This window comes from Emydura macquarii, unplaced genomic scaffold (assembly GCF_026122565.2).
Source record: "Emydura macquarii macquarii isolate MOO-44397 ecotype Brisbane River unplaced genomic scaffold, CSIRO-AGI_Emac_v2 contig_1551, whole genome shotgun sequence".
Taxonomy (NCBI): domain Eukaryota; kingdom Metazoa; phylum Chordata; order Testudines; family Chelidae; genus Emydura; species Emydura macquarii.
Window position 1 is genome coordinate 23,452,384 of NW_027131688.1, and position 574,140 is coordinate 24,026,523.

The 574,140-nt window shown below is 42.1% G+C and overlaps 6 protein-coding genes across 14 annotated transcripts; 2 read left to right on the plus strand and 4 right to left on the minus strand.

The window, feature by feature from the left end:
- Nucleotides 1-99,804: 99,804 nt before the first annotated feature.
- On the minus strand, nt 99,805-109,759 carry LOC137157659 (extracellular tyrosine-protein kinase PKDCC-like). The gene is made up of 7 exons (XM_067555070.1): nt 109,144-109,759; nt 108,189-108,311; nt 105,804-106,075; nt 104,575-104,654; nt 104,368-104,472; nt 102,963-103,139; nt 99,805-100,876 (listed from the first exon to the last, which is right to left on the minus strand). The coding sequence occupies exons 1-7, from the start codon at nt 109,639-109,641 to the stop codon at nt 100,773-100,775; spliced, it is 1,359 nt and encodes a 452-aa protein (XP_067411171.1). The 5' UTR covers nt 109,642-109,759; the 3' UTR covers nt 99,805-100,772.
- A 5,256-nt stretch (nt 109,760-115,015) lies between these two features.
- CYP46A1 (cytochrome P450 family 46 subfamily A member 1) lies at nt 115,016-138,366 on the minus strand. 3 transcript variants are annotated; one of them, XM_067555067.1, is made up of 15 exons: nt 138,065-138,366; nt 133,309-133,386; nt 132,895-132,976; nt 132,196-132,269; nt 129,214-129,300; nt 127,979-128,117; nt 126,776-126,886; nt 125,776-125,932; nt 125,347-125,409; nt 123,827-123,899; nt 123,263-123,347; nt 121,650-121,760; nt 121,231-121,319; nt 120,590-120,656; nt 115,016-119,386 (listed from the first exon to the last, which is right to left on the minus strand). In XM_067555067.1, exons 1-15 carry the CDS (start codon nt 138,190-138,192, stop codon nt 119,225-119,227), a joined length of 1,506 nt encoding a protein of 501 aa, XP_067411168.1. In that variant the 5' UTR covers nt 138,193-138,366; the 3' UTR covers nt 115,016-119,224. The 3 variants fall into 3 exon arrangements, with proteins under 3 accessions (XP_067411168.1, XP_067411167.1, XP_067411170.1); XM_067555066.1 differs by having other exon boundaries at nt 125,347-125,412; XM_067555069.1 differs by lacking the exon at nt 138,065-138,366 and adding an exon at nt 134,405-137,642 and having other exon boundaries at nt 125,347-125,412.
- A 12,048-nt stretch (nt 138,367-150,414) lies between these two features.
- Nucleotides 150,415-177,032, minus strand: HHIPL1 (HHIP like 1). Of its 4 annotated transcripts, XM_067555073.1 has the most exons (10): nt 176,360-177,032; nt 168,767-169,413; nt 165,724-165,867; nt 164,329-164,657; nt 161,245-161,371; nt 160,457-160,602; nt 156,188-156,269; nt 153,817-153,899; nt 151,372-151,526; nt 150,415-150,639 (listed from the first exon to the last, which is right to left on the minus strand). In XM_067555073.1, the coding sequence occupies exons 1-10, from the start codon at nt 176,651-176,653 to the stop codon at nt 150,613-150,615; spliced, it is 2,034 nt and encodes a 677-aa protein (XP_067411174.1). In that variant the 5' UTR covers nt 176,654-177,032; the 3' UTR covers nt 150,415-150,612. The 4 variants fall into 4 exon arrangements, with proteins under 4 accessions (XP_067411174.1, XP_067411175.1, XP_067411172.1 ...); XM_067555074.1 differs by lacking the exon at nt 151,372-151,526; XM_067555071.1 differs by having other exon boundaries at nt 150,415-151,526.
- A 42,210-nt stretch (nt 177,033-219,242) lies between these two features.
- On the plus strand, nt 219,243-363,503 carry CCDC85C (coiled-coil domain containing 85C). 3 transcript variants are annotated; one of them, XM_067555077.1, is made up of 7 exons: nt 219,243-220,730; nt 304,613-304,689; nt 320,287-320,325; nt 330,271-330,375; nt 353,742-353,837; nt 357,735-357,833; nt 359,823-363,503. In XM_067555077.1, exons 1-7 carry the CDS (start codon nt 220,028-220,030, stop codon nt 359,910-359,912), a joined length of 1,209 nt encoding a protein of 402 aa, XP_067411178.1. In that variant the 5' UTR covers nt 219,243-220,027; the 3' UTR covers nt 359,913-363,503. The 3 variants fall into 3 exon arrangements, with proteins under 3 accessions (XP_067411178.1, XP_067411179.1, XP_067411180.1); XM_067555078.1 differs by lacking the exon at nt 320,287-320,325; XM_067555079.1 differs by lacking the exons at nt 353,742-353,837; nt 357,735-357,833; nt 359,823-363,503 and adding an exon at nt 338,570-338,724.
- A 191-nt stretch (nt 363,504-363,694) lies between these two features.
- On the minus strand, nt 363,695-392,094 carry CCNK (cyclin K). 2 transcript variants are annotated; one of them, XM_067555076.1, is made up of 12 exons: nt 391,986-392,060; nt 389,145-389,179; nt 388,788-389,043; nt 387,688-387,769; nt 386,731-386,862; nt 383,665-383,770; nt 379,322-379,379; nt 376,544-376,713; nt 373,974-374,248; nt 369,922-369,955; nt 368,783-368,854; nt 363,695-365,030 (listed from the first exon to the last, which is right to left on the minus strand). In XM_067555076.1, exons 3-12 carry the CDS (start codon nt 388,982-388,984, stop codon nt 364,423-364,425), a joined length of 1,734 nt encoding a protein of 577 aa, XP_067411177.1. In that variant the 5' UTR covers nt 388,985-389,043; nt 389,145-389,179; nt 391,986-392,060; the 3' UTR covers nt 363,695-364,422. The 2 variants fall into 2 exon arrangements, with proteins under 2 accessions (XP_067411177.1, XP_067411176.1); XM_067555075.1 differs by lacking the exon at nt 389,145-389,179 and having other exon boundaries at nt 391,986-392,094.
- Nucleotides 392,095-392,538: 444 nt separating this feature from the next.
- On the plus strand, nt 392,539-463,456 carry SETD3 (SET domain containing 3, actin N3(tau)-histidine methyltransferase). Its single transcript, XM_067555080.1, has 13 exons — nt 392,539-392,672; nt 414,478-414,587; nt 416,561-416,653; nt 420,653-420,801; nt 422,104-422,176; nt 422,788-423,044; nt 443,813-443,871; nt 444,691-444,805; nt 454,068-454,142; nt 456,642-456,808; nt 457,663-457,748; nt 460,499-460,659; nt 461,869-463,456. Exons 2-13 carry the CDS (start codon nt 414,485-414,487, stop codon nt 462,313-462,315), a joined length of 1,785 nt encoding a protein of 594 aa, XP_067411181.1. The 5' UTR covers nt 392,539-392,672; nt 414,478-414,484; the 3' UTR covers nt 462,316-463,456.
- Nucleotides 463,457-574,140: the final 110,684 nt, after the last annotated feature.

The window sequence follows — 574,140 nt, forward strand, 5'->3', positions numbered from 1 at the left end:
GGCTGTGTGGCTATGCCCTATCACACGCTCAAATAACAATTTTCTTTTAATGTATCCTGTAGGAAAAGAAGAAACAGCCGACCACCTAGTCACCTTTGTGCAAACACTTCAACTACTAGAATAACGGTTTGCTCTAAATAGCAGGATTCCACTGTTCCAAGACCAGCAGGGGTCTTCATGAGTGTCACTACAAAGCTTGCTTCGTACATATGGGCAAAGAGGGGATTCAAAGGAAGAAACATGATTATACAAGCACAGTCTGGGTACATTAAAAATACAGTATAACAAATGTGCAATGAAATCGTCAAAGATTTATATGTTTTATCATTCAAATGTAATATGTTGCATTATGCTTGTGTACATGTTGTTTTGAATGACATACAGTGTTAATGAAGTGTAGTTTTCTGTGTAATTAGTAAATACTATAGAAAAATGGAACCATTCAGAAAAAATAGCACTTTGTAAATAGGTTGATTTGTAAATGTCTAAGAATAATTCTTTGCATTTCAATAACATCTTCCATTAAAAAAATCTTAGAGTGCTTTACAAAGAATAATGATTTTAGACTTACACCACACTTTGAACTAAGTATTGTCATTATTTTACAGATCTGGAAAATGAGATAGGAAGATCACAAGACCTACCCAATGTTACACAAGCAGACCAGTGGGAGAATCAAAATAGACTGACTCTCAGTCATGTGCTTTCACCACTAAACAATCCTGCCTATGAATGGTACAGACAGTACCTGTACAATTTATTATTAAATACTTTCAACTGCAATAGCCAGATTCATAATATTCTTATTATAATAACTATCCTGAAACAAATTAGATACAATACACTTCAGTACATGTAACAAAGCAAATGACTGACTTGTATAGCATTAGATCTACAGATTTGATGCTCTGCTATTAATCTGAGGAGATGCAATACACACTGTAAATAAACAGAAAAGAAACACATTTTTTCTAGTAGATATAAGTGGGAAAAGCAATAGATGGCTTTGAGACGTTAATGATATTAGATGTTGGTGTGAAAATTCTCTTCTCAGAACCATAACTCTGGGCCAGATTATATCATCCTGTGGCTAAAGAGGCAGACAATTCAACAAGGATTACTTCAAGATGTTCCCCCTGCAGCACTCCCTCAAGAATGCAGTTTTTAGTGATTCTTGCCTTAGATAGGTTGTGAAATCTCCCAATCTCATGCTTCTTTAGGATTTATAGCAAGGGGAATCCCTGATGGACAGAAGCAGGAATCATATTGCATTTCTTCCCAATGGCAGCATATTTCCTCCACAGGCAGGGTTCCCCATGGTGGCACATTAGTAGAGACCTAGGAGACACAGGCTATGTCTTCACTACGGTGGCAAATTTATCACCGTCAGATCGATGTATCCGGATCGATTGAGTGGTCAGTGAAGACCCGCTCAATCGATCTGAAAGTTGATGCATTAAAACCACCCCCTCAAATGGCGTAGCGCTGCGTCGAAGGGAACGCATTTCCCATCAGTGCAGTGCAGTGAAGATGCCGTGTAGAAGAGGAGTTACGAAGTCGAGGGGAGTTATGTAAGCTACTCTGCATAGTTTGCGTAACTCCCGTCAACTGCCGCCAAATTTCCAGGTAAGTGTTGTAGACCTGGCCTCAAAGGCAGTTAATACACGTCTGAGTTGCAGTAATTCCCTCCCATACTGAACTCAACAAGGAACGGTGGTGCAGAGGGTGGTCACTCTGCTATCGTCACCCACCCAAACCTTGCAGAGTCCCTTGCACAAAGAGTCACTGTGGCGAGCCTTCCACAGACAGCAAAAGAGAGACAGTGCTAAGAAGTTGGCTTCCCACAGACATACCTTCTGCATAGGGAAGGGAAGATCTAACCTGAGAGGATTCATTTTTTATCTCTGTTACCGTTGTAAATAATTTAATAATACACAAAATCTATTTATTAGAGATACACTGTCACATTAATATTTTATCATACTTTGAAATCCAGCTAATACACAGATATAATATTATATTTATTTATAGTCTATGCCAGTTGTGTGACGCTGGCTGGATTTGGAGGGGGGGGGGCATTTATTATATTTTTTAACATCAATACATCAGAATCATAATAGTTCATGTGAGAGATGCCATGTCAGGTACCGTTAGAAAGGCTATAATGTGCAAAGTAAGATGATAATGTTTATGTTCATGTGTTATGTGTGTAATTGAATTTATGGATATGTTTTTTTCTGTATTTAATTTTGTACGGTGTTTCTGGGTGACACCCCAGACATGGTGGCTGCAGCACTAGCCTGCTTAATGGCCCATTAAGGAAATTCACAGATACAATGGGCCCAGGGGGAGAAGCCAGGGATATACCTGATGAATCACCAGGACTTACTCATGTGACTCTGGACTCCATCTTATGCCTGTAAATTTCCACAAGCAGCATGGCAAAGGCCAAAGGACATAAAAGGAGCTGCACCACTTCCATTTGGTCTTCAGTCTTTGGTCTTCAATCTTCAGCTTACCTCTGGATCAACTCATCTACAACTGAACTGAAGCTGTGAAACAAAGGACTGAGACCTATCCAGGTACTGGATGTACACCAGAGGGGCTATAGAAGCCTGCAAACTCCACAATTCTATTAGAAACCTGATATATATGGACTTTCAAATCAATTGTATTTGTCTGATTGCTTTAATCTTTTAACATTTCTCTTATAGTTTGTTTCTTTCTTTTTATAATAAACCTTTAGTTTTATTTACTAAAGGATTGGCTGGCAGCGTGGTATTTTGGGTAAGATCCAAACTTATATTGATCTGGTACTGTAGCTGACTCTTTGGGGTCAGGAGAAACCTTTTTGGTAAAGAGCATAGAATTTTAAATAACTGATCTCTTTACTGGAGCCAGAGACTGGAATGCAGTAAAGCGGTGTGTGTATATTTTTATTTTGGCTTCTTGATAACCAGTGTGGGGAATCAGAAGCACAGTTTGTGGCTGGTTGGGAAGCCTGACTTCAGTGTCACCCACCAGTGCTGGGAGAATCTGCTCTCCTTTTATAGCCTGCCCTGCCCTTGGCATTTTCAGGTGGCTACCTTAGGCACGGATGGGTCACAAGTTGTTCCCAGCCCTTTTGACTCAAGGGCCACAGATATTATTTTTACAACACTGAAGGGCCACCAGTCTCTGCCAGCAGCTCCTCTCCCCCCACTGCAGCCATATGGAAGGAGTTCAGCGAGGACCTCCTCACTAATCTACTGTCCCCCTGGCTGCAGCAGGGAAACCACGTGCGTCCTGTAGCCCCATGAGCTCCACCTGGGTCTCTTGGCAATGGCTCCCTTCTGCAGCCAGGGGATGGGAGATCAGTGCTCCCCTCCCTCTGGCTCCAGCAGGGACCCTACCACGCCTAAGGACCCAAGCAGAGCGCTTTGTTCTCTGCTGGAGCCGGGGGATGCAATTCTGACCTCCTGTCCCCTTGGCTGCAACAAGAAGCCTGCACTGGTCTTGTAGCTTCATGGCAACGTGCTCTGCCTGGGTCCTTAGGTAGCATCTCCCTTCTGCAGCCAGCAGGAGGGGAGCAGCGGGCCGCTTTGAAAGACCCTGTGGGTCACTTTTGGCCCACGGGCCACGGGTTGGGAACCACTGTTGCCTTTGGATTGTATCGATGATGAATGAAAAAATACAAAGTGATAGTAACAAGATACAAAGTATGGACCTGATCCTGTGAGTAGTTCTTCCTTGTGCCAGTAATCCCATTAAATATAATGTAACTTCTCTTATGATTAAGAACAGCTAAAGGTTGCAGGATCTGGCCCATTACTACAGACTTTTATAATGAATGACTGGCAACAATACATGCCAGTGTAAACATAGTACACTCTTGTTTTGTGAAAAAATCCCATTAATATATTGTACAAAACAAATGCAAGTAGCCTGTTTATGATCAGCAGGCCATTTCTATCTTTATTTTGCAAGCTAATAAATGTGTAGGGACAATAAAGGTGTTCTACTCAGTTATACTAGTGTAAACCCCCTTAACTCAATGGTGTTGCTTTGGTTTAATTTAGAGAAGAATTTGGCAAGCAATCTTTAAAATGCTTGAATCATTGGGGGCAAATCATATATGCATATAATTTGTGTACCATATCCAGAATATGTATACACATCCTAGAATAAACACACCTAAAATAACAGTAGATATTTAAATAACGTCACCATAATGTGGCCAGTGACGATGTACAATACAACTCTCAAGTTAACACATTCTACACTAGTACTGGACATTTTCTGTTCAGTGGTTTAGCATGAGATTTTGATTTCAATGTAACAATTTCCACAAATGTGGAGATAGTAGAAGCAGAAGTCAGCAATGAAGAAAGATGGTATCTGAACTGCTTTTCAAGATAGAACTCTCTCCCTCCCTCCGCCTCTCCCCCCCACAAAAAAGCCCCACAATGTCAGGGTCTTTGAATAGGGAAAAGACCTGACCACTATTTGCTACAATACGCAATCTGCAGAGGGATTATTTTAGCTATGTACTATACCAGCTGATATCTACAATCTGCCATCTTCCTGTATTACTGTTTAATAATTTTCTCATCAGGATACAATGCAATTAAGGTAAATAGGGCCATCTCAAGGGAATTGCTGCACATTTGGTTAAATTAGCAGTCAGACACAAATAATACACACATAAAATTGCATGCAGTATATTAAACATCATGTTATCTTATTATTATCAACTGTATATAAGAACTATCCAGTATCTTTTATTTCATTTTCTCTACTTGTGTGAAGAGTTTAAATTACTATCTTGTATTACTGGAAACTGGAAGCCTGTATATGGCATATTTTTGTTAGTTCCTATAGAACTATAGAAAATGGAATTTGATACATATATATCGTGGCTAATATCTTATGAGAAGCAAACTGAGAAGAATTACTACTAGACCTCATTTGATAAATATATACATGTTGTGCTTGCCTTTTAATTAAAGACTGATAGGAAAATCTTAATTGTGCGATGAAAAAAGTATAGAAAAATGTAGCTTATTTGAAGTCGGTACTACATCCATTACACTTGAAAACTTGCCAGTTTTGCCTACGCTAAACTAACTCAGTATTTTTCCTGCTGGTAATCAATAACACTCTAGTATTTTCCTGTCAAATGTTGTATAAATATTTATTTGTACAAATGGGGAAAAAGAATATGGGTCATATTATTATCACATAGATTATTCCTACATAAGTCACTAGAAATTCCATGAATTGGCACTTATGGAATCTGCACTGGTTTGTTCCATAGGAAGGTGGGGGGTTGAAAAGTTGAATCCCATGGAACAGGTAGAGAGTTCAATCCAGTAAACACATAGATTCCCTTGATATTTGCCAGAGCCCAAGACCACCTGCACAGATGCCCTACCTTTTTGCACTACCACTGTTACCCCCCACCCTCTTCTGCCTTCATAGCACTATACTCCCAAAGCCACCTGGGGATAGAAGAAAGCAGATACATTTCCTGTTAACATCCCACCTGGTTGATTGAAGAAAATGCAGTTGGGAACAATGCTTTCTGATTGAGTTCAACAATGTCTTAATTTACTTGTTAACAAGTATTATGGATTTTATTTTTGTGGGTAAATATATTGTTTTAAATTCAGCTGTTTTATTTACTTTGGGATCAAATTTACCCATGGAGAGAGTTCCACATGTTGGCAATGAAGAGCAGACACATTAGAGCCTGCAACCTGATTCACATCAGTTCCATGTAATAAAAGCTGTTTAATTTTTGTACTTTGTGGTAGTGGTGCCTAGAACTTAGATAGGGGCTTCTTTTTATTTTTTTTATATACATCTAAATATAATAAAATAAATAAATTAAATAAATGGCTAGATCTATACAGCACCCCATGGGCTTCAATAAGACTCTCTGTGGGAGTAATGGATCAGATTGCAGGGCCACATAGTGGTAATATATACTGTCTTAGGCAAAGAATGCAGCTGCGCCTACTCTGAAAACACCTCTGCCAACCTGTACATGGTATGGTATTACTAATCCATCTCAGTGGAGACCATGCACAGCATTCTTTTCTTCGGTGCTGCCATTCAAGAGAGTCATGGACACAGGAAAAATAATAGGGGCAATAATGACACTCCCTGAATGAAGCACTGAGAAACTGCCCAGGCTCTGATGCCTGCCTGCCAGCCACTAAAACAAAACAAAGGAATAAAAAACAATTACACATTTGTCTCAGCTAACAAGTAATTTAATTGTTTAGGATATTGCCCCATGCAGAATTTTAATTAACCATAAACTAATGTTTCATCACTTGACATTTCACTACCAAACTACAAGAAAATAGGAAGCAAGACAACATCATGGCTGTGGATAATGGAATGGAGGGAATTTGCAAAAGATTTTGTCACTTGTGCATAATTCAGGAAAAGACTAGATAAATAAAAAGACTCGTCCTTCTTGATGTGCGAGAACCAATCCCCTCACTTTGCCAATAAATAAATAAAAATAGTGCACTGAATTTCAAAAGACAAGTATTGTGGAATGTGTGTCATAAATTAAACAAGCAGATTCAGGCATGAACCAAAAGAAAGAAGAACATAAACCCCCTGCAGTGCAGTGTCCAATGGTCGATGAAGGGCTGAAGGTTGCCAAGGGACACTGCATGACTACAGTTTACATTCCAGTTAAGATCCATTAAGATTTGGCTTTAAGATTCAGGTAGATTAGTATCATACCAATACTTGCAGCCTTTTTGAATCAACACCTTTTCTTTTATGATTCCTTCTTCCTATTAAACAGCCTGTTTAAATATCAATTCTTATTAAATAAAGTAAACACACTTTGGCCATGAGAATGACTAATTAAAGATATTATAGTATTTTTATAGGTGAGTGAGAAATCTAGGACCAAATCCTCTTGCCTTACTTCATAAACTTATTCCTATTTGCAAGTTATTCCCATGTAAGTGAGAATGGGGCCCTTAGACTGTAAGCTCTTGGGGATATGGACCATGGATCACACTGTCAGATGATGTAAATTGGCAGAGATCCATTGACTTCAGTTGAGGATCTGACCTCATATTTTTATGTGCCTGCATATGCTATACACATTTATAGCACTGTATAAACAAATAATTAAAAATAACAGTAATAGTTATACAATGGTCACCAGTTATATATATTATTTTGAGATGGACCCTGGCCAAAGCACCCCCCAATTTGTCTTTGGCAATGTTTAAAATGTGGATCCAGACTTTTTTGCTTGCACACATTCTTCAGTGTGTCATTTATTTAAAAAAATACAAGATACAAGCCATTGTTTTCTTATTCAGCAATCATTTCAGCAGAAAAATAGAAGATATCCATGTAGGTGTAAATCTATTTCACACACTTGATTAATGATCATATATCTTTTTCAAACAAGTAAATGGTACCACTTTACCTCATCTCCCAGTTACCTCCCAGAAAGGGTATCTAAGTGGGCATCTACCATAAGATTGTATTAAATGACATTCTCACAGTCCTGTTGTTTTTAATTACACTTGGCTGCCATCCAAGAATAACGAATAAATAAAGCTTTATGAGTCACAATTTACAATTGTTGTAATGTGTGACCTTGTAGAAAAATATATAGTTATAGATGAGAAGCAGAGCAAGAATATGTCTCCACTCAGTTTGGTTGAGCAAATCAGGAATACTTGAATCTTTTTAAAAATTGCTGTTTCCCTCTCTGGGCCAAATTATACCCTGACTTCCACCCTGCTGGTCCAATCCAGTTAGTGGCAGATGTTGACACAATTTAGCCTCCTATGTTTTCCTCTTATTTGTCAAAAGTTGTTTCTTTTCTCTTTCATTCATCTATGATCATTTCTTTCCGTATCCTATTAGGAAATATGACATGTGAGTCTTGACACCCCATTGTTTTCCTTTTCCTGATCCCTTTCCTGTACATTTTGCCATATTGCCCCTATGCATAAAATGACTTCCCTCCATCAAGTCATTTAACTTGGATTACCAACAAAACAACTCTCAGTCACTACTGAGCTGGGCTCCATACCTATTAAAAGCCCGGTGAACCATCCAGTGCGCCATTCTTGTAATATTAATGGGCCTAATCTTGCCCTATTGAAGACAATGACAAAATTCTCATCAATTTCAGTAGCAGCTGGATCATAACTGCTTTTTAAAAGAAGGTAACGTAGATAATGTGAAACCAACAATTACATTCCAATATATAAAACTTCAGGCCACTCTTCTCCTCCTGAAAATTTGTGTATTATAACTTATTAGTGGTCCAATGGAAAGGATGATTTTACCAAGCAAGGAACTGGTATTGGTAGAGAGAGCCTTCCTTCTCTTTGTTGCTAGTTTGTATCAGGCCCTAGTTAGTAGTAAGCAAAAGCAATTTTCTAGTGGCCTTTGCAAAATGATCTACTGCCCCCTATCCTACTAATAGATAGGAAGAAAAAAATACACGGAGAGGGGACACCACATAGCAAAATCCACCATTACATGTGACAATACCTGGGAGCCCGAGGGCTGAATGTGCATGGTGACTGAACTACCCTCAGAGCTGGTTGCTTAGTTGCTCCAAAGGGTTTGATTACAATGGTGGATGATGTGAGAAAGGCTGCTTTATTTATTTATTTTTTGTGCAGTGCTATTTCTTTTCTGGTCCTGATCCTGTAACCTTTGCACAGGCAAAACTCATGGAGTTCAAACTGAATGGGAGCCTTGCATGTTCAAGTACTGCAGGGCTAACTATCTGTTTCCAGTTCAAACAATGTTCTAATTCCTACTCTCCCGTATATTTTTTTATAAAATGTGCAAATACTGGGCCAGAGACTCATTTTGTGTAAACCAACAAGCTCTGCTGAAGTCAATGGTTAAACCAGCTGAGAATTTGACCTACTCTTTCTGTATTTATTTCTTGAAAAAAGCATGACAGTTTCTGAGCCTGATTCTCTTCTCACACTGGATTTTAGAGCTGGTCAAAATCTGTGTGGGAGGGGTTCTCACAATTATATTATGTTTTGTAATGATATGCTTATTGCTTATCAGAGAAACATACGAACCTTGGGAAAGAGCAGTGCTCCTTAATTCTACCACTTATGACATTTTCCCCATTAGCAGTATATTTAAAAATGATTTTTAATTGCAATCAAACTGTGCATGGAAGTAGAATGTTCTTGTACATTTGTGTTACCTGATCATAGGAGAACACTACTATACTATATAAAGGCATTTCTTTGAAGGTGACTCTACATACAACAGCACTGCATAGAACCTTTCTTCCTTTATACCCCACAAGTTAGTGACAGTTTATTCCAATTACTGTATCAAGCCACAATCCCATAATAATTGCATTAAAATAATTATTAACCTTTAAGGCTACAATTAAATGTCCACCCTATGAACTCTGTAGTCAAAACAAAATCAAGTTTGGGTAAGAGCTCTTTGGGTTACATCTACCTAAGGTTTAAATAAAACCCCTCAAGACTTAGACATCTTTGAAGTACTCATGGACCTGAGTCAGAAAGTTCAACTCTAGTTCTTTTATCAAATTAAGGCTGTTTGGACCTGCAGCTCTAGTTCAACACATTATACTAATGGTTTAGCTATCCATGTACAACAGATGGGGGCGTTCAGAGCCAGGGATTTGGTCCAGAGCAATCTCTAATTTTAAGGAATGCAACTGAAGGAAAAAACAAACCCAAGCAAACACTGTATTAATTAAAATGGCATTTTAAACTTTCCAATCCACACTAGCTGTCCCTCTGTCAATATTCAAGCACAGAGTCACTGATCAGATCTGCTCTATGAGATGGACATTTGAAAGTGGTTGGTGACTTTTTATCTCTTACAGCTAGGGGGCAAATTTTTCTCTGTGTGGGCAGAGACAGCTGCAGTTCTGATGGATGAAATAATGAGCTATGTGGTTCATACTGATTGTTTTCTGTAACACAGATACAAGCTGAGGTCCAGTCTGATGGGCAATTTGTGTTCAGTAAAAATCTGTAGTTACTCAGCTGTGCCTTCTTCACAAGCAGTCACTATGGCAATGGGAAAATATTGTGAGGTTAGGAATTATGGGAAAATGACTCAGAGAGTGCAGAAAAAGGAGCATTCAAAAACTTAACTCCCAGTGGGCACACACTACTCTTTTAAAATAAATATGCACATATTAGGCATTACAGAGCTGGTTACTGCTCTGCACCAATGTGTTTATTGGTAAAGAAAGTGAATACATAACCTGATGTAGGGCTGCATACACCCACTCCCTTATGCTGTCAGAGGGAAGCAGAGGCCAGCAGCAGGGCAGCAATGGACCTCACACTATGCTTCTCCTTAAGTCTGAAAATGGCCCCCCTTCAGGAAAACTGTATGACTGGGGCTGCATAAATCAGGAGGGACCATGTTTGGGCAGACAGGATTAGGACTAGGGATCAGCCATTCTATCCCTATGTGCCTCTCCCAAACTGGCAGGATGATAATTTTGCTTGTGAAGCCTCAGAGGCTCATGGGAGGGAGTAACATATGTTAACTCTCACTGCTCATGGACCTTTTTCTATGGAACCGGAATATGGCCCAGGTGCAGGGATAGTGACCAAAGGCAGCATACGACCAGAAGGACTCACTGCACAGGAACGTATAAACAGGAACTGCCATACCAGATCACGCCAGTAGTCCAGCTAGCCCAATACCCGAGAGCCTTTAGATGCTTCAGAGGAAGATGCAAGAAACCCCAAAATAGACAATTATGGAATAACTTGCCCACAGATTAATTTTCTCTCCAATTCTGTTGATTCCTAATTGGCTTATCCCTGGAAGCATGGTAAATTATATCTGTCATTTTAAAAAAAATTATCCTATCTATTGTAACTATTGATGTTCTTGTGATCCATATAAATATCTAATCTTCTTCTGAATCCTTGTGGCTTCAGCAATATTCTGTAGTTGTGAGTTCCACAGGTAATTTATGTTTTATGTGAAATAATGGTTTTCTTTTATGAATTTTGAATATTCTGCCTTCCACTTTTAATCAATATCCTCTTGTTATTGTATTCTGAGAATAGATTGTCCTCTCTATCTATGCTGTACAGTACCATTCATTATTCTGAATACCTTAGTTATGTCTCCCTTTTAATCTAAACTGTTCCAGTCTTTCCATTCTCTTGTCATATGCAAATCTTTCCATGCTGGAAGAGATTGGAGAGTCCTTTCCTGTGGATCCTTTAGATCTGTGGAGTTTGAAACCTGTCCCCATTCTTCCTCTCTGGCTTGCAAGCCCCTCTTTCTTCTTCATCAGAAAGTCAGAGAGCTGAACGCTATGGAGTGTCCTGGGCTCTCTGATCTCTTGGGATCCCTTGAGTTATACTGTCAGAGGGTCAACAAAGCCCCAAGGCATAAACATTATTATACTGTATTCTTTTACTTTAAAAATATTGGCCAGCAGTATAGTTGCTCAGCAACATGAAACTGTGCAGCACTGCTAGCTTCATTAAACTTTAAAAGCGTTTTCCCTGGCCAACTCAAATAAATAATTGACAATGATTTTGGTGTAAGATGTCCATTGGAATTTCAATAATTAAAATGTTTTATCTATTTATTCAATATCTGGAATGATGAAAAAACAGTCAGTATAGACTATTAAATACGCTTGTCTGAGAACATATCTCTACTTACATAGCAGTTTATAATTTTTCAAAAAAGCAGCATCAAATAATTGAATAAATGTCAAAAAGCCTGTAATTATTTATTGACACAACACTTTGCATCTTCTTTTCTGTACAGATAATTACAGTTTATGGTACAGTTTTACCTGAGAAAGGATCTTTTATGGCACGTATTTTTAAGTTCCTTTGTAATGGGACTCTGGGAGGTTAATATATATATTAAAAGACATTTATTTACCTATGTTAGCAATAATACCTGACGCTTTTTAAATCTGAATGGATTGTAAAAATCAAATGTACTTTTCATTTATTTTGCTGTTGAATTATTTGTTTACTTGTTGAATTGCTATGTCAATATGGGTAATAGCTAAATTCACTGCAGTGTCACATTTTTTCCCTATTATCCCTGCAGAGTCACAGGGATTAACTGATTAATGGAACTACCAGAACCTGTTTGTTCAAATATAGAAGCCTATTTGTAAGTGCAGTTACCACTTTCTTTCATGAAAGGTGCTTTTAGTGCAAGTGTGTATCAGTGAGCAGCAGAGAAAAAGAGAGGACTCTAGAGAGCTTCAACTCTGCAGAGCACAATAAAGAAGATTAAAGAAATAGGGTTAACCCACGTAAACCTTACGTAGGAAAAACTCTCATTATCTTTCACTGAGGAATGGCTGCAGGAATCAGGCCTGATAGAGCAGAAATTAAAAGGGCCATATTCTGCCTCTGGCTGTGCATAGCATCATAGAAATATAGGGCTGGAAGGACCTTGAAAGGTGATCAAGTCCATCCATTCTGAGGCAGGACCAAGGGCTGGTCTACTCTGCCGGCGGTGGTCGACGGGAGATATGAAAGCTACATAACATATCTTGCGTATCTCCTGTTGACGTATTTATGTTGACGTACCACAGCGTCTTAACGGCGCTGCGTCAACAGGAGGCAGCCTCTTGTCGATGCAGCCTTACTCCTTTTGGGGAGGTGGACTAAATGGCGTTGACCAGAAAGCCCATCTCCCATCGATTGAGCAAGTCTACATGACCCACTTAATCTACCCCCTGCATCGATTGCTGCGGAGCCTGCAGTGTAGACATACAGCAGGCATACCTGGATCATCCCTGACAGATGTTTATCTAACCTGAGGACCTCAATGAGCTGCTCCTTTTAAAGTCCAGGGGTGAATCTCTGGCCCCATTAAAGTCAGTGGCAGAACTCCCATTGATTTCACCTGATATGAGTGCCACTCATGAATCCAGGAACAAAACTTTGGCCCACAAGTGTCACTATGAAGCAAGGAACAAGTGTAAACTGAAAACAGTAATTGAAAATAAAACGTTGCCTTTCTAAAGCTCCTGTCATCTGTGGAGATCAAAGCATTTTAACACTGTTAATTAATACATTCATCCCTATGAACTAGGAATTATTATCCTCATTTTACAAAAGGATGGGGAAACCGAGGCACAGGAGGTTAAATGATTTGCCACAGGTCACACAGTGAGTGATTATCTTAGAGTATCCCAGAGTTGAATTTGGCCCATTGAATCTTAGGGATCGAAAAGACCACTGAAGTCATGAAGTTAATCTCCGGACAGGTGCAGAATTGTTTCCTCAGCTGTGCTGGAGAAGCAGAGGCTGTAGGCAGGAGAGTGCCCAATGGATTCATGAAAATAGGGATGAACTGGTCAAACCCTCAGCCAAGGAGGCATACAGAGGCCTGAGAGAATACTACATCCCTGAGGCAGCAATAGCAGCCATGGATGAACTTCACTGGGGCTCCGGGCCCTGGGAACAAGTCGTCTGTGGGCTTAATACTTTGGTCTAATTTCAGGTTTAGTGTACGTGTGCTAAGTAGTGTTAGTGGTCTGTGATATACAGGCGGTCAGGCGAGATGATCTGGCGGTCCCCTCTAGCCTTAAACTCTAAGACTAATTCCAGTCCATACAGATAACCCCTGTGCAAGACCTATTTTCTTTGTACAGGATTCAGGTTTTAGCCCTCAGAAATATAGGCTGACCTCTAATAATAATTGATGTCACTGTAGCTTATATTTATTTATTTATTTTGCATCCAGATATGTGTTGAGGATGAAGGGTCAGCACAGATTTAGATCCTTAGCTGAATTTGTTTGCTTTTGTGTTTTTTAAGTTGGGACTTTATGGGAACTAAAATATATATTTTGGAGTAGAAAGTGTTTATTGTGACCACAAGAATTTCAAAAACGTAAGAAAATAGGAAATCATTAATGTACTGTTAAGGAAAAAATAGCCTTGCAGGGATGTGTGCATATTAAATATCTCATGCTCCATCTGACAGAATGCAAGCCACCACCTTAGAAATACCTACTCATCCTGGCAATTTGTTTCTACTCCAAATATGCTGTCTATATGCCCTGAATTACAGTCTCCAGGTCCTCCTCTAAAGGTTCATTAATGATACTTAGATTTGTATAAATGAGATTCTATGAGATTCACAATATAGTATTTCTATATTCATTTTTTGAGACAATATAAAAATAATTTCCCACCTTAACTATGGAAGGTTTCCACATATCCTACAAAAGAACTAAAATTGACCAACAATATTAGAATGAACCATTCCTCATTGGACTCAGAAATTATTATTTTAAAGAGGAATTAAAGTAGTCTAGACAAAAATACAAGAAAGGGTAATGACCAGATGGAACTGCAATGCCAGGGGCAGTTCAGGTGAATTCATATGAAGCAGAGACAAACAAACAAACAAAAACAAATCAGCATTACTGTAGCTGATGGACTTTATGGAAAACCAACATCTGTGATATTGGCAAGCCCTGACATGAAGACACTGAACTGAAGACAGTGAACTTGGTTCCAGAAGTTGTGCATTACATAATAGTCCTGGTCAAAATGTTCCATTAAAGTTCTGAAAGCAAAAGTTGGCAACAGAGAGATCAATAAAAACGTACTGCACAGAGGACCCCATTCAAAGAGTAATAACATCTACCGGATATTTCCAGGTTATTAGGAAAATATTCTAACAGGACCAGGGACCTTCTAGTCAAGAGGAGTTATGCCTGAGTAAGAGCTGTAGCATGGGGTTTTGAAAGAAATCAGCTGAATTGAAAGCTTCTCCCTTTGTGGTTTAGTTTCTGTGTATTTTAAAGCCTCCCTCTCCTCCTTTGGTATACCTCAGGAGTTCAGATCAGGTAACATGCTCAAGCGAATGGTCTGTAAGACCACAACCATGACAACAGATGTGCTGGAATAAACCTTTACATTAGTGGGGAGTCTCTGAAGCCAAAGGAATGCCATGCTGGCATGGAAGTCAAAAGAGATACCTTTGCAGATACCTATGGCCTCTGTGCTTGGGGGCCCATAGCAGAACATTTTCAATGGGGGGCGCTCCAGGCTGGAATTCACTTCCCATCTTGGTCTGACATGGTTACATTTGATGACCCTCAGGGCACACTGCAAAGTCCATCTGTTGACTGAGATGCTCAGCTAGACATATATAAAAGCCTATATAGACAATAGAAAATAGAATTCTAACAGTGTGAGTTGAGTAAAGATGGTCTCCCTGTGATTGTGGGATAGGAGTGGTTTAGTGTCACTGTTTATTACTACTGACTATTCACACATCTAGGATTTTATATTTATACACCCAATAAATTTAATGAACAGAATATTATGGAATGATCTTTACACAGTGTTATCTCAGGTATTGGAGTGTTGTTTGGTTTGGTTTTTTTAAAACTTCACATTGGACCAAATCCTTCGGTACTTTCTTAGGCAATGAAGCTCAAGAAAGAACTATCCAGTTAGGCCCATAATATGTAAAGAGATTTTCCCCCTATAAATAAATGTAAATTGTATTTGAACTATTTTTCATAAAAATAAGAATAAGATCATGTCCACTTTAACATAGACATCTTTCATTGACAGGCGAACCCAACAAAGCATATGTTGAGAAATGCCCCCAAACCATTACAGGATTGGGACAATCTTTCTTAGTAAAATGTAAAACACTGCCAATTCTCATTACATTTTCTGGCAATCTTTTTCTATAAATTAATTGGAGGAGGTAATTATCTTTCTCACTCACTCTCACTTTAGGTCCATTTTTTATCATTTGATGCTATATTAGACATTGCAATATTTAGGCAAAATAAAATTCTGATGCAATTTGCATATGGTAGATTGCATTTTAGCCAACCAAGTTAATCAAGAACTGGTTTTGTATTTCAAACAAAATTGCTAAGCTTTATCTTTAGTGATCTGGGAAAATGGGTGGCAGATATGTTATGATGCACCCATCCTTTCTAGTGTTCCATTATGCCTGAAGCACGATACTCCAGGCACAGGGCTACCAATTAATATAAAACAATTCAGGCTTACAGCTCTGTTGTAATCAAGGTTAGTGCTTCTGTACAGGTAGCTTATCTCATCCTTTGCAATTAGTGTTTGTTGTAGAAACAACATAGCAACCAGTTTTCTAGGTGAGAAAGTATAGGGTCTTAAATATTAGCTGTGTGCTGAGTACAATTATACTGGAAATCATATCATTTCCAGAGAAAAATGCCATTCAGTGCTTGAATATTGGCAGCTAAATACGGCAAGGAACAGCACGTTAAAAATACACAGATAGATTCAAAAGAAATCCCTTTTTAAAAGCTGTTTTTTTCTCCCTATTTACTACACTGTCTATATTTCACATTTCTCTGGTGTTGTCCTACTTCTTAAAACACTTCAGTGTGTCATAAATAATTTATGAGTCAAGGCAGTTATGCATATGCATAATAATCATTGCTTTACAAGTCCATTTGCAGTAATGCAGAAAGATGTTCAAGGCTAACATTAAAAACTCTAGGAGTGAAAATTACTGCTAGATGATGCGGGCAAAGATCTGGGCATTGACTTAGTCATGTCAAAGGCTAGTTGTCTGCTAGGGATCTACTTACAATTGTGGCTGCTTATTTTGTTAATAGTTAGCTATGGCCTATGTTTTAATACTAGAGTTACTGACAACCTTCTGGAATTCATGCATTTATGGAAAAATCCCTTTGCATTCTAGTTTCAGATACACTTGATGTTATTCAAAGACTTCCCAGTCTCTCTGTTCCAGTATAAAAATAGAAAACTGCAGAGCAGTTATTCATTGACTTATGTTTACATTTTTGTATTATATGTGAATTTTAGACTCAAAAGTCCCAATGTTGTAAGTAGGCTGAAGTCACTGGAGTTATGCCAACTTACTCTAGGTCTAAAAGGATGAAGAATTCCATGCAAGTGCATAAGATCTTAGTGCCACAGGTAATAGCTTTCTTATTGCTATAGCCGTATTTGTTCAACTAAAACAAATACAGATTAAAATAGGGATTGTTTCCAAACTAGTAGAGTAGCAAAACAGTATGTCTACATGATACCTGAATTTTTATAGTATCTTGCACATGTGAAATAGGGCAAGAAATATTTACATGCAAGAGAAACAAAGTTTTTTGGGGAAATCCTGGTCTCATTGAATTCAATGGCTAAACTCCCTTTGACTCAATAGAGCCAGGATTTCACCCTTTGAGACTATATAGACATAATTAGTCACAGAGACACACCTGACCAAAGTTTAGGTGACTACAGTATAACATTTCATACTATACGCACAAGGCACCTTTCATTCTGGAGGGTCCCAAGAGCTTTACAAACTGATTAATAAATTATACGTCATCCACTTTAGGAATGTACCACCTTTGGAGTGAAGTGCACATAACTCGCCAAATTCATCTCCATTGAAATCAATGACGTTTCAGCAGGGCATGAATTTGGTCCAATGTACTGGGTATAAGGAAACATCTTATTCTTCATTGTCTAGATATTATGGAAGGCTCTGATTCTGCAAACACTTACTGGCAATAGCAGTTCTCAGTCATGCAAATAGCCCTTTTGAATTCAATGGGACTACTCATGTGAGTAAGAATCACTCACATGGATACGACTTTGATAGATTCAGATTGGCCGGTTTCAGGCTATGAAAATCCAGGACTACTAAAGTGTTCAACTAGTGAGTTCTGATCTTGTGCCTGAAAAAATCCCAAATCTTTTACATGGTAATTCTTTCCAACTCCTTTACTGTGACTTTAAAAGTGTGTGTATGTAAATCTGTGACAAAGCAAGGGATCTGAAAAACCCAGTTTCTATCAGCAAGCTTCTCTTCAAATCTTTTGGAAGATAACATCAATCAGTGGCTTTTACAGAGCTTAAATATGTAGGGATCTACGGTCCCCTAATTCATGTGCTGTGCAACAGATCTGAAGGGCACACAGTATGCCATTTCTCCTGGTAAAAGCAGAACAGGCCCTCAGAGGTACAGCGCAGTGCGGCCCAGTCTCACAGAGGATTATGCATTTAAGGGGACCGTTGTCAGACAATGGGATATGTGGGCGATGGAAATGAGATCAAGTCCATTGGGGCACAATCTGCCTCACTCCATACATGTAGCTGTCATGGGAGAAGAAGTATGCATTAAAGTGAGTCAGTTGTTCAAGCTCTAAAGTGCATCCCAGGAAGTCAGTGACCCTTAGAACATAAGCAGTCTGTTAATCTGTTTAATGAAGATGAAAAGAGACAGGAGCAGCTCCAGGATGACTCTGTAGGAGGAGGAAGCTCAGCATGTACTAGGCAGACATAGAACTGTGCAGGGGGACAGCAAATGCAGAGTGAATGGCCACCGATGTCACAGTGTTTGAATATGGTGAACATAATACAGTTGATCAGACCTTCTTCCCAACAGTGTGTGTGTATCTCCTTCCCCACATTCCAGCTGTCAAGCTGACTCACAGCAGCATTTTGCCTGAGTCATTTGGCTGTAGTGTGTCACTGTCCTTCATACACTTGTCCGTCATTGCTGCATTTCTGCAGTGCCTTCTTTTGCAACATGACTCGCCTTTCCCATACTCTAATGCCTTTCCCCTGAGTGTCCGCTGCATTGATCTCCACCAGGTAATGGCTGCAGTCACATAGCTGTTGCTACCAGGTACCTTGTTTGTTGAATCATTTTTCCATTTGGGTGGCAATGTAGAGCCACATTTACAACCTTCTTCTTACCCTCTCTCTGCCCAGATTTGTTCACAACCCTCCCACACACCAAACACAATCTGTGCCTTTCTGCCAGATAGCGTGTAGATAACATTCACCATTTTCTGCACATGTTTTGGCATGACCTCTTAGCTAGTAAACATTTCCACATGCTGGGCAATGAGAAAGACAGAAGAATTTGTAAGAACTGTTGGTCATCTTTGCAATTAAAATGTCAGCAATGAAACATGCCACAGAGTGATTCACTCAGTAAACACACAGTCATTTCTCACAGGACTGCTGCATCTAAACATCTTTTATTATCTAATAGCACATTTTATTTACCACAAATAACGTATCTTCAGCCTCCTAAAGTGTGATTTTAAAGCTAATGCTTGTATTTGCACAGACAGATCTATGTGTAATTTGTATTTTAGGTGTTTTTTCAAGGTATGCACTGAATGTTCTTCAAAATCATTTCAAATTAATTCATACTTAACAGGGAATATACTGCAGTTCATTTTCTCCACCCTCTCCACTTCCTCTCTTTTTGCTCTTGTCACTCTGTGGTTTCCCCATAGAAGTACCCCTGGAACTCATGGTCCAGTTTCACTGCCCCTCAGCAAACTTGTTACAAGTAAATCAAATGCTTATTAAGATGACATGTCCGGCTCATTATTGAAAAGCACAATGATTGTTTGTAAAGTGTAATTAATGCGATTTCTTCCCAAGTGTTTTATCATGTTTCTGTAAAGTGTTTTATAGTGTTTCTTTGTTCCTGGCACAACCAAGTTAAAATCAATTGGTGTCAATAGGTCTTTGGATGCACAGAAAATGCAGGCTTGGAATGAAAAGAGATATGCTATACCAGCAACCCTTCAATTACCAGTGCCATTCACACACTGATTATAAACATGGGTCATTTGCAGAGATGTGGGAAATGTTTGCAGTGCAACAAAACTAGGTAAAACTCATCTGGTTTGGCATTTTGTTCCAAACTCAAAATCCAGACCGAGTTTGCCAAAAAGCTAGCAAAACTTACCAGTAAATCTAGGCCAATGTATGGCTTTGAGTCAGAAGTATATGAAATTTACTTTTGTATGGTTTCAGTGCCAAAGCAGTAAAAACTGGGTAGTTTCTAGTGAGATTCCCATTGAGATTTTGGATCCATCAGAATTCAGCTTAGGACTTCAACATGTGGGGACCAAAGACAAAGTTTCACACTTGTCACTGAAAAGTGAAACTGCTGCATTTCACAAAGCACTAGCACACCCACTTTCTTGTCCTGGGAGCACGCACTGGTGCTTTGCAGAGAGCTGGCTGGTCACTGCTTCTCTTTATTTCCAAATGCCATATTGCATTAAAAGGAAGCTAAAAATACACTACATTACTTCTCCAGAGCTTTTCTGCATTGGGATGTTAGTGCAAGCTAGGGTGTGAATTTACAGTGCACTTGCTATGCCACACTAACTCCAAAGTGGGCACTATTACTATGTGCTAAAAGTGCTCTTGAGTGGCTCAGTTTAGTACACTTGCTGCACACTAATCGCCTGTGTAGACAAGCTCCCAGTATCACTTTTCTGTGTAGACAATTGCTACTATAGTTGGCACAAAGATGTTATTCAGTCACAGCAGAGAGGGATCAGGTGTCTACCAGAAAAATCTCTATCTTAAAATGTTGTCAACACAATGGAAAAGTTTGAAAAGCTCAGCTTCCAGCCCTGCTGTGTCTGAGTAGAGATAGAACTGTGGCCATGAATTTTCATGAACGTACTGTGAATCTGTGCTTCATTTGCCCCTGGCTTGTGACTGATTTTTTCTTTGCTCTTCACAGAGGAAGGGGTCTATGTTACCCAAGATCTGTGAATGGATTTCTAGCTGAATTCAGAAGGTGTCTGACAGAGATCGAAAGCAATACATAGCTCTGGGTTTTCACTAATACAAAATGTTTCTTCAGCCTGAGTTTTGTGAAACAGCAAAAATGGCTGCTTTTTCAAAAATGCTCATATTGCTTTAGTCCCATGAACTGATGGCTGTACTTCCCCATAAACTGATGAGCTCCACCTACCTCTGCCCTGTAACAACTACCCAAGAAACAGGTCCAGTGAGACTGACCCCTCTGTAATTAAAAACAAAAGTCTTCCAGGAGACTTCAGCTAGAAGATCCTGGCAATTCCTAGTGGGCTGCCATAGATTCAGGTGTCTGCAGAATTGTGTCTACCACCATTACCTTTTTTCTAACATCAGCGTAATATCTGATGTTACCCTCTGTTGGGCAACTATAGCCTTCCTATGCAAGGGAATAGCTTTGATTGCCTAATAGATCTTTTCCATCTTCAACAATATGATCCTGTCTTAAAAGTGCCATTAACATTTCGGACCTTGAGCACTGATAAAGATGACATCACTCCTCTTAAACATCAATTTTAAAAAAACTCATTCTAAACAAAGTTAATTCCTTACCTTCAGCTCCAGATTTTACCTGGATTGGATGTGTCAATTACCTGCACTGTATGAAACTGTCAGATGCTGTGTAATGTTGTGATAAAGTTGTTGGAGTTCTCATTTACTCTCACTATGCAAAGGTTAGATTCAGCATATGCATAATTCAGGTAATGCTATTTGTCACTGTGATGCTAATTGTCTCACAAGTGCACTTTTCATAGGACTGAATCAGGTAAGGTGATGATGAGCCCCCTCTTCTCCCACTGAATTAAATAAAGGCACTCATAGACAGAACAGTTAATGATATGTAAGAAGAGCTACTTCGGACACCATTAGTACCTGCTAGTAAGGTAGATTTGGTATTTCTGGGATATCTACAGGGAGTTGGGTGGAAATGCAGCACACTACACATTCTCCTTTCTTAAATCTGCTGCTGGTTCCAGAGTGCGTTGTCAGGATGTAACTCTCAAAGTACAATTTGCAGGAAAAGGCAATAAAGCTATTTAATCTACATAGATTAGTCTCAGCATGAATACCAGTCCTTCTGGGCTTCCAAGACTAGATCTGTGGATGGGAATTTCTTTTGTTAACTGATGAATAAAAAAGATTTACAAATTGACTAAACAGGAAAATCAAACATATTTGACATCAAGTATTATGACTGGCTGACTTCTTTTATTCCTACTGCCCAAAAGTTCAGTTCACAATACTGAGATAGATCCCTTCTTATTAAATGGAATTAAATTGTTAATGGCATTACAGCTTGGTTTAGATTTACAACCCTTTACTTATTGCCACCTGTCTAGCTTTTCTAATTATACTAAAGGAAGAGGAAAGCTGTCTTCTGCCTTCAGTTCAGGCTAAAATGCTCACCATGAAATGAGAATACTTAAGAGAAATGAGTTTATGGCCTCAGAGCTCAACGTAATGACAAAAAGATTAAAAAGAAGCCATTAAGCCATTTTCCTCTTTCTCTCCTAACCACTCCATGTACGATATTTCAAACATGCCAATATGGTAATAGAATCTGTCTTACAATACAACATCCAGGCTGCAAGAAAACATAGTTAAAATAACCCTAACAAGCTCTCACCTTACCAAGAGGTTTCATTACAATAAAACCAAAGATTTTGAGTTGTGCGGTAGATTTAGGCGAAAGCTTAAGCATTGTAACAAAGCACAGACTAATCGTCATGTCAGTGGTGATGCAGAATAAAATAATGCTAAGAACTAGTGACCTGCACAGAATTCTGGAGCTCCAATGTGATCCATCTGAACTGGTTCTTCAGGAATGGATTTCATATTTGTCAGAGATGCTTCAGAAGCTTCTGGTGGAATATATCCAGTATTCAAAGAGCTTTGCATGAGAGAGACCACTGGGTCCCTTATCTTCTTTTGTTTATATAAAGGTTACAATGATCGCAGACCGAACACCCACAGACACTAAATTAATTAAGCTGCCTTTAAGCCACAGCATTAAGGTGATGTCATAAGGACTGGCTTAGGCTAGCAAGGTTACTGGAAAGGGAGAGTATGATTCCAGTAATAAACCCATTTGTAGTTTGAAGGACTTTTGTTGGATGTCCTGCATGTATTTGTCAAAGACTGAAATGGCCATGCCTGGTATAAGCAGGAGGAAGGCTTTTTTTCCCCATTAACTGAAATAAACAAACAAATTGGTGGTAGGGATGGTGAGCATTGCAAAATTCAGCTCATACACCTGCTTCAGTTATTACAGCCACCGGTTCAAAAATATATTTAGGGACAAAAAATACATTGGGCCTGATTCACCACTGCATAACTCCAGTTTTATGCCAGTATAATACCACTGATTTCATAGATACATTGGCATAAAATAGGAGCAATGCTTTGGTGAAGTAGGCACACTGTACTCAGTAATCTACTGCTATAAACTCTAGTGCTTTCATTTGTGTGTATGTGTCAGACTGGAAACATTGGTTCCAATTCTGGAATTCATTCCACATGGGGGGACCTCAGAGTCCCATTGGTTTCAATGGGTTTCCATGCTGGCACAGGAGTCAGTCCGTGCAGAATAAAAAGGAAAGATCAGGACCATTGTGAAATAGTTTGTTAGTGAAGATGTCAATTGGCCATCACCAAGGAACACTGGGCCAAATTCATCTCTAGGGTCACTATTAACTTCAGTGGAGTTAGGCTAGAAATGAGTTGGAATGATTTTGCTTTGGACAAAACACTGACCATTGAAATAGCTTTATAATGCTTAATGAGGGTCAGTGTCTTGAGAACATACAAAATACTGCAGTACAAACATGAAAGATTTCCTGATACCTCGCATGGGTACCTTCTGAATGGGTGAATGGAAAAGAAACTATAACTGTCTGGGGTAAATGAATAAAAAAGCTCACAAATGTCCTATGTCCTACAGTTCAGTTGTGGTTTGTTTATGCTTTCTTACGGTCTGCCATCATTAATTATATAACAGCCATGCCACAAAATGTGATAGGCTGATATAAATTATTCCAATTGTGGGGTTTTAAGTTTGTATAATACTTTTTATCATGTTCCTAATATGTTTTGTAAAAATCAGTTGTAGAAGCAATTGTCTTTTGAAATTTTCTGTTCCCTGTTCATGAAAAGAAGTGATTTAAGAGAGAAGAAATAAAGCAAACTTCCCATGTTAATACCGTTTCACTGTGAAGTATTCCCACGAGTAAACACTGAGCATCTGAACTCTAGTCACAATCCTCTGGTAAAGCAGCATTTTCTACCATCAATAGTGAGTAAGTATAAGCCTGTGATTTCAACATTAATGGCATCAGCTGGAGTGAGTATTGCTTTGTGTAACCTAAGAATGAGATCATGTAAACATGGTAAAAAGATGGTTTTTCTAACCAATGAATCCCACATGAGACGAAGTGAGACAGAACATGGAATGTGGATATTAAGCTTTAAGAAAAGAGTCTTTGTTTCTCTGTCTTCAGTTTCTAATCATCAGAGTAAAATTGTCTCTACAATCTGCATATTAGTATTGGCATCAATGGACTATTTGTGTGAGTAACACGTGAGCAATGGTTGCACAACCAGGCAGTAGAACAGGATCTTTTATCTTACCATGCATAAAATGTTCACACAGACATCACAGGCTACCATATGGAAAAGATAGAGACAGCCAGCAGAGATATAGATGGGAATCAATTTGTCACAGAGATCTTTACAGTAACAACTATTTAGCCATGTCTGCAGTTGTCATATGTATGACTTAAAAGAAAAATTTCTATTGACTTCATGGGACTTTTCTATTCTCTCTCCTCACCCCCCTTCTTCTGCTGGTTGTTACTTGTAATCACAGTAAGAACAACATCCCAAGGGCTTTATGTTGATCTCCTGGATTTAAATGCAGGTATACCAGTTTATAGCATGTATTTCCTCTGCTACAAAAAGGATACATACTGTGCCTGGTATGCCATCCTTGTGAGACAGGTTTAGACCTGTATATATTTTATCATCAATTTCGTAAATGAATTTTACTGAGAATCCACTTGGTAATCATGCAAAGGCAGAGGGCAGCTGAAATGGCTCTGTTCTGCTCCCCATAAATATTGTACAATGGGTCCAATTCTGTCCTGATTCATACTTGGTACAACCCATTGCAGTCAATGGAGCTGTATTAGGAATGAAACTGGGCAGTGTTTGCCCCATAGGATATATTCTATGTTTTCCTTTTAGCACTATCTCAGCATTTTTCAGTGTTCGAAGGTTATACACAAGCTGTACTTCAATGGTGCATATAAGCACTTTCTGTTAAAGTGACCAGACATCAAAATAATAGAGAAAATGGTTAAGTGCTGTCAATGGGGACATTTTCATTTTATTTTAGATACATAAATGTGATTCCCTGCTGTGAATCGTATAAGGCTCAAAGGCCATTAATTCCAAACTATTGCATAGAATGATAAAAATAAACATCCACTGATTCCTGTTATTGTGCCCAACCATGATCCCAAGGGCCGAAGTAAAAGGGTTTTGCCAGGAGGAATAATGCAGGGATCAGGCAATGAAATCTCCCTGTTATGCATCAGGAAGGACTGGGAAGGTGTAGCTAATATAGCTTGCAGTTTCTTCATATGTAGGGCTTAGTGCCAGTGGATCTATGGGAAGCATAGATTAGCACACCACACCTATTCTCCACCCCCGCACCATCCACATTCTGACCCCACCCAGGTGCTCAGAGCCACCATGGTGTGTAATGGGGATGTGGACTACCTCCACTTAGGTTTCTCATTTCCTAGCCCCACTGCACAGCAAAAATAAGGCCTTTCTGCTGCATTTTGAGCACTGCATGCCCAGGTAAGGGAGCCCGGCTTCACCCCATTGTGACTATTTAGTGACACATATCTACCACTTCACATGCATTCCTTTATGTGAAATGTAGATTTAGCTGCTGAAAACAATTAAATTGGTCTAACAATTAATGATTAATCTGTAGGTGGGGGAGTGCCCATGAAGTTCCCCTTTCTAAACTATCTGTTTTCTGGCTTATTAACTTCCCAGCCAGTAAGTGCATGCCTCACACTCTTTCTCAATATTTTTTCTATGGGTAACATTATCATTCACTAAATATATTAGGACACTCTATTTACCTGTCTTCTATAGCAGCAAGAAGTAAATACGGCTTCCACCTCCACTAGAAATTTCACAAATAAATCAGTCTCTCATTTCCTCACGACCGTAGAGCATTTTATAAAAGCCCTTTCACAAACAGATATGGCACAACAATAACAGAAATATGAACACATGGGGAAAATTCATTTACAGCAGTGCTCTCATTGCTCTGATTTGTGCAAACAATAAACAGCTGTATTGCATAGCTTCTCAATGTACAGCTAATTCCACAAAAGAAAGAAGGACTGCATGTGCGATTCAGTATCCCCTCCCCCAAACATATCCACCAGAGGTGATGACCAAAGCTTAAATCACAGCTCTATAAATTACTGTGCAGTGGGAGAAAATGAAATTGGACCCATCTGTGATATTCTTGTCATGCAAGCAGTTGTTATATGAATATATAGCATTAGCTTATAGATGCACGGTGCGATGGAATGAAACTGAAATGGATTTTGTTTGATTTTTTTTTCATTAGCTCTCGTAATATTAGCATCTTTCTGAAATCATAATATATTTATACATTTGTGTGTGATAAGAGAGTTCTGTAGATTTATTACCAATGGTTAGAATAGAGTAAGGGGTAGTGGTTTGATTCCCTTGTGCAAACATTTCTGTATAATCATTGCAACTCAAGTGATGGGGGAAAAATCAAAACATATTTCTTTGTTTAATTGAGAAAACAGAGCAGTTTCTATATATTGAAGTTCATTTTGATAAATAAAGTACAAACACAGGTGGGCCAAAATCTAAACCCTGTTATATTAGTGCTTTCCATCTGGTGAGGCCCTTACACGTGGGAACTCCACTGGCTGTAATGGGATTGCACAGCTGTGGCTGAGGGCAGAATTTGGCCCATTATCTTTAAGAAAGTGTGGAGAATTGCCTTGGCTACAGCATGCATTCTTATGCAGGATAATGTGGAAATCTGAGAGATATCTTCATGCAGGGAATTGAGAGCTCTGGACTGATCCCTAACTAAAGAGTACATGGGTAACAGGATTTTAAACATCAGTAGCGACTCATTGTGTCTATTAATGTAGTCTCCAGAGGGAATGCATCTGCGATACTGTGATTAATGACTCTTTCCATTGCTTATAATAGGATCTCATGTTTGACATCTTTTATCTTTTGATGCAGAGACTCACTGAAAACTAGTGTAAATATGGCTGTCTTTGACATTTGCTGCTGCCGAATTATTGTTTCAAGGTATTTAAAGCTGGGTAAGATAATTTGTGAATAGTAATGAAAGTCCTTTATGATGGAGATATTTTGGTTTTGAATGTTTAGTCTCTTCATTTTAGAAGGGTCACCTAATCAAATTGTTTGTTGTTGTTCTTTGTTTTGCAACAAAACACTCCTTTTTTAAAAAAAATATGTATTTTACCATTATGTTTAGGAATTTTCCTGGTAGATACAATCTGTCTTCCAAATAAACCATCTTTACCACTGAATATTAAAGAGGCAGGTAGTGATCTCATTAGGGTGTAATCTTATATGCACTCATTGGAGGAAGGTGATAGAAACTGACATATTTGTCTTCACATGTGTGAAAGTTTCCAAAAATATTTTCTGATCCCTGGCACGTCTGTTATTCATCCTGTACCTGCTCAGATTACATATCTCATACTAAGGAGGCAATATCAGCTAACTTTTGATTTATTCATATTTCCCCTCAAGAGCTGGGCATACACAGTTCCTTGCTTGGAGACAAAAGCTGCTAGCTTCCAGCAGTTAGCAAGCACAAGAATCATGAGCGTTGACTCTCAGACACTAAGGGTATGTCTACACGGCAGAGTGAGGTCGATTTATTTTAAATCGACTTTCGCTCTCTGAATTTTAGAAGTTGCAGGAGCGTGATCACACCACGCTCATTGCGTCAGGGGATTGCGTCCCACTAACCGTGCTTGGGTCGACAATCAATCAAAGCAGTGCACCGTGGATAGCTATCCCACAGTGCAACTAGCAGCAGAGGCTTTTGGGAAGGTTGCCATCCTCCCATAATGCAATGTCCTCCCTCCCCCTCCCTTCTTGTCCCAAACAAACAAACTAATGCTTTTTCACGCTATTCTTGTAAACCCTCTCTCTGTCGCATGCACGCCATTGTTGGTGATGCATGGGGCCTGCTCAGCTCTGCACTATCATTGTGAGCATCAGAAACACTTCATGTCTTATCCTGCAGTATTTTCAAGGGCGAGATGGGGCCACAGTGCTGAAAATTGTGATGTTACAGAAGCCGCCCTGGTACAAGCCATGGAACAAAATAATTCTCGTTTGCTGCTGGCTGTCATGCAGCATCTGCAGTCGGCAGCGCACCACTTCTGGTCCTGGGAAACAAGCAATGAGTGGTGGGATCACATCGTTAGGAAGGTGTGGGATGATGAGCTGTGGCTGCAGAACTTTCATATGAGAAAGGCCACTTTCTTGGAACTCTGCGCAGAGCTGTCCCCAGTCCTGAAATGCATGAACGCTCACTTGAGACCGGCTCCGACAGTGGAGAAGCGGGTAGCCATCACTCTGTGGAAGCTAGCAACACCAGACTGCTACTGGTCAGTTGGGAATCAATTTGAAGTCAGTAAATTCACCATGGGAGCTGCTGTAATACAAGTTTGCTGGGCCATTAACAGACTTCTGCTAAGAAGGATAGTGACTTTGGAAAACGTGCATAGTGGATGGGTTTTCCGCAATGGGGTTCCCAAACTTGGGGGGGTGGTGATAGATGGCATGCATATTCCTATCTTAGCATCGAACCACCTAGCCAGAGAGTACATTAATTGAAAGGGATACTTCTCAGTGGTGTCGCAGGCCTTTGTGGATCACAAGGGCTGCTTCACCGACATCAGTGTGGGGTGGTCTGGATAAATGCATGATGAGCGCATCTTTAGGAACTCAGGTCTGTTCCAAAAGATGCAAGCAGGAACTTTCTTCCCTGACCAAAAAATAAATATTGACGATGTTGAAATGCCAATAATGATCCTTGGAAACCCTGCATACCCATTGCTTCTCTGGCTGATGAACCTGTACACTGGGCACCTGGACAGTGAGAAGGAGAGGTTCAATAATAGCTCAGCAAGTGCAGAATGGTCATGGAAAGTGCATTTGGATGTTTAAAGGCGTGCTGGTGCCGTTTACTCCCTAGGCTAGACCTCAGTGAAAAAGACATCGCAGCAGTTATCTCTGCATGCTGTGCGCTCCATAATGTCTGTGAGACAAAGGGGGAGAAGTTCCCATTGGGTTGGGTTATTGAGGCAGATTTACTGCTCAAAATTGGCAGCCAGCCTGACAACAGTGCAATGCTGAGAGCCAATCGTGGAGCGCTTGCGCCTCAGGGAAGCCTTGAAAAATCGGTTTTGCAGTAATGTTTCTGAAAAATCTGTGTCCTGTCTTCCCTTCCCATCCCCCACCCATTCCCCATGCTAATCCCCACAGTCTCAATAAAGAAAAACTAATGATCTTTAAAGCAGTAAATTTTTATTGTTGGTCATTTACAGTGGAGGGAAAGGAAGTTATTTCAACACTGTGCATGCATTGTAAAAGGGTTGTGAGGGGACAGAGAGCAAAGTTTCACTGTGCAAACAGCAAACAACACAGTCCCATTTCTTAAAGAGGCTGGCGCCTCTTTCTGCTCCCCTCACCCGGCGTGGAGTGAAGCACATACTGCACCCTGCTCAGACTCCTCCTCGATTGCTTGGGGGTGGGGGCTAGGAAAGAGTGCGTGAGTTGAGAGTTTTTGCAGAGGGAGTCTATCCTGCCGCTGCTCTTCTTGAAGCTCAACCAAACGCCTCAATATGTCCGACTGATGCCTCATTGTGTGCAGCATCTCATCCTGCATTGCATGCTCACATTCTTGGGCCACCTTCCTGTTCTCCATGTCCATGTTCATTTTCTCTGATAATGAAACCCTCCAGGCTCTTAGCTGTGTCAGCAGCTGCGGAGGCATTCATTATCTCTGTGAACATGTCATCCCGAGTTCTTTTTTCACCTTCTAATCTGCAACAGGCGGTCAGCGGGAGTATTAAATGCTGAGCTGAAGGCCGTGCTGTCTACTGAAAGGCAAGCAAAGCACAAGGTATCCATTGTTAGCTGCCCCATGGATGAAAAGCAATGTTACAATGTAAAAATAACTCCCCTTTATATTCCCAAGAGAACGGCAGACCCACATGCCAATCTCTACCTATTGCAGGGGTCGTAGTGCCATTCCAGCCATGGTAAGTAAGGGGCTGCTGCATCCACTTCAGGGAAATCCCCATAGTGAATGCTACATAAGTCCATAGTTCCCCAACCAGCAAGATTGTTGCACCCTCCTGACCTTTCCAAAATTGGTTTTTGAAAAGGCGGTACAGGGGGTGTGTGGGGGTGGGGGTGAAATTCCCCCAGGCAAAACCATATGGGCACCCCTCTCGTGACCCCTAAGACTCATTGCAGTCACGTGGTCTTGTAACTTGCAGCTTACATACCCCAAAATATCTCCCATGGCAGAGAAAAAAACCCCCGATTGTATGGAGCAGGTACTGCAAATTTGCGCCATCTTCCCATCTGATGAAGTGGGTTTCTCCCATGAAAGCTTATGGCCAAATAAATTTGTTAGTCTTTAAGATGCCCCAGAACTCGCCATCTTCCCTAGGTGACCATGAATGATACTCTGAGGGTAAAAGAGGTGGAAAGGGAGGATTTAGTGCAAGCATCTGGGTACAGGCCTGGCCCTTATGATGCTATGCTGTGTTCCACGATGACGCCTGCACAATTAATAAGAGAGTGGCAAGGGAAAGTGTCCTATTGCGGTGGAAGAAATAAGGCTGCTCTCCCCAGAAACCTTCTGCAAAGGATCACAGAGTACCTAAATGAAAGTTTCCTGGCGATATCCATGGAGGATTCTCAGAGCATCCCTGTGCACATAAACATTCTTTTCCAGGAGGAACCCCTTGCTTAGGCGAACTAACAATGAAGAAGCCCATCCCCACCACCACACTCTTTCCCACCCATCCCCCCGCTATGAGAAGAAACTGGACTGGGGAGATTACTGCAAATCTCATTTATTTGGTTCATACTCACCAGATGCACCTTCCCCAGCATCTTGGTCACTCATGGTGTCCTGCGTCTGGCTGGGCTGTTCTGGGGTTACAAACATCTCCTAGTTTTCAGGGAGAATGGATTCTTTAGTCGCCTGGATCCTGTTTTTCTCCTCCTCGTCATCCACAGAGTCCTCCTCGTCCATCCTGAATTCCCCTGACATATCTATGCTGCATGGCAGTACAGTGGTGGGGTCACCGCCGAGAATTGCATGCAGATCTTCATAAAAGCACATACCTTTTGTGACGAGCCAGAACAAATGTTCGCCTCCTGAGTTTTCTGATATGCCTGCCTCAGCTGTTTGATTTTAACATGGCACTGCTGCGCATCCCTCCTGTGCCCTTTTCCAACATTCTGTGCGATATCTTTTCGTAAATATCTAAATTCCTTTTGCTGGCTCAGAGCTGAGCCAGAACAGACTCTTTGCCCCACAGACCGATGAGATCCAAGGTCTCAGGTCAACTCCAGGCTGGAGCCCGTTTGGGGCGTGCAGTCACCATGATCAGTTCTGCTGGCAAGCTCTCTCCACGTTGACAAAACAGGAAATGAGAATTCAAAATCTCCAGGGGCTTGAGGAGAGGGGCTGTTTCCTGTGTACATGGCGACAGTGCAGCAGAGTGTGAATGTGCAGAGTGGTCACAGCAGAGCATTGTGGGATAACTCATGGAGGCCAATTACATTGAATTACGCTACGCTGTGCACCGCCCTACACTGCTGCTCATTTGTCCCAAACAATTCGATTTCAGCGCTACACCACTTGGAGGTGGTTTTATGATGTCAAATTTTACCGCAATTCAAGTCGACGGAACTGACCAGCCAGTGAAGACGCATACATGATATGGTCAAGGGAAGCCGCATTCCATCAACCTACCTTTGCAGTGTAAACCAGGCCTAAGCAGAAGGAAATAACAAGTACATTTGCTTTAGCAATTGGGGACATGTTAAATATTTAGTCTCCTTTTAAAATCTTTTGTGCCCCATTAACACTAAATCACAGTTAATGTAGAATGGAATACATCCCTCAAAAGATATTTGATTTTTAAGTACTGTAGCAGATTCATTTCAAAAGGCACATTTTTGAAATGCTGCAAAATTTACTTACGATGTCTATATTTTGCTCTCTATGTAATATTGTTTTTTGCACCAGATGTTCCTTACTCTTCATATTGCCTGACTCTAGCTTGGTGCTGCTGCTAATACTATCAGCCAAGGCATGAGCTCTAGGCTATGACCCGGACTAACTTAGGTTGACCTAGCTGCATCGCTCAGGACTGTGAAAAGTTCATGCCCTGTGTGACATGTTAGGTTGACCTAACCCCCATTGTAGATGCAGCTAGGTCAACAGAAGAGTTCTTCCATTGACCTTGCTACCATCTCTTAAGGGGATGGATTTACTACAGTGATAGAAAAACCCCTTCTGTCTCTGTAGTAAGTGTCTACACTACAGTGCTACATTGGCATAACTCCAGCGCTGCAGCTGTGTTGCTGTGTCACTTGTAGTGTAGACATACACTATGTCTGAAGTACATTCCAGGAAAGGTGATGGAAGTAGTAACAATGCGGTTTTTCAGATCAATCAGTACATGCCATGGAGATTGTCTCTGTGAAAAGACTTGACAGCCCAACATTCACTTCATGATGGATCACGCAAGACTGGGTCACACACAAAAATGTGGAAGTCAATGGATGATAATTTGAGGTTTTAGGAACAACATAAAAAAAGTCATGTGATGAACAGTTACAGCACTTTTCTACATGATGGACACAATCTAATGCTCACTGAAAGCAGCAAAAAGACTCCCCTTGATTTGAACAGACATTGGATGAGGCCCGCTATGAGTATTTTCTGGCACGTAAATGTGCCCCCTGAACTAGATCCTAATCAGCTCTGACTGATTTGCTCAAGCAACATGAGGCTACAGCTATACGTAGCTGTAATAATGGCACCAGAGCACGGCCACTGGTGATGTTACCGGGTTAATGCTTTTTTCTGTGATGAGCTGTTCTTGGAAAATTTTTCCACTTTGTGTGGCTTGAACATATTTTCTTTTCTTGCATTATTTTTATTTTACAGTCATGTTTATTGTGACCAAAAAACACCAAAAAGGCCCCAAATACCATGAGGACTTGCATCCATAAGAAAGGATCATCATTGGTCCGACCCAGTATGGCCAGTCTCTGACAGTGGTCAGTGTGAGAGACTTCTGAGGGAGTGACCAGAAAAGGGCAATTTCGAATGATCCATCCTCTGTCATCCAGTCGAGGCTTCTGGCAGTCAGAGGTTTAGGGATACTGGGGACATGAGATTGCATCCCTGACCATTTTGGCTAAGAGCCATTGATGGACCTATCCTCCATGAACTTATCTAATTCTTTTTTGAACCCAGTAATACTTTTGACCTTCACAACAGTCCATGGCAATGAGTTCCAAAGGTTGACATGCATGGTGTGAGGAAGGTTGAGAGAAGAAAAATGGACAAAGGTAATAGCATGTAGGAAGGTGTTTCTTTAGATCAATGGTGCCTCCTTCCCTTCCCTCTGCCCAATGTATTTGGTGGGGCCATTGGTGAGTTATGTATAGATGTGGAAGGATTACATTTTTATCCATAAATGTTGTTAAATGTAAATTGCGCGCGCGCGCGCACACACACACACACACACACACACACACACACACACACACACACACACACACACACACACACACACACACACACACACACACACACACACACACACACACACACACAGAGTTTCCATTGAAAATAATTGAAATTTACAGCTAGGCAAAGTAAGTAAAATGCTGCTTGAGAACATTACATATTGATAGAAGGAAAATTACTCTGTATATTTTGACATATGTTGAAATTTTGTGCTTTAATGGTTACAAAACTTTAACTTTTCAAATCTCAACATCTATCATTATCGAATATTATCTGACCCCCTCCATAATTTCCTGGAACTGAAAATTTGATAAATTTTATTACAAATGCTTAAAAATAAGCATTGATATTATCCATTGAAATTATTTTTAAAAAAATCAAATTCTGCCAAGCCTGTTCATGTGAATTCTGCAGCTAGTTATGTGGTTGTTTAACCTCAGTGTGTGAAACTGTCACAATGTTTTAAGGTCTTGGTTCTAAGTTGGCAGTTCAGCTTCAGACAAGTCCAGTGATGACTGGAAGTGACTGGAAGTGGCTGTTTGGTGATCTGTCGGACATCTGCTGGTGGTCTCATTGCAGACTTCGCTAAGCAGCTGACTTAACACAGCACAGGCACTACCTCCCGAATCAGCTCCAACCAGCACTGTGGTTGACAGACTGAGGGGCAGGGAGAACGCAGTATGCTCACTTCTACACATGGTGACTCAAGATTAGCGTGGAGGCACATGGAGGGGTGGTAATGAAGAAATTTGTGGTTGCAGGAGGCTGTAAATGATGCAGCTCCACTGCACAGGAAGGGGTTTGTGATTCAACAGAGGAGCCAAGTCCCCGGTACTGCCAGTCTGGCACCCATTACAAGCACAAAATCACTTAAAAAATTATAACACCGATATCCTGGGAACCTCCCTTAAAGATTTGAGTATTCCTGAAAATGAAGTGCCCACTTTTCATTGCATCGTGTCAGGGACTTTCACTATTTGGAACCATTTATTTTACTTGCTCTTGAAAGTAACACCAGGATTGCTAAATCACTAGTGGGTAACATCCCTGGAGGAAACGTTCTGGGATTCATACCAGGAGAGTAGCAAGGTGGTGTGCATTCCTAAGGAGGGGCGTTTCAGAGGAAGGACACTTTTCTATTCATTTTACTAGACATCAATGAATCGTGCCCCTAGCTCTTGTTTATTGGCATTATATTAGCTTTCAGTTAAACACTGATCTTCATTCTTCTCTTCCAGAAACAATCCCAATAGATCAAGAAAAACAGTGGCCTTCTTTAAATCAGGCTGGTTTCCTGATATCAGTCATTGCAAATATATTCAGAACATCCAGCCTCTGTGGGTTGGCACTCAACGTAAAAGCCTTTGCCATTAACCACCTTAAACAAGCCAAGCAGGGCTGACACTTGGCAGAGGCTCAGTGTTCTCTCTCATTCATGACCACGGAACAAGCTGAAGTCTGCAGCAGATAATCGGAAGTACATTCCTATAAGGCTTCCCAAATGCCACTCTCACCCATTGTCTCACAAGAGGCCACAAAGCACTCCAGCATTTTTGCATTTCACAGAGTGGGACATTATCTCACCCCAAGCCCTAGCCTAGGACATGGGGTGGAGAAGACCTCAAGGACAAACACATCTGCCGCTCTAGCCCCCAAATAGGAATAGCTACCTGGGCCCCCATGGGAGGATGACAACAACCTATGGATCCATGAAGTGGTGGATCACCCAGTCCTGTCCTTCAGTCCCCTTTGAGTGGTGGGGAGGCCTAGCTCTGCAGCACACAGTGGTGGTAGTCAGAGATGACAGGTAACTGTTGAGGGGGAGGCACGATTTAAAGGTGGGGGGGGGGGGGCATGTGACTGCCCCATGCATTGCCTCTGGGCTGAGGACCAGCAGTAGAGCCAGGAACACCTCATGTGAGTGAGCAGCTGTTGGAAGCCAGGCTTGGTGGGCAGGAGCTGACTCTTGGGGCATCTCTGACCAGTGCCAGGCTTCTTTGGGGGGAGGCAAGAGCACACTGGGGCACAGCTCAGAGCAGTGCCACCTGCCCTGCCTGGCGAGTACTCAGCTCGGGGACCAGGGCAGGGAGGGCTGCTGAGCAGCCAGCCAGCACTCTGGCTCCTACATCCAGGAGATCCAGGGGCCTGAGAGGGCTGGGCAGCTCCCACGAGCTTCTGATGCACTAGCTCCTGGCAGGAGGAGACAGTTTTCAACTGTGGGGCACCCCTAAACACATATTGAAAACCTCTGTACTAAATGGGTTCTGGTGGTAACAGAGGGACTCCCCAATTCCTGTCCCATGCTAGGCAGGGGAACTGCACCACTCATATCCTTCCACAGCCCCAGGAGAGAGCAGGATTTGCTCCATAAAGACCACCCTGTTTTTCCTTACCATGACTGGGTTAAACCATGAGCTCCTCACTCCATTTTCACTCAGGCTCACTTACCTTTGGAAGGTACTGGCCTTGCTCTCCTCAGCATTGCAAGGCCTCAGGGACTTAGAAGCCTAAATCTCACTTTCATGTAACTTAAAAGCCTAAGTCCCCTGACTTACAATCAGACTTAGGCTCTGTGAGAGGGCTCTACTTACCACATTGGCATCTCCTGATGGCCACCACGAGGATTAGCTCTGAGTCAGTGCCCTCTCCCTTGCTAGTGCCTCACCTGTCATCATCTCCCCTTGCAGACCAAGTACTGCAGTGTACTCTTCATGACTTAGCTCTGCAGATCACTGTTGGTGTTTTCCCCCTTCTGGGGGTGGGATATCTCAGTTTTAGAGTCTAGCCACTTCCCAAGGAGCCACTGCAGTCAACCATCCAGCCACTTCCCCAGTGGTGCCAGCACCTCCTTCTCTCTCGCCTCAGGGCCCCAGCATACCAGTCCTAGCAGCCCTACCAGGAACTTCCTCTTCCACCCCTGCCCAGTCTAGGTGCTAGCTTCCATCCACCTGCAAGGTGCCCAGTCCTCCCGCCTTGAGCTCCAAGGAGTAACTAAGCCTGCACTGTCCTGCAGCAATTCTTATATGGGCCTGCTGGGCCCTGATTGGCTCGCAACCTCTTTCCTATTGCCTGCTTCCTGTGCAGCCTCCCTAGAGCTTTATTAACCCCTTCTTTGCCAGTGCGGCGTGGATGCCCCATCACAGGCTTCTAAATCCCTTTTGAAAATTCTATTCTATACTGTTCTGTTCAGGTTCTTTTATCATGCTCATCAATGCAACTTAGGTGTCTAAGGGCACGTCTCTACAGAAAGTTAGTGTGTGGCAAGTTGGGGGTGTAAATCTCCAGCTGTCCTAGCATAAGGTGCACTATCTGGCCGCATGGACCCTGCTACCATGCAATAAGTGTTCCGTAGTGCGCGTTGATCTGCCGTCGAATCTGTGGAACTATTAATGCATGGTAGCAGGGTCCACATGGCCAATTAGTGTGCAGCATGTTAGCATGGTGTAGATTTACACTCCAGCATGCCATGCTCTAACTCTCCATATAGACAAGCACTATGTCACTTAGCCCTTGAAATGCTCAGTGGAGCAATACCTACACACCTTTACATAGCTGGGTCCCAGTCCTCATTTAGTTAAAACTTCTTTTGATCTTACCATGTTTTGTCTGAATAAGGGCTCAGTAAAATACACAACCAAAGTAAGGCCTTCAGGAATTATTATTTCTACAGTAGCCCTGGTGTGCATGGAACTTGATATACAAACGAAAATAAGTCGCTGCTCCACATGGTTTATAATCTAATTTATACATGGTGTTTGATGGCAAGGGATGGCAAACAAAAGAGCAGGGGAGGAAATGGAGAAGGAAGAGGATTTACAGTGACTAAAGCCTACAGCTGAAAAATTATTCTGAATCATTTTTATATTGGAGATAAGTGACTTAGTGCCACTAATGCCATTGGCACTGCTGCTAGCAATGACACTGGTGAAGGACTTAACTCAAGAGCCTCTTGATTCATCAGCTGCTCCTGACGGTTAATTTTATATTGCTTTTTGTCCTTCTCCCTTTTCATCACTTGTCTAGCAGAGAGGCTGATGTGTGAAAGGATCTGATCTGTGCTGGGTTTATGGCAGGAAAGAAATTGAGAAAGGAAAGATAAATGGATCACAATAAATGTCTTAGAACTGTGCTGATCCACTAATAGTTGCTAATTGTAATCAGTCTAATAATACACAGAAGCTTGTAATAGGCTTACATAGTGGATTTTCAAGGAACACTGTCAGGTTAAAAATTGTTCAAAAATAAATTTCCTTAATAACTCCACATTAAAATTGAAAAACTTTTGAACATTTATTAATTTTCCATGATGTAAACTGGTGGTTAGCATTCTGTATTCTGCTCAGTTTAAACAATGAAAACTGACTAGTCAATTTCATTTGTTAGGGTCAGTTTCATTTTCCAATTGTGGGATGTACTAACTAAATGGTGTGATATTTAGATTGCAGACATTTCAGGAAGGTATCTAAATCCAACGCAACAAATATAGTTTTAACTGAAATGAAAAGAAAAATTCTGTGGAGACCTGGTCACAAACGTAAATAGCGTCAATATAGTATGACAATACGCCCTTTAGAAAATACAGATAGATAAATAATCAACTCCCTTTTTCATTTTTTATTATTCATTACTTTTCTTTCACAAGTTCAAATTTATATCTACACTACAGGGTTTAGCATCATTATGAATAATAACAAAGTTCCAATAAAATTGCATGTATATGGCAAAGAAAATAAAATCTTACACATCTTTTTGAAATGAAGATAATTTGAATATGCATACAGTTGGGGAAGTGGGAGAACAAAGGAAGAGCTAAAAACTAGAAGCACATAGCTAAAAAGGAAGAAGAAAATATTGATATTAGAAGTGAGCGAGGACTAAAGGTACGGAGGTGGTAGTAGATAGCAAGAGACACAGGGTTTGATCCTATTCCTACTGAAGAAAATAGAAATTTCGATATTGGCCCCAGTTCTGAACTATGCTTTCCAGAAACTATGGGAGGGGACAAGGATGCTGCTTTTGTATCTCCAGGGCTCTTCTAACTTATAACCAAGCTATAGTGATTTTCAAACAATTGGCCAGTAACTAAGAATAGCAAGAGCGCTATGTGTATGGTTAAACCTGGGGGATTGATCCATAGATTCAATGATGCTGCCAGTCAGTGGTTTACTGTGCTCTCCTACGTACCTCTTCCAACTCCCAGGCATGCCTGGGGCAACATAAAGAAGTTGTGCTAGCCCTCTGGCTACATCATATAGGGAACTCCCCTGTGCTGGAGGAATTCTCAGTTGGAGAGATCTAGCTACTTTTCAGCCCCTTTACACCACAGAGCAGAGTAAATGGTCCGAAATACAACCCAGAATCTGGACCACTGACTTCAACAGAAGTCACATTAAATGTGAGAGAGGAATTATGGGTTCATGTCTTGTATTTAGGGATGGGCAAGCACAGTAGAGTTGGAGGTTATGCAAACTTGTCAGACTACTTTTTGGGATTGCAAAACAGGTTAATGAAAAAAAAAATCCACTTCTTGTGATTTAAATGAATAAAGCCAAATTCATGTTTGGGATACCTCCAGTGGACCCAGTGAAGTTACACCAGTGATGAACAGAAGCAGTGGGTTTTCAGTTTAAAAAAAACACACCAAAAAACCAGGAGCATGTTTTTGTAGCAGAAAGGAACTTTGTGCCATGTATCTGCGATAGAAGTCTGCTCCATTGCCCTCTCCTCTGCACCACTTCCTCCTGTCCCCAAGCCAATCTGGCACAAATGTGTGACCTCTGTGTACTGCATTTATTTTTTCTTTAGTTTTTTTCTCTGCTCCTTTTCCCACAGTCTTTCTCCTAACAAGAAGATAAACCCAATATAGTTTTAGCTGTACTTTTGAACTCATATTTGAGTGGGGTTGAAATTTGGCATAATGAGATTGTCCATCCCAATTACATTAAATAATATACCTCAAATGCACATAATTAAAGGCTGCAATTCCCTTTGGAATTCTAGTAACACGAACAAGCCACTCGCATTTCACTTTTGTGGTTTTGTGTTGTCACCAGATCCCTTAATATAATTATGCATTTATTATATACAATTAGGGAAACATTATTCCTTATTAGCGCTGAGCAAATAAAGACATTTCTCCTGATTGTCACACAAAGTTAAAAACTACTTTTTGCATTTGCTTTCTGTGAACATTCAGACTTACAAACGTTATTATCACAGATACTCATGGCAAGCAAATTTTAGGCCTGAATGCTCAGCCATTCCCTACAGCAATGAGCTGTGTGGCCAACAGTAATATTCAAAAGTCGTAACTTGTGCTGTATCGAGTAGACTGAAAGTATGTCATGTTCCCCTGTACAGCCAAAACACGGTTCCCCCTAAAAGACTGTACTCAAAAGAGGTGATCAGCTAGCTAGTCATCATAGCTCAATTGATTTTGGTCATAAAATTAATACTACTGCAGACAATCAGGTCTTCAAAGGCAAGGTACAGAGCAAGTTAGCAGGGCCTGAAGGGCATAGTGATTGCATAATGTATGGAATCATATTTCTTTTTAAGCAGAAGACATTTATAAAAGAAAGCAACTACAAACTATAGATACAAACAGTCTTGCACATAGCTTAAGTTCCCATTTTATCTCTCTTGTTTACCATGGACCATACCCTGTCTGGAAATCTGTGTAGCACACAGAGACATCTAGTGATTCAATAATATTCTGCAAGTAAACATATCATTACTGAGATTAGTACGTAAATACAAAATGGTGCCCAGATAGGTATGCATCAGTCTTTAAATCCCTGATACAAGCTTCTCATATTTGCCCGTGATGCTCTATAGGTGAAAACACCTGGGAAATAAAATTGATTGAATGTTGAATGCCCTCATGGGATTTATGAAAAGACTCTACCAACCGTATCACAAGTAAACTGTAAAATGAAGTAAGTAAAACAGAAGTAAAATGAAGTAAAACAGAAAGGAAACCTGTTCGTTTCTATCTCTGGTCTAGTTAGCTATGCAATAGATGTGGTCTGAGATCAAATGTCCATAGCAAATATATGGTGACCCAGAAAAAAGTAGGTCCACTGGGGACATATATTTCTCAAAATTTAAACTGAGATTCTGGTATTGCAGAGGGGTCAGCTAAGAAGCATGAGAATATCATGTAGCGGCAACTCTATACGTTCCACTAAGAGCAGTGGAAAAGAGCTTTTAAAAACAATGAGACACAAATTAGAGTTCGAAAAGCCTCCTTCTGAAGTTAAGTAAACGTACAAATCCAGACATTTGTTAGGCTGTGTGCAGATTGAGAGAGAGAAATCTGGAGATATTCCTGTCACAGATCTAACTTGATGAATACATTGCTATTGTGCTACTGCTGCACATCTTGTGTATATTTCTGAGATCTAATCAACACAGGGTGTAGAAATTCAAATACATACAAAAAATTCAAATACAGAATATTCTCAATGGACTCTTCACATATTATTTATATATGGGGAAATGAAATTTGAAAAGAGTTTCAAATATTGAGTGAATCTGAGAGCTTTGCGATTTACCCCTTATTGATTCACATACTGAAAAAGAGATTAAATATGAACAATGCATTATTAATTGCAAATTACTTGCCCAGCTCTATTCTGGATATTGCACTATACATGAAGCTGATTAATAAACACTCACTGAGATGTGGAAAGTCAACCCTTTACTCCCATTAACAACTCCAAGTCCTTATCCTGCCTGGTTGATTCTCAAGAGAACTTGTCCCTTACATGTATACATATTCTCTCTCTCTCTCTCTCTCTGTGTCACCAACAACTATTCAGATGAATTGGTAAGCAGCTACCTGTTGTGTTGCTGTTTGCTCTGATTCATTGAGCTGCTCAACTACCTTGGGTTTTTCTCTCCTCCTAATCTGGACTTGACTCCATGAGTCAACTTGTCAATTGAGCAACACCTCTGTTGGAAGGTGTTAAAAGCTTTAGCCTTGTTCTCCAGTATAACCCAACACTGCTGCTCTCTGAACTTCATAAGAAAGAGAGAGAACATGATCAACATTTTTTGATGTTCAATGACATTTCCACTGGGAAGGGCAAACCAGCTTGGGTAAAACAAGAATTCCACAAACATTTGCCTATCCCTCAAACTAAATGCACACACTCACCCACTGGCTACCATTTCCTACCTGGGATAGTAGTTTTACATGGGAGAAAAGAGCTGCTCCGCTTTCCCACCTGCTGTATTTTGGAGGTAGGCCTTGCTTTAAAAGGCAACCTGGGACTTTGGCATTATTTATGTCCCAGACTGCATACCCTTTGTTTCTTTTCCCATGAGATTAGTGGGTTTTGAGCTAAAGAGGGTTGACGATTTATCTCGTGAGTTAGGTAGATGGCATTGTACTGATGTGGCCATCTGGAAGGCAGGCTTTGTAGCTTCTGCTGGAATGAATAAACTCTTATCTGTTCAGCTGGTGCTGACTCATAATTAGAGCTGGGGGGGAGGGGAGGAGGGAGTGAATGATTTTCCCATCCTGCAAATATTTTTGAGAGTTTGGTTGAAAAAATTGGGAATTGTTTTTTCTTTGAAAAATTTTTAACAGAAAGAAAATTTTTTATTTTGTTAGAAATTTCCTTGGAAATTTCCAATTTTTGACAAAACAATTCAAAATGGATTTTTTTTGATTTTGCAAAAATGTGGGTGATGTTTAAAAAGACAGTTTTAATTCGATAAAAAAATCTCCACCAGCCCTATAGTCTTTGTTTTGTGTGCTTTGCCCAACCAAACCTCTTATTCACCCTTTTTCTCACATGCCTCTTTTCATTTTGACTAAAATATCTAAAAACTGCACTGAACCCCCTTGACCAGCCTCAATCCCAAAATCCTACTACCTAAGAGGGAAAAAATGTGATATTAAAATGATGGATATGGAAGGTAGCTAGCACTTGTGACACTGGCAGACCACATTCTAGCTCATGCTAAGACCCCTAAGAACAGTGGCAAATGCATTGTTGGAAACCAGTTTGGCTCACCTGTGTGTTAGTATTGGCAAAACAGGTATTAGATTTATAAAAATGTGTTTAGAGTTTACAAAATGCTTGTAAGTTGCTACATGCATTAATCTGACTTATAATAACTGTATCCCATTTTACAAGGTAATATTTAAGTGATTGCTCTGTAATTGTAAAAGTGTTTTCTCTGAAAATGTAAACTCGCACAGTCAGGAGAGAAGCATTCCCAAGTGTGAAATACTAGTTTGCCACAAGAGGTATCTCCTGCACAACAAAAGAAGGGGAGAAGTGCATGGGGACTCTTCTCAGCAGCTTGAACTCTAGGGGAAGGGAATAAAAATCCCTGACAGACAGACACTAGATCTCTATGCTGCTTGGACTTTGGGAGGGCAAGGTTTCTAAGCATAAGCAAGGGATCCCCAGCTGCTTAGCCTGGGTTACTCTCAAAGACATATAGCACTTGCATTTTACAGCCCAGCCTCTATTACCTTTTGGAACCTAAAAGTGTAACTCATTTGTGCGTGTGTGTTTACCTGCTTTAGTCATGTACATAACTCTAATTTCTTTTTCTTAGTTAATAAATCTTTAGTTAGTTTATTATTGGATTGGCTATGAGTGTTGTCTTTGTGATAGGATCTAAGCTGCAATTGACTTGGGATAAGTGACTGGTCTTTTGGGACTTGGAGTAACCTGAATGTTGTTGTGATTTTTGGTGTAAGGGACCATCTATCACAAAGGCAAACTTACCTGGGTGACATGATAGATCAGAGTACCCAAGTCTGTGACTCCATAGTTAGGCTGTTAAAGTGCCTGAGGCATTTACACTTGAAACTTGGTTAGTGAAATCTAAATATAGAATTCACAAGTTTGGGGTTTATGCCCTGCTTCTTAAGAGTCTGCCCTAAAGTTTGTACTCATGCTCCTGAGCCACTCCGGGCAGCCTGTCAGCAGTATTGCCAAGCCCAAGCATTCAAAAATCACACAAATTATTTTGAATTTTTGAGCGAATTGAAAAAGTAGAAGAAAATCATTTGAGGTCCACCCAAACCGTTAATTGAACCCAAAATCCGATGTTTCATTTTGCTTCTGGAGGACTGTAACTTTTTTATTTTTAAACTGAAGTGAAATTCTCAATGAAAAAAACAAAACCTTTCAAATTGAAAAAAAATCGAAAGATTGCATGTTGAAACAAAATGTTTAGATTTGTTCCAGAATTTTTTTTTGGTCAAAACAATTTCGTGAATTCAATATGAATTCACAAAATGTTTTGATTGACCTGAACCTGCATTTTTTATCCAAAAAAGGGTTTAGCTGAAATATGGCGTTGTTTTTGTTCTTTTTTATTTGAACCCATATTTTCCCATGTGAGCTAAAATGTTGGGGGAAGGGAGGGAGGTTTAAATGAAAGCTGAGAGTCTCACAGTACTAGCTTCTGAGCTTAAAAAAAACCAACCAAATATCACAAGACTTAGCAGCACTGATTTGGAGCAAACTTTTCAGGAGCCGTTCCCCAGAGAAAAATCACTTCCATCTCATGGATTCAGTACCCTCATACAAATTGTTATGCCTGAATTGTTCTTTTGGGACTCATTGTAAATGCAGGAGACAGTAGTTGGCAATGCTTGCCTAAATCCTTCCCAAATGAAATCCATATCCCTGCAGCATAAAAGTATTATAATGTCATGTTTAAGTCAGATGTGTGTGGGAAAGCTAGCTACCTATTCTAGCAACATTGCCAGCCTTGAAAAAATTCCTTCTGGGTTGGGAGATACCAAAGTCTGTTGAAGATGACAGATCAGTCTTGCAGGAACACACCATCTCATTCACATCGCCACTGGAACACTTCAGTTTTAAAATATGAACTGCTATTTCATTTCATACCCAGATCACTAATAATAACAACACTTCCTTAGCTTGCCATAGTAATAATAATAATTTGGTACTTCACTTGTTGTTTGGTGATAGTTAGGCAGGATTGGCAGTGTGACACTCACTGCACAAAATATGTATTTCATTGGAACAAACGATAAGGACTTTGAAACTTCTTGCTTGTGTTACTGTTTCAGATTTGGGGGATGGGAAGCCATGAGTGCACAGACAGAAAACTGTATGCTCCTAGGATCAATCTACAATTGTAAAACGTTGCCTATTGTGTCTAAGAGGTTAACCAAAATTTGGAGCCTGGGATGAGAAATCAATGAGTCAGGTGTATTCTTGGTGTGAACTTATTTACAAAAATGTACACAAAGTCCTATTTTCCTGAACACTGCAAAAACACAGAACTGCATAGAATTCCCAACTCTGTCACTCCACTGAACTCTGTACCCAAGAAATTCTGTCCCTCTGGGTCATACTCACAACTGCTTCTCCAGGCTTTCTGTTTCCAACACTCATAGCCTACAACCAATATCCTATTCCATCCATTTGTACTCTGGGGAATCCCTGAGTCCATAAGTTTAGCACTATTCTGACATGCAGCCATTTGCCATTGGTGGATCCTGCAATCCCCACTGCAACCTCACAGCTGTTTTCACTATATAAACGGAGGAGGATTGCTCCTTCGGTTGAGCCTGAAAAAGAGTGCTTTCAGGCACACTCACTGGCTTTTGTGAGTTCTGTGATGGTCTTTGGATCAAAGGCCAGGTCTACACTAGAAACTTTTGCCAATACATTAACTTTCATTGGGGGCTGTGATTTTTTGTGACATTTTTATACTGGCAAAAGCCTTAGTGTAGACAGAGATATACACTAAAAAGCACTTCTTTTTTTTGCCAGTATAGCATTAACCATGTTTGAATTAGGTGCCCTGCACCTTTAATTTGAATAAAAGACATTCTGCCCATTGGGGCTAAGTGGCACAAGCGCTTTAAAGTACCCACACAAGAAAGAATCGTGGTGGTTAAACTGTCAGCAGGAAGATAGCACACACAGAACTGCATGGAACTCGGTGAATTTGCCTCAATGACTTAATGAGGAATGACTGAGCTGACCCATCTAGGATCTGGGCCGGTGAGTCCAAGGAGTCAAGGGATCTCATACCTTAGGCTGAGAGGCTGCCTTGACTTGATGAAAAGTCCACTGACGTGGATGAAAAGACTCCTATTAACATCTGTAGGATTTGCATCAGGCTCATAAAGCCTTCCCTTCCAGCAGAGACAGAAAGAGAGAAAGGCAAATTATAAGCTTTACCCGAAAGGTAAGCCCTTATTAATCATTGTGATATGATTGAGGAAAAATGAACCCCCTGCTAATCCACTGTAAGCCTGGGATTTTTTATGTTATGAATTTATTTGAAAACCATTTTTAGTGACCATATGTTGTTGTTTGGAACAAGTTTCTCTGAATGGTTTCACATTGCTCTTTTTTTTATGCTTTTACATCTTTCCTAAATCATAGCAGTGAAGCCTTCATGACTGATGTCTAGCTGTAAAGGTATACAAGAGACTCACTTGGATAATTTACTCAGTTTATTAGACTTTATAGGCATCAGCTCAAGTGCACGGCAAAAAAGCCTGCTTGTTAATCTACCAGGGTTGGGGTATGAAGTAGATTTTAAAAAATATTTTAAAGATTTTGTGTGTGATGATCTGCAGGGTTGTTCTCCATCATGAGGAGCTGCACGGGTTGCTGCTGGGTCCTAATGCTTGTGGTCTGTGAAGATTGCTAGTTGTTCTTCATTTTCTTTATCCACTAGGTTTCCCTGGGGTGTCTCCTACAATCTCATTCCTGATAATAGTTGCAACAGCATAGACGTAACGATTTGTACTTCTCTGCTATTCAGTGAACTATCTCTTAGGAGAGGGAAGCTAGCGCGAAAACTACTGTGGTTGGCAATTTTATTAATTTTTAGCTAGTGATCACTGCTGGCCATCATCCATGGAGGAAACCTACCAGTGTTGTTCAACTGATAAGGGCATCACAAGGAAATCTAAAGTATAGTGAACATTCTTTTCAGCAACTCACTCTTGGCGCCTGACTCTGTTCCTCCTGTCAATGGGTGCTTGACGCTGCCTTCGTTGGGACCCACAGTCATGAATATCCAATTTCAAAGACACCTTCAGGTCCCTGCAACTCAAGATTCCTTCTGCTTGCAGGTGCTATCTCACTGATGTATCCTCAAACCCACCAGTGCTAGAAAATTCTTTGCAAGGTACCTTCTGCCACACCAGGTTACAGTAAGATTATCTTCAAGGGATGAACCTTTTCCTATCTAGGAGCCAAATCCTGAGGTCATTACTGTATAAAAGCTGAGGATGAGAACAGTCACTCCCTATAGATTTGATGCCTGGTGTGTGAATAGCCAAATAAATGCAATGTATCAGCGAGACATGCAGTTAGCTCTGTGTCTGTGTCATAGACAATGGCTTAATGTATTATTATTAATCCCATCGGTTAGTGGAATGTGTTTTAGACTCATTAGATGACTGTTGCGTGTTTAAAGGCAAAATTCTAGCATAAACAGTAGTCCCACAAACAGTGCTTCTGAAAGGCTTACCCTGTGTGTGTGCACGCATTGCAGGCAGTAACTGAATATATTTATTCCATCTGTGAACCTGTGTGAACATATGCAAACCCAAAGGCAATCCAGAGCTTGCCAAATCAAATCCATGAATTTAAAAGGAGATTCAAATATGGAAAGAAACTGATGCATTTGGACCAAAACTTTCAAACAGCAGCATCTGCAGAGTTAGGCACACTGGAAATTCACATATTTTAAACATATTTTAAAAGCAAACAAGTTGCAATGGTTCTGCTCTGCTCGACCTCCGTCAATAGATTTACATACATAACACCTATTATGTCAATGAGGTAAAATAATAATACTTGCTGTTGGTTTTAGAGTTTTCAATCTTTAAATCTAAAAGCACTTGACAAAGCTGGGTAAGTATCATCACTGCTTTATAGATGAGCAAACTGAAGCACTGAGCAAATGACTTGGATAAGTGACTTGCCCAAGGTTACAAAGTGAGTCAGTGGCAGAGTTGCACTATCCATTTGCACAAGTGGATTTTACCTCTGAGATAGTTCAAACTGTGACTGTTGGTGATTTACCTTGTCTGCACACTGTGGGCTTGCACTGGTGCAGCTACACCGATGGCTGGAACTAGAACAAAATCCCGGGTAGACAAAGCCTGGGTACAGAGCACAACTGGGCACAAGTTTCACTTCCCCCATTCTCATTCTCTTTGTCTTTGATGATGAAGGACCAGATTCTGCTTTCACTGGTGCAAGTCTGGATTTACACAGGCATAACTGGGAGTAGAGTCTAGCCCCATAGCTCTCCCCCTTTCACAGGATTGCAGCAATTTTTGCATTGATTAGAAAGCTCTCAGATTTCAATACTAGGCAAAAACTGTCTAACAAAAGATCTGAGGGGGTGAGTGGGATGAAGCTGTGGCTAGGCTACTGCAGCCTCATCTCTCTGAAACCATAGTGTTTGAAAATCTTCAATCAGGCCTCACTACAGAGTTGTTTTAACCAAGGTTTATATTCTAATGATCTCCTGTAGGAAGTGGATTTTTCACACAGTACATTTTAACTCTTTAGGATCCTTTGGTTCCTTTTGATATTGGGGATAGTGGGGTGCTCTTGAAATGCTTCATGCACAGAGAGGGCTTTACAGGCCTGTTTCTGACAAGTTTTCATTCATGTGTCACAGCAGGACTAGCTTGTTACCATAAATCTACTTGTGATATTATTCCTGTGAAACACCAGCTTCTGGGGGCTCTGGATTTACATTTACTGTTCAATGTCTGTGGACCTGGTCATAATGATTCATAGATTTTAAAGGCCACAAGGGATCATTCTTATTTATTATTTGTTTTGTGTTAGAATTTAGGATCTTTAGTCATAGACCAGGCCCCCACTGTGCTAGGCACTGTACAAAACACAGGACAATCCAAGTAACAGAGCCGGTTGAAAAATGGAATTGCCATCCCACAGGCAATTCCTAGATTTTGAAATTTAATTTTGTCCCAAACTGGGACAAAAAGTAGAAATCTCAGATTTTTTTTGTCCAACAAAATATTCTGCAATATTTTTTTTCAAATCTTATTGAAATGTTTCATTTTGATAAGTTCCTAATATTTCATCTCAACCTACCATCAATATAAAATAAAATTCAAATCTGGAAATGAAATATTTTGCCCAAACAAAATATTTTGAAAATTTCAACTAAGTTGTTACGTTCCCAGAAAACATTTCAATTTCATCGAATCAGCATTTTCTGATGGAATACCGTTCCATTGGGAAATTTTTGACCAGCTCCGCAAAGTAATGATCGTCCAATCTGACTTCCTGCATAGCACAGACCATAAAATTTCACTAAGCGATTCCTGTATCTATCCCAATGAGTCTGTGGCGCGTTCATCATCAACAACTTTCATTGCATTATGCATTTCATTGCATTGAGAGTGCTCAGCAACTTGCCGGAATCAGCCATTAGTGCTTCTTCTGACTTACATAATTCTACAATGGTCTCAATAGACACCTCTCCCATGCTGAAGCGCTCACACATTGCTTTTCATGTGCAGTTCTCAAAGCATTTTGCAAAGATGGGCAAGTATCCATTAATGCACTGTTACAGAGACTGATGTGCAGAAAGGTGAAATGTCTTCCCCAAAGGCAAGTCAGTAGCAGAACTAGGAACAGAAACCACTGGTCCACCTGCTGCACAGTAGCGTTCTGTTTTAATGCGAGCTACTTTGCATCACTGGTCTCAACATTTTTCTTCATGAAACATATTAGCTATTAGCTGATTTTTAACTTTACCCTTTTAGGAACATTTCTAAGCTGTGGCCACTGTTTTTGCAGAGCGATTTGAAATATGGTTCACCAGATACCCTGGAAGGTAGGGATAGGATACAGAGTGACCTAGACAAATTAGAGGATTGGGCCAAAAGAACTCTGATGAGGTTCAATAAGGACAAGTGCAGAGTCCTGCACTTCGGATGGAAGAATCCCATGCACGGCTACAGATTCCCTGTATTTGAACTGTGGTGCCCACTCTTGGCAAAAATCTATATCTCAACACAGCTGACTTCTTTGGGACTATAGCAAAAGAATGGCACTATTCACAAATATTCTGCACTGTTACTCTCTCATGAATCATGATACAGTTTCTGAGGGGAAAATAAGTGAACAGACATGTTCTGGCCCTTTGCTTGACTTCAGAGGTTTATCTGAAGTCTGAGAGGTTACGGTAAGAACCAGAACCATTATGACTCACATGTTCCTAATCAAAATGCTGGGAGCATGAAAGGCTCTTCAGTTGTATAGAGACTGAACTGTCTTCTTACAAGAGAAAAATAATACACACGGAGGGAAGCACTTAAATAATTGATGTGTTTTGCTTTTATCTGCATGTAGCAATGACAGTCAATCTATGTACTTAGCACTAATGGATAGCATCAGTATATCAATAATTGCTAATAAGAAAGAAACTGAAGGCAGTGCACTTGTGCTGAAGTGACTTATCCTGCTTTCTTCTGTGTCACAATAGTCTTGGAAAATTAATGGTATACATTTAAAAATTCTGTTCACTAATTGATCATTTTGATCTCAGCACTTTAAAGTGCACAAGCACATTTTGGGTGGCATTCAGGCCACTGTGACAGTGACTTTTATTTTAAACATTTCTGCAACTCTGACATATTCTGCATCTCACGTGCTATATTGAAAAGACAAATGAAACTTCTTTCTACATGCTCTTGTCATCTGCCTATTTAACGTTCTATTCTAAATCAATGAAAGACTGTAGTCATACTGGAACATAACATAAGGCACAAACCTCTGTTACAGAAGTAAAAACCCAATGTTTTCACCCTGAAAAGCTCCCTATATATTTCTAATTCAGAAGTAGGAGTTTTGCTATATTATTGTTAAGTTACATTGGCCAGTTCATATCCTGCCATTTAAAATCCAAAGGACATATTCAACAATTTTCTCTGTAATGTTTATCCGATCAGAACAATTATGCAGCTGTTCCCACTACATTCTTGTGTAGGCTAAAAGTAGTGCAGAAATTTTGGCATTAATTTGCTGTAACTATAAACTTAAATTTGCAGGATTATTTATTAGGCGTAAACATTCTAAAAAAGCTGTTACAATTATTTTATACAGGATTAATGTTGTAATGTGGCTAGACAATACAGACCTATTTATAGCACTGAGTAAGTAAACACACAGTGTGCTATAAATAGATCAATATTGTCTAGCCACCTTAAAATGTTAAGTTAAATATATTACTGTAACAACTTTTTTGCAAGTCTTGTCTAGCCACAGTCAACATGAGTCTTAAAAATACTAGATCAAATGTTGGCCTCAGTTACACCAAACAGTTCTCCCTGGAATCAGAAGGGTGGTATTTGGACCACCGTGTAATAACCATATTATAACAGAGAGTTTTCTATTGATGTTTTAAACCCTTATTTACAGCGATTTTATTGATAAAGTTTTAATCTTCCAAATAGTGGTGAAAAAGATGCTACCCATCAAGGGAATTATTTGATCTTCCCCAAATCCATTAACATGAGACACAAACTGTCAGCAACTGGAATATTTAAAATAGCTTAATAACCACATACAGAGCAATAGTGATACTTATGATTCCAGTGCTGTGTGCGTGTAAATCCAGGAAACTACAGGTGGTGTCTATAGGTTTGGCTACCTCTCAGTTATCTCTGACTCATATCAAGGAGAGTGAAAAGAGCATGGGTCAACCATGATGTCTGGTACAGGAAGAAGTGAGTGGACTGGAGATGATGCCAAGATCTCTCCTAGCTGACTGGAGAAGAAGGGAAGAATCTGAGAACGATGGCGAGGAAACCAAACCTCCTGCTCTGAATAATCTGCAAATATGGGAAAGTTTCAGACCTGCATCCAGATCCAAACTTTACAGCTCAGCCTAACTGTGTATTTATTCCCTCTTTCATCCAACAACCCCCATATCCACCTCCCCCCCCCCCCCAAACCAAACCAAAACCAAAAAAGCTGCACATCTACCAATAACTTTCTGCAAAAGAAACATCCTGGGCCCTTTCAACTGCAAAGGTAATTTAGAGATAAGTTACTTTCACACGCATCACGCCATGCATGCTGAATATCAGTTTCATCATTAATATCAGATGCCGGCTAAATATTGTCAGTGTCTTCCTGAAATATCCCTGTTCAATGCAGAGTGCTTAACAAGCACATGGAGCTCAAGCCATTAAAGTCAAGGCCAACTTTGCTGAAAAAGGGAAGCTATTTTGATTATAGGATCAGTCCATTAATAAGGTAAGCAAGAAATGGTCATCTTCATAGACTTCTGTTCTGCCTTCATACAATGATAGTGACTTTCCACTGGCATTGGAAATTGCCCATAGTACAGCTTATTCTGCACTAAAATATCATTCATATTTTTACCCTGGTTTTTTTATATTCGCCCACCTCCCCAAAATTGGAAACAAAGAGAGAAAAGAAAAATAGCGCACCTGCTTTCCCCCACTTTCTGTCCCAACTTTTAAATCAAGAACCTACTCTCTGATTCTCTGCCATCACAAGCCAGTCAAACAAAATTATTCCATTATAAATATGAGACGACTAATGCTTGCAGTGACAAAATACGAGAGGTGTCTTTAAAATGGACTGTGTCTTTATTTAACAAAAGCCTTGGCACAGAATTGATCCAGTGTCCCCATAAGAATTTTCTTTCATGTAGACAATCTAGCCAATGTTTACACTATGTATAGAAGAGCAGAAAACAAAAAGCTAAGAAATGTCTTCCTACCACATACCTCAGACTACTGTGTGGCAAAGTTTGACATAGCCAGCCATGTGTGTCAGGGATGACTACTTTACAGCGATAGGCAGAATATGCAAGGCACTGATTTTGAAAATAAAATGCAGAGTATGTGTTTTCTCTCAGCAAAGGACCCATCTTTATTATATTCATCTGCATTTTCTGCAGCCCCTTGCCATTTGAAAAGGTTAAACGATGTGTTAACATAGTGCATAAGCAGGGCAGTTGTTTCAGGAACTGTTCCCAGAAATTCTTGCTTAGAAGCTCCAGAGAATAAATTGTGATCGTCATTTTGACAGAATCAGACTGCTTCCCTGATTAGCTAAAATCAGCGTCTCATTTATTTTTCATGCCTTTATTAAGAAAATGTAACTTCATAGGCTAGCCCCCCAGTAACAGCTATCCAGGAATGTTTTGTAACTAACAGCATGTAGAACTCTGCTGATGCATGGGGTTTCTTTCCCTGCCATGGCTGAGACTCCCTTCAAAACCGAGCGGGTTTGTGTGTGACTTTGCAATCTGAGAATGTGAACTAGTCGGCAGGACACGGTGGTAAATATAAATCTGGCACTTACCCACAACCAGTCCCTCGCAGTCTGACATCACGTGAAAAGTTCTCTTCAACGGTACTTAGGAAAACCACAGGAAAATGCAAACTGTTTCTTCTGTTAGTGTAGGCAGGGGAAAAAAATATCTAACCATGTACAGCTGCCTTTCTCTTATAATGTACATCTACCCACCCAGGGAGTTGTAGCAACAACCTCGTCTTTGCCTTCTCATTATGGGATGTAAAGATAAGAATGTGCTTTTGTGCCAAAAGAGCATGCTATTGGTGGATAAATTTGTTGTCATCCCTCCCCTTCACAGAGTTTCCTCTTTAATGTCAGAGAGGCAAATTACACTGTTCGAAAGGCCATAGAATATTTATGAAACTGCTTTTAAGAGCTAAGCTGAAAATCTGTATTGAACAAACTGGCTAATGGTTATGTGGTGAAGTCTGTGGCAGGAGCTGCAGTCCTAGGGAATTCCTAGTTCTCTTGTGTGTGTGTGAGGACGAGTTAGTGTCATTCTTGAGATACATTGTGTAGTTCTTGCCTTGGATATATCTAGGTCTATGGACCAGCTATGGGCCTGAACAAAGAGGAACAACTCCTCAGATCTGAACAGTCCTATGCTTAGACTCCATAGGTGTCCTGTCTCTTTTCATGACATTTCAAACTCTTCAGAGCAGGTGCTGTCTGTGCTCCATCCCCTTTGCACTTCTGGGGAGTTCCTGGGGCAGGGAAGATGCCTGGAATATGAGGCAGAAAGCACCTATACTCTCACCAAGTGCCTGCTGAGTGAAGCTCAGACACACTGCAGATCTCATCCTCCTTTGTCGAATGTATAATGTTTTCAGTGATGCAAGAGCCATTGCTTTTCTTGAGTAAGGTGCACAGTGATACCACCAGATTGCCCTGTGCCATGCACCTCAGGAAGTGCACAGGACGGGCCTCTCTCCAGCTACTGCCCTGGATTATCCCCCCTATGGAGGGGGACCCAGAGGAGGAAATCCCTCTACTGAGTTCTGCCCGGGTTATTCCAGTGGAGTGGGTGAGTGGAGGGAACTGCCCAGGAACTTTGAGAAACTAAGGGGAGCTGGGGAGGTCCTATGCCTCTGCACAGGCTCTGGCCCCTGGTGGCCCATTCCCATTCCTGGTCACTGGTATGAAGCTTAATTGGAGTTGCTCTACCAGGGAATGTCCCAGGCTGTGGCAACCCTTAGGTTCCCTGGTGGAACTGCATGAGGGCTATTCAGAGAGGGGATGCCCACATGGATGGCCGCTATGTGGAGATGATAATATAGCTGCATCCGGGGATGCTCTGGCAGTGCTGGAGAGGGGTTATGAGCCTCTACTCCCTCCTTCACATAAACCCCGGACTCAGAGTACCCTCTATCAGATCTGGAGGGAGGAGGACAATTCCACAATTCCACTCAGAGGTGGCTGAGCCCCACTTCTGCACAAAGGGATAAGGGGAAGATCATACATGGAAGGAACCCTGCAGGCACAGATCTGGGCGGGGTGGTCTGGACCAGCCTTTGGAGCTTTGCTTTTGCTCCAGTGGTTGATCATCAGAGCAGAGCCCTGTCTTGCACACTTTACAAAGGGCACAGCTGCTTTCCCCAACTTCTTGTACAACGCAGTGCACTTTTCACAACGTTAGTGTGTTAGCCATGCATGCACGTACAGCCTTCTTAGCTGGGCACTTTACACAGACAATTTCCTAAAGATGGTCATCAGTCAGGGCTCTGGATTCACCTGTCTCGTCTGGAAGTTTGTTCCACAGCCAGACTCCCTTGATTTAGAATGCTTTGTTCCAAGACCTCACACACTTCAACATGGGCTTTGTAAGCTTCCTTGTCTCTGAAGAAGACAGCTATTGTGGGGGTTAGAGCTTGAAATTCCCTCAGGCTTTGGCTGCAGCCGCTCCACCTGGACGGTGGGGCTTAGGCGCGGGCTTCAGTCCCCGCTCCGGGGGTCATTTAGTAACTTTTTTTGTCTGAAGGGGATCGCGGTGCAATGAAATTTGAGACCTGCTGGTGTAGAGGTTTGCAGGATCAAGCCCTTAGGTCTGGCCTACCTGGGGAATTTGCCCCATTTCCAGTCATGGATGTAGCTGTGCTGATCCAAACCCCTCATGCAGCGGAGGAAGCTGTGACTGGCATTGGCAGGACCTCACACCCAGCTGGAGTGTGGTAAGCGCGGCCGGGTAGGCATGCTCTAGCATTACCAGTGGAAGGGCTCTGCTACTCTCATCACTAACCTCGTGGTACAGATGAATTGTTCTCATTCACTCTCCATTTCTCTCTCCTGGCAGAGAGATATCACTGTGAGGGAGAATGATTTCTTTAGTTAATCAAGTCAGATTTGATTATATTACATTTGCAGTTTTCCATGAGACTCAGGCAAGCGCCTTATAGTCCAATTCTGCAGGCATTTATCTCTCACATCGGTGTGATTTCCACACTGTTTAAATAGAAAACGATTGAAATGCAAGTCCCCCTTCTAATTTATGCAAATTAAGTTGGAATATTTTTCCTCTGTGTGAAGAGATTCCTGGCTATGAAGTGTTGGAAAAGATACAAAGCCAAATAGGAAATGGGGGGCCAGGCAGGGGGAAGGAAAGAAGCTGTCGGCTGAAATTAACATGTTACATCGGCATATAAGAACATTCACTTAGAGCATTACAAAAAAAAATCATCAGCCCTTCACGTTAAAAATATTCCCAGGTAATTTTCATGCATGAATCAGGCACGTGCGAAGCAGGCAGCCTATGCTCTCAAGAGCAGAGGACAGCTCTTTTTTTAAAGTTATGGATTCATTAATAAAAACATTTTTTTGGCCTGAACAAACATACTAGTTGTGGCCATTGTGAAGACAGGAGGCCTGATTCTCCTGTCACCTGCGTGTAAGTCAGGAGTAAGGCCACTGGAGTCATTTGAGTTAGGGTAGGTCTACACTGCCGGCGGCATCGTCGGCAGTGCAGGATCAATTCTGCGGGATCGACTGAGTGGCAGTGGAGACCCGCTCAATTGATCCGTTAGTCAATAGAGTTAATCCACCCCTGCAAAAAGAGAAATGCTGTGTCAACCGGAGGGCATTTCCAGTTGGTGCGGCGTGGTGGGGATGCCACAGTAAGTAGAAGTTAGGAAATTCGCCAGCAGTGTAGACCAAGCCTTACACTGTTGTAAAATGCACATAAATGAGAGGAGAATCAGGCCTGATGGGTCTCCCACTACCGAACACCCCTCCAAAACACAAGAATTACCAGAGTCTCCAGAGGATGAAAATGCTCCCTCCTACCCCACATCCCACCCATGCCCCACATCCTACCCTGGGGGCTGCACAGAAGCATGGGGTAGGGCTGCTTATGTTGACCCTGTGCCTCTGCTCCGCTGGGGTCATTTCCAAGGAGACCATTCTGGCCCCTTTCCACCACCAGAATGCCGTGAAGTGGCTGAAGTGGGGGCCATCATCCGTGACAAAGCCATGAATCAATCTTAACTTTTACCCACACCATGGTAGTTACACGTCAGTTCTTGATTATTCATACAGCAAAGTAACGGTTATGGAACAGCTGGTATAAAGACCTGAGCCTCTGCTCCTTAATCAATGGAAATTTTGCCCGAGTCAAGCAAGCAAATTCAGAGCTAAAGCCCAGTGACCATTAAGTCCCAATGAAGTGAAGAAGTGAGGGTGGCAAACTTCTGACCCCCTACGGCCCCGTTTTGGGTCGGGATCCCCACTGTTACAACAGTGAAATGGCAGAGATAAATATCTGAAAACATGAAATTGACTAATTTTCAAATCCTATGGCAGTGAAATTAGCATGACCAGATGTCCCAGTTTTATAGGGACAGTCCCTTTTTCTTATATAGGTGCCTATTATCCACCCGCCCTCTATTGAGACCCCCTGTCCCAATTTTTCACATTTGCTATCTGGTTATCCTATGTGAAATTGACCAAAATGGAGAGTAAATTTGGTTGGGTCCTAATCATGGGGAAGCATTAAAGGTTTCTTTCTCAAATTATTTTCAAATGTCGAAGGAGGAGATAAGTGAAAATAGGGAAGAGAATATAACATTGATAACAAACAATAATATGGTAAGTGATAGGTATAGTAACTACTGCAAATATATAGTCAAATTTACAGTAGACACATACATTTTGCTCTATAGTTTGGGGGTTTTTTAAAGCCAGATTCTTACTGGTCACAACTGAAAGGGAGCTTGGTATTCTAGAGAGAAAAAAGCCTCCATCATCTCCTCTGATGTCACCCGGAGAGAAGATTAGAAGATTATCTGTGTCAGGTGACAGCAATCCAGCAGTACAGAATAGAACTTTGCACATGCAAAGAGAAAAATGAAGGGAGAAATCCAGCCATCTCTAAGAAATGTATATCTCACCAGTCCATTGTTGGCTTACAAAGAAAATATTTTATGCAAAGGTGTTGCTATACAGTAAATAAAATACGAAGCTCAAAGACGTGGAAGAGGATTTGTCTTTGAGAAGGAAAGAGTGGATAGTCTATGAGTCTCAGTGGCATTTCAGTTTCATTCTATTTATAAGCAGCTGCTTTCTCTGGGGAGAAGTTACAAAGGACCATTGAAATTAAGTGAGAAAATATTAATGCTAACTATCATTTGAAAGGTGGGCTTGGTTTTTAGTGGCACCAATGGCTGCTAACACATTGGAATTCAGACTGAGTATGCAAGCTTAAATCCCATGTGCCCATGAGCATTTGTCTTGGTGAAATTTGTTTGCACAGCTATTTGCAGAAGGTAAATACGAAAGGACACAAATTGGGCTTATTGTGCTCACTAACAAATGTGAGCAAATGTTCACCAACATTTTTGCAGTAATCACCCAGAGCAGAAAGAGCTAGATCAACGTTAAGGCTATTCTTCTATCAATATACGGTAGATCTCCAAGAACAATTTCAATTAGTGCTAAAGGGGTCTACCTATGTAAACTTTCCATGTGTTAATGGGTAGTCTCAAGGGGAAACTGAAGGAGCAAAAGAACAATTATACAGCTCTGATCCTGCTGCCCTTGGTTTCAATGAGAGCTTTGCCATTTACTTCAATGGGAGTAGGATCAAGCCCTTTATATTCCACTGTAGCTGAATTTACTTTGCACAAACCTTGCGCACAAAAAGAGCTTCAATCCCTGAATGTAAATATTATGGTATCGAATGGTGGATTTGAGGGGCAAGTGAGAGTCTAGCAGACTTGGCAGCTGCAAAAACAAAATTCAGGCAGACAGATGCTCTCTGCAATGAGGCAGGTCTTAAAAGATTCCCAAATGAATGGGCTCTGAAAGATTTTCAGTGTTTCCTACCAAAATTCCTATAAATCAGCCTTACTGGGCAGGGAGGCGGAGATGTGTAGAATCAGTTACATCCCCAGACAGCTTGGGTCTCCAAGGTTAACTGACAAAAGACGGGAGAGCTGGAATGTCCCAAGAGGAATTAAGAAAGGGCAATGTCATCCTTTCAGAAGGCAAAAGCCACAGCTTTAGTTATGGACTGTAAGTGCTTTGCAGACTAATTGCTGCTGTCTGTGACCAAGGATTTCAATTCAGTAATAAAGGAAGGTGAGGTGCCAGATACCATGAATTATGGAATCACACTGGGAATACTAAATCTTGTTTTAAGGGAAAGAAAACCACACTCCTCTGCTGAAAGTATGAGGATCGATGCCAATTAGAACACTAGAGAGAGCAGGCAAGACACAGATGAACCTCTCACCAGCTCCTGAGCAAATGAGATATATTAAAAGTGGGCCCAAATAGGACATTAAAAATAGAACATTTTCAGGTCTGAATATTCCCATATTTTACTGAATAAGGCTGCTCCCTCTTTCAACATTCATCTCCAATATTTTCCACCTGTGCACATTTAAATCAAGGAAGACGTCACCCAGGGCACTGCGAAATACATTGGCCACCATTAAAAAAAATTCATCACTTTATGGTCACAGCTGGTGACCATAAAGAAGCATCTGCAAAGTCAGAGTTCCACTCCATATTTGAAACAGAAGCAAACTACATGAGATCTGCCAGCAAATGCTGACTTTTTTATGGGTTTAGAAGAATAGCAAGAAAAATGCTGGATGACCAGGCCAGAGGCTGATACAACTATCCCTCTATAGTACTGGTTCTCAAACTTATTTGATCACGCACCACTTCTTTGTGTCTGTAGTAGTTTATGCCCCGCTACACACACACACACACACACACACACACACACACACAGAAGTACAAATACCAATATATGTGGTGGCAGTATTTCAATTAAATCAGTTTCAGCATTTGTTTTTCACTTGAGTTTTTTTTTCCTTCTGTTGCACGAATGAGCCATTGATCCATTGTAATAAGAGCAACAGTAAAACTGCAGTTGTGGCCCACGCTTACAAGTAAATATGCACACTGCATTGTAGCACTTAGATTAAGGTACAGATGGCCGTGACTTTGTATAATGCTATGCAAGCTTAATAGAAATCCATCAAAATGCAGAGCGCCATCTAGCGTCCAATGCACAGTGCCATCTGAGGACCTGATACATCTGGAGGAATCAGCTTTGCTAGTTATTCATGGCTGTGGTTAAAATGTGTGCAGTACGTTTTTTTCTTCCTAGAGCTTCTCACACCCGCCCCGTAGAATACATTCTGCGCCCTGCCCCAGGGGGCCCATCCCCCCATTTGAGAACCTCTGCTCTATTGCAATCCCAGTTTGAATCTCATCATTGTAAGTAATGTTCACAATTACTTTCACAGTCTCTGCTGCTTCAGATTTTTGAGAACCACAAGCAGTGAACAGTGAGCACCAAATAGGTGATATCATCAGATGATCCTCCAGATTGTCTCCTGCATCAAAAATTGCAATCTTCAGAGTGCAGAATCAAGGTCTCCCATGCATGGAGATAGGATGAATTAAGGGTTTGCTAATGGAATTACAGTTGAGCAAAGAAGGGGGTGGGGTGGGGGTGTTCATAAAATCTGCAGCTTGATTCATTCTGATCACATTTACACCCATCTTCATTTACTTCTTTGCAAATATTTGTCAATGGCATTGAATGGCAGGAAAGATTGAGGAGGAACTTTGATTCTTATTTATTTGGAGAATAAGAGAAAACACCTTCACAATTAGCCTAAATTGGTGGCCTTTCTGGCAATTTCTGCAAAGAGGCCAAAGACTTGATGGGAATAGGGAATGGGCAACTGCATTGATATTGAAGTGTCCTCTCTTGGTCAGGGTGGAGCAAGGTATCCATGGATCTCAAAGTGCTTGAGGAAGTCAATATCTTTATTCCCATTTTATAGATGAGGAAACTGAGGCACAGGGAGGAGAAGTAAGTTGCCCAAGTTCACCCAGAAAATCGGTGGAAGAACCAGGTATTGGACCCAAGTCTTCTGAATCCCAGTGCAGTGTGCTATTCAGTAAGCCACATTGCTTGTTCTGTGAATAAATGGAGGAATTTACTATGCAGAGATGTCAAATCAATTCATCGCTTGAGAAAAATATCTTAAATACATTGTGTAGCATTTGCCTATTCTGATTATCAGGGAAAGGAAAGTGAAAGCAATAGTAGAGGTAATAAAAGAGAAATAAAGAGAAGATACCAAAGGAAGAGAAGAGGAAGAAGAAGAGAACATGTGAGATTAGTCTTTATTTTGAGGCAATAAAAATACATTTGTGTATTTGCCAAAAACTTGAGCACATATTTGATTGTGCATGTAGCTATGGATAAAGCTGTAGTTTTGTTTTCTGTGTATTACACCTTTAAATGTCTAAGGCCTATAACTATCTGCATGCATGCAGAACAGACAACACTGTGCTCATTTGTGCAGACTTTACTTTTATTCCTCTTTATTTTGTTGTTTTGTTTCCCTTACTGTAAGATAAATGTCTGGCTGACAGGATATGGTTGCTTTTGGTGTTTGGATAAACACAATATTCCTGCATAAGACTGGTTGAAAATTTCCATTCAAAGTTGTTTGCAGTGAAAAATTGCATTTTCAATTAAACGTAATTTTCCAGGGAAAGGGTCTGCTCTCACAGAATTTTTTTCTTTTTCTTTGAAAAGCTGAAAGTCCAAACCCCAAAGTAATTTGCTTTGAAAATGCTGCTCACACATGGGACATGTTGTTCAGTTGCCTCATGTCCCCATTCTCTTCTAGGATGTGGGCTCCCCAACTGGACTACAACTCCCATGATGCTTCATGGACAGAGACTCCCAGGAAGCACCAACTCCTCTTCAAAAGCAGAGATTGTGGTGTATCATGGGAAATGTACTCCAGGCTTATAAAGGAGAATGGAGACATGAGACAGTTGAATTACAACTACATGGCATTATAGCAGCATTTCCAAATGGAAATATTTTGAAAAATTGTAAGTAGAAATCTGATTTTTGAATTTCCACTGAAAAATTAAAGTGTTCTTTGGAAAATGCATTTTAAAAGACTTCCAGACTTTAGACAAGACTTTACAGCATCATTGTTAATCTATCCCGTGGTTTCCTGGAAGGTAAATTATGGCCTGATCATGTAGCTACTGACTCACAGGAGTAGTACTTACTCACACCAGCTGTCCTATTGAGTATAGTTTTCCGAAGGAGTGGGACCCAGTGCAGCATATGACAAGTACAATTAATTGAACGTAACAGTTACAAGACATGATGGGGGACTCCAACATTTTAGCATGCAAGTCAAACAGTCAGTAGAAACTGGGGCTCCATTCCCCAACTATCCTAGTGCTGCAATAGTAGCCCTGCTCAGCCACCTAGTGTAATTCTTAATTATCCTCCATTTCATGTTGGCACAAAACCTTCTGGGCCAATGTTTTCGCTATGCATTGGACCCATCTCCTGTTTATGTCTTTATTAACTCATAATAACGACAGGAATTAATGGAAGCAGGGAAGTGAAACCTTGGCTGTAAAATCCTGGAATATAGAAGTTCAGCAGGGGGTGTGCACATGGAATGACTAGTGCATTGTGCAGAATGCTTTGGCAGAGCTGGATTAGATGGGTTGAAATGACACCCCCGGGCCATCAAAGCAGCAGTTAATGTGAACTAATAATGTGTCCTAGCATTTTTTAAATCCAGTATCGGCATATAGTTATTTTTATCAGAAAATTACACTGACAAAAATTACAAGAACTTATTACTGGCGCTGTTAACTTGCCAGGAATGGATAGGGAAAGCGCAAAGGGTACAGAGCTGAAAATTAGAACTCCAGGGAATTTTTTAATTTAGAGAGCAGCAGAAACTCAAAAGAAATCTGTCTCACAGCAGAGCCCACCTAAATGAAAATTCATTTATAGTCAGCTGTCGAGTTCTTTCTTCGGTGCAGGGCAACATGTCAATTGCATTGCCAGTCACAGTGAACCTTTGCTTAGAGCGAAGTTTTTGGTAATGAGTTTTTGGTCTAGTACATTTGCACAAAAAGCTGCTGTTTGTGTGTAAAAGGCTAAGACTCCTTATTCTGTCCCTCTTGCTGACTAGCACCAAGCTCTGCAAGTAGTTCTGTTGTACAGGCGCTGAGATCTGGCCCTTCATTCCAAAAGGCTCATTGGATTCAGTTTTGTCCTCAGAGGGATATGTACGGCTCCCACTGAGGTTACCAAGATTTGTATGTGCATGTGAAGGCAGAATTTGACCCCGTTTTTTAGGAGCCACTAAAAGTTTTCTATTTTTATATTTACAGATAAACTCAGAGGGATACTGATGTGCTAGCCCCTCCACTGTTATCCTTTACAAACCAAGGGCCTGGAACCCTGGGGAACATGCTACAGAGTGATTGCATGCCTTGGCTCTGCCACTGACAAATTACAAAGCAGAGCTAGATCCTGGTAGCTTGGTGTGATAACTCCAGCAACAATGGCCCTATCTCCTCCCATTACTCTGGGCTCACACACTGCGGCTGTTCATCTGCACAGTGACGCTAGGTTTATTCCAGTCCCAGCCTTCCAGACACTAGTATGTGCAGAATGCTGCTGCCTGCTGGCTTACCCATACCAAGCATAGCACCTCCACCCTCAAACACTTCCACTTATGGCTCCCCCTCCATTTCAGGAACCAATCCAAAATTATTCTCTTTGGCTTTGAAAGTCCCTCTGGACTTTCCCCAGCCTTTCTCATGAACCTTCTTTCTCGCTCCTATTCTCCCTGAGCCCTCCACCCTTCTATCACTGGGCTACTCGCTACCACTCACTCCATGCCATCTTGAACTGTTGGTGAAAGAAACACCTTCTCTGCCAATCCTGTTACCCTTCCAGTATCCTTGTACCGCACTGACTCTCCATGTCATGTCAAACCTCAGCTGAGAACGTATCATTGCTCCCTTAGCTCCCTTTCTCCCCCTGCTAGTTACTATTTCTCAGTGTCTCAGAAAAGAATGATGGTCTTCTGGTTGGGACTCAAGCAATCTCAGTTCAGTTTGTGGCAGTGTGACCTTGTGCGAGACATTCAGCCACTCTGTGCCTCAGTTTCCTATCTGCACAAGGGAGATAACCAGACTTACAAACTAAATACATACTACAGAAAGTTACGTCTCTGGGGCACATGCTGTCTCTTACTATATGTTAACACAGCACATATCACGAAGAGACCCGGTTCTTGGCCAGGGTCTTTATGTGCTACTGTAACACTAAGTACTTGCATATTTTTTTGTCTATAAAGCATTTGTGATGGAGCTTGTATGAAATACACTCTACTAAATAAAGGTGTATTGCATTCCTGATTACAAAACCTTCCTTATCTCATGCATAATTCTACCTGCAATTGATCTCAGTAACAAACAGAATGCAGCTAGGCCTGTTTGTTCAGCTATGGCTTGCTCAGATGATGGCTATCATTGATATGATTGATATGGCCATGGAAAGAATATTAGTTTCAGGATCCTTCTGGCCAATATCCCAAGCTGAACCCAGCATTATCTAGTCCATGTTATAAATAGTATTTTGAGCATGGCAGGGTAGAAAGTAATAGGCATAACAATTACCAGTGAAGGAAAAGCTATGATTTATGATATGAAAACCTGACTTGATGCTGTCTCTTTAAAAATACACTTGAACAATGCATTGAAAAGTAAAACTTTTCTATCATGACCACATTCCTTCTACACCTCAGAAATGTAAGTAGTGACACTGGGGGGTTTCATTTGACAGTTGTCCTCAGGGCAGACTTTTTACTTCTATCTACATAGCTCTCCATCACTGTTTCCCCTGGCAAAACTCCTCCTTCACGTCACTCAGGGGCACTTAGCAGAGGGCAAGAGGGGAGCAGATGTACGGCTAATCCACATTTACCCCTCTATTGATGAATACTTTGCTTAGCCACAACTGGACTTAGTATATAATTTTCCAAAGATGGATGATGATGCACAGGGACACACAGCATTAGGTGAAAAGAAAACTCCTGTTTGTAAATCCTGCCTGCTGTGTGGAATAACCAATGCTAATACAAACTGAACGGGATCTAAATTAAACACCGGGGGGCCAAAGTCATCCTTGGAGTAACTCTACTGATCCAAATGTACTTTATTTGGTTGAATTACATTAGGAATGAACTTGGCCCACTGTGTTTATGCAGTGTTGAATGATATAGCCAGGAAATTTGAACTTGAGCTGCGCACATGTATCAACCTGACTGTTCTGGCTGAGACATTGATACTATGCTGCATTTAGCTTCTTGTTGTTCTTTGATCTAGATCTGTCATCATCCCTTATGAGTATTTCTGACGCTCATTTACTTCCCACTCTTTATAAAGGTTACCTGGGCCCTCTGAAAATATGAGGAGTAATACAGGAATCGTGTCTACATGCAAAATGTGGACTGTATGGACAGTACTTTTTCCAGATTCCAGGCACTAAGGTACAAAGCGTATAACTTTCAGAAGAACTGATGTTGCCTAAATGCATCCAGAGATTTCCTGGTGCTGGAATTTACAAGGTTAAATTGCAGATTTCATGCTACTGTTGAGAAGCAATTTGGAGTTCACTCAGATTCCTTGGGAGTTCAGCAGAGTGCTTTCCAGAGTGTAACAGATTTGGGGGACCAGCCTGGTTTCCTTATCACAGCAGAGGTCATATCATTCTGCAGTTACTCAGCACCCCTCACTCATCAGATGGATGCCATCGTGGCACAAAGGATTGCCAGGCCTCAAATAGATTGTGTGTGTAGACTTTACTTACATGGAAATGAGCAAAGTTCAGATGCAAAGCCTGATTCTGTACCACTGGCAACAGGAGCTTTGCCATTGGCTTTAGTGGGAGCAGGAGCAGACCCATATTGAGTAAGGCATAATATTTGCAATGAAGGAATATATCCATTAATTTACCCAGCAGCTTTAATGCCCCATACAACAATCTGGTGCTGTATGTTTTCTGAGTCTTCAGTTTAATCTTTGTGCCCACTAGCCCCTCTGTGTTTATTCTGTACTGTATTATTCTATACAGAGACTAGAAGAAGCCAAAACCCAGTCTCTTTTTCATCTGTGTTTCTGCATTGTGTGTAGTTGTGATTTTGACCATCAGATCTTCCAAGCAAGGATTTCATGTCTTGGTGTCCATTGCTACACCTACAGATTTGGCTCTTTGCGAAGGAATATTGCCTACTAAAAGCCCAATCCTGCAATCCTCACTCCAGCAAATAATCCTTAAACAAGCAGCATCACTGAATTCACTGGACTACTCGCCTGGATAAAGTTTGTAGTATTGGTTCCTATGACGATATATAAATAACAATAATTAATGATAGCTTTCCTTTTGTTTACAACGATGTGCTGCTGCCATACGCCTCTTTCAAAGGCCCTTTTGGATCAAATTCCTAAGTGCAAACGGACACACATGACAAAACAAAGCACGGCGGACTCCAGAAATGAAAGAATTGCAGCTCGGTTCACTTTCCTGATAGATGCCAGCGCTCACGTCTGCTGCTTTCTGAAAGAGCTTGGCCCCCGCCACACTCCCCTAGTAATCCCACACAGCCCGGAGGCAGCTCCTCTCTCTGCCTGTTTGCCTTGCTGGACTGTATTCATGAAAAGGTTAAGGGCGCCTGGCTGCTCCTCCATGCACGGGCTCTGTATCACGGGCATCGGAAAGGAGAATCCTAATGCCAGTGTTATTAAAGATAATGAGCTGCTGATTAGCACCGGAGAACCCAACAGGAAACATTTAATTTAAATTGCCTTTCTTGTCGAGTTAATTAAAATAAAACACAAAGCGTCCCAGCTTTATTACCATGACTGCTTGGCTCAAAGCAAATTTGACTAAAGAGGTTCGCAATTAATATTTGTGTTGACTTCCACCTTACATTAACATAATAAAAGACACTAATCACACCTTTCAAATGATTCCCAGCGATACAGCTGCAGTTTAGAATGCATATTACTAAGACGCTGCTGGGACGTTTAGGTTAGGTGTCATGTAAGGCTCCCCACATGTTCTTCTAGTGAAGCGACCTAAACATAATGAGGCAGATACAGCTCCACCCTGAGCGTTGAATGAATAAACTGACCTAACAGGCGTAGCTTTCTACTGTAATACCCGTCAGTTAGTTGTTTAATGAAACTTTTGGTGCCTTGTTCAGGCTACCTCTGGGAAAAACAATTCAACTAGATCAGTTAGGGAAAATATTTTGATGCAGTATCCATGACTCCTATAGTTTGGAGTCATCTTATAGTCCAACAGCACCCAGTGAAATCAACGGGGCCACAGCAGAGTGAGTAGGTAAATCTTGTTAATGTTTAAAAATAACCTGTTTCCTTATGTCTACACTGTATTGTTTCTTGCTCCTTGCAAATACCATACATATCACTGCCCTCTACTGGAATGTGCTGGAAACGCTAATGGGTTCATTCCCTTAACCAGGGGAACTACAAAAATTGAGCCTTTTGCTTATTGGTGTAGGCTTTTATTTTTGGAGCCCATGGTTCTGAGTCAGAGGGCTCTCCCTACGTGGAGAGTGGGATAACTAAGTATGTGGTTAGGGATCGATTTACCTCCCCTTTTGCTAGGCTACCCATTTTACAAGTTTACCAGATTTATTGAAAGGTATTTTAGTAATACCTGCAAGTACATCCATCTCTAACCTACAACCTCTTTCTCACTTACACATTAATCATAGTAATTGCACTCCTGGGATTAAATGAAGGATATATTTGCATTTCTTACACCAATGCAAATTACTGAGTAGTCATTAGAATGTTTTCAACTCAAAATAAAAATGATTCTTCAGCCAACACTGTAGAGTCACACTTCAAAGTGCTGTAAATAACGGATTTCGTATTTGCCCTCTAAATGTCAACTGTGATGGAAAGGGCATGTGTTTCTGCAGAAATCTGCATGGACTGAGTGCTCTAAGATTCTGGGATGGCAGGTCCTATACAAGTGCAAAGTTTTGTATTATTATTGTGCGCCCAGGTACTGAATCTCAGTTGAGTTTAATCTGGGCATCCCACCACTTTGTGCATATATGATATGTTAGAAGGTGCTCTATGAAAACATTAGTTAGACAGACAAGAGCTTTTACCACCTGTAGCACAATCCTGGGCTCCTGTTTGGGGTATGTAACTACCAGGGCTGTATAAGCAGTTACCAGATTAGGTCCAGGATCAGGGAGAAAGGTTGGAGTTGTGCATAAAGTAGTTCCTGGCTCTGCCACAGATTTCCTCTGTGACCTTGGGCAAGTTGCTTAGTTTCTTCACTTCCCCATATATAAAATGGGGCTAATAATCCTTCCTTGGCTAGGGCCTCTTGGCGCTACTATAATAAAGAGTAACTCCATCATGCTGTCCTTCATTCCTTACCTCTCTCCTCCCTTTCCCAGAGTACATCTATGCAGCAATAGCTGTACCCACGCTAGATTGAATCCAGCCTGGGTAACAGCAGCAGTGAAGACAGCACAGTGGGGGCTTCAGAGCAGGCTAGTGAGCCAAGTGAGTATCTAGAGATCATGCTGGGCTTGTACAACCTGCGCTGAAGCCCTCGCTGCATTGCCTTCACTGTTACCCATGCTAGCTGGAGTCAAACTAGCTTGTGTGGGCTAGCCTGAGCACAGTTTTTGCTGTGTGGACTTAGAAGCATTAGATCAGCAACAACCCAATTTAACTTTTATTTAAGAACAAATATTCCCTGTGACTTTGCTTTTTATATGGAGTCCTCAAAGTTTCAGAAACGTGCATGAATTAAATGCAAGTTTTCCTGCTCCCAGCTGCAAACACCTAATTGAGGACAGAGATGTGAACAATTCCTCCGCTCCTTCCTTAGTTACGTAAGAAAGGCAAATGTACAGTGGATGATCAAAATACTTGCCATAGTTCCGACTACAGAATGAAAATGTCTGACTTGGCTAATTAGTCTCCAGTGAGGGAAAGAGGACATGTAGTTAATCATTTAAGAAGCTCATTAGGGTTGCCCCATATTCGTTACTACATTTGAAGAGGTTTTCCTTTGCGTGCCTGCAAGTACCTTACAATACCATCTGACAGCTGTGTTTGAATCGCTCTAGTAACATGGTAGGTAATCATGAAACCAATCAGACCCATTGTCCCTCATTCATTATATCTGTTCTACATGGGTGTTACTACATGGACTTCAGGGGAGTCACTCCTGATGGACACAGGTGTAAACAATTTCACAACATCTGTATCATCAACTCTGAAGTTGAATCAAATCAGAAGGACCCATAGAGGCACCTTTGCGTTGATTTACACATTCTTTGTAAATCTACCCATGGAACTGGGCGATCTGCCCCACTAAATGGTGCGGGGAGGGCAGGCCAGGCTTTGTGGGTTGTATTGGGAGACTGTCCTCTAACCCAATGTGTTAAACATTTCAGCTGTAATACTTCAGACCATAGCATTTGGTTTAAACCTACTGTTGTCATCATTATTAAAATGCTACCCCTGTATCACTGCCGACGGTGCTAACGTGATTGTTCTGTGTTTGTACAGCATCTAGCACAACTGGGTCCTAGACCATGGAGTACAGCCATTAGACACTATGCTAATACAAATAAATAATAATAAAACCCTGCAGACTATCAATGCTGATTTTCATCAAATTTATCTCCATCTCCTCCTCCAAGACCAGAAAAGAGACAGACCTGTACTTTATCCTCGTTAACCAATGAAAAGTTCATGTTGTGTGTAAATAAGTTGGATGGACTCGAGTCTCATTCCAAAGTCAGGCTAATTCTCAGTGTAGACAGCCATCCAAACATCAATAGAACAACTGTGTCTGAGAGATGGCACCCTGTAAAGAGAAGCTGGAGCGGAGATGAAAAGTAACATTCACCTTTACAGGGCTACGTAGATTGAATCAGTGGGAAAGACTGAACAACAGGTAGAAACACACAGCAGCAGCACAACAGAGAAGCCGACAGATGGATGCTCTGTTAGCTCATTAAGTGTAGAGATGTAAGCCTGCTGGGAAATTATTGTCCACTTTAGGTCCTGATAGCAGAAAGAAATTAACTAAAAGAGCCAAGGCAGGTTTAGCACTCAGGCTATTTAATTATGCTTTTTAAAGTGGCCTTTGAAGCCACAGAGGGAAGGATGGATGAAACAATCTCTCCAGATTCTTATTAATCGCTCCCTCCTCTGATGGTAATAAATTACCTTGTCCTACATTGGCAGGAATGTTCCCAGGGAATCTCGGTGCTCCTTTCCCTCCTAGATAACGTTTTCAGCAGTGCAAGCTGAGATAATAATGTGGGCACTTAGAGCTCATGCCTAAAGGCGTGGGACCTACCAAGGTCATGTATGAACTCCCCTGCTGGGCACATCATTGCGCACTGGTCTGGTAGCATAAATAGAGACAGAAAACTCTGGGATTTATGGAAAGTCTGGATCAAACTTCGTGGCTCATGCTCATCTCTGTTGTCTTGGTGATTGGTGAAGGAAAGGGTCCCCTTCTCCCACTGCTGTAGACAGGACGCAGCCTAGACTGATTCAGCGTGTCCCAGATTTTAGACTAGACCGGACCATTATGATCACCTAGTCTGATCTCCTGTGTAATACAGGCCATGGATTCATGATGTGAACTGGTATGTTGAATATTTGGATGCTACCATGCAGTGAAATGAGATCACAAATGTTGCAAGCAGGAAAAAAACCCCTGAAAAAGCAGTGTCTCAGCACGACAGACACTTTCATGCCACTGACGTTACATATGGGACTGGCAGAGCAAAGCTGCCCTGAAACCGCAGCCCTCTGAGAGGAGAGCAAAGCACCTGCATTAGCACTGGAGACATCCATTATGCAGTACTTAACCAATTCTGACTTGCCATGGGACTTTTCTCTGGCAGCATCTGTGACACAGACAGGAATACTAATGAAATGCATTAATCATTTAGATAATTGCTATTACAGTGAATTCATCAGTACTGGACCTTTGCACAAAAGTACTTCTGTTTCTGCTCGTCCAGAACAGTGTCTTTTCGCGCTGCACAAGGTCGTGCTGGATTTGGTTAGGATGGGAAAGGTCCTATCAGCCTGGAGGTTATGGATCCCACAGCTAGTGCTTCCCATGGAGAGATCCATGGCTCAGTCTTCAAATCATTTGACTTCTCTTTTAAATTCTACGTGGCCTGTTAGCCATGCAGCTGTTTTCTCCTTCCTTGTGGTTTCCTGGCTACTGAGAGAAACACTGGTATCTTGAGGCTATGGCGGTGGGAGCCTGTGTAGTTTGCTGGGCATGGCAAAGAACATATTGTCTACTGAAAAAGAGTAGGCCCTGTTCTGTAGTCACCATTATGGGGACTTGCTAAGACACTGCGACAGCCAATGCGGCAGGGACTGAATTAGAGACCGCAGGACCTAAAAGCATGAGCTGCCACAGAGTGAGCTAAAGAGCAAAGGTTCTGTAGCCATTGTTGTATCTGCCTCATATCCTCTGTGGATTAGGCACAGAGTGGGACCCATAACACACACACACACACACACACACACACACACACACACACACACTATAGTAGCTCATACAGCCCCATCCTGCTCCTACTGATGCTGATGACAGCTTTAAAATCCACAGAAAATTAAGACAGATGGCACCATTCATGAGCGTTCAGCTAGGAAAATGTATCAGCACTAAGCTGCTGCATCCCCTTCAAACCTCTGGTCAAATCCCCGTGTTGCTTTAAATGTGATAAAGGCTCCCAAGAAAGAGAACAAACAAAAATGCACTTTTGGTTGGGAGCAACTTCTATGGAATCATCTGCTTGGGTAGGTGGAAAAAACAAAACAAAACAACATTACCCTGGGGCATGGCCAAGGAAAGGCCCAAAGTCCAACGAAGCGTGTGGGGAGATGGACAAGCACTAACCTTAATGTAGAGACCAAAAGGGCACATATCGGCCTTGATCCTGCAACTGGATGCACACGCGCAGACCTTGGTACCTACACAGAGCCCACTGATGTCAGTGGGTCTCTGTAAGGGCCCAAGGGGTTTGTCTGACCCCATTTCATTGAAGGATCAAGGCCCTGGTTTATTATTTCTCAACAGCACCTCAAGAGCCCAGACAAAATCAGGACTCCCTTGTGCTAGTCTGTACAAACACAGGAGAGACAGTCCCTGCCCTGAGCAGCTCACAATCGAACTAGAGAAGAGTGGAATGGGGTGGGAGAGGAAATAGAGGCACAGAGAGGGGAAATGACTTACCCCAGCTCACCAGGGGCGGAGCTGGGACTAGAAAGAACGGTTACTTACCTCGTAACTTTTGTTCTTCGAGATGTGTTGCTCATGTCCATTCTGAATTAGGTGACTTACCAGCAATGCCTCCGGAAGTGGGTAGGAGTTCAAGGCCATGATGATTGCAACACCGTCCTTCCAAATCCTGCATAGTCCCAAGCTTGCTGCATGATGGCATAGTGGGATGCGAATGTATGGACTGGGCTTTGCAAATATCCTCAATGGGTACATGAGCCAGAAATGCCGCCAAGGAAGCTTCTGCTCTCGTAGAGTGGGCCAATATTAGCACTGAAGGTGTTACTCCCACCTGCTCGTAGCAGGCCCAGATGCAGGCCATGATCCACGAAGAGATACGTTGCGTGGAGACCGGGCTGCCTTTCGTACGATCAGCAGTCTCTATGAAGAGTTGGGTTGAGTGTCAGAAAAGCTTAATCCTCTCCAAGAAGAACACCAGAACCCTTCTCACATCCAGGGAGTGGAAACATCTAATTTCACTTGACTTGTGTGACTTCGGATAGAAGACTGGTAGAAAGATATCCTGGTTCACGTGGAAGTGGGAGACCACTTTTGGCAAGAACGCCGGGTGCGGGCATACTTGGATCCTGTCCTTGTAATAAGGGGGCTCCGACGTCAGGGCCCTAATTTCTGATACCCTCCTTGCCAAAGTGATTGCTACCAGAAAGACCACTTTCCAAGACAGGTGCATGAGCAAGCACGATGCCAGGAGCTCAAAGGGTCCCCTCATCAACCTACAGAAGACGAGGTTCAGCTCTCATTGGGGAACCAGATCTCTGACTGGCAGGAAGAGCCTCTCTAACCCTTTCAGGAAGTGTGCCACCATCTCATGAGAGAAAATGTCCTACCTTGGACGGGAGGGTGAAACGCTGAAATTGCCACTAAATGGACCTTAACTGATTACAAAGCCAGGACTTTCCCGCTTCAGGTGCAACAAATAGTCCAAGATCACCTGCATGGACGCTTTAATTGGGGACGTGTTCTGATGTGCCAACCAATGCGTAAAGCACCTCCACTTTGCTCGGTAAGATGTTCTCGTGGATGGCTTCCTACTTTCAATTAGGACTTCTTGGACCTGAGCTGAACAGAGCCGCTTCTCGGCACACAGCCATGCAGCTTCCACACCGTCAGGTGCAGGGAGGCGAGGTCCCGATGAAGCAGTTGACCCTTGTCCTGGGAAATGAGGTCTGGCCGTAGTGGGAGCTTCCACGGGCAGGCCACTGTTTGGTACAGCACGCTGATGGAGCTATGTTGATGCAGCCATGCCAGGGCTACCAGGATGACTTGCGCCCTGTCCCTCTTTATGAGGATCTTGTGCAACAGTGGAGTTGGAGGAAAAGCGTACATGAGGTGACCTGACCAGGAGAGGAGAAACAAACATTTCAGTCAAGGAAGCACTGTCGACCCCTTGGAAGGAGCAAAACAGGTTGCATTTTCTGTTCTCTGAGGTGGCAAAGAGGTCCACCTGGGGAGTGCCCCACCTCTGGAAGATAAGAGTTCATCATCTCCAGATGTAGAGACCACTCATGGTGAGAGCAGAGGACCTGCTTAGGCAATCCGCCAAAGTGTTCCTGGTCCCGGGAAGGTGTACCACCTTTAACTGGATGCCGTGGCTGACACAGAGATCCCAAAGTCGCAGGGCCTCCCGGAAGAGGGCTGTTGATTCCCCCCCCAACCTGTTTATGTAATACATCATCTCTGTATTGTCTGTAAGGACTCGCATGATCTTATTGGAGAGTCGGGGAAGGAATACTTCGCACGCCAAGTGCACCGCTCTGAGTTCTTTTACCTTGATGTGCAGAGTTGTTTTGACTTTGGACCAGAGACCTTGAGTTTGAAGCACTTCCAGGTGCACTACCCATCCCAAGTCCAACAGATCCGACACCAATGACAGAGATGACTTCTGGGCCCCGAATGGTACTCCTGCCAATACATGTTGGGGTTTTGTCCACCAGGATAGGGAGGTAAGTATCCGCGGAAGGATGGGAAGTATCCTGTCCAACTGGTGATGGGCTGGGGAGTACACTGACGTTAGCCACATCTGCAGAGGTCTGAGATGTAACTGGGTGTTCTGGATCACATAATGCCCCAGAAGGCTGAGGCCCACCCTTAATGTACTAAGTGGGTGTGCTGACAGGCTGACTATGGGATCTGATATAGCACGAAACCTGGCCGGCAGCAGGAATGCCTTTACTGGAACAGAGTCTAAGAGTGCTCCTATGAACTCTATCCTATGCACTGGTCTGAGCATTGACTTTTGCTTGTTTATCAGTAGGCCAAGAGCTAGACAGGCGTTCTACGCTACCTCTATTCCATGTTGTACTTGCTGCATTGACCAGCCCTGAATGAGCCAGTTGTCCAGGTACAGAAAGACCTGTAAGCCTCACCACCTGAGATATGCTACTACCACAGCCATGCACTTGGGGAACACACGAGGTGCCGTGGATAGGCCGCAGGGGAGCACCGTGAACTGAAAATGCTGATTGCTCAGCAGAAAGCAGAGGAATCTCCTGTGCCCCGGGAAAATGGAAATATGGAAATACACATCTTGCAGATCGAGGAATGCGTACCAGTCACCTGGATCCAGAGACAGTTTAATGATAGCCAGGGAGACCATGCGGGCCTTTAACTTCCTGAGATATTTGTTGAGGTTTTGCGGGTCCAATATGGATCTGAGTTCCCCTTTCGCCTGTGAGATCAGAAAATAGCGAGAATAGAATCCTGTCCCTTCCAGCATTTGAGGAACTTTTTCCACCGCGCTGACCCGCAAGAGGGCAGCAACCTCTTGAGTGAGAAGCTGATCGTGAAAGGGGTGGATGGTGGGGCGGGAGGGAGGGAGGAAAACTGGAGGGTGTAGCCTGTAGCTACTGTGCTCAACACCCAGTGGTCTGATGTTATAGCCAACCAGGCTGGGAGGAATGGGGAGAGTCAGGAGGAGAAGAGTTTGGAGACTGGATCCATGCCCCTGGCTGACCTTTGAGCGTACCCTCAAAAGGTACGCTTGCCTCCTGAGGAGTGGCGGCTAGAGCGCGACTGGTGAGCAGAGGCTGGGGAGCAGCCCTGGCAGTGCTTAACTCCTTTATTCTTTTTTCTGTAGCGTTTATATAAATGATCACCCCTAGACCTCTGTGACTGATATGACTTAAACCATTTCCTGGAGGAGGAAGGAATGTATAGGCCCAGGGAGCGAGTCCTTTACCCCATGTAGCTTGGAGTCCGTTTGGTCGGCAAACAATGCCGCCCCATCAAAAGGTAAGTCCTGTATGGACTGTTGGACTTCAGTGGAAAGATTTGATGACTGGATCCAGGACGCCCTTCTCATAGAGACTGCAGAGGCCATTGCCCTCACCACTGAGTCCGCCGCCTCAGATGCTGCCTGCAAGGATGCCCTAGCTACTGCCGTTTCCTCCTCCAGGATCGCTTCAAGTTCTCGTCTGGCAGACTGCAGCAGGGGATCCAAGGACTTATTGAGGGACTGCCAGATGTTATAGTGGTATCGCCCCAATAATGCCTGCTGGTTGGCCACTCTCAGTTGCAGGCCAGCCGTTGAATAAACTTTTCGGCCAAAGAGATCTAGCTTCTTTGCCTCTTTATTTTTAGGCGTAGACCCCATTTGGCCCTGTCTGCTGTGTTCATTTGCCACCATGACCACCAGCGACCCTGGTGAGGGGTGAGTGTACAAGTACTCAAAGTCTCTGGCCAGCACGTGGTACTTTTTTTCTGCGCATTTGGATGTGGGGGGCAGCAAAGCTGGGGTCTGCCACAGCGCCTTGCCAACTTCATAACTCCTTCATGTACTGGGAGGGCTACCCTGGAGGGGGCTGCCAATGCTAGCACACCAAAGAGGTCATCCGGACTCACCCCCAGAGCCTGCTGCATGCACCAGCTTCCATGCACTTCAGATGAAATAATGTCAAACCCTTGTTTTTTAGTGCTCAGTGAGTTTTCTACTCGTCCACAGGTTTTCGGCATTGAATTCCCTAGAGTCAGCCTTTGATAAAAACAAACACTGATTTTCCCCCCCAAGAGTGTTTCTGTCAAATCCACTAGGTGGCACCAGAAGGAATATCTTCCTCGCCCAGTAAAAGATTAGGACGTTAAATCAGATTTGAGGATGATTGTGCATGCAGAGTAGTATTATGTTTTGGCAGAGTTTTTATTTATTTGTAGTTTATTGTTTTTATATATAGTCATTGCTTTGTGTTTACATATAAGAAGTGGAGTGCAATCACAGCAATGATCATATGGCCAGGCTGATTGCCAGGCTGCCACGGGCTCCTGGGATCCCTGCAGGTGGTCTCCAAGGAGGCTGATGCTGTTTTGAGCAGCATATGTAGGCTGATGCTCTTTTCTAATGCAGTATTTGCGGTACCCAGGAGAGGGGACATACCATGCAGAGCAGCTGTCACATTGCACCGCCCCCTGGCAGCCTGGCCAACCTGGCTTTTCCACATCACCCATCTGCAAAGTGGAGGCTCTGTGAAAGGGGCAGTGGTGGCAATGGGGAGAGGAACACACACACCATATGAATACACCCCCCTACCACCACATATCTCTGATGACCCGCTCAACTGACCTGGTGCAGAAATACTTCCAAATATACCTTCTGAATGCTGGAAGGCAGATGCTGGGCCTGACCTAAAGACCACTGAAGTCAGTGGAAAAATTCCCACTGATTTCGGTGGGCTTTAGATCAGCCCCATCATTAATTGCCTAACAATGTTAGCCATTCACCTGTATAAGAGCCCCTCTCTAATTGGTCTGATTTTCCAGAAAACGTCAGATCACTGGAAACGTTCAGAACCCTGTGCTCTTTCCCATTCCCATAGGCTAGCTGCTTGTCTCATCCCCGCACCTGGCTTCCCATGCAGCCAACCAGCAGCCACACCCTATCCCAATCAATAAGCCTTTATTCGAATTGTAAACCTCAATGATTAGAGGCTGACTGGTGATGTGAAATGCTCTATCAATAACCTGCACCTGAGAACGACTCTGGGTATTTTGACAGTAGCCAGCAGAGTAATTGTCAGCAGTAATGCTGCACAGGAGGACAAAGCAGCCAGTGCTCTGCCAGTCTTTGAATGCCCTACTTACCGTTCTCACCAGGGAGCAAACTGTCTTGCTTTTGTGATCAATTAATTTCCTCTGATTGCTAAACCCCACAGTCCTCTGTGGCAGTGTCTTGCCGAACGCACGGCATAACAAGAATCTCTCGCTGACAGATCTTGATTTATTTATTTTTGGCACCACAGGCAAGAGAGTGGGCCTAACTCCCCTCTCCTCTTTGAGGTTTCCCCCCCGGAGGGAAAAGGTCCATTGATTGCTAACTGGAAGGTAGCACAGTGAAGTCATTTAATTGAACAGCTCTTTTGAAGTACTGTGGCCTAGGCTTTAAATAATCACATGACTCCCATAGCATGTCTGATGTCTGTGTGTTTTATTGCAGGATGAGTTGTGGCTCAGCTTTCTCATAACTTGTTCTGGTAGGTAACTTAACCCTTCAACCAAGCCCAGAAACATTGGGGTTTGTTGAAAACCCTGCCTGAGTGTAATCTAGCAGTTAGAGCATGAGATAGGAAATTAGGAATTCTGATTTTATTCCCAGATTCCCTCTTGCAAGACAGGTTCCGCTTAACCCATGGGATTCCCTTTTACAACACAGTATTCAGAAGGCCCATTCCTCTCATTTCTACAGCATGCTGTGCTCCAACATCCACATTTTCTAAACAACGTTGCAACTTTTACTCCATTTTAATGCATGACTCACACACTGCCCAGATCTTTAGCTGGTTTAAAATCAACATAGCTCCCCTAAAGTCAATAGCTAGGCAGATTTCCACCAGCCAAGGAGTCCCCAACTTTTCTTTTCTTTGCCATGGCACACCCTGAGACTTTTAATTATTTTGAGGCACACCACCAGATAGTCTCCAAATGAACTCATGAATATTCATGAGCCAATTCAGCACTCTTCAAGTAGTTTTTCAAAAAATCCCATGGCACACCTACTCAGGCCCGCCGGCACACCAGTTGGGAAAAACGGATCTAGCCCACTGCATTTAAGAAAAGACTACAAAGATCTGGAGTTCTGCTGAGTGTGCTGTGAAACACTCCCTTTTCCTTTCAAGTTCCCCAAATAATTGTGCTGAAGTCACCTTGAATCATGACTAGACACGGCTGAAGAGTCTCATCTACTGACTCAGACATGAGGCCAAATTCATCCTGGCTGCAGGGCTAATTAACCAAATGGAGTTACACTAACAACGAATTTCTCCTGTTCAAATATACTGCAAGCCAGACAGAAGCAAATCATAATTCAGGTTAATCCCTCAAAAGGAAATGAAATCCATTATCAGAGACTTTGAACATATCATCCCTTTAAGAAAATACGGACATCCTCCCTTAAATATAGTATCAGCTTTCAAAAGGAGAGTTATGGTAACACAATTGTCTAATGATTACCTGACAGGAGGTCAGCATTGCTCATTCAGCTGTTCCTGGGTACAGAAAGAGAATACTACAGGTGATGGATGGAGAGTCTAAAGGAAGCCTCTGATCAGTGAGCTGGAGGCCTGAGTTTGTATCTTTGAGAGGGATTCCTACATTAATTTACCACCCTGCTACAGTTTGGATGAAACCTAAGAATGACTCTGGACTATTGTTCATGAATCTCTTTTGAAATGCAAGCCAGGCAAGTTTCCTTTGATGAATATTAAGCTGCCATTACTTTCTCTTTTTACTGGAAGGGTAGCAGCAGCATAGGTAGAATTCTGACCATTATCTGCACTGAGGAAGCTAGTTCAAGTAAAGACTTTGAAATGAGCAGTGTCCACATTGTTTGAAATGAAAGCTCTTTAGCACAGTGCATGACAGTGTTGTGTGCAAGGATCTCTTTTGAATCAAGCAGCTCAGGATGTCTTCACTGCAAAATTAGCTTGGGTTCTAACTCAGGTGTTGCCCCCAGCTTTCCTCCCATCCACGCATAAAACCTACTCACCTGAGTTCAAGGGTGCTTTCAACCCAGGCTCGCTGGGTCTACTGGGGCTGTGAATTAGAGTTTGGTTACCACTTATACTCACGCTGGTAAACTGCCCACTTTGCAGTGAGGATGCTAGATAAATCACTCACGTGCTTATAATCCTCCAATTCCTTCCCACAATTCCCCTTCTGTGCTCAGAAGGACAGACACGTTCTCCCACAATTCACTGGGAAAGAATCATAGACCAGCTCAGCTCACTAAAGCACGAAGAATCTTGGGCTATGTTCCTAGAAGTTCTAGCAACACACCTGTGAGGATGCAATAACTCAGGAATGCCTTTGCTGGGTGACTGCTCACACCTGGGCTGGGCTAACCTGTATACTGATTACCTTCACTAATGCGCAGTGAAGACATACCTATGGAGGGGCTCCCTCCCTGAATTCATAGCGCAATAGAAACTATAAACAAACTCACTGGACTTGCTTTGCCATTATCCTGCACCTTGTATAATTTACATCTGTGCAAACTGAATGACAAAATTTGCTAGTATTTTTACACACACTTTGCCCTTGTGTTAACGGCTTCACAAGGTTCAGGACAGTGATGAATCAGGCTCATTGAGTGAAATACAGTTGATTATCAATGCAGGCAAATTTCCTGAGATGGTGCCAAATTGCAGGATTCAAAATACATGGGAAAACCGAGCAGTTGATCACACTACACAGGTTCCAAGCTGTACAGCAGGTATAGTGGTAGAAATGAGAGAGAGGACATAGAATATGCTTGTATCATAGTGCTACATTAAATGTGTCTACTACATAGGTAGAGTCCAGTTCTTAGTTTCTTATTCTCCTCCTGCCCATTGAACTTAGTTAGTTATGTGTAACTGCAAAAGGAATGCAGGGCCCAGGAATTCAATGTACTTTTATACCAACAGTACTTTTCCTTTCCTTCCTTTTCATTCATGGAGCTGGGCTTTGTAAATTCAGTGTAATATTATTAGCAACAGGCCCAAAGACTGGATCTGAACACATCTGAACTTTGTAGCTCAGTCCCATCTACTCATTAATAAGTCCACAATAATTCACCTACTCCTGGGGCACTCTCACTGCTCTAGTCACTTTTTCATTATTTCTCCAGAGTGCAACGGCTTCAGTAGGAGAGCGTGGGGAGCCCCTCGCCAGAATAGCAGATAGCTCACTGGTCAGGACGTGAACAGGGGTCCCCACCCCCTAGGAGAGTTTGCTTTTTCCCCCTCTGGCAGAGAGCATAGAATTGAACATCAGTCACCCACATCCCAAGGGAGTGCTCTAACCAGTGGGCTAAAAGGTATAAGGCGGAGGTGGGGTGGGCAGAAGCAGCCCCCCCCCCCCCATACTCCTCCTCCTCTGGGTGGATTTTGAATGGGACCCGATCTGGTAGGCAGCCTCTGAGCATGCTTTCTGGATTGGGCCTCCCACACAAATGTCCAGCATTCCCTGGTTTGTGAATCACTCTGGGGCTTAGCCGGGAGATAGGCATCCACATGCCTAGATGGAGGCAGCAGTGCATGTGCTCAGAGGCAGAACCATAGGTGCCTGGAGAATGTTTACTCTGAAAAAACTTAGGCACCAAGTGAGTTTAGTCAAGTGCCCACAGTGTAGAGCAGGAACTTTTTGGACCTCAGTAGAGCCAAAACTGGGATTTAAGCTCCTAAACCCAGACTCAGGGACCTAAATCTGGGCTTGTGGATGCCAAAATGTTTGTGCTACTATTGGCTTAACAGTGGTAGTGAACTCACTGGGGGGGAGGGAGGGACATTTCTGGTATTAGTTGGAGAACAGATTTTTTTTATTTGTGCTTGGTGCTGTCTATGTGCATATGAATGCACAGAAGATATATATGACCAATCAGACATTTAAATTATGTGGATTTATTCACTTAGTTAATGAAGATAACATACTTAGCACTTCCATCACCCTGGCTGTAATCACAATGCTTTAGAAATATGAACTAATCAATCCTCAGAACACCAGTGTGAGTTAGGTATTCTTTCTAGAGAGATGAGCACATATATGGCTCCCATTACCATAGCATCTGAGGACCTCACAATCTCTAATGTAAGTGCTGTTATCTGTATTTTACGGGTGGGAAACTGAGGCACAAAGCGACTAAAAGTGTCACACAGAAGTCTGTGGTAGAGCAGGGAATTAAAGCTGGATCTGCTATATCCCGCGCTAGCACCCTAACCACTGAACCAGCCTTCCTTTGGATAGCAGTACAATAGCCATTTTACAAATGGCTGAACCAGTTAAGTGATTTCCCCATAGGCAAAGATGAAACAGTGGCACAGCTGGGATAGACATTGGGACTTCATCGTGAGTTCATGGTGGGAAATGTGGTTTCAGGAGTCCCAATGCATACTTCCCTATCCTGTTACTAACCAGGAATAGCTCCCATGTCACAGAGAGCGAGCCAGAACGCAGCCAGGCCTCGCTGAAGCAGGAAGATTCTCCTCATGCTTAAATGCAAACAAATAAGAACAGAAGACAGAGAAAAGTCACAAAATACAGTTCCGGCCATTCATTCCATCTGATTAATACTTCCTTTCCTTTACGAGCAAATACATTAACAAGGACAGTTTCATACGAAACAGACATCTGGCTAGGACGAGAAGATACTGCATGCTTATGTGTTATTCATACTCTCAAAAGCAGCCTTCTGTGGCACGATTATATACCCTGGAGCAGCGTGCAAGGTGAAAGGTCCTTTGCTGCAGAATTAATTAGTGCAGGTACTGAAACTCTTTTCATATGTGTTCATCTTTTTGGAATAAATTCCTCATTTGGACTAAATACATTTGTTCTGCCAAATACTGAAACAAAATAGGAGTTGAAATCAGTTCTGATTATAAGTTAGTGGCCAAGCATTACTTCATTCTTAGAAGACAGCATCTAGTCAGGGAAGCGTGAGGCTATCATAGTGGGGAAAATGCAAATCCCAGCCTTATCCTAGAAGAGCTCTTTAAGGATGCTTGGCTACTTCTGGAAAAACAGTGATGCTATTGTGGCTCAGTTTAAATATTAGGTTTTGGCACCTAACACAAAATTATAGCGGGAGCCTTCTAAAGCATAACTTTGGGTTAAGTTATTGCATTTCCTAAATGGTTTATCCTCTAACACACATTACATGATCTCAGAAGGTTACTTAAGATTGTAAGCTCTTCATAGCAGGACAGTTTTTGTTATATTTCAGGAGCCAACAGAGAAGGAGATAGCTTCTTCTGTGTGTGTTTGTCTGTCTAATGAACACGCATGAAGTTCTTGCTGTACTTGCTTTACTGTTCTAGCTGAAAAATGAAACTAACACAAAAGTGAGGCTTTGGACTGTGGAATGGGGGGAGAGTACAGAGCCCCTTTCACATCTGAAGGGACAGTTTCTTTGCTAGATGTTTGTACAGCACCTAGCACCGTGGTGCTGGTGCCTCAAGATGCCACTACAATACAAATAATAATAATCATCAAGAGTTTTCTTCAGTCTTTGCATCACACTGATGATATGCTGTAAATTGTTTACAGCACGTGGCAATCCAAGGAGAATGATTAGACATTAATTGTAGGAAGATATACCTACATTAATTAAATGCACCATCCATTCCTAAGGGGACAAAGTGACTCCCTGAGTCTTCAAAGATGTGAGGAGACAGTATTCTGCTTCCTTTAATCTCTGAAATGAAGAACTCAAATGGAAGGAAGGGTCACTTTTTCAGTAGTAAAATTGCATGCAACAGCATGTGGCTGCATCACTTGCCTGTCCACTTCCTGTCTGTGCATGCACAAATCAAGTAAATGAATATGCAAATGGATGCTAGAGGCCCTCTTTTTTGTCTGTGCAATGGCCTGGTCTCTGTGTGCACCTGCAGTTATCGTATAGGCAAATGTGTATGCTCGTTTGTGTGCACAGAGCCTTTTATTTCCATTACAATGGTGCCTTGAAACCTTAACTGAGATCAAGGCTCCCATGTGGTAGGTGCTGTACATGCACATCATGAGAGATTCTCTGCTCTGAAGAGCGCATAATTAACTAGACATGACAGAGAAAAGGGAAATAGGTGACGTGATTTTCTCGAGACAACACAACAGGTCAGTGGCAGAGCAGGAAAGAGAATCCAGGTCTCCTGATTCCCAGCTCTGTGCCCTATTCACTAGCCCATGCTTCCTTTCTGAAATGGTGACCCTAATAATAAAGAGAAAATGAATCTAAGAGACTCATTCTTATCTGGGTTTCCGAGACCATACTTAGTGGAGCCAGGCTCTGTCCACTTGTGAATATAAGCCAAAAAGAGGACAGATGCCGCAAGGCCATTTGGCATCGCTTGAAATACAAGAACAGAGGGCTAAAAATCTAAGATGGGGAAAATGGCAGCCACTGAAAAAGGCACCCCAAGCCATTGCCTTAACCACAAGACTGTCATTCTTCTCCAAGCACTGCAGGAAACTCTGTTCCATGGACATTTCCAGTTCAACCTGAAAAGAGAATCCTCAAAAATCTCATGAGAGAGAGCCTGCTTTCATAGGATTCTAGCTCAGGTCCAATCCTCTCTAGTCTGGATGATATGAACATTCGGAAGCTTTTCTGGACTGAACTTGTGATCGGTTTTCATTGTTGCTCTTCACAAAAACACTCCCTGGCCAGGCACAGCATTGTGCTTGGCTCTGGGCAAGAAGTTAGTTTATGTGGGCTCAGTATAAACTCTCCTGATGAAAACAATGAATTTAAAAGCATGTGGAACATGTAGTTGGGGGGGGGGGGGGAACCTTATGATCAGCAGAACTTTCTCCCTCAGCCTGTATGGGCAGATTCACTTGTAAGGCCAAGCTGCCATGTGGTTATAAAATAGAAACAAGTCCTTGTAAGAACTGATCTGACTTCCTTCAATTGCCCTTGCATCTTTAATCACTCTCACCACTTTAAAAGCAGCAGATCTGGCAGCTGATCATTAGGCTGAGCCTGAAGCAGGATGGCCAGTGGCCAGAGCACATCTCCTTTCATCTGCATATTTATGCATTTCAAGGAAAAGAAAACTTCCATAACATTTTAATAACTAGGTTCTTCTGAATCCATAAATTTAGTTCTCCAGGGCTGGTCCTAAACTTTCCCTCTGATCTTAACTAAGTTGAGTTCACACTCCCCCACCCCCGCCGTTTTCTTCATTTTCCTGTACTGGACATAAACGTGAGAGAAATGCTGAGATGAGCCAGACAGGTTACAGATCCACAGTGGCATGTGAGGTGTCAGGCAAGGTAGAAGCTAATACACTAATTTTGAGATAAATCTTTGATTTGATTCCTGGGACAGAAACTGTTGAAGTCTCCCAAGACTCCTCATAGAAGCTGTCTGGATCTTACCTGTTTCATTGTACAACAAATAAATTACACAGGCAATAATGAGTCTCACATTTGAAATATTATCAGATACAAAATAATGTACTTTGCCCAGTATTGTACTGATTAGGTCTGGTTCACACTGGGGACTTAGTTCGATTTAAAGTCCCTTAATTCAAATTAATTACTCCCACGTTCACACTGATGCCACTGTTAATTCAAATTAAGATGCCTGTAAAATCCAATTAATAAGACCACCTCTGCAAGTGGTGTAGCACCTAATTCGAATTTGTTAATTCAAATTAGCGTCAGTGTGAACGTAGTGGAGCTTAATTCGAATTCATTGACCTCTGGGATGTATCCCATTATGCCCCATTTTCACCTCTCTGGCCAATCACGCTGTGCTGCTCTGGTCACAATAGCAGGTAAAGTCCCTTCCCCTCAAGCCCGGGAAGATTTGAATTTCCATTTCCTGTGCTTGCTGCCTGCGTGGAGAGAGGTCTGCCAGTGATCTCAGCATGGCTACTGCACTGGCACTGAGCTAACTGGAGATTCTGGATCAATATCTGACCTGATGTTCACCTATCTAGATGTCAAAATAAGGAAACTTGCTCCAAACGCGAGTCTCTCTCCAGAGCTGTGGGCTGTTGGAGATCTTCCTCAGTTCACACTGCCAGAAAAAACAACGGATGGTCAGTCTCCCTCTGTGTTAGCCTTCAACCCCCTCCCTCACAGGCAAACTCCATCCAGCTGATGAACCCCCCCATGTGTCTAGTGTTAAATATAAATGCTGGCTACTCGCAGAATGGAACGGGGCTGCCATTGTCTTTCCTTATTCTTGGTAGTGAAGTGCAAGGAGTAATGCTGGCTAAATTGCTCAGAGAAGGCAAGGCTCACATCACAGCGGTATCGCAAGGATGCTTTCTCCAGGTCCCTGGCTGTGGCTGGTTGCTTCTGACACGTTGCATGACATCACGCAGGACTCTTTGCAATTCATTTTCAGTCTCATTCCAACCACTGTGCCCTGTCTGACATGTGAACGCATGCTTTTTCCATTAGTATTGAATGACAGATTAAATCACTATTGAAATGCAGGGTGCAATGATAAGAGGTTATTGCTAGTGATGTGCAGAAGGCAATGTTAAAAATCAAACAACCGACTACGTCAAGCTGTCCTGCAGCAACTCAAGAGTGTGAGTACCAACCTCAGGGCAGACTGTTAAGAGCCAGGACTCGAATCCCAATTTGACTGAGAGTTCTATACTTAGATTTCACCAACCAAATGTCAAGTGTGAACGCCTCAGGCACTGTAACAGCCTTAACATGGAGTCACAAGGGCAGTCCTCTTGATATTCTGATCTATCTTGTCACCTAGGCAAGCCCACCTTTGTGAGAGATGGTGCCTTACGCCAAAAAGCACAACAACATTCAGGTTACTCTGAGTCCCAAAGGACCAGTCACTTACCCCAGGTCAATTGCACCTTGGATCTCACTCCAAAGACAGTGCTTGTAGTTAATCCTATAGTAAACTATATACAAATTTACTAATAGGAAAAAGAAATGAGAGCTATTTACAAAGCTAAAGCAGGGAAACCTACACACACAAACAAGTGACAGTCTTAAGTTTCAAAAAGCAATAGAAGCTTCTATAATAAGCAAGATCTACATGTCTCTTAGGGCTAACCCAGGCTAAGCAGCTGTGGGTTTTTCGCTTATGCCTAGAAACCTTGCTCCCAGAGTCCAAACAGCAATGAGATACAGTTCCTCCTTGTTTTTATTCCCATTCCCCCCTTCTGCTTTGATCTGCAAACTCAGCTGGTGGGAGGAATTTACTTGCAAGACTCATTTTCACAGGGGTGGGGGGAGGAGAGAGTAGCAACAAAGTCTTCTGTCCTCTTTAACGTTCCACTCCAGGCAGGATATAATACCTAGTGGAGTCCAGCATTTCACACTAGTTAATGTCTCCTGGCTAGTGATTCATACAGTTACAGAAGCTGATAATGCAAATGCTCAATATTACCTTGCAATGTGAGATACAGATGTTACAAGTGAGATTAAGGCATGCAGCAACTCACAAGCATTCAATAAAGTCTAAACACCTTCTTATAATACTAATGCCTATTTTAACACTCCTAACACACAAGTGAGTCAGACTGATTTCATCTCTGCATTTGTCAGTATTCAACTGAGGCATGGAGATCTTGGCCTGAGCTGACACCTGGTCTGCCAATGTCAGAGATTGCCTTTAGAATACATAAGTGTTTAGGAACTGCATTTAGTTAATTCTGTTTCATTTCAGTTTAGCTAATCTTTTTACTTCTTTGTTAAAAAAAAAGAATAGTTAGCATTTCCATAGTTGTAGCTGTATTTCTGCAGACAGAACCTTTTACAGGAGGTTCTCCACACTCAGCAGACTTTTTCTTTGATTTATAGAGGAGTAAATGGAGGTTCTGATGGCCACTGTCATATGGTAAGTCAATGAGAGAGTCAGAACCAGAAGCCCAGAGACTTCTCTCTTAAGCCCCTGCTCTAAGAACTAGACACCTCTGCCTTTCCAGGGGACAACCTGACATGGCCTCATCAATAATATCTGAGCTCATTTTTCTATAATGTTTACCTTCTACTAGTGAATTCAGTAGAATTATAATATTCCATTACAAAGCAAATCATTTACTGTTGTGTGATATGACCCTCTGTCCACAGCACATTTGTGATAGAAGTCTTACTTTTTGTCAGCAGCTGGAGTACACCAAGGCCTGCTCTTAGAGCTTGACTACGTGAGGAAATTGACAGGCAGTATAATTATATCATTATACGTCTGCTGGTACAACTCCCTGTGTAGACAGGCTATACCAAAAATAAAAATGTCTTTATTCTGGTAAAGTTACGCTGCTTACAAAGCCCTTTTATTCTGGAATAGAGTCTCCATACAGGGAGTTATACTAGCATAGCTATCATAGAATAATTATATACCATGACAGTCTGCAGGTCAATTTTCCTATGTGGACAAGACCTGAGTCTGTCTCTACACGACAAAGACTATACCAGAATAACTATGTTGGCATAGCTAACACAGGATGCACAATTCTCCTGCAGGAAGTACAGCAACCAGTGAGGACTAGTAAAGATATTGATTCTCCAAAAATAAACTTTGAATAGGGGAAAAACAGTGCAGAAAAATCAATGTGCAACTGCCCCGCTCCCCTGCCCACACAGGCAACGTTAACACATTTTTAACAAATTAACTGGGTGACAATTTAAAATTAGAAAGGGAGTTCTGATTGTTATAATGCCTGACACAGAATCAGATAAAATACAGCTGCAGATCTTTTACCCAGGTTAATGCCAACATTATCCCCATTAGTTCAACTGCCAGAATAGTCACATCATTCAATAGCCTTTTAGATTTCTGGATTCCAAGAACTGTGTGACCCGTCCACGTCTAGAGTAGACCACCTGAAAATGCCAAGGTCAGGGCAGGATGCAAAAGGAGAACAGATTCTCCAAGCACTGGTGGGTGACACTGAAGTCACACTTCCCAAGCACTCACAAACAATGCTTCTGATTCCCCATGCTGGTTATCAAGAAGCCAAACAAAAATATACACAGCCCCCTTTACTGCATTTCAGTCTCTGGCTCCTAATCCACCACTAGGTCCAGTAAAGAGAACAGTTATTTAAAAAACTCTATGCTCTTTACCAAAAAGGTTCTCCTGATCCCAAAGAGTCAAGCCACATCACCAAATCATTGTAAGTTTGGATCTTACCCAAAATACCACGCTACCAGCCAATCCTTTAGTAACTAAAAATAAAGGTTTATTATAAAAGGAAAGAAAAACTAAGCTGCTAAATGATTAAAGCAATCAGATACATACAAATGATTTGGAAGTCCATATATATCAAGTTTCCAGTAGAATTGTGGAGTTTGCAGGCTGTATAGTCCCTCTGCTGTACATCCAGTACTGGGTGGGTCTCAGTCCTTTGTTTCACAGCTTCAGTTGTAGATAAGTTGATCTAGAGATAGGTGATGGCTGAACTTGAAGGGTAAAAACTGACTGACTGAAGACAAAATGGATGTGGTGCAGCTGCCTTTTATGTCCCTTGGCCTTTGCCATGCTGCTTGTAGAAATTAAGATGGAGTCCATTAACTAAGATGGAGTCCAGGGTCACATGAGTAAGTTTTGGTGACTCATCAGGTGTAGCCCTAGCTTCTCTCCCCAGGCCCATTGTACCCCTGAGTTCCCTTAATGGGCCATTAAGCAGCTTATTGCTGCTGCCATCCTGTCTAGGGAGTCACCCAGAAACACAGCACAAGTTGAAATACAGATACATCAAACATATCTATAACTTCCAATACAAATATGACACATACACAAAGAATATCATCATCCTTAGCAAACTATAATCTTTCTAACAGTACCTGACATGGCATATCTCATACGAACTATTGTAATTTTGAAATATTGATGTTAGATAGTATCATAAATGGTCCCCCTAATCTAGCCAGCATCACAACTAGAAACACAGAAAGGTTTTGCTCACATTACCTGTGCTGTCATCTTATGATCTGTCTGCATAGACTGGGCAAAGCTGGCCCCATTTTTCCATGAATAAATTCAGAAATTCCATTGACCATCATGTGTTTTTTCCCCTTCCCTCAGTTTTTTCATACAATTCCAAATCCGCAAATGGGGAAATAACTGTCCAGCTCTAATTTGATTTTCTCACAACTCAAAATTTTTAGTTCTCTCAATTTTCCTTTTTTACAGATCTGCCTTACCCATATTTTGACCTGGATAGTATGAGACAGTCTGTGGCAGTAGTATTGTCTACTATGCTCCCAGCAATCCTCATAAATCTGTTATGTACTTCTAGTTTCATTAGTCAGTTTTACCAAAAGGTAAATTTGTCCAAAAGGTGAGAGCTAATAGTTTCACCTTTAGATTTGTAGATTTGTAGCTTCTCTAGAGGCTATTTGTAGCACACACACTGGTGTTGTGATCATTGTACCACATGCCAATCACAGAGCTCGGGCATGGAACAGTTCCTATTTCTAAGAGCTGTTTCTGAGGCTCAACCAAAAGCTTGTCATCTGTAGACTCTAAAATTGATCTTATCAATGCTCTATAAACCATCATCAATACCTTCTTAGCTGCATCCCATTTGTTTCCAGCTACACTTTTAAATAAGTTCATCCTACTTTTACACTTTTGTATAATATTTTCTGTGTGATCATTCCAGGTTAATTTATTATCACCCACTACTTCCAGGAACATGAACTATCTGACTTTTTTCACCATAAAGAAATAAGTCCCAGTCTTCTCCAATTTCCTTCCTAGTTAAAAGCATGCCCTTAATTTTTGCAAGTTAGAATTTAAATCCCCTATCTTTTCCCCACTTGGAATGGCTCTGAAGTACCTCATTTGTCTTTCCCACAGTTACTTTAACCTTTTCTGCTTCATCCACATAGAAAAACTATCTAGCCCCACTTCTGCTACAAACTTTCTCTCTTTATAATAACCTGACTGTTCCAGCCCATCTGGGCTTCATGATCAGTTAAGTCTGGCTCTCCAGGTAGGATAACTGGCTTCTCAGACCCATATTAACCCATTCAGGGTCTGTGTGGGGTGTTCACCGTACACAGGCCCCCATAGTTATAGGGCAGGTGGTGACAGGACCCCTTACCAGTGTGGGTGGACCTCAAAACGTCAAATCTAGTTATTTCTTCACCTCATTAGGGTCAGTGGTTCTGGGGGACACCCTTGAAGGTCAACATGCCAGAAGCTGCTGATAAAAATCTGGATTTACAGTCACAATGGAAAAAGAAAAATGAGTTTCAAAATTCCCTTCCCTTATTCCCATCAACACTGTTAATAGGATTATTATTGGTTTTGGAGTGTCTCAGCACATCACCACTCTCCAGTCTCAGCCAAGGGGAGTATGGCCTAGCAGGGGTGAGACGGGGTGGGGGAGCAGTATTTTCTGTTGCATGAAGCTATAAAATTTCATTTCCTAGTCCGTAGGTATGAGCATAGACTATTAGCCATACTTTTCACAGGTGGTGCTTGATTTTAGCTGATCTCTCACTCCTGGGATCACAAAGGCACAGAGACCCCCAGATGCTAGTGGCATCCCAAAGCTGCCCAAGCCTGTATGCCACTAGCCTGTTTGCTGCAATGGTGCCAGCCGACCGCACTGCTCAGTGGCGTAGGCAAGTGTCCTACCATGGAGGAAGAAATAGAGCAGCCATCCCAGAAACCTTTGGGAGAGGATGAAAGTGTCATCGGGATCTCTCAGGATGATAAAAGGGAGATCCATATGTATATAAACAACGGACCCCGTATGCCCTTCTCCCCCCGCCCGGTCGAACCAAACAGGGGAATGAAAAGAAGATGCCAACTGAAACCTCTGTTTATTGTTCCTCTCCTCAAATAAGTATACGAGAGGTTGATACCTTTGTCTTTAGGCTGGGCTGGCCTCCATCTTTAAATTTGAACATTTGTAAGGAAAAAATGCATGCACATGCTTACCCCTTCATCGGGTGCTGACCTGCAGCATAGCTGGAGTCCCCTGCCACATCTCTCTGCCCTTCCCCCCCACTGTTCCTGACTAGGCATAGGTGGCAAGTATTAAAGGCCAGGGAAGGCTGCTGGGTTGCCCCTTCTCTGGTGGCTGAGGAAATGGTATCTGCTACTCAGCTTCCTGGATCCCTTGGACTCCCCAGCGAGATTACTGATGAACCCAGGAAGCTGAGTAACAGATACCGCCTCCTCCACCACCCTGGAACCTGCATGCTGCCCCCGCTCGCCCTCCATCCCCCAATGCTCTCCCCCAGACAAGCAGTGCAACGCAACCTCCGCTAGGCCAGAGTCAGCTCCCTGCAGCCAGGTGTGTCCCTGGGGCTGGCCGAGCCTGTGGGGAACCACCTGGCTCCGGAGCCCTCCTCGCCGGGGTGCCTAGCAACTGGCAGCTTCAGACCCATGGGATGCCCCAGACATTGCTCGCCGAGCCCCCAGCAGCGGGGCCACAGGTGGGCACAGGGTTTGGCACACATGCTGTATGGCGACGTGCCCCGGCACAGGCCCTGGGCCAAGAGTAGTGGCTGGGAACTGGGAGAAGGACCCAGCAGCAGCCTCAAGGAGCCACAGCTTGCCCAGCAGCAGCACCTCTCCCCTGACTGGTCCCAGGCAGGTCTGGTGGCAGGGTCCAGGCGGGCTCCCCAGCCCAGCCGGCAGTGCGATGATCCCGGTCTCCCTCCACCAGATGTCCTGATATTCAGGGCTTTTTCTTAGCTACGTGCCTACTGCCCCCCACGCCCTGTCCTGATTTTTCACACTCGCTATCTGGTCACCCCATTTCCCTAGCTCCCAGCTGCTGTTCTCGGCCTGGGAGCTGCTCCGGGGCACATCGCCCTGTGCCCTGAGCCTGTGTGCGGCCCTGAAGCTGGGGGGTGGGCTTGATGAGTGCGGCCCAGGGCTCCCAGCGGGACTGGAGCCGCTGGGCCCGGGTGCGAGGCCAGTAGGAGACTGGGAGGCCGAGCGGGGAAGGGGGGTGTGGAAGAGAGGAAGGGGCCGAGCAGGGAGGAGGGACGTAGCAAGCAGTGGGTCCAGGTAAGGGGTGCATGGGGAAGGATGCGGTGGCAAGTGGGTTCTGGGGCAGAGCGGGGGTTGGGCCGTGGACAGAAGAGGTGGGATGGGGAATTAGCCACCCCAAAGGGAAGCTTCACCCACTGTCCATGTGGCCAGCGTATCTGTCTCAGTCTCCTCTGAGGTGTCCCCAGTGCTCTGTGGTGTGCTGATAGGGCGTCTACCATGCATGGCCTGCAGCTCATTGTAAAAACAGCAGGTCAGTGGGGCAGCACCAGATCTATTGCTGCTCTCTCTGCTATGGTGCCCCTGGCAAAACTCTTTTGCTTTCCCGCAGCTCTGCTGCTGATCTGCTGCAATCGGCTCATAGATGGCCACGTTTCTATGGTTGGGCTGTAGCGGTGCTTGCACAGCCTCTTCTTCTCACAGGCCCAGGAGAGCTAATGTTTCCTGGCTAATCCAGGCAGGGCGTGTCTAGGGTATGGAGCCCACCTGGTCAGCTGGGCAGCTGCACACAAGGGAGAGTCTTGCCAACGTGGGCTATCAGGAAGAGGCAACTGAAAAACACATGGGAAATTTTAAAGGGGGGGCAGGATGGCTTCTGGTCTCTGAGACTCCTGGGCAGTGGATTTTAAAATTATGTTGCAGGGAATGGGGCATTGTGGGACGGCTGCTGGAGGACTGTTAGGGTTGACGCAGGTAATGCAATATCTACTCTTGCACTGTTCAATCTCAGTATGTCGCCCATGGCTCTATGCGATTCGGGGCGTTGTTTTACTGTGTCGCTGTAACAAGGCGCTTTCACTGACTGGAGACAAATTTGAACATAGATATGCATACTGGCATGCTAAACTGTATTACACTAGTCAGCCACCATCTTATTTAAGCTAACCTTAGCTATACCTGGCAAAGTATTAAAGGATCTTAGAGTGAACACGTGGTGTGAATGTCACTCTCTGAAAAGAAAGCTCTGTAGTCAGTCTATATCTGATACAGAAGCCTGGACCTATTAGTAGCAGCCCTGCGACTTACCATGTCCAAGAAGTACATGACAACATGCATGCAAGTTGTGTCAACTCACATCAACCTAACTTCTATGTAAATATAACACCAAGAGAGGGAAGAGCTAATTAAGCTAAAAAATAATGTTGGCACAAGTACAAAGGAATATAAACTGGTCACGAATAAATTTAAGCTGGAAATTAAAACAAGGTTTCTAATCATCAAAGGAGCAAGATTCAGAGGTTCCAAGGCCAGAAAGGACCACTGTGGTTGTCTAGCCTGAACTCCTGCATAACACAGGCCAGAGAACTTCTGCAGAATAATTCCTAGACCATATTTTTTAGAAAAAACATCCAATCTTGATTTTAAAATGGTCAGTGATGGAGAATCTACCACCATCCTTGGTAAATTGTTCCAGTGATTAATTACCCTCACTGTTAAACATTTGCATCTTATTTCCAGTCTGAAACAGCTCTCTGTTCTGGAAGGTTATGGAACAGCCTTTCAGTCAGAGTATGGGGGGCAAGAAAGCTAGTTAGTCTTAAGATGGAGCTTGCTAAGAGCTTGTCTACACTTAAAACACTACAGGCTCAGATTAAAAGCTTGAGAATGAAATCTTGGGACACAAGTTGCTCAGCATGTTGGTATGGCAGGACAGGAATTTTACTAACAGTTTCTGAATGTCTTAAAGACTCCAGCACACACATCGAATGTCCTAAGATGTCAGATGGAAAATACCAAGAAGCATTTCAGGTAAGCAGCTGCTATGCTTTATTCAAGACTGCTCTCTCTTTCTTTCTTTCTTTGTAAATAGAGTCATGAACTCCCCCTTAATCTTTCCCTGGTTTCTCCTAATTCTTTAAATAGCCAGGAAGGGATTAGCTGTCCCACCCAAGTGAAATCAATGCAATGGAAATAGGACTGGAAGGGCAATTGAGTCCAGTCACCTGCTATCACAGGCAACCCCCAACACGTAAACTCATTCATAAACTTTGGCCTGGTTTACACTAGAAAATTAGCTCAGTTTAACTATGTTGGTCAGGGCAGTGAAAGTCCACACACTAAATGGCAGAGTTAAGCCAACCTAAGCTCCATGTAGACAGTGCTAAGTCAATGGAAGAATTCTTCTGTCAGCCTAGCGACTGCCTCTTGGGGGGGTGGATTAACTAAACCTATGGGAGACTCTCTCCCGTCAGCATAGGCGGTGTCTACACCAATGGTGCCCAAACTTTTCCTGTCACGCCCCCCCTACCAGTAATGGAATCTGTCCATGCCCTCCCTCCCCATCCATTACTGCACAGCCCAGGCTTCCTCCACAGGGCGTTTGGGCTGAAGGCGAAGCTGGGAGCAGAACTGGGGATGAGGGAGGAGTTGAGGCTAGAGGCAGAGCTAGCCTGGGGGCTGAAAGGGCAGAGTGGAGGGCTGGGGGGGTGATGGAAATGTGGCATTCCCTCCTTGTCTCCCCCCTGGGGGGGCTGGCCAAGGCCCTGCCATGCATCCCCCTGAATGTTCCTCCACACCCTAGCAGGGGGGCATGCCCCACAGTCTGGGGACTATTGGTCTACACTGAAGTGTTGCAAGTCTCTGATCTGGCATGTGAAGCACTGAAGGGTGTCACAGAATAGTATCTCCCAGCAGAGAGAGAAAGAGAGAGAGAGAGAGAATTCACTTGATGAAGGCATTTGTTAGGTAGGAGTGATCTATATATAAAAAGAATTGGGGATTTGATTGTTTAGTTTTATAACTTTGGGACTGCCCAATGCCTTTACTCACAGACTTTAAGGTCAGAAGAGACCAAATATGATCATCTAGTCTGACCTCCTGCACAACGCCGGTCACAAACGCTCACCCACCCACTCCTGTAATAGACCCATAACCTATGACTGAGTTACTGGAGTCCTCTAATCGTGGTTTAAAGACTTCCAAGTACAGAGAATCCACCAGCAATTGACCAATGCCCCATGCTACAGTGGAAGGCAAAACATTCATTTTGGGCACAGATCATGTATTTTCAGTACAATAAGTAAAATAATGGGTCTGATCCAAACCCCACTGAAGTCCCAAAGAATAATTTAATTGATTTTGATTGGCTTTGGATATAAATGCTGCCAGTATAGTGTAAGCATTTGTCCTTGTAGTAGGCCTTGTGTAGACTAGGATTTGGAAGGTGTTAGTTAACATGTGTTAACAGCCTAGTGTAGACAAGGCGTGCGCTTTTAACTCAGCCTGTCCACAATAGTGCATGTCAATAGCCTATCCACCACATTTCAAATGCACTCTAGACAGGACCTTAACATTTAAAGCAAATGGAAAAGCAGGTTAAAAAATGGCAGCCTGACTTTATGGTTAAGCTGTAGGACTAGGAATCAGGTGATCAGAGTTTCACTCCTGGCTCTGTCTTCCGTATGAACTAGTGCAAGCCACTTATGCCCCATCTTCCCTACAGTGTTAACTCAGATGATCAGCATCCAGGTTAGCCTAGCCTGGGTCTGAGCAGCCACTCTGCAAAGCCACATCGTGGAAGACATAGGAGACTATCAGCATTTGAGTGATTTAGACTGCGTCCTAATTGCAAAGTGGGCAGGTGATCAGCCTCAGTGGAAGTGCTCAGGCTGAACGCACCACCAAACTTTGTGTGTGGATGGGAGAAGAGTTAGGGGCAACACTGGGCAAAGAGCCCTAGCTAACTCTACAGTGAAGACATACCCTTATGCTCCTGTGGTTGTTGTGAAGTTCCCACAACAAATCAGTGAGCTGAATCTTAAGCAGGGCAGATCTAGCATTCACCTCCTCCAGCCAGGACCCTGCCTGATCATTTTGTCCCAATCTGATCATTTTTTTCTGCAGAATAAGCTGAAATGTCCTCACACTAGGGAAGTGAGGACAGTCTGATTACCCAGAATGCCCAGAACAAAGCCACTGCCCTAGACTATGCAACAGCTATGGTGGAGGAACAGAAGCATTTCTTTGCCTTCCTTACAATCATGGCATAAGACTGCTTTAAAAATCATTAATGATGCAGTCAATCGGCTTCTACATAAGGCTTCCACCAGCAGAGCTCTAGCAAGCTGTCATCTTGCTCCATCTGCCGCAGATCTGCTGTACACCTTGGTGACCTGTGAGGCACAGCTAGGAAAGAGAGTATCTAAAAGTCAGATTACTAATAGTTCGGGACAAAAGATCATCATAAGTCGTACTAAACCCCCAACAGAGAAGTGTGTTAGTGATGCAATATTGTATTCAGATCTGTCCAGAAGTACTCATATTCTATTCACTTATGAAAATGGACCATCAAAACGGGTCCTTTTCCCCAAAAGAAGAGTTATACTCTAACTTCTAACCACAGGCCTTAACATTTGCTCCACGACACAATCTCCAACTCTCTGTTAGCTAATCTTAAACCAAACCCCAGACAGAGTGTGGAGTTGGACCTAGCGCTTAGGATAATACCATGGTTGTCATGAGGATCCTGAACCATCTTAGCCAACTCATCAATGGGGATGTTAAAATCATTGAGAATTAATTGATGCTTGTAAAATACTTGTCCATCCTCATCTGGAAAATGTAATACAAGTGCAAAGCATTGTTTTTATCAGTGTAAGTGCTTTTTAGATACATATTGTCTTATTTTTTCATGATCAAGTTCAGCTCCCCCACCAAGTGCTAAATCATGTATTCACTATGTAAATCACTATTCACACACTTGAATTGAGTCATTCCTCATCTGCTGCTATTTATTACATCATGCTGCATATCTTTGCAGTGCACATTATTTTGTTTTATGAATATAGTTTTTATCTCTGTTATTGCATCCTCGAATGAATGAACAATATTAACATTTTCAGTTTAAAAACATGATATTCCTTAATTTTATCTATGGAGACAAAACTTTCTTCCACTAGCAATGTCCTTCTGAAAGATGTGATAAACACATTGGGTAAATATTGTTCCTCCAACACATGGTTTCCGTTGCAATTGATTCCCCTGCTGTTTCCTTCTAAGCACTCCCCCACAATGGTGGCTGCAATAGTGTGACTGATAACAGGGATAAATTGACTCCAGCAGCTGTTTTTGGGCAACAAACTTACTTACCTGAGAGTGTACTTCAGCTACTTAAATAAAGATTTTAGGGAAAAATATGACTGCAACTGACTTTATAAAGACCTTTGATGAAGCTGTAGTGTAAAAGAAGAACAAAGAATGATTAGCCAAGTGAAGGTAGGGAGATACTGCTCTCTCTATAAAACACCCACTTTGCACGAGAGAATATACTATGGTTGATGAGGGCATGTTTTTTAGTGCATCATAGAACTGAACGATTGCCAAAAATTGTAACCTGCAAAATCCTGGGGAAATGCTGAATCTGGATTATAATCCTGTAGTTTGTTCACTTTGAATTGCCACGGAGTTCGTTCTCCGGAATTCTTGGAGTTCGGTGGAAGCACAGGGGGGCACAAAGAATGCAAGAAGGGGCAAACAGGAGTAGGGAACAAAGGAGCTAGAAGCAGAGGAAGCTATTTTGTGGATTCAAAATTTTTTCATGTATCAGAGACTCAAGTCCTTTCTCGTTCCAGAGCAATGACTCACAAAGTGATCACCCTCCAACCTACAAGTTTGGATAATGTTTTGTTACAGCAAGTAATTAAAATAGATACAACGGTGTTTGCTTGGACTCCACATACTCCGTGTTCGGCCACTTAACATTACTAACCCGAAGATCGGAAGGAAGAAAGCCTGACTTTCATTGGTCTCAATGCCTGACTTTTTTATTGGGTCTGGCATGAACACAGCTTCACCCTCTAAGGCCTGGTTCTGCAATCACTGTATACCCAAAATGTCCATTGAAGGCAATGAGAGTTTTTGGTATCCAAGGCCTTCACAATTAGGCAACAAACCTGTAGATCCAAATGGTAGCAAAGTAAAGTAATAAACTGAAAAAAGAAAAGGCAGTCATGTTCATTTCTGAATTAGGACCCTTGAAGATCTAAATTTAGACAGTAAATTCATTGTCAGACAATTAAGAAATGTTGATTGAAATTGAGCAGGACAGTTTTTCACTTCTAGTTGCCTGATCCTGAACTCATTGCACACCCAAAACTCCCACTGATTGCAGAACCCTGCATAATATGAGCTCATTCTTCTCACAGAGCCTCCTCTAAAGTGCAATGCCCATATTACATGCCCTGCGGAGCTGCACGGTGAGCAGGGAGAAGAATTGTGCCCATAGACTTCGAATGGCACATTTTCAAAGTGCATTCTAGGCCTCCACTCACAAGTCAGCACAACTGGGCACACACATACCTGCCCCCGATTTTTAGGTGTGAATACCCATGCGTATACTTCCACTAGTGTGACACACCTGCATACTCACGTGTTAGAATTTGCACCTACCACATTGATTAAAAGCATTAAGTTTTGTGAGTGCAATTTTTAACATGTGCAGAGGTGTGACTGTTGGAAGTGTGCATGAACTAGTGCACATATAGGTACACAACTGGCCCCAGTTCAGCATGGTACTTATGCCATGGGACTGCTTGCATGCTTAGAGTTAGACACATGCATATATGCACTTTAGAAGTCAGGGGTCTGAAAATTTCCCTGCTAATTTGAAACGTACAGGCTAAGTTTTCCACATGCGGTTTCTCGCTTGCCAAGTGCAAATCAGCTCATTGGGATCCTTTAAATCCTTTGTTCACCATTAAAAAAAAGTTATTTAGTAGTTGTTAGCCCTGTGTGTGCAGACCTTTGCACAACACAAGACATGAGCCTCTCCCCCAGGAGTTTCTAGAGTTGCTGTAGCTCTGACTCTGTGATTTGCATATTTACAATAAGCAATGCCCTCCCCCACCCCATCTGCAAAAGGGCCAGGCCTGACTGCAACATGGGGGAGAGAGAATTTTTCAGAATGTCTTTATTGTATTATTAGCCGAAAGAGGAGGCCTCATGGAATGCTGGGTGCTTCAAATACACTTCTTCCCCCCCTCCCGAGCCCAGGCCTTGACTTTTCATCAGAATTTGTAAAAAGATCTTTTTAACACACTGGGATCACTTCATTTGTGCAGTTTTCAGAGTCTTTATCCTGTCTATTTCTATGTCCAGCAATGAGGAGACCACAAACCAGACCTTGGCTGTTGCCATGAGAAGGTGCTGTTCTGATTTGTATCTCCTGGGGTTGAGAGATATGGATACAATCTCATTAACTCTTTCTAATGTAGAGCACCACATGGCAGACGCCCTGCAGGCCTCATGCAGTAGAGTCAAAGCAAAAAAATAAAGGACCCCCTGCCCGGGCCTTTCCTTCCACTTCTACAGAACCACTGTATTGGAGAGAAAGTCTTTGCCCGTCCACTTAAAAAACATTGCCTTCACAAAGTCCACAGCAGGAGGGTCATCATGATAGAAAAAAGTCTTCTTGTGCTATACAGACATTTTCATTAAATGTGTCATTTTGGAGCATAATGCGGCTGGGATGAATTGCATAAGAAAGCCCCAGTGCAAGGAAGATGCTGTGCCTTAATGGAGCATTAATGAGCTAAGAGGTGAGCAGCTACATTAGGAAACACAGAACCAAGTCATGGGAAATGCAGCATAGCCTGAGGCAAATGCTCAGGAATCCTTACTCTAGGTACCCAGAACCCCGTAAGGTATATCTACAGGGCAGTACAATACCTAGGGCTGGCCTGTATCAGAGGACTCAGGCTCGCGGAGCTACAAAATTGCACCATAGATGTTTGGATTGGTTCTGAAGAAAGCCTGAACACCTACACTGCAATTTTATAGCCCTGTGGCCCATGTCAGCTGACCTAGGCCAACCCTGGGTGTATTACAGCACTGCAGCCATGCCCCTTGTGGCCCACAGCTGGCCACTGCAGGGTAATGAAAGTACAAGGGTTGAGGAGCCAATATGGTCTTACTGCTCCCCGGCACACTCACCATTAGATGGCAGGAAATCCCTGGTCATGTCCCCAAACACACTCACCTTCTTCACCGCAGTGCAGAGCGCCACCATGAAGACCTACTCCATGGCATACACAGACTTGACACAAGGCAGATGGGGGCTCGTGGCCCATTGTGATTTGGTTTTTCTGAACTGGACCACAAAATAGTCCGGAAAAAAGAAGCAGCATTGCAGTGCTCCCAGCCGTTCCTGTCCGGGCACGATGTTGGGTATGTCTCCATTTATTGCCGTTGAAAATGCATAGAAACCCTGAAGCCTTTTCAGAAGAGGAACTGAGCCCAATGAGCCCACGCAATACATGATCCCATCAAAGCAACAAAACAACACACACACACCCCTCTTCACCTCACTGTCAAGAGGAAAACAGCAGGTCTTTACCACACAGAACAGGACTTCAAACAAATACTCTGAACATTTTGCTCAGCAGAATTTCTTTCACTGAAAGTAACGTGGGACAACCTTCAAGGTTGATATAAAGGACCTGGTGTTTCAAAATGCACTCGTCACACCCTGCAGCCAAACATCCCAAACTTTGGATCTGGATTTTGAACTGAACACCTGTTCCCCCTGCCCTATAATGGGCTGAACCCAACCCTGGATGTGAATGGCACATCTACCCCCTGACCTCCTCCCCGCCCCCAATGGGCTGAACCAAAACACTGCAATCTGAATCACACGCCTATCCCCTTACCCCCCATAATGGGCTGCACCCAAACCCTGGATTCTGAACTGCATGCCTAGATCCCCTTTCCCCCACCCCCCACAATGGGCAGATCCAAATCCCAGGCTCTGAACATCCCCACTCACTTTGGAACTGGATCCAAACTCGGGGCCCATCACTAATGTATGGATTCTTACATTTAAGATGGTATTAAATCCCTTTGGCAGCCCTGTCATTGGGGAGCTCTGTGTTCTCCAGAGGTGCAATATTCATAGATTTTCAAAGACAGATGAACTAACTACAGCCAAGTCCCTCAAGGCCATTTCTATTCCTTGGCTGACAAGTCGGTTCTGAAAGCAGCAAGCTGAGGTATTGCAAACTGCAGCAACACTTGAACTAAAACAGCAAACGTTTACAAGGAACAGCAAAGTCTGGGAACAGGCTAACAACCTGGAGGGGTTGTATAGAAGAGAGCATTTGGCTATGGACAAACTCTGCTTTGATCAAGCAGACAGCACCATTTTACTCAGTCCAAGCTGGCACAGAGATCACATCCTAGAACAAAATAAAATGTGTCATTCCTTTTGGTAGATGATGTTCTACCCAATGACTCCTCCCCAAATTGCTTTACGTGAGCTCTCACTCCCTTTAAAGTCTTTCCCTCGAGGCAGCAGATCGTTTCATATAGACTACAGCATTGACGTCTGGTATTAAGTCAGTCAGGCTACTTCGAAATAAGGCAAGTGGGCGTCCTGGAAACAAAATAAATATGCAAGTTGAACAGAGAAGACGGTCATCTCGGTTCTTTAGGTTCCGAGAGAGATTTATAGCATTCCCTAAGCAAGTTCTTTTTGCACTAGGTATGTGCATTTGAAGCATCACTCCTACATTCCCTGTGCACCCAAGATCCTCACCAGTATCAATGAGAGTACTCAAGAAATGCAGGATCAGGCCCCATAGGCTTTTATGTCTCAATCTGTATTACTGAGTTACATTAACAAGGTACTGGCACGCACCTTCAGCTCCAGTTAATCTGAAAGCAAGATCTGGGCCCTCAGCAAGTCAGAAAATCAGGCCACAAGTAACATACTTGTTCTTTTTGGCCACTCAGAAACAAAGACTTGCTGAAAAATGTGAGGAAGAAACAGTTTAGGAGAATCAAGACTGACTACAGAAATGGCCCTGGTATCGGGTAGCCTGTTGCAGAAACAGAATGCAGCAATGCAGGCAGACGGTTCTATTCCATTCTGTATAGGTTTTTATACCATGCTCATCACCGTAGTAGCCAAGTTCCTTCTAATAGTGCATGATGCAGGTGACTAACATCTGTCACATTATAAAACCCAGAGGAGATGCATTATACAATACCCATGCATAATCCATTGATATTTTGAAACTGGCTCTGGGTGCAGAGGCCACATGTACTGTTTTGTCAGCACATGAATGCTCTCTTATATGATAAAGTTATCCAATGTACAATTTTCATAAAACTTGTACAGAAGGATTTGAATTTTTTTTTTTTTAAACAAAGAACCCCATAGGGCACCCATTTATCATGTCAACAGACAAGATATATGATCGTAAGCACCATCATAACAATGCTTGGTTAACGCTGATCTACCTTATTCAGTGTTCACATTATAAAGTAATAGTATAGACTGCTGCTGAAGTGTCAGTTAAATCAGGAGATTTATAGTATAATTCTAAAAGGCTGCAATCAGAGTTAATTATAGGGACGTTTGTGAAACTCATTGATCTGGGGCTTTAATTTGATAAAAAGATCAAAACTATTGTAAATTACAGTTCTTTTGAGTATAATGATAGTAGCCACCTACTTTTATAGATCTTCTTTCATCTCAAATGACCCAAAGGCTTTTTACAAATAGTACATACCACAGCAATTGACTCACCCTCCACTGAAATGCAGCTATCTCTGAGGTGGATCATAGCAACTATTTTAAAGCGCATACCAACACCATGCAAAACTTTAAGAGAGGCAGTGAAGAAATTTATCACATCCTGTTGTAGAATTCACAGAGGGAGACTGTAATTAATCAACTGTGGACATGGATACTAAAATCACCACTTCTCTTGCAAGAGCTATGGTATTTTTAATGACCACAAAAGGTAACTTCCTGTCTCAACAGTAAGATATTACTATCATCTTATATTTAGCTCCCATATCATGCTTTTCCTCTGTAAATCTCTAAGAAGGGCAGTATCATTATCCCCATTTTATACAGATGGGGAAACTGAGGCACAGAGCGGGGAAGTGATTTGCCCAAGGTCACTTATCAGGGTAGTGGCAGAGCTGAGAATAAACCCCAAATCTTCAGAGTCCCAGCTCATCGCTCTAGCCCCTAGGCTGTACTGCCTCCTCTTGATAATACGTCAAGATGGTAATTCCAAGATCACGGTGCCACCTAGCACCATGCTGGGGAATTAGTTCAATACTGACTTGGAAAACAGAGGGACCTACTGAAACAGCCACACCACTTCCTATGGTACTCTGGACTTTTCATAGCAGGGCAGCCTCTCATCTCAGTACTGAGCAGACCAGACACTGTACAGCTTGGGAAATCTAACCAGATCAGAAGCATGGTATGGCTTCTATTAAATCTACCAGGACAGCCACTTTATGCAATGGGACATGAAACCAGTTCCTAAATGGAATGTCATGCTTTTTTAAAAACCCAGGATCTAATTCTAAAGGAAACCTTCTTGACTTCCCTGCTGTGAACTTTCTGACACAGCTCCCAGCAGCTTACAACTAGCTCTGGCCATCTGTATTGAAAGATCATTATTGGGATTTTTAATGAAATAAAGTCATCATCTCACCTGTCCATGTTCTCTGTTGAGTGACAATAAAACTCTGGCACTGTGGTTGGGAGTTACAGATTGCTGCAGCTTCCTCTGCATTATGAACGGAGAGCAAACATCCCAGATGGCTATAGGAGGGCCAGCATTTATAGTCCTGCATTTCCATGGTTCGGAATCCCTTTAGGGAGATGTATTCTGGGAAACAGAATAAAAACTACTATATAGGAACATGGCCTTTGGAAACTTTTAATGTAATCCAAGAGGAAGATACCCTGTAGTGTGTTGTTAGTTACATCATAACATTAATACTTTGCACTTGAATGACATCTTTCATTCAAATAAGACAGAGAGAAGTGAAAATAGCCTGCTCAAACTGAGTCAGTGGAGGATCCAAACAGAGAACACAGACATTTTGCACATGCTCCGTTTACAAGCATGCAATTTCCAGACAGTAGATGAAAGTCTGGCACATTCCATGCATGTTGCAGTTCATGCCCATCCCAAGCCTGCATGGCAACACTTAGGAAAACTTGGGCCACAACACCTTTCGTGCTCAAAGCAGCAAGGAATGAGCCCTTTCACAGGGGAGAAGAATGCTTAGCCACTTTTCTCCACCAGGTAAAGAGTCCTTTCTTTTGTAGGGAAACACAAACCCAAACTATGATCCATGGTCCACCAATGACTCAAAGCAGGAGATAGGAGAAAAATGAAGTACCACAGGGCTACGTGGGTAAAGAGAGCGGTGGATCTCTCTTACCAGCTGGTCCACAGAAGTAAAGAGCTGGAGGGCCACTTAAGGTATTAACTGGACATATATTCACTTGAAACACAAACGGATGCACACACTGAAAGGATTGTGAGTAAAGTAAAGTTCTTAAAGCAGCACAACACGCAACACATAAGCCAGATTGCTTGTACTGTTATGTACAATCACATACAACTCCCATGAAGAAACAGCAAAGATGGCTCCAAAGAGAGAAAAACAAAGATACTAAGGCCAGATGTACACTAGAAACATTTGCTGCTACAGCAGCGTCAACTAGGGTGTGATTTTTGGTGATACTTTGTTTATTTTGGTGGTGCTTCTATTTTCAAAAGCCCCCGTGCAGATGCAGTAATATCAGCATAAAAATGCTTTTGCTGGTATAACTTATTTCACTTTTTTGCTGGTGTGAGTTGCATCGATACTAAGAGGGCTTGCCCGTATAGCTATACCTGTCTAATTTTACTGGTAAACCTTTTCTAGTGTAGACTAGGCCTAAGTGTGCCATATTCTGCTCTCACCTACACCACTGAGTTCATTGGGGTTGCATGGGTGTACCTGAGATCAGAATCTGTCCATCTTTGGAAGCTACAAAATCCTTACAGTCCGATCGCACCTGCAGTAATTAAACTATTATCTCAAGTCTCTGAAGTCCTGTACCTTTTAAAAGAGGAAGCCTTTTCTGTAGATATAGCCCAGACTTGTACAAATCTAAGACTTTTTCAAAAGCTCCTAGGGTTTCATTTATTCCATATCGTAAATCACCTACGTTAAAAAGGAAAAGATGACAGAAGTGACTCATCCGATGACATACCATTTAGAATGTCTTCTCGTAAAAGACAGTGGGTTCTAAATATTAGCTTGTACCTGTTGCGTTCAGAATATCACTCAGAAAGGGCCGCAAAGCAGAAGGTGCAGTGTGTGGCAAAAGATACATGAAAAAATACCTGCAAAAAAAAATCCCACAGGCTTGTTAGAAACAAGACGTCTCAATACATTAATAATTAGTGCTTTCTCCATTTCCACTTGACTTAGACTGTCAATGTCGGGGGGACTATTCTGTTCTGTTATGCTCACTACTGTGGTGTTTGAGCACCTTAACTGGCTTCTCACAGATCATGATGTCAACCTCTCTCAAAGCTTGGTCCCGGTGGCACAGAGTGCTGCTGAGTGCTTTATCCAGTCTAGTTTTAAAGGACTCGAGGAATGAAGCGTTCATTACATTCCCATGAGAGGCTCATATGTATATTGCCTGGGCCACTTTTCATGGCTTAAGCAGTGACTTTCCAGTCTACAACGGACATGTACGCTCTCTCACCTAGGGCAACCAGAAGGCCTTGTGCTAACAAGGCTTGGCAGCCAGTCCCTCCACAAAGGATGGATGGGTAATTATTGCAAGACTATAATTTTCTTTTAAGGTGAAATTTATCCTTGCACAGAGGGTCCCTCAATAATGGTGTCTCACTCTGAAGTCCCTGAATATTAATAATGAGCTCTCAAGACTTTCACCTCCATATCGGCAGTTCAAATCTAGCCCAAATCAATGGTGAGAAGAAGTCAATGTCTTTTGATGACTGATTGGTGACCTACGTGAAGTGACTGGATAGTCTGGGTTCAATTCTCAAGAGATGTCCATCTCCTATTACTTCTTCACTCCTTTGTTGCCCATCTCAGATTAGAGGCCATGAGTTAAAGGGACACGGAGACTAAACTATCCTGGTCTTATGCCAAGGCACTTTGGTGGGGGGAAGTTCACACTGCCACTGCCTCTGCTGTGGATAGTTAGAGGATTTCAGTATCCAAAGCTGTCATTGTGGCACCTCTAGGAAGCAATACATTCACTATAGAAATTGTTTTGGGCAGGCTTACAGGCGATCATAGAGGGGAGCAGTGCAGAAAGGGTGTCTGCACTAGGCAACGATTAAGTTATTTTCAATTCTCAGCTAACAAGGAAAATAATATTTGCTACAAAGAGATCCTTAACAAATCATTTGCATGCATATTCTATCTAGAATAAGTACAGGATACTACTTACTACATGGTACTGTGCAATTTATGATCAAATCTGCCAATTTTTTCTATATTATTGAACATACCGGTATGCATTAAAGAGATTCTTCTTTTCATTTAGTCCTTCACATTTCCCAGCTGCAGTACATTTGAGAACGAAGCTTTTTGCAGGGAAGTCTAGCGTGCAGTCATTATCTTTCTTGCATGACAGCTCCTCAGTGCTGGCATCATCCATGTCTGTCACTTTTAGGTTTCCATCCACCATAACGAACTGCCTTGGCTGGAAATCCAAGAGGACTATTGAACCCAGAGGGGAATGTGCCAGGTAAAACAGCAGTTTCACTAGACTCAGGCAAATCTGAGAGAGAGGAGATGAATATGCATCGGAAACATAGTCCAAAAAAAGCTATTAAACTGGAAGAACAAGGGGGAAGGCATTCAGTAAAATTAAAGACAAGAAATGTACAGTGCTTAAAAGGAAATTATGTGTATGTTACAAACTGTATTGTCAATATTGTCACAGGATTTTACTGTCATAAGTGGTTTAGCAATGTTTGTTAAATATGCCTACGCACAAGAAGAAATCTTTGCAGTCACACCACTAGGGTAAAAAGCTACAAGGGATACGTCAGCTTTCATGCTTCAGGCCACATGTCGATTGCCAACTGGGATCAGGAAGGTGTTTTCCACCATGGTTCAGCATTAAATAATTGGCTCCTGATCCTGCAAGTTGCTTCATGCACATAGACTCCTGCACCCACATGGAACCCCCTTCACTTCAGTGGGGGTCTGCATGGGCTTTAGATTTGTTCACTCAGAACAGCTTACAAGATCAGTGCCTAGTGTGGTGCCTCAGGGGATAAAAGCAGGCAGGGACCATCAGTACAGACTATTTCAATAATCAGGACACAGGAATAGATGATGTAATTATTTGTTCTGGAACAGCACTCCCTATGTAAAACTATTGTACTAAATGTCTTGTTCATTAAGGGTAGTTTACACTGCAGTTAAAAACCCATGGCTGGCCCATGCCAGCCGACTCCGGCTAAGAGGCTGTTTAATTGTGGCATATTTGTGTCCAGGCTCGGGCTCTAGGACCCTATGAGGTGGAAGGATCCCAAAGCTTCAGGCTGCAGCCAGAGCCTGAAAATCTACACTGCAATTAAACACAGGCCAGCCATGGGTGTCTAATTGCAGTGTAGACATACTCCAAGATGCTGAGTAGGCTCTTACTGCAATAATAGGTAACCCTATCACCATTTAAACCAGTGCCATGGATTTCTAAGTGTCCTCGGTCACGTCTACTGTTGGAGTCTGCAAAGGTGGGACTTTACAGTACAACTTTTTTGACCTGTAAACTATGGGGATATTTTTACATGACGGGTGTACTGAAGAGAGCATCCGTTCTGGAAACCCAGCCTTTCCTTCGGCTGTAGCCTGCCACGAAGCCCCTCTGTTGAGTTTTGGATGTCCTGGTCTGTTGCTGGCTATGACTGTGGTAATCATATTCAGCATTTTGTGGGTCACATGCTTCTGGGGGTTTTATGATGTGGGAGGTTTTTTAACCAAATAATTTCTCACTGATTGCATCTTCCTCCCTTCCAGGGAAGCAAATAAGCAGCAGCCACTACAGTAAGGCCTTGGCTGAGACCTCTCAGGGCACTACTGTAATACAAATAATAAAAAGAACTTCCACGTCAGAAGTAATTTATGCTAATGGAGCGGCTAAAGAGCTTCTGTGTTTAGCACTTCAGAGGCACAGCAGACATTAGGGACACTCACAAGACTGAGACAGCAATTTATTATTATTTGTGTGGCAGTAGCACTAAGAGTCTCCAAACAAGATCAGAACCCTACTGTGTTAAGCACTGGACAAACACACAGGAGAGACAGTCCCTATCCTGAAGAGCTTATAATCTAGATAACAGAAAACAGATAAGAGACAAGACAGAAGTGCAGAAAGGTAAAGTAACTTGCCCAAGGTCACACAGGAGATCACTCAGTGGAAGAGCCTGGACGAGAACAGTCCCTGTCCATTGCCCAAGCCACTGGAACATACTGCTGCTGCTGCAACAATGGGCCAGCTATACAAATCAATAGACCTCTATGCAAAGACGTGCAGCAGATATCCAGAACCAGAATCCAGCCTACCACAGAGCACTGAACACAACAATACCCCACAGCAGGATTCTTTAGACTTTTTATAATTTTAGGTCTGTTCTAACATTGCTTCAAAGGGGGGAATAAAGGAATAGCTAGTAATAGCCGAGCTCCTGCTCGCTGACTGGAGATATTATTTACTGTAATTTAAAAGGAGTGAAAACAAGCTTATTTAAAGAAGATTTGCAGGAGCAAACAGAGTGTCAGCATGATAAGCCCGTGTGCTCCAGCTCTCATCATGGGCTCTTTGCATTTACTCAGTTTGAGACCTAAAAGATACTGATAAAACTGCCTTTGTTTTGTTTTCTTACTTTAAATCTCTCCTCCCAGGGGGTCTGCAGAAGCTGAATCATCTCCAGAGGGGATCCCAGCTCCAGCATAGCTATGACCCTTATTTCGGGATCTAAGCTATTATCATAGCATTGACCATGCAACTGTAGAGAGAAAAGGAGTGACTGTCATATTGATGCATATGCAAGTACAAATGTCAAGAAGAAAAAAACCTGAATAAATATTGCCAGCTCAGCTTGGCTCTGGGGACTATGGATTCAAGCACAGGAAAAGGCATTCTCCTGTACTCTGTATTTAAAGAATGCAAACAGTGAGTAAATACAATCGCACCACAGAGAATACAATACAATTGCTCGGCGCTGATACCATCACATCGATGCACTATTTACTGCTGCCCCGACCACTAGCAGTTCTTCTGCTGAGTTAGAAAGTAGCAGGAAGCGCCTTGTGTGGTTTTTTCCCCCCAGCTAATGGGATCATTAGCGGTCATCAAGCCCAGAAAGAGACTCGGATCCGTTCCCAAGATGTGGATTTGAAGAACTCGCTTTCTACAACACACGTGGTTCGGGGCGCATCTTTGCAAGAGGTTTTTGTAGTAAACAGCCCGGGCCCGCACCCTAACTTTAACGCCATCCGTTTGGCGGGGTCTCCTTCGTTCCCCTGTCTCCGGGCACAGCAGGGAACATTGGCGAGGGCACCTGGCTAATGCGGGGCGCAGCTGCCCGTGTGCAATGGGTGTGAGCCAAGGAGGTCGGGCATTCGCCCTGCTACCGTACCCCCAAACGCCGCCATACACGGGGGCGGGGGGGCTGCCGCAGCATGGCCCGGAGAGCCCGCAGATCGCCGGCAGCGGGGGTCGGTAGCCGAGGGGCGCTGGAGAGGCGGCGGCAGCTCCAGTCCCCCCCACGCGTGGGCGAACGGGGCAGCCGCGCAGAGGTGTCGGTCCGTCCACCCGCCCCCCGCCCCTCTACCTGCCTTGACGACGCCGGGATGGTCCAGGCGCTGCAGCAGGGTCACCTCCTTGAGCAGCTTGTAGCCGGCCAGGCGGCGGCAGCCGGCGGGGTGCCCGTAGCGCTGCACGCAGCGGCTCACGTCGCGGCCCGCCCGGTGCACCGACTTGAGGGCGATGGCTCCGGCCCCCGGCAGGGCCGCCCGCAGCACCAGCTTGGTGAAGCCGGAGCCCACGACGCCCACCCCGCTTAAGCGGCTCAGGTCCTCGCAGCCCAGGCCGCCGCCCCGCGGCGCCCCGCCGGAGGTGGCCAGGCGCAGCAGGTCCCGCTGCCGCCGGCTCAGCTCCTCCAGCAGAGCCGGGGGAGGCCGCCGGGCGGGCCGGGGCCAGCCCCGCGGCCCGTCGCAGGGGCCAGCGCCCGGGAAGCTCTGGATGGCCAGGGCAAGCAGGGCGCTGGCGGCTAGCAGGGCGAGCAGCCCCCGCAGGGCGGGCCTTGTCCCCCCTCCGGCCCGGCCTGCCCGCATGCGGGACGGACTGAGCGCGGCCCCTCCGCCGGCCAGCGCTGCCCAGGGCGGCGTGTCAGCCAGTCCCAGCCGCAGCCAGCTGCGGCCAGCCCCGGCTCCCGCCCGCCCCGCCTCGGAATGGTTCCGCCTCGGCTCGCCCAAGGCGGGCCCCAGCTGAGCCCAGCCCGCCCCACGCAGCCTCCGGGCAGCCTGGCCTCTGCAGCCGCCTGTCACCCCGCAGGGGGTGGCTTGGGTGGGTGCCGTGCAGTGCAGTGCCGGGTCGGACAGACAGACGCCTCTCGCCGGCTGCCGGATCGCCCCCGCCGTTTGAAACTGACCCTTTCCGACCCAGCCGCACAAATGGACGTGGTCAGACTCAGGGGGTCACATCCGGCCCGGACCTCACTGCGCTTTCACCGCAGCTGCGTTTGGCCCATGAGCCTTCCACCCTGAAAGGCACCCGTGACAGGATGGTCCCTCCGCTTAGCTTGCTAGACTCGGAAGACCCCAGTTCAGTTGCTTGCTCCACCATCCTAGGCAAATCACTCAGGCCCAGATCCTCAGAGGTATTCAGGCACTTAACTCTGATTGAAATAGAGGGGAATTAGGTGCCTAAATATCTTTGAAAATCTGAGCCTGGGTCTCGCTGTAGGATAATAGCATTTCCTTACCTCCCAGGGTGCTGTGAGGATAAACATATTAAAGATTGTGGGGTGCTCAGCTGGTATGGTAACAGGGTACCAAGATTCTGAGCCAAATCAATCCCACTGCAGTTGAAGGAATTGCGCTATCAGTGACTTTGGCCTTCTGGCTTTAACTACACTGCTTTCCATAGTTCTTAGAGACAGCCTCAAGAAAACCTAGTGGCCATAGCACCTTGTGTTTTACACTCACTTTCACTGGACATAAATGCCTAGACAAGTCAGCATGCTGTGTTGGTCCCAGGATATTAGAGAGACAAGTGGCGGAGGTAATACCTTTTATTGGACGAACTTCTTGTTTCTCTCCCCAACGGAAATTGGTCCAATAAAGATATTACTTCAGCCACCTTGTCTCCCTAGACAAGTTAGTGGCAGTCAAGAACCTTAACTCTCAGGGCATCCCAAAGCTTCCCGGGCCTGTATGCCACTACTTGTTTGTTGCGATGGTGCCAGCCAGCTTACCTCATCATAGAGTGGTGTGAGAAAGCATCCTATCGTGGAGCAAGAAATAAGGAAACCATCCCGAGAAACCTTTGGGAGAGGATTGCAGAGTATCTCCATGAAAGTTTCATCGAGATCTCTAAGGAGGATAAAAGGGAGATTCCCTATTCACGTGAAGTGATCACCCAGCAAGTGAATGGGAGAACTGGGACCAGAACCCAGGAGTCCTGACTGAGCAGCACACGCGACTTTAGAGCTGCAGGATTATGGAGAGGAGAAGAGAGGACAGTGGCCCTAGGAGCAGGAGAGAGAAAAGCCACTGCAGATGGGTCAGGATGAGTCACTGCAGCAGCAGTTCCAGCACCAGAGAGAGGAGAGGGCACAGCAGTAGTGCTATGAAAAAGAACAGGAACAAAATTCAAGGAAGATGCCCCTTGAAGGAGGCACTCACAGACACAGCTCTGCTGTGACATGATCTGCCTAGTACCCTGAGGTGGAAGGGACAGACGCTGGTTAAATGGCAATTGGGGAAACCCTGTGGCCAATGCCAATGGAGCAGGAATCATGGGACCTTGATCTCCCCTGCTCCTCTCACGGGAAAGTGTTGGAGCCTTATTCATGACTGGGCCAGGAGGAGGAGGGCAAAGTATCTGTGTAAGGTAGAGATGGGTTATTACAAAGATACTGAAAGCCCACAGGAGCCAATGGCAGAGGTCTGTTTCAGGCTCAGGGGCACAGACTGTCTGGATGGAGACGGTGGATGCCCTCACCATGTTGATGAAGTCTACAGCAGCTGCTGAAGGGATGTCATGAATTGCTAAGGATGCCTCCATCCAAGAGGCTGACCAGATGGCAGGGTGAGAGTTGGGCATGCAACCCTCCAGTGCTTGAAGGGCTGAACAAGGGGGAAATGAGGGTCACAAGGGCCGATCCAGACAATGGGACCACTGTACAAACAAGCTCAAATACATTCCTATGTATATGTACACATGCCAATACAGCCACACACCCAGGCTCTCATGGACACATGGGAATGCTGCACAAGAGCTGGGCAGTATTTCTGCTACTGGGTGTCTCCCACTGCGGGTTATGGGCTCCCTCCTAAATCAGTGGTAGGGAGATGTCAATGCAAACTGGGCCAAATCCTTCAGCTCCTGCCTGTTCTTTGCAGGTTATTGAATAAATGGCCCAGCCAGCAACAGTTGATTCCTCCTGAGCCCTTCATGATGGATCTTGAAGGGGGTGAAATTAGGGGGCTGTGATTCCAGGGTAAGAAACTCAGTTCCTTGGAAATAACCTGGAATACAGGGCCCAGGGCCGTGTCTGGCTATGGTCTTTAGAGTTACAGTAAGAACAGTAATGAAATAATAAATATTAATAGTGTCCAACTGAGCCTACTGGGCATTGGAGCTGGTTGGGAGCAGGGACTAGGACTGTGAAATCAGCCAGAATGCAGCAATTTCCTTGGGCAGCAGCTCTTCAGAGCAATAGGACTGATCAATGGGTGTCATAGTACTGATGACCTCCTCTCTCCTGTCGGTTATCCAGGACCAGCCCCTCTGGGCCAGAGTGTGAGGCTGGGCCAAGACCAGGAGCTGCCAACAAACCCTTCCCCAGCTCTATCGCTATTGATACAGAGGGAGTGACAGAGCAGGGACCATCAGCAAAGCATACCACCTCCCACCAGGTGGGTGCAGAGAGCACTTGGAAGGGGTTGGTGGAGGTAACTGCTGTAAATGGGAGGGGCTTCCTGATCCCACCCTGAGCAAGAATCCATTGTCAGAGATGGACCCCAAGGAGTGGTTCTGGATTTAGATTACTGATGCCACATAGAGATGGAGCAGGTGGAGAAATCCACAAATAGATCCAGGTCCAGATTCAACATCTTGCCTAAATTTGGGATAGCTGGCGCCCAGGAGTGTGAGACAGGTAAGCAAGCTGAGGAAACCTAGAGTGAACACCAAGGACTCGGCTCCAGGGGGGAGCCGGGGTGCAAGCAAACCAAAGTATTTGGGTGGGCAGAATGAGCAGCTGAAATGCAGCAATGCCTTTGGGTAGGGGCAATTCTAAGAGGACTCTACCCTTATAAAGGCAGTACTGGGCTATCCCACTGGGGGAGGAAAGGTAGGGGAGCACCTGCATTCCCCTGCTGACTCTCCTGTCCCTGTTATCGGAATGGGGAAGGGATAGCCAATACTCCAGAGGAGTTTAGCATTCTTGTTCTGTTGTTTCTGTTCGCAGGTCTAACAGTTCACAAGCAGCCACAATCCACCCACAGAGAGAGAGGGGAAAGTGTGAGAGGAGTGAGCAAGCCGACCCTCAGGAAAGACCAGCACATTCCACTGTGTCCTCAGGGCAGTAAGTGGGTTTGCTGCCACGTAACAGAAAGAGAGGAGAATGTTCTGCTGTTCGCTCTCATGTTGTTCAGGCTGTGGGCTCTCCAGGGCAGGGATGTCTGGGATTTGTGTGGTGTAAGTGCAGAGCACGCTCAAGGCACTAGCCCCATGATTTACACTGACCTCTTCCTCCATCCTGCTGCTACGCTGCCTTCTGGGCTAGTGACACACAAACTCCATCCCTCCCACCTAGGTCATGGAGAGACTAGGCAGTTCTACAGTCCCCTCACTTATTCTTAACATCTGCAGCTTCGTATTAGGGCAAAGACTATAAACAAGTCTCATGTTTCAGGGCTTCAGCTGATCCCATGCAGGGGTCAGGAAGGATTCCTCCCGCCACCCCCCCTTGCACAATTGGTTAGGTGCAACTGGGCTTTTTCCCTTTCCTCTCAAACATCAGGCATTAACCACAGCTGAAGCCAGGACACCAACCATGCCAAGTACATACCTCCAGGGTTCAGGGCCCAAGCATAATTTTTTCAGGCCCAGTACAAACTTGTAACATGAACCCCTTCCCACACACATAATGGGGGTTGCAGTCTGGACCAGGCCACCCAGGGCCTCTGGGCCCCAGTAAAGCATACCCTTCCTTCCCCCCCCCCCCCCCCCAATATGTGGGGGCCCTGGGTGGGTTTGTACTTGGCATGGCTAAGCTGTGCTTTCGCTGCTGCTGCCCAGCTGCTAGTGCAGCAAGAGGAAGGCAGGGACTATTTGTCAGATAGTTTCCCCTGCACACAAGTGGGTGGGGTGGGAGGTGAGGGAGGGCCAGGCCCGAGAAGAGCCCTTGTTCTGCTGCTCTTACTGGCCAGAATAGCTGACTGGGTACATGGTGAAGAAGCTGCACCCCCAAAAAGTGAATTAGTTTGTTCCCCTGTCCCTGAGCAAGGAGGAACTGTGCCACAGTTCCTGTCCACAGCTCCTCTAGCCCCTGATAAACAATCACCCCGAGCTGTATGTGCCTGGGCTGCTCTGGGCCTCTACCCGCACTGCATTGCTTGGCACAGCCGGGGCAGGTGCACTCTCAGAGCCAACAGGAAAGGCCCCAGGGAGCAGCTTGCTCAAGGCCCTGCTCTTGATCCACCACGGCTTTTCCCAAAGGAAGATCCTCTGCACCCCCAGGGCAACAGGACTGACAGGAGCACACTGCAGAGTGTTGGCACCACATCAATCCGCCAGCCTTGAGCCTGGGAAGCATCTCCTCTCCGCCTGTGGTGTTCGATCCTAAGAAGCCTGCCAGGTCTGAGGCCTGGCCTGGGTTTGAGTTGGAAATGAAAGCCTGCCACTCCGTGGAAGCAATGGGAAATGAGCACAGAACTGGCACAATCCAGAGACAGTGTTATTGTTTTCCCTGTATTGGGACACTTTTCTTTCCTTGCTTTTTCTTTCACTTTGAGGTTTGTGTGACAAACTGGGCAGGCGCTAACCAGCTCCGGACTAGCAGGCTCTGGGGCTTAGCATGGTTGTAAGGAGAGCTAATACCCCTGAAATGTCTGGGCTGTTTGGCCAGGTTGGATAAGCAGGATATCCACAGGTCTGCTATGCTAGCCCCTCCCGTGGGCCTCCTTGATGGTCCCATAACTCTTATCTCTGAGACTCTCCGACCCTTCAACAGGTTCTCAGCATTAGAGACCACTGCGATATTAATTTAGATGGAATACATAGGGTCAAAGAGCCAAAGGTGTTAACATGACCCTGAAAATGTCCAACATTAAACAGGACAAGGTTCTGGATTTGGTATACAGAAACTATGATATGACCAGAAGATAATCAGGTTCTTGTCCTGAAATCAGGCTACAGAATTTAATACAGAGAGTTCAATATTTTGTAAGGACCCTTGGAGTGGCAAGAACATTCATGTTGAGGACAAAGCCAAGGTTTTTATTAAAACAAAGGAATAAGTCAAAGCTCCAAACCACAGAATTAAAAAGAAATGAGTCCTAGAGATACCCATGGCAACATTCCTTACAAAAGCTAATTAAACAAGCATACTCACACCCTTTCTTGGGGACCTGGTGATAAGAGACAAAGGACCAGCCTTGCCGCTGGCATGCCACATGAGTCTGATGGTCCAGGTTCTTCAATGCTGAGATGGGGGGCAGGGTCAATGCTGAGTAGCTAAGTTACCTTTTGCAGTGTAAACTAGTAGCTAAACAAAGGGGAATTAAAGATCTAAAAGAATAATCTTCATGTGGTGGTTTGCCCTTCTATAGGGTCTTGGCACTCACATGAATATTCAGGATATTGCCCAATCTTCCATGTCCAAATCTCATTTCTTCACCCATATAATCTCAGGGTTCACTTATTCTATAGACTAGCATATTCATACATATTAATGCCAATGATCTCATTCTCAAAACCCATTGCCTTTGTCCTGAGCTGTTACTTCCATGTTCTTGTGTGTACCCTGTGGTTACTGGTATGTCCCAGAATTTTGGTAATCACAGTCAGTTCCCCAAAGTCTAAAAGGGTAACTGGTAGGCCATTTATTTATCTATGCCAACATTTACAAACGCTCATGCTAACTTGCTCTAGCTAACCATATAGAATACAGGCCTGTAGGTTTCTTGCATTACAGCCAAATATAATCATAGAAGATTAGAGTTGGAAGGAACCTCAGGAGGTCATCTAGTCCAAAGCAAGACTAACCCCAACTAAATCATCCCATAATGATGTAATGTCTACTGAAATTATTACAAAAATGTAAGCCAAAATAATATAATCAAACCAGTAAATAAAGACAGGACAGAGAAAAATAAATGAGTGAGCTAACAAGTACCATGGAAAACACATTATTAAACATCAAAAAAATACAGAAAAGAAGGAAAAACAGTTAAAGCATCTGAAAAGTATTAAGTAAGGCTTCCCTTTTAATAACATCCCTTGTTCCCTTTCGCTGAAGAGAAGTTTTTGAAGGAACCCCCCTCTTATTTGACAGTCTCTTAGATCAGTGGTTTTCAACCTGGAGTCCGCAGACTATGTTTAAAGGGTCTGCAAAAGGTTCTTGTTACCACAAAACAGTGGTTTCCAACCTGTGATCTGCGGACCCCTGGTGATCATGCAGACTATGTCTAAGATTTCCAAAAGAATCCGCACCTCCTTTCAAAATTTTGTAGCGGTCTGCAAATGAAAAAAGGTTGAAAATCACAGTCTTAGAGGGTATCACAGATGATCAGAGATGTCCTTTTGGGGGGAAGAGAAGAAGTTAGTTAGTTGATACGGCTAGAGCTGCCAAAGGTGGGGAAGAAATACACAACCATGTGTGTTCATCAGTCAAAGTCTCACATCCTAGGTGGCATTTGGGATTTAGCTGAAGTTGGCAATGTCATCTGGCTCACTCTCTCTGGCCCAATCTACTCAAGACAACTTTCAGGATTAGAACAGAGAAGGTTCAGGGCCCAGGAGATGGTTGAGGTGGCATTCATCTCATTCTCTTGTTTTTCAGTCAGCCAGCAGCCTTGTAGCCCTCCCCCCTCAAAATCTCTTTTTGAGGTCCTGAAAAGAGGAGGCAGAGGTGGAATAGCCCATCCCCTAATATTCTGTACACAAATTCAGCTTAATTTGCAACACACCAATTTTGGTTCACTGACTTCCAGTCTCACATGGTTCTTGTTTATGAGGCATGCTCTTAACATAGTTCTTGAAGTATATCAGTAGGCCTTTTTGTTCAGACTAATTCTGTCTTTCCATCTCTTTTTGCACCTTTTCCCCCATCAACATTTGTTATAGGCTATTGTGTCACTTTTATGAACCATTATTCACTTTTCACAGTTCAGCTCACAATTCAGGTAACTTTGTAGGCCCAATTATCACAACAGCATTCACCCCGATGGGACATCCAGCCCTCTGCAATGTCCCCAGTTGCCCTTTGAGCAAAAAACCATCTGACTCAGTATTATATTAACTCCCACCAACGTACTTGGACAGAAAGATAGAGTCCATTTATTTGTGTGCAAAAGGATGGTAAGTAGAGCGTCAACACAAGGAACTCATTGACTAATCCTGTGATTAGATTTATATTTGTTCCCTGCTAAGCCTTCCTTAGGAACACCCTATGACATACAAACCTAGGTGATGTGTTTGGGCCAGGAGACCAGGATTCAGGTGGTCATGCCTAGTGGTTAGAGCAGGTATCAGTAGCCAGGAATCAAAGTCCATTATCAGAGCTGGAGTCATAGGCCAGGTGCCCAAGCCATTGTCAAAAGTCATGAATCAGAGCTGAGGGTCAGAACCGGGTTACCTGGAGTAAGGCAAGGTAGGAGGAGTAGGGCTGGAACCAGAGGGAGCAATGCAGAAGCAGGGCTTGGCACAAGCGGAGCACAGAAAGGAAGCATAACCCCAGGCACATGCACTGAGCAGCCAGTAAGCTGCTGCTGTTGGGTTTAAGAGCAAATCTGCTAGCTTCCTCAGCCAACCAGGTGGGGAGATCCATAAGGGGGGCTAGCGGATGCAGCCCAGCTGTGCTCATTAGGCTGGCAGGAGACTGAGCTAGTGCAGCTGCAGGGTTTTATACCCAACAGTATGTGCACCTTAGGACATTACCGAAAAAAGTGGCTAATACTGTTGGAGTGATAGCATCAGTGTGACAGGCCGGATTATTGTGCCCTTATTTATGCTGAGCAAGACCAATGACATCAATGGGAACTCAGTGTAAGGGCATTACAATCTGACAGTCTGATATTGTACCATATCACATCTTGCCTTCTGCCCCTCTTAATTGGAAGCAATCAGAAACACAGTTCAGCTCCACTTACCTTAAACTCCCTTTTATTCATGACAGGGTCATGTACCCCATCATCTATTAATTAACACCTATTTCTAAACAGTAGCATTCTCACACATAAACTCTTCTCTTAACAGAGATAGGCCATTTAGAAGCCAGTCCAGCTGAGTACTTCCTCAGGCCCCAGACACTGTCATATTAGGGTCCAGCTAACTTTCAGCTGCAGTAGTAGTACTGGGTAGTGCTACATCACAGGACAATGCTCACTTCCGCTGTGTTAACTGAGCAACATTGATTGGGATTGGAAAGAAGGCCAGGGTGGAAGACAGAACAAGAAAGAGACAGACAAGAAAGGAGGAAAGACTAGACTTGGGCAAAATTTTTGGCAAAAATGCCGATTTAGCAATATCAAAAATTTAGCAAATTCACAGCGATTTAAAAAAAAAACCCAACAAAACAAACTAAAAAGGAAGTTCACAAAAAAACTGAAACATTTTATTTTGACATTTTCAAAACAAAATGTTTCAATTTTTTGGTTCAAAACAACTTTTCATTTAGAAATGTCCTTCAGTTTTATTAAAAACCGAACAATTAAAAACATTTAAAAAATATGCTTGAAATCAAAACATTTTGTTCAATCAAAAAAAGTTTTTTTTACTCTTTAAGTTGCCGATTTTTTTTTTAAGTCATTTTTTGTTTGTCCTGGAAACAAATCTTTTTTTATATTTTGGAATTGCCAGGAAACCGAAAAATCCAGTATTTGCACAGCTTTAGGACAGACAACAGTAGTAGCCTCTGATCCCCTCCCCCCATTAGTTTTTGTATGTTGAATCATTCACAGCAAGAATAACATGCACAGTTGCAATTTAGAGCATGGGTGGGGAAAATGATTTGGATGCAACAAAAATCAATCCAAACTTTCACCCCCAAACTCAAACCAAAACTGCTGTACAATTCAACCAAGTGTTTGATTCATTGTTTAAGAGCTCATGTGCCTCTGCACTTATGCCCAAATCTTGGTCCTGTTGAAATCAGTGAAAAATCTGGACCAGGATTTGGCCTTATGTTTGTTTGTCATCACAAGTAGCAGAGTGAGAGGCGATATTCTTGTGGCTTTTCCAAGTTTGATGAGAACCAATCAGTGCCTGATGAAAAGTCTGCTTCTGTAAAGCTTCCAGGTCAAAGAGGTTCAAATAAACAACCAAACTGAACTCCTGAACTTCTCCTCAGTAGTTATGGGATGGGCTAACAACATTTTCTATCTAGCATCCCTCAAAAATGCCTGCAAAAATCTGGTGGGAAACTCCACCACCACCACGATTTGACTCCATTCGTCCCCAATCCCATTAATTTTGGGACCCTTTTGTAATGATCCGTGGTTTTAATCTGCATACTACGCCATCTTTTGGTTTAAAGGTTCCTGTATCCGAAATTGTAAAGCTCTGTTCTGGCACCAGCTGGAATTCAAACCTCTGAAGCAGTTTTGCCATCACCACTTTAGCCTCCATCTGTTAAAGAGAAAAGAAAACTCGAAATCAGCAGATGCAAATGCTGCTTTGGCTTAGGCTATTTAAATTAAGGACACTGGGAAGCTCTGTAAAATATGGAGATTTAAAATTATACAAACTCTGGTATTGTAACTCTGTTAGGCAGACAGCTGCCCCTATGAGGTCGGGTAGGAATGATTTGGAGACAATGTTACCAATCTAACCACTTAAATAAGAGGATTGCCAGCGCAGATATAACGGCATTTAGATGAGCCCCAAGCATAAATTCAGAATGAATGCCCCACTGCATGATTCCAAGCTTCCCCTGCGCTGCCATTTTCATTCCCCAACCAAAAATTGTTCCTCCTAACCCAGGCAACCCTTTCCCCACCCTCCTATGCCAGTCTGTGCTGGCTTGTGCTCTTCTCCTCCTCTTCTGTCTGCTATGGCAGTTCCCCCAGACTCACGAGCCCCTAAGCACCAGAGTGGCTGCAGGGTTGGGGTCTATACCTATGGTGGCGATTCCTGCCAAGGGGGCTTTGATTACAGTGCAGAGCTGAGTATAGATTTCAAGTTAAGTTAGTGCTTCTGAAATGTGTTGGATTAGCAGAATGGGAGACTGGAGAAATGGAAGATTCCACACAAGAGCTACAGAGCCGGCAACAGCAAGGCCAGCTTCCCCATACTGTCCACAAATGTGCATCAGGACAGCTCCGGGGATCCAGCATCTAAGGGGAAGAGGCCAGGTCAGTAGCTTTGCCCCATGCCTTTGGGCCTCTCTCTTTGCCTATTACTTCAGCAACGTGGCACAAGATGTACCAATGAAGCAACTGTTAAAATTTGTTTAGCTTCACAAAGAGAAGGTTAATGGGTGATCTGACTACATGGGGAACAAATATTTAATAATAGGCTCTTCAAACTATTAGAGAAAGGTCTGACATGATCCAAAGTCTGGAAGTTGAAGTTACACTAATTCAGACTGGAAATAAGTCATAAATTTGAAATGGTGAGAGTGATTGGAACAATTTACCAAGGGTTGTTGTGGATTCTCCATCCCTGACAGTTTTAAAATCAAGATTGGATGTTTTTCTAAAAGATCTGCTCTAGGAATTATTTCAGGGAAGTACTACACAGGAGATCGGACTAGATGATCACAATGATCCCGTATGGCGCTGGAATCTATGAAAAAAGTGGGGTACACCAAAACATCAGAGACATGCCTACCTGTGAAAATATCTGTCCAATACAGGAACGGGGTCCCAAAGAAAATGGAAAGTAGGAAAAATATGGCCTATGAGAAAAAACAAACAAATATTCACAACATTGACTTTGATGGCAGCACAGGGATGGGAGAAGCTGGTTTAGAAGGCAAATATTTCATCACAATTGTAATTTCAATTGCTTAGGAACAACTTCTTTACACTTCTGGCTCATTTTAATGCATCATCGTCTTAACCTAACAGAAGAATAGCATCATAAGTCTTTGTGCCCATTTCCCATCTATCATGGGGGAAACAAAACTGTAAACTTTTGGGGGCATGGACTGTCATTCATTATATATTTGGACAGGGCCCATGCAATGGGGCCCCAATCTGATTTGGCCGTTAGGTGCTACTACAGTCTAAATGTTAATAATAATACTCTCCTTTGTAAAGTGCTTTGAGATCTGCAGATGATAAACTGCTGTATAAAACACAAATTTATTATTAATAATAATGCTTGGATTTGCATCTGAACAAAGCCTTAGTGGTAATCACACTCTAGTGGGAAATACTACAATAATTATATCGTATTTTCCCTGTTAAAGCTCTTTCCCTAATGATTACGCAGTAAGTTTTGGTAACACAGTGGTAAAATATACTCACTTCGGTGCATCTTTGCTAAATCGGTCAGGGTTAAACGTCAGTGGGTCCTTGAAAAGCTTTTCCAGCCTTCCCATGACATATGTGCTGAACTGCCAATAAACAATGTGTTTGCATTATTTATGAGATGCATACTGCTAAAGCCTCTCTGATGGCTAACAGGTATAAAAGAAATCAGTTTGTCTCTAACCAACTACTGTGCACCACCTTCATCATCACTGGATCTGATGTACTACACAAACTGGGTCCAAAAGTCCAATTTATACTTTACTATTTTAGTCTTCAGTGCCCAATTCTCCGCTGCTGTAACTCCCCTGAAGTCACTGAACTATGCCAGCAGAAAATTCTGGCCCTGCCATATCTAACTCGGTTGTGTTTGGACCTACAACTTGCTGGGTTTCGGATGCAGTCATCACACTCACAATTAGAGTAGTGTTTGCTGGAATTCTGACGCCTTCTATGACATTTTCCTTTCCTGTCCAACGTATGGTCCCTGGAACTGGAGGGTATAATCGGAGGGATTCTTTGAGAACCTATGTCAGCACAGAGTAACAAAGAGTTAATTATTACAACATGGGGAGAAGAGATACGTCAGTTCTTTCCCCCATTGCCTTTCCAGTCAGGTCATTGATCAGGAGGGTGAACAATATAAGGAAGGCTGTAGCTAGAGAGGTTGATGGCTATGAAGGCAGGACAGCTAAACAAATCTACTTCTACCCTTCGTAGTGCCTTGTGCATAAGGAGAACACTACAGGAACGGCTAGACTGGAGGGGGAAAAAAAACCAAAAAACCTCATGGCAGCAAGACTCAGAGCCCAGGTCAACTGCCTTGGGCTTGTGGGATCACGCTACAGCACTAAGAATATCAGTGTAGAGTCTATTACCACTCAGGCTCTGAAATCTTGTGAGTGGGGAGGGTCTCAGACCGAGAGCTCCAGCCCAAGAGGGAACAGCCACATTGCTATTTTTAGCCCTGTAGTGCCAGCCCAATGCAGCTGACCCAGGCTCAAACGCTACAATGGGTTCCCCCCGCCCCGGGTAGCCCTACCCTATAAGGTGCAGCTGCCACTGAAGATGAGTCACTAATGCTTGAACCAGTTGGGAGAGTTCCTGAAGAAATCTGTCTGTATGCCCAAGTGGGTAGAGAAGTCTCTTCTTGATGGGCATGTGTACTTCACACCCACCATCAAAATGCAGTCACTTCTAGGGCAGGACATGACATGTTATAACAGCAGCACCCCCACCACATAGCTGTTTAGGAGAGGAAGTGACAAAAACCTCTGTATCCCATTGAAGCAACAGGGAAATTTAGACAGGGAGACTGTAATTGCCTATACTGGAATTTAGCCCATATTGAAATTTGTTGGGTATCCCTATTCTTCCAAGAAATGACACGGAGCATCAATGATTACAGCTGGTCAGGCCTCAGTTTTACAACACCTCTCCCAAATAGCTCTCATAGATGCATGATCTCTTTTGGGGCCATGCTCAGTTCTGAGTCAGAGGAAATTCTGAATTCCCAAAACCAGTTCCTGAAGAAACCTGAATTTTCAACCCAAGTAACCAACACTGCTTAGCTTATTAGATCTGGTGAGATCAGAGTCTGAAATGACCTTGCTTTAGCAATGCCCAAACAGAAACCTGTGGGCTGGGGGGCTACATGGGAAAGGGACCCATCCAAGTCAGACTGTTTGGTGTCAAGTTCCAGGCCACAAATCCATGTTGTCAAAATAAGGGCAGAGATTTACTTAAAACATAGAGTGAGTGAGAAACCTAATTCCATGGTCTAGTAATAACTAAACTAAGCAGGCAAGTATTCTTGTGGGATTTTGGAGTGAAAACCCAAGGTCATGCTACCACTAAAGGCTCAGAATACCTGATTATTTATCTGAGGACAAACAAACACTATCAGAACTGATTGTTGCTTTTGCTTGTATAAAATTAAACCAGTTCAGAGCCCCTAACGGCTGTGCTACGACATGGCAAAAGTGCTGCAAAACAATTCCAACTGCCCTTTGGCATTATTCTCTTGTACCTGTGATAAGTACTTGAGCTTCCCAAGATCTTCATAGTCAATGTCCCTCTTGGCTCCAACAACCTCATCCACTTCAGCATGAAGTCTAGGGATGTAATGAATGAGAAGCTGTAGTTACAGACGCCCATTTCCTGCTTGGCCAGATGAATAGATTTTTTTTTTAAACTGCCCCAATATTGAGCCTGACCTTGCCCTTTCTCCCTCAGACAAAATGCCTGTTGATTCCTAAGACCGACTGCCTGAGCAAATTCTCCAGGATCAGGACCACAGCAATATGCATAAAGTATAATGCAAGCAAATGGGATAAATTCCATCTGCAGGCAAGACCAGCTTTGTATAAAGGCTTCAAAATAAGTTACTTGAATAGAATTGAAACATTTCATTTCCTTGTTTTCATTTTATAGTCTGCATAGCATTAAATATTATTTATTTTGGAACACAAGTTAGGATTTATCATGAATAAAAACTGGTTGTTTGATAGTCCTTATAATTATTATGTGGCATATGTGCTCACCCTGAAGTCAGAGAGGCCGGCTTTGCAAACTAAGAATGCAGTGTACATACCTTTCTAGTATTTCAGGTTGCCGTCCCAGTTCCATTATTGTAAATGATAACTGATTAGAAGTTGTTTCATGACCTAAAAATATTAAGAATCTGTTTAAAAAGCAACATGACAAAAATTACTATTCTATACAAAATAAAGAGCAGCAATATAACTGACCAGAAAACCAGAGGCCAGATTGGGGCCTCTTAAAAAAACAAAACAAAACAAAAAAAAAGTTAGGCTCAAAATGCTTCATTTTAAGATTGTGCCAGGCAAAAAACAAATGAAATCACATAAATGTTTTGGTATGCATATAAGAGGCCTTCGACAATAAAAACCACAAGCAAATTAAGCTACAGATCAAGCCAATTATTTCTTGTCTTACTTTCAGTGGATATGGAGAACACTTGATCACCATCTTCTTTATAACAGCCCTTAACATATTTGAAGAATATCAGGTCCCACCTCAGTCTTTTTTCTCAAGACTAAACATACCCAGTTTTTCAAATCTTCCTCATAGGTCAGGTTTTCTAAACCTTTTATCATATTTGTTGCTCCTCTCTGGACTCTTCAGTTTGTCCACATCTTTCCTGAAGTATGGTGCCTAAAACTGGACATTGTTCTGCTGTACGCAGAACTAATGAGGAGTACTATTACCTTCAGTGTCTTACATACGACACTCCTACTAGTACATCCCAGAATGACATTAGCCTTATCACATCATTGGCTCATATTTAATTGGTGATCTACTGGAAGCCCCAGATCCCTTTTCAGCAGTACCATTTCCTACCCAGTTATTCCCCATTTTGTGTTTGTGCATTTGATTTTTCCTTCCTGAAGTGTAGTATTATGCACATCTTCATTCATTTTCATCTTGTTGATTCCAGATCAATTCTCCAATTTGTCAAGGTCTTTTTGAATTCTAATCCTGTCCTCCAAAGTGCTAGCAATACCTCCCAGTTTGGCGTCATTCACAATTGTATAAGCATACTCTCCACTCCATTATCCACATCATTAATGAAAATATTGACTAGTACTGGATGCAGGACAGACCCCTGAAGGACCCCACTAAATATGTCCTCCCAATTTGACAGCAAACCATTGATAACTCCTTTGAGTACACTTTTTCAACCCATTTGTGCCCCCACTTTACAGGAATTTTATCTAGACCACATTTCCCTTAAGGTATTTTAGCTTCTTTCAATGGGATTTAGGGAAGGAGACAGCACCATGAGACTAACCAGCTATCTGCAGACCACCAGCAAGTGCTACTCTGTGGACCACAGCTTGGGAGCCACTGGTCCAGACATTCTTCACTTATGTTTATCTGATGGGATGGGAAGGTTAAACGTCATTTTCCCATTTCTGACTCAAACTGGTTTTACACCATTATAACTTGCAATCAAGTTAGTCCTGATCTTCACCCATGTCAGAGAGAGAATCTATCCCTTAATAACTCTCAGTGTAGATCTGCTGGGAATGCATACTCTTTTGAATAGCTTCCCACATTATGTGTCAGAGTAAGAAAGTAACTACAAACCAGCAACGAAGAAAGTGACAAAGTTATCCAACATATTTTCATCATCTCTTGTCTCCTCCTGAGCTGCTGGGACAGGAAACAAAGTAGTTATAAAAGTTCATTTTGCCCCTTAAACAACATTTTAAGGACATAGGAAGTGGGAGCGAGAGGGGAAGGTGGCTCAGTGGTGACATGAACCCAAATGAAAAAGGAGTCTTATGTTAAACTCAGAAAGGAGCAAATCTTGAGGACAAAGGTCCCACTTGTAACAAACCCTTGTTTGGATCTTCAGCTTCAAAGAAGCATTCCTGAACATGTTATAGAGAGGACTGAGCCTCAAAGTTCAGAGCCAGAAATGAATCCGCAAATGTTGGGTGTGTTTGGATCCAGTGCTTAACCTTGCAAAACAGCCCACAGAATAATGAAATCAGACAATGTTGAGTTTCCTACCATTCCCTTTCAGGATCTGAGTAAGAATATCTTGTGGAACTTCCTCTCCATTCTGGATGGCCTCTCGCCTCTGCTCAATGCATTCACTTCCTGCACCGCGCAGCAGTCTCACACTTTCCCGGATCTCCTTTATCAGTTTTTGTTTTCCTGGCATGTACTGAATATAAAATGTACTTGGTCATGTTACTAGCTTTGCAGCATAAAACTAAAGAGGTGTAGAGACTAGGAGTGCTCAAAATTCTTTTTTAATAAAATATTGGGTTTAACTAAATGAATTTTTTGCAAAAAATATTTGCTCTCCAAGGAAGATTTTGATTTTTTTGTTGAAAGACCAAATGCTTGAAAACTGAAATATTTCAATTTGGATATGCTACTGTAGTGCCTCACAGCAGCTGTAGTTCAGTTCAGCTGCCTCACGCACCATGGCCAGGGACTCCTAGGAAGTAACAAAATGCACCCTCTCCAAAAGGAGAAACCATGGTGCATCATGAGAGATGTAGTCCAACCAGGGAGGCTGACCTAAAGAGAAGAATGGGAGCATAAGGCATCTGAACTACAACTCCAGTGAGACACTGTGGCAGCATTTTCAAATCAAAATATTTAAGTTTTCAACTGAAAAGATTCGGTATATGAATTTTTGCCAAAAATTTTTAAAATTTTCCACAGAAAGAAAACCCATTCTTAACCAGCTCTAGTAAAGACTATGTCCTTTTTCAGACCAATTTATGCTTCCATTCAAAGAGAAAAAGTAGATAGATAGAGAAGCGATACGAACATATTTTGTTCAGTGCACAAGTTTCTTAAAGTACTAGTGAAATTTTATTTCAAAGAGTGAGAAAAGGAAAGAGATGGAGGAACCATCTTAATCGGTTGATCCTTTTACTATTACAAATGGGCCCAAACACACAAACCTTCCCACTGCGCTCACCAGTCAATATGCATGAAGTGACTTCAGCTTCACTATGAAGAGAGCACTAACTGAAGTGAAATGTGTACAGACCTTCACAAAGGGGATGCGTATCTCCTTCATTCCTTTCATGACCATGGACACTGCATGCGGGAAAGGTGTCTGGTCATCATGCAGTGTGTTTAATTCCATGCCAAAGGCCACCTGAGGATATTGAGAGAAAGAGGCAGCTATTTGCTGATTCAATCCTTCTGGTTATTGCATCTATGATTAAAAAAGGCACGAATAGACCCATGCCCTGTTCTTATATCATGCAAGTACCTTCGGGCTAGATTCTACGTTTAGGCACAGCCCTGAACAAAGGGTGGTATCTAAAGGCCAGAAGCAGCTCCTTGAGGAGATAGTGGCTCAGAGACACCCCTCTGTGTCACACTGCTTCCCCAATGGGGGTAGGCATTTACTGCTCCTTTCTACCAACCCCGTGCTGGCTCTGCAGAGGGGATGCAGCCATGGCAAGTTTTATGCTGATGCATAATGGCAATGAAAACCTGTACACTTACGTGAATTAATACTGACATGTTCCTCTGGGATTTAGGGAGAGGGAGAAGAGGAAACAGACCGGGAGAGCTCTCTCAGGCTCTGTCTACACTGCAGTCAAAGGTGTGATCTGCAGCTCGGGGAGGCATAATCTAGTCAGTACACCAAAAACGGCAGCACAGGCTTCAGGATGGGCTGTGCAAGCCCATCTGGGACACTGGGTACGTACTCATGCTGCCAGCCCATGCTGAATCCCTGCTACTTTTAGTGTGCTAGCAAGAAGAAAGCTAGCACTGGTATACCTATGTGAGGTGCAAATCACACCTCCAATTGCACTGTACACAGAGCCTGAGGGTAACAGCCCATGAGCAACATTTCGAAAACACGCCAAAGTTCCATTTCCAAAAAGCACCTAAGTCACTTAGGGGCTTCTGAAAGTGGGACTTAAAACACTTTTGAAAATGTTACCCTCCATCCCTTATTGCAGACCAGATTCTGCCACCCTTGGGCAGGTTGAATAGTAACTTATTCCATGAATAAGTATCTTACTTCACACTGACTTCAGTGGGTCTAGTTATGGATTATGATACTACTCAACCTGTGCAGGGGTGATAGAATCTCACTCTGAATTATACTGGCATTCCGTGGAAAGTTTTCTGTTTCAGTTTACAGCCCCCTGATTTTGGTCTAGTGTAGGTATCTGAGCTTCAACTGTTCTCTGTCACGTACAGTGGAAAAAGGAAATCAGACAGTCTGTACCTTTGCAATAACATCCAGAGTCACCCGGCTCATCATGCTCATTATGTCAAGTTCAGTTTTTCCATCTGCTTTTTCCTCTAGCTTCTTCATCAGTTCCTCTGCTTTTTCATTAAAGGTTCCCATCAAACCCATCAGGTAGCTGGACAATTAAAAAATGTTAGTGATGGGGAATCTTCATTCAGACAAAAATTATCTTCCCTTATTTTACACAGGAAAATTTAGAGAATACATTTTTTTCAAATGATATTTTAAACACTACAACTATCTACGTACATTTTTCCAAATTAAAGAAAATACCTATTATAATCACTTGCTTAAGCATGACAGAAGGGGCTAAATTCTGCTTGCACTACTTCTGTGGAATTCAATCCTGCCAGAGATAAGAATAACCATAGAACTAATCATTTCCAGAGCAAAGGGCCTGATCCAAAGCCCACTGAAGTCAGTGAAAAGACTCCCATTGACTCCAATGGGCTTTGGATCAGACTTGACATGAAACAACAATGCCTAGACTTAGACCCTGTCTACACTTACCAGCAAGATTCGGCGGCAGTCGATGGGAGTTACGCAAATTACGCAAAAACCTTGTGTAACACCCTTCGTCTGCTGAGCTTCTCTTCTGCGCTCCGTCTTCACTGTGCTGCGCCGACGGGGACAGTGTTCCCATCAATGCAGCGCTACGCTACTTGTGTAGCTGGACTTAGTACATCAGTTTCTGGATCGACTGAGTGGGTCTGCACTGACCGCTCAGTCGATCCAGAGAAATCAATCTGACGGCAGCGAATTTGCCACCATCAGTGTAGCCATAGCCTTAGCTTTGCTTTCCCTCTAAGTACATACACACACGAGCAAAACAAAAGCCCTACTGACTACGAAAGATGTTTCTCCTATAGGCTGGAAGCGAATGACATTGGTGTTTGATGTCCCTCTTTAGATACTTGAGAGGTGCTCAGCTATGACATATGGTGTCATCACTAGGAGTCTAGAGAGATAGCTCTTGTAAAAACTGCTGCTGCTACTGTTGTCATTGGGTTTACATGGATGTAAGTGGGAGAACCAAATTTGTCCCTATTTACTGTCCGTACAATATGATCAAGTTATGGTTGCCATGAGAACAATGCATTAAACTTTGGATAAAATGAGAACTATTCACTGAATGACTGCAGTTATTTCTAAATTTAAAACAACTCTCTGGAGACAATAAGGAGTTAATCTCAGATATAGATTTGCCTTACGTTCGACTGAAAGCTGGATCCATAATTCTTCGTTGCTTGTGCCAGTGATCATGGTTAAGATCAGCTACCAAGCCATTTCCTAAAAATCTAATATAAAGATGAGGATTAAGGAAAATGAAGTGTTTCCGGCAAGAGATTAGATACAAAGTTTTCAATTCTTTCAAGCCACATGTATAGCAGCATTCCCCATCTGCCTGAACTCTCATTAGCCTACAAGGCTTTATAATACTGCAATATTTTGTCATTTCCAATGATGAATATGTTCTTTTCTCAGGAAGCACTAAGTTGGTCCAAGTACATTATTGCACTCATCCTACTAGAGGAGTAAATGACTTTAAAAGACAGCTGTGTTTGCACAGTGCCTAGCACAATTGGGCCTTGATCTATGACAGGGGACTCCTGGACACTACCATGTACAAAATTGTAAATAATCATATCTGAATTACCACTTTATACGTTTCAGTAGATCATGCTAGCGGACAGGATTGATGATTTCCCCCTCTATGATTAAAACCAGCAGCTGAATGGCCCTTTGCACAATGGAATGAGTCGACAATTTAAAGGGCAACCAATGGTTGATTTTTTTAAAAATAGTGTTGTGCAAACTTTCATCTGCTTCGGGTTCAGCTCACAGAAGCCCAACTGTTCTAAGGCTAGGTGCACCTCCCACAGGGGAGGGATGTGAAAGATAAAGGATGGCCATTTGCACTCTCCATGGTTCCACTAGGGCCATGTCTACACTGCCGAGGGAAGTCGACTTAAATTAAGTCGACTTTCAGCAGACGATTTTTAGAAGTCGCAGCAGTGTGTATACACTACGCTGTTTGCACAGGTCACCTGCATTTACACTGAGCACTCTTAATTCGAATTGCAAAGCAGTGCAATGTGGGTAGCTATCCCATAGTGCAACTAGCCGTGATGGCTGTTGGGATGAGTGTCATCGTCCCATGATGCAACGCTGCTTCCCCCTCCCTTCTTCCCCCTCCAAACAAACAGGAAAAGTATTTTCATGCCATGTTTTTACTCCCCGCGCTCGCCATTGCTGTGGAGACATGGAGCCAGCTCAATTTTTCACTATTATTGTGAGCGTCACAAATACATCACGGCTTATCATCAAGTATTTTCGAAGGAGAGCAAGAAGCTGAAGCACAGACAACAGCAATGCCACCGAGGCTGCCCTGCAACAAGCCATCGAGCAGAACAATTCCTGATTGCTGCAGGCTGTAACGAATCATCTGCAGTCCGTGGAGCACCAGTTCTGGTCCAGGGAAACAAGCACAGACTGGTGGGACTGCATTGTTATGCAGCTGTGGGATGATGACCAGCGGCTGCAAAACTTTCATATGCAAAAGGCAACTTTCCTGGAACTGTGCTCGGAGCTGGCCCTGTCACCGCGGCGCGTGAATACTCGCTTGAGACAAGCTCTGATGGTGGAGAAGAGAGTCGCCATCGCTCTCTGGAAGCTGGCAACCCCCGACTGTTACCACTCGGTTGGGAATCAATTCGGAGTCGGTAAATCCACAGGGGACATTGCAGTGATTCATGTATGCAAGGCCATCAATAGACTTCTGCTACGAAGGATAGTGACTTTGGGAAATGTGCTTAAAACAAAGGTTTGCTGGACGCAGCGGGGTACCAGCAGTGTTCCGCCATGATGCAGGCTCCATTGATTGCAGCAAAGTATCCTACTGTGGAGGGAGGAACAAGGCAGCCCTCCCCTGAAAAGTTTTGCAAAGGATAACAGATTACATACATGAAAGTTTCCGTGGGATATCAACTGATGATAAACGTAGCAGTTCTCATCACATAAAATCAACTGTTCCCTGGGTAACCTCATAGTACAGTCACCGAAACGCCTGAAATCCCTTACCTGTCCCCCACTCCCCAATGTAAAAGGACAGAACTGCTAAGAAGAAAAAAAAAAAAAAAAACTCACCAGATATGCCTTCCCCGGGATCATTATTGCTGTCCTGTGTGCTGCTGGACTGACTTTCAGGGAGAACAGATACCCTGCTCTCCTGAGTCTCCTCCTCGTCCATGGAGTCCTCATCATGGCTCATGGGCTGTGACCTAGCGGAGGTATTGATGCTGCAGGGCGGCACCATGGTGGGATTGCCACCGAGAATTGCATGCACCTCATCATAGAAGCGGCATGTTTTGGGTGAGGAGCCAGAATGGCTGTTAGCTTCCCTGGCTTTCTGATACGACTGACACAGCTCCTTGATCTTCACGTGGCACTGCTGAGCGTCCCTCTTGTGTCCCTTCTCCAGCATGCCCTGGGATATCTTCCCATAAATGTCCAGATTCCTTTTGCTGGCTCTGAGCAGAGCCAGAACGGACTCCTCTCCCCACAGCCCGATGAGGACTAAGACCTCTGGTCGACTCCATGCTGGAGCGCGTTTGGGCTTTGCAGTAGCCATGCGGAGAACAGTGACAAAGCTCTCTCCATGCTGGCAGCACAGGAAATGGAAATGCAAATCTTCCTGGGGCTTGAGGGGAGGGGACATTTCCAAAGAGCAGCACAGCATGACTGTCCAGAGCGGTCAAAACAGGGCATTTTGGGATACATTCCAGAAACCAATTAATTCAATTTAAGTGATGTTGTGTTTACACTGACACTAAATCGATTTAACAAATTCGATTTAGGTACTACGCCACGTGCAGAGGTGGTTTTATTAAGTCGATTTTCCAGGTGACAATTCGAATTAACAGTAGTGCCAGTGTAGACGCAGGTGTACGTAGGTCGACGTAAGTGACTTTATGTCGACCTACGTCGCCAGTGTAGACCAGGCCTAGGAAGACACTTGATTCTACTTGAGCTTCATCAAGTTTACACAATGGCGGCCTGGTGACCAATTATGACTGGAGTTTAGCCACTGATCCCAATTTAAAGTTAAATCCAGAATCAAAGCAAACCCTTCCTCCTGTTTTATTCATCTCTCATTTATTTTAAACACATGTTTTTGATTGGAGTTGGCCTACCTCGTGCCAAATAGAGCATAGAGACCGTTATATGTAATTCGATCCTTCGGGTACTGTGGTAGCATCAGGTACTCCTAAAATCAAATCCCCCAGTCAGCAAATATCAAATGCAATTCATTTCCCAAGTAGATAATAAAGAGCCATTCAAGCATTCACTACTTTTGATAAAACAAAAAAAGTTCACAAGCAAAAGGCTCCACAAATCATGCAAACTCTCCCCATGAACTGTTAGGAACACATTTGTCTGCCAGAGAAACTTATTTTAGATGGTTGGCTCCCTAATTTGTACACTTACAGAACTGAAGAGTTCTTTGCAGGCCTAGAGCACCTTTCCTCCAAGGGTCTGAAAGTGCTCCGCAAAAGTTGCCCAAATCTCACATCACTATTATTCCTATGATTCAGAAGGGGAAACTGAGGCACACAGCAATTAGTGGACTAGTTTTTGGCAGTGTTGAACACCTGCAGCTCTCATTGACTGCAGTAGATGCTGCAGGCATCCACTACCCTGGAAAGAGATGTCCCAAGTGGCTTAAATCAAGGCAACAGTGCAAGTCAAATGGTACAGCAAGAAACAGAACCCTCACAGCCTGACTCCTAAGCTCATGCTCCAAACACTGCACAACACCCATTCATTTTATAGGTGGATGCACAGCTGGGTGTGTGGATACAATGATTCCAGTCTGATGATTTATACAGTACCTTTACTCCTTCAGGACTGAAAACCATTAGTGAGACTCTGTGAAAAGCATTCACACGCACAACGGGGCCATACTCCTCTGCCCTACAAGAGAAAGGAGGGAGAAGAATTATGGCGCAAAATAATATATCAGTCATGTGTGAAATGAAAACACCCTCAAAGGAACACAATACAGCACAATGGGCACGGCTACCGTCACACGTAGGCAAAGCACTTACAACAAGACCTATGTTCTGTTCCTTTCTCTGTCACTGAGTTGCGGAGTGACCTTGGGCAAACCACTTAAACTCTTTGTGCCTCAGTTCCCCAATTTGTGATATAGGGCTAAGGATGCCAGCATGTCCCTCTCCTCTGTTTAATGCTGGGCGGTGGTTGGTCCATTAAACAAAAAGAGTTATTGAGATATAATAACTTACCATTGTATGAAGAGATCATGCACCAGCTCATTTCTCTTTAGCATTCTCCAGATGATTGGCAGGTGTCCCAGGAAAAAGCTGGAGAAAACAAAACTAGATCTTAGTCTAATCACAAGGCTGAAACGCTACTCTCTGTCCAGAGGACTCAAGTGCCTGTGCATGGAATAAAATACGTGATATAGACTTTAAGGCCAGAAGGGACTTGGAAGACTGTGGATTCAGCTCCCAGAAAAAGCAGGTCTTGAGGGATCTGCATGAGGCAAGGAGCACTGCGATTAACTTGCTGTGTGAACTTACACAAGTTCGAACTTATGTGTCAGTTTCTCCATTTGTAATAATGGAGATCGTATTTATTTGCCTTTGAAACGTGCTTTAAATCCTCACCTGAGGACAAGAGTAGATCATAAATGAGTGTATATTTCTATATACACTGATTGCAACTTCATGTGGCTTGTATGCTATTGTAGAACTTAGTCACAGCATTCTGGTTTCTGTTGATGTGCTGGGTGCATTGCTTGGATTTTCCTTCCTTTTAAAGAAAACACACCCACAGCCCCTCCTAGAGAGACATTCCCCTGCCACCTCCTTCCCCGATGTTTACCAGGCAAGACTCCCTCAATTGTTCTGCAGAGCTCTCTGCATTCTCTAGGAAGGTCAGTGAATGGAGATTTAGCACAAAGACTGCTGATTTTGTAAGATGAGATAGTCTTTTGTCTGTGTAAGAATCTGAGATGTTTGAGACTGTAGGTGGTAACTGTCCTGGCATCAATGAAAAGGGACCCAGTGCCTTTCAGTCTAATATTCCTGAATCAATGCTGTAGCTGTTATATAACTGTATGTATAGAAGAGAGACTGCAAGCCCAATTCTGAAATTCTTTGCACCATGATAAATCAGTCAATGGTGTTACACTGATCTTATTTTGATTAGAATTGACCCCTCTCTGTTTACATGTTCGGATTCATTCACATTATGAATGAAAAAGAAAAAAAATTAGAAGGGAAAGTATTGGCTAATAAGGAAATTACATACATAAATAAAAGGGGTAATCCATCAAATGCATCAGCTTTACTTAAAATCCCGGGGTCAATTCCTTACTTCAGAGGCAAGCTGGGAATTCCCACTGACTTTGCATGCATCTGAAGTAAGATCTGGCTCAGCAGGTTCCTACTGCAATTTCTCATTGCTGAAGGGGATGAGTTTTCCAGATGAGACACAGATACCTGTGCTGTTGTTCTCTTTAAAAGTAAACAAGTTATGGTTAAAAAAAAAAAAAAAACACCCACAAGTTTCCTTTCTTTATGCTAGATTCTTTTAGTTACCCAACCACTTACAACAAACTTTTTTTTAACCCTCTGTGTGTGTGAGTCAGTGAAGTTCCCTTCTAGTAACTGGACCAAAATAGACAAGAGCCCTGCTGCTAACTGTTAGCTAAATAAATTCTCCTTTAGCTGAAAAAACCTCATGTGTTTTGAGCATAAAGGAGCAAGGTTCTAGCCCTGGCTCCCCTTGTGTGTGACTCATTTGCTGACTGTGGCTGCTGCCCTCATCACAAATATTTTCTTCAGATTTCCCACCAGAGCAAGTCTGCCGGTGCCAGAGCCACTGGTGGTAACACTGGTGGGAATGCTCGTGTATACCGGCTGCCAGTGATTTACTCACTCTGTTAGAGGAAAGAGGGCCATGTGGTTAATGCACTAGCCTGGTACTTGTGAGACTTGGTTTCAATTCCCTGTTCTGTCCAAAACTTTCTGTATCACCTTAGACAAATCACTTTGTCGCTCTGTGTCTCAGCTCCCCATCGGTAATGTGGGGATAATAACACTTCCCTACCTAAGGGGGGTTTTTGAAAAGAACTATGTTAAATGCATGTGGAGTGCTCGCTCGAGTGATAAGGACAATACGAACCTTACCACAAATAGCACTGCCCAGCTCTGCTTAGAGTAGTTCTAGATGTTGGAATACTGGTGACAAAGGTGGCCTGTTTACACTAGTGCTCCCGCTGGTGGAGCAGTGCTAGAGAAAGGTCTAGTCTAGACATGGCCATCGCCTGCGTTCTCTCCTGTGTGGGCTCTGGTCCACTGGCTGATGGGGATGGAATATGGCAATGGTCCTATTCTAAACACGCCCCTATCTCCCTATGGAAAGGCCAGCACCACATTTTTTCACTTCTCCTCTTCTCATCAGTGGGACTTATCGCATAAAGTTAAGCATGCGCAGAAGAGTTTGCAGGATCAGGGCCTAAGATAATACAGAACATACATGCTTCACTCAGGCCACTTACACATCTACAAAAATATGCAAGCCTCAGCTGCCATGCTAATTAACATAGAAAACTCTGTGTGGCCCTAATGACTAAACCACCATATCTGCATCGCACACCTGCATCATTTCATACACCTGTGTCATTTCAAATCCATTATTTTCCAGGGCTCTGCAGTGATTCTTGGAATGCAGAGGATTCTTTGCAGAAGTCCCTGACTTCAACTGAAGCTGTGGGGATTCAGCATCTCACTGGATTGGGCTCTTAATGGTTTTATTTATTACATGAACAAAGACTCAGATCAAAGAGCTACAAGGGGGCTAGAATACTGATTAAGCTCCAGGATTCCTAACAACTGTTGTACACTGTAATAATACTTCTGCTCAGTTTGGGATGTATCAGCATGTGACACTTACCCAAAAAATGTCATTTTGGAAAGACATCCATTTTTCCTTTATGAGAAATAAACCTTTGACAGGATAACCAAAGATGTGAGCCATTCAAGTGCGAAAAATGGCACAAAACCCCAATGAAAGGATCACTTTCACAACCTATTCAGCAGAATGTTTTAATTTTAAAATGCTCAGAAATGAAGGCGCTGAGCATCTTAAATAATTTATCCACAGTTTCTAGTCTAATATACACAATAGGGTACCAGGCCCAAATAAAGCTGAGACCAGAAGCCAAACAAACCTTAACGTAATGTATTATATAGCAGTGCTGGAAATTAAAAAGGGATAGAGAGATCACAAGCCTTATTCTGAAGGACCCTAGACTGATCACTGAAAATGAAACCAAAAATCCTTAAGGAGAAACAGACAACCAACCAAAAACTTACCTTGCACGGTGCCACAGGCCTGGAAAGTCATTATGATCTAACTACATGCAGGATTAGAGCTGGCATATCCCTGATATTAATGTATTGACTCTGAATAAACAAACAATCATAATTGTAGTTACACAACCCAACTTGATATCCTTGTGGAGCTGCTTATGCAACAGAGTGCTATTTTTGTGTCTGCTCACATGCTGGCATATGCCCAATTGACTAGGGTACATGGGTCCAAAGGTAAGGTTAAATAAGCTTCCTCCACCGCTGCATGAGCTGTTTCTCTTTGTGACAGCAATGCCATTTTGGTGAAACAACCCTCTTTACCGCAATGCATATCTGCTGTCGCTTGTTTTTTTCCCAACATTTCCTCTCCTACATGGTAAGGAAAGAAGATGCTGCAGCAGCAGGTGGGATTATTGTCAGCTGATGTGCTCCATAAATGTTGATATGGCCATAGGCACGCTATCAGAGGGCAGCTTTGTGGCTGAACAGGGTCCGTTTAAAAGACAACATACTGGCAGAAACAGCGCCTTGAACATAACTGGCACACCAGGCCCAAGATGTGAGCAAGCAGCCAGAAGTTGTATTCCCAGGGGTAGTCCCTCATTTAGAGTCTGATGTTTAGGACCGTGTTAAGAATGTTTGTAAACAAAGAGGAATAAGCATGGTTTAATGGTGGAAGCATAACGCTGGAAGCAGAGAGACCAACATCGAGTGCCATCTCTGCCATGGATTATGACCTTGGACAAGTTTCTAAGGTGACCAGATGCCCCAATAAAATCGGGACTGCTCTGATATTTAACGCCCCAATAAAATCGGGACTGCTCTGATATTTAACTTTTTGTCCCCCGTCCCCATCGATGTACAATCAGGACACCATTTGTCCTGATTGATATTCAGGTAAATTTTCAGTTCCTAGCCGCTGCAGCGGGATCCGGAACATCCAGCTGCCATGGGCAGCCCCGGATCTCCAAACCCCCATGGAGGCAGGGACATCCAGAACCCTCCCACGGTGGCTGGAAGTTCCGGGTTCCCCTGCCTCCATGGGTCCCCGATATTTTACTGTTGCGATCTGGTCACCCAAGTCACGTACTTAACCTCTCGGTGCTTCAGTTTCCCTGTCTGCAAAACGGCGACAAAGACACACAATTCCCATAAAAGCAGCGGATTTCATCCGATTTTTGCCAGCTGAGGGCAAAGAGCAAGTAGGAGGGAGGCACTAGGCATCACAAACCCTTCCCCTTGGTCACCAGCCAGACCCCAAATCCTACAAACACAACCCAAACCCTCCAGACGCAATAGAGGAAAGGTCTCTCAACAGGCCTCTCCATCGCCCAGTACAAAAGGGGAAAGCCTGGCCTCCTCCAGGCAGTGGCCAAGTGCCCGTTGGCTAGGACGGAGCCAGTTCTTCACCCAAAGTGGGTCAGGCCAGGACGCCTGTCCTTGCAGTACCAGCAAGGTCACGGCCCTCCTGGGGGGAGAGGGGAGACAGCTGCCCCCTCCCCTATTTCTTCATCAGGCCACTGACAGCTGATGGGCCTGACAGCGGCTGGGGCAAAGGGGGGAGGGTTTGCCGGCTCCTTAGCCCTCGGATGCCTGACACAGCAAGATCCTTGTGTGTCCCGTCCCCGGCCCTTCTCGGGGCGGGCCGGCCTCCCCTTACCTGTCCCGGGGGGCGCCGGGGATGTGGTCGTACTTCAGGTGCACGGCGCCCACGTAGCAGCAGTAAAGGCCGAAGGCCAGGAGGAACAGCGCGAGCAAGAGGAGCAGCGGGGCCGCCAGCGCCTCCATGGCCAGGGCGAGATCGCCGGGCAGCCCCCGCACCCGGGCCGCTGCTGCCGCTTCGCTGGGACCGGGTCAGGCGCGGGGTTAGAAACTGATCCTGCCCCGCGGGGGCCGGACCGGCACGGCGGGGACAGAGCGCTGCCGGGCTGTGCGTAAGCAGACAGCGCAGCCCTGCGGCCCGGCCCGGCGCGGCGCCTCCCCTGGCCCTGGCCCGCCCCCGGCCCGCCCCGGCCCTTCTGCCCCCCGCCCGGCGCTGCAGAGCCCCGCCGTCTGCTGCAGCCTGTGCCCGGCCCGGCCCACGTCCAGGCGGGGAGAGCAACGCGCTGCCGCAGGGATCGCGGCCGGGAGCCTCGCTGCTGCTCTCCCGGGAGGGGAAAAGGGGCGTCAAAGGGCGGCAACAAGCCCTCAGGGAGGGAGGGAGCCGTCAGCCAGCCCGGGGCAACTTCCACGGCAGGGCACCGGGCGCGGAGACGGGTGTGCGGTAAAGAAACAGGCATTCCCTCCCCCTCGAGTGCCCAGCCTGGTGCACACAGCGCCAGCCAGACCCCGTCTCACAGGCTTTAGTTTCCACAATCCGGATCTGAACAACGTGTGTGTGTTTCGGGTTGGAGGGCAGAGGGGGCGCCGCTGTCAGGTCAGCCCCGCCCCGCCAGGCTTAGGGAGGCTTGGGACGAGCACGGGAGCAGCGAGTCACAGGAACGGGCTGGGCTGGGCTGCACCTGGCGCTGCAGTTTGGGAGCCTGTCAGGAAGGGGGCGGGGCTTGGTGCACATCTGTGCAGATGTTGCTGGCCGGGCAGCTAGGAGTGCTGCGGTGCTGGCTGTACAATTATGACGACTACACAGTTTGCCACTCAACCTAGGGGCTGTGAGTGCACCGGATCATTGCTTTCACTGCCAGCTGTCCTGTGTTGTGCACTAATAAAGATGAATCCCTTTCAAAATAAGAGTTTTATTCAGGTACAAAAACAGCACCTCACGTCCATTCTGTAATAGTAAATACGGTTTAACTTAAACAAATTTTGGAACCTTAACAAACAAACAAGGGAAAGGAACATTGCTGTCCGTTGCAGCTACATATACATCAGCTGTGGCTCTCACAGGTCAGCGTATGTGAAGCTGTGGCTGTCCAGGCTTCTCCCAGGTTGGAGTGGTAGGGAAGGCGTGCTAGTCCTGCAGCCACGTGGCAAGCTGAGGGGGGTGTAGGGAGACACTATGCAATGGCCATGGAGCCCAGGATTGTGGAATTTGGAGGTCCACAAGAGTCTACAGCATCTGCGTTTGCTGCTGGAGAAGTTCCATTATGTCCTGGCACATCTCCCTCTCCTTTCCCTGCTGGGACTCCTGGGTCTTTTCCCCTCTCTGCTCTTTCCTTCTCCAGGCTGTCTGCAATGTTCACCCTGTCTTCAGTCTGATGCAGCACTGGCTTGCAGGAGCTCAAAGAACATGTCCTCCTGCATCTTCTTGTTTCTCCTTATCTAGGTGAGTCATTTCACTGGCGTGCAGGGTGTACCCCTCAGCACTGCACGGGCCGCATCTACAGAGAAAACACACAGAGGCACCATTGACACTATAATATGTACAGAAGACAAAATCTAAGATTCATAAATCCCCCCTTTCCTCCTTGATCCCCTAAAATGTTAAACAAGATATGCTTATTGGCACTTCTTTCGGAGTGCTTGATCATGGCGCCACTCACAGCACCAGCAATGGTGAATATGACCCACCAGTGGGGAGGGAAATGGGGAGGGAATTGCTGGGATGCATGAAATGGAGCCTAGGGTACTAAAATTGAATACCGGCACCATGTTCCACAGGTAACGATGGCGTTAGCCAGTATCTCACTCCTAAGGGTTACAAAGACTGAGAAAGCATACCTGCTGCTGGCGTCCTAAAGTCACCTGGGCCTCTATGCGGATAGCCGGTTTAAGGCAATGGTGCCTGCCTAAGTTACTGCTGAATGGCATGGGAAAGTTTCCTACCACAGAGGAAGAAATAAGGCTGCCCTCCCTAGAACCCTTTGGAGAGCATTTCAGGTACCTCCATGGAAGTTTCATCGAGAGGTCTCAGACAGATTCAAAGACAACCCTGTGTACACGAACAAACTGCTTCACATTGCCGCCCCTGCCTATGTCTAGAGGGGAAAGAAAAGCAGATAAGAACTCTACCTCTCTGTTGTACCAATACCTCTTCTAGTACAAGGAAATTAATGAAAAGTCAATAGCTGTGTCCTGATAATTTGGAGGCATCATAATTTTCCTGTAATGGGAAATTTATTTATACACTTACCTGAGGTTCCTTCCTTTGCTTTGGGCTGGCACGTGCTCAACTGCAGGGACTGGCTGGACTGCAGAGAAATCAAAAACAGTTTCTGGCTTGTGGCACAGCTGGCCACCCCCAGTCGCCTGTCCCCCATACGCCTCCTCTTCTTCACTGTTCATGGCAGGGGCCTGTTACTTGATCTCCTCAAAGTTATCCACGGGGGTGTGCAGGGTCGTGGGGGCATCTTCGCCAAGTATGGCATGCAGCTCTTTGTAAAAGTGGACAGTCTGCGGCTCAGCACTAGATCAATTGATGGCTTGCCTGGCCTTCTGGTTTGCCTGCCGCAGTTCCTTGGCTTTCACGTGGCACTGCTGCTGGTCCCTGTTGTAGCCCTTCTCCTGCATCCCCTGAGCAATCTGCTTGTAGATGTCGCTCTTTCTACAGCTGGTTTGGAGCTGTACCTACGCAGTCTTTTCTGCCCCCAGGACCAGGAGATCCAATATCTCCTGTCTACTTCAGGCCATAGCACACCTGGAGTGTGTAGCCGGCATGGTCAGCTGGGCAGTTGCACACAACACTGGAGAGCTGCTAGGTGTGCTCGCTCAGCTGGACAATCAGGAAAGGGCAATTAAAAAATTCACCTGGATTTTAAAGGGGGGAAGGGGCTTCCGGTGTACGTGACCCCTAGGCAGTGAAGTTCACAACTGGTACCAGAGTGTTCAGTGTCAGGCATTGTGGGACAGCAGCTGGAGGACAGTTAGGGTCAATATAGGTAACACAGTATCTACACTCCCGCTCCATTGACCTATATATATTGACCATGGCTCAGTACTGCTCAAGCATGCTGGCATAATGGGGCATGTACACTGGTGGGAGGCAACTTTAAGTGTAGACGTGCACAGCTAGGTCAACACAAGGCGGCTTACGTCGACATAACATTGTAGCTTAGACCAGGCCTCGGTGTGGATGGAATCTTGGTAAATTTTAGCTTTGGATTTCCAGCAGGTCTTTACTGATCATGTGCAAATTGTGAATTTTCAAAGGCTCATAACTTGGGCAAAGGTATGTGAGTTTTCACAGGGACTGCCGAAGGCATATCATGGACACAAAAGTCAGACCCTGCCAAATTTCAAGATCCTGCTCCAAAGCGTGGGGGAACTAGAGCCCTCAAAGAAAAGGGTGCCAGGATGTTTTAACATGGGGAAAACGGAGTATTTTTCCTGACATTCTGAGAAACAGCTGAACTATTTTGACTGAAATAATAAAATAAATAATTAGCTTGTGGCAAACACTCAACATGGGAAATAACTGAACAGTTAAAGTTTGGCAAAGATATAAGCAACTGAAAACAGGATCTTATCATGAGACGTATCAGTCAACCTGGTGAACAGGCAGTGCCGCCAGTCTTGTCGATAATTATTAGCTGCCTAGTAAGTATGTGTGTCACTGGTTGGAATCAGAATTCTTCAGCTGCAGGTCATAGACTTCCTTGCAGCTAATGGATCTTCTCCTTTTACTCAAATGGCAGGGGCCTATGCTTTTTGAGTGGAAGGATCTGAGCTGCTCTGATGACGTGTCGAGTGGAGTTCTGGGTCAAATTCTATTCAATGTTTTTATTAAAAACTTAGAGAATGTAGAGCGGGTAGATTAATTAACTTCCCTGACAATATGAAGCTTGGAAGATTCACAAATACCTTAGAGGATATGGTTCAAATACAGTACAATTTTGATAAATTGTCAATTGAGGCTGAAATAGAGTTGGACAAACAATTGATAATGGATAACTGATTTGGCAAGTTTCACCTAGTTTTCTGTTTCAGAATTATTTGCGAAAAGACCATGATTATCCCCAATGGATTCACTGTTCGAAATAATTCTTTGAATAATTTCTGCAAAGAGCTGGCTTGTAGCTTGCTTGTTACCAGTTCACTGAGAATATTTGATATTCAAAATCTGAGATGTTTTGTTTAAATATATGTAGACTAGTCTAGATTAGACACGTAGTCTGCTTCTGATCCCCAATTAGATTAGCATAACTCTCAGAATGACAAGGTGGACAAGTTAGTATCTTTTATTGGACCAACTTCTGTTGGTGAGAGAAACAAGCTTTTGATCTTCACATGGCTCATCTTCAGGTCTGGAAAAGCTACGCAGACTGTCACAGCTTCACAGGTAAATACGAGGTGGAACAGATTGTTTAGTATAAGTAGTTAACACAAATTCTAAGGGACCATTAAAGATGAAATGGCCTTTTAACATGCCTACAGTCATAGGATAAAAAAGGGAGGGTTAGTTGGTTATAGATTGTTGTAATAAACCATAAATCCAGTATCTTTATTTAGACCAGCGATCCCCAAAGTGTGGTATGCGTACCACCGGTGGTACAGAGGCCACCTCCCAATGGTACGTGTCCACCGACTAATTAAGGCCTGGTCTACACTTACCATGAAATTTGGTGACAGTCGACAGGAGATACACAAGCTACATAGAGATCTCCTATTGACTTCCTAAATTCTAATGAGCGGGGCATCCCCACTATGCTGCGCCAACAAGAAATGCCCTCTCAGCACTTAGGTTTTAAAGCGGTTTTCATACGTAGTCTGTTTATAAAAAATTGGTGGTGGTACTACAGGTGGTGGCGTTTTATGTTGCTGGTGCGCAATGTGGTAGAGTTTGAGAACCGCTGATTTAGACCATGATTTTTAAAGTTCAGCAAAGTTATGAATTTATGCTCCCAGGCTTGTCTTTTGAAACTGTTTGTGCAGGTCTCCTTTAAGGATGAGGACTGATAGGTCAAGTGTAGAGTGATCGCTTTGTGAAAAGTGTTCACTCACAGGTGATATGGTGTTTCTTTTTTATTATTTTCCTGTATTAGTTCATTTGAGAGCATAGTGACTGGTTTCATCAACATTGTTATTGGGGCATTTAGTGCACTGGATATTGTGACAGGCATGTGTGGACCCATGGATCGTGAATGGTGTGTTGTGGGAAGTGTTAATCGTTGTAGCAATGGAGATATGTTTGCCGGTTTTGCATCTGTTGTTCTGGCAGGGTCTTGTGCTGCTTTGAGTTGGTGTGTGTGGAGATCTTGCTTCTCATGATGAACTTGGACAGGTTGAGGGGTTCTTTGAAGGACAGAAGAGGGGGTTCAGGAAAGATTTATTTCAGGATGGAGTCCCCATCGAATATGGGTTGTATGGGTTTGATGATACCCCATACGGGTTCCAGTGTGGGATGGTAAGTGTCAACTAGGGGTGTGCGATCAAGGGAAGTTTATTTCTGTATTAAAGCATGTTCTTTTGGGGGATTTGGGTGGCCCATTCCATGATGTGATCTACTTGTCTGGTGGAGTGTCCTTATTTGGTGAAGGTGCTTTTGAGTGTGTTAAGTAAATCCTGGACTTTCTCATCGGAGCATATTCTGTGGTATCTGAGTGTCAGGCTGTAGCTAACAGATTTTTTGGTGTGTTTGGGGTGGTTACTAGATCTATGAAGGTGATCCATGGTTTTCTTCTTTATAGTTGTTTGTAGGGTTCCATTGATGAAGTTGATTGTGGTGTTCAGGAAATTGATCCTAGTATGGGAGTGTTCCAGAGAGAGTTTAATGGAGGTAGTTGTTGAAGTTGTGGTGGAAATCTATGAGGGAGTTTAAGTTGTCTGTTCAGAGGATGAAAATATCATCGCTGTATCTCAGGTATATCATTGGTTTCATGGTGCGTTTGTCCAAAAATTCTTCTTCAAGATGGCCCAGGAAGAGACTGGCATATTGGGGAGCCATCCTAGTGCCCATGGCTGTTCCCATGGTTTGGAGATGGTGTTTGTTGTTGAATGTAAAATTGTTATGGGTGAGGATGAAATGGATGAATTTGGCAATGTTTTTGGGGTGGATACCTGAGGGTTGACCATTTTCTTGTAAATATTTGAGGCAGGCAGCTATGGCCGTCATTATGAGGGATGTTGGTGCATAGGAAAGTGACATCCAAGAATGGTGTTCTGAGGGAGGTTGTTGATATTGTAGAGTTTGTAGAGGAAGTCTGTTATGTCCTGGAAGCTGGCCCTTTGTATGGTGAGTGGTTTGAGGATGGTTTCCATGAGTCCCTATATTCCTTCAGTAAGAGTGCCCTGTCAGATATGATGGGTCTGCCTGGGTTGCCTTGTTTGTGTATCTTGGGAAGCATGTAGAAGGTCCCTGATGTGGATTCATGAGTTTGTAGAGTTTCTCTTGGAGTTGCTTGGGGCAGGATTTGAGGATATCCTTACATTCCTGGCTAAATTGTGGTGTGGGGTCTTCTTTATAGTAGGTGGTGTCAGAGAGTTGTTGGTTGACCTCGTTCACGTAGTCATCATGGTTGAGGACTATGATGGCAACCTGTGTCTGCCAGATTGATTTCAGGACTGTATAACTGGGAAGACCTGAAGAAGAGCTCTGTGTAGCTCAAAAAATTACTGCACCTCACATACTCCAGAAGGAACCACCTCAAACAAAAAATCATCACATGCTCCCACACACTGGAAGAAAATAAATCAGGAAAGTTATCTGAAAATCATGCAAGAAATCCAAAACAACTACCAAAAAAAAAACCCCTGACGACAGCCATCCAACCCAAAAAGAAAAAGTGGAACCAACTACAACAACTACTCCACAACCCACAGAACATCACCTCCGGGAGAAACCCTGGAACCAGTACCCACCGCATGGACACTACATCAAACATCTTCAGTTTATCAAGACTATCCCTAATTGGAGCTAAATTATCTGTACTTTCTAAGGGACTGAACTTCTGCTCCACCACAGAACCTGATACCATCCAAATGTGAGAACTAGAAGAATTCTTCCACCAACTCCATCTTAAAGAATTCTTTCACAACAATGTTGACATCAACTCACAATTGTCATTTCCCCCAACGACAACCAAAAGAAAAGAGAATAATCTGACTGTACACCATAGAGAGAAGGACGCTATATTGAAAACATCTTTTTACTGTTACATCATTTGATACACTCTCTGTTTCTGGGGACCCACATGCTGCCCTTGCAGATACCTAGTGGATAGTCAACTTTTTCCGTCTGTTACATCTACGTTGACTAATACGCACAATGCAACAATAAACATAGAAGTATTAAACTGCCACCTAGTGGAGCTTTGGAGAATTTGCTAGATAAAATGACAAGAGGAGTGAAGTAATATCTTATATTGGACAACTGTCTGTTGGTGAAAAAGATAAGCTTTTGAGCTACATAGCTCTTCTTCTGGTCCGGGAAAGGTACTCAGACTGTCACACCTATGAAAGGTGGGACAGATTGTTTAGCATAAGTAGTTAACAGAGTCCAGCAGTTACGAATTTAAGCTCCCAGGATTGTCTTTTCAATGTGCAGGTTTCCTTTAGGACCAGGGCCGTATTATCCATTAGGCACAATAGGCACAGTGCCTAGGACCTACGAAACTTTCAGGGCCTACGAAAAACTTTTTTATATATAATTTTTAATTTTTATTTAAAAAAATATTTATTAATAGCTTAAAATCAAATAAGTTATTTCGGTCGGGGGGCCTACGAAAGCAAGTGTGTCTAGGGTCTACGAAGGTCTTAAAACGGCTCTGTTTAGGACAAGGACTGATGGGTCAGATATGGAGTGATTGTTTTGAGAGGTGCGTTCACCCACAGATTATATGTTTTTGTCTTTTATCATTTTTCTTCATAAATTCATTCAAAACCGTAGTGATTGTCTGGTTTCACCCACATAGTTGTTATTGGGGTGTTTAGTGCACTGGCTGAGGTTCACCACATGTTGTGATAAGCATGTATAGGACCCATGGATCTTGAATGGTTGTGGTGGGATGTTGATCACTGTAGCAGTGGAAATAAGGCTGCACGTTTGCATCTATTGTTCTTGCAGCATCTGGTGCCAGTTTGAGTTGGTGGCTCCTGGTCCAGGACAGCTAGTGATGTGTTTTTTGAGTGATGAGAGGAAGTAGAGGGCATAGTAAAGACAGAAACTTGCACTTGAAAACTATTCTCTACCTCTGCAGCACATAATTAACCTGTTTGGAGGATACGGAGGTGGGTCCTTGGCACAGTTCTGAATTTGTCAATAAAATTAGGTTTCCACATAAAGGGCTTTTTGTTTTCTGCTTTAACAGCATCCATCATAACTTCAATATGCAAATGAGCATGGTTGCTATTCATTAAGTATCATCAACATCCTCAGCACTGGGGTTGACAATTCAGACAGTCCCTGCACTTTAAATTCAGATAGTCCCTTTAAAGACTCAAACCTGCATGGAGCAGTACATGGGCAGATCCCTGAGCTCAGTGCAGGAGCTCTGCAGGGACTATGCAAGCAACATGCTAGAGCAGAGTGTCATAGCCCATGGAAATAAACACTCATATATTTGTATTTTATATTGCCATCAACAGCACATCACATTGCTAGCATAGGGCATTTTGCAGCATACAGTTACCACAGTATATGTAAGCATTGGCCTTCTTTTGCGCACAATTCATGGGGGTTGAGAGGATGATAGATGCTCTCAGTAGTAACTGCTTGAAGAACAGAGATAGGAATATTCACCTCACTTATAACAAAGTTTAGAGATGACCTATAGTGTCATGTCTAGATTCAGCAGAAGTGACCGCCCTCAAGGAAAAAGAGCAATTGCTTATACAAATTGAAGGCATTTCTCTGACGGAGATAAGCAAATCCATTCCAAAACAAGGTGAGTCACACTAGTCAAGGGAGTCAACAGCACATCACAACAAACAGCACGAGATCACATTCTTATTGATCTAATAATGCCAGAATGGATATGTCATCTTTGTCGCCCTGAGGTGGTTCTCAACCAGCACAACTCATGCTATCTCTGTGCACATCCAGAATAGAAGCCCATAAAGAACCATGATTGGAAGAAGCAAGTTGGCCTTCCTCCTTCTCTATCAACAACCTTCTCCAGGAAGGAAGGGGTAGAGATTAGACAAGTGGTGAGATGCTTAACCGTGAGAGATCGCTTCTTGAGAAAGGGCCAGGCCACACTGTTTTTAATAGCTGCCTTCAGCTAGTTCTTCCTAAGAAAGGCATTAATGATTACTTTCTAGATTAATCTCAAAATAACTACAGGTGGCTGAGCAATGGGCTTGATTTTATATATAAAAATATAAATAGCATCACTATTTCCCATGTTATTGTTAAACACTGATTGCAGTTTCCCTCTTAATCCCTTTTCCAGCGGTGCTGATGGTAACTCGGCACTACAATTCTGCTTCAGGCAGAAATAGGGGATACAGTTTTCTAAGCCTGAGAGTAAAGTCAACACATTAAAAACCCCAGGACTGGAATATGAAATGTATAGAAATGTTTACTGTTTTTAAAGTGGGTTTGGAGGCCTACTGAAGTTTCTATACTTTAGAAAAATATAGATTTAAAAAATTTGGAGTGCAGTTAGCTCTATTATTATTTGTACTAGCTCAACAGTGTGGATGATCAATGTACAGAACAATGCATTTCAGAATAACTTTGCACTAAATGATCCCCCCCATTTCTAACACTCCAAATTACTAAAAAATAAAGCTTAAATAGCTTTAATTTGGGGTGTGACTATCCAGCTAAAGCCAGGAAACGTGACATTTAGGCTGAAATTCTGTCCTTGACTCATGCTCTCGTGTCTTTCCTTTCTTTGACGTGTTAAAAACACCATGTCACTGGCAGAGCTAATATTCAGTTTCCTGAGTTTGAGTCAGAGCCTTAATATTAATTAAAGACAGTTTTTGTATTTAATAACGTAAGAAATGTGTGTGCTACTATTTGTATCAACCAATCTGATGCATGGGAAGAGGGCAGGGTTCTCACTGCAGAGCTCCATACTGCATATTTCTTAAAAAAAAATCTAAAACTGAAATTTTACACAGGGTAACAGGACTCATTTTCAAACCATTTTTCTTCCTTTTGATGGCCCAGGACTCCTTAGTGGCTATAAGGAATATATAATAGCTTTCTTTTAAGATACATTTACATTATCAGACAGGGGATGACAGCATCTTAATTTATACCATGTTTCTTCCTTAAGGTTCTTAAAGAGTTTCAGAAACTTTACCGAGAAACTGCAACCCACTATTGAAATGCAACCACTTCTGGAGTGGAAAGAAGCAGCTGTTTAACAGCACACAGCAACACTACAACAGTTGAAGGCAAACACTCTGGGGAGGCAACATGACACATGAATAGCATATCCACAATTGCACTGTGGTAACTGACACTTCTGATCCTGTATTCGGGATCCACTAGCATAGGGGTCTGTCTGTGCATTGGCAAATTCTGATGAAGGAATAGGACATATCTAAAATTAAATGTATATGTGAGATGTGACACCAGTGAGCATTAAAAGAATGAAAAATACTAGTAAGAATCTTATAAAATAGCTGACGATGCATCAAGTATTTACATGTACAGGAATTTCAACACTTAGGATGTCAGAGGCTCTACTAAATGCTGCAGAACTAGAGAGTGAAAAATATCAGGATTTATCATAGATTTTTGAGGCTAGAAGGGACCATGATGATCAGGAGTAATTACCATCTCTGTTGTAAAAATATGCATAGAATGCCCACACTTACATTCTCTTTGTTACCATTCTCTCTCCCCCCAACTCTCCCAAAAAACTGTTGCCAAATGATTTTATAGACAAATTTACGAAGGGCTTGCATTGTTCCAAAAACAATTTGATGAATTCGAATTGAGTATCCTCCATTTTCAACAGATGCACCCGATACAACAGATGGGTTGTAATGAAAAGCCTTATGACATTTTTAGTTTTCTGCTACAACAGGAATAATATTCCATAAAAGGCACATTACTTATTTATTTTCCCTTTTAACTTGATTAACATGGAACAGAAAGTTATAGTCAGTGCTATTTCTTTTCTTTTCTCTGCTTACATGGGACTCTATTATTTACTGTCAAGGCATATTTAAAGGGTCTTCAAGAAAGTTCAGGCATGCTCATTTCAAACAAATTTATTTAGCATTTGGAATGGTGTTTTGGATTTGAAAGGATTGTCAGCATGGATTCTGGGCTATTTCAGCAAAATTGGTAAATAGTTACAGATTTTAGATCTTGTGTTTGAATTCTGCTGGCTATCTTTGTAATTTTACAAGTACATATTCCTTTTTTCATCTTTCCCATAGTAAAGTGTGAAAGATACACAGTAAACAGAAAACTGACACTGACTAGAAAGTGAAAATGACTATACACAAAATGCACAAAGGACACAAAACCTTAAAAAGAGAGAGCGAGAAGAGACACAACGTGTCTCTGCTCATTCATTTAGGGTTACTTATGTGTTACTTGTAAAAAATCAAATCAGACAGAAGTGTGAGTTTTTTTAAGCTAATGGTGTCCCTTTAAGATTAGTACACGTGTAACAGGCAACCAGCCTTGTTTTCTATGGCATAGCCCCTGTGTAGTCATTTACACCTGCTCAAAATGGGTGTAAAATGCTACATTTCTGATCTGGTAGCGTTTTGAACCTATTTTGCACAAAGGTATGTGGCCACACAAGACCCAAGGCAGTGGACAATCAGGACTGAAGTGTCTCCATAGCTGCAGTTAGACTGGATTAGGGCCACCCTGTGTACTACAGGCTGGATCTGCCTCTTGTTTAGACTGGTATAAAAGGGCATAACTCCAGTGAAGTAATTGCAGTTACTCTGGTGCAAGTGAGATGAGAAAAGACTCTCTGAAATGAAATTTAAACCAATTTGTTGAATTTAACACACAATTCTTCCAGGCACTACAGTGACTCTGGGTAGGATTCCTTCCTCATGTAAACAGGTGTAATTCCCACTTCATCAGTCAATACATTTACACCAGCGTAAGAACAGTCAGAGAGGAGAATCTGGCCTCATTTTCCTTTTTAAGCCACAGCATGGAGATTCAAAACAAAGTTACCTCAGTATTCCACAACAAAACACACAGACTCAGATGCTCAAAGATCAATGTTCAGTTTTTTCTACAGGTGCCAGAACAGTTAAGCAGGCAATGTGAATGCTTGTATAAACACAACTGGCCATTTGGAAAAGTTTTTCAGCAGAATGTTGCCAGACATGGCTGGGACAACGCAGTGCTACATTCGCATCTGAGATGATAAAGGGGTGCATCTTTCTACTCCATAATCACTAACATGAGGATGTTTCTTCTTCCACCTGTAAAAACAAAACAAAACTGATCCCTGATCACACACATGCTCAAACGATTATATTCTGTATCTTCTCTCTCCTCCCCAGCACACACATTATGGGATGTACGAGGACAAAACGGGAATTACTTAAATCAGATGCAGCATCTTTAGGGTTAAGTACACTGTATTCAATACATCCACTGTTTAAGTGCGTGGGGGGTAGGGGGGGAGGCGAGAAAAAAGATGAGTTTAGTCCAGTTCTACCCTCCCATTCCTCACGATATCCTGTTACTAGTTTTCAGTTTATGACCTCTTCATGGCTACATATCACTCCTGCATCTTCTTTGTGGGAGCAGTTGTGCTTGCCAATGTCTGCGTGCATGCATTCTAGCAGGTTCTTCTCCTCCCCGGTGCACTCAACATCATCAAGAAGAATCCGAAGCGAACGTCCTTCCCCAAATTCTGCTCTCTTGGTTGCCCTGACAACATAAGGGAACCCTAACTGGCGACACACCACAGCTGCCGCTTTGGAGTTCCATGTGTCGTCACACACAGTGCCCCACTCTCCATGGATGTAAACCTCCACCCTTCCCCAGTCCCTTCCTCTTGCTTGCTTGTTCATCAGTCGCACTGCACCATTCTGGAGCGGTGGGGGAATGCTGGGATGTTTGTTTTTCCTTCTCCGCCCTCTCCTTTCCCCACTCTTCCCTCCTTTCCTGGACTTCGGGGGTTTGGTTGTTGGTGTTCTGGAGGTCACCTGTACTTTATTTTGATTCCTTAGAAGTTTCAAGATTTGTTGCACCCAGTCTGGAGTAGTGGCCTGCGGTGTTCCGGGAGTTGGACTACTCCTCCCCGGGGCTTTGGTGGTGGTCTTTAATCTACGCCGTTGGGCTGGTGTTTTCACAATCAGTTCTTGTTGGGGAAAAGCAGAGGTAACGATAATGAATCTATAAAGCTACTATGATAGTTTAAAATGACTACATAAAAACAGTGCTAACTTAAAGCTCTACTGTATTTAACTTTTCTGATGGAGTTTGCTTACTTGATCCTGTTGAATAGTGAAAATCTTTTAGTTGAGCCAACATTGCATCAGCTAAAAGTTTCCAGTGCTTTTAAGAATGTCTGGCTGCTGGAGAGGACTGCATTGTTCAATGCCAATAAATAGGACAAAAGGAAAAAGTACCAAATTTCCATGCACAGTATACCAACAGAACTTTAACACTTGGACATATCAAGAATCAGACTTAAATGCTGAAGACATCCGGTAAGAAACAGAGTTCTCTCCCAGTACCTCTCGCCCCTGCAAAATGCATTTTTAAAGACATGCTTCTACTTCTGCTGTCCTCTTCATTACTAATGATTGGATCATTACCAGATTGTGAGAGTTCCAGCCTCCCCACTGTGCCAGATGCTTTATTCAAGTGTGGCTGGAATCACAAACATTCACAATCAATTCTCTCTGGTAACTGGAATGTGCAAAAAGAGCTGAGTTTCCAGGACAACACGTAAAACAGTGTGTGTGTGTGTGTGTGTGTGTGTGGTGGGAGGGGGGGGGGGGGGGGAAGGTTAGAACAGCCTTGACTGCAAAGGGCTGAACATATTTTACTGTCACAGCTTCCAGGAATTACTGGACTTGCTTATGCACTCTATTTTTAAGTTAAAAATAAATACAGGCTAGTCAAAGAGATAGTTGCATTATTCAGAATAATAAATTAACCAAGTAGTTCTCACAGCGTTATGCATATTTGCAAAGATGTCAAAATTCTGCTGTATAGCCTACGGACTTCCTCTCCAAACTCACACATCATCCTTTTTTTAATATATAGAGGGTGAAAAAAGTGTCAATCACCACCCTCTCCTAAATAACCCACATCCTAGACTGGCCAAGATTTGGAGAAGCTGTTTTTGAAACATCCTTCCATGGACAGCATGAAAAGCATTCCCCATTCTGAAAGCTCAGCTTCTGAAGACAGAAAATAAATTGGGGAAACTCACAATACAGAGAAGAGATTATCACACATTTGTAACTTACACACTGTTAGGTTTAGGGCCTGATCCAGCAATGGACTCAGCAATTCTGGAGTTCACTAACTGATGAAGTCTATCATTATGCGATAGTACATTTAGTAACAAGCAATCAAAAGGCACCAGAGGGTTTGTGTAAGCCAGAAGTTCAGCTGATTATCTGATTGAGTTGAATCTTTTGAGAGCATTTTCCTCATCCTTTCCCTATCTCTAAGTAACAGTGGCTCAGATTCAATCTCTCCCAAAGATCTACTTTCCAGTCCTCGAATAAAAAGACTTTTCACTCCCTGCAGTGCTTCTGCCTATTCAGAGGTACTCAAAATCCACTGTTTTCCTAGTGGGAAAGCACTGTAGAATTCAAGATCCCAATGCAGAGATGGCAACAGGGAATCCAAGTTGCTCTTAATGAGACAGCCATATGCTATCTACCGTGGAAAGGGAAGATGGGAGGGAATGGGAAAAGGTCATGTAAGGAGAGAGAGTCTAAGCTGAATGTTTAGTATGTACTTATATGGCCCCCCCATTACCCAGTGTCTGAGTGCCTCACAATCCTGACTGTATTTATCTTCACAACTCTCCTGTGAGATAGGGCAGTGCTATTAACCCCATTTTATGGATGGGGAACTGAGGCACAGAAAACGACTAAGACCAGGTCTACATTACAAACTTAATTGGTGTAACTATGTAACTCAGAGATGTGAAAAACCATACCCCGAGTGACACAGTTAAACTAACCTAACCCCCAGTGTAAACAGCATTATATTGAAGGGATGGCTTCTCCTATCGATATAGCTACTTCCTCTCACAGAGGTGGATAACTTATGCCAACAGGAGAAACCCTCCCATCAGCATAGGTAGGGTTTTCACCGCAGTGTTTTAAGTGTAGACTTGCCCTCAGTGACTTGCTCAAGGTTACACAGGAAGTCTGTAGTGCAGCAGGGAACCAGCATCTCCCAAGTCCTAGGCTACTGCCCTAAGCATCCTTCCACTCTGTGGAATGGAGGGGGCATATAACTCCTATTTAATGTTTTATCTGAACCAACTCTTTATATTAAAAAGGCGTAGGTAGAAATTAATTGGGAACGGAGGCTCTAGATGGTTTGCACATCCAAAAGGACAATGCAGTTTTTGAGTTTATATTTATGGATCAAAAATAAGTAGCAACAACAATACTTACTTTCCTTTGGCACAAACTTTATGAGCCTGTTTTTCACTTTCACTGGCAAAGGCTCAACGTGGCATTTTCCTGGGGGTGCTCTCCTATGAAAGAGGGACATAGACAACGCAGGATTAATTGTTTTTCAATGGTAGCAGGAGCATTCCTTGTTTCCATTGTTTTTCAATGAATTTGTGGAAAAAAGTCTATTTAAATGACCCAAAGAAACTCTTTCAGCCCACCCCATCTCACAAAAATCCTATTTTTTCTGTATAGCAGAGAACTCAAATATTCACAAGAATATGCAATATTTTGATAGTATTTTCTTCATTGTTGAGTCAAAGTAGAAATCATTGGTAGGTTCAAGCAATATAGAAAGATGTGAATCAAGTTGAACAGAAAAAGCATTAAGCTACACAGTGTTTGTTAAGATAGCTGAAATGAATGTCATGTTCACATGCAAATTTCCAAGACATCTCCATAGAAACAAGATGGCATTCAATTATTTATATATTTAAAACAAAAATGCAATTCACTTTTGACCACAATTCACACAACAACAGAAAAGAGCCAGAAAGAACAATTTAAAATGGAAAATAAAAAGAATCTGGAATTTGTCACTGGCAGCAAGTTATCGGTTTACACAGCATCATAGATGCAATTCGCTGCAAATTAGATTTTTACATTCAGAGTCCCTCTTAAAGAGGCACTCTCTTAAAATGCGACATTAATTTGATTCAAGCTTGTTTGCCATGGCAGTGTCCCTCACTTTGGAGAAACTATACCCAGTACATAGCCACTTTTCCCTCTGATGTTTGGCTTGTTATTTTCAGGGCTTCTGAGGATTTTCAAAATAGTGCAACAGTTGGATAATTCAGTTAGACTATTTGCATGTACATATGCAGCATACAATCCCCATGTAATTACAGTTGTTTGCATCTGCTGTGTCTGGAAAGAAGACTCTAGAGGTATGAAGAATAGCTCTCTCACTTATTGACTTGTGGACACTACACTTTTGTAAGCCCTTGTATAATTCTTTACTTTTCCACTGTTAAGCTCTATAATGGGTACGACTAAGGAGACTTTCATTTATAACTTATGGATTGCCTGTTAAGTTCTGTTTTTCAAATTTTTAAATGGTTTGATACTAATTAGCACTGTACTTTGTATTTTAAGAAGTGATGCACATGGTTTTAGTCTATAAGATGCTGGTTTGTACTACGGAGACTGCAGGTTTCTTTTTAATATATTCTATGGTATGCAGGAAATATTCTAAATTGTTTTAGTTGACGGGCAACGTTACGATCAGAAAAGCACTAGTTTGAAAAGGAGTCAGAGAAAAAAAAGAAAAGGGTGAAATTCTGGAATTCAGAAGCTACCAATATACAATCTGAAAGCAGAGGGGTATTCTCTAAAAATATGGAATTTTCCCATGCTGACTGTAAAAAGATGCTCAGATAATTGATGCTGCAAATTTAGGGTTTTTTTCCCAATAAGCGCAAGTCTTAAAAAGGCCAGTGGGTGCATTTATCTGAAGGCATTATTTGGTCCTTTAACAGTCATGTTTTAATAGAATTAAAATCTATAAATCCTCCCCAACACTATGTTAAGATTACACTGCATTATTAATGTCCCAGATACAACAACTTTGTGCAATTGCATGAGATTCAGAAAGTGAAGCCCTAGTCTTGTGCCACTGTCCAAGCTAGTTTCACCATTACACCAACAGCACAAATGGCAAAGTAAACTCAGTTTGTAAAATTCTTTCCATTTTAGTTATAGAAAGTGGTGGCGTTAACATGAGGCTAGGTTGCGCTCTTTACTTCACACACAAAGCGGTCACTCTGTGGACATGAATCTCACACGTCCCATGCAGAAGACGTGGGCCAGCTGCAGAGGAAGCTCTATGGAGGTGGGATTTGTGCCGGAAAAGCAGGGAGTGGGGATGGGATGGGCTGTGGGTGGTGCTGTCGGGCACATATCAACTACCTTGACAAAGGCAGCATCAGTCTGGGCAAAAGTCTTGAGACTCTATTCCCTGTGCCCTTAATATGGCAGCCTCTGAATGACTTGACTCCCACAAAACAGCTGCCTACTTTTCAAGCAGACACTGAATAATCCTCACAGCCATCAAAAGCATACAACCCCATTCAAAGCAAATCCATGGATCACCAGCCAATGCAGACTCCAACCCCGTGAAAACCAGGAGCATCCACTGTGAAGCTTACTCACAGCACTCCAACATGAAGCCAGTCCCTGTTTACACTGGTTTACTCTCTAACAAGGGACCAATGTGAAACAAAAGTTATTTTTTTCAGCCATAACCATCACTCACATTTGAATTCAGGTCCACAGATCCAAATTTAGATTTTGTAACAAGAGCATTTCTTACCGTGAGGTATCTACTATTTTGTAAACTACTCCATTGGGAGCCGTGGCACTTGGTACTCCAGTAGACAAGAAGTAAAGTTCTCCTTAGAGAAACAAATAAAGACAGTCATGAAAATTATGCATGTAGCCTCAGTGCTCTGCAGGGCAAAAGCATTAATTCTGCATCCTAAAGCAACACAATTTCACCACCAGCAGCACAGCCTCAAAGAAAATTAAGTATAATATAGGGGGATTTTTTGATACATTAACGATTGTCGACGGATTAATGCATGTGTGTAGTTATCTAGAGACATAAAATAAAAAGAACTTTATGTAGGTATATGTTTACCTATTAACATCAAAACACTACTTTGTCAAATTTCTGTTAAATATTACGTCTAAGACTCTTGCGGTCATCTTAACTGAATCATCCATGCAATAAATTTCACAACTTTAAAATGATTACCTTGAATGTAACTTTTCATTGTGAAATGAATTAAAATTAAGATTGTTCAGTGTTATCTGCTCTTTTAGACCAAATATCCTATTGGAGAGAAGTATGCAGGTGCAAGACTATGACTGTTGCTTCTTTAGCATACTTACAAATATGAGATATGTATCTCGTGAGAAAGGCAGCTGGATTTGTGATAGCTCTGACAAACCACACAGCTAGGGCTGAACACATAGTCAAACAATTTTTGCAAACGTTTGTTTAATTTTTGTTAAAACAAAGGGTTTTTTTTGACTGCATGTGTCCTCCACTCATGCATTCCTTGTGCAAATAATTTAACATCTGAGTTTACTGAATTAAATAATTTCAAAGTGACAAACGGAAAGTGAATTTCAGATTCAGACTCCTGAGTACTCGCACCAGGAACCTGGCTCTAAGAGTTACTGTCTGGGAAAAGAAACCTGTCATGTAACCTAAGCATCCAATCAGGAAAGACTGAATATAAAATACAACAAACTGACAGAGAACGGACTACGTACCAAGAATTATTCTGGTGAAAATATTAAAATAATTTGAGAAAATAGCTTTTTATTAATATACATTTGATTAAATAAATTAGCTTCAGATTATTCACACAGTCTTGGAGAATGTTGTGTCAAAACTCACCGATTTCCTTCACACACCTCCTCTACTTCCACCACACCCTTTGTTCACCAGCCTGCCTGTTGGAAAGGCTGCACTTGGGGTTTCTCACCCCTGCCTCACAGTGACCGGCTTCAGGCCTTCTGCTGAGGGTTCCCCATCCCCAAAGTGCAGAGGGAAGGAGGGAGAGAAACAGGCTCAGACCTGCTGGTTGGGAGGAAGCCTTGACCTGCCTGACTCCCTAAAGAGTCTCCTGTGCATGCAGTGAAGAGGAGAAGGGGAAGCTGCAGCAGGAGAGTTGGGATCAAAGAAATCATGGGTGTAAATCAAGAATATCAAGGAGAAACCTTGTATGCAAAATCCTGAAGTCTTTACTCTGATTTTGCTTGGGCAAACTCCCAACTGCATAGAGACGCTTGAGATTTGCCCCTGGAATTTAATCAAATTTTGCCATGACTGATCAGTAATTTTTCCAGACATTTAATCTGAAAAAAATCATTGCCCCATTAATTAGGCTAACTGTACACAGGAACTGACCTAAGCACATAACCCTGACTTTTATGCATGCAGAACATATCCACCCATACACTTGCACCACCTCCCTGCAGAGAGCTGATTTGGGACCTTCCTTCAATTTTATGCAAATGGCACAAGTAAAACAAGAAGATATGTGTTTTGCCATTGCACAGGAGTCTGCTTAACACTCGTCTAAATAATAATCCTGAAAATGAGCATTTTAGTAAGGAGGGCCCCACTCAAATAACTGACTGGTAAAGTCATAAGCAAACATCTCCGGACATCAAAAGGGCCCAAGAGAAGATTATGCCCTGAACTCAGTAGAGGAAAATATTAATTTAGTGATACTTATATTTTCACCATAGTAAAATGAATACATATGGAAGAACTACACCTTGTTAACAGATTACAAACCTGATACTCCATTGGCACATTGTACAGTCACTTATTTCAGAACAACGTTGGTGTAAAAAGCTACAGAATAGTAGCATTTTAATACCCACTCTGCACTCCACTGGGAATGTCCACACTACCTTTTAAAACCCCTGCCACTGAGTCTCAGAGCCCAGGTCTACAGAGTTGGGTTCAGGCTGTGGTGCTAAAAACAGCAGTGTAGACATTGCAGCTTGGGCTGGAGGGAGCTCTGGTCTGAAGCCTAGGAAGGGTTAGGCTTCAGAGTCCAAGCCCAAATCTACACAGCTGTTTTTAGCATCATAATGCAAGCCCCATGACCCAGGCTCTGAGACTCTTTGGGTCTAAGTTAGCACAGTGCATGGATGTGAGATTTCCACAGGCTCTGAGACTCACTGCCATGGCTTCTAAAACACAATGTAGACATAACCATTTTGTCCACACGCCAATGGAGAATCAGATTCTACAGGCCTGTGAATTGGAGATATGAAATTAACAGTTCTAGACAGTGCCATTAGTCTTTTACTTAAAATAAACTAGGTTTTATATTAAATTATCCCCCTGATTTTAGAATAAGATATAGAATAAAAAAACAGCTCCATACTCCATGAAATTTAATTAAGAAAATGTATTGTAACCCCAGCATTCATCCCCCAAAACGAGGCTCTTGAGCTAACTGCTAATTATATCAATAAAGGATTTTATTTTTAAATTAAAAAAAAAAAAAAAAGGAAAAAAATTGTACATGCAGTTATTCCATTCCATCCAGTCTACATTCACACCAAACATCGTCTGCTTAACTGTCCAGGAAAAGCAAAGAATTATAAAAACATTCCTCGGGGATTCTGGCAGGAGTCACTGTGATGGGAAGCCAACAGACTTACATTACAATGGCTCAGAGCACAAAACTCCTACATTTCAACATCATGCATGCTGCTGCCTAGCAACCGTGCTAAACATTTGTGAGGCGATTCTAGTGCGCCTACAGCTATGAATTGTACAGTGTGCTTGTCCTTACTTCAGTCCCATAGAATTAACAATATGAATGTACTGACAAAGTTAACTAATGTCAAGTTTCCCTTTCAAGTCCTCTTCCCACCCCCACGCCTAGTTTCAGATCATAAGAGTTCACTCTTGTAATATACAAAGCCAGTAGCTTATCCTGAAGCCTTTTCACAAATAACATTATTTAAAACTGAGGCCCAATATTTTATCTGCTACCCAGGTAAAACTCTCATTGACACCAATGGAATTTTTGCTAGAATATGAACCTAAAGCAAAGATACCAATTGTTCGCAATTCACATATTGCAAGATACTAAAACAATGAAGAATGTCCCTTCTGTCTTACTCTGAAAGCAGATGTACAATATTCAAGGCCAGTATGAGTAGGTTTCCCTCTCACCGATTATTGTGTCTAATTTTCTGTCAGCCATCATTAGAGTCTATTCCAGATCCCTAGATGAGCCAAAAGCATAAGCTTGTTGTATCAAACATTAAACTCCTTTCACTTTTACAATCAGCCTGTTGGCCACCCAGACGCATCTACCTGCAATAAAATGTATGGCATCAAGTCTCAGAGCCCGAGTCAATTGATTTGGGCTTCCGGGGCTCAGGCTGCGGGGCTAAAAATAGCAGTGTCTACCTTCAGTCTTGGTCTGGAGCCCAGACTGAGAGACCTGGCCCCCTTGTGGGGTATCAGAACCCAGGCTCCAGCCCATGCATCTACACTGCACTTTTTAGCCTGCTGCCCAAGCTTCCTGAGCCTGAGTCAGCTGACCCGGGCCAGCCCCGACCACACTGTGGGTCTTTTATTGCAATGTAGATGTACACCTCCAAGTCTATATTTCCTATGGCCTTTTCACCATGGAGACTGAGGTTTCCTCTCTAAGTGATGTTTTAACATATTTGTCCCCAGGCATTCACTCCCCTCCAAATGACAATGGGGCAGATGGTAATGTAAATGGATCAGCAGTAAACAAATAAATAAAACATCAAGCAACCCTCTCACAAAACTGCTGATTGGCTCATCACTGCATGATACACTAGCCACTTAAGAAAGAGAACACTGCCTAGAAATCATTATGATTACATTTTTTTTTAGTAGCTGCAAGAACGAAGTACAATTTTGTAATGTTTGGGCACACCCTGGAACTTAACTGAACTACCTAGAATACTGTTTTAGATTAAAAAGCACACATTTTCATTCCAATGTGTTTTGCTCTGAAGATAAAATACAACCACATTGTTCAGTGTAATACAATATGATTACCTGCCTCATCTTCAGCAAAAGAGATGATGTACTGATAATAATTATTGATAAGCCCAGGGAACATGCAAGTTTGTCCTGTTCCCATGCAAATTTCAGTATACTGCCATTCTCCTGTAGACTGCTTCTCTTTCAATGACATTAAACGTCTGCAAGACAAAAATAAAGTTAACTTGCATCAGGCAACTGGCACAGACACTTTTAATCTAGTAGTACCAAATAGCATTGGGGCACTTTTTTAATTGTCCTGTTTGGTGATGAGTGCTCTCCAATCACATTAGATTTAACAGACATTAAGGGGGTGAACATTTAATAGGATCAGAAGCATTAAGATACATGAGCACAGACCCGCACAGGTATTCATTTCACTGTGAGTTAAGCGGCTAAATAATTTTAAGGCTCTGTACCATACATAATATACACCATTGGGGGAAAATACTTTTGGAAATACCTGTCTGGAAACTTCAACAGAGTCGTGACTAAAGATGCACCAAAATATAGAATTTCCTTTTATGGTTTTAAATCAATGTCATAGCCACATCCATTCACATGTCTGATCCCAAATGAATTAACAACATCTACTGCTGTTGTGATAATCATATACCTTCACAATAACATGGAATAACTGTTACATAAAAACATGTTATGTGCATCATTTGTAACATGCAGTAAGGGTTTGCACAAAGAGCAGCAAGTCAGTAAGAGTTACATTGCAGAAGCAGTTGTAGGCGCATGGCGTACAAATGGAGGATTTCAGCTGTGGGTCATGCTCCCTGAGCGACTGGACTTACCCACTCATAAAATCACCAAATATGTATAGCCCATTCAGGTTTGGAGACTCACAACCTCGATAGACATAGCCTCCCGTAACAGATTTCCCCATCTTGTGTGGATAAGCATAAATTGGAAGCACATCATCTGTAGAGGGGAAAAGATACTGTGTCTTGCCTTGTTTTAGGTATGATGCAGAGTAACTCTTCCATCAATAAATGGTAGATGGTTACTAGATAGGGATGTGTACTATCAAGTTCCTGTCCAGCTTCTTGTTCTGTGCTAAACCAACTGCTAAATGGAGTCAAATTTATTATCATTATACTTTGGCCTCTCAGGACAACCCTTCCCCAAATGGCTGAGATAACTAGGGGCTTCTTACCAAGAAACTGACCCAGTAATTAAGTGCAGCACAAAACAATCTAACGGTAGACCAAAGAGGTCTGTGATTAGCCACGTGCTGTCATGGGAGATATCTAGCTGTATTTCTGAGCCTGGTCTCTCACTTTTAAAACAGGGCCACAAGCATAAAAGAAACAGCATGGTCACAACCCTATTAGAGGGCATCTCTCATGTTACCCTGAAGCAGAGAAATTTAACATTGAAAAGGCACAAAATAATTGTGGTGTGAGTCACCCTGTCACAGCGTTGCCATGTTTGATACAAAATCTTCATGAAATCACCACAAAGTGTCGCCAGTGTAGATAGAGAGTGTGCTGCAATCATTCTGTGGCTCTCAGGCTCCACGCTAAAACTTTCCTCTGTCCCCTTCCCTATCTCCTCCCAAACTCCTGAATACAGGAACAGAGTACATATTTATGGGGGCAAGAGTGCATACATTTCTCCTCTCTGTTCCTCTTCTCCTTCACAGCAGCTAGGTAATTGGAGAAGGGAAACATATTCCCCATCCTGATTTCCCCACATTTGTTTGCTGGAAATCTGAAGGGCTCAGCACTCTCCTGCAGTCTCTCAGGGTATATACACACTGACGGCGACCAAATTCGCTGCCGTCAGATCTATCTATCCGGATCAATTGAGTGGCAGTGAAGACCCGCTCAATTGATCCAGAAGTCGATTCAATTAAACCATCTCCTCAAAAGGCGTAGCACTGCGTCAATGGGAAAGCATTTCCCGTTGGCACAGTGCAGTGGAGACAGCACACTAAAGGGAAGTTAGGTAGTTGACGGGAGTTACGCAAGCTACTCTGCATAGCTTGTGTAACTCCCATTGACTGCTGCCGAATTTCCCGGTAAGTGTGTACTAAGCCACAGGGTATGTCTACACTGATGGTGGCAAATTCGCTGCCATCAGATCGATTTATCCGGATTGATTGAGCGGAAGTGAGGACCTGCTCAATCGATCCAGAAGTCGATTTAATAAAACCACCTCCCCAAAAAGCGCAGCGCAGTGGAGATGGCACGCTAAACGGAAGTTACAAAGTCAATAGGAGTTACGCAAGTTACTCTGTGTAGCTTGCATAACTCCCGCCGATTGCTGCCGAATTTTGCCGGCTGTGTAGACCAGGCCTCAATGAGTAATCCTGTGACTGGTGATTGGCTCTGCGACAGCCTTGAACAGCTGCCTCACACTCAACCTGCTTCTCTAGAGCGTCATCTCTATGAAGCGACCACTGTAGCTGAGATAAAATTGGCACTGATGAGATCTGAAGGGAATCCTAGCCCACTTCTGTCAAAACAATGTAGCTCACTGCTTTGGAAAGATGAGGGTAGTGTGGGTGAGGAAGGTCATGTGGGAAGTCCCTTGCTGAGGACAAGAAACTTAATGAGCTGTTTCCCTAAAGAAAGCAGTTTACACTGCATAATATAGGACCTGATCCTGACAGCTGCTAAGCCCTTCCCACTCTCCTTAACTTCAAGAGATCAGGCCCCAAATGTTACATTCACGTAAAGGTCAGGGCAGATGGATATATAAAAACAGAACAGTATAGCTTCCCATCTAAAGCAGTTACTTCTCACTTAAAAACCAAACCTTTTTTATTGTAAAGAATCTATGAAAGCATCAGAAATTGTTCTGAATCCACCATGTCACTGATAAAGTGGTTCCCATTAACGTAGCTTATAAGTAACTGACACATAGAAAGGCATTAAAAAGGACATTGAGGCTATTTTTTTCAGTGGCAGAAGAAAGAGAATTCAGACCTAAAATGTGTCATGTGGCTTCCAACCCATTAACCCACAATTTATAGCTTTTAAGTCCTTTCTATGTACCAATTCCCTTATATTTAAACTCATAGGTAGATGATGTTTATATGGCAAAAAGAAAAAAGCAGGGTGTTGAACAAAATGCAGTGCAGCAACATAAAAACAATGGGCCAGAGGCTCAGCTAGTATAAAATGGTGTCACTCCAGTGGCTTCAGTGAAGCTATGCCAATTTATCCCACTGAAACTATGGCCCAAAGTCTGGACACACTTATGGCATGGCTTGCCCTGAGATTTAGTATTTGACCAAATAGTAGCCAGCTAGCATGTGTACCGAGCCCAATGTTAAAAATATAAAATTGACTGTTTTCCTTTTGGGATTAAAATAAAAATCCCACTGCATACAGAGTAGCCTTTTAAAAGCTGGCAGAGTGACCAGTCCATGTATTGGAATGATAGCTTGAAGAATCTCTTTTTATGAAGCTAAGCCATTTGCAAGTTATGAAGAAAAATAATTAAAATATTAATGTCTCAGGGGTAAGGTGATGCTATTGGATAAAGGAAATAGCTCTTACCTCTGCAGATTTGCATTTAAGTGTAGTTTATGTAGCAAAGCTGAAATTGTCCCTTGTACATATCTGTCCAAATCACAGAACCACCGGGAAAACTTGGCAGAGTTTAGTATAATTAGCAACTTATTTGACTAAGAAGTGGAATAGCCAGGGCATTAAAGCCCAGTTCATTTTTTCATAACTCAGAAATGGTAAGAGTTTTTAATGTAACTTCCCAAGTCAGTTTGCTCCCAGCCTAAGGCTGAGTATGCCCAGTTTAAACCCAAAAATACACGTTCACAATTGAACAATCAACCTGTGAAAACAGAAGTCAATAATGGAAATGTAGGCACCACCCCATATCAAGGTCATTTATTTAGAGTGTATAATTACCTAGTGATGAATTGGTGCAAAGTTTCTTATCATAACAGCTGAATCCTTCCCTTGCTCTCCATCCATAATTTTTTCCTTTCTCTATAATGTCGATTTCTTCAAATTTATTCTGTCCTACATCTCCGCAGAAAAGTCGTCCTTTCCCTTCCTTTGTGTAGAGTTCACCCCTATCAAAGGAGCAGCGCCACATATTCCTCACCCCGTATGCATAGACTTCAGGTCGAGCTTTTGGGTCACTAACAAAAGGGTTGTCTGGAGGGATTCTATAAAGAGGTCCATGGTCATTATTGTCCACATTGATCCGCAATACTTTGCCTAGCAATGTTGATCTGTATTTGTTCAAAAGAGAGAGGGGGAAAGACATTACTCTATTAAATGCATATTCTTAATCAAAGATAAAGTTGTTTTGTTTTTTTTAAATCCAGTCTAAGATTTCATACTTTCTATTTCAGAAAACATAAGTCTTTCAATGGATCAAAAAATTAATGTAGTTGAAGTTTATGGGAGCCAACCTACGTACCTTACTTTAAAGTAAGCTAAAGCTTTGCCAACGGCTTTAATGAGATTTAGTCTTACATACAAAAGAAAAACTGATTAAGTAAAAAATTAAGGCCCTGATCCTGCAAATATTCACACATTTCACTTTCAGCATCTGAGTAGATCTATAGGCCTCAGTGAGACTGCTATGGGATAATGGGAGAAAAGTTAAGTTGGCAGGTAAGTGTTTGCAGGATTGGAACCTAAGTGAATTTATTGCTCATGAAAAATGCCAGATGGACTGAAGCCCTCTATTTATCCCCAGAACAGGTGGCAGCAGCAGTGCAATCTTCCCCACAGAGATCCAACAGTGAGGATGAATGGGTTCACCTCCAGGGTGAGAGCAGTTTCCTTGTCCAGTCAGACACTGGCCTTTTTGCTGCCAACAAATGTGACAATTGTGGTGAAGGTTTTTGTTATCTGGACATTTGTACTTAAGCAATGGGACTAAGACTACGTCATTTTACATGGGACATTGAACAGACTTCAGATGGTAATGACTTTTTGAGACTACCAACCTGGCAGATTTAAACTGATGGTTTGGAAGTAAAAAACTCTCTAATCCCCAACTAGATCTTAGAAAACTGGGTTCAGCATATTAATAAGTTCAACAAGTACTTACGTTATAGCATGACATTTTAAAAAAAGGCATTTTCTATAATTCCTGTAATTTTTACCTTCAAAAACCAAGAATACTGCTTTAATTCCCGTTGAGGAAACTGGAAATACACTTCTGTGTACACAACATTAAGGAAACAATAAACATAACTGGAAAAATACATAGTTCTTCTTTCCATGGCTTATTCTTCTACTTAAAAAAATATACAAAGCTGCACACAAAGATTTAGAAGTTCATACTTGTTTTGAGCATTTCCAAATGTCCCAAAAGGGTCACCGGCCATGCCTCCATCTCCAGTAAATATGTAAAGATAACCATCATCTCCAAAGAGCAGCTGTCCTCCATTGTGATTGGAAGCTGGTTCTTCTACCTCCAGAATTATCCTGATCAAAAACAGGAAGGAAGCATTATCAATACTGGGCAAGTTATAAGCAAAAGGCACAGTAGCACGATAGCCTAAGTACAGCTTTTGAGACATGAAATTGTATGCAGACCAATAAAAATATAAGTCTTCCTCCATCCCCAGGTACAGAATATTGCTTTGTCCTCGCTCCAGAGAAATCAGAGAAGATTTGTCTTGTACATGCTACAGGCAGGGGGCCAGCTTTTGATCTCAGACACAGTATTTAAAATAGTACATTTTTTAAGTCATATAGTACTGTGCACTAGTCATCTGGAATCCCAAAAGGTACAACAGGGCAGACACAGTTGATTTTATTATTTTAGATAAATCCACAAAACTTTCAATGATATGGAACCATCAAATTGTGCAGGAAGGAACCTATGTAACCACGTGACCTTATTTTTGTGACCCTTGTTCCCCCCTTTGTGCCTTTTGTTTGTCATACATAGTTCTCATTTCCAATCAGACTGTAAGTTATAAGTGCAGGACCCAGGTCTACTAGTGCATTTGCACAGTGCCTGGTGCAATGTGGCTACAATTCCGACTGGAGTTTTCAGAGCTACTGCTTTACAAATATTAAATAACAATAATAAAATTCTATGCTTGAAGTTCAAATTATTAAGGAGAATTACAGATGCATATTGCACCTGCTTCTGGAATCTGTAAATTATTGAACCACAAACTTAAATGAGTTTTTAAAGGGACATCTTTACTCTCATTCACACTCTGTCAAAACAAGTTATACTGATTATTGTTCAAAGCAACACCTAACATTATTGTAACTGAAAGAAATTTGAGGGAAAAAAATCTCTTATTTTCAGCTTGTTTACTTTGTGCCTTTGGCATCTCTTTAAGTATAACCAAGAGTTAAATATAGGAAAACATGATTAAAAAATACAAAAATTGGCAGTAGGATTCAGGGACCAGAGTAGCACTTGAAATATATTTTATTTCATATTTAAAAAACTGACTATATTTCAAGTTGACAGTCTCTAACATCTGTAAAAAAAACTGATCAGATAAGAACAAATTGCAGTATCTTGCATTTATGTTGTCCTCTCTGCTTCTGAAAGATTCTAAAGCACATTGTAAACAGATAAACCAGCTATGTAGGGACCAATTCATCCACCACAGAACTTCATCACTTCTAGAATGGAGTAGCTGGTTCAACAGAACATCAAAACATCACCCCAATGTAAAAAGGAAGAAGGATACTGTAAGCAATAGAAACCTGCTTTCTGTTCAATCCCTCCCAAAGCAAAGGGAATCTGAAGCACAGCAAGACAAACTGAGTTATTAGTAAATCTGAAGGAAAACAGGTTTATATATATATTCTCACTCTTCATGCTAATGGAACCCCACACAGGGTTACAGCCCGACTATTCATTTTTGGACAATATTCACGGTGAAGTCAATAGAAGCTGTGCCAAAGTAAGGACGGCAGAACCAGGGTTTGCTTTTTTCAGGCTGCAGCATGAATCAATTTTTGTAATGAACATTGTAGTAGCTATGAAGAGGTTACAAACTTAGAATCTGATGGGTCTTTAACAGGACAGCACATGAGTAAATGTTCGCAGGTTTGATCCATTTTCCAAAGCTGTTCCCCTGTCCACATCTAAATTCCTTTTAAAGATTCATTTCTGCCGTGCTGCCTACAGGGAACTGAGTTGACATATGTAAACTGTTGTTCCTCTTCCCCTAGCCTCTCTTTGTCACTAGACTGTGACCTCTTTGGAGCAAGGATCACCCACTCTCGAGTGTTTGAAAAATACCTAACACATCGTGGGTGCTAGCATAAAGGTATTAAAATTGATAATATTCTGTGCTCTCATAAAACTGCAATTTTTGGTCCTACACCAGATTATAAGATTTATAAACCAGTCTTGCTTTGTCCTACATGCAAAACTTCAATTATCTTTGCATTGTAAGTGCAGAGAAACAGCAAAATCAGATTAGCTAACTCGGAACCTGTAAAACATTTTTAATAAGAAAAAAAATAGCTGTGCTTCAAAATAGTGCACTTCATATGTTTGGCCTGTGCCTTAATTTAGCATATTAAGCAATGAAACACCAACATTTATGAAACCAAAACCTTACACTATCTTTAATGATGCCTTGTTTTAGAAGAACAAGTAAATGTGCTGAGCTGATGAGCCCAATATGTGCTCGTAACAGTATGATTATAGCAAGAGCAGGGCAAATTCAAATTAATGCAACTGTTTTTCATTCCAAAAGACAAACATTTATTTGAATGCACAACACCATAGGAATCCATCATCACTCAACTAAGCACACTGGGCCAAATTCCTCATTGGTGTAACATCACTGACTTCATTTATACTGACTTTAGCGACATTCCAGTAGAGATTAATTTGACCCACACAGTGTAGAAGTACACCTGAATGTGTGGTCAATGTTTCTCTCTCTCCTTTTTCTTACTTAAGCACCAGACAAACCAAGGAATTTAAATGCAAAAAACTTTATGCAACATTACAGTTAAATCTTCAGATGTTCTACGGTTGGGAAATTCAAATGTTTTATTCCAGAACAGCTGTAATTCATCCACATTGAACATGTATCTTTTAAACCTTAATACATACCTATGCAATATGGAGCAGCTACAATTATTCTAGAGGAAAGGGCTTTGAATTTTCTGATCTTTGTACATTTAAATAAAATTTCAGTTATGAATTAATGTCCTTTTTATCCCTTTAAAGTTACAGCATAAAGATACTAGGATTAACTTCATGTAAAATCAGAATGAAAGAGCAATATTAAGCCAAATAAATCTTGTTTATTGTGTTAGCAGTCCTTTAAAAATGCATGAAATTTTCTTTGAAATTTTAAATAAATTTGACAGATAAATATGCATACAATACCTTTCCGAACTATGGTCCAAAGTATTCATGTCATCAGGAGAAATTCTGAACTCACTTATTCGGATTCTCTCTTCATAATGAACTTCAACTGAATAGTAGACATAAACTTTACCATTAAATTTGAATTTAGGATGGAAGACGATACCTAGAAAACCTCTCTCGTCTCCTTCCCAAGGTGAGGTAAGTACAGCTTCACTGATGTTCAGAAATGGCTTTTCCAGCCGTGACCGATCTGGGAGATAGGTCCAAATTAAGCCAACTTGTTCGGCAATGAAAAATCTGTGAGTTCCATCATTTGCATGCACCATAGCAACAGGATTCCGCAGACCATTAGCTACCTCTACTAGGCACAACTGGAGACAGCCTTCTGAGTCAGCAGTCACTAACCCAAGGTTCTGATTAAGATTCTCATTTACTAGCAGGCGAGGGAAACAATAGTCCACATCGTCAAGGGACAAATAGTGGCAGAATTTTGCCATATTGTTTTCCAGGGCCAATAATTCTTTGTCTGTAGAGAGATAGCGAAACATGGACCTGCATTTTTGCCACACCTGCTCACAGTATTCTTGGCAAAGTCCTGCCACTGTCCGCAAGGGAGTGGAAGGATCTTCCGCATCATACAAGTGAGCAGCGTAGGGGGAGCATTCCTACAGAAAGAGAGGAAACTCAGTCACTTTGAAATGTGGCCAAAAAAATGTCACCAAAATACAAAACTTCACCTTATCAAAACAACAAGAGGCATATGACTCCTTCTGCATATATTTACATATGTAAAGATCTCAGACCTCTGAAAATGGTTCATCCCAACAATCGAGGTAACAACCTTAAGTATAGATGGTGGGAGCCAGGTTTCAATGCAAGTTCTCAGATGTGGATTTAGGTTCTTAAGCCTGAGTGCCAACACATGAAAACTGGACCTAGGCTCATGGGTATGATTACTGTACATCACTCCAATGTCCTAACAGAGGAAAAGTGAAGTTTTGTGTTACAGACTCCATGACCCAAAGATAAAGCATCACCATTGCATTACTCCAGTTTACACCTGTAACTGTAAAACTTGAGCAACAGTGAAGAATCAGGTCCTAAAATTTCCAGATTAAAAAAATAATCAACTGAGCCAAAGCTTTCTATAGTAGCTGCCATTCCCCTTAAACCGATAAAGGCAAGTACTACTGTAATATAGAGTGAGGGTCACAGATTTGTGAGCACGGACTGCATTTGAATACCCCGCTACATGATTAGCGAGTGAGACCATTAAACTAGAATGTAAACTCTTAGGGCAGCGACTGTTCATGCTATGAGATTTTTACAGTGCCTATTGTGAAAGGGTTCCAATCCAGACTAGGCCCTTTGATAGCTACTGCAACACAAATAAATAGCAGTTTAGGAAGATGCCCTGTGCCTAAGAACTGAATCAAATTCATACAAGGGTTATCTGTCACAAGCACATTTTCTTGAGATAAGAAGCCACTTAAATGCAGAAAACTACTTGTCTCTTACAAACTGACCAAAACACTCAATTCTCTTGATTTTCAGGTGCTTTTTTCTTGTCAAGTAATAATACAATACTTCCCACTTCTAATGCACCTTCCAGCCAAAGATACTAAAGTGTTCTATAAATAATGCAATAAGCCTCAGTTGGTAAAGATTTTTATTTTCATGTGACAGATAAGTAAACTGAGACAAAGAGAGGATGAATGATTTGTCACATATTACCCAGCCAGTCTATGGTGTAGCTGGGAAGAAAAACCAACTCTCTTAAATAAATCCTGTGCTTTAATTATAGGGCCACACTTCTCCTAAGCAAAATGGGTTTAATTAATTAAAAAAAAAAAACCATACAGATTAGGTCATTAGTCAGTGAGGAAAAGAGAAAACATCCAAGATACTTGCGTTTATATTAGCTGGTAAATATACACACTACACACAATATTTCATTTTTATAACAGTTCTGGTATCTCCCCTAATAAAGCAAGAGACTATGTATCAGATCTTGTTAGCATACAATAAGATTTCTCATTATGTCAATCTAGTCATTGCAAAATTAAGGTTATGCTGACTGCCCTTCAGATGAACATCAATTAATGTGATAAAAAGGAGATTAAATTAGACAAAACCCCAACACTCACATTCACAGATTGGGTAACTACAAACTAACTCACTTATGCAAATACAAAAGTGGGCAAGGTATAGCAGATGAGAGGGCATATTTCCTGGTGCATTTGTTGTGGCCGTGACTGGAAATCTCAAAAAGTCAAATCTTAAATACAAAACAGCAAGTTAAAGCTATCAAAGCATTCATACTGGCCACACATACATAGCTCACTTCGACATCAATGGGAGTTCCACATGCACATGGAAAAGAAAATATACTCATATTAAATGCTGTAGTGTATTTGGTCCTCTGACAGGATCTCTCAAATTAGGCAGTCATCTTACACTCCATATGCATGATACACCAATACTTTGGTTTCAATACAGCAATTAAAAACAGCATAAAAGCATGTATGCCTAATTCCTTTGTGACTCTGTCGGACCCTTAATCTTGGGTCAGTGCTAGTAACAAAAGATATTGTGGATAACCTTATTTAAAAAGTTGCAAGTCCTAACACATATGTGGTGCCATTTGTATACACACAGTAACATCACATTGGAAGTGATGTACAGAAGATGAACGGCCAGCCAAATACTGTACTGAACCATGATTCTGTGATATTTTCCACTACTAAAATGCTCAAAGTTGGGAGCCCTTCTGACTCTAGATCCAAAACACATGAAGCCTGATCTTGCATGGAAGCTAGTGTACAGACTGGGCATTGGATCAGGCCAATACTGTGAAAAGAATTGAAGAAACACTGTCGGTAATTTAAGCAGTTGGCCAGATTTGTTATAGATGCCTCAATTATTTAGGCAGCTAATTGTTATAGAGTTAAGAAAAATATTTATCTAAGAAATTATATTAATTGCAACAGTTAGAATCGGAATAGGCATTCAAATCCAGGAATGATTTACCTACGGTATCAGTTTGGCAGCTCTGATGCAAGTTCTTAGAATAAGTGTTTACATTCCACTTAACATTTGATATTTCTTATCAACTTCAACCTAGGAAGCACAATACTCTTACCTTTAAAAATTATATATATATGTCTTTAGGAGGTTGCAGTTTACTGGGAATCAAAGCCTATACCCTTCATCTCCTTACAAAAGTTCTCATCAGGCTGAACACATACATGCAATTATTTTTACTATATAGAGCTTGTCATTTCCTCAGCCTTTTCCTGGCTGCTTTGCAGCACTAAAGCAGCCTTAATGGGCCCCTTAAAAATTATACCTGTGATGAAAAATAATTGAATGGAATAAAGTAACTATGAGGCCTCTTATATGCCTGACTCTAGGCCCATAATGCAGGGGGTGTGTCTAGGGAAGAGAGAGAGATTGCTGGGGCAACTCTATACTCTGTTAACTGCCAGGTTCCTTGGGGCTCAGGCCCTAATTCAGCAAGCCTGAGTGTAGCTTTAAGCAGAGTACTTCCACTGAAAACAATGGGACTGCTCACATGCTTAAAGTTAAGCACATGCTTAAGTACCTTCCTCAATCAGGGCCTAAATTAAGGCAGTCATAAGGCTTTGTTGGGCATTAAACTGGAGGCTGCAAAAACAGCTTAAAGTCAGTACATTTAAATCCACAGCTTTTGGAAGAGGTAATTTAGATTGCAAAACTAAGTTTTGATTAGCAGTCATTTATCTATAACTGTTACATTTCATAAAGTCTACCAGTTTAAACTGAAAATTGGTGATGTAAAAATGGCACCTTATTCAACCGATCTGATCCCTGTGTGTATTTATATCTGCGCACATTGGTTTTTACTAGGTTTCACTCCAGTTAGCACTTCAGAGACAACACGGCGCTAAGCAAGTGAGATAGATTTTATTCTGTATTGGGAATGGAAATAATACCATATAACAAATCACAGCTAAGGGAAAAACCTCCATCGCATTTAGAATATTCAAAATCAGTACTAAAATAAAAACTTGGAAGAGACATTTGTCACAATAATTTGAATAATGAATATATTTGAGGAAATCATGATCTGTGAGCAAAAGGAGACCTAAATATGTTGAATAATTAACAAAGAATGATTTATTCATTTAGCTGTAAGGTATAAATTACATATATAATGAACGACTGCAAGCAGGGTGTACTACAGCATACATAATGTAGATCTGTCCATTTATGTTTCCTGTGGCCAGAGCTGTCTCTGTCTGCAGCGGTCAATACTGCCATTTCTGGAGTAGATAAGATAATACCTAGGGCTGGTTAAGAACATTTTAAACTAATTTTTTTTTGTTCAAAATATGCTGTTTTGTCAAAGCCTAAATATTTAATGGAGACTTTTTTATTCTGATTAAGTTCCATCGGTATGGCTTCTGAGCTCCAGGATTAGCAGAGTGGCCGGCTAAGGCAGGAACAGATGGGGCAGGGGCTGGCTAGTGTGGAAACAGCATGGCTGGAGCAGGAGCGAGGGCCGACTGTTGAAACTATTGGCAACAGAAGTATTCTCAGCCAGGTAGTGACCTCCCTATTGGGTTCTTGTGTCCGCCCTACGCTAAAAGCCCCTCTCCCAGCCTAAGGGGAGGAGCTACTAAGCCCTGAAATGAACTGAATGAGGGGACAACAAATGAGAGAACAGGAACAGGCATGAAGATCACAGGGTTAAACGGAGGGAACCTGAAGGGGACACCGAGCAGAGAACCCTGGACAGCAGCCAGGTAATGATGTTGAGCAGACTGGACAGATGGCTTTCTTTAGGAGGCAGAGTCCATATATCTGCCTTGGGATTCCCTGGATGGGGCCTCACCTGTAGATTGGCTGAACTTTGGCTGGCCCTATCACAACGCCTGCAGGTAATTGCCTCTGATGACACCTCACTCTCTCTAGCTCACGGATGACTCATCAGGCTTAAGCAAACTCAGGCCTGGTCTACACTACAGTTAGGTTGACGTAAAGCAACTTAAGCGCCTGTAAGCACCTACACCAGCTGTTCTCAAACAGTGGGTCGGGACCCCACTTTAATGGAGTCACCAGGGCCAGCATTAGACTTGCTGTGGCCCGGGGCTGAAGTGAAGCCTTAGCCCTGCCGCCCCAGGCTGCCCAGGGTGGCGGGGCTCAGGCACCGGCCCCCTCTATCCACCCAGTGCTCCGGCTCCACCTCCTCCCCCTGCCTGGGATCATGTAGTCGTCATTTTTGTTGCCAGAAGGGGGTCGCAGTGCAATGAAGTTCGAGAACCACTGATCTACGCTAAAACGTCACTGCTGCCACTGTAAGTCGACCACTACACCGACTTAACAACTCCACCTCCGCAAGAGGTGTAGCATTTAAGTTGATGTAGTTAGATCTCACATCACCTGTTGCCTCCCAGGGCTGACAGCCGGAGCCCCCCCACCTGGGGTTAACAGCCAAAGCCCTGCCACTGTCAGCCCCAGGCAGCGGGGCTCCAGCTGTCAGTGCCCCACAATGCCCCACACTGACAGTCAAATCAGTGCAAGCCCTCCTGGGGAGGATGTGCACTACCGACAGAAGGAGCATAGTGTGGACATTAAATATTGATGTGATTACAGTGGTGGCTGTATATCGACTTAATTTAAGTCGACTTAATTTTGTAGACATGGTTTCAGGCTCAGAGGTAACTCAGGGATGACTCATCAGGCTTAGACTCAGATTTACTCAGGTTACTCAGGTTTAGGCAGGCTCAGAGGTATCACAAAGGAACTATCGAACTGAAAACCTGGCCCTTTCCACCCAAGAACGAGGTTTCCACACAATTCCATTTCACAAAAACATTTGAAAGGTTTTTCATTCTGATGTGAAACAAAAATACAATTCAAAACCTCAAAAGTTGTCATGAAATGGAATTGTCATTTATGGCCAGCTCTAAGGATACCATAGTTTGCAGAAAAAGGCTAAGGACTGGATTCTCCACTAACGTAACTTTGTTCCATGTATGTCTGAATAGAGTTACTCCAGAACAGCAGAATTTAGTCCACAGAACTTGGATGGGGTCAACTATGGGTTTTGGCCCGCATGTGTAATGTATCTGAAGATACACAAGGTAGATTCTGAGAATGGGATGGCTGCTTTGTGCCATGTAGCTGGCATTTTCTGGTCACATAGCTATCATATCTGGCCCAAGAGGATCCAGGTGGCATATGACTGGTATAGCAGCTTGTAGATCACATCTTCACCTTTCACTCTGTACTGATCCTTGCTGCAGTTATGCCCCATTGGGGCTGTAAGCAGCTGGCCTAATTTTGAGCAGCCCTAAGGCTGCAGTAACCCACTGCAGTGGAATTGTCTGGTTCCATAGTGGCCTGGGGTAGCCAAGAGTAGTTTTTTTTGGCCATCTGTGAACTCCCTCCTGGATCTGCAGTGTACTCCATGGCTATCTCTACGATCCAACCCAAAGTGTGGGTCTCCAAATGGGAATGAAGCCACAGAACCCCACTATGTTCATACATCTGCTTCCTAAAGTCCCCGTGTAACACTGTACATAACTGAAAGGGACGACAACCTTCTGCTTTGTCGTCAACCCCCTCCTTTACAGAAGAGTTCAGCATGTGACATGATTGCATTGTGCAGGCTGATCCTGAGTGTGCCAATTAGCTGATTTTTGAGACGTTGATACACAGATGTCCCCTTATCCAGACTGCAATTCTCTGACAGACACTTTCAAAGCTACCACAGTCCAAGAACTCAAGCAGAAGCTATTTCCTGGCTTGGCAGTGAATCCAGGCCCTTGACACTGGAACTGCCGACAAGGAAGGGCAAGGATGGAACTCTCAAAATTCTCAACCATCTTTACACACAGACCTTGCAAAGGCTAAAGTTAGCAACCCCCAACCCTACTTTATTGTTTCTAGGTGGAAAGGAGATCACTTGATGACCTCATCCGTACAGCTTCCAACTAACAAAGCCCTAAGTGCAGAGGGAGGGAAGAGGGGTGCAGACTCCCCAAGTGGAGGTGGCAGCTCCTCATCGGACAGAACCTGGAAGTAGAACCCATCTTGGAGGGCGCAGAGCTTAGAGTTCCCCACCTCACAGAGCAGGCTCCACGCGGGGGGGGGGGGGAGGTAAGATGGGCTAGAGAGATACAGTCCCTGCTCTCACCTGGCAGAATAGGTCCTGCTGGGAGGGATGGGCTAGGAGAGGGTGGGATGGGGGGATTCAGGGTCAGCTGGCAGGGCAGGCAGGAGGGGACAGAGGGTTGGGGGTGCAGTCTCCTGGAGGAGCAGTGCAGACCAGACCCTCGGGGTGCAGCGTCACCTGGCAGAGCAGGTCCAGCAGGGAGGGACGGGAGGAAGGGCTCGGGGTGCAGCGTCACCTGGCAGAGCAGGTCCAGCAGGGAGGGAAGGGAGGAAGGGCTCGGGGTGCAGAGTCACCTGGCAGAGCAGGTCCAGCAGGGAGGGGAAGGAGGAAGGGCTCGGGGTGCAGCGTCACCTGGCAGAGCAGGGTCCAGCAGTCACCTGGCAGAGCAGGTCCAGCAGGGAGGGAAGGGGAGCGGAGGGAGGGAGGAAGGGCTCGGGGTGCAGCGTCACCTGGCAGAGCAGGTCCTGCAGGTGGCTGGCGCAGGCGGCGTAGAGAGGCTGGGCCAGGCGGTCGCTGAGGCTGTAGTATCGCTCCAGCAGCGCCCGGTCCTGCTCCGCTTCGCAGCAGCCGAAGTCCGAGTACTGCACGCAGAAGGCGAGCGGCCGCGGCGGCCTGAAGGGCGGCTTGAAGTCCAGGCACTGCGGGTGCGAACGCACCTGGCCTAGCCCGGCCAGCAGCAGCAGCGCCAGGAGTGGGGTTCGCCGCCCGGGCCAGGCCCAGCCGGGTCCCTCGCCATGTGCCATGCTGGGCTGCGTGCGGCGGGCAGCCTGGCCCCTCCACGGGCTCGGTTATGCAATCCCCCGGGCTGCCCGCCCGCCCCTTTGGCTGCGCCTCGCCCGGCCGCTCCCACCCCTCTGGCGTGTGTGTTTAAGCGCCAGGGAGCGGCCCCCGGCCTGCGCGGGGCCGCCCGCGGGCGAGAGGGGATACGCCGTGGGGCTCGGAGCGCATAGAGCCCAGCACCCGGCTGGTGGGCCCGGCCCCGGTCCCGATCCTTGCTCCTAACGGTTCCCTAGGGCTGCGGGCCCGGGGAGACGGGCCGAAGCACCGCCCCGGCTCTAGGCAGAGCCAACAGCAGCTGCGGGGAAGGAAGCGCATGTGGAAGAAGCAACATTGGCAAAGCCTGTGAGGCCTCGGCTGCAGCTAGGCTGTGAGCAGTCAGAGCTGCTCATAACCCCCCACATTTTATAGGGACAGTCTCCATGGCCGGGGGGTTGTATTATGTAAGCGCCTATTACACCCCTCCCTTCCCCCCAATCCCTGTCCTGATTGCCTGCTATCTGATCAAGCATCCGGAGGGTTCTCCCAACTCCTGAGAGGCCATAGCTCCCTCCACAGAAGTGTTATTCACTGCAGCTAGTCCTGTCTACACCAGGGACTTTCAGTTTTGCTACCTGCGGATTTTTCAAACCCCAGGGACAGAGCTGCCCTGAGAGAATTTGATCTACCCTCTGGTGTAGAGCCCACTAGGTTGATGGAATAATTCTAGCTGTTGCCTCTGGGAGAGCTGGATTAACTTCATAGGGATGGGAAAACCCCTTTAGTCGCTGTAGCAAGTGTCTAAGGTTACAGCAGCACAGCTGCAGCACCACAGCAGTACCACTGTGTTATGTTTAGTGCGGAGGTAGGCCTGGTCTACACTAAAAAGTTAAGTTGACCCAGCTACCCCAGGGGTGTGAAAAATTCACACTCTGGAATGATGTAGTTAAGTCCACCTGAGTCCTCCAGTACAGACAATGGTACCTCTTCTAGGGGAGATGGATTACCTATGGAGGTGGGGGAACTCCTCCTGTTGATAGGTAGTGTCTATGCTGAAGCACTATAGTTGCAGCCTTGCTGTGTAGTGTTCCAAGTGTCAATGAGCCTAAGTGACTTAGGAGCCTTGATCAGCCGTGACATGAGCATGTGAGCCATGGCCTATAGCACTTTTCAAAATGAGACTCAACCCTTTTAAGTCATTCAGAGCTGTTGAAAGTTTTACCCACTGTCTAGAGTCGGTTAGGGGCATCATTTCTTGGGGGAGGGCAAAGTGGTAGACATCATGAAGCATATAGACTTGGGTGGGTGGCAACTGCCCTGCTTGCCCCATATCAAACGATGCCCCTGGAGCTAGTAGGAATGATTTTGCTGAAACATATTTTTTCAGTGAGTAATGTCTTTTGGGCCAAAACAAAACGTTTCATTTTGATTCATCATTTTCCATAAAAAAAATTCAGTTAAAATGTTTGGTTTTCAAAAGCAGAAAAATGGTTGAGGTTTTTTAAATTGAAAAACTAAAACATTTTTGTGAGAAATTGTAAAAAGTACTCTTTCCTGAAATAATTGGCATTTTTCAATAAGGTCTACTATAGATGAGAGAGCAAGAGAGAGAACAACTAAAAATAAAGGTCAGGAAAATTTTGGAAGCACTATATCCTTAAAAACCTCATGGAATTTTTCTTAGTTTGATCCAAAAAATTCTCCCCTTAGATGTAACATGAGAATTTTTAGGAATACTGGTTTGAATTTGGTAGTTAGTGCTGGGATTTTGAAAATGGGGCTTATAATGGGAAGCTACTTGCAACCTTCACTTTGAGGGGACTGGGGCCCCTTCAAAAGAACCACTCAGAAGATGTGACTTGAATACACTATGTATAGTGGAAATAATTGCATATATGTAGTGGACATTTTGGAAAACTGAAGGAAAGTCTTGAGTCTGGTTCCAGCTGTACAGCAAACTGCTAACTACATACACATACAACTTAAAGGTAACAGTATTGTGTTGCATAGATTGAAATTAATAAGAAATATAACGAGAGTTCTGTGGCATCTTAAAGACTAACAAATGTATTTGGACATAAGCTTTCATGGTCAGAAACCCACTTCATCAGATGCATGAAACAAGAAATATAAACATTTTAAATGGAAATTAGGACACTTCTTTACAAAATTGCATCAGGACTGCCAGACTGATACCATAGTTAAACAGATCATTGTGAGTGCCCATCTTGATTCCAACTCTTTAAGCTAATATTATTCCTTAGAGAGACATTGTCAGAACAGTTGTCTAAAGTGCATAGTTGCAGCATAACTAATTTGGTCAATTATTTAAGCTGGTGAAGATGAATTTTTTATTCTGTTATTTATATAAAAAGAAGTTTTTTAGATTATGGCCTCAGCTTCATTCAGTGTAGTCAGCGAAGACTCAGAGTGAAAAATATATAATGAAATATAATAATATTTAGCACTGATATGACTTGCTTACAGGCCATGTTAAAAGTGAGATATTTAGAAGCAAGACAATTCAGGATCAAGGCAATGTTTTTACATAACTAACTTCAATGTTCTTTGGTATTATAAGGTCACACTCTGCTCTGGCGTAGCTTTTGTGCAGCACTAGAGGAGATGGTGTTCAAGGTGCGCCTTTTATCCCATTCATTTGTGGCTCCCATATACAGGGAGCAGCCATTGACTGATTTGGTCTGACCCTGCCTGAAGACTGCTCTAACTTAGCTTGTCTATCTGTGGTCCAAAGGGCCTTTTCTGGCAACCATGGCATGCTCGCTTTTTCCTGATGATATTCCACCAAGGGTGAGGTTCCAGCTGTATGCAACCCAGGGATTCCCCATATGCAAGGGAATCCCAAAGTAGCTAGTTATACCAGCTTTCCAGCAGTTTTGCATCACCAGTGTGGGAACATGATTCAGACCCATAGGGTCCAGACTCACACTTCCCACCCATAGGCATTTTATATGTACTACTGGGAAATATTTACTTCAGAGATTTGGGTTAAGTACAATATTTAGATGGCAATTTTTGTACATCATAGTTAATGTCATATTGTTTGTTTGTATAAAGCCCCAAAGGTGCAAAATAATTTTTGCTGTTAAATACAATTATCCACACTACAGTGTGATAAATTAATATTAAAATCCAGACAACCCACAAAAACAAAAGAATTTGCAGTTAAGATGCTGTGCTATTTTTAATTCCCACTTTGATATCAAAGTATTGCTGTATAGTAGATACAGCGTGTAAGATCACTTCTTGGTTTGAGAGACCCTGCCAGAAGACCATCTGCATTACAGCATTTAATGAGAGGGGTTTTTCTTCTTCTCCATATGCATGTGTAACTACTGCTAATGTCAACAAGAGCTATGCATACATTTGGACAACAGGAATGTCTGGTAGTCTTAACTCAGAATTCTCTTGCTATTGTGCATTTATGTTCATCTTTTAAAGACAGATTTTCATCCATGATTCCAACAGAGGCAAACAAACATGCCATCACACCTGCAAAACATTTTGTTTGCATGTATAAATGGGTAATTAGGCATGCAATTATCCCAGGCACAGGTTTTGGAAGCACAACTGGTTTACATCCATTTTATCTATTTGTCTTGTGGCTGAAAATTGGGTTCTTGTTTCAGATTTTAATAGCACTTTAAAAATACATTAGCTACTGTTGTAATGAAAATTAGCATCACAATGCTTAATATGCAAAGAAAGGATTGCAGTAACAAAACTTACTGTATAGTAACAAGATATATGACAGCACTTACCTCATTATGGCAGCTATGTAACGTACCAAACGTGTAACGAGAATGAAATATTGTGCATATTCAGCAGCTAATTTTCAAATGTAAGTATTTTGGCGTTTGTTCAGCATTGCAAAATGGCATAATCTAGATTAGGGAAGAACTCTGTTCTAAATTATTTATTTTAAAATGAAGACTTTTGTTTAATGGAAATAAGGTCTAATGGATAAGCCACAGGACTTGGAGTCAACATATCTAGGTTTTATTGCCAGTCCTGCTACAGCCTTGTTGTGTGACTGTAACCAAGTGAAAACAACAAGAGTCCTGTAGCACCTTAAAGACTAACAAATTTCTGAGGGCATAAACTTTTGTGGGCTACAACCCACTTAGTCAGAGCTGATCTACAGGACTCTTGTTGTTTTTGCTGTATACAGACTAACACGGCTATCCCTCTGGAACTTGTAATCAAGTGGCCACTTTAGAGTGTTTAAAAAAAAATTGAGTTCAGTGGATCACAATCACAGTGCTTTTACAGCACTGTGACAGGATGCTGGGAGAAACTAGGCTGATTCAGCCCCCTGCCACTGGGGCCCTAATCCTCTGCACACACTCCATCCATGGCCCCACAAAGTTGAGGGACCTCCTCGTCAACCTCCTCCTCGCCTTGGGCAAGGTGGCCATCTACAACACCAGGGAGAGGAGGTTGGCCAAGGAGGTGCTCTGCGACTGTGGGGCCTCCTCCTGTTCCTCAATCCGATCACGTCTCCGAGGAAAGTTCCTCTGGGCCGTGTCTGCTGACTCCTTGGCTACCTTCGAGGAACAGTGGGCACTGTCCGGGGTTCTCTGCTTGGTGTTCCCATCAGGTTCCCTCCATTTAGCCCTTTGACCTTCACGCCCATCCCTGTTTTTTCATTCTTTTTCCCCCGTAATTAGTTGAGTCTGGGTTCAGTAGCTCCTCCCCTTAGGCTGGGGGAAGGGCTTTTAGCTCTATTTGAATTCAGGGAGGTGTGCCCGCCCACTTCCTGGAACCCAAATAGGACTGGGGCCCTAATTGAAGGGAATTGGAACAGGCTGAGTAAACCTGCATGAAATTTTAGTTTGTATTGACTTCGATAGTGCTTTTTATGTAGCCTGTTGTATAACTAGGCAAATATGTCTAGAAGATGAGTGCATGTACCCCATCAAAGACCTCAGTCTACTCCTGCTTGAGAACCCTGGTCTACATGAACTGAAAAGACATAATAAGCTCCTGAAAAGATGCTAGAAAGGCAGTTTTGCAACAGTCACACTGAAGTGATTTCTTCTTCTTTAGGCACATACCATGGGCCTGATTCAGCAACTCACTTAAGCACATACTTAACTTTAAGTAGGAGCTGAAGTCCCATTGACTCAACACCTGAGTAGTCCCAGAACTTTGCTGAATCAGGACCTAAATGATGGGGCGAGGGGAGGGGAAAACATGCACTATTGAAGTTCTTATGGCATCTTGTCTCTAAGAAGTTAGACCAGAAATCCAGCACAGACAGAGGGTTCAATGAAAGAGCAATCCTGCTGTCGCAAGGCAGGTTGAGATGGATCAGTATGCTGCAGAATGCTGTTTACTGCTGTAGTGTTCATGATCAGAGTCCTCAAAATAGAGTTGTGTGGGTCAGCCACATCTCCAGCTCTGTTATGATGCATCTCCAACTGCTTTAGCAAAAGCCTTCTGCTAGCATATTTCTGTGCTCTGTGTCAACAGCAAGTTCTTGCACAAGGTACCAGGACAGATTTCTAGCTGGTGTAAATTAGCATAGCTCTAGTGTATTCCTATCTACAATGGGATCCCACATAACTGCATGATGCATGCTTGGAGCCTAATATTATCCACTTTCATACCTGCCATTCTTATGCTTCTGCATATGTTCCGACAGGACAGAGACCATAGTTTTGCAGAATCTTCAGTATCTTTTTGCTTCACATAAATTGCTTCCTCCATTGGAGGACTTTCCAAACATGAGGCCTGAGGAGCACATGGGGGGGGGGGCGCATAATATTCCTTGGAGGTAATGCCTACACAACAATGTTTTTCTCTTATCTGCTCACAAAATATATGGAGATGTGCACCAACCATGAGTGGCATCTCCCCCCCCCCACAGCTAAAAGGAATGGAATAGTATGTAACTCCCTATTAATTGTTGTCTATTCTATAGTATGTGGGGTTTTTAAATAGTGTGTTTGCAGGTGAAAAATAAAGAGATTAAAGTGCAAGTCTTATAAAATCACGAAGCCACTTTTTAAGTAATGTATGACTGCTTTGTAGTATATATGCTTGGCAAAATTCAATTTTTTTTTTCCATTTTGATGGATAATGTCTGATTATTTTTATCAATTTAAATTTTCACAGTTGCAGGAAGTTATGGTGGGGGTCACAATAACTGCTTAGTGACAGATGAGATGCAAAAAGTTAAGGCTTTAACCATTAAAAACAAATTCTTAATATTTGTCAAAATATACAAAGTAATTTTCTTTAAATCAAACTAAGTTCTCAAACTGCATTTTTCTTACTTTACCTATCCATAAATGCCTGTTACTGGTCAATAGAAATATTTGTGTATGGAGGGAGAAATTGAGGTTTTTACAAATAAAAATAGTCTTACCAAGCCTAATTATATATAACAGTAAAGTTTGCCTGTAAAAAGAAATAGACCAAAAGACATGCTCATTGAACTGTGCAAAGACGCCTTCCCCTGCCTACTGGTGATATAAAACAAAGTGAGATACCCTTTACTATGTAAGAGGAATAATACATTGTTTATCTCTTTAGGTTGGGAGGTGAAAAAACTCATTTACCAGAACACATCTTCTATAATGAAGAAAGATGATTAATAGTAGAGCTGTGACAATAGTTTGCCAAAATTTTGTGTGATCAGATTCAGTTCAGTCCCAGCTTTAGTTAAACAGTGAGTAAAGCTTTTTTTAAATAAACAAACAAAAGAAACAACCAAAGAAACAAAACAAAGCAACAAAAAATAACCAACAACAAGAGTTTTTTGCATGGAATAAAACAAATAGCAATCACTGCTGTCATTGCTCCTCTTTTGCTTAAGGATAAAGAACTGCAGGCAGCTTGGTCAGATGTTTTCCATTAGCTGAAAATAGAAGATCTAGTTAATGAAAGCAAGCCACAACTTGAAAAAAATTCTCCAAATTAATTGTAATGGAGAGTCATACTGCAGTGCATGAGGGCAACTGCTCCAAAACAAAGAGCAAGATTGCAAATCTTGGATTCCTGTAACCTTTGTGGCTTTGCCACGTGGTGAAGGGCCACCTCTGTGCCATTCTCATCGCTAACAAGCCTTCAACGTGGAATTCATCATAGAAAGTATCTGGTGACCAGATGCTACTTTTCCATGGACAAACCTGTGGAAGAGAAGAACTTACAGAAGTCCACATGGATAACATTCTTTCCTTTGGAAGGAGGGGTTAACAGATCCACAGAGAGGCATAATCTTTTATGTATACAGAGTGCTAGGATCACAGGGAATCCTGATCAAAATACACAGATTTTGGAATATCTGCTCCTTCCAGGGTTTGCTCAGTTCTGGCAGCATGACAGATTTGGTAGCCACACGGACTTTGGTTTACCAACCCACTACAGTGTCCTTCTGAAACATGCAAGGAACACTAATTTCCAAGACTAGATGTAAATTTGCAGTTTCATTTGGGAGACATAACATCCAAAGAGAGCCAGAATAGCATGCACCTTCATAAGCCCTGCTCCTCTTCTTCCACACTTCCTTGACCAAATTTTGTACAAATAGCACGTGTTTGTTCTTCACTCAGCCGAGTAGAGCTTTTGACCCAAAGGATGTGGTAAACCCTGGTGATCATGGCCCTATACTTGTGGAAGATGATCAAGAATCATTCATAGTAACAGCTAGTGCAAAATTAGTTTGAAAACAATATTACTGACAGACTTGGAACAGGTGTATAGCCTTGTCAAAAACAGCTATGGAGTTCAGCATAGATTTGTAATGCCTTTTTATAGAGCAGCTGTTTTGCACCAATAAGAATCCCCCAGGGAACATAAAGAACTAGCCAATCCACACTAGTTTAAGGGCCTGATCCAGCTCCCATTGAAGTTAATGGTCAAGGACCAGCTTTTCAAAGGAATCTAGGCACCTAAAGATGCAGATAAGCTCTTAGGGGGATTTAAAAAACACCTCTTTCCTTCCTCATTCCATAAGCGTTCCTTATGTTTTATCATCATTAAGCCTCAGACAGATTGCTCTCCTATAAACTCATTGTCCACTGTGTCCAATATATGCTCAGCACAGCTGGAGGCAGGGAGCTGCAAAGGTGCCATTTGCAGTTTTCCCAATCCTGAAACTGCTCCTATCCTGGCCCTGGGGTTGCTCTAAAGTGCCAGCTATCCTTGGAATGCCTTCAGGATTATTCCCGTATAGCCTGGAGCAGTTCTAGAGCATCTCTCCTCAGTTTCCCCCTCCTCAGGGCTCGTTAAGAACTCTACACTGTTCAAGGTATTCACAAAACAAGATTCCCCTTCTGGGGTCCAATTTATTAAGGCCTTACACAGTTTCAAGTGGCCCTCTAGTTATTCTTATCTAGTTCCATCCCAACTGGCAACAGTCTCCAGATAAATGGGACTCAAAACAAAATCTTAATAGTCTTCCCAGCACAGCATCTTTGCTGGAGTGTAGTCTTCTCACCTCCTTCCACAGCTTGGAGACCAGATTTCACTACAGGCAATCAGCCTTCCCCTACTAGGGTCCTCCACAAGCACATACTGGTTCTTAACAGACAACAATAGCCACTGCTTCCCTTTCCCTCCACCATCTATTTCTCTTTAAGCCTCTTTCTATCTACCCCCAGAGGCCTGAGTGAGTCATATGACCCTCATTTGCCCCAGCTGTGTCACAGGTGTGGCTGAGACTCATCTCCTGTAAAGAGCCAACAGCCCTTTGACAGGCTAACTGGGGACTACCAAAGTGCAGCAGCCTCTCTTCATTCCCCCTCATCCCTAACACACCCAAGCCTGGGAGCTGCATGAGGGGTGTCATAGGAACTATCTACTTTGTCTTTATGTCAGCTGGAGTCTCCTCCATACAAGAGGAATCCCCAACAAGAGAAATTTGATGGCTTTCAAGTCCCTGTGTGGCAGTGCAGAAGCTGAGCCCAGACAGGGCCCTCTATCTCTATTGTGCTGTGTGGAACCTACCCAGTCTTTCTATCCAGGGTACTTCTAGGATTCCATTCACCATAGTAATTAGGTTTGACTTTCACCTTCGAATCTTTGGCTCAAATCTGGTCCACTTCAGTAGTGAATAAGAGTTGTTGCAGTTTGAAGCCCATTTTGTGGACGATATCAATTGATGTAATGCCCTCCATTCCAGTTTCTAGTTGACTGGTGTCCTTATCACTGAAACCATCACTGCAATAAGCCTGTTAATAATTCTATCTCTACATATCTTTTTACCAAAACATATGGAATGAAATGCTTTGTGCTCTGGAATCTCTGGAATATCTTAATTGAATTCCTTAGTTAGAGATCCTGACCCTGAACAAAATATAGTCTGCAATAATACTTTGTGTTGGACCACTCCGTCTCCTGGCAACCAATGATAAATAAAGCAGGGACATCACCTAGAAATCTCAGTTATGATTTTGGATCAGCTTTCATCTTTTCCTTGGCGACCTGTTTCATTTATCATATTACTGGGTATCCCCTAGCTGCTCTATGTACTTCCCCACCACTAACAATGAGAGTTCTGCTAGTCAACAACAGGTCCTGGTAAAGAGGTGATTGAGGATGTGTTCTGTCACCACCACCACCACCACCCTCCTCAAGATAGATAGATTTCCACCACTGGGGAGGGAGGGTTTGCACCCAGCTAGCCCAGAACTAAATCTGTCTTATAAGGTGGCATCTATACTAGATATATTTTTCTTAACATTTCCCACAGTTGCTTCCAACCGTGTAGCTCCACTGGTGGTACTGATGGTGGGAGAACTAGTGTAGACCAGCCACCAGTGTTTTCACTGCTGTGTCATTAAGTCTGTGCAGAGCAGCTGTAGGTGACATTATGGTAAAAACACTGCTGACCTGTCTCCTCCAGTGCTCCTGCTGTTGCTGTGAGTTATGGAGCTCTGAGTGATAGCAAGGAAGTGAAGGCTTTAAGGAAGAAAGTCGGATGTAGGTAAGCCTTTCTCTGTCAAAATTGTTGTACATAGACTTGGTATTGGTCAATACATTACACATGTAACAGTATGAACTTCTAGTTTTGGTTTACTAAGGAAGGATGGGTCAGGGGTTACAGTGCTAGTGTAATACTACATAAACCTGGGATTCAAGTCACTGTTGTGTCCTGACCTTCTTTTAGGACCCTGGGCAAGTCATTTAACCTCTGTGTCCCATTTGTAAAATGAGGGTAATAGCACTCCCCTTGTCCCCTACTACACAGGGCATTGTGAGGATAAATAAATTAAAGATAGGGAGGTGCTCAGATACTATGGTAACAGGGGCCAGGTAAGTACCAAAGGTAGATTTTTCTCTTATGCTTAAATAAAATGTGGATTATTCAGCTTGGACACCAGCAGTTTATACATTTTAAAAGTGCAATCAAGGCGAAACAAAGCATTTGCTATCATGAAAATACATTTACTCTATCTACAAATATCAGCCAGTGACTTACCATTCAACGTACTTGGACCATGTGAAAACTTCTAGAAATGAAAAAAAAAATGTTTTTTACAGTGATGCCTCTTGCCCTTTTAAAAACCAGCCAGATGAGATTCTTTCTACCCATAGGGTTCTCATGCAGTGACAGCTATATTAACCTTTGCTGACAAGCACTTCTCTTCGCTTGCAAAATCAGCTTAGTGAGTGCAAAATTCTTCCAGACTTTAAAATGGTTATTATCAAATCAAGATGCACTAAATGAAAAACAAAACAACTCATGCCTTACAATTACTAATTGTTTTTTAGTGCTGCACTGAGATTACTTTATGTGTTGATATATGATGATGGCGGGGCTTCTGTCCATTTTAGCTAATATTGCAGAATACAGCTGAATTTATGAAATGCAGCTATTTGTTACTGGGATTATTTAGGCCTTTCTACTATGCTCATCACCATGTTGTCTGCACAGTGAACAGCTTAACTGAGCACCAGTGATACAATATATGCTTTGTTTGTTTAAAACCAATAGACATAATATAATCAATGTTACAAAATTACACACACACACACCATTTCCCCTTCCCATGTCTCACATCCCTCTTGTTTGCAAATATGAGATTTCCTTTATATAAGACAGAAATTCCTCCCATATAAAAGGAATTCTTCTTTTCCACCCATTAACCCTGTAAATTAGATGCTCCTCTGAAGCTATGTCTGCCATCTCATAGTACCAGGCTTTTAAACTTGGGATATAAGAGCTTTTCCCCCTTCTCAGGATCAAGCTCTTTACACAACCAAGGGCCATTTAAAAGACTTTATACTATATCCCCAAGGACCAAATTAATACCATGTGGCAAATATAATATAATTTTGATTCAGTCAGTAGTTTCTGATTCCATAAGATTTCTATAACATTTATAATAGTTGATCAGAAATGTCTGATATTAGGACATTGCCAAATAATGTATGTCAAGCTGCCATCCTGGCTACTGCCAAATACATCACTGTCCAGGAGATCAGACGCAGGAATCCAATATACTGTTGAAATGTGTGATGGGATGTCTACCCCTGCATGCAGCTGGAAGGGGTTAAGGTGGCCACGCTGGCCAGTTAACTCCCTAGGCCGCAGCTGGAGAAGGAGCAGACACTTCCTGGGAAGGGGAAGGAGTGTTTGGAGATTGCAGAGTGTGTTGGATGCAGTCATTCCCTGGGAAGAGTGAGGAGGGTTTTGGAACTGGTAGATCCAGAGAGAGAAGGGGAACCAGTGGTAAGAAGTAGTTCAGGTAAGGAGCAGTGAGGACTAGGAGAGGAAAGCCTTGGACTGCTGAGCTGAGGGTCCTTGGAGTGGAACCTAGTGTAGAGGGTGGGCCTGAGTTCCCCTACCAGCCACTGGGGAAGTGGCCCAGGTGTTAGAGACACCAGCCAGACCACAGGTCTGGAAAGACTGCCAATTCCTCAGAAAGGGAGGACCTCAGTGACCTGGCCGGAGGGCCAAGCCATGAAGAGGAGGCTGCGGATCCAGGAGTGGGCAGGGTTACAGATGGAGGCAGGATGGAAGGAAGATGCTACTGGAAGGAGAGTGCAAGCTGGTAGAGCTAATTCCCAGGATGGCCAGCAGGAGGCACGGCTAGCGGTTAGTGAACCATATGACAGTATGGTTTAGGTTGCTGTAAATATATTTTAGACTCGTGAGCAGATTTTATAATCTAACCCAATATATTTTACCACTCTCTTTCATTTAGGGTTCTGCTCCTGTTAAAGGGTTGGTCTCTAACTTGAATTCCCATCCTTCTCTGTGGGGCTGAAATGTGCAAGTCAAATAAGGGAACACAAGTAACATAAATATCTTGAGAGACGATGAGAGCAGGGTGCAATTTTTATACTGAAAAAGCAATAGGAAATGACTTAGCTGAAAGCAGAAATGCAAACAACCTGAGGTTACATGATTGCTGATTGCTTCCCAAGTTAAACTGTTCTACAAGGATGCAAAGGTAATTAGCAGATCTTGAGACAAACAGTCCTGACCTGTTATATCTAAGGGTATACAGCCTTTAATATGAATATTGTATAGTCTTAATTTAGCAGATGAGAATTCTAGGAGCTAAACCAATCATTTTCTACATAACATTATACTTCATAGTGTAGTGCACATGGACAGATCTGCCACCTAGACTTTGCAAAGCTGTTACTCATATCTCTAATGGTCCTCCCCTGCCTGTGGGAGACCCACATAAAGTGCTGTGACCATTTGGCTTAATGCAATTACAATTATGTTTTGTGACAATGACCAAAAAATAAAATCCAAACCTGGATAACTTGAAAATTTTAGAATAGTTTCTTATTGATCAGAGGGGGGCAATATCTTGGTACCATTTAAATCAATGGCAAAACTCTCAAAGACTTCAAGGGGGCCAGGATTTCACCCTGGATGATTCTCCCTCTAAGCCAATTCACTCCTTAAGTAAGCAGTGAAAGTTGTAGCATGCTTTACAGCTCAAGGACCTAATCATTGCACAACACTCATCCCCCCACTAGAGCCTGTGCCTCCATACCTTTGCTCTGATGGTCCCAACCCAGATGAGACCCTTCACCTGACAACCAGACGTATTGTGGGGAAAATGCTGAGCTCCGGAGGCCCTGCAAAGAGTAGTAATGAGATAGGGCCCTATCATCCCCTCCCATCAAAATACATAAGTGATGATAAATTACCCATGGCATATCCCACTACATCATAAGGAGCCTCTTTCCTAGTGGGATTTGGTGAACTGACTGTAGAAGACACCCACTAATACCCCATCTGACGCTTTATGGCCATTGATCCACAAGCATTTCTGAACATTTCTATTGAGTTATCAGTGACTCAGAAAGAGGTAATGCCATTGGCGACACAGAGTGCCACTCCTCCCCTCTTTTTGCCCACTCGATCCTTCCTGACTAGGCTACAGCCACTGATTTTAACATGCCAGTCATGCCACTCATGCCACCAGTAATACCAGCTAGCTTGAATGTATGCTCATAAATGAGCAATTCCAATTCCTCTTGTTTGTTAGCCAGGCTCTTAGCACTGGTGTATAGGCAGTTAAAGAATTTCCTTTGGTTCCTTGATTAATTTTGTTCTCAGCATCTTGATTCTATGCTAAACGAGTGCTCATATCTTTTTACTTTCCCCTTTTGTTATTAGTTTAGTGCCCTCCTGACTGCTCTAGCCAGCCTGTCCCCAAAGAGATTGGTTCTCCTTCTACTGAGGTGGAGGCCATCCAAACTATACAGTTCCCTCTCCCCATAGAAAGTGGGCAATGTAAGTATGGCCCCTGGGCGCCAGAGACCCACTGTACGCCACTGGTTGTGACCGCTCTGGACAGTCACACTCAGCTGCACCATGGCTACATGCACAGGAAACAGCTCCTTCCCTGAAGCCCTGTGAAATTTTGAAATCCTATTTCCTGTTTAGTCAGCATGGGGAGAGCTTTGTAGCCGAACTGCTCATGGTGACTGCACGCCCCAAACGCGCTCCAGCATGGAGTCGACCAGAGGTCTTGGATCTCTTCAGCCTATGGGGCAAAGAGTCTGTCCTGGCTCAGCTCCGAGCCAGCAAAAGAAATTTAGATATCTATGAGAAGGTATCGTGTGGTATGGTGGAGAAGAGCCACAACAGGAATGTGCAGCAGTGCTGTGTTAAAATCAAAGAGCTGAGGCAGGCATATCAGAAAACTAGGGAGGTGAAGAGTCATTCTGGCTCATCACCGAAGACATACTGCTTTTATGAGGAGCTGCACACGATTCTCGGCGGTGACCCCAGCACTGTGCCACCACACAGCATTAATACCTCCAAAGAATCCCAGTCCAGGATGAATGGGAAGGACCCTGTGGACAAAGAGGAGGAGGAGAAGGAGAACAGAGGGCAGGAGAGTGAGGTATTCATTCGCCCTGTGATCCAGGACCTGTTTGTTACCCCAGAGCAGCCCAGCCAGACGCAGGACAGTGTTACTGACCAAGATGCCAGGAAAGGCACATCTGGTAAGTGTGTATAGCAAATCGCATTTCTGTGGTTATGTCCCCAGTCCAGCTTCTTATTTGTGGGAAAAAGGAGTTTGTGTTTTTGTGGGGATGGGCTTCCTGGTTGTTGGTCCACTGAAGCAGAGGGTTACCCGCCGAGACAGACTATTTATGTGCACAGGGATGCTCTGAGTATCCTCCATGGATATCTCCAGGAAACTCTCATGTAGGTACTCTGCAATCCTTTGCAGAAGGTTTCTGGGGAGGGCAGCCTTATTTCTTCCACCACCGTAGGACACTTTTCCCTGCCACTCTGCTATTAAATGAACAGGCATCATTGCGGAACACAGCATAGCAGCATAAGGGCCAACCCTATACCCTGATGCTTGCAGCAAATCTTCCCTTCTGCCTGCATTACCCTCAGGAGACTGATATCACACATGGTCACCAAGGGAATGTGGCTCGAGTTTACAGTACCCAACCAATATAGTCACTGCGTGTTATTCCCCTGCCATGGACGGTGTCCTGGGCCCCAATACAGACAATTCCTGGCCATGATATTGTTGGCATGGGTGTTAGGGGTCCAGGAACAGGTGCCCCTATGTTTTCTCCAGCGACACTTCACCCACACCCTCCTCCAATCCCTTTGGACCACCTCTTCCCAAACCAGTCTTTGGGGTGGTAAAGGGGAGCCCAATGATCCTTCTTGCGTAATTGTAGCACCAAATTCCCCAGTCCAAAGAGACTTCCCTATAATGGATGCAAAGGCCCCTTACTTACTTACTATGGCTGGAACACCACTTCGACCTGTGCAATAGGTACTGATTGGTATGCAGGTCTGGCTTTGCCTTGTGAATATAAAAGGGAGTTCTTTTTACATTGTAACATTTCTTTTCGTCCATGGGACCAGCTAACAATGGCAACTTTGTGCTTTGCTTGCCTTACAGTGGACACTTCGGCCTTCACCCCACCTTCCACTGCTGCAGAGCGCCTTTTCCAGATTAGAAGGTGGAAAAAAACCAAACTCAGGATGACATGTTCAACGAACTAATGAACACCTCCGCGGCTGCTGACACAGAGCTCAGAGCCTGGAGGATGTCATCGTCAGAGAAACTAAACATGGACATGGAAAATCTAAAATCAGCACAGGAACAGGAGTGTGCAACACAACAGGAGATGTTGCATATTATGAGGGATCAGTTTGACATGCTGAGGCGTCTGGTAGAGCTCCAGGAAGAGCAGCGGCAGGACAGACTCCCTCTGCAGCCCCTCCAAAACACTCAAACAACAAGCTGTTTCATACCCGCCACCCACCCCCAAGTGCTCTAGGAGGAGGTTGAGCAGGGTGTAGTCCGTGCTCCACTCCATGCCATTGGATGGGAGCAGAAAGAGGCGACAGCCCCTTTAAGAACTGGGAATGTGTGTGCTTTGCTGCTTTCACAGTCACACTTTGCTCTGGATGGCCAAGCAGCCTTATGAGAATGTTAAATTATCTTCCTTTCCCCACATTGTAACGGGTCACCAATAAAACTGTGCTGCTTTAAAAAACATTACCCTTTATTCATGGAAAGCGCAGGGATGGTCGGCGGGGAAAGAAGGGGAGAGGACCGATGGTGCGAGGGTGGGGGATGAGAAGCAAAGACACAGCACTGAGACGTACATTACTGCGGGTTATTGCAAAAACAGGTTTTCAATGCTTCCCTGAGGTGCAGCGCTCTGTGGTTGGCTCTCAACGTAGCACTGCAATCTGGCTGCTCAAAATTTGCAGCAGCTTACGAGCCTTCACGACCCAACCCTGCGGGAACTTTCCCCCCTTCTGTTTCGCACACATTATGGAGCACACAGCAGGCAGAGATAACAGCGGGGATGTTGCGTTCCCTGAGGTCTCACCTAGTGAGCAAACTGTGCCATCTTGCCTTTAAGCGGACAAATGCACATTACACCACCATTCTGCATTTGCTGACTGCATTATTGAAATGCTCCTTCTCGCTGTTCAGATGCCCGGTGTAGAACTTCATTAGCCAGGGGAGCAAGGGGTAGGCAGGATCCCCCAGGATCACTATTGGCATTCAACATCGCCAATATTTATTTTTGGTCAGGGAAGAAAGTGCTCGCTTGCATCTTTTTTAATAGACCTGAGTTCCTCAAGATGCACGTATTATGCACCTTTCCAGACCACTCCACATTGATGTTGGTGAAACGTCCCCCATGATCCACAAGGGCCTGCAACACCAGTGAGAAGTATCCCTTTTGGTTTATGTACTCTGTGGAAGGGTGGTCCAGTGCTAAGATAGGGATATGCGTGCCATCTATCACCCTGCCACAATTTGGGAACCCCATTGCAGCAAACCCGTCCACTATGTCCTGCACGTTCCCCAAAGTCACTACCCTTCTTAACAGAAGTCTATTAATGGCCCGGCACACTTGCATGACAGCAGCTCCCACAGTGGATTTACTGACTCTGAATTGATTCCCAACTGACCAGTAGGAGTCTGGGATTGCTAGCTTCCACAAAGCGATCACTTCTCCACTGTCAGAGCTGGTCTCAAGTGAGTATTCATTCGCTTCTGGGCTGAGGACAGCTTTGAGCAAAGTTCAATAAAAGTGGCCTTTCGCATATGAAAGTTCTGCAGCCACTGCTCATCATCCCACACCTTCATAACGATGTGATCCCACCAGTCACTGCTTGTTTCCCAGGACCAGAACCGGCGCTCCACCAACTGAAGATGTTGCGTGACAGCCTGCAGCAAATGGGAATTACTTCGCTCTATGGCTTGTAGCAGGGAGGCTTCAGTAACATCGCAATTTTCCACACTGCGGCTCCTGTCTGAGCCTTGAAAATAGTGCAGGATAAATTGTGAGGTATTTGTGATGCTCACAATGATAGTGCACAGCTGAGCAGGCTCCATGCCTCTCCGGCAATGGCGTGCGCACAGCAGAGATGGAAAAATGACACAAAAAATGTTCGTCTCTTTGTTTTGGACAAGGGAGGGAGGAAGGAGCACGTTGTATCATGGGAGTAAGACAAGCTTCACAAAAGGCACTGCGGGTAGTTGTAGTGTGGGATAGCTACCCACGGTACACTGCTCTGATTATTGATGCAAGTGCGGCTGGTGGGGACGCAAATCCCTGCCGCAATGCGCATGGTGTGATCATGCACCTCTGACTTCGTAAGTTCGGCGGATGAAAGTCAACTGAAATTAAATTGACTTCACTCCGTAGTGTAGCCATGTCCTGACTCTACACCTCTCATGTAGGCATAGCAGAACAATTATGTTGGCGGGAGGAAAATTTTAGCATAGACACTTACATAGTTAAGTCAGTGTAAGCTGCCTTGTGTCAACCTAACTCTGTAGTGTATATCAGGCTAGTGCTTTTTCCTAATCTACCCGTCTATCTAGGCATTAATAGATTCCTCAATCATTGGTGTATCCTGTGACACTCTGTGTCCGAATGAACACACCAGAGCCCCAAAATTACCACTGTCATTTAATTGTGGTATGTTCTGTACAAAATATACCTTCTGTGGTATTATTTTATAAGTTTTGATCTGCTAAACTTTAATATCCAGGTGAATTGTATGTGCTATCATAGGTGAAGTTATACAATATTATTGCATATGTTACTAGAACATGTTGTCAATTGGGAAACATCCACAAACCAGCTTTTTAGGTACAACAATGAAGTGGCCAGATGTGCTCATGGCCCATCAAGGATGGAATTCACTAACAGGGATTGTTTACAATGGAGACTTTACTGAGGAAGCATGTAGACAATGGACCCTGACTGATCAGTGAGGATGACCCATCCCCCCAAGTCACATGCATGGACTTTTCCAGCAAGCTAAGAGTAGTATAAAAATGGAAGAGTGACATCATCACTTGGCTTCTCTCTCCCTCCAGCTCAACACCTGAAGAACAGCTAGAAGACAAAGAACTTAGGACTGTGGGAGGGGTGGTCCCAGCAGTCTCTGCCTGTGTACTGAAGAGCTGTAACTGAAGAGCTTGTGCCATCTCTGAAGGTGAAACATTTCTAGATTCAAATCCTGTTAGTGTGTACACTTTAGGCTGTGACCTTATTTGTATGGCTTTGATAACTATTTCTAGTCTCTTTACACTTACCACTTATAATCACTTAAAATCTTTTTTTCTGTAGTTAATAAACTTGTTTAATGTTTTATCTTAACTAGTGTGTTTTTGAGTGAAGTGTTTAGGCACTCTCAACTCAGATTAACAGGATAGGTGCATATTCTCCCCCACATTAAGGGAGGGACTTATAAATGAGCTTCTACTAAACAAATCTTTGGCCAGTAAAAGACGGTATAATCTGGGGATGCACTTCTGTAGTGAAGAGCTTGTGAACAGTGGGGGTTACTGGCTGTCACCTTGCTCTATGGTGGGTGCATGAGTGGCTCAGGCAGAATATTCATGTGTCTCAGGTGTGTCGCACAACCTGCTGTCATGTTGCATGATAACAGGGTCCAAAGGGGCTGGTTGTTGGCCATCGGCAGAAGTCTGGTTGGAAGTCAGCCCCAGACTGCAAGAGTAAGGAGGCTTAGCAGTTCCCTAGATTCAAGCTGCATCAAGCTGCATATTCATGACAAATCCACATTCAAAGTCCCAACTATAAATGTCCTGACATCAACATACCCCTTTGCATGAGGTCAGGCAGGCTAGTATAAGCGAATCAAATCCCTTCTGAAGATCCACTTTTCCCAAGAAGTGAGTCAGTCATACAAACTGAAAAGACTCTGAGCTATTCCAAGTTTCCTAGAACATCCTATCTGCTTCTTGTCTTTCTTGCTTAGACCGTATGCTCTTCCAAGCAGGATCTGATTTCTATTTTATATCTTGTTCAGCTCTGTGCACATTATTTGTTAAACACTGACAAATAAATCACCATCATTTGCTTTTCAAATTTTGGGTTGCTTCTTATTTTACCTGAATTGTCTTGTCCATCTGAAATAAAAAGAATGAGAACAAAATATTACTCATAGACTTTAGGTCAGAAGGGATCAGCGTGATCATCTAGTCTGACCTGCACATTGCAGGTCACAGAACCTCCCGCACCCACTCCTACAATAGACCCCTAACCTCTGACTGAGTTACTGAAGTCCTCGAATCATGGTATAAAGACTTCAAGTTACAGAGATTCCACCATTTACACTAGTTGAAACTTGCAAGTGACCCATGCTCCATGCTGCAGAGGAAGGTGAATCCCTCCTACTCCCCCAGGCTCTTTGCCAATCTGACCTGGGGCAAAATTCCTTCTCGACCCCAAATATGGTGGTTATACCCTGAGCATGTGGGCAAGACTCACCAGGTAGATACCTGGAAAAGAATTCTCTGTAGTAACTCAGAGCCTGCCCCATCTAGTGTCCCATCTCCAGCCATTGGGGATTTTTGCTACTAGCAGGCACCGATGAGCCACGTGCCATTGCAGGCAGCCCCATCATATCATCCCCATTCCCCTATTTCTCTGCTTTAGCAGAAATATTTTGGAAATTTTGGCTCATATATTCATTTCTGTCAATTTGTATTACTCAGACATTATTTGTACAGCTTTGGGAAATTAACTGAAAAAGCCTCTACTAATTATTTTGGAAAGTAGAATGCTTAATATTCTAATGAGCTCTAAGATCTAAAAGATTTTTTAATTTACCTTATCTAGGTTTTTTGATGAGTAGTCATCATAAGAGATACTTTCAAAGGTCAATAGGGATGGAATGCACTATTAAATACAGATTAATCAAGGGAAGAATGACAATTGAATTACATTTGTATCAGTAACCACTAAACATGGGTTGATATTATTTAATGTTAAGCAAAGATAAAATATCACTCCAAAACAAAAGATTATGATCTATAGCTCTGTTTCAAAGTGGTGCACAAAATGTAAAATAAAAACAAAGGCCCAGATCTTTGGCTGTGGCTGAAGAGCACACTGCGACAAGTTGGAAGGCAGGGAGAAGTGGGAGAGTGCAGGTGATATGAGAATTTTTGGCACTCCATTGATCCTGGGCCAGCTATGTGCCTGGCCAAATCATGAGATAAATTAGAGCAGCCATAGGGCTGTGATAATATATGCTGGCTCCAATGACTCCAAGGAATTATAACAGCTGGAGATTTCTATGGTATAGGACAGCCCTAACCACACCTCCTTTCCCCAGTTATGCCCCCTGTGGAGAATCCGTCTACACTGCGGTCATTCGCCAAGGACCAGTTACATTGTCTTTAGGACTCTTTGTTCAGGTTGAATGTCACAAAGTGGCCCTAATGCTGTTAAGGGTTGGGACATAGAGATTTTATACACGTGGCTTGTAAATGTAGAAAGCTTGCAATGTTCTGGTCAAAAGTTGTCAAGCATATGTAAGCTTTGCTTGATGCATTTGGTTTATTTAATCCATATGTTTGCATTTTAAATAATTTAGAAGACGTTATATTAAACAGACATCAGGGAAAATGGATGGGAGTGCATTCTCAGTAGCAAGAATTTGTATAATGAGACATTGGAAAAAGAAACTGGACCTTTAAAGTCAGAACAGATTAAGAGCATGAATACATGTATCCCATGAGAACTTATTACCAACTCGGAGAACAGCCAGAGACCTTCAGAAAGAAACGGAGTCCAGATCTGAGTTCAAATATCATATCATTTCAATTGTAAATATACTGTTTATTAGAGTGTTTACAGTGTAGATGTGTAAAGCTTTTTATTTGGTTCACCCAATTACCAACATTGTTTTATATTTATACGCAATTGATTATACGATGTGGTTGCCTGTGATAGCAGGGGACCGGACCAGAGAGGTCCCCTTCAGACCTATGTTATGTTGTTGTACGTAAGTATGCTTTATAAGAGATTGTAAACTGGAGTACTGTGTCCAGTTCTGGGCACCACACTTCAGGATAGATGTGGACAAATTGGAGAAAGCCTTGAGGAGATTGACAAAAATGATTAAAAGTCTAGAAAATATGACCTATGAGAAAGATTGAAAAAAATGGCTTTGTTTAGTCTGGAGAAAAGAAGATTGTAGGGGGACATGATAAGTCTGCAAGTACATAAAATGTTGTTATAAACAAGGAGGTAATAAATTGTTCTCCTTATCCACTGAGGACAGGACAAGAAGTAATGGCATAAATTGCAGCAAGGGAGATTTAGGTTAGACATTAGGAAAAACTTCCTAACTGTAAGGGTAGTTAAGCACTGGAACTAATTACCTAGGGAGGGTGTGGAATCTCTGGAATTGGAGGTTTTTAAGAACAGGTTAGACAAACACCTGTCAGAGATGGTCTAGATAGTATTTAGTCCTGCCTTGAGTGCAGGGGACTGGACTAGATGAACTACTGAGGTCCCTTTCAGTCCTATGTTTCTATGATTCTGTGTGTTATTTAAGTACATAAAAATCATATAGTTCTGAAAAACAAATGTTTTTTTGTGTATATTACATGGCTCCTTCATTTCCTGAAGAATCTTTGGTGAGGGACCTTGTTGAAGGCTTTCTGAAGACCCACGTACACTATATCATCTGGATCACCCTTATCCACATACTAGTTAACTCCCTCAAAGAATATGCAATTTAAAAAAAACCGCAGAGGAGTTTAAAACAAACAAACAAATGAAATTTTTCTATTGGTCTTGCGTTTGACATTAGGTTATTCTTTTACAAAATCTGAATTTGGGGCCAAGTTTGACCTGACAGTGACCCTGTAACTTTAAGTTTAGGAAGCTGTTTTCCAACAGTAGTATGAGATTTGCATCTTGTGTAGTTCAAGAAAGTCTAAAAGACTCTGCTTCAAGTCTCATAAAACATAAAATAACCTGCGTCCTTTTTCATTTCACAGACCTTCAACCCATATTTCCCTCCCATAAAAGTTCTATTTTCTTTGGCCAATATGTTAGCTTGAGCTAGTCACTGTAAGTTATGAGGTTAAGCTTTACCAACTCCTTACAAATAAGAATTATGATGTTAGTCACACACAAAATGGATGAAAGAAAGGTTCTATAAATGGTCACTGTCTCCATTGCTCTTTGATCTTTCTGCAGCAGGGCCAACATGTTTCCCTTTATGTTCCAGAATAGAGTGATTTAAAAGTTGCCTTTGAGCAGTTCAGCATTAGTCTTGCATTAGACAGGAGATATCCCTGCTACAGCTGTGTGTGAGATTTGATGTCAGCCCTTATATCGTGAACTGCTTTTATCCAGCTCAGGGCAACAGGCTTTTAAATATCATCCATCAACTCTGTGTGCCACCTGTGAGACATTGTTTTCAGCAATTCTTCAGAAAAGAATGACCACTGTTATGTGCTAGGGTGAAAGAAGAAGAATGATGTGAAAGCTGGATTTCACTTGATGAATTATGCTACTAAAGTAACATGTGGACAGGCAAGATCTAATGAAAGCTAATGGTTTCATTAGCTGCCCAAACTTTTTGTACATTAACTAGCTGTGTTGTATGTCAGGTTCACTGTATAAAGTTAAGAAGCCTTGTAAGTAAGGATTTGAGAGTGTCAGGCACTCAGCACTTACCAGGACCAGGCCTATATTTAGCAATAATACTACTGCTAAATAATAATGTATTTAATCTATATAGTGCTATTCATACAAAGGATCTGAAAGCAGTTACTAGCTATAACAAATATCACTTCACCCACCAATGAAATTAAGAAACATCTGGGTTGGAACGTAAAATGCTATGAATAAAAGTGTCATTTTTATTTACCACTTTTTAACAGAAAATGATATTAACACCATGCTTAGGGCCTAAACTCCCATTGACTTCAGTGGCTTTGGATCAGGCTTTTAGTGCTGACTTTGTTAAGAAAGAGTGTATGGCAGCTGTGGTATTGAGGGTTTTAACCTATTTTTAAAAACCAACCTACTAGATTAATTTTTAAATATTTTTAATGGTGTGTGCTGACCTGAAGATTCAAAATGGGCTTATTGTTTACCTGCGCTTTCTCCATCTGTTTGTTGTATCCATCTGTCTTCTTCTGTCTTATACATATATTGCAAACTGTTTGTGGAGAGGGGCCATCTTTTTACAGTTTGCTTAGAACAGTGGAGTGGGGTCTTTAGCCACCATCACAGGACAAATAAATAATGATAACAGTAATGGTGGGAAGTTAGTGACAAGTGCTGGCTTGACAGCCCTAGAGGCTGAAATCCTCTGTTTATCCTACAGACAGTTATAGTATGGATAGCGCCAATGCAAGCTTCTCCCCTAGCAGTGTGCCCCAACGCTGACCTGAAAGGCACCTCCCCTGTCACCCATTATAGGGGTGACATTGTAATTAATCTACCTCCCAGTCTATTCAATCATTGTCTTCTTGGATGAGACTGCTAATTGGGGTTCTTATTGTGGTAACGTTGAAACCTGTCCACCAGGAAACTGACTGAGGACACCAACTCATTTCATATTGCCACATAACAGCTGTCAGATGGTAATGACTTTCACTCACTGCCAACCTTGCCTGGGTTTGAACCAGTAACTTAGACACAAAAGACTCTGCTCTTATTAGCCGCAATCCCCTGAGCCATCTAGTCCCCCAGCAGCAGATGTCTCATATGTGAGAGTCAAAACAGAGACAATCGTGTCTAAAAATATGGGATGAATAAATGTGTGTAAAGTATTAGTCTTAAAGCATTAATTGATGATATTGCACCCATTGACATAAGAAAGCTCTTATTGATTTTAGTGGATGCAACATCTTAATACTTGGTACCATAAATCCAGAAGGTTATGATTAAAAGCACTAAAATGAAAATGAAATACTGGCTTTACACCCCTATGAGCAGACAAACCCTAAAGCCATTCTGGCTGCTTAATGCTGTTATAACTTTCATGCAGTTAGAGAGGTACCTGCATTTATGTCTCTTAAATACATATCATCCACCTGGGTTCCACTAAACAATTACACAAGGCGTTTTCAAATGGAAAAGTCGCTTGATTTATTTATTATATTAAGATCCTTAAGGAGGGCCAGTCATTGTGGCTGGGAAAGAGACATTGGGGCAAATTATCTGCTGATGTAAATGGGTAAAACTCTACCGAAGTCAGTAGAGCTACTCCCATTTATGCCAACAGAGAATGTGGCCTATCTTGTTCACAATGAGACTCTGTCAGTGAGGCTAAAATGACACAGATGTTGCCATCTAATGTAACTGATAAAGTATTGCAAAATAATCAGCTTCTGAGAAGATACATAAAAGGAATGAAATACAGCAGCCAAGGACAGATTGGTATGGCACCATTTCATCAGGAGCCCAATCCTGCTAACACTTACAGTTGTACGTGCAAGTCCTAGGAGTATTTGTAGGAATAGGGCCTAACAAAGCATGCTACTGAAACAGAAATGGCAATAAATCATTGCCTGGGAAGACTATGTGCTTGTAAAATAAATAAATCCCTCAAATAACTGGAAAGTCTTCAGAGCTCTGCCAATTAAAGAAAAGCCAAACACAGCAAGAGTCTCATGGCCGATTAAGTACCTGCAGCATAGAAAACCATATTGCCAAACAGGATGCTTGTCTGCTCTATGGGGCTGCTTAATAAGTGATAACACCCCTAGTTCTTGTCCTTGGTAGACAGGCTTTCATAGGAGGCTGGTTTACATAGGGCAGACAGTGATTTACTGGAATCTCTATGGCACTAAAATGTTTGAATGAAAGATCCTCCTCCCACGCTGCAAGAAGTTTTTCCAGTTGATCAGGTCAGGTCAGGTGAGTTAAAAGAAGAATAAAAGTGCAATTGTTTTGCAGGAAGGGGGAGGGGAAACCCAATCTGCTAACACTGTTTTAAACAGCTTAGCTTCCCTTTGCCATCAGTTACTCAGAGTGCATACTATACTATATGGAATATATTTTCGCCATTGTTGTGGGCCAGATTCTAATCTAATTTACACTGCTGTAAATCTGAGGTAACGCCGCTGAAGTCAGTAAGGAGGTGTAACTGGCCCTGTATCCTAAGGGTGAAAAGACACTTTATCAGCATGTGTTATTATTACTTTTATTACTTGCATTGTAGTCTCATCTAGTATCCCACTCATAGACCGGAACCTCCCTATACTCGATGCTGTACAAACACAGGGGGGGAAAAGATGGTCCCTGCCATGATTAGTTCAATTCTCTGGCACAGTGTTTCCCCCAGGAATTGAAATCTGAGGGGGTATTCAAATTTACAAGGGGTTGCAGGCCGAGGGGTGAGACCATGAGGGTGCAGGTGGGCTGTACATTTTTGTACATTTTCACTGGCAAGGGAATTCGTCACTAACGCTCAGCACCACATTTGAAACATCACACAACACCAATTAACATCAGCATTTGAATTTATGATGGTTTAGTGTTGTTTATAAATCATAATTTGAAATTATTAGGTTGGCCAACATCACTGAAACGAATGCGCCGACATTGTCGTAAAAAACACAGCTGTGTGAGGAAGCTAGTCTTTGTTCATGCTTTTCAAACCTATTATGCTTTTTTCAGGAACAAGCATTTTATCATATATATGCTTTTAATATGTGTATTAATATTTCAATTCAAATTTCCAACCAATTACTACATGGAATTTTTTTCCAACTAGAATTTTTTTAAAACAGCTAGATCTAGTTGGAAAATGACTAAATTGGCAACATGACTAAATGGGTGACTAGTGGGACAGGGGCAAGTTCAGGGGGGTGTAAAGAAAATGGCATACCAAAATTACGCAGAGAACCTATCACTTTGTATCACCTGGTTGAACCATGTAACAACACCAACAGTAATTACTACTGTACAATAAACTGCGTTATCTGCCATTTATTCAGTGATTTATTGTTGATAAAAGGAGAAAACTGCTGATACTTTAACCACAAGATATTGAGCAGATAGGAAGGAGATTAATGCCCTTCCTGGTTTTACAGATGCTGCAAAGAACCCTGCACTAAAGATCACCCTCAGTAAGCCATCTCTTGCCATTAGCAACCATCAAGGTTTCCTCGTACAATTTTGTTAGCGCTTTGGACCCTGTGTACACTGGGATCAATGCAGATTCCCTATTCAAGGCCTCAGTCTCCATTTGAAGAAGTCCTTCAGGCCAGCCTCATGAATAGATTCACAAACTGAGGTGAGGCGATTTCTTTCAAGCATGGAAGATTGAACCAAACAGTAAAGTGGAAGAGTAAGGAAAATTCTAGAATGTTATCAGAAACAATAACACATTCATGGCTAGATTGTGACTTGGGCTATACAGTTGCATGGAGGGAGGGGGTGGTAAGAACACTGCCTGGATCATGGGTCCAAGTATTCAGAGGAAAGCAGGTGCTGCACATCCATTTACTCCTTCTCCCTACCCCACCAGCAGGTAACAGGGTGTGTGCGGGGAGGGGGGAAGAGGAAACAGTGGTATCTTGACTCCACTCCTCCAACTCATCTATCATTGCATCTGAACTGGCACAGAAGTGCGAGGGAGTCATAATTTGTGGGTGGTGTAGATAACTCTATTTTCTTTAAATTTCACATTTTTGGGTGTTCATTTCATAATTACGGCTGGGGTCCACAGGGCCTCAAAAAAGGCAAATTATTCACTATAGAAACAACTCACATTTTCTTTGACACAAAGAAATGAATAGCTCAGAAACTTTCTTATTATAAAACTCAAAACCAAGGCTGTTAAAGGAAGTACTGGATAGCTTAAGAGATTTTAATGGGCTATGGGACCAGATCCTCTGGTGGTGTAAATCAGTGTACCTCCATTAATGGCACTACACTGATTTACCCCAGCTAAGGCTCTGGTCATAGGGTCTTTCACCTGTGGGTCATTTGCTTGAAGCTGACTCAGTGTAGTAGCAATCCAGTTCTGCCAATCAATAGTGACCTATAGGCCACAAGTGCACAGTGGTAAATGTATAACAGGTTGTTTGTGTCATTCCGCATCTTAGTAGGCAAGTGTTCAGAACACAAAAACAACCCTCACAGTTGTCACACACTGGCATCCCCAGCAGAGAGACAAAGGACTGAATGGGCATGGGGACTGAGCCCTGGGTTGCCACCTACTTGTGTCTGAGTTGGGGCACACTGGTATGGGTAAGCTTGCACTGCTGTTGGCTTTACCTAACAAGAGGACTTCGGTTTCCAGGGCTGTCAATTTTGGAACCTTTCATGAGCATTACATTCACTTTTAATTAGGGGGAGAAGGAGACTAGATTAAATAAATTCAAATTCGCAACCATGGCTGATGGATTAAGCCTGTTAAAATTCTGTACAACATCAAACTAAAACCCTACAGCATGGTTTAAAGTAACAACTATGGAGAAGAATTCAAATTGTATCCAAAATGTAAATTCTATTAAGCTTGAAGAATGTCAGCTCTGCAAATGAAAGAGAGAGACTTATAATAAGATCACAAACACAGGAATCTTTGCTGCACTGACTGTTTAGTGCTAGAACAACTCATGAATCTGACAGATTCTCTCCCAGCTGTTAAAACTATCATAACCCTAAGGCAATTAATTCCACCCATTCCAAGTTTTATTTGTGTGGCAGCAACCTAATTGCTACAAATAATAATGTAAGAATAAGTTATGGGCACTGTTTGCAGCAGAGCATTTGAACCTTCTTTAAATTACAATACAATAGAAAATGGGTGTTGAATACAAAAGCAAGGCAAACGAAGTTGCTATCTTAAGGACAAAACACAAGCCAACCTGGCATTGTTCTAAACCACAGAGAGAGATAGACAAGCTGTGCCAAACTGAATCATGCAAATGAGAGGCACACAGGAAATTTAATAAAATGCATTGCCAGGCTAAAGAACAGAAGTAGTACTAACAACAGTCACATTGAACCTTCCAATAACAAACCTATTACCCAAATGCCACCTGGGGCTTCCCTTGGCTCAAAGGTTGAAAGAGTGGAATTCTTTCTCCAATTTGTATTCAAACAGCATCGCCGTTTGTAACTGTATCCAAGTCCTATTGAGTTTGAATCATATAGACATGGTAGAAGATTCAACACAATCACCTGAAAACTAAGAATTGCTTGCTGTGGCTGCTGATCCTATATCAAGTGAGGTAGATTTATTTAGTATGTAACTTAGTACATTTACACCGGTAAGGAGGCCTAAAATGAGTCACCCAAGCACTGTGCTGGTTTACACTCTGTCTACTCACTGTGCCCTTGTGAGCAGCAAGCAACATGTTGACATTTACAAGGCTACCTCTCAGGCCTGCTGAGTCCCAAATGTCAGACACACTGAGGATCAAAGATCCAAAATGAAAGACAAGAAGCAAAGAATAGTACAAGAAGCTTTACATAATATGGGATTCGTTTATTTAGCATTAACAACGCGACATGAGCTGGACCTGCTACATTCTGATCTGAATTTCAAACACTATGTTCTGGAGGTGTTCAGATCTGAGGGTATGTCTATTCTGATGGCGGCAAAGTCACTGCCGCCAGATCGATTTTTCTGGATCGATTGAGTGGCCAGTGTAGACCCACTCAATCAATCAGGAAGTCGACTGAGTAAATCCACCCCCTCAAGTAGCTGTTCGTCGGCACAGTGCAGTGAAGACAGCGTGCAGAAGGGAAGCAGAGCAGTTGATGTGAGTTACGCAAGCTATCTCCCGTCGACTGCTGCCGAATCTCCAGGTAAGTGTAGACCAGGGCAGAGAATCCTGACTCCATTTATTGTAAACATTGGAACCATTTGCAAAATTTGGGTCTGATTTAGAATGCTGAATGTCCTTAGCATTCAGTTGTGTTTTGATTTAACCCTATTTGTCAATAACCTCAGCTTCATGATTCAGCATATTTTAACATGATTTAACTGACTCAAAGGGTAGTTACCAGTGTTGAACTGGGAGGACATATCTAGTGGGGTCTCACAGGGGACTATCCTGGGTTTGGTCATATTCAACATTTTAATTAATGACTTGGATAAAGGAGTGGAGAGTATGATTATAAAAATTGCAGATGACACCACTCTGGGAGGGTTTGCAAGCACTTTGGAAGACAGAATTAGAATTCAAAATGGCCTTGACAAATTGGAGAATTGGTCTGAAATCACCAAGATGAAATTCAATATAGACAATTGCAAAATATACACTTTGATTTTTCATTCCTAATGCACGAATATAAAATGGGGAATAAGTGGCTAGGCATAGTACTGGTGAAAAGAATCTGGGATTTAGAGTGGATCATAAATTGACTATGAGTCAACAATGTAATGTAATTGCAAAAAAGGCTAATATTCTGGGCTGTATAACAGGAGTATTGTATGTAAAACATGGGAGGTAACTGTCTCACTCTGCTCAGCCAGGTGAAGCCTCAGCTGGATTACTGTGTCTAGTTTGGAGTGTCACACTTTAAGAAAGATGTGGATAAAATGGAGAGAGTCCAGAGGAGAACAACAAATGCGATAAAAGTTTAGAAAACCTGACCTCTGAGGAATGGTTAAAAAAAAACCTAGGCATTTTAGTCTCAAAAAAAGAAGATTGACGGGGAACTTGATAACTGTCTTCATATACGTTAAGGGCTGTTACAATGAGGATAGTGATCACTTGTTCTTCATGTCCACTGGAGGTAGGATAAGAAATAATCTGCTTAATCTTCAGCAAGAAAGATTTAGGTTAGGAAAATTAGGAAAATCTTTGTGTCTACAAGGACAGTTAAGTACCAGAATAGGCTTCCAAGGAAAGTTGTGAAATCCCCATCATTGGAGATTTTTAAGAACAGATTACACAAACATCTGTCAGGGATGGTCTGTGTATACTTGGTCCTGTCTCAGTGTTGGGCGTCTGGACTAGAGAACCTCACAAGATCCCTTCCAGCCTTATATTTCTATGATTTCTGATGTCAATAATTATAAGGAATGAAAAGCAGGACATGCCCTAAGGTAAGGGTGACAGTAAATTTGGGTCTTAAGCAAGGGATCTCTCTCTTAATGGGGTCACAGTTGAGAGGTATGTGGCGCCTTTTAAAGAATGTGGTGTGTAACAGGGTTGGAATCTAGTCTTCCCTCTTCTAGCTCCAGGCAGCAACTGACTACTGCTCTGCCTCAGCTGCTCCCTTTTATATGGCCCTTCTGGTCCTGACTGGCCGCTCCAGCAGCCCCCTCTGATTGGATGCTTCCCCTGCAGCTCCTCTAAGCCGCCCGGAGGACTTCTCTGCTCTTTTATGAGGTGGAGTGAGGCAGGGCTGATAGGCCTCCAGCAGGGGGCCTCCGGACCTAGTCTACCCCCTCGCAGGGTGTTATTAAATTTGAATCTGCTCAAAACAGGAGAGTCCGCAGTCATAGCATAGGGATAATGCAATATGCTTTGATGGCAAAAAATCCCAGCACCCCCAGTTTATTGGTGGTGAATAACCCCTTGTTTAATAGCATTGTTGCAGCACTTGTTTTAAAGGGCTGATCAGGTTTTCAGCATCCCAAGCAAATTTGGGGGATTTTTAATGTTTTTTGTACAATATATTAAAATTGGATGCTGTCAGCTGTGTCAATGTTTCTTTAAACTTGCTGCCCTTGATGGCATGAGCTATTCAGAGGTTCATGGTATGGAGAGGTTTTGTCAGTATTTCAGGGCATGATCCTGCTTCCCTGTCCAGCCAAAACTCCCAGTGACTTCAGTGGAAGTTTTGGGCATGTAATTGTGCCCTCCACAAGATTCTGTCTTGCAGACCGAAAACATACTGGACCAGTGAATGTGGACTGCAATATCAAAGAAACTTTAAGTGCTATAGCTTGTGTATATATTGTGGTACTTGTGTTGACACGTTCCAATGACTTAACTTTTTTATATCAAAAGATGCTCGCATGCACCATGAAAATGTTAAAAAAAAGAAGTATTATAAATAAGGCTATGATTTTGGCATAGGTATTCTTATTAAAAGTCACGGACAGGACGCGGGCAATAAACAACAAACCATGGATGTATTAAAGCTGAAGCCTGAGCCCCGCCATCTGGAGCTGAAGTCGAAGTTCTCCCATGTGGGCCAGTAGACTGAGCCCTGCTGCCCGGGGCTGAATTATTAGAATTTTCGAGAAGTCACAGTGGTATAGTAAAATCATGGAATCTGTGACCTCCATGACAGATTCATAGCCTTAACTACAAATAATAGATTAGCTAGTATGTATATGTTCTACTGCCCTCTCCTTGATAGAATCAGAACTGCTTGAGGCTCATAGACTCTACACTGCTAAGTACCAAGGGCGGCTTTAGCAAGTGGTAGGGATCTGTGCTTTTGTAGAAGGAAGTTCCAAGTTCTATCCTTCACCTCCACATGGCCAGGATGTGTAGCACAGTGACAACGATGAAGTCCATAGGTGGCCACAGATTTGTTACAAGACTTTGAATGCTAGAGATGTATCGTAGGGTTGCCAACTTTCTAATTTTTGAAAACTGGACACTACAGCAGGAGCACTGGAACCTCCCCCACACTCTGCCTCTTCCCCAAGGCCTGTCCCTGCTTCGCTTCATCTCCCAGGCCTGCCACTGCTCCACTCTTCATTCAAGGTCCCACCTCCTGCTCCACATGTTTCCCCAGGCCATGCCCCCACTTGCTCCTCTCCTCCCTCCCCCATCGCTCGCTGCTCTCCCCCATCCCTTTTCCTCATCACTTGATCTGCTCCATCTCCCTCACCCCCAGCTGGGCTTCCTCTGCTCCGGGACTGGGATGGGTGCTACAGCCCCGATGTGGAGCCTGCTTGCCCATGAGATGCAGGTAGGAGGTGGCCCGGGCTGAGGAAGGGCTGGTGTGAGTTGATGACCTGGTGCCTCTCCCTCCACCCTTGGTAACTAGACGTTTGGTATCCGGTCAGTACGTCTGACTGGACACTGTGCCGGTCCCCTTTTGACCGGACTTTCTGGTAAAAAACCATACACTTGGTGACCCTAGTTAGAGAACCTACAAAGCCCTGCTGCTGCTGAAGATAGGTGGCTTTTCCATCTTGATCTTGATTAAAATCAATGGGAAATTTAAAACTGAGAATAATGTGGCTGTAGCAAGGCTCTGTGGCCTTCCTCGGAGCCTAGGCTTGAGGTAGGGTTGCGATGCCCCTGGTGGGCTGAGTCGCCAGCCTACGGTGGCAGTAAGACAAAGTCATGGAAACAACCCTGTTATTTTCCATTCTTATAATAAGTTTTGTCCTGTGTTATTCCATTGATAGCACTCTGGAGTCATGCAGGATAACTATTTCTTATATAATACTTTTTCTCAATAGCTCTGAGTGCTTCCCATTCTTTTCATGTATTTATCTTCACAACATCCATGAGGTAGGGAAGCGTTATTATCCCTATTTTACAGATGACCCACTGAGGCACAGAAAGGCTAAGTGATTTGCTTATGGTCAAACAGGAAGTGCAAAACTGGGACCTGGCGGAACAAAGAATTGAAGCCTCACGCGGTGCCCCACCCACTGACTAGACCATCCTTTCCATCTGGAAATTAGGCTATGTCTTTATCTACAATGACTTCTGACTGTGAAGCACAGGGAGCGATGCAGACAAAGGCACACAGAGGGAGACTCTTGTATGTGGGCATGCTCACACACCTAGTGAAGACAATGGGCTAGTGCTGGATCAGGCCTCCTCAGGTGTGTGAGCCCTGTCTTGTGAAGGGCTAAGTGCATCTTAGGATGTGCCAAGTGCCTTTGTTTCTCCCACAGACACCAATGAGAACTGAGAATGCTCACTCCTCACAGGATACATTCAGCACCTTGCAGAATACTACCCTGGGTTTATACACATGCAGCGTGGACCAGATCATTGCCTCAGATACCTGTACCCTCTTCCCCTCCCCACCTCCTGCTGTGAGTTGTGCATATATCTAAGGGCTGGGTTTGGCCTCAAGGATGATGTCATAGCAACTAAAGGAGTGAAGGTTTATGATCGCCTCAGAGCCCTGAGATGTAGGTAAACCTTATTTGTCATTTATTGTACATATTTGATGCATCACATAAGATTTTAAGAGAACATTTAAAAAATAGAGTATGTTAAAAATGTCCCTTTAGCCCCCTGTGATGATCTATAGATATTTGTAATCCTACCTAAGAGATGTAAATCTTCATGTTTCTGGGCATAAGCCAAGCAGTAGCAGATGGTGGTTAAGAAGAAACTCACCCTATGGGCAGGTTTCTTACACAGCCCTCATAAGAATCGGGTACAGGCTACTATCAGAGACAGGGTGGGTCTGATCCAATCTGGCTACTTCTATATTCTTTTTTTTTTTTGCTGTTTTCTTGTAAATTCTGTAAGAAGAGAAAATATTTTTTAGATTTTTAAAAAACATAAGTTTTCAAGATCTTAATGGCAAAGCTCATTTCTGGATTGTGGCAGATGAAGTGACTCCAACTAATGTTGCCTTTAGTTCATTTGCACACTGCAATCCTGTTGATTAAAATGTTATGAGTAGTTTGGAGATTTTCTTAACACTTGAAAAATGGCTTTGATATCACTAGCATGAAATGCAGTCTTCTGATTATACCATGAAATAGGATTTCTTCTTCACTCTGTAGGGATGGCTGGAAAATTTTAATGAAAATGAAATTTTGATGAAACATGTACATGAAACTTACCACCATCACCATAGTTAACACTCTAATACTAGTGAGACAAAAAAAGAGAGTTGGCTTGGAATTTCCCCTACAGTCCTGTTAAAGGTCCCTGGAGCAGATCTGGGCACAATAATGTTACTGGGAGAATGGAGGAAACTCTAGAAGAGGGCATCTTGATTTTTTTTTCCATAATGTAAACCACATCTGAATAGAGAATTTGTCCAGGGGACATCTTCCTTCCCATTCACCATTGCATGGACCACAGAATTTGGTCTAATATCTCAGGAAGTATTTATCTCAAATCTAACCAATACTTTATACAATGGCATTTTTAGGACCTGACTTTTGGACTGGTGAAGAGTTTGCCTACATTGACCAATCACAATCTTAACTGTTCTCTGAATCTGCTGTAGGATTTATTTTTGCTGGTGCATTTTGTCTGTTTATTAGTTCCTGAGATTCAAAGCAAATGGATGCTTTCACCTCTTACAATGAAACTCCCTATTGATGTCAACTAGAATTTCACAAACAGATTGAAGGAAATATCTGGCCTAGTTATAATAGCTGGACTCAGTACTAAGAGGTGCTGCATATTCTGCCAGGATATTGCCTTCATGTTATATCTCAGCTAGAGGGGCTAATGGAGTGACAGACCCCTTTCATGGGGCTTTCCAGTAGATCTGGTTCTGATTATATAGTGGGTAACAAATAAAAGAAGAGAGAATTAAACATGACAGCTAGCTCTAAAATGCTCAGGGTCAAATGACTATTTAATCAGAATTGGAGCAATGGACAAATCTCATTTGCACAGATTAGGAATGTAGCATAGTTTGCATTATCATACAGCTTTTGTTGCACAGAGCAGAAACTTTCACTGTCGTAACCTGGACTGAACATTTCAAAATATTAATCAAAGATTAGTCCTTCTCACTGATTTGTGAAAAAAGACTAATAGGGAGGATTTTTAACTTGGCTAAATGATTAATAGAGTTTAGACTATAAGAGTTAGATCATTAACTGGTGTGAATTGGTGTAGCTCCACTGAGTTGAGGATCTGGCCCCTGGCATTCAATAACAAAGGATTCATTCTGAACTGGGTAGCCTTAGGGTAGTCTAGGTAAGCAATCCTCAGCCTGGCAGAGTAGGAGAGCCACTTTGTCAGCAAATGTATTCACAGAAAGTCACAAAGCAATAGAGTGATATTGGGACAACCTGTTGCAATGCCTGTGTCATGATATTACATCCTAAGGTTTAATCAACACATAGGATTATGAGACACATCAGTGCACTGCACCGTGGTTATGTGGGGACAAATTCACTGCAAGTTCATCTGATATACTGGGTCAAATTAATCTCCGATGTAAGCAGGGACTAATCCATTGATGTCAATGTGCCAGAGGTGAGTTTGGTCTAATTTCTCCTCTCATTCCCCATTCCAGGCTGCTTGGAAGAATAGGGAGAGATCCTGGCAGCTCTGGTCCATGTGCTCAGTGCTTCTTGTGCGACATTGTAAGTGTGCAAGGCCATTTGTAGGGCCCTCCTGGGATCTCTGCTTCCTCTTCCTGAGGCCAAACCTGACCCTGAGATATGGATTTCCTGAGACCCACAGAATCTCAGCACGAGCCTAGGTCAGAGCTTTAGAAATGCTTTTTGTAATACTGACTTGGTCCTGTAGAGGGAATGCTTTGGTAAGACTTAAGAGTGATGTGATGTGTAATTTCCAACACCGGGCACCAGATTCACCTCTGCCGTCACCCCCATTCAATTCAATGGAGTGACACCTGGGATGAATTTGGCCCATACACTTTTTTTTAAAATTCTTGTTGTGTTACACAATAGCTTAATAAATTAATCCCTGATTAAAATTTTTAAGTGTCCTTTTAAATTCAGCGCAAGTGATAGGCTTTGAGGCAGTGTTATATGGACATAAAAAGTTTATGATGACATGCATATTAAAAGGACTTCTCGTTCACAGCTTGCCCAAGGCCCCCCGGCCAAATGTAACAAACCGAATGCTTGGTGTGTTGTTTATGAATTTCTCTTATTTTCCCTCTGAAATTGGCATAGCAGAACCATCATTCCATCTGAACCACACTGGGAACTGGCTTTGTTAGCTGGATGTAGAAATCACAAGCCCTTAAAAAATATCCAAGGATGTGTATTGTTTGTTTGAGATAAAAGCAATAAACCTATTTGAATACATAACTAGTTATTGTTGATAATAACACCTTGCACTGATATAGACACTTCCTTCTAACAATCTCAAAAAGCTTTGCAGACATGCTTCACAACACGCATCAGAGCCACTATACACATGGGTAAACTGAGGCACAGAGAAGTTGTGACGTGCCCAAGATGATTCAGAATCAGTGACAAAATTGGGAACAGATGCAGGAATCCTGACTCTTAGCCCTCTATCCTAACTAGACAACACACTCCCTCATCACTTTCCCAAGCTGACAATGCTTTCTTCTACTTAAAAAGCATTACAGTACCTATGTTTATGGAAAGATGTCTAGGTGACATCTGGGTAAAAGCCCTCACCACCACATATGGGTCATTCATGTCTTGTTTACTGCTAGTGGATGCCTGTATCCTTATATACTAAGTTTTAATCATCACAATTATTTCCTTAGTGTATATTAACATAATTTTCACCCTTGGAGCTGTTTTGTCCATTAGGCTAATTCTTTGCAAAACCAGCTGTAGAGCAAATTCATCCAGAGTTTCATCCAGAAAAAGCCAGCTTCTCTGGGGAACAAGGTCAATCCTGACACCACAAAGTTAACTTCTGTGCTGCAAATCAAGGGCAGTCCTAGTAATATGCTGCCTAGTCCAGCCACATCCAGATTGCTGTTGCATCTGCATCCACGTAGTCAACAATGCCATCTCCTTCCAGTGACGTTGTGGAATGACATCTCTGAACAATTCCCTCTGCCTTCACCCCGCCTTCATCCTTTCCCTCCCACCAAATTGAAGGTAATTCTACAAGTGAGGATGGAGCACTCCTGAAACCACAGAGTTGGAAGGGCCTGAGTTTGCTTCCTATATGAAAGGATGTGATTAAAGCCATATAAATTAAGGACCTGCCCCAGAAAATGGCCGGATGCCTGTAGACATAATACAACCCTGAGCTGTTGCAAATGCAATGATTTGTTTTGTATAGCAATGTGGTCCAGTGGACTAAGGAGTGGGAGACCTGGTTTCAATTCTCTGCCCTGCACTGAGTTGCTGTGTGACCTTGGCCAAGTCACTGTGCCTCTTGGCTTCTCCATCTGTGTGAAAGGACAACGGTTTTACTCGCATGCCGAGCTCGGTCAAGGAAAAGCAATAGAGCAGTATTGTTGTTATTCCTGCCAGATGAGAAGCAGGGAGTGGTAAGGGAGCCCTTACAGTGGGCTACCTAACAAAAAAGGGCTAGCTTGAGCCTTTAGATTCATCCCTGAGTAAAGGGCAGCACAGAGCTGAGCTGCTCCAGAAAGACCCCTTAAGGCATTGTGCCTCAGTGACACCCCTCCCCCTCCCGGGACACATTTCCATTGGATCTCCTCTTTATAACCCTGTGGTGGGAGGGAAACTTGCTGTGTCAGTTAATTACTAGATGCAGCATATATTCTCCCCCACCCTATGCAGCCAGTTGTGCTGACAGGTACATGGGGTCAAGGCTCTTGCTCTGCCAACTCCCTCCCACTTTCTCATACCAGACGCACAGCCCCTCCTCTGCTCTTCCCAAGATGTGAGTTTGTTGTGCACATTTGTGCAGGGGGATACAGTCTGACACCCCTGCATGGCCATGTGGGATCCAGTCATAATCTAGTTCCAAACCAGCAAGAGTTCTACAATCCCACTCTTCATCAGGCTAGGGCTTATTTTGTATTTAGTGTAATGATAAGATATTGCCTAGAACCTCTTATTTTTAAAATTGTGTCATCTTGATCTTACACAATTGCTGTTTTGACAACGTGAGCCCTACTTATGAACAAGAACTGTGAACAGTGAAACCAGTATATCTCACTCCAAGCAAAGGGTGGGGCAGTGCTTGGATTTAGGCATTTGCCAGTAGGGGATAAAACCCTTGTACTAAAGCCCGAGGGTCTCCTGATAATACCTGCTGCCACTTGGTGCAATCAGGTTCAATGTACAGGCCAGAAATTTGTTCTTCAGACATAGATTGTGAAGCTGATCATATTAAATATCTAATCCTAGGGACCACCAGCATATTCTATACTCGGGGATCTAGCAGGTGTCCTCCATCTCAGACTCCTGTTATTCTACATTCTTTAGGAGCCAGGGATAAAAGTCAGCCCGGCTCAGGGATGGGTTAGCAGCATTCATGGAGAGGAATGAGTTCCCCCAGAGGCAGGGAAATCCCTTTCTTCTACCCACTGTGGAGTAGGGAATTGTCTTTATTTACAGAGGACATTGCCAGGGGCAGGAACCAATAAGCCTAGAATAACTTACACAGAAAAATGTCCAAGAGGCTGCAAATTTATTGAATTAAACTTAACAAAATAACACCAAAAGGCAGCAACTGGAATTCCTTGAGCCATCGCTCTGTGCACTGTGGAGCATCAGACTTGAAGTTGCTTTTTGCCAGAAGGGCATCGAGGCCACAGGCACTTACTAGCTTTTCAATGTGGCCAAAAGACTGAGCGTGCATGAAGTTAGCATTGGGGTCAAATGAATCATTTGCTGAGGTTTCCTTTGGATAAGGAAGGTGACAGTTTCCCAGTAGGGACATTCTAAGACAGGTTAAGGTCAGAAAGGAAATGACTAGCAGTACCACCACCAACTAATTTTTGGTGCATTTTTCCTTTTACAACATAGTACATGGCAAAAACAGATTTAAAATTATGGGTGTAGAGAGAAGTGGTGTAGCCCAGAAGATAGGGCACAGTACTAAACGTCAGGTAACCTGTGTTCTCTTCCTGGCAAGGGAACTGACAATGCATTGCTCTCTGTGCCTCAGTTTCTCCATCTGTAAAATAGGTCTAATAATACATTACTTATCCTCCTTTGAAATCTATGGATGAAAAGTGACACATAAGTGCAAAGCATAATTATTTATTATTACGTGGCCTTCGTGAGACATCCTACAACCATCACAAAACTGCCTAGCACTTGGTTAACACTATGCAAATATCAAACCCCTCCCATGTATATTCAGCAGCGTTTCAATTAGCATATTCCAATGACAAGTTCTGCAGCTCCTTAGCTTGGCCTTTCCCTCCTGCATTGCTGGAGTTTGCATCCCTCTTACTGTCCACCCTTTCTCCACTCATATGGAGCCAACCCTCCCCTTACAGCAAGCCTGGTTGCTGTGCTGACCACTGTGCATACATCCAGCTCACCTGTTTTTCTTCATTCTCATGCTTGGGTTCAGGGGCAATGGGAAGGGCATTAGCAGGATGCTGAAAATTGCCAGGCCTAGCTATAGGGATGACTTCAAGCCAAAGCTGCTTGCTTGCTCATTTGCCCTCCAAGACTTTCCCTGCTTCTCAGTGCAGCTAAGCAGTACTGCTGTCACTGGCTAGATCCAGCTTCTTCTTGGCCTCCTGCTCGCTCTTCCTAACCAGCAGTATGTCAGAAATAGTGGACTCTATAGGAGAAAATCCCCTTTCCAGATTTTCCCCTTTAAAGCTGCGGACAAGTAGGAACCATGCAGTTTATCTATATAGCTGCTGCCGGCGTGGCAGAGACTTGTGCAATATCCTCCACTGTTGGGGATTATATGTGAATTCACTCAGCATATGTTTGAGCACCCACAGGCTTCGGATGGAAAGAGGGCCCTTTGAAAGTGTCTCTTCTGGTGCACAGCTAACACCCCTACTGTGGCATCTTGGGTAGTGGGCTGAGAAGAAACAAACACCTGAGGCTGACCTAGCCCTCTCCCAGGCCTTTAACGCCCTTCCATCTTGCCCACTTGAGAAGCAGTATCCAGTCCCTACACACCCAGATATCTGGGCCGCTGCTCTAGACCGCTGAATATGCCCACCAGTATTGCCAGGTCCCTCTGGCTGATATTGAGTAATCCTTCAGTAAAGGCCTAAGGTTAGCCGATGGTACTGTGTGCCGCGAGTACTGGTCTCCCTTCCCCTCATTGTTGTAGTGTTGGGGAAATGTTGTGATGTGCTTTTATCTATGTAAATAGTTCACATAGTCCCCCTGCTGGCAAGACTAGGCCTGACTCCATCTTGGTTAAGATGGAGTCTAACAAAGACACAGACACCAAAGATGATTGGCAAGGTGCCAACAAGGCATGTTTGCCCAGCAACAGCCGGAAAAGGCGGGAAGGCCCGTAACCTTGGTGCCGTTTGCACCACCTGAGAGGGTGGTGTGCAAAAGGTTTGGTGCCGGGTGCACAAGATTAGTGCCGTGTGCACAAGGGTGAGGCGGGAAAATCCCCAGGCTCTCATTGGTTCAGGACTGAAGGAACCGCAGGAAATAAAAGGACACTCAGGCCCTAGAGGCTTGCTGCCCAACTGAGTGGCAGTGTGGGGAGGGTGCCTTGAGAGTTGAGGACTGGGGTGTGGAGAGACAGATAACAGCCTGCGGACCAGGAAGAGAAGCCGCCGATAGCAGGACCTGGGACTGAAGCAGACGGTGACCAGACCGTAAACAACACTCAGCTGTCTGAATGAAGAACAATAGTGAGCCACAAGAGACTTTTAGGGAACCAGGGGTTGTGTTATTGGTCGTTGGGACCTGGGGTTCACCCCCATCTGTTTATCCTTCTTGACGTTAGTGGTTTTGATTTGTTGTCCCTTAATAAATTGTCACCCTGTGTTTTGCAAAACCCCGAGCATTGTGGTCCTTTATAATCAGCTCCACTGGTGATAGATCCGGCAGGGTAAAGACCTTCAATAGAGAGACCCCTTTTTTTAAATTTTCTTTTATGGTAACAGAAGGGAGTGGTGTAGTAGCAGGAGGGGCCTCAGTTTGTATGGTAACAAAACCCACTTCCCTGGGGCAGGGCTTGCCTCACCCTAGAGGCAGCCATAGCGGGGGTGTGATGGCCACCATCTTAGCTGACACCTCAAGGATTGAACCAAGGGCCTCCAGAGTTAAAAGCATAAACTGCAGCAGCTTGAGTTTACAAGCCAAGGCTCCCGAAGCGGGGGCTCTAAGAGATGCCGGTCCTGTCGAGAGGGCACTGAGGGCAACCTGGAAACACTCATCAGTGCACTGAACTTGCTGAGGCTTAGGCCACAGAAGTCTGTTGCCCAGTTACAGACAGAGGGGCAGCAACGAGTGTGGGACTTGGAGGATGGGAGGCACTAGGACATACACTTAAGAAAACTGACTTGCTACTAAAGCTATATTGCGGGGTGGCCAAACGCTGAAAAAGACGGAGCCAGAGAAAGATGAAGGCTTTCTAGGAGGAGAGTCAGTGGCTGGAGAAGTGACCTTACCAGCCTAATGTATCGGGGCTGCATGTTACATAACAGCGTTGGAAGGCGCAAGACAGTGGGCTGGGCAGCACAGGCTAAGGGCCAGCAGGGTGGAGGCTGAGAGAGGTAGGCTACAGAGGGTAGAGTAGCCTCAGCTGTATGTGGGCAGTGGCAGGGGTTGGAGGAGGCAGGGGCTGCTTCCCTCTCTCTGGTTATTTCTCTCTCCAGGTATGTAGAATGCACCCACCCCTGTGATGTCTCAGCCCTACACAATGTCAGAAAGCCACATAAGGGATCTACAGCAGGACATCAGCTTTGGTAGGCGACCAAGACACGTGCTTGGGATTGACCAAGCCGCTGGTTGTTTTTGCAGCAGTTGTGACACTGCCTGCTTGTGCCAGCAATCCCAGGGTTGGCACCACGTTTCCCTTGCACGGCGCTTTCTGAGGCACAACAAAAGGAATATCCCCAGAACTGGGAAATCGCTGCGGCTGAAATAAAGGGTGCCTCCCCTCCAACACACCGCACCTGCTTTCCGGGTTGCTGCATCAAGAGATGCAGGGGGAGAGGGGGTGTTTCTTACACCACATCCCTGTCCTGTGCGGATCCTGGTAGAAAGTAGGATTGAAACAAACCAATAATAATAATAAACCATAAATAACGATGGAACCCCGGCAGCTAACCAAATCCACCAGCAACGCTGCAGAGACCGCAAGAGACGATGCCACGTATCGAAATACACCAGGACAGCAGAGGCTCTGCTTTCCCCGTGCTCCCAAAGCCTGCTCCGTGCAGACACAGGCACGCCAACCGGGCGGGGGCACATCAATGGCTTAGACCGAGCGAGAGACATTGGCTGGCAAAAGGCAGATCGCGGGGCACAGACACGCCAAGGCGGGGTGTGTGTGTGTGTGTGTATGTGTGTGCTGCGCCCAGAGCGCGCACGGCCCCTTTAAGAGACGCTGCCCTACCTTTCCCTTTGTACCTGCTTTTTGAAAGCGCTTTGCAGCCCTCGCATTGGCTGGGGTGGGGGGGGGTGGGGGGAGCCTCCGCTTCTCCCCAGTAACTTGACCCAAGGCGCAAATCAAACGCGACCTGAAAAGACTGGAGCATGGCAAGGTCCCCGCCCCCAGCCGCTGACACCCAATCAGGCTGCGGGGGGCGGTCCCTGCCGCTGTAATCTGCCTCTCCCGGAGCAAAACCGGCCGTATTCAGCAGCAGCAGCAGGGCAAGAAGGTGGGGGAAGCCTCTTGTTTTGTGGGTCTGTGCTTTGCTTTCTCTCGTTTGTCTGGCAGTATTGGAGGGGCCCCCCACTTCCCCTCCCCAGAAGTAGGTGGGACCAGTTCAAGCCCTGTAGCCGTGCTCCTGCTTTCTGATGACTGTGTCAGGAGAGGAATGCTCCTTCTCTCACCATCTCTTGTCATGAAATTTACGTGCAATTTACAAAGGCATTGACATCATCCGGAGAGCAGCCGAGTCGGAATTAACACAAAACAAACAACCAGAGGGACGGGTTTCTATTTCACAAATGATTTTAAAAAATTAGCTATCTCGCTGTGGCTCAGCTGCTGTGAACAGGGATCGGATCAGGAGAGCTGGGTCTGCACTGAAGGTATTCATAGTGCCCTTATTTTTTTTACTGTTTATTGGAAATGGATGGGTTTTGGATTTTTGTAGAGAAACAAGTGAAATGAGCACATCCAAGAAGGTTGACCGTTGCTGATTAGCCTCCACTAATTGGTGTTGTGTTCACCTAGGGTAAGTTGATTGATTCACTTTGGAGACTTAATTAAAAGAATTGTAAAGCTTTGAATTTGATTTCCCCCCCCCCCTTTTTTTTAATATGGGAGGCAAATCTTTCAATGTGAATTTGCTGTTTTTTCCTTGTCCAACTCTCTCTGAAGAACTATAATTTCCACCCTGCCCAACATGTTACAGTAAATTTTTGTTCCAGAAAACACTGCTTTTTGTTATTATTTAAAAAGAAACAATATCTAGCCACAAATATGGCAAAAAATTCTCTGGAAGGGTCTAAGGAAGACCTGAGTAAAATTTCAGAAGAGGAGATGATAAGATGGAGCAAGGAAGAGCTGGTGAAAAGATTGAGGAAAGTAGAAAATGAAAAAATGAACTTAATGGTGGAACATGGCAACTTAATGAAGGATGTAAACAGGAGACTGCAAGTTCATCTGCATGAGATCAGGGGGCTGAAGGAGGTGAATCAGAAATTACAGGACGATAATCATGAACTGAGAGAGCTCTGCTGCTTCTTGGATGATGACAGGCAGAAAGGCAAAAAACTGTCCAGAGAATGGCAGAGGTTTGGGAGGCACACGGCCAGTGTGATGTGGAAAGAAGTTGGGATGTATCAACAGAAGCTGAAGGAGCTAGAGGCAAAGCAGGAGTCCTTAATGAGGGAGAACATGGAACTGAAGGAGATAGTCCTCATGCTAGATGAAGAGAGAAATGGAGCTGGCTCTAGGAGCTCTATAGACAGCCAGGCCAGTTTGACCAATTTGAATGGGAACTCTGGCACCAGGGATGTGGGGGATGGGAGTAGTACTTCCAGTACTGGGAGCTCAGGGAGCCCAGATCATCATCACCTTCACCACCACAAACCTGTCGAAAATAAGGCTGGAGCAATAAGGAGATCTATGGATGACTTGTCTGCACCCCTTCACCACAGGAGTATCCCCAATGGACTCAATGGTAAGTCTGTTCCTCCCCTTCTCCTGCTCTCTATTTCTGTTTGAGGAAGCGCTGTCCAGTATTTATTTATATGACTGGGTGTTGGATGATACAGGTTCTGTCCTTGGCTCTGCCACAGATTTCCAGTCTCGACTTGGGAAAGTCACTTTAACCTCTCTGTGCCTCCACTTCACTACCTGTGAAATGGAGATGCTGTCTCAAGGGGCTGTTGTGAGGGGTTAGTGCATTGATATTTGGACAGTGCCTCTCATTGAAAGATTCTCTGGGAATGCACTTTATAACTTCTTATAAGGAGTAGTAATAATATGATCAGAAATAGGTGATCTTCTGGGAAATGTGAGGCTGCACCCTGTGCATTTATCTCTGGTTCTATTAAACTTGTTAATCTGATAATGAGTTCAAAGTGGAGTTCTGATGTAGTTACACTATTGTTAAATGCTCATCAGATGTGTGGAATGACTTTTTGTTTGTTTTTTGTTTTAAGTCCTGGCAGGCAAATTGACTATATGTTTTCTGAATTAAATAAACATTGATTTTCCCTTTTAGTGTTTTGTTTTATCTTAGCTGCTTACCTGATAGTTTGATGAGCTTGATAAAAGCGTAGTTGGGATGTTGGAGCTGTCTTAAGTCTTCATCTGCCAGATAATGGATAAAAGCCACACCTGTTAACACCAAGTAACTGTTCCTTAAGACTGAAGGGGTTTTAGGAGGGAGCAGAGGGCATGTCAGGGTCCTGGTGTTCTATGGGTAAACCTCAGCGCCAGGGAGTGAGAGTGGGACTTGAGGTCACTCAGCACTGATCAGCCCAATCCTGGAGAGTGTTATCCTTCACTAACTTGCCCTGCTCCAAGTCCTCTTGCAAATAGCTGCTTTTCCTTTACAATAGTTGCACGTGTTACACTCCGGGCAGGGAATGCTGGTTTAGAGGTTGCATAGTGTTGTCAGTTGTTGCAGGACATATTCAGCATCCTTTTCCCACTACTCTACCCTCACATTAATTTGAAGCAGAACTTTAAAATTTCTTCAAAGCAGAATTGTAATCTTCTTTTATAAAGCTTTGCTGTTTGCATTTCCAATGTTTTGCCTGATGTGCATTTTGCAAAAACCCATTTAATTCTCAATTCTTTCTTGAGGGGGAGGGTCACACAAAACTCTTTTTGATACACTGGATTGAGTTCCTCCTAGGTGTTGCTCCACTAATTTCAATAGAGTGACACCAGGGCTGAATTTAGCCCATTCATGGTAACCAGATGTTTTCGTGAACTGGATTAGTTGTTAATGCAGAGCATTAAAATATTCCTCCTGGAAGGCCTTAGTGCTGCCACTTAGAGTCCACGGTGATGGGTTGTAGAAAAACCTTTGGTAGAAATCAGTTGCCTCCCTCTGCTTACACGAGAAAAGGGAAGTCTGCAACTGTCTGCAGGGCCGAGTTGGGCATGGAAGTGGGGTGTGCTACCTCTGCGTGCCAGCGTCTCCAGCCCTCCCCTCCCTAAGCTTCCCATCCAACTCACCACAAGTGTCCCAAGTGGGGGAGCTAGATCTGCTAGATCAATGGATTTCAGTCTAATTTTCGAATGGAGGTGTGGACTCCATTGGAAATCTTAGACATAGTCTGTTGACCTCTGGGGTCTGTGGACTGCAGGTTGAAAACACTCACCAGGGACGTTGGCACAAGTTATTGCAACTTGTGTGATAACTTACCCGGTTTCTCATTCTGTGTTGTGGAACCACTCCCCTGCGCTACATATGTTGCTGCTCCCCCTCCCTGCATGCCGCCACTTCTGATGCTGGTAGTTGGGGAAATAGCTCCTGCAAATTCCATGCAGTCCAAGCACTGTACAGGGATGAGTGCAGGGCAGAGCAGAGGCAAGGAGCCACAATGTAGATATCCTTTACTTCCAGAGGTTCTCTCGGGATATACTTGGTATTGGGCAGGGTGAGGGAAACCTGGGTTCAGGGGATGTAACCTTGGGCTCTCTCATAGGGTGTGTATGTGGAACTTCACCATGATGAGATAATTCCAAGAAAACTCTATGTTGAAACTCAGTTTCCATTCCTCTATATGGAAATAACCCACATAGAGGAGAAGGGGGTGTGAGTGTGTGTGTGAGTGGAGGGGGTGGCTCGAGTCACTTCCTTGAGATTCTATGTAGGAAGGAGCAATGTGGATTTAGGGAAAACTTTTCAGATGTGGCCATAGGCTTAGGTGTCTATTTAATGGATGCCCAACTTGCAATGCCTACGATGGTCTCTTTGGGAAATCCTGACACTTTACCATGCACTTGTCTGGTTTCATGTCCGCTGATGGGCAGATGTAATCTACACTCTGTAATAATCCACGTACACATGCCAGTAAACGTGATCTGGTGAGTTAGCTAGTGAAGCTGTAAAACGACTTTACATAGTTGTCATTCTCAGATGGCATCAGTATTCAGCCAAGGCTGTGTGCCTTTAGAAAAGCTTGTGAATACATATGCAAATGCAGCCTCTTATCTGGCTACTTTTGATTGGCAGCAAGAAGTCTGGCACTGAGACATGGTCAGGGCTGTGTGCTGCAATTCTGGTAAAAGTGCTGCAATGTGGGAGAGCCGAGGCAGGTGAACATAAAGAATGCAGTAAGTCAAGACTGTGGTTGAGCTGACACTGAACAGTCTGCATCATGGATTCCGTCCATTTTTTCCGGCTGGTGATTCTTAGGTTGTAAGCATGAGAAGATAGAATTTGAATTTCTTTGAATTTTTGGATGGATTTTTTCTCCTCTGGATAAAAAAGAAGGGGAAAATTCAAGGACTGATAGAGAGACATGGGGGGAGGAGGAGAGTGAAGTTCACGTTCTTCCTCAGTGTCTCATTGCAGAGAAGCACTGGTGCTAGGTTTTTAATTTTTTGTGGCACTAAGCAAACTAAAAAGCGCCCAGGCTGCCCATCCCCCAGCTACTCACAGTAAACAGTCCCTATATAGTTTCTTAGCTCTATAGCAGAGCCTAAGGTAGGACTTGAAGTAAGAGTACTCCAGCTTTTTGTGGGGATCATGCTTTCCTATGTATTAAGCAGAATGATTTCTGTTGGATGGTGGTTTTGTGGAAGAGTCGAGCGCTCCGAGGCCGTTCAACGCATCTCTTATATGTCAAATTACATTTGAAGGAGGGCTGTATAAGAGAACATGGTTTAAACTATAGCCTTGCCTTCCCTTCCCTGTCTCCTACAAGCCTATGGAAGTGGGATTGGACACAAAGGGCCTGATCTAGCATCCACTGTACATCCTTCTATTGACTTCAAAGGGCCTTCGATCAGGCCCAAGGAGAGATGATGTATTTGAAATTATAGATTCTCCAGGTAAATTCAGGCTAATTTGAGTAGCCAGGAGGAAAAAAGAGAAAGCAGGACAATTTTCTCTTGCCTCTCATTCTCTTTCCCTTAAAGTGGATCAATTCCATGGTGTAAGGGGATCTTAGTAGGCCTTTTGTTAGAGAAGTATCTGGAGCACAGTGACTACTGACCACAGCAGTAATAAAGATAAGTGATGGCCCCAAATTTACTCTAATAGTGTATAAAATCTATCATAATCAAAATCCAAGTGCATACAAGGCTTGAAGGCTTCTCATTTTTCTCCCAAGGGCCAAATTTTATCCTGTGAGGTTCACACTCAACTCCCATTGAAGTTGTTTGTTCTGAGTGCCTAAGCTGTTCCTCAGACTGTCTTGCCATTTCCCATGTTTCCTGTGCTTTATTCTAGTTGGCTAGCATTTTCATGTATTTACCTACCAACTCTAGCTGGTTCAACTTTCTAAAAGAACCAGTGGTCAAAAAGGTCTGTAGAAATCCTGTGAATTCGGCAGTTAGGCTATTGATTAATGTGTCTGCTGTCATAGTTCATCACTGCTATCCACTGCAATGGAAGAAGAATTATCTCTGATGACGAAGGGGTGGAAAGATCACTAGTTTTACCGATTCCCACTTGTAAATGGTCACACATTTACCTAGAGGGGACAATATATTACGTTTAAAATGGTGGCAAAGGAACATTGTTTAAAGAGCTGTTTCCTGTGGGTTGGTATTGATCTTATGTGCAGCCTTACTGAATTTCTTTTTCCCTCTACCCATTCTGCTCCTTTAAGGCCAAAGTCCTTTGTTGTTATCAGACTATTGCAATCAGTATATACATTTACCAGAGTATGTTAATGAGGCCTGAGAAACCAAAAGGAAAAGGGGCCAAGCAAGGTCCGGCAGAAACAAAGAATGTTGATTATTTAAGGTATCTTGGTGACCATCTGCCACACGTTGAAGAAACAGACTTTTTCTTTATCGCTGATGGAATCCCAAAAGTTAATTCTTACAGTAAAATTTCTTTTGAAGAAGGGCTCAAATCAGACTACATTCTCTTGCACACACTCTGCTTCATCCACATGTGTTATGGGGTAAGGACAGTGAAATCTGAACCCAGATTTGAATCTTATTTCCATAAAAGCCTCTTTTTTTTTATAATGGGCCAAAATAGTGTCCTGGATTCAAACAGATCCCCTAGACATGAAGATGTTGGATCTGAGGTTTGTAGCTTGAGCTAATCTAATATCTTTATACTCATAATATTTAACACATGATCTTCAAAGTGCTGGAGAAACATTAATTTTTTGGTGCTGCTGTGTTTTACATGATGATAGTTCTCACATGTGCTACAAGTCCTTCATGATAACCATGGAAAGCTGCTCAGGTCTTATGTTTCAAGTTTCATCTCAGGGCAAGAGTACTTGTTTTAAAATCTTCTGTGATTTTTTTTCCAGGTCTGTGACTAGAAGATTAAAAAATGCCCAGGTTTCAGACCCCGCCACTGAGAATGGGATTTGAGTCTTTTCAGGCCAGATGTTCGTTGTCCACTAATTTTAAGTGCCTCAGTTTTGAGTGACCAAATTGAGACACCTAACACCTGATTTTTTTTTCACAGCTGCTGAGCACATGCCTTCATTTTAGACTTGCGCTGGGAGTCATGAGTACTTGGTATGTCTGAAAATCAAGCTCCAGATGTTTGTTGGGTCCCCAAAATTGGTGTCCTCTTTGGAAATTTGCACCCCATTGCCTTGCATCTCTCAAATTTTTCTCCTTCAATCTCATTCATAATTTTGGCCTCTTTCAATGAGACCTTTCGCTGTTATGAGATGTCCCCTAGGAGGGAAAACTCCCTATTGATTAAAAGGCAATTTTCTCTGGCTCTTGATGGAATTATCCACTTATACCTGTCAAAAGCAATTAAAATAAGGGATGTAAACTGTGTCTGTTACAGTGCCCATTGTTTGGTTCCTCTGGAGGTGTTTGATCAAATAAAGCAGAGTATCGAATTAAACAGTGATCTAATTAAGTGACAGGTACAGTAACTCAAAATGTGGTCCTGCAATGTCTAAAGTATGGGGGGCATGAACATTAAAACCGACTGAGGTTTAGTAGAAGTTTCACTGGTGTAACACGGAATCATGGGCTTGTAAAAAGCTAAGGGATAATTATCCCTTTGTGGCAATGAGGGCTGAGTGTCTGGTGTCTTTTATGTCTTTGGATTAATACCCTAGGAGGCACTGGGCAGTGATCAACAGTTCTTGCTATCAGTGAGAAGTTGTAACCAATGATCTACTGGTGAGCAGTGAGAAGTTGCGGAGCTCATAACTGCCAACACCTACCTCAGATTCATCTCCACTGGGGCCTATTATTGCTGTCCGAGCTTCTCAGGGCATCCTTCTGTCTTAGGGCTGCCTTGTATGCAGGTGCTCTGGAGAGCAGGAGAAAAGGGCTAGTAACCAGTAGGTTTAAGTCGACACGACCATTTCCGATACACTTTCTAAGCAGCAGAATAAGGGAAACTAGCAGATTAAAAACCAATGTAAAATAGCATTAAAGCTGTGACTCAAGGAAAGCCAGTTAATGCTTGAACTCCATCCTCACTCATGGTCAATCCATCCTTAACTCATCTCATTGCAAAGCATATGCCATTTCTGACCGGGTAGTGCTGGGGTAACTTAAGGACAGAACTCCCACCCTTAGCTTTAACCTGTATGGGTTGTACAGCTGTGTGTTCACGTTTGCATTGTTATTTTTAAAGATGCCTTTTGTCTGGGAGTTAGAATTTATCATGCCCTGTCTCAAAATGTCATCATCTCCTTGTGGTTAACTTGCTGCAATTCATGAAACACTTGGCTGCCAGAAGTAGTTAGGTGCAGCGGTTCCAGTGCTTGTGTAATGGACAGAAAATTGTAAGCAGCGCTGCTAGGCACTTGCACACTAACATGTCCACCACGAGGAAGTTGACCCATTTCTACAAATAGATAACTACTGGCAGGGAAAGTGGCATTGTCTCAGAGAATCTGCCTTTCCCTTGCCTACTGACTTGTGAAGTAAGAAGAAGGTTAACTCCGTCTTCCAAATCAACAATCATGCACATTATTCTCCATAGTAACAGAAGCATCGTTGCTCATATACAATTGTAAATCGCTCCTTCATCTGACAGAGGCTTAAAACGGCAGCAATTCAACTTTTCTAATGAGCGCTTTTATTTATGAATGGGATGCATGGCGTACAGCACTCAAAAATGATCTCTGGATAGTTCTCTATCTATAGGCATTTATGAAGCCCTTATCACTGAAATATCAGAGTGCTGCATTGCACACTATATATATGACACCTTTGTTTGCACCATTTGAGTCAGGTTGCAATTAGCCCTTGTGCACAGGGACCACACGAAGGGAGGGCCCCCTCCCTTATATTGCCCTTGCAAGAGCTGATCACAATAACAGGGACTGCTTGATCCTTACTCTCTCTATCAAATCACCTGTCCCCTCCTCCATACAGGTCCAACGAGTAGGACTGGGCACTACGAAGAGCAATTAGTTCCGCCCTACTGGATAGTGCACAGTGCATACATATGGGAGGGAGTGCGCTTCCTGAGGCATTGTGCGCCCCCTACACCCTAACACACAGTCCAGCTGTATATGAATGGGAGTGGGATTCCCCATACTCATTGAAACCAGCTGCAACAGGTCAGGTGGATGCTGCAGCTGGTCCCTCATTCTGTGCAGCTTTTAAATGCTGTTCTAGTCACTATCCGGGTCACTCCTTAGCGTAATTGAGGCCTGTTCCTGATACCATAAACCCTCACTCATCAGCATGGACTCAAGGGCTGATTACTCCTCTCTGTATCAGCTTGGGCCCCTATGCTCTAGTGTGACTTCACCCCAGGAGAGCGTAACCAGTAGGGCTGGTATCTGCCATCCCTCAGGTTCTCTGTGAGGGAGGCAGCCTTAAGTCCCACAGAAGCCTTGCCATGGGAAGCTGCGAGTCAGCACACCCTCCCCTACAGCCACCCTGGCAATGAGCCCTCTTCCTGGTCAGTGGTGCCAAATTTTCAGATTGCTGGGGGGGAGCCCTATTTGTGGCAGGACTGTTTTGGTTACTGTTGGGTACAGTCTCCCTGATAGTCGGCTTGAGTCATGAACCAGGACCCCCTTTTGTTAGGCACTGTACAAACAAGCCCACTGACAGGGGAGGAAGGAGGGCGACGGGGCAATTGCCCAGAGGCCCAGCAATTTAAACGGGCCTGGCCCTTTTCTGTCTGTGGTCCCGCCCACGCTGCATTCCTGCTCCACTCCAGGCCCTGCCCCATCTGGCCCCGCCACTTGCTGCTAGCTGCATCGCTCTTTCGCCCCCTGCTGTCACTTGCTGCTTGTGTCCCTCCTTTCCTCTCCCGCTGGCCCCCCCCCCCACATCACTGCTCATCGTGTCCGTCCTCCCCTCCCAACTCAGACCCCCTGTTTGTCGCTTCCGCCTGGGGGAAGGAGGAGTGTGGAAGAGAGGAGGGGGACTGAGCCGGGGGGGGGGGAGGGACGAGGTGGCGAGTGCGAGAGGGAGGGCCTAGGGTGGAGCGGGGGCTGGGCTTGGGATGGAGAGGGGGATTGTGGGTGGGGCCACAGGTGGAAGAGGCGGGGCGGGACTGTTCTGACCTGCAGCCCAGAATTGCTGTTGGTGGGCCTCTGTACAAACCCAGAACAAAAAAATGGTCCCTGCCTCCAAGCACTTACAATCTAAGACTAAGGCAAGAGACAGCAGCTTTTGTGCTCCCAGGGAGCCTGTGGCCTGGTTGAAGTTAAACCGGAGCTGAATTTAGCCCATTGGTTTCAGTGAGGTTCTCATGCACACACCAGTTTGCAGGCTCCTCAGTAATGTACGAGCCATTTGTTTGGCCTGTTGGCTTTCATTAGGGGATTGCTTGTGTTTCATTAGCAGGGTAGGTTTCTCTCCATATGACCATCTGAACTGGGAAATAATAGCAGTAATTGGGTTGTAGGCTCAGTGCACAGGTCAGGTGCAGACTGCAGATCAGTCAGTGGAAGGTGATAGTCTAGTGATCTTCTGTTGTAGTGTCAAACCAGCCCTGCAGCTGTCAGCTCAAGCAAATCTGGAACACCTTGCAAAACTATTCAGTTGCCCTCTCAAACCCCTGCAGTAAGGCTCAAGACAGTGTGTTGACCTCCTTTCTTCTCCTGCACCTGCCCAAACTGCTCTGCTATGCCTGCTGCGGATCTGATCTCTCAATAGGGAAACAGGGATTAAGTGTTTATGGAGGAAATTAAGAGAGTAGTGGATGGAGGAGGGGGAGCCTGAATGACTAGGCCCACAATAAATGGGGAAGGACTTCTGGATTTCCCAGGGGGCTCAAGTTATCACCACTACAGAGCTCAGTCAAAATAAGGCTGCTCCTGCTTCACATAGTTTGGACGGGAGCAGTAGGCACCACACTATGTTTTCAACTCGTCCCTGATGAGGTGGAGAGCGGCCCCATGAGCCAGGGAACCCCTGGCCTGTGGGCTTGGTGCATTGGCCTACCCAGCCGTACTTTTCCTGGCATAAGAAAATTAGGTTATATTGTGCTGTAAGTGTGCTGCTCTGTGCAGTAAGCTGCAGGACGGATGTTGCCTGGAGCTGTCACTAAGGAATGATTTCTATCAAAAGGAAAGGGGAGGATAAAGAGAACAAGTCAAAGCAGATCAATAAAAACAAACTATTTAAAAAAAAAATTAGGTAATCCTTGTGGCATTTCCAGTCCCTGAAGCTCCATATTTCTATGGAAACCATTATAGCAAAAAGTTTGCTGTCAGTATCCTTATCTGATATGGTTCTACTGGTTGGAGTGAAAAATATCTGCTCTCTTGCCAACAGTTTTCTAACCAGGGCCCTCAGAATCTAGGCTGATACCAGGTATTACAAATGTAAGGTTGCACCCTGCGTGCCTTTCTTCGACTTAACCCTTAAATGTCAGATATGCACTAGAAGACTCACATCTGTCTTTCACATGCAATTTCTTACTTGCTATGATGTATATCTTGTGTTTTATGACCTTAGTTATCACTGATTATGTCCTGTCCCATGAACACCACTCCTGTCACTACCTAATCCTTATAGGGGTATGTCTACACAGCACATTCCTTACGGCAGTGTGTAGAGTACATACGCTGCATGCGACCCAGCACGGGTATAAACAGCAGTGTAAACGGTGACGCACTGTTTAGGTGAGTAAAGACTTGCCTGAACTCTTAGGGTATGTACCCTTCACAGCTCTCTTCATGCCCAAGCAAAGCCTCCCCTGCCTACACCGCTATTTTTAGAAGTGTAGCATCCCGCTGCCTCCCTGCTGCTGGAGTCTCCCTGCAGCAGGGAATGGCTCCAGAAGTGGGGACAGGTTCTGCAGGGGGGGGAGAGGCAGCAGGGTAAGGCAGCTGCAGAAGCCTTTCTCCGCTGCCGCCTCCTGCCCCAGCCTTTCCCTGATGCGTGTGGTTACATACCGCAGTGAGGATGCATCTTGCTTGTCATTCTGGCATGTAGCTACATGTACCCTACATGCCAGTGCCAGTAGCATGAAGTGTAGACATATTCTTTATGTGCAGTGGGAACTTTCTCCCTTTTCTTAATGAATGACCAGGAATTTGAGCCACATCTTATTAAAAGGGAACACTCCCATTGACTTCAATAGAATTTGGATCAGGCTCTTAATTTTACGCTTTTTTTCTTTTTCTTTCATACTAAGAGGGCCATAATGTCTTTGGCCTCTGCAAATAAACATAATCCAGCCCATTTTGGTAGTTGTTCATTTGATTTCTCTTTAGCAAGAGGACCATCTCAGGATAATATATTTGCATTTACTTTCAATAGCTGTGTTGATTCTTTCACTGGCTTTTCCCCTCCATCCCACGTTCATCATGATGTATGTTTCCTGTGGGTCCGTTTTCAGTATAGTAAAGTTCCCACATTTTATGTTGAAACACCTTTGTCAATTTTTGGCAAGTAGCTGCCTATCTTGTCAATGGAGTAACGGGGCCAAAAGCAACCCTTTTCAGATGCGCAATCATTTTAGCACCTTACAGTTATTAAGGAAATGGTATTTTACATATAATCTTAAGGCATTTTTCTGATAACAATACCTAACTCTCTTACGGTGCTTTTCATTAGTAGATCTCAAAGCACTTGAGACGTAGTGTGCCTTTGTCATCCTGCTTCCTCTTTCTTCTCTCTCTTTCTGGTGCTTGCATTTGAAGAAGCAGTCTCCTATTTGTAAATTTCCCAGAAGTTGAATATAATGTTGATCTATGCTTTGGATCAGCAGAGCTCTTAATTCTTTCACATTGAGTTTAAAGCGTGTTCTCAGCTGAACATGATACATACTTATAAGTTATATGATTTTCACCCATGGTTCATGTGGCATATAAAGATGGCATATTGTAAAAAATATTGATAAAAAGGTCTCTCTTTCTTTATGCCGATCTAAAGCTACACTGTAGTGAGTCAATTGTTTGATACTTTGCAGATTGCTGAGAGGTCTATACTTCGCTATTACATGTGTCTCATGCTTGTCGTCTTGGTTTTGAATTATTCACTCTTTCAGTCATGATTTTTATTTTTGATGCTATAAACTGTTTGAACAAGTCAGCTACTGCTGTGGACCTTCTCTTGCAATTGTGGTAACATTTGCAATGCAATTCTCTCCTACAGGTTTTTCTTTTGTCATCCTCTTAACTACTTGTTCCACCTCTTAAAACATGGGGATCATGCTTCTTAAAGCCTGAACACTCATTCCTCTTTGATGTCATGAAACAAGATAATGCATGCCCTGTTTTTGAGATATTCTCTCTTGGAATCGCTGAAGATTCCACCTTTAACTATAATTACTTCTGCAATTTGCAGTCCTCCAGGCTATGTTACATATTTGCATTTGAACAGAATGATACTGAGTTCAGTATATTTAACCAACTTTTGTATGTGGGGGTCTGTTTTTTAATTTCTATGTTTTATGGAATTTGTGGAAGTCTAATCTGCCGTGGCTGTTGTGACTCCTTCTGTCATCTCTGAATCCAAATAAAAAACCTGGGTTTTTCTTTCTATGTGGTCTGTGGTTAAAGATCTTGTTGTTGTAATTTAAGCTTTATAAGGACAGTTACTGGAAAGGAAAAGTGGTTTTGTAGCTAAGGCCCTAGAACCCAGGAGACATAGTTACATTTCCTATCTTTACCACAGACTTCTTGTGTGACTGTGGGCAAATCACTTAACGTTTCTGTGCCTCAGTTCCTCACCTGTAAAGTGGGGCTAATAATACTTCCTTTGTCTAGACATTTAGATTCTAAGCCCTTCAGGGAAGGGAGTGTCTTTTATAATGAGTAGGTTCAGCACCTAACACAATGGGGCTCTGACTGCAGGTGAAGCCTCTAGACACGACCATAATACAAATAATAACAAACAGATTTTTCAAAGTTAGCCAAGAGCCGTTCTTCTCCTTTTTAAGTAACCAAAATCCTCAGCTGCTCTGAATTGCCAGTTACGCATCAGTAAAGTTAAAACCGGACTTCAGGTTCTTCCATAAAACTTAAGAGGTGTGTGAAATTTCTAGGAGGCGGGTCTTTATAGCATGTACACTGCCTAGGACAGGGGGAGGCCTGATCTGATTGAGATTTCTAGGTGCTACCAACATATTGATGTTAAATATTACTAATAAACAGAAGTCCTCAGGTGAATGAGACAAAGAACAATGGACACCGCTGTTCTGCCAGACCGATAACAGACAGGCAAGACAAATGCACAGTCAGATTGCAAGAGCAACAAGTAGCCCTGATAACTTTTGGGGGGATATAGCTGGTAGTGGAAGTTGTTGTCTTTCAGTTTATCTAATTTATGAGCATATGTGATCCTAAATTGTATACCCAGTTAGGGGTTTTTTATGATGATGATCTGATAACAACATCAGGCTTCCTAATGCAGTTTAGGCTGAGACACAGTTCCATAGTCATGGGAAATGAATCTTCAACTGCAATGTTTCTCTTCGTCTCAGCCAAAAGCAATAATGTCCATGCTATAATAACTAAAGACTCTCTCTCCATGGCTTTGCCAACTAAACTCCCACCTCCTACCTTGATTGCTTCATTTCTGACTTCACTAATTTGTTAACACCTAATAAGTTTTGCCATTAAAAGTAATCAGATTCAGTCTTCTGTCTGTCTGAACCAAATGTTTCTTTAGCCAACCCTGGCTTTTATTCTTGTTTTCCCTGTGAAATCCACCATGCAGATATATTTGTCAGTATACTAGCAAATCATTTAAATGGTGACAAGACCACAGTAACTCTTCCTAGGTAATTATGTATGAAAGGTTGCCAGTGCAAGTATTATGGGAAGTTTAAAAGCCTTAATTTTCATTTGGAATTGAAACCTTAATGACTTTCCATTCCCACAAATCATAAAGACCTTGTTTCAGATTTAAGTTGACATAAAAAGCTTTTTTTATTAGATTTTTTTTGGTAGAGCATTTTCATTAAAAAATTTAAATAGATTTGTGAGTCACTGTTCTTTGTATAAAAGATAATTACTGGAATATGAACTTCAGAAAAGTGGCATTTGTGACTCTGCGACTAGCCATTCAATGGAAGCTTTTGTTTTATCTCTTTTCAATTAGTTAAGTTAAACAACATCTCTGTTTGAAAGGACTAATTATGCTTCTGTTTGTTGTTTGTCTAGTACATTAAATGTTTTCTATATGTAAAACCAAGAGGGAAATGTAAGGATTGCCTCAAATGAGCACTATTTAATTATTCAAACTGTGTATGCAGATTCTGTGGGGGTAAAATACATTATTGAATTCAGTCGTGAACTAATTTACAGCTGTGTGATGTAGGAAAGAGAAGCTGATTCTCACAAATCCTATTACAAATAATAAGTACAACTTAAAACTTCTTTAAAAGACCTTAAATTGATGGACTGATTTTAGTGTGCTGGTTTCAACATGTTTTAAAGGGAAAAAATGGTCAGTCACTGGTAAAAGTTAGTCAGTCATGTCCTCCTCCTCCTCCCCCCCCACCCCCTTTTTTTTCCCTGTTCCAAATCTAGATGGGCAGATTTTACCTAGGAACATAATTCTGCAATGCAATGACAAACATTGTTTTAGACTGAGGCAGGTGCTGCATGTGTGTTTCATGAGAATGTTAAAAGGTGATTTTTGCCTGCCCTTTGTGCCGTCCACACATACACACGTATTGTTTGTTTTTAAAGCTGTAGGCCAAGATTTTTCAAAAGTGACTGGTAGCTCTGGGTGCCTCAGTTTTTGACGACTCAGCTGGAAATACCTTAAGCACACTTGCTTTCAGAGGACAGGTGCTCAGTGACGGTGACTCAAGTCAGACTTTTGAAAATTGGTGGCACCCAAAGTGACTAGTCACTTCTAAAAAATCTTGGCCAAGTTTCTGACAAAGCCTCGTGATTGAGCTGTAAGTGCACTCAGCAGCTGAGCAATAGGCCCTGCTTGCACTGTAGTTTTGGAGATGACTTCTGTTTTGTGGGTCCTGCTGCTGAGGGAATGCGTCATGTAAGCAAGGACTGATTCAGTTGTTTCTGCATGGAAGCATTTCTATTTTTCTTTTTAATCGTCCAGCTAAGTCGCTTTATAGCCTTCTGGCCAGGTTGGATGGTGAATTTTTCAGGTGGAAAAACTACAGTTCCACCCTATTGTTCAGTCCTATTTGAATAAAATCGGGAGTCTGTATCTGTTTTCTGACAACTCAAAACAAGGGATAGGTTTGGAGTCAGACTTGTATATGAAACACAGTCTAGTGCTTTGTGTATTTAAAAAGAGAGATCTTCCTGACTGTATAATATGTTAAGGATGAAAATGTTTGGATTTGATCTTTATTTTTAAACCAGAGACGACATATCTGGATTTAAACCAAGACCATACCACAGGCAAGAGAAAAGGGAGCCTGGAAAATAATCAGACTGTGTGTTTATCAGTAAACTGCAAACTAATTTGCTAGAGCCCTGCGCGGATACAAAGTTTGTATCCGCATCCAATCCGCAATCCACAAAAATGGTCCATGGATATCTGAATCCGCGGATATAAAGCGGATATCCGCAGATTTGCAGGGTTCTCCTAATAGCCAAGAACTGATGTAGAGAACTGTAACTAACAAAGATTCATTAATATTAGCAGGTGGAGAAGGGAATTTTGTATTTTTACATGAGCTGGATCTGTATCAAAATCTCTGATTAAACTTTGGGAAAGTATAGACTTGACCTTTGTGGCTCTGCTATCTTTGCTTTTCAGTGCATATAGACACACATGCTGTCAGTTTCAAACCTGCTGAAATCTGCAGCCCTAGTCCTGAGTGGCTGGAAAGCAAGCAGTTAGGGGACCCATAATTATAGTTTTGAATACAGGATTCAGTTCAAAACTTTAGCATAATTCAAAATGTTGCTGAAATGGAAAAATAAGTGCACATTCACCCTGTGCTGTGTATAGTTGACCCAGTTGGTAATTCAGTGATGAAGGCTCATCTGTATGTTTCAAATGACAGATCTAGGTTCTGAAGTGCTTATGATTAGATTTAAAAAGTATAGTAAATTTTAATAGTACTGCTGGATTTGTAGTCATATGTACTTTACTCTTTAGAACAACGTGAATAATATTTTATACTTCCCCTCCAGGTAGGAATTTTTAAAGTGCTTTTACAAACATTAATGAGTTGAACATCACAGCAGTCTTATGAGGTAAAGACGTATCATTAGCCCCAATTTTTTTTTCTTTTACGGTTTGGACATTAACTTATCTAAGTTCCCTCAGGAATCCTATGACAGAGTGAGGAACAGAACTTAACTCTGTGAACTTCCAGTCCTGGGCCTTAGCAATAAATCTTTCTGAGTGTATCTGAAGTACGTGCAATAATTCCTTGTGGATCACATCCACAGGGACAACAAAATGTTTGTGTTTGTAAAATTGTTCCTGTCAGTTTTAAAGGAAAAATTTAGCTTACTAGCTTACTTCTAACAAATTATATTGGACTTCTTACTAGCCTTCTGATTCCACAAGCAACTGAGACTAAAGTTAATATGGAATTGAAACAAAATCAATTCCAGGCATTTATAAACATCCTTGTCTTGATCTGCATTAGTTGGACTCTTTGTCTTGGCTGAATCTTACATTCCTTGCGCACCCAAAACTCCTGTTATCTTTAAATGGAAGTTTCAGGTGGGTAAGGAATGTAAGGTCAGCCTGGAATGGTTTCAGATAATCACTGGTGTCAGAGGACAGTGATAGTGATGCCTGTGAAAAATGTTCTGCATGGGAGACTTCTCAAGAATCCAGCCTTGTAAGGCGCTGCTGCAAGATTTCCTCCTGAAAGTCCTTCAGATATGAGAAGCCTCCTGTAGCTTCCTTGTTGTACTTCACTGAATACTGAGTATTGATTTTGAAGGCTAGCCTGCGAGGCATGGCATCAGTAGGAACATGTGTTTTCTGATATACTGAATTATTTATTCTTTCTTAAAAACCAATGGTGTGAGTTTAGTGCTTGAGAAAATTAACAGAATGGCAGCCCTGGAGACTGAAGTCCTCTGTTTAGCCACAGGACAGTACTGCACAGGCAGCAGCTGTGCAAACATTTCCCACACTTCCCTGCCAATAAACCTTACTTCTAACCTGAAAGAACTACTTCTAGGTCACGTAGCCTGGAATGTATTAAGGCTGCCTACAAGGAGTCCCTAGGCTTCCAGAAGCGGTGGTCTGGTCTGTCATCTTTGCAATGTGGACATCTGGCCTCTAGCCGAGCTTGTCCTAATTACATGTGGTCAGTGTGGTCTCGCATGGCCACTCCTTGCCCAGGGTTGACAAGTGCTGGAGCTCGGCTGGGTGGTCACAAAGCAAATTTCCCTTTTCTAAATAGGCAGTGGGTAGTTGGAGTTTTTCAGGGCAGCGGGTGTAGTAGTGAGTAAGCTTAGCCTCCTGGTGTTTTCCACAGCTATTCTTGCACTTCCTTTAGAGTAGACCATTGGCTACTGGGAATTGGTAGGTGAATCTCACATAGTCATCACTTGAGCCACTATAGAGCCTTTAAACAGTAATGACTTTCTGTTACTATTGATCAGGGCTGGGTTTGAGTCTGAGACCTATGGATGACAGCTTCTGCAACCTATTTCCAGGCCCCTGAACTACCCAGTCCTCCAAACTGTCTCTCCTCCATGTGTTCTGCCCTGAAAAGTGCTATTTCATGAGTGTGGAATGGCCCAAAGTAAAAATGCATCTCCAGAAATGGCTCAGCATTAAGGGACTAGTGTTTAGCCTCCAGCCTTTTTTAGAAAATGTTAGCACCATTTACAAATGTGTAATTCGGGTGGGAGATGGAGGAATTGGGTTATACTTTCTGAGTAGCTTTATCAGAACAAAGCGTGGGGACTGTCCCAGGAAGGTTCTCATGTGGATGATCATTAATGTGCTGGCATGACATAAATGGAAATAGTACAGTGGTAGGCACTCAGAGGAATTAGATTTAAAAAGTATAGTAAATTTTAATAGTACTGCTGGATTTGTAGTCATATGTACTTTCAGAGGAAGATGCACAGATTGTTCTTTCTCTTACCTTCTGAGATGGCTGCTATATCCATTGTCTGATTTCCCATATGTAGATCAAGGTCTTCTCTGGTTTAACTCCACTGAAAGAAGCTGACTGCATAATGCAGAGCTGCTTACCACTTCTTTGGGGCCCTCACTATAAAGTCAGTGGAGTTACAGTGGGGTGAATTTGGCTCCATGGTTTGATTCTATTCTACTCTATATCTCTCGTACCCCACGGATATGAAGATGATGGTTTGGTATGAAAAGAGAAGATATGGACGGCACAAAGGGCAGGCAAAAATCAAAAGCAGAGGAAAGATTTCAGATCCAGTCATGTGCATTGCAAGCATCTTATTTGTAACTGTCCCTGGCATCTCAGAACTTTCTGCTTTCTTGCATGATACAATGAGAAGTAAGGGTCATAGGTATGTACGTTGTACTCCATTATGTGCTGCGAAGCTGAATAGCATAATAGTCTATTATTACCTTAAAGATGCTGTCTTTGGGTGCAGTAGCATTAAACATTTTGCTTTTCCTGTAAGGATGTTCCATGCGTACGTTTTCAGTTTGGTTCCAATAAATAAAGTAAAATGGCATAAAGAATAGTGCCTCCTATCATTGTCATGCTTCCCCCTCACTCCTTTTTGACCACTGCTTGCTGCTCGTTCATCAACTTGGAACAAAAACTTTTCTGAAATGCTCCTTGTTCATGGCTGTGAATAATCAAATTTAGGTGATGTGCTAGTGGATTTGGCAAGGCAAATGCATTAGTCCTGCTACACAGGGTATTTCAGTATGGTGCATTGCTTTCTTGTAGAGTTGGAAACTGGAGTACCCCATAGCAAAGGCTTTTAGTTGACTTTGGAGAGCTTAATCTTTCTAATACAGCCCACAACGTGTAGTGAAAGATCTAGATAATACAAGAAAATAATTATTTATCTGGGATTAGCCTACATAAAACATTTACTTCAAGCAGAAAGTAGGCCAGAATATCAGCCTTTTGTAGATGATGATGATGAAATAAAGCCTGATCCAAAACCTATTAAAGTGAATGTGAGCCTTTCCACTGACTTCACTGAACTTTGGATCAGGTCCTTGGAGCTGCTTCTATATTGCTTTGCTTATGATTGATACTTTCTGTGGTGGAGAAGGCAGACAATAAAAAAACAAGTAGTTTTTTTTTTTAATACATTATTCTTAATTAACTCTCAAGCTGGCTCAGTAAAAATGACTCCCTCCTCTACCCTCCCCTCCCCAAATGAAAGAGCTTGCCTGTCTTTCAAAATCCCCAGCCTGCTAGCAACGCTCAAGACATTTTCCCAATGATTTATTACGGCTGGAACTCCAAAGTAATCCTTGGTAAATAGATTTATATATGTGGCGCTCCAGTGAGTGGGAGATTTATATGTGGCCTATTTCATTGCTGCTTATTATCATATGATGTTTCACAGAATGAAATTACATGACTGCCTTGACTCTTTAAGGGCTAGAATGGATTAAGTTGTTACTATCTTCTGCTTACCAGAGCTTCACAAAGAGGGAGCATTTTAATGTGACTGACAGGTTTGCTGTCAGCTTTCGTCCTCCATCCTTAGGAGGCTTGCCTGTGCAATGTAGCGTTGCCTCTTTGGCCTTAGTGTAACTTATCCCTTAACTAGAATGTCCACTCCATTATGCTAGGCACATTATAAAAGGCTAATTTTAATCAAATAGTGGTCTAAACGCCTCTTCTCCCTGCCCAAAGAGAACCTCTGTTGTAGCTGATGGAGTCTAAACTAGCCACTTAAGTTCTCAGCTACCCTGATGATGAGGGAGATCTATAAACCTATAGATCCACCTATTGTATTTAGTTTCATAAAATTTTTAGGGTCAGGTCCTCAGTTGGTGTAAGCTGGAGGAGCTCCACTGAGGTCAAATTTACTCCAGTTTATACCAGGTGATGATCTGGCTCCTAGATTCTCTGGACAAAATCCTGGTGCTCCTAACTAGTCCTTAATATGAGTTTTTACCTGTTTTAGTTACAATAACTTCAGTTAATTTTTTTTCTAGTTGAAAATCAGTCTAATTAGATTTTAAAGATGTTTTAAACTCTGTCTTAACAAAACCATAACATCTGCCAGAATGTTCTAGTTTGTATAAACATTTTGAGTGAAATCAGTGGCAAAATTCCCATTGACTTCACCAGGGGTCAGGATTTCCCTGATTGTCCAGAACCTTTCATTTCTGGGTTGGTTGCATATTGCGTCTTTAATCATTTAATCTCTACATGGCTTTTTTATAAACCATGACCCCTTTTGTGCAAGGTTAAACACTATTCCTGCAGTATGTACTTTGAGCCTCATTCATAAATATCTCTTTGAACATCTCCCTTTATCCTGTGTCCATGGATGCGAAAGAATCACAAACAATGGCAATGCTGAAACAAAAGTGATGATTGTTCAGGGATCGCATTGGCGGGAGGTCAGCGAGGTCCGTCGCCTGTTGCAGGCTGGAACCCATTGTTTTAGTAATTGGATTTCTGCTGATGGTGCCCAGCCACTGGGAATGTGAGTGAGAAGGAAGACGTGACAGGGTACACTTGCCAACTGCAATGAAGAAAGCAGTGATTGCGGGAAGCAAATGACTGTTGAGTTCATGGTATTTGCTGAGGACAATACGTGAATGTAGGGATGAGTCCGAATGAAGTAGAAAGGCACCAGGTGGCAACTTTATTAACATTGAGATGCAGAGATAATGCCGTGCACTGTAGTTTATCTACTGGATCCTGAAGAGCCATAATTCCTCCCTGGACCTTGAAGCTCAGGGATATTCCCACAAATCATTGCACTGACATCAAGTGCCTATTCCCAAGACTGAAATTTGGCTCTCAAGTGAGTAAGCCAGAGTCATCTGTGCTCAGTTATTGAGCTACTCTTTCTGATGACCCAATACTGGGCCAGATTTTGATGGGGCCTAGCAGGGGGTGGGGGTATTGCACAAGCAGCTTCCTCCTCACATGTTTCACGGACTGTGCAAGGGTGATTGCAATGGCATTCCCTGTGAGCAGACTGCGTGGTCCTTGTTCCTGGTGGGTGGGCAGCAGATCCCAATGAAAGAGTGGAGCCACCACCTTCCACTATCATTCACGTCACTTAGCTCTCCCCCGGGGCACCAGCCCCACTCTGCAATCTGTACTGTGGCTTGTGGAGTGGCTCTCCATTTCCCCCGCCCTCTGTCCTGTAGCTGGAGCCAGGGAAATGCCTCTGTGCTCTGGGGATATTGGTTCTCTTTCCCTTTGGACACTGCACCAGTGCCCTACGTGTGGGTGGGGCTCCTGGAAAAGAAAGTAGGAGCTAGAGGCTAATCCGTGCTTGGGCACCTTGCGTTATCTGCCACAGTGTGTGTGTGTGTGTGGGGGGGGGGGGGGGGGGAACCTAGCTGCAAAGAGGGTGGTAGAGAGGGGTGGGAGCTGCACAGCTCATCGTTGGCCAGATGAGGGTTGGTGGCGGGGTGAAACTTTTCCTGCCAGCACAGCCTATTGATGTTCTGGGACATTCCGGTCTCAGATTCACAGCCAGAACTTCTTTCTGCTAAGTTCTGGTCCAAGTCCAGCACGGAGAAAGAGGTCTGCCATCAGATGCCATCAGCCAAAGACAAATTTGCAGTCCCTAGCCTGGATCACATACAAATCTCTAGCCATGTCTGAATATCCACAGTGAAACATTCGACAGGTTTGCTCTATCAGCTCCAAAGACGCCCATGCAATCCTACCTTCTTCATTTGTAGCCTGGGAACTTTCCTCCCAAAGCCACAGCAAACTTCCTTATCTTACTCTTTAACTCTGATTGGGCAGCATCTGCTTCCCCCCAAGATCCACCAAGACAACAGCTCAGACTACTACGCCAGTGTGGTCCCAGGAAATGACTTGCTAATAACCGTACAATCCCTCCTAGCTTTACAGCTGAAGAAGCCTGTGTCTGGCATGCAGACATGCACACACCACTCCCGCCTCCCCCCGCCCCTACCCGTGCATCTCTGTGTGGCAGGGTGACCCACTTTTGCCTCCTGTAAAATAATATTGGCAGAGTGATCACATCTCTTTGCCTTTGTCCCTTGCCAGCAGTGCCCTGGGCAAAACCCATCCGTGATCCCTGTTTCTCCAGCGCACTCGTCTCAGCTCAGTGAATTACACTGTGGCTGCAGATATGCATGCATATTGGAGCACCTGGCTGCGTAGTCCTAGTGAGTGGGGGTGGGGATGCTCTATCTAAGGGAAGAAATAACACAGGGCCAATGTATACTGGGCGTGCTGCACAGAAATACCCAGACAGCACTCAGGAAGCTCCCCAAGTTTTCCTTTCTTACATGGGGTTTGCACTCCCTCCCTACCTGGGGACAAACTGAGGTCCAGTGTCTGGATTCCCCATAATCCTAGGAGAAGTCAGGAATGGCTCTGCCAGGCTCCTAATGCAAGGGCAGCATACCAGCTCTGAGCCCCCTACGACTCTGTCCCAATCCATGTCGTTGGGATGGCTCATGGGAGTCATGCCCCTTTTACTCAAAGCTGAATTTGGCCGATACCTCACGAGGGACAGACACACTCAGGTCCGCCAACAGAGGAGGTCAAGGGGAGTAATTAGCCAGGGGCCTGGCGATTTAAAAGGGCCCAGATGCATGGGAGGATAGCTAGGTATCCTCCTCTCCTTCACACCTTCCCCTTCCCCCACTGCTCCCTCCCATAAGCAGAGCTTATTTATTATACATCATGCAGGTTCCCGGGTGTCTGAGGAGATGGTATCTGCAACTCCGCTTCCTAGGTTCATCAGTATCCCCCTGGGGAGTCCAAGGGATCTGGGAAGCTGAGTAGCAGATACTGCCTCCTCAGCCGCCTGGGAACCTGCATGATGCATAATAAATAAGTAAAAACTTCTGGTGAAAGCCCACAGGGACCTCAGCCATCCCTTTGTAGGGGGGCCATTGACTGCTCTGCCCTGGGGCCTGGAATTGCTGTGGGTGGACCTGGACACACTCATCATCACCTACTCCCTTCCCATTCATCTTAGAGAGATGAAGATGTCGCCACACCCATCCTGCCAGGGCCTCAGATCACCATGTTCTTGCTAACTTCCTTATGTTAACTTCCTTATATCTCGCTAACTTCCTATGTTGCTGTGAAAGCAACATAAAAGAGCATGTATCTGAAATAACTTGTACGCCCACTGTGAAAGAATATCCTTCTCCAAAAAATGGGCCCACTGAGCAATGCTTTGCTTGTTTGTCCATCTTCAAAGCTGGCAGGATAAAATACATGTTTGGAGCCCTCCCTACCCTGGGCTAGCAGCTATCTAGCTCTTCAGCTGCACTGATTGATGTTTGGCATGCTTGGAATAAGCCTTTGGAAATGGACTGGTGAACACTCATTCCTGGAAATAGATTCTCCAGGTTCCATGTACTTTATTGCAAAGAGAATCCATGCATATTTGCAGCTTTCCTTGAGGTCTGCATAATATTCATTCCATTTAATTTCTAGGTATAGTGTGCGAAAAATAGAAACTGGTGAATTCAGAAGAGTACTTGAAGACAAATTGGGCTTTGCTTAGGGGGAGAGGTCTGAGCACCTAAAGCTCATTGCAGGAAAGGGACCAAAGTGAGATCAGAATTCTAGCACATGCCACTAAAAGTAAAGTATCCGTTTAAATGTGCATATGAAACTAGTGTATAGCTTGTGACCAACCAGGGAATGGAGCATTTCTATTTTTTGTTGAGGTTGTTTGCTTTGACCTTTTCAGACCTTAGCATGTGTGACAGCATAATGAACATCTAAAAAACCCCTCCAAACATAAGCTGAGCACTTGTGATAGTCTGCAGAAAATGTTAAAATAACACATGGGAGAGTGAATGCCAGGAATACTAGAAGGAGTATTTTCTGAGGATGAAAATGTTCACACTCCAGTCACATACATCTCCAACACTGCTGCACTCTAGAGGAGAAAAACGTATGTGAAAGGCAGGCTTGGTTAGGGGAGGGGTATTTAACACTAGATTTATATTGTGCAGTGAGTTAAAAATCTCCATTAAAAAAGTGGCCTAGAATGTTTTGGACTCTTCACAATGTGACATCAGCAAGTCAACTGTAAGATCAGCATGGCATACAATGCAATAGATCAAGAGATGTCTGTACCTTGAAATATTAGAGTGGACAATTTTCAAGCACAGCTCAGGTCTTATTTCTTTGGTTTAGATTATAGCACTACTCCACATAATTTGAATTAAAATAATAATTAATAAATGCTTGCAAAGAAGCACCAGACCGAAAGAAAGTAAAACCTTGCCTGACCTCTTTGTTCATTTTGATAATCTGTTAAGAGGGATTTTGGGGTTGGGTGTGCTCAGAATAGGCACAGCCATGATTCTGTTTCATAACGTCCTTCAAATTTGTGAAGTGGCAGAAGTAATCCTTGTAATGGCAAAAGTATACCTTGTACAGTTATGTCTGATGGTGATGATCCCTTCTGTTTATATAGCACCTTCCATCCAAATGGGCTTAGCAAATGGGCGTTCACATGTGCTTTTGTATATGCGTTAGCGTCATACCACATCATGGATTTAGTGCACTTCTAGGTTGGAACATGACGCTGTATTCAGTTCTGACAACACTACTACATAACAGTGCTTTCAGGAAGGGAGTGAGGAATAGCTTATCGGTTTAAAAATACAAAGGATGCGTAGAGAGATCAATGCAAATATAGGAGTTGAGATTTATCCAGAACAATGGAGCTACTTAGATTGTAAACTCTTGGGGGCAGGGACCATCTTTTTGTTCTGCATTTGTACAGCACCTAGCACAATGGGGTCCTGGACCATCACTAGAGCTCTTAGGTGCTACAATAATACAAATAAGAATTACCCTGCTGTGATAAAAAGTTGCTTGGGATCTCTAATGATTGTGGGTGTCTGTATGTCACGTGCATTCACAGCATCATGCTAAGATATTGTCAGGACTTGGACTCTTGACTCCTCTTGAGTAGTACAGCGCTCCAGTGGGTCATTCCCTCAATATGACACTGATGAAAGTGTCCCCTGAGTTGCCAGCCCTGAATCCTGCAGCATCTGGGGTTTCTTGGAGACCTCCCATCCAACAGCCTGAAGGTGATGACTTTCTGGGCTTGATTCACTGGCCATTTGTCTGACAGGGTATTGGGTGGAGGATGTTCCTGGTTATGATTTTGGGGTGAGAAGCATTTCTGGAGTTTTTTCCTTTCTGTTGTCTGAGGGCTGAGGTTGATTTTTATCTCCCTTTGATTATTTAAAGCTGTGGGCTGGCAGGGTCAATTGATTTATATATTAGTATTAATGCTGCTGGCTGGCTAGTTTAAGCTTAATTATTGTCAGGACACTCAGAGCTTTTTGTGGGTGTTCTTTTTTCATATCCAGTCTAAATAAAAAAATAACTATTAAGCAGATCTGACTTGGAAATCGGACACGTGCGTAGCCCACAGCTGTGTGCCTGCACGCCCATCAAATAAACAGAAAATATAAAGGGCTACCATGAAGACTCGCCCTCCCCTAATTTTAAAAATAACCCAGAAAGCAAAGTGTATCTCTCGCTTTCTCCTTCTGGCATTCCACTTTTGTCTGAGGTTTCCTCTTGCCTCACCACAGCTAAAATGTCTGCTTTTGATTGCTTTTTGCCTTTGGTCTCAGATGTATTAAAGTGTAAATACACTCCCATGAAGAGTGACATCCTGCTGTTAGGAAGTGATCACTGCTTATCTTGTCAAAGAGACTTCGTACTTCTCCTGTGGGCTGCAGCTGAAGGCAGTTGTGTGCCGCCCTTCCCTTTTCTTAACCTTTGAAATGTGTAGGCGGGGCGTAAAGACCCCGGAATCTTTGAGCCTCTCAGACAGCCTCATAGAGATCCTCTTAAGCAGTGAAAACATAGGAGCTGAGAAACACCAGGCGCATTCCTATAAAGACACAGACCACCTACAAGACTGAGCACCTGAGCTTTTAGGTCAGCAGCATAGTTAGAGAAGATGAATCACCACCAACAGGATTGCAATTTACATTCCCATGCCCAGGTGGATCTACAGATGCTGTCATTTTGCTATAGTATGCACCAAAGGCCGTCTCTAATTATACCTGTGACCAAGACGCCTGCTATCGCTTTTCTACCAAAATTTAGATTGTAACCTTAAACCGTGGGAAAGCATTTTTCTTTAAAGAGCATTGTTGTTGGAACATTTCCTGCTCCCTCTCGCCTTCCCTGCCTACATAAACACTTTATCAAATTGCAGAGAACAGAATATTTCACAGGTACTTTGGGGAGGAGGGAGAAAGTTAAAACTTTGTGTTTGGTTAAAACACTAGGCAGAGTGGAAGAGTGTGTATTGTGTTGGACAATACTATTGACTGGAATATTGGGGGTTTTATTTTTATATCAAGAAAGTGATTTTTCATCACTGAACAAAATTTCATATCTCTGGAAGTACAGTTAAGTGCTTGAATGAATTTCAGTGGAAATGCCATTGTGGTAAAGGATCCTTAAGAATATTATGGTCTGTTACTGGCACTTGGGGAAAATCTACACTGAATTCTATAACTACAGCATGATCTTAATAAAAATGCCATGTATCTTTTTTGTTTGTTTGTTTGTTTTTTGTTTTTAAATGCTATCCAAGACCTCCTAGGAACAATATAGATTCATTTAAAAAAGTACTCATACTTGCGTTTGAATGGCACTGCATTTCTAAGTGCTTGGGGGAACTGGTAACGCAGACCAACATGGAAGACCTTGATAGTGCTAATTTATGTAAAATGAATGGATAATACTTACTGTGTCACATTAAAAGATATAGCTACAGAGGCACTTATTTTCAAGGCAAAAGAACTTTCTGTTTGATCAAGAAGTCTGTCTGTATGACAAACACATAGGACCAAATTAATTGCTGGTGAAGTTACACCGATGATGAGAGTGGTCTAGGCCATGTGCAAGTTGCTTTTATATAAGGTATAAATGTGATTGCCTGATTTGAAGGTAACAGTTGCTTCATAACATCAATCATAGCTGAGATTAGTGGAATAACAGTTTGATGCAATGGTGTACTGGAGGGGGAGAGGCAGGCCCCCAGGTGCTGGCCTTCGGGGGGATGCTGGGCCGGCCCTTCATGACGCGCAAGGGACAGGGGGCACTGATCCTTCCAGCACCCCGTGCACGTTGTGAAGGGTAGGTTCATTCCGCCGCCCCGCCCCCCGTCCACCCTGACCAACCTGTCTGAGCCGGCACTGGGCTGCAGCCCTTCACGACTGGTGGGGGGTGCAAGAGGCTGAGGGGCGGCTGCTCCCGCACCCCCCCCCCCCGCGTGTCATGAAGGGCCGTCCTCTCCTCCCCCAAAGCCATGGTGTCTGGCTGCCCCCATGTGAGCCGGCACTGGGCTTTGGGGCTGGAGCGGAAGTGGCGGGCACCTTGTGGTGGGTAAATGCGGGAAGGGGGGAGGAGGATAGTGGAGGGTGGCGCCGGGACCCCTCCTGCCCTGCATGGGGGGGGCACAGGGCGGCAAGTGAGACCTGGGGAGGGTGCAGATGTAGGTTTGGCCCCCGGGCGCCGGAGACACATGGTACGCCACTGGTTTGAAGCCATCTGCCTTTTTTTAGAGTGCATGGAACTTGTTTACCAAATACTTTCTAGTTCCAATGAAAGTGCGGAAATCCCAATGGTCACCCGGTGTGTGGTAGGCTCACTGCTTGCAGCTGTGTTAAAATAGAGCTTACACCACTTTAAACAAGAGCTGGAATTGCACAAAAGGGTATACAGAGAATCTGACCTTTGGAGTCAGAAGCCAAAAGGTCAGCGGTGGTCCAGTGTTTTTATATTCCTGCCTGGAGTGGGGCTATGGTCACCCAGTTGCAATGACTTCTGAACTGTTTACTTGTTTAATTAAAAGCCATTATGGCTATGGACTCACTCCCAGTTATTTATTGCCACAGTTAGGTACTTTTTTCTACTGTAAAACTTACATTTCTGAAAGGGACATGGCTTGGACTCTCAAGTTTCTAAACCTTATACCCTGTGTGGTTACTTCTTCTGTAAGGGCCAGATTCTGATCCCTTTCTTATACTGAGTAGTACCTTACTCAAGGAGTAGTTCCACTGGTTTTGAGGATATCCGATCTAGCCTCATCATTACAAAATAATAATAATAATAATCAAACCAGTTTGGCCAATTATAAACTATGAACAGGTACTTCTAGTGGAAATTACAGACTTAGATGTTATTTTCTCTTGTATGTGAGGAAATACCCTTACGTAATGACTGGGAAATAGCAAATGAATGTGCTGTTAATATTTTGGACCTAATTTTCAAACATGTAGGTGTGCAACTGAGGGGCCTAATTTATCCTTGTAGTTGCTACTATTGCAAAGAAAAATGTCTTGTTAGTCATGAATATACCCAATTTACATGGAATCATTGTGACTGCATGAGCCCAATTAGCTGTGAAATTGCACATTAATCTTTGAAAACTAGTTGTCTGATTTTTCAAAGGTGTGGAGCACCTGCAGATCTCATTGAAATCCGTAGGTTCTGCGAATACACATTTGCTTCTGAAAAGCATGCCCTGGGATCTTTATGATGATCTATCCCTGGTTTGATAATGGCGTGATGTTTTCATCTAGAAGGTCAAATCAAATTACTCAGAATTGCCCACTGTAACCCATGCCCTCTGTAATGTATTTAATAGTACTTCAGTGGAAAGAATAGTTAGTTAATTATGGATTTTTTCATTTACATTTTTTTTCTTTGAGTGGGGTAATTATTTCATTATACTTGAGAATGTAGCTTGCATGACCGGAGAGTAGAAGCAAAGCTTGTGCTGGATTGGTAGCTAAATGTTAACTAATTTGGTATAAAACTACACGTCGAAGTTTAAATTTGACTTATTTGTAACATTTGATATTCATCATCTCTGGGTGTCTTTGCCTGGTTTAGATAAATATGAGAGAGAGAGAGAGAGAGAGCGCGAGAGAGAGCATGCGTCGGTCCATCCATCCATCCATCCATCCGATTAGTGGATATAATAAATTTCAGCACCTGGCAAATAATTACTGCTGAATAATATTAAGGTTAAGAGAGGGGGAAAAAGAAAGAAATTTCTAAGTAGCAACTTGCTTTTAATGCAATCTGTTGATTTTACATAACGTATATAGCATGTAGTGTAAGCTGTCATCCCTTAATACAAAAGTAGGTTAAGGTCAGACTTCACCCTTCACTCTGAGCTTCACTGTTTGTGTAGACTGAGGTTCAGCTAGTGTAGTGCATGTACAAATGTATCAACATTTCCCATATGAAAAGACAGTAATCAGATTAGGAAAATAGTGGTGTCACTCTGCTCAAACTCTGCTTACACTCCCAGCATAGCTGGATGTTCTGCTACTGCAAAACTGAAATGAGTGATGGCAGTTTGTACAAAATTTCCTCAGTTACTTCCACCAGTGTAACTGCAATGGTGGGAGTGCTTGTGTCGACTGGACTGACTGATTGGGCTTTTGAGCCACCATGTCATAGAAACCAGCACAGAGCAGGTCTAGATGGCACAATGGTTAAAACACCAGGAACTGCCATCTTATCTACTTTAGTGCTCTCGCCATCCCTGCCACCAGTGCTGTTGCACTGTTGGTAACAATGGTGGGAAACTTTAGAACAATGTCTAGTATAGATATGCCGTTAAGCATTTTTTTTCTGACTAAAGCATATCAAGTGACATTCTGATAGGGATAGCAAGTTATTTTCTTTTTAAATGGAAGTTTACATTCTTTGGAAACTGTGCAGCCAGCAGAGAAGGGCCGAGCTGATGCCTCGGTGAATTCCAGCTTTATCCAAACCATATTAAAAGCTCTGGAATATGAATATGATATAACTGCTGCTGATCAGAGGGATGTTTAATGGAAATGCTACTTGCACATTGTCAGAGCAACCCTGTGATACAGCTTAATCATCAGCTGCCTTCTGTGCACTGTGCAGACTGGGCAGGCTGGCTCTATTACAGATGGGTGTTCTGCAGAAAGATTGACTTGTAGACTGGCCCGAAAAGTAGAACTCTCTGTTGTCAGACTTGCAGACCCCTCACATCACTGCAAGCTGGACTGAAGTTCCTTTTGCCTGGGCTAGGTGGGTTCCATAACAGCTTGCACATTCTTCCCCATGTGGCTTGAAAGAGCCATCAAAGCTGCGATGAAATTGGGGTGTGGTGATTGAAATCACTTTGTAGCTAATATGACCAAAATTGGACATCCTTTCTAAATAAAAGTATACTAAAGAGATGGACAGCTAGATTCTGATCCTTTACTCTGCCTTTACACCTGTGTAAACCTATAGATGTCAATGGAGCCACTTCATATTTACACTAGTGTGAGATCAGAATTGGGCCTGAAAACCATAACCCAACTCCAAGCATGTGAATCCTTTTCTGTTAGTAACTTCTGTTTACAAGAGAGCTTTCTGACAAGTGAAGTTGTTGCTGGAATTGCCAGTTAATTTTTTTCCAGAAAGAAAACCACCAGGCAAAGTGCTTTGAATGCAGTTTAAAGTACACCCTGCTCACGCCCTGCTTACAGAACATACGTGGCTGCACCCTGAAATGTTGGCACTAGATCACTGTTCCTGGTTCCTAAGGAAAGCGTTGCCAGGGATTAGAGGAAACAAGGCCACACCTTTACATCACACTGTTTCCACACTGTATTAAGAGCCATCGTAGGCTCATGCTTCCTTACTGACATAATCTCTGCGTTTTTTGGAAAAAGTAGCCTCGGCCTCATATTTGAGTCTCCCTTCCTCCCACCCAATGTTCCTTGTGCTGCTTTGCAGTCTTAAACATGCTTTTCATTCTTTTATTGCTCTATCTGGGGCTGCTTCTAGGCTTGTGTTGAGTGGATGGCTGCACTCCTGGGGGTTTATTCATTAACAAACAATAAAGTGACAGACTTCAAAAGGTATTTAGGTGCCTAACTCCTATTGATTTCAATGGGAAGTAGGTGCCTAAATACTTTTAAAATTTTAGTCCCAAATCGTTAGTTTGGCTATACTGAGGCAGGGCCAGATTTAGGGGCAGATGAACCAGGCAAATGCTTGGGGTGGCTTGTATGGGGGCTGCCAGGCTCGGGGGGCTGTTTTTTTTTGTTTGTTTGTGACAAAAGGGAAAATAGAATGTTTGAAATAACGTTTCTGATATTTCGTGTGTGGATTCATTTTTCACTAACTTCCTAAAACATTCGGGACTTTGTAGAATTTCATGGAACCTACCAGACTTTCTGAGAACTACCTTTTCCTCGAATCTCCTAGGATATTGTCAGCCATGCTCTCACGGGTATATAAGGGACAGGGTGTCACCAGTCCGTCAGTGAGATATAAGAACGAAATGAAGTGAAGTGAGAGCCCAGCTGCGATATTGTGAACATTGTTTTATTGTGAAAGTGTACCTGTGTTTTTAGAGTTGAAGAGTGTAAGTAGCAATTAATAAAGAACATATTTAATTAGATGCCAGAGATATCTATCCAATCCCTATCTACACAACAATATAAAGGAAATACTGTTCCTTTTTTTACCATGCTTAACACGTAATGTTTGATGACTTTCCAAGACGGTGGAACATAGATTTTTGCTCTCCCTAATACTGTTCGTTAAAAGATGCCCCCAAAGATGCCTCCAGGAGCTCAGTATAGGAAGCAAAACGTTCAATTGCAGTCTATTTTGCAGCAAGGGGCAATTTTGATTGGAAAATATCTGAAACAGAACAATGTAGACCAGGCTTTAGGCAGTAGCATTATCGCTTGAAAATGCCATTGTCTAGTCTTTGGATCTCTCTGATGCTGTGCTTCAGTTTACGAGGGCAAAGGCAAAAAAAGTGACCTTTTGAACTAAAGGAATAGGGTTAACGTTCTAAGGCAATTACCTACTGTAACACTGTTTAATACTGGTCCCCCCAATGTTGGTGCACACTTCAACTTCTTGATGTTAGTACATTTCAGCTATTCTTAAAATTAAAAAGTGTCTATAAGCTTAGAGGAAACAATTTAAAAATAAATTTGCTTATATATGGCACGAATAAATAGAGATTTACAGGTCCTAGTGTGCAAATTTATCGTCTTATATGACTGATAAATCATGCATGCAAATCAGGCATCAAAGTCATGAAATGGGCTACAAATGCAATAAAAAACAAGGTATTCAAAAGTTTAACAAATGGGGGGGAGTGCCAAAGATGTTCCTCGCCCTAGGGTGTCATTTGGTCTAGGGCCGGGTCTGCACTGAAATTCTGCCTAGTTGTTACAACATAGAACTTAGTGCTGGAAAAGGCCAGTTAGTGCATTTGGGCCATACCACTACACTCAAATACCAATTGTGATGGGTATGGTATAAGAACTTACATCACTGGTTTTAGTCCTTTTCCATTGCACAACTCCATGTTACAATAGAAAAAAATTTCAGGACCCCTGCTCCCATCCAACTCCAAAGAAAAGGAGTGTGGTTACAAACCTGCTGGACCTGCTTGTTACCTCCAGATTGAGACCCCATGATAGGCATATAGACAGATCACTGACTAATCTAGGGCTATTCCCTAAATTATAATTTCCAGTTTACCCCATCAGGGTTTAAGTGTCCCAAATGATAAGGATTATTTTGCTCTGTTCATTTTCATGTTCACCTTAAGGCTGGAATCTACCATAAACATTTAATAAAAGCATTAAAATGCAGCTTTAAGGAGCAATGCATTTAGATTGTAAGCTCCTTGAGTCAGACACTATATCTTTCATATAGTCCCAATTACACTGACAGCCCTCAATAAATAACGGTGCAGATGGAGAAGATTAATTGAATGGTGCCTATAGGTGGTAGCACCCTGTCTGGCAAGTCAATGCTAATGTCAAATATGCTCAGGTTTCCTACAGTTTCGTTTAGATCTTTAGCTAAAACTAATTTTACATGGTCTGGCTTGTTAGTTTGTGCTGCACTCGCCATATTCTGCATTTGCAAACAGAGGTGACTGTATCACCGATTGGTTCAGAAGCTCTCAATTTACCCTGATATGGACTATTTGGTCAAGTTGTAAAGCACAGCTCACTGCTCAGTTTTGGTGTGGACCTTTAACTCTTTGTTTCCCAGCTAGAGTGAAAGTGGAATGGTGAGTGAAAAGCAGACTATAGATTTTTTTTTTAAATGGAAATTTGAGGGTGATGTAGGCAGGACTGGAAGCAGTCAGTGAGATGTGAATGAATTGCACGAGGACAATAGGACTTAAGCACTGGAGATGTTTTGTATGTATGTGTCTAGGCCAAGCCTGACTTATTGAATCTGGAGGGAAACTGCTGTGTCATGTGACTCTTGTGTTCGCTGCACAATTGCACAATGTCATTCTGTGACAATGGAGTGACGCTCAGAAGCCCAGTTTCCAAAACTTGTTCAAACTGGCTATTGCTGCTAATCTTCAATATGACAACTCGTAATTGTGCACAGTCTGCTACTTGTGGGAAACACTTGGTGTATTTAGTTTATTATCCTTGTCTTATAAGCACCAGATCACGTTGAAACTGCTGAACTTTAAGGGACACAACTGATCTAGTTCATTGAGGTTTGTGTTCTTGTTTCCCCTCCTCCCCTCTCCCCATCTTTGAAGACATGGCCTGCTGCTTCCCTTGTTTGGTTGTAAAGAGGAAAGACTGTAAAACATTGGTCTCTACATTGGATAAGGGCAATCACTTTTTTTTTTTGGCCAGCTAAAATGTTAGATCATTATAATAATTCACAGTTGTTGAGAGAGACCGAGAGAGCGCACAACTTGGAGAGAAAAGAAAAATAATAGGGATAAATCTCTTCTATTATCAAACAAATTGTAAAGGTAAAAAAAGTGAATGGACCCTGAAACTTGGGCTACTCACAGCTATTGTACTAGTATAACTATGTTGGTTAGGGGTGTGAATATTTTACAGGTATAGTTACATTGGTCCAACCTCTAATGTGGATGCTGTTATACCGATACAAAGGCGCCATATACCAGTAGAGCTTATTATTATTCCTGTACAAGAATAAGCTCTACTGGTATAAGCACATTTTATACTGGTTTAGCTGCATCCATACTAGGGGGGTTGTGCTGTACTGATATAGTTAAAGTGGTACAACATTTGTGGGTAAACTGGCTCTTAATTGAAGCCATCCAGCGTAACCACAGCGGCAAATGGCTCCACTCACTGCGGAAGGGAAAGTGTTTGTTTTGTGTCTGTGTGGGTGCAGGGAGGGGAAACTTGGTTATTTTTTTTTAATTTATTTTTTAGTGAAAAGTAAACCACACACCAACAGATGGGATATGTTAGCAAGAGAAGGCACAGAAGCAGAGTGCAACAAAGACTCTGAGAGGGAACTACAGTAGGTAAATCCTGAACAAAGAATGAAGAGCGAAGTATGAGCAGAGCAAAGGAAAATAGGAGCAAGGCAGAAAAATAGGCAGTGCAGGTAGCGGTCTTATCATGCTGCTGGCATTTCTCTGGTTATCCTCCAGGAGCAGATATCACATTCCACGACATTTTCCTTGTTACTGTGATATCTTCAAAATTACAGCTCACGCTTCAAGATTTTGTCTGAATTTTCAAGGGAAGGGGTTGTCCATTGCATAGAACCCAACCCAACCCTCTGGTCCTCATTTGGGCATAACTTCTGTTGACTTCAGGGCAAATTGACTGCAGTTATTTCTCAGAATGTTCCGGGGAATTATACCCAAGAATAGACTGCAAGGTCAACTTGCCTTGAAGTCAATAGGTGTTATGCCCAGGTAAATCCTGTAGGGTCAGATTCTATAATTCCTGCCACCTCTTAGTAAAGGAAGATTTCATCTTGCATTGAATTAATTTACTAAAGGTGCATTTTAGAAAATTCACCCAAGGAAATTGTTGTTGAACAGAGATGTTTTTGAATCCTCTTGACCCTTTCAAAGCTGCGAGTAGATTTTGCTTCACTCATTCCAACTGTCTGAAAAGACTGCGGGGACTTGGGGGGCTGATCCTGCAGCACTCGCTGGTGCACGCAACTAATTTGCTGCTGTTCATTTGTTTACTGCTCACGTCCACAATAGTCTAGTGGGTTAGGCTGGTGGCCTCCTGGGACTCCTGAGACCACTGTGATGACTACTTCATGTAATCTTACCTGTGTCTACTATAACCTTGTCCACCAACAACCTCCTCCTTCCCATTTGTCTGTTTGTTCACCTGTAGCATAATGACTAAATCTTAGGCCTGTTCTACACTTAAAAATTCGATCCACCTAGATATGTTGCTCAAGGCTTTGAGAAATTTTGCACCCTGAGTGCAGTAGTTACGTTGATCCTAACCCCCGGTGTAGATGCAGCTAAGTCGATGGAAGAATTCTTCTGCCCACCTAGCTGCTGTCACTCCGAGAGATGATGATGTGGGGTGAGTGTATCCCGTTTCCCCCCCCTTGGTAAGGAGGCAGGGTGTAGTTGTGTCTCTGGCTAGCCCCAGTGTTGGGCAGAGAGCCAGAGTCTGAGAGTTTGCCCTTATCCACAGAATGTTAAGGCCCAGTGGCCAAAATCAATGGATTCACTCTTGTCTGTAGGACAGTAAGGCCTAGTGGCCAGAGTCGATGAGCTTGCCCTTGTCCTCAGGACGGCAAGGCCTAGCGGCCAGAGTAAGTATGGCAGCCCTTGCTTACTGGGCTGTATGGCCTAATAGCCAGAGTGAATATGGTGGTCCTGGTCTGCAGGACCATGTGGCCTAATAGCTTGGCAGGGTAGGCTGCTACCTAGGGGTGTGTTGTGGTTGGGGTAGGGGGAACCTGGGCCTTCCCTACTTCATTGGATCCCAGTCCAGGCCCCTGGCAATGGTGGAGAGGTCCCCCCACTGGGTCAGCAGGGATCCAGCTGAAATACGCTGACAACTAACTCCATCCTCCCCAGGCTTCTTCCTACCCTGAGTCCTAAAGCTGCAGCCTGGATATTGTTGGGGTCTCCAAATCCCTCAACAAGCTTAGCACTCTGTGATTCCATGCGCCATCAGGTGTCCCCAGGCTCCAGGATGGTCAACGGGGTCTTGGCATCTCCAGCTCCTATGGCCTGGTGTTCCCGCGGTTCCCAGCATGGAGCCTCCACTGTGGGTCTTTCCTCTTTGGCATCCAGCACCAACTGAGCTGAGCTGCTCCCTTTTATACGACTGCCCTTGGAGCATGCCCAGTAGGGTTGAAAGGGCATGGCTTCCTTAGCCCACAATGTAGAGAGAACCCTTCCCCATCTAGTGCAGGGTGAGCGTACCTCATCATAGATGGATTGACTATGTCGATGGGAAAACCCATTCCGTTGATGTAGGCACTATGGCATTGCAGTGGCATAGCTGCAGTGCTGTAGCTGTGCTACTGGTAGTGACTGTAAGTGTAGATATGCCCCTAGTAGTCTGTGGGTTCGTTGGGCAGGAGACTGATTTTTTTGTTACCTGCTTGTACAGTGCCTGGTATAATGGGGCCATAATCCCAGTTGGGTCCTTAAGTGCTACCACAATAGAGAACAATTGGGTGCCAGCCACACATGCAGGCAGAGTGTATGTTTGTTTGCACTAGAAGGCCCTAATTGAGCATCAGGATCTGGCACTCCACACAGCTGGATGGGTCCATGCTATTAGATCCCAATGCCAGAGGAAGTGGAGGGTTTGTCGTCTTATATGGTATATGTATAGTGCCTTGCACAATGGGGTACAGGTCCATAACTAGGACTTCTAGGCATTACAATAATAAAAATAAATAATAATAAATTACCAGAAATGTACAAAGGGGAGGGTGGAGGATTAAAATAAAAATATGTATAATTTTTTATACTATATGGGGTTTTTGTTGTTTGTTTAAACAAGTAAATACTCCTTAGCTATGCCTGACTGCTTGTTCTGTGATGCATATGGAGATGCATTTTTGTGCATTAATAATATCTCGTTGTGGAGATTGTTGTGATGAGAACATCTGTCCAGCTGTTCTGTCATGGAAAATGTATTGTGCAAATGTTTCCAAGGTTGTTTACATTTTCCATCATCTTTAAGACCTTATGAAGGATGCTGTCTGACCAGGATGAAGAGGTTTTAATATTCTCCAAAAGCTGGCTTTCACTGGCTGTTGGTTTGGTTGTTTTTTTGGGTTACTTTGATTGTATTTTTGGCGGCAAAAGAGAATTTGAACTTTAGTTTTAATTAAAGATTTATTTATTTTAATCAAGCGAGCCCAGCTGGCTCACCAAATATGGCAAGCTCTAAAATCTGGGAATGGATTTAGGGTGAGAGAGTTGTACTGATTATCAGGTTGAGAGAGAGAGTAAGGCTTCTCTTCCCCATTTCTCCCCACTCCTCCCCTCCCCCCGGGCCTTCCTAGACATTGGATCTGAGGGTGCAGGGATAAGAAGGTGCCTCACACCTGCTATTCCCACCATGAGCAGGTGGATGGGGAGGCATAATGAATGGGTGGAGTCTTGTTCCATCCTCCTAATCTGCCAACTAACACAGCTGGGCTGGCATGGAGGGATGCTAATGACGTGCTAGTCATATAGGCCAGAAGGAGGTTACCATTCCCCACTAACATAAGGGGTGAGGAGAGAGGAATTGTGGGGCAGGGCAGGTTGTGTCAGCACAGTCCATCTCTTTGGACAGAAATGGGAAGGAAGCAGTTGAAGTCTGATGGGATCTAGAAGTCTAACAACACAGACTGTGTCTGTCTTTATTCTTTAGGCACTGTGACTTCTTACCCCCCTCCCTCCCATTCCTTCTGTTACCCATATTCGTGTGCTGTTACAACGTTAAACCCTTTGGGATTGCGTCTTTTTCTTTGTGTCTTCTGTGAAGTGCCTATTATAATTGCTATTATATTTGTATGGCGGTAATGCCCAACGGGCACAGTCGTAGATACAGGCTGTTGGACATTAGTATGTGATTATGTGTTTATGGACTGCCTAGACAGACCATGTGTGAATCACAACCCTCATGTTATGTGCTGAACAAACACAGAATGAAGAGATGGCTGGAGCTTACAATCTTAAAACAATAGATAACCGGTGGATGCGACAAACAGATGGGGGTGTACAAGATAACAATGAGGCCATACTGATCAGCATAGGTATCAGTCGCAGCCCACTACTTGCCTGACTGTTGTCAAGGTTTGTGTACTATCAGAGTACAATAAGTATTACTGTACTTTGCAGTTTTCAATGACAATTTCTTTTTTAGTAATTAGTTACTACATTTCGTTATTCTTGTGCAGTTACAGTATTTAATCAGCATAAATGTCTGTGTATCCTTGCCCGCATGCCTCTGGAGTTTATGGCATGCTAATGTGTTGACCCTCTCAAAGTCAAATTCTGTCTAGTATTTTAAAGCTTGTCTCTGCAAGGTACTACGTACCCTGAGCTTTCCACTAATTGCAATGGAAGTTGAGTGCGGTTAGTTTCTCCTAAATTGATGATACCAGCATTTTTATATAGCTCTAGTTAAAGAAATTTAAAAAATCTTCAAATCTCTCATGTGCCTCCTTTAAAAGCCAAATTGATGAAAGTGGTATAGCTCTACCTTTTTCAGAAGGAATTCTCCATGTTCATGCTACCTGTGTGTTTTTTTTCTAAGATGCACTTTGAGCTTAGCTCCTGTTTACCTGGAAGCTTCTGAGACTCAGTACAGCAACAATTAACAGTGTTGACATTTAGATTGGCATCAGTAGGTTTCAGAGTGAATGCTCCCCATTTGGAGTATTTCTCACCTCATGACTCTTGTTTCAGTCTGCAGACTCTGGGCTGCATGTGTATTTGGAAGTGTTTTTTGTTTACTAGACATAGTGATTAGAAAGTGAGTTTCTTTATTAAAGTAAAAGTTTACTCAATGCTGAAACTGATGCACCACTACAGAAGTGCTAGTGTGATGAAGTAGCTCCAACTGAATTCTGTTTAAGGAACTTTAGTAACACTTTCAGAAGCTCCCAATGAGATTATCTGCAGTGGAGGAAGTGTGTTTTTCTTCTTCTCCCCACTTATAGTAAAAAACTCCACCATTTGGCAAAATATTTTTTTTCATAGCTCTGAAAAATAAATATTTATTTAATGCTCTTGTAAATTACATGAAATGAAATCTAAATACATGAATACCATACATTCTGAACCATATGGTCCAAGCAAATTCTGGGATGCATGCAACCGCATTTTTGTATTTAATGCTGACATTAAAATTCATCAGTTTGCAGCCAGTTGTCTTCATTAATTTAACTACCACCACAACATTCCTGGGATGCATCAATACATTTCATCATGTAAATGTAAACTATGATGACTAGGAGAGAACTGCTAGCTTCAAATGATTACTTTTGCTGAAAAGCTGCCTACAATTTAAAAGACCTAAAATAAGTTGCCAGAATGTGTCGTTCTGTTTCTCATTGTTAGAACCAAAAAGAATCTTATTAATCCTTCCAGTACCTAATTTCTTTAGGGCTTTTTCATAAATATTTTAGCCAGAGGCTTGTTTACATTTGTTGAATGTTACAGTGCTTATTAGGGGTTTGAATACCCGATATAGAGTCCTATGGTAACATAACAATTAAGGAGAAAGTTATTAAATTTGGTGGGCTGGGATGATGCCTAAGCTCTAAAACTATGTTTTCCAATATAAACAAGAGCATAGATGGCAATTACCATTCCTTGGTGGGAAGAAGCTAATATTTCTCCAGTGCACTGAATGTGGATGTTAAAGGAAAGTAAATGCATCAATCAAATGCTGATAAAATGGGGTGTGTGCTGGTGGCAGGCAGAAGTTGTCTTTCTCAATCTGTGATCTGGAAGATGCCAAGAGCACTGGAGTTTGGTCTGACACTCCAGGCTGGTGTCCAAAGTTTGCAACAAGAAGATAGAAAGAGCCTGATTCTACTTTTACATGCATCTATGTAAATCAGACCTAATTATACTTAAGCCTATGTGGTTACAATGGGGTGAAAGCAGTGTAAGTGAGACGAGAATTGGGTCCAAAGAGTCAACATATCTTCTGGGTACAGGAAACTGTAGCCAATCTAAGCAGGCCCTTTTATCCCGTGCTTTATCTTTTAGATAGGTATGTGTGTCTTCTCATCCTCTCCATGCGTGTGTGTGTCAATGCAAGTCACTTCTCTTTGTGAACGTAATTATCTGTTTGTAGAATTCAATGCAAAGTTGTGGCTTTGTGGTCTGTTCCCACTGAGTAGTTTTATTTTGTTTCTCCGAACCAGTTAACAATCATAAGTAATTTGAGCAGCGGTTGCATAAAGCTGATTAAAGGTTGCTGGTTTGGCAAAGTAATGACTGAACTGATCCTCACAACTTTTTTTGCTCAGCCGTTCCAAGGGCTGGGAGGGCACACACTGGCAACATGGCTACGGTTGCTCCTGTGCATGACTATGTACTCAGGGTCTTGGGCAGGCTTGTACCTGGCCAGCAAGCTGTGCTTCACAACTATTTTTAGTGAGCTAGTTCCATCAAAGCAGCATAGGTAGGCCTACATGTGCTGTAGTCACGTCGAAGGGTACATCTACACTGAAATCAGGAGTTCACTGGCTACTTAAAGTGATTTACCATTGTCCAGAGTAGCTCTCAATGGAGCATGCCAATCTCAGGTCAGACTGTCCGAAAAGAGGGCAGACCCCCCCAAACTGATGGTATATTCTATCATTAGATTTCACCAAGCCAGTAACAACTGTGCACTCCTGGATTACTCTGTTAGTCTTACCATGGAGTCACAAAGAGTCCTCCTTAGACTCTCCAGCACATCTTGCCACCCAGACAAACTGGAATAAGTGATGAAAAGTTATCAAATAAAAAATCATCACACATTAGGTCACTCCTAACCCAAAAGGGCCAGTCACTTACCCCAGGTCAATGAATGTCTTTGGTGTGAGATCAAGAACAATGTTGTAGCCAGTTTCTCTAGTAAACTAACTAAAGATTTATTAGCTAAGAAAATAAGTAGTTTTTTCTACCAGGGTAGAAATAAGCGTTTGTACTCCAAATGACAGCAGAGATATAGTATCTGCTAGTTTTCCATAAGACTCTCAGGATTACCCAAAATGGCTTTGGGGACCTCTGTCCAATCGCTTAGGATTCCCCCTGTCAGAATCCATCAATCCAGAGATACCAGATCACTTCCAGGGTTTCTTCTTATAGCTGCTTTCCCCAGAAGGCAAGCTGGCAAGTATTCCCATCACAGCATGAACCCTCATTTTGTTGACTAAACACAGATAAAATTTGTGGATTTTCCACTGTTAAACAGAACCACCCATGCTTTTTCATTTACCAATCCTAATTCATGGGCAGTTATAAATATTGCATTTAGTTACAGCTATCCAGATAATCTTTCATTAGTTTTCATGAAGTTTTACTCATTAAGAAATTCTCATCTAAAGGCTAATTCATCTTTTGATTTAGGGCTAATTATCTACAGGGACATAGATAATGTGAATCAAGAAGTTACAGATAAGCAAAGACAATAACATTAACATTTCTTTGAACTATTCTAGCAGACAGGTGATTGGTCTGATCATAGTTCAATACATTTGGATATTCCTTTGATTTCTATTAGTGTGTGAGTGAATTAGCCTGCTGCCTTGGTCTGAGGTGGCAACCTGGATTAACTCCTATATTTTAGTTTATTGTTTTTATTATTGAATTCTCCCCCTACCTCCCCTAGAGAATCAGCCCAACTTATTATATATATAGAATGATATGAAAAAAACACATAAAGAAAACACAGAAGCTACAGTAACAACCAGGAATTCCCAACAGTCATAACACAATCTGAAGCTGAATGGGGCCCTTATAGAGCCTTATACTCAGGGCTGGATTTAGGGGCAGGTGAATCAGAGGACTGCCTGGGGTGTCAGGCTCAGGGGTTGCCATGCTTGGGTTGCTGTTTTTTTTGTTAACGACAAAAAGGAAAATAGAATGTTTCAAGTAATATGTTTTGGGTATTCCGTATGTGGGTTCATTTTTCACTAACCACCTGGAATGTTCTGTACCTTTATAGAATCTCGTGAAACCTTCCAGACTTTCTGGGAACTGCCTTTTCCTCGAACCTCCTAGAATGTTGTCAGCCATGCCCTCGTAGACATATAAAAGACGGGGTATCTCCTGTCAATCAGTCAGTGAGATTTAAAAACGAAGTGAAGTGAGAGCAACTGCAATATTGTGAACCTTGTTTTATTGTGTAATTGTGGAAGTGTACTTGTGTTTTAAGACTTGAACAGTATAAATAGTAACTAATAAAGGACATATTTAATTAGACTCCAGAGATATCAATCACTGCAACAATATAAAAGAAATATTATTACTACTTTTGCCATGCTTCACATGTAATATTTGAAGGATGGCATCGTGAGTGGAAATCGATCACAGTCGTGAGTGGTGAGCATGCTTTTCGAAGCTCAGGCTCATTAAAACATATTTTCAATTGACGATGGCCAACAAGAGACTGACATCGCTTTCTATTTTATCACATGAAAATGCCAATGGCAAGTCTTTGCATCTCTGTGATGCTGTGTTTCAGTTTGCGAGGGCAAAGGCAAGAAAAGTGATCTTTTGAACTAAAGGACTAAGTTTAACATTTGAAGGCTGTCACCTACTGTAACACTGTTTTAAACTGGTTCACCCAATATTGGTGCACAGTTCAACTTCTTGATGTTTAGTACATTTCAGCTATTCTTAAAATTAAAAAGTTTCTATAAGCTTAGAGGAAACCATTTTTTTTAAATTTGCTTATTTATGGCATGAATAAATACAGATTTACAGATCCTAGTGTGCAAATTTATCATCTTGTGTGACAGGGATAAATCATGCATGCAAATCATGCATCAGAGTAATGAAATGGGCTTCAAATGCAATGAAAAATAAGATACTCAAAAGTTTAATAAATGGAGGTGGAGAGGGGCACCGAAGACATTCCTCTCTCGGGGATCCATTTGATCTATGGTCGGCCCTGCTTATACACATAAAAATACTTGATGACCCCAGAATCTTTGATAAGGAAACCGTGATATCGAAGCATGACTAATTCATTCTCACAACATCCCTGTGAGACAGGTAAGTGTGATCCCCATTCTACTAAAGGAGAAACTAAGCAGTTAAGTCACTTGGCCATCTTCATGGAATGAGTCAATGTCAGAGATAGAATAAGAACTCAGGAGGCCCTGGCAAAGTGGTGATTGAACTAATCCCTGCAGTTTTATGCTCAGAACACCAGATTATCTTCTCTCTTTTACACTGCCAGATGGGAGAGACAAAGCTTCTGTGCTTGGTCCTGTAGGCTGTAAATCAAATTCTGGGATTTCAGAAGTTTTCAGTGCCATGTGAAAGGCAAATGATGTTGCAAGAGAGCTGTGGATTGTTATTGTAGTGGTAGGTGCGATAATCCTAACTTCCTACCTATTCTGTCCCAGAAAGACTTTTAAAAGAATGAAGCATAATTATCCTTGTAAATTAGACTGGATTTTCTACCAGGCTTTTGATCTTGCTTAGATCGTCTTAAACATAAAATCAGCCGGTTTTCCCATCACTAGCTGCTAACCCTGGCTAGCAAATTCCAGCACTAGCCTCACAAAGTGCCATAAACTGGTGCCAAAAGATTAAATAAAACAGCAACCTGGCGTGTTCATTGCTCAGGTGAGGCATCACCCATAGCTTGTCTATTCGAGGTTCTGCCGCTGCACCCTGTGAGATTTATGGTTTTGCAGGTGAATTGGATTAAAACAGACAAGCTGTAATAAAATAATGGTCTCTGGATTTCCGTGTGAGAGGAGGAAGAGGGAGGTCGAGATGGGGAATAGATGCCTGATGAGGAAGTTGGTTTTTATTTAATTATTTTCCCTAAAACTTCTCCAGGCTTGCAAGCCTAGCTAGAGCAGTGAGGAAGAACAAAGCAGATAGGTTTCAAAAGGATTAGTTACGTCTGGCTGGCTTCAGAAGGAAGGATGATTTTAATGTCACAAAATTGTTTCTTTGAGGCTGAACCAGCTCAGGACAATATTGTTTTCCTAAATAAAAACCTATAAAGATTGATCTTCTTTCTCTTTAATTGCCAACATGGTCCCAGCATGTCAGAGAATGAGAAATGGGACCCATTTTTTAATGTATTAATTCTGTTTCAGGGGAAAACAACAGGAACTTGGTCATTGGCATTTAAAGTCTTGGGTGAGCAGCAGTCTGACAAGTTTATTCCTTTCCCCACCCCTCTGTCTCATCAGCTTGGGTCCCATGGATTTTACAATGAGTGAAAGGCAGAGGTGATGGAAAAATGGAAAAACAATTTTGGGAAAAATGTCAATTCCCCCGTTCCCAGCCCCATTCGATCCAGCTACTTGATTGGAGCTACAGCGTGTAAAGTTTGTCCATCATTTTGGGATGCCTGGTTCAAAGCTGTGATATTATAGTAATATTGGAAGGAGAGGGCTTCATAGATTTTTGTTGCGCTGGGGAGCATCTATGTGCTTTAATATTTGTGGTCCATGTATTGCTGTTCCCTGCCTGATGGGTCTGTTACTGGCTAGTTTGAGCCTGGGAGAGCTTTTGACAGCTCTTGATTTTACCATCCTGTCTCCACTAGGGCAAGTAGAAACAAATGACTGGTATAAATCCCGCATTTGACTGAAGCAGGCCAGTTACAGAAGTGCAAGACAACAAGACATTAGGCTGTGGTTATTCCTGGCTGACTATTGTTGTCTTACCAGGGAAGAAACCAACTGTATGTTAAGATGTATAGAAGGTTTCCTGAACATGTTTAGCGCAGCATTCCAAAATCTTCAAGAGTGAGATTATCATGGTAATCTAGCCTGGTGCTCTGAGAGCCCTCCTTGGAGATGAAAAAGAGGGGAAAGGTATATTGTGACATTGTATAGCTGTTGGAGAGTGGTCTCTTACTTAAGAATTGTAAATAGATCTCATGAAAGAGCTCCATGTTGCTTGTGAGAGCCACTACTCATGAAGACTAGCATGGGTGAATTTAAGCAGTGAACTGATTGCTTTGGAAAGGCTATAAACTGAACCATAACAGGGGTTAGCTTTCCCTTTAGAAAAACATCTGTTGTTAAAGCTTTATGGGGAAGGTATTTTTAGGGGTGTAGTTTGGAAGCTTTTTGTCCAAAGATAAGACAATCTTGTTGGAAATTTCTCTTGTCCCAACCTTAAACAACATGAATAAATCAGGGTGTAATTATATTCCTCCTAATGACCCTCTGAATATACTGTTAGTTACAAGAGGCTCAACCATATTTGTGTAATCTGTGGAAACAGTTGCACATCTTGAAAGATGGGCTGTGTATGTAAACATAATATTGAGTGCTGACTGGCTGTCAACTGAAAGGGCAAAGATGCGATGGAGGAAGATTTTTTTTTTGTAGTAATAGTAACATAAAACCCCACGGTAGCAGCAGTGTGTGAATGATGCATGTGTATCTTTGTATTTGGACATTTTGTGAAGCTGTAATATTCAGATCAGGTGGATAAAGCAGACATTTTCCAGCATGCCTGGCTGCAATTGGCAGAAGCCCTACTTGGTCCATTAAAAAATGTTCAGAATTGATTGGATCCAAATCTACCGGTCCAGATCATTTGCTTTCGAGAAGCAGCATTTTATGTTTTCCGTTGAACAGTGCTTATAGCATTAGTGGACAGAGTAAGGAGAAAATGTGCTCATTACTTATGAACTTAACTGAGAGTGACATGGCTGGTTATTAATATTAGTCTTGCTGTAGGGCTTTCCTTTCCTTTTTGTTTTTATATTCATGTGATTATCCACTTACTGAATTCCACAACAGCATCACCAATAAAAGGAGTATAGATTTCTCTCTTTCTCTTTCAAAATTTAAATGCACCATTGAAGGTGCTTCTCCTCCAGATTAGAGGATACGAGAACTGCAAAGGCAGAGCAACTCTGTATCACTGTCAGCACAAGGTCACCCTCGCTTCTGATGTGATCTTTTTTGATTATTGGTATCTATTTAGCAGAAATCATTTTTTAACATTTCATAAATAGCTTCTGGAGTTTAACTTGGCATTTATTTTATGGAGAGGGGGCTAGGTGAGTGGAAATGGACGAGGATTTATTTGGATTCCTTTCCTCGACTAACCTCCTCCCTCTTCTCTTGCGCCCCCCGAAAGATGCCTGTAAAAACTTAGCATTCCATTTTCTGAAGCACTGGCAACAAGATAAGCATGCTGGGAATGCTAGCGAAGGAAGTGCTCTGATTGGCTTGGAAGGAGGCAGTGATTTGTATGAGTAGAAGGGTGAACTCCTTTTGTGTCTAGAGACTAAACAAATAACCCAGAGTAAAGGTGCTATTCTGTTGTTGTGATTAATTTAACCATTTTCTGGTGAATGAGCTTTTTGAGGGCATGTTACCATTCTCTCCTCCCTGCTCCCTGTACAGAGACCCAAGAGAGAAGAGACTGTGACTGTTCCGAGGGATAGTGCAGATGCCTATTTAGTGATAATTTGTGGCTGTACGGTCCATGCTTTCATTCTCTCATCCCCTCAATTCCTGCTGTTCATGGCTAGGATGAACAATGAGCTGGAACAGTTTGTTTCACAAGTCAGTGCCATCTGTGCAGGGCCCATTGTTTGCTGAACAAAGGGATTTGAGAGGGGATGATGGGGTTATGTCTTTTAAAAAAAATAACGATTAAATTGAAGAAAAGACGCTGTCATCACCTGCTTCTACCCGAATACTGGGACTTTTTCAGTTTGCTACAGAAACCACTGGAAGTGTAGTACCACTTTTATTGCTTGCAACTATGCAAGTGTTCTAAGGTGTGGCATATTTGGATGCAGGGCAATATAGTAAATCATTGCGTTCATGTACTGATTAAAAAAAAAAAATGTCTGTGGTCTGCCGTCTGACAGTTTTATCTCCTGTGTAATGAAATTGAATTATTAAGGATCTGAAATTAACGACTGTCATTTTAATAATTAAGACAAAGTCTTTCTCAGCATGTTTCACAATTTGGTAATTTCCTTCATCTGATTTTGCAGTGTGTGAACTTGTGGGGAAGAATATGGGCACTCAGATGACCTCTTCTTAATTATAACAAGTTCAGTGGATGAGGTACAATCCCAGATTTCTCAGAAAGGTTTCTGAAAACATCCAAAACCTATGGAAAAACAGGGGTTTGGATATAAGAGAGTGCAGTACCAGACGTGTACTGCTGCTATCTGGGGACAATATTGACCAGAAAATACAGATAAACAGTTCAAACAGTGAGCGAAAGAACTTTAATGTAATACCTCAAAAACGCAGAGGAGACTTTACAAATGTGTTATTTATAAGGGTTTTTCAAAATTTTTTTAAAGTAAAATACTCATGACTTCCTCATTTGATTGACTGAACAGTCTTTGCTGCTCGGACCTTTGAATACATACATTTAATTTTATCACCTTTCCCTTATTGTTGAAAGAATTTCTTAACTCTGTATCTTGAAATTTGTATAGCACGTGGTGCAATGGAGCCCTGATCCAAATTTGGGGGCCCCTAGGTGTGAGGCACAGTACAATTATTTATTATTAATAATAAATGTTTAGATTTAGGGCCAGATTCTCATGCCCTAGCTCTGGGAGAGTGGCAGTTCCATGTACAGTCCCATTGAAGTCAATGGGACTGCCTTTGGAGTTAACCTTTCCTACTTTGAATAGTATCTATCAGATTCTGGCCCTGGTAATTATTGTGTATATACTTGATGTTTCCAACAGAAACTGTTTTGAGAAGCTATCTGTGAGAAACTATGAAAGATTTAGTTAGAAGTATCGGGCCAGATTCTCTTCTCAGTTACACTGGTATCAGTCCAGAGAGATTCCCAGTGCTGCCAACTCTCACAATTTTATCTTGAGTCTTGCAATCTTTGATGTTTTTCTGGTAAGTCCTGACTCCTGGAAGCATGTGATTTGTGAGAATTTCAGCTTTCATTTAAAAAAAAAAAAAGTACGTTTCTGTCCCTCATGGTGGAGAAAAGCTAGAAAATGTGAACCTTAAAGGCTCAAACAGCAGAAGATCCAAATTCTAGTAGTATATTTTTTAAATCTCACAGATTTGAAGCCAATCTCATGATTTTTTGGAGCCCAACTCATGATTTTTTTTTTTTTTTGAATGCTTGGAATTGGCAAAACTGAATTCCATTGATTTCAGCATAGCTGTGAGGAGAATTTGGTCCTTTCACCGGAACACAAAAGAACTAGTTGTTGCTTGCTTGTGATATTGGAGTTTAGTTAATAAACAAATGTTTTAACTTTTTGGGTGAATCCTGAGAGTTTTGTCACTGACTTCAGTGGGGCCAGGATTTCACCCTGCAGATTTCCATCCTAGGAGGCCATTTTTTTCCAGCATGTTTGTGTACATGCGAGTGTATGAAACTGTGAAGCTAATGTTAACAGAAGTGGATTGCTGGCTGGAGTGACTCCGGCCCAGTAGAATTCAGCCACTTGACTTTGGGTGCACAAACATTATTTTTTCTTTTTTTGATAAACAGTGTCACATTTCTTGGCAGCAAATATTCTATTATGGCAACAGCAGTCTCTGTGTGTTCCCAACCTGTGATTCTGCCAATGGAGGAGGAGAATCACTAGGTTGGTGACAGTGTAGAACTTGCCTGTCTGTAATTGCAGCAATCAGTCATGAACAGAGGAGGGGCAGGGGGAAGGGCTGCCTGCTAGAATAACCACTGGTGTTCTGGTGTTTGGGCTCTTTTCTCTTGGAGGAAGGAGACCTGTGATCTGTGTTTAACTCCATCTAACCCATGATTTCCAACCCACTCAGCTACGACTCTCTTTTGAAATTGTGCTAGTGGGAAGTGTGGTATGTTTGCTTCCCATGGGCCATAAGTCAGCAGAAATTTTGTTTGTGTGAAGACTTTAGGATCTGACTTCATATCTTTGTATTTGCAACATGTGAGTTGCTTTTAACCTAAGCCAGATAACAGCATTGGCAAGGAAGGATGGCCTTGTGGTAAAGGCATTGGACTGGGACTTGGAAACCTGGGATCAATTCCTGGCTCAGTCAGACTTTCTGTGTAAGCTGGGGCAAATCACCTAACCTCTCTGAGTCTCAGTTCCCTAATTGTGAAGTGGGGATAACAATATTTCTTTTAGTCTGTTTTGTCTATTGAGATTTTAAGTGTGTCAGGGCAGGGACTGCTTCTTGGGTCTAGCAAAATGGGGCTTCAGACTAGACTCATGACAGCTGGGAGCAAGCCTTCCAGCCCAGGTAGACAGACTCACACTAGCTGTGTGGATGTTGTGGCTACAGCAGAAACTCGGGCTAGACACCTGAGCTCAGACCCAGGAGATCAGGTGGGCTTGTGAGCCCAAGCTGCAACGTCCACTCTGCTATTTCTAGCATGCTAGCTCAAGACCTACTAGCACAAGTCTGTCTACCAGTTCTGGGAGGCTCACTCCCAACTGCAGTGTAAACATACCCATAGATACTAGTGTAATACTTCATTATATGTAACCTGCTCAGATATTGCAACAGTGACATGTCTTCATAACAATGAAAGCAGTTAGGTGGCAAGAGGGAAATATCCTCATAGTTCACAGTCCTAGAAGGTTCTAAGGTTAGTGAAGAACATTCTGCAGCTCTCTCTACTCAAATATATCTATGCAGCTATACAATTTTCTTCTGCACTAAAAGGGCCTGTCTTTTCCTGACTGGGGTCACATTCTTGCTCATACATTTCTGGATCCAATTTGATAATTGCAGGACTGCCTTTCATCCTTTTAGTCCACGCCCTAATGGGGAAAGGTGAGCTTCTCCAAGGAATCCTTGAAGGACCTTGTTGGACTGAGTTCAGATGTGCGTGGTGGACACTCTGGCTCCAGGAGTGATTGTTCTAACAAAATTTGTACTTCTAAAACCATTTTATTTTATGCCACTACCTGAGTCATTTAAACTACCTGAGTCATAGTTTGTGGGACTTGGATGCCAACATTCAGTCTCCATCTCACTCAGTCCCTCTTTGTATGAGCCATTCTGCTGCTGGGTTGTAATTCACATGAAATACTTTGCCAGAGCATTTTTCACATTTTCTCATCCCTTATATTGTGATAAAAGTTTTGTAATTGAGAATTCTGGTTAGACCTCTACTAATTTGCAGTACAGACTGCAGAGAGCATTGTTGAATGTCTTAATTTTACAAATTAGCAGCTAATCAAATACAGTAACACTAATAAAACCTCAGGATACTCAGGATAATGCAGCAGAAAATGTACTTTCTTCACTCACTGGATGCATGTACTTTAGTTTTAATGATACATGATTCTTTCTACTAGTAAATGTTCTGTAATATATTTTGCCAAAGGAATGAAGTCTTGGTAATACTAGACCTCATGATACCACTCTGCTGTTTTGTGTGTGCAAATTATGGGCTCTGTGGATTCTGCTGTACTAAATTCCCACAAACCTTAATGTAATCCTGAAGGAAAAACCTGACTCCTCAAAGGCAAAGCATTTCTCAGCACAGAGTCACTTGTAGCACTGTTTTTTTAAGCTTGCAAACAAATGTATTTTTTTGGTTTTGTCTGATAACAAGAGTTAATATTGGGATAATTTATTTTCCTCTTCTCTTTAGGAAGTTTTGTAGGAGTTTTGAAAATCTGCCTCCAACTGTGGGTGCTGAATGCTTGAAAATCAGACCCATGAATATACCAGACACCCTGCTCTTTTCACACCCCTACCCCCGGCTAATCAGAAAGTGAATGGAATGTTGCTCATTTAGAAGATGCTGTTGATGCCAACCAACCTTGTGCAGAATTGCAATTTGAGACCGACAAGCCTTTTCGTATGGAACAATTAATATTGCCCAAACTAGTACTTTAACTACTGGGTGTGGTTTGTCCCAGAAACTCTGACAGCAGAGAAAAGTCTTTTCATAGAAATTAGAGTAGAAAAGTCCTATTAGATCATCTAGTAGTCCATCTCCCCAGGGCCGGTGTAGGCCTACTGCATACATCCTAGTCCAGTTTCCAAAATTTGGTGGTAGTCCATGAAGAGCCAATTAGTCACCTGGTGTGGATTTTTTTATTTGCTTCCAGCTGCTACATCACATTAGAGACAGCTAAATATGCATGCAATACTTCCCTATTACTACTTTCCTGTGTAAGCAATTGCTGTCCTTGCTGCAGGTATGTTATGCAATTGCAAATGGGAAATGTGGTGCTTCGTCTCTGACTGTGGATGGGGAAGGCAAGGGAGATGCCCACGAAGAATCTTTCTATTAAAATGGGACTCCACGCTATCAAACAGAGTGCTAGTCCCTGATCTAGTCCTATTTATTAAGATTGGTGTGCAGTCTACTGTCTGCCTCCCAACCCTGTTACTTGTAAAAGTAATGTGAGAACTCTTGTCTGGAAAAAGTAGTGCTCGAATCAGACATTGTTTTTGCATCATTCTGTTTGATGCTGTATCATTGGTGACAAAGAATTTAGTAAAACTCCCCTTTCCTCCAAAGGGAAGGAGGGATGAGGGATTAAGCTCACCGATCTCCATACTTTTTGGGATCTGGTTTCACTAGGTGCAGCTCGTATGGAAGTCAAGGAGAGTTGCATCCACTCACACCAGGGCTGAATTTGCTCCATCATTTCTACATTAGCCTCAGTTGCCTCTTGCCTGTAAACCCATTTGCAAAGCAGCAGCCTGTTCCATGTGCTGTATTTTCTGTACCTTTCTTGAAAATCTCTGGGTTTTGTTTACTTGTTAATTTATTTTGCAGTGCGACCATTCCAGCTATGTACATGTCTGCACAATACACATCTTCAAGAGCCTCAGTCAAGGCTGTTAGGCCTAAAATTAGACCTCTGATTGTGTCTCTTGGTGTGCTGGCAGATGTGTGCACGTCTCGCTGCTGCTCCTCTCTCTCTGCCAGTCTGCTCCATACTCGGGAGCACTGCAGGTGGGATATTGAGATAGCCAGAGAGCAGGATTCCCCTGTGCAGTTGCGTGTACAGGGCATGCAAAGCACAGGGATGGATTGATGTATTTGTAACTGCAGCACAACTCAGCACACTAGATTTTCAGTTTCTGATTCATCCATGAAATTGGTTTAAATTAGGGATATAAAATACTAAATGGTTAAACAGTTAACCGATAAGTATTAGTCTAACCGTTAAGACTAATACTTATCTGTTAACCAGCGGTGCGCTTAGTTAACTGGCAACACGGGCTCTCTGTCTCCATGGTGACGGCTTCGGGCCATGGTGGAGGCGGCAGCGCTACTGCTGTTGCCTGGGGAGGCCGAGGCCCTGGTGGAGGTGCTGCGGAGCGCCTGCTGTAGAACACTAGGGACGAGGAGTCCAAAACGGGGGGGAGAGGGGTCCCCTGTGGTGCCTGGCTGCGGGCGCTACCCAGGGGCTGAGAGGAGGGAGCGGGGTGTGTGGAAGGACACAAAATTATATCAGTTAAACGGTTAACAGATATAATTTTAATAGTTTAAACAGTTACTTTTAAAAACGATATTTGCATCCCTAGTTTAAAGTAATTGATACCATGTTGCAGCTATTGCTTTAGGGAACAAATAAATTAGTCAGTGTTTGGGGTTATGAGGAGGGGATAGAGTGTTAAAATGACACCCTAGTTTTATATTTCGGTTCTGTTGTCCTTCATGATGTCCTTTCCAAAAAAACCAAGCAAACAGTAATGTGTATGTATCATTAATTATAACCTTACAAAGGGATTTTTAAAATCAGTGGCTTAGTAGTGAAAATAAACTCCCTAAACTTTCAAATTCTAGTGCTTTTATGTAGGAAAAGACCCCCAGCATCTCTTGTAATGACTCCAGTAGATCAGTTTACATTCCCATTCAATCCTTGCCCTGCTTGTTAAGCTGCTGTACTTATTTTTCCAGCTGTAAGGGTTTTCACTGTGTTGACTGTCTAATTTATCATACTGAGTGCATGGTGGAGGGATGGTCCAGTGGTTGGGGTGCTTGGGAGGCCCTGATTCAATTCCCACCACAGCCTTCCTATGTGACCTTGGGCAAGTCAGTTAGCCTTTCTGTGCTTCAGTTCCCCATCTGCAAACTGGGGGATAATAGCAACTCCCTACTTCACAGGTGTGTTATGAGGATAAATACGTGAAAGATCATGAGGTGCTCAGATACTACAGTTTTGGGGGCCATAAAAATACCTAGACAGATGGGACTAGTATCTTGAGTGTTATAGATGCTCTTTTTTTGGGGAGAATGAGTGTAACAGTAAAAAATCTGAATGAACATGTACCTTTTAAAAATCATTTTAATTAAAAGTAATTATTAAGAGCAAAAGTACTTACTCTTCCTTGAATACAAGCTGAAAATAAATGAGAATTTCTAGGTCAAGGGGATTATGAAGAAAATCAACAAAGCGAGTCAAGGGCTGCTATAATTTTTAGTCCATTAAGAATTGTCTGTCTTCATTCCTTCTTCAGTCAAGCCTGTATTAATGTGTCTGAAAGCTCAAATTCCCAATGGGCCACCTGACACTGTAGTATAGTGTGGCAATGACCCAATTGAGAGTTGTGGGTTTTTTGGGGTTTTTTTTTCATCTAGACATATTGCACTTTTACTTGTGTTGTTTTTCAGCTGACCTGAAACTAAGTTTTGACCTAATCAGAGTCTGTGTAACAACACTGGCTGAACTTAGAAAGGATTCTAGGATTGATGGATCTGGAACCAGGAGGCACTCTGGTTTGTTATCTTCATCTTGGTCATGCCTGTCTCTATATGTGACTGTGTTTGTTTTTAGACACCCTTTTCCTCTCTGCATGCATATAGCTCATTTTTCAGTAATAGGACTTGTGTTCATGTTGAGAGAAGGCTATCAGCAGCTAAATTCATCCCTCGTGTAAATGCATTGACTTCATTGGGGTTAAACCAAGGATGATTTTGTCCGAGTCCTTATCTGTATAAATTAATTCAGATGGAAACTACTTTTGAATATACTCAGTTTTACTGGCACAATTGAGGAATGCCATAATATCCAAAATGGTGCATGTGTTTGCCCCTTTAGATTAATGTTACTTGACTGATGTGTGCAATTTGCTGAGTGTGTTTGCATGCGTGTGCTGTGTACATACTAACCAAATATGTGAGGTACATACAAAGCACAATGGCCTTTTATTAGATAAGACTAGAAAAACGTTGACGTAATGGTATATAATATATTGTAAATGCCACAGAGAACTTCATAAAATCACTGTTAACCGGACCAGTCTAGGATTGCAGTGAGCAATTAAACCCTGATTATGTCTGAGATCTCACACTGTTGTTTTACAATACACAGGAATGACAAATTAAATAATCTGCAGATGAACTGTACTTGTATATGGTGAATGAAAACTGTAGCAAAGGGCACAATCATGGAGGCGTTAAAACCACTAGCAATATTAGCTGCTTGTGACCTTTAAAACAATATAATTGAATCTAGTGCTCACACCAAAAGATGGTCATAATAGCTTTACTTTGAGTCAGTCCCAGTGCAGGTACGCACTATGCAAACTTCCTTTCACAGCTCTGCCCACGCATACCGGTTCTGACTGGCATTTTCGCCTATGTTGCCAGCTCTAGGTTGTTCATGGATGGGAAGAAAATTGTGCTCAATGTGTTAGTGAATGGGAAGTGAAATGCCTGCTAAAGCAGCTAAACCTGTGATCCAAGCAGGATTCAAAGTTGGCTCATCAGATGGGAAAGGCTAATAGCATAACCTCCTTTGGCCATGTTGAGATGATTAGAGCTTCTTACATTTGGACATAGGGAATATGGACAAAGGATAGTCTTGTGCTTAAGGCAAATGGCTAGGGGGCAGTAGATTAGGAGTCTATTTCTGGGTCTCCTACAGATTTATTTTGTGATATATAGGCCTCAAGCAAGAAAAGTTCTCAGCTGTAAAATGGGGGTGATACCAGGGCCGTATTATCCATTAGGCACAATAGGCACAGTGCCTAGGGCCTATGAAACTTTCAGGGCATGTGAAATTTTTTTTATATATAATTTTTTATTTAAAGAACTATTTATTAATAGCTTAACATCAAATTAGTTATTTTGGTCGGGGTGCTTACGAAGGCAAGTGTGCCTAGGGCCTACGAAAGTCTTAAAACGGCCCTGGGTGATACTACTTACCTGCCTCTGTGGTGACCTGTGAGACTAAAGTCACTGCTATCTGTTTTATACACTTAGAGTTCCTCAGATGGTGCTCTACCATGGAAATACAACATATTAGTATTTAAGGTAATCAGGAAAGTACATATATATAAATTGGAACCAAAGAAAAAATTTGATCATGCCCATGTTATCTGAAATTTAACCATTTCAACTTTTGCTGGTGTTTGGTGTAAGAAACTTCTTATTTCTGCCAAGGAAGTCTGGAGTCAAGGCATTCGACCAGAACTCTAAAGGTGTTTCTGAGCAGCACAGTTCAAGTTTAGCGGGGCAAGAATACAAGTTAGAGGTTTATAACTTTTATCAGATTGTGTGGGAAACACGAGTGCTATATACTATGTAATGATACTATCAGGATGGTTAATCCTACAAAGCTAATGGATTTGTTACTGAGCACTGGCATATGAATAACTATTTTAGCTAAGCTATTTTAGTTGGCATATGAATAACTATTTGAGTTGAGCTTTTTCAAATATAATAATATGTTGCACTTTTAATACTGCTTATCCAAAGTACTTAAATTACTTGGAAAAAAGATTGGTAGATATTAGCTCTAACTTACAGAGGAGGTGCTTAGGGCACATAGATAGTGAATGACAAGCTTGTAAATAGAACACAGAGCTAGTCCTCACTCCCAGACCCCCTCACTATCCACTAGACAACATTACACCCATGCATCATTCCATATGCAAGGGGAGCCTGGAAGCTCTAATCTTTTCTGTGTCTGCATTTCTTTTTTTCCTCAAACCCCCCCCCCCCCCACCCTGTAATGCCCCAGACAAGTTTGTGTACACATGAAATAAACAAGAATGAGAAACTCTTTTATTTTGTGGTCCATGTTGATGCATTTTACCTCAGGATGCAATTGTCAAGAGGGCTGGAGGTGGCGTTGGAAAAGCTAATTTTTGCCACTATAGGGCTTGCTGTATACTTATGGACACACATCTGCTGTGCCATTGGGACAATGGATTCGCTCATCACCCTTTTCCTTTTTTTTTTAAATGGCTTGTGAATCCAGAACCCTTGTCAGAGAGCTGCAGTGCCAGATCCTCCCTTTCAAAAGCTAACACTGGCTATGGGCGCATCAGCATTTCTTTTTTTTCCCAGGGCAAGAAATTTGCTGGGAAGCCGTTTTTATTTAACTAATGATGACTAAGACGTGAAAACTCCAGCGCAAATAGATTGCTGCCGAGTGCAATGCTTGTTTGAGGGCTTCGGGCTTATCCTCTCCTACCTGTTGCCACTAAGCATAGCCCTTCTTAAAATAATACTTTCATAGGAACCGTAAAACACACAATAATTTTCATTCATTTGGGGTTTAAACACCCTATCCCCCTTTTTAAAAAATCATCCTGAAAATGAATAGAGTGCTATAAAAATTCCCATTCTAGCATTTCTGCTAATAAAGGTGTAATTGGAGTCCAAATGCATAACAATCAGAGGTAGCTTTAGGGTTGGGGGCTAGGGGAGGGTCAGCTGCAAGGTTCTTCTTAGGACCCCATCACCTCTGCCTCTCCTTCTCTCCTCTTCCCATCCTGTGTGGCTAAGAGAGTTCTGGATGGCAAATTTTCTCTCTTGTTGTCACTGCTCTAGCTAAGTTCAGTGGGTTTCTTTCCACCTCCTCCAGCATGACCCACGCATGGTGGTTGGAAGGAAAAAGATACGTGGGGTTAAATTCATCCCTGCGCTGATGCAAAGCCTGGTGTCCCATCAAAAGAGGTGGCTTGTGCCAGAGGAGAGGAGACTGGTTTGGCCCCTGACACAAGTTAAGGTATCCCTTGAAGGCTGCTGTGAACTATGGCAGTCAAATGATAGCAGGGCCATACAAAAACCCCACCAACGTGTCCTCATACCCCTGTGCCACCCTGTGATGTCCTAGGCACCACCTTCTGCACCAGGAGGCTCCTGCGAAGGCATCACAAACCTGACAGCAGAGCTGGCTATTCATCAGGTTGGGAGACGACACCCCCCTCCCCCCCTCCCCCGACCATGCTGGCTAAAGTATTTTGAAAATAGTCTAACCATGGTGCATGCAAGTTTGCTACAACTGGGTTTGCGTGCCAGCCAGCCCAGTGCACACAGTGGGGTGGAAGAATGGAATCCTCCGCAGCAATCTGTAGTATGCAACATGAGGACTTCAGTACCTCAGCCAGAGGTTATGGGTCTTATCTGGCCCACCCTGTACACTGTAGTATTTAAAGACTATGCTTTTAGGGTCTGAGCTTCCCAGACAGAGACGCTCTTGATGTGATGCTCAGCCAGTTGGAACCCAGCACAGACTAAAACAGGTCTCTTGCAAGCACTCTAGGCATTGAGTGGTCACTGAACACCACGTCCTGGTAGAGCACAGAATCGTAGGACTGGAAGGGGCCTCAAGAGGTCTTCTAGTTCAGTGTCCAGAAACAACCCCACAGTGTGTGCAGCTTTGGGTTGCATGTCTCCCAGAAGAGGATGCCTTGCCTCATGCTTTTCACTACCTAGGAGCTGTACAAAGTTGTTAAATCTTGGTTTTCCCCTGTACTTTGGAAATTACAGTCCTGGTCACCCATTTGTTGAGACACATTTGCTTATTCATGAAGCCTCTGGGATGCATCAAGTCTCTCCTTTAACTGGAAGATCATTTATTTTTAAAGGGAGAGTCTTTCTCCCCCATCGTATTTGGGGACAGCGGCTGCCTTTTTCCAAAAGCAGTTATTAACTTGCCTGCGCTGTACCAAAATGTTAGCTCAGCTGTAACAGATGGAAGGATGTGAGCATCATGTGGCAAGTTAATGAATAATATCTATCACCTAATTTCCAGAAAGTTGGCATGTAATGAGACTGGTGCAGCGATTATTACCTCTGTAAATCATGACTTTAAGATGATGACAATCCCTCCTGCCCCAAGGATACAGGACTGCCAGACGATGTGCATTTAATTACTGTGTGAGAGAGGCGGAGCGCTTGGGAGCACACCATTGCCTCTAAATTACCTTCTGCAGTAGTGGTGTTGGAGGAGATTAGTACAGATTGGGGGTGGGGAGAAGAAAAGGCCCTTTACAAATAGCTGTGTCCTTTTATTTAGCAGATCCATGGTAATGAGCTGTTCATGTGGGAAAGCTGGTTTGGATTCCTGGGGTTTTTTTCTCCCTCACCCCACAGCCTGAAGAGGCAGAGAATGACCGACAATCTGCCTGAGAAAGGAGCATTGGTCAATGGCATTTCTTCTGTTTGACTAAGGAACATTGTTGGTGGATTCTTCTTCTTTGGTCAGAGGATGGTGTCTGCTAAACTGGGGCCTCAGCCTTGAAGGCCAAAGCTGTAGCCCTGTCTCTTCCCACTACTCTGTCAAATCTGTGTTTGGAAGGCAGTTATTTCTCCTTTCTTCTCTCCATGGCCCCTGTTTGTAGCAAAGCTTTGTCACCTCTCCAGTCCCACCCACCGACCCTGTTGCCCATGGTGTCTCCTCTCTACCTGCGCTGTTGGAAGAGAGATCCTTCCAGTTCTGGGCCGCTTAGGTTTGTTAACTTTTCTGCCTAATATCAAAGGATGGCACCTGTGTTACTGTGAGAGCAGGTGGAGCCCATGTAACCTGGGAGTCCCTCCTGGAAGTTCTCCTCCACGAATGAGCATGTACACAGTGTTTGGCTAGGGAAGCTTTTATGGCTGCTGTCATTCCAGGGAAGGGCTTTCTCCTTCAGCCCTGATGTATTGGTTTCTGTTATTATTATAAGTGACTCCCCTTTCAGACATTCACATAGAATGGCTCAATTCTCTGACGAGGAAGGTGCAAAGGGGTTGCTTCCATATTGAGCACGACTGAATCTCCTGACCTTCCTGATGACCCCAGTTGCTTTTCTTGCCCACAGACTCTGTGCTGATCTCCAGGGCATTGTGCTTTGGGGATGTTTCTGACAGCGATACGCCCCTGGCAGACTCCATCGCAATGCCTTTCTCAGAGCACTGGCCTGGAGATGGGTCAGTTGGTTTAAAATATCTTCCGTGCCAATAGTGCTGAGGGCTCTGTGCTCAGAGGTGCCCACATCCAGCCTACCCAAGAGTGTCCTCATCTTACCACTGACACCTCTCTCCTTAGAGATAGCTTCTCCCTAGTTCTGGCCCTGCTACTGCTATGCTTGGAAGTGCTCAGACCTACCCTGCCCTGCTGTACTGTCTCCAGAGCCTCTGCTTGGAGGCACCCAGACCTGTTCTCTTCACAGTATTTTTCCCCAAACAATACCCCTATGTCTAGAGCACCTGAACCTTCCTTCTCACTGTGCTGCTTCCGGTGTCCTGAGACAATGTGGTCTAGTGTCTAGAGCTCTGGAGTGGGATTAAGGAGACCAAGGTGCTATTCTTTGGAGTGAGGTGGAAGGATGATGATGAGGATTATAATGTTTGGAGATTCTGCCCTGTGCTATCAGTGCTCATTCCCTGAATATACCCAAACCTCAAATCCTGAAACTGAAATCTTGAAACATAGCCTTCTGGTGCCTGTTTCTCTCTGCTGCTCTTCTGCTGGTAGGAAATTGGTGTAGGAGTGCAGGGATGGTGTAATGTCTAAATAAGAACAGTTTCAGCACCAAAGTGAACCTGATAGGCACCACATACTTGCGTATCTTGACAAAGCAGTGTATCTGCAGCAGGGAGCAGCAGTTCCCAGGACTTCTGGGGTTCAGAATTTCAGATTGTAATTAATGTGTTGCCTACATGCCAAAATTAGTGGATCCTGGGACTTAGCTAACCCCTCGCCTACAGTCAAAAATTCACCCTCTCAGTAGGGAGTCCAGCAGTGATCAGTAGAAGGACTTGTACCACTACTTCTTGATGCAAACTATTCCAAGAAACAGGCTTATTTTGAGCTTTCTTTTTTGAATTCCACTCTGAGCCTCCTGTCTAAACAGAAAGCACAGATCTAGCTATTACTCGTTATGCCACTCCCCTTGTAGCCCACTGTTCATTCATAGAATACCATGCAACGGGATAAAGCATCTATTATTGGAGTATTCAAGTGCACCTGTATTGCTAGATGAGCATTGCATACACTCCTAACAAATGATTTAATGAAGCAGGTTCCTCAAAAGACAAATAATTATTCCATTCTTGTAAAGTTTGAACCCTGCTAGCTTTTTAGCATGTGTTTCTTCAAGGTCCTGTGCTATTAAATTTGTAGTAGACATGGCCAAACTGTGATCAAACCAAGTATGCTGCTGGCACTCATCAAATAATAAATAACAATCTGTCTTCAGTAATAATTTATAATTTGTCTTTACTATGTGCTCTGCACTTGAGAACTTAAACCAGTAGTTTTGGTTTTTGGGTGGTTTGTTTTGTTTTGGTTTTTTTGCAAAAGTCTGTGCTGTGACAGATGCCAGGAAGTTAAATGTTTTCTGCCTAGAGGTAGCTCTGCACACTACCAATCCATGTGGGAGCTCAGTTTGAAGCTTGGCTCAGTCTCCCCCATACTGTTAAGACGACAGTGTGTTCAACCCCTAGGGTGGGGATGTAGGGAGCATGGTGGATCATTCTGCAGTCACACTTAGCTCACCAGACTATCAGAACCATGGAGAGCCCCACCAGACCACATGAGCCTCCTTTGCTGTCCACCCCATCTAGTGTTGTCTTGACGGGAACAACCAATTGCCAGCTACTTCCTTCTGTCACTGGTGAATGAACCGTTTGTGTCTCCATTGTTTTGTGGGGGGCTCCCACGTAGGGCCCTCTGCTATCATCCTGGATTGGCCCTTCTATGAGAGGAGGAGAGTATGGGTGAACTCAAAACAAGGCAGGCTTCAGTGCAAATATCTTAATAAAAGACCGGATATTTCACCTTGCTCTGCTTTCCACTAGCATGGTGAGGTGGATGATATTTGGCCATCATCTTATTCCACAAGTTTGTTTGCAAATACAAATATGGCCTATTGTGGCTTTCAATTCCTTCTGCTCAAGTAAATAAAGACAGTCTCAGGATCCTTGTGTAACACTAAAAAAGGAGTTGTCCCAACACACTGGAAAGATGGCATCTGTTAAAAGAATGCTGATCCTGCTAATTGATTCCTGAAAGTACTGTAAACCTCTGCTATTTCGTTATCTGTAGTAAATCTGTTGGTCTGAGTCTGTGTATTACACTTTTTTATCACTGAAATACAGTGGCCAACTTTCTAATTGGTGAAAACCACACACTGTGTCCTGGAAGCCCTCTTCTCCCCCTCGCCCCCCGCTCCGCCCCTTCCCCCCAGTCCTCCCCTCCTTTCTGCCCCTTCTCACAAGGCCCCACCCAATATTCTTTCCCCCCACCCTCCTCCACCATCGCTTGCTGCTCTCTCCACCTCCCTGTCCCTGCCAGTGAAGCAGGGGTGGAGGGGTGACTGGGATAGGATGTTCGAGGGACGTTTGTGCACTCTGGGGGTGAGTAACTGCGGCAGGATGGGGGAGAGGGACCTGCGCTCTGTGGGTGGAGGGTAAATGGGGCAGGATGGGGATGAGGGACCCCCACTCTGGGGTTGTGAGTGGGAGAGGACAGGGGAGGGGGAGCTGTGCTCCGGGGGCAGAGGTGTGACTGGGCCAGAGTGAGGGAGCCACTGGTATCTCTCTTTGCTGGAGCCCTTCATGAGTGCTCCTCCAGGCTCCAGCAGCAGCTGCTACTTTTCCCACCCCTCCAGTGGTGGAGGCTGGTTACTTTGGGTAACAGGACTTTAATGGACATTGCCCAGGTCCCCTTTCCAACCAGACATTCCAGTTGAAAACGGGACACCTGGCAGCCCTACACTGAAAATACTGTGATGTTCATGGAATTTGCTATTACATAAGCCTCCTGTCTCAAAGTGTGCTTTTCTATGGTACAATGCTCATCTGGAGTTAGGTAAGAACAAGAAGCAAAACAGAGACCATAAAAAATACAGATCTGCAGCTGAGACTCTTATTGTAACTTACCATGCTATGCAGGAAAAACCAGATGTCAGAGTTTTCATGTCCTGTCTAACTCCACAGTTTAGAATGTAATCATGGGAAAACTGCCAGGGCTTGAAAATAAATCCTTGCTTTGTAAATCCCTTCAGCTGACTGACTGGGAGCATGCAATTGAGTATTACCCAGTTTATTATTGTTAGTTGATTACATTTCCATTGGTCTGCACAAATAGGATTGTTTTGGCTGTGTGTTGATGGGATGGAAATGGGCATTGTAGAGCTTTCCCCATCGAAAGGAAAGGACAACCTGCCACTTAGAACTGTTCAGAATGGGTGTCTGGGTGGGAGGAGAGCGGGGTGGAGTGGGAAGAACAGATCTCTCTGAACAAACTGTGGCTCGGCCGTTTCACTTCTCCTTTAATTTCTTGCTTCCATCCCTAAACTTGGGCAGGGGAAGTGCCAGAAGACTGGAAGAAAGCTAATGTGCCAATATTTAAAAAGGGTAAGTGGGATGACACGTGCATTTATAGACCTGTCTTCCTGATACTGACCCTGGGCAAGATAAGAAGTGGCTGATGTTGGAGTTGATTAATAAAGAATTAAATAGGGTAATATAATTAATGCCAATCAATATGTGTTTATGGAAAATAGATCCTGTCAAATTAACTTGATATCTCTTTTTGATGAGTTTGCTTGATAAAGGTAATAGTGTTCATGTGATTTACATAGACTTCTGTAAGGTATTTGATGTAATGCACAACATTTTGATTAAAAAACTTGAATGATTTGAAATTAACATAACACACACTAAATGGATAAAAAGCTGGCTAACTAATAGATCTCTAAATGTAATTGTAATCAGAGAAGCATCATCAAGCAGGTGTGTTTATAGTGGGGACCCGCAGAGATTGGTTCTTGGCCCTATGCTATGTAACATTTTTATCAATGACCTAGAAGAAAACATAAAATAATCACTGATGAAGTTAGATTGTAAAAACTGGGGGAGTGGGAAATAATTAAGAGGACAGTTACTGATTCAGAGAGATCTGGATCACTTGGTAAACTGGGTGCAGGCAAACAATATACGTTTTTATGGCTAAATTTAAATGTATACATCTAGGAACAAAGGATGTAGGTCATACTTACGGAATGGAAGACTCTCTGTCCTGGGAAGCAGTGACCCTGGAAAAGATTTGGAGGTCACGGGGGATCATCAGCTGAACACAAGCTCCAAGTGTGATGCTGTGGCTAAAGAGCTAATGCTCCTGGGATGCATAAACAAGGGACTCTCAAGTAGAAGAGAGGTTATTTTACCTCTGCATTTGGCATTGGTGTGACCATTGATGGAATACTGTGTCCAGTTTTGCTTTCTACAGTTCAAGAAGGATGTTGAAAAATTGGAGAGGGTTCAGAGAAGATCCACAAGAATGATTAAAGAATTAGAAAACCAGGCTTGTAGTGATAGACTCAAGGAGCTCAATCTATTTAGTTTTACAAAGAGAAGATTATGAGGAGACTTCATTACAGTCTGTAAGTACCTAACTGGGGAGCAAATATTTGATAAGGGGCTCTTCAGTCTAGCTGAGAAAGGTCTGACATGATCCAGTGGCTGGATATTGAAGCTAGACAAATTTAGACTGGAAATAAGGGGTAAATTTTTAACAAAGGGAGTAATTAACCACTGGAACAACTTACCAAGGGTCATGGTGGAATCTCCATCATTGACTATTTTAAAATCAAGATTGGATGTTTTTCTAAAAAATATTCTCTAGGAATTATTTTGGGGAAATTCTTTGGCCTGCGTTGTACAGGAAGTTAGACTAGATGATCACAATGGCCCCTTCTGGCCCTGGTATCTATGAATAATTGTCTTTCCCTTATGTGGGATTGCTGCCTTCCATGCAGTGTGTACCATTTATCAGAGACTGGACACCAATCCAGCTAGCTTTCTTCTGCCCCCTTTTCCTTTTGTTTGATATGAAAAATGAACTTTTATTTTGGTGAAATAAAAATTGTCTATGGACAGCAAGTGGGTTCTGGGCTCCTTTCAGATGATGCTATGCAAAGGACAGACAGAAGATACCTTGGGCAAGGTGTGTGATTTGGGTGGTTGAGAGGGGATGTGCTCTGTGAAAGATCTCTCTTGGTGAAGAGGGGGTCCCTTTCTGTATTGCATACACTTTGCCCTTGTTGTACCATGACACATGACGTTGTATTCAGAGCCCATGCTATTCCAGTGGCTAAAGTGCCAGTAAGGCACTATGTCAGTGAAATCCTAAAATGTATTTCAGGCTCGGCAGCATGTGATGACACACCTTTCACAGCTAGGGAGCCTTGTTCTCCTGACTTCTGCTTCATATAGCCACTGCCGGGGACCCACATTTCCAAGTCACAGATGTGTGAAACCAGCTCCTATGTGCACCTTACCTTCATCAATAGCTGTGAGCGGGTGGCTGTTTTCAGATGCAGGCATGGAGAGGAAGCACTCCCCACTTTCACCTACCTTGCTAGAAACCCTGGTCTGAACACACTGCAATTTCTGTCTCTTAAGGTTAATTGAAAATGTAAATAAAAATCTCTGGTTTTTATTCTCCTCGTTTTCCCGGCCTGGAGTCAGCTTTCTCTTTTAGTTTTAATCTCTGTGGAGTTTATATAAACTTCAAGCAAGAGGTTCAGGGAGTGGTCAGCCACTAGTCCGAAGTGCTTAAAGTGGAGGTAATAAACCTGTTAATAAATAACGGGGGAACTTGGCAACATTATCAGTTCTGCTTTGATGGCGTTTTTATTTCAAAATGTGCCTTCAGACACACCCAATAAGGAAAAGAGGATACACCCCTTCACAAGCCATATCAAGTGTTCATTTAGCTTATGGACTCACATAGTCCAGTCTCATCCTCTGAATAATGGAAGGATTGATTATTTTTTAAAATCCCTGATGGATGGGTATCTGATGTCTCCTTTAATATCCCCAGTCAGTGATTCCATAGCCTCTCCTGGCAGCATGTTCTTCTCCAATATTTTAGGGACTAGTCCTGTCAGATGCTGAGCACCCACTGAGTTGTGAACTATCAGCACCTCTGAGAAGGTTCATAGCCAGGACTGGACCCGTAGAGACTTTCCTAGAGATCACAGACAAACAGGGAATGAGGATTATAGTCCAGGTCAGGGGTGGCCAACCCGTGACTCGTGAGCCGAATGCGGCTCTTTGCTCATACAAGTGCGGCTCGTGAGCCACATGCGGCTCTTTGTGGCTCTTTGCTCTGCGCATTGTATGGGGAGCCAAAGTGAAATTGACAAGCTGCCACCGAAATGGATGGATAAGCAGGAATTGTAGGGGGAGGGTAAGAGGCACTGAAAAGTGAAATTGACAAGCTGCTGCTGAAATTGACGGATCAGCCGGAATTGGCTCTTTGTGGTATCTATAGCTATTTTTTGGCTCTTCATCTCTGACTGGCTGGCCACCCTTGGTCCAGGTGATAACACAGCAGAGACACACCAGGGAGATTTGGCCGCTCATCGACTTTCCTCTGCTGAACCACTTGCCTTATTTTTATTGAGATGGTGTTGTACTATTGACTCACATTTAATTAATGATCAACTAACCTCTCCTACTGCTGTATTCTCCTCCAGGGTATTGCCCCGTTCTCACACATTTGATTATTGCTTCTTATGTGAAACACCTTCCATTTGTCTTCCTATGGCTCATTTTGATCCTGCCCAGTTCTGTATCTTAATCTGATCCTCCAAAATATTTCTGATCCCTCCCAGTTTCTTACTGTGAGTAAATGTCTTGTGTATGCACCATTCTTTGTTTCCAGGCATCATCATCATCAATAATAATTATTACTATTAATAAATAGCTTTGTTCTATTCAGGTTCTTATACTGCACCCATCATGAAACCTGGTTTCAGGTTACGGCTAATTCTCTGGCTGATTTTTCCAAGAACTCCAGTCCTGCTGGAGTTTGGAGCAACCTTCAGCAACCTTGCTTTAAATTCCAACACTTGATAACTGCCCCCAAGGAACCATTCGCCAGTTCAACATAGCTGGTCCCCTTCCTCTTCCTAATTTCCCCACTCTCAGCACGACCCCGCACTCCAGGGTTGCAGGTGAGGGAATATCTTGGGAACTGGCTACACTGACTGTACCTCAAAAGGGACTCCCCCAATGTCAGGGAGATGCAGACAGTTTCTGCTCCCTTTGCACTGCTTGAGTGGCATAAAGGGAGCAGACGGGTGCCCATTATTGTTTAGTAATAATGGAATCGTATTGTATCCTGAACGAATTCCTGCAGAAGCCTTCTTTATGCCTGCTTCCGGCCTGACTCTGAACTACCAGCGACTGGGATGATTATTCCCAGATAGATAATTCTGTGTGCTTGATGGTTTTCACATGCACCTGTTTTTCTGTATCTGTACTGACTTCTGAGGGGCAGTTGGGAGAAATATAACTTCCTCCTGTGGTTACGCTACCATTGGAATGTGTTTATCAGAAGAAAGTTAAGCTACTAGGCAAATGGAGTGAGCACATACTGTTTACTAATGTCAGGTGTAGGGGTGGTGCCGCTGCATGTTCTTCTGAACTGAGGGTGGAAAGCATTATCTGGGGAAAATCCTGAATTTAAAGCAAACCAAACCCCTTTCTATTTTTGTGCCTCTCCAATCTCACCCAGAGGAACTTAGACTCTTAATTTCTTAGCCACCACCTTCCATCCCTCACAACTCTCCCTCCATAGTGAGTTAGGGCTAGCAGCCAAATCAAATGGTTTTTGTTTCCTTACCGATCTTGGAGCATTGTGAGTGAGTAGAGATGGGTCTGAACTTAAACTTCCGGCTTCTGTGCTGTGGGGCTGTTTGAAATCCAGATACACATTTTATTATCTTGTCTAAGCCTACCAGCTAGGGCCACATTGTGCCCTGCTTTGGAGTGCTGTGGAAGCCCCCCAAGAAGTATTGTGGTGACGGGAGAGACCTGCACATCAGACCAGTCCAGTTGCTAAATACTCCTGAATGGGTCAGGTCCTGAATTGGAATGTGTCTGAATGCTGTAAACAAGCATGTCCCTGTCCCAGCTGATTCGAGCCACTTGCATCTACAGCAATAGTTTGCTTTGATAGGTAGGGGCAGAATGCTCGGTTGGTGTAAGAGGGAGACATTGAGTGGATCAGTGCAGAGTACTGTGGGGCTGGAATGTATTTTCCTATGGCACCCCAGTGTATCACTCCAGCAGCGTAGCCAGGCTCCATGTCCTTGGCCCAGAGATGTTCCCTGAAGCATTTGTCCAATGATAACACTACAGAATGTGGCTTTCTCCTTACTGGAGCAATGACCTTCAGAGGTTACGTTCCTTTGAACAAAGCTCTTGGCAGGAACATATGCTGCCATTAAACCACGCTTCTTGCTAAGCTTCTTGGCCAACACTTCACTGTATTGTTAGTGGAGTTGTGAGACTTGTTTGCATCCTACACAGTAAGTAAATGATGTGTATAATTGAACAATTATCATAGAATCATAGGGCTGGAAGGAACTTCGAGAGGACATCTAGTCCAGTCTCCTGCACTCATGGCAGGACTAGGTAATATCTAGACCAGCCCTGACAGGTGTTTGTCTAACCTGCTCTTAAAAATCTCCAATGATGGAGTTTCCACAACCTCCCTAAGCTATTTATTCCAGTGATGAACCATTCTGACAGTTAGGAAGTTTTTCCTCATGTCCAACCTAAACCTCCCTAGCTGCAGTTTAAGCCCATTGCTTCTTGTCCTGTCTTCAGAGGTTAAGAAGAACAACTTTTCTCCCTCTCAATTGCTCTGAACTCTGACTAAATGAGCCAGTGCCTTTTTTGAGATTTTAACATCTCTGGTATGTTACACCTGGCAAGTGTGCAAAGTTGAAGACAAACCCCTTGGAAAAGTGGAGAGGAATTGTGTTACCTGCTTTCTGCTTACATGGCCTCTGTCACAAGAATACCTGGAATGTTGCGTTTAATTCAGGGCACCAGGATGCAATAGAGTCTGACCAACTGGAGGGAATTCAGAGAAGAGCAACAACAGTGATCAAGGGGCTGAGTGGTGAGGAAAGATTGAAAGCGAAAACTCTGTATTAACACGTCTAAGGGCTTGTCTGCACTACAAAATTAAATGGACTTAAGTTAACATACAGCCATTGCAGTAATTCAAGTAGTGGTTCACGTCCACACTCTGCTTCTTCTGTCGGCAGTGCACATCCTCACCAGGAGTGCTTCCACCAACGGAAGTAGGGCATGGTGGGGCACTGACAGCGGGAGCTCCCTGCCCTGGGGCTGACAACCCGAGCTGTCAGCTAGGTGCTGGGCTCACAGCCGGCTTCCCACCCCCTCTATCCTGGCAGTCACAGCCCAAGCTGTCCATGCCAGAGGATGGGGGTCCAGTGGGGCTGACAGCCAACAGGCGATTTAAGTAATGAAGTGTCTCCATGAACACTGCATTGCCCTGGCTATATCGACCTAAACCCTACACCTCTCGCGAAGGTGGAGTTAAGTTGATGCAGTGGACGACTTACGTCAACAGGAGCACCATTGTAGTGTAGATGCCTACAGTCAGATGGACGTAAACTGCCTTACATTGATCTAACTCTGTAGTGTAGACCAGGCCTAAGAGAGCACAAAGAGGGGATATTCCTTTATTCATGTTGAAACGCTAAGGAGAGAATGGAATTCTTGATGGTGGGACAATATGCGGGAGGGGGGAGCAATTGGAGGATTGAGATCAAATTAACAAAAGGAAACTTTAGGTTGATTATCAGCAGAAAGTACACCTGACTGTGAGGGGTAGGGAACAGTGGAATAGCCCTTCTCGGGAAGTGCCATTAAAACTACAGTGGACATAAACATCACAGGATGTACGGAAAAGAGTAATCCTGCCCGGGCTGGGAGATGAGCTGGAAGATGGAGTAGGTCTTTTGTCCCTCTCTAACCCCTATGGAAAACAGGTGAAGCCACGCCACCTCGTGAGACTTTGATCTTGATCTTTGAAAGTTCTGCCTGCTTTGTTTTGCTTTTTTATGATTAGCCCCCAAAATGGTTTGTACCATGCAGCCCTCTTTCTCTTTCTTCCTTTTTCCAGCCCAGGCCAATAACCTGCACTTCCATCATGCAAATATAATTGGCTGTGTGGGGGATAAAATATACCGAGTTCAAGGAGGCTGTGCTCTCCATTCAAAGAGCTGTAAACTCTTGCTGGTCTCCAGATAGAGAGACTTTGATTTGACCCCTGCCATTTCCAACTGAGGCATCACTCTTGAAAGAGTTTCTGTTTTAGGCCTTGTAGTATGCAGCAGACAAAGGAGAAGGGGACAGAAGGAAAATAGTTTACCCTGATCAGGAATAGTTGAGTGTCCAGAGTCAATAGAGCCTATTTTTCATTAACCTAATCATTAGTTTTACTCACTACCAATTACGTTTTTCCTGCCTGTAATGAAAAGGGCATCATTTGCATGTATGAGATTTTTAATAGGGGGCTCAATGAGCACTGGGGGGAGATATTTAAGTAATGGAAATTAAATTTTAATTTCTCTCTTGAGTTGATGGAAGAGGATTTTTGAGTTTTAATTACCAGACAACTTGGATTCACGACTGTGAAAGACCACATTGGGGGGGAAGCTGATTTCCTTTGTACTGAGCAGTAAATTATGCAGTCTTCACTCCAGCTTGCAGAGACTATTGTCCAGAAGAATCTTCTCAAACAGAGGAGGGAGAAGCGCTATAATCAGGAATAGGTTTTCAGTGCCTGGAAAAGTTATAACCTGGGCTTCTGAAAAGAAAGACCAGAACTATGGCAAGGATTCTAGTTTTCTGTATTTTTAATTTAAAAATATTTGTGGTCTGTTTTTGTTTTAACAAAATGTGTCATGTGATCAAAGAATCTGTTTCTATTCACAAAGGATGCCAGTGAAGTAATTTTTAGTAACCCACAAATTCTGTACATCCTGTCCCAGTTGCTGACTCTGTAATGGTCCATCAGTCTGTAAGCAGAATCCCTTTGAAGCATGAGAGCAAATTAACAATGGGGACTTTTGCCCCAAATTATGAACAGTGCTAACATGTTAACTAGGAACATGCGAAATTGGCAGTTTTGTTTTTCAGGCTGTCATGTAAACATTTTCTCCTGTTTCAGTTTACATGGGTGCGAACCCACCTAAAATCTCAAAGGAAAATTCAGTTGAAACTATTTCTGAGGTTTGCTTCAAACCCACATACTTTTCACGATTTTGATGCAAAAAACATTAGGGGGCAAAAATCGTAAAGATTGATGAACTTTAGCAAAGCTTTAATTGAACATGATCAAACTTTTGAGTTAGTAGCAAATCCTGTGTGGTTTCAGATCTTTTGAACATTTTGCATAGCTCTAATCAGTGTAAAGGGCTTCAGTTAGAAGTATTTTCACCATGGAGTGAGATACCAAGTCAGAGTTCCTCACTGTCTACATTCCCTCTTAACACCTGCTGAAAGTAGTAACAGGTAACACGTGTACTCCAAGAATTAAGACATGGGGGCAAGTTCTCTCAGTTACACTTGTTCAGTTCTGCTGACTTCAGGGGGCTTGTAGGGTATAGCTTAGCTAAGAGAAAAGTCTGGCACACAGAATAGTTTTAGGTCTACCAATCTAACGTGAGTTTTGATCCAAGACCAACCAGTTCAGATGCCAGGGGTGCATGAATACAAGTGCTATCACTGCTACTGAAGAGCAAGGACTAACCTGCTGAAGCAAATTAAAACTTGTATCTGTTTTTATATATATGATTAGACTGTACCTGGGGTAAAGTGGAAGAAAGAGATCAGGTTCCTACGTTTATAAAGCTGACCTGACTCCAGTCTCAGGTCCTCAAGTGTCTCCTGGACAGAGAGCACTAAAATGCTTGCTCATCTGGAATATTAGGTAATCCAGGAAGCAATCACTGTTTATTGCGGTGAACAAGGACAGGATAGGGAGGGGTAGGACACTGAATGGCAGCATGCTTTATATGGGCAGTAGTGGCTCCCAGCTCATTCTTCTTAAGCAGAGGGAGGAAGCACTCAGGGCCTGATCCTGCTCTCATTTATGTCAATGTTAAACATCTTATAGACTTCAGTAGTGCAGGATCAGACACTCACTGTTCGCAGCTCCTATTTTTATCATCTTGGAACATCCTATAACTAAGGAGGGAGGTGGGGAGTGACTTATCTAGGGAGTTTATTCTGGTAACATTTAAAATAGCTTTAGGACTTGGGAACAGAGCTTAAATAGAAAGGTGAGGGAATTGTCTTTTGTGGAGATGTGATTTAAGCAGTGCTTAATTTGTAATGAAAGAGGTGCTGGGGTTCAAGCAATGATTTACTTTGAGCTTACTGCATCAGTTATGAGAGGTGCCAGTGCTATGAACAGCCAAGCCTGGAAGTGCTGGGGCTTAGCCCTGGCTAGCCCTGGCACAAATTAAGTACTGAATTTAAGAATAAAATACATTCAAGGATGGAAAAAGCTTTGGAGAATCTCTTGGTTCAGAAGCCGAATGGGCTGATTCTTAATGAGTGTGGTAGCTGCATATTTGATTATGGCCAAATTCTACTTGCAATTATTGGAATCCAAGGGTATGTGAGACTTGGTTGCTTATAGCTGAAGGCAGAATTTGTCTGTAAGCATTCCATTGACTTGTTTTAGCTGATGCAGTGTAGCACTGTTTCCTCTAGCTGCCTGATGGAGAAATTAGGGAACAATCTCCCCCCCCTTCCTGAAAGATTTATTTATTTATAAGTGTTAGTTTGGCACTCATCAGCATTGTATATTAGTGCCTTGAGACAGGAATACAATATGTGATTCCACAACAGGTTAAGAAGTGGGGCAGCTAAAAGGAAAATATGGGTGGAAAATGGAAATGGAAATGGTGACTGGATTTACTTGGGTAAATATGAGGGCAAAGTTTGTCCTCATGTAGGATTTTTTCTCTGGGAATCCATTCTTGGCAATTTCTAGAAGTGGCTGCTATGTACAGCCAGGTGTGCTCAACAAGAGGCTACAAAGCATGGCACTATCCTCTTCCTGAAGTATTCACACCGTATCCAGTGTTTTGACCCGTGTGTAGTCGGTGGAAAGCCACTAATCGGCTTCAGTTTTCTGCTGGGTCACGTGACCATGTTACCAAGATTAAAGCAGCACGAGGAAGGAAAAGAGGCTTAAACAGCTGAGGGTGCCCAGCAGGTCATTTTAACCTTTTCCTAATCATTAATGCTGCCGAATCCCATTAGTCTGTGAGTGACTTGCAGTTCTGCTCCTTGAATGCAAGCTGTTGACAGAACTTCATGTTCACCTGTGTCCTACCTGGTTGATGAAGCTAAAGTCAGTAGAACATCTGGAACATCTGGCCCTTCGTATCATCTTGCAAAATGAAAGGTCTCAGGCTCCTTGTTGTGTAATAATAGCATTAATCACACCAATGAAAAGTGGCATGATATACAAAGCTATTGAAAGCAGGGGATTTATTTCTGTGTATCTAAAATTAGACACTCAGAGAAGGTACCTCTCAGGCCGTACTACAGTAGATGAGCGCTCGTCCATCTGTATTGATAGCATAGAGGCAGGGCCCAAGCATAATTTTTTCGGGCCCAGTACAAACTTGTAACATGGGCCCCTTCCCACACACATACCCATGGGGGTTGCAGCCTGGGCCGGGCCTCTGGGCCACAATAAAGTGTATCCTTCCCCCCCATGTGGGGGCCCTGCATAGAGGTACAGGATGATTAAGTTGGTCACCTAATTCACTGCTTCTTTGTTGATCAGTAAACTATTTCTTTACTCTGTGTTCAGCTTGGAGATCCGAGGATGCCTGTACTGTTGCAATGAAAGGTCTGACTTAGGGGGCAGAGCCCTGCAAGTGGGGGTATGTTGAGTCTGGAATGAGACAGCCTAACATGTCTGATCAAAGCCTCCAATTTGCCATCTTTACTCATTTTCACTCATTATTTTCTCCCTTCAGTCTTTTACTTTCAGGCTTTTTAATAACACAGCATCCCAGATACTACGAAGTTTTAAATACCTCTTTCATTCTCCCAGCCGTTGCATCATCCTGTTTTCCTTGTTTATCTTAAACAGCAATCAACAATTTAACACACTGGAAAAGTGTTGATTCCTAGCTATTCTGGAAAAAAGAAAAACTATCTGAACTCAGCCTGGAGGTTGCAAACTGCTAGAATGTTTCTAAGATTGGTATTGGCAAGACAATCCTGTCTCCTGCAAATCTAGTTGACATGACAATAAATAGTGTCTTAAAATAGTCATCATAATAAAAAAAAAAACTTTCTGGGGTCTGCACAGCATCATTGTGTTGTGATGGGTATGGCAAACACTATGGCATTAGGATGTGTGATTTTTATCTGATGTTGACCTGCTACCTGTTGCAGTTCACTCTTTAGTACAAGTGGTGGAACAGCTCCTCAGTTGTTGTAAATCAGTATTGTTCCATTGAAGTTGATGCCAATTTACCCGAACGTGGGCTCTGATCCCATATGCACTGAGTGTTAATATTACTACTACTGCTGATGTTTATCTACTTTTTATTTTTAATCCATTCCTTGAGGTACATATTATATAGATTTGTCTTTGCCAGTTCAGTTGATAAAGATGCCCAGGGCTGGGTCTCTTTAAAAAAAAAAAAAAAAAAAAAATCATCCCCATTTCTTCTCAGGGAATCACCACAGAGTCAGGATTTAAAGCATAATCCAGAAGGCCGCACGTGAGGCCTTTGCTTATAATGGATGCCTTCAAAGGCTCTCTAAGGGGTTAGACCTGTGTGGTTATGAAAAATACAGTGGGAAGGAAAATAATCATATCTTTGATCCTGTATCTGCCCCATCACACCCTCTGGAAATGTGGAAGAACAATGGAGAGTTTGTTTTTCTGATGCTTAATAGTTCATGGGTTTGCTCGTCTTCCTTGTGGACAATAGCACTCATTGAAAGGCCATTCTAAGCAGTTTCAGGCCCACCAGGGCATTTCTCCTATGGGTAGGTAAGGGTGTGGGAAGCAAAATACTCTCTCCCACTTAAGTTCAGAGATACTGATATCATGTGCATCTTGACAAAGAAAAATAATATCATGGAACAAATCTGTGTCAATGTCAATGTAACATCAAGGTCAGCGACATCAAAAACTACTGTTAAAGTGACATTAAGGATCTACCTTAATGGTTTTATCCCTGGGGATTGCTTTGTGTCCTGGTTGTAGACTTCAGGTCATGCCTAGTTGCATTGATCCCTCCTAAATTGCAGCTTCTCTTGACTTTCCTTTACTGGTTGAACGCAACCTGCCACGGAGGTGGTGGGAGCATGTACAGGAGGAATTATGTGCATTATCTGGCTTTGCAGGCAACAGATCAGTGGCTAATTTCATATATTAGAAAACCTTTTGGTAATACATATTGAGTTCATGACCTGGTAACTGTCTGCTTCATAGCAAGCTCTTTTATACCTACCTAGCCACCTTGAGGAATATTAGTGGAACAGTCTGCCATTTGCTGACTACTTTGGGTAGTAACTAAGAGCAGTGTGAAAAGATGCTGCCAATTGTCTCTTTCAGGAGAGGGAAAATGCAGCATCAGCATGATACATTGCTGATGCTTTTAGCATAAATACTAAGGTGGGATGGTGACAGTGTCACTCACTCCTCTGGACCAAGTGTGCTGCACTGAGCACAATCCTAGTGCTAGGAAAATAGATTGCAGTATGCGAAGTGCAATAATGCAGCCTGGAAAATAACTGGATAAATAAGGGTACACTCTGACTATACAGCACCATTTAGTAGGATTTTACCAGTAACTTTGCTCTTCCCCACCTCCTTCAGTTATTTTTATTTACCCTTGCCCATTAAGTAGGATCTGTGGAGTGACTGAGTTACACACTCTTTGGCACAAGCAATTTTGGTTTGCTGCATGCTTTGCGGAATAGTAACAAAGGTTGCCCTGGGAAGAGAGAAGTTTAAGATTGTAATAGAAAATTCAGAAGCTACTTTCTGAAGGAATGAGCCTGTCTTCTCTTTGCTACACAATATTTTTTCTCCTGTCAGTCTCTTCCTAATGAAAGCCTGATAAACTATCAAAAGCTCTTGAGCTCCTGTTGACACTCATAGTGGGGAGGTATTTTGCTATGCTTGAAGAAGATGTCATTTCTGGAAGCTACAGCAGTGAGGGTAAAAGCACAAGGGAGGCCTTATCAGATGCATACAGACTGACTGGAGGCTGCTAAGCTTTTAGACAGGTCTAATGAACTGGAACCAAGTCAGGAATGTGCAGTCTTATAAAACTTCAGAACCAGTATTTAGAGACTCACTTGGAAACATTAATTAAGTAGCTCCAGTGGCAAAGGCACCGTCCTGCGTAAGCAATCCTTTGCAGCAGCGTGAGCTTGTTTCCATGTACAATTGGCAGCTTGTGATATTTTTAAAAATATCAGTGTGAGACCAGACTCCTTTGAGATGTGATTTGCCTGATATTCAAGACAAAGTGGTTGTCTGAGCTTTGTTTAAATTATGTTTTAAACATATTCAGTAACGGAACTTAACATGCATCCCGGTGTGCCTCAGAATTGCCTGGCCTCTGCTTCTGTTGGGTATCTGATTCTGCAACTTTATGCACACAATGAGACTTTGTCTATATTAGGAACTTATGTTGGTATAATTCGCACCCCTGAGCGACATAGTTATACTGACCTAACTCCTAGGGGAGACAGAGCTAGATCAATGGGAGGGCTTCTCCTGTTGACATAGCTACCGCCTCTCAGCAGAGATGGAGCACCTACACTGACAGGAGAAGCTCTCCCGTGTCGCAGGAAGCGTCTTCACTAAGCAGTGCACCCACTGCAATGCTGGAAGTGTAGACAAGCCCTGAACAGCACGTACTCACATAAGTAGTCCCCTTGAGGTCAATGGAGCCATTCAAGTATGTGCTACTCAGTGGGTGAAGTGGGTAGAGCGTGGGTGGGCGGGTGAAGCCTGAGTCCAGAATGATATTCTTTGATTTATTTTCTAACCAGTGGCTTAAAGAAGTGGCCAGCCTCCTGTTGTTGCTTGTATCTAGATCAGAATAGTTTTAAATCCTTGGTTGGAGATTGAGACAGCAGGGGCCCTAAAAGCATAAGACCTGTACAGAAATGCCTAAAGCTGGGCTTAGGCTGATTATTTCTTTTATATTTCAAGCTCTAAGACATTATAGGTAGAAAATTAGTTAAAGCATGGTTTTGTATCAATATATAGGGATCATGTTTGGTAGAGATAGTGAGCCTGACAGAGCAACTCTTGATATGTGCCTGTCTCAGAGCTAGCAGCCCAAACTTGTCTATGCTCGGGATGAAATCCAGTCACCCCAGATTTGGGGAAAATTGAGTTCAGATCTGGATTTCAGCTCCCACATTCAGAATTGTTTGTATTTGGGCCCATTATAGAGAAGCCAGTATTGAGGGTCAGATCCTCAGCAGATGTAAATCATTGTAGCTCCACTCCACTGATGTCAATGGAATAACACTGATTTACATCAGCTGAGGATTTGCCTCTCTCACCCGCGGAAGTTGGTTCAATAAAAGATATCCCCTCACCCACCTTATCTCTCTACTATCCTGGGATCGATACGGCAACAACAACACTGTGCATGCAGCCCTAGACTTAGTCACTGTTCATCTTGTAAGGAAAAAACGGCACAGTGAGTAATTCCTCAATGAGATTTGGCTTCCAGATCCCTCCACTTCATGTATCCCCATCTCCCTTCCCCTTGTCAGGCTCAAAGTCACCTATTAGCCTAGAGCTGTTCTTTTAAGAAAGGAGGGGGGAAATTTGGGTTGGCACAGGGGCTAGTTCGACACCCTCAGAGACGTGATGGTGGAGCTTGAAGTTGCAGGTCAGTGAGCTTTTTTACTTCTCCCCTGAAACACACAAGGTCTGATTTCCCTGCATGGCTCTTACTTGAGTGTTGCCCCAACCCTCCTCCCATCCACATACAAAAGGTGCCTCAGCTGAGTTTAGTGTTGCTTTCAACCCAAGCTGGCTGGCCCAGCTGGGGTGTGGGTTAAAGCTCAGGTGCCCATTTCATTCATACAGTGAGGACCCAGGCTAAGACACTTCAATCTGATAGTCCTTCTGTGCCCTCCCCACAGCTCCTCACCATGTGGGACAGTCAGTTCACTGGGAAAGAATTAGTGAGTGGCTCAGCTTCCTGTAGCACAAAGAACCATGGGATATGCCCCCAGAAGTCCTAGTGACACACAAGGCAGAGGGCAACACTAGTGAGGATGCTGCAACTCAGGTAGGGCATGGTTGTGTGGTGGCTAACACATGGGATAAGCTAACGTTTGTGTGGATCACCCAAATTAACTCTGCAGTGAAGACACACCAGCATTGGATAAGGCCGGAGGAGCTGGGATTTGCTAGAAGCAGCAGGAGGGTTGGGGGTTGCCTGAGCAAAGCGAAGATTACAGGTCTGCCTGACTTCCTCTCAGAAATTCACTTTCATAATTCAATAGTAAACGATGCTAATTCAACCTGTTTTCTGGCTTCCCTGAAGAATTGCACTGCCTTGATAATTCGACCTCGTTACAAGACAAACTGCTGGCCCATATTTCAACCCGCTTGTCATCCTCATCATTGGTGTCAAGAAGTAAAACCAGTGGAGCTGGGAGAGTCTGATATATTGTGTTGAGGAGTAGAAGTCTGATAACAAAACTACTGACAAGCAGATATAGTGATGGAAATTTGTTTTATTTAGTACAGGTTGAGGGTCTTTGTATGATACCCATTTAATGGAAAGGTCAGTGCGCAATGGAATGGAAAGGAAGATGTCAGCATCTGTGCACAGGAAAGGAAAATAGGGCAGAACTTGCACTCCTTTCTGTGTTCTCCTTTTCTGTGGTTTGAGTTTGGGGGCAGTGTTGGTGGGGGGAAGCTGGTCTTACTTGGGTGGAAAATAGTTATTGCATGACACTGGAGGTGGAAATGTTGATGCATCTTACCATGATTAAATCTCCTGTGTTTCATTGAAAGAAAATGGCTCATAGGGAGAAAATCCAAGGGAGGGTAAATCTCCCCATTCACCTCCCCAAATCTGGGAAGCATCAGAGAGAGTGGAGAGGGGTGCTTGGGGAAAGCATGCTGTTGATTTGGGACCTAATCTACCACCTCCCATACAGCACAACAGGTTTGAAATATACATAGAAAAGAAAAAGACACAGTAGGAAAGGCCTGCGTCATCCCATTTAATCCATATCCTGCTCGTGCAAGATTGTCTCTTGTAATACATTGTCTACAGTTCAGTACCGACTAGTTCTGCATGCCCCAAGCCAAGTGTTGAGGCTTTCATCTCTTCCCATGGGAAGCTGTATATCACGTCAGAGAAATCAATTGAATATAACAAAAATCCCAACTAATTATTACCACTAATGCAGTATCACTCTGTGTGTGTGTGGTTATTTGATATTGTTTTGCTAAATTAAACCATGTGTACTTCAATGTACTTGTATCATTTCAGCTCTCAACTGATAACTGCTTCCTGTTCTCATAGACAGCTACATTAATATTTTCCTCTGTCTCCATGGCAGACTGATCTTATAAAGTGCATTGTATGGATTTTGATTAAATTTGCTTAAGTAAAACAACATTCTAAAGATTTCTTATACAAATGATGCTTGATATTAAACTTGTTCCAATGAGAGCTTGTGCACCACATTCTCTCAGATTTGAGAAATGATGTACAAGGAAATAAACCATCATTGTTGCTATTGTCAAAATAAATGTGTGGTTCATCTTATTTGCCCATCATACAGCTTCCTCTGAAATCTCAAATGGGGAAATGAAATGCCTTAGCGTCTCCAAACATCTCTGTATGTGACATTGTTCTGTGTTCCAAACACAGAGAGATTTATTTTTTATTGTAAAACAGATTCTAATTTGTGTGTTAAAAGCCTTCTTCAGGAGCTAGGCAATTCCCCACTCCCTCGAAGGCCATTTAGTTAAAACAAGGTAGAGTGATTTGTCTCTTCTTGATTTAGCTGTAATAAGTATTAAGTGGTTTGTCTGTGTAGAGAAGGGTTATTCAGATAGATTATATCAAAGTCGAATTACACCCTATTCCAGATGGAATTTCTTTTTTAAAGATCAGTAAATATTCATAAGGGTGTGTAATAACAATAATGCTCTTTTATTACTTTGGAGAGTAATTCAGGTACCGCTAGCAGAGATGAAGATACCGACTATGTCATTTAGCATTTTAAAGGCTAAGGAAAGAAATTGGATTTATTTCACAGCTCTACAAACAATTTAGCTTGGGCACAAGCATTGAGTAGATGAAACATGATTAATTATAAACTTCACCTCCCCCTCAGTTTTCATTAGTGTTGTTTTTATTTCTGATTGTTCCCTGTGAATGAGCTGCATTCCTATCACTTCCTCCACAGAGTGCCACTGATCCTGAATTAGTGTCCAAACTCACCCCTGGGCTGGCTTTGAGACTACTGGGAATTCCAAAAACAACACAACATAGACCAACCCTTAAACACTCCTCCCCCCCCCCCCCCCCCCAAAAAAAAAAAGCCACTTCCACTTCCCTTATATTCCCAGTGAAGCACCTGTCATGACATTAGAATTTACTCAGCATTTTTATGCAGGGTTCCAATGCCTGCTGACAGAAGACTCATGCCATCATGTTAGACGCTCCCCTTATGTCCTATTCCACTGAACCCTTATCACATACACCTGTTTCTGCCCTCACACCACACTGACAAACACCTCCACTCCACATCTCCTCCTGTGCCCCCAATACTCAGTAACATGCTTTTAGTTATAACCCAACCAGGGATGAACTCCCATCAGGGCTCCCCCCAATAGTTTCTCTTCAGTGGCATACCATGGGTCTCCAGCGCCCAGGGGCCATACTTACATTGGCACCCCCTCCTCCTGCTTGTTGACAGCACCCGCAAGGGGGGGCGGTGTCTGCAGGCCCATGTCCTGCTCTCCCCTCGCTATGAGGGCAGCGGGGTGTGTGTGGAGGGGGTGTGACGGGCTCTGGTCCCTGCAGCTCCCTCTTTGTGCCCAGTGCAGGGGCGGAGGGGTCGGGAGTACGCCCTGGCTGCCTGCGACAGCAGGTGGGGCAGCGCTGAGGAGGATGGCCTGGCCGGAGCCTTCCCCCCTCCTCCCACCCCTGGCTGGCCCCCGCTCCCTGGGTACGCCATTTTCTCTTTTAGCAGCGATGATCCCCCTGCTCCAAGGCGCATGTGCTCAAAGAGTCGGGCAGACAGAGCAAGGAACCTGTTCATTTGTGTTTCCATTTAAACAGAAGCATTTTCTGACATCATAGCCAGGAATGGAAGCAACCCCCCTGGGCAAGCCAAATTGTATTATTACTGTAGTAGTCTGGAAAGGTTTATACCTTTCTCTCTCTTGAAAAATATACTGAGCATAATGATTACATAGCACAGAGTTTGACATACATAATGTGAGGGTAATAGCACTTCCTTACCTCAGTGAGGTGTGGTGAGAATAAATACATTTGAGATTGTGAAGCGCTTTGAGATCTACTGATGAAAAGTGCTATGGAAGAGTGAGGTGTTACTCTAATTTGTATTGTTAATATAAAGGAGAGTAGGATGGGGGTGTGGAGTGGGATACCTGATCTGGATGCTAAGACAAGCATTTGCTTAAACAGCTGCTCCTAAAGAACTCCAGGGATAGCTTTGAGGGCAGGACTAATTTAACAATAGGCAGAGAGGGAGTGAGGTCCATCCTAGCTGGGAAGCCTCCCTATTGGCATCCCCAAGAGCTTACCAGTCCTTACAGCATCATTGACCACACAAGACATTTTCCTTCCCAGCCACCACAACACTGTCTCCTCCTCCTTGACATGGTACACTTGTACAGAGCCTATTAATACATCTGTGTGACTAAAGTAAAACACTAGGCACCAGATCCTCAGCTCTTGTAAGTCATAGTAGCTCCTTTGAAGTCAGTGCCACTTTACTCCAGCGGAGGATCTGACCTAAGCTGTGCTGTTTATATAGTACAAAGTTCGGAGTTCTGTAGAGCCACGAAAACAAATGAGAAGAGTGCCCATTTGGACAGAGGGCTAAGCATTCCTAAAAGCTGAAGACACAGCTAATAGGGAGATGGGAGGGGGCATTTGTTTAATTTTTAACAATGATTCTGGCTAGGGGGTGTGAGCCATTAACATTCCTGCTCAGCAAATGGGCTTGCAGTGCCTTTTACAAATGTAGCTTTTTGGGGAGCAGGAGTGTGTGTGGGGGGGGGAATTCACTGATAAGAGGAAGGTCAGAGGCAGAAAAATTCTGGGAATGTGGTTCATGATCTAAAAGAGGGAGAAAATCAGCATCGGTTTTGCTGCTTAGCACTTGAGTGATACTGCCTGCAGGTCTGAGAGTTATAGGGTCTTTTAAAATTGAAATCAGGATGTTAACTGCTCAGCTGGCACCCACCTAGAATAAAGAATGTCCACAAGGCCTTGGTGATTAATCTCTGAGAGTGCAATGCAGAGACTGACAGTACTGATGAATGTTTCTCATGCTCTGCCAGAGACGCAATATTTACTGCTGGCAACAAAATAGCTCATTCTTTTTCTTGTTTGTTTCTTTACATTTAATTTTACTACGGTGTTTCCTACAGAGGGCAGAATTTAAAGATCGGTTTATCTGTTGTATTTAAATGCAGACTCAGCTTTCCAGATGAGAACTAGAGCCCTTGTAAATCTTAGAACTGAATTTCAAAGATGGTAGCTAGCAACCACAGCTACCAGTGACTTCCACAGGTTGCTCAGTCCCACTGAGTACGTCTGGAGTATCCATATTCAAAAACTGTCCCTGCCTTGGAACAAATCCATTTGACTGGAAGCCTAGAAATAAAACTCATTTATGGAAGAAGATCTTCTCCATGCTGGTGTACATATCTACAACTCTGTTTGAACAGGGGTGTTGCCAGCAGGGTACTAGCATAGTCTCTTTGGCCATGGTGGACATAGAATTCAGTTCTTTGATCTAAAATCTGTTATTGTAAGCTCTTTGGGGCAGGGAGCATCTTTTTGTTCTGAGATTTATACAGCGCTTAGCATAAAGGGTTCCTGGACCATGACTGGGGCTTCTATGCATAATACAAAGAATTAAAAAATAATTATGGGACAGTGCTAGTCTCTCTAGAGAGGGCTGTCTCCCACATAGTCCACCCTGCTCAGGGAAACTAGGCATAAACCCTGCAAAATACTATCGTTGTAGCTGAGCCTGCATCTGAGCCAGCTATGCATATGTAGAGGCTCTATAGCATTATATACTACCTTTCATCCTAGTAGTTCATATATTTTCTCGGTGGTGGCAGATGACAGAACAAGGAGCAACCGTCTCAAGTTGCGGATGGGGAGGTCTAGGTTGGACATTAGGAAAAAGTTTTTCACTAGGAGGGTGGTGAAGCACTGGAATGAGTTACCTAGGAGGGGGGTGGAATCTCCATCTTTAAGGTTTTTAATCTGAGGCTTGACAAAGCCCTGGCTGGGATGATATAGCTGAGGTTAGTCCTGATTTGAGCAGGGGGTTGGACTAGATGACCTCCTGAGGTCCCTTCCAACTCTAATATTCTATGATTCTAAAGGATTAACAAAATATGTCCAGGTTAGTGACATCTGGCTATCTGATCTGCAGGTAACCGTAGGGCACCTGCATCCTTTAGCAGCAAAGTGAGCCTTGCATTGCATCCTGGTTTTCCAAACCACTCATTTTCCACAAATTTGAATGTCTCTGAAACCTTGTGGAAAAATTCAGGGTCGTACGTACATAGATCACCTCACTCACTGCTGAAAGGCACCCACCTCTGGCATTACGTTTTTTCTTAACAGGGCACAACAACTCTGTGAAACCGTGCATGGCAAAAAATTAAGAATAACTTATCTAATCAGGGTTGCAGATTGAATTTAGGGAAGCAAAGTTGGATTTTGGCTAGGTGCTTGCCGATATTCTAAGGGCGTAATATGTCATAAAGTGTTTGAAGATCACGAGACCCTTGCGGTCCTTCTAACTCTATGATTCTAAGATCAAAATATTGCCCCTAACACTGTGACGGGTCACAGGTACACTCGGACCCCAGCCCCTGATTCATCAAAGTGTTTAAGCATGTGCTGATGTGTCCCTGACTTCAGTGGAACTTAAACACTTGCTTAAGCTATTTGCTTTGCTGAATTGAGGCCTCAGTGGGGAAAGTGCCAACTATTGATCATGCAAACCACTTCCTACAGCTGCTCTTAGTTGTTCATTCCCATCCAGGTTCATACTTGGCCTGTTTAGTTTGTGAACTCTCACAGCACCGCATCTCAAGGTGGTATTGTATTTAACCTGTTCAAAGGACCTATGTGATTTTAAATTGCCTTTTCTTATCCTCTGTTTTTGTTATGAGGGATATTTGGATGTATTTGTTTCATGCAAAGTGGTTTTAAAACAAAAGCAATGATACTTGTCTTCCAGGGAAGTTTGTACTGTACGTAGATACTTGAATATAATATGTCCTGTCTGAGTAATTGTCACACTTTGTGTGCAATTTGGCATATGTCTAAGGTGGCACTTTTTTAGGCTGTTCCAATTTTTCCCATGGATAGTCAGAGCACTTTAAGAAGAGGTTAGCTGTAGTTGCATGCTAACAGATCTGAAAAACTGCTTAAAGAATGGCCAGTCAAGAATTCTGCAAGGTGCTCAGAGCCTATGGTAGGTACTGGACAATGTCAACATTCAATGACATCAATGGGGTAGTTCAGCACTGTATAGGAATGAGCTTTGGAAGATCATGTATGAAAATCTCTTATTACTGCATCTTGCTAAACCGTGGTGGGTCTGCTCCTGAGACATGCTCAGTTCCTCCAAAGCACAACAAAAATCAATGTGGTTACAGGGTGCTCAATTCCTCTCTCATGCATGCCCAAGGTGAATTACAATGGTTGGATGGTGGCTTTACATCATTTCACAGTAAATAACAAAACCTAGCTCTCATGTAGTGTTTTTCATATGTAGATCTGAAAGCACCTTACAAAGGAGGTTGGTATCATTATCTCCATTTCACAGATGGGGAAAGTGGAGATACAGGGAGGTGAAGTCCCAAGGTCACCGAGCAGGCCAGTGGCGAAGCTGGGGATAGAACCCAAGTCTTCTGTGTCCCAGTCCAGTGCTCTATCCACTCCATTTTACAAAGTACTTTTGACAGAGCAGAGTTTGCTCAGGTTGGTCACTTGCTTAAGCTGCAAAATTCACCGCAAACATTTCACACCTCCTGCGATCAAAATTCCAAACTAACTTGAAATGTTAGTCAGATTAATGTGTGCAAGAATGTGCTGTAAATGGTTAAATTGTGATGAAGCTGGTGCCACTATTTTGCCCACTCTTTAATTGTTCTGCTTGCAATTTGCAATATGTTTTGCTTCAAAGTGTGTTCCCAAAAAAAAGAGCAGATGTTCTGCACAGCAGCAACCCATCCACAGAGCTCTCTGGCATCAGGTCATCCTAACCCCTGCTGCTGTCTAACTGTAATGCTAAACTGTCCATTGAACTCCCCAAATTGAACACTGCTATGTTATGTGAGTGTACTATACTTTGCTGCCCTACCGTTATTTCTGCCTAACTCCATGTCTTTCTAGAATAGCCCATCAGATCTCATTGGTGGAATTCTCTGGGTGTGTATGTTCATCCGTGTGCGCGCTTCAGGTTTTAGATCTTGCTGTATCCTTCTCCTCCTCTTTGTTAACGTATTAGACTCCAGCTGTGACCCCTGAACATGGTTCCTTAGCTCTTTTCCAAGCTCGTCCTCTAGTGAGAGGAAAAATGAATCTAATGGTGAAACTATAATACTGATTTTAAAGAGCTGTCACAGGGAGGTTAATCTTGTTTCCTTTTCTTCTTCTCTTTAAAGATTCATCTTCCAACTACATCAGGCAACTTGAAACAAAAGTCAAACTGCTTGAGGATGACAACAAACTTCTTTCTCAGGTAGGTTTCTTGTGGTGTTAATATACAGTGTGACTTTAGGTCCCAATCCTGCACCTGGATCCAAGCCGACAGACCCTTTTCCCCCCATGATTTCAATCGGGCCCTCTAGAAGTACAAGGCTCCACCTGCGTTGATCCGGTTGTGGGATCGGGTCTTATTTTGTAAAATGACTTTCATGCTAACTGGACTTCAAAATCATTTATAAAATTAAATAATAAACCACAACAGAGAGAGAGAGAGAGTAAAGGAAACAAGTCCAGGCAAGGACACGGTGCTGATGAGGTGGAGAGCAACGGGAAGGCTGTTCCTCATAGCAGGAGCTGCAGATAAGAAGGCTCTTCCTCCACACAGTCTTGCTACTGTTGGTGCAACACAAAGGAGTTGTCATGGGGTAGCTGGCCCTCTGAAGGGATCAGGGCCCAGCCTACCCTCTGACAGGCTCCACAAGGGGGAATGAGGCAACTCAGGTTCACCTGGGACTAATTAAGTCACTGAGTAACTGAGAAGCAGCTAATTAAGCCGAGAAGCACCTGGGCATGATAAAAATGAAGCTACTCCTGGCATAGGGGAACTAGGAGAACAGATGCTCCAGCGGAGAGGAATGGTTCCCAGAGTGCAGGAAGAGAACTCTCCTACAGAGAAGGCTGCTGGGGGAGAAAACTAATGAGGGAGGTGCAGCAGCAAAAGAAAGCCAGGGACAATGCTCCTGGATGGGAGAGTTTCCAGAAGGAAGGGACTATGAATGCTAAGTCTCAGAGAAACCTGAGTCTCATGAAGAGCAACAGCAGTAGTCCTAGATTAGAGGAATTATATGCCGTCCTGAGGAAGGGTCCTTGCCATTCAACCTCAGTGGGATACCTTGACCCAAGAGGAGGGACCCTCTTGACTCAAGAGGCCTCTGACTTGAGAAGAGGTTTCTGAGGTTATGAAGACCTTGCTGGTAAGGGACCTTGTGCTTAATTGGGGGTAGATGGATGAAGGCTGACTCTGCTGCTGTTTCCTCCAGCTAGAGGTGCTTATGGGGAGGCCTACCCATGTGAGGTTCTGCCTTTGGGGTTGAATAAACTAGACCCCCTGAAGGGGTGCTGTTCAGGATACAAGCTTCAGTGAATTTATTCAAACCCTCATTTGGGGAAACTGAGGCAGAGATGCAATGGTGGTGCTGCATTGGGCTGTGAGGGGATGCTCCAGGGGTGAGGGCCCCCTTTACAGCAGGGTTACGTATGTGTCTGTAGAAAGGACCCCAGTGTATGCACTATCCTTGTTATAGGGAGTTGTCTTGATTGCCCATTTGTGGGAAGGACAAGGATAATACCTACCTGAGAACTTACAGCAAAACGGAGCAGCACTGTCCATTGTTGAATGGAGCCGGTTTGTAACTTTTATTTATAATCTTTGTGCTTATAAACAAACAAGTAAAGTAAGAGGTGAGTGACTGTCCTGCACACAGTGGGCACCAGAAAAAGCATTTAAAGCTAAGACTGTGCTTGACCCCTGTTTTCTGCTTCTAGGGGCTTCTAGCGCCAGCTGTTCTGTTCCTCCTTGCTTCTCAGCTGCTCTGTGCTCCATGTGATGTGAGTTTGCATGGGGAAACACTCCTCCTGCCTTGCATTTCCTCTGGCCCCAACATGGAGCACTGAGGGCCAAATTCCCTGCTGGTGTAAACTGGTGCAGCTTCATTGACGTCAATGGAGCTATGCCCATTGAAACCAGCAGAGAATTCAGCCCTGCATTCTTGTTGTATCCTTTCATTTTCTTCTGTGCTGGCATGTTTAGGTTTCTTCTGTTCTAAACCTTACTTCTAGCTTCAAGGAATGAGCTTTATGTTACTATCTCTTGGTGATGGCTTGAAACCCCCTCCTGGGCTAGAAAGGGGTCAAAGCTAATCACCTTGATTATACCTGTGCTGTAATTAATTAGTTGCTTCCCAGCCGGAGCGGGTGGGTCTAGGAGACATCAGATAATCATTTCATGGACAGCCGGGCTTCTTAAAATGGCTAGAGTTCAGGATGCAGAGAGACTCCTGTGAAAGGGCTTGAGTCAGTGTCTGAAGGAGAACAATCACCTCAGGAAGACTTCGGCTGAGGGGCTAGTGCTGAATACCAGAGCTGGTATGCAGAAGGAATGCAGGCAGAGCCCAGAGGAAGGGCTGATTTGTTCAGACACTTTGGATGTTAGTTTGTACCCTATAAGGGATCTGAACTAGATGCTTCTCATCTGGAGTGCTGAATGGTGCTCAAAGGGAAACTGCCTACAGGGGACGCTAGGGCTAAACCCTCTGCAATGAGACACTTTGACAGTAGGGGGTGCTATGGCAGTGAGTGCCACTGCTAAATCTGTCAGGTACAAATTCTGTCCAGTTGGAGAAGTCAGGGCAATTTATTTAAAAACGACCCCTTGTCTTATTAATAGCACTTTAGATTTATTGAAATGAGGGGGGAGAATTAAATCTAGTTTTACTTCTTACACTTCATGCTGTTCTGCTTGCTCTTTCCTTCTCACTGAGTTTGACCAATGAAAATAGACCAGTCCAATATTACTTTTGTTTCCACTTTCTGGTTTTAGTGGGGTGCTGAAATGGTCATTCATTTAAAACACAAATCCTTTCCCCATTGGATTTAACAGGAAAAAAAAAATCCAAAAGATGGAAGTATTTCTATTGGTGCTGTGGTCTTTGTAAAATCTCGTTTTTACAAATATCTACCTTTCAGGCTACAGTTTGACCCAACTGTGACCTTTATAATCCTTTCAAGTTGTTATGGTCTTGAGCTGGCATCCTTGACATTAAAGCAAAATGCCCTGTTGAATTACATCAGGAAGTCCTTTAGCTCCAGGTACCAAAGGGTTAAAAGCCCAAAAGGCACTCAACTCAACAGCATCCAAGTGGCCTTCAAACATAAATCAATCGCTAATTTAATTTTAACTCTCTCCCACCATAAATTTGCTGGTGGCAGTTTAAACCCTGAGACGATTTCATTGGCAATATTGGTAAACAGATGGGCTCTGTTGAACGCTGTGGCCTGTTGCTAGGAGACTGGCCAGGGATTGGGTAAGTGGCTCCCTGTTCGATATGTCCTTGGCCTGACTTATTCCAGCCTTCTATAGGCCATAGGGCACTGAGTGCTTTATCTGGTTGCTTGTGCTTTTATGAGGTCAGAAAAGTGATCATCAATTAGTAGGTGAAAAGTACATGGCCTACAAAGATGTCTAGGGATATTCTTCTCATTACACTGTTCCCAGCTGAAGATTTTTTTGTAAATGGACCTCACATGAGGCAACAGCTGAAGAAATGTTCAAGTTTGCAGGGATGGATTTCATACGCTGAATCCATCCTCACAGCAAAGCACAGCATCTTCACAGCTTTCTCTTTATAGCAGATGAAATTTAGATGGAGAGTTCTCCCTCCCCCCCCCCCCCCCAAATAATACGTAGCACTTCTGCAGCAGCATGGTGAAGGGGGCATTGTCTCATGTGCTACCAAATCCCTTATCCCTTGCTCACTTGGTGACTGGCTAAGATCAGCAAGTGCATGAAAGGCAACGGGCTGAAGCTAAACATGCATAAATTGGAGGGAAAAGGAAAGTATTTTGAAGAACTGATCACCACCATCATGTCTCCCGCTGCTGGGGGAGTCTGCCCTCAACTATCCAAGTCAGTTTGCTGCCTAGGAGTTCTCCTGCTTCTGGATGCTCAAATAGCAACTGCTGCCAAAAATGCTGCCTGCTTTCTGTGGGTAGCAAGAAGGCTGCACCCTTTGCTGTCACTTGATGATGACCTATCCTCAATTATCCTCATCTCTGTGATTTACAGGCTGGATTACTGCAATTTACTATGCCTGGGAATGAATGCACTGACTTTAATAAGCTCCAAGCTCCAAAATGCAGCAGTCCACCTTGTTAGCAACACTAGTCACTGAGATCATATGATCCCCCAATACTCTACTCACCTGCTATAGAACATCTTTAGGATCCTCAATGGCATCTGGCCAAACTATTTAAAAGAATGCCTCTTGCTCATAGACCAGGTATTTGCCTGTCCAATGTACTTATATGGCCCTCGTAACTGTAGTATGGTGAACAATGAAACTGCCACCTTCCAGGGTAAAATTTTTGGGAACACAGAACTGAGCTTTCCCTGCAATTGCTCCAGAGCTCTCTTCTGGATCTTGCTGCTTTAATCTCACCTTTCCACAATATCAACAAATAAACCTGAAGAAAAGAAGATAAGATGGAGGAAGATGATAAGCCTCCTCTCTCTCTCTCAATATACAGACGTACACTTTCCAGCACCCTCTGAAGAAATTTAGTCCGCTTGTTTGACTCTCTGTTTGCTTTGGGAAAGCAAAACTCAGACCCTGAGGGGCTCTGGATAAGACCCTAGTCAGATAGCATCATGAGAAATGGGGTGCTATTTTTATAATGTTCATATGTCCCCCCTAATTGAGACTTTGTTAAAGCCACCAAACTCTCTTCACTTGTCATCAACTAAGTCCCATTTTTAACTCAGCTCAGCCTTCTCCCTTGTATATTGATAATGCAGTAGCGAGCGGTATTTGGAAAGATGCTTTCCCAGTGGCAGGAAGTTCTATCTCCAAGACACTGAAGAAGTGATGAAACCTAAGGTCCTAAGTAACAAACAATGCCAGTGCATTAAGAGATTAACAAATCTGTACTGGTTATGGAAGTCTTCCTGGCTTCTTTCCGAATGCTAAACATAGAACCAACATACTGCTTCATCCAGAGAAATCTCCTACTGCCAGCGCTGCAGATGATACTTTTTGTAAACTTTTTAAAAACGTTTATGCTAAAGTGGTGTGGGACACAGTGCTCCTTTGCTAGCTGGTGCTTCTTGACAAAGATATGTTTGTTACTTAACCTGTTTAGTGGAAATGTGCCTGAGTGCCTTTGTGCCTTTTTCAGACAGAAAAATAAGTTAGTGTAAGACTTTTAAAGGGAGTTAATCGTTCTGCTGGCAGACATCTCTGCCATCCTTAAACACATAAGAATAAAGAACACTGGTGCTGTGGGGCTAAAGAGTGATATTCCAGATCTTTTTGAGTCTGCTGTTCGTACTGTATATGTTAATATTGAAAGAGGCATGTTAAGACATGTATTGCTCTGCTTCTGGTGACTATTCTGAACAAATTCATTGGAAGTTCTTTTCTTCCCATTTGGACTGGGATCGAATGTTCCCATTCCTGGAACCGCAGTTGAGGATGGGGGGAAATGAAGAAGCTTTCCTTTCTCCTCACTCTTTCCTTCTTATTCATGATAACCAAGTATAGAAGTGGTGGGATTTTTTGTTTGTTTGTTTGTGTGGGGTTTTGGGGGGGATTTTGTTTTGTTCTCTTCCCCCCCCTCACCCCCCCCGCTTCATTTTAGAACCATTGTTTCTCTCCCGTTGATCTTTAATTCCTATATCATCTCTACCCGCATGACATCCTACCAAATATCATCACATTGTACCATGTCACGTTGTTGGAACAGGATTAATTTATCCTCCAGGACAAATACAAATAGGTGGTGGCTATACAGTGTTCTTGGGTTGAATAGTCCGGTATGATCCATGGAGAAACATAGCCATTTTGCCATTAACACAAACATTTTTCTGCTACGTATGTACTTCATAATCCAATGTGTAATATTTTCTATCAGGTAGCATTTCATTATAACATTAGTTTTGCTTTTGCTGATTTAAATTTAACTTGAGTTAAATTTTGCAAATGATGTTAAAATGAAACCTAGTTAAGTGCTGAGGGCCAGTTTACATAAATATTTAGGCATCTAACAATGCAGATAAATGTCTAATGGGATTTTTAAAAGCACCAAAGTGACACAGGCACCTGACAGGCACCCACTGAACGTCAATGGGAGTTAGATGTTTAACGTGCTTAACATTAATCATGTTTATTACGGCAGAGCCTAAGGTCCAAACAAGAATGGGCCCTAATGTGCTAGGCACTGTACAAACACAGAGTAGATGGTTCCTGCCTTGAAGAACTTAGTCTAAATAGGATGGACACAGGGTGGCAGAAGGGTTATATAACACATAAGCAGAGTGAACAGTGTGAGGGTGGCAAACATCATGTTAGTTCAACAATATTTCTTTGGGAAGGGGGCAGGTGGAGATTGGGTTTACTTAAGAAGGGACCTGCTAAATCAGGGGTTCTCAAACTTTTTTTTTCTGGGACCCCCTTTGAAAATATTTCAGGCTGTGACGACCTCCTGAAAGAAGTGATGACCCCTCCCATGCCATGCCACTCCCCCCATACCATGCCACCCTTACTTCTGTGCTGCTGCTGGGGGTGGCACTGCCTTCAGGGCACCAGGCCAGCAGCTGCTGCTGTCCAGCCACCCAGCTCTGAAGGGCTCTGGCTGTCAGCCATGCATGGGGCTGACAGCCACAGCCATGGCATGCATGGAGGCTGACAGCTGGTGACCCCCTCCCATAATAACCTCACGACCCCTTGAGTGGTCCTGCCCCCCAGTTTGAGAACCCCTAAGCTAAATGGAAAGAAAAGTGAGGGGAAGAGAGGAGTGGGGCAGTGTGTGAGGGGGGCTAGTGAGGAGGAAGGGGGAGGATTGGAGCAAGCAGTCAATCAGCAGAAGGCAGAGAAAGTCAAAGCGCATTCTATAGTTTTGGTGGGAATGTGCAAAGGTTCCTGCTTTGGCATTTCTGGGTCAGTGGGATGCTGGAGGGCAGGGTGAGCTCCAGCTGGGCCCCATTCTGCCCCCTCCCCTGCAATGCAGCAGTTCCTGTTTGGTAGCTTTGGCCCTTACTAGCTAGAGTCTTAAGAGTTAGATGCCTAGGGGGCTGCATGCCTAAAGCCTAGTCCACACTAGGAGATTAGGTTGGTATAATTACATCACTCAGGGGTGTGAAAAATCCAAATCCCTGAGCAACGCAGTCAAACCAACCTAACCCCCCATGTAGACAGTGCTTGGTCGATGGGAGAAATCTCCCGTTGACCAAGCTACCGCCCCTCGGGGAGGTGGATTACCTACGCTGACAGGAGAAGCCCTCCCCTTGGCATAGGTAACGTCTTCACTGAAGCACTGTAGCGGCATTGCTGCAGTGTTTTATGTATTGACAAGCCTTAAGTGAGGCAGGCGCTATCTAAATCTTGAGGTACCTAAATACAAACTCAGTTCATATCTTTCCTTTTATTTGGAAACTATTGTCTCTGAAACACTCAAATAGAGGCCAGTTGTCCCAAGGAACTGGATCGAGGAGAGTTCCTGACTGGGGGGCTGCCACAGAAGCTCAGAGAATGAAGCTGCAAACAAGAAAATAAGTTACATAAAATAGTGTGTTTTGTACTTGTGGTCAATGGTATTGCCTCTGTAAGAGCATTTAGTACAACACAGAACTCTAAAGTAGGATCCTGCTAATGTGTTTACTTCAGGAATGTGCCATGTTAAACTTGGGGAGAAATCACTGAGGAGTCACGGCAAATTTCGATTTTAACATATGTGCTTTTACACAACATTTGTGACTTCTGCATGTTTTTCCTTTTTCTGCACTACCCACATTCTTTCTCCTTGCCCCAATCCCCAGAAGCTCCACCTGTCTGCCACCTTGCAGCTCTGCGATAGACTCCACAGCTTGGTGGAGATCCTTGCTGCTCTCTACCTTGCAGTGAGCCAGCTGCCCTTGACTTTTGATATTTAACCCCACCCAAAAAAGCTGCAGGCTTCACAAATCTGCTGCTCTACTGTGACATCACTGCACACAGGATTCTGAGGGGAGGGAGTGACCTGATTTCTGGTGGCACCATTTAACGGACTCAATTTTATATGGAAAGCAGTAGTGAAAATCTTTGGCTGCTTCCAGTTTCCAGCCTCACTTTGCGGGAGCGGTTGATTCCAAATGCTTATGCTGGCATCTGTCCTTTGTTGCTGAACCTTTAAAAAAAAGGTGCTTAGAGGGCCAATTATCCATATAAGACAGGCGTGTGAGGGTCACTAAGGGCTGCCAATGGAAGATTTTGTGAACATTCTGGTTAGTGTTACCACTCAGTCTTTGAAAGAGTGGAAGCACACCAGAGAGCTGGGATTAGCACTGGCTCTCAATCCATGCTTCGTACAGTAGACCAGGGTGCTGTTGAGATGTACCAGAGACTATGCTCACTTTCTGTTTGGTTAAACTGAGGCAGTCAGATGGGAGGGAGCCGAAGTGCCTTTGAACCATCTCAGACGGCACTGCCCCACAACTATACATTATTCTGTTTGCCCATCTCACACTCCCAAAATTGAAGGGACCCATGCTTTTACATTTCATCAGTCCCAAAGGTCAGTTTTGGGTAGCAGTAGGGAGGACCATGAATAACCCTTAATATGTAGGAATAATCCCAGTGACAAACTTTCACCCCAGTTTACATTGTTTTACATTTGCAAATCGCTCTGCACAAGGGAAAGTACTCTAATCATTTTCTTCAAATGAAAGGTGCAATGTATAGGTTGTCTCAAGTCAGGTTTCATGAGCCTCGTGCCTGACCCTGTTCCCACTACAGCTTCCACTTCCCACCATCGGGTTCGTCTGTGTGTGAGTTGATGGATATGATGTGATCTCAGTAGGTTTATAGTCTCTGCTGGGCCAGGTGTGGCTTCTCTATTCAGATGTGGCAGGCCTGGAGGATTTTCCAAGGCAAAAGTACCCCAGAATGCATTGCATGCTGCTGACATAGGAGAGCCCAGATTTGAGCTGAGCAGCCGTTAGTCCTGCTTTGAGCAGGGGGTTGGACTAGATGACCTCCTGAGGTCCCTTCCAACTCTAATATTCTATGATTCTATGACTCAAGCAAGGGGGTGAGACTACAACTAACTGAAAGCTTGACAGTGGGACTATGGTCTGATTTTCATCAAAGAGTGGGTTACTCTGGGGGACAGGAAGAGTCTTTTCTGGCCCTTAAGGTTTAGGTGGAATGGCCGAGCATTTATTTAAGAGATCAACAATTGTAAAGTATTCCTCAGTCAGTACCCCCAAACCGGCAGGGTAACTCCTGGGAACAACTGCGGTCTGGTTAATTCCTGAGGAATCCTGTCTTAAAGTACTGTTCTTCTTATTTTGAAAGTAGGGCTTGTTTTTATTTTTAAGAGTGATTTGTCCATGCCACACTAAAACTCACTACTTTAAGGCTGCAGCCATGCAGGTCACAAATGGTGATAAATAATGCTTGTAAATACTATTAGTGACATGGAGCATAGGATCCCAGATTAGGATCTGCTGCAACTGGTCTTAATAAGAGGATGTGCAGCGTGCCTAGATTTTCCGAGTTGAATTTGTGCATTTCCACAAACACACGCAAGAGATTCCCAAAACGTTTGTTGGCAAATTAGGAAAATAGCCTCTGGACTTCGGAAAATATGAGAGCCACTAGAGCTGTGATGAGCAAGGAAATAAACACAGCTGGGCGAGGAGTTCAGCCTCTCTCAAAAGTGGGGGAGTAAAAGCAATCGCACTCAATGGGCAGGCTCCAAAAGAACTAGAACAGTTTTTTCTATTATTTTAATATCCGTCATTTCTGCATCAAATGTGCCATTAACGCTCCCACATGTGCAATTGCCTCTCTTGTACACTGAGCTCACATCAACTGTGAACATTTGAGCCTCCCTTTCAAATCAGCTTGTTAGTTTTGTTGTGTGGCAATTACTTGGTCCAGGAATGTTTCATGTGTAGTCGGCAAGTGGAATAAAATTGCAAGCCTACCTTATTTCCCTGAAGTCCCTCCCCCCTACTGATTGCTGGGAGGAAGAGGGGGAAATATTATTTTAATTTAAGATCTCACAAGGCCCATTTGATTTTTGGATCAGAGAGTGACTCAGACATAAAAGCTTTCCCTGTGTTTACCTCTATTTAAATTCAGAATTACTTTAAGTAAAAAATATAAGGGAGATTATGACGTTTTCTTGTACGCACTGTTTTCAATTTTAGATGCTTCCTAAATATGATTAATCAAAACCCTATATCCATATTTTTTCCTTAATGGTTTTCCTGATCCAAAGTCCCCGTTTAAAGTCAATGATAAGACTCCCACTGACTTCAAAAAGGCTTTGGAGCAGATCTTTGTAAGTGGGCATGATACACAGAGGATCAGATTTTCATGGGACCTTCTTTAGCTCTACCCTGCAAAATTGACTTATGCTTCTGAACTGCATGCACAAATCCTCATTCACGTTCACATGCGCCTCTTTTACTAGGGTGACCAGACAGCAAGGGTGAAAAATCGGGACGGAGGTGGGAGTATAGGCCCCTATATAAGAGAAAGCCCTGAATGTCGGGACTGTCCCTATAAAATTGGGACATTGGGTCACCCTATCTTTTACACATGCAAGTACAGGTTTTACATGCGCACACAAATGTGGGATCAGTAATGCTGATGGGAGCTTCATGGAAATGTAGCACACAAAATGTAATGAATACCAGTGTCTACATCAATGCTTTTCATTCCAGCTCCTTCCCTGCTGACTTAATATGCCCAGATTGATTGATATGACTAATTAATTGTCTATTGGAACCCAGTAAGCCGAAGTTTTAAAAAAGTAATGCATATTTATTGAACAAAATGTTCTTTCAAAATAAGAACTGTACAGCTTTGTGAGAGCAGTTTAGAGATGCTGTAAACCTGAGTTCAGAGAAAGGGAAGTGGAGAGACCATGAGCCTTTCTTTGGGAGCTGGATCCAAAACCCATTAAGTCAATGAAAGACTTTCTACTGATTTCAATGGGCTTTGAATCAAGACTTTGGACTGCTACTTAGGGAAGTACTTGCTTAGCCCAAACTCATGTGGATGGGTTCTCCAAATTAGATATAAATTTAAAAAATCAACTGCAAACTTGAACACAGTTGTAAAGGTGGCCTGCTTTGTTGTAAGTAAAGCATGTGTGCAGTGTTGCTGGTGATTGTGAGCTTCTGACTGTCGTGGTATTTGTTGGTTTTTCATAAAGCTCCAGTTTCAGGAGTCAAGTGATTATGTGAGATGCTCAGCTTTCATTTACAAGTAAAGTGAGTTTTTAGCCTTTGCGGCTGTGGAGAAAAGCTTGAAAATATGACACAAATGTATCCTGGAGGGGGAGAGAAAGAGGTCAGAGCTCTTCCATGCCCCATTTGCTTCTGGGGTGGGAGAAGTGCAAGAACGTTATATTTAATGAGGCTTGGTTTAATCTCCAACTGCGAACACAGGATTAGACATATCCTGTGTTTAACCAGCTTTTTAATAATTTTATTGGAAGCCACTTTTATCCATTTATAGAGACAGAGATTGAAAAAGGCCAGTTAATTACAGTACAAAAAGCTGTGAAGTGGTAATACCGTGTAACTTTATAATGCAGAAAGAGGTGCAAATCACATAGACCTCAATAATTAAGTCTGAAAAATTCAAAGAATGGTACAGAGAGGCTAAGGATTAGCTTGAAAGAATTCAAAACATTTCCAATTTGAGAGAAATTTGAGATCAGCAATCTGAAAAGAAAGACTTCAATCTTTGCTTTTTCGTGTGTGAGAGAATTTTAATCCTTGTGAAGCATCTGATTGACAACCTTGGACACTAAAGTTGGCTAACCACATAACAGGTAGGTACTTTTGTCCCCACAGCCTCCCTCAGATGTCTCAGCCGTGACCTTGGAGAGTCCTCCTATAGGGCTGGGAAGAGAGAAAATTCCAAAGCTGGTTGAAATTTTATCAAAACATTTTTTTGAGGAGAAAAATGCCTTTTTGACCAAAATGAACATTGTTATGGAAAATTTAATATATATATATTTTTTCAGTTTAAAAAAAAAAAAAAGAACCTAAACTTTTGGTAAGAATTTTCATTTTGCAGTTTAGCTTTCAGTACAAGTTTTTGGTTTTTGAAAATAATTTTTTTTAGCAAAAATGGTTTTCAAAATGAAGAATTGTTTGCTTTCCAGTTTGGGTTTTTTCACAAAATAACGATGAAAACCTTAATAGGTTTGTGAGAAATTAACAACAAAAATAAAATTAAATAAATCAAAATAACTCATGAAAAATCATCATAAATTTGTTGGCCAGCTCTAGATAATTCTCTCTAGCCATTCAAGCCCCAGTTCAGCAGAGTACTTAAGCATATGCATAACTTGAAGTGCTTTAGTAATTCGATTGAAGTCAATGGGCTCAATTCTCCCGTGCATCTGAGCTCGGCCATTGCAAAGTAGAAGAGGCCACCAGGGCCTCCCTGTGGCCTTGAATCTATGAATCTGTGCACTTGCCTCACCTCTGCCACATCCACCACTTTCCCAGCACACCCCCATCTTGGGGTTTGGAGAGCAGCAGAGCACAGGAACAAACTTCACTGCTTCTGTTGAATTGATACTAGTGGGCGGCGGTTCCTTTCTGCAAGAGGGATTCTCCATGGGCAATTTTTGGTTGGAATCCATCTGCTTTGCCTCACTGAGCGGGGCAAAGTGGCCAAAGGAGACTACTCATATGCTTATAGTTATGTATGTATTTAAGCATCTTGCTGAATTGGGGCCACAGTCCTTGGCTTCTCCATTTAGATTGCTACCAAAGGGAGCTGGTTGTGGTGCTGACTAACATGCTGTAGACAGCTTCCACTGGTCTGAGACTCCTAAACTCATTGCACACAAGCCACAGATCATTCACCGAATGGTAATGGAAACAACTCCATTTTGTGTTTTAATGCTTATGGATGTAAGAGACTAAAAGCCCTGCATCTGAGCCCCTGCAACAACCTCAGCTGTTCCAGTCCTTGGTGTCTCTCTTGAGCAAAGATTGCCAGTTGTGTGATTATAATTATATACTGTATTTTCATTTGAACTGATTACTTGAGCCTTCCATGAGTTATTGGGCTGATCTTTCTCTGCTGGTATAAAAATGAAAAGACAAAGACAACCATTGAATGTTAATGATGTATTAAAGCTCCCTGTCTCTCTTTCTACACAGGACAGAGAGCATTGTAACTGGCACTGTTTTTAATTATTTATGGAGATGCTGATAACAAATATTTTTACAATAGTAGTTTTACATGCTGAAATCTTCTGCTAAACCTCTTATTAACAATCTCCTGCCATTCATTAAATCTTCCCTACAGCATTCTCTCCTCTGTCAATGAAGAACTCTAATTTTCAGCACTTTAACCAAATGACATCTGCTGTTTTGCCTCTCCAAATCTTCATTTACCACTCCCTGTCTAAGGCCTTGTTCACACTAGCACTTATGCTGGCAAGACATTTATCACTCAGGGGTGTGAAAAAACACCCCCTCTGAGCGACACAAGTTTTGCCGGCATAAACACTTTTGTAGTTGCATTATGTCAACAGGAGAGAGCTCTCCTGCTGACATAATAAAACCACCTAAATGAGAAACGGTAGCTATGTTGGCAGGACAGCGTCTCCCACTGACATAGTGCTGTGCAGGATAGTGCTTATGCCGTCAAAACTTACGTTGCTCAGGGTGTGTGTTTTTTCACACACAAGTTTTGCTGGCATAAGTACTAGTGTAGACAAAACCAAAGCAAAAGTCAGTGAGATGTACTATCTGAAATCTATGGGCCTGATTCTTTTCTCATCAGTTTTTGCACCTATTGACATAAGGGGAGTTACTCCTGATTTGCCGTTGTGTAAGGCCAGGATCCAGCCATATTTTAATATCCAAAAACAGACACATATTTCAAATAAAACCTGTATTTTTCATTGGAACCTCAGCTGTTTTCTGTGCCACTTTTTCTCAAAGGCCTCCTACTACACCTCACTCCCACAGTTGGCATTTTATACCAGCAAAGGTAAACATAAACAGATTTTGTGTGTGTCACCAATGAAATTAACTTGAGCTGCCCTAGTTGCGTACTGGATGGGGACTCAGGAGATCTGGGTTCTTCTCAGCTCTGCCGCTGGTCTGCTTGATGACTGTGGGCAATCAGGTTATCTACCTCCTGTGCTTCTGTTTCCCCGTCTGTAAAATGGGGATAATGATACCAACCGTCTCTGAAAGATGAAGATATGCAGCTTCCATTAAAGTCCTGATTAAGGTTTCAGCTACTGGAAATACCAAAAGCCATATGCTCAACATTGTTTGTGCCACCTTAAATGGGCTGGTGCTTTGTCACCAGAGCATACAATCCAGGGGATTGCTTCTTGTATTCAGGTCAGAGTGGCAGTGACCTTGGGTTTTTTTGCCTTTCTCTTGGAGTGCAGCTTACTTGCCAGGATCACCTGGGTACATCTCAGTTAATCAATTCCCTGTCTTGGGCACTGGTGCACCTTGGTCCCTTCTGCTCTCTGCCTGTGGCACTCCATAATTTAGTCTCTGGTGGGCTGTAATACTTCAGTCTAATTTGGGTTGTTGAGGTTAGTGTGTGGGTGCTGTGTGGTTTTGGTGGTCTGTGATGTACAGGAGATCAGACTTGATGATATGGTGGTTTCTTCTGGCCTTAAACTCTGTGACTCTATTAATCCAGATTTGAGAGCATTACCCTATTGACAACCCTGGCTGAGGGAGAGAGATCATTTTAATGGGAGTTGTGTGGCTAAATACTCTAGTCAGCTTTGAAGATCTTAACCACATTATGTGTATATATATATATATATATATATATATATATATATATATATGTTCCTTGTGTGAAGCTAACTGACAATTTATGGGTAAAGTTTCTGTCTCAATCATCAGATTAAGTCTATTCCAGTCAAAATTGTAGTCCTAGGGAAGAGCCTCATTCCCCTCCATGCCCTTAATGCTGGGTAAAAGGGTTGGGGTGCTGTTTAGGAGCCCTAAAAGCCCTGTATTGAACTGGGGAGGATTCTTCTGGGGCGGACAGTATAGAAGACAGCCATAAGACTGTCTTCTGAGGACCTCCTCACAAGTCCTGCCACAGAGGGTACGCAGGGAGGGCCAGAGCTGGAGGTGGGAGGGGCATGTCCAGAGTGGGGTTGCAGCAACATGTAACGCTGCAGGGATTCTAGGCAGTGCTGCAATCCATAGGCAGCTCAGGATCAAATACTTAGCCTCCCAAGATGGTCTAGTTGCTCCAAGGGCTGCAGAGCAGCCCTGGATCAGGAGAGTGCTCTAAATTGCACCCCTTCTAAGAGGCGCAGCACAGAATGTCACCCCTTGTCTATGATCTGGCCTAGTGATATGAGAAAATGGCCCGGAGTCAGAAAGTCTCAGTTCTATTCCCAGCCCTTCTGCTGACTTGCTGTGGGATCCTGGACAAGTCATTTAAGGCCTTTTTCAATTTTACTTACATCAATGTGAATCGGGAGAACTTCCGTTGGAGTCAATGATGTAATGCAGGTTTAATCACGCTGAATATTACTCAAGAGGTGTTCTTGTGGATTAAGGTATTACTCAGCACAGGTAAGGGTATAACAATTGGCCAATTTTGTCTGAAGTTCCCTATCATTAAAATAGGGATCTTAGGCTATTAATGTTTATTTGTCTGATAAGGGGTTCTGTGAGTCTTAAGTTATTAATATTTGTAAAGGGCTTTGAGTTCAAATATCTTGTCAAAGCCTGCATGTAATAAAGGTCCTATTTTTAGTAATCTGTAATAAAGATTAATAACATGTCTTTTTTATTTTAATTAAGATTTAAGTTGTATAATATTCTTTTCTTCCCTCCTAGCTGGCTGACCGCAACAGTTTGCCAAGAAATTTGATTAAGGTAGTGAGATCTAACACATCTATAAGCTGTGAAGCTTTTTTGGATCTGTGGGACTGCCTCTTAGTTATTGGTGGTGGCTGTGTGGTGCTCTGGTGGATCTTTCTTTCACATGCTCATGTTGGTAATTTCCATTTTTTAAGTCATCTGAATGTATTAAATACACTCCTAATTATTTCTGACTTCTACCCCGCACTGGTGATAAAGATATGGGTAAGTTTGTTAAAATTCAGGCTGTACAATCAAAAATTAGCATTCAAATCAAAGCCATTTGTGAACATTGCTCACAGCTAAATGGCTTCTGGACCAGTGTGAGTGAAATAATAGCAAAAGATTTCAAACTAAATCTTCCATTTAATTACCCAGACGAAAACGACTGATTGTAGAGTGTCAAAATTGAGGCCATTTCAATTACTAGAACAATTCTGGTGCAGTGAGTTGCTGCCAGTAGGTGGTAAAGTATATGTACCACAGCAACAGGCAGGTGACTTAGATAATGTATTGTATTATTGTCTATAAGCACCATTACTCTCTCCCTAAATTAACTCTTGGAGTAATCTACCAGCCTTCCTCAGTAAATTGCACGTAGATGCTGCAGATGACAATATGTGTTTCCAACTTCGGATATCCTCCACCCTCCTGTCAGCTGTCAAATCTGAAGGAACTCAGCCCACCTGACTGCCCAGTCCTTCACCAGCCTCATTTGTCTAATCTGCTTCCTAACCTGCATCCCCAGATATGAGCTCATTCCTACCTCCTCCCTGGCCCCAATTCCACCAACCTTCCATATGCTGGTTCTCACCTAGCTATACAACCCAACCCCTTCCTCCCCCTGCTGCCTCCATTACCAACCTGCACAAGAGCCTGAGCTAATTACTTCTGATTTACCCCAAACCCTCCTACTTCCTCCACATCTGAAATCAGAGTGCTTCCATATACATACCCAATCAGGATTCCAGCACTCAGAATGCTAACATATCTCCTACCTGAAACCAACGTGGCATTCTCAAGTTCTAGAATGAAACCAAAATAATCAGGGTGAAATTAGCCCCTATTCAAAGGGCCAGCGTCTATATATCAGTAAAGTCCCTCAAGTGCTTAAATGGTCCAGATGTCTTGTCTTGCCTCATTGGACAGGAGTGAATTTCATCTTAAATATTTAAATTAGACAAAAATCAAACCCTGAGTTGGTGGGAGAGTGGAGCAGATGCTAAAAATGCAAATTGTCCACCTCTCTAGAAGTGGGGATGCTGGTGTAGCATGTTTACACTTTCAGAGGCAAATTTTACAATTGTGTTGACAAAAAATATAGCATATTGCAACTGCTGACTTCATAGCAAATCTACGGATCCTTTCCATTTAATGGTACTGCATGCTAAGATATAATTTCCTCTAAAGCTGTTACATAACCGGTGTAATGCAATTATGACCTTATAACCTCTGGGTATCATTAAAAAGTGATCAGAAATGTTGGTTACTTTCCGAGTTCAGGAATCTGCATTCCTCCTTAAAGAATAGATGACACCACCAATGCCAATAATAGTTCAAGAAAATGTTGCGTTTTTAGTGGCTTCTTCTATTCTTACAAGGCAAACTCAGAAACTTGAATAGAAGGTTTATCAGGTAAGTCAAAAGTAAATAAATCTCAGCTATTTTGTTTTAAAATATCATGCTCTGTGGATAATTGGTTTGTGATTCAGGATCTTAAATATACTTTGTGTTTGTGTAAGATTTCCCATTCCAAAATGATTCTTCTGAGGACATACCACAGTCTGAATATTGTTTTCCTATGGAAAGGCTCTGCTGTTCAGTTTAAAATGAATACTAATGGATTATAGGCCAAATTCTGATCTTAGGCCAATTTTACACCATTCTGAGGCTATTGACTTTATGGAGTTACTCCTGATTCACATGGAGGTAAATGAAAGCATAATCAGACCCTATGTCTGTCTGGTTGCCATAGAAAAGTCCTTTTCGTATGAAGGAAAATAAATACCTCCTGATGGCTCACCTTGTTAGGCAATGAGCTGAGCCCACCAATACAACATGCAATCTACTGTCTCTTTAATTCAGCATCAATAAGTTAAAACAGATGAAAGATGAAGCTTATAGTGCAACATCTAAAAATGATGGCCCTGTGGGATTTCTAGAGTCCGTGACATTGTCTGCAGTTGACTACTCAGTGCTTCCCCAATCCCCTCCTGAATGGTCTCCACTGACAGTAAATAACTTGTGTGTCTGGAGTTTTTATCATTAGAAGATGCTTTTCAACAATGCTGGGCTTCACAAGAGTGATGCTTCTTTCTGTTTTCCATGCAAACAGGACTAGCAAATGCCAGCTTTGACAGACTGTGGGAAGATAAAAAAAATATTCAGGAGGAAAACAAACAAAAACAATGTGACAAAACAACCTAGGGGAAAAGATTCTAATATTTCAATGGCATGCGCAGACAAATGGAGAATCTACTCTTTTTTCCCCCATATAGAGATCTTCAGCTATTCCAGTTGATGGCAAAGGAAAGAATAGTATTTTCAATTAATGAGTCCTTATATAAGCTTTGTTCTGAATGCTAATTCATTAATTTTTGGAAGCTGACAATGTCATTTTCTAATATTCCTGGGTTGTTTTAGAAAATAATTCTAATTTAAGTAGTACCATAGCTTTACTAATCTCATTCATAAATGCTGAGACAGATCTGGGTGACTGTCAAGAAAATTTGGGTCTTTCTCTGTTTAACTTTAATATAGAAATAGTCCATTATTAGGTCCTGGTTGTTCTGTTTTTCCATCCTCTCCAGCAGAAGTTAGCCCAAAGCGTAACTAAAAAGATAATTTGTCTAATGTGCCTGAAAGTTCTTATCTATACAGTTGGTTCAACATATCTATAGCACTAACTAGACAGAAAGAAAAAAGAAAATAAATGTTTCTGCTTATTACCTGAACCTTAAAATAGCAACATAAACATCATCCCTCTTCTCATGCTATTTGCACTGTAGTCAGATTGAATCACCCTGATCACAGCAGGCCAAAAATAACAGGTCACAATATATTTTCTGTGGTAGGAACAATAATTTGATTCAGACTTCAGGTGTGCGATAATGGTTTTTAATGGTTTATTATTAAAATTGGTTGAAATTTGTCAAAAAATTGAGATTTTTAACAAAAAATGAAATTCTGTGAAAAACGTTCCCTATTTTTCACCCAGCTCAGCTTATTATTATTATTATTATTATTCATAATACTTATTTTATTAATGATTATACCGATTTTCTAGAAGAGAGAGAAATTTATGGCATTAGTCAGTTTTCACTCAGGTTTAACTCCATACCTACTTCTACTGAAGTGAATGCGTAAAATACCCATTGGTTTAAGCAGGGGCAGAGTCGGACTCATTTTTTCATTAACTGAGTAACAACCATCTGTAGGACCTCAAGATCTGGCCCATTAGAAGTCTTTTCCTGAGTCAAGACTTTAGGATTTGGCCTTCTAAAATTAAACAATAAAAAATGTTGTGTTGTATAAGTAAATAACTGCACTGGGGGAACCTTTGATGGGCTGTCATTGTTGAAAATGACTGACATGAAAGTAAATGTGTTTAGGAAACAGTGTTCAGTATTTATGCTCTGTGTTGCTCCATTGTTCTCTGTCAGATTCTAATAATTTGGGAGAAATCCATTGAAATCAGTGCAAATGTAACTTCATGCCTATGAGCAGGTAGGTGGCAGTGGACTTTGAACTCAGGACCTCTACTGCCTGAGCTGAAAGACTTTTGAGTTAGCCAAAGCTGTAACAGATTCATCAGTGAGGGTATGTGGCCCAGCCATGAGAGGGGGACAGAGTTCTACACTGAGTAGATGGATGCTCTGTTTGACTACAATGTGAATTGGATTGGACTAAGTGAAACCTTGCACTTAAGTGATATTATGTGTCTGATCATGCTTTCCTTCTGTACCCAGAAAGCCAATGGGAGGAAGTGGGTACAAGCAGGATCACGCCTTAGATCAGTGTGTACTTTAGGTTGTATCTTGTTCTTAGGGACCTGCTTCTGCTCCCATTAGAAGCAGGGCTGACCCCTAACTAAGTTGAGCAGTGTTTTCTTTCACAAGACTTGTGAAATGACTTTACCTGAACAGTGATTTACTAAAGACCTGCTGCCTAGTAACTGAGATAATCTCCAAGCAATGATGGAGAACAGAGGTGATCAGCAATCGTGCTTTGAAATGCCATTCTGTTGAGAAAAATAATTTAGGAGTCACTTCCATCTCAGTAATGAAAATTGGGCAAGGGATTAAGGCATTTCATTTTGTGAGTGATCAATGCAAATACCAGGATTTTAAATTTAAGTTTAAATGGTGTAAGAGTTGTTCATTTTGATGCATCATTAGTCATATTGCCTGCTAATGAGGGATTTGCATTTTTTCTTGGTTAGCTTTAGACCTTGATAGCAAAGTCTGATGAATGTGTAAATGTTTTTGAATGTCTCTGAGGTAATTGCATCCGTTTAATTGAAAAGCTTTTCTTCTGCAGCCAGAAAAAAATTCTGACTTTTCCTTTCATATGAATAATGGTGCCGAGTTGTGATTTATGGGCGGTTGTAGGAAACCAGTTTGCATAGAACTAGTTACATATTGAAACAAATTTTCTTAAAAAAAATTCTTAAAAAAAAATTTTGTAGATGGAAACTAACACTGTGTTTAGTGCTCATGAGTGGTACTGGAGCACCGGCACTGCAGATGGAGGTTCTCTGATCATCAGCAGAACAGATGTAGCATAAATAGTGTCAGGTCAAGATTTTCTACTATGCTCCACCAATATACTTGACCCCTGACCTGGAAAGATCATTACCAAGGTGGTTAAGTTTTTTGTCTTCAAAGAGAATTATTTGTATCCTGTGAAAGGAGAATCTGCTAAGCAGTACAGGGTAGTAGTACTTTAGAACCAGAGGTCCGTGTTCCAGTCCCTGCTGCTGACTTTATACTTGCACTGATTTCAATGGGAGCTGGATTGGCCACTAGTATAGAAATGGATTTCTCCAAAACTGTAAGACTCAGATAGAGAATAGTGGAGCAACAAGGAACCTGAACACCCCAGTCACTGCTTCCTAAACATATTTATTTTCATATCGGACACTGACAACCCATTAAAAGTTCTCTCCATAATCTGTTCCATTTTTCTTTATCTAAGGGTCTGATTCAATGTTGACTGAATTCAGTGAGCATCGTTCCATTGATCTCAAGGGTATTGGATCAGACTTATAAATAGCAACAGCTTATACAACCAGAGGCCTTGTCTACACACAGAAGTTGCACCAGTTTGACTAAAAGTGGTTTTAAAACTGGTTTACTTAAACCAATACAAATCCCAGTTGAGCCTCAGTTTTATTGGTGTGATTTGTGCCTGTAAATTTACCAACACAAGCTAAACTGCTATAAACCAGGTTGAAACCAATAGAATACCGTCCACACTGGGGCTTGCACCAGTCTCATTAATCAGTGTAAAATCACATCTTTAGCTAAACCAGTGCAACCTTGTGTGTCGACCTGGCAAAGGTGTGGCTGCCTTGTTGTTTGGCAAGGTGGGTTATCACAGGGTTGCTGGCATCTTTAAGTAGAGCTTGCCCAGCTCTCCTGTGGCAGAAAAGGTGCCCGCGATTTGGCCAGTTAAGGGATGAAACATCACCCCGGGCTATAAAGTGTCAGGGAGAAACAGAGTGGGAAGAAATCTCTGAAGAGAACTGTAGGAGGTTCTTGGGGAAAGGCAGGAGAGCAGAAAGAGGGCTTTGCTATTTGACCTCCCCAAGCTGGAGAACTTGGCTCAAAGGGCTGAACACAGAATAGCAGGGAAGGGAGGAAACAGAGGAGGGGCTTTCCAGCTGAATTCTCCTTGCTGCAGAGTGGAAGCCAGAGGGCTGGAGAGGGCTGAAAGCAGGGGAGCAGCGGAGGGGATTACCCGCTGATGTCTCCGTGCTGGAGAACTGGAAAAGATTAATGGAGCAGGGGGAGTGAGGCATGCTCCCTGGGTGAGGATGATATCCCAGCAAAGAGGCTTTGGGGGTGCCTCTGGGAAGAGCAGGGTTGTACTCCAGCTAGAAGGACTGGGGTGGCAGTCCTGGCAGAAGGATGAGAGGACTGTGGTGGAAGATGCTGCTGTGTGGTATGTGTTAGGCTGATAGAGCGGATGTCAAGGGATTTTAATGATTATATGTACTGAGTGGCGAGAAATGGACAATCATAAAATCATAGAATATTATGGTTGGAAGGGACCTCAGAAGGTTATCTAGTCCACCCCCCTGCTCAAAGCAGGACCAACCCCAACTAAATCATCCCAGCCAGAGCTTTATCAAGCCAGGCCTTAGAAACCTCTAAGGATGGAGATTCCCTCACCACCCTAGGTAACCCATTCCAGTGCTTCACCACCTTCCTAGTGAAAAAGTTTTTTCTAATATCCAACCTGGACCTTCCCGACTGCAGCTTGAGACCATTGCTCCTTCTTCTGTCATCTGCCACCACTGAGAACAGCTTAGTTCCATCCTCCCTGGAATGCCCCTTCAGGCCTCTATCAAGTGTCCCCTCACTCTTCTCTTCTGTGGACTAAACAAGCCTAGTTCCCTCAGCCTCTCCTCATAAGTCATGTGCTCCAGTCCCCTAATCATTTTCGCTGCCCTCTGCTGCTCTCCAATTTGTCCACATCCTTCCTGTAGTGGAGGGCCCAAAACTGGACACAATACTCTAAATGTGGCCTCACCAATGCCAAATAGAGGGGAATAATCACTTCCCTTGATCTGCTGGCAATTCTCCTACTAATGCAGCCCACTATGCTATTAGCCTTCTTGGCAAAAAGGGCACACTGTTAACTCATATCCAGTTTCTTGTCCATTGTAACCCCCGAGTCCTTTTCTGCAGAACTGCTGCCTAGCCAGTCAGTCCCATCTGTAGCAGTGCATGGGATTCTTCCGTCCTAAGTGAAGGACTTTGCACTTGTCCTTGTTGAACCTCATCAGATTTCTTTTGGTCCAATCCTCCAATATATCTAGGTGTCACTGTATCCTGTCCCTTCCCTCCACCGTATCTACCACTCCACACAGCTTAGTGTCATCTGCAAACTTGTTGAGGGTGCAATCCATCCCATCCTCCAGATTATTAATGAAGATGTTGAACAAAACCGGCCCCAGCACCAAATGTTAGGGCACTCTGCTTGTTACCAGCTGCCAACTAGACATCGAGCCATTGATCACTACCCATTGAGCCCAATGATCTAGCCAGGACCCGCTCCATGATTTTTCCAGGGTCTGATGTGTCTGTATAGACCAGTTGGACTGTGTTTTGGGACCCCTCTTTGGGGCTCTGTTTTTCTGATAAATTGGCCCCAAGGAGGAATATTATTGAGACAAGAGAACCTTTTGTGGAGCCCATAGGAGCCTGAGAGGGGAAGTGGGATAGTAACCCTGGCATTAGGACATCCAAGCACGAGGGGGCATTCAGGGATGAGGGGGATTTATTCACAGGGATATTTTGACTTTACTGTCAGTGCAACTTGTAATGTGCTAGGGAAAATGAACACTAGGCCCCAAGTACTAGGACCCTAGTCAATGGGAACAACTCATCTAGTGTCAGGAGAGTGAGCAGCTGAAAGACAGAAATAAATAGCCACAAACTTTCCATCTCACTCCCTATTCACTCAGTCCCTTCCATGTTTGTGTCAGAACGTGGCACATTGCTATCAGTGCAGTTTGTGGTATTCCAATGCAGCAGAAGTCAATTTTGGACCATCCACTATAAACCCCAGAAAAGCATGCATTATCCTTCTGGAGTGGGGTGTTATGGTTGGATAGGACACTATGCATCTGTGATCACTCAAGCTCCTAGCAGGAACTTTAAAATTCCTTACTGTACTATTTGCCTTCGTTATTTTCTCTCTCTCTCTCTCTCTCACACACACACATACATGCATTTGGTTCACATGCAGGAGGAGACGTGCACCATGCCCAGAAATGTCAAGGTAACATGCGGGTGAGTGGTGGGTAACAGAATGCTGGGATCTAGCATACAGGCTGCTGGAGCCCCATGTTCATATATGGTAGGTGAGGTGCAGGCTGTAGCTTGCACAGCAAACCAGGAGAAATCCTCTCTTTCAATATAATCAGCCAAGAAACAATTGCACATTAGACCCATGGGACACTGTCTGTCAGTAAATAAAGGTGTCTAGTCATCAGATTTGTATGGACCCCGTCCAACTCACCTCTCCAAACACCTTCATCCCCAAACTTCTCCCACATAAAGCCCGGGGCATTTCTGCAGTGAAGTGAATTTTGTCCTCAGCTTCAAGTACCTTTTACTTATAGCAGTGAGCAACATTTAAAAATATTGCTGTCCTTGACTCTTCAGTATGAAATGCAAAAGTTGGGAAAACGAGACAATGATCACTTCTGATGCCCCTTATGATTTCAAGGAAAGTGTCAATGTGCAATCTGGGCAAATCATTCTATGGCAACTGACTGCAAAGGGATAAAACACTTCCAGCAGGACTAACTATATGGAAGTGGCCTCTAGGTCTCTAGGATGACTGCCATGAAGACCCGTCATCTCTGCACAGCTTGTAAAGGGAAAGTTGATAGGGTGAGTGGGCTGTAACAGTGAACTCAATAGATCACACTGGATCTTTTTTGAAGTATATAGTATTTGAGAGCTCAAAAACAGCGCTGAGTTCCCAAACAGACCACTGCAGGAAAAAAGATATCTACTGCCGATCATGGAAAAATGATGTATGTGCTCTTAAGGGAACCAAACTTTTCTGCTGTAAAATGGGACCAATCTGTGGAAGTACAGCTACTGTTAACTGTAAAATGACAAGAGTCCTAAAGGTTTTGGTTATGGTCAAGCCCTGGGGTTACTAGTTTGTTTGTTTTTTCTGTACAGTTGAGCTGATTTATGAAACATTCCATTAAATTTTATTGCACCAATGATTTTTCTTTAGCTCTTTTGAAGTGGAAAATATCATTTTTGCAGCAAATGCAAGTCAAAAGTCTTAATGGAGCATAAAAATCCCAAAGGTCATGTTTTATAGCTTAAAAACGGAAGACAATACATTGCTTGATGCTCTTAAATGTGTAAAGTTAATGGCATGTTTATATGTAATAAAATGATATAATTCTCATACCGGATCCTTGATTTCATCCTCTGGTATACTGGATCTTTTAAAAAAAAGTATTTCATTTTAGATTCACCAAGTGAGGGAACTAATAACTAGACAGAGACTCCCTCATAAGGGGATTATTCAGTACCATTATAATACATGATTATTTTGTGGTCATTGTGGGTATTATTTTCCCTTGAATGTGTGTGATTTATAACATTTATTTGTATGGCATGTAGAATATTTGCTCAAGACTCTGTGTGTGCAAGAAATTCTTAGCCAAACAAGACATGGTGTCACTCACACGTGAGAACTTTAATAAATGAGAATGTCAATATTTAAAAACTCTTATTACTCTCCAATTGCAATTGGAATATTCAATGTAGTCTTAAAAGGAGAGCTAGAAAATGGCTTTGGTGTATTCTGAAAGCTACTTTTCTTTTAATATTACATTTTGATTTTTCAGGTATAAGGTCAGAGTTCATGTGAATAATTTCCACATCTGCATATTAATAAGATTTTTTTAGTGATCTGAAATTTAGATGAACTTGGGAAAATGAGAATATATTTGTAGTCTATCTATGAATGCTTAATCTCCAGCCACTTGCCAATGTTTTTCCAGGTATTGAGAAAAGGAAAAGCATTGTAACTATGATGGTCATTTTAACTCTCATTTCAGAGAGAAGTTGTTATGGGAACAGGCCACAGAATAGAAACTGTCACAAGGAAAAGCTAATAAGTTCTAAGGAGAATGAGCATTATTTTTCTTCCTCTGGTTAATACAGATTGTCCTATTTTCTCTTTTTGTCATTGCAGCAGTCTAGCTCTGGGGATTTGAGGACTCTAAGAAAAGGGTTATCCCCGTACCACTCTGAGTCACAGCTGTCATCACTGCCGCAGTATCAGGATGCCATGCAAAAGGTATGAGCCATTTAGCTACCTGGTGTATGTATACAGACAAGAATCTTAAGTTTCTGAAGAGAGAGAGCCTGAGCTCTGGCCATGAATGCAAATGTCTGCCAGGCTGATAGGTCACCTCTTCCGAACCAAATTCTACCCTGAAATCAATGGTGTGAAACAGAATAAAACTGGGCCCTTCATCACAAAACTAATTCAATTTTCCAGGCTGCAGATTTCCAGAGACAGAGGAAACTCTGGAAACATTGATTCTTAACCCATCAAATGTTGATCTTAGGATTTTTCTAGCTGAGGTTTCGCAAATAACTCAGAAACTTGTCACCAAAGTGCCTATTTTAAAACAAAGTGGGGTCCAATCAAACCTGCTGCTTCTTTCCTTAAACTCTTTTATGGCCAGAGTCAAAAAAAATCTGACACTGCATAAGACAAAAGACATGTTGCCAGGTTTCTAACAATTAGTAGTCAGGATCTGTAGTGCTCAAGTTCTTGTTGCTTTTTGTTTACCCTAAGCTGTTTCTGCATAGCAAGTATATTTATGTAACATAAGATGGGCCTGCTCTGCTTCCTTGAAAATGACAAGGTAGATGAAAAGTTTCGGGGAGGTAAACAATGTGCTGTTACCTTTATGGCTCCTCCTTTCATTCCCACAATGCCCACTAAATATTGCACAAAATGTAGCTGATGAGAACATGCCACGTAGTAACTATCCTAGATGCTCATCTTCCAAAAATATCAAGGCAACTCTGAACATTATACTTGTTCAGTTACATCGCAGTCAGGATTGCTGAGTGCTAAGTGTGGTGCCTGCAGATAAAGGTTTGGGGACCCCTGCAATAGACTCATGGAGCTCAATCTATTTAGTTTAACAAAGAGAAGATTAAGAGATGACTTGATTATAGTGAATAAGAATCTACATGGAGAACATGTGGTGTCCAGTCACACCAGTGTCCAGTAAAGTGATATGAAATTGATCCAGGGTCTCATTCTGAGAGTGTGCTGAGCACAGCTTTGAGTGCTCATAACTTTTCAGGATTCATAGAATCCAAGGCCACAAGGGACCATTGTGATAATCTAGTCTGACCTCCTGTAGAACACAGGCCATAGAACTTCCCCGAAATAATTCCTAGAGCAGAACTTTTAGAAAAAACATCCAATCTTCATTTAAAAATTGTCAGTGAGGGAGAATCCACCATAACTCTTAGCTTACTGCTCCAGTAGTTGATTATCTTCACTGTTAAAACGTTATGCCTTATTTCCAGTCTGAATTTGTCTAGCTTCAGCATCCAGCCAGTGGATCATATTCTACCTTTCTCTGCTAGACTGAAGAGCCTATTATTAAATATTTGTTCTCCATGTTGATTCTTATTCACTATAATCAAGTCACCTCTTAATCTTCTCTTTGTTAAACTAAATAGATTGAGCTCCTTGAGTCTATTGCAGGGGTCCCCAAACCTTCACCTGCAGGAGCCACATCCCTCAGTTTTCCTCTTATGGTGGGCCAGAGCGGCTGAGCCCATATCACGTTGGGGGGGGAAGGAGTGGGGTCAGGAGGGAGGAGCAGCCGCCGCGCGGCACTGCTTGGGGCCGAGCGCGGCACGCTGAGCCCATGTGGGGGAGGGGTCGGGGGAAGGGATAGGTCTGGGAGAGGGGAGTGACTGCCACGCAGTGCTGCTTGGGTTGGGGCTGGGAGCGGCATGGCTCCGGCCAGGGCGCTGCTAGGCCCATGTGGCAGGGTGTGGGCTGGGAGGGGGGATCGGCCGCTGTGCAACACTGCTGGGCCTGGGAGCAGCGCGCTGGGCCCATATGGGAGGGGGCGGGGCAGGGAGGGGGGAGCGGGTCGGTCAAAATGTGTTGTCGGGCCATAGTTTGGGGACCCCTGGTCTATTGCTACAAGGCAGGTTTTCTAATCCTTTAATCATTTGTGGGACTCTTCTCTGAACCATCTCCAATTTATCAGTATAATTCTTCAATTGTGGACACCAGAACTGCACACAATATTCCATCAGTGATTGCACCAATGTCAAATACAGAGGTAAAATAACGTCTAGTCTTACTCGAGATTCCCCGGTTTATGCATCAAGAATTGCACTAGTCTTTTTGCAGTCTGAGGTTCTTAAATGTGGAGCAATAGCCCCAGCCCACCAGAATCTGGACTGGATGATCTTCATTTCGTGCTAGAAATGTTTCCATTTTCTTAGGTTTTTCTGGGGCTTAGATGTGTTGAGAGGATATGGAAATTGGAGTTTGGGATGCAGAAGTTTGGAACATTTCCTAGATTTTTTTACGCACATTGTCCAGGTATTATGGATTTTCTATGTATGTATTCAGTCTGCTCTACAGAGGGAGGCTTGGCTGGAGATTTTTAAAAACATATCTAAATCAATTTTAAAATAATAAATAATAATGACTCCAGCTACATACTTACTGCACAAAAGGGAAGGTCTTGTGGCTGAGACACAGGTCTGGGAGTCAGAAGATCTGGGATCTATTCCAGACTCTCTCTCTCTCTCTCTCTCTCTCTCTCTTTCTCTCCTTTCCCCCCCGCCCCCTTCCTGTGTGAACTTGTGCAAGTTACTTCATCTCTTTGTGCCTCAGTTTTACCATCTGTAAAAGAGGAGAAATAATTACCAACTCCATGCAGGTGTTTTAAGGCTTGATTCATTGCTTAAGGAGCTTGTGATAGAACATCTTACATAAGTGCAAGGCATTATCATTTAATTTTTGGAATACTAACTCATTTGTTAAGGGGTTGCTCAAGAGTTCATCGGTTATGAGCAGATGTCTTCCTTGTAACTCTGAGATATTTGTAACTCTAAACAAAACGTTATGGTTGTTCTTTTAAAAGTTTACAGCTGAACGTTGACTTAATACAGCTTTGAAACTTTACTATGCAGAAGAAAAATGCTGCTTTGAACCATCTTAATTTAAATGAAACAAGCACAAAAACACTTTCCTTACCATGTCGAATCTTTTTTAAAACTTTCCCTTTATCTTTTTAGTAGTTTACATTTAACACAGTATTGTACGGTATTTGCTTTTCCCCTCCCTCTGTTGCTGCCTGATTATGTGCTTCTGGTTCCTAATGAGATGTGTGGTTGACCGGTTAGTTTGTAACTCAGCGGTTTGTAACTCTGAGGTTCTGCTATAATGAATTAAGATTGCGAGATGTAATTTGAATCGTCCATACTTGGTAACTGCTCATGTCTTTGTTTTTTAAAAATTGATAGTACAAATATGCTTCATCTTTGTGTTCCTTTAATACTCTGCTGAAGAAATTTTTGCCTCTTGGGGATGGGGTAGAAGATGTCTCTAACCATAAAGCAAGGCTTAGCTATACTTTTGCTACTAAAGATGGCATTTAAGCAATTCAGTTTCCAAGTGTGTGAAATCTCACTTGCAGGTTTTTGGTTTATTAGCTTTCACTGAGTCAGGTGTTTGTACCAAAGCTAAAGATAAACTCTAGGAGTGAGGTGCTGCACAGAACTCACAACCCAAGGGCTTTTGCTCCTCTGCACTGTCATAATTTAGACCACTTTGGGGGCCTGTCTAAATTAGGGCAGCCTCCTGAATCTCCCCTAGGGGATGCAGCACTTCCCAGAATCTCTGCAGCACTGCATGCTAGGGCCCCACCCTGACACAACTCTCCCATGCAAAGCTCTGCTCCAAGCATGTCCTTAACACCAGGGTTTGGAAGGGAGTCCTTGGAAGGCAGCCTTATGGCTGTCTGTGTCTGTACCAGGAGAATCTTCCACTGATAGGACCCAGAGTTTTATACCAGCCTGGCCCTTTTATCCAGAATAAAAGAGCCAGAGCAGAGAGAAGGATCTCAATCTAGAGATTTTGAAGTATGCTAAATGGCCTCTTGTGGTGGGACAATACAACAGCTTATTCCTGTGTAAATAAAACCTGATCTGTGAAAGTAATGCGTTACATGGGTAGATTCTCTCTGCTGGACTGAAGAATAATAGCAGGCAGAGTGCCAGCCAATTGTTGGGATTGGAGAGTAGAAAATGTTAGGGATCCTATTTATTTTGGTGGAAGCAGGAAGCTATTTTTGGTGTCTCTTTGGGGAGCTTGAGAAGAGGCTCTATGAAACTGATATGCCACTACAGGAGAGGTCCATACTTATAAATATTAACCCCCAGTGTATGGCTTTGAACCTTTAGACTACACTTGGGTCAGGTTTTCAAGTTTTTCTTCGGAATCATAAAGCTTAGAAATGTATATTTTTAAAAAATGAAAGTGGAGATTCTCACATATCCACATGACTACAGCAGCTGGGGTTTTAAGAAAAAACACTAATTTTTCTGAGAATAACATTGCAAGCGTTGGTAACAAAATGCACCTTCTAATTGTAAGCCAGGGTGAGATGAGGGTGGGGGGTGCTCATAAAAGAAGCTCTGCCTACTCTTAGTAGATTGTGCAGGTGTTCAGAATGACTGTGCATGGTCTCTGTGCTCTGTTGGGCTCCCTGTAAGCGATGGGGGAAAGGAGGAGGAGAATAAGTTGGTGGTCTCCAGGATGCCCTGTGGCACCCAGATAAGACGTCATTCATTTTTGTGACCAGATTGTGACCCTCTCTTTCCTTTCTTATAATCACTGGGCATCTACATTCACACCTCACTGAGATGAATGGGGCAGTTCACACCCCTCAGAGCTATTCTGTGTGCTCTTTGCAGACTCATCTCTGCTTTAGGTATGCTTGGCTCATGTTTTTTTAGCTTTTCTTCATAACGATAACAGCTTATCTGGCAATAAAATAAAATGTGTTAGTGTATCTGTGTGTGTGTATATAATTATACATGTCTATTCTGCAGTAGTAGCAATGAGGTCTTTAACTACCCAGACATCTCTTGGAAAAGTAATATGGCAAAACACAACATTTCCACTATGTTCTTGGAATGTATTGTGGACAACTATTTGTTCCAGGAAACGGAGAAGGTAACCAGGGAGACAACTGGTTTAGACTTGATTCTGACTAACAGGAAGGAATTGGTAGTGAATATGAAGGTGGAAAGCAATGTGGATGGAAGTGATCATGAAATGATAGTTGTCATGATTCTAAGGAAAGGAAGGAGTGAGAGCAGCCAAATAAGGACAGTGGACCTCAAAAAAGCACACTAACAAACTCAGAGAACTGGTAGGTAAGTTCCCATGAGAAGAAAATCTAAGGGAAAAGGGATTTCAGGAGAGCTGTCAGCTTCTCAAGGAGATAGTTTGCAGTTGGGTCTTTAATATTATCTCAATGCAAAGGAAAGGTAAGAAAACTGGTAAGAGGCCAATATGACTCCATCAGGAACTCTTTAAGGACCTGAAAAAAATCAAAAAGGAATCCTACAAAAAAAGTGGAAACATAGACAAATTGCTATAGAGGAGTACAAAAGACTACTTGTCTTGTCATGTAGGAGCAAAATCAGAAAGGCTAAGGCACAAAATGAGTTACACTTATCAAGGGATGTAAAAGGCATTAGGAAGAGGTTCATTAAATACATTAGGAGCAAGCAAAAGGTGAAGGAAAGTGTGGATCCCCTACTTAGCTGGGAAGAAGAGCTAATAACCTGAGGATATCAAGAAGCTGAGGTGTTTAATACCCTATTTTGCTTCAGTCTTTACTGAAAAAGCTAATGGCAATCAGATACTCAACACAAGTATATTAACAACAAGGGGGAAGGAATACAAGCCCAAATAGGAAAACAACAGGTTAAAAATATTTAGATAAGTAAGATGTATTCAAGGTGGCAGGGCCTGATGAAATGCATTCTGAGGTATTCAAGAGACTAGCTGAAACTAGTTGAATCTCAGAACTATTAGCAATTATCTTTGAGAACTCCTGGAGGACAGGTGAAGTCCCAGAAAACTGGAGAAGGGCAAACATAGTACCCATCTTTAAAAAGGGGACCAAAGAGGGTCCGGGGGATTATAGACCAGTCAGCCTAACTTTGATACCTGGAAGGATACTGTGTGATGTGGTCTACAGGCCCCACTCTGAACTAGCGTGGGGAGTAGAGCAATACTGGACTAGGGAAGCCCACCCTTCAACAGGTGCAAGACATATTCCCAATGGAGGAACAGTTTAAAAGGATATCAGTAGCCCAGGAGAAGGGGGAATGAGATGCATGTAGTACCAGGAAGCAAGGCTGATGCAGAGAGCTGTTTAGGGAGTGGCAACAGCTCTGTGAAGGATGAACTAGCAGATGGACTTGGGTTCTCCCTGCTCTTTGGGAGCCGAGAACCCTGAGATTGACTAAATGAACTGGACATTGAGGGACTAAGAAGAGTCTGCTAAGCCCTTGACCACGCTTCAAATCAAGGAGCTCCAGACTGATAATAGAGACCTGTGGGTAACATAATTGAGGGTAGTTCATTAAGTGGCCTTGCTGCTGCCCAGCAATGGGGGCGCACTGCAGTACCCACCGCACCTGATGGCCCACCCTGGTGCGTGCCAGGGCGGCCACCTTCCCCTAGGATGGCCTGAGTCCCCCTACCTTGGCTACCCCCACTCCTTTGTAGTGATGAACTCGGGGGGAGCAATCTGAGCAAGAAGGGATGATTGAGGTCACTGCTGGGATCTCAGGGATGAATAGACTGGCAGAATCTGTAAAGCCACAAGCTGACCACTAGGCCAGTTAATCACCAGACCTTCTTGCTACATACTGGAACAAATTATTAAAGAATTGATTTGTAATCACGTGGCAGATGGATTTGTCAAAAACAAATTGTCAAACCAACCTAATTTCCTTCTTAGACAGGATTATTGGCCTAGTGGATAGGAGTAAAGCAATAGATGGGTTGTGTCTTGAGTTTGGTAAGGCTATTGACACAGTCCCACGTGACATTCTCATGAACAAATTAGGGACATGTGGTCTATATGAAATTATTCTAAATTGGATGCATAACTAGTGCAGTTGAAAGATCATATACAAAGTGTAGTTATCAATGGTTTGCTGTCAAAACATGAGGGCATATCCAGTGGGGCCCCAGGTGTCAGTCCTGGGTCTGGTATTAGTCAATATTTTCATTAATGACTTGGATAATAGAATGAAGAGCATGCTTATAAAATTTGCAGATGACACTAAGCTAAGAGGGATTGCAAACACTTTGGAGGACAGGATTAGAATTCAAAACAACCTTGACAAATTGGAGAATTGGTCTGAAATAAACAGGGTGAAATTCAGTAAAGACAAGTGCAAAGGAGGACTTCACTTAGGAAGGAAAAATCAAATGCACAGCTACAAAATGGGGAATAACTGGCTAGGTGATAGTACTGTTGAGAACTATTTGGGGGTTTTAGTGGTTCACAAAATGAATATGAGTCAACAGTGTAATGCAGATGTGAAAAAGGCTAATATTCTGGGGTGTATTAACAGGGTCATATGTAAGACACAAGAGGTAATTGTCTCACTCTACTCACCACTGGTGAGACCTCATCTGGAGTACAGTGTCCAGTTCTGGGTGCCACACTTTAGGAATGATGTGGACAAACTGGAGAGAGTCCAGAGGAGGGCAACAAAAACGATAAAGTTTAGAAAACCTGACCTATGAGCACAGGTTAAAAAAACTAGACATGTTTAGTCTTGAGAAAAGAAGACGGGGGGGACCTGATAAGTCTTCAAATATGTTAAGGGCTATTGTAAATAGGATGGTGTTCAGTTGTTCTCCATGTCCATTGAAAGTGGAACAAGAAGTAATGGGCATAATCTGCAACAAGGGAGATCGAGGTTAGATAGTAGGAAAAACTTTCCAACTGTTAGGTAGTTTAAACTCTGGAATAGGCTTCCAAAGGAGGTCATAGAATCTCCATCATTGGAGTTTTTAAAAACAGGTTGGACAAACACCCGTCAGGGATGGTCTAGGTTTACTAGGTCCTGCCACAGCACAAAGGGGTGGACTTGATTACTTCTCGAGGTCCCTTTCAGCCCTACATGTCAATGCTTCTAAGAGTTGTATATATGACTGCACATATGTACAAAATTCATGCAGTGTGGAACTGCATGAGCTTTTGTTTACATGTGTAAATACAAGTACTGTTTTAAGGCAGTTTTGAAAGCCAGTCATAACAAAGGAACTGCCACCCCAGCCAACCAGAATAGAAGACCGGGTTTGGCAATTTTCAGTGATGCCATACTGGGGTTTATTCTTACACACAAATATAGTTTGACAGTGACTGATCCTCTTATTACCCTTTTTATTCTATTAGCAAAAAGGAAATAGTGATTGATTAGGATGCCCATGAGACACGATGGGAGGCATGCTGTTGCTTTACATGTTGAGAAGTCCAGGAAGTTACAGCATTCCAATGCTATCTCACAACTGCTTTAAATCTCATCACAGAAAATAAACCAAATGCTTTTAATGTGAGTTTCTTTGATCTGTCAGTGTGTGGTTACAAGTGGTTGAATCTGATGGGTCCAATGAGAGGACTTCTTTCTTTTCTTTATCCTGCCACACATGTGCACAGGGTTCTCACCAATTTCCACCCTTTATTTCGGTCTTGTGCTGATCTGTTCAGGCTTCGGAGTGTTACGTGGATGGATCTGGGTTCTCTCTCTATTGTTCTGCCTAATGTGTCTCTTTGTCACCCTCTTTTTTTCTTCTCAGGTGGTGCCCATACTATCACTTGCCTTGGAAGGTGTGTTGGTGGCATCCTTAAAGCATGTCGTAAATATGTTCGTAGTCATCTTCTTACTGTGTGTGATGCTTTAGGTTGGTTTGCTCTACACAGAATTTCTGATGTTGCAAGAAACTCTTTCCAATGGATTCTGAAGATCTTCAGGCATTTATTTTGGAATGAGTTGATCTTCTTATCAATTTCTATTGTAGATTTCCATGACTCTGGTCCATGATGGAGGACAGATATGATGCTTGTGTTAAAAATTCATATTTTTGTGTCAGCACAGATCATGCTACTTTTCCAAATATTTTCAAGGTTATGAAAGTTTTTTGCTGCTTTTGATATTCGTTGCTTGACATCTAGTATGGTATCACCATCATTGTACATCTTAATCCTTAGATAGGTAAAACAAATGATCTCTGCAAGTGTGTCTTCATTCACTCTAATGGTTATTTTGGGATGCTGATAGTCATATATTTTGTCTTCCCCTTGTTGATAAACAAAGCATCTCATTTTGCTGCATCTGCCAAAAGCTGGGTCTTTTCTTCCATGTGTTGAACTAAGCAGGACAATGTCGTGAGCAAAAATGAGGTCATTCAATTGTGCATTATCATTGGCACTATAGATCCTTGATTATTGTAATTATTTTGCTGGTATTTCATAATATGCCCTAATTCTCCAAAGATCATCTCTGTGTACAGTGTCCAAAGCCTTCTGGAAATCTATAAAATTTATCACAAGAGGTGCTTGCCACATCACACTTTCTTCTATAATACGTCTGAAAACACCAGTATGGTCTGCACATGATCCCAGTGGTCTAAAACCTGTTTGTTCCCCTTTAAGTTGAAGGTCTATTGGTTTCTTGATATGTTCCAGCATGATAATGTAAATGATTTTCACAGACACTGAGAGTAATGTGATTCTTCTTCAGTTATTACAGAGGGTAAGGTCAGCCTTCTTTAGCAATTTTACTACTATGAGGGCTCTCTTCCACTGGGTTGTGTTCTTTTAGTCATTCCATATTCTATCCAAAAACACAGGGAAAGTCTGGAAGGCTGTTTCATCACTTGTTTTAAATATCTCTGCAGTAATGTTATCCTCTCTAGCTGCTTTCCCATTCTGAGTTTACTGATGGCTTTTCTAACTTCTTCCTTTGCAATATCTCCTTAATATTAAGCTGTAGTGCTAGGTCTTCGTCACGTATTTCTAGTAGGTCACTCGGGCTTGGTCTATTTAAAATAACCTGAAAATGTGCTGCCCATCTTTTCCTTTTTCTTGTTCTGTACTAAGAGTCTTTCCATTTGGGCCTGCAGTACTGCTAAAGTTTCCTGTTAGCTGTTTGATTGTCTTATACAAGGTTGTAAGGTCACCTCTTTGGCTAGTATCTTAAGCCTCTTGACATTTTCTATCAATATATGCTCTTTATCTCTTCAAGTATGCCTCCTTTTTACCTCTTTATGTAGAATTCTTGTCTCTTCACACTATTAGCATTCATGAATTTCTGCTTTGCACTTCTTCTCTTTTTCCACTGTTGCCCAAGTAGCATTGCTAAGCCATTCTTCCCTTTTAGATTTCCTTGTTATTTAAACTATCTTTTCACTTTTTAGATAGGACCCTTTGACGTTTTCCCACAGAGTATCAATGTCTTGGTTTTCTTTGATTAATTCAATTAGAACACTGAACCTGTTTTTTGGTTCAAGCTGAAAAGCACTTTTTGTCTTTAAGTCTTTTAATTGTGTGCTGTTTATGCATGGTCTTTTAATCTTCATCATCCTCTTTAACTTGATCTTCAATTTAGCAATACAAAGGTTATGGTCACTGCCCACATCTGCTCCCCTATATGCACATACATCTGCAAAAGATTCTTGAAATGCTGAAGCGCTCTGTCTGGTTCTTGGTAGTACAAGGATTTCTTTGAGGAAATATTGTTGCACTTATCACTAGGTTGTTCTCACTGCAAATTTCTACTAATTATTCACAATTTTGATTGATGTCCAAAGCCCTGCCACACTTGCCCATAACTTTATCCAAGTCATCATTGTTACTTCCAACTTTTGTATTTAAAACCATCTATAGTCACTCTGACATTATGGTTTGGGACCTTGGCTAACAATCCTGCAACAAGTCACAAAAAGTATCTTTTTCTTCATCTGGCTTTTTATTGGTTGGTGCATAGCATTGTATGAGTGTTTAGTCTGAAGAATCTAGTGTGAAACCAAGCTCTAATAATTCTTTCATTGCCTAATTGCCTCTCAGTCAATGCCTGCCCTGCTTCATTTGACATTAGGATTGCTATTGCAGCTTCATGTCTACCATCCACATTCCTAGAGTGGTGGTGATATAATTTTTCAATATATAGTGTAGTTTGTTTGAACCTGTCCATTTACACTTCCTGATTCTAAGAACATCAAGCTGTAATCTATCCATTTCTTTAATTATTTGAGCAGTTTTAGTAGCTTCGTACATTGTTTTCGCATTCCAAAATCTATTTTTCATTATTGATCTGGTCTTGAGCAAGAGACTTCTCAGGACATGGGCTTTCTTTACAGTTTTGACCAACGTTTGTCATAGTCTTCACATGAAGTCGATCACTTGTTCGTGCCTACTGTGCATCAATATGGCACCTGGTGTTCATTTCTGTAGTAAGTTTGTTTTTGTCTGTTGGGGTTACCAGCCCCTTGCAAAATGTAGGACCATGTTTCTTTATTCATGGTTCGGAGCAATCCATATGTTTACACTTCCCGCATCCTCCACCTAATGGTGTACTTGATAGATTTGGATGATCCAAAGACAAAATGAGATGTTGTTTATTTATTAACATATACTTTTATTCGGTGTGTGATTATTTTGTAACAAATCACCTTTACACTGATTGAATGGAAGAGGAGCATGGGAGGATTTCCTTGCCTCTGGGGTTCATCTTCCTTGATTTTGCTACCATGTACTAGCCAGAGATATCATGTACCTTATAAAGATACTTCTGAAAAGTGCATTTTCTTTTGCCATATGGCAAGTGCATTATTATTAAAAAAAAATAAAAATAAATTAAAGGCTTATGTGTGTGTAAGCACTTAGATACCGTGGTTATGGGTGCTATAGACAATCCTGAACTGATACATTGGGTATCTCCTGAGCCTGCTGCTAAGGTTGTGGTGGGAGGCAGCATGATGGTAGTTACATCACAGCCCCAACGAGAGTCCTGTCTTGTCCTCTTTAGTTGGAAAGAGGGTGGCTCCAATGCAAGACATCTTTGATATGAGGGCTGGTATGAGAACATGAATTTCTTTTCCTCAGTTCCTTGTGGGGAAAAGTGTTAAGTTAAGGATCTGTGGTAGACCAGCATATCCAATGAAATCAGAGTTAAAGAGGAAACTGTGACCAAAATCTGTTCATTCACACTGGGAATCTCCATTAGTCACTTAATTAGCTGATAATGTAGTAAAGTAAATTCATTAATATCTATGAGCAGAATCTGATCCAGTGTCCATAAAATTAACCTTTCTTACAGTTGTAAAAAGAGGTGAGAAATGGCTTTGGATTCTTATATGTATTGTAGCATCAGAGGTATTTGAAAGAAAGAGATCAGATCCCATTGTCTTAAGCATCCCACAGCTCTTCAGTACACACTCACAAATGAGTGGCTTGCGGGTCCTTCAGCTGGTGTGCAGAGGCACCATCCGCAAAAGAATGATTTGTTCTCCTTTCTGTTTCTTCAACCTCTCCCAAACAACACCAGTCTACAGCCCTGCTAGCAAGGGAGGAGGGTAAACCTGTGTGTGTGTGTGTGTGTGTGTGTGTGTGTGTGTGTAAATACACAGATTAGATGTTTTACTCAATTTCTTAATGATGTGGAAGGAATTTCTGCAAGGACATTGGTCAGTTATTAAATACAATCCTATTTTGAGGCGATCACATCACTAAAGAGCATCGTCCCATATGTGCATTCAGTAACCACTGATTTAATGGGAGCTATCTGAGTAGATCTGAAGACAGGATGCAGCCTATTGGGTCCATTGATTGCCTCTGCTCTATAGCAGCACTTGCCTAATGATCACAGTGCCTTTTTACACAAGAGGGAACAATGAATGAAGAGCACGACAGAAGGAAGCTCATTCCTGTTGAGGTCGCTGATAACACCATGATGCTACTGAACAGAGAGAAATCCAAGGTAGCGCTTTCACTGCCACAACAATAGAGAGTGAAGGAGGGAAAATTAAATAAAAGGATTGTTAGGCGAGTGATCGAATTTGCGGTGCAAGAAATGGAATTTTAAAACTTCAGAGAGCATGTTACAAGCCACCAAGAATAAGCTAATATATTTTTAAAGGTAGTAGTCCTTTATCAGCAATTATTATTAAATCTCTAATCAGTGGGTGGTGTGTCTCCACAATGCCCCGAAAGAACAGAGCTGTCTAAAGACAGAGTTTATTCGATTTCACAAACAACTTGGAAATCACATTTCCATTTAACATTTTTTGTGTCTGTTGTTGTCAGAAGTAACCTCTAAGAACCAAAAGAGATGAGAAATCAATCTATTGTGGCTTTGAGCTTTTTGATAGCACTTTGCAGATAGTTCACTTCCTGCCCTGTGTATTAGTAGGATGCCATTACCTATTTCCACCTCTGGGGGGAGCCCTTGCTTTCAGTCTTCCACAGGTCTCTCAAGAGGCTGTTTATCTGTAGAGACAAAGCCAAATACGAAATACACAGTGGTATGTGCAGAAAAGAAAGGGGAGAGCTGAGGAGAGATGTTCCTGAGACTATCTAGTACAGTATTTGCCACCCCCAACCATTCCAAAATCAGCCCCCCCAAATCATGAGATTGGCTAAAAGAACATGAAAACTTAAAAATAACATTTTTATTTGCCTTCTGTTTTTTGGGAGTATTTAGGGTTTTACATTTTCCCACTTTTTCTCTGATTCATTTATTTATTTTAAATTAAAGCTTTTAATCACCTGACTCCAGGAGCTGGGGTTTTAAGAAAAATAATAAACGTTGCGAATGTGACAAACTCATGAGAGTTGACAACACCTTTGGGGCACAGCCACAATACCTTTCTAAACATCAAAAGGAGAGCAGAAAAATCCTTAATCTTTTTAAAACGAACTTCTTTTTATTTTAAATCTGGAAATATTATTTTAAGAGTGCTTGATTTTTTTTATTTTTAATTAAAATATTTAGTCTTTTTCAAAATATTCCAGTCTCCTCTTCAATACGTCAACACACTGTAATTGTCTGTCCATGGAAAATTGGTATAATGTTGTTGTCAATAGTATTCAGAATTCTTTTTTTGCAACCTTTATTGCCTCACTGTTGTTTGACTGAAACGGCTCTGACTGTAGCATGCTAATACCAATTTGTATGATTTTTGGAAGACCATGATGTCTTTTTGGTGCCGTAAAATTCTAAAGCAGTGTTATGTTTTTTAGACAGCGTAGATTGAACTCGGGTCTGTTACACCAGTCTAAATCTAAACCACAGTGGACTTACTTGGGTTTACAGTGCTGTAACCAAGAGCAGAAGTTGGCCCAGTGAGTTGAAAGCATTGTGGAGTTCCATGAGAATGGAACTCTGCCCAGCATTAATGCTGTTCAGGTAGGTAGATATCAAACATGCCCGTTGCATATGAGAGCTAGTTGCAAAGGATGTCCATGCTTTCCCTCACCCTCCTCTGTGCAGTCCCATAAGAGCTCTTGTCCCCTTGGCACATCGATTCAGACATGTGACAGTGTGAGACAACATAGCTGGAGGGAGAGGAGTGGTCTTCTTCTTGATAGACTTGACATTTACGACTGTAAGGCAATGAAGCAGTTAAATTGTTTTTTATTAATCAAACGGGGTATGTAAGCCCTTTTTGTTGCTTAAGTAGATTTCACTAAAGTCTGCCAAGGCCCTGAAGATACGTTTTGTCTGACTAGTCAGTGTCTGAGCTGTGCAGACGGGCTCTCCCTGGCTCCTGGACAGACCCAATGGTTAATTCATGGATTTGAGTATTTACATGGCCAGCTGCTCAGTATGATTAATGGGAGGCAAATTAAATAATGCTGAAGGAGATTAGCATCTGGAATAAAGTCCCTCTGAATCTGAGATGGAAGATGGTTCTTGTTTTCACTTGCTAATGCCAAGGACCACTGGTTCATTTGCTTCAGTAACAGCAGTGAAGAGATTAGCAGCATTCAGTAATAGCCTTGTATTCAAGACATAAACTCTTTTTCCATAGTATATCACCGTACTTCCCTCTGAAGAATGTGTTTCTCGTGTTTGTACCCTGTAGCAGCCATGATGCTTTTCACAGTTGTAAACATAACGTAACTTGACTTAAAGATGTAGGACGTGCAGCCACGTAAATGTACAGGGGATGTGGGTTTTTTATTTAAAAAAAATAATCCTGCAATCCGTCTGAATAGTGGGCACATGCTAAAGCAGTGTCACCATTACTGTGGATCAACTGCCATGCTGGTAGATAGACAAACTGGGCAAATAACTGTTCAGAACAATTCCAAATAAGGTGGCATATTCCCAGCTGCTGTAAAGTTATATTGTACTCAGAGAAAGGAGAGAGGATAGTGGGGTTGGGGATTGATGCATTGAACAACAGGATGGCAAAAAGGAATGGGCTAAAGTTGGTCAAAAAAGCAACTGTAATGGTTGCTGATTAATATCTCCTCCTAGGGGACGCTTAACATGGTTGTCTTAAGGTCATGCTGTCACGAGAAGAACTGATCCTCTTTACATGCACCACATAGAGGCAGGAGTGTTCTACAGGCATGACTATGTAAAGTAAGAGAGAAACGGGCTTCGAAGGGAGGGGGAAATGTCAGCTCAAAATCATGTCATGCTTGGAATACACAGTGCACTGTCTCTTCGTTTCAAGCTTAACCCTTCTGTGCTTGCAAGGCAAAGAATGGCAAGTAAGAGTCCCAGCTCTGAAAAGACAGCTTCCACAGATTCATCAATTAGATGCTGACAATTATATTTATATTGAAGGACCCAGAGAATTTTTGATAGAAACCTTATTTCTGATCCTCAGGGAGTCTGTTATTAGGCCTTTTGTATATTCAATGTAAAGACTAAATCTTGTGAGCAGCTTAATAATACAGGAAAAAACAGACATAGGCAGAAATAGATTTCCCCCATCTCCCTGGTTTGGGTCCTGCCTGAGCCTTATTGAGCCTGTGGCTTTTCTGCATCCAACACAGCTCCTGGCCTTATATGCTCTCAAAATGGGCACATTTTTTCCTAGCAAGGTAGATAGGACTGAAAGGAGAACAACATTTTTGGTAAGTTCTCTTGGAGTTGCCACTCAGTGGGTGGTGGTGATGTGTTAAAGCTGGACTGTGGAATTTCACTTTGTTTCTGAATGAATCACCTTTCATTTGAAGCTAAGAAAGTGTTGTTGTGTATTTACCTTTGACATGTCTTCTGCTTAAGGCATGTATTTGCAAATTAATTGTTGTATAATTAATTGCTGTGTAAGCTTGGTAAATGCAGATTTTATTTAGTTGCTAGTTCTGAGACACCACAATGTTTTGGGATGTTTGTCTTTCCAGGGCTCAAGTTTTTAGTGGGCCTCCCTGATTGCTCCAGCAGAATTTGCAGGCACATCCATTTGCACATGCAAAATGAATGATTGCAAATCAGATCTCACTGAGTGAGCCTTCAATTATATATATAATTTTTACACAATGCATGTGGTCGCGATCACCATCACATGCATTCACATTTCACAGGCCATTGTAAAAACTGACTTTACATTGCACTTGTGAATATAGCTAAGCTCTGCATATACCAAAGGTTGTTTCCATAGTAACTAATGTACTTCAGAGAGGGGGTGAAGAGTAAAGAGGGGGGAAAAAAAGGACAAGTGGTATAATGTGTGATGGTGTGGCGTGTTAGAATAATATTTCCTGCAGTATTGATTCCTATCAAGTCTTTAGGATTTTTAACCACACACAGGACATGCAACAAAAAGGCAGCCAGCTCATTATTAATTCCTCCCCTCACGCAAAGTAGAAGAACCATGCACAGCAGAGAAGATTGAGATTTGCATTATGGCCTGGACTGGGACTCCAGTGTTCTGGGTTCTCTTTCTAACTCTGCCATAGAATTTCTGTGTGAGCTTGGACAAGTCACTGTATCTCTGTGTGCCTCAGTTCCTAATCTGTAAAGTAAGGATAATGTTATTTCCCTAACGTTCGATAAATATTCCTTATCGTTTATTCATACGATAAATTCACAAACGTACATGAAACTCCCAGATACTATGCTGATGGGTGCCATAGAAATACCTAGAAATAAACCCAAACAGAGCAAAGCAAAGCAAAATGAGCACAACAACCAAAGACAAATAAAAATCCATTAACTTGAGTTTTATGTGAGTTGTAGGGGGAGACATGCCTATTTCACTTGTAGTTTTCTTTGGTCAGTCACATAGAAATAAGCATCCCATGTGATCACAGTTATCTTTGTTTTTCTGCAGTTTGAGTTATATTATTTGACCATTTTGGATTTTTTTCATCTGGATTTAAGTACAAAATTCTTCTTTTTTTTTTTTTTTTTTTTAAATCAGTGGCCAGTATTTAGATAAAGCAATACAAAGATGTAAAATTCAGAAGCCTGGAAATGTGGACACAAACTCCACTTCATTATTAATAGTCTAAAAAGCTGTCAACTCCTGGGATCTGTGTGGACTATGACTGTCCAATCAAGCAAAACCCTTATTAAAGTTTTCATTCTGATTCTGAAAGGTAGCTGATCTGTTCAGGAGCCAGTAGCACAATTCCTGGCAGATCAAGAGTAGACATCTTGAAACTAAGGTAGAGAGAGGGGGGGGGGTGTGGGGTGTGTGTGTGTGTGTGTGTGTGTGTGAGAGAAATGGATATAACATTAACACTCAGAGTAATGAACTAAGAAGAAAGAGATCTTCTGTCTTTTTCAAATCCCATGAGAAATGTTGTAAAAGTTGCTCATCACCATTCTTCTGTTCCTTTTGACTGCCAGAATGTATTTTAAAAAATCATCTAGACTTCATTTAACATTTTAACATTCAGAGAGTTTAATCTTAAACATTCTGATAAAATAATCCTAAACCAGAGAACTGCTGACTTGCCCCCACACTGCAAGACCCCAGAAAAATGTGCATTTCTAATGAACCCACATTTAAGACCCCTTTCTCCATGTGGATGATATTGACGCCTGGATTCTGGGAAGGAATGGTAGAAACGACCCTCTGGCTATTATATAATATGTTCACAAAAGCAACAACCTGAAACCACTAATGCGACAGAAACGTGCAATTGTTGTTCTGCTAAACTGGCACATGAACTTGCCTACTATACCATAGAATGTACACAGACAGGTTAATGTGCTGCTTCTGTAGTGTGACCCTGGCTGTAAAAGGGTAAGGAGGAAATAAAGGAAAATGTAAGAGAGAAACAATTGAGAAGTGCCAGCTTGAAAGAGCAGTAAGGGCTTAGATTACTACAGAGATGGGAGCCTCAGAAGTGGCTTAGACAGCTCGGGCTCAGCTATAGGAGCCCTCCAAATAATATGGCTGTGTTAGCCGGCTAATCTGCTCCAGTCACAAGACTTCTACTACCACCTCTATGCTGCCGACCTGAGTTTTCCCTCCATACTCCTGACCCTTTGCCCTCCATCCAGTCTCGTATCTCTGACTCTTTCTCCCCATTATCTCTTCTTGCTGGATGAAATACAACTCCCTGTCTTTCCTTCTTCGCCCCTCCTTCCCTGCCCTCCCACTGTTCTTCCGGCAGAGGAGGGCTGCATTCGGGCTGTTATCTCTGACTCCTTCCACTTCTCTCCCCACAGATTGTTGCTGTCAGTAAATCAGTTGCTGCCAGTTTTTCCTCTATAACATTTCCCAGATCTGGCCATTCCTCCTGCCAAGACCTTTGTCACCTCTCACCCTGATTACTACAGCCACCTCTTCTTTGGCCTCCTTGACACTCACCCCAGCCCAGAAAGCCACTGAGAGTCTATCTAAGGTACTTATATGGCCCACATTACCGTAATCTCTGAGCACCTCATTTATCTTTAAATGTATTTATCCACACAGCACCTCTGAGAGCTAGGGCAGTGCTGTTATCCTCAGGCTCGGTGATGAGAGGGATGGGGGGCAAAGGGGACAATTGCCCAGGGACCTGGCAATTTAAAAAGGCCCGGGTCTCTTCCACCCACACTCCACTCCCACTCCACCCCTGGCCCTGCTCAGCCCCACTGCTCGCTGCGTCGCTTCTTTCCCCTGCTCAGCCTCCCCGCTGTCGCTCGCCGCTTGTGTCCCTCCTCTTCTCCCCCATTCACCCCCCTGCCGCTGACTTGTCACATCCTTTCCCCCTCCCCCACCTGCCACTCAGTCCTCCTGGTTGTCGCTTGCCACCTGGGAGAAGGGGAAATGTGGAAGAGAGGAGCGGGATCAAGTGGGAGGGTTGCAGTGCCAAGCGGGAGAGGGGAGGCCTGGGGCGGAGCAGGGGTGGGCGGGGCCACGGGCAGAAGAGGCAGGACAGGACTGTTCTGTCCTGGAGCCTGGAATTGCTGTCAGTGGGCCTGATTATCCCCATTTAACAGATGGGGAACTGAGGTACAGAGAGACTAAGTGACTTGCCCAAGGTTACCCCAGAAATCTGTGGCAGGGTGGGGAATTGAATCCTGGTGTCCTGAATCCCAAACTAGATTCCTAACCACATCATCCTTCCTCCAAAAACTCTTCACTTTGTCTAAATCTAGCGGCTCTTCACATCCCTTCACTGGCTTCCCCTCTCTCCCTGTGAAATTCATGCTTCTCCTCACCTTCAGGAACCTACCCAACTAGCTCCCCATCTCTCTCTTCATTCTTTTCTCCCCTGACTTTTTTCTTAGTTATCTTCACTCTGCCAAGCTGACATCCCTTTCATGTTTTTACTCCACTCCCATCTCTGTGACTTTTTCCGTGCTGCCTCCTGTGCCTTTTCAATGTATGTTGACAGCACACAAACAGAAGTTAGATAAAAACATATGAAAGGCTCGTTCGGGGAAGGCTGCAATGTGTCTACTTTCTCTCTTAAAATCCAGAATCCTGATCACAAGAACCAAAACCAGGGAGAGGCAAAGCAGGCTGCTTCTGAAGGCAGCAAGGCACAACTCACCCCATCTTGCTCCAGGCTGGCTGTCTGCAGACTGACTAAGATTGCATGTTTCCCTACAGAGCCCCCTAGCTTGCAAGCAGAACCAGGAAACCCCTTGCACTTGATAACCTGTAATATTTCACACAGTTTTCAATACACCACATCCATCCCAGCTCTCTGTATTTATATGTTCTTCTCCTCAAAACCCATCCTGAAGACTCAATTTGTGAAACTACCAGACCTACCATACTCTGCTACTCATTCACACTGCTTTTAGTGTCCTGCTTTCTTCTTTCTAGCATTTATATGTTCTTCACTTAGTTTTTGAGCCCTTTGGGTTGCGGACTTCGTCTGTAAAGTGGCTTCCCCTCTGACACTGCCATGACACTGCAATAATTACTAACACGAAGCCTAACCTGAGAAGCAATGATCATATTTGTCTTGGAAAGGAAGCCATCCCAAAATGAGGCTATGAATGGGCAGGATCAGGCCCCTTTCCTTTGTTACATCTCCATCACTTAACATTGGGTTTTTTTTAAGGACAAATTATCTGTTGGCAAAAATGGGTATAGCTCCAGTGACTTCAGGAGGGTTGTAGCCGTTGACACCAGGAGAAAATCTGTTCCTGTGTGTATGTATTTTTTAAAGGATTCAATATATACAATTTGTCTTTAAATCAAATGTACACTAAGGGCATTGTAGAACTAATAACAGTACTTTTTTTTTGCATGTGGGTGTGGTAATTCATTGGGCGTGTTTTGGAAACTCTTTCTCTCTCTTCTTTGTGGCTTATGTTTTCTTCATGCTCGTTTCCCACATTAGTTTTAAGAGTGGTTACAATCATAGCTCAGTGTAGTAGTACTATCAATGCCTGAAGTAGGAAGAGAGAAAGATGCTATTGTGCTTCCTTTCGGGGGAGATCTTTGATTGTGGTCAGAAAGCCTTGTTCAAGATTGTTTATATTTCCATGGTGAAAATGAAGATTCCTCTTGTAATGATCAAAAGGGTTGTATGTTAATATCTTGCAGGGTGTTTACTGTGTTCTAGGCAAGGGGAGCTTGAATCTGCGCCGAATCCCCCCCTTGCCGCCGCCGAGAAACCCCCTTGCCGCCGAATCCCCCCCTTGCCGCCGCCGAGAAACCCTGACGCTGCTGAACCCCCCCCTGCCACCGCCGCCGAAAAAGCTCGCCACCGCCGAATCCTCCCCCGCCGCCGAGAAACCCCGCCGCCGAGAAACCCCCTTGCTGCCGAATCTTCCCCCCCGCCACCGGAAATGGTCAAACGGCGGCAGGGCTTCAGCGGAGGGTATTGATCCCTCCACGCAACCCCGCCTATTTAGTCGGATGAAGCGGTACTTGACCTGACTGTACCTGACCCGAGGTTGAGAACCGCTGCAATAGAAAATGATGTGTGACCACCAACTCATTTCACAAGGCCACAGAACAACCATCTCGGCTAGATGGTTTTAGGTCACTACTTTGGTTAAATTCAGACCATTGGTCTAGACATAGAATCATAGAATATTACGGTTGGAAGGGCCCTCAGAAGGTCATCTAGTCCAACCCCCTGCTCAAAGCAGGACCAACCCCAACTAAATCATCCCAGCCAGGGCTTTGTCAAGCTGGGCCTTTAAAAACCTCTAAAGATGGAGATTCCACCACCTCCCTAGGTAACCCATTCCAGTGCTTCACCATCCTCCTAGTGAAAAACATTTTCCTAATATCCAACCTAGACCTCCCACCCTGCAATTTGAGACCATTGCTCCTTCTTTTGTCATCTGCCACCACCGAGAACAGCCTAGCTCCATCCTCCCTGGAACCCCCCTTCAGATAGTTGAAGGCCACTATCAAATCCCCCCTCACTCTTCTCTTCTGTTGACTAAACAAAACCAGTTCCCACAGCCTCTCCTCATAAGTCATGTGCTCCAGCCGCCTAATTATTGCCCTCCGCTGGACTCTCTCCAATTTGTTCACATCCTTTCTGTAGTGGGGGGGCCCAAAACTGGACACACTACTCCAAATGTGGCCTCACTAATGCCAAATAGAGGGGAATAATTACTTCCCTCAATCTGCTGGCAATCTCTTACTAATGCAACACAATATACTGTTAGCCTTCTTGGCAACAAGGGCACACTGTTGACTCATATCCAGGTCCTTTTCTGCAGAACTGTTGCCTAACCAGTTGGTCCCCAGTCTGTAGCTGTGCATGGGATTCTTCCTCCTAAGTGCAGGACTCTGCACTTGTCCTTGTTGAATCTCAGATTTTTTTTTTTTGTCCCAATCCTCCAATTTGTCTAGGTCACTCTGTATCCTTTCCTTGCCCTCCAGCGTATCTTCCACTCCCCCCAACTTCGTGTCATCTGCAAACTTGCTGAGGGAGCAATGAAAGAATCCCTGGCCATCCTATCTTATTATCCTGGGCCCAAGAAACTGGGTCATATTCAGTTTCGTTATCACTCTATATGAACATTTTTTTAAAATAAAAACAAAGCACTTGAAAAAGTAAAGTCACTGTGACTCACAGCTGAAATGCATGAGAGATGAGAACAACCTATTGGCCTCTGCTTGGTATAAAAGATGATGGGATTAGACGGTCTTTTTAAACTTAGAAAAGATGTAATGAAGACCCAAATGCATGGTATGGGCAGAACATTCCTGTAATCCTGTCACTCTGTCATCCTAATTTATGATCACTGTCCAACAGAATAATCATTCTTTGTGTTTCCTAATGGATGTGAAGACTAAATATGAGTTCGTCAATGGATTCATTGTTGGTTTCTCCGGGTATTACAGTGCAAATGCACAAATAGGAAGGACATGAAGAGTGCATCTTGCTGAATAAGGATATTGTATCTTTTATAATTCAAGAGAGAGACCTTGAAAAGGAAAGCCCATATCAAAAGTGTTTTATCAAGCTGTTTGCATATTTGAATTCTTAGGAAAATAGCAATTTTTGTATCTTTCCCAATGGAATCCTAAACACAGTTGAGCTAGAGAACATGTTTTGGAAATAATCCCTACCAGCATCAAGTTTGGACGTCTGTTTGTCTTCAGATTACATTCCAATTCTTTTTACAGCTGAAGATGGGTACTTGATGCCCATTTGAAAATGTTGCTGAGGAACCAATAAAAACTGATGCCAACTATTATTTTCATGCCGGATACTCTATAGCTTCTTAATAAAAGTCATGGTGTGCCTGAAAGTTATCATGTTTGCAATGTTTTCTCTATGACAGGGTTGGAGAACTCTTTTGGCCTTGTCTAATGCACAGAAGTTGGACCAATTAAACTAAAATGGTTTCTTGAACTGATTTAGCTAAACTGATACAAGTCCTTATGAGGAAACACTTAACTTGGTTGACTCTTCCTTTATATGTGTTAAGCTACAACAGAGTCAGCTGATGTTTATCCACACAGAGTATGAACTAGTTTAATGAAATCAGTTTCAGAACTGGTTTTAGTTAAAATGATGCAGCTTTTGTGTGCAGATAAGCCCTTGTCTTTGTCTGAGGCTGATGGAGAGTTAGATTTGGGGTAGTATTAATGCAGTTTTGATCTTCCAAGGTATTTTCTTCCTCTCATTTAATGAGCTCAGTTAAAAATACTTAAAACTTGTTTTTTATCTATTGTTTCAACAGGGCCCAGCTCGTATGACTCCTGATCTTGCTTCCTCTCCTGTGGCAGGATATGTCCCCATGGGTCAGAAACCGGAGGCTGTGGTGCATGCTATGAAGGTAGGTCTGCATTCAATCCCCATGTCTCATTGCTCCCATGTGCAACAAGTGTAGAAACGTCATCTGGCATTTTCTCTAATAATGGAATTCTAGTAATCAGAGATGGAAGAGAACTACTCAACCAGATTATTACTGACCCTCAGCCATGCCACCTTCAGCAATTATCTCATCACACACTTACCAGCTAAGCAGGATCAAGTGTGGCCAGCTTTTGGTTGGGAGACCTGCAAGGAAAAGTCACGATACTACAGGTTACGGTGTTGGTTACCTTTTGAATTCATCAGTCCTGGCTGACCAAAGCCCCAAGATGGCTTTAGGAAGCACTGGGTGCCATTTCAGAATGAGAACCAGACTGAAGGTCTTACACATGTTTGGTCATCGAAAAGCCTGTGGAGTTCTCATATTAGTAGGGAGCATTTTTTGTGATTATGTAACAAACCATGGCTTCTCTCACACTGATTTGTCACTAGTGATCGAAACTAGGACCCTGCCACTTCAACAACAAAGAGGAGACACTGTTGCCCATGTGCTTACAAAATTCACACTCAAGACCTGGGGACACCCACTCTTTGACAAATGATGCTATTTCCAATCCTACTGTTTAATATAATGGAGATCTGTCCCATATTGATGTTGGTAGCTTCAGGCTAATTAGAAAGTTCTCTTTAATGAGCTTAAAGAGCAGAAAGGGGCGTGTTCCTGAATATCAAATGCAAACATCTCCTGAACTTCAGATGAAACCAATAGTTGAATTCAGGACAAAATTTCATGTTAGGATCTATCCCTAGTTTCAAGAGTGGTAATTTGAGCAATCTAACCTAGTCCCTGTTGAATGTCTGAGAAGTCCTGACAGGAGTGCATGGGGATGAGTGGTATAATGGTGTTGGACTAGACAATGCAGAAATAACTTCCTGGTCTTCCAGACGTATCCCAGTGTATGACATCCTCTTATTGGAACCTTTTCCACAGAATGCCTTTCTAAGGTTGGCCCTTTTAGATATGTCAGAACCCAGCAACTGTCTCTCTACCGCAGCCTCCTTCAACTGGTTGCTGCTCTTTTTCATCTAGTAAATACTCTGAGCTGCTGTTACATTTTCATCCAATTTTCCCTTCCACATACCCAGAGATGGCGCTATATTCTCAGGAATGCCTAACACTGCACAAAGGAGGGGTGTTCTTAACTGCGGTTAGCTGAAATAACATGACACAGGAATTTGGCTTTTAAGTCAGATTAACAGCTACAGTTCAACCCTATCGGGCAGCCTGGGGTTGACCTTGAGCAGCTAACGCAAGCGAAAAGCTGAGTTTCTGTGTCTTCACTGCTATTTTAACCCAAGTTAACACTTTTTTTTGCAGTGTAGACATACCCTCACAAGGGATTTAGCTAGGGCTGGGCTTGGAAACTTGCACACCTCTGCCTGCACTGCACTTGAATTCACTGTACCTATTGATTTCAGTTTAATCACTTAAGGGCCTATCCTTTGCTATTTATGCGGCAGTATTATGATAAATAATAGATTGCTCCTCCCTTGATAAATATTTCTTCCGACACCCTAGAAGAAAATTCCTCCGCCTTTCAAACAGCCCACCACTCTGCCAGTGTCTGGAAGAAAGGCTGAGTCTTGCAGCATGACTGGAAGGTTAACACATTCAGGATGTGGCAGACCAATGGCTGGGGCAAACACCAGTTTATGGGGCCCTTTCCATAGGATGCCCTGCCAGCCACTCTCCCCCTGTTTATAGCAAGGGATCTCCAACCTGGGTGGCTGTGCAGATCCCAAATGGAGCAGTGGGCCATGGGCTTGGGGAGAAAGATGTGTCTCTTGGGTAAATGGGTCCGGAGTCATTCGGAGCTTTAAAGATTAAAACTCTCAGCTTCTGTCTCTTGTTGTCTGACCCCATTTAAAAGCCACTTCATTGAAAACAAAGAAATAAGCGCTACAGATCCTTAACACCACATGAATTTGGGAATGTAATTTGAATTTAAATTGAAATAATAGAAAATATAGTAAACATTCTCCCTTTGGGACTCGTGTGTCTGAAAGCTCGCTGACTGATAGAATTGGACACTGGATCCTATGTGGAAGTTTTAATTAATCTACACCAAAGTCGCTTTGGACATTTACCCTGCGGAGACAGCCAGTGTTTGCCTTACAGCCAGACATTTCTGGTGGTCTGACTTGGGATTTGATTGTACAGGCTGTGTTGCTTTCCCAGCTGAGAGTTTGTGGCGTACAGATGCCAAACAAGCTTGTTCAAAGTGCGAGTCCAGCTGGATCTATAATTAATCCATTCCTTCCTTTTTAATAGGAAAATAGAAGTTTTATTTGTCAGGGCTCAACTGTCTTTCACGTGCTCCATTAAAAAGGCTGAGGTTAATTTAGGTAAAGTTAACGTTTGTGCACAAATTCCATTGGTCCCAGATATGTTAGTTAAACTAGTGAGTGGCTGGTACATTTTAAAAAGTAGGTTAAGGGCCCTAAGAGAATGACCTATTTTTATAACTGAAACATTTAGCGTACAGCAGGATTTCTGTTCTTGAACAGACCAATGAATAATCTAGGCTAGTATCCTATTTCTAGCAGTGGTCAGCGCTGGATATTTCAATGAAGAGTGAAATCCATCCCTGTAATGCATCTAATCCTGCAGTTCACTTGCATGCTTACACTTATGCTCACACACACATACCTGCTGTAAAGGTGAGGGTGTTGCATGTGTATCCCCTTAATATAAGATTGAGGCTACATGGTGTATGGTTTAAAAATCTTATTCCGAGGAATCTGAGATGATCGTATTATGCATGAGTAGCAAAGCCATGAATGAGTTATGTAGGTCAGTGAAATTACTATTTAGTGTCATACAATGACGTGCTTTTATTCATGCAATGGATTTGAAAGAAAAAGCTGTTTTAAAAAACGTTTTAGAAGGTTTTTAATGTGTGTGTTGGTGCCGTTTTTGTGTGTCTCTACCTATAAAGGCAGGTGGCTTCAATACCATGAACCCTGCTACCTGGATATCGGAGAAAATGAAAAACTCTTTTTAGCAATCTCTAAGCATGATCTAAAATCAAGTTTTTATACATAAAAGGAAGTGATTTTAAAAAGACACAGTTCACTTGACTGGAGGCAATGAGTCAAGAAAATGAGTTACAAGTAGGTTCAGAGATCCCCCTTCCCCCGTCCCTGAGGCCCCTGCCAATTTTTGTGCTTTTACAATCACCTTTTCCTTTTTTTAAATGCTGTTCTCTCCCTTGTTGCTGTGTAAAAGAATCACAGCTACAGTAAGAGGAAATGAATGACTAAGGCCCCCCAATCCTGCAAACGTTTACACATGTAACTGCATAAATATCGTGGGCCGACTGACTGTCACGAGAGAGAGTTAAACTGATTACATTCACACAGGAGGAGACAGTCCCTGTCTTGCGGCGTTTACACTGGAAGGCCTGGTCCACATACAGGCTTTTTTGTGCCAGTTTAACTACTTTATTGAGGGGTGTGATTTGTTTGTATAGTTAAAGCAGTACGTGCAGGTATAAAGGACTCTTACACCAGTATAGCTTATTCATGTACATTCACGGGACTAAGCTAATAATGGTATGAGCATCTTTACCCAGTAGAACTGCATCTACACTAAAGAACTGAACTGCTTTAAGTATACCCATTTCAGACCAAGATAGGTAAAGTGGGTGGAGATAAGTCCCAAGGTTCTGCTTCTGTCCACGATGATCCATGGATTGAGTGCTGCACCAATTGAAGGGAATGCATGTTTGTGGGAGCAGCAGTTTATAGGAGTGGGGATGTGGCAGGCCACATCATTTTAAATCCTAGCGCGTGTCCTTGCAGATGATGCATTTGATCTTTGAGAAGTATAATACTTTTGCAATATGTTTGTCTGTAGGTCCTTGAAGTCCATGAAAATTTGGACAGGCAAATGCAAGATAACTATGAAGAAGACCTGAGTGAAAAGGAGAAAGCAATTGTTCGTGAAATGTGCAATGTAATAACTCTTTATTTGTAGTATTTTATATAGTGTTATTTTGGTCCTAATGTTTTGTAATATGTTACCTTGTAGCATCTGTTCTGTGTGCTTTGTTTGCCTCTTTGCTTTGTTTGCTTCTTTTGTTTGAAACCCACAGAGAAATTCAGTCATAAGGAAAACTGAGTTGAAGCTCTGCTGACTTCCTGTATTGGCAGAAGCCAAATGTCAAATACCTGAACACTTAATGTGATGCATTTGCCCAGAAGAAACCTAGTGCTGAGCTGTCTTAAAGGATACGGACACTACCTGCCCTACTCATTTCCTGGGAGAGAGTGGTTTATCCTATTAGGCCTGACTGACAGTTACGCAACTGTCTTTACCTGGCTAGGAGGTTTCAATTTTCAGCCCTGTGTACTGATCTTGATTTGTAAGCAGAGCTTCCTTTGATGCCCCTGAGAATTACATGGTTGATTAAAAGTATAGCTTGACCTTTTTGCCTTAATTTAAACATTTTAGGGTATTTAAAGTCATACAACATCACTCAATTTCTATCTGCAAACCATAATCTGATGTCAGAATTAGAATCCTCTTGTCTGAATCCATTAGGGGTGATTACATGTGATTTTTGGCACTGCTAACGTGTTTGGCCTAGCAACCACATCGTAAACGGAGGTTGCCACATATTGTAAACTGAGCATTTATGCCAGAACTTTGCTCTGTATGAGGTGTGGCTGCATGCTGCTGTTCTACTACTTTTTATTCCAGGCAGAAAGATCTAATAAGAAAAATGAGGTGGGTACACACTGCGGATGAAAAGTGAGCTTTGGATTTCTGCTAAAACATTGCTCAAGCGGAGAGTCATGTGTTTTAGAGGGTTTTCTGCTTGACAAGGTAGTGTTTCCCAGAGCAAGGACTCCGATGGAGTATTCTCTTTGAAATCCATATTGAAGGTCAGAACATCAAGTGGGGCCTTTTTTGGTGCTTTAGAATTGCAGAGGAAGCAAATCTCTCTGCAAAGTTTTTTAGCAGGTTGGTGACGGTGTGTTTTGAAACCTCTGGAATGGCACAATGATGCGGAAATGTGATACGACTTGACTTATGGCAAATATTCATGTATTATTTTGATGACTACATTTTTACAAAGATGTTGTTGGGCAGGAAGACCGGAAACTGTTCAGTGTGAATTTTCTTTCTTTCCCCACCCAAAGAATGAACAAATTTAAAGGACTAGCCCAAAACTTGCCCCTACGCATCTCCAACCCTGCAAAAAACGGTTTAAAAAAACCCTTTTTAATTCCTGAATATACAAATACTAGTTTAATCCCCTGCAGGACAAGAAGTGCTTCACTTTAAGGATCCGGGATTGCAGGTAAATTCCTGCATTGAATAACAGTGACCTCCTGTTTTGTGCGGTTTGTTTGGGTTTTTTGTAATGCCATTTTTTTCTAGTAGAAGAAGTGGAAGGTGGAATGTTATGATTTTGTGTCTGCACTTCAACGAACTGTGGGTTGGCTGTAGGGTTTTTGTAGAGATAATTTTGTATGTGTAAACTGGAAGTGGCTTTTAGATCCACAGCAGCATCCTTTTCCAAAATGTTGCTAATTCTTGCCACTTCCTACACACTCTGCCCCTGCTTTCCTTACAAGAGTCCCGCTTTCCCCAGTGGTCCTCTGCTCTGTCTTTAACCATTCATAAACTCTGCTTTTAAAGGGCATAGTATCTGCACTGGATGGGATCTTTTGGGGATATCTATTGAAAGGAAATACCACTTTGGTAAGCATGCTAGTGGTTGACCTAGCGTTGAATGTAGTTTCTGAACCTAATGTACTGGTTTTAGTTTCAAGAGAGATGATAAACACTTCAAATCCTTTGTGGTAATTTAATGCTGAAGTGCCATCTAATGGTCATATGTAGAATTGCAACTCTGCTGTAGGAAACTGCCTATTTTGACATCCAGACAAATAAAGTAGCTCATCAACTGCAATCTTTCTTCCCTCTTTCTCACAGGTTGTCTGGCGAAAGTTGGGTGATGCAGCAAGTTCCAAACCATCCATCAGACAACATCTTTCAGGAAACCAGTTCAAGGGTCCATTGTAGGAACGTCACATTGAAAACTAGAAGCGACTCTATAAAGAATCAGAGTTTCTAGCAGCCAGTTCTGTTTTTTCTCTAACTGTCTATAGTGTAAATATGGCAGCTAAAGGCTTAGCCTCCAGCCTATGATCTGGAACCAATGTTAAATGGATTATCCATCCTATAATGGCAGACTTGTGTCACTTGTAGTGTAGTGCAAACCTGCTTTGTTGTATGGTCTGTATGTAGAATTACCGAACGAGAATTTCCAGGAGGAAAAATGGAACCCTAACCTGTGGAGGAATTATTTTTTATTGCTTCTGTCCACCTACTTGTTAATTGATTCACAGTTAGGCTGGTGGATCTATGCAGCATGTTTTTGGATTCTCCCAAGAAAACAAAAATCTGAATCAGTTGGCTTATTGGCCCTTTACTGAGCTGCTAAAATTGCTTGGAGGTCCTTATTTTTGGGGGATGATATGCAATGATTTTCAAGAGCTATCCTATAAAATACTTTGTGGAGTGATTAAAACACTGAAAGCACCTTGTATGTTGTACCGTATTGACCATGCCATTGGTTTATTTCAGCTGCTAGTGAATTGATTTTCATGGAACAAATGATAGATATCTGCAGTCATAATGTGAATAATTTTCAGTCATTTAGCCACAGTCCAGTATTCAGTATGAATACAGTAACACTGTAAAGCTTTTATTGTTAAATACTTAGGCAAGAACAGCTTTCCCACCAGCGTGGCTTAGTTTCTACAAGATAAGTGTCTCTCTTGGATCCTAGTATTTCAGTCTTGACTTGACATTTCACTTACATAAGGAGGATTTGTTTTTTAATGTCCTTGTTGAAATACTAAACTAAACTGGTTACTTCATGATGATGTAAATAAAGCAACAGCCATTCAAAGCTGTGTCAAAGTTATATCAACATAAGCTGTCAAATGAGGCTGCTGCTGCTGTCATCATTTAAGCTTTATTTTTGTTAAACCAAAATGGAATGGTTTTTCCTTCTAACTGGTGTATATAAAAAGAATGGGAATTTATATTTTGGTATTGTGGAGTAGCTGCTTGTGGAGCTGTAGCAAGATTTTGACCCCTTTCTATTCCATCTTGTCACAACATCTGGCCCTGTATTTCATGAGATGTTCTCCCTCTCCCCCGCCCCATAGTCTACAGGAAACTGGGCTTTATTAGTAAACCTGCCATTGTAAAATAAAACTTAAATAAGTGTGTGTAGGCTCAATGCCACCTCTTCAAAAAGCATTGGTTTTGGTGATTAGTTTGAAGCTTTAATGATTTCAGTTGTTGTCACTTTAGGGAAGTCAGTCACAGCTACCTAAATGCAGTTGAATTAGTAGGAGGAAGTTGTTGCTATTTGATACGGTTGTTTTGTATTAGCTGAGTTCTTGACTCTGGTTAGCGTGTTAGTATGAAGCACCTACAAATAGCTATGATGTCAGTCCTGCAGGTTCTCACACGAGTGAATCGTTCCAGTGTCTTTAATGAGACTGGCCGCCTGAGTAAGGAATTTGCAGGATTGAGCTCTCGATCGCTAACCAATAACTAGAGAATGAATATCAACAAAATAAAAATTAAGCAGCAAGTGTCAAAACCCCTCATTATTCACTGTAGAAGGAAGAATGGGCACTGGTAGCTGAGATCAGTGAGTTATTAGAAACTCATCCAATAGCAGTTCACTTCCTACTAAAGCATACCTAAGCTGGGTCAGCCCCTATTTAGCCGACTAGATGTAACTCTATACGAGGGTTATGCAGTCCGCGTAGCCTGGAAGAAAATATCCTAGTAAATGGCACTCTGTCTACCTTTTAAGAGTTGACCTCTAGAGCATTCTGAATTTCCTCTTCCTAGCTTTTCATTTTGCCCATTTTCATCCTGTTACTGTCTATAGTATCCATCAATTCCTTTTCTTTCTTTCTCATTCTGTTCAATTATACACTGAAATTTTCTTAATACAAAGGGTGTATCAGATGTATATATATGGCCGCTTTAATCCATCTACATGAAAGGCCCTTGTAATTATGCCTGTGTCCAGACTCTGGATTGAGTATAATTGGGCAGAATTGATTTACTTCAGCAAATTTCAACTAAAAGCAGCAGAGGTGTTGCCAATTTGCGGAGTGTTAATTCTATTGATAATAAGCTTGCTTTTCTCTGAGTATATTAGACTAATAAATAAACATTTACTGATTCCTCTCAACAGGACTGAGAGTTAAACTAGCCAGTTTACTCCTCTCACTAGTTCTGAAGTGCTCATCCAGATTTTCTCTTAATCAGATCTATCATTTTGTAGCTTCAAGCACTATCAGTATTCTGGTTCCACTTGCAGATCTCAAACTTTTAAACAAAGGGGCAACAGCACTAAACCTGAGGCTTGGTGTATGATGTAAACCCCAGAGAACTGGCTTGCTTACAGGGCAGCCATGATTTTAGTTAAATCACCGAAGGATCCTTTGTATTATGAGGCTAGAACTATATTTTGTATGATTCTACTTGGCAGCAGAAGTTCCAAATGCAAGATGTGCATTGTAGATTTTTATAGAAATATGTGAAAGCTAGTGCTGTATGTATTTTTTTTTTTTTTTTTTTTAAAGTTTGCTACTCTTTGTATTTAGCTCCATTTGAGCTAAAAAAAAACCCCTGTCTTCCTGGGGGAAAAGGACACTCAATGACATTACAGAATGACTTGGGTGCTAAACTTTCAGTTGTCTAAAAAGATGTTTTATATGCACATTTAAATTCACTCTTTACTATGCTCTAGGTCTACTGTGAAAACTACCTGAAAAACTTTGTATAATATGTTGGAGGGACACCCTCCCCAAAATAGTGGCCATTATGTTGGTATGGGGGGGGGGGGCTACTGGCCCCAGTTTATTTAGAGGCTGCAAATTCTGTAGCCCTGAGACCAGCAAAGCTTCTATTGACTTCAAATAGAGTTTTGCTTGCCTTAGGAAAGCAGAATCAGGCCCTTGTTTTCTTTGACTGAAGTGAATAAGATTTTCACATAAGCTTTTTGAAATGCTGTGGTGTAACCAACTTCATGTGGCTCTTTGCACCTTTAATAAGAAGACTGCTGAGCCCAACCTCAAAAATGGCACATTTTATCCAAATATTATTAGATATAAATCAGTGTTAAAGTGACCTTTTATCTTTTTAGAAACTGGGTGGGGAAAAAGTACTACTGATCTTTTTCAAACAACGTGCATGACTGTAAAGTGATAAAATTGTATATTTTTCATAATGTGGGGAAAGTCTATTTGTGCTGCTTTTGGAAATCAGTTTGAAGTTTGATTTCTGTTAAACCTGTGATCTTACAGCCCTCCTATATTTTCTGTATGATTTACAAAAAAACCTGGATTAAATTAGCACCCGCTGTTGTGTACATAGCAAAATCTTTAGACATTAGCACGCATTTATACCTTTTATTGAACCACTTCGGCTTTTGGGGGGGGGAGAAAAAAATAGTACTCAGCTTTTTTTTTTGATAGTGTGTGTAAAACATTCATTTGAAATATTTTAGTAAAAATGAAGTATGAAATTGTGATAGTGTATACTTTCGTTGAATAAAATAAAGTACATTCTTTGTAAGCGAGTTGTGATGCGTCTAAATTTTGATAGAATACTGCTGCAATATTCTTGAAATGAGTTAGCATGAGATGTTAAACACCTACATTGCAATAAGATTTCATCTTGCAGCAGTATAAGCATGAATAGTAGGGACACAGGCGATGTTTAGAGCTAGTGGGGACAAAAGATTTAAAAAAACTTGGAAAAATCCATTAAATTCAGATCCAGTTTTATTTGGGTACAAGTGAATGAAACAGTCCTATTTATAACCAAGGTGTAAATCACACGATGTTGTTACATTCAGACTTTCACACTTAGAAAAAAATATATATTTATGTACAGGCATTTGCAAATAGGTGTAAACATACTTAATTTTTCAAGATACCAGTACATTGCAAGGCAAATATCTCAAAATGATTTCAGTCAGCTAGGGGTTGCAAATATATATATATATAAAATAAAGTAGCTCTGATGCTTAACGCTAAGTGTCACTGGAAAGTTACTTAATGAAAATGGCCTTTTTACTCTAAATGCAATTTCAGGAGATCTGACTATTTTGATACTCAAAAGTAGGCACCAATTTCTAGAAGGAAATTTACTTACTGATATAAGGGAGCCCATAGGGCTGGTTAACGTCACTAGTACAAAATAATCCAGTGCTGCAATAACACAAACAACTTAGTCTGACAATTTAGATTTAAATCAAATGTATAAACTTAGATTTTTAATTAGCATTGCAGTATCTATACTAAAAGCCTATATATCTTGCCCTTAACAATACTGCAAATAGGTCTACTCAGATTCCATATCTTTATATTCCTTAGCAAACCCTAGATTATACAAGTTACCTTCCTATTTGTCTTTACAATATGGTTGCTGCTCAATTATTCTGCCTTTTAAACTACTCAAAATTAAAGGATAGTTGTACACAATTCTCATGCTATCTCATCCATGTAGCACGTCCAAGTCCTGCAACAGGTGGCATACCAGGTGGTGGTATTGGAGGTGGTACTGGTGGTTGTCCACCAGGGGGAACTGTGGGAGGGGGATAACTGGCTGGTGGCATTCCTAGTCCTGGAGGTGGATGAGTTGGAGGCAGGCGGGGAGGTGGAAAGTTAGGATTGTAGGTAGGTGGAGGAGGGTACCCAGGAGTAGGTGGTGGGATATTAGGGGGTGGGAATGATGTAGGTGGAGGTGGAGGAACAGGTGGAGGAGGGTTAGGAGGATACACGTGAGGATGATATGGTAAATGAGTTGGTGGTCCATAAGCTGGTGGCAAAGCTCCATAGGTTGGTCCTTCGGTTTTCATCATTGACTGAAGACTCTGATATCCTTCCCCTGACATGTAAGAATTTGTAGTGGACATCCCCGTTATGTAGCTGGAAGGTGGAGGTGGTGGAGGACGATGAGGCAGAGGTGGTGGCTGATGTACTGGTGCAGGATGAGCTGGAGGAGGAATCTGGACCTTTGGCATGTCTACAGAGTCCACTGTAGTAGTTTGCTCTGCTTCTCCAATTGAAACTGCAGTTGTCAAAGGAAGCTTACGCTCTGTAACAGACAAAAAAGCTTCATTTACTTTTCTGTAGCACAGCCAGGACTACCTACACTGCTATGTTTTTCTCCAAATGTCTTCATGCTGCACACAGTAGTTTGCTCTCTTTTGGTTTGTTCTGCAGCTAAAACATTCGGAAATCACATGCAATAAGACCGTCAAAGGTCAAAATGCAGAAGAAACTGCAGATACTCCACAGTGAAAATTAATATTTATTCCTTCCACATTGTTGAGATTGTTCAATATTGTTCTATGACAAGCACAGATAGACTGGATGGATTTAGCCACAACAGCTTAGCAGATGTTTAGGAACGAAGCCACCAAATGCCTTTGCTGACACTACCTACGATATCTTTAATTATTACCAGGAAATAAATCAGATAAATGCAAATGTGCTAGAATGAAAAGAATTTGAGTTGGGATTTGAATTTCTGTACCAGTTTTGATTCCTCTGTTAGAATTTTCTGAGTTGATTGAAGCTAATGAGATTATGGGAAAGTTTACAGAAGGTCACAGTATATGCTACTGTTTGCCACTTCCATGTTAAGTAAACATATTTAACCTTTTAAGAAAAGAAAAGATAAAGCTTATTCCTGGCTATGCTGATTTTATTGTGAAAACATTGGCTGTCTATAGACACCTAAAACCAAATGTGTTACTTTGCAATTTAACATTTCTTGTTACCCAGGTCAGATTTTTATAAATAATCGTCAGGTACCCTGTAAGAATGTGTGTACAATGCCAGCTTGCAGAAACAGCAGACTGATTGTGAGCCCATGTCTGCTGGGTTCTAGATCACTAAATGCAACTACATTCAAGAATATCTTGTCTGCCAATCTGCTGACAGCAAAAGCTCTTTATCTGTGGCTTTCCGCCCTGACAGTAAACCCCACATGTCCCAAAAGCTAGATGCAAAGAAAAATCTAAAGAGCAGAGGCAGCAGGAAAAAAACTAACCAGAATATTAGTTTTCAAATGTAGCCATTCCACATGCAAGGGGCTACCCCCATGTGAGAGAGTGAAACAGGCAAACCTTAGGAAAGGGTTACAAAATTTGGATAATTTCCTCTGAGCATTCCTCTCCCAACCACCTTGTCTAATAATTTATATTATTCCCTTCCCCTACCACAAAAACCCTAACTGGCATAACATCACCCCCGTGAAACTTAAGGCTGATTCAACAAAAGATGGGAGAAAGTTAAACAGATCAAAGCTGGTTTGAGCGAAGGGCAAACTAGTGTCTTCATATTAGGACTTAATGGTAGTATTTTCAGATGCGTGACTGATGGAAATAAATTTGTTACACAAAGCTAAGGCACATGTCCCATTTCTACACAGAATAGTGCACTTTTATAAGTACAAAACATCTTTTCACTGAAAAAGCTCTACAGGGGCAGGTTTACAGAGCAGCCATTTCACTGCTGCCCAAAAGTTGAACTAAAATGGCAAAGCAAAATGCAACGAAAAGTTGCAATGGACAAGCCTGCACACGCTGTTCTTTGGCTGTGGAATAAGCATTCTGAATTAGAAGGCTGCTTCTTTTACTGATCGCCAAATCAGAATGAACCATCCTTATAGTTAGAAAGTTTTTCCTAATATCTAACCTAAATCTCCCTTGCTGCAGATTAAGCCCATTACTTCTTGTCCTACCTTCAGTGGACACGGAGAACAATTAATCACCATCCTCTGTGTAAGATCAGTCTTAAGATATCTTAAGGCTATCAGGTTCTCCTCAGTCTTCTTTTCTCAAAACTAAACCTACTCAGTATTTTCACCAGTCCTCTTAAGGTCAGGTTTTTAAAACCTTTTATGATTTTTGTTCCTCTCTTTGGGACACTTTCCAGTTTGTCCACATCTTTCCTGAAGTGTGGCACCCAAACCTGGACACACCACTCCAGCCAAGACTTCACCAGTGCCGAGTAGAATGGGAAATAACCTTTGTGTCTTACATATGACACGCCTGGTAACGTACCCGCAATACTCCTTGCATTTGTGTATAGACATCTCAGCTGTTGAGTAGATTCCCCCTGTATTATTGTCCTCCACTTGTTGTTACTATGTTCCTGTTATAATTTATCATTCTTCTCTCTCCTGCCCACAACTTCTAGCTCTCTGTCAAGGTCACCTTTTTGACAACTACACTCAACAGTAGAATTGTTACCCAGGAGTCAGTGTTGCAGATTAATAAATCTGCCCTGGAAGAGCTGCACTGTCAGTTCTTGAATTTGATACCTGAAGACATTTCCCAAATCAGTTAATAAATTATAAGAAAAACAAAACAAAAAAACCTTTGCCCAGGCAGCATACTATTTTTCAATTAGTTAAACTTTATGCAAAAAGTTCTTTCAAACATCTGAGTCTTCCTTACTGAGGACTAAGTCCATGGCAGATTTGAAGTTTCAAATTTGCAAGTACCTGAAAATAGGATCAACGAAAGTTCCTATTCCAGCACAATTGTTGTAGGAATCCTACATTTTTAAGGAGTTCAGTAGTTGAAGTGCTAATGTATAGAATAATTAATTTTGTATAGCCTTCATAAAAGGGTGACAGGTGCCATACTAGCGTCAGAAAGTAGTTTCAAATCGACTCATAATATCTCTTCAGAGCACACACCTGAACATAGTTTCTAATTCTTATACAGTGCCAACCAGTAAGGGATGTTCTTTTCCTTGGCTGATTTCCCAAAAGAGAGCTTGATCTGCCTAAGAACCCTGTAATGTTCCAAAATGCCATATGTTTGTGAAAGAAATTGTAGTACTGTGCTTCCAGTGCCTTGATACATTAGCTGTCCTTCCACTGACCCTGAGATATGACATAAATATTTTACAGTGCGTGCTATATAATGCAACTTAAAATGACAGCTCCTAACAGGGGACAACAAGAGACAGAAGAACACAGTGGCAGGATGTGCTTAGTACTATAAAGAAGAACAGCAGCAGCTTTTTTTCCCCTTTCATGTATAAAATTTCAGTTAAGTGTGAGGACTATTTTAAATCTATATAAATCTGGTATGTGCATCACAACTGCACATACCTATCTTCAAAAGAAGTGCCCGTTATTTTAGGACAGTGGAAAAGCAGGATCTGTTCACTATATTGAATTGTAGAGAAGCCAGCCTCTATTTTATACTCAAATAGGTTATCAAGGGAGGTTGCAGAATCCCTCTCATTGGAGGTTTTCACCAGTAGATAAATAGCTGTCAAGGATGGTGTCCCTTCAATGCCCGGAAAGCCTCTCAAGGTTCCTTCCAGCCCTACATTTCTGATTCTCTGATTTTCAGGTGCTTGATAAATTTCTCCACAGATTATCACAAGTGGTACAGAATATTTTGTAACCTTGAATCTTCAAGGTTACAAAGATAGAGCCCACCAAAGTTGGCGGAGAAACCGTAAGTCATAACCTTGTGTTTTCACATAATATTTTCTAATTCCTTTTGGCCTGAAATTTTCCATAATTTGTCTAAAATCAGCTTCAATATCATTCTCTCTAAGCAATAAAGTACTTAACCTCAAATATGGCAGAACAAAAGAGACTGTTTGGGAAATCCAGAAATCTTCTGGCCACTATCTCACGCACAGCTCTAGTTCCACTATCAAATAGTTCATTACCTTTCATACTACAATTAATTTTATTCAAACCAACAGGAGACATTTTTAGCCCTTGTTAGCAAAAGAACAAGGTCAAGCGCCACACTCCAAAAGATCCAATAAGGTCAGCATGCTGGGAAATAACTTCTAATAAAACCTTACCTGGAGGTGGGTGCACGGGGAGTATGGGTGGATGAGAAGTCTCAATTTTAGGAATTTTAGATGGTGGTGGTTCTGAAAAAACAAATTTGGAAGCTCCTATCAACAAAAATGTAAGTTTAGTCATGGCTCCATCAGCATTCTAAGATCGGAAGTCCAGAATGGGTTTTGGAACAAGGACTCATTTATTAGTTTGTACAGTGCTGATTACAATGGAATCCAACCTGTTAGGAGACTCCAGGCACTACCCCGGTATAAAATGTTAAATAACAATTTAACTGAAATCTAGGATTGTCCATAAAATAAATAGCACCAAGTATCACACGTTAGTTTGTTGTTAGGGTCTGTCCACAACTTTTAACCATGATTATTTATAAAGAGTTAGAGAAATGGTTACTTTAATCAGTTACAAGCTACAGTTCAGTTCATATCAACAGATCAGGCTTTTTGTCATCACAACTGCATTTGTGCATCTACTCCTACCATGCTGCCACTGTATCAGTATATTCTGGGAAAATCTGGGCTACAATCCCATATTGCCCCAGCAATGGTTCCTGGAAAATGTACACAGAATAGCTGCCATAGCTGGACAATTACTCTCTGGGATCTCTTTACTATAGAGCAGGAAGAAGAAAAGACTGGCCAAACTTGTTACATAGGCATGGTTGGGGATACAAGTCCCAACTACACAGCAAAGCAACTTTTACAAAGTGGATACTAGAAGACAATCATGTGTTCATCTAACCCTCTGACAAGGGAAAAACATGGTTAACTACCATAGTTTTAAAAAATTAACTATGCTGTGTTTGGGTACCCAGTCATTCATGCCAATAATTGGTTACAAACTTAAGTTATCAGGGAGATGGGGCTTTTATAATACTAATTATTAACTCTACCGAGCAGACTATTTGTATAAGCATAAAAGGGACTATGCTTTAGGAACAATTATACCGTACTTCAAGAAATAAACAAAAACATTTTTTGTTTTTTTAAATTGGAAGGTCTCCATTTAAGCCTACATAATTAGGAGGAAACAAACAGGGTAATTTCTAGTTATTCTGGCAAACAGTTTTGCTTATTAAAAAAGTCAAAGATATAATATGGTTTTTTTTTTGTTTCTGTTTTTTAAATTCAATATTTACCTGATGCCTTGGTTTCTTCTTTGGGAGATACAGCCTGTTATTCAAAACACAAAATTCACATCAAAATCTATAACTATAAAATCTGAATAATTCAAAAATGACAATGTAATTAGCAAACACACACTGCTAGTACTAACAGGATGCAGTTTATTAAGGGCTGGTATAGGCACAGTTTTTTCACCAATTTAAATGCAAGAACTGCCATTTAGACAAGCCTGATTTTTTTTTTTTTTTTTTTAAACTAAGAGGCCTGTGACATTCTAAAGGCTTAGCAAGAAATTTTCCATGCAAAGAATGTTGATTCAGGCAACATGAAGTAGGTAGTTTGGAAAGGGAGAGGTTTTACTGGTTTGGCTGGGAAAGCTGATAAGGTTAAGAACGTGGGAGTGTGAAGAGACTGAAAAAATGTAGCTACTGTGTGTGAATAAAGAGCTGCCTTTTGTCATTCTTGTAATTTAGTGTTCGCATCTAATTTAACTTACTCATAATCTACTGAAGAGGCATCATGGTCCCGTGGACAGATTGCTGATCTGGGAGTCAGGAGATTTGGGCTCTATTCCTGCTCTGTCTTTGACCTGTTGTCTGAACTTTGGCAAGTCACTTCACCTCTTTGTACCTCAGTTACCCATTCAGTAGGAAATTAGAAAAAAATATTTCACTTCGTAAAGCACTTTAAAATCTTCGGGTGGAAAGCACTATACAAGAGACAAGTATTACTGTAATAGTGCAGAATGTGGACGCACCACTCAATTCAGAGTGAATGAGAAAGATATTTTACAGACATGGGAGTCAGAACAATAAATGTTTTCACTTTGACAAGATTTTTTTTTGGAACATTCTACCACCAAAGTGGCTTGGAATAGAAACTTCAAATTTATTTTCATCTGTCTGAATTCCTCTAAGTTCTATAAACTTTTCCATCTCAATCCAACAGAGTTCAGTTAATCTAACAGGAATTTAAGGAGCGTACAATGTTATTAAGAATTTAAATTCTTTACCAGAACCAGCCAAGTTACAGGGCTCCTGTAAGATCCACCAAAACTCCTGCACTAAAACATCACAAATGCAGACAAATCATTCATGAAGCCCATCCTGAATCACGCTGCCCTGCAAATGGCAGGCTGCATTGTCTCCAAGAAATAGCCAATGATACTCCCTCTAATCCTGCAATCACATTTCCCCCAATAAAGGGAGAATCTTGCCCACAGAATTTAATCTGATAGTGCCATTAAATAAACATGGCAATTTCTTTGGAGCTGGAATTAAATTAAATTCTTTCCTGGAGCTTATTTTAGGAGTAAATGATTCTATAACCTCATAAAAATGTTGTCTCTAGAGATTTGTAATAGTGCCAATACAGATATCATAACTATTTTTGGAGTACTAGGATAACTAGATCATTACATTATTTAATTGCTAAAGAACAGCTTGTAAAATATTGTAATGAGGTCCATTAGTTAGATACTGTCTGGGAAAAACAGAACAAAATTTTTAAGTGCAATGAACCGCATGAATTGTAACAAAACTATACCATATTTGCTAGCAGTAACCTCTCATTTTCCTGATTCCCAATCACCAGGGGTGTTAACTGTACTTATTGTCAGCGTATCCAGAATTTCAAGGTGGTTTTTCTTTTCTTTTCTTTTTTTTTTGGACAAGAATATGCCAGTAAGGGCACAGGACAATGTTATTACAGCAAAAACAGGTATATGTTAGAAGAGCTCCAATTTACTTCTTAAGACAAGGCTGTACAGATGTATACTATAATTTGCATTGATTTATTTACATTTTTTGTTATTCTTCAGTCTAGTAATTGAAGCAATATTCCACAGAGCCCTCTACAACTTCCACCTTTTCTCCAAAGATTTCAGTGTTTTCCTGTATATGCCTTTCATTGTAATACAAAAGTTGTCCAGTCATGAGCAATTTGCAAATATACCAGTTGTATCCAAAAGCTTCAGTGAGTGACTAGGAAGACACAAATTTTCATAGCTGTGTATAATTTTACCTAGATATTCCATGAAATTTATTTTGAATGTGTTCTAACTGCAGGTCTGTAAATCAAACTATACATGGCTATACATTCTGCCTATCTAAAGTTCTCCCAAAAGTTTCAATTGAATTTGGTATTCTTTATTTTCCATCTTCAACTACCATGTACTGTAAATGTGGCTTTGTTTCAGCAGTAGATGCCATTCTATGTAAAATCTAAGATTACCCAGACCTATTCAGCCTTGACCTTTTCTGGCTGCTACCTCTAGGCTTTTGCACACTCCTCCTCACCCCCAAATCTTTCACTGCATTGTCTTTTGCTTCTCTCCAGAGCTGCTGCCTCCTGTTGTCTCCAAATCAAGGCTACATTAGCAGTAAGAGGTCATAAGACGACATTAAGAATTTATCAGAAAGAGGGGAGGACACATCCTAAATAGGCTGAGAAAACAGATGCCAGAGGTTCGCGTATGGATAATGCACTTATTTCACTGCTGTTTGAATAAATTAATCAAAACATAAATGCAATTCAGACAATTCAGTTAACGGCATATAAAAGATGAGGTCCAAGAGGTCCAAAGGCTGTACCTGACCCTGGACTGACTTTGGATAAGTGTGCAGTTGGAATACTTACGAGATTTTGTCCATTGTGTAGTGTACTTTCTTATTTTAAAAGAACAGATGACGGTAAAGCATAAAGTGCCAGACATGGACTACATAAAACTGTGGCTGTGGATGAATTTTTTTCCTTGCCATGATGAGAATAGGCAAAGCTAAGTGGTTTGTAAGGAGGTGTTGAACTCAAGCATGCCCCCTTGTGGCCGTTGGCACCCATTCAGGTTTTTCAATTACTCAGACCAGATTAGTTCAAAGCACATACCCACTAAACTGAGGGGGCCAATTTATTAATTCCTTCTTCACAGTGGAATTTCACTCCTTTAAACACTCAAGTTCACACCCACTCTAGGTCCACAGAAAAGCACTGGTAGGTTTTTACTGCCTCTGTTCAGGAGATACCTGAGAGCATTCCCTGAAGTCGGGTTATACTAAACAGTTTCTTTCTTTCTCTTTCAGACAGCAGTCCTGAGATGGATTGTAATTTAGGCCAGCTGCAGGGCCTAGGTGAGCTTCTCCTTCAGCTGACCCCTTTCCTCAATTAGTTTCCAGATTCAGAGGGTTCATCAGGCAAGCCTTCTCCCACTGCTGTCAGCCCTATTGTGAGACAAAGTAGCATATATATGCTCATCCCCTTCCTTAAAGCTCATCCAATTGGCTGGATAACGGGAGTGTTGCTCCAGCCCTGCAAGACTCCTGGTGCCAGGCCCTTAAAGAAACAATGACAGGATTTCCTCCCAAACACCACTTATTCCTAGAACCACTTCCTCTCAATGTTCCAGGTCCTTGTATACATCAGACCTTTCAAAATCTTAAAGGGCCACACCACAATAAATAAACTGATCCCTAGGCACCACTAACCTGAAGGAAGCAGATAACCCCATCACATGGTTCCACTCTGAAAATGCCTAAATAACACAAGGGTTCCACATTTCTTGAATCTCTAATTTTATATAAAATGACTCATTTTGGAAGTTTTTTGTTTTTTAAAACCACAAGTCCAGCAAACTCAACCTGGTCTCTGAAATTCAAGTTGGGTACTTCCTTTCTCATGCATCACCACTGGTAATAAACGTTCTGCAAATCAAGTGATTTTATCACCAATAATCAGCAACACCCGGGCAAACTCACAGCCTGCAATTGGTATGCGTAAGCTTTAGGTGATTGGAACACAGTAAATCATTCTGTTGACAATGCACAATAGAAGTGCTGGCCCTGCATTCCTAGTAGCATTCCTAGCATTAAAAACAAAACAAACAACTTATCTGGATACTAAAATAAGCAGGCCTAACTCAATGTATTAAGCAAAAAATCCAACATGTAATAAATAAGGTGATAATTTACAGTCACTTTTCTGAGCATAACCGTAATTTAGATTTAGCCAAGAAAACAATTGTTCATGCTCCAAATTAGAAATCTGTTCACCACTTACGATCAGTTAAACTTACCGCTGGACGTTTAACCTGCCTTGGAGGACTTGACTGAGGAGAAGGTTTCTTAGATTGTTGTGTTTGTTGCTGCTGTTGCTGTTGCACTGACTGCTGGGAGTCTTTTTGCTGCTGTGTCTGTGACTGCTCTGAACTTTGAGATTGCTGCAACTGTAGTATTGGAGGCACCTGAGGTGTAGATTGAAGGGATGGTGGCTGTGGCAGTTGGTGTGGGGTATGATGAGGCATTTGCTGTTTCCCTTGCGAGTACAGATCCAGGATCTGGTGACAGATGTCTAAACAAAAAGTCCACAAGGTTACATATTCCTAGTAAAACGTAACCAATATTGAAAATCAGTTTGACATCCTGTAAAGGGACACCATCAACTTCAAAATAACATTTCTGGCTGAAAATATTTTACCCACTATTACAATATCTACGATAAGTCTAACTGCGCTTTTTTCAATTTACTTTGTACATTTTCCAGGATTTTGTGTGTAGTCATTTTCACTGTCATCACTTTATAGCAAGTCTCTTAACAGCAACAAAGGAAAGTGAAATATTTTTAAAGATAGGAAAATCTGATTGTAAAACCAAAGCAATCAGCAAGGACATTAAGGGAAAGGTGTAGCACCTACTGATTGAAGGAATACATTTAATTCTGCCATAGATTTGCTGTGGGACTGATCTTGGGCAAATCACAATCTCTCTGGGTCTCACCTTCCTCATTTGTAAAACAGAAATACTCCTCCTCTCTCACTCTTGTCTATTTAGACTGCAATAACTTTGGGGGCAGGAGCTGTATTACCATGGGTATAATAATCTAGCACAATGGGAATCCAATTTTGGTTGGAGCCTCTTAATCCTAGTTAGCTAAAAATGGGTTGAAACTCTAAGGTTAAACTTATTTTTCTTCCAATATTATTGTCAAACTTTTTTAGTCACTCTAAATCCCTAGTACAAAGCCTGTTTTTTTATATTCACTTGTAGACTAAACTATCTAGCTGTTTGTGGAAGTTAAGAGTATCATTTGAGATAGGTTTTAGCAGCTGTTTGGGAAAAACTTCAGTCATGATATTTTGTCTTTCCAGTGCTGAAAACAATTATAATTTAGGTCTTGGATTCATGGCCCAAATAAACACTGAAGCATCCGAAATCTTCAACTGGTTCCTTAGGTTAGGTTATTTGACTTCTGGAAGCCGCTAGACTTTGGAATGGGATACAAACAAGATAGAATAAAAATGAACTAAATGTACACTGAGAGGGAGGAATGCAAAAATGCAGTACCATGAGAAGATTATAACTCCCACTGAATCTGAAGTGACAGTGTCAAGTCAGACTGGAGACTACTTTAAGTGTGTAAAAGGCATGGTAAAATGCTCTATTGCAGGGCTTCTGTTTTTCAGGGTTTATTAATTTTGGGGGCTATTTTTGGTCACTTTAGAGTTTTATGTAGCTGTCCACTAACTGGGTGTTTTCAGGACATTCTCTGTACATACTGTAATGAGTAATGTATGTAGTGTTTCAAACAGCACTATATTAAACCACACTAGGGAACTTTAGTGGGCATCAGAAAGGTCTACACAGATCAATTAATGTGCAACAAATTAGTGCACTTTAGAAATCATACAACCCAGCTCCATGTAGCCTAGCCCTTAGATAGAAGTAACCATTTCTGTTGATTGGCTAAACACAGATTTCATTTTTTGTATCAGGCTGTTTAATTGATGTTTGTCAATTAAAACTGAAAATCAGAAGCCCTAATTATAATGTGGAACACTATGTAAACAATGTTGCAGCAAGCAATTTGGAATGCCGTTTGCTATACAAACTGAGGAGCCACTAAACCAGTGGAAGACCCTATTTAAGAAATGAAGTATATAAACAGAGGAAGAAGAGAGCCACTGGCATCCTAATTTGGAATGTTACATACGCACATAAACCCTTGAATCTGGAAGCTGTAGACAGATAACTTGCTGGGCTTTGAAGACAAATGTGTGTGGAAATCCTTGTCTTCCAGTGCAGGATTTCCAGCTGTGACCTCCACACTATTCCACTTCATAGGCTGCTCTTACCTATACAACTGGTATTTGCAAAATGTCATGGTGGAACACTTCTAAAGTTCAGAGGCATTTGAATCCAAACTCTTGATCTGGCTCCAACTTTTACAAAATATTTCTATTTTTCAAATATTCTTATTGAATTTTTTGGGAAGGAGAAAAATATTATAAATTAAATAACTAGCAAACCAAATATTGATCAAAAAAGATAGTCAGTTACAAAATGACAAATATCCACATGCTCAGCCCCTCTGGAAAGCTTAAGTAAACAGATGGGCTTCAGTACCCTGCCCTGAAGGCAAGGTTGATATTCTCAAGACAAATGGAAGAAGCAAAATTCCAGAGTACATCCAGACACTCTAAACATGACAGCTTAAGTGTTGTTAAGTGTTGTTACACTGATTGGGAAAAGAAGAAGTTTCATGTGCTTAAGACCCAAAACATGCATGTAGTTAAGGAAGAAATTGTCCAGACCTCAAATTTAAAGAAGAATGCAAGTATCTAAAGTGTGATAAAAATATTTCTGGTACCTTCTAGAACATCAACAGGTACATCTTGAACAAACTGCTCCCACCATCTTCTGTACATTGGCTTTGATGTCCACTCCTGAATTTCAAACTTGCACAAACGGCCTGCCAGATACATAACTGCAACAGCTATGATCTCAGGTTCCCACTGCAGTGACAATGTAGTACAGAGACTAGAATATCAAAGAACAGTCATTTTAAGACAACCCACCACAAGTCTGTATATAAGACATCTACAATGTACTGATGACAGTTACGTTTTAACATCTCATTCAGGTAATTTTTTATTAACAAAACCAGGATTCCCCTGCCATACAAACTAATATCTTTGTTAATAGTGCCAATAGTCAGAATTCCAATCTGCTTTTCCAACATACAAAGCACCATTTCACTGCAGCAATAAAAAGCAACATGAACAGAGGTAAACTATTTGTTCTGAGGAATTTATTTAGAAAGAGTCTGACATACCAAGATAAAGTTTTCACAGCAGCGTGAGGGGGATTTAGCTGCACCAAATTCCAGTTTGGGTAATTACATTCTGCTTATCTAAAATATTCCTCCTGTAATATCAGCTGAATATGGTATTCTTCAAGTTCTGTCCTAAACAGTTGTTCAGTGGTTGTATTTCAGTGGTAGGTTAAAGGATTCCTACATTAATTTTGTAATGCATTTGGGCATTATTTTGGATAAAATGAACTTAAATATAAACAACAAACAATGAAACATGGGCATTTTGAAACCAAATACGCCAAAGTTTAAGTTTAAGCTCCAGTTCTAAGAGCTATAGAAAACTGTCATCTGATAAACATTTGTAGTAGTGAAAGCTACAGTAAAGTTGATTTTACCACTGCTTCTCTATTGTTAAGCTTAATCATGAAATACTCGGCTTGATTTGCAGTTTAAAATTTATAGAAAGATTAGAGCCAGCTTTCCTTTTCTTAGACAACCACTCTACTCATTGCTAGGTTCTGTAATATAAACTCTGCAAGCACAAAGTCTAGAAACCTGCCATTCAGTGATCTAGCCATCTAGTTACAATACATTTCAGACCATTCATTCATAGACCAATTCACCCTGGGCTCTTTTGTTTAGCACAATGTACTAATCGCAGTTACATTAAAAAACTCACTAATTTTTGGATGACTGAAATACACAAAGCACTAGAGCTACCCATAGCGGTGAGTCATTTAATAGTTTCAAAACTAAAAATGCAAAAGGCTTTTAAAAAAAACTTCCGAAGGGGTAAACTTGGATTAGTATTTGCTCACTTAATATTGCTGCTACATCCTTGGCACTTAGTGAGATCTATGTTTATATTACAGCTAACATAGGAAACCTAACCCTATTTTGAAACCGTTTAATGGATGTTGCATAGCATCATTTTTCACAAGGTCCCATGGGATAAACAGTCTTACCACCCAGTGTATACTAAACATGGTACAGGATCTTAAAGACTAAGTGAAAATCTTAACCAAAGTAGCTGTAGTTTAAATCCATATTGAAGACAGTAAGGAACAAAGCTGCATAAACCCAGTAGATTTTCCAAGTGCGTTTTTCTGAGTTATTAGTTAAAATGTGGTTCCAAGTATAGTGCTGTCTCAACACTGTATCAATTTTTCTGAATTTACAAGGGGGGGAAAAAAAAAGGATTCTCAACTGTTGTCCTGCATATTCTGCCTGGGATCTGAAAGTCAAGCTGGATTCCTTCTTTCTTATATAGCACCATCTGCAGTAAAGATGATGCAAGCCAAATGGTGCACAGTCACACCTGTGCCAGCCACCCTTCTTCAACATCAACACTCGTGCAAACCAATTATCTCCACTGGGTGGTAGAGGTGTTCAGATTGAGAATTTGGGCCTAAATGCCAATTTTGTGTACCTAAAGTTAAGCACCAGAGTAAAAGCAACCTATTTTCAGAGATGCTGTGCACCAACAACTTCAACTCAAGTCAATGGGAACTGCAGGTGCTTACTGCTTTTGAACGATCAAGACCACTTTTCTTTAGATGTCTAAAGTTAGGCACCAAGAAATAACCTAGCTCATTCTCTCTCACATGTGTTGGCTCTACAGTGCTAACAGAAGTATAGAACGCTACTTCTATTTAAGCCACTGAAGTATGCAGAAAGACTCAATATCCACTTGATCACATCTATTAAGAAGGTGCTTTGTTTTTTTTACGAAATCCCCTTTCATAGTTAAATGCAGCTGAACTACAGCTGGTTACAATGCAAAATCAAATATTTTGCTTGTTTTTTTCCCCCCAAGCGTTGACTGTTGTGACAGACAAATAAACGCTGCTTACAGGTGAACTGATTTACTGCACTGCACTATGAAAAAAATATAAAATATGTTGCACAAAAATTACATTTCTGGGACTGACTCCTTCCCAGGCAAAACATTTGGGTCTCACTTCTCTTCCTATAGCTATGGTTTGGCTATGCCCTTTCTGACCTCACTCAGACTGTTAGGATTGGAAGGAAGGACTGACCATATTCCCTGGTCTGGGCTTTTCTCTGAAGTCCCTGGTCTAAGTCTGATCCTGGAATAAGAGGAGTCCCTTTAGGTAAAAACTCTGGAGTGAGGGCAGAAGGAGCATGGCTAAACTCTTGTGACCCACGGACAAACATGGGCTGTCTTTGGAATTTGCATGAAGAGATACAGCCTAAATGTGTATAAATGGGGAAAGAGGTCAGGGTCCAGAATAAACTAAGTGATAGCAACTAGCTGAAATATTTCAAAGTCAAGAATTAGTGTATGTCGGAATTTTTTTTTTTTTTTACCTGTCGTTTACAAATGTCCACGCCATTTGAACCAGTTTTTGAATTTTGTTTTTATCACCTGAAAAAGGGGAAAAAAAAAAAAAAAAAAAAAATTTACTAAACTAAAATGCTCAGAAGATTTAGTTTAATAAACTATTATAAGTGGAAAGACTATTTTACACAAAATTGTATCTTTAGCATATTCTAATCTTTTCAGGTGTATGAGCTGAAACAAATGTATTATGGCTGCAAGCCTGTTGACGTTCTTACCTCATGTTTTCACATGCTCAAAGTCCCCCCAAAAGTTTGCCTTTTACACTTAATTTTTGAAGTTTTGAAAAAAAGTAGGGGGACCCAAAATTTGTTTTGTAAGAGGGAACAAACCCAAGAATTTTTTCAAGTAAAAGGCCAGATTTTTGGGGGGTGGGGGAAGAAGAGGCGTATAGGGCAGAAGTGATCAGTTGGTATGCTGGTGGATAATTAAATGAATGAATGGTGAGTGAGCGTGTGACAATTTAAGTTAAATAGGCATAGTTTGGAGAGGGAACATGGAGCAGCAAAGATTCTTGTCTAGGCATACTAGTCCAGGTGAAAAGTAAGCATTAAGCAAGTTTTCAAGTCATACCAAGCGAGGAAAAGAAAACCCTTAAGTAGTATGGATAAAAATCAATGATTAAAAAAAAAAGTTGGATTTTTTAAATGTATTTAAATCATCAATAAAATACTAAATTTCTCTCTCATTTAAAAATAATAGTTACAATTAAATCTCATCACAAACATGCTAAACTTACACTTAAAGTCTCATAAAAATGAATTAATGGCTCTAGTCTGTCCATCCTAACTACCAGCTCTTGCTTCTTGAAAGTTCTAGGTTTCAGTTTCTGTTTGTTTCTGTTTCTCAGCAGACTAAAGTCACATGTGCAAAGAAAGACACAGCCTAGATAGGACTGTTGTTATTCTGTGCTTATGTGGTGGTAGAGCTGGGCCAAGCAAGGCAGAGGAGTTAGTTAAGACAGTCTTAAAGACAGAGAGACAAAGGATGGAGACAGAGTAGAAAGGAACAGTGGAATGGACTGGAAAGAAAAAGGAAAGACATTATTCAGTACACACACAGCTTCCTATATTCCCCCACACTTTCGCCTCAGAAAATCTGTCATGGCTACTGGGTATAAGAGAGACCCTATCAAGGAATATTTTGAAGAAATTCCTTCCCTGGGTGAAAAAGGAAAACGTGCCAAGTGTAAGCAGTGAAAGAAGGAGATGCAGGGCCTAGCTGCAAGAATGAAACATGATAATGAAAATTACTTATTGGGAGAAAATGATGTGGCTGAAGATGTGGATATGTCTGAAGAACAATGTGGATCAACTGGTTAGTAACAAATAATACACTTTGGAACGCATCATTCTTCAAGATTCTCTCTATGCCTTTTAGTATAAGTGTGATTTAACAAGTACATTCCCAAGCTGTTTGCTATGCTGGATGTTGCTAGAAAAAAAAAGTTTAGCTTAGTAATCCTTATGGCTTGTTTAATTAGTTAACTAGGTTTAGAATCTATCACCCAAGCATACAGTACAGAAAGCTGCAGTAAGAGAAATTTAGAGTTGCCAGTTGCCACTGGGTGTCATTTTCTTATTTTATATTACATAATACATGCCCCTTATTTTGGAACATCATGGCCACAGACCATAATGGTGATGCCATAAGTTATTACCTATTTTACTTCAGCATAACGCAGCTTTCCCAAGGGAACCCCATCCTATACTTGTTTTCTCAAAAAACAGAAGTGCCAGTGAGTTTTATGGGGCTTACTCCAAAATTAAGTGCAGTCAGTCTTAGCTTTTTTGGTAATTTGGAATCGGATCTGCATCCTTGCTGAAAAAAATGTAAATGATTAACTGAATAACAGAGTGAGAACTGAGAAGAAGCTCTATTCAAAATCATTTTTTAATTTTGTTTCAGGATCCCATTTAAGCCAAAGAGACTTTGACTGTGACTGTCTATCTGCAACAACTTCAGAGTCATCCATTGGTACTTTTAGCAGCAGTGCTGCAACTAAACATATTTTAGACAACAAAGTATTAGTAGCAAGCAAAAGATTTCAATCATCCAGTAAAACCACCACCATGGATGGGTTTGTAGTAAGGACCAGCAAATACCAACAAGACACTATAGATGAAAAGATTATGCCACAAATTCTCCTTTTCGCATTGGTAACAATAAACACTTGGTAATAAACGCGGCTGGGTCCTTATGATGAGGCTGCACTGCACCTGGTAGAGTGGACATTGGTGGAAGGTTGCTAGATAGAGTGTATGAGAAGGAACTTGAACAGTGTGCAAGGAATACTGAGGGGAAATTTGCTAGTTTAAGCCTGGGTGGAGCAATGTACACAATGATCCAGTAATATGTGCCTGTGAGACAACAGAAGATGGGGTTGCCTATCTTTCAGAAACAGTAGATACATCGGGAAATGTCCACACAAGAGAATATTTAAAAGAAGTGGCAGTGAAATCTGTAATCAACTGTGAACAAAAATTCAACTGTCATGTGCGCAGTTTTGTCACAGACAATGCTGCAAACATGGCAAAGATGAGAAGATACTTAGAAGAAGAAACGGAAGGATGCTCCTTAATAACTTGTGGCTGCAGTGCCCATTTAATGCATCTTTTAGTCAAAGACTTAAGTATGTCTTCTCCAGAAATAAAAGAAAATGTTGAAGTCGCAAAATACTTCCATAACAACCAGCTTCATGGAAGAGAGCAGGTGGATCCAAACTAATTCTCCCTCAAGATGTTCGATGGAATTCTCTGGTTTATTGTTTTGAACAACTTATTAAGAACTGGCCTATTCTCATAAAACTTTGTGAAGAAAACCGTGATAAAATAGATGGAAGTGTCTCATCCAAAGTATCTAACATTGGATACAAGAGGAATGTAGAGGATATGCTCAGTATACTGAAGCCTATATCCATAGCCTTAAACAAACTTCAGAGAAATTGTTGCTGCATTGCTGATGCTGTTGAAATTTGGAAGGCACTTCAAGAGATATTGAAGAAAGAAATACCTCAGGTAATAAAGAAGCGAATGGATCAAGCACTAACTCTCCCTCATTTTCTTCCCAACATTCTCGACCCCAGATATAAAGGCAGATGCCTAACTTCTGAAGAAGATGATGCTGCCATGGTAATCTCAAAATCACTCAACAATTATGCCAGTCATAATAAATTTCAGGGCTGGAGCGGAACAATTTAAACAGTACGTTTACTGATGATATTTTGAACAAGTCACTCCCCTGAATTGGTGGAAATCATTAGCCAGGCACCTTGAAACAGAGTTCCTTCAATTGCTAAGCCAACTTTTCCCAGCAGTAGCTTCCTCTGCAGGGACAGAGAGAGTATTTTCATTGTTTGGTATTATTCACTCAAAGCTAAGAAATCCACTGGGAGTTGAAAAAGCAGCAAAACTTGTATTTCTGTTTCAGTCTATGAACAAAAATGACAGTGGAAGTGGGGAAGATGAGAGCTAGTTGTAGAAGTTTTAAGGACAGCGTATGTTTAGTGTTGTGATGACTTATCTGTTAGAGTTAATAAAATTTGGGGGGGAAAAAAAAAAAAAAAAAAAAGGTTTAAGGACAGTCATCAGCCAGCAACTCAGGAGACTGCTGTAATTGCGAAATATTTATGTAACATTTAAGATTTAGTTTAATAAAATATACATGCTATTGTGTTGGTGTGTGATTTAGTTCTTGCCATTCCTAATGTACTGCTGCTGCATCTGCAGCTTAACACAGGTAATGAGTATTATGTACTATTTCCTAAATTAATAAAAATCAAGTTATCTAAAAAATTACACAAAGTACATCCTCCTAGATGTTGTAAAATGCTGTACTGAATTGTAAATTAACAGGTTTTAGTGATTAGACTTGCACCATTGTTTAAGAAATATGGGAAGAAGTATCAGTGGGAAACTTGATTTAAATCAATGATTTTCTCTTGGTGATTTCAATAATGATTTAAATCAAGGATTTAAATGGCCTTGATTTAAATCAATCCACCCTGCCCTTAAGCCACTGGATTCAAATGATTTATACACAACAGTGATAGATCGAGAGAAGTGACATGATCTCGTTAATGTCTTAAAAGCACTGGTTTGAGTGCAGGACTAGAAGCCAAAAATACCTAAATTCTATTAGTTCTCACTCTGTGGGCTTGGAAGTCACAACCTCTGTCCCAGTTTCCTTCTGGGAAATATGGTTAATAATTCTCTCAGATGGTTGGCGATTAGATTAATGTTTTTAAAGAAGTATAGATCAAGTGTGCTATTTAAGAGTTGCTGAATATTGTTCAGCAACTCTTTATATTTACCTTTGAGTTGTTTGGCATACTTGAGAAGAAACTGGTATGGATGTTCCACTTGCAAATCAAATTTTATTGTTTGTAATAAGATTCTCTCCAGGACCATCACTTCCTCCTAGACAATATGATAAAGTACCAACAAAATATATATTATTTCCTCTTTTATTAATGAACATTTGATGCTCATTTCAAGTGAAATTATACAATATCTGCAGGCAAACAAGTGCTTATGTTTGCCTACTTCTGCTCCACTAGGTCTGCTTTTAGTAATAAAAAAATTAGTTCTCCAACATTAAAAATATATTCAAGATGTATTTTGCTTTGCCATCTGAAAATGAGCCAGTTTGCATTTTCTTAATTTATGCTCAGTTTTTATAAGTGATTTTAATGTAGCTATGTAAAAGCCATACTAACAAGGGAAGATGACGGTCTAGACGGGAGAAAAAAGTGTAAATGAATGCACACAAAATGCTGCCAAAATGTGCCCGACAAACAAAATGAAAATAGAATTTTCTCTAACCTTTCAATTATAATAATTTCAGGTATTACTTTTAGCAGTAAGAGGTTTCAGAGAAAAGTGATTTTGATCTTAATTGTTTCCATTTAAATTATTTGGTTTAATACTTAATCTAATTAAGAGTGAATTCACAGATGCTAACACAAGGTATATCCTCCATTACTTTTAATTACTTCTCTGTGGTAAATTATGATAATCATGACAAATAGATACTAAACCAGACAAGATGAAACTATTAGCTATGCCCGAGTAAACAGATTTGAAACTATTTGCTTCTTATTCTACCCCAACATCTCATTTTCTTAGAGGCATCAAAGTTCACAGAAGAAACCAAATTTTGGCTTTTAGCATTTAAAATATCACCATTTGTCCCTTTGGGTTCCAAACTCCACTGAATTGTAAAATATTATTGGCTAATTTATGTAGCATATAATATCCTAAAGGATCTTAACTCCTCACAAATTGTTTCTATGTGAACCACCACTGAAACTGAGCCACCTCTAAGATGAGAGGGTGGCAGTCAATTGGTAGACATTAGGACAAAGTCATCAGCATAATACTCAGTAAAAATGTTATATAGAATATTTACACTAAAAACAGGGCAGACAGAACTATGGTCTTTTAAATTTTATCTCAAAGACTCTCAAACACAGTAAACTTCATGATACTCAGTTTATCGACCTTGGTAAGATGAAGGGATATATGCTGTTCCTTAGATATTAAGGGCAGAAGTGACCATCTAGTTCAGCGGTTCTCAACCGGTGGTACGCGTACCACCGGTGGTACTTACCGGAAGGCTGGGTGGTACGCGCGCCGCTGAATCCGCTGCCGCCGGAAGGGCCCTCCCACCCGCCCGTGTGAAACCCTGCCGCTGAAAATGGGGAAACGGCGGAAGGGTTTCGGCGGCGGGTATTGTTTCCGCCGCGAAACCCCGCCGCCCATCTCTCCCCGCCGCAAATCCCTCCCGCCGCCGCCGCAAAACCCCGCCGCAAGTCCCCTCCCTTTTTTTCCCCGAGTGGTACTCGGGTCGGGTACAGTCGGGTCAAGTGGTACTTGACCCGACTGTACCCGGCTCGAGTGGTACTCGGGAAAAAAAGGTTGAGAACCGCTGATCTAGTTTGATCATAGAATTTCCCCCAACAACTTCTGCATCAAGCCTAAATACCTCCATTTGAACTAGGACATATCTTTAAAAGACTTCAAGTGACGGAGAATCCACTATCTTCCTTGGTAAGTTGTTTTAGTGGTCAATTACCCTCACATAAAAACATTGTATTTCCAGTTGAATTTGTTTAGCTTCAGGTTCCAGCCACTGGATATTATTATGCATTTGCCTGTTATAAATACCTGCACAGGGGAAGATAGTCTAAGACTTTGATCATGTCACCTCCTAACCTTCTCTTCAGTTATTCCCTACCACTGATGGTCCTGACATTTCATAGGCTGAATCATCCACCTTAAGTGTTAGCATTCTGAGATATAACAGCCCCAGTAATAACTTACTTTGGGTAAATTATTCTTGAATCTATTCGTTTTTCTTAAATATTCTTAACCTTTAGGGTTATTTGCCAAGTGTTTACTTCAGTAGATGAAACAACTGAATCCATATTCCCACCCCCACTCTCCCCCTTCGTATCTCATCAAAAGTCTAAAACTGATGAAAACTCCATTTTGGGGTGAACTGTTCTACACTGGGGATGTCAGATCACAAGAGACACACTTTGGCTAAGTTTTTGAAAAGTGACTAGTGATTTTGGGTGCCTCAGTTGTGGCATACATATCTAGACAGTTTAAAGGGGCCTGCTTTTCCACCCTCTGGAAAATTGAGCCCCTTGTAAGGTGCTTCAAATTAGGTACCTGAAAACTGTAGTACCCAAAATCACTAATCACTTCTGAAAAATCTTGGCCTTCGATGGTGACAGCTGAATACAAACTATGGGAACTGAAGCTATTACAGCAAATGCAACGGCAAAGCTAACTGCTAAATAAACTATGAAAGATAAGCAGCATTGCTCAGGAAAGTAACACCAACAGTACATAGTAAGAGATTTTAAAAATTAAGCTCTCCCATAATGCCTTTTAAAGGGACAGCATCTAATTAAATTAGTCACATTTGTCTGAAAATTTTGTTCATACTATAGTTACAAATTAACATCTAGGACTACTATAATTGAAAGAAATTAGTAGCAAAACTTGTTTTTCTAGTTCGCTTACACTGTGTATTTAACAGCACTTTATGTAGTCAATGTCACTGCTTACACTGTATAATCAATCAGTTTCTCTTTTGTTGAAGACACCCTTGTAATAAACAGGAAAGCTGAAAGACACTTAAGTAAGTTATATATGTGGGACTCAAACCTAATTTAAAATTTTAGATTAATCTAAATCTAAAATGTATCTAACTTGATAAAGTAAAGTTGATAGTGCCCTTTCAAATAAGAATCCAACTTTCCTTCTAACTCAGAAGAGAAATAAAGCCTGGAAATAAAATGTTAGTATTAACACTACTCAAATGTTAAGTTAAATAAAAGAATAATATACGTATGAATATATTTTACCTTTGGGTCATCACCAAACTGTCCAAACTGTACATCATTTAGTAAGCTACGAGCAGTTTTGATTATATCTTTACATTTTTTTGGAGTTTCTTCAACTTTTCCTGCCAGGAAGAGACAGCAGGCTCCAGTCACCTAACAAAGAAAATTCTGTCAGATAGTCTATATTTACAGTGCTGCATCTACATACCAAAATAAATAAATTAAACGTTTTAAGTGTCAGTTTCAACTATCCTGGTTATGAGATGCTATTTCTCAGCAAACAGTTAGTAGAATTAGAATTAAAATTCACAATTTAGCTTTTCCTATTTCAAAGTAAATACAGCCTTTTCGAAGACATCCCATTAAGTAGCATTTTATTTTATTTATAGAAAAATTAGAGGTTTTTGCCTTGGCATAGAGAGCATTGATTCATGAGAGGGTTTAAAAATGTAATTATACATCTAATTTGTATTTTCTTTGACCACTTAGCCACTGCTGCAAATCACAAATTGTTACACTTTCTTGGGAATGATATTAGCGTAATAAAATTGCAACAGCAATTTTCAGTTGCACTAGAGCACAGAAGTACTATATTTTAAGCCTTGACATTCAAGATAAAACATTTAATTTTCATTATATGGAAAATATGAGAACTGTGCAATACTTTGGGTTTAAAGCATGTCTTGTTTCTACATGAAATCATAAATCAAAATCACATGTAATTAAAATACTCCAAATTATCCTTTCTCTGACATACTTCTGCAGCTCTGAAAAGCACAATTTAATATTAACAGAAAACTTAAACATTAAAAGAAACAAGATGTATATTCTACAATGTTGGCAAGGTATTTCAGGAGATTATCCATAACATGAGGTTTTAATTAAGAATTGAGGCAGTCTCTCTTAGTTGCCACCACATTAAATATTACATACTAAAAGCAACCATCGCATTAAGAGGTCAATGCTGTAAATACTTACGTATCTTGGGAACTGTTTGAAAGAATGAAACATATAAAATCGATGAAAATAAATTATTCCAGTTGCCAAAGTGTCATAATGTCTGTGCTACACAATAAGGATTTAAACAGTATAAATCAAGTTCAAAACGTAAGACACATACAAAAGGAACCAGAGTCAGGGAAAGCCTGTTTTGAACAAATAAGCTGACTGAACTCTAATATATATTTATTTTTAAAGTTTTGAAAGCAAGTGTGATGTTTTACCAAAAAAAACCCAAAAACACAAGATCCCTGCCTGAAGCATTTTATAATCTAAATCAGGTGTCGTAGATATCTAGAACAGTGTAAAACGCATGGATGGCTACACAGTCAAGGTAAAGTTCACCCTGATACAGAGGATCCATAACACCACCATCTTGTGTAACTGCCGCCGAATTTCCAGATAAGTGTAGACCAGGGCTCAGACTGGGAAGGGCTCTCTGTCTTTTCCCTATGCCTGATGTTTGGATTTTCCCTGCCCTTAACAATCAGATGTTAATGGAAAGTTAAGGACTGATGTAGCTGAAATGAAGTTCAACTTTACTGGGGATCAAGACTACTGAAGATAACATTTTTAAATGAGAATCTGAAGGAGAAAAGGGATTATTGGTACACAATACAAGAGTGGAAAATATAAGGAATGGCAAGAACAGGAAAAACTGGGAGCGGAAAAAGAGGGAACAGTTAAAAGAATATATGGAGGAGCAAAATGTACAAGAAAAGATGTAAAGTGAAATAAATGCCTAAACAAAGCCTTGAAGTGAAAGACCAGGAGTTTTTAATTTCTAAAGTCACCACATGACTGACAGGCCACTTTTCCCCTTTACGTTGTCCCTTCATCAGTTAAAATAAATTCATTTGTTACATAAACTAGGACTCATTTAACAGAAGAAAATATTAAAGTAGAAAAACATTAAACATCAAAGATGTTTAACTTACAAATCATAGCAATGTTTTGGAAATAAGACTACACAGTGCAAATTAATCAAATACACAAGGACCATTCTTGGTATACTTTTTTGGACTCCCTAATTCATGATGCTACAATCATACCATGAAAACATCAACTCAAAAGGATACAGTCCCAGACGTGTTCCTACATCAAATATGAATCTGGCTCCTTCTCGGCGGTACCGTGCCTCAGTTGCTGGATCAAGTCCTTCTAACTGTGATGGCGTATGTGCCAGATCTTTTTTATCCCAGTACCAACATGGTTTTGTGTGGTCCAGGTTTGCCAAATTTACAGAAGGGCTGGAATTTTCTTTATTCTCCTTCATTTATTGAAGTAGAATTGTTCCTGCTTGATAAGTTTTCAGATAGCGGGTTGAGACAGCAGCTTCAAAATCATTAAAAAAAAAAAAAAAAAATCAAATAAAACTGCAACATAGCAGCATTTTTCATCCTGAGATAAGTGATATTTTCACCAAGCACACATACATTATACACGTCACACGGTAGAATGGAAAGATGACCTGTAAGAAAGGAAACATTTGTGTATTTTTGCTTATTAATGATGTATAAAGAAGGCTTAAAGTTTTTTTGGAAAGATATTTCCATTGTGAAAAATTCAGGTTTCATCTACACTGGTTTCCCCTACTCTGTGGATGACTGGAGAACTAAGAGAACGATGTAAATGACAAAGTGAAACTTGGGCAAATAAGTGACTACAAATCTCTTTTTATATTTGCTAATATGGTCTAGGGCAGTGTTTCTCAATTAAATTTGGCCACGGAACCCTTTTGAACTCCATAAATAATTGTGGAACCCCCCAAACTCTTAACAGTCTTCAAATGTCGAAATAAGCAAAGGTCAGCATTTCTCACTTAAATTACACTTACACTGGATACCCTCCGCCGGAAAATCCGAGACATCTTCCCTTTTTCGGCGGCGCGGAGAACAGCTGCTCTCGGCGGCGCAGAGAACAGCTGCTCTCGGCGGCGCGGAGAACCCCCAGGGTTCCGCGGAACACCAATTGAGAAACACCGGTCTAGGGTATATGCCATGATGGGTTGGCCACATTTGCAATCTAAGGGTCCAGTTGGATTCCTAAATGCCACATGAGGATCAGGCAGCAGCAACCACTAAGTCAGCTTTTTATCATTTAAGTACAGACAGTAGGTTGTGACATTTCAAATATAGACCTTGCCACTGTCATTTAAACTTTTGTCACCTCAAAGTTAAGACTCCATATGGGGCCATGTCTTAAAACCATAAATGAAAAGGATATTGTAAAGAATGTGGTAGTCCACCTGGAAAGTGAAGTATTTTGTTACAAGCATATTAAACTAGTGCTTGAGTCTCCAATGGATGCTTGTGAATTTCTAGGTGAAATTTAAGATGCTGGTGTCATGGTTACAGGGTTATTTGAACCTTTTGCCTCTCTTCCTCCATGGGCACTTTTTCACTGCTCTTGGAATGGAATCCCATGAGTCTGAATCTCCAGGTAACAACACCCCTATTTACCAACTGATTACTCTGCAGGCCCAACTGTGTTTGGTCACCTGTACGTATTCCCTTTGGAAGCCGTGATCACTAAGTTGTGCCCTGACTCAGAACAACTTCTTCAAACAATTTATCTATTCATAGCAATGTAGCAATCAGAGAAAAGTGTTAAAAAAAACAACAGGCCAACATGCATAACCATCTTACGTAAAACTAAATTAGGCTTAGCTTGACCCCCCCATTTCACAGTCTCGGGGAATCAGTCAGCACTTCTCCAGCCTGTTTCTGCCTTCCCTGAACTTCAGTGAGTGTCTCTGTAAAACCAGGCCAGCTTCTTTGTTAAATGTCCACATCCTGGGGGTCTCCTTGCCAAACACACCAAGGGGTAGAAGCAAACCATCAACAGGAACAGTCCAGTCATCTACCAATATGTAAGACACAATAACTGGCTATCTGAAGTCACTGTTCTTTCTCTAGGATATGCAAGTAACTTCATGACACCACATAGCAAACTCCCACTGTGACAATCAAGTCAGAGGCACCCCTAATATTCATAAGAATAACACAGATTTCCCACATTTTTCATAATTGGTTTTGAGCTTTGAGACCTGAAATGGTTTAGGAACTACCCACTTTAGAAACCATTTCTCCCCCATGCCACAGCAACACAGTGAATGGACATAAACAGGAGCCCTGCTGGCATAACGAGGCCAGGACATTCTCTGTGAGGACAAGTCCCCTTCTTTGAAATACACTCCTCACTCCTTCACATGTGGAATCCCTCCCTCACCCTTTGTTTAATCTCCTTCAAATCAGGTGGCAAAGATAATCATTTTTGCAGAGATTTTAACATAGGAAGGGGACCCACAAAGAGGGAGTTGAGTTTTCAAGCCACTGATTTATTGGTGGTGGATGAAGATCTCAAATTATAACGTTAAAATTAGGATGTATTTATGTCGAGTGCCCAGAGTATAGGAATAATTCCAGCATTTCTATACACTTGCATAATAAGTTGTTACCTAACACACCAACTAGAAAAATTTTCTTTGTGAAAGATTCGACATCTCTGCACCAAATGAGGACTGAGAAAATCCTTTGTTTCATGAAGTTTCCCATCAACACCAAGACAGACAAAACTTGGTATTCTGGGTATTTTAACATTAAACTAACACGGTTTTAAAAGATTATCTTTATACAGCACAAAAAACAACAGCAAAAGGCACCAAGAGATCGTTCTCACCCTCCTTAGGGCATCATCTTCAAACATAAACTAGATTATAAAGGGAAGCTGCTCGTGGAAAAGATCACTCCCGCGTGCCCCGAAGCCAGCAAAGAATATTGATTTAATCCAAAGTGGTCCTGGCTGTGGCTTTTCCTACATGTGACACACCCAGCACAACTGAACTGAAGGGCAATTTTATGTTTTTATGGAGGAGGGGGAAACGGTTCAGAGACCAGAATCTAGGGAAGGCCGAGCGAGTAAGAGCACCTACGCACAAAGGCTGCGCGGCTCAGCAGCTGGGCTTGGCACGGATATTTTAAGAGCCCCATCCCCACCGCCACCCACCCACTCATCCAGCCCTCCACCGCTCCCTGAGTCAGCCCCAGGCCTGCGCCCACCGCACTGCCCCAATCTCCCGCTGCCCCAGGGCCAGCCGCCGCCACCACCATTTCCTGGCCAGGGTCTCAGTTTGCGTCCCCGCCGCCTAGCCACAGCATCCTTCCCCCCCATCGTAGCCCCTTCTCCGCAGGGCCCCGGCACCCCCCACCCCTGGCACCCCAGTCCTCACTCAGCCCGCCACCGCGCCCGCCGGCACCACTCCGACCGACACTCACGAATCAAGAGCGCGAAGGTCCCACGACGCAGCGAGGCCACTAACGACAACGACACTTTCGCTCCCTGCACGGCGCCATCTTGGGAATCTGATCAAGTCGTGCCGGACGTCAGCAAGCATCGCGAGAGCACAGCGCCCACGTTCCCACCAACCAATGAGACTCGTAGCCACACCTCCAACTTCCCCCCTTCGTTCTCCGTCAGACGCTTGTCTAGAAAGAGTTTTGCGGTTAGCGCGCACCCTACCGTGGTAGTGTCGATGAAGACCAATCAGGTAGCAGAATCGAGAAGATTGCAGGCCACTTCAACCAATAGGAATCGAAATTGAGAGGGTGAATTCTCGCCAATCGGGAGTGGCCGCGCCCCTTGTCCCTTTTTCCGCTGCTCTCAGTGGGTGAGCGACAGGGCGATAGCGAGCGGAGGCCTATGGGATTCGCTGGCTGCGGCAGGGCTAGGGGCGGGGCCCGCTGTGTGGATGCGGCTCAGCCAATGGCGGCAGCGGGGCGGGGTCAGTGGGCGGGCCGGGCGTTGGGAGTGTGGGGCTCGGCTCGGGTAAACTGCTGGGCCGCCAGCCACTCCCCCTCCCTCCCCGCCCCGGGCAGTGGACGGTGTCCGGAGTGAGACTGAGAAACGCGGGTGGCTCCGCGCTGTTTCCAAGAGGAGGAGGGGCCGTCGCCGTCGCGCGGGAGGTAGGGCCGCTCCGTCCTCGTCGTCTTTCGGGGGGCCGCCCCCCCCGCTCACCAGCCCTCACCCCCTGGCTGGGAATGGGGCGCTGTCCCCTCACACCATCGGCCCACGCAGGGGCCCGGCCTCCTGAGGCACCAACTCTCCCTCTTCCCCCGACGCATTCACCCAGCGCCCAGGCCTCGCCATCCCCACCGCGCCTCTCCGACCTCGCTCCACCCCGTGACTATCGCATTTTCCGCTGCCGGCCCAGTCTGTCCTAGGGGTGCCCCGATCTACCCCCAGCCCCCGTGTCATCTCCCCTTCCCCCGCGCGGCGTGAACAGCTCTGCCCGCCCGAGCTCCCGCCGCCCCATTTCCTCTGCGGAGAGCACCCCCGTCCTCGTGCGCTGATCACTGCAAACCTGCCTCCCACACTCGCGGGCCTGATGGCTGGGACAGGCTGTGGTCCTCCTTCCGACCCAGCCCGCCGCCTGTTCGTCTCTCTCGCAGCAGCTCCCCCTTTTCACACCTCTCCTACTCACACCCAGATTTCTGCTTGGGGTGCTGCAACCCCAGAAGCCTCTGGCGGCTCACCCACCATCGCACCTCGCTTCTCTCTCTCACCACATTTTTCTCTATCCCCCATTTTGCTTTTTTTCCCCTAGCTTCCCACTCGCTATCCTTCTGGGAGGAGACAACACTCCTTTCACTGACCGAGGTGGGGGGACAGCACTTCATCACATGTACAGCAGCTCTCCTACTTGCTGCTTGTTCATGTCCCACTCCCCCTCTCTCGTTGGCAGGGGAAGAAGGGGGAGAAAGAAATGTTATCCCCACTCCAACTTCTACTCACTGGCCTGCATCTATGTGTCTGTGCTTAGCTTTAATCCCCATTTATATGCTCTCCAGAAATGAAGTTTTCGTCACTTTCATGAAAATTGGAGGCAGTTAAATCCACTTCCTCTCATTCATCTTCCTTCCCTTGCTTCTCCCTCCAAAAAAAACAACAAGGGTGGAGAGTGAAATTAAACTTCTTAACTTGACTTCTCCATAATGCCCCTACCTCTTTACCATCCATATCTTTCCCACACTTCTACTTCTCTGGATCCAGCTCTGTAGTGTTTCTGCTGCTATGTGAGAGTCTACACCAGTGGTTCTTAAACTTTTTGTAGGGGTGACCCTTTTCACACAGCAAGCCTCTGAGTGCAACCCTATGACCCCCATGGATGTCCCCCCTTTGCCCCTGACCCCCAGGGGCTTCCCACTGGCCCTTCGCACCTGACCTCTAGGGCTCCCCTCTCCACCTCTACTCCCTCCTGTGCCCACCTGAGGAAAATGACCTGTATGCAGGAAGCGGATGGTATTGCTGCTCACTCCCCCTCAAACTCTGCTCCTCTGCACACCACTAGGGGACTGTGGGGGGGGGGCGAGAAGCAACCTCTGCCTCCAGATCAGTTTCCCCATCTGGGCTGCATGGAGGGTGGCAGACAGCAGCAACTCCTGATGCTTGCCTCACAGCACAGCCCAGGTGGGGTAAGTGACCTGGATTCAGGGAGCGCTAGTGCTGCTCTTTGCTCCCCGCCCTCACAGTAGCCTAGGGGGGTTGCGAAGGAACGTTGGTGGGGGAGGGGGTTAGCAGTATCTGTGTGTCACTGCTTTTGCCCCCAGCCCCCAATGTTCCTCCACCAGGAGGAAGCAGGGAGGCTCACAGTGCTGCACCTGGCCAGGGTCGGGGCTCACAGCTTCGTGGTGTTGGGGCTGCTCACTGCTCATGACCCCCAATTTGAGAACCAATGGTCGACTCCTGCTTAATCGCCAGGTGGGCAGGAGGAGACTCAGATTCACTGATTAATAATTTAACATTGATTTGTACCATTTTAAGCACTCTTGTTTCTCTCTCTCTTCCCATCTACTTTGTAGCTTTTCATTTTATTTTTTCATTTGTGTAAAAGGATTAAGCCCAACAGCTGAAAGACTCTGAAAGATTTAGGCAAAGTATCTTTTAAATGGACTGGTCTGCTGAGGTCTTACCTCTCCATGAGCTTGTGTGTTGCAACCTTCCTAAATTAGTAGTACTGAAGCTGATGCTATGGTGAAGCTGTTTCTTCAACTTCCTTATTGGTTTCAATCAGTGTTTCTCAACTTTTTAAGTAGCAAGTACCCCCTAACTTCTGAAAATTTTAATAAGTACCCCAACACTTAACTTTCCACTCTGAGAAATACAATCTTTTCCCCCTTTACCGCTGGATGACTGTATTTCTCGTAAAGCAGGAGAGTTCTGCAGTGCTGTGTGGCTGTGGCAGATCAACCCCCCCCTGCTGTTTCTCCCCTCCCTCCTCCCCTTCCTCCATATAGGAGCAAAGGTCAATGCTAGCCAATCACTATGGCCTGATGGCGAGGTCTGGTGGTGTTCTCCTCACACAGGCGGGATCTTGTGAGGTATGAGCAGGCACTAGCGGCCCATCAGAGTGGATAGCAGCACTTCCCATGGCAGTCCCTAGGGGGGTGCGGGCCTGAGGCAAATCACACTGTGTGGGCCCCTCTTAACATTTTTATACTGGTAAAATTTGGGGCTGTCATAGTTGTCAATTTCACTGCTCAACTAGAGCAGTGAAATTTACAAGTAAGCCAGTGAGTAGAGCCTGGCTCCAGGACTGGGCAAGCTACTGGGCTCTCCACCTGGCTTTCTGGGCACCGGGCTTTGAGCTGGAGAGGGGAGCTGCCACCTGGGCAAGTTGCAGGCGGCTTCTGTCTGGCTGCCAGCCCGGGAGGTGGGTGACTGCCACCAGCTCCAAGCTGGGGTGTAGGAGGCTTCCACACAGGCTGGGACCCACGGATGTGGGCAGGCGGCAGGCAGCTGCTGCTCATCTTCAAGCCAGAGCATGGGAGGCTATCTCTTGGCTCAGAGCTGGAGCGTGGGTGGCAGCCACCCAGCTGTGAACCCAGCTCGCAGGGTGCAGGAAGCTGCCGCCAAACTCCCACCTGGGACTGGGTGAGACGCGGGCGGCTGCCACCCAGTTTCCCAAAAGCCAGTGGCTGCCGCCCACCTCCCAGCTAGGAGGTGGGACCGGGCTCCAGCTTCCACCTGCCTCCCAGCTGGGACTGGGCAGGAAGCAGGCAGCTACCACCTGGCTTCCCCAGAAGTTGGCAGCTGCTGCTTGCCTCCCTTCACTGGGTTTTTTGCCACGTACCCCTGCCTGTGTCTCACATACCCCCAGGGGTACGTGTCCCACAGATTGAGAAACTATGGGTTAGATTAACGCACCACTTAAAAAAAAAAACAAAACCAAAAACAAAAATGAATTTATATTGCTGTTATCTCTTCCACAGTAAAATGGCAGACTCTACTCTCCTCAAATGTGCTATTTTATGTGTCAAATAAATATGTCTCCCTTTTTCTCCTCCCCCCAAGTATGTGATGTTTAGTCCACATTTCAGACTGATGGCCAAACTTAGGTTTCAGTAGCTGGTGAAGAGGGGAAAAGCCTGTGTTCTCAAGGAAGGGGAAAAGGCATTTTTCCTTTTTAAGATCACTTAATGCTGTCTTTTCAGAGGAGCAGTCTTTTTAATGTGTAAATAAATAGCAAAATACTTAAATTTTATTGCATTATTCATACACTGAATATCTTTCACTCTTTCATTTGTTTTTGTAAACAGCATAGTATTAAAAAACTACTATAGTTGTCTGGATAAATGTGATGTTTCAGATATCCATATGTCTGGCTCCTAATTTAAACTAGCCAGCCACTCAGTAAACTACAAATACAGAGGATATGTTTTCAGGGGCAAAAAGGGTGTGTTTTATCACTCATGTTAGCTCAGTCAGGTTAATTTAACATGACACAACTTCAGACATGCTAGTTTGCATTTTAACAGGGCTTTTCAATTGTGTTAATTGGATTTTGCCTGTCAAAGCAGTGCAGAAATAGTTTTAGCATTCAGCCAAAATGTAAGCACATACTAGAATCAAAATATTGGCATATCCAACTAAAGGTAGACTAAGTTGTGAAGTGGATGCAGATCTGAATTTCCTACTGTCATCTCTAGTCACAAGTATTTTATACTTAATTTAACAACAATGAAATAAATGTAAAATCACTGTCTATCCGTAAATATGAGATGCATGCATCTTTATGAGCAGAATTGTTCACTATTTGTATAATGCAAGCACATATGATTAGAATTATGGAGATTTCCCTACCAGATCCATATTGTTGATTGCACTTGTACATTTAAAGCATTTTTTAAATTCATTAAACAAACATTAAGCTTTACACAGATGCTTAACTAAACTTGTCCCACTGCTATTAAAAACTGTATCAATCCATGCACACCAGGGGCCAAATTAAAGTTGCACAGGCAATGTACATTTTTGGAGTAATATAGTATGATTGTGTCATGTACATTCATAATGTTTACATTATTTTATCAAGATGTGTTTAGTCTGGTTGAGGTTTGAGTTAAGGTTATATATGTGAGTGTGTTTGGGTGAATGAGATGTATATGTTGAGGGTGGTTGTATTTTAGAAGTGAAAGGGAGTTTGCTGTGGACATAAGATGCATTTAGCTTAAGGTTATGTAGCATCTATATACCAAAACATTGTAATGACTGACAGTGGGAGGCAACATGATCCAGTGGATTGGGCCTCGCAGTAAATCACTTAATCTTATTTTACAGATGGAGAAACTGAGGCAGAGAGAGGATAATGATACCACTCCTCATTTATAAAAGATTGAAGAAAAAAGTGTGGTGACTTGGCCAGGCTATGCTAGCTGTGAGGAGAGGCAGAGGCAAACCAAAACACAAGGGATAACTTTAAATTTTTAGAACTTTATAAGGAAAATACCAAAATTGTACCAGGAGCATAAATACTATATAGAACATTACCAAAGACTATTTATGATAATGAACTGTAGGTTACCAACTCATTAATCTGTGAGGTTGTATACGCTGTGCAGTTAATACCAAATGCATTGTTATTAACAAGAACAAAAGAGATTACAATATACTGTGTCACTTCAGAGAAGAATCAACGTTTCCTCTCCTTGGCTATAAGTTTAGTTGCACTCTTGCTGTCCTGTTCTTCGCTTCTTTTCGTCTTGAAGTGCTCTTTAGATTCAGTGTTCTATGACTGTACCTCTTTTAACAGAGTTTATCCACAAGCAGGGTTTCTTCATCTAGTGGGCCCTCACTTGTCCATTAGGCACCTTTGAACTGTGTTCCTTCAATAGATGTTCAGTCACTCTCTGTTCATACACTCAAGGTCCTTTGGTGGTGGGCTTCTTGTTTTCTGCTTCCAGGATCTGTTTGCATCTAACACAGCTTTTTAATCAGTTACCTTTTTCACCAATTATATTTCCTTTCAATTTTCTCCCCTGATACTTGATCTCTGGTAAGTCTGTAGATTTTTATTTTCCTCTACTTCCCTTCTCTAGCAGTACTTGCTCACACACCAGGTCTATTTTTTTTCCACTTGTCCTGAGCTGAAACCTTTCCTATTTTCTTTCTTTCCTCCTTCTCACTTCCATTCTCCCATTTTTCTATTTTGTCACCTCATCCTTTACCCAAGCCCCGGTTCATCCACTAGCTCAGCATCTCAATTTGTCGCATTCTCTAACAACTTTTTCCAGTTGCCCCTCAGGCAGTTTCTGAGCCCCCTCCTATCCAGCTCAAACTACCCTCTCATGGGCTCTCCCTCCAGGACAGTATTCTGTGCTGCCACATTGCAACTGCAGCAGGTACTAGTACCAGGGTGCGGGTTACTACAAAAGCAATATAGAAGTGCTAAGTTGTTATTTATGAAGTAGCGATTTATATGTATTTTTACGTGATTCAGTTAACAAGAAATGCATTTGCGAAACCTTAACTCTTAGCTAATGAATATTTTTTGAGTGGGACTCTTTAGAAGGTGTCAGAGCAGGAAGTGAGATACTGAGTGACATAAGCAATATGACTGGGGGATGATGATTAATGTTTTTTATTGGCTTTTTCATAAGGAGTAATATTTTCAGTTGCTTAGGTGAACAGTTGTCTGAGTAGAGAACTTAGCGGGATGCTGGAGGACGTTGACCATCAAGAGACAAGGTGTGAAAAGTCTTGCTTATTTGTGACTGAAAAAGTAATATTTCCTTTGACAAGTGGAAAACAGCTAAAAACACTACCTCTCTGCCCCCAAAAAAGAACTCAAGCATCAGTTTAGAAAAAAAGTTACTTTACCTAATATTAACTAATACAGTGTTATTTTCCTCACTGTCATCTGAGGATAGCAGCTGGTAGAAAATCCCAGTATTATTGGGAAGGGGTTGTATTGCTTTGGATGTGGCTGGTTTTCCCCATTCTTCTGTGTTTTAAAGAGTCTTCTGGCTTAGGTGTGTGGTAAATTTCTCAAGCCTTGATCCCTATTATCATGTGATACAGCTTTTGACAGACAAAGTGGTTCTGATTTTAACGCCGATTCTCTCCTTTACCAGTTAACTCATTAGAGACACTTAAGCTTTCTAGACCTGGTTTCCAGGTGCTTAAGAAATTTTTTTTGGTTAAAATAAATTTTAAAGAGTAGAATTTCTAATAGTCTTATTTCTATTACATCCAAAAAACTACATTAAAACAAACACTAAGATGACAAAGTCAAGTGTTCAAAAGTTAAAAGATGTCCAAATGTATGTTGCTCATGCAACCTTAATTTGGCTTCCTGCATTCAATTCCAGATTCTGAAGGGGATTTGCTCTAGTGTTAGTAGATCCTTCTACCTCTGTAATCACAATATATCTTCGTCCCCATCTTCTTTTTTCCACTTCCCAGCTTTTGCCCCTTTCCCCTCTGCTCCTGTGCAGCTCCCAACATACCCCTGCTCCTACCCCCATTTTCCCTCTGCTCTAATCCAACCCACACACTGTTTCCTGTCCCCCTCCTCTGCTTCTATCCAGCCCTCTTCACCACAGCTGCTACTTGTCTTCCTTTCTTCCCTCCCTCCCACCTCTGCTCCTGTTCTTTTCCCTCTCTGCTGCACTCCAGGCTCTGGTTTCTACAACATCCCCACCTTGTCTCCTTCCCCCTCCCTCCCAATCCCTTTGCATTCCTGTCAGGAACCTTCTTTCTGCTTCTCACTGCCTGCCTGGACACCAGCAGAAGGAGCATTGAAAGCAGAGGAGAGACAGTCTTGCTACTCTCAGTTCCAGTGCCCTGCTTCATGGTGGAATCTGGCAGCCAGGGACATCAGTTGCAGGGAAAATCCTTCTCAGCCTCTCTAGCCTTGGGCTGGAGCATGCTCAGTGCACACAATCTTGGGAGAATTTAGCTGTCAAACCCCAACAATTTTCTGATGATCATGTGCAAATTGAGACTCATAACTTGGGCAAATTAACATGGGGATGGCAAAAGGCACGTCTCTGGCACCAGCCCCAATGCCAAATTTCAAGTCCTTGCTTCAGATCTTGGAGGCGCTAGTTTCTCAGTAAAATGATTAAGAATTTTATAAGACATGCTCTCTTTCCCCAGTTTTATTCACAGAAACAGCTGAACCATTTCAGCTGAAACTTTATAGAAAAATTTAGCCTGAGGCAGACTTGTGACAGGAAACTTCAGCCCTAAGGGTTAAAGTTTGGCAGAGTTATAAACAACTTAAAACAGATTCTTATAATGGTGCTTAGAAGCCTTAACCATAAACGTCACTCTCTGCACTGGATATATGAGTTTTCTGATGTTATTCTGACATTCAGATTCACTTAAATCTGAAAATAATTAATCAGCTGATCTTGGCAAATTCATTCTGGAACACTATTCAGTTGTATCTCCTATATGTTATTGGCATCATTTTCAGCCTCTCTTGGCTGATAAGTCTAATATGTTTGGGCTAAAAAGTTTTGGTGGAATTTAGAAGAATGCAATTCAGCGTTCAAGAGACAAAACTTGGGCATTCTAAAAAGTATTTGCAATGGATTTTACTCTACTACTTTTTGTATCAGTTTAAAAAGTACTGACTGGATGGTAGAGAGAACATCATTTTGTTAAGAGGCAAAGAATACATTTTCTTTGCTTCATAAATTGAATTCTGAATTATAATTGTCTAACTAAGAATGGCATATCAAAAACTAGAATAGAACAGCATTTTAAAAGTTCTTTGTTTAAGTTAGAAGGGGGGATTCTGAGGTCAAAGCAATATATAGACTTTCCTATTCTATGTTAGTCTTTCAGTGTAAGATTCTGGTTTTATTCCTCCTTATGATGCAGTGCACTTTTAGTATAGTGGTCTAGCACAACTCCCAACAGAGGTAAATCAATATGTACCTTTATCCCTTTGTAAGTAGTTAGTAGAAATACATGTATCTTCCATTTTTCTTTTTATAATTTTAAAGGTTCTTTAATTCATGCTTTATAACAAACCCTGCAAATCTTTTATATCCAGATTGTAATCCCAGAGACTAGGGCAAATGTAACGTCAGCATGTCCAATTTTGATTGTGTTGGAGTAAGCAGTCAAAAATAGGGTTTTAATTCATTAAATACCACTTTCCAGAGTTGAGGTAAATGGAGGGTTACAGTTTTGTAAAATGTTAAATCTGCTTTTTCCATATATAGCTAAATGTTTAAAATATGCAGAAAAAATTCTGCGTTTAAGATGCCTTTCATTTATTTAATTGTTTTAAATGAGGATGATGTAATGCAGGGGTCCGCAAACTATGGCCCGCGGGTCGCATCTGGCCCGCTGGCACATTTTGATCAGCCCGCTACCCCCTCCTGGCCCTGCCCCTCTCCCACATGGGCCTAGTGGTGCCCTGCCTGGAGCCATGCTACTCCTGGCCCCAAGCAGCGCCATGCAATGGCTGCTCCCCCCTCCCAGCCCTGTCCCTTCTCCCTGTCCCCTCCCATGTGATGTGGGCCCAGCCGCTCCGGCTCACCATAAGAGGAAGACTGAGGGTTGTGGCCCTCACAAGTGAAAGTTTTGGGGACCCCGATGTAATGTAACAATTAGAATAGCATATTTTAGGAAATATTGGCGTATATGGGCAAGCCATTTATTAAGTTACTTTGAGAGGCGCTTGGATTATGGAGTAATATGACAAATTGAGTTCTCTAGGGCCACTGCAGATCAGGCATGTTGATTTCTAGTGTTGAGAAAAAGGTTTAGTTACTTTTCAGAAACTTTGGCTGCCACCTATTCGATAGGGTAAAGCCAGCCTTGGATGAGTTAACTACCTTGTCTTTGCAGGCAAGAAGTAAGTACAACAGCTGTGGTTGACCAATGGTGGGGCCACTATGCAGATGACAGTCTTAATTTTTAAGTGATAGGCTCACTCTGTACTCAGATGCTTTGGCTTGATGAATTGGCATCAGAACAAAGATGATGATGATAAAAATCCTTTAATCTTCAGTATTTGACTTCCTGGAAGAAGCAGAAGGAGTAGTTTCAGGGAATATCTGACTGAAAAAGGTTCTAAATGAGTTAGATGTCCAGCTTTCATTTAAAGTAAATGGGAATTGCACACCTTACTCCCTTAGGTCCTTTTAATAATTCTAGCCTGATTTGACAACCTCACAGAACCATTGTAGGGTTATTTAATATTTGCATAGTGTTGTATAGAGAAAAATTCTGCATAAGTATTAGAAAAAAGCCTTTTTTTGTGGGGTATTCAAAATATTAATTACAAATCCCTTTTTATGAAAACTCTAAGTGGAAAGTATTTGCTCCGTTTTAGTATGTAGATGATCCAGCACTTTATAAATACCGAAATAGGTATATAGTACATAATTTTGTATGACAGTTTCCAGTCCTGTTTTCTGTTTTAAACTAAATTTTGAGAACAGCTAGATTTGTTTTAAAACTGAGAATCCTGAAGACTAGTGTCTCACTCTGCTTCTCAACCCCTTAAATACCAGTATATGGACAGTGTCACCCCGACAATTCTAATGTTTCTGTAGAGTTCTAATGAGAGCAATTAATGGCCATTAAGTCATCTGAGGACATCCCGGTTAGGTGGAATTATTGTCCTAAGAAGTTGTTGTCCTTGCCATTAAGCATATTTAGCTCTATATCTGTTCCTTGGAGGCATCTCAGTTAACTGAAGTATGCAATGTGGCATAGTTTTGAATTTTTTATTTGGTTGGTTATAGCACAGGATGAAAAGGAGAACTCTCAAAATCCTTGCAATATTGGAGAAAACTTCTCTTACTATGCAGCCAAGCTCTTAATGTTATGTGAGGAAGGAGCCAGCGATAGATGGGGCGTGTATAAATCTGGAGCTCCTAAGAGGAAAAAGTAAATGAAAAATACTAGTGTGCTGAGATACCTCTTTCCTTGTGTTTTGAGAGCATACAAAATACTAACATGTTGTGCGTGTTTATTTTCAGGTCACCTTTTAAAAAAGTTATATACAGGGGAATTGATGGCTTAGGAAACTCTTAATGGATATAGGGTATTTCCATGTAGAGGTTGGTAGTGATCAAAAGTTATTGGATGGTTTGTGTGAAACAAGTGTGTGTGTCTCGATTCAGCTTCCAATGAACTGACCCAATAGCTACATCAGAATGGAGACTGAACTACTTCTTGCTCCTAAAGGTGGTCACTCTGCGGCAGTGTCATGGAAGCTTATACTATTGTTACAATTACACTAGTAAAGCTTAAGACCTATAATTTAACAGTGTTGCAACTTCACTTTGCTGGTTTCCCTCAAGGAAGTAGTATAGACAGGATTCGGGTATTTTTAGTATTATCATCTGACTCTACTCTGAACAGAGATAGATGATGGGGTAAAAATGCCCAAGTCCTTTCTATACTACAACTAGCATTGCTGTTAACACTGCTGGAGGTAGAGCATTGGTGAATTTTGGGTCTTAAATTTGCTATCATAGAAACAGCTGTGTTATGTCTGCTATGCATAGTTTTGTGTCTACACAGAGGAGGACTTCAGTTTCCAGGGCTATCAATGCGGCATCTTTCATAATTGCTGAATTCATATATGGAAGCAAAAATAGCATGTGTTTACAGTGGATTTATATATTAGCACAAACAACGAGAGTTCTGTAGCACTTTAAAGACTAACAAATATTATCACTAACAAATATTAGCACATGAACTTTTGGTAGCAAATGTTATCTAATAAATGACTTCTTAATTATACAGAAACTTGGTTGATACATAAAACCAAGTATTTTTATAGTGAGTTAATGACTCCTGTTTTGAACCATGACTTACACAGCTGGTTTGATAACTTTATGATTGTGCAGGGAGCTTGGTCTCCAACTGAATGTTTTTGGGTGGGTTTAACTGGTCCACAAGCAACACTTTCTTTTGGCAGTCACAATTCCCCTTCTCTTCTAAGATTAACTAAACAGTGCTGATTTATTTTGAAGGGGTTTTTGGTGCTCTGTGTGTTAGAGAGAAATATTTGCAGTTAGATTAGATGAAACATGTTTCCCATTCTTCCAGCACAAAGCATAAAAGCAATGTGTTCACAAACACTCCAAATGTATTTTACAGCTGGATTGATTGAAGCCCAAGGAAGTCAAGTAGCTTCCTTGTGCCTCAGTCAGCAACCCAGCTATAAAATTGGGTAAAAGCAGGACCTTTTTGAAAAACTGATGCTGTATCTGACTTGAGGTTTTCTTGTTAAATTACCAAAACAAAAATATCTAAAAGTTTTATTCTTGATGCATTGTGTTGAGAGCAGTTTAAAAAAAATTGAAACAAATGCATAGGCTGAATAGTAAAAATCATTCACCCCTTCTACAAATTATCTTGCAGCGTATTTTTGAACTAGCAACTTGAAGTGTGCCATGCAGGCTTCTATCACTGAATAAGTGGAGTTACCACCAAGTCTGCTTAAAACCTCTTACTGTGGAAAGGGAAAGAAACTGATACTTTGGGAAGCACTTACGATCGTGGGCATAGCTTTTCAGCTAACTTTTTAAACAGCCTATTCCTGCTACTGATAAAAACATCAGAGGAAAATGATTTCTTCACTTGGGCCATAGTGTACTGTAAGAGTAGCGGTTGATGGTGTATTAGGATAGTTCATAGCACAAATCTACATGAATTAGCCACTATCATAAATATTATCAAGCACATTAATATTACTTCCAGCATTATCCATTTGACCCTGAGATTAAATAGGGAAAGTGCAGGGGAAAGCAACTGTTAATTTTTTATTTAATTTTTAGTGTGGCATTATTGAATTGCATTTGTTTTTATATTTGTGCTTGCCCTGTTTTTCAGAATAGTGATATTTGGTATGAAGTGAGTTTTGGGGTCTACTGTTGTACAACTATGACACAATTGTCCTCAAACTTTAGATAAATGTCCTTATTTAATTATTTAATCAATCAATCAATCAATCTCTCTCTCTCTCTCTCTCTCTCTCTCTCTCTCTCTCTCAAAAAAAAAAGAAAAATCTGATTTAAAAATGTTAATCAATGTGGGAACACATTAGGTTTTTCTATTGCCCCATGTTTAAAAGAAAGCATTGTTATGTGGGCATTTACCTGTTTGTTACAGGAACTATATTGTACTGGTGTCTATGAGCTGGCCGCTGCAGCACAGTGCAAAACTGTAGTATTGACTTATGTGGCATTTTCACAATATTTTTATTTCTCTAAATATGTACCATAGAGAAGAATCTTAATTCCTCATAATCATCATCATGGCAAATCACAAAGGGACATAGCCTCCTTTCAGATGGCACACCACCCGGATAGCTCTCAAGCTAGGTGTTTGAGGTAAACTGAATATCCAGCCAGAAAATATCCTTCAATGGTGGTCATACCGTGCCACCAAAGCTTTTGGAGACCCACATGATCACTGGGCATAAAGTGGTATTCCTTGGTAAACACACTTTGGAACTTGTTAGTTTTCCATCCTAATAATGTGTCTGTATTAAGAAAGCTGCCAAAACCAAACCAGGATTGATGGAGGTGGTTGCCATCAGCTTCCGATATGCTCATTTCTAATTTCTGCCACTTGATATGGAGCAGCTGACAAAGATGATGAGAATCAGAAATGTCAATCCAGAACTCCTCAGCCTTTCTCAGTGCCCATGTTTCACTGCTGTACAACAAAGCTGGTATATTTGTAATTCTACAGATCCTCAGCTTTCTGGCAAACTGTCCCACAGAGACTGCTGAAAGGGCTGAAACATGCTGTACAAGTGTCCACATCGTTTGAGCATCCTCCAGCAATGTCTATGACACTTCCTAAGTATTTGACAGTTGCCACCTGTTTGTTGTCCTGTCTAAACAGGACAAGATACTGAGCTTGTTGTTATCTGGACCTAGTTCTTGCTTGCTGGTAATGGCTAGGGACTTAGATTTATCTGGCGTAATAACCAGACCTAATGCGTGCTGTTTCTTGCCCAGCCTGATCCACCATCAACTGCAGCAGTTCCCCAAACTGAGCTGTAGTTGGTGAAATTTTCTATCTCTAACTTTTGATATTATTCACTGCTTTTATAAAACACTAAAATCTTGTATTTGTGTTCAGGAAATACATGGTCTTACCTCATGAGTCAGAAAGTGTTTAGGAAAATAGTTGTTTTGTATTGGGATTGGGCAAGGTGGAAATAATGAAGGGAGAAGCTTTTAGGGCTCCAGGCATATGTATTGTCATGTCTATTTAATATTACTCCACAGATTCAAAATTGTTTAATGAAAAGCTAAGACTGTATGCTGACAAAAGGAACACTGCGTGTGATGCAGCTACCTCAGCGCTGTAAACTTGTAGATATGTTTTTATTGAATCTTTAATACAGCATTTTTGAGTTCCATATATTTATATATGATATAGACAATCAAATATAATGATAAATCCCATTTGTGTTAATATTAATACAAGGTATTGTTTTGGCCATTTTTAGGGATCTGTTTTACAGTAGAATTATATTTCTACAGTACGTTTTTCTTACTTTTTTAACATAGTGAATAGATTAAAGTGAAATTCTGAACGCTGAGTTACGATTTAACCATTTTGTTTGATGTTTGTAATCCATAAATAAATGATTAACTTTATGGTTGTCTTCGAGTCAGAGAGAGTAGCATAGCATTCTAAAAAGAGATTGAAAGCAGCATTGGAGAATTAGTGACTTGTATGTCATATGCCTTACTCACTGAAGACTTTTGACAGATTTGATTTTTGAACTCAAACCTGTGTTTCTGTGTCCAGTATGACCCAATCTCATCTGCTTTAATCTCATCTCATCATTTAATTGAGTTAATTATTTTCAACTTTTTGAAGACTTTTTTTTTTTATAAGGCTGGAGTTGTATTATTCGATCAGAAATATATTCTCTTCTTCCACACTTAAAACGCACAGGGTCACTCTACGTTTTTCAGCACTAGGGAATATGCAACTCCCATCCACCTGGCTATATTTTTGAAGCTTCTTCTCTGTGCTATTCAAGCAAACAGTCAAACATCTAAAGGTCTATAAGTGTAGGTTCAGGTTCACTGAACAGACATGTAACAAGGGTCGAAGATACAGGCTTAGTGCTTGAATTGGGAAATGGCATAGGTTGCAGCCGAGTGCATTGCCAACAACCAGGTTTACGCCATATGAGCAAGTTAAACTGTGATGGAAGCAATAAATACTATCTATTCATGCAAGGTGCACTTGTCTGTTGTTCGTTTTTGCAGAAGTAATGATGATTAACATGAGCATCTATAGTAACTACTTAAAAGTGACAAGGTGTTCACATGTGGTTTCCAAGTGATGCTACATGGGTGATGGTTGCAAGTAAAAATAGTGCTCATTGTAGATGTATAAACTCATTTCTTCTTAAAAATCATAATTCTTTCCTCCCCCACTCCTATTTATTTTGACACTTGCCTGATTTCAGGTCTCCTGTTAGTCTCAAATGCTTAAACATATTTATTTTTTCCCACAGACATAAGTTGTATAAATTTGAAAAATTGAACAATCAAAAGTTTCCCATTAAAAGTGCTCAGAGCAAATGTAACTCTACCTATTCTCCTACATAGGTTTTGGAGACCCCTTTCAGTTTCTGTAGCAACTTTAATTCAGTCCCTTGTGTGCCCTTACATATTCTCCATCAGTATGTCCCAATGATTGAACACTGTACAAAAGTTAGTCTGACCTGAAGCATTGTCTTGAAATGTCCATATTTTAGAGCTTGACCATGGAAACTTACCACCATATTTTTATAGGGCTCTAACAGAAAAGCTCTACAAAAAGGTATACTAGTCGACTTGGGGCTTTCAGATTTTAGGTAGTCCTTTTAAAAAATGAAATTACTACAAACTAAATGCCTTTTTAGGGAAATAATGTTTTGTAGAAATGTTTCATGTTCATTCTTTCAAAAGCTGTTAAAAGTGAGGGGGAGTATTTTATAACTCATTAAAGAAAAATTCTTTGTGTGTGGCTAGGACAGAAATTCAGAGCCTGATGCAACAAAACATCTCTTTGCCAGCAGTGTTACAGGGGGAAGATCAGTTAAACCCATCACTGCTACTCTTTGTGCATGCTTTTTGCCAAGCAAGCTGATACACTATATTTGGGAATGTGGCTGTGGCACGTAACAAAGCTTATTTATCGTTGTGTCAGTGAATTCTTTTTTTTTTGCTGGACATTTTCCGTAGTTCTTCACAGAATTATCATTTGGATAAAAAGGTGACATATTAAAAAAACAGAGAGAAAGAATTAGATCATAGCTATTGGTGGTAGTTCAAATCTTTTTTTGTCTGTTTTCGTACGACTAAATACATTTTATGTTTCTGCCACATTCGTCTTGCGTATTCTGCTAAGGAAATGTCTTTTCACCGCCTTATTGGGGAACTGGGGTCTCTTTATTTAATTCTTCTCTGAAAAAGTTTTGTTTTTTATTCATCTTCAGTGCACATTATCTCTTGTAATTCAGATTTTGTTTTAAATTAGAAATGTTCCACGGAAGGATTAGTTTTCTGATTTACATGTTTCCAAGGTGTTAGTACTAATGCTATTGTTTGATTTTTTCATATCAGTTCCTTAATCTCTCATATCAACTGTGAAATCTGAATTTAACTCTTATTATAAAAGTAATTCTACAAAAAAGCTAGACTTATTTTCTACTTCCTAATAAAGGACTGTGTTGTCTTGTATGTGGCTTTCTTCAGCATGTCACTATTGATGCAATCCGTCATTTGCTGGTAATGCATGTAACAAGGAGGGACTGTTGCTTAAATACACAGTTCTGTCCACATATGTAAGTGGATTACACATGTCTTCCTCTACTAATTAAAATAGTCTTGGGCCATTTTTATGGAACACTATTTTGTTATCTAAATGAGACCATTAGGGAGCTCTCTTCCAAGAAATGCTAGCTATATTGGGATGGTTTTGGAGAAGGCTTCTATGCACAAATGTGTGTGGCAGCAACTTAATAGAAATTCATATTTTTGCTAAATAGCACATCTCGTTGGCTTTTTTCCCCCATTAGATGTAACAATGTTTAATAGATCTGAACAACTGATTCCTGAATTTCTTTTTGGAGGGAGGAGGAGAGGTTGGAAGAGGATAATAGCTTTCTGACTTGTGAACTTGATGAAAATATTGTGATCAAAATGGAGAGTTTCATAAAAGGAAATGTCTTGTTACCATGATATCTCAAGATACCACAGTCCGCTGCTTGCTTTTCTATTATGTGAAGTAGGCTTGCTAGTTTAATTTTGCAGGCAAGATTTTGTTTCTAAACACACCTTCTGATGACAAGAAACAAGAGTCTAAACATGACAAATATATTTTCAAAGGAGAAAATGTGGCTAGAATTTATATCATGTTCATATATTGGTGACAATCTGCTGTTTAAAAAAAAAAAAAAAAAAAGTAATCACTCATATGAAAACACATTTCTCAGGATTGTACAATCAATCCAATAAACATTGTTCACAGAATTTTTGTTGATTCTTGTGATAGGTGTGTGGTGTGATACCTCAGCACCACAGTCTGAGACAAGGATGCTGTCAATTTTGGCTTAGATTTTTGTTCTTTTTTGTGGGTTAGGATTCAGTTTGAATTTACAAAAACTTGCTTTAAAACAAAAATCTGTTCCCTTATGAAATTAATACTCTTGCTTTACTGTACCTGTTTTAATTTGCTGCTTGTTTATTTTTCACATTGAAGAAACTGGAGTCCATCATAAGCTTGGTAATGAGTTAGTTATCTTTTCTAAGTCATCCCTTTTACTAGTTCTTTAAATACAAATAGGTTCTCATTACTGACCATGTTCCATACAAATATAGCCTCACAATATATTAATGTACTCTGAGAGGTAAAATTATCCTATCCATTATCCTATGGCACATGGTACCACTTTCATGTCTCCTTACATGAAACAGCTGTAACTGGCTACATATATATCTGATCTTTATAACATGCATATGATGTTCTTTACTGCACACTCATATCAAAACCTAGACCCAACTGAGTGACTGTTCCAAGCTGCTTTTTCTCGAGTTACAACTTCTAAGGCAGTTTAAGGTTCTTGTAAAGTTTTTTAGCCTTAATGTGCAGGACATATATAAAACACACTTCTTGCCATCTTTTTTTTAATTAGATTTGTTTTGTTCAAACTTGCTTTAACAAGTGACATCATAGATTGGAAATAAAAATACTTCAAGATAATTTCACTTTTGGTCAGAAATCCCTTTCCTGTGCCTGACATCATCCATCTGCATTTTTTAAAAATATAAAATACATTGTCACAACTGAGAATTTAGAATAATTAGCAACAGACAGAATAAAGGTTAATAATGCTATAATTTGCTGTGACTGTTATAGATCCTGTAGATTTTGTTAAAAGTAATTAAATTATAGTAATTTATATTAAACATTTGTGTATATTGCCATAGAGGGGCATGGTACTTTACCTTGCTATTAAAAGGCATAGTCCTTGCCCTGAAGAGTTTACAAACCATGTGCCCGATCCTATAGTTGGACCCACGCAAACAGATCTTTGTACCCAAGTAAAGTCTTGTTGATTAATCTGAGCTACTGTATTGGCAGAAGGGTCCACCCATGTGGAAGGAACTGCAAGGCTGTAGCCTGAGATGAATGTTATAAAATGGAATACAGAGAAGATGAATGTTGGGCAAGCAGAAAGAAGGAATATGTAAAAATAATGTATTGGGGTTGCAAAGGTGGCATTGTATATATCATGTTCCTTTTTGTCTTTTTTAATTGTGGGCAAGAACTACCAGCAATAGAAATCCTTTGATTAATTGAAAGATCAGCTTACTAAACTTGTCTTTTGCTTGAAATTCCTTCGAATTCTTTCAGATAGCTTTTTTTCAACTATATATCAGGATAGGAATTCATCTTGCTGCTATGGCCACTTTGCACCAGCACAAATTCACATGGATCTTATTGTGAGAAGGAACTAACATTATCTAGATTGATCTATGTAAAATAAACCAGAGAATGTCACCCAGTAAATCCTAAATTAAGCCCAGCAAATTACAGTTGAGTTAGAGCCTATCTTTTAGAAAGGCATCAGTCTTGATTTTAAAACATCATGATGAAGAGACCACCACATCCCTTAATAAGGTATTCCAGTTGGAAATTGGTTGCAAAGAAACTATGCGGTGTCAGCATAGAAGCAGTACAGAGGAGGCAGATGGTGTGACTCAGGCATATACTGTGCCCACCTGTGTCCAGCAGTTGAACAGCCCATAGGGGTTGTTGCAACGGAGATATGAGTTAAAGCTGTCCTACCCTGTCCTCCAGAGACCAAACCAGACCTTGCTTTCTGCACTGGGATCAGCACCAGCACGGAAATGAATTGGGTGCCAGTCTGTTACCTTCCTTTCTGAAGAATTCCTATGATCTGTCCTTGGATTCTCTCAATCTCCCTTTAGGAAAGGTCATCTTTAAGATCACTTGTGAATTCATTAGTTGTGAATGAGTTATGAATTACCATACTTAGGTCAGTTAATTTCAGGTGAAGAAGGAAAGAGTTGGAGCTTGGAAGGTCAGAGAAGGGCAATTAGGATGACCAAAGGAATGGAGAACCTTCCTTACAGGAGGAGACTTAAGGAGTTAGGCTTGTTTAGCCTAACAAAGTCTGAGGGGAGATATGATTGCTCTGTAAATACATCAGAGAGATAAACACCAGTGAAGGAGAGGAGTTATTTAAGCTAAGGGTCAATGTTGACACAAGAACAAATAGTATAAACTGTCCATCAAGAAGTGTAGGATTGGAAATAGATTAAAGTTTCTAACCATCAGAGGAGTGAAATTGTGAAACAGCCTTCCAAAGGGAGTAGTAGGTGCAAAAAACTTAACTTGTTTCAAGACTGAGCTTGATATATTTGTGGAGAAAATGGTATGAGGTTGCATACAATGGCACATAGCCCACCCATGACTATTATTAGCAAGTATCTCCAGTGGCTGGAGATGATACATTAAATGGGGAGGGTTCTGAGTTACTACAGAGAATTCTTTGCTGCTGGGTCTTACTCACATGCTCAGGGTCTAACGGATGGCAATATTTGAGGTTGGGAAGGAATTTTCTCCCAGGTCAGATTGTCAGAGACCCTGTGGGTTTTTCCCCTTCATTTGCAGCATGGGGCGTGGTCATTTCCTGGTTTGAACTTGAGTAAATGGTGGATTCTCCAACTTGAAGTCTTTTAATCAGGATTTGTGACTTCAATAACTTAGCCAAAGGTTATAGGCCTGTTGTAGTGGTGGGTGTATATTTGATACCAAAAGATTTTTTTTTTTCTAACATCAACAGGCCACAGAACCTCAACATGCAGAAGGTCAGACTAGACACTCATGATTGTCGGAAGAATTAGAAGACCAATGGCTCAATTATTGTGGTTGTAAAAACATGTTTTTCTTAACTGGTTGTATAAAGCGACAGGTGGACAGCTCTAGCAAATGTACATACCTGAGATGTGGCTGCAGTCTTCTCCCTTTTGTCCTCTGAGATATTGGTTCTGGGTTCACCTATAAGGAGGGTCCTGGTGCTTCCACCCAAATAAACCCTCCTGGTGCAGAGACCCCTGAGGGCTTGTCCCTTGGGAAAATATTCAACACCTAATCTCATATAGAAGAGTGTCCATTAGAGCAGGGGTTCTCAACCGGTGGTACGCGTACCACTAGTGGTATGCGGAAGATGGCTCGGTGGTATGCGCGGCGTTTCCTGCCACTGTTTCTGCCGCCGAATCCCCCTCCCTCGCCGCCGCCACGGAAGATTGCTGCCGCCGAATCCCCCTCCCTCGCTGCCGCCACGGAAGATTGCTGCCGCCGATTCCCCCCCCAGCCGCCGCCGATTCCCCCCCCTCGCCACCGCCGAGAAAGCTTGCCGCCTCCGAATCTTTTCTGCTGCTCCCTCAGAGAAACCCTGCCACCGCCGCGAATGTTTACTGCCGCCGAAAGTGCCACCCACCCTGCCGCCGAAAACGGTCAAACGGTGGCAGGGTTTCGGTGGAGGGCATTGGTTCCTGTATGTATCCCCGCCGCTGCCGAAAGTGTTCCCCCCGCTTATTTACCGAGTTCCATTCGGGCCAGGTACAGTGACTGTACCTGACCCGAGTGGTACTCGGGGGAAAAAAAAAGGTTGAGAACCGCTGCATTAGAGCACAATGAAATAGCTATTACTGTTTCCAGAGTAATAAAACAGTGACCAGGGCTTTATGAGGTATGGGAAATCAGGGTAGAGTACAATGGGAAAAGTAGAACAATAATAATAAATAATAAAATTAGAATAATAAAAGACAAAATTAATAATACATAAACTCTACCCCTCCCAACATTTACAGCCAATACATACCATTCTGCTCCCTCCCAGCACCTGCCTAGGCAAATAGTGCGTTTAGGTTTAGTCTTTAGTCTGGTGCCTCGCTGAAACCAGTGGTCAGCTTAAAACAAATATCAAAATAAACACGTGTGTTTTTACAAAGTATCAACACCAAAGATAAGATCATTCTTGTGGCTCTTTGGTCTAGATTCCAATGTGCAATTAGGCTGGCTCTTAGCCTGACCTTGAGTCTCTGTTCAACCTCCTGGGTTTATAGGCTGTGCTGTGATGACACTGTTCAGTGTCCCAGAAATCCCCAAAGGACTCAGTCTTCCCTTGCAAAATAATCTGAAGGGAGAAGGGTCCTCTCTGGCTGTGTAGCTCTTCTTCCTGCTACCCTCCAAACACAACCAACTGAAAGTAAACTCAGCCCCTTTTCTCTGAGTCCCGGCTCATTATTTGTCCCAGCAGTATTCCTAGCCAGTTCTACCTCTGCCCTGAGTGCTGGGAAACAGAGTCCTGAGCCTCTGTCACCATTACTACTAGAGTCTGGGATGAGTCCTTTAGAAGCTCATTGTGGTAATATTTCAGGACTACCTCCTCCAAAGGGGTTACATGCATAAGCATTTTATTTTTATCTTGAAGTAGCACTTTTAACTTGCTGTCCGTTTTGAATTACTCTTTACTCTGTTGGGCCAGTCAAACAGGTATCAACTTAATTCAGGGTAAAATATAAATTGGGATTTGAAAGTTGGTGTCCATAATGTGACTGATATTTGCTATATACATATCCTGGATACTTTTTCTTATGGACGATGTAGATATACCATATCCGTTCGCCTTATTAAAAAGTATTTTTCTATCCTTATATGTGGAAACTTTAATGAACTTTTCTTCCAGACAGTGCTAGTGCCAAGCTATCTATCTTTACTATTTGGAGGGCCTGAAAGCAGCATTTGGTGCATAGTTGTCTCTGTGGTAAGAAATAATTATTAATGCTTGCTTTTTTTAAAGTATCGAACAAGAAAGGACCCTCTTTACTCCACATTTTAGTTACTATATTTTGCTTCTTACTAATGAGTGACAGTTTGTCTGTTTTTCCTTTCTAGTTGGAAGATGGGGAAGAAGAGCAGAGTGAAAACTCAGAAGTCAGGGACAGGAGCTACAGCAACAGTTTCTCCTAAAGAAATGTTGAATCTAATTAGTGAATTACTACAGAGTAAGTTCAATTTTCTAAACATCTTTGTAGAAGGCAGGAGACAGGGAAAGGTGGATAAAAAAGATCTGTTTGCACTTTTAGTATTGTAGGCAGTTAATTGCATTACTTAGTTTCCTGCAAGTGTCAGCTTGAGATTTCAATCTCTATCTACAGCTTTATCAAAATTTCAGTTTGACTTTGTATATATCAATGTATGCATATATATCAGATATATAATATTTTGTGCAGTTTGAAGTTTTACTCTTCCTACATGTGCCTTTACACTTAAAAAGTATCATCAGACGAAAAAACCTACTTAAGCCTACTTGGCAAAGCAGCTTTGTTTAAAATATCTTACTGAATTGTAAACATTGAGGATTATACCATTCTGATTAACAAATGGAAAATATTTTGAATTAAAGTATAACTTGTGGTATCATAGCAGTATGGTTACCTGTGGAAGAAACAACACAACTTGAAATAATTGTATTCTTCACTGGTATGTTTAGTCTCTTAAAGAGAACTTGAAATGTATCTTTTATTTGTGAACCTTCGCCATTATTCAGTTGCGGTGCTTCGAGCAACAAATAGCCCTAAGCTCTTGTAGAAGGATTTTGAGCTCACCAAATGACTTCCATTGGATAGGCTGTGTCTACACTGACGGCGGCAAATTTGCCTCTGTAAGATCGATTTATCCAGATCGATTGAGCGGAAGTGGAGACCCCCCCCTCAATCGACCCTGAAATCGACGCTACTAATTCACTTCTGCCAGGTGGAGTAACGCTGTGTTGACGGGAGGGCATTTCCCGTCAGCGCAGCAAACTGAAGACACTGCGGTAAGTAGAAGTTAGGAAGTTGAATTTGGCTGCAAGTGTAGACATAGTCCAAGAAAATCAGTTTCACTTTTGCTTCTGATGGTGTATAGGCAAGTGTAAAAAGAGCTCAGTGTGTTTATCATTGTTATGAAAGACAGCAGGTTTTCATGACATGGCAGTACAACATCTGATCCCTGTCTACAGTAACTCTCACTATGCAGTGAGACAGTGCAGCTGCACCATTGGGAAAAATGAGTCCTGATTTTCCTATTGTTAGATGCACTCCAATGCTACACTAGAAAAATTAGGATTTGTAACCGCCATTGTTCAGAGTTGTAAGATAATGAAGTGGTAAAAACACTTGAGCCCTAACTATAGCTCACTTTAGCACTTTCTACTCTACATTTCCACCATTGCTATCACAGATATATTGTGTAGCTTAATTTTCCTAGCAAAGACAAGATCTTGATGTTTACTGTTTCTTTGTTTGGTTTTTTTTACTGTGCTTTATTTGTTCACTCCCGAAGTTCTAGTGCTCTAATCATGTTGAGAAAGGTAATTTTTGCATGTACTAATTTAAATGTGCTTCTCAGTCACATTCAAAATTGGGAAAATGGCACAATGACTTTACATAGTTTTGTCTAGGATAATTGTTAATGTAGTCCAAAACGAGAAAATTATTGTTAAATCTCTCTCCACTTCCCCCCAAACCCACACAGTATTTCACTGCATTGTATTAATAGGGCAATAGTAATAGTAAGCTCTTATCTTTCACCTGACCTAAGTATTGTTGCTGTTGTCTATTTTTGTTATAACAAGGATCTTCTCCATTTTGAAGAAACCTTCTGGTGATAGTTCTGTCCCTTTAGTTTTCTTCTTTGTAAATTTTTTTTAGCTATTTGATCTTTTTATTTCTCAGAAAATAGACAAATGGATCAAAGTGAAACATATTTTGAATCAAGAAATATGAGAACTTGAAAGGTGTCTGCTACATGCATTTCAAAGAATAGGAAATTTATAATATTTATGCAATACACATTTTGTCCAGTATTGTATCTATTAATGGACATTTGGTAGTAAGGCCCATTTAAAGTTAGCATAAAAGCAAGGCTTTTCTCATGATGATTAAAGGACAACATTGTATTAAAATATTCTTATTTTGATATTTTTGGCTTCCAGAATGCAGCAGCCCAACCCCTGGTCCTGGAAAGGAATGGGAAGAATATGTGCAGATTCGAGCTCTTGTTGAGAAAATCCGCAAAAAACAAAAAGGTAAGTAGGAAAATGGAGCAAAATTTAGAGCAACTCGTGTATCATAGAGTAGTGTGTCAGTGAGCTCTAAACCAAACAACTATACAGGTGCATGGAAAATCATTCAAATACAGACAATATTGCTAATGAAAATTATCATACTGACAAACTTCATAAAGACACGAAGTTGAAGTCAAAATGGCATCGCTAATTAAATCTTCTTGGTTCTTGCTTAGACACTTCTTTAGTGGTGATGGATGTTTTGTTTAACTTAAGCGTCTCTTTGGATTAAGGCAGTAATTCAGAGATTGCTGGGAAGGAAGGAATCTTTTTTTTAAAATAGAAGAAATAATTCCCTGTACAACATGCTAATGGCTGAATAAGTGTGTTTGTTTGACCCAAAAAAAATGTTATCAGTGTGTGACTGGAATTCATGTCAAAATGACATGTAACTATTTATTGTGTGGGATATTGTAGTAGCTGTTCTCATCTGACATAATCACATAGCTAAAACTGTAGTTTTAGCTGACCCTGAGATAGAGTTTGAATTGTAGGGGAGAGAAGATTTGGGTGGGCTATTAATTTGCCTCTACAAGTTTGGCTTTCCCAATTTAATATATGGTCTAGAATGAATTTGTTGTTGTTGTGATATAATCATTGTATGACCCTGAGCAATGGGATGTATTTTTTATGCACTGTCCTGCAAATAGCTTTTGCATTTGCAGATGCATCTTCTTAAACTTAGTATCTGAGATTTATGTATGAACGCTGTCTAAAAATAGTCTTATTATAAAGTTTACTTGTAACTTGATAAACTGCAAGCAATTTACTTCTTTTCAAGAGTAAATGATCAAGACAATAAATGTGCAGGTTATCACATATCTAAAATATATACATTCTACACTAGTGTTCTGTAGAACACTTGATTGGAGAATATGGAACTAAAATAACCCTGGTTTTAAAACACTTTGTGTGATCATCTTGTGAACACCAACAGTTTTATAAATGTTGATAGGACTTTTGAGCAAAATTTTAAATTACCGTTTTATTCAATACATATATCTTACTATTCCCCAACAGTGCAGATAATACGAAGGAATTGCTGACTTCTTTGAATAGGAGACTTGTTACAAAATATGGAATATATGTGCCTGCATTATATATGGTAAAGGGAAATTGCATTTCAGAGATGGTTATAGAATAACTCCATATTCACTCTGAAGCCTCCAAGCTGCCTTAACAGTAGTAAATCTTGAATGTCAAAATAACTAACTAATAACTAAGCACCATACAGTATAAATACCTCTCAAGTTCTGCAGCAGTTACACAACTAAGTATGAATGCGTTTTTGAGGCAATGGCTCTAAAAATGTTCAGTAGCAGATAGCAAATAGAAGTTAGATAACATGAATGATAAATACCAGCATTGTCATATACTGTATACCAAATTCTCACTGCATTCAAAAACCAACCGGTACCAGTGATGCCAAATCTAACTTTTTATAATGTATCTGAAAGATTATAGCTGTTATTTTAAATTCAGATTTCACTATTGATGCAGAGGGTTGAAAATACACAGTTTAGGTAATATAAGCTGAGTAACTTTGCCTTTGCTTTTAAACTTCTCAAAACCAATATTCTAGAGTCCTTCTTTTCATTACAAATGCATTTATCATCTACATGAATCCAGACTCTGTTTGGATGCAGGTGGCTCAGTCATCACACACAGGGACATCCCATACAATCAGCCTGAGCTTTTTAGGAATGGAGTGCAATTTTCAGATGTAGGGGATGACATTGGCTTTGGGCCCGTAGGGATTGGGTTAGGCAGGAAATAGATACCAGGTGAGAGAAATGAGATGTGACCAAGTTAATTGCTGACATCCACAATGAATCATAGAAAAGTTAGGGTTGGAAGAGACCTCAGGAGATCATCTAGTGCAACCCCCTGCTCCTAGCAGGACCCTGACTAAATCATCCCAGCCAGAGCTTTGTCAAGCCAGGCCATTAAACCTCTAAGAATGGAGATTCCACCATCTCCGTAGGTAATCTATTCCAGTGCTTCACCACTCTTCTAGTGAAAAAGGTTTTCCTAATATCCAAACAAAATCTCCCCCCTGCAACTTCAGACCATTGCTTCTTGTTCTATCATCTGCCACCACTGAGAACAGCTTAGCTCCATTCTCTGTGGAACCCCCATTCACGTAGTTGAAAGTTACTATTAAATCCCCCCTCACTCTTCTCTTCTGCAGACTAGATAAGCTCAATTCCCTCAGCCTCTTCTCATAAGTCATGTGTCCAAGCCCCCTAATCATTTTTGTTGCCCTCCGCTGGACTCTAGCCAATTTGTCCACATCCTTTCTGTTGTGGAGGGCCCAAAACTGGACACAATACTCCAAATATGATCTCACTAGTGCTGAATAGTGAGGAATAATCAATTCCCTTGATCTGCTGGCAGTTCTATTAATGCAGCGCACTATGCTGTTAGCCTTGGCAACAAGGGCACACTGTTGACTCATATCCAGCTTCTTGTCCACTATAACCCCCCAGGTCCTTTTCTGCAGAATTGCTGTTTAGCCAGTCGGTCCCCAGTCTGCAGCAGTGTATGGGATTCTTCTGTCCTAAGTGTAGGACTCTGTATTTGTCCTTGTTGAACCTAATCAGATTTCTTTTGGCCCAATCCTCCAATTTGTCTAGGTCATTCTGTATCCTATTCCTACCTCTAGTGTATTTGCCACTCCAGTGACCCATCTTAGTGTCATCTGCAAACTTGCTGAGGGTGCAGTCCACCCCATCCTCCAGATCATTAATGAATATGCTGAACAAAACTGGCCCCAGGACCGACCCCAGGGCACTCTGCTTGATACCGGCTGCCAACTAGACATCAAGCCGTTGTTCACTACCCACTGAACCCAATGATCTAGCCAGCTTTCTATCCACCTTATAGTTCATTCAGCCAACCCATACTTCTTTCACTTGCTGGCAAGAATACTGTGGGAGACAGTATCAAAAGGTTTGCTAAAGTCAAGATATATCATGTCCACCACTTTCCCCACATCCACAGAGCCTGTCATTTCATCATAGAAGGCAATGAGATTGGTCAGGCATGACTTGCCCTTGGTGAATCCATGCTGACTGTTCCTGATCCACCTTCCTCTCCTCCAAGTGCTTCAAAATGGATTCCTTGAGGACCTGCTTCATGATTTTTCCAGGGACTGAGGTGAGGCTGACTGGGTTGTTGTTCCCCAGATCCTCCTTCCCTTTTTAAAGATTGGCACTATATTTGCCTTTAATGGTCAATGTCTAGTGCATCTGAAAATTAAAATGGCCAATTCCCAGAGGTAAATGAGACACGGGGTTTTACTGGTGTGCCTTGTGCCTCTAGCAGAAGGTGAGACCTGAAGTCTTTGCAAACCAAGGACCCCCTTTGGTATCCCCCCCTCTGGGGGGGTGAGAGAATTTAGAAGAGAGCTGAGTCCTAGGGCTAGCCTGAGGAGGATCTATCCCGAGTTATCTGTTATGTTGGGGAGTCCTGTAACTCTGCACTGGACCTAATTAAATGCCTGATATTAAGAAATGAGGGTGGGATGGGTGGATGTATCCCTCAACATTGTAAAGTTGCAGCCTTCCACTTAAATCCATCCATGGGTCTGTCTTCATTCACTTGTGTTCTGATCAATGCATTTAGCATCAGCAGTTAGCATTAGAATGTCTTTCCTCTCAGCTCATTGAACATTTTCTTTCCTTATTTTCATTTAATATGTATTCTTTCACAGATTAGTTTGATTCGCCATTTCTACGGTGTCTGGTAAGCAAATGTGGCAATGTTTAGGTTGACTAAAATTGGATATGACTGTAGAGCATTATTAAGTTAGTTTTAACAAAGACCAGTTCTGACACAACCTCTTCAAAGGACAGCTGTGGGATAGTTAAGGCTTTTTCATTTACATGTGGTTTATATTGACCCTCTGTGGCCCGTTAGAGCCTCTCATTTCTGTTTTTTTATAAATTGTGCATATAGGTTTGTCTGTTACCTTTGATGGAAAAAGAGAAGACTATTTTCCTGAACTAATGAAATGGGCCACTGAAAATGGAGCATCCACAGAGGGTTTCGAATTAGCAAATTTTGAAGAAGAGGGCTTTGGTTTGAAAGCAACAAGAGAGATAAAGGTGAGCATATGAACATTTGAATAGATTAGAAAATCATGTCTGTAAATGTATGGGAAATGTGACAACAGGACATTGAAACCACTCTTTTCTCTCTCTCCAATGTAGAGTTCACTTCATTGGAACTGCTGTTAAAAATGTATTGTAAACTATATATATGAGAGAGATGAGAGAGAAAATTTACGATTGAAATTGAGTATTTTTCTTTAACATTGGGCAGTAGTTTGGTGAGTGGTGTAAAAGTCCTCATTATGAATCCTTAGTTTGGTTATTTATTTTGCCCAGACCATTTAGCTAACCATTCCTTGTGTCTTTACACCCCCTTCTGCTACACCCTATTTACCCCAGGATACCATGCTTTCACTTCTCTTTTTTTAAATCTCTTCCTGAAATATTTTTTTTCATTGTGTTAGTTTGCCAAACCAAAGTGGTGGGTAATATTTAATTGCAGGTGAATTTAAATAAACATTGATTTGTTTAAATCCATCTTCTGGTAAACTTACATAATATGTATCAAAATTGTATTTTTCTCACTCTTAAATTGCAAGCCCATTGGGATAAAAGTTATCTCTCCTGTATGTTTCCCAACTATAAAATGGGGATAAAAATGCTCTGTTATTTTGCAGTGGAGACAACTCATTAGTGTGTGAGAGATACTCAGATACTGTGCTGAAAAGTGCCATAGCAAAGACATTGAGGAAATGAATATTTCCATATTCTTTACAGGATTTAGATGGTGTGCAGTTGATAAAACAAGGGCTGCTAATTGAATGATCAGGATAAAATATTGAACAGCTTCCTCCATCCCATGCACCAAAAGAGACAAGGGTCCTGTGATAACATACTATTGTACATGTAGTTAGAGACTGCATCATAAGACATATGCATAAGGGGGAAGAACTAAGGTGATTGAGTCATCTTAACTTTGGGTATTTCTTAAGTTATAAGTGCTTGACTCTGTAACCTATATAAATTCATTTGAACATAATATTAAGGTAATATTTATACATGATGTTGTAAATCAAGTAGTGGTTTAGACTACATTCTGTATGTAACATTTGGTATCATAATGTAAGAAGTTCTCATAGCATTTCAGTTTACTTGGTAGAGGATGGATGAGGAGTTTTGGTTCAAAATAACTTTAGGATTAAAAAATGACAGGAAAACCTTTTAATTGCCTTAAAGGCTGTTTATATCTATATTTGAGATATTTTAGAGAAACAGGTGTTCATTATATTTCATGTAAAACAGTAACTAAGTTTCTTAACTTTCTTGGTTTTTTTGTTTTTGTTTTTCACCCTCTAGGCAGAAGAGTTGTTTCTTTGGGTTCCTAGAAAGTTGCTTATGACAGTTGAATCGGCTAAAAATTCAGTGTTAGGTAAGAGCAACTTTTGAACTTCCTTATAAATAAGTGCAGGACTGTATCAGTGGGAGGCATTCCTTTGATACAGTATTACAAATTGACATGGGAATGCCATAGCCGTCTAAACATCAGGTTTGCAATATCTAGAGTCTTGAAGTGTCAGTGACCAGAATTTCATTTCCTTCTTTCTTGCCTCTCTTCTCCCTACTGCCTTTGTCACCCTCTCCCATTTTCCATCTCCTTTGTCCCCCCCAACTCCAAGCACCAGGTATCTGCCCCGCCCCACAGGGTGGATGCATTTCAGTGGTGATGAAATGCCTGATTTGTTTCTGTAATTTCTAATGCTTTTGGGATGGAACATGCAATAAATGTAGATACCTTACTTTGGATTTATCTTTTTTTAACCGTGTATGAAAATGTATCCTAATGTCATAAGATACCACATATGACAGACACTCAAGACAACTATCTCGTATCTCAGGCAGCGCTGTTTACTGGTGACCCCAAAAACTTCTATTTGGTGGAATTCTCTTGCACAGTTTTTAATCATGTTAATTTAAAATTTTAGTATAACTATTTTCAAGGCAATGAGTTCAGCCATTTACTATTCTTTATGGTTAATTCAGGGTCCTTGTATTCTCAAGACCGAATTCTTCAAGCCATGGGCAATATCACACTGGCATTCCATCTTCTTTGTGAACGAGCCAACCCTAACTCTTTCTGGCTGCCATACATCCAAACTCTCCCTAGTGAATATGATACGCCTCTATATTTTGAAGAAGATGAAGTGCAGTATCTTCAGTCAACTCAGGCCATACATGATATTTTCAGCCAATATAAAAATACAGCTAGACAGTATGCCTATTTCTACAAAGTCATTCAGGTAAGCAGATTAAATTTAATGTGTGGAATTTATTGCACTTAAGGAGTTTGAGAGAGAAGGGGTAAGACAATGTCATTAAATGATAAAGCAATTTTTTATTGCTGTTAGAAAAGCTGAAAAGATATGAGTCATTACATATAACTTCCCACTTGTGTTTGTCTCCTGCTGAGAGGTCACATTTTAACAAACCTACAAAAATATAACAGCAACAATTTACAGGAAGCAAAGTGAAACAATCATTTTCATTATTGTTGGGGAAAAAAAATAATTCTGTAAGTGTCTTTCATTTATATCAGTATATGCACTGCTCTGTAATAAGTTTTTCTTAGCATAATATGGCTTATTTGATTTTAAAAAAGGAAAAAAACGGCCCTGGTAGGAGAGGTTGAAAGACTTTGATAAAACTAAAGAATAGTCTTTCAAACCATTTCTATTAACTACGTTCTTTCAGGTAACAAAGGTAAAAGTTCTTCTGGTCATGGTTTTGTTGTTCAAAGAGGTTGGTTAGAATGTCAACTTGCCAGCTACTGTTAGTGCTTAATGCACTTAGGCTATGTTTACACTGACGGTGGCAAAATTGCCGCCACCAGATTGATCTTTCATGATTGATTGAGTGGTCAATGAGACCCATTCAATCGATGGAGTCGACTTAATAAGTCCACCTCCTCAATTAGCATAGCGCTGAGCCGACGGGAACGCTTTTCCCGTCGGCTTAGCGCAATGTGAACAGCGCGCAGAAGCAGTCTACGGGAGTTACGCAAACTACTCTGCGTAGTTTGCGTAACTCCTGTCGACTGCTGCCGAATTTCTGGGTAAGTGTGAACAAGCCCTTAGATACAATTGTCTCCTGCCCTTCACCTGGGACAAAATTCACAGAAATGTAGTGGAATCAACTCTGTGCACTGCCATACCTCCTGGTGCACTACTTGTAGCTGGCAATCTACAGCTGCACTGCCAGCTGTGCACTTCTGTCTGAGGGCCAGGGGGAGGGAGACCTTGTCACACTGGCTTATGGAAGGGACTATATGACGCCACTTTAGTCGTGCTGAGTAGTATCTTATCTTGCCTGAGTAGTTTCATTGATTTTAAAAGGAATTACTAGCACAGTATGAATATGATCAGTGGTTGGTGGTGTGTAGAGTACAGGCAAATGTATCTATACACTGCAGTGAAAGGCTCCAGCAGTGGGGAGGCAGCAAGAAAAATCTCAGGCATCAGAGGAGCTGCCATAGCCTCTCTCTGCTGTCTCCCCACTGCCGGAGCCTTTCACTGTGGTGGGGAAAAGCTCTGGCAGTGGGGAGGCAGCAGGACACCACACTGTTTAAAAACAGCAGTATAGACCTGGAAGGCACTGTTTGGGCATGTAGAGAGCTGTGTAGGGTGTATACCGTGGGGGCTCAGGCATGCAGGGCACTCTAATCACCGAAGCCATGTCTCATGGTCTACACTGCTATTTATATCCATGATAGCTGGGCATGTGCCGTCTGTACTCTACATGCTGCACTAAGAGCAGAAATAGCCTGATTCCTTGATCCTGCAAACACATACGTGTGCTTGATTTTACTACCGTTATTGAGTTCCATTGATTTCACTGAGTTTACTTACGGGTTTATTCATAGTAGTAAAGTCAGGCATGTGCATAAGTGTTTGCGAGATCAAGGCCTTAGTTATTAAAATAAATCTAAGACCAATGCTGAAGCATTGTTTGCTGAGAAAAGTGACTAAACATAATAGACTTGTCTGCACATATAATGTTGCAGAATTTCTTTGCAATGACTGGCCAGTATGAACAAACTGATACTATTGTGATGAGTTTGGTATTATTTGAGAATCTATATAGAATACAATGTTATAATGTAAAATATAAAAAGAACGGTGGGGGAGGGTGTCTGTTTAAATTGCCAGAGATTGCTTAAATGTTTTGGCAAGGAAAAGAACATATAAAGGATTTTTAATAATATTTGAGTAACCTTCTTTTATATGCTGATTGATAAACATAACCGTTATGGTTGGCTTTGTGTTTCTTATGATCTGAGTCAACTTGTATAAAAGGAAGGGGATGTAGAAACTAGTTCAGTCATTTGAACTTTAGATTAATGTGATTGTCCAGAATTAGCTCTCTAGTTCTGGTAGTCCTTGCTGTACTATTGTGTCCCCAGGTACCTGTAACCTCGTTTCTCATTGATGACCGTTATGATTGCATGGTACCCAAACTGGAATATTAAATCTGTTCAAGAGTGACCATTACAGAATGTCTAAATCAGTTCATTTTTTATCTTCACCAGTCCCCAAAAGAAATTCTAGCTGAGATCTTTTATGTGGAACTTCAGCTTGCAACAAACTTGTGTTGCTAAAAATAAAAATCCCTGACTTCTAACATAGTGATGCATACACACAGCAGCCGCGTGTCTGATCAAAAACCAGACAAAAAGCAAATGGTCTGTTTAGATTTAACTGTTGTTTTGAACAGTATTTATTTAATTTTAAGATCTTAGATATTTCTTCAATACTTAAAAATTACCATGAAAATAGTTTTGTAACTAATAATCTGGTTTGTGTTAGGCATTTGTAAACGATGTTGTGAATTATGTTTGGATGGAAAAATGCCACAAGTTTGGGAGAAGAAACTGGTGTGGCTTTCAAGGCAGAGTGTCTACAATAAATCAGTAACTGGTTTTAGAACAGCATTAATGGGGAAATCTCCTGTGCATGATCTTACAGACTTCAGTATTCTGCATAATAATATATTTGTATTTTATATAAAGATTGGTGTGGTACTACTTTGATTCAGAAGTGTGGATTTACCTGATAATTCCAACTAACCCCTTGTGGTGGTGATCAACCAATCAACCTGATTCTGCTTGTTAATGTTAATATTTTAGATGGGACCTCCATGGAAGCTGTTTAGATGATTCAGGAGATGGCACCCTTTCCTCTGGGTCAACATTAAATCAGTACTCGTCCAGCAGGGTTCTCTACTACTGAGGGTGGTGTCTTTTGAATTAGTTGTTAAAATCAAGGTCCTGGGTGCTTGTGATCATTAAAGATTCCCATGACCCTTTTTGCAAACATACAAATGTCCTGGCCAGATTCCCTTTACCTGAAACTCCTATGTGGCATGCTTCTCCCCCTGCTTTAAACTTTTGTATAATGGAGCTGTGTGTTATTGAACAGCTGCTGTTTCACCATAAGAGAGACTGCATTTCAGTAGTAGGCGAAGTGATCCCTTTATGCATATATAGTTTATATATTAGTTTGTAGCACTTTGGTTTCCTTTGGAAAGAAAAGTGATATATAAATACATGGGGCCAGATTCACTGGTATGTTCTAGCTGCTTTGTGCCACTCCAACAGCACCAGGCAGGCATAAACCCATTGTAACTGGGTGGTGAAGCTGGGTTTACAGCTGCATTGCATCACTGGGGTAAGGCACAGCAGCCATAGTACAGTAGTGGATCTGGCCCAGGGTATTTATTAACTGATATTCAGCAATAATGCACTCATGAGAAATTCAACTTTGCTTGGCAACAACGGTTCCAAAAGAATATACCAGGTTCCCGTTATCAATGTCTTGGATGAAGACTAGTGAGTAACTGGTATGGATTTTGAAAAGAACTCTCGATGAATTCTAGTCTTTAGTATATGTAATAGCAAAAATATTCGAATAAACGTTATCTGCTGATGATAGAAAAGAAATATGTGGTTGGGGATTAAAGTTGTTTCCAAAGCACAGAACAAGCATGGTTTGATGTTCACAGTGCGATTGTGGGGTATTTGTTTCCAGTTTTACAAATGGGAAAAATGAGACCTCGGCCAGCCCTACCCTAGAAACTTTTATATTCAGTAATGTATAGTAAAATTTGCTTTTGCTGGCATAGCTTGTTTTGCTTGAGGTACTCTGATAAGCTATACCAGCACAAGCACTTTTTTGCCTATATAAACTTCATCTATACTAAGAGGTTTTTGCTGCTATAGCTGTATTGGCAAATTCTTTCTTGGCATAACTCAGCCTAAGTGACTCGCCTAAGGTCACACAGTGAATCATTGGCTGACCTGGGCTTGGAATTTAAGAATTTATTCATTCCACTTGTCATTGATGCCTCTTTGGGCTACAATGGCTGTGCACTATCAAGTATTAATAGCCATTTCCATTTGCATTGGGGTTTGTGTTAATTCCTATTATGCAGTGGTTTTGATGGGAGTTAGGCCAGTGCTGAAGTTCTTTTTTTTTTTTTTTTTTTTTAAAGTGATGGAGTGCAGGGTGGTGGGAAGCCTTGGGAGGCTGCCGGGGGAGCTTTGAGGTAGTGAGTAGAGCTTGGATGAAGATGGGGTGATGGGAGAGCTCCGAGAGGCCCAGGGCTGTGGGGGGTAGGGTGGAGGGAGCACCTCACAAAGCCCATCTTGGCCTCTCCTACCCCCTCCCTGTGCCAGGATGTGCTATGCAGACAGCCCTGCCACCTGGCTCCTGACACTGCCTGGTTCTGTCTCTAGCTCTGACCTGGGCTCCGGCGGATCCAGCCCCTATGCTCCCGTGCCCAGTCCTGACTTTAGTGTCCCTGGCTCTCTCCATGCTGCTGACCTGCCACCAAGCCCCCCCTGCCCAAGACTGCCAACTCGGAGGACATTCTGTAGCCAAGGAGGGAAAGGAGCCACCTGAACTGGACCCAGCAGAAGTTCGAGTGCTGTTCTGGCTCCAAAAATACCCAGAACAGCATTCAAGAACATTTTAGCATAACTTGAGCACTGAGTTACACACTTTTCATGTTATGCCCGCTATCTAACCTTGAACTACACAATAATTAATTGCAAAACCAAAAGTTTATTCTGCACAGTTAAAATCTGTCAGATAATTTAGTAGCTAAGGGGTCAATGTTAACTGCTACATTGCACATTTTACAACTTTTTTTTCCAGAGAGCTGGTAATTTGCAGAGTATTGTCAAAAGCAGAAAAAATTGCAACAGAATCACCCCCCCATCCCCTTCACACATCTCTGCCTGCCCCCAAAACAAAAACCCTTTCTCATAAATCATAAAGGCCCATAGCAATGTTGGTATAATTTTCCACACATGCACACAAATAATTTTTTGGGGAAGAAGTCTGGCTTTGAAAGTATTGGTCCAAAAGGTGAATGATTTTAAAAGTAGTAAGCATGTGGAAGAGAGACTAGGAGTAGGGGAAGAGAGGAATTCATAATAAAAGCTGTCTTGCTTCTTTAACCATAAAGGGTGCTACTCTATGTACGCTGTGAGTTGCATATTTTTCAAAGGAGAATATTAGATTTCGTACACCATTTATATCCTTCAGTACTTCAAATGTTTTTAGTTTAGACATTTGTATTATAGCTGACCCATGTGACCAGGATTTAAGCGGTCAGACTAATTGGTTTGAATTTGATATGTGCCCCTAACAATACAACCCAGTCTTCCAACTTCCTCCACACTCTTGCCAGCTACTCCACACAGAAGGCAGAACTTGTAGCATCTTAAAATAGAAGGCGTTTCAATGATGGCTGCAAACATTAGAAGGAAGGATGAGGCTACTGAGAGAAGTAAAAAGATTTTAACTTCTTAGTTCTGGATTGGTTTTAGTTTGCAAAACGTGCCTGTTTAGTGGCTCTTAGGAATTGAAGGGATTAATAGAACAGTCACTTTAGATACTTGGTTTACTTCACAAATAAGGTGATAGTCATTGAAACAGTTTTGCTTTTCATGTGCATGCAGATTTAAATGTTGTTTGACTGGTGGTAGTCTGCTTTGTTTCACTAGCTTCTCCATAAATGGTGGTATTCTCATAAGGGCACAGTTCTAAACGCTTCTTAAAGTGATTAGTCTTGGATACACATGAAGAACGGGCAGACTTCTGCATTTAACAGCTGTTACAAGCTAAGCTGTAGTCTGGTTTCATAAGCAAAAACAGGTGTGAGGTTGAGCAGACAAAAATAGACCCTTGAGCATGTTAGCCAGGACCTATAAACCAAAATGACACCTTTTTAAATGTATGTAATTTGATAACTAAAAAATAGTTAAGGGGGAAAAAGTTCTTGCAGAGGGACTTGAAAGGTATATTTGGACCCTGGAATGCTACGTATAAAGAGCAGCAATTTTTCAAATCAGTAGTCTTATATCTAAGTAGTTGTTCTTGTAAGAGGTTTTTGTAGTTTGTTCCAAAGAGAAACTTTTGTACACCACAGTGTTTTCTTCTCCCCAGGATATGTGCGCATGTAATGTCTATTAACATTTATGGGCATTGCATGTGCACTGAAGGGTGAACAGAGCCCAAATGTTTATGGCTTAATGTTGGGGAGTTTTTTCTGCACTGAAATGTGGTATAATAAGCACAAGAGGGAGCCGTATAGTTCATTTACTATGAGATTTTTGTTACATATTCTCTATTAATATACTTTGTAGCTTTTTAAAGGAATATGCATTAGATTTCTTGTTTATGGGGTTTTTTTTCCTCCCAGCTGCATCTGGATGGGTGTTTGTAGTTTGCTATACAGAGGTTTCTGCACAGATCAATACAAGGCATCAGGAGTGCTCTATGGCAGGTGGAAATGCTGGAACACTACTTTAATTCTCTCTCACACCTAGGGGCCAATGGCTGTTGACTACAGTTTCTTCTCCCCAAGAATGATGGAGGTTGTTGTTCTTCTATTAGCTGCCCCATTACAAGACAACTATTTAATTGGTAGCGGTCATTAATTTTTAAAATCATGTTAAATTTAAAATAGAGAATTAACATTTGTTAAATTATAGAAACTGCAGTGCAATAAAAGTTTTGATTCGAATTGCTGGATCTGAATAAAGAGAGTGTGTGCGCAATGGAAAGGAGCCACCTTCTTGACAATCTGCTACTGGCATAGGGCACTGAATGTGAAAGATTGGGCTTCAGCTTCTGTATCTGCACTGGTGATTCTGGTGTGCCTAGATCGAATATAGAACCATCGCACTTGGAGCACCTGTTTTTTCTTAATTTAATTATATGATTAGAAGTTATGGCGTGTTTATTTTTGGAACAGTGTTCTTGAAAATGGCACTTTTGCTGTAAATTGATATGGTTTTGGAACTTTTAATCTGATATTTGTCCCTAAAAAAATTCTTTTTTTATGTGTATCTGAGAGGCAGGGAAGGGAAGAGGTCGAGTGAGAGCATTTTCCGTTTTGAAAATACGAAAGCTTTCCATTTTTAGACCTAGGTGGTTTTGCCTTTGGACCTCGATTGCTAAGATACAACTTTTAATTTATTTTTACTTCTGAGTGGTTTGGGATCTGTTAAGCTAGTCTAAATGCCCTCTTTCCCCCTAAAGAAACAGAACACACATATATCAGCATTAAATAAACCAGGTTTTACACTCTTTAAATCACGTTTATGAATAGTATGCTCACTAGAAAATGTTAATGTCTTTTGAGACCTTCTCTTTGGAAGATGAGGTTCCCAACCCCTTTTCTACAGCCAACGTTGTTGTTCCTCTGCGTCTGCAGAAAAAGGGTTGTTTCTACAGAGGCAGAGGCACTTTGTAGGAACAGCTACATCTCTATCCCTAGAGATGTTGCCTCTGCCTGATGTGGAACCCTAACTCTAGTTTAGGACTGCGAGATCATTGTGTACTTAAGTGTACATTTTCACATAAACTTTGGACTTTGTTGTGGAGATTTACTATTTTTCTCAATGTAACTGCAGTTATGAATGTTCAGTAAATTTAAAATACAATAGAAAGTTAATGTATCTGAATGGAATGCTCAAAGGATGTATTTTTCAAGCACTGCAAAATTACTCGGGATTTATTTTTGTTAAAATTAGTAATTTAACTAAATTACAAAATAGCTTCTTGTCTACATTCTGACTTGATATTAGGAGGCTGGTATGTGTTGCTAAGTAAAGCAAAGTTTAATTCCTTGTGCAGTCGTTTGGATGGAAGATGGAGAGGAAAGATCGGTGAGTTCTTGGAAAAGAAAAATAAAATCAATATAATCTGTAGCACAAAGTAAAAAACAGGGATATTTTAAATTAAGTGTTACACATGTAGTGTGTAATAGTGGAAGGCCAAAAGTTAATTTTTTCTATTTTTCACCAGCAGAAAAGATTCCTGACCAGCATTACTTCTAGCATTTTGGTTGTGGTTGTGATCCATTGAATTCACAGTGGAACCTCATGACATATCTGCTGGTTGGGGCTTCAGTGAGGCACGCTGTTGAATAAGAGTGAAGTTAAACCATGCCACCCACCCTTAAAGTAAAAATGCAGATCACATTGTGAGGAAACTTTCACAGCCCTTGTCTTTGCTGTACCAGTTATGTGGATATAGAGTACGTCAGACTCTGGACCTATCAGTCTCTAAAATTTTCATGAGCGCTAAATGCACAAATATTTTAATTAATTTTTTTTCTGAAGGTGTAGAAATCTTGTTTGGTAGCAATTGTCTCAGTTGCTGGGCCATAGGTTTTAATGTCACAGCCTGGATAGCCTTCTGTTTGGGAACGATTAACTGATAATTTTGAACTTTGTACAGTATATGATGGAACACTGTACGCCCAGAAAGATAGAGTAATGTGAGATGAGACAGTTTCAGGTTTTCATTAATATTATATTAATATTCTATAAATGAAATCAGTGTTGCTCTTTCATGAGAGTTTAGGGGGTGAGATAAAGGAGCATGCATTTTATATTGCTTTATCTTGCTAAACAGAAGACTAACTTATGGCGGTCAAACATCATTTTTTTTTTCTTCTATGTGTGCTTGCATTGATGGACAACTTTGTGGACTGCACCTGAACAGTGAACAAAATATCTGACCAATGAGAAATTTATTTTTACTTTGCAGTTCTTTCTTTAGATGTTATTGTTGCTGTTTGCATAATGGAGATTAACCATTAAATATTTTCATTTAGTATTTTCAGTTCTTTCAGATGATTGCTCTAGACAATTGACTTTGTTACCTAATGGCATATCTTTAAGTATGTATATTATATATAATGCAAGTTGATAAGAACTATAGTTGGGGCAGGCAGACAGTCAGTGGCAGGCAGAAAATGGGCTGGTAGTATAGTATGCATTGGATGGTGTAAATTCAACATTTTTGGCATTGGATTTGTTTTAGTTTGGGCGTTAGAGCAGAGAGTAAACCAGGTCAGGTATTCCAGTCTGTTTTACTACATATAATATAGCAATGTTACATAGCTAAATACATCACGTTAGAGAAGAAGTTGAAGAGGTTGAAATCCTAATACAATATTAGCAGTACAAGCTACCTCATGCTTTTTTATAGGTGTTTCAGTCTTGTTACAGAACGTCCACCTCTTGGCAGTGAGACAGTAGTTCCCTCACCAAGGAATAAATGAGTAAATGGTTGGGCTAATAACCAGGTGCCTTACAATGGTGCCTTTGTGTGTTCTGTTGTCAGTAGGGAACTGTATTAAGACCACCAAGCCCATTTAACATAATATGCTAACCAGCAGTTGTGGATTTCTGACACTGCTGACTTGGGTTGGAATTGAACAGCAATCTAAAAATGAGAAGCTTGATATTCCTTTACCCAGATCTCTTGGCGCAAAATGTAAATTCTTGTTTTGGAACTCTACAGTTATATACATCCTATGGAGATTCTGCTGTTTGCTTTTTACTGGCCACTCAGCAATATTAGTAAAGTTCCAGAAGATTGAATTTTCAATAAAGAGTTCATTAATATGTTTTTTACGAAGGTCTGAGTAACCATCCAGATTGGGAGAAACTTTCTGATACTCAGATTATTCTGTTTGTTGTCTGAATAGTCACACACTAATCATGGAATTAATTTAATGTGATGGTATACTTATCTTCTGGCCATGCATCACTCCAGTCAAGATTGGGAAAGAACGTTCTCTTAAGTGATTAACTCACTTTTAAAGTGTCCTCACGTCCCTTTCTGTCAATTGATTGGAGAAAGGTATTGTTGGCTTCACATGTTGAGGGAAGGCATTTGTACTTTTCTAGACAGTATAAGGAATGAGAAGAAATATGGGTAGAAAAAGGATTTGCTATGGTAACGCAATCCTTTGAGCCTCCAGAAAAAATTGAGTGACTAACTTGAAAAGTGAGTGTCACTTGGAACTGTGGTGCTTGCCAACTCAAGCACAATACCCAGCTTAGGTTACAGAACAGATGGGTAAAGGAGGCATGTCAGTCTTTTGTATTTGCACATCTGGATGCTGTCCTTCCTCTCTTTTGGCATACATGCTCTCACTGGTGTGTGGGAAGGTGAAGGAAGCAGGTCTGGTATCCTGTCCCTTTCAGTACTTCTGCATGTGATGGGAGTTGAACTGTTTAAGGGGGAAAAAGGAGCAAGGGAACTCGCCGAAGGTACAAGTACACTCTCATTGTCTCTATATCATGAGTTCTCAACCTGAGATTTGCAAGCAGGTGTCAAGAAGTCACAATTGCCTTTGCATATTATAGGTGGGAACTTCTTCCCATATCAGGGGTGGCCAAACTGTGGCTGGTGAGCCACATGAGGCTCTTTTACAGTTAAAGTGCAGCTCCGCTGAGCCCCCTGTGCGCCCCCCATCCTTCTCAGCCTACCAGACTGGGGTGGGGAGCTCAGAGCAGTAAGGACGTGGGGCTAGAGGCTTCTGCCCAGTGGAGACAGTATTCTTGAGGGATCAGTAAGTTTGGTCACTCCCTGTCATACATCATGAAAGAGGCTGTGGAAAAGGTTGAGAATTATTAGTCTGTATGATGATTGATGGAGTAAAAGATGGCAACCTCTACGAGCCAAGTGTGTATGTCTAGCTATTACTTCACAGATGTTCTGGATGGACTGCCCTCTGGACCCTAGAACAGGTACCTTATGTTGTGATTGTGTGTGTGTGAGGGAGCTAGCGTGATACTGCTACCTCAGTTGACAATGTGCAGTTTTTTGCAAGTGAGATGTACAAACGAAATGGAATGGAAGATGCAATTAAACTCTAGTATGGCAGGAAGAGTCATTCTACACCATCCTCACCACATGAATCTTGCTGTAATGTACGAATGATACAGGTTCCCAACAGTCCTGTCAATATTTATGATATGCAGTAAACAAAAATCACTGACACAAACTTACAATGCTTTCAGGTGCCACCTCAAGTCAGTAGGTGAATCATGTAGCTTTAATTCATTACTGTCCTATGGCAACTTTTTAAAGTTTAGACCTCCATTCTGCTCTGGTGTTCAAAATTACAAACCAGGATGTTCTTTCTCACCTTAGAAAATTTAGCACCTACTTATTTTAGAATAGACACACTCCTAGCTGTTGTTGAAACAAGGTAAGTGAATTTTCTGATGAATACTTCTGTAGAAGTAAATTGTTGTTACAAAGTAGAAGACATCTTATTTTAGCTTTCTTCCTATCCTCCATTCTGGACCAGTGGGTTACCTTATTAGGTTAGGCAGCATATATCCAGTAAAAGATAAGAATTCTTGTTTCCCTCTAGATCACGTGGATCCTCTTTTTTGAATTCTTTATTTAGTTAAGCTTAAGGGCACACGCAACCTCAGCAGCTCCGTACAGAAGAGTTTCTCTTCAGGGCTTCTGCTTCAGAGGATTTCCACACCTGGGAAAGGGACAATAACCAGCACTTGCTAACAGAACTCCCTGCTTCCCTGTGTGTGTGTTTTTTCATATACTTGCACCTTGGCCTGAACCCATCATGTAGTATTCAAGCTGGCTGTTTAATGAAATCTCCCCGTGCTAATGAGTATATTGGAAAGGGGAGACTCCATTGACGATGTGGAGGAAAACATTCTGTTTGGTCAAAAGAAAAACCCTTGATCTTAATGTTCAAAGGCATGAAAGCTAACAAAGTGGAAGCTTAAACTGTGTTTAGCTCTGAGTACCTCAAGTAACCTAGCCTTCTTTTTGCTTTGGATGCCACAGTGTAATCCACATTGTGTGGGATGCTTTCTAGAGATGATATGCAGCAGTAAAGCCTGGCACAACTTCAGAGAGACACAGTAGTTTTTGTAGGATACTGAAACCTGATTTAGTATATTGATACAGAAATTGTCTAATATTTTTCATTTGGGATTTGAATGCTTGAAATTATAGCTGTCTTAGATGGACAGGAAGAAGGTCCCCAGGACTCCTCCCATTGCCTCTTTGTCAACAAGAATAGGAAGCAAAGTAGGAACCCCTGTCATAATTTAATCTGAACAGAAGTGTAAGTATGATGTTTGAGCCAAAACACAGAGGTGTGTGACCAAGCCAGAGTAATGCAGAACTCAGGTCTTGCGTACTGATTCAGCAAAGCTTTAAGCAGGTGTTTAAGTACTTTTTAGAATCAGGGACTTGATGGCTGCTGTTGCTTTCATCTAGATAGTAAAATCCTGTTACAAAAGTAACATAGAAGAGAAATTCTTCAAGGAAAAACTTGTAAAACTGAGGCTAATCTAAATAGGTCAGTGGAGAAGGTTCTGGTGGTGTAGCAGTTTGTGTTTTGCTTGACTTTCTACCTGTGCAAAGGCAGCTGTTTAGATGTAATGATCCTATGAACTCTTCAAGAATCAAGGGATGGAAAAATCTTAGTTATCTATGCATTTCTACCCAGAGAAAATTTAACAAACAAAACAGATCTTTATCTGAAAATATTTTTTGTGTAAAACCATATTTCATATTCTAAACAAGGAATCTAGTAACACTAAAGGTATGCACAAAAGTTTAATAGTGAGCTGAGTGATACTCTCTTCACATCCTATCATCACTTTAAGTTACTCAAACGTTTTATTATATACAGTGGGATTCAGGAAATGTTTCTTTCTAGTATCTGTACACATGGATCCACTCTTGGTGTGCATGTAACCCGTGTACAGGAGATCAGAATTTTTTGACCAGTAGTGTCAATTGGGGCAGGACATGCACTCAGTATGCCCTTGCACGACCCCTACCAGGGAAATAAAGGATGGAGCATCCCTAACATTTGCCACCAAGAATCCTGATAAAAGACTGAGCTGGGGGGAAGGAGGGCAGGTCATGGGATCTATGTTTACAGAATATCTTGAAGAACCACAGTTAGTGGACAAAGTATACAAATGGTTATATACAAATGCTAGAAGTCGAAATACTTAGATGGGTGAACTAGAATGCCTGGCATTAAATGAGGATATTAATGTAATAGTGGAACAATTATAATCAATGGGACATGGTAATACCAGAGTGCAAAACACATAGGTATGACAGAGTAGGTTGCGCTAACTGGGTAATGGCACTATGATAGTCAATTACAGTATTGTTTAAATCAGCCTCGGTACCAGATGACTGAAGAGTGGCTAATGTAACACCGATCTTTTAAAAACGGCTCCAGAGACAATCCTGGCAATTACAGGCCAATAAATCTAACTTCAGTACCAAGCATATTGATTGTCTCTATAGTAAAGAATAGAATGATCAGACACCTAGATTAATATATGTTTTGGAAGAGTCATCATGGCTTTTGTAAAGGGAAATCTTGCCTCACTAGTCTAATAGAGTTCTTTCAGCGTGTCAACAAGCATGTGAACAAGAGTGATCCAGTGATTAGTGTAATTGGACTTTCAAAAGCCTTTGAAAAGGTCCCTTACCCAAAGACACTTATGAAAAGTAGGCAGTCCTGGGATCAGAGGGAAGGTCCTCTCATGGATCAGCAACTGGTTAAAAGACAGGAAATAAAAGATAGGAATAAATAGTCTGTTTTCACAGTGGAGAGGTAAATAGCGGGGATCCCCCAAGGATCTGTGTTGGGACCTATGCTGTTCAATGTACAGTAGAACCTCAGAATTATGAACATCTCAGGAATGGAGGTTGTCCGTGACTCTGAAATGTTCATAACTCTGAACAAACTGTTATGTTTGTTCTTTCAAAAGTTTTCAACTGAACATTGACTTAATACAGCTTTGAAACTTTACTATGCAGAAGAAAAATGCTGCTTTTAACCATCTTAATTTAAATGAAACAAGCACAGAAACAGTTTCCTTACCTTGTCAAATCTTTTTTTAAAACTTTCCGTTTATTTTTGTAGTAGTTTAAATTTAACATGGTACTGTACAGTATTCTTTTTTTTTTTTTTTTTGGTCTCTGCTGCTTGGTTGCGTACCTCTGGTTTCAAATGAGTTTGTATTCATAAATGATTTGGAAAAGAGGTGAACAGAGGGATGAAAAAATTGGCATATGACAGATTTATTCTAGATAAAGAAGTCCAAACGTGACTGTGAAAAGTTACAAAGAGATCTTGGTGACTGGGCAACCAAATGGCAAATTAAATTCAATGTTGATAAATGCAACGTAATGTATATTGGAAAAAATAAGCCCAACTATAAATACAAAATTATCACTCAAGAAAGAGTTCTTGGAGTCATTGTGGACAGTTCTCTGAACACATCTGCTCTGTGTGCAGTGGCAGTCAAAAAAGCTAACAGAACGTTACATTTCCTTGGTGTAGTTTGGACTGGTGAATCGCTGTCACCCCAATCCCTCACTCCTGGAGCCTGTCTTATTCTGCTCTACTGTGAGAACCACCACTCCTGGGATGTTCACGCACAACCTCCAGCATGTAAAATGCTCCTGAGTGAGTGAATGCTTCTAGCCAGCCACTCCTTGGATTATACAACTGAATGACACTAGTTAGTACACCCAGTTCCAGATACAACCCGAGGAACTTCTGTCTTACAATGTTCAATTATGCCTACTGAACAAAGTAAGCTCATATAAATTCGTCCATTTAACAAAAAAATTGATATGCACCAACTTTGTTACTCCAAGTGGAATCTTCAACACACTTCAAACCAAACGCACTGCTTTAGATAGAGAAAATAATCAAATTTATTAACTCCAGAAGGATTTTAAGTGATTATAAATCAAACATAAGTCAGATTTAGTCATAAGAAATAAAAACAAAATGCATTCTAAGCTAAGTGTAACATTTTCAGCAACCTTACAAATTTAGGCAATTCTCACCACAGGCTGGTTGGTTTCCCTTCAGCCAGACTCTCCCCTTTGGTCAGTACTTCCGTTGCTTGGTGGTGGTTGTAGATGGACGTGGAAGAGACGAGAGCAAGCATTGCAAATGTCTCCCCTTTTTATAATATTCCCTTTCCCCTCTGGGGCTTTGTCCCCCTTCTCCTCCTCCGGGTCAGGTGACAAACAATGTCTTTATTTGGATTCATTCATGTCCTGAGTCAATGAGCATTACCTCATCATGGTTCCAAACTGACCAAAGGAGGGGAGGTAACTTACTTGAGAGTCTAATTGATCCTCTGTTGCTGCCCAGGCCAGTCCTTTGTTCCTGGAAGGCTGAGCTGGGTTTGTCCTACGCGTGTCTTGATGAGGTGTGAACTGCTCCTCTGCTCCTGGAGAGTTTTGCCTGGACATTAAGCTATGAGGACACATCTTTGGGAATATTACATAAGTGCAGTCTCATAACTATACACATGAAATTGCAACCAACATACTACTATAACAATAATGATCAGTACATCATGAGCATTCTAAAGGCATGTAAGGTGACATACCTTGCATTAGATAATACATAGGTATTCTATAACGGTGAATGTGGTGGTGCAGGCCGTCACAGTTAGGAACCATTATGAAAGGGATAGCTAATAAGACAGAAAATATCATTCCACAGTATAAATCCATGGTATGCCCACTCCTCGAATACTACGTGCAGTTCTGGTCACCCCATCTCAAAAAAAGAGAGAGAATTAGAAAAGGTACAGAAATGCGCAACAATAATGATTAGGTATATGGGACAGCTTCCATATGAGGTGAGATTAAAAAGACTGGGACTGATCATCTTAAAAAGAGATGACTGATGGGAGGCTATTCTTAGACATCTATAAAATCATGAATGGTGTATAGGCATGTTATGACCCCTTCATTAACACAAGAACTGGGAGTCACCCAATGAAATTAATAGGCAGCATGTTTAAAACGAACATAAGGAAATACTTTGCACAGTGCACAGTCAACCTGTGGAACTTATTGCCAGGTGTGTTGTGAAGGCCAAAAGAATAATGGGGTTCAAAAAAGAGTTGTATAAATTCACTGAGGATAAGTCCATCGATGGCTACCAGCCAAGATGGTCAGGGATGCAACTGCATGCTCTATGCCTCTAACGCCTCAAGTCTCCAACTGCCAAAAACTACGACAGGGAGGGTTCACTTGAAATTACCCTGTCCTGTTCGTTCCTTTTCAAGCCTCTGGCACTGGCCACTTTCAGAAGACAGAATCCTGGGCTAGGTGGACCATTGGTCTGACCCAGAATGACTGTTCTTGTGTTCTAGTGTAAGATAAATAACTGTTCTTTTTCTATTGTGCCTCTCTAGCTAAACAAACTAACATTAAGCTCCTGTTGGTGGGACTCCATATCCTTAAGAAAATTAGAAAATATATCCAGCCTATTGCACAAGGCTTTCTAAACAGGAACCAGTGCCCCCCCACCGTAGGTAGGCTATAAGAATGTCAGATTAATGTAGCCATGTCTATCCAAAAACATGCTGAGAAATGAAGGACCGAAGGAGAGAACCTTGCTTTTACAAAGTTGCACAAATGTACCCTCTTGATATGTCAGTTGCCTGAGAGGGAAAATCTGTTAGACAACTAAAGCCTCTCCCTCCCTACCCTCCCTTCCCCCCCAGTCTAGATGCCATACCTGGCTGTTAGACTGGCTGCTAGCCTTGGTGACTAGAATAGCACCCTTTCTTTCTCCAGTGTGGCTGTAGGCAATCTGGCAGCAATCACTGCTACCTTTAAATATTTCTATTTATTTTGAGACACCCTCCAACTGTTTTCAAAGCAAGGCTTGAAATTTGGAGGAAGGGGTATTTTAGGCTGAAGTTAGAGTATTTTAGCACTATTTGAATACAGTATACACCAAATCTTGATTTTGCACCTTTTGGCCACGCCCAGGTTGCCAACTCTTGACAGTATTTTCCCAAAAAGGTTTACTAACTTTCATTTAAATATATGGGATTTGCTCCTTTTTAATAACTCTCTCAGTAGAATGTAAGGGATTTAAATGAGAACACTCACTTTTTTACGTTCCCATTTTTAACTTAAAAAAAATTAAAGCTATTCAAAGCTTTTCATAGAGACTTGATTAGTTTGAATTAGAGTTCATGTAATGCTGAATACCAAGTTCTTTAGCTACTCCCTAAAGATCTGGCTGCATAAGCTTAAAAAGGCTATATCTGATTTTGTTACATATTAAGTGTTTATTTAGTTTAAATACACGTCTGTATCTTTTTTTGATCAACCTGAAAAATTTGCATGCTATGCAGCAGCCATCTTCTATACTTTATTAAATATCTGTCAATTATAAATATCAAGGTTTTACATTAATGTCAAGATAGTGCATCAAAAATTCATGGAATATGTGACTTTTTCCAAGGGTTTTTAATACTTAATGCATTTGTGTCATTTTTCTTTCTAGATATATTGACAGGTTTTATTAAGTGTTTGTTAGGGAGATTTCATTTTTACCAAGGGACGATAAAGAGAAGTTGTACGGTAAATCAATTTTTTAATCAGAATGTTGTTAATGTTTTTTGTCTTCAAACTCTTATAATCTATATGCTTTAAATTTCTTGGTGTATTTTTAACTAGCATGCTAAAATAGTTCAGGGCAGAAATCTAATATGATCAGATATGCTGAATTTAGTGTATTTTAATTTCTTTAAAATAGCTACTAAAATATTGTATTTGTGGAAAGTGTTCTTACATGCTCTTTGTAATTTTATTCTGTCTTCCATCTTTTATTACAAAGCCATATTATTCTTGTCCTTTCTTGTAATTTATCCATATAAAAACACTGGTTACATGCACCTGAGCTATTAAGATATGACAGTCTCTAATTTCTAGAAATTTATAAATGAGGGGATTAACGGAACATACAGCCTTCACCCATAGGTCACATGTTCAAATCTGAATTGATGTTTGTAGTAACTGAAAGTCTGATGTCTGTTCAGTAGCCCATGTGAAATAAACTGGTGGTGTCAGTACAGTTCCTTGTTGTCAAATGTCTCCATCACAAAAACTACACCATCAAAATTAACGTTAATTTTCACACTTGGAGAGCCAAGGGGGCTGATTGATCATAGTGTGGGCTACCCTGTTGCTTTCTAGAGGTGCTCGCTGTAGGCCATGGTGAAGACACTTTGGCTGATTAACATGAGGAAGACTGTGTAGTACATGATCTGAGGCTTCATTTAAGAACTTCACTCAAGTGTGTTCTGTCCAAGATCTTTGAAGTCGAAGTTCATTTTAAAGGAGAAGTCTTGTAAAAATATTGAGATGCTCACTTTCCTTGTTTATATGCCATTTAACTTTTTTTTAGTACGTTCTGACTAATGATCGATCTGCTGTTGATAATTATTCATCCTGTCGAGTCGTTGTTGGGATGAAAAATAAGAATCCTTTGTACACCTAAAGTTTATTTTGATCTCATAATAAACAGGTGCATGTTATTGGTCTATTTACACTAAATTTAGGTTTAAAAGATTAGGATTTCACAATGGTGAACTAGTTTGGACCCCAGTGTCAAGTTGGTAATGCTGGAGGAGATTTTCATTTTAATTAGCTTCATGTTTATTCTAAAGCCGGCTATTATGTATTAAGGGAGGAGGGTTTGGAAGGATTTTGACCTTGCCTGGACATGCTATGACTAATGGTCAAATTCAAAAAGAAATCATCTAATAATTTTGTGCATAGCATTTTGGTGATTATTCTGCTCCAGTGCCAGTAGGTGGCATCAGTGCCACACTGACAAGGTCTCACCTGGTGAATCTGAAATCTATTTTGCCAAAGCTAGTATCGATATGACAGTTGTTGGAAAAACTCCATGTTGCTTTTCTTAAGCAAAATTATTTAATACAAAAAATAAATACAGTAGGAAATGCAGTAAATTTGTAAGCAGAGATATGAAGACTTGTTCCTGGATTAAATATAAATGGGAAGCGGTCAGAAATTTCTCTCACAATTTTTTTTAGGATCTCTAGGCACAGAATGAACTATAAAGGTTTGACAGTTATTAGTTTGTAATAGAACATAAATGTTCTGGTGCAAATTTTTTAAAACTAAACTGTTACGTTGCTAATTTTTTTTTTATTCCACTTCTGAATGTTAACTTTCCTGGATGCTTAGTTCATTATATCAAGGTTTATCTTTAAACTATTAATATACTGGTAATCAAAATGTAAATTAAGTTGTCATAAAGAAATAATTGAGATTTTTAAAATTGTAGCAGAATGCATAATTTCAGTTGTCTCAGATTCTAATATGTTCATCTTTGAACTATGGTATAGTTTGGCTGGAGTGATCGCCTCCTAAAGTATGCTGTTTGTGGCTCAATATTGTGTTAGTGGTTTTGTGAGAGAGGGAAATTGTTTTGTAAAACGTGCTATGAAGTTTAAACATAGAGTAATTTGCTGTGCAATGTTCAGCATATATAGATATTAAAATCATATAGAAATGTAGAAATTCACATTGAATTTTTAAAAGAAAAGCTCAAATTATTAACTTGAAAATCGTAAATTTCAGAGCTAATCCATCCAAAGGGTTAACTACAGGGACTGGGCAGAGCAGACACCTGGGACCTAACACCCAATTGGCAGTCTTTTGTAATGTATAATTTGCCTAAAATTGCGCACTGAGCACAAGCTTTTGTTTTCTAATTGATTTACGGTTTGAGCCACTTTTACCTCATCCCCTACTGTCCTGCACACAGTGCCAGCAAGTACATTACAGTGAGAGATGATAAATTACCATGCACTTGTGATGCTAATGCATCAAGAGTAAAAACTGCATATTACATGGAGCTTCATGTATTAACAGTGCTGCGAAGATACAGCCAAGCAAAAATTCATTTGTATCTTAAGAAATAACCATTTGTTCATTTCATCACTTACTGCAATCTGTCTACAGACTTAATTGAAATTGAAGATTAAAATTATAGTAATATAGCTTTCAATCTGTTAATTGGGATAAAATTTTAAAGTGCTTGAAAAGTCCACGTCTTTTTAGAAAGTTTATGGTAGGCTATTTGAAACATATTGCATTTTGGATTCTTCCAGGAAGTAATTAACCAGAAAAGAGTGACAGGTTATACAGGTTTAAAAAACTTTTTTAACCACAGTACTTTATTTGCTAATGTCAACTAAAGTATATACCTTTTATATCTAATCTGACAAATAATGTAAGAAAAAATGGAATTACCCTACTTCTGGATTAGAGTATCTTCATAGAGTTGCTGCACTAAACCTATCTAACCTATGCGAGTCAGTAAAACTACTTAAATATTTTAATCTATTGAGATTTCTGAAGTGTGGCATAACGTCTGTGAATAAACCCTTTGTGAGTGCAAGGAAGAAAAGAAAGACTTAGAATGAATTCATTCTGCATATGTAAAATTCAGAATTAAGATTCCGGGATGGGAGAGGGGATTGTAGAAGTCGGTGAAACCTCATGTTTATTTCTTGTTCAGGTTTTCGGAGATTGATTGTTTTCTACTTTTATGGAGTCGGTCCACCTTAAATTTTTATTTTTGTTTGGTGTCTGTGAGTTCCAGTCTTGAAATATGAAGAAACAGATTTATGGCGGCTGCTGGGCACAACAAATTAAGTTGACAGTGATGTATGAGAGCATAATAGCATGATGATCCCTCTGTAGCGCGGCTGGACGCCTCCTGCTTCATTTGGCTCTTGTTAGGTTCTGTTAGGCAGCTAAGTAATGAAAATTCTGCTGACTGATTTCTGATTTTTTTTTCTCTTTTCACTTTTATTTCCCAGACCCATCCTAATGCCAGCAAACTTCCCTTAAAGGATTCTTTCACGTACGATGACTACAGGTTGGTGTGCTGGTTTTTAAAGTGAATCTGGGGATCTTGAAAAGTGAAAAATGCTTGACTAGGAAGAAGGGGGAAAACCCCCAAACCTGTTGTTAAACCATTTAAAGCATCAGTATCTGATACTTAATGGTACTCCTTTTTTTGGAAACAACAAAGAAGAGAGTAAGTGTCATGTTTCAACAGTCATATAGAAATTGTCATTCATTTTCTGTAAGAAGAGGAGTTAATTTAGCCAAATGACACGTGACAGCCTGAGATTAGTGTGGTGTTGGGTAGCTTTTTAGATAACTTCTAATCTGCAGTATAAGCCTCCTTATTTTTCATAAAAGGTTTTACCAGCATATATTTACCAGCACAGAATTGATATTTGGTATGAGACCTGAAAAACTTGCTATACATGTGAAGTCTGATTGCATTTTGGAGTTGTCATAAGAAGTGAAATCGAGTCCAGATAAAAGGAGCTTGAGTTGAGTTAAAAAAAGATAAAATATCACAAATAAGAGGAATTTATGAACTCTCATAGGGATCTTTTATTCCTTTTGTAGTTCTGAGCCATTACTTTGGAGTGGTATCTCCCCACAGCAGTTTCCTTCACTGATAATGCTGTGAAGGGAGATGTCAACTTACATGTGAAGTTGCCCAAAATGTGACTGATAAAGGTGTTAATTTTAAAAAGTATTATACTGGCCAGTTTTTAATACCTCAGATAATTTTCATAATTCAGGAAATGCTTATCTAAACTATTGATTTCATTGGGTTGCAGCTGATCAACTGGCTGTGTTTAAACAATGAAATCTTGAAGTTTTTTATTCTTTGCAGATGGGCAGTTTCTTCTGTTATGACACGACAAAACCAGATTCCAACTGAAGATGGTTCCCGAGTTACCTTGGCTCTGATTCCTTTATGGGACATGTGTAATCACATCAATGGTCTGGTAAGGATTTCTTTAATGTGGCTAAGAAGCTTTAGAACTTAATATATTAAACCATTTCAATTACTGTTGCACATTTTAATACCGACTTTTCTTAAAACAGGGATTCAATCTTCCCTGCTGACCCTCAAAAGCAAACATCTTAAAGAAATGTGACAACTTCTTAAATATCTTGAAATATTTCAGTGAGAAAATCCGTCATACTTACGAGACTTTTATATGTAATTGAAGACCATTAATAGATTTTTCTTTTTTCCTTGCACTTTTACAAGTATGCAGCTTTGAGAAGAATTTCCAATTATACAAGACAGGCTTGGTGGCTAATTCTTTCCAGAGAATTTTGAATATTTCTAATCTTCACACATACTAAGTTCCCTATCTAGTGTTGCTGACAAATCTTTTCACAAGACTAGATAGTTTTGTATTGGGTATGTGAAAATGGACTATGGTGGAGGCTCTCTCTCAAAACATCTCTGTTCTGGCTACCACAAGAGAAAGTGGATAGAAATTTGCAACTAAGCAATGCTGCCTGCTCTTAACCATGCCCAAAGAGCTTTGTTATGGAGGCAGGAATGGCAAGAACAAAGTCTAGTTCAACAAAACCAGTACAGCTGTTAGTACATCAAAGAAACCCTGCTATCATATGCAAAAATACTACTTTAGGGCATATTAAACATTTAAAAGATGGCATATGTATATAGAAAGTCAGACCTGCTGACGTTTTGGCTCGCCCGAGTTTTTCTCCTAGCTCATAGGTGATCAAGTTTTGACTTGATAACAGGTTGGTCAGTCTTGAACTGAGGAAATGAGAATTCACAAGAGAATAATTTGCCAGGTTTATTTAGCCAACCATAAAGCTTCTGTGTATTTTAGTTTATATTTTCAAATTATATTGTCAGTAGGTAGGGTGATTTATGTAAACAGCAGCAAATTTGACTTGCTCGTCCATATTTTAGTAATCCGGTCCCTGTAACGGAACGTTGACCTGGACATGTCAGCATGTGTTAGAAGTAGTATTGTCATGAGTGAAGTTTAACTTAAATACTCAATAGGGCTGTAGTAATTATTTGCATTTTTCTGTTGATATTAGCAGTTTTGTTTATTAGATCATACAGCGGGTTTCTTCAGAGAGATTATTACCATGACTGCCTATATCAAATACAGTGGAACTCAGTCCTGCCTGAAGATTTTTCTCTTTTTACTCTCCCTGTTGTTTGTTTATTATATGTGTTTTTTTCATTAACCAGTGCCTCTCACAACTGCGTACTTGTTGCAGAATCTAGGAGCTCTCTTACTTTATTTCAAGGATAGATTTCCTGTTTGACTAGCTTAGAATATACAACATTTCGTAAACTTCATGAAACAATTGAAAAAATAAAAACATCCTGCAAGGCTTAGATGCAAGTATAGTACTTATGTAACTCTCTCTTTTTCCTTGACACTATTGTAGAGGCTTGTTCATGTTTACTAGATGGTCCTTAATGACTGCTTTTAAAAGTTGGGATTTAAAAAAAGGGAAGGAAGGAAAATGATGCTTCTAAGAAAAAACGTAAACATAGCTAGCCCATACTAAAAGCAAGGTCAAACAGGTTGTTTTAATTATTTCAAGCTTCTGCTGATATTGGTAAAGTAATTTTTTGTTATGCTGCTTCATGAATAGACTTGGTGCAGAGGCAGCTTATGGACCCAGAACTGTGAGGATAAAGTGGAGAGGTCTCTTATCAGTTGTTCGTATTACTTACATTTGAGTAGTTTACATAAACAAAGAAAGAAGCTGCAGATTTTAGGAGCTAAATGTTATTGGCTCTGCTCAAATAAAAAAGCTCTGTTAGAACTCTTTCTTCTCAATACGAGTTTAGGTTATTTAAAGGATCAGAAGTAGGAGGAATACCCACAAAGATCACTTTTACTAATCTACCCAGCATCATGCATAATAGTAGGCTTGTGGGGGTCGGAGCAGAGTCCCTTTGCTCTGATTGTAGCTCATCCCAATAAAATACAGCAAGTGCACACTTGATTCACTGTATGAATGTATGAAAAATATGGTGTTGCATTTTCCAGTGTCTATTCCAAAGGTGTAGTGTTGAACTGCCTTTTTCAGTCAGTCCCTAGTATTGCTTTATCCCACAAGTCTTTTTTTCCACATGCTAAATTATAAAATACTCTTTTGGTTTTAGCTGGCATTAGGTCCATCCAGCTTTTTCTTGCTTCTGACACTGCTAATTAGATCAGCCTGTATCTAAGAACAATTGTTAAAGAAATGTTTGTTTTTGTGCATTTCTCATTGTTCATTTTCATTGTTCTTCTTCGAGTGCTTGCTCATGTCTATTCCAAGTAGGTGCGTGCACGCCACGTGCACAGTCCACCTGAAAGTTTTCTCCTAGTGGTACCCATAGGATCGGCTCTGGAGCCCCCTAGAGTCACGCCTTCAAGGTGTCCTATATAGGGCTCTGCCGACTCTCCGCCCCTTCAGTTCCTTCTTACCGCCCATGATGGTTGCTGGAACACAACGGTGTTCTCTTGCATTGCAAGTGCTTCCCCTTTTGCCTTTGTCTTGTTGAGTACCTGTAAATAGTTCAGAAATAGTTGTAGATACTGTAGTGTAGGGTAGAGTACTCCCGCTTATTGAGCAGTCTGTTTTTTCTTCCCCTTCCTGGCCCGGAAATGAGGCATGCCTGGCTTCCAGCCTTGTGGGTCCTGCAAGAAACGTATGCCCAGAGTCGACCCGCACTCCTCCTGCCTCAAGTGCCTAGGAGAATCACATCAGCAGGCTCATTGTAAGATCTGCAGAGGCTTCCACCCTAGGACCCAAAAAGAGCAAAGCCAGAAACTGAAATTCCTTCTTATGGAATCTAGAGCCCATGGAGAGCCGCGAAGAACAGAGGCCAAGCACCTTGGCCTCAGTGAGGAGTGAACTGGCATTGGTGAGGGAGAAGCTGCTTTAGGAAGGACTCTGCACCCAAAGAGTCATAGCACCAGCATGCTTCCCCGGCACCAAAAGGCCTGGGCATGTGGAGGATAACGGCATCACTCCCACTCTTCGGTGTCACATAAAAAGAAGAGAATGGACCCGAGGACATTCACCAATGATGAAGTCCTCTGTGCACAAGGAAGGGAGAAAAGTGCAACCTGCACTGGGCCACTTGAGCCCTGAACCAGAAGGCATGGCACTGTTGACTCCAGTCCCAAGGGAGGGGCTAATTGAGTCCAGTGCCCATGGACTCCCTGGAAAGGGAGGTGCGAGGAGAATTTGCAGATTCCCTCCACACCTGAAACTTTCAAGGCAGCAAAAATGGTAGAGAGGAAGTACTTTGTACCCTCTAAGGACCATGAGCACTTCTCTACCCACCCCCTGCCAGGATAGCTTGTGGTGGCGTCTGCCAATGAGAGAGAGAGGCAAGGGCAGCAAGGCCCCACGCCAAAGGCTAACAATACCAAGAAGTTGGAGCTCTTTGGATAAAAGGTGTACTCCGCTGTGGGACTCCAACTTTGGATCACAAATCAGCAGGCCATCCTTAGCAGGCATGCCTTTAACTCCTGGCAATCAGTGGAGAACTTCAAAGGTTCTTTACCACTGGAATTCAAGTTTGAATTTGCAGCTATAGTCAAAGATGGGGGAAATTGTTACAAAGAACCTGCTTCAGATGGCACTCTGTCGTCCGGCATTGCCATGAGGAGGAGCTCCTGGATTCAGGTTCTGGGTTTCCCTATTGAGGTCCAATTTGCCATTTAGGACCTTTCTTTTGAGGGACAAGCCCTCTTGTCCTGTCAAATGGACTCCAAGCTTCATAGCCTAAAAGACTCCAGAGACACACTAAAGTCCCGCAGGCTACATACACCAGCACCACAGAAGAAACTGTTCAAGCTGCAGCCCATGCCCCATTTCTACCAAGGCCAACCGAGACAAGATTACAATCATAGAAGGGGCAGGAATAACAGAAGGAAAGCCCTCCCCCCCATTTTTCTAACCAAGACGCTGGGCAAAAACAGTAGTCCTCATGGGCAAAGAAAACTTTTTGAGGGTACGCCTGAGGACAGCGTACCAATCACAGACTCGGATCTGCACCATTTTTTATTTTTGAACTGATTATCCCACTTTTACCATGCATGGTCCGAGATCACATCAGATCAATGGGTCCTATGCACAGTGAAGCTGGGATACTCGCTTCAATTTTCTGCTCCCTCTCCTTTCCCATCCCCCTCCCTCCCTGCCCCCCTTCAGGGACTCCTCTCATGAGCAACTTCTTCAACAAGAGGTGCAAGTTCTTCTAAGAATAGGAGCGGTAGAAGAGGTCCCTCGGGAGCTAAAGGGGAAGGGATTCTATTCCTGTTACTTCCTAATCCCGAAGGCCAAGGGAGGGCTTTGCCCTATTCGCGACCTGCGAAACTTCAACAAATTCATGAAGAAAATGAGATTCTTCATGGTCTCTCCGGCCTCCATCATTCCCTCTCTGGATCCGAGCGATTGGTATGCTGCCCTTGGCTTGAAAGACACATATTTCCATGTAGCCATCTTCCCGCAACGCAGGAGGTTTCTCCAGTTCATAGTCAATCAGACACTGTCCTGCCTTTTGGACTATCTGTGGCCCTCCCCTGTGTTTTCACCAAATGTATGTTGGTGGTCACAGCCTTTCTGAGGAAGAAGAGAGTGCAAGTATACCGCTACATCGATGACTGATTGGTCAAGGGATGCACCAGTGCACAGGTAGGGGCAGACATAAGTCTAATAAGGGCCATCTTTGACAGGCTGGGTCTTATGATCAGTGAGCAGAAGTCGATGCTTGCACCCACCCAGAGGATAGAATTCATTGGGGTTGTGTTGGACTGTGGGCAAACCAGGGCATCCCTGCTGGAGGCTCGTTTCCTGACCCTTTGTGACATGATATAGAACTTGAACTACTGTCTTCGGAATTGCCTAAAGTTGCTGGGCCTTATGGCAGCACGCCACTTACATTGTACAACGTGCAAGGCTATGCCTGAGACTGCTGCAAGCTTGGCTAGCCTTAGTTTATCACCCAGCTCATGGCAACATAGACAAGGTAGTCTCGCGCCCCTCCCTCAGTCTTAGAGACCCTATATTGGTGGTGCGATCCTCATGTTGCATGTGCAGGAGTCCCCTTCTTGGCATCCCAGCCTTCTCTGTGTCTGGTAATGAACGCATCAGCGATGGGTCGGGGAGCTCCTCTAGGGGACCTCAAGACCCAATGTCTCTGGTCCCAACCAGAGCTTTTGCTTCATAGCAACGTGAGAGAGTTGAGGGCTGTGCTTCTGGTTTGTCAAACCTTCTAAGGTCACTTGCAGGACAAGGTCGCATTGGTTCTAACATATAGAACATCACTGTTATATTAGCTAAATAGGGTAGAGCTCACTTCTCTCCCCTGTGCCAGGAAGCGCTCACACTGTGGGACTTCTGCATCGCTTGTTCGATCCACCTTGAAGCATCATACCTGCCCCGGATTCAGAATACATTGGCCAACAACCTCAGCAGGTTCTTCCTTACCCTCAAGTGGTCGATCTGCCCAGACGTATTGAGCAGTGTCTTCCATCGGTGGGGTGTTCCTTGCATGGATTTATTTGCACAAAGCTCAACAAGAAGTGCTTGCAGTTCTGCTCCTTCCAGAACCACAGTCCAGGGTCCATCACAGATGCTTTTCTCATCCCGTGACCAAATGTTTCATGCCTTCTCTCCAAGCCCTCTAATCTACAGGGTCCTGGTGAAGATCAGACAAGAAAGGTCAGCGGGTTCTGATAGCCCCCACTTGGCCTCATCAGTACTGGTTTACCACGCTCCTTAACCTCTCAGTGGACACGCCTGTCACTCTACCTCTGCTCCTGGACCTGATCACTCGGGAGCACAGCATCTTGAGGCACCCCAATTGCAAGTCACTGCACTTCATGGCATGGAAGCTCCATGGCTGAACCCCATGGAACAAGCATGCTCAGAACAGGTTAAAGAGGTCCTCCTCAGTAGTAGGAAACCCTCCACTAGGGAAACTTACCTAGCTAAATGGAAGAGATTTTCAGTCTGGACTGCTCCGAAGGATATCCATTCCATGCCGGCTTCAATTCTACATCTGAAACAGCAAGTCTGTTGGGGTCATCAATTAAGGTCCACCTGGCAGCCATTTCAGCATTCCATCCCTGGGTGGACAGATGCTCGGTCTTCGTTAATCCCTTGCTTGCAAGTTCCCTGAAAGGTTTAGACAGGCTGTATCCTCCTACATGTTCACCGGTCCCCCAATGGAACCTCAGCCTTGTTCTCTCAAGGCTGACAGGGCTCCATTTGAGCCTCTAGCAACTTGCTCAGTTCTCTACCAAGCCTGGAAAGTGGCCTTTATCATAACCATAACCTTCACCAGGAGAGTATCTGAGCTCAAAGCGCTTACATCGGAGCCTCCCTGTACTACCTTCTTTAAAGATAAGGTACAGCTTCACCCTCATCTAGCATTCCTACCAAAGGTGGTTTCTCACTTCCATGTGAACTAGAACATATTTCTCCTGGTTTTCTTCCCGAAACCGCATGCTAGTAGTAGAGAGCATAGACTGCATTAGTTGGATGTCAGGTGTGCCTTAGCCTTCTACACTGTGAGAACCAAGCCATTCAGAAGAACAACCCAGCTGTTTGTAGCAGTAGCAGACAGAATGAAAGGGCTACCGGTTTTTTCCCAATGAATTTCATCATGGATCACTTCCCCTTACCCAGCATGCCAGAGAGGCTGCTGCTTTTGGTAAAGCAGTACTGCAATCTGTGGGACTTTGAACTCCGATCCCTCCTTCTATGGTCTAGCTTGAGTCACCTACTTGGAATCGACATGAGCAAGAAGATTAGTAACAGTCTTTTCTTCTTCAACTGTTGTTCTTTGGATGTGTTTCTCATGTCCGTTCCAAGACCCACCCACTACCCCTCTGTTGGAGCTAGCCGGCAAGAAGGAACTGAAGGGTAAGAGTGAAGGGTAAGAGGGTTGCAGAGCCCTATACAGGGCACCATGAAGGCACGACTCTAAGGGGCTCAGAGCCAACCCAATGGGTTCCACTAGGAGAAAACTTTCCAGCGGACTGTGCATGCGGTGCGCACACACCTACTTGGAATAGACATGAGCAACACAACTCGAAGAACAACAGTTACAGAAGGTTAGTAACTGTCTTTTATTCTTCAGTGGGGTTGTATTTTGACAGTCAAAAGTTCATTATGGGTGCTAATAAAGCTTTGAATTAATAAACTAAATTTTGCCTGTTGGGTTGGGGCCATCCTTACTACTCTTTGCCCCTACACCTGTCCCTACACAACTTGATATTCATGAACTGGCCTGCTCCAGCAGTGCATCTAAAAGGACACACAACTTATCAATCTTCTGGAAAAGGAAGCAGCTCCAGTGCTCCTTTTCTTACTATTTCTCCTGTCTTTGTTAACTTTGTAAATCATGAGTCTAGCACTATATGGGACTTTGCAGAGTAGTCCATTAGAAGTGCTGTTATTTTTAAAAGTTTGGCAGTCTAGTGAAACACACTCAGACATACAGAATTCTTCTGCCTCCATCTAGGAATCCGCAGATGCTTCAAATTCTCTCCTTGCAATATTTTTAGAAGATTTTAAGGGTTTTTTTAAATGTTGTAAATGTTTCTTTTAGTTTATGAAGTATACTACTAAGGAAACTGTAAGACACATGAAGCTTTTGAGATAGTATCAAGGTTTTCCTTTTGTCACTGGGGGAGGAAATTTTGAGAAAATAGCCACTGAAATTGAGATGCACATTTTTTAATAGGGATAATATTTAACCACTGGAAAAGATTACCCACGGGTGTGGTAAATCCTCTAGCACTAAGTCTTTAAATCTAGCTGTCATGTCTTTTTGTAAGATGTGCTTTACTTCAGCAGCAATTGACCCAGTGCAATACATGGCTGAATGCAGGAATCTCTGGGTGACTGTGACCTGTGTTACGCAGCAGGTCAAACTGGATGATCAGAATGGTCCCTTCTAGGTTACAGAGAAGGTGTACAAAGGACTTGCAGAAGCATCACAAATTAATTTACTGTGTGTTTGAGCTGTGGCATATATGTACAGTGCCATTATATATGTTCCATATGGCCCTGTTTATGACTGCCATTTTGGATTTGCACTGTCTGAGAAGAGTTCCCTGTGGTCACTTTGAAAGCATTGTTTTGGCTTACAAATGCATGATTGAGTATGCAAGCGGTGTAAAATTTTTAATATGTAAACTGCCAACTAAGCTTTCAATGCAGCCTAAGGGGCTCTCTCCTCAGACAGAGCAAATCCAAGATGGCAGTCACAGTATAGTACCTGTGTTCAGACATAATCTCTGTAAATGAAAACAAAGTTCTAACGAAGCCAAAGGAACTTACTAGAGAGAAAATCTGTGGCTTTTTGCAGTTTGTCCCACAGGTCCACAACCTATTTTATTACAGTGTAGTTGTGTAGACTAAATTCAGAATACTTGTCACAAAAGTTGTTGATTGCACAGCTTTCTTATGTCTCGCATGGTCTCTGAATCCTTTATGGTATAGTTTCCATATTGAATATGATTACTCAAAAGCATACCAGATTTAACTTTAAAAAAAAACATTTTAGAATATCTTATTAATATGAGCGTTTTTATTTTCATTATTTTTAAAAGAAATGTATTCAGGGTATGGTAAAAAATCCTCCCTTCCCCTCCCTCCCATTCCCCCCCGTCTGCTCCCACACAAAAAATCCCTTCAGTATCTGAGAATAATAACTTTACTTGCAGATAATTCCTTTATCTAAAGTTAATTGGAGTTCTCTGAAGTTGGTATCCCCTAAAGATCCACAGTTATCCACTCCTCTTTCATTGAGAGAGATCGAAAATGCACTGATAGTTGAAGGGTCTGACACAGAATATAACACACTCAGTTCAGCACTCCAGTGTGCCTCACAGGAGTGACTTAAAATGCAAGAACTTTATAATAAGGTACTGGATTTAGCAAGGGACCAGCAAGTGTTGGTCTATGGAGGGTACTTCCCTCAGAGCTTTCCATTTACTTCAGGTAAGTAATTTCTTTCCTTGCTCTTCTCTAGTGCAGACATTTAATGTTCCTAACTAAGAAATGATTGCTTAAGATTCATAAAACATTTAGTACCAACTGTGTTACGTCAGGTGAAGAAAAAGCAGCATGTGCAATTACTTTAGATAATATCCATCTCCAGTAAAAGGCAGCTTTATGAAAATGGGGAGGAAAGAAATGTAATATTCTAAAGACTCATTACTTTTATTTTCCCTTGGGTAGATTACTACTGGCTACAATTTAGAAGATGACCGTTGTGAGTGTGTAGCGCTTCAGGATTTTAAGGCTGGAGAACAGGTAATGTGAGTCAGTTATCTATTCCATGGCTCTTTGGTGAAGTTTTATGCAGAAATGTTGTGCATACAACTGACTTGATGAAGAGAGTGAAGATTTCACACAAACTACTCCTTGTCTACTTGATAACTAAACTCAGATGTTTTAATTAGTTGCAGTAGAGCCTTGCTAATCTGCACAAAAAGTGATGCTCAGTATTTCTCTGCAAAGATTTAATAGCAGAGTCCTGTGGGTAAGGCCTTTGTATAACCAAGGTTTTGTTGTATGTGGATAATACTTCATAAAGTACTAGTAAAGCTAAATAAACTACACAGCAGTTGTCAAAATAAATGAACAAAATACATTCTTTGTCACATGATCATTTTCAGCTCGCCACTGTAGGAGTTGTATGCTTCCTCCTGAATAACAGCCATTTCATATATTTAATCACTGGGGAGTGTATACATAGAAGCCACTGATTTAGAAATTTTAGCTGTGGTTATTAAAGGTCCATACCCAAAACTGCACTCAATGCCTTGGTTTCCATCAGCAACAGCAGGTGGCGGAACTCTCCTTTTTGGTTTTGTTCAGTGCTTTTTTCTGTTTGACATTTCTTACTTAGTTTTTATTTAACTAGTTTGTGATAGCCTAGTACTTGTCCAATCAACAGGTAAGAAGAGGTGTTGTTATCAACATCCCAGTAGGCAAAGACCATTCGTCCAGGAGATGTTTGGCCTGTGTTGTGTGCCCCAAGAGCTTAGTCAGAATGAGAAAGGAGCCTGAAAGTAGTCATCCTGGACTGAGACTAATTGGTCCAACCATTAAAACAGAAGGCCCAAGACTCTAAAGCTTTGCCTACACCAGGAAAAGTGCCCATTGCTGAAAACAGGTACAGATGAAATGGTGTTGAGCACAGTTTAGCTGGAATTGTAGCCTTGGATGCTGAATATAGTTGTTCACTGATCAGAGGATAAACTAAGCTGTGTTCAGCATCAATTCAGTGTAATGTAGAAAAGGCGTGCGTTAACTCCAGGATGTATTCTGCAGATATGAGTGGAAAGATGCTGACCTCAGATCTGTCACATCCAGTCTATTAAGAATTAATGCACGAAGTTGTTAAAAAGTAGTATTTCTCTAAAGATGAGAAGCATCTGTCCTGTAAAACTTGAAGAACTGAGCTGATTGAGCTAGTATATAAACAGCCTCTGCATGGAGTTTCCTTGACTGACAGGGGCTTGGATCATGTGTTCTGACACTTGGTTCCCAAGCAGGTTCCTTGCACTCATAGATGAGTGCAGGACTTGAACTCCTCTCTAGTTCTGCTTTCTCCTTGGAGTACAACCTTTGTGCTCAAAAGAATGTTTAACGGATATATCCCTTTCTTATCCTTCATGTTTTTCTAAAAGATATTCTGTAGTTGGACTTGAAGTAGGAATTAGTACAGGGAAATCCTGTGGCCTGTGTTATGCAGAAGGTCAGACTAGATCACAATGGTGCCTTCTGGCTTTAAAATCTATGAATGTATTAATCATATCCAAGGCTTGCCTAGGTCTGTGTCTCATATCTGTGTATCATAGAACTATCATGCATAGAATCATTACCTTTATAATGCAAACTTATTTAAGAATCTAAATCATTAACAGGCTTTCAGATAGATAGAGAGACAGACAGACACTGACTTTTTAAAAAGATGAACTCAAGCTCCTTTAGGAATCTGTAACTAGGACATTGTTTTTATCTATAAAGGCAATGATTGTATTGGATCTTTGTATGAGATAAATGTCTGATTTCTGTTGACAATTGCATTATCAAAGAAAAGTCCTTGTGGCTCAGAATGCAACAGCTAATGTTGTGGCTTGCTGTACCAAGATCTTTATACAGCCGAATGCTAGGTGAAAAAATTGCAATATGAACTTTTAGTGATTTTTTTTTTTTTAACTCTCAGTTCTTTTAAAACCCTTGTTGCTCTGTATGCTGCTTAATCTGGCATTTTATATTGTTTCCTGCCTCTTACAGTTTACATGTTTATGTTTGTATGGGCGCTTGAACAACAGACATTATCATAATATAAATATGAAGTATATTTTTATAAGCCAGAGGAACATGGTGAATAAATATAGTCTTAAAGTACAAACTTGATTTAGAAAAAGTGTGAGAAAATGGGGATAATATAGAAAGCATCCGCTGAATACCGACAAGATGTCTTTGTATGATATTAAATATCCTAAACACCATAACAGTTGTTTCCCCTAGCATGCAGGGTATAAAATAACAGGCCCATTTCAACTATATGGAAATTTTGAACACATTGCACAACTTCCTTGGAGTCTTATGGCAACTCTTGATATTTTGAATCGTTAAATGAAAATAAACCTGCATTTCAGTCTTATAACCGCATACATATTGTATTTCATGACAATATAACTTTTTTCAGTAAATAATTTTCCACTTAACATCAGTTTTGTGAGTTAATCTTAAGCTTTCCCCCTTCCCATCCCTTCACTTCTCTTTTCATCCTTTTAGATTTACATTTTTTATGGCACTCGGTCGAATGCTGAATTTGTGATCCACAGTGGTTTTTTCTTTGATAATAATTCACATGACAGAGTGAAAATAAAGCTTGGAGTGAGTAAAAGTGACAGGCTGTATGCTATGAAGGCAGAGGTCTTAGCTCGTGCTGGCATTCCAACGTAAGTAAAACAGAATGAGCTGAATTTTTTCTTTTATGCTTAAAATATTTCAAAATGTACAGAGTCCAGTAGTGGATTATTAAAATTGCTCTGCAATAGTTTGCTTAGGCTTAATACCTTGTCTGTTTTTCACAGTGTTTTTCATTTGCTATATAATGAAGTTTAGTGAACTGTTCAGATCTATATAATCTAGTTTGGTGTGTCTACAAGGGGAAATTTCATTTGCTTTAATAAGTACTTGGGTAAAAAAGGTGAAAGAGTTAAATGTGAACCAATGAGTGACTTTTATTTCTTCCCTCTCCCTTCTCCAGACGTCCTGCAATGCTCAATTTGTCAACTATAGTTGTTTCAACTATTTTTCCTTAGTATAAACTGTTGTTAGGTCAGGCCATAGCAGGGTGGGCAGCAATCATGAAACATTGTTTCCCCAGGGGTAAAGGAACAATCCTAATGGAAGCTATTATCCAGGCCCTTCTGTTGTTGAATATGTCAATAATTGATTGACTGATATTGAAACAATCATAATACTGCTGGTTAACATTTTGAAACCAGCACTTAAGTAAGATTATTCTTTTATTTATATATATATTACTCATCTGGCTATTAAAACCAAGCATGAATTTATTATGAAAACCATATAAAAAGTCATTGTAAGTGTAAAACTGCCTGTCCTGTGGAGAACTGATTGTTCTTTTTCTGGGACAGGTTGGAGAAATTTCTTCAGTTCAGACTCTGAAATTGGTGTGACCTCATATTTTTTTCAGAATCTACTCAGATGCCACATTATGATACATTAAAGGTTTCATGTTGAAGCTACCACAGTCTAATTCATATTCACTTTTTTTTTTGGTCAGGTCCAGTGTTTTTGCCTTGCACTCCACTGAGCCTCCAATCTCCGCCCAGCTTCTGGCTTTCCTTCGAGTGTTTTGTATGAGTGAAGGTAAAACATTCATGAAAATCCATATTGATGGAGGTTTTTTAAATGGGAAGATAAGAGATGTTCATATGAAACAAAACTAGAAAACTTTAAACTGAATGTTTTAAGGAGAAAATTGAAAAGGGATCTGTTTGTGTGGAAAGAACACAGAATAGAACATGGTTCTCTTATGTAACATTCTTAAATTAATAGAACATTAGGGGATGTTGAGTGTTCTAAAAGTATGTAAAGTTGCATCAGTCCACATTCTTGGGTTGTGTGGTATTAGGAGTCTGCTGACAGCCTGAGAATTTTGGGGGGACTTTCTTCTCAAAGCAGCAGATGTGGTAAATGTGCTCATTTTGAAGGGTACCATATAGTACATCACCACTGCCTTTTTTCCTTCTTGTGATGGTGCTAGATGGCTTTTGCTCTGCAGTCTTATTTATTCAAAGGTTAAAAAGTGGCCCACGGTGCAAGGTCATCTGAGACCCAGAAGTTTGCCACATGCTTATAGTGACAGCATTTCAGCCTTTACCACCAGATTCTTCTGGGAATGGAACTGGAAAATGCCGCACTATAGCAGAAATCAGGGACACACCTCGAAGTTGGCAATTTGAACATTTAAATCAACATTTTTGGTCACTCATAGTCTAAATGAACTTGGCTTGGGAAGTAGACTTTCAGAGCTTAACTTTCAAATATGCACGTGTGTAGTTGTACCAGGAAAAATGTGTACAGTTATTAACTGTTCACCTAATTTATGCATGCAATAACTTCATTGGTGGGTACAATCACAACTGTTTGCTAGTTAGGCCCAGTTATGTGCCTAATTTTGCATATGCTGTTGCACTTGCATTTATGAAAATAATCCAAAAACCTATGTTTTTGGAGGTTACAGGTAAGAACCGTTCATTTCACAGCAGGGAGAGCAACCATATCTGCGAATTTGAGTTGCTATGAACCTGGATGCCTGCAGGAACACTAGAGGCATGTTGAGTTTTATGTATGTATTGTATTGTATTATTTTGTTCAACTAAGAAGATGTAATACACTTAATGTAATTACTTCACTGTGCTCCCATCTCATTGGATTTTTTAAAAAAACCTTTATTTTTATTAAGGTAGTATTGATAAAAGGGGGCTCTGTAGTTTTTCATAAGGCGGTTTTTGTTATCACATCCCTAACTCCTCATCTACCTTCGCCATCTTCAGACAGCCCCTCCCATGTAATTAAAAAGTATGTGAATTAGATAGCAGTGTCCCATTTTTCAATAGTATTCGTTTCATGATTAGTGAATTATTTATAAGACTCCCACCAAATATATCTATTTACCTACTTTATGGTTGGGTGGAGGCCTTTTTCATTTCATATATCACTTTATCATATAATGGTCTTATAATTTTTTGAGGGTTGCAGGAGTGGATTGAAGGATTTCTGATACGTCAAAGGTGTTAATCTTTGTACATTTAAACTAACTATGATACTTTAACCCTAAATTCATAAATAGTAAGTATATGTCTGCATTATCACCTGTGTTCTTGTGACATGAGCTTTTTTAATAGCTGATATTGCCCTCAGAAACGCTATACTTTGGGACTGTAACTCATTTTGATATATATATATATATATATATATATATATATATATATATATATATATATATATATATATATGGCTTTATGGGGGAAGATAGTGGGAGGAGTGGTTCGTGTGTATACGCTCTAATCTTTGAAGAGCTGTTGCTGCTTCATATGCTGAAAGTTTGTGGGATACTATTGGCATGCACATTTGTGCTTCATTTAGAATTCTAAACTAGTGTGGGGTTTGGTACTGAACTTCTTTTAATTTCAAAGGGATGTCACCAAAATGATTACATAATAATGTAATTCTTGTGGGATGTGAAAGGATTGGTGAATTTTCTCTTGGAGAAAATATACCTAGAGTTTACTGGTGTGCAATTGAAGTATATGTCCTAGACACTCAGTATGAAAACTGCAGTTATTGTCTATATTTAAACTGCTCACTGAGGAGCGGTGTGACATGAATCATTGATCCATTAATGAGAAGTTCCTTGCCTTAGTAACTCTTCCATCAACAAATGAAACTTACATATGTGTCACTGAAGTCTATTGTATAAAATGCGAACCTCAACTTTTGTATTGTTTAATTTGAACTTTGACATGCTGCTTTGCAGGAGAGAGTTTTGGTAATTAAAAGATTAAGATTAATGGAATTTACATAATGCTGTCACAAGCCAGTTGACATTTTCTATATGAGGCACATTTGATGGATGTCTTTTGACCAACAGTCTTCAGTTTTGCTACTGAAAAAAATAACCTTTAATGGTAGAAGAACAATTCTCTATGGCTATATATACAATAAAAGAAACATTTCAGGGATACTGTGTATAAGTACACCCAGCTCTAAAGTATTACCTCCTGTGTTCTGCTTATCACGATCAAGGATTATATGTGACAATATATCTGTAATTGACATGCAAAATAAGAGTTATGATGTGTACAGTAAGCCAAAATGTTCATGACCTTATGTAAGAATGAACTGAAGGATACCTTTTTCTGCTAACCTCAAGATGCTTCCTTGAGGGGAGTACTAGAAATAGCCAGATTGTTGGATCACTCCTTTTAAGTGGAGAAGATTTTTTTTCAAGCAATATAAAATAGTTATTGAAAATGAAGCTTTCTAAGTTTTGTCAGCTACCGTAGTGAAAGGTGAGATTGTTCTTAACATACTGTTCTTCATAATTATTGCAGAAGAGTTGAAAGAACATTTAATAGGAGAGCATGCTATTGACAAAATCTTCACTCTGGGCAACTCTGAGTTTCCAGTTAGCTGGGACAATGAGGTTAAACTTTGGACGTTCCTTGAAGCCAGAGCATCCCTTCTTTTGAAAACCTATAAAACCACTGTGGAGGTAAAAGTACCAAAAACTTGTAATTCTGTACAGTCTGTCTTGAGGTTTCGGCATGGTGATTCTAGCAAAACAAAACTTCATTCTCCTTCCCTCTTCCCCCCCCACCTAAAATCTTTTTTTTAATCGAGTTTATCTTAGTTATCTGACCATTCATTTTTTTCACATTTTTAAAAGTATAATTTATGTGGACTAGCCAAAGAAAATAAAGTAGGTAAGATTTTAGCAATCTGTATTAATTTGTTTTTATGATTCTGTAAATTTTCTCCTTGTTTTTCCACTAGTAAAATGTGGAATCATTTCTAATTTGCTATTCTATATTTTCCAAATGATTTACTTAGACTAATGTATCCAGAAAGTGTGTCACTTTTTATTCACTTGCACTATAGCTGTCCGTAAAACTTACTGACTTGGGTTCCTACAAGCTGATCTGTGTGGGAGGGACTTGGGCTCCTTTAGGGATTCCCATGGACTTCGGTAGGGCTCCATACAGGCACAAAAATCTGCCTGTGTGGATCAGCTTACAAGATCTCGAGCCTTTGTTATTGCAAGTGTGATGGGGCCAGCCCTGATGGCTATAGGAGGGTGCTGGAAGGCATATATATCAGCCCCAGGCTTAGCAAATCTTTGTTCCCTGGGTGATCCAGCTGCGGCCACTCCAGGGCAATTAGGCCAATCAGTCCAGCTGCGGCCACTCCAGGACAATTAGGCCAATCAGGCCAGCTGGGGCCAATCAAGGAACTTGTCCCAGCAGTTAAAAGCCTCCCAGTCAGGCAGATGGGGGCAGCTGAGAGGGAGTTGAGTAGAGCTGCTACAAGGTGTGGAGTCAGTAGAGGAGCTGAGCTGAGCTGAGCTGCTGCAAGGTGTGGAGCCGGTGGTGGAGCTAGTGTAGGTGTAGCGAGAGCACCCAGCCACGGGAGGTAAGAAGGAGCCTGTGCAACCAAGACCAGAGGACACCGGCCCCAAAGAGCCTGAAGGGGAGCCACAAGCCGGGGGGGCTACAGAAGAGCAACCCAGGGAAGGTAGTAGCCCCTTGGACTAAGCTGTTTGAGGCTACTCCTCGCAGGGTCCCTGGGTCCCCCCCGCTCCCACCCAGCCACACCACCGGCATAGCCGTAAGGAGCGCAGACCCACGGGGCAAAACAGGCCCACCTTGCCACACAAGACAAAAGTTGGATGGATTTTATTAATAATCATTTATTTTTCTTCCAGGATGATAAATCCTTCTTGGAGACTCATGACCTTACCTTCCATGCGACAATGGCTATTAAATTGCGTTTAGGTGAAAAAGAGATTTTGGAGAAAGCCGTGAAGAGTGCAGCTGCTAACAGAGAGTACTATAGCAGACAAATGGCAGAAGGAGCCTTACTTCCTAAATATGAAGAGAGTAATATTGCTTTGCTAGAAAACACTGTGGCAGACTCTAGACTCCCAATTGTCTTGAGAAACCTAGAGGAGGAAGCAGAGGAACAAGGGGACTTAAAGATTGTTGAAACAATTGATGCAGAAGTCACAGAGAATGGGTTTGTAAATGGTGAAAACGCTTTACTTAATGGGACCAAATCAGAAAATGAAAATCTAAATCAAGAGGAAATCAACAAAGAGACTGAAGATGCCAAAGAATCTTCTTCAGACAGTGCTGATGAGGTTAAAGAATAGTCATAAAATAAAGTTTGACTTTATTGTGAAATTAAAATTAGCAGACGTTTATGAACAGTGCATTTACATTGGTGTGTTTCTTTGTTAACATTTCTCTTTCTGCAGAGGAAAATGTTTTTGCTGCTTTATATAAAAATGATTTTTTAAGTTATTAAAAATTTTTATCATCCCTTTTCAATTAAGATTGCCATCTTGCTTTCAGGCAAAAACTGGGGAAAAGAGGTGCCTTTGGAAATTTTTGCAGACCTTTGTGGGACAAATGTATTTTTTTTTTCTTGGGGAAGAATTAAGCTCTTCTATCTGCTGTGCTTTGTTGTTCTGTCACTCTGACTACCGAAATTAAAATCTTTCTCTGCCTCTTGCCAAGAAAAGCAGAAGGCAGGAGTGACTCGGTATTCAGCATGAAGGTAGGAGAGCAATAAAGCAGAAAACTGAATAAGAGGATCAGAAACTTGGGAGACTGGAGGAAAACCTGTTTAAAACCAGGTACACCAGTCCAAAAAAGGTAAGGTGGCAACCTTATTTTCAATAGTTTTAAATGTTGATGAGAATATTAATTATATATACCTACAGTGATTTTTAAGAATTTCAGTTTACTTTTGTGTTTTGTTTACTTTATAAAAACATTTCATCTTTCTCCTTGAATCAAAGTTAGGCTACTACAGTACATCATCCACCTAATTTTAAAGGCTGACTTTTATTTTAAAATGGTACCTTCTTATTTAAACATTGGCAAGGTAATGGAGAGTTTGAAAGCAGATAGGCCAAGCCACAGCTTTAAACTTGTGTTCAAAGTGAGGTTGCTTCCCAACTTCTTCACTTTTTCACAATTAGCTAAAGATATTCAAAGCTACACTTTTGGCTAAAACCATTATTAAAATGAAAACATGAGTAATATTCCTGTCTGCTACTTTTTCATTTTTATGTAGTATTGGATGTAACACTGAATATGACAGCTGTTAGCTAATCTTATTTAAACTGCATCTGTTGTCTGAAATATATTTGATTCTGTTTCCTGAAGGAAAAGGCAAGTAAGCAGGAGTAATTTTTGGTTTGGGGAAGACCAGAACCCAGCCTGCTTCACACTTTACCATTTAAATTGTGTAGCTGTCTGATGCACGTTGGGTTACCTGCACAATGCTAGCTATGTCTGCTATCCAGCAGTATTGGTCACCCCTCTCTTATACATTGTGAATTCTATGTGAAAGCATTTCCATCACAGTGCAATACTGAAGTGAGGATAGTTTCAAGGCTTGTCTTTGAAATTGCCCATTTTATTACTTTTAGGAGAAGTGAAAAATAAACAGCTTAATTCTGAGCTCAATTTTAAGGACTTTTCCCTTTTACACTATTTTATCTTGGAAAGTTCAAAATAATGGAAAGATTAGGCAAGCTTGGAAGACTGCTTAAACTTTAATGAATGTAGCAACTTGTTCATCCAAGATTGGTTGCATTAAAATGCTTTTTGACATTTACAATCTTATTTTAGATTTTTGCTTCTCTTTTACATTGCAACTTGAAAAATGTGCTTTTGCATTAATCGTTGGTGCAATACACATGTCAATTAGTAACTTTCATATTGCCATAGCAACTTTGGAATCCAATGAGATGTAAAAAAAAATGTTAAATAGTTTTTTCTAAATATTTCACTGAGAATGGCATGTTGCCATTACACTTGGGATATTGTTTCCCCACTAAGTAACTAGAGGCTGGACCGATATTTTTGTAACTAAAATGCTGGTTGTAGGTAAAACAGCATGCATTTACATTGAGAGTTTAAATGTCATACAAAAGTCACTGCTGTTCAGTTTTTATTAGAAACAATACTCTTCCATTTCTGCTTCTGCCTATTTCATTGCACATGTAGAAGGCGATATGAAATTCTGAAACTAGCTCGCCCTAAACATTTTCACTGTAATCCAAAATCTAAATGATTTAGTTCAATCTGATGCACTGTATTTTTTTCCAATATTTGCTGTTAACTATGACTTAGCAAAACCTGTGGTGACCATGGGCAGGAATGTGTGGGTTTTCTTGAATAAAGCATAGTTCTACAATGTCTTTGCTAGTAAGCGTATTACACAAAAAAACAACAAAAAAAACAACCAATCCTACCTAGTATTTACATGGCATTTCTCTTAATAGTGAGAAGGGAATGAAACCTGTTACAGGTATACATTTCATTACTAGACCGAAGGCATCAGTCAAATCAAGAATGATCATACCAAGAGTGGTAAATGTTGATCTATTAAGCAATCTCATTTTCCTACTTTTGATTTGGTTTAGTGTTACCTAGGAAAAATATGTTGGATACAATCATATTGCAGAATAGTCTAATCTTGTAGTTTACATTTCTACTCAAAGAAATATTAATCTAAAATCTTCCTTAAGCATTTGAAAATTGAGGGGGGAGGGAATGATTATTTTGGCACTGATAAGCCCTTATAGCCATCTGTCATGAAAACAGATCTTTCAAAAGCATTTTAAAGTTAACTTTCTTCTTACTGTTTGGCTATATGGCTGTTCACACTAATCCTAGGATACATGCCAAATTTTGCTTCTGTTTAGTTATCTATATGTAGTATTCTTGTAAAGAGATGTCAGTCAGATTTCTCGGACTGTTCTCCAAGAAATAAAGAATATTTTCTTTGAATTCTGCATGAAAACCTATCTGCTGAGGGTCGTTTCCCTAACAACCTGTAACTTGTACATCATATTTGGCTTTGTATAGTATATCCAAGTCTTTACTCTACTACAGGTGAGACTTAATTTTGCTAAAATTACAGGCTAGACTAAGGATGCAAGTGGTGTTTAAGGAACTGGGCTAAAGTTAGACATTTCATTCTCTCTGTACATTTCTAAAATGGTCACTCATACAGAAAATACACTTAACCTCAGCAGGAGCTGCATGCTTGAAGTAGCTTTGCCCTTAGGGAAGAATGACCGTAGAGCTGCAACAGAGGTACTTAAGGCACACTGGTAGAGGTTCATGTTGCACACACCATTCTAGCTCTACTTTATATGTATGTCTCACTCTCTCATAGATTGCATTGCCAAATAACACTGTTTAGGCAAAATATTGTTCATCCAAATGCTTCTAAAATAGCAAATAGCAGCCCAACCTTTTAATAGTTTCTTTAGCTGATATTATCCAAATGTGGATTTCCAATATAGGCATCGGGGTTCCAGGTATTGCCCCTATAAAGAATGAGTTCAAGCTTTCTAATAAACAGTGTACATTCCATATGCTGTTCTACTATGAATAGACCACTTTCAGTAGAGCACAGGAACAATGTGCATTCATGGATAGAAGAGGTCTCTCAACAGTCTGCTGCTGCCTCCATCTGCTTGCTAGTGGTAGGCTATACACCTTGGAGGCCATGTTTGGGATTTCCACATGCCAAGATGTGAAACCAATTTGAAAAACTGAATTACTGTGAAAAAAGCAATAAAGACTCCCAGTTTTTCTCTAAAGCTGATTTCTTCTGTGGGACTCTCGAAATAGAAGAGACTTAGCATTTGTTATAGGGCTCCTGTATATGGACAGAAGAACTCAAGCCTTAACTGAAAATTAATTTTTACATTTTAAAACTACTGTTGAAAGAAAAACAGCTGGAAAGAAGACCTGCCTTCTTGCTACAAAAGAAGTGCCGTACCCCTGGTACCAAGGGATTTATCACCGGCTGATGGGTGCTTTAATAACCTTTTGCTGAATAGACCCTGCATCTCTTAATGAACTTCTTCTTCAAGTGATTGCTCATGTCCATTCCATTATAGGTGAATGCACGCCATCGTGCATGGTTCCTGGAATTTTTTTCCTTTTAGCAGCCCCTGTAGTGCCCCCTGGAATCCCGTGCGCATGCCGAGGTATAGGAGGCACTGCCGGCCCTACACCCCCTCAGTTCCTTCTTTCCGCTCATAACAGTTGCTGGAACTAGCCTTGCTTTCTGAAAGTGCCATCCCCTTGTTTGAAGTCTTTGTTATTCAAAGTACTTTAGTTAGTTTTAAGTAGTTATGTGGTGTTACGTGTAGTTAGATAGGAAGTCCCTGAAGGACTTAAGGTGGCCGGACTATGCCCTGGTCGCCTGGGTTTAAGCTGTGTGCCTCCTGTGGGAAGGCTTTCCCGCTCAGCAACCCCCATGACCAGTGCCTTAAGTGCCTGGGGGAAGAGCACAGGAAGGATAAATGTAAATTTTCAGGGCTTTTAAACCGCGGACCTAGAAGGACTGAGAGATCCAGTTAAAAGCCCTGCTCATGGAGGCAGTGCTGCGCCTGGCGTCCGAGCCATCCTGCTGCACCTCGTCACCGAGTGTTACCTCGGTGCAGAGTGCACTGCCGGCACCAGGATCGACTCAGCACTGAGCAACGTCCCCGGTGCCGAAGAAGAAGAGGTAGCACATGGAGCGCAGACACTCCCCTGCGCCATTGGTATGGGCAGGGTCAAGTGCGGAGATGCACCGGCCACGGTCCGTCGAGTCTTCTCCGGTGCCAGCATCTCTGAGCAGGGAGCCTCCCCTGACTCCTGGAAGTGGGAGAGTGCCCCTGCTGACGCCGTCGACACTGGAGGCATTTCAGGCATCAAGAACCTTATTGGCCTTGTCCATGTCACCTCCGCCCCCCCCTCTGCCGAGGGAGAAGGGGCCAGTGTCCTGAGGCAAGCCTGTGTTGGGTCCCCCACCCCCCCAGAACTGTTGTGGAGATCCCCGGTATGGGGAGGAAGATCTCCTGCCAGACGGCCACTGGGGGTAGAGCGAGGACGCTCCCCCAGCAGTTGCTCCAGGTCAGTGATGTCGAGTCGGCCTGCTTTGACTCGGGATGCAGAGTCTCCCTCTCGGCGCCGATGTCGGTCCCCGGCACCGAAGGCAGCACAGACCAAGAGGCAGCACCGTTCGAGGTCCGCCAGGCGATGCTCAGACAGCTCCGGCTCTGCATCCACAGCACCGAGTTGGTCCGCACCAAGGCGGTGCAGAACCCGGTCACCGTCAAAGGATTCGGCACTATGGGGCCGCCCCGCATCGAGGCGGTGTGAACCCGGTCGCCACGCAAAGACCCCCCACTGCGCAGTCCCTGACGTGGAACCCAGTTGCTGGAGTCAAGCTCGGCACCGCGGAGTTCGGAGCGGCGCCGTTCTTGGTCACTGAAGGGTAAGCAGCACCGTAAGTCCTCAGTGCCGAGACGACGCTCCGGTACCTCAAGCTCCTCGGAGCGCACCTCTACTCGCTGGCACCGTTTGCAGCGACGGAGGCAGTCCTTGTCATCCTGTAGCTTGGAGGCGTCGAGAGACCGGTCCCTGGCACCTGGCAGCGTCCAGGACCGAGGCTGTGCATGGCACCACAGGTCTAGTGGCTCGGGGTCCCACAGGGGGGACAGTCGTCGGGACAGCCAATACCCCCACAAGGCACCACAGTCGGCAGCGCAGTCAGCCCCAGCTTAGCCCCAGGGTCAATGGCCGCAGCAATGGCTTTATTGGGCCCTAGGGGCATCCAGATGGGACGGGGCCACAATCCATCCTGTCAGCAGGCTTCGGTCCTTGGCTCCGGCTCAAGGGAAGGCTCATGCACACTGTTCCTTGGACGAGGAGTTGGACCCCATGGAGGCAACCTCTATGGGTGCATCCCTTCGTCAGGTGAGGGAACACCCACAGGATGCGCCTCAGCAGTCCTCTTCGTCCTCACCAGACGAGGCAGTCTTCTGGACCATATGGCGCCACTGGAGGATTTCAGGGCGCACCAGGAGCTTCTCAAGAGGGTGGCCTCTAACTTGGGGCTGGAGGTGAAGGAATTAGAGGAGGCCGATGATACCCTCTTCAATGTGCTGGTGGTGGCTGCCCCAGCAAAGGTGGCCTTACCAGTCCACGACAGGGTCCTCAAAATTGTAAAGGCCCTGTGGCAAACCCCTTCCTCGGTTGCCCCTACGTCAAAGGTGGATGAAAAAAAATATTATGTCCCAGCCGAAGGGTTCGAGTATTTGTTTACTCACCCGGCCCTGGGAACCCTGGTGGTAGACGCAGCCAACCAGCGGGACAGGCAAGGTCAACCAGGTTCCACTCCCAGGAACAAAGACAGCAAAAAGCTGGATTTGTTTGGGAGAAAAATTTATTCAACGGCAGCCCTGCAGTTCAGGATTGCCAATCATCAGGCCCTCCTTGGTAGATACAATTTTAATTTGTGGGACTCCCTCAGGTGGTTTGCTGAGGCCCAGGACTAGGCCGCAGACCTTACCACCATCCTGGATGAGGGAATCACGGTGGCTAGGACAGCGCTCCAGACAGCCAGTGATGCTGCTGACTTGGCAGGCAGGGCCATAGCGTCCGCCATTGCCATGAGTAGGTGCTTGTGGCTGCAATCCTCGGGCCTGTCCCCGGAGGTGCAGCAATCAATTCAGGACCTCCCCTTCGATGGGTCGGCCCTATTCTCCAATCAGACCGATGCAAAGCTGCACAGTCTGAAGTACTCCAGGGCCACGCTTCGCTCCCTGGGCCTGTGCACACCTCAGGCTTCCAGGCGGCAGGCATGGCTCCAGGCGCAGCAGCAGCCAAAGCCCCCATCTAGGCTGTTTCAACCCTATAGAAATAGGGACAGGAATAGGGGGTTCAGAAGTAGGAATCAGGCCCCCCAGCTCGTCCTCAGCACCTCAAGAGGGGTCCCCCAGGGGATTGGACAACAATTAAATAGTTTAGCCCTGCCCCTTGGCCTAACCGCTGGTGGTGGACTTCCTGGGCAATGATGAAAGGTGTTCCATTCAAGGAACTGGTCCAGTCGGTCACCCTAAATTCTGACACTTCCGCTGTAGGATGGGGAGTCCGCATCAGCACCGACTCAGGGGCTCTGGTCAGGGGAGGAGAAGCTCCTGCACAGCAAAGTGAAGGAGCTGAGGGCCATTCACCTAATGTATGAGATGTCCCTCCAATTCCTGACAGCCAGAGTGGGGCAGGTGCTGACAGACAACACCACAGCAATGGTTTACATAGACAGGCTGGGGGGGATGCCCCTTGGCCCTCTGCAAGGACTCCTGGGAGTGGGGAATGACAAGGCAGATAACCTTAGCAAGTCATTCCTACCCCGCCACGACTGGCTGTTGCACCCAGAGGTGGTGGCGATGTTCTTCCAGAACGGGGGCGTTCCCCAACTGGACCTATTCGTGTTGGCCTGGAACGCAAAGTGTCCGAGGTTCCGTTCGCTCCAGGGTCTCGTGACTGAGTCGATTTCTGACACATTCCTCATGAACTGTTGCACCCAGACCTGGACCCCCCTGCACTCCACGGCCTGGAGGCCCTGTGGCTGATGGAGGAAGAGAGAGCCTGCTTGGTGCAGGCCCAACAACTCCTGCTTGGCAGCAGGAAACCTTCTCTACAGGTCGTGTATCGGGCTAAGTGGAAACGGTTTACCTCTTAGGCGGAGTCTGGGGCAGTCTATCATCTTAACAGATGATCCTGGAGTACCTGCTCCAGCTAAAGCTCCAGGGTCTGGTGCTGGCCTCGCTGATGGTTCACCTGGCGGCCATTTTGGCCTTCCATCAGCCACTAAAAGGGAGACCGCTGCCCTCCCACCCCATGTCACTCAGGTTCCTCACGGTGGTGGAGAGGCTCTACCCGCAGGTCTGTGACCCGCTGCCTACCTGAGCTCTCAACTGGGTCCTCTCAAGACGCACGGGGCCCCCTTTTGAACCCATGGCTTCAAACCCCCTGCTCATGCCTTCATGAAAGGTAGCCTTCCTGGTGGCCATTATCTCAGGTAGGAGGGTCTCTGAGCTTAGGGCCTTGGCCTCGGAGCCCCCTTACACAGTATTCTATAAGGATAAGGTGCAGATAAGGCTGCATCCAGCCTTCCTGCCCAAGGTGGTTTCCCAATTTCATTGTAACTGACATAAATTTCTCTCCGTGTTTTCCCCAAACTGCACGGTTTGGAGGCGGAGAGGAGAGGAAATGGCATCTCCTCGCAGGTTACATCATTCATCAAGTTCTGTGACCAGCAGGTGAGGGTGTCCCTTCCAGGAACCATCGCAGCGCACTCAACCAGAGCTCAGGTGCCATCGCCCAGCAGGCGACAGAGGACGTGGGATTCTGCAGAGCCGTGCTGAGGGCAGCTCACCGGTAACTCCTACCCACCTCCAAAGGTATTGCTTGTTAGTTACCTATATTGGAATGGACATGAGCAAGCACTCGAAGAAGAAAACAAGGTTACTTACCAATAACTAATGTTCTTTGAGATGTGTTGCTCATGTCCATTCCACAACCCACCCCCCGTACCTGCTGCCAGAGTTGGCAGAAAGAAGGGACTGAGGGGGCATAGGGCCGGCAGTGCCTCATACACTGCGGCATGCATGCGGGACTCCAGGGGGCACCAGAACCGGCTCTACAAGGTCTGCTAAGGGGAAAAATGTTCTGGGAACCATGCACGGTGGCGTGCACTCACCAATAATGGAATCTCGAAGAACATCAGTTACTGGTAAGTAACCTTGTTTTTTTAGATGCAACAGTGATGAGGACCATATATGTACCTGCATCATTTGTAAATATTTTTGAAAACTTAAATAGGCAGTTATAGTTTGGTTAACAAACATATTTGGCATAACATTGCACACTAAAGCCCCACTGAAATGTAACTCCTGTTTTACAGTATATCTACAGTTAAACTGCGATCTGCACCCAAGGGAGGGGTTCTCCTGTTGCTGTCCACCTCCCCACAAGTGGTCAGTGGAAGAATTCTTACATTGACCTGGCGTTGTTTACACTGAGGGTTAAGTCAGCATAGCTGTGTCTCTAGGGGTTGTGGATTTTTCACACACCTGAAAAACGTAGCTATGCCAATGTAAGTTCCCAGTTTAGACCATGCCATAGATGCACTAAATCCACCTGACTCTGTCCCTTTACCCTCCCAGCTATGTCCTGGTTGGGCAGTCCGTGCTGAAGTCTGTACCGTTGCATCCTTTGCAGCTAGAATACAGCTAGAGGGGGTATGTCTGCAGAAGCTGCCAATCATACCTGCAGCTGCAGAGTAGATGGAGCCTTAGTGTTGTATATTTTTTACCATTGACAATTTGTTTTCAAAACACCAAGAGATTAAACGATATTTATGGACTAAGTTGTTGTTAAATTGTGGAGCAACATGAAGCATGACAGTCACTGACCCTTTACAAAAGAGACCAAGTTCATACAAAGTTTTGTCTGCATTATTCTGGAAATATGCATGATAAATAACATGCGGTTCTTGAACCATCACAAACCCAAGAAAATTTGATTTACGATGACAGATTAAATCAGTAACATAGACCCTGAATTGACTGATAAGCAATTTGAACTCAATTAATTAGTCTTGTTTTAAAATAATAAAACCTGCAGTTAGGACGGTGAAAGAATGGAAGAATGTGTGAGAACTGATCTAAAAAAAGTTACAACGTTTACAGTGGAGTAGCTATAGCATATTGCACTGCCACATGGGAACCCTCTTTTAATGGAAGTGATCCAGGAACTCCCATGCTCTATGCGAGTAATAATGGTACAGGCTGGTGTTTGCTACAAAATGTTACCAGCGGATGTCATGATGCTTACCAGAACTTTGTGGTCATTGTGCAGACCAAAATAACCAACTTTTCCTGACTTATACTGACTCTATATGGCATGGCCACCATTGTCAGCTAACTTATTTAGTTACATCTGTGTTCAGATATGGTAAAATTGGCTAGTGTAGACTAGTCCTACATGTGCTTGGTTTGGCTGAGTGCATTTATAGTTGAAACATTTCAGTAGTCCTTTGTGGAGTGAGATATGAGACCACGCTATGGCGCTTGGAAAAGGTGTTTCAAACTCTGCATGGGGAGAGGGTCACAATCTTGTTTGTATGAGACGTGTTGATATCCAGCTTGAATCCCATAATTTATGCACAGAATTAGAAAGCAGAATTTAATACTTTTTAATATTGTCAGCCCTGGACATGGAAGTCATTCATCCTCCGAACAGGAACAGCATGGACACAGCACGCTTCTGCATAGTGCCACACTTAATGTTCCTGAGTTCAATAGGGATGGAAGGTAGTTTAATCCGCATGAAAATTCCTTGATGCCTCTGTAGAGGCTGCCAGCCACCCTTTGTGCCTTCTCTGTGATGCTGTTTGGAATCCATATTGAGGCCGCTGATTTATTCTGCATATCCTCAAACAGCCATATCACTCGCTGTCCCTCCAACCAGTCTACTCTTAAAACAGTCACCTAAAAGTTAACAAAATAGGTATCACATAATCTCTCTGCTGAGCCATCCAGTCCTTCCAACTGGATGTAATTATTTTAGAAATACTGTTTTTATAACATATTTCATGCAGCCATTCAGCTGTTCATTGACATCTCTATACAATGAAAACTGATTATAGCAGTGACCACATCTCTTCCAGGTCAAATAAATTTATATTTTTGTAAATACACAGCTGTCCCCAAATCCAGCAATCTGTGCATGATGTGGTGTTCAATCAAATTCATTTTCCTTAGCATTATCCTCAGCCGGTTCACCATTTTTAGAGCTGCTGTCTATTCAGCCAAGACTCCTAATAGTGACTTGCAGCAATTAATTCAAGTGATTAGAGGCTTGGAACGGTTTATTATAATTGCACACAGGTAGTAATTTATCAGGGTGGCTGTTTCTTTTGGCATATGTCAAAAAGGTCAGAGTTTAGACTTTTTTGGACATTAACCTAGTCTTCAGAATCTCTGAAGTTCCACTTTTTGGTCATTAATTTCATACATGCTGAGATTGTGACAATTAACCCACTTAATAAAGGTCAAGTTTCAATTTTTTCAAATTTCTGGAACACTTAACTTTATTCCTTCTTGAAAATGGGCAGATACAGAATGATAGTTATTAAATGAAAACGAAGATGTAGTTCTGCTGTCAGGATAGCTTCTGAACAGTTAGTAACAAAATGACTAGAGTGTATAGGATTTTTTTTTAAAAGGTAAAACATTACAGGAAAATGAAATAGAAAAATGTGAAATGTGAAAAAGTAGTGTATTCAGTGTAAACTGACTTCAGCTGATGTTTCTGTTATACTACTATAACTTCTATACATCTAATTAGCCACTCAAGTTTCAAATATATAATTTGCCCACTGTAAAATGTTTCTGCATGTGCATACATGATTTTCCATATATCTAAACCAGCATCCTGTATCAGTAGTCCAATTAACATGTCAAGAACACTTGCATAGACCAATGAAATAAAATATGAAGTAAAGAAGCAGTTTTGTTTATTCACACAGGCCCAAATCCTGGTACAGGTAAAAAAATCAATGGACATTTTGACATGGAGTGCAATAGGACCCAGAATACGGACCAGATAATCCTTGGACACTTTCTAAACTCCATATTCACATGCTACTGCTGCTAAGGAAATTAGGAATTAAAAATGAACATTCAACTATATGTTCAAACTCTTCAAGGTCCTCTAAGGAAAGGTGCTACTCAAGAGCAAAGTATTAATTGTGGATTTTATCATTCAATGCGCTTGCAAATGCAACAATAGTAATTCCTTATGTTAGTAAAAATCATTATACTTTAAGTGCGGAGTGATTGTGTAGTAATTCACCCTGGAGCTGGAATGTTTCTGTGGATTTCAAACGTTTTCAGATATCAGGAAAGATGTTAATTTACTGAGCATTGCTAAAAGACACTCAGATTTATAGATTTGCTGCATAATACTATAGTACAGGAATGACGGGTATCTTTCAAAGAATAAAAGAATAAAAGGCAAAGATGAGTGTTTTCTATATATTTCCACATAGGGAAGTGAAATGAGTACCATTTAAACCTTGGAAAGGAATGAATCTGTAAGGTGCACAAGTTTTCAGCTAGGTGTCAATCACACGTTCAAACTGTATTTTTGTGGGAGCTCTAATTCTTCAGCTGTGGGGGTCTGGATAGACTAATTTCAAATACAGTGGTACTGGGAATCTACACTTGCTGCTGGAACTTCTAAAGTGTGCATTAATGTGAATACACTAGTGCATTCCGATGTCACTCAGATATAAGATTAGATGAAAGCTGTATTAGATTTCATTGGAAAATTGTGCAACTTCACACAGTGTAACATGTTCTAATGTAGTCTGGCAATGATGTGGCTTATTTCCCAATGTGAAAGGTTTAGCTAGTGCCTGAAAGACCCCATGTTCTCTCTACAGATTTGTTTGGGGTTTTTAAGAAAGTAGTACAGGATATAAGTTTAGCCTTGCCTCCTTCCCCCAACCCCACCCCTGCTTAAAATAGGCTAATAAATCCTACTAATGCTTTCTACATGCTGCTAACTAGTCACTAGCAGCGACACATATATAGTGGGGGAGAGATGAATATTTGTTCAAAACTTTTTTTCTGCTAAAGAAAAATGATCATTTCAAATGATTAAATGTCTGCTACAAGAAACAGATACGCAGCAATACTGTAGTTATCATGATTTCCAGATTATAAGCAATGTATATTTCATCTCTTTTCATCTTTCACTTTGGAGAGTAACATCATTCTCTGATTTGAACCTTGGAGATGATTTAGCAGCTCAAGAAATTAGTCAACCCTTTTCTCCTCTTCCTATTTTATAAAATCAGCTATTTGTCATTGCTCATATTGATTGTTCAGCTAGAGTTATCAAAAAAAACCAAAAAACCAAAAAAACAACAACCCTGTATCTTGGCAGGATTATATGAAAAGACTTGTCTATTTTTCAAAATTCTAAGACAAACCTATTAAGAAATCCAGAGTTTAAGTACTTATCATAAATTTACATCATAATAATACTTTTCACTTCTATAGCATGTTTCTTGAGGATTTCCACAAACCACCTTACAAAATTCAATCAGCTGAGATTTTACAATATCTTTCTGAGATGATGAAGCACTTGCCCGTTTTCAGAAGAGAAAAGCTGACATAGGTGACAATTATTTTGACAGAACCCAGATTGAGGAGTCACAATACTATCCTTTCTTTCCCTTGATAAAGTTTCCTTAGGTTTGTATGGAGAGTCTCGTAGAACTGCCTCCAAATCTGTTCGGGAAAGAACAAAAAATGTGTGCAAGACTCACTCAACAAAGATTTATGTAGACCTGAAATGACTTAGTTCTAGGTATTGAATTATAAGAAATCCTTCCTGAAATAAGAATTTATAAGTAGTTCATCTTTAAAGTGGAAGAGCATTAACAATAGTTTTCGCCAAACAAAAATGCCCTATAGGCAGAGTTTGGGGAAAATTTGGGGGCTAAATTTTTTTAGCCAAAATGCAGTCAGGTCAACTGATTTATTTTGCATTTTGTATTGATTTTGCCAAATGTTTCAGTCAAAAATAAAAGCAGAATATTTTGCTTTAAAATGACTTTTTTGAACTTTCCTTTAATATTTTTTAAAAGTTAAATTTGAACAAAACAACATTTTGGTTTGAGTCAAACAGTGTTTGTTTCTAGGTGAAATGGGAATTTTTTGGTTTACTGAAAAATACTTTTATTAAAAAAAAAAAAAAAAAAAAACAACAACCCACAAACACTCATTTAGGGTTGACCCAAAATGAATTTGCTTTTCATTGGCCTCTTACCCCCCAAAAAATCAGTTATTTGCCTACCTCCTCATCTGATGTTGAGAGTCTGCAGAGGAAAGCACGTTTATGCCCAATAAACAGTAAGCCTTGAAGTAAAAAAATTGGGTGTGGCCGTGGCCACTTCAATGACGAACTCTGTTTAAAGAGCATCGATCAGAAAAGCCAACCAAATATTAGGATGCATAAGAAATAGGATGGAAGTGGGCCCAGTCAGAGGCGATTCAGAGACAGAGAACAAGAAGGATTAGAGACTTGGGAAAACTTCCCTATGAGGCAGAATAAAAAGATAGACTGTTCATGTAAGTGAGGAGATATGGTAAAAATATACAAAATAGTGAATGGTAGCGTTTAGGGAAGGCCGTCGGGTGTATTTATTTTCCCTTTCACAAAATAGAAGGATAAAGAGATATCCAATGAAGATTGAAAGGCAGCAAATTTATACCTGATCAAAAGTTTAACACAAAAACATAATTTGCCCGTGGAGCTCATTGCCACTAGATAATGTGGGGTCCAAGAGTTTAATAAAATTCAGAAAGGATGAAACATTGGTGTGGATGTTTGTGTTATCCACAGTTCCATGAGTGTGATGTAAAAAAATTAAAAGGGGTATTTAATCCTAATTCTTAAGCCATAAACCAACCCCAACTGAGATGGCTAGGTAGAAACTTCCTTCAAGGCATGTAAAACAACTGTCCACACTGGTGTTTCTTGCATTTCTTTTGATGCCTCTTCTATGCATCTTCAGGGCAGAAAGGTGACAGGATGGACAATTGGTCTGAGCTGGTATGGCAATTCCTATGTTCACACTATAGCAGTTTGACTGAAATTTGGACAAGTGAGTGAAATGTTCATTAGCTTCCTACTAATTTTATATAGCTTGGAAACATTTTTTGAAGATCAGGACACAGCCACAATTTTTAGTCATTCCCTTAAGTCATTAACCTTACATCATATGCTAATGACTTTTATATTCTGCTTCAGTCATTTCATGTGTTAGATTCATATCGTAATTGGCATAAATCCAATCTTCTGGCTCTCACTCAACATACTGTCCTCAAGCAAAGAGGGTGGCTAATCAGGTGTCCACCGAAATAAAAGGGCTAGTAAAGTAGATGTCCACCATCTGAAATGGCCATTTGAGAAAGTATGTATGCTTTAACTTTAGTTTTTGACCCTTGATCAAACGATGGCGAAGACAGCATTGCTACACCCACTCTTGAAGGGACCATTTTGCATTTTCTACCATCCACCCAAAGTAAATAATACAGCAGTTTTCCAAGCATCTAGTCTCAGACCACAGATGTTATGGAAGGATGTTTTCTCAGACACAGAATTGCAGCTCTTCAGCTCCTCTTTGTGATTCTGGGGGTAGGGTAGGTGCCACTTTAGGTAGATAAAAACCTGACACGAAATGAAATAGAGCAGTAATAGTAAACAGAAGTCCAGCTGGCAACAATATTTTATAATCTTAAAACATTAACATGGCTTTGAATAACCTAGTACTATGAAGAGCTTGAAGCATTAGCACTGTATTATTTTCCTGTGTCTTTTTACATCCTTTAGCCTTGCAAGAACTCTAAAGAAAAATATTGTCTGTGGGGATGCCCCAGCCATATTCATTGGTACTAGATCTCATTCATTATACTAGTTCCAAACGAGGTGAACATGCTTTAGTGATTGTGTGGTGTCCAGAGTGTGATTTGCCAGAGTGTTGATCCCTGACCAACAAATTTGGAAGTGGATAGGTGGCTGGAGAGTGGTTGCTCTCCCCTGGTTCTGGATTGATCTGGTTTTGTGCACACAGCCTAAGCAGAAGTGCAAGAACGGTGCGCTCCTGGAGCAAGGGCTATTCCTTCTTTAATGTCTGGAAAATAGAGGAAAGGTACATTAGCTTGCCAGCTCTGAAGCTTAGAACCCAATGTCCCCAAACTTCAACTGTGGTCAGAGCAAAGGTGATGGATTTAGGTGCATCTGTTATTTGAATGCAGATAGCCGCCTCCTTTAAAATAAAGAATTGAATTGCCCCTCCACCTGTGCCATATGTGACGTCTATGAAAAACTAACTCAAGCTATTATGCTGAGTTTCTGGCTGAATCTCACAAGCCAGTGCCTGGTGCTATGTTTAATGTACTTTTTCTTAATTCTCTCACTTTCTTCAGTTCATGCTTCTCGTTTTAGAGTGTGTGAAATTTTTCAGTTCATTATGTTCTGAACTATTATTTAATTGAAGCCCCCCATGTTAAGTCAGTACACATTACGCACAGTCATTTAAAATATGCCAGCAGTGCACAATTTTTATAAGTGGTTCAAGTGGAAGTGATCAAGGTTTGAGACTTCTGCCTATAAAAGCCTCCACTGTGGTAATGTGAATGCTGCTCTCAATAATTTCAAATTGCTTCACAAGCAGGCCCAGCGCAACTATTTTAAACTGAAGCACACGTATAATTTCTCAGCCCTGTGAATACCCAAACCCTTCACTTAATGTCTTGCATAGAAAGAAAACTTTGAGTCATATTCCCTATCAACTGACTGTGGACATGAGTGCGACCCCACCCCTATGCAGGAACGAGTGAGTGGGTGGGTACAGTATTGTTTTGTACCTCTCTCTCAGCAACTTTCTTCCAGAACTACTGGAAGATCCTTTCCTGCTGTATGAGGTGTGCCACACTTGTAGCTTGCAAATTGTCTTAAATGCATTTTTCCCACAGACTCTTAAGTGCTTGTGCAAGAGGAACAATACATGTACAGTACAAAGTACATGGACTCTTTCCCCCTAAAATACTTTCTTCCTATAAAGAACTTGGATACTCCTGTTATCCATAGATATTCATCAAATATGATATCAAAGTCAAAGGAGTTTCAAAGGCGTTAGGATCAGCTCATGACTAGCCTCTGTTTATTTGCCCAGGGTGGAAACAGTTAGAAGAGTTGCTGTTCAGAAATAAGATTCACTGGCATAGCTGTTTGAAATTTACACTGTGTGTTCTGAACCTGAGTGCAACCAATACTGTTCTCTAACAAGTATGAGAACTGTGGGGAGACATGTGAAATCCACAAGTTTATTTTTCTTATGTTTCTCATAAGCCATTGGTGGACATTAAAAAAAAGCATTCCACTCTCCCTCTGTTTCTACAGAGGAAAGTAAAGGCCGTATAAAACATAACACGAGTAACAGTGAAATGGAGTTCAATACCCCCTTCCCACACTGCCCAGTAGAAAACTATATTTGTGAACAATTAACAGTCTAGCATGACACACCAGGTGTGTGAGCATGGTCAACTGCTAATTACAAAAACACAAAACAGAACATCTGTTCCCAGGGTTAGAATGTATGTCTGAAAACTGAGTCAGAGATTCCAGCTTTATTGAAAATGCTCAGTAATCTCAAGTAATGACCCACTCTAACTAAAGAACAAGCGCTCGCTAAAGGTCATTTATCTGAGTGGAGAAAAAGCTATTCCCTTTCCTAGTACTGTCATCTTTCACTTTAATTAATATCAAGCGTACGCTGTTGGCAGTGGCTTCAAATGCTGTAACGCTCAGGCTGGACTTCCGGCGACATTTTTAATGAAAAAATGTAAATCACATTTCACTAGCACTATCATAGGTGTTTGTTATCCAACCCAATTGCAATGGAACACCTGTCGGAGTGCAGCTGGCCTCTCTGTGAATCTCAGATCAATTATTACAGCAACTCCTGAGAGAATTCCTATCAGTGGGGAGCATGTAGATAGGAACATAGGAAGTGCTCTATTGGATCAGGCTTGTGGCCCATCTAACTGAACAAAGAACTTTAAATCACCAATTCAGTAGGATGGTTTATGGCCGTGATGCCTATTGGGAATACCAAGTCTCCTAGTTCACTATCCTGTCCTTGACAGTGGTCAACACCAGGTGCTTTTGAGGGAGATGTGGGATAACTTGTCCCCCATAACGAGTCTTGTACTAATCCCTCCTACTTACAGATTGGCTGGGACTCTGAAGCATGAGGTTCTATATCCCTTCTAAAACTTGTTAGTGGTTACTATTATAACTCTGTATTCACAGATTTTTTCATCCAGTTTAAAGCCAGAAGGGACCATTAGCTCATGTATCCTGACCTCCTGTGAGATCACCCAGTTAGCCCTATGTTGAGCCCAATAATTTGTTTGGCTAAAGCAAGTCAAGACAGGTTGGCTTTCTGGCAAACATGAAGACTTAGAGAGGGCAAAGGGGAATCCACCAATTCCTTTGGTAGATTCTTCCGAAGCTTAATCACCTTCACAGTTAAGAATGTGTACCTTATTTCCAGTTTTGAGAATCCCACTGGGGCCCTGGCATGAGCAAGAAATCGAAGCACCTTGTTAGCTGTGGGTCAGCAGTAGGATTCAGGTGGCTTTGCACAGTCCCAGAAGCAACTTAAGTACCTAGAGGGTTAGGCAGCAGCTGAATCATGCTCTGTGGATGCCAGTGGCACCTAAATGTTTGACTGAGGCACTTAAAGAAGCAATTAGGAGACTAGGTCCCTTGGTGACTCTAGCCCTCATGCCCCAGTATATGTTTTAATAAACATAGCATTTGTTAAATTCAACTTTTTTTTACATAGCCTTGCACTATTATATAGCACTGTTAGAGATGTGCCCAAACAAACCCAGACAGATGCCTGAGATGTTTGAATTTGGAGGTGAGCTTTGCAATTTTTCCCAGTAATGGGTTGAACATCTCCAGTTTTCACATTGAACCTGAACTGTACTGCTTGGGCCCCTCTCTCTGAATATATTCATGTCATTTATTTAGTTTGATTCATGTACTCATTTGCTAAAAAGGATGTCTATCCTTTGTGCTGTATGTTCCTAGATATATTTTGAAGATAGTTATACAAATAGACTAAAGAAAACATCCCATGTTCCTGATTTTGCCCAATAATTAAGCTTTATCATGACCCAGAACCTACAAACAGGTCAGATCTTTACTGTCACCCAGCTACGTCCTCATGAGCCTTCACAGCTAAGAAAAACAAATGGACCCTTAAATAATAATTGGTGTTTTGCATCTTCAAATTGCTTTACAAACATTCATTAAGTAATTTTCACAGCACTGTGAGCTGTAAGTATCATTCTCCATGTTACAAATGGAGAAACTGAGGTAGAAAATTTGAGTGACTTTCCCAGCATCTCAGAGCCCATAGGCGTTCCTGGTCCATGTTAGACAACTAGGCCTTGCTGCCCTCTCAGGAATTAAGGAGCCAAAGCCCCGACTTCCACTCCAGAACTGGAGATAGTGCTATAACAGGATTTGTAACCTTTTGACTTCGGTTCACCCTGGCAAGAGGAAATTAGGAGATGGGGGGGGGGAGAGAGAGAGCTCCGAGTGAGGAAATCTGCTTCAGACTTTCCCAAATTCCTATTGCTCACATTATCTGAATATTCAGATGAGTTTTAAAGCAAACTTGTAGTGACGTATGTATGATCTATTGAAGATCAATAACTAAATTGTTATTCACCTTCTCTTGGGTATCCATTTCCATACACCTACTAATATATCTTGAAACACTGGTGGTGATGGAGGAGGAGGGTGGGGAGAGGGAGAATGAGATTAGAGCCCCCAGTCCATCTCCCACTGAAGTCTCCGAGAGTTGACCAGGGCTATAGACAGATGGGACACCACTAACTTCAGTGGGTGCTCCCTGTTTGACTAATTGTCTCATTATATTTAGCCTTAGGTACAGTAGAGATCATTCTGGCTTTGGATGAAATGAAGTCAGTGTAACGCAGGGTAGAATCTGAACCCTTTCTGTACCATCAAAATATCACAGAGTGCAAACAAGTCTCTATCTCTGTCTATCCTGAGCCACTCTGTGCATGTTAAGCCTTGTAAGTTTTCCTTCTCCGAGCACTTGTTTGATGCAGTGGTTCTTTTTGGTCAGCCCCTTTTGCATGTTCCTTCAGCTGCCCAATAGCATACCTGCCAAGACAGATTCACTGGCTTCGTTCTTAACACACCTACCCAATTGAATCTGGCCATAAGTTTGTAACATTTTGCTATTTAAGAAGCTGTAGTTCTTACGCAGTCTGGGGGGGGCCCAGCTTGTGAGCATAAACAAACTGCTAATACAAGTCAGCAGGATGCACAGGACAGTCAGAATGCAGCACGCTAGACTGGGGGAACTAAATGTTTGAGTGCAGACGAACTCTCCGTTTTGATGCCCAGACGATTGTATATTTTGGTGTGTCATGTTGACTTACAAAACAATAGCTTTTCTAGAGTCATTATGGACTGAGTAAATAAGTACTAATTTTGCAAACAGTAATTATATTAATTCTTTGCATTACAATGATACTAGAGGCTGCAACTTTATTGGGGCCCTATTGTACAAGAAAAAAATCCCATAGAGTTTACTATCCAATAGCCTTTTATTGTTTCATGTGAACATTCAATTCAGCTGTTTCAAATCCTAATGAATTTGCTATTAAAAACAGCGTAAAAATGTAAAAAAAAAAAAAAAAAAAAAGCAAATTTCTAAACAAAAGATCACAGCTGTTTTTAATTTGATTTATTTTCTCCACAAGCATCCCAACCCAGTGGTTCACACCATGAACAGTCTGCAAAAATCTCAGTTTACACTACAAGGCTATTTTTGTACTTGGAGTCTTACATTCATTATCAAGATCTTTTTGCATCTTGTTTAACATTTAAAAATATCGTATTTCAGAAAACATTTGAATCTCATTGGTTAGGGAGTTGGAAACTGCATGGTTTCTGCTGAAGTAAAGTCTTTTTGATTGGTCCAGTTATAAAGCGAGTGTCAATGCATCACTTTATATAAGATGGAACGTGATCTCTTCTTTCATTGAAAGTGCAAACCAAATTGACCAAGACATTTGATGTTCAAAATAATCCTATTCATTTGAATTTTCTTCTGCTTCCTCACTTCCTGTCTGTGGCTGGAAGTATAAATACCTTGTTACCATGGGAAACCATTCTATTCTAATTCACCCATTGCAAGGTGGAACTGGAACTCATAAGAAAATATTTTGCTGAGACCTCAGTCTAGCTTTCCAGGCCAAAGAGATTTGCTTAAGTTTTCACATATGCATATATCAGGCTACATTTTCCCCAGACTTTCACTCTTGGCAACCCGCTTCAGCTTCAGAGTAGGACAGGGTGTAAACTACGGGAGAATTTGATGCAGGAACTTTTGGGATGCTTCTCTAAACTGCACCCCAATAAACTGCACAGCAATTTTGCTCCTAGATACAACTGAAAACAGAGGACAGAAATATTTCCAGAGACTTAATTACAGTGGTGTACATACAGGGTGCAACATTGTCCTCTAGGCTGAAATTGCAGTTTTGCCCTGTTTAAGCTAGGAAAGGGGCAGGCAGACCCCTCAATACTGGTGTTTTTTCTTCTATAAGATGCATCAAGCCAGCTTCTGATCCCCTCACTGGTTAGTCAGAAGACAAAAAACACAGTTTATTTAAAGCCATCCAGCTCTCTGGCCTCCACCTAGGCAGCCAAGTCAAATATGATGGGGATTACTGAAAATCCTTTATCCAACATGTATGTAAAATTTCTACCAATCCCAAAGGATCAGACATTACCAACCAGGTCAATTAATTTTTCATATATCTTACCCAAATACATGCTTAAAGCCAATGCCTATTAACTAAACTTTTATTAAAAAAGAGAATATTGGTTAAAAGATCATATACATACAGATGAGAATAAAAGTTTAAATCAGTTTCAAAGTAGAGATAACGGAGTTGCAACATTCTTAATTTGCAAAAAGTCTCTGGAAATTATCCAAAACAGCTTCAGGGTTGTCAGTCTTTGTTTAGAGCTTTTGTTAGAAATCCAGTCCAGAAAAATGCAGCAGGAAAAGATGACGAAATAGAGATGTTTTCAGGGCCTTAAATACCCTCTGCTATGTGGATGGATGCTCTTTGTTTCAGCCTGTAGAAATTTACAGAAACAAGATGGCATCCTGGGTCACATGAGCAAGTCATATGTCCTTGCATGCTTTGTTGAGTCATAGGAGTAGCCATTACTGATTAACTGGCTAAGCATCCACAGGAAGGCTCACGAGGTGGGAAACAAACTCATCTTATGGCCCATTGTGAAAGCTAAGTATCCTTTGATGGGCCATCAACTGTCATTGTTCATTCGCAAAGTAGCTAACCTGGATACAAACTTACCTCAGGAATAATCAAATTTGAAATCCAGATTAAAAATTATATTTATACATTTAGATACAAAGATGATACATGTGTATAAACAGGCTAATCATACTCAGCAAATCATAGCTTTTCCATTGATACTTTACATGACATACTTTGAATTAGATTTGTTGCAATTATATAACAGTGGTAGCAACAATGATATGCATAATCATATTTTTAATCATACAGTGTCACACCTGGCTCTACTGTTTTAATTAGCCAAACATAGCGTTAGAGAAAAGGAGAATTGTGCTCAATTTGCAAGATTTGGATCTGTATTTCAAACATGCCACAGACATGCAGTGGTTGGATATAGTGGTTTAGTTCTATCTATTAAAAACTGAGGCTATTTGCAAAATTCTCAGCCTGATTTGTTTCATGCACACCCGTTGAAGTGAGGGAATATTCAGCTGTATGGATTAAGGTCTGGTCTACACTAGAGAGTTTTGTCAACAAAAGTCACCTTCTATCAACAAAACAATCCTGGTGTACCCACTGCAATGACCCTTTTGTCGATAAAGCTGCCCTGTTTTGTCAACAAAATATAACCACCTAAACGAGAAGCATGGAGCCTTTTTCATCAAAGTTTTTGCAAAAAAGCACACGTGTAGATACTGCCCTTAGGTTATATCGCTGAAAATAGCCTCCTGATTATCTCAGCATGCCATCGTGAGTGCTGATCTGGTAAGCAGTTTGAGCTCTGCTGCCCTGCAGCTGTTCACCTCCGCCCCACCCCTTGCAAAGCCCCAGGAAGTTTTCAAGTTAACTCACTGTGGAGAGCTCACTCCACAATGCAGCAAAAGGCAGTCCTGTCCTGTCTGCTCTAAACTACAGGGGAGGGGTGTAACTCCTGATGTGCGGTGCAGAGCCAGGGAGAGAGGTGGGAGCTCTGTCCCTCTCCCTGACCCCCTCCTCATAGGTGTACCGGACTCGTCTCTGCTGAGGGAGGTGGGGGAACGGGGGACACCAGCTATGCACTGTGTGTAGCAGCTTCTGCCTTAGGATTGGTTGCTTCCAGCTGCTGCTATCTGAACTTAGAGACAGGACGAATGCAGACACTCACTGTCCCCCAACATGCACTGTCTGTCTGTCTCTCTCACTCACACTCACCCCCCCCCCCAAACCCCGCTTCTGTGGGCTTCTTGTGTTTGTGTTCAGCAATGTCAGCTTGGCTGACAGGACAGTTTAAAAGCAGCTGTCAAACTAGTAGGATGCCCATGCAACAATGGGATTCAGAAACCTTCATCATGGGACGCTGTGCCTGTCCCGTGAGGCACTGCAAACACGTCCCAAAGCACCCTGCGTGCAGTTGCACAGTGGGATAGCTACTTTGCCTACAAAAGAGCTGATAGTGTGAATGCACTCCACTGACAGAAGGAGACAATGAAGACAAGCAACAGCGTTTTAATTACTGTGATGGCTCTATGCCGGCAAAACTTTCTATTATAGACAAGGCTTTAGACTTAGGCTCTCTCTACAGCAAACATAAGGGAAAACAAGGTCAAAATGCCATGAATGAAAGTGAGTATCAGTGCATTGTAGCTGAAGGTGCAATTAAAGAAGAAATATTAGAGAACTCTTTGAACTGAGACATATCTGCACAGCCTTCAATTAGAGCCACTGTTAGTTCTGCTTTCACGCAGCTTAAATCATTAGCCTTTGAACTCATTTATGTGGAGAAAGTTGCACTAAAATAATCATTCTTACAGAGATGTGATGAGCCCCATATACTCTTCTCAAGTGGAGAGGTGTAAAATTCATTTGAAAGATATATTGTGTGGATAGTCTCAGATTTTTAAATATGCAGATTCAGTTAACCTCTCTGGTTGCACAGCATTTGGAAATGTGTAAACACCTGTACATGCTTTGAGTCCTTCAGGAAAAAAAAAAAAAAAAAAGGTGACTTTGGAATGTTCAACATACATTAAGATAGGTGTCACACCGGCACAGCTGCTAACGTTTGACTGCAATCCATAGAGTGTGGCAAACCGCCAGCTCCACCCTAGTGGGTCTCACACTTCTACCCCTTGTAGTGGGCCAGGGAGTCATCGGTTACCCCATCTCCCCAGGCTGAATAAGTCTTTTGTCCTTTCTCCTCAGCATAACCCCAGGGATTGGGGAAGTACCTTACTGTGGCTCCCTCCTGCCAGCTGGGGCCCAGGGTTGTCTCCTTCTCTGCCCCTCAGGCTGCAGAAAAGCATCATCTCCTAGCCAGGGAAGTTTCTTCTCCAGCTACCAGAAGGCTTGTAGCAGCTTCCTTCTTCTATTCTTCCCCCCCAGTGGGAAGGCAGGATTTAAGTACACCTGGACTAGCCCTTCATTGGGTCCAGGTGTCTCTAATTGCCCTGCAATCATCTCTCCTCTGCTTGCAGGAAAAAGGGCTTTTGGCATTCTTGGGCTTAAATACTGGCCCTGGTATGCCCTTTTGAGGCCCTCTGGCCTGACTTTATCACAAGAGGCAATGTGGCCCAGTGAATAGAGCAAAGGGCTGACCTAGGTTACCTTCTAAGTTCTATCACTCACCTACTGTATGACTTTGGGCAAGTCACTTTCTATGCCTAAGTTTCCCCTTTCTATTGTAGCTTTCTATCAAAAATGGGAGGAGAGGCAACAGCATCTAGGATTCCTTCAGATGAAACAGAGAAGCTCAGAGGAACTAGGGCTCTGTACCTATACTTGGCACACCCCCATTCCTGAGACATGTTTATGAAGGAATGGTCTGCCTTTAATCAGTATCCAGCACGATGTAGGTTCAACAGCGTGACTCTCCCACCAAGCAAATACGTCAGAATAGCAGGGTGCTAGGAGTTGTGCACTCAATGGTGCTAATCTTTATAGGACACATTACACTGATGTCTCTTCTCTTTGTGGTTGGTGGCCCTTAGAAATTAGAGCTACTGTGGCACTTCTTGAAATCAGGATAAGCCTGCAGGTCTTTGACTAATATGCCCTCCATCAGGAAAATGGGTGGTAATGTCTACAGTGGAGCGTGGCCGAGTGCACCATTACTGCCATGTTTGTCTAAAGTTACTCCAGTAACAGCATTTAGCTCTTGCTTCCAAAGTGCTTTGGTGGTACTTAGGGAGGAACGATGCCATGTATCTGATTTTATAAGTGCTGAGCACCTACAACTCTGACTCAATTTGAAAGACCTACTTCTGTTTGAAATCCGCTCACCAGAGACTGATGTGACCTCTGAGGGAAGCAGAGGGCTGCATTATGCAATATTTCTTCAGCTTAAAGCCACAGTAGTTCACCCTGGTGAGGGACACAAGCAGCATCCATACTTCTAATCTGAACAATTGCCTTGTGGTCAAATAATCACATAAACCACGAATAAAATGCTTTCTATCATGGCAAAGAATGGGAGAAGAAACAGCATCTAAAATTGCTTCTTATGAAACAGAGAAACTCAGAGGAACTAAGACTCTTTGCCTGTGTTCTGCATTCCCCCACTCTTGAGACAAGTTTTTGAAGGAATGGTGTGTCTTTAATCATTTAATTTGGCTAATTTAAAACTATGTATGCATAATTTATTTACAGAGAGGCAAAAACCTCTAATTTCTGCATTTATTATTGTAATGCACAGTATTAGAGTGAATTTTTTTTTATACTATTTCACTCTGCACACTGTCTAAGTGTGTTAGCATTATACACATCATGCCTGAGCAAGTCTGTTCAGGGAGGTTTGAGACTCCAATTCACATATAACATCCTCCATAAATTATGCACATCACTTCCATTTATATACAAAGGCACTGGAAAAGTTAGAATACAAATGAATTTATATTGTACACATTCTAAGCCATTGTTTTATGCACCTTGCTTTAGGGGAAAAAAAAAAAAACCCTAAAAAAACCCAAACCACATTTTCCCCTCCATACTGTGAGAGATTATTTGCTTTGATAATGATGAACTATTGCTTTGCTTTCCACAAGGATGGCAATTAAAGGGGCATTTAGATCAATTGCTGCAAAACTGGGCTCCCAACAACAGAAGAAGTTGTACAGAAATCATCTCAAATCACAAGGCAATAGTTATGCAATCTGTCCATATAAATGGGACACAATCTATAATTCCAACTCACAGTAATTTAATTATCATGGTTTGTTTTCTCTGCTGCATAACTGTCACTTTTCAGGGGCTTTACCCTGAACTATTAGGCTTTCACGGATGTATCTGAAAACTTGATAGAGGTACCCCATCTTTTATGAGGCTTGCCAGCTAATCCTGATATGTAAAATGTACAAGTGCACATAAACACTTGGAAGACCTTACTGGGGCAAAAAAGAGAGAGGATGTTCTAGGGGTGCAAGGTTCCTATATGGATTTAAAATGTATTCCAATTCCTGATGCAGAACATTATTCCAGTCTGAAGAGCAGCCTAAATTTTCACCCATTCCTTTTTTGACCTGTGCTGCACATTGAGCAGACATCTTCATTGAGCTATCCACAATGATGCCTAGCACCACTAATTCATAGCCCCTCAGTGTATATGAAGAGTTTAAATTATTCCTTGCAATGTGCATTAGCTTGCACTTATCTGTGCTGAATTTCATATGCCATCATCTTGCCCGGTTTATAGGCCTTTCTGAAACACCTCACAGTTTCCTGTAGTCTTGATTAACCTAGATACTTTTGTGTCACTGGGATGTTTTGCTAATTCACTATTTACATCCTGTACTTCCAGGTCACTGGGAAACGTCCCTCAGTAAGAACTTTGGGGAGTCAGGCATAAATTTTTCAGATACACTGAACTGAGTTGGGTCTATTTTTGTTTGTTTGTTTAGTTCAGTTAATTTGAAATGAGCTTTAAGTTATGAACTCCTAGGGCTTGTGGATGGCTGTAAGCGGCATCATGCTGGAGATGAGATCTGTGGTGCGAGGAAGGCTTAGACTGGATTGGGTCAGTCTAGGCCATTTTGATAGAGCTGAGCTCCATTTTGCCTCCCCTGCCTGGAAGCTACCTCCTTTCCCAGCCTGTGAGAGAGGCAGGCCCTCTCCTGCTGTAGCTGGGTTCTCTCCCAGGCTGGAAGCAAGGCAGGCAACAGAGAGAACAGCATCTGGAGATGGAGCAGAACTGGAATGGAACCAGCATGTGGTTCTGTGCTCAGAGGCTGGAGGGAACAAAGCAAGGTAAGGGCAGCTGACAGACATGGAGAGGTGCATGTAGGGAAATTGAGGCCTGCAAGGGTACATCATCTAAACTTCCAGCAGGGTGCCTTGCCCCTCTACTGGTTATGTGGCCTGCACAGGGGTGAGGCAGAATTGCAGTCTTTGTGCTTTGGGGAGCAAGAGATGGTTCTCTCCCTACTTCCTTGGCAGGGTGTGGAAGAGGCAGGGATGAGTCTCCTCCTCGCTACAGAATGGCCCATAAAGCTGACCAGCCATGCGCAGGGTAGCAAGCTGCACTCTGCCTGCGTTATGGGGAGGGAAGTCCCAGGTCTGTTGGTGCGCCCTGTTACAATGTATGACTCTACCCCCACCTCTTACTACTACCTGTACCTTAAAAGTACAATCTCGTCCTGTGTCATTCCTTACCTATGTGGAGATATTATATTCTGCTTTTTTTACTCTACCTACAATTTTTTAAAAGTGCCATAGAGTTTTGTACTGATCACAGTACATAATTATAGTGTAGAGAGCATGGTGTTGGGATGTTGAACGTCTTGGCTACTTGGTGGAGGAGAATTGAGGCTTTTGGCACCAGTGAAGATGTGAGAGGTGCTTTAGGGTTTTGAAACCCAGGAAGCAGTATATTCTTTGGACCATGGGTAAGGGAGGAACTTCCTCTTGCACAATCCCTTGTAGGCAGGGTCTGACATTAATTCAAATGCTTGAAAAGCTTGAAATCCTATTCCCCTACTTGAGAAACCTGTGACAACAACTAGCCACAATGCTGAAACATTCACCTCCAATATTTACCACAATGTCCAGCGGCAACGAACAGGAGCATTAGCTGAATGCTGCTGCTAAAATTTCCAGCAGTGAAATAGTTAATATGTTGCTTGGTTGCAGGATCAACTCTCCAATGATGTGAATAGGACAGTTCACACTTCTCAAGGTTGTCTATTGTTTCAAACTGTCTGCAGACTCAGGCAGATGGGATTGCACTGGTTTATATTCAGTTGAAATTTGGAGGGTTATTTTTGCAACCATAGGGACTAGAAAGGCAATTAAAAAAGAAAATGAAAGAACAGATTATACAGCATAATTCAGCAGATGGGGATGGATCCTGAGACAATCTCGTCAGCAGTGGACTTGTAGTTTTCATGGTGCTTGCCTGTTTACTCGTGAGATGACCTCACGCTGATGGTCTTTGACAGGGCTTGCTTCATACAAAAGTGATAGAGGCCCCTAACATGAATGAAACTTTAGAAACTTTTGGTCCTCATACTCAAGAAGCTATTGCTCAACCCTACTGAACTCATCCACTGTCTTTGGTGGAAGCCTGAAACATAAAGGATTCCAGTGCTGCTGCTGCTTTAGTAAAACAAATAAAGAAATAGGGAGTGAATCAAATACCAGCACTGCCATATAAAGCAAGTCACTTGACCTTTATCATTACATTTTAAAACCACGGACTGCATCATTCTGGAGCCCTTCAAGCAGCATGATAAGAGCATGGAAGAGGTGACCAGGTCTCTCTGTTGGCTGCTGGAATGTGCTTCAGGTACTGCTAAAGCATTTGCTTTAGCTACATCAAATTCAGGCTCCTGGTCCTTGCTCCTGGTCCACCCTCAAGGTTCTGAACAACTGTGCCTTACATCTTACATTTCATTCCCTTCTTACTCATTATGCTACACCATATCCTCTAGCCCGTGTTCTCCCTGTCTCCTCTCAGATGAGCTACCCATCTTCTTTCATGCTGCCCCTCAAGTAATCTACACTTCCTTGTTTGCACTTTTTTCTGTCTATTGTATTTGTCTCCATTAGATTACAAGCTCTAACAGACCATGGCTTTGTAAGGGACCGATTGTGGCAGTTAATTATTGCTCTGCGTGGGGATTGAAGAGCTGAGAGGAGAGTCCTGTCTTTTCCTCACTGCTTTCGGGATGGCTTGTCTCTCAGGCCTGGTCTACACTTAAAAGTGAGGTTAACATAGCTACAGTGCTCAGGGGTATGAAAAATTCATACCCCCCTGAGCACTGTAGTTCAGCTGACCTAATCCACAATATCAATGAGGTTAAATCAACAGAAGAATTCTTCTATCGACCTAGCTACCGCTGCTCACAGAGGTGGATTACCTACACTGATGGGGAAAAAAAACCTTCGGTCGCTGTAGGAAGTATCTTCCCCACAGCATGACAGCAGCAAGCTGCAGCGCTGTAGCTGTGCCACTCTCGTGCTCGGGAGAGCTCAGAAACAGGGGTAACAATAGGTGAATTCCCTCCTCCGTGTGCCCCCCTGCCATCTCTTTGTATGCATGAAAGGGCCAGCCTCAACATGGCTTTAGGTCCAGATCCTCAAAGGTATTTAAGCTCCTAATTCCTACTGAAATCAATAGGAGTTAGGTACCTCAATGTCTTTTATAAAGGGCTGTGCACACTTCTTTTAGAGCCTGTGATAATAATCCTGTAAATTGTGTCGAAAGATCACAACGGCCAGCCATGAAACAGATGTCTTGCTGGCTGCTCTAGGAGCCAGACCTGAAGTACCTGTGTGGGCCAGGGTTCCGTCAGGATTGTTATCAAGATAAACAATGGTATTTGCCCAGACCTGGGCTCTGATGTCTCTTCCGTTGTGCTAAAGGAGGAGGAGTTTCTCCCTGGGCATTTTTCACAGCTCTGGAAGAAACTGGAGGGTTTGATGAATTTGAACCCAGCAAAGACAAAGAGGAGATCCTGCCCCACTGGGCTTTGATAAACCTAGGCATCAAGCCACTACGTGTTCTTACAACCCCACTACTTCCACATATGCACAAGAAGCACTATTATGGTTTTTTCCACATTAATGTCTGCTCATTAACTCAAGTGCCTTTGTTTCCTACCAAAAATCTTGGTTTTAAACCTCTTTTTAGAATTATTTATATATAAAAATCTTGTTTTTCTGCCAAACAAGATCAGATCCATAACGTTTGAGGAGCAAAGGAAAATGTATGATTTTGAACTAATTTTATTTTTTTCTTTTCATCATTTTCTTTTGCTAGATTAGCCTTTAATTCTTAATTTCTCATACCTTTTACTCAGTTTCACAGCATGAGAAGATCAGTTAAAATGCCATTATATCTGGTGTTCATCTCATTTGTCATGTTTTGCAAGCCATAAACTAACAAAACACTTTATTTTTTTTATTCCAAACCTGGAAAAACACTGCAAAATTTACAGTTAGTTCCCAGTGACTCTGGTACTGAGAAATCTGTCTCTTCCAATATAGTATTTTGTTCTTCTAGGGCCTGATCCTCCTCCTTCTAGGGCTGCATTGATGTCAGTGGCACAAGACCAGGCCTATAAAATACAAAGCATTTTACAAATATCAACTGAATAACCCTCACAAGACCCCTATGAGGTGCAGATAGGAGCAGCACGTATTACTGAGATTGAGAGGTTAGTTGACTTTATCAAGAACACGAAGTCTCAGAACCAGGTTGTAATTTAGTACCCAATCTTTCCCATCAGCTGCATATTCAACTCTTGCTGTGCAACTCACCAAGTGATCGATCCCTAGAGATTCCTGGATCCCTGTCCAGTACGCAAGACACTGGACTATAGCTCTGAAATGCGGCTGCTTATTGTCATTATTTATCACATTTATTATGTCATGCCTAGAGGCCAACTGTGTATGGGGCCCAGTTGTGCTGGGTGCTGTTCAAACATATAACAAGAGAGAATCCCTGCCCCAACGAGTTTACCGTAAAGATAGACACAGGCAGGGGAAAGGGCTAGAATGCACAAGCAGTCACCAATAAAATAGCTTCAAATATCATGTTAGTGCTGTGGGATGGTGGGTTTTTTTTGGGCTTTTGTTTTATTTAAATCCTTTCAGTGGCTCAGCATCCAGCTCCCACTGAAAGACATGGGAGTTTATTGACGTCAGTGGCAGCAGGACCGGGGGCCGGGCATCTGATATTAGGCCCCGATTCTGCAGTGTGATACATGAAGACAGACTCTTGTCCTTGCTCGTAGCCCTGTTAAAATCAATGAGGCCACGTGCAGTTGCAGGGGCTCTGCTTGCCGGAGACCCATCCGGGCTTTAATCCAACAGATTCATTCTGCTAAGAACCTCACACGACAGCCTGAGATTTTACCTTTCCTGCCGCCTGACACACACCGCCTGAAGTTTCAGTTGCTATTATTCATTGGGATGGCATAACTCAAATCTGGCCAATTAAAGTACCTCCCCTCCCCCTCTGTATAATAAGGTAACGGTGCTGGTCTGTCCAACACGGCTGGGAAAGAAAGCAGTGATGCCTGTCTCTATATATGGCATAACTCCTTATGCATTATTTATTAGGTGCTGTGATCAGCGATAGGTTTAGCCTCTGCCCTGCTTAAGGTCATCAAAAGTATATACCATACGTCCCCTCTCTAAAGCATTAGGCAGCTATCCTGAAGAGGGTATCTCTGCATGACTGCCTCTACATCCCAACACGTATACATGTAGCCCCTATAATGGACAAGCACATGTATTATTAAGCAGCAGAAAGCACTTGTACAAGGCTGACGGCACACATGACTTATTTACACTGACCTAAAATAGCTGCACTTTAAGTGATACAAACACAGAAGACTTTAAAGTGCTCCATGGAGAATTATGAATAAAGGAGAACCCTTTGGCTAATCTTTAAACATTGTTTTCTTAAAAATCAGCTCATTGCCTTTTATGAATCTGCCATTTTTTCTTACCTGGAGTGACTTCCATTCATTTCCTCTGCATTTCACATTATTAACATGCATATTTAAAATAATAATAATTAAAAATAACAATACTCCCCTTTATCAGCACATTCTTGTTTTTGGAGACTGGTTCCTAAAGGTTCCTATGGTGCATAAATGATTGGTTTTTCACCTCTGTTAGCACAATGAATCAGCACCATTTCCAGGGGGAAAAAGGTTTTGATGGCCCTGTTTCAGTCCATCACATAGACTAGAAACAAGGCTGACAAATCTGTCTCCATTGTCACTCACTGTTTGCTAGGACTTGGCTACCATGGAAGCTAGATCTCCACTCACCCCTAGAGAGGGTCTGTGCCTCCCAATCGGGACAGAGGTCGTTGTCAGGGCAGCCTGGCAAAAGGCTCCGTTATCTTTTCATTGGTTTGTACCTTCTGGGTATGGAAAAGATTTAAAGGGGAAAAAATTCAATGAAACATTAAACTGGCGGAGAAAAAACCTGTTAAGATTATTTAACAAAAACCCCCCCAAAAAACTAAAAGTCTGAGCTATAGGAAATTATATTTAATTTATTTTTATACCAGCAGCTGTCAGTTCAAAGAACAACAACAAAATAGCCATCTGTGCTTAATTTCATAAATCTATGTAGATTGTCACGTGATAGTGGAACTTGGACAAAAACGTGTCATGTGATTGGGTCCAGCCACTTTAAAGCAATATTTTCATATTATATCCAGTCAGATTTAAATGCATCTTATAGGCATGAAGCCCATCTAAACAAATAGCAACCTATCATGAAATAAATCTGGGGTCAATGTATCTGAAATCTGGGTTTCTAAGGGTTGGATTCCCCCCCCCCCTTTTTTTTTTTATTGGAGCTGCAGGAAATGTTGTAACATGTTTTCAATATTTCATCAAACATATAAACCAATAAGAAAATATGAGTGCACATGGTCTGATTCCTTGAGATTTATATTGTCAAGGAAAATGCAGGGCACAGTAGACGTACAGTCATCAGCAATGCAGAAGACTTACAGCTGCATGGAGGGCCAGGCATGTTCATTTCTCACCAAGAATCACTGCTTCCTTGGCTCGTGAGCTTAAGAAAAGGCATTTGTTTTAAATCTCTTCGATTCATAGTAGGCAGGTGAACTAGAAAAAATGTAAAGAAATGAAATATCCACCAGAGAGAAAGGGCTAGCAGAGAAAGTCACAGCTTTATTTACCCTCCCAATACATATTATGAGGAAAAGTGCAAGTGAGATAAAGTCAGAGGGGGTGTAATTAAAATATAGATCAAAAAGTCACATTTTTCAATTTGCCATGTTAAAAAAAATAACAATCAGCTTGTCATATTCTCATTAAATAACAGATGGTCAAGCATGAGTAATAGATCCCTGACTGATGGAAATATGCAAGCTCTTTTCTTCAGAGAGTTTTTAACTTAGGCAATAAGACCATATCAAATAGTCAATAATAATCTCAAGGTGATCTTATTTGTTTAGTATTTCTGAAACCCACCTGTATTTGGGTGACGGAGAAGTGTGTGTATGTGTGTGTGTGAATGAAATGACGGTGGCTGAGGCTGGGGGAAGGTAAAATTCAGTCTCTGCCATTAAGTTCTATCTGCTTTACACACACATACATACACACACACACATTTTTAGGTTCCTGAATCTCCTGCCATCCCACATGTGATTAAACTATGCCCACACCCATGCTGAAAGGAAAAGGCCAGTACTCATTTATATAACATAACTGCATAATCATAAATCATCATCTCAATCTTCATCATTATATCAAATCACACAGATGGATACCTCCGTGACTATGAACAACTTCCCATTCCAGCTGGGAGAACCAATAGTCCCACCCATACAGGATCTCTGGAGAAAGCATCTCAGCCTATATAAGGAGAGCTAAAACCTGATTTAAGTGATGCCTCCCTAAACTCACCTATATAGCCTGAGCCAAATCACCCCTAATGCAATTCCATTGACTTCATTTCAATTACACAAGGATATTATTAATTATTAGTAATATTATTATTATTTTATTATTGCCATACCCTCTAGGAGCTCTAGTCATAAACCAGGACCCCATGGTGCTAGATGCTGTACAAATATAGAACAAAAAGATGGTGCCACCTCAGCGAGCTTACAATCTTAAATAATAGACAACAGATGGATACAGACAGACAAAGGGGGAGTACCAGTAAACAATGAGAGAATTCTGGTCAGCATGATAGGCAGTGGTCTCTGCACACCAGCAACCTAACCGTGGTCCAGTGTTTTATAGGCCTAATGACTTATGTGTGGATGTCAGTCCTGATCCCAAAAGCAAAGGCACATACCATGGCTTCCCTACTCCTTAACCTACCTTCAGTCATTTGTTGAGTTCTGACATTAGCACAACCAAAGACCTATAATCGGCCTCTGCCCCCGGGGCGGGGAAGAGCAGCAGCAACGGCTGCTTGAGAAGCTGCTCTCTGCTCAGCAGAGCAGCAGAGGCCTGACGGGTAATGGGCTGAAGTGGCTGGCTGGTTCCCAGACCCTACTCCAGCCTCTCTGGCGAAGAGGTAAATACCACTGCCTGGGGGGGAGATCCTGTCGGCCCCTCTGCCCCATTCCTTTGTGTCATAATTGCCCCTGTCCTGGCCCCTCGCTCTGGGGACTAACCCACTCTCTACCCTATTGTGCCCCAATTTCCCTGCTCTGGTCCCTTGCTCTGAGGGCCAACCCCTGCTTTGCCCCAATTGCCCCAGCTCCTCATTGACGGGACAGACTCCCACTGTGCCCCAATTGCTCTCACCCTGGCCCCTCGCTCCAGGGACCAACCACATTCTGCCCTGCTGTGCCCCAATTGCCCCTGGCCTCTCACTCCAGGGACCAACACCCGCCCCTACCCTGCCATGCCCTGACTGCTCCTGGCCCCTCACTCTAGGGACCCTGCCCCACTCCACTGTCCACCGATTTCCCTGGCCCTGCACTTCGGGGACTGATCCAACCCCCTCCTCCCTGTGCCCTGATTGCCCCGGCCCCTTGCTCTAGGGACTGCTCCCCCACACCTTGCTGTGCCCTGATTTCCCTGCCCCAGCCCCTTGCTCTCGGGACTGACCCCTGCCATGCCCCAATTGCCCCGGCTCCTCACTCCAGGGATCGACCTCCACCCTGATTGCCCCTGCCGTGGCCCCTCTCTTTGGGGACCACATCCTGCCCCGCTGTACCCTATTTGGCCCCAGCCCTTCGCTCCAGGGATCGACCCTTGCCCCGCTGTGCCCTGATTGCCCCTGGCCCCTCCCTCTGGGGACCAACACCCACCTCAGTCCACTGTGCCAAAATTTCCCTCGCCCCTCACTCCAGGAACTGATCCAACCCCTGCAATGCTGTGTCCTGATTGCCCAGCCCCTTGCTCCAGGGACTAATCCCCCTGCCTTGCTGTGCCCTGATTCCTCATCTCAGCCCCTTGCTCCGAGGACTGACCCACACCATGCCATGATTGCCCCAGGCCCTCACTCCAGGTACCACTGACCCTCCCACCCCATGTCCTGGTTGGGCAGGCAGGCAGGCTATGTGTCAGCTCCTCCCAGCCCAGTTCTGCAGGCAGCAGGTGACTCCTGGAAGAGAAGGGAGTGGATGACAGGGAGGGCATGACAGGGATGACAGGTAGGGCATGGCAGGGGTGTCTGGTTTTCAGCAATTAGAAAGTTGGCAACCCTGATCTTAGATTATTAACAGGCTCGTCTCAGACAAGCACCATTCACTCTACTGTGCCACATCTGTGCTCTTGACAAATCTGTGTGCTATATATACACCAGAAATTATCTTGATATTTTGGGCTGCTAAATTAACTCCGGATCAGTGGCAATAGTTACAGGCACTGAAATATATGGGGCCATGCACATCTACCTCTCACAAGGCTTGGAATAGCCATACGCAGAGGTATATTTTGCAAATGTCCAGATTTCTGGGGTGAAATCTTGGCCCCCACTGAAGTCAGTGTGAGTTTTGCCATTGACTTCAAGGAAGCTGGGATTTCACCCCCAGTTGTTACCCCACTCAAAGTAATGAACTTTTTCCTAATCATAGTAGGCTAGTCTCTTCAAACCTGTTGATTCCCTTCCAAATTCCACCAGGTGTTTTGGATCCAGCAGATTTTCCTGACTCTGCTGAATCCTTTCTATATTTCTTTGTAGATAATCTTAGCATATATTCCTGCCCAAATCTCAATCCCAGGGAATCACCCATCTTGTCACATAAACTTCATTTTTCAGCTGTTACTTCTGTCAGCAAATTTCCCCTCTCTTTTTTCCCCCTCCTGACAAGGTTGTTGGATTTATATAACCACCTGCTCTCTGGATCCTGGGCCTTAATGATTAATTTAAGGAGTCTCAAACACTCCTGACATGCCTATCACTGTCAACTTTTCTCTCTCAAATAGCAGACTTCTAGCATGCCGTAAGACAGGATCTGTGACCTCCGGTTCATAAGAAACTGAGGGCCAGAGCCTCTGCTGGTGTAAATCAGCTTAGCGCTATGGAAATCGATAGAGCTGCAGCTGAGGATTTGGCCCGGAGTTTTTCTATGGACAATTTTTCATATGAGCCCTTGTTTACATTCTTCTACTTTAGTTAGAGTTATTGAGGTATTTGGCTATTCAGTTGCAGAAGCCCCTCTTAAGTAATGATTTCTGATAGCTTCCAGACTGTTTTTGCTTTCCACACAGCTCCCGTATGCATCTTCCCTTTGCAGATCAGCATCAGACAGCATTAAGTTACTGTTGTATGTCTGGTTTTTTACACTGTTGATGAGCTTCTGTTACATCGGCTCAGTGTAACCAGGATCTTTCTGTTCTGATCCCATTATAATATCTTCAGCATATTCAGATTGCTTTCATAAGCACTACATGCCAAGCCACTCTCTCTTTCGTATCTAATGTGGCACAAATTGGGTCAAGGTTTCCATAGCGATTTATCCTGTCTGTCAGCTGTTTTGTATCCCATTACTTGTGCCCAGGGTCAGACTGCTTGGATGAAGTTAATATATTGAACACTGACATTAGGATAAAGAAGTTTTTAAGTCTGCTTTACCGCCTCATCCAACCTGTCTCATCCTTGGGAGAGTTGGGGGGGGGGGGGGGGTGTGAAAGAGCAAACTAGTCTTCAGTATCATGCAGGTGGGCAATACAGAATTTACAAAATCCTATTTACACCTGTGTGCGTGGTGACTGACCTAATCCAGTTGATTAGTGAGGAGGAGGGATGGTCTTGTAGTTAAAGCATTGGAGAGGGTGAGTGTAAGAGATTTGGATTCAACACCCAGCTCTGTCACAAACTTTCTGTGGGACCTTGGAAAAATCACTTAATATTTCTGTGCCTCCGTTTCCTGTCTGCAAAATGGGCATATAGTACTTCCTGTCTCCCACCCTTGAGCTGTCTTTTCTATTCATATTATACGGTCTTTGGAGCAGAGACTGATTCTTACTATGTGTTTATATGATTTATAACAAAATTGGCCCTGGTCTCAGTTGACGACTTTGTATTATTTGTAACACAAATAATAATAATATTCATATGAAGAGTGCTATTTACATTTAAGTTAAAAATAGTATCCGTGACAATATTTGAAGTGTCAATATTAGGGATAGGACAGTTTAGAAACAATAATACTCTTGGCTTCTGCCTCTCTAAGCCTCCAGCTTTCAACCAAAACTTGAACCAAACCAGAACTCAACATTTTATTTTAGGGTTCACATGAAAGTTAGCTATTTCAATATATAGATATTCCTTTTTTCATGCTAATGCACTTCAAGTTCCTGGGTGGGGATAGAAATGGAAGTGAAACAAAAATATAGTAGATGAAAACTACTTGGTGTATTGGAATTAGAGGAAACAATCTACAAGCCTTATTTCCTTGCATCCATTTGTCACAAGAGCATTGCTCTAGAACATATTGTGACACACCAGGCTACGATCCAGAGCAATGAGTAGCTGTGTCACCACTGCCCTGTAACCTGGGCTGCCCTTTACAATGCTTTGCTGCCGTAACCTCCAGCCTGGATTGCTCACAAATAGCCTCCAGCATGTAAGTCACTCCCAGCTATGTCTGTGTGTGTGCTGCAGCCAGCCAGCCACACCTTGGCTCTTACCAGTCTTAAATATTACCCTGGGGTGACCCCAACAATCTCCCGTTCCTAGATTTTCCCCCAGAAACATATGTCCTGTATTGCCCAAACTTCTCCTGGACAGTACAGTTATACTGAATCCGTTAGTCCTTTAACAGAATAATACGCACACACAACTTGTTACCCCAAATGGAGTTATCCAGACACTTCAACTTGAACACACTGGATTGGGTAAAACAATAAAACAAGTTTATTTACTACAAAGAGAGAGATTTTAAGTGAGTACAAGAAATGTGGTATAAAAGTCAGAAATGGTGAAAAGAAAAATAAAGATAAAACACTTATTGATGCCTAACTTAACAAACTATATTAGATTCAAAGCAAAATTTCCTCATCGGGTGCTTTCAGCAGTCTTACTGACCAAACCCTTTAGGTCAGGATCCCTCCCCCAGAGTAAAATGGCTGCTTCCTTTGTCTCTTCAGGAGCAATGAATGCGATGGGCAGAGAGAGTGACAGGGGTGTCTGCCCCTTCTTTTTCTAATCCTGTCCCCACTTTGAGAAGAATTTCCAGCTGGGAGCAAAGCAACAGATAGTCTATGTGGAAGGAAACTCCATGCTGTTTCTTTGCTAAAATATAGATTTTTGCCCCGTCCCCTTTCCTGCCAAAAAATAGCCGCTTAGTATGTAATGGTCTATCCGCTTTGTTTACACTCGGCTAAGGCAGCGGCCTGCCCTTTGTTTCTGAGGAACTGGTTTAGTCACTCCCCAGACTTATCTGGAAAACATACTTTTAGTCATGATTTCGCCTTATGTTTATAAATTCACATATAAAGTTGCTACGTGCAATTTGCAATATCGTGCAATATCAATGATCAGCAAATTATGAGTTTTGAAATGATGCCTCATAAGACATGCCTTGTACAAACATCATTACAACAGTGTGCAGGGTATACACAGGGGTATATTCTGTCACACATATCCATCTTCGTTGCTTGATTGACCTGTGTATATGTCACTGAACACAGGAGAGGACCAGTATAATTATTTGTTTACTCTCCTGTTGGTTTAAAGTTATGAATCATGTTTATAAAGCACCTACTACAATGAAGCTGTGTTCTTGAATTGGGGTTTCTGTGCTCTATTGCAATAGCAAATAGACAAATAATAATAATAATAATAATAATGAGGGAATCATGAGAATCTCCTGAGTTGTTCTAATTCAGAGGTTTTCAATCTGTAGGGCATGGCTCCCATGGGGGTGCGGAGGAATGTTCAGGGGGCTTGGCTGGGCCTGGGCCTGCCCTCAGGAGGGGGAGGGAGCGCCACTCAGTCCCTCTTTTCCCTGAATTCTGTTCCAGGCTCAGCTGCAGCCTCAGTGTCCGCTCTCAGGCCCCCATTCCTGGCTGCGGCACCCAGCCTGGCCTACCCCACTGGACAGGGTGCCCGGCCCCAGGTCCCTCCCCACCGGCCATGGTGGCTGGCCTTGGCCTCAGCCCCAGACCCTGCAGTGCCCAGCCTCACGCCCCCTCTCTGGCAGCCACAGAGCCTGGCGCCCCATGTCGCAGCGCCCGGCTTTGGCCCCCAGTCCCGGTGCTCAGCACCCTCCTTGGACTGTGGTCTCAGTGCCTGGCTCCTGGCAACCGGGGCCCACCACAGCCCCTGGTGACAGCCTTGTCCCCAACCACAGCCCCCCAACCATAGCCAGACTCCTAGCCTCAGCCTCAATCTGACTGTGGCCCTACTCCCAGCTCCAGCTGCGGGGAGGCAGGGGGCACAAATGGGGTAAGGGGGGGCACAGGGTCAAAATTTTGAGTACTGTTCTAACTGTACCCACTGGGAATCCCATTATGTATTGTTTTTTATGCTTGATCAAATGGTCCCACTATTTTCCAAGCTCCTGCTCCTTTGAAAACAATTCGGTGAACCAGAAATGCTGATCTCGAAGTACAGCGGACACTGCATGCAAAGTCTATCTTCAACGATGTTGCAAGCCATTCTCCCGATGGGTCTTGTCTCCTAAAGGAATCGTGTGGCTGCAGGTTTTGTAGGCAGGCTTCTCTCACAACCTAACCTTTACCTCTCATAGGGCATCTGTAGGACTTCAGAGAGAAGGATTTCTAATGCAGACAGGTTTCATCCTCCCACCATGTTGGCATGTTGACTTACTCCTAACGACGAAAGACTCTAATACTTTCCATTAGCACTGTGTTGTCTTGTGGATTCATAAGAAGGAGGCACAGTCTGGACTTTTAAAACTAAGGTTTTATTAGAATTAAAAGAATTACATAAGACAAAGGAGACCCATGTGCTCCTAGCTGTGTATTTAGTGAAGCTGCTTCAAGCCAGCTCTTCCTAGTGTGTGCTTTTCTCTTAAAGGCACAGTAGTTACTCCTAACATTTCCCTTTTTCAGCAAAAGCAATCACACACCTTTTAACATATGTACCAACTGTCTTTCTACAAATACCATAAAATATGCAACTTTGCTGAAGTGCTCAGTGAGTCTTTCAGGTGCTCTGCACAGTCTATTACCGTGGTTCCCAACCTTTTTGGCTTGAGGGCCACAAATATCATTTTTACAACCCTGAAGGGCCACCAGTCTATCAACTCATAAAAATGCATTGACGTATAGTAGCCTGATTTTGGGTGTTTTAGTAATTTGAATGGGGCTATAGGCTCGCCAATTGATCTGATCAGAAGATAATGAAGTTCTTGTCCTGGAATCAGGCTCCAAAGTGTTTTATAGGGACCCCGGGGTACACAACAGGAAGGTTCACAGTGACAGCCAAATTTGTATAATTTTATAAGCTTTTATTAAGATAACATAAAATGATAGACAAATGACTGATTAAAAGAAAATGAATTATCAAATGGACAGGATTACAGTCTTATTTTAGAGACTCGTGATATCTATCTATCTACAATATGCTTTGGATTAATATACTCACACCTTTCCCTGATGACCTGGTTAAGAGAGATGTCTGGTTCCTCAATTCTTGAGTAGAGGGGTGGAGAGCTAGGCAATGCTCGAGGGCTAAGAACTATAAGGCTAAGATTAACACTACAAATAATACTAAGTACACACAAAGAACAAAATCTTAACACTAACTAAAAGAAGCTTCAAGAAGGAGTATCTGACGATCGCCCCAATTAACACGATTTGCCCCTTCTTATACCCTGAGCAGTTGGGATCCTCCTTGTAAGTCCAAACTTGGATTCTTCACCCCCAAATTATTAGGCTACACTTATTCTATAGGCTGGCAGGTTCGTGCATATTAATGACATATCCACATCCTTTCCAGACGATTCCAGATGGTTTGTTTATCTCATCTTTGTTATTTCTGGCCCTTTTGTGGGTTCTGTGGTATATCTGTGAAGTTTACTTGGGGCATAACCTGAGACAGCCCCACCCTGTTTTGATGCCTCCTGACTTATCTAGGGTAAAGGTTATAATCATATATGTCTTATCCTTTAACTCATCATTACTTATCTGGGCCAAAGGTCCCGAAGATATGTATGCTAACTGCCTTAGCTTTCATACAGGATATGGCCTGTAAGGTACCTTGCATTACAGCTAAAATACTTTAATATAAATCTATGACTCTATTATAATAAAACAACAATACTTGAATCTATAAGGAAAGATATATATATGTATATATGCAAGCAAGCAGGCTAGTCCTATAGGCTACAAATCCCCCTTTTGATGGGGTGGTTGCAAAATGAACCCCATCACACAAGTGTGGATATGGATGGTTAATTGTTTGAGGGAATAATTTCTCCACCTCCTCCTACAGTTTGTGGTGGAGGAAGAGTATCATAGTGATGGTCCTCCATGTCCTGGTGCCTGACAATCATGGGTACCATGGATACATATTCTCCAATGTTATTATCTGATACATGGTTGGGTCTGGGCTTCGGCTTATATTTGTTAATTTTATATTGCATGTATCCTAAAAGGATGAAGATAATTCCTATTGCAATTCCCTGTACAACAATGCATCCCTGTAATCTGACTTCTACCCAGGGGCCTGCTGAAGGTTTCTTGGTGTCATCCATTAATTGGGTAATAGCCTGTTTAGCCTCGTCCATATCATTGGTAATTTGTATGAGGTGGGTCTCTTTATGAGACAATAATGATTTCAATGATAACCCTAGTGGGGGAATATAGACAAGGAAGGTTGATGTACTTTGGATAGTTAAATCTTGATAAGCTGGGTCAGACAGAATGGTAGTGATGTTCTCAAAGGTGGGAATAGGGGAAATTGCTTGATTTCCAATTAACATAGGTTGCTTTGGAATAAAACAAAAATTTGGGTCTGTGACCTGACACTCCAAGGGACCATAGTGGTACCTTCTTTGATGGTTAACACGCAAAATTGGCCATTTCCAGCATAGGACACCCTTTCCATTGGAGTTCTCCACTTCGTCAGCCTCACTAAGCATGACAAAGACGATTCGTTTTGTAATTCTCCCTGTAATCCACACATGACAGTATCTGTCTCAAACACATCACACCTACAAATGTACTGAGGCCCTTTTTCAGAGCAACAGGCCATCTGTGGAACTTTCCAAGTCTGAGTTGGAGTGTGATAGATTACCAGGGGAGGCACATTGACACTTTTTCTGTAGATGTCGTCTTCACCGTGACCTATGGACTGGACAGCTGCCAATTGCTTATACACATCCTTGTCTGGGTCAAACACTGGCAAAGAAATAGTGAATGAGACATACAAGGACCATGCCACTGTACAATTTTTTGAAAAAGAATAACTGTCTCGGTTGAGGTGAGGTGTCACAGATTCTATATGTCTCACTGTTCCCAATGACAAATGCTGGCATAGATCTAAACATATGGATTGCTCCTTTCCGGCCTTTGAAAACATTTAGGGCAATACCAACTTAGTAATTGTTCATCTTTGATTAGGTCTGAACCTTCCCCAATTTTAGAGCTTGCAACGTATCTGTGATAGTATTTATTACATATTTTCCATATGCGGAGCAGATCATTTCCTTTCCTAGATATTGATCCTTTTGCTGATCTTTGTTTATAGTGACCAGTTGGTTAATTTTAAGTTGAGTTTCATTAAAGGTAAGAGGTACATTCATACAATGTAAAGGAATGAGTCCTTAGAAGCATTTTCCACTGGTTTGGTATGCATTTCTAAGGTAATCATATAGCCTGGATTGATTGTAAGAGTCTCTTTTCTTTCTTCACTCCTTCTTAGGTGCATTTTGCTTCAAATATTCAATTAATTGGGCATGTACATGTCACCATGCTTCCTGATCTTGGGTGATTTGTTGTATCTTTTGCAACAGTTTAGTCCCAAATTCCTGATTTTGACTCAGTTTTACCCTTAAAGCAATGATAAGGGTGTAGTAAATCAGGAATACCAGTGTCCATTTCATGGTAGTTGACTGCTGGGCTTCAGCAGCAATGATTTCAACTGTTGCTCACCTAGCTCCTAAGGAGGAAGCTGCTCCTGAGACCTGGACAATCGATATAACTTTAACCGATTAGCGTGGTAAATTTTGTCTTTATTATGCTTGCCTCCAGTTATCCTTTTGCCATTTCCTGTACATGTTGTGCATGTACTGCAACAGAATTATCCTCCATCATTCCTACTTGCTTAGCCACCAAATCAAGGGTCTTAATATCTGTAACTATTGCCACAGGACAATCTGAATCTGAATTTATGATTTCCAGGGTTTGACTCCCCAAATCAGGAGATGGGGTTCTTCTCCTATCCTGGTTAATATGTCCATCATCAGAACTATCAGCACTTTTCCTTGAACACAATTCTAGGTTTGGATCAGGGTAACTTTCCATTAAATTTCTATGTTCCCTGCTTAAGGCTTCCCCACACTGGTGCAGGACATTCCCTAGTTCCTGAAGATGTGTAGTTGAGTGCTCTACAGGTACACTGGGAGATGCCATCATATACCAAGGGGGTGATCTCAGTCCATGAAATTCAAGGTATCTAGATAGTGCTCGTAAAGATTGTTCAAATGACACCAAGTGACCATATACACCATTAAGGACTACAAATCACTACATATTTAAAGTAAACATTTTGATGTTACTGTGCTCATTTTTACACTCACTATTTTACACCAACAAATTACTCACAGTGTTGGCCCAAACCTGTTTTTATGAAATGCATCAAAGAACAGAATCACAAACACTCCCCCCCTTCCTACCAAGAGGCACTTCAGCCTGATACACTGCACCTTTAATCAAAAGCTAAAACCTCAACTGACTCTTCTTGTTCTACCCTTTGAGATGTTCACTTTAGTCTTCTTAAAATTTTCATTTACTGCATATCATTGGAACAAGAGATTCCAGATTTTTGTCTCAGCTATTCTCTGTAAGTCCTACATTCCAGTTTGACATGGTTCCAAATCATATTATTTAGTAATAATTCAAGTCTGTCTTTACTTTGAATAATTCTATCTGTTTTAAGATTATTTGTAAAACCACGCCACTGACAATTTTATCTATTGATTTTACCCACTTTAAGACTATTTGTAAAAATCCTATTGTATATGTGCTTAAGTCAAAAATGAAATAATGTTCGCCTTAAAAGACATGTAAATTCTTCAGCTAGGAGTTTGCACTGAGTGATTGGAGTGTGAATGCCTGAGCAATTGAGGTGGGTGTAGACAGGGAGAGTGATTGAACAATTGGTCTAAGTAAGGGATGTCAAAACATGATGAAGAAAACACCAGCCTCACCTCAAACGTTTGAGGGAGGAAGAAAGGAGCGAAGATAATAACTTTTACCACTCAACTGGCTGAAGAGGAGTCCAGATAACTTTGGAGTCAGCCCACTTCAAAGAACAAAAGCTGATCAGGCTTGCAACAATGTGGGTGATTAAGGATCACACCAAATGCAGATGCAACATGACAGAGCAAAAATCCATAGACTTACATGGGATCTTTTTCCTATAAAATGGGACAGAAAGATGAAGGCTGGAGGCTGGGGTCTACATCACTACACTATCCAGGAGTACTGATGCGCATCGGCAGAGCCTTGCTCCTCATCCTCATGCTACAGTCACCTGGCCTGTGACTACCATGAGCACCAAGAGGCTGGTAACTATAACATCTGTGAGACCCCTACGTATGTTTGTCTGTCTCCCTGTCTGTGTATGAGGGTTTGTGTGAATGAAAGTACCAATTGAAACGTGTCAATGAAGTATACTTTATTAACAAGGATCTCTGTACTTGTAATCACTAGGGAAAGCACAATATTGATATTGTTACAATGTTGATACTGTTTTCCTGGAATTTGCATTATTGATACTATTTACCAAATTTTTGTATTCACAATAAACGTGGCTTGTTGCCTTATCCCCTGAAAAAGATCCTGTGATATTTGGATAACAACAGTATGTCACACACTGACAGACAAAGCACTAGTGTAGATGAGTGACTGTCACTACACACTGAAGCACATGGCCTGGCAGTTAAGGCAAGGTGGGTGGCCTGCTAAGTGCAGGCCAAACCGGAAGGCACTGATTTTTAGAGTCCTGACCCTCCTCAAGCATGGTGGGTCCTGGTTGCTCTGCCAGCAGCTTCTCTCCCCACCCTCTACTGCAGCCAGACAGAAGGAGTTCAGCAAGTAGGCTGCCTCCTCGCTGATCTCCCGTCCCCCTGGCTGCAGCAAGGAAACTGCACACGTCCTGCAGCCCCGTTCGTTCTACCCGGGTCCCTATGCAGCAGCTCCCTGCTACAGCCAGGGGGAGGGGAATGCTGATCTCCCGACTCCTTGGGAGCAGCAAGGAGCCTGCACTGGTCTTGTAGCCCCGTGGTAATGCACTCCACCAGGATCCTTAGGCAGCAGCTCCCTTCTGCAGCCAGCAGGAGGGGAAAGGTGGGCCACTTTGAAAGACCCCGTGGGCCACTTTTGGCCCCCAGGCCACGTGTTGGGAACTACTGGTCTATTAGACCTAAAAGGCACCACATCAGTCCTTGCGGTAGTTAAATCAACAGACTGCTCTCCTTGCTTGTCTGATGGTTCTTCAGTGGTTTTCTCAGTGTTCTGTCCTATAGCAGTCAGTGAAGTATCTGCCTCCTTATCCCCATCTTCTTCAGGAAGATGTTGCAGGTGTCTCCTGTTCCTCCGAAACGTATGTCCTTTAAGAGCCTGTACTTCATCAGATTGTGGGCTGACCTCATGAGTCACAACTGCCCTCTGAGCTCAGCAAGTGCCATCATGAATCTGCACAGCATCCCTGGGCTTCAAAGGCTCTAAGACAGGGGTTCCCAAACTGTGGTACTCATACCACCAGCGGTACGCAGGCCATCTCCCAATGGTACGCATCTAAGCTGCCCAGTCCAGTTGCCAAGGTAGCTTAAGTGGAGCATCGGCAGCAGCTTAGCCTGAAGTTCTGCTGCCGATGCTCCTCTTAAACTACCTTGGCAACTGGCGCGTCGGGCAGCTTAGTTCCTCGGCCAGTCGCTTCCCAAACCACGTGACCAGAAACCAGAAGTTTGAGAAGCGACTGGCCAAGAATCACTAAGCAGTTATAACAAAATGGGCAACAAAATGGCAGAATGTTGATAAGTAATGCACATTGGAAAAGTAATGCACATTGGAAAACATAATCCCAACTATACATATCAAATGAGGGGTTTAATTAGCCATTACCACTCAAGAAGGAGATCTTGGAGTCGTGGATAGTTCTCTGAAAATATCCACTCAATGTGGAGCGGCAGTCAAAAAAGCTAGCAGAATGTTGGGAATCATTAGGAAAGGGATAGAAAATATCATATTACCTCTTTATAAATCTCTGGTACACCCACATTTTGAATACTTTGTGCAGCTCTGGTCTCCCCATCTGGCTGGAAGGATGGATCACTTGATGATTACCTGTTCTATTCATTCCCTCTGAAACACCTGGCATTGGCCACTGTTGGAAGACAGGATACTGGGCTACACGGACCCTTGGTCTCACCCAGTATGGCTGTTCTTATGTTTTGTTGTGGTATTTTCTAATAAAACAACCACTGGATAATGAGAATAAGAGTCCAACATCATAACACAGTCTTAGCTGCATAAGAAAATAAATCCACACCAACTTTAGACTATGCCCTTAACTGTTCGTTGTTTATCAGTGTAAGCTCTTTTTTCTGTTTGGGTTGGTATTCGACATGTGTCACGCATGTTAACAGTTTTCTCTATCTTGTTGTTCATTTGTGGTCAGTACAGTATCTCTCTGGCTCTGTGTTTATGCTTCTCCACACCCAAGTGTCCTTCATGTATTCTTGTGAGCATGTCAGCATGTAACATCTTAGGCACTACTCTCTTATTTCCTCTAAACAATATGCCATCAATGACAGACGGTTCAGCTTTGAACTGTAAATATGGACATGGTATGTAATATCCTGGCCACCCTGTGGTAATAGCTTTAATTACCTTCTGTAAAGTCTCATCATTAGCTGAGGCCTCAGCAATTCATTCCACTTCCTTTCTGAGACAGGATGATTCTTTGGTATCATGCTGACACACTGTGTTGGCCTCCACCTTTGCTTCTACTATAGTTTTATCAAATACTTCGGACAACGTGTCCCTTATCCCCTCTAGCATGTTCTCTCTTTGTTCAGCCCAAGGGCTTGGCATGTTTTTAAACCCTATATAGGTGCTTTATTCCCTTGAACTGCCATGAAATTTATCAATTCTATTTGATCTTTTACCTTCACTTCTAGTACACATGTACCCCTAGTAGAAAGGAGTTTCCCCATTATAATCTTTCAGTTTCACCTGTTTGTTCATCATGTTCCCTGATTGTTTTTTTCACTCATATGTGAAATAACATTTACCTGAGAGGCTAGGGGTCTATTACAGGAGAGGGTTGGTGAGGTTCTGTGGCCTGCAATGGTTAGGGGGTCAGACTAGATGATCATAAAATCTATGAGTCTATGAGCATCAGTGTCTAATTTGTAGATTAAAAGAGTCCATTCATCTGTTCCTTCCTCTTCAGATACAACTCCTTGATAAAGCTCCTCTTCTGCTATTGTCCGTGCTCTCTTCCTGGATGACTGCATCAGTATGCATGCTTTGCTTCCTTGTCTGCAGTTGCTGATCCTGGTTCCAAGAATTGGCAAAATGATTGTATTTCTTACAAACATTGCAGAGCTTACCAAAAGCTGTGCATTGTTGAGGTCTGTGTGTGTGTCCACATCTTGTGCAGTCCTTGAAGCCGTTCCTTGCAAACTCTTGTGTTTTGCTTTTTTCATGCCTCTCTGTATTTTTTGTTCTGTACTGACTTACTGTTGCCAGTTTTTTTTTCTCTCTTCTCACTCTATCCAGAGTGGCAATGTCCTGTTCCCCTCTGATTATTTTTATTCTGTTTGATTTCTGCTGCTTGAAAAAGTCTCACTGCTTTATCCAAATTCTGATCCGTATCTTCCAATAGTCTTTTTTTACAGCTTTGGATCTCTGATTCCTATTACAATTTGATCCCTTATAACTGAATCTGTTAACTGTTCATACTTGCAGGTTTGGCTCATTAACTTCAGCTTTCTTAGGAATTCTTCAAAGAACTCTCCTTCCTTTTGTCTTCTATCTCATATCTTTCGAATGTTTCATTCTTTCTAGGTATATAATACTCTTCAAATTTCTACAGAATTGTGGCATAACTTGCTTTCTCTGCTTGACTTAGTTGCATTCTATTAGAGACATCAACTGCCTCAAGTCATGCAATGTTTAAGGAGATTGCTCTTTTCTGCTGGTCTTCATTCTCACCAAAGCCAATCACTTGCATATGTATATATATATATATAAGGCTGTTTGAGTCTCTTCCAGGAGACTGCTGCATTACCTGAGAGTTTCAATTCCTTGGGGATTTTTAGTTGCTCCATCTCCAAGGTGACTTTCACCACAGTCTGCTTTTCTCTGTCCTCACGTCTACTTCACTCTGGTACTGAGTGTTGTCTTGTGGATTCATAACAAGGTGGCACAGTCTGGCTTCTTAGAAGTAAGGTTTGATTAGAACTAAAACAGAATTACATAAGATAAAGGGGAGCCATGTGCTGTGTATCTGGTGAGGCTGATTCTAGACTGCTTCCAAAACTGGTTCTTCCTAGCATGTGCTCTGCTCTTAAAGGCACAGTACATACTCCTAACAACCACTGCAAGTGAGTGGGGAGAACAGCCACTCTTTCCTCTCCTTGGCAAAATGCTTCTGTGTTGTTCCATATTGTGAAGCAGTGACCACAAACATTTATCTTCTTCCTGTCTCAGCCTAATGATCCTCATCACCTAGCACCTTTAGGTACAAACATGCTCCAGTTAGATTTCTTGTGCAGGCAATCACCCCAGCAGAAGTTCAATCAAGGCATCATTATGCACAAGCAGGCTGGGAGAAGCTTTCTAGGGCTCTCCTGAATTGCAACATTCATGTTAAGTTTCCAGGCTAAAATTACATCTTATTTCTTCTCCATCATTCATAGAATCATAGAAGATTAGAGGTGGAAGGGACCTCAGGAGGTCATCTAGTCCAACCCCCTACTCAAAGCTGGACTAACCTCAGCTAAATCATCCCAGCCAATCTGTCTATGGCTCCCCTTACTGAAATGTCTGAGTGCCCCACAGCCTTTAATGCATTTTTTATCACAACACACCTGCGAAGACAGGGAAGTGCTATTATCCCCATTTTAAAGAGGGGGAAACTGAGGCACAGAAAGTTTAAGTAACTTGCCCAGGGTCACACAGGAAGTCTGTGGGGGAAGAGGGAATTGAATCCTGCTCTCCTGAGTCCCAGACTACTGCCCTAACCACAAACCATCTTTCCTCCTCCATCCAGTTCAAAGTTTTGCCCTTTCTATTTGAATTTTCTTTTTCCCTTTAGTGTGATGGAATCAGTGCTTCTGACCTCCTCCCTAGAACTGATTCAACCAAATCTCTCAGGACTGACAAGCCCAGGATTCAGTGCCTTGCTTTCTTCCCCACCCCACTCCAAACTCCTATGCAGGGCCAGCTGGGAAATGATAGAAAGGACTAGTTAACAAGTCTGGAGCTGAGATGTGTGTATATGTTAGGGAAAGAGTAGACTGACAGTTTATTTTAAACAGGAAGGAGGAGGTACCCCAGCCAGGGCCACAATACAGGGAGAGACATCCCATGCCATGACTATGGCTTATTGTATCAAATTTAGTCATTTCACCATTACCTTGTTTTTCTCCTCCCCACTTTTATCTCCACTTTCAGTCTCTCATCATTAGACTTTTAGAACAGGGATTAGGGATGTCAAAGGTTAACAGCTGATTACGGTTTAAAATGGGGGAGGAGGGGGAGGGGAGTGGCAGCAGATCTGGTTCCGGATCAGCAAGAGGAGCTGGGCAGCTCTTGCTGGCAGGAAAGCGTGGAGCCCAGCGGGAGGGGGAGTCCCTACCTTTTACCATCACTACAGGAAGGATTTTTGCTGTGATAGTGACTCCAGACCTTAATACTCCAGTGGGATCCTTGACCATGGTTGTTGCATCAGCAAGGATCTCAGCCATTTTTCCCTCCTCTCTCTCTCTCTCTCTCTCTCTCTCTCTTTTTTGGCTTTTCACCTGATCTTGAAGTCAACTGTTCTGCAAGGCACTAGTGTGGTGAGATGAGACGGCCCATCCAGTTGTGCTCAGCCTAAAAGTGACCAGTGAAGAGAGGGACCTGACCCAGGAAGAGGAGCTGGGTTCTAAAGTATTAGCTGTCGTGGCTGACCTGCCAGCCCAAAGCATCCATCTGTGTCTGACCAGCTGGCCTGTATATTGAGAACATCAACAAAAGCCATATTTCCCCCATTTTTACTGTCCTGTCTCTATCCTCCCTTCTGTGTCCGTGATGTCTAAAGCAGGAAAGTGACTATCATTCCTGACTCAGAATTGAACAACAGAACCCTTTCTGCCCACCAAGAAGGACTGTTTGACTGAATAAGAGATTTTAACCAATAGTCACTGTCTTCCGAGAGACTTTGATAGGTTTTGATTGTTTGTTTTGCATAATCAACCAATTTACGTTTCAGTGCTCTTTGCCTCATTTTGGTTCTTTTCCTTTTGTGTGTTTCAATCAATACATTTCTAACCTCTGAATCACCTAATGTGTTTGCCATGGTAGTAAGCAGGTTGAGATCTCTGTATGCCAGACCCTGGACGCTGTGTAACTGTTGGGTTCACCCTATACCTCAAGCATTCCTGGTGTACCGCATCTCAGAGGCAAGCACTGGAGGTGTTTCAGCAGATAGGCCTTGTAGGCAGTAGCCCTGGGGGGTCCCAATGACCACTCAGACACATGGCTAAGGGAAAGGTTTTTATTAGTGCTGGCAGGAAAAGGGAAAGGTTACAGATACCCTAGTACAGAGGCTTAAGCAGTTACTGTTCAAAATGAGTAGCAGCAGTTCCAGTCTGGTCCCGGGGGCAATCCAATTGAGAATCAGGGCTGTTCAGGCCAAGTGCCTAGGGTGCCTTCTCCATCCAGTCTCTATTCATGCAAATAAACATTTGCATGTTTCCAAGCCAGGCTCTGTTAGTGTCTTTCATTGCATCCCTTTGCATTGTCTCTCTGCCTAGCTGCTGCTGCCCCCCCATAAATCCCACATGGGCCTGAACCTAGCTGTGATGTCAGGCACTCACAGACTGTTCCAGGCGTGGCTCTGTCCACAGTTCCTGGGGCTCCCTTCTAGCTCCCCATGCCACGCAGCTCCCACTCCCAAACAGAGCCTGGCCCCCTCATGGTTCAGAATCTTTCCTAAGTGCTAATGGAAAACATAGACCCTGCTTAGCCAAGAGGTGGGGAGGAGGCTGTTGGGAATTGTACTCCTCTTCTTTGCAGATCCATCACACTTGCTTGACACTGTTTAATGTTGGACAAAGACTGGGTTATGTTAACATCTCTGACTCTTTGGCTCCATTTATTCCATCTTAATTAATACAATAGGTCTCCAAAAATTATTATCACAATAGATTTCTGTCTGTTTGAAGCAGCTCATTCTCCACACCATGCAGCACTGGATCAGAAATAGCAAATACGTGAGCAACGGTGGGCTCCCAGTAACTTGTGGCTGCAGGTATGGCCTGCTCCCTGCATGCCCTTTTTACAGACATGTGCATACAATAGGCACTTCCTTCTTGGGGCATTTCCCACAGTCCTCACTCTTCTTTGGCTGTGGACCATTTTAAAAGGAAAAAGGTATTCAAATCCTGAGGGTATCTCTACACTGACGGTGGCAAAGTCGCCGCCGTTAGATCGACCTTTCTGGATCAATTGAGCGGTCAGTGAAGACCAGCTCAATCGATCCAGAAGTCGACGCTGCAAAACCATCCCCTCAAGTGGCGTAGCGCTGCATCGACGGGAACGTGGGAAGCACAGCAGTCGACGGGAGTTATGCAAGCTACTCTGTGTAGCTTGCGTAACTCCGGCCTATTGCCACCGAATTGCCAGGTAAGTGTAGACCAGGGCCCAGGGAAAGGCTTGCCCACCTGTTCTCCCACTTGAAGCCCACATGGCTTGTGCACTCTGCAGCATTTGTTTACTCTACCTGTGCAGAGGGTATCTTTGGAGACTACTTTGAAACTTCACCTATTTGAGAAAGCAACTTCCTTTCTTGTACACAACCAAGCTCGCAAAATAAAGGGTCCTTTGTAAATTTTGTATTTATTCATGTATGTGTTGTTTTACAAGCAGGAGAACTCCACTTAAAGATGACTTCACAATAAGAAGGAGGGGAGAATAGAGCAATGGCTTATTTATTAAAAACCTTTATGATTTGTAGGGGCCAGATTCTGCTACCTTTGCTGATGTTGAGTAGTGTTTTACTCTGACGGTAACCCCACTGTCTACTCGCTCTTGAGTGAGAGTAGCAGAATCTAAATTGTTATCAATAAGCAAGAAAGCATTAGGATGACATCGCAGGGAACCACTACATATGACACCCCATATTAAGTAAATACCAATCCAAGTAGTACAGGGCACATAGTATGTAAAGAAACAATGGTAATAATGATGTCCCTTCTGCCAAAGAGCAAACCAAAGAGAAACAAATTAAGTGTTTAAGTGTTTTCTACAGGGCAAACCACAGAGAAACAAATTAAGTGTTTTAAGTGTTTTCTAAAGTAATACTCATTCAGCTGTTCCATTTTCTAAATTAATAATCATCCTGAACTTATACTTAAAAATAATCTTTGTGTATGTGTGGGATAAGCTCTTTGGGGCAGGGACCATCTTTTTGTTCTGTATTTGTACAGCACTTAGCGCAACAGGATCCTGGACCATGTCTGGGGTTCCTAAGTGCTACAGTGATGCAAATAATAAATAATAATAACAGAGCAGCTAGAGCTGGTCACATATTTTCTATTTAAATGTTTTTTTCTACTAAAATGGCTTTTCAATTAAATGGAAACTTTAAATAAAAATCCATTTTCTACAGAAATGTGTGGGTTTCCATAGAAAACACAGGAACCACAAAAATGAAGAAAACATTTAATGAAAACAAAATAAAAATGTGTTTTTGTTGAAATTCTTCGGGGGCGGGGGAGAAGAGGCGGGATAATTCCTGACCAGCTCTGCTATCAACTTTCTTTAAAGACCATTCCTATCACCGAGGTGCTGAAGGGTGACTTTGATGTGCTGGGTTTCCAAATACTTTTATTTTAAAAACTACAAAAACTGTAACTTGGAGACAGAGGCCTCTAGGGAAGATTGGCAGGAATAATTTCTCCTCATTTTAAGTTAATAGTTTCTTCTGATTTTAAATTAGTCATGTGACCCACACATTTCAATAGCAAATAGGTTTTAATATTATTAATGGCTTCTTAATTATCAAAAACAGCAGGAGAAAAAAATCATCTCAATAAAGCTTTTACTTAGCAGCAGAAAATAGGTAATCTAAATAATTGAATTTGGATGTATAAGTGAGTCACATAACAAAGGAACCAAACCATGTTAGGTTTCATTGTCTAGCCATGGGACTGCTCTTGTGTCTCAAATTAAGCACCTCTATATCTTTGCAGAATTGGGGCCTGAACACAGAATACAAGAAGGCAGAGTAAATAGTCGTATGATAAATAGGATAGTTTCAACAGATGCCTTTAGTATAGATATGGTAAATAATGTTGCTGCAATAACAATACAGTGATAATGTGAATAGTATCAAATAGTGTGCAGTGTCACTACACCAATGCAGTTGCAATATTATATGACTTTTGGCCATATTAATGCACCTAGACTAAAGTAGTGTTTAGATTAATAAACTGCCCTGTTTTAATGTTCATAAGATAATAATATACTAAAATATACACTATGTAGTGAAAATATGCAGGAGACAAAATGGGGCAAGAGTTTGAAACCGTGATGAATTTAATGTGCTGTTGATAAACACAGCAGTGTCCTCACTGTGCAGTGTTAACATGCAGCAGGGCAGAATAGAAACAGCGCAAAGAAGGCAGGGTAAACACTGACCAGTGTTAACATACAGAGAATAAAAACTGCAGTAATTGTGTTTGATCAAATGCCTGTGTGTGGCAATGAAGAAATGCAACAACCAATCAAATCTTGTGATTGTACAACACAGCTCTTATTGTCTCAGACGTTCTGTAAGGGGTTTCCTTTTGGTTAAAATTAAATGCTTGAAATTTCTGCACCGTCAATTTGAGCCTCTTTTGTTCTTTCTTCCACATGTGGTGATTTGGAGGATAAGTGACTACCCCTAAATGAAGAAAGTTGTTATTGTTTCCTTCTGGTACAAGATCTAGTTTTACAGATCAAAAATCTTTTCATTTATAAGTGGTTTCAGCTGGCCAGAAAAAAGTAAGTATATCTCATGAAGAATTTTGAAAGCATGACCTTTTTTTTTGTTTCATTTGAAATTTTCCACAAAATGTTCTGGTTTTCCAGGAAAAAATTCAAAAACAAAATTTTTCAAAAATTCAGTTTTGTTTCTGTGTGAAAATTTCTCCCACTTTTAAATTTCCCCCTTTTTTTCCCACAGAAAAAAGCAAATGAGTGGAAGTAAAAAATGATGGTGCTTTCTAACCTACCAAATGAAAAGAAAAATATTGATGGTTTTTCATTTCTGAATTTTTCATGGAAAAATTAAAAAGTTTTGACCAGCTCTACAATAGGTCAGCTTCTTAAGCCAGTTGTACACTTGCACGCTGAGGTTGGCCACTGGAGAACTGAGTTCAGCAGGCGAGGAGAATTAGATATCATAACCCTGAATAACACGTAGTGTAGAATAAGTCTCACCATTCTGGTACAACTCTCTCTTTGTTCTATGAATCGCCATTTGGTGGCTTCAGGGAGGGAGGGGTCTGGTTCTTTTTACTTCAGGAAAGAACTTCTCTTTCCCCTTGTTTAACGGGAAAGTTATAGGTCCTAAGCAACTGCTGATGTCCTAATAATGGAGCCCCTGAAAGAAACCCTCCCCCACTGGTAAAGTCTTGAATTATCTTTCTCCAGAGCGAAGAGAGGGTAATTTCTCCAGTAGCATGATGCATCTTCATATGCACATGAAGTTCAGATGAACTCTTCACATGCTCCCATTTCAGGTGCTGTCACAGAAGCTAACAGACAAGCTGACATACAAATGCTTTTAGGTCCAGATCCTCAAAGGTATTTAGGCACCTAACTTAGGTGCCTAAATACCTTTGAGGATCTAGGCCTTTGTATCTAGTCTTTCCTGTGCATTTTTCCCTTTCACTGGAATTGGAGGGTCAGATAGTCTGCAGCTTTTGTCACCTCCCAGTGGAATGTCACATTTTCAGCATCACTCAACCTCGGCTTGTATGTCATAAACCAATTAACTGCTTAAGTGACACATCTCCGGACTCTTTCCTGGCTCCAGTAGATGGTGTCAGAAGGTGTTAGAAGGCTCACAGGAGCTTCGCTTCTCTCGGTTTCTGTCCTGAGGGTCGTTAGGTTAACGCTTCTATCACTAAATCAAAGAGATGATATCAGTAGGAGTAATGCCCCACTGCTGGTTGTGACCTTTACTGTTGGTTAATTGACAAAAGTGGTAGAAGTATCTTTCAGAATTTCTCTTTCATAAAAAATGTCTCCTTTGCTGAAGTATCAATTAACAGTCTTAGTTCAAAGTTTATTCTTAAACTTCTTGCAAGCAGTCTTTTGTTTGGTAGTAATTGTCCGTCCGGGTTCTGACTCATGAAACACTGCAATTTCTCCCATTATGTTTAAAATCACCTCGGAGTTATATTGCCTTTCCACGTTTTGTACCTTTAGTAAAATTTCACACTTAGTAGGGTCAACAAAGCTACAGAATAGACTGTGAAATTCATTGATACCACAATGCAAGAAATTCTATTCCAAAACCTCCCACAGGTTACATTTCTATAATTAAATGCATGCCAAGATGTTTTTCCATGAGGTAACTGCACAAAATTGCTTATTTCAACTACAATTCTAAACCAGTGTTTTGTGGCATTTCTTCACTACAAACCTCTTAACTATTATCAACTAAATGATTATCCACCATTTCTAATATATAAAGGTAGAGAGAAGCAAAGCTTAGTGCCTCAATAAAATAGTGGTAATTTTGAAGAAGCAAAAAAAAAAAAAAAGAAACAAAGGGAGTAAAAGGAAACCATAATTTTTAAGGCTTTGTCTACACTGGCGCATTTACCCTAGTAACAGCCATTGGTGGCCAGTGATGCGTATAGTTGTTCCAGTCAAATCTCTATAGACAAGGAAAGCTGCTATTTGCATTTGACTTTCTAGTTCCAAAAGGAATATGTTTGCTGGAGCAAATAGTGGCTCTGCCTGTCTACACCATGGGTTGCATTGGTGCAACAACACTAGTGGCTGGTTACCAATGACTATCACGGGGGCAAATCCCCCATGGAGGCAAGACTTCAATGCAAGCAGGCAATGCCAAGACAAGAATTTTTGGGCACCCTACTATGTTTTACTTTGTATACAAGAAAGATACAAGGATACAGATACATGGAACAGAGCTGATCTTTGGTTGTTATTATTATTATTTTATCATAGAATCATAGAATATTAGAGTTGGAAGGGACCTCAGGAGATTATCTAGTCCAACCCCCTGCTCAAAGCAAGACTAACCTCAGCTGTATCATCCCAGCCAGGGCTTTGTCAAGCCTCAGCTTAAAAACCTCTAAAGATGGAGATTCCACCACCTCCCTAGGTAACCCATTCCAGTGCTTCACCACCCTCCTAGTGAAAAACTTTTTCCTAATGTCCAACCTAGACCTCCCCCACTGCAACTTGAGACCGTTGCTCCTTGTTCTGTCAGCTGCCACCACCGAGAACAGCCTAGCCCCATCCTCCCTGGAACCCCCTTTCAGGTAGTTAAATATTTATTGTAGCGCAGTGCCCAGAGACCACAATCATGGTCCCATTGTGCTGCATGCTGCACAGATCCTTGAAAGACACAGCCCTTGTCCCAAAGAAGCTATATGCACAAAATGATTTAGGCACCTACCTGCTACTTTAGGTGCCTAAGTTCAAAATTTAGATCCTCTAAACCCCCACTAAGCTCTCACCTAACCCTGTTCCTACCCCTAAGTGCCTACATTTCTGCTGCTGGGCACGTGCGTTGCCACCTAAATCCTAAGCATTGCTCCTTGGTATGCCCCAGCCTGAGCAAACCTGACAGTTTTCAAGACATTGCTATGTGTAGGGAACACTTTGCAAACAATCAAAATGGTTCTGCCCTGTGTAACAACTTGCACTTTACTTATTATTATTTATATGCACTGTGGTAACAGCTAGAAGTTCCAGCGATGGACCATGGCCCCAGACTAGGCACTGTACAAAGAACCACACACTATACAATTTATGCACACAAATATGTTTATTCCTAGCTGAAAACAGGGTTGACTTGGTCCCTTCCTGAAGTAAAGGACTCTAAAACATTTTTCATACACATCATATAAAAGTTTCCACCTTTTTTTAATACAATGTTCTGACTCTGGGAATAGAAAACAGCTGAATAAAACTTAATTTACAGTTATTAGCTGGTCAAAAGAAAAGCCTCATCTCCTGTATACATAGCTCCATCTTTCCATTTAAATACATATGTTGGTACTTTGCCATGGTTATTTTTCCACCTTTAAGTAAAAACATTAAATGGTCCATAGATAAGAGAATCTCTGACATCCATTGGTAATCGATACTGCACATTAAAAAAGAAAGGTTCTGAACAGTTCCTGCTCAGCATGAAACCAAAGTATGTTTGGCCTGACCTTCCATGGCTTTTCTTGTCTGGAAAGTAAATGATGAAATTTTTAACATTCCTACAATTGTAACATCTGGGTCTCCTTGTTTTATAATTTTTGATAAATGGGTGTCAGCATCAAACACACCTTCCATTTGCCACACTAATTTACTACATGTTTTGAATCAATATGGTCATGCATAAATTTTATGTTGTAATCTTCCCCTTCACTCCCAGGGCACTCTTATCAAACCTTAATGTGAAAGTAGCCTAACAAAGGGATTTTGGAAAAAATGCCTCAGAGGACAAGCTTTGTATCTTTCAGGTAACCACGATAGTCACCCACTCAAAATAAGTTTAATGATTTTGGCTGTTCTATTAAAAATACAAAAGTAGCACTAGTAGCCTAGTTGTGTTTCTACAGTTGATCTATGAGAGCTTAGCTCTTACACATCATGGGGTTGAAGGGATGACAGCTTAACACAGACTTATGCACATTAAGAGACGTTCACTGATTTGAAGAAAATCATCTTCCTTTGCTTGATGTAAAACTAAGTTCTGCAGTAAAAATTATTAGGATTTCCTTTTAGTCTTTTTACTCTTTTTCAATCCTTTGTTCTTGGCTCAACAGCTGTGTTACCTTTATGCAATAAATAACTTGTAAAGATGCAAAGATCAGGAAGCCTTTATGCAAACACACTATCAATTCCAATGAACAAAAGCACTAGAGAAGAGACATGCTGTCCTACAGGACTGAAAGGGAATTCACAGGATTCATTCATTTAAAGAATGCAGTTTTTGTTGTTATTTGATAGGTTATTTGGAAACAAATGAAAGATCATTTTGTATTTGGATAGGGAAAGAACTATTGAGCACTATATACCTGCAGCTGAAGTTGATACCTTTTTATTTTGTGGCTGAATGTATTTTAATTTTCCTCTGTAAAAATAAATCAAATGTGTGCTGGAACAGCAGAGCAGCCTTGCCCCCATTCAGCATGAACTATTTAATAAATGTTTTATTTGTTTGGAACATGCATTTGCTAGAGAAGGGTCTGAGCTGTGAAGTTCGGATCTGTAGCTGAATTCCAAACAACCCAGATTTCAAAGAGGTTTGGTTCAGGCATTTGGTTCGGACCCACCTCTTACACATGCATACACTGGGTGTCCCTTTGATCACAAAGCAAACTTTTTTACTGCCCTATTCCTGTGATAGTGCCTTGACCCCCTCCCTCCCCAAGTCATTGACATCATCTCAGTGATCTGATGAAATTTGATTTATGGAGCAGTGGGTGTGGTTTGTACCGAGGATTACATAGAAGAAGACAAAGTCCCTTTCCCAAAGAATTTATAATCGAAGAGTTGGCACCTAAGGCTAGGTGTCTAAATCCATATATAGGCCCCTCCATTAAAGTCACCTAATTTTCAGAAGTCCTGAGAGCCCATAACTCCCATTATAATCATTGGGAATAGTGGGTGGTCAGCACTTCTGAAAATCAGTCCACTTTTTTTTAGGGCCACCCAGAGATTTCAATGCCTACCAGTGAGCTCACAAGTTGAAAAAGGTAAGCCTTAGCGTCTCTGAACCTCAGTCTCCCCATGGAATCCTTACTATACCCACATCACAGGAGCAATTCCCCAGTTCAGCAAAGCACTGCCACATGTTGAATCATAGAATCATAGAAGATTAGGGTTAGAAGGGACCTCAGGAGGTCATCTAGTCCAATCCCCTGCTCAAAGCAGGACCAACCTCAGCTAAATCATCCTTTTAAACACCAAAATAACTCCACTGATGTCATTGGGACTGCTCTTGTGTTTAAAGTGAGGCACACGTTTAAACTTCCTGACCGGGGGCCGTAATCAATGAATGTTTGTGAAGCAAACAAGATGCTTGTTGTTGTTATTAGTTTACTTGATCCATTAACATAAAGTGTTATTGGTAAAATGGATTGGGGGTTATATTTATCAATATATGATTTTTTTAAATGTAATTGTGATTGTGATCGATACAAAACAGAATAGAGATTAGAGGCATCATATGAAAATGAGTGATGATACTCCCCATATATTTAACCACCACCTAGATTTCCATTTTCATGATATAGAGCCAGATTTACCAGTACGCTCCATCTGTTTTGCATTACTGGTGCGACCAGGTGTACTGGTGACTCTGGCTCATAGCTTTAAAACATGGAACTGTCCCATTAAAGGCCTATGCTATTTCATCTGCTGCCATGTTTCATGGCCTAATAGAGAAACACATCTCACTGTGGCATGATTTAAATATGCAGAGGAGTCAGATTTATTTCTTTATTTTGTAATTAATTTATAAAGCACCCATCTCATGGCAGTATCTGGGACACTGTACATAATGAACTAAAACTCAGCCAAACTTGGCATCATGCCCAGAGGGACCAGCATACACTGAGCAAACAAAGTGGACAAGAAAAGGAAAAGCAGGTTAAACGAAAGAAAGTTACATTGATCAGAGATGGAGTGACCTGCATGGTTTGCCTAACGCTCCCAACCATGATGACAGCTGCAGAGAGACCCCAGTGGACCTCCCCAGGGAAAGAGCTCTTTAGATAGCATCCTTACCAAAAAGGTTCAAACAGCAAACCCAAGTGTAGTGAAACTATAAGGTAAAAAAAATTATAGATTTCATGTTCCATAAGGCTATGATTATGTGATATACATATTTTTATTCAAGATCAAAGCGTTGTTTTTAATAGTTAAATATTCACAGATGCAAATGAGCTCTGTTTTGCATAAAGTGATAATTATGTTATTCATTAGGACTTGGTAAATGTTGTGTTCAAACTCCATGATCATTTTGCTGTAGGGTTACTGAGAAACAAGTGTATGAATTTGGTGGGAAACCTATTGTGCAAGTAAATGATGAAGTTTATTTTCATGAAGCAGAGGTGATTCACCTAGCCTCCTGCATTCTTAATATGGCATGTCCGGTCTAGCCCATTATATCAGCTAATGTCTGTGGGGACACCCAGGGCTGCTGTCCCTGGAAGGTCATCTGTCAGTGCCAGAGGGGGAGGGAGAGAGCTGTCAGTCTTCTGTTATAATTGCATCTTCCCAGCTGCATTCTCTCTCTGTCCCATCTTGTCTTTGCCCATGACCATGGTACGTGTTGCTGTGGGAGAGACCCCTTTTCCCCTCCCCACTTCACACACACACACACCTTCCCCTGGGTCAAGAGAAACAATGGAGCAGGGAGGACAGGGCAAGTCTGCACTGAGCTGCAGACACTTGATAAATGGGTGGGCAGGCAGCTAGTGACAATATGCAGACAAGTGATATCATTTGCAAATGGATTCAGCAAGAGAAGGAAGACACTGGAAAGGGGGAAGGGAAAACAGAGTCAGGGGCATGAAACAAGGTTTCTAGTTAACCCCTTCAGGTGTGTGGCAAATATAATATTTCTCAAGAAAAAAAATAGTGAGGGTGTAATTTTTTCAGTTTCGAACTAAAAATCCTTAGGAAAGCTAACTGTCCCTCGGAACAAATAGGATGCTGCTGCTTATTTTTTTTAATAGGCTTTTTACATTTTTTACAGGGGATCTGCTCTCCAGAAATTTAAATGTGGTCCTTGTCCTCACCTGAACCTAAAGGCAAATTCGTAGAGGGGTCCTAGGACTTGTCTTACCAAATTCCCTGTTTTGGGGGCTTCCCTCCTCTCTCCTCTAGGTTGAGTTCAGTCATGCTCAATGAATTGGTTTTGGCAGAAACAGGTGGCCAGCCACGCAACCTCTCTCTAGAAACTCCAGCCTATCACATTGCCTCTACTTGAGGGTCCAGCCCCATGAGCTTGGGAAGCGAGAATCCTGAGACCCCGCACCTCTTTTGCGGCATAATGCTGCGAGACCCACAGATAATTAGCGGTACAGGACTGCTGTCACAACTGACCTGTTGGGTGAAGGGGTTCATAGGGAAGAAAAACAGAGCCAGAGGAAGTAAGTTTGGATTGGCAAATGTAACAGAGAAGTGCTATTGTTTCAAATGATACACATTTAAAGAACTTGGAATGATGAGTCCAAATAAATATTTATTTGAAAAAAATGCTGAATACATTTACATGTGATTGGAGCAGCTTTCTGTGACTGTTGGTCATCAGGCAGGGGACATTTACAATCTAGTACACAGTAGGAAACTAAGGGTTCTGTATTGTGAAATTATTTCTTTAAATGTTTGAATTTCTTCTGATGCTGTGGTAGAGAGAAAGAGAGAGAGAGAGACTCACACACAAATACACAGACACAGACACACACACAGATTCTGGCCCTATTCACACTTCAAGTACAGTATAACAGTAACCATCTTGTGAATCTTTCATCTCACGCAGTTTGAGTTGTGTCCACATTGCAGTTTTCTGCCTGTTCACCAGGGCTGAATTGTGCTTGTGTGTCCACTCTTACCAGGCTGTCTAACTCTATTTATATCAGTGAATGCTGAGAAAGTCAGGGCAACTATTCCATATTGGCTCTGCAGGGGAGAAAATGTTTGGAGGACGTATTCTGGAGCACGTGGGGAATGCAATCTTGGATGTCCTGTGGGACAGATTATTTGGAGAAATGTGGAACAACCTACCCGGTTATTCAGGCACAGTTAGGGAGTCCTATCCTCACTGCAAATAAACAGTGTGCAGAACTGCTTGTAAGAAGACCATCATGTACCAAGGGAGTGAAATGCTGTTTATTTCCATGTCTACAAACTGACTATTGACACATGGTGTTCAGAGCCAACCATAGTACTACAAACTCAGTGTTCTGTCTCTAGAGCACTGCAAAGCTGCATACGCCACATGTTGGCCCTTGAATGACAATGCTGTCACAGACTATGAGGCCATCAAAGCTACTGTCCTGGAGCATCCTGGGTTTATTATCTATTTGGCACTGCCATATTTATTTCATTATTTATATTACAGAAGTACCAAAAGGGCACTAGAGACTGTGCGCACATATAGGAAAATACAGTGTCCCAAAGAATTTACAATCTGAAAAACAATAAAATAGCTGGGGCTGAAGAAGAGGGAAAGGAGGGAAGAACCTGATGCAAAATACAAGCAGGATGGTAAGGGTAGTGAATAATACATGTATCGTTAGTTCCAAGTGTTTTTGTTTTATTTTTGGGTGTTTCATTTTTCTTTTGAATTTTGTTTCCTCTGTTGTATGTTTTAATATCTAGGACTAGTCTGCTGATTCAGCAGTGAATACTAATGGATCCCATAGGGTAGCACTAGAAGATACATTCTTAGCCCTGGTCTACACTGACCTGGTGATTCGGCGGCAGTCGACGGGAGTTATGCAAGCTTCGCAGAGCAGCTTGCATAACTCCCATTGACTGCTGTGCTTCCCTTCTGCGCGGCGTCTTCACTGCACTGCGCTGACGGGAACGCGACGCAGTGCTACACCACTTGAGGGGTTGGTTTTTCAGCATCGACTTCTGGATCGATTGAGCTGGTCTTCACTGAATGCTCAATCGATCTAGAAAGATCGATCTGACAGTGGCAACTTTGCTGTTGTCAGTGTAGACATAACCTTAAACTTTTTAGAACAGTAAAGGAGCCACTGGGGGCAGGACAATGTCAGAATTGGGTCATCTTGAGGGGACGATGCCATTCAGAGGCTGTGATGGGGTGTACTCCCCACATCGCTTCTGCTTAGGGGTGTTTCTCTCTAAACAAGGCTCTCCATTCAGCCTATATCTTCCTCTTTTGCTGCTTGATTGGCCGATTGGGCCCACCTGGCCTAATTCAGCCTTCTGAAAACCAGTGTGTGGAGTACACGCCATCTCAGAGGACCGTGGTCACATTATAACTTAACTGGTAAGAGTAGGTTCCTCAGTGCTGCTCAGTCTGCACCTTATGGTCTCGCTCTCTAGAGAGCTGCTCCCTTATATCTGGGTGTGGGTAATGAGCCACCATTTGCCTCAGTAACTGAGCAGAATCCACTTAACATTCTCCAGTGGGATCAACACCTGCTAGGATCAACATCAGGATGTGGTGATTCAGGCAAACACTGCCAGCCTGTTGCAGCCCCAAACTATCAAATAAAAGGTCAAGCCCATTCATCTTTTATATATACTGATTGAGCACAGCGAACAACACTATATAATAGTGATATAGAACAGCAAGGGTATCTGGGGTCTGTATCTTGATAAAAGTTCCCTACATGCACATTTCCTTGTAATACATTCTCTCCTCTGTGTTCACTGCCACTCTTAAGCATGGCATGAGCTTGGAAGAAATGCTTTCAACTCTTTTCCCTGTAAAGAAATGTGGTTTGTTTTTGTTGTTGATGTTTTTTTGCTGGATACCAACTGTCATTACCATATTATAGCTATTCTGTTTAAATGCTCTAAAATACAGATCATGTAGCTAGATCCTCCATTAACAGCCTCTTTATCCTACTGAATGAGGACTCTTTATGACTTTTACTATGGACATGGCCAGGAACTATTAGAACCTGCCTGGCATTCATAACTTGACACATACACATAAATGTCTAAATGGCCAGTTAATGATTGCATCTACCTTAATTTTACTTATTGACTCGTATTACCTATACTGACTGTTACTGCTTTTGGAACTTATTTAATGTAATTCCTACCTTTTCTTCTGTTTGTTTGCCCCAGATTCGTACCACATTTCTTTCAGAGCCTCTCTTACTGAAAGGAAGATGGATAAGATGCCCTGATAACCTTTCCAGTCTCTAATTTCTACATACACTTTTCTTTATTACAACACTCCTGCACAGAAAGTGGATGATCAGACGTAACATCTGAAATGCTCTTTTTTCCTTGGTCATCTCTATTGCGCTATTGGCTCCGATTCATCACTACTGGCTGCACCGCCCACACTCCTCAGGACAGGAGAGAGTGGCCTCTGTCATTAAGACCAAATAATCCATCCACTTTCTTCTTTTTGTTCTTGGCCTCCCTCCCTTTTTTGTTTTAGAAAACTTCTCTGTGGACCCCTGAAACCATAAAAGAACCATATAATCATAGGGTTAGAAGGGACTGCAAGGATCATCTAGTCTAATCCCCAAAGATTCTCCTCTCATTATATCAGCCAATGGCTTTCTGGCAATCATTAGTGTGGTCCATCATTCCAGCCCCCAAGAGTTGGGCCACTAGTTTGCTCATAGAATACCTTTCTTCTTATTGCCCTTTGATCATATTGTTTCACTGCCACCGACATGCAACGAACGAATGCGTCTTCTTAATGTCAAAAGCTGGTTTATAGTCACATCAGTGAGGGGAAGGATGGTCTTGTGGTTTAGATATTGGACTGGGACTCAACAGATCTGGCTTTGCTGCAAATTCCTGTATAACCTTGCACAAGTCACAAGATTATCCATGCCTCAGTTTCCCCATCTGTTAAATGGATATAGTAATACGACCTACTCTCTCAGAAATATTGTGAGGGGGGAAATCCATTACTGTTGGTCAGATGACAGCTATGCTGGCAATAGGCACGAACAGTAACTCTTCAGTAGTGCCTGTTTATTATTCACACTGGAGATTGATAAACTCATTTAGTGTTATTCTGAAATTATTGGCATGAAAGTTCTGCTTGATCTCATATGTTACTGTGAACTGTGCAAAAGGATCAAAGATTAGGTAGAGCGAAAGGGGGCGGGGGAAGGGGGGAAGATTTAGTGAAAAATGGAGCAGATAAGAGGCCTAACTGCAGAACATCACATTTGGAAATAAGGTAAATATCAGAAATATATTATTCAGGTCACTTTATCCAGCAATGATCTTTAGGAATAGATCTTGGGACTCTTGAATTTCAGTTTTGCCTTGATTTTTCACTAGATATTACTGCCTTATGCTGAATAGATCCAAAGTCCTAAACTCATCCTTTTATTTTTTATCCATTGAATTATTATTTTTATTCCTTATAAACAGGCAGCAAGGCATACTGAAACCCACATGAGGAGAGACAGTTATATTTTTAACGTTACTATGTGATATATTTGCAATAACCTTTACTGCTTTGTCATATACTCAATAAATGACTTTTGAGGTTGATTGAAGACCTCAGCTTTGCTTCATGTACTAATCAATCTCACCAGTCAATTAGGGCTTTAGCTGCTACAAAGCAATAGAGATTATCCCTTAGCTATTGTAATGTGTATTGTACAAGGCAGATCCTCACCTAAGATTACTAAAGTCCTGATCCTAACCTGCTTTAGGTGCATAAGTGGTTCCATAAGTGGTTGTAGGATCAAGGCATGGGTGCCTAAGGATATACAAATTTTTAGTGACCTATAACTGATTGGTAGAGAAACAAATGATAGCTGATGGTAAGAGGACATCAAAGAATCTTGATCATTCATACTGATAATTAGTAGATTCCTCAGAACTTAAATGTCTGAGATATGAGGACCATCCTTCCAGGTGATGTAATGGAATCTTCTCACACTGAGGATGCATCACCAGACAAGGGGAATCTTATTATTAGGAAGAGCGAGGGATTCAATTATTAGAAATATAGGGAGTTGGGTATGTGATGACCAGGAGAACCTCTTGGTGAATTGCCTGCCAGGTGCGAAGGTTGCAGACCTCCTGAGACATCAAGACAGACTTCTGCAGTGCTGGGGAGGAGCCAGTGCCTGTTGTAGGCATAGGGAAAGGTAGAAGGCAGGTCCTGGAGGCGAGATTTAGACTGCTAAGTAAGACATTAAAGCTAGGACCTCCATGGTAGCATTTTCTGAAATGCTTCCAGTTCCAGTTCCAAGGCCAGTTGGACAGGCAGAACTGCAGGGTCTCAATGTGTGGAGAAGACAATGGTGTTGGACGGGGGGATTTAGGTTTATTAGGAACTTAAAAAGGTCATAGGGGAGCTTTTAAACTAAAGGCTGGGGAAAAGCCAGCAGGTGCAGAGGAGCGCACAGTTCAGACAAACAAATCCCTTAGGGGAGGATTGATTAAAGGGGATATGCTATAGCCTAGTAAAGAGGAGAGGATTGCAGTTGATAAAGTACATGAAGGAACTGAAGAGAAACAGTCAAACAAAAGAGAGTCCGATTCAATTACATCACATGAAGGAAGACAACTAAATACTGACAAATTTTATAAGTGCTTGTATACAACTATAAGAATTCTAAATACTAAGATGGGTGAAATTGAGTGCTTGGTATTAGGTGAGGATATTGCTATAAAAGGCATCACAAACTTGGTGGAATGATGATAATCAACAGGACATGGTAATACCAGGCAGAATATATTGTGTGACAGGGTTAGACCTGATGGCTACAGGAGGGTAGTAGAGGGGGTCTATATTAGCCACAGAATGAGCAAATCCCTATTCCCTGGGTGATCCCGCTGGGGCTACTCTGGGGCAATTAGGCCAATTAAGCCAGCTGAGGCCAATCAAGGAGCTTGCCCCCAGTAGTTAAAAGCCTCCCTGTCAGGCAGACAGGGGCAGCTGGAAGGGAGTTAGGAGAGGGAGCGGAGCTGCGCTGCGACAGGACTTGGAGCAACCACTGCCACATAGTACGGCCCCAAAGGTACCAGAGACGATCGGGGGAGTACCTGTCTGGCTGCGGCCGGGGACCCAAGACACAGGCCTGAGGGAGAACCCCTCCCCACCCAGTTCCAGGAAGCAGACGGTGAGCAGTGGGGCCAAGGAGAGGCGACCCAGGGAAGGAGTAAGTCACAGATGTTTGAAGATTACTCCACACAGGGTCCCTGGGTCGGGGCCTGGGGCAGAGGGCGGGACCGGGCCCCCCCCCTGCTCTCCCCCTCCCCGGTGCGCCGTGGTTGTGGCCGAAGAGGGCACCGTAGCCACGAGAGGGCTAAACTAGCCGCCCGCGCCACAATAGGAATGTCAGAGTAAGTCGTGCTGGTGGTGGAATGGCACTATATGTGCAAGAAAACTTAGAGTCAAATACAGTAATAAACTTAAATGAATCAAACAGTACAATAGAAACTCTATAGATAGAAATTCCATGCTTGAATAATAAGTCTATAATAATAGGAAGATGCTACCAACCATCTGACCAGCGATGGTGATTGTGAAATGCTCAGGGAGATTAGAGAGGCTGCAAAAAAAGAAAACCATATAATAATGGAGGATTTCAATGATCCCCATGTTGACAGGGTATATGTCACCTCAGGACAGGATGCAGAGGTAAAACGTCTAGACATCATTAATGATTGCTTCCTGGAGCAGCTAGTCCTGGTGCCTACAAGGGGAGAAGCAGTTCTTGATTTAGTCCTAAGCGGCACACAGGATCTGGTCCAAGAAGTGAATACAGATGAGTCTCTCAGAAATAGTGACCATAACATAACTAAATTTAACATCCATGTAGGGAGGAACATAGCAAAGAAACCCACCAAGTAGCATTTAACTTCAGAAAGGGGAACTATCCAAAAATGACAAAGCTAGTTAAGTGGAACCAATGGAACACCATAACAGAAGCTCAAACAATATGTATATCTCAAATAAACAAAAACATTAAGAGGACCAAAAAAAATAAAAAAAAAAAAAATGCCACCATGGCTAAACAATAGAGTAAAAGAGGTGGTTAGAAACAAAAAGACATCTTTTAAAAATTGGAAGTCAAATCCTACTGCAGAAAAAAGAAAGGAGCATGAACTCTGGCAAGTCAAGTATAAAAGTGAAGAGAGGTAAATGTCAGGGTTCCCCAAGGATCTGTACTGGGGCTACTGCTGTTCAACGTATTCAAAAATGACCTGGAAAAAGGTGTAAACACTGACGTGGCAAAGTTTGCAAATGATAGAGAATTACTCAAGATAGTTAAGTTCAAAGCTGACTGCGAAGACTTGCAAAGGATTCTCACTAAACTGGGTGACTGGGCAACGAAAAGGCAGATGAAATTCAGTGTTGATAGATGCAAAGTAATGCACATTGGAAAATATAATCCCAATTATACATACAAAATGATGGGGTCTAAATTAGCTGTTACCACTCAAGAAAGAGATCTTGGAGTCATCGCGGATAGTTCTCTGAAAACATCTGCCCAATGTATGGCAGCAGTCAAAAAAGCTAACAGAATGTTAGGAACTATTAGGAAAGGGATAGATATTCAGACAGAAAATATAATGCTATTATATAAATCCATGGTATGCTCACACCTTGAATACTGCATGCAGTTCTGGTCACCCCATCTCAAAAAAGATATATCAGAATTAGAAAAAAGTATAGAGAAGGGCAACAAAAAGGATTAGGGGAATGGAACAGCTTCCATCTGAAGAAAGATTTAAAAGAATGGGACTGTTCAATTTAGAAAAAAGATGACTAAGGGGGATTTGATAGAGGTCTATAACTTCATGAATGGAGTGGAGAAAGTGAATAGGAAGTGTTATTTATCCTTTCACATAACCCACGAACCAGGGGTCACCCAATGAAATTTAATAGAAGCAGGTTTAAAACAAACATAAGGAAATACTTCTTCATACAGTGCACAGTCAACCTGTGGAATTCATTGCCAGGGGATGTTGTGAAGGCCAAAAGTATAATGGGGTTAAAAAAAGAATTAGATAAGTTCATGGAGGATAGGTTCATCAATGGCTATTAGTCAAAATGGTCGGGGATACCACTCAGTGCTTTGGGTGTCCCTAAACCTCTGACTGCCAGAAACTGGAGCCAGATAACAGGGCATGGATCACTCAATAAATTGCCTTGTTCTGTTCATTTTCTCAGAAGCATATGGCACTGGCCACTGTCGGAAGACAGGATACTGAGCTGGATGTACTATTGGTCTGACCTACCATGGCCATTCTGATGTTCTTAACTGGAGTAACTGGTTTCATCAACAAAATGAGATATACAGAGCTGAGAACACAACTGTCAGCCAGGAAATCTGGAAGTCTAATTTCTTAATCCAACCTACTACATTCTTACTTTCTGTGACTTTTGTCAAATCAACTAACCTCTCTGCCTCAATTTCACCATCTGTAAAATGGGAATAAAACACATACTTGCTGACCTCACAGGCTGATTGTGAGGATTAATTAGCTGATGCTGGCTTTGAAATGAAAAGCATGGCATCAGCTCTAAAGTTTGCCAATAATACCACAATTTCCCAACTGAAAGTATTTACATTAAAATTAATTTGAAGACATACAAGTGGACTCATTTGTTTCTATTGTACAAATTAACAATTCTTGACAAAAAAAAATCCTCAGTGAGGTATCTTTTTCAAGGAGTTTTATATTCACATATGGTGAAAAGTTCCACAGGGGTTAGTCTGTATACAGCAAAAACAACAAGAGTCCTGCAGCACTTTAAAGACTAACAAATTTAATTTCTGCAGGCATAAACTTTCGTGGGCTGCAACCCACTTCATCAGATGCAAGAAATAGAAATCAGATAGGGGGTGTATATATATACATCCAAGGGTAAGGAACAACAATGGAGAGAGTAGGAGTTAGCAAAGTCATTCAGTTAGGGTAGATGAGGCCTATTCATAACCATTGATTAGAAGGTGAGAATGTGTGAACAGTGACAATTACTTTTTGTAATGAGATAACCATTCCAAGTCCCTATTCAGACCCACTTTGATTGTGTCAAGTTTGCACATGAGTTCCAGCTCTGCAGTTTCTTGCTGAAGTCTGTTTTTGAAGATTTTTTTTTTTTTTTTGTAGAAGTATGGCAATTTTCAAGTCAGCTACAGAGTGTCCTGGGAGATTGAAGTGCTCTCCGACTGGTTTATGGATGTTACCATTTTTTATGTCTGATTTGTGTCCATTTACTCTTTTGCGTAGTGACAGTCCGGTTTGGCCAATGTACATGGTAGAAGGGCATTGCTGGCACATGATGACATATATTACTTTAGTAGATGTGCAGGTGAATGAGCTCCTTATGGTGTGGCTGATGTGGTTAGGACCTGTGATGGTGTCACTAGAGTTGATGTGCAGGCAGAGCTAGCAATGGGGTTTGTTTCAGGGATAGGTTTCTGGGTTAGTGTTCTTGTTGTATGGTGTACAGTTGCAGGTGAGTATTTGCTTTGGGTTGGGGGGCTGTCTGTAAGCAAGGATAGGTCTGCCTCCCACGGCTTGAGCGAGTGAGGGATCATATGCTAGGATAGGCTGTAGATCCTTAATGATGTGTTGGAGAGATTTTAGCTGGGGGCTGTAGCTGATGGCCAGTGGTGTTCTGTTGTTTTCTTTGCTGGGTCTGTCCTGTAGTAGGTGACTTCTGGGTACCCGTCTGGCTCTGTCAATTTGTTTCTTCACCTCTCCAGCTGGATATTGTAGTTTTAAGAATGTTTTATGGAGATCCTGTAGGTGTTTGTCTCTGTCTGAGAGATCGGAGCAAATCCGGTTGTATCTTAGGGCTTGGCTGTGGACAATGGATTGTGTAATGTGTCCAGGGTGGAAGCTGGAGGCATAAAGATATGTATTGCGGTCAGTTGGTTTTCAGTATAGGGTGGTATTAATGTGACCATCCTTTATTTGTATTGTAGTGTCCAGGAAGTGGATTTCTTGTGTGGACTGGTCCGGGCTGTGGTTGATGGTGGGGTGGAAATTATTGAAATCCTGGTGAATTCTTCGAGGGACTCTTTCCCTTGTGTCCAGATGATGAAAATGTCATCAGTGTAGCTGTGTCACTGACCTGAAGGTATAGATTGCCTCCTATGGGCATCCGCATGGCCCCACAGTATGCCAACATTTTTATGGCTGACCTAGAACACCGCTTCCTCAAAACTCGTCCCCAAGCATCTCTCCTTTACCTACTCTACATTGATGACATTTTTATCATCTGGACCCACAGGAAAGAGTCCCTCAAAGAATTCCACCGGGATTTCAATAATTTAGGTACTTATAGACCTTATAGACCATGATCAAGTCACCTCTTTACTCTTCTCTTGAATAAACTAAATAGATTAAGTTTATTAAGTCTCTCACTGTGAAGTTGTTTTCCATATCTCAAACCATTCCTGAAGCATTTTTGGAACGATTTTGGATTGGTCCCAGGCATTGATGGCAACAGCTCCAGGGTAACTTATTGACCATATTCTGAGAACAATGAAGAGAGGAAGCATTTCAAATCACAGGTCACCGGTTTCTAATCCTAGTTGGTAATGACCGTGGTAGTCTATATAAAATGAATTAGTTCAATCCAGTGCCTACATGTGTCCACATAATTTCAAAACCCGATTCTGTCACAGCTGGCACCCTTTTTGACTGTCTCACAGAGATGCCAAAGCCTTAACACTCATGGAAATCAATTAACTTTTCAAACCTTGATGTGTTTCATTCAGCTCATCGCTGAGATATGGCTGAGCTATACATGTTCTGTGAATAAATAAAAGACTTAGTCTCCAGGGTTATCAGCCTCTGCACTTTTCCCAAGATCTTTTAAAAAAAAAAAAAAAAAAAAGAAGAAAAAATATCATCATTCAGTGTGTAGTTACTAAGCATTTTGGGGTCAGGGACTATCTTTTCATTGTATGTGTGTACTGAGCCTTGCACTATGATGTCTCCAGTCCTGAATGGAGCCTCTCAGAATACTGCAGTATTCTTCCACTTACAGGGCCCAAGCATAATTTTTTCAGGCCCAGTACAAACTTGTAACACAGGCCCCCTCCCACACACACATACCACAACCCCTCATCCCATACATACAATCTCATGAGCCATGAAAAAATGTTTCCTCATGGTAATGGGAGTTGCAGCTTGGGCCAGCCCCACAGGGCCTCCGGGAGCCCTGGAAAAGTGTACCCTTCCCCTCCCCCCCGGCCCCGATGTGGGGGCCTTGTCCACTTATATTGTAAAAGGATACTTCAAGAATAAAAATTGCAAATATTGTGTTAAAATAATACAGTCTTCCTTCGTTTTCATTGTTCATATTTGTTCTGAAATACTTAGCCATTAAAGATAAAAATATATAGCCTTAAAGAACTCTGAAATACTGTTTCTTCATAGAATATACGTTCTCAAGTACTGAAAGATCAAATTCCAGGAATTCATCTGTTGTGTCTTCTTGTGTTAGATGCTAACATGTTAGTACTAGACTGAGGGCATTAACAGAGTTCTATGTCTAGTCTGAATTCCAGACGAGACTGAAACCAATTTTATTTATGTTTGGTCTTGGTATAATATCTTTCCTTCATTCAGTCATCTAAGTCTAAACACTGCAGAAAAGTTTCTTTGAAATAAATGTCTGGTTATCAGAGGCAGAGAGCTAATAATATAATTACTTTTGTAGTCTTTACTAGCTGAAATGCTTATTAGAAAGTTTACATTTTACTGAATGAGTGATGACAAGCGGTGTGTGATTGAGTGCTCTTTGTTGTTTTAATATTGTTAGCTGTGCGAATGGGTTAACACACTTCTCATTTTCCAGGAGCTGAAGGCTATGAGAAATCCCAGGGGTGGTCAAACCTCCTCCCACATTTGCTGCCACTGCCATGGAAGGATCCTTTAAGATTTTCCTCCCCCATCACTTAAAGGTTGTGATGATTTTTAATGTCAATGCCTAGATGGCCTGAAGATCTTTTTCTACTGCTCTAACAGGTCAACTTATTATTATCTCACTCAGAGAGGAAAAGAAGTTTCTAGTGGGATAATATTAAGTTATACAGCATGACACAAGGTCAGAGCAGGAGATGAAAATATATGAATAAGCCAGTGGCCATGAGAGTAACCAGTGAACAAAGGAAAGAAGAAGAGGAAGAGGAACAAAGAGTTTTTAAAAAGGAGAAAAGAATACTTGCTAGCAGAGGAAAAATAGAAGCAAGCAGGAAAAAAGTGAAAGATTAAAAAGAAAAAAGGATCAGGGGCAGAGTGAGTAATGTTAAGTCATCATTGTTTCCCGAGTGCCAGAGTCAGCTTCATATCATATGCTGCTTGGGGATGGCTTTTCTCCTGTGTTGATACTGAATTGACTCCAGACTCTTTCTTTTCTCTGGAACTCCATCTTTTTGAAAGCACATCATCAGCATATCTCCATCCTGAGGCATATTACCCTAATGCAGTGGTTCTCAAATGGTGTTCCGCGGAACCCTAAGGTTCCGTGGGCTGAGCGGAAGGGTTCCGCGAAGAAGCTGTACCGCGCCGCCGAATGTTAAAAAAATCTGGTGTCGCCTAACAGCTGCTTGCGCGCCGCCGAACAGCTGATGGCGCCGCCGACCAGCTGCTCGCGTGCTGCCGAACAGCTAATGGGGCCACCGAAAACGGCCCTGAAAGCGCGCCGCTGAATCAAGTAAACACCGCGCTGCCGAAAAGAGGAAGATTTCCTTGACTTTTCGGCAGACGGTATGGCATGGGCGGGCAAGGGTTCCGAGGGCATGGCATGGGCGCGCAAGGGTTCCGTGGGTGGAAAGAAATTGAGAAACACTGCCCTAATGCATCATTATTGCGGTGGCTGACTGATGATGCGTTAGTGCAATACATCACCACAGCACAGTCTTGATCTGATGAAATGTTGGTGCGATGCATAATCAGGTGTAAACTCCTCAGAATTAAAAGGAAGGCCTAGGACAAGGACATCCAGGAAAAGGAAGAAGTAGTCTAGCAGCATCCTAACCCCACAAGAAAACCTAAGAGAAGTTCAGCTACCTCAGTGCAAGCACCTGGGAAGGTTGCCAAAATTTAGATGCTAGCACTGGAAAAGTATCAAGAACATCTTAGCAGCATGGAATGGAATGGAATGGAATGAGGAGCAGTAGGAACCAAGGAGGGTATACAGCATTATACCATGTCATCCCCCTCTGTGAAAGTAAACACACAGCATGCATCAAATCTAGACCCAGGGCAAATAGGAATGGCATCTCTACTGAAGTCAGTGGCATTGCTCCCACTACCCAAGGCCTGAGTTTGGCTTAACATGATGCATTAGAAAAAGGTGGGAAGATACAGCAAGGAACATTAGATTTCAATGAAATGAAAACAAACAGGAGAGTAACTAAGGAGACAGAAAGCAAAACGGCTTTCTCTGCAAAATGGTGCATGAAAGTGTCTGTCTTATCACAAATCACAGGGATAGAGGGTGCCCAGATCTTCTGTAACAACCAGGTAAGGCACACAGCGGGGGAGAGGGGGCCTGATCCTCAGCTGAAGGAAATTTGTCATTGCTCCATCGAAGCCATGACAATTTATACCTCCTGAGGCTCCAGAGGCAAACACCAAGCAAATGCAAACTATTTTATGTTGTACAACTCTTGCTGTGTGGCTTAGGTGGTAGAACCCTAGACAGCACTCAGAAGATGCAGGTTCAATACCTAGATCTGCCCCTGGGAAAACTTGAGTAAGTCATGTTCCTGCTTTGTGCCTTAGTTTTCCCCCATGTAAAATGGGGATAACGATACCGACCTCCTTTGTAAACTGCTTTAAGATCCATGGGTGAAAAGCATTAGAAAAGAGCTAGGTGTTGTTATATGACAGCTCTCAGTTGGCTTCAACCTAAGCTATTTATTTCATTTAGTTTCTTTGTAAAGGTACTGAATGGAGCTACCCAAGGTACACTTGAGACTGTGGTGCCTGCATCTTGAGTGATGAATATGTTCACCTTGCAGACTGTGATCTAGAGAGTCTAAATGAAGAACAATGGCAGTTGTGCTATTCTCTGGCCTTATGCAATTATATATGTCACTGGATCATATTCATCCCTTGGTGTTACTACACGGGGCCTGATAAACTGCACTAGTGTAAATCCAGAGTACATCCATTGCACACAATAGAATAACTCCAGGTTTACACATATGTAGCTGATAGTAGAATTTGCTCCACTTGAGTTACACCAAAAGCATAAATTTTAACCAGCATTTCTGATGTGTAAACTGTCAAGTATCGGGAAAAGAGTTCAAGTCAGCACATCAAGATATCATTTTTTCATCGGCTTTACAGAAATGCAGTACTCTAGGCATATCTCAAGAATCCTTTAATGAACTTATTATACCGCATTTTCATAAGTGAACTAATCCCATCACAAGTCTGCAGCTATATGCAGGAGCACTGGTTGTCAGGGTTCATCATAAAAATACACAAAGTTGGGCTGTATGCATGGAATCAAGTATTTAAGAATGAATGTAGTGCAGCAAAAAAAAATGGAGACTTTGCAGGAGTGAATAAAGTTTGGTGGCATGAAACAATAGTTTTGCTTTTAAAGCATGATACTTTGGAAGTCATAGGCTGATTGTAAACTCTTCTAATATATTCCTTAGTAAATTTCTGTCCAATTCAGAAAGCCCAAGCCTTAGGACTCTAAAAAATTTGCCTCAGATATCTGAGAGATTTATCAAAAATAGGTTTCCTAGTCTATATAGTAAAGGGCAAAGAAAGCTTTCATAGCAAAATTATAGTTATGCTGTGTGATGATTATGTATGAACATATGTATTAGTTATGACTGGTTCATCACAGATAAATGCAGGTCACTCCTGATAGAGGTCTAAAGGTGAGTTTATATTTCCTGTATGGCAATAATCAGGAAGTGGAGTCTCTGTCAATAAGTCAATGGTAACAGGTCCAACAAGTAACTACCAAGGGATCTCTTAAGGCAAACCAGGCCCTTGCAGGTTGATCCTCTCTGTTCAAGAGGGTGGGAGATAGACTACACTAGCAGAGCCAGATCCTTGCCTACAATGCCTAAACCTGAAGCAGTTCTGCCTAAAACTAATGATAAACTTCAAAAGACTTGGAGGTTCAGTTCATGTAAGTACTGAAAACTTCAAATGGTGATCTGGGCTATCCAAACCACTTCACTCTGCAGTACTGGAGCTGCAGAATTAGGCTGAAAATGTCCTGAGACCAAAGATACAAGATATTTTCTTCATTTGTCATGTCAGAAATATGGTAAGGGCAGCCTTTTTTCGCAGGATTTTACAGCACAGTTAAGGGATCAGGTTACAATTCCATCACTTCTGTTGCTGGTCAGGATCAGGAAGAACAGAAGTCCATGAAAATCAGAAATAATTGAGGGGATAGAGAGATTATCTGATTTTTCCTTTTTACCCTAAAAATAGTTTTGCTTAGATATAGTTTGACTTTTGACCAAAGTTTCAGGTCAGTACTGATTTTATCTTGTGGTAGGAACAGAGGTGAACACCCTGGAATTTTGCATTTTTTTGAAATTCACATCCACATTTTATGGCTTGAGCCAATGTCTAGTAGTAGTCAGAAGCCCCTGGTCCTGCAGTAGAGAAAGGAACCAGAAGGTTTATCTCTGGAGAGGTCAGTCTTGTTATAATGCCTTTATATCTGCAAGAAATATCTCTGTGGAAGTCATAAATTCAATCTCATTTCTTTGGATTTAAACAAGGAAACACATGAGACTGCAATAAAAAACATTGCTTTCTCTTAAAGTTACTGTTTCCATATTTCATAGGGCACTGATGAGGAGGAATCATTCTCATATAACATATAAGAGAAAAGTTATGCCTGAATCATTTCCCTTGTGCATGAACACTGTAACTGTTCCGTTCCTAGTGCTTCTTTTCACAACCTGTTTGGGGTCATACGTAAGGGTAATTCTGCCCACCAATAGGATAACAAAACCTGCACATATTCAAGGCAAACCTACATAAATACAGGTTAATTTGCTGACTTAGGTTGCCACTTCTGATGCTTATAGTCTCCTTCCTATCCTTATAGAAATACATATATAATGGGCAACACATATGCAGTCGGAGTCTGGCCCGAAGCCCAGTGAAGTCAGTGAAGTCATCACAGAACTCTGCAGCACATCTCTTCAGCAACATGGGCTACCCCGAGCATAGCAAACTTGTCCTTCATTCTCAACACTGGTAACTCCTAGAGTATTGAGTCACATTTAAGGTCTAACTCTTTATTTCCAAGGCACTCAGTGGCCTCAGCCCAGGATACCTAAAAGATCACCTAACACTCCAGGATGGAGACTACGGTTGGCAATGCCATGCCTCAGGCACGGTGGATCTCATCAGAGTAAAGCTTGCCTGTGCAAGGGACAGAGTTTCCTTAGCAGGCTGGTCCAAGACTGTGGAATTCACTGCCCCAGGAATTAAGGACTGTCACAAACCTTCACCATCTTCCACTCCAAGTACAAGGGGCACTTCTTCAATCTTGCCTTCTCTACTATAAACACAGGGCAGCACGTACATTTAAACCAAAACCAAAACTAAAGCACTCCACTGCACATACAGTTCTTCCCCTGGGCAGAGGAGGAGAGAATGAATCACATTCAAACACAAATGTGTAGTCACTTCACTTAACACACTGCTGGAAGGTATTCAGATAATACAGTGAGGAGGATGGTATAAGAACCTACATAGAATGGAATAGAATAGTCAATGGAAGGATTACCATTATCTTCACTGAGGTTTGGATCAGGTCCTATATGCGGTGTATTAACTCTATGTGGATGGGCGGTATACATTTGTGTAGCACAATTATATTTCCACACAGGCAGTAACTTCAAAAGCCATTTCCAAGCTGCAATGAAAGCTTTTTGAACTCAAGTAGTAAAGGAAAAGAACCTACTGACTCCCATGGAAAGTAGACCTAGCAAAACCTAAATTCCTCTGAATTTTGTAAGTAAGTAACAAAATCTGACTTGACATACTTCCAAAGTCAATATCGTACCCTGTGGGTTCAAGCCAACTGGAGTAAAGTATTTTTGCACTGGGAAGAGCACACATCTGCTGTACCTTCACTAGCATTTAACATTTGAATCAAATTATAGACAGCCCAATTCATTAAAATAAAATGTTGGTCAGTCTGTCTCTGCTGGACTTCTGTGTAAGTTTCATAAGGAGAGTTAATTATTAGGAGGATATTCTGAGGAAATAGACTATTTCATAAGGAACGCCAATCACCTGAATGCAACCAGGGTTTAGGAGTGTGGGAGTTGGAGAGAGAGACACAAGTTATGGTATGCCTTGTGGTTGAAGAGACACGAATTAAAAAAATAATTCCCCGTAATCAGACAGTGGGCTAGGCTTGAAATAACATGACATATGCAAATGAAGATGAGTTGAACAGAGGTGCATGAAGTGGTCGGGAGTCACAGATAGCTTTACATTGTTACAAGACCTTTTGCCCGTGAGGATCCCGAAGCATGTGAGAGACTGCTGACCAGATGACACCTTCAAAAAATCCCATTGGGAGTGGGAAAACCTGCAAAACCTGATCATACCTGCAAAAACTGATTGTTATAGACAGGACGAGGTTTGAGTCTGAGGGGCACCATTCTTTCCTCCACCTTTACTTCTTTTGACAATTTTGGAACTCCACAACTCTGGGTTGGAGGGTATGGCTAGGGACAGCTGCTTTCCATGGCATCCTTGCCCTCAGACTGTGGGTATTTTTCAGCGGGAGATAACCCCTCTCCTCCACAATAAAATAATCCAGTGGAAACACTGAGTTTTCCCACAGAAATGTGTGTGTGTGTATGTGTACCTGCCAGGTGTGGGTGGCAGCAATAAGGGCTGGGTTCTCATTGCTAGGAGTCCCTCTGAAACCTAACAAACATCATCAGTTCAAGCCCCCACCCATAATTCCTGGGCTCATTAAATAACTTCCCTGCGTGTCCTTAACAGGCAGTGTTTTTCCACTCACAAGTACGGAGCCTGTGTACGAAAAAACAAACAAACCAAGAACATTATGAAGTGAAAAGAGAACACGCCATCAACTTGGGAACACACAGCAATAATATCTATAAGTATGTATGATGAGACTATCTTTAAGTACATGATCACAAACTACTTTTTCCACAACACCCCTGCCTCAATTAGTGCATGGAATGGACTATGCTCACTTACTGAGCTGCTATAGAATCTTTTGTTTTCTTCTCGTTGTTCAATGTGTGGCCCCAGGCCTTACTCACTGCACACTATTCAAATGCTGTTTTAATGACAGAATTATTAATTGCCTGATGGACTTTTCTGTGGTGCTCATCATTTTAGTATCTGAGTACTTCATAAATATTAAATAATTTGTTTTTGCAACACTCCTGTGAAATGAGTGGGTATTATCCCCACTTTACAGATGGGGAATTGAGGCATAAAGGTTAAGGACAAAAGTTTCTAGTAATTTTGGGTGCCTATTTGAGAAACCTAAGGCCAGATGTTACATGTAGAATGTTAGCATTCTACAGCACTGTCTATGTTCAAAGCACAATTCCTATTGTCTTCAGTTGCAGCTTCTGCATGTCAGACCACAGGGTTTCCAGTCAAGTACCCAGAAAAATGAGGAACACGCAATAAGTGACCACCTAAACGTTTGGTTTGAGCAACTTGCGACACAGTAACTCTGTGGCAGAGGCAGGGATAGAATCCAGTTCTCCAGGATGGTATTTAATTGTCCTAACCATGAGATTGTCCTTTCTCTTCCTGAAATCCCTTGTCTCATTTACTACACATCTTCTAACTTCTGGAGCAAATGAAGAAGAAATCCTATACATAACACCCTACTCTACTGCGCAGCGGTGTGAGGTGGAAAAAATGGTATGTGAATGTGATCATGTACTTAAAGACCATATCTTAATTAGGGCTTGAGTTTGTCATGTAAGGGGAAAAAAATCACTGATAGCATGATTTTCCCGTTAGTCTGTGACTTTTATCTGTGTCCATAGCTGGCCCCCAGCAATGGTTGCTCTGGGGCTGGGCCTGGCTCCATGGTCTGGACATTGTGACTTGAGGCACCGGCTCACAGCACTACTCAGGTCTGACCCACCCAGTCCGCCATCATGACTGGGGTGGGGGATGGGCCAAACTTGAGTGGCACCAGGTTGCAATGTCCAGAGCAGGACACTGGGCCCATCGCTGGAGGACACAAGAGCTGTGAGAGCAGAGTGCTTGACTTTACAATCTTAATCATGTTCTTTTAACATCTCATCTCAGACAGACTAGGACTCCCAACTCTCCATCCCTGTCTACCCCCACGCCCACTTCTAGTCTCAGTCTCCTTGCCCAGCCCCCAGCTCCTTGTCTCCAGTTTCCTCTTCCAGCCTCGTCCCAGTTTGTTCCCCCCCCAGTCCTCATCCAGGCTGCCTCTCCCTCCAACCCTGGACTCCAGTTGCTCCCCTCTGCCACCCCAGGCCATGTTCCCCATCCCTACTGGTTCCCAGGCCCAATTTCCCTCCCAGGGCTCCTTGTCCAATGTCAATATCCCCTTCTGGCCTTTTATCCAAGTCTCCTTGCTCAACTAGTCCCAGTTAGCCCTCCCCACCCCCGCCATAACCCTGGCTTCTCCTTACCTGTAACCTCTGCCCCACAGTCCAAGTTTCCTTGCCCAGCCAGTTCTTGGCTCCCCCAATATCGTCATCCAGTCTCAGTCTTGTCCCCATCTAGTGGATCCCTGTTCCCTCCACATTTCCCTCCCTGGCTCCCAGTCCCAGTCTCCTCGCACAGACAGTCCCAGTCTCCCTCCATCCCACTCCAACTCGTAGTTCCAGTTTCTCCCCTGCCTTCCTGGATCCTTGTCCCAATCAATTCCATCCTCCCTGCAGGAACAGATCTTATCTCCTTTGCTTTTGTATCATGCACCTTCCTCTCCCAGGCAGCCTGGACCATGCAGAGGCCATTGAGTGCACAGGAGAGACAGTCTCCCAGCTTTTAGTTCAGGTGCCTGGACCTAGACCTGGCCTGGCCTGCAGCAGGGCAAGTCAAACTCAGCCCCAAGTTGCAGCATGCTTGTGGTGGACAGACTCTTCAGAGAATTTAGTAGCTAAAATCTAAAACTTCTTTCGTGAACATGGGCAAACTGCAATTTTTCCAAAGGCTTATACTTTGGCCAAATTTGGATGGATTTTCACAGGGACAGCAAAAGGCACATCCCTGACACAAAGGCCATTCCCCCACCAAATTTCAAGTCTCTGCTCCATTGCAGGGGAGCACTAGAACATCTCCAAGAAAAAGTTGCCAGAATGTTTAACATAGGAAAAGCAATGCATTTTCCTTAGCCTGAACAGCTGAACCATTTTGGGCTGAAACGTTCCAGTAATTTCAGCCTGAGGCGAACCCCTGATGTGGAAAATTCCAGCCCAAATGCTTAAAGTTTTCCAAGGTTATACACAACTGAAAACAGGGTCTTATAATGGAAAGTCTCAGGCAAACTTGGTAATCAGAGAGAAGAGAGACCACATTCTGCACTCCTAGGTTTTCCTTGGAGCATCATCCTCCAGTCACTCACCACGCTCATCGCTGGTTACTTGGTGGTTCTGTTGGTGTTATTTCTATTTTTAAATATTTGTGAAGAGCTTAAACAATGTACCAGCTACAGGCTTGAAGGTCAGTGGTTGGGAGGGTGCAGCCAGAGATAGATTAGTTATAGACAAATAGGGCAATTTATAACAGAAAACACCTGGTTCAGTGCTTAGAATGGGGGACTTAAAGCATCTAGGTTCTGTTTCCTGCTTGGCTACAGATTTCCTGTGTAAACATGAGCAAGTCACTTAGTCTCACTTCCTCATCTGTAAAATGGAGATAATAACATTTTCCTACCACTCAAGGGCATTGTGAGGATAAATGCATTAAAGATTGTTCGCTGCTCAAAGACTAGAGTAATGGAGGCCATGAAGACCTAAGATAGATTTAACACAGCAGGTTATACAACTGCAAACAAATCTTTATTTTTCTCTGAAGGACAATCCTTAATTTGTAAAACACCAAAGCTTCTGCCAAATTTCTTGAGGTAAGTAGCTTCTTGTTAATATAATGGACATGTTTCAAAATAACTTCCATTAAATACTGGTTAAACTTCCACTAAATACTGGGACTAGAAGCATTTTTAATGTTCTTTTTGTCTAAGATATGTTGGTTTCTTTTTTCTTTGTTAATGAATAAATGAAAGAAATATCAGCAGAGGGTAAACTCTTTGGGCAGGTGGAGAGCCATTTGGAAGAAGGCCCTAGGGAACCTAAATTTTCTTCATCAAGCAAGAAGCTACTTTCTGAAGTCTCTAAGACAAGAAAAGTCATGTACATTACTGGGGAGAATACCAAACCAAAAATTAGATCTTCAGATTAATGACACTACATAGGAAAAGAAAATTTGACATAGGAAAAAATCATCACTTTCACGTGTCAGCAGCATAGTCTAATAACGTCAGACTTCTCAGGGGAACAGAGCTTATAACATGGTAGAAACCCCCCTCTCCAACCCAAGATAATGTGGCAACCAGCTGATTCGAGAGCCATTTCAAATAGTGAAGCTGAAGAGAGAAAGTGCACGCACCTGTGCAGGTGGAATATGATCGGTATTTAATAGAGTGTGCAGCAATGCTGCACAATGGTTTAGGACAGGAAGTAGAAAATACTAAATCCATTTGGAAAGGACAGGAAAAATTTAGCTATGCAGAATGTAATTGCCCACACTAGAATTTAGCCAGGATACCAGGCCTAATAATACTCTGGGGGAAATTGCTGTGATGTCTTTGATTATCTCATGTGGTCAGCATCTCATAAGCCATCAAATCAACGATCTGTCCAAATAAGTCTTTTTGAAACAGGCTTTCAGCCTGACTATATGTGCTTTCTTTCCCTTTTTTTCTTGTTGGGTAACTCAGAAATGTCATGGCTCCACATCATTTAAGCCGTGTGCTGAGTACACCTAACATCCAAACAGCTCCAAGCACACCTGTGCAGCCTGAGGTAACTAAAAAAAAAGGCGCTCATAAAGCTGCGCTTGCTATTTCATTCATTTTATTCAGCAGCTAGAGATTTTAGTGATGGAACAGTGCACAGCTGGCCTTTGGACATGAAATATGCTACCCAAGCCAACACCAGTTCAGCACACAGGCAGAAGCCTTCCAGTCTCATGGCCCTCTGCAGGCAATAGAAGGGAAGTGTGTTGGCAGTATAACAACTGGCAGTGGGACTGGCACAGTTGCGCTGTAAATAGCGTGTGCAGGTTGCCAGGGTGAGAGCAGGTCACCGTGCCTTAAGAGGCTTTTAACCACCTGAATAAAGGCATGACGAATAGGACTCTGCTGGTGTTTAGCACAAGTGAGGGGCCAAGGAGTAGCGTAGGTAAATAAACTGGTGAGTTAGGTTTGTGCTTACTCGGACAGGTGCAGTTAGCAGCAAAGATTTGTCTTTGCTGCCACGCCTGAGCAAGGGACAGCATGTTGTTGCAAGCCTCACAAGCGCAGAGTCACTGTCTGCCTCATGGTTTCCTGCTGCCTGTTGCCAGACATTTACCTAGTGCAATGTACTTCCCACTGTGCCCTGGCACACCTATTTGGCATATTAGGGGGCAGAGTCCAGTCCTATCCCACTTGCACAGGACAGGGTGTATATAGCAGGGCCATTGAAGGTTGCTGTATTCTGGTGCTGCTACCGCGTTTTCGGTAGCCAAAGAGAAGGAGTACGGGAGTGCCTTATGTCCCCTTATAAGAGAGTGCCTTATGTCCCCTTACTGCCTGGCAAGTCCATGCAAGCCAGGCCACAATATGTCCCTTTGTTACTATTCTCCAAGGTCACCAAAATGAAAGAGGCCTATTAGATTATCTAATCCAGCTCCCTTTTGTAGGTGTATCTGAAATAGCGCTATGGGGTGCATTTGCCTCAATTTACTGCTTTTCCAACCTGGGGTGTGACATGGATGGTCACCTCTGGCTGCCTCTATGCTTTCTTATTTGCTTTGTTTGATCAGGTGGTTCAGTGGCTCCTATACTCCAGCACAGGGGATCTTGCTCTATAATGGGCGTTATTATGGCCAGAGTTTTCAGAAGGGCTCATCCAGCAAAATTAAGGTCGGATTTTCAAGTGAGTTCAGCCATTTAGGCACCAAAAGAAGTGGCCAGATTTTCAGAATTGTTCAGCATGTTGGGTGTGGAGCTCTCTTGAAAATCTGGCCATAAACATCACAATGGGAGCTGTTGGGTGCTGAAAACGCTTGAAAAGCCCAGCTCATATCGTGGGTGCTACACACTCACAATTTGGCCCTGAGCAAGCTCTTTTGGAAAATTGCCTCTAAAGGCCTATTTGTCTTAGATTCATTTTCACAGCAGCCTCCCACTGACCTGTCTGCATAGCCACACTCAGGACCCAGTCCCACAGGCCTGCTTCAGACACAGCTCCCACACCAGTTTTGCCTCAGATGGGACTGCAGAAACAGTTAAAGATATCAGTAACTAACAATATACTGTGGATGTGCCATAGATTACTTTAAGTAATTCATAACTTCTTAATCAATGTTCGTCAAATTTAGCAAAGTACTCAAATTCTGTAATGATGGGTGGTGATATAAAAACCTTGACAGAGACATCAATAGCGGGATAAAGAGGACTACCTCTATACTGAATTTTAAATGCAAGCCAGCTTTATGGTGTCTGAGCACAAATAAGACATCTGAAAAATGTCATACACATACCAGAAATGGGCTTAACCTGCAAAATTCAGCTATGAATTTCAAACACCCTAAGGCTGAGAATATTCAGAACTGGGATTTTGGCTTGGCCTGTTGTAGAAACATGGGGTCATGTTTAAAATTTGGATCCAAATTCACATTCCAAACACTGTCTAAGTTCAAGGCTCTTCTGATCTAGGGTTTTAATTTTGGCCTGTTTCTTCTAAAAGTGTAAAGTGAGAGGCTTCATTTAGAATTTTCTCTTTTGTTTGGTGTCAGAATCTTAATATAATGTCCAGTTTTAAGAGCCAGATCCCCACTCTACATTACATGCATGTGCTGCCCCAGTGATTTCAATGGGTTGTCCAGATGGTAGCTGAAGATAGAATTATGTAATAATTCTGTGAATAAGAACCTCTCTTTTTCAGAAAATGTTTGTCTGCTTCCCTATATGATATGAATCCAGTGTAGTTATCTATGCCCTATTCTTAAGTCTATTACTTATGTCAATGGAAGAACTGCGGCATCTTTAAGAATGAATTTTTTAATTTTTTTTAAACCCTCTGTGCCACCAACATTACAAGAATTTTCCCCAGGGCAGTTGATTACAGTAGAAAATTGTCTCTTTAATTTGCAGATCTCAGAAAAGTCAGAAGATGGCAGCAGTTCATTCATGCATTATGCGATCCCTAAATCACATGTACAGAACTGTTCTTCCTTAAACTTATTCTTGTTATGCAACAGAATATGAATAAAGAATCATCATTTACTGAGCACAAACATTCCGCTTATTCACGTCATAGAATAAACAAAGCTTTTATTCCAGATATTCTCTTGCTTTTTTTCTTTGTCATTGCTACAGTGGGGAAATTGATTTAAAAGAAAAAATATAATTGGAATGGTCTAAAAATGAATTCTTTTAACCTCAAATGTATGAAAATGCATTTTCTAGAGATTTTCTAGAGATCAGAGATTTCTCAATTACTTTTAATAGTATTTCACAAATATCATTATGAAAAAATGAACAGATAATTGTTTATGTTTGCAAATATTACCAAATATAAAAAGGAATTTTCATGTGTTACTCCCATTCCTGCAGTGAAACTTTATTATTCTACAACATGCTAAGCCACACATCCCATAATTTTCACACGGCTAGCCATGGTCTCTTCCCACTTTTCACCAAAGGTTTAACAACATTAACACTACAAAGAATCCCCTACTACTAAATGTCCACTACTTTGAAAACATACTGCAGTCCATTTACTAGTACTGCATGAAGTGTTAGCATAAATAATTAAATCTAATCAAAATAAATGAACAAAGTGGGCCAGATCCTTATCCTAATTTTATCAGTATAAATCTAGTGTAACTCCATTGCTGTCAATGTAATTATTCTGGATTTACATTGGTATATCTGACACCGAATCTGGCCAATTAGCTTTTGTGATTCAATCACCTTGTCATTGTCACTAATTCACAAAATGCAGTCATTCGCAATGAGTGGCTTTGTCACTAATGTGAAGAAGAGAGGTTCTATTGTATATGATATTTCTTAGATCGCCTACATACTTAAATTTCGTACCCAAGTAAAGAATGCATCAGAGATGATGGCTGACACTGTGGCACTGGGCTATATTTCCCTCCAGCCTCATTCATATTGGTCTATTGACAGGTTAGTGACCAAGTGCTTCTCCACATCCTACGAAAGCACAGAACAAGTCAACAAAATTAGAACAATACCTAGTCCTAATTAGAATCCAGGTATTTGCTTGACACACAGTCTCATTCCACATAGCAGCTTCAAATCCTTGTAATTTGACTGATTGCTTGCTCGCTTGATTGATTGATTGATAGAGAGGTTCCACTGGGCTCACAAATACATGTGAGAAGGAAGGCTTTTGATGTCACTACGAACAAAGATAATGATAGACTTACAAACAATGCCAAATGCTGAGTGTATGAATTAAGCATAATGCTAGCATAAAATGTGCCTGGCACTATTCTATGCACAGTAAGACTCAAAGGTGTGTGCGTGTGTGATTCTACTGTCAGGAAGATTTGCAGGTACATCTCCTGATGGCCTGCAGATCCCTGCACCCAAAGAGGGCAGGAGAAATTAACCCAAGGCCTTCTTTTCCTGCAGCACAGACCTTGGTCTGGAAATGAGCTTCCAGATCTGACCTGACATGCAGGGGCTGATCCCAAGAGGAATCAGATTGATTTCTCTCCTATCTATACCTGAAGATCACAAATGTGCCTCTTCAATGGCCCTGGGGCATCTGACCAGGGAAAGCATGCTGGTCAAAGGGCAGAGAACACTGTGATAAGTTTTGGGAACACAGTACATATTACAGTACATATTACTCCTCTACCCTTCTCTAAAAATCATATTAACAACAACAGCAAAATACAAAAACTTTAAGGGGCACCTTGATTCTCAGTTGCTGCTGGGGCCATCCTTCTGTGCTGCCTTTGATCTGTACTCACCTCTGTTCTGAACAATGACAAATGCACTGCGCACAGGGCACTGAGTGCAGCCCAGCAGGTGAGATCTTTTTAGTTGAAGCTGTGCAAAATGTCATAGCAGAGCCCAAAATCACAAGAAATGTGCTGGGCTTCAGGTTTCATTACAAACTTGAAACTTAGACTGTGTTTGTGAAAAGTTCTCTAAGATTAGCTATCTATCTATCTATCGAGTTTCTAAAAAGAACTGCTTCCACGGTATTTAGATGCTGGGTAGATATAGTGGTTTAGATCAAAACTCTGCCAACTGAATTGCTCCTCATGGGGTCAATACAAAAATTAGGTGAAACTAGGTGATTAATTCCAGGAAAACTACCCGTTCCTGCAAAATTAGAAACTTTGAACCCATTCAGCAAGGTTTTTAAGCAACTAACTTGGAGTATCCAAGTAATCCCTTTCATTTTCTTTTGGAGCCAGGGCCCAAACTGGGTTTGTTTGAACCCCAAAACTCAAACCAGAACATGGGGATGTAAATCAAAACCACATGAATCCCTGTGAAATGAATGGTGTTTCATGCCACTCTGCTTTCAGTATTTTGCTCATAGACATTCTGGGACAACAGAAATACATAGCAATAATGCTTTGCACTTATTGTGCCTTTCAGTCAAAGATCTTACATCACTTTGCAAAGATTAACAGGACAGTTAAGTGGCTTGCCCAAGGTCAAACAGGAAGTTACTGTCAGAGCTAGAACTCAGATCTCCTCACTTGTCTGCTACTGTCTTAATCACAAGCTCATCCTCCCTCCTGAATTAAGTGCTGTATATTTCTGCTTCTACCAGTGACACTTCACAGTTCACTTTGTATGGTTAAATAACTGGGTCAATGATCTTTGACTGGACAGACCTTGTGTTCCTTGGTGCACTTAGTGCCACAGATGACGTATGTGTTCAGCCTGCAGCATGCTAAATAGTGACATATACATAGTGCCTCTTCAGAACTTTCTGCATCCCATTTGAACTATTTCCTCACTGCAAAACAAAGAGGTGGTAACATGTGTACTGTGAACTTCTTAAATTCAGACCTGACTCTGATGCAACATGTGAAAATGTCACACAAGGGCACATGACTCTTTTCGTTGTTTTTGCTGTATACAGGCTAACAGGGCTACCCCTCTAAAGCCTGACTAGCTTTTACAGATGTTCCCACGCCTCCTCCAGGAAAGTAACCAGCACTAAATTGAGTCCAGGTACCAGAACACAAAATGTACAGTGTTCATCTTGCTTTACAAATTTCCATAGGCTTGGGGACATTAAAAGCAAAAGAATAAAAAGTAACTGACCTTACCCAGCTCAGGTTCAGTTGAGTCATTATATTTTAATGCCCCACCCATGTTTGTTTTCTATTTCTCATTTGAGATCTTTTGCCACAGAGAGTTAAAGATTACTGAGATAACTGGCAATAAATGTGTCTGGCATTCTGACTTTTGACCAATAATTATAGCTTGGGTTAGCTGAAAGGAATATGTATCCAATTTTGTTTAACATCCTGTAGCAGCAAACATGACAATCCTAATCAAAGGGGGACAGTCTCTCTCAGCCGGGACCACAAGCCTGAGCCCTGCTCTTTTACAACATCACGGACTGCAGTGCAGCCACTTTGGCCAACTGTTTCTTTGTCCGTTAGAAAAGAAATGACTTGGTGCTGAAGTGGACTCGAGAAATGACTCAGAGTTTCAATAGCTGCACACCCAATTACTCACTTTGCTGCAGACTGAAAGCTTTGCAGAGTAACATTTATTTGTCAGAAGAAGCTTTCTCAGAGGATGCATTGCTTGTGCTAGACCTGCAGGCTGAAGTCTTGTATTCATTCACAAAACAGATACAGCATGGACAGTGGCAGGGCAAACTGACCCGTACAAGCCTGCCAACATGCTTCACTCCTGTTTTTAAAAGGCTGCCTCTAGGGGTAAGAGAACGCCTTTCAATTCAAGCCCCAGTCTCTCTGCTGAGGCTACTGGAGTATTTGGACCTAGATTTGTATGCAGGAGATATTGGACTAAGGCTTTCTCCCCATGAGGTATTTGTAATCATTGCTGATCAGACACCAGAGGTTTGCACCATTGCAGCTATACTGTTGGGTGACATCCCAGTGTAGACAAGACCTAAGATCAGCACCAGTTCATTGCACACAGCCATCAGAGGTGGACAGATACCAGCCTGGCTTGTATTTGAACCTGTAAGCTAGAGATGAAAGGAACCACAAAACCTCACTGCTAGTATACTGAGCCGTTCAAGCCCCTAACTAACTTGACACATTTGGTAAACAGATTTTTTTTTTTTTTTTGGTTTCCTCTTGTAAGTAGTTCCTAGTTCCTAGCATCTTGGTGCCACAGAGCTCAAAACCAGCAGGGTTAGTTATTAATAATATGTTGTCATGACAATTTTTTTGTGAAGAAATGATCCAAGAATAAAGCAGCATTCTCAGTGCAGCAAGCTTTCTAGATAGTTAGAATTTAATAGTCTTTCTGGGGCGAGTCATCATTTTGAGGATTTACCCAGTTTTCAAGTTTAAAAAATGTCCTAGAGGCCAGAATGTGAATCCTTCACTCACGTGGGTGAGCAGTTCTTCATAAGAGTGGTCCCACTGACGTCAATGGAAATACCAGGAGAGTAACTACTCATCAGTGAGAGCAAAGGGTTCACAATCTAGCCCCCAAGAGGAGGCACTTGCAATATCTGTTCACTCCCAAATTCCAGTCCAGCCAATGTGATGGGCTAATGTTCTTTCAGTGCCAGCTCAACTCCCCTGCATTTCTGAATTCAAGAATTCATAGTAAGGGGGAAAGCTTGAATGGCAACATTGACATTGTATGGGTTTTACTTTGTGTATGAGCATTAAATATTTCCCTATGGTGATTCAGGATGTAAAGAAGTGATTTAATGTAGTGGGACTAGATGGCTTAGGGTAATGAACTGTGGAGTCTTTCACCCCTCGGCTGCGCGGTTCAAATTCAGGATATTTGCTGACGTATGTTACCATGTGCTAACTCTTTGGTTTCCCCTTTATAAGATGAAGTGGTGGTCTCATTGCAGGTCCACTAACCAAATGTCCACAAAAATCAGTACCAAAGTTAAAACCCTAGTGAACAACTCAGTAGGCAAACCCATAACTATCTAGGCATGGAGGTGGAACTATCTTTTAGGTAAGGTTTAAGGCCTATTGATGGGGAAATGTAGGAATGCTCTTCCGCAAAGGAAACTTCTGCAGTACTGTTAATACAGAACCAATTATGAGCACTTCAATTCACTAGATTTTTTTCAATAAAACCCTCCTACATTTGTGCTGGTTTATCCAGCAGTTAGAGGTTTAATTAATTTAAAACATATGAACACAGACTAAGCTGCAGTCCATATGTGTCTCTCTCTTTCTGCGTGTTTCAAAAACTTAGAGCAAATCTCAGTCAAAAGCCATCCAGTTTTGTCTGTCTGATTCAAAACCAGGAAAAACCACAGAGTTTTGTGTTGTTTCTACTGGGAACCATAAATCAGCCCATGTTTATTAGAAACTTGGTCCAGATTCACATGTGACACTTATTCAAGGCTCCATGAGAAGTTCACTCTCCTCACAAAATCCTATGGCAAACTTGCCCAAGTTCCATACAACTTTAAAACAGCCCTCCAAAAACAAAAGCCTATGTTCAATGTGCTGAAGGTCCCTTAACATATTTCATGGAGTAGAATGCAGCAGCACACAAACACTCAAGTACCGGTGCATAGATGAGGGTACCAAAAAAAAAAAAAAAAATCTATTTTCTTATGCCATTTTCTTTCCAGGTCCTACACGGACAGAATCTAAATTTTCTTTCCCACCCACAGCTTCCATGCACATCTTGTAGATTATCCCAACATTTGACTTAGATAGAGGTTTGAACCAAATCTCGGCAGCTAAATACTCTCTGGCTTCGTAGGAGTCCTGATCAGAATTAAAACTTTGTGGCTTGAGCCAATCTCTAATTTGTAGCAAGGGTCCATCTAGATCAGCAACGCTGATGATGAAGATGATGATTAATTCAGTGGCTATGATTTTTAATGTCACTTAAACACCATAGAATTCTCAGGGCAGAAAGTTCATACATTAGTCAAGTAGAGAATAAGAGACTGTGTCACTGCATGTGGAATGAGAGTTCTTAGCTAGGCAAGCATCTGATTTTTCTGAATTCCAATGTACAGTAAATTAAGATGTCAGAGGCCTTGCCACAGTAACAAAATATTACTGTGTTGTGGACTCAGCACTGTAGCTAGCACCTGATATAGTTAAAGATGGCTTCATTTTGTAGTATAGATGAGATCAAACCATATGTTCCAATTGCATGAAAACATCTTACATTTTACCAAGTCTTTAGTATGATTTGAAACCCCATTAAAACATAGCTGAGTCACCTTTCCAAGACCACACAATGTAGACCGTTGAGAGAGAGTTTGATTTGTAGTGCTTTCTCAATCATGCTAAAGCCTTGAATTTTTCCCAGGCTGTAGCAAGATTTGAGACCATGGTTAAAATATGTTTTGGCCCTATCTATCCTAAAAGCCACCCGGTATACATGGTTCAGACTTGTAGCGTGGATGTGACTGTGACTTGTTCTTGATACGGTTTAACCATATTCCTGGATCATGCTGAAGACGTGGAGCATACCTGCTTTTGTTATGTATAAACCATATCAGGTGCTACCGCGTTGCAAGATGTACTAGCTTTTTGAAGCATAGATGGAAACTAAAAGCAAAGATATTTGGGTTTGTAATCATACTCGCTTCCTATCCAACTGCTCCTCAATCCCGCAGTGACAGAACCCTCTTCTGAGTGCCTTCCCTAACCCTGAAAGAGTTAAGTGTCATTGATGTGCAGTTATCTGGAACTTTTGTTTATACAGAGTAGCCATAAAACCTTAAGTACTCTAGCCAGTGTAAGAAGGGTCAACACAAGCTCCAGCAGTTATATATAAATTAACCTTTTAAGGTTGGCCTAAGCCACAATGATTCATTGACAAGAATTATTCCAAGAGGCTGAGCTGCAACAGATTCTAACAGTTGTAGCTAACTACAGTAACTCACTGCCGCTGAAAGCTCAGCTGCCTCATAAGATCAGATATCTGAGGGAACATTTTAAAAGGGTTTGACAATATATTTCCACGATACTTGTTAGGACGGGGGTCTCAAATGATCTTATCCTCTTACAGTGCAGAATGAAAATATCAAGAGTCTGGATATATACATGAAGGATGTTTTGGAATATATTTTGCCTTTGCCACAGCACTGACAAAATATGAAAAGGATGCTCCACTCCTGAATGCTGTAGTGGTCACCCAAGAGATCTCATTTGTTCTGTGCACTAGGATTTAGTCATGATGCTGTGATGGTGCTTTTGAACTGAGAAGCCTGCAGCATATTTGCAATTGTCAGAATTAAGAGTGAGGAAAGACAAAATAACCTCCCCACTCCTACCTTCAAAAACTCCTAATGACTATCTCTTCGTGTGTTGTATATTAAACCCTGAAAGTCTGTCTCCATGCAAAGGATTCATTTGATTGCTAGTTGCTATATTTAAAAGTCATGGTTCCACTATTCTTCAGTCTTCTGTGTCCTGAGGAAAGATTCTCACACCTCATCAGTGGGTGGAGTCTTTTAATGTCAGGTTATGTTCCAAACTGGGAAAACACAATGTGGGCTGACTAAAAGAAAGAAAAGCAAATGCATAATTGAAGACAGTGAGAATAAAAAGTTGTCCGCAGTAAAATGGCACCAAAGTCATGTCTTTTTCAATGAGCACCTGCAAAGTTTCTAGCTGTGAAATGGTGCACAGAACTGCACTCTTATCAAAATTTGTCTTTCTAGGCTAAATTGGACATTTAAAGCAGCTCTCTGCTTTTGGAACTGTCATTTCCCTTTCCATGGACCTAGTCCCTTTACTGATGGACATGAAAACCTTGGGATGAAAGGCACTAAAATATAAAATATTGCAACAGGTGTATGGTCACACTGTACACTATACTATACACTGCTATACTGCAGCAACAGTGGGACCACATCTCAGATCCTTGTGTTCCAAAGGCACCAGGCAGGTCCACCGACAGCAATATCGGGCCGCAGGACAAAACAGTCAATGGCCACCCTAGAAAGGCATGGCTGAGGTCCCAGTGGGCTTCCACCAGAAGTTGTTACTTATGTATTATGTGCCATACAGGTTCCCGGGCCACTGAGGAGACAGTATCTGTTACTCAGCTTCCCAGGTCCCTTGGAATCTCCAGGAAGATTACTGATGACTTGTTGTTTTGCTGTATAGAGACTAACAGGGCTACCCTTCTGGAACATAATCACTTCATTAGTTGTTATTTGGTTGTGCTATTTGGTTCTTTTAGCCTTGCCAATGTTATACTCTCTTCTTCATTGTTTTGGAAGGACTCTCATGCTCAATGGTGGGAAATACTTTTCCTGCAAACTGTCTGGCTCCAGTTTCTTTGTGGTTTTTTAGCTTCCCGAGGGAGCAAATCCCCCTAACAATATGTTCTTTTCGTGGTGACACCAAGATGGTGTAGTCACTGCATTCAAGGTGCTGAGTATCCCGTAAGCGTTGTTCAGGACATGGAGGATCGGGTTCTTTTTAAAAAGGCAAAGAAATGGAAATCTTTTCCACTTAGTGTCGTGTTATGTATATTTGCAGCTTTTGGTAGTGTACATTCCTCTTTCAAAACTGACCCTGTTTGTAAAGAGTTGCCAAATTAACAGCAAACTTCACAGGACAGCAAAATTTGCAAAGCAACAGCAAGTGTGTGGAATTTGATTAAACTGGACAAAATGTCACACCACAAAGATAAACTCACAAAGTACTCAACTGTTTTTGGATTCACATGAAACACAATACAGATTTTTTTAATGCTTTAGCATTACTTCACCCATCCAAAGCTGCTCCTCCAATTTTACTAGATCTGTGACAAAGCTGAAGATGTCTTGGCCTTGCAAGTTTTTTTTCTAAAGAAGAAGGGTTGAATTTTGTCTTGACATACATCCAGTGATGCACTCATGCAGTCCATAAAGCATCCCATAAAGTCTATGTCACTGCAGTACTGAGCCTCATTTTCTAGTACTTTGGTGGTTTACAAATCAAACAATAAGAAGCTGTCCAAAAACAAATCATTCTGCAAAGACAAATGACTTGAATAGGAGAAGTATGTCCTTGATCTAGCAAAGGACTTACATTAATGGGACGACTCATGCTTAAAGTTAAGCACATGCTTAATTGCTATGCTGGATCGGAGCGCAATATACCTTCGGAGTAATGGTTGCACTTTCAGACTATGTTCTTGGAATGAAGAGAAAAGAATTGCTTTTACAAATGTTTGTGGGAAATGAATAAAAAGATATGTGAGTACCATCACTCACAGTTTATGTATGAAGGAATGTCTGCTGACTCTTCTTTTATAGTAGTCCCCAAACTATTCATCATGCAAACACACACCTAGTTTACAATAATAATGAAGAACGAGTTGTGTTGCTTTCTGCAATCTATGTATTTTGAATTGTGAAATTTTCAATGGCACTTTCACAAACCATTGCCTCTACAATAAGCACTCTCATTATTAATCTCAGCAGAGTGGCCAACAGCCGAGCAGACATTGAGACAGAATGAATTTCCCACTCCGAGAATAAAGGTCTGTAGATAACTAGAGGACTTCAGTCTCCAGAGCTCTCAGTCTGATGCCTTTCATGAGCACTATATTCGCTAAAAAGAAATAAAAAATCATAAAAAGAAAAGTGCCAGAAAATCAGGTGCCTATGTTAAACCAGCCCCTGGCACTGATCTAACTTAAATGGTGAGCGCTTATGAGGCAGATAATCCAGCTTCTCATTGATCTTGGCAGCGCTAGTAGGGGACAATATTTACATTTGGTTCGATTGCTCTTGGACAAATTTTTTCCACATTATTAAACACAAAGAGACTTTCCTTTAACGCCAGGAAAGCAGGGCTTTTTATTCATCTGTTTTTTTCATCTATTTTTAAAAATGTCTGGCCTGATTCTCTACTCCCTTATGCTGATCTTATACTGGTATAAGTGCACTGAAGTCAGTGAAGCTGCACTGACATAAAACCCAATCGACAAGCTGAAGAATCAGGCCCGTAGTTTTTATAGTAAACAATACAAAGAAACGTTTACTCTCCTCTAGTTGAGTTCCTCTTTGCCCCTCTTTCAGGAAAACAGAGCAAAATCATGTTCCTCCCCTATGCCATTTCCCCAAGCTCCCTTCTTTTCTAGGGTGCCACAATTGCTGATCTTTGATGAGTGGAGCTAGCAGTTCTCACTCACTGGGGATATGAATAAGGTCTCCTCCATGTGGCATGATGATTCAGAAAGTGTCCCTTTTCCACTGATCCCAATGTGCATACTGGCATCAACAAAAGTGGGAGGCTGAGGTAACAGTACCCCAGATATCAGAAGCGGAGGCACTGAAGAGCAAGCACTAGGATCAACAGACTGCAGTTAGGCACCGTTCTCACACGTTTAAGGTAAAGACATGACCCCCTATTCCCTATTGTGTCCACCATAGCTAAAGGCTGGAGGGAGAGCACAAAGGAGCCAACGGCAGCTCCTTGGCCCCGGGGCCAGTTTTATGAGCACCTCAATCCCATCATATACTAAAGCAGCCATCTGCCAGCCAGGGGTAGCCAGAGCACAGTGCTCTGCCACAGGCTATCCTCTTCACCACATGCAGGTGAAGCAACCAGTTCTGCCGGCTGTAGGCATGATGAGGAGATCTGGCCAATTTCTGTTTCCTTTGCAGCACCGGAGCAGCAAAAAGGAGATAGAATGGGCTGGAGAAACTGGCGCATACAGTTCCTGACCCTTGCATCATGATCAGAGAAGGCCTCATTCTCAGCTGCCTTACCCCTTGTATAGTCATTTACACCTGTGCAAGGTGCGTGCAGCCGTGGTGCTGGAATAATTTTTATAGTGACGGTGCTGAGAGCTATTGAACCAAACTGTAAATCCTGTATGTGATGGAAACCACTTCAAGCCAAGGGGTAGCACCCCCATCACTCCTAGTTCCAGCACCTCTGGTGTGCAGAGCAGGTATAAAACACTACTGTATTGACTTGGTAGTATTTTACACTCACTTCGGACAGGCGTGAATGCCTGTGCAAAGTACAAGGTAGTGCAGAATCAGACGCAGAGTCTTTATGTTATTGTTTTATAAAGTGCAATGTATATTTCACAACAGGCCTTATACACTTAACGTATATAATCATCAGAAGTTATTCCCTTAGCCTATATTTTAAATAGATGGCTAAATTTGTGGTTTGCTTTCTGTGCCTACAGGCTGGCATGTGGCCATATGTTTGTACATTTCTTGTTGCAGATTATGGGCTGGATTCTAAAACCAGTTACATCAATTTAAATCTGAAGTAATTCCACTTCTGCAGGGTAAATGAGATCAAGTTGTGGCCCACTGTATCTATTTGTCTGTGCAGTGCCTGTATACATAACTATCTGTAGCTACTTACACACACATAAATGGTGAAATAGTGACCAACATTATTACGAGAATTGCTGTCTTCTCACTTCTGGTAAGAAATCTCTAAGTAATCAGTTGTTTCTTTTGCTGGTGAAACCCAGTAACGAATCTTTGCCTGTATAAAATGTATTTCCCACCTGACTTTGCTTTACAAAAAATCTCAAATGAAGGCTGCATACAGTAATTACCTTCAAAAATAACAATAGGCAGAGATTGTAAGAGGGACATTTTTCATGATAAATGTCTGAAAGTAAAGGTAACTCTAACTGTAGAACAGTATTAACTGTACCTCTGTCTTTTTACTCCAACATTTACTATGTAAAATATAAAGTATTTGCTTAAAAGCAGTGTATTTTATAATAGATACATTCTGAAATGTTAATCAAGATAACACATTAAAGCAACAATAGTTGATAAATATATACCCGTTCATTCTCTTTGAATTATTATTTATTATTTGTACTTCGGTAGTGCTGAGAGTCCTCAACCAGGGATCAGGGCTCTACTGCGTTAGGCATTGTACAAGCAAGTAATCAGAAGATAATCCCTCTCCCAGAGACCTTACAGAATGTATGTCAATTACTTACATGTGTACTGGGGATAGTCACAATGCGCGGCGGTCAGTAATATTTAACCCAGGATGTAAAAAAAAGGGAAGACATTAAACTGGATGATGATGATAGCTACTATAAAAACACCTACTCTTACATACACTTTGCAAGTGCAGATCTCAAAGCTCTTTACAAAGGAGGTAAGTATCATTTTCCCATTTTGCAAATAGAGAAACTGAGGCACAGAGCAGTGCAGTGACTTGCCCAAGATCACCCAGCACTGGAACCCAGTTTTTCCTGGGTCCCAGTCCAGTACTCTAGCCACTTGGCTACTAGATTCAGATTTTCAAAGGTATTTAAGACTCTAAAGATGCAGATCGGCTGCCAGTGGGATTTTCATAAGCACCTAGGTGTTGAACTCCCACTGATTCCAGTAGGAGTCTGATGACTATGTGATTTTGAAAATCCCACTATGCATCTATCTGCGTCTTTGGGGACCTAAATGTATTTAAAAATCTGGCCCAGAGTTCCTGCCCCAAAGAAGTTACAATCTAATCTGAAGCAAGGTGCAAAATGTAAATGCCTCAAAAGGTGAGAAGAGAGAGCTGAGACAAGGGCACCAGCAAAGAAATCATATGATTGTGTAGATTTAGTTAGAGAACAGCTTGGTGGTTCCAAGTCATTTGAAAGTCCTTCTCCTGCTTCACCTTTTATAAATATATAAATAAAACTAACCCTCCTGGACTGCTGCTCAACATAGCCGTAACAGGCTGGCTGATTTCTTGAGGGCTGTCATGGATCAACATCTTTTGAGTACGTGCATCACTCTGATTTATCTTCAGAATTAGAGCAACTTAAAATTGACATAAACATTGGAAAGGGCTCAGAAAAAAGCTACAAGAATGATCTGAAGCCTGGAAAACCTGCCTTACAGAAAGAGGCTCAATCTGTTTATCTTAACAAAGAGAAGGCTAAGAGGGGTCTTGATCAGGATCTAAAAGTACCTAAATGGAGAAGAGTTTTCTAACAGTAGACAGCTCTGTAATCTAGCAGAAAAGGCCTAATGCAATCCAATAGTTGGAGGCTGACGCTAGACAAATTCTGACTAGAAATAAGGTACAAATTTTTAACAATGAGGGTAAGTAACTCCTGGAACAATGTACCTAGTAATGTGGTGGATTCTCCCTCACCTGCACGCTTTGGGTATGTCTGAACAGCATCTGACAGTGAGCAGCCCAGTCCGCGGCCACAAATTTGTGCTAACAGGACATGGGCTAGCATGGTAAAAATAGCTGTGTAGAGGGTGCTTTGATGTTGTGGCTCAAATTGGAGCTCAGACTCTGAAGTCCCCCCTTTCCCCAGGCTTCAGAGCCTGAGCAGCAGCATTACACAGCTATTTTTAGCATGCTGACTGGTGCAAGCACTGCAGACACAAGTCTGTGGACGCGGGCTAGGAACCTTGTCCCAGATGCTATGTGGACATACCTTTTATGGCCTAGATTCTCAAAGGTATTTTGGCACCTAATTCCCATTGATTTCATTGGGCAGTGGGACCAGGGTGAGGTGCCAAAATACATTGAAGACCAAGGCCTAAATCAAGACAGGATATTTTCCTAAAAGATATGCTATAGTTCAAACAGAAGTTATGGACTTGATGCGGAAATTATTGGCTTTGTCATGCTGGTGGTCAAATCATAACAATCCCTTCTGGCCTTAAAATCTAGGAGTCCATAATGTTGATGGCAATGGACAAATCTCAGAAAACTGAAAGGTTTGAACTGAATCAGCTCTAGGAATGTGCAATCTGAATGCTCAGTGTCCCAGACAGCTAAGAAATTAGCCTCCTCAAGAAAAGTGAGTATTTCCCAGTATTAATCAGGAAAAAATCAAGATCCTAAGCATGTGGGAATGTGCCTGTGCTGATGTGGGGTTAAATCTTAGTAGCATCCCTCTGAGTCATATGAGAGCATTCCAGTCCATCAGTGACTGGATATAAATTCTGCCTTGGGTGACGCATGTACTCCACCCTGTGCAGTGCCAGCTATCACAGCTAGTGAAGAGAGAAAGGGATAGGCTATGCCATGTCTAATCCCTATACCTACCTTCTGTAACCATGATTGGGGTCAGGAAATAAAATATCTTTCTGCCAGAGCTCCTACGTGTCACACCTTCATTATCCCCAGCCCCCAAGGGAAGCTGGCACTAGCTTAGAGCTGTCCTTGCGCTCAGGGACTGCTGTTGTGCCTGTCTCCTTGTGCACCTGCATGTGGCCAGGCATGACTAAGCCCACAGTGCGGTGGTGGCAGCTCTTTGTCGGCCAAAGCCCTAAGTTCAGCTGCCTGCTGTGACAATGGCTGGTGGCTTATTTTCACAGTGCTAGTATGCTAAATGACAAGCTTAAGCATGTCAAGCAAACAAACTGCAGTACTGGCAACTGTGAGCACTCAAAAATCATGAGTTTGGCTGCCCAAAATCATGGCACTGGATTAAAAATCATGAGATTTTTAAAAATAATAGACCTTGGATTCTTTTTCTTTGCCTTCTGGTTACTGAGACTTAAGGATGCACTCGGATCACTTTTTCGATCTTTTCTCTGCTAGAAACTTGCTTTATTTTCATTAAAACTGAGATTAACATGGAATCACATGACTCCAAGAGCTGGAACTTTCAGAAAACCACCAAATATCACAAGACTTTTGAAAAAACCCTAAGAATTGCAGCACTGAAACAGTGGCAAGGCCATGGGCATGGCCTATAGTCTCGTTGAGAGTGCTCATGTGCACTTTTGAGAGCTAGGGGCTACCATACGGGAGTGGTGCACATGTGCCTGGCCTTTGGAAAGCTAATGCGCATCAGGTGCTTTTGTAAGTGATGCTGCTACTGGCTCTGAACTTTTATTCCCCTAGGTCCAGTGTTATTATTGTTTCAGTCCGGAGAGACACTTTTTTTTCATCCTTAAAAAAGTCAGTCACCTCAGAACAACAATCACCACAGTGACAAACATCAGGGACATACTGTACCTAGGTTTAGAGCCCTGGTGTCTTTGTGTGTGTTGGAGCCCTTATGGAGCTGCTACTATTGTTACACATGCTGTTGCTGTCGCTGGCCCTGAATTTCATGATTCAAGGTCCAAAGGGATACCCACCTCTTGGTGCACTGGTGCTGCCATTTCTCTTGTGGGGCTTTCCAGAATGGGTAAACAGAAGTACGGCAAAGTTATATAACTTCATGACCTCTCTCCCAGCCAGCGAGTGGCTGAATCAGGTGATAAAACCTGGTGACCATGAAAGTGAGGGTGTGAGCAAAGCAACAGATGCTGCCGCAGCATGGTTATTGACTACTAGTGTGTCAACCCCACTGGGGGATTTCTAGTGGGCCAGGCGAGGTTTAGGCATGTGTTCTTCCTAAGGAAGGTCACGTTATGTCAAGCTGCTGTAATTATATTGGTGATGGCATTGGCTGGAGAACTGAGAGAGCTGCCGGAGTGGTGGAAGAAGGGTGAGAATGGAGTGGTGGCTAAGTACTTCAGTGAGCTCTGAAAGTGTGCACAGAGCTTTGTCTAGCTGTCAGCGATGGCGTGACTGATACTTTCCAAGCCGTACCACAAGCACTTCCTTGAGAAGTTTTGAAACATTCCCTTCCAGACTGCCTGATAAATGAAAGGCATGGCAGCAGCAGCAGCACTTTTCCAAATGAGGTGGATCTCAAGGGGAATATATACCTCTGGTGTGGAACATCCATCAGCAGCCTAAAGCCTGTGTCCTCTTCCTCCACCAATTACAAAAAAAAAAAAAACTGCCATCACCTCCCCAGTTAGCTGTGCGACGATCAGCTGCACAGCAGTGGGAGAAGAAAGAGCTCTCCTTGGTCTTAACCTGAAAGGACTGCATCATGGGCGATTATTAGGCAGGGACTGGCAGGCTCTAATGCTGCTCCCTACTGCTCCTGCTGCTCCAGCACTGTGCCTCATCAGAGGGGATGCAGAGGCGTAGCAGGAGAGCAGCAGGAGAGTAGGATGCCACATGGCGAGGGGGAGGAAAAGAAAGAGGTGGAGGAGGAGGCAGACGGGAAATACAGTATAATGTGTCACGCCAGGCCTCCACTGCTGCTTTCGTCTCTCACGCATGTTCATCATGCACTTAATTGGTGGGGGTGGGGTGAAGGAATGTTGCTGGCGTTATTGTGTTGTTATTTTGTGAATTCATATATAGGGTAAGCATTGGCAGTGTGCTCAGCACTGTACATAAAGGAAAACATGGTCCTGGCCCAGAGCAGTTTACATCAAAGGCCCTGATTCTGCCAACACATGAGTGATTTTAAGCCTGAGGGATCCCACAGTGGGAATACCCATGTGCGTAAAGTTACTCATGCTTTTATTTTCACCTCAGAAGGGTGTGTTTTTATATCAAGATAGCTCAGTCAAGATAGTGGAGACAAAGGCACTGTAGATTTTACCTCAGTATAGTTGAAGTAAACCCTGGGTGGGGGATACAGTGTTAATCTCACCTGTAGCTATATTGAGGTAAAAACTACCTGTGCCGTGTCTTCACTGGGATTTTACATCAAGATGCACTTTTTTGCACTGAAGATGTGGTGCTTGCAAAGATGAGTTTTAATTGGTAGTTAACACCAGACACCCAGAGAATTTTTCCATTTTAGAGGATTTTTTTAACCTGGCTCGGAGAAGCATTTATGGGTCTCGTGGAGAGAGCCACTCATTGGTTTGGGTGGGTAGTTTGTGGGAAAATTGTTTCATTTGTCGAGGGTATTAATTTACTCATTTAAAAATTGTATTTGGGGAAAATGTGGGTCCAATCTTAGGGTGTTTTATACACAAAAAACTGTTTTGTTTCCTGTCATTTGAGGGATGGATTTTGAACTTGGGGAGAATTAGGATGGGGACAGTTTTTTAAAAAATATATGATTGTTTTAAAAAAAGATTTGAAAACCTAGCTTTAGCACTTGTTGCAACAGCCATTACCTGTGACAAAGGTTTCCTTGTCTTGGTAACAGCAACAGCATCACAGGACCTACCATTCAAAAGCAGCCACTAAACTCTGTGACCAAAAGTGCATTTTGGGTGCATGCTTTTAAAGGCTGCTTTTGGTGAATGGATCTGAATTTTTCAGCTCATTGCCATTACATGCTGCTATTGACCCCTACCTGCCTTCAGCTTTAGAACTTAGTTTTTATTTCCATTTCTTTAGTATGGGGGCTGGTAGTGGGAATTTTATTTTTGAAACCAACTACTCTGTGCTATTGCACTATGGCTGACCCCTGGCTTCCTTATGTTTCCTGTCATAAGTGTTTCCAGATCCAAATATTCCTCCATATCTACTGAAGAAGAGGGTGCTTGAATGCATATATCTTGAGAATCTGAGATCTAGGAAACTGGGGTTCAAATCCTTGCTCCACAGAAGATATCCTGGATGATTTAGAACAAATTATTTAGTCTCTCTGTGCCTAATTTCCTCATCTATACAATGGGGATAATAGCTCTTCCCTACCTCACAGGGGTGTTGTGATGATAAATCATTAAAAGACTGAGGTGCTCAGATACCATTGTAATGGGAACCATGTAAGTACCTAAGATATATAGAATGTGAATATTGAGGTATTCATCCATTCTAATAAGTCAGTCCAAATGCATGCACATATCCAAACTTTCTGCAGTTATCTTTCTCTCCACCTCATACATCACATTCTTCTTGCCAACATTTACAGGTCTCGTCTGCACTGCTAAAAAAGGTGCATTTTTACTTAGGTGGTAAACTAACACACATGAGCTATCCTGAGATAAAAACCCAGTGAAGACCAGGCACTTGAGTTTTACCATAAGATAAGTAGCCCTTTAGGGCTTGACCTTGGTGAATTTACCTCATGGTAAAACTCAAGTGCCTGGTCTTCACTGTGTTTTATCTCAGATGGCTCACATGTGTTCGAGACCCTGAGGTAAAAAATACACATCCGATAGCAGGGAAGGCAAGGCCTCAGATACTTCTTTCTACTCTCCAGTCCTTCACATAAGTACTTCATTGAGCCCCAAACCTGTTTCCTTGCCCTTACCGCTAAATAAGGTTGGTTTACTGTCTAACCCCATAGGCTTGGACTTGAAATCTCATTTTCAATCTCAGCCCCCAGTCTGGGTTCTCCTTTCATTCCCTCTGTCTCTCTCCCAACCAAAGTCTGATCTGACCCCTGATTCCTCCAGTTTCCTGATATCCTCTCAGGGCCATTGGAAGGTCTTTGCCAAAAATTTCAGTGGTCCAGGAGGCTGGCTGCAGCCTTCTTTTCTTGCATTCTTCAGGGTATCCACAGGCCAAAGGATTTCAAGGCTGCAATAATGGCAACTGGGGCAGATGTAAAGACAACAATTGGCCAAGCAGAACCTTCCAGACCAGATGAGACCTCACAATGGGCACCAGCAAAGACAGAATAAGCTGAGGAAAGAACAGACCTTGAATGAAGAGCATGGGGAAACTCACCTGAACCAGCTTGTATCCTTGAAAATGTTCCCCTTCACTTCCATGGCAGGGCTGAGGTTTAAGCCAGCTTTTATATCTTGGAAACCAATTTGCCCATTCCTAGATCTTGACTGTATTGTTTGTAATAGGACATATAACGAAAGCGGAGATAAAAATTATTTGAAAAATATCAGATAATAAAACAAAAATTCAAGTGTCATATGCAGCTGCCATTGTTTAAAAGGAAGCCTCATCATGATGCCACTGAGAAATAGGATAATCAATTAGAGCACAGAACTTGGCCTAAATAGTCTTGTCCTACAGAGTCACAATTCTGCCACAGACTGACTATGTGGCCTTGGCTAGGTTAATTACTGTCTTTATGCCTTATTTTCCTCACTTGCAAAGCAAGTATTTCACTCCTTAACCATATTTGTATAACACTTGGAGAAGAGAGTGATATATGAGTACAAAATAATATTATTATGTATTATTACTGTTATTTCCAGTGGAATTACTATGTGCTTGTCACAAAGTAACGCATATGATTTCAAGTTAACTATGTAATAATTGCCTTGTATCATGACTGTAGGTAGGACACAGACCCAATTCTTCTGTAAGGTCTCTTTTGTCTTTAATTAAAGGTAAATCCCTTGTGTTGGAATATACTCAATGAGTGCACATGTTTACAGTCTTCCAAGTAATTTTCCATTCAACTCAGTAATGGAAATCAATGGCCTCAAACAACTTGTTTATTTTGTCCTGTACATGCTTGCACCTCTCTCTCTTTTAATTTCCAGTTTCTATTTTAAAAATTACAGTGTTGAATTAAATACGTTCAAAAGCATTTGCTCCAACCATCTCTCCTTTTGATCTAGGGACATGTACCCATCTATCTGCATGCCCTCCCCTGGAATAGTGACCCTGGGGGATACAATAGAGCATAGAGATGATACAATTGAATAAAGTCATAATAAAACATCCAAGGCCTTTCATACTTTTTCACTTTCTTTAACTCAATTTATTTTTCATTTCATGGACAGAGATTTAGTCCTGGTATTAGTTTATGATTTTGCTGAAAGAATTACTCAACACATACAAAAGAAAATATTATTTTTATTATTTATTTGGTGCCATGTATATCATAGGAAAAAACCAACAACTCAGAGTTGAAATCACTTCAGTACCGCTGTGTTTTTCATTACAAAGTTATTACATATAGAAATTACTCCAAATTATCTGAAATGAATGGAAATTATGAGGTTTAAATTCCCCAGGTTACTGCAAGCACAGCATTGGAAATTTATTTTGTCATCTTGCTGAACATAATTGCTACAACAAAATGTCTTGCATTTTACAACCACAGCATAACTTATTTATACTAGTGGTGTTGTAATTTTACATCAATACATTGCATGGGAAGGAGTACACAGGTGGTAATTGAAAACAATAATTTGTAGTGTGGTCCAGGTGGAACAGTTGGCTCAAAAAAGCCTTCAGTTACAGTTCTGTAAAAGCTTTGCATCACTGTGGCCTTTTACCATGGTATAATCAAACCTCTGGTCCATCATGCACTGAGGTTGCATAATCATCCTAAATTACATTGCAAAGTGTCAGCTGAGGTGAGGGGAACAAGGGAACTATCATTATGGCATTGACCTGCAGATCACAAGAGGGAGGCAAAAGCAATGTGTTTGGGGACATTGTAAAACTGGAACCAGAAAAGCCATAGGCTTTACCAGCAGGGAATCTGGTAAATCAATGGAGTTACTCAGGTGGAATACTGCAGTAAAGCGAAATCAGAATCCAGCCCTACCTGAAAAAATTGTGACAGTCAATCCCAGACATTCCCCCTTACTTTCCTAAATTACTACTATTTCCTATTAACATGAAAAATGTCTGCTTTTTGGTGGTAAACAGAAGTACCATTATTTGATCAGTTTCAGCTAAGAAACACAATTATATTCCCTATGTTAAAGTGTTAAACCCCTTCATGTTTCATACACCCTTCCATTCCTTACCAACAAGAATGTGCAGTTTGGGTGCAATGTACAATCACTCCCAGGCCAGACATCCTCACTTTTAAGTTCCATAATTGTTGATAGGAATAGTGAAGCTGCAGATGTTTATCTTGTATCTAGAGGCTGATGAATTTGCCAGTTTGAGTTCAGTTGCCCAAGTGAAAAAAAAAAGAAAAGAAAAAAAAGATAAAAGAATTACCATAAATCTGCCCTATTTAAAGACCATAAAACTGGGAGATTTTAGATCAGGGAAGAAAGACAAATGAGACGCCTTTCTTTTGTGATGTCCAGATTCCTATTTTCCTGATCCTCGACAGACAGGCTGAAATGTTGTCATAAGTGGAAGTGGAAGATTTTATTGCCACATCGATATCTTAGAGGCCCTTTGCTGTTTCAAACAACCACAAATAAATCCCCGTGAAATCATGGTTGGGGGAAGCTGAATGAAACTATCATTAGAACATCGTTCTATCTACCAAATGTCAGTAATTATCAGGGTTGGATTGAGGGGGGACTTTTCCCCCCTCCCCTGTGTAAACTGCATCCAAACAGAGATCATGTTCGATAGTTACATCACGGGACAACTTGTTAAACTAGCACTAACCAGGAAGTCACCAGCCCGTCTCAACAGCGTCCCAGCTTTTCGTACAGCTGTGCCGGCGCGTTCTCCCAGCTCCCAGCGTATGACCCGGAGCTTATGACACATCTATCGCATCGAGCCAGGGCACTTTTAATGCACAAAACAATCCCCGCGTTGCATTCACCAGAGAGCGCAGCACGGGCTCTGTTTATAAACAGCGGAGGACGTTACCGATCTCTCCCTGCTTTGTCTTTGGTTGCAGTTAGATCTGAACGCCGGGGATGCATTTCATGGCCTGAAGGAACACAAGTGGCATCCTCTGCTTTGCTGAAGCGTGACTCACACACTGAGTCCCCTTCACCGGGGCTAAAGTGCCCCCCACACTCCCTGTAGTTCATCACGACGTTTTGCTTTTGCCTGCAAAGCGGTACAGAAACCCCCGCCCAAAACCACACCACCCAAACAAAAACCCTGAGTGAGTATCGGGGCGAGAGGGGCTTCTCTGACTGGCAAGAGAGGCGCTCGGGTCACCAGTATCCTACTCCCCTTGCAGTCCGTGGAAGTTTGGCCCGTGCCCTCCAAGGGGGGCAGCATCGCACATCTGGCGCTGGGGTGCAAGCTACAGACAGGCTGCAGTTGGCTCTGCAGGGACACGCCTCCCACCGACGCAGCGGGCCCGATTCCGCAGCGTTCACTGAAGCAACGCTCCAGAGTTAGCTGGGTGGCTTTTTTTTTTTGATTCGCGGGGGGTTTGTTTCGGGTCCATAGGGAACGGGCAGGATCAGGCCCCGGTATTTCGGCTGTCCCTCAGTGGCTATTTTCAACCCTTTGGCAGGAGATTGGAGGCAGAGAGCTGAGCTGGAAAGGCAGCGCGCGGAGCGCGGCGGGGTTGTGAACGTCACCTCCCCATTGCAGTCCCGAAGAGAGAGCCAAAAAGTGGGACAAACCCCACGTCAGAGAAAGAGCGAACTTTGCATCCCAGGTGGCTCTGCCAAGAGGCCTGGGCAGTGGGAGAAGATAATGCCCTATCCTCCTAAGCTTCCATTTGACTGACAGTTTGAAACATGCCAGGGCTCTCATTTAAGGCTCATCCTCACTCGTGGAAAGGAAAAGAAGGTGTCTCAGCGATGCAATATACATATGCATTAATGGCTAACTACGCCACAAATGAAGGAAACCCACCAAACGGTTCCGCTGATTGATGGTTCGCAGCCCCGTTTACTGCTGCAAAGTGATTTGATACAAAAAATGACACACGTAGAGTTATTATATCACCCATAAATCTGACGCTACAACTGTGTAATTTTCAGAAATGATATAAAAGCATCGCAGACAAATAGGCAGGGAAGCCCCAAAGACCTCTGCTTCTGCTTTTTATTTCTTTTATTTCTGTTTTTTATGGAACTGAAATGAGAGCTCCCAGAGACCCTTGTACGACACGTGAAGGCAGAACTGGCACCTCGGCAGCTTTATTAATATGTATGTAAATATGATCTAGTTAGATCCTGTGTTTCTATATCTCTTCGCAAGGCAGAGCGGCTAACTAAGCCGATCGGCTCAGTGCCGTGTGTTCATAATCATTTTCACAAACACCACCACTTAAAGATTCAAAGGGAATAGGAATGAGCAGACGTGTTTAAGCTAAGGTTGATTTCTCCCCACTCTGTCCAGATCTGTATCAAAAACCATTTACTTCTAACTTAGCACGAGCTTTGGGAGTGAAGAATGGGAAGAAACCTAAAGTCACACCAGACAGAATCTAGTGCAGAAATTGCTGTTCTGCTGAAAAGTTGTTTGGACAAAAAGGAAAGCGCGGAAACGTATTTAAAATGCGTCCAAGTGACAGATCCATCTTATCCTCGGCAAGAAAACTGGGAGTCCCTCTTTTACATTGAAGTTACTGTTATTTATACCCCGCCACATTTCAGCTGAAGACATCACATGCTTTAAAAAAGAGAAAGAAACTCAGAAGCTAAAACGCGAATGCGTGCCGAGTTAATCGCCATGTTATATAGAATCGAATCGAATATTTAAAACTGTATTGGTTTATTTCCCGGTATAGGGAAAATTAGTGTTACTGGGTGAGAGTGATTTGTTATAATCCTCGTTACAATATGAAAAGATTATCGGCACATAGGTGCAGGATTTTTGTTGGGCATTGATTCTAGTTAGTTTTAAAGAACTAAATCTTTAAAGCCTGTAAAAAGACTGTTCTTTTTTATATTATTTTTCTTGTTCTTTTTTTTTTTCCTAGTGGAAAGATGCCTTTCCTAGCGTTAATGTTTGAGTGTGGGAGGGTTTCTTTATGCGTTAAAACATGTACGATGGGGAGAAAGGGAAGAGAAAAGGAACTTGGACAAAGCAGCAAAATAATCAGTGGGACAGAAATTCCCTGACCATAGTGCTATTGTGACTGGCCGCCTGGGGGAGAAGAGGCTGGGGGCGAGGGGGGGGGCGAGTTCAGCTAGCCCCCAGAGAGAAGCAAGCCCCTCTTGTTTGTCTGCTGTCACCGATTGTGACTTGGATATCGACAGAGTGGGAAAACAAAACAGTGGGCCAGCTGCAGATGGAGGCGGGGTCGAGGGATAGGTCAAGGTTAGAAAGAGACTGCTATTGATCTGGCTTTGAACGCGAGACAGGGAGAGCAAAGAGACTAAAGGGGGAGCTGTGAGACAAGACATTAACAGCTTTCAGTGCTAATGATCACAAGTGCCAGACAGGGGAGAAAAGAGGAGACTGAAAAAATCACTTTGGAATTTTCTCCCTGTTGGGATATATTTTAGGAGGAGGAAGAGGCAGGCTTTAAAAAAAAAATCGTTCAGATAAGCGGTGTGTAAAACAATGCTGGCTCTCACACTAGCCGTGATCTCACTTCAAAGGAAGACCGCGTCCAGCCCAGGCTCAACCATTAGAGGCAGTAAGGGAACACAGGCCGGTCAATCATTTATGCGGCCTTATCTTTGATTTGAATGCCCACTGTAAGACACTAGTTAATCAACAGAGGATGGATGCCCAGGAACTTCCCGATAAGGGTTTCTTCAGAAAGGTGCAGCTTAGTTCCTGCAACGGTCTGAAACGGGCCAAAGTCGTGGGACTTTGCTCCCACCCCACGCCCCCGGCTGACAATATGACGCCCTTCGCCCAGCACCTTTCAGCCAGGAGCAGCCTGTGGGTTTCCAAACGCCTCCCGCAGGATGGCGAGACGCGTTTGGTCTGAGAGTCACACACAAAGCCTGTTTGCCACGCCATGCAAAGGGCAAGGAAGTGGGTGCGTGTGTGTGTGTGTGTGTGTGTGTGTGTGTGTGCAAGGGGGAGGGTGCCACCAAGAAAGAAAAGAGAGACAGACAGACAGAAGGACTCTTCTTGGAATGAATGAAAGCGACCCTTTATAGGAAATGTCTGTAGAAATATGACTCAAGTATCTAGAAAGGCATGAAGGACAGTCCGTGTGTGTGGGGGGGGGGCGGAGGGGAGGCAGAGCCGGTAGCTAATTTTTTTTTGAGTTAACTCCCCCCCCCCCCTTTTTTTTTTTTTTTTTTTTGGCTCTTAAAAAAACTTTCAGCTGTATTCCTGGAAAGGCTAAGCCGAAGCCTGTGGCATCCATCGTGCTGACACCAGGTGGGGCTGCTGCTTTTCAAGCTTTAGGTACAACGGGGGTGGAGCTGCAGGAAGACTGGTTCAGAAAAAGCTCCCCTGAAAGGCATGGCAGGGGACATCGCTGCTCGCCCATGCCCACACCCTAGGCTCCGCGGCAGGCGTTTTCCCTCCTCGCTCTGCAGCTGGAGCGGGCCTCGACCCTTTCGCCGCCTCCGGCCCTTGCTCTGTCGTCCTTTCCCCACCCGCTTGTTCGCACAACTTTTTGACACGGCTCGGGGTGTGTGTGTGTGTGTGTTTAAAGCCGCTGCCGCTCTCTGAATGCCCTCCCCGCTGCCGAGAGCTGTCACTATCGCAATGCTAATGGTCTGGTGTCGTGCCCTGTTTAGCAAAGCAAAGCAAACACACAACTGGAGGCAGCGTGCGAGGAGCCGAATGGCTTTTTACACGTTTGCTATTCACGGAGACCCATGGCTGAAGCCAGGACAGAAGAGGGCAAGACTGGCCCTGTGTCTGCCAACAAAACCCGTCCCCAGGCCCGGCGGGATTTCCTTGCCTTCCCCTCTGCCAGCCCCGGGTCCATGGAGGGAGTGGGGCTGACAAAGTAGAAATCAGCGATCCGAGAGGGTCTCTCTCCTCGCCCTCTGTAGGGGGAGGCAGATTTCCCGGCCGTTGCTGGAGGAGGCGACGGAGTAGCTGGTTAGCCAAACTCTACCCAAAGCACGTTAGGGGCAAGGAGATGAATTTTGGTCCAGCCAAGGCTCCCCTGCGATTTCACACCCAAATATTCATTCGAGGTAGAAAGTGAACGACACGAATGCGGAATGTCCTGCCCGGCGAGTTCAGGCTGATATTTCTGGATTTCCTTGTAGCTCCCACATCAGGCTTCAAAGGGCTCCCCCCTGTGCTTCCCTCGTCCTGTCCAGACCTAGTGCTGAAAAGCACTTTGCAAAGAACATTTTGCTTTTCTGGGCTGGGGAGAAATGGAGGAAAAGGGGGAGGAAGGGGGAAGAGAAGGCGGGAAAGGAAAAGTTGGTTTCCAAGAATCTGAAAGTTAGAAGCTCTCTCAGCTGGACATTTACCTGCGTGTGAAACCGAATGGAAAGTACATGCCGCGTCTTGTTCCGGAGCGAGCTAAATGCCTCTCTGGATTCTCCCTGTCCTGGCTGAGTGCAACTAACTCGCACAGAAATCTTCCCTGTCATGAATTTTCCCAAGAAGAACCACAAACAAAGGTCGAAGAGGTGTGCGTGTGTGTGAGAGAGAAAGAGTCTCTCTGTGTGTGTGTGTGTGTGTGTGTTTCCTTGTAACATCACACACAGATTAGGCAGAGGAAAAATCTCGCTCCAGCCCACACAGATATTTGTGTTAGTGTAAAACTGTTTGAAATACACTGGGAATGTGCCTGCTGCCGTTGAGTACCTGTGGTGCC

Bases quoted from the DNA above. Each gene is read 5' to 3' on its own strand.
- LOC137157659 (XM_067555070.1), bottom strand. From the start codon at position 109,641: ATGCGGGCAGGCCGGGCCGGAGGGGGGACAAGGCCCGCCCTGCGGGGG. The intron at 106,076-108,188 runs GTAAGAAAACAA...CCTCTCTCTCAG, and splicing joins CCTGGGAGGAGAGATTTAAA to ATTTGCCTGAGTCTAGTGAA. The intron at 104,655-105,803 runs GTATGTTCAATA...TTTTTTTTGCAG, and splicing joins AATCTCTTTAATGCATACCG to GTATTTTTTCATGTATCTTT.
- CYP46A1 (XM_067555066.1), bottom strand. From the start codon at position 138,192: ATGGAGGCGCTGGCGGCCCCGCTGCTCCTCTTGCTCGCGCTGTTCCTC. The intron at 133,387-138,064 runs GTAAGGGGAGGC...TGTTTTCTCCAG, and splicing joins CCCGGCGCCCCCCGGGACAG to CTTTTTCCTGGGACACCTGC. The intron at 125,413-125,775 runs GTAGGAAACTCA...TTCCTGTCCCAG, and splicing joins TCAGATCCTGAAAGGGAATG to CAGCTCAGGAGGAGACAAGA.
- HHIPL1 (XM_067555071.1), bottom strand. From the start codon at position 176,653: ATGGCACATGGCGAGGGACCCGGCTGGGCCTGGCCCGGGCGGCGAACC. The intron at 153,900-156,187 runs GTAAGAAATGCT...CCTCTTTCATAG, and splicing joins AAAATAGTAGATACCTCACG to GAGAGCACCCCCAGGAAAAT. The intron at 151,527-153,816 runs GTAAGTATTGTT...TTCCCCAACAAG, and splicing joins AAAGTTTGTGCCAAAGGAAA to AACTGATTGTGAAAACACCA.
- CCDC85C (XM_067555077.1), top strand. From the start codon at position 220,028: ATGGCAAAAAATTCTCTGGAAGGGTCTAAGGAAGACCTGAGTAAAATT. The intron at 304,690-320,286 runs GTAGGTTTCTTG...CTTCCCTCCTAG, and splicing joins ACAACAAACTTCTTTCTCAG to CTGGCTGACCGCAACAGTTT. The intron at 320,326-330,270 runs GTAGTGAGATCT...TTGTCATTGCAG, and splicing joins TGCCAAGAAATTTGATTAAG to CAGTCTAGCTCTGGGGATTT.
- CCNK (XM_067555075.1), bottom strand. From the start codon at position 388,984: ATGAAGGAGAATAAAGAAAATTCCAGCCCTTCTGTAAATTTGGCAAAC. The intron at 379,380-383,664 runs GTAAATATAAAG...CCCCTTTTTCAG, and splicing joins GTATGCCAAACAACTCAAAG to GTGATAAAAACAAAATTCAA. The intron at 368,855-369,921 runs GTAAATATTGAA...TTGTTTTTTCAG, and splicing joins AGAAGAAACCAAGGCATCAG to AACCACCACCATCTAAAATT.
- SETD3 (XM_067555080.1), top strand. From the start codon at position 414,485: ATGGGGAAGAAGAGCAGAGTGAAAACTCAGAAGTCAGGGACAGGAGCT. The intron at 420,802-422,103 runs GTGAGCATATGA...TTCACCCTCTAG, and splicing joins AAGCAACAAGAGAGATAAAG to GCAGAAGAGTTGTTTCTTTG. The intron at 460,660-461,868 runs GTAAAAGTACCA...TTTTTCTTCCAG, and splicing joins CCTATAAAACCACTGTGGAG to GATGATAAATCCTTCTTGGA.